Source organism: Rhodnius prolixus, unplaced genomic scaffold, assembly GCF_049639745.1.
Source record: "Rhodnius prolixus isolate KJV_2025 unplaced genomic scaffold, Rpr scaffold_4, whole genome shotgun sequence".
Lineage (NCBI taxonomy): Eukaryota > Metazoa > Arthropoda > Insecta > Hemiptera > Reduviidae > Rhodnius > Rhodnius prolixus.
Window position 1 is genome coordinate 4,738,880 of NW_027411614.1, and position 441,782 is coordinate 5,180,661.

Sequence of the window (441,782 nt, forward strand, 5' to 3'; positions counted from 1 at the left end):
ACCCAAAAAATTATTTTAAAAAGAAAACTTTCTTTTGAGATCTTTTCCTTTGTCTTTTAGGTTCATACTCGTGTCCATCATTCGACAGTTTGTGGGTTTTCTCCTAAAAAAGATCAACCACAAACAAAACCGCCCACAAAACCGATTAGATGTCGCAGACATTGTATTCATTAATTTTAATACACAATAGAATGAACTGAATAATGGAAGATACCTGACCTTTAAGGCTTAAGCGTATAAACGTATAAAATATGTATACCAGTTAATACAAAGTTTTATACTCGTTAAACAAAAGAATCTGGAAATTTTCCTGTTTTTTCCCATTATCCGTCTATTCGACTATCCGTCACGTGTCCGGTCCCGGTCATGACGGATAACCGAGACTCCACTGTAATTCGGCACACAATATCTTCCTCACAAGCTAAATTGTTTGGTCCTAGTTGCTTTGGATGCTGCAACTTGACACCGAGCTACAATGTAGCATCATTATTCGAAACGCAGGTTTAAAAATAAATAAATAATAACGAATTGAGACTTTTTGCGACATTTTTGCAAATTACGGTGGATAGTTACAGTTACGACAGATGCCTAGATTCAGAGACCTTTCGAGACCTATAAAAACACATTTTTGGGGACTCAGGAGAGCTCAAAGTGGATATTTCTGATGAAAATATCAAATTGAAAATTAGCATGATTTCAAAAAAAAAAAAACGTTCCTTTACGCCATTTTTTGCTATAATTTTCATTTATTCTAGAGTAGAATAAAAAAGATAAAAATTTATAGGATTTGGTTTTTTATATTTACTTTGCTCGGCAGAGCGTACTGTTGGCAATTATTGACTCGAAGGCCAACATTTAGTTATCATATATAACCGCTAGATGGCTGAGCGTTTGCAGATAAAGATATTTTAGATGGTGCAACTGAGAGAGTAGGATAGTTGGGTGTTGGGTGGAAAACGCGGCAAGGTTAGCCGGTATAGAGCGGGAAGGCGGGCTCTGCTAAACAGACACAACACACACAGATAGGAAGGCGGGTGGGTGAAGAAGCCGCGCGCGTAACCAGATGTTTAGTGTCAACAGTGTAGTTCGCGGCGCGGATATACCGTATCAATTGTGTTGGCGCTGGCAGTGTGTGCTCTTTGTTTTTATCGAATTCTATTTTTATTATTTGTAATTATTAGCTTTATCGAGTATTTTTTTTCTAAAAAGAATATTGTGACAGAGCAGTTGCAAAAAAAAAAAAATAAATAAATAAAAAATGTTAATAATATTTGTTTATAGTGTTAATTTGTTGTTTACATGATTTAAACAACAAACAATAATGGCAGATTGTGTAGTGACATCAGCAAATAATACCACAATTATTGTGGATCCAACATCCGCATCAACTACAACAACCCCAACCTCGGCGACAACTTCTTTAGTGGAAATTGAAGATTGTGATCGTACGCCATCCCTGGATAACGATGGCAGTACAACCACAGTTGACATCAACCCCATGGATCCACCAGCTAGAAAGGAAACGGTGATTGTGACCACGGAAACTGTGACCCACGTACTCACTTATGGTAAAACTTGCAAATTCTTTGTCTATCATTAAGTTTAAAATGATTTTTTTTCTTTAATTACAGTGAACTAGCTCTTTACTTATCAATGATGTGGTTTTTCATTTCCCAATCTACTGTTTCCTTCCCAATATTAGAGAGCTGAGTTTTTGGAAGCACATCTATTGATGCCTTTTTGAAAGCTCAAGGAAGTATTTGCGAAAGAAAATGTCCTTTGACATGTGTCAGATGTCTGTGTGTGAATAGACAGCAGAAAGCACAAAACGTTGACAGTTGAACCTTTGATATTCCGCCTAGATACCTCCAGTGAAGACGTTAATAATTTTTTTGGGAAAATAAACAAACCGAAAGTGGTAATTAGCAGCATAAATTCCGGAAATTGCACAATTTTACTAAAACTCTGAATATTGAACAACACTAACGTAGTATTGGTCACATTTTTCCGGTAAAGTTAAATTTAAATTAAATTTTTAAAGAAAGGTAAAATAATCGTCAATGTTTTTCAGGTGGGACTTAATGTCAAAGTACCAAATTATACGTAAGGTGCACTGGAACGGAAACTCCACAATTTAACAATTAACATTTTACTAATATTTATTCAATAATTAATAGCTATTTATTTAAAAAGTGTGGAAAGTAGTACTTTTCCTCACACGAGGCAGGGTTTGCACGCACGAGCGAGCGAAGCGCAAATTGCCGAGTGTGAGGAAAATACTTTACACTCGAGTTAAATATTATATTTTTTCTGCAACCATTAGGGTTATTAACTAAAAAAAAAAAAACTAAACAGGAATCACTAGAATCCATTTTAAATTTCTATAAGGTAACACTATAACCTTTTTAACTGTTATAATTAAAAATATCTAATTATTTATTAAAGTATTATTTTTATTTCTATATTCCTTTCAATTTTTATTTTATTTTTTTAATTATTTAGATAAAATAAATTTAAATAGGCTTATTAAAGTTTTACAGAAAATATTTAGTAACAAAACTTCTTATATCAAGGAAGCACAATAAAGTTTTTCACTCACTAGTGAGGAAAGTGACACTAATGGGAATTTTTCCCCACTAGTGAGGTAAAGTTGGGCATTACACAGCTGATTTTAATTGAGTAATGAGAACATTCCTATATGGTTGCAGAAAAAAGAAATTTACATTATAGGCTTGCTTTTAAAGCGCTAAAATGCTGAAATTTTATGGCTCCTAGTATATAGTTATATAAGATTAAATTATGCTGTCAAAATCCCAAATTTGAAGACACACCTTCTCCAAAGTTGTTAAAATTTATACAAATATTTTTTTTTCTAAAACTTTTCCTGGTCTTTACTAGACCAGACTTCTAAGTTATAAGAATTAATACATTTATTTGTATTACTAAGATAAGTGTGCCGAATTAATGTCAATGTTTGATAACACTAAAGATAATAAAATCAGCAATCCAAGGTCAATAATATTGCAGAAATAAATTGCATTTTGAACTTCTTCAAGAATATGTGAATTTATTATTACACTTAAGATTGTTTTCAAGAACGAGTAAACTTTATTTTATCTGAATGTAAAAAGAAAAAATATTAAGTGGTAAGTTTGCCTGGAGTTTTGTTAATTTTTTTCAAAATTGAATTTTGGGCAAAGAAGTGGCGAATTGAAATGAACCCTTAGAAATGTTTACTCTTCGGCGGGGCTCCTATTCTACTGTCTTCTTTAACAGCAATCCTCTTCCTTGTACAGACCTGGTGCGCCACCTTGAAATGTTCATAAACAAACAAACTCACTTGGAACCCACGCACAAGAACATTAGTGACAAGCAATGACGTGCGAAACCTCTGTACAGAAGCGACTAGCAATACTTTACTACAAAATTTCTCATATTAACCATTAAATAAAATACAAGGCCTGAAGGCTAGGGAATCGAACCTACTAAACCAACAATACATCTTAGCATTGCGGGTCTAGCCTATAACCGCTCGGCTATCATGGCGCCTTGCCGTATAGTATTTTGTATTTTATACGATTTTCCGTCTTGGTTTTAGACTTTATTTAATTTTTTGTTAATTATCAAAGAATATTATTAATATTTTTCTTGAACGCATTCGTTGTTTTCTTGTTATGATAGCCTAATATAACCTTAATTACTCCTACGGTATCATTTCCCCACAGGTCATAAGTCAACACTAGTGTCAGCAGTTATCGAGGAGGCAAGCATCGTTACACTTGAAATATCTCCTTTACAAATTCAACTAGAAATCAAATTAATTCCAAATTCAATATTTATCTTTTGCCGCTATTCAGCATAAATTAACGAAGTTTCCGAATGTGAGAGATGTGGCCAGAGATCTTGAACTCTTTTTAATGACCTTGTAGTAATTTCTGTAAATTAAAACCTAATATATCTTGGAATTGAACAAAATTTTACCGTTGAAACATTAAACAATTTTAAACAGTGAATTTAAGCACAGTTGTAAAAACTTATTTCAACGTAATAAACGTTCTTAAAATGAAAAATCGGTCGAGTCTAATCGGCATTTTACGATCATAAAGAAAACTTTTTTTAAAAAAAATAGATAAAAATGGAAAACAATGAAAATAAATTAAAAACTATTTATTAAAAATGTTTGTCTAAAATTTATAAGAAATTAACGAGTTGATAAAGTATTTTTTGTTAAAAAATACTCTTAGATAAAAGTAAAATTTACTTCAAATATTTGCCACAGTTAGCGCATTAATAATCTTTAAATTGGGGAATTTAAAGAAAATTTGGTCTGACAAATAAATCCTTTTTTGATGCTAGTATGTAAATTTAATTGACAAAATTTAAGCTTTAAATTTGAGCTTTTATTTATTTTTATTTTTTAAATAGGAAGAAGTGTAATCGTACCAAATTTCGATATCAACCTTTTTAAGAAATACACATTTTATTATACAAATACAGGTGTGACAATAAGATCGAAATTTCAATAACAAAAAGGCTGAATGGATTTCTTTCCAATTAAACAGTAATATTCATACAATCAATATGTACCAACAAAGTTTGGGAATGCAAAGATAATCGCTTTTCCGAAACTGATCACTTGTTACCGGATATTTGACGTTTTCCATAAAGCCTGAAGCTTTAAGTTGAAATTCTTTTCAAGAAAATTGCGTTTGAATCCCTGAATAGTGGGGGATGTAACGCTCAAAGAAAGCTCTGAACTTCCACATCAATATAATTTTACAATTCTCACATCAACATTATTACTAAAAGAGATAATCAAAAGCTTAGCTTGGATGCCAAGTTTAAATAAAATTAGCGAGCTTACAAAAAATTGCTTTATAAATAATTTCCGAAACTGTTTGCTTTGAGATATGTGATTATTTTGTATTTATATTTTATCTTTTTTAGCATTAAATATGGAAATTGTATAATGTACAAACTAACTAGAACCATTAAAGAGTAGATAATAAAATCAAAAATAAAAGAGTAAAAACAACATTTACGATTCTAAATAAAAGAAATTAAAAAATAAAACTTTTGTCATTTGCATTTTTTTTTACAATTTAAATTAGATATTTAATTAGTATAAAAGTGTTTTTTACCCACTACAAATATTCCTCAACAATTCATTTAAAATGAATTCACAACTATTTTTATAAACATTGGTTTATATTTATATAATAAATATTTTTGGAACTAAAACTTTAATAATTTCTCAATTTTTTACTAATTAGGTGTGACTAGCAAACATACTTTACATTTCTCATATTAACCATTAAATAAAATCCAAAGCATTGACACAGAGAATTGAACCCACTAAACCAACAATACATCTTAGCATTGCGGGTCTAGCCTATAACCGCCTGACATACTTTACTGTAAAGTTCTCATATTAACCATTAAATAAAATCCAAGGCCTAGTCCAGAGGAATCGAACCCACTAACCAACAATACATCTTAGCTTTGCGGGTCTAGCCTATAACCTCCTAACATACTTTACTGTAAATTTCTCATATTAAACATTAAATAAACTCCAAGGCCTAGACCGGGGAATCGAACCCACTAAACCAACAATACATCTTATCTTTGCGGGTCCAACTGCTCGGCTAACGAGGCGCCTATAATTTTTTTTCCAGAAATTTATATTTTTTGAATTTATTTTTTATATTCATTAAAAAAAATAATAAATAAATTTTTGGCAAATAAATCTATTGATTGGTTTAGTTGGAAAAGAGAATGTAATTGGATCATTGAAAGGAAAAAAGATTACTTGTTTAATTTGAACATTACAAACAAGGAAAACATAAAAAATAATTGGTCACAAAAAATACTTTTTTCAATTTAATATGAAATAGGAGCTTCGTTGGTTGAACTACACCTTCACGGCTTCTTTCTACATCATCTTCCAATGATTTGTTGTTGTTCTTGTTGTTGCAATATTTTGTAAACACACACACACCGACTATTTACTAATAACACTTTTTCGGACCCCGGGAAATTCAAAATGGATACATTTCCAGCATTCGAAAGATTGGCAACATCATAAATGCATTCCTTGCCTATTAGGTAGATGAATGTACAAATTAGTGATCCGTTGTGAAGAATATAATTTGGAATATTTTCTGGATAAACAAACCGAAAAAAATAACTTTCCTTTTATTCTTTAAGGAACAAAATTTAGAAATTCCTTGAATTTATATTCTAATTTGTATAAGCATCAGTATTCATAAATAAATTCTATGTTTCAGTTTAGAATAAAGAATTGAGTGTTTTTTAACAATATTTTTACTAAATTGTTTCAAAATTAACTTTATTATTTCAATAAAAAATTAACTAATTATTCAAGTTATTATGTTTAAATAACGTTTTAGATTTCTACACCTAAATAATATTTCAAAGTAAAAGAAATATGGCTTTGGTACTTTGCCAAATAAGAAATATCTTTCTAATCTATTCTGTCTCAGTAATAACGTTACATTCTGTGCAGATGATGTAAAGCTAACATCTTACGATATAACTTCAAATACAAATGCAAGAGCGAGAACGTTTGCGAATTCAGAATGTTGTCTGATGTAACTTGGGTAAATGTTTCCAGTAAACCTTTACAAAGAAATATCAAAGAAGAATCAGGGATGGATCAAAGGATTTGGAGCTCTTACTGAGAAAAGTTGAACCAAAGGAGTCAGTCCAAAGACACTAGAGTTTTGAAACTCCACAACTAAAACAAATTTTATCAAGTTCTAAAATGTTTTTTTTTGTCATTTTTAGAAATTACGTAATTTAAGTAGGCAGGAATAAATCACGTCATTGTTTTCAGAATGGTCCAACTATCCGACTGAGGCGGATAGGCTAGTAATCTTTACTTTGGGGCGAATGCGATCTCTACCTCTCCGTTAGAGCAGGGTATGGGGGTCTCATAGCCAGGAATTCTGTAACGGTAATTTTCTTCAGCTTCTTATTAATCGTCTGCTTTGTTGGAGTCTTAGATATAGGACTTGAGTATCTACTTTTAGAGGGAATATGGTGTTGTTAATACAGGGCTGGAAGGATTTTTTTTGGTTTAAGAGGAAGACCAAAAGCTTGGATTTGTTTTGGTTGGCCTTTATTCTGCACAAAGGCGCCAGGATCGTAAGGTGAGATTGGAGATGGCTAGAAGCTATGACGGGATCGTTGCTAGAGTTGCTAGAGAAAAGAATGACCGCGAATTACCATCGACGTGAATGTGAACTTGTAGGTGTTAGGATGTAATGGAAGATCAGCCCTGAATACTAAATATAAAAGAGGAGCAAGAATGATTCCTTGCGGAACACCAGAAAGAATAGGAAACATAAAGTAAAAAGAAGTGGTCGGCCAGGAAATAGCGATTAATAAGATATGATCTAAGAATAAAGCAGTAATTAGAGGAAAGGATGCCCTTGAGTTTTCACAACAAACCCGGATGCCATACCCGATCAAATGCTTGAAAAATGTCAAGGAAAGCTGCCAGACAGCATTTGCTTCCGCTCCATGGAGGATACGTTTACAGCTCTACATGCCTAATATTTGATACAATGAGAATTAACTGGTAATTACATAAATTGCATAAAACTGAATACAAACAATAGTTTTAAATCAAGTTTTTACTTGTGCAATAGCGTTTAAAATAAAATATTTGAGAGAATGCCAACTAGCTTTGTAAACATTTAATGCACATGGATCTCCTGTTGCAAACAAGAATTAACAAGATCACTCACAAATAAATCTCAAGTGAAATATTTAAATGTGTTTTCCTTTTTTCTGCATTGAATGCAATTTACGAGAAATATAAATCTTTTGTGTCTTTTTTATAGGCGCCACGATAGCCGAGCGGTTATAGGCAGGGCCCACAATGCTAAGATGTATTGTTGGTTTAGTGGGTTCGATTCCCGGTCTTTTGGCCTTGGATTTTATTTAATGGTTTTGAGAACTTTATAATAAAGTGTGTTTGCAATCCGTCTCCATTCACGACGGCGATTGGGTAGAAGATATTAAAGGCTGCCCGAACTTTACTTTATACTTTGAAAAATCTCTCTTAAATACCCACATAAGTTTTTCTTCCTCAAATTCTCAAAATGTAACAGGAGTACTTTTAAAAGAATGGTGTCCTCTAGAACTCCTCCTTAAATTTAAATTTCTGAACGAAATCTTATCGTAGCATCTAGTTCTTTTGAAAACATTATTTCTTAATAAATTGTAGACATATTTTCAAATAAAGAACTTATTTTTAATTAGATAACAAAACATTTTCTTTTAAAGAATTTAATTTACAATTTTGCTGATAATAAGTGAAGTGGGTTATCAGTATTAGTGTGTATTCTTCTTCTTGATACACGCTTGTTGTGACGAATAATTAGCACTAGATACTATTAAATACAAATACTTTTCATGTTAAAAATTATTATTTAATTTGGCATTTTGGTAACTGTACAAAAAGTAAGCGTTTCCATACACTCAGTTACAGCGTGTCATGCACAGACTTCGTTTTTCTATCAATAATAATTCAAAGTTACGCAGCGCAACCTAAACAACCATTTGACGTTTTCCCCCGGTGATATCAAAGAGATAGGTAAGATAGGTATGGATGTAGAGAGGGACTGCCTTTTGAGTTTTCTCTCGCGTCTCAGTTGTGCTTCAGATCTTCTTTTGCCTTGATTTGGAACATCCTTACACCAGGGGGGTTGCCAAACTTTTTTATTAAACATCGATTCTCTAACAATGTACCCAAACCTTAGAATTTATTTGAATGTTTGAATACGATAAAGGGGCGAGTAAAGTTTAGTGAGTATAAGTTCGGATTAGTAATTGAGAGATTCCCAGTTCGAATTTATCGCATAGCTAATTTTTATTTATTGGTAAAATGTTAATAGTAAAGTATATGCTTCCACTGTCCAACTCATCTAACATTTAATTTTACCAAAATTGTACTGACTTTGGCCATTAGAAAAGGAAAAAGCACCAAAAATAGAATAGAACAGGATAGAATAGAAAAGAAATTTATTATTCTGGGACAATTGTCCTCTAAGAATAAATGCAGGTACAAATAGAGGCCTTAATAGTTTGGCCTGTGATTAAACAGAAAATAAATAAATAAATAAGAATTTACAAAAAGTGAAAATTAAAAGTAACAGCAGAAATTAAGGTAATAAATTAAAACAATTAGAATTTCGAAGGAAGCTGAATAGAAAGGAGATAACTGAATAGAAGGGATTTAAAGATAGAAAGGGTAGGAGCATGGCGGACAGGTGATGGTAAGGAGTTCCAGAGAGAGGTAGCACGTATTAGGAAGGATTTGTCAAAGGATGAGGTACGGTGAGAAGGAATATAGAGATCGGATGAGCGAGATCTGGTATTACGGGAATGTATCGAGGATTTAAACTTAAGGAGTTGAAAAATATAGGAAGGCCTTTGTGACTGGATGACTTGAAAATAGATCAATTTGGGCAGAAAACAAACCATTTTTGAGCTCAGATTTTACATTTCCAGCCGTATCATGAATATAGAAGTCGCTATATATATATATTTTTTTTATTTTATTTTATTTTATTTTTTTAAATGATTTAGGGCGCGTCAACATCTTAGGTTATTGGCGCCCGGAGCTTTTTTCAGTGCACTGCCGGCCTCCGGACAGTGTTCTCTCGTTACAGACAACACTGTACATCACCGGACAGTGAGCTGTAAGAAGCTCCTAGGAAGAGAAAATCTAAGGGTCAGCTGCTGGATTCGAACCCGGGACCTCCGCGTGGGAGTCCAGTATGCTAACCTCATAGCTAATCCCTTCCCTTCGCTATGATATTAATGATATTATAATAATAATATGTTACTATTTATTATATTAAACATTTTTAATATAACTCTTTAACAAAAACTTACAGTTTAAAATGTTAAGTATAAGGGTTGATTAAACGCCAAAAGGTACACAAATCAGCAAGCACCCAACATTTCATTAATTCTTCATTAATATTTAAGTAATTTTACTGCATTAATTTTCATTAATATTTTTTAGAATTTATTAGATGTCACAGACCCTTATGCTGGCCATTTTCGTCTACAAAATATTTGTTCAAGTAGCACTGTAGATTGACTGTAATATCTAGTTATTTATAATAATCAAACTATTAAATACAGGTTAAAAAGAAAAACGTTATAAAAAATAAAAAAAAATTATGAGGCTAAAAAATTCAAAACTTTTTTTTATAAAAAAAAATGTAATATGTAATATAAAGTAAATAAGATATGTATATTTTTAGGACAGCTAATTATTCCAGTATTTTACTATAAGTAAAATTAGGGGGACTAAATTAAATTACAATTGAGAAATCAATAATTGTTGTTGAATAATCTACTTGTTATTAACTGTGTGTTATTTGTGCTCACGAATATTTCGGTAAGACGAATTCAAGACAGTAGCCTACTCTAACTTTGTCTTTTTCTACTTTAACATGCATGTACATATGTGTGATTTATCATAATTATAACAAAAAAATATAAATGAAGTGGCCAGCATAAGGGTCTGTGACATCTAATAAATTCTAAAAAATATTAATGAAAATTAATGCAGTAAAATTACTTAAATATTAATGAAGAATTAATGAAATGTTAGGTGCTTGCTGATTTGTGTACCTTTTGGCGTTTAATCAACCCTTATACTTAACATTTTAAACTGTAAGTTTTTGTTAAAGAGATTTTTGTACCTTTTGGATAGATTTTCCTTTTTGTCTATTTTACAAAGTTACATATCTGCTTTACAGAATTTTTTAAATTTGGAATAAGCAATTCTATCATTATAACCTGATAAGATGGTAAGTCGGAACCGTAACTACCACTAGAGAGATCTTTTTAAAGAATGATTATCGTTAAGGTCCCCCAAACCATCCTCAGTAACAACTTTTTTTGAAAAAGCGTTTTGAATAAAATAGGAAGGTATTTGTGCGTAAATAGCAAAATTAAACTGCGATTTCATTACTTCCTTTTAAGAGGAGTAAGAAAAATAAACTGCGATTGCAGTACTTCTAGGCAAAGAGGCAAAGATTTTTTAATCGAACGACAATTCATTGATTTAAATCGGTTCACTCATTGATAATTTAAACGATTGCAGTACTTCCTCTTAGTAGGTGCAAGAGCATCAGCAATGTAGAGGAGCTTTAACCACTTATTCGAGCTGAATTTTATCAAAATCGGACTAAGCGTTATAGAAATATTGGTAATAATAGTTTTAGAAAGGGCCTTATTTGGGTGGGGCAAACTCCCCTCCTTATGAGGCACGGCGTCGAGACCTTTATAGTGCAAATCTGTACAAAATTTCGATTCGAATGACATTTCATTCATGAAAATCGGTTCACGCGTTTAGGCGCTACGTTGTTTACAAAAAAGGTAACAAGAAGAAGAAGAACAACAACAACAACAACAACAAGAACAAGAACAAGAACATTTTTTGAAAAAGCCGTTTTTGCTCATTTTCAGCAACTTTTTTCTCGAAACCTATTAGATCTGGGTGGTTGCAAAAAAATTACAGCTATAAAGGAGGGTTTGCCCTATATTTTAAAGAAAATTTGGGAATTTTATCTTTTATAGAAAAAGAGAAAAAAATTGTCAAAGTTGGGTGTTTTTCAACGTTACGCTTTTTCGTGCAGTTTTTGACGATCAACCCTTATACAACTGTCCTACCGGACAGTTTTAATAAAACATACAATGCTGACTAAGTCGTAATACGAGGTCCTGTGTATGCTAGTTGAAGCTGTTTCTGTTGCACACTCTTCATTTGAAAATTGCATTTACTGCTACATATAATTGTGTAGCATCAAGTAGCTGCATTTAACAGTCATTACATTTGTAGTAATTTTTACTGACATATATTTCTAACAATCTCCAAGAATGACATTTATATCGACCCCTAGGGATCGATATTGATCACACTGGCAACACCTGCTCTACGTATAATGTCTTTGGTTATGGGCCTTATAACCATTAAACGGAAGTAAAGGGAAAGTAAATATAAAATTGAATCAGAGAATAAAAGGAAATAAACTATTTCTGGCAATATTCAACTCTCTTTGATTCACAGCTTCCTATTTGCAACAAACTATATCAGATTCGTCATAATAATTAAGTAAAATAGCTCGATGGAATTAGATGAGGGCCTTCCAAAGATGAGTTGGCCAGCATGGAGTAAATTCGAAGGATGACCTTTTCTATCAGCTGATCACAATCCCTTCGGAAAGGATTCGAGGGAAGAGTAGCCTGGGGACATGTTGTGTATGAGCCGATGATGGTGTTGGCAGTTTGGAATGAAATTTAGAGTAAGAAGACTGGATTGAGCTAGCTCAATTTTTACTTCGGTTTCAATAGTCTGATTGCTAAGATTGAAAGGTGCGTAGGATTTTCGATTAAAGGGGATTGGATGCGATGAACATTGGCCGTACAGTTCAAGTTCGTTTGTCCAGATTAGGGCTAGTAGGACTGTATAGAGTTTCTTTACGTCAATTTGGATCTTTTGATCATCTGGTAACAGAAGTCAAGTTCCTGTCGCTTGAGTCGGGTGTGATGTTTTTGTCGAAGTACAGTCCAAAATATCGCAAATTACCCATCATTGAAATTTGGTTCAGGTAGACTGGAGGAAGTACTTTTCGAATGAGAGTGAAGATGATTTAGTGAGCATTGGTCCGGGTTGTCCTATATTCTCTATTTACGAAACAGAATTCGAGGATATGAAGATGAAACTAGATGGAACTGATGGCAAATGCGAGATCTGGAGATTAAGTAATAGACTGGAGTGAAAGATCAGTCGTACAAAGGATGTTGAGGCATTGATTGACAATAAAATCTTGAGAAACTGCTACGAGAAGGGCATGAATAGGAGAAAAAACAATAGGAGCGTTGGGTAACCTGTTTCATGCAACGCAGATACGAGCAAGACGAGCCGTTCTACCAAATCGTATCACTGAATAATATGCAAGAGTGAAGCATTGCGTAGCTTAAGGCCGAATTTAATTGCAGTGAAAGTCTGCCTTGAAAGTTCAAGCTTAACAGTTGCTCTCTTGACGTTTTTAGAGCGAGAAATATGAAAAATAAAATCATAATATGCTTCGCACTAATTATTGATTAAATATTTAAAATAATTAATTTTAAATAGTAAATATTTACAACGAAACGAAGAGGTAATTTCAGGGAGAATAAACTGTAGAGTTAAAAATAAAAGACATTACAATTAATGCAAAAAATTAAAATACGTCCTTCATATTTAAATTTCAATTAGTTTAAATTATTATTCATTTAAATATAAATCATCAAACTTTAACAGAATATCCATTGATAAAACTCATTAATCCAAAATCTGGCCAGTAAAGCTAGAAGAGATGAACTAATTATGGATTTGAGGTCGGCCAGTTGTTAACGTTGGAAGAACTAACCTCATCATTAGTGCCGTTTGTTCTGATAAATATCAAATATACGGAATAATTGAGGATAAAAAAATGTTTTACTTAGTCACAGGTTTGGTAAATAAATAATAATGAAATAAAATTTGAATCGAGAATAAATTACTTTCTCTACTTCCGGGTGTAAGAGGAAGTAATACGATCTTGAGGAAGTAATCTTGAAATTTGAAATTTAAGGAGGCTATCTTTTGTGCTCTGACTCATTAATACTCCAAGCGGGTGATTAGTCCAGCGTTGGAGGCCCCGTTACCTAGGGACAACTGGTTTAGTTCCTAGTCAGGAACATTTACCTAACTAGGTGATCCCTTAGGGACGAAGAGGGTTTATGGTGAAATGAGCTGTGGTGATGGTGACCTGTGGGTTAGCTACTCCCCACGTGTCTACATGCATCAGACTCCCTTTGTGTGCATCTTGCGGGATGGAATGTAAAGAGGCATCATCATTCTTGGAACAGGTAGAGGAGTTTAGGTACCTAAGAGTTTTGTTTAGCCGGGATGGCAGGAGCTGAAACGGGTGGGTGTGGCCACTACTTCCAAAGCTTACGATCTGATTAGGAATACTTTGGACGTTAAAAGAGAGTCTTCTTTAGTAGGGGACAGAATCGTGCTGGATAAGCACGCAAGCCGGGTTTCAGCCGTCGAAATGAGACTTCTCCTCCGTGTCGAAGTAAAAACTAAGCGTGATAAAATTAGAAATGAATCAATAAGGAACGGCTTAGGGAGTCAACCCTTCGTAACCAAGTTGGAGAATCGGCAGCTGGGGTGGTTTGCAGAAGAAGTGATGAGGAGAAGATTAGGTGCTTGATGGAGACCAAATCTGAAGGCCGCAGACCAAGTTAGGGATATTTGGGCTACATCAGCACTTAAGCGAGGTCAGATAAAGTCATCTATCCGACGTTTGGGAAGTAATAGAGAAGAGTACGTTCGATGGTTAAAGGCCTAAGTTATCTTAAGATGCTGAAAGGCATAAGTGCTAAGACAATGAAGAAGAAGAAGAAGAAGAAATTTAAAGAATGCACGTTTATAAAAAAAATAACACTTTTTAAGACTAACATTAAAGTAGTCGGTAAAACCGTACGTATCAGCGAAGTGTGTCATTAAATTAAAGGGACTAAGGCTCCCTCCTAAAAACATTTTCAAAGAAATCTTTGGCCTTCATCGGTAGAAGCACAAATTTTCAAAGAAGCCGCTTGGAAACTTTTCTGAAAAACCCCACTCGGTATTAGAGCACCCATCTAGTTTTCTCGAATGCTGTACAAATGATAAATTTTCAGATAATATTGAAATTTTGCTTTAGTTGTGCGGATACGTAGTTCCCTTTTTCTTTTTCTAATTAAAAAAAGATATTGTCTCACTTCTATCCGGAATGTTAGTTATTTTCCTAATAAATATATTACTTATTTCACAAAATCCGCTATTTTCCTAATTTAACATTAAATTTCATGGCTAACTCCAAGATTTTATTGAGGGGATAGGGAATCGAAGATGTCAGAACAAATAGTTACCTATTTACATTTACCTATTAGCCCTCCATAACAAGACCCTAAATGAAGAAACGGGATCAATATTGTGACAGAACAAGAAGAGGAACTTAGAGAAAACTACTGAAATAATACCAGAATTAGAATTTTAAAATTCCTTGGAATAAAATAAAATTTAAATAAATTTAAATGCAAGCAGTTAACAATGAATTTTCTTTAAAGTGTAAACAATTCTAGAGTAGTTACTTGTGTATAGACATTAGGAATGTAACTGTTTTCTTTTTAAAAGAGAAACGGTTGCTCTTTAAAACTTAAATTAAGGAAAATCCCAACTGAATTAGGGTTTCCAGTTTTTCTCTCTTGTAAAGAAATCATTATATTGTTTTATTTAAATTAGGAAAACTTAAGCTGCGCCTGTCTCTTCCTCTGTAACTTACAAATTTAAACTGAAATTTATTTTTCATATCTCTTGTTCATTTTATAATTAATTAATTTCACGAGATATTTGTTAATAAATTTTTCTCTTAAAAAAAAAAAAGAAGGATTTAAAGGGTTTAATAAAACTGTCCGGTAGGGCCGTTGTATAAGGGTTGATTGTCAAAAACTGCACGAAAAGGCGTAACGTTGAAAAAACACCAAACTTTGATTTTAATACAATAACTATATTCGAATTTCCATGGAGCCCACTGCAGAGAAGAATTAAAGAGAAAAGTTGGCAAGTAATTATGTACGAAACATAGATGGATAAAATCAACGAAATTAAACAGTAGTTGAAGTGTTCGTCGACTGAGGACAAGAGTTCTCTTTGCAAAACTGTGTTGAAAAGTCTTGACCCACTAAATCCAACTGTGGGACTCTGAGGAAAAAATCTAACATTCAGCGAATCCATCTGATATGAATGTGAATTTAAATATTCAAATACTGTTATTTGTCAACGCGAAAGAAGCTAAAATATCATCTTATTTTTTATTTATTTTTTTTTTTTTACAGACGTAAAACTTCGTGAATTTCCACAACAACTTTGCAGTCGCATCCTAATTATCCTGCACAATACATCCTGTCAATCCTGTACGTCAGTTTAGCCGACAACTGTGCTCGCGACTTCCTAAACATCAAGCTCTGAAAGCCAGAGAAATCAGTGCCCAATTGTGACATACTTATCACAACTAACAGATGGTACAAATATGATCTCCCCAATTTTTAAATAATTAAAAAATATTTTTGAATTATCATCTTTATTACTTGCTTTTCTTTCGCATGCGAGTTCATTAATCAAAAGTTTGCATGAATATTTCTTAATGAATGCCAAATTAATTTTTTATTTGTGAGAATCTTATGTTCTAATTTCAATGGGAATACTTTTCGAATTAAGCGACTACTTTGATGAATGTCCATTGGTTTCTTTGTTCAGACTATCAACTATAGAAAAAAGCAAGACCCTCCAACTTTAAGTGAAGATATATGTACTTCCTTTCAATATTGTTTCTCTACTAAAAAATAAGGTGTACTCTAGATTTGGTGGAAATCTGAGCACTGCAGAGGAAAATTCAGTCGAACAAAGAACTCAGTCTAGAATCTGCCTTGAACAATCTAGAATAATCTAGCCACAAATCAGCTTTCAACGATTCAATATAAATTGGTCCCTTGTTCGTGTTTAATAATTAAGCTAAAATCTTTACCATTCACTTAAAGAAGACCATAGTTATTCTTCATTAACTTTGTAACTTCTCTTAACTTAGTAAGTAAAGAGTAATGGCCAATTCTTCTGGTGCAGCTAAGCGTCCTAAATACCAAATTAGGGTCTCTTGGACGGAGGGCGAAAGTACGAACATTACTGTTAATATTTCACTATTTATACAAACTAGCTACACTCGGAATTCGAAATGGAGATCGCCCTCTAACAGAATTCACGCTTCATAACCAGTACACCAATCCGCTTCATCTGGTTGATGTTATTCATCTGTATAATATAATGAGTGAATTTAATCATTCTTTTTCCAATTTTATAATCTATCTTAAGATTTCACCTCGTTTCTTCTACCTCTATAACCGTCACGCCCAAGATAGAGTGAGATACACAAGGGAGTAGAAATAAAGTAGATTTACTAAGTGAATAAGTAAGCAATTTAAGATAGTTACTTTGAAGTTTAAATTAATGGTATCCAGAATGGAACGTAACAAGTTTGAAGAGACTGTAGACTTTTGTTAGCTATATCCGCCATTATTAGGAGCCCTAGATACTATAATACTGTAGTATTATACACGTAGTATGTTTTACAGTGTGGTTATATCACTACCATTTTGGCTTGAAGCCCATTTTACAGTTTGGCCCAAAGTTTGCTTATCCAACACCTCGTCAACTATATTATGCACATCTACAAACACACACATACACAAATATTCAGTCGACTGATCAACGTAAACATAAGACTGTTATAAGGCTTTCCTTTGCTAAATTTGTTTATTTAATACAATAAAGATTACTTAGCCCTCTTAGTATAAAATAATAATGCGCTAAATATTTAAGTACAGCTAGAAAAGGCGCTTCAAATAATGAGTCAAATATTTTAATTACCTTTCCAAATTATATGAATTACTCAGTAATACTAATAAAGATACAATAACGACCAAAAGTTTCCTTAATAGACTGTAATAAACATTTAAAACCATTATAGCATCCCATTTACTTTGGACCAGAACCATACTGTGCAACTTCTCCATTTCTATGGGCGGTAAAGGGAAGTATCATTTTCAAGATCGTTGAACCTCAACGATTAGTTGGGGCTCCCATATGTGGTAAAATGAAGTTAATCCAGTCAACTTCCAAAAACCTTCTTAATCCATTCAAGATATTCGTTTCCGGTTTTTCTGTACCTTCTAGGATTATTAGAATTCCACGGCATATTCTCACATTAGTAGATTTCGAGTAGCTAACAAAAATGGTCGTAGACTTCAGCAGAGCTACTTAACAATATTAAATAGATAGATAGATCCCTACTATTTTAATCATATATATATTACCGTGATACACCGAAAGAATGAATTTCAAGATTCATTTGGTGCATTTGAACAGAACAGAATAAATTTTTATTAAAATAAATATGTACAAAAAATAAATATACAAAACATTGTAACCTCCATAACAAGTGAGGATAACAAAAAAGGTTAAGGTCTAGGATAAGAATGCATGGAAAAAGAGGAAAAACCTGCAGCTAGTATAGAATGTTAGAGAGTATGTGTTTTTATTGTTTTGTGCCTGTTGGGAATAGAAGGATCGTAGGAGGCTATGACAGCGGCAGAGTGGATTAGGATGACAGTCTAGGATGGAAAGAAGTTTCAGCAGACGATTATGGATATAGGAGTGTAAGAGGGATAATGGATGCAAGTCTCGTGGAGTGAATCAATTTTAGTGCGTCGAGGATAGTCTGAGAAATTTCTTCAGTGTTATCTGAAGTTGCTTGATGTTGCTACTACAAGTCAGGCTCCAGGCGGATCAGGCGTTGAGCATCATCGGTCTAGCAACCACTTTGTAAAGGAGGAGTTTGTTAGTCACAGTCATTTTGGAGTCACGTGAGAGTAGAGGAAATAATAGTCTTGTAGTCAGATTGCCTGAGTTTACTTTGTCCTGAACGTGTGTAGTGAAAGTCAGTTTGTTGTCCAAAGTTAAGCCTAGGTACTTAAAGTGGGTAGTTGCATTTGAGATTCACACAGTCGCTTGGTGTATGCCCAAAATATTTGGTTTAAGTTGTTGCAATATTCAACCACATAATTAAGTTTATTGTTGGTATTAATTTCTTTTCTAATTCAGAATTTACTGTTCGTTTTAAGTTCAAAGTTGACATGTGCTGCGCTTAGTCCTATTTTGACATATACCTTATGCTTTAATAATAAAGTATGATTTAAAAAGGTAACAAAGGTATTTTCATTGAACACTCACTGTCAGTGGTATGGTGAATGAATCAGAAATAAGGATATTTAGCAAATATTTCGGACATACTCCAAGATTCAGATTAGATTCAGCTAGAGCGGCCTCAAGGCCTACGCCACTGCGACCCCATTGGATCTATTGTGGCTCCTCCCACTCTAAAGCTCACCCTCCAGACCTGTCCTTTTGATCAGACTCTTATTTCTGGAGAGCGACTCCTGAGTAAAACTCACAGACCTTGTTTTTTTTCCTCCCTCCTCGAGAAGTAACATCCTTAGCTCCAGGACAAGCCCCTCACACTGACACAACACGTGCAGTGCCGTTTCCTCCTCCCCTTTCTGACAGAACCTACAAAGGCTAGCCATCTGCCAGGCCCATGCGATGCATGTGTTTACTGAGCCTGCAGTGGCCCAGTTAATAGGCCTACAATTATCCTTATAGCAGCCATAGCCCCACGGCTTTGACGGTTTAAATACTCCAAGCGACTATGTGAATCTCAACTTTCACCGAGTGAATCTTGGACATTCACCAATTGCGGTCTTTCACAGTGACAAATACATTATAAATATACCTGTTAGGAATATCTAGGAAACTAATAGCAACTATAGCAGACTTCTGCAAGACCATTAATACAATACATCACTTAGATTTCATTTTATAGACACATTAAATGCAGACCAACGACCATAATAATATCAACAGTCATATCTGTTTGCCAGGACATATTAAACTAAATCCTCTCCCTTAAAGGATAATCAGCAATATTTGGAAATGGACTAGACTAAAACCCACAAGATTAAATGGGAACTTGTTAAATGAAAGAATCTTTAGACACAGCATTTTTTTGGATAAAAGATTTTTAGGCTAAAAAAAATTTAATATGAATATATAAATAAGTATCGTTGAAGCAGCATTAAAATACTTTTTGTAAAACAATAGAAGAACAGATTAATACCGTGCATTATATTATTTTTCCTGCAGTTAACAAGCGTGTTACACGGTGTCAACAAATAGGCGGGAAAATTGTACATGTTGGAGACATAATTCAAATGCAGACTCCGCATTGATGATTAAAAGCCCGACCGACTATTATGTAAGCATTAATTTGTAGCCGCTTGCATAACTCTGTAGATCGTCTCTTCAATTATTGTTCTATGAAAGATTCCTTGTTTTAAGTTTTTATTTATCTAATCTACTGTGCCTTTGGTTAGTTAGTACAATCGATCTATTTTCATCCTTTTTTGTTTCTTTATTTTTTTTAAGGAGAAACAATTTATTATTTTATTTTTTAGTTGCGCTTTTTTAGTTTCGTCCTTCAATAATAAAGCTTCATGCTTTGGCATCCTTCCAGCAGTGAATTTTCCCCGTGGTCACTTTGTTAGGAGGAAAACGCATAAGATGTAATCTTGTTTTCACTTTATTTTAATACTTTAAGAACTTTAATTTGATAAAAACACTTTTCACTGTAAATATCTTTACTATTTTGATACTCTAAACTATCAAAAACCAGTTCGAAACCACTCGAACCTTATATTGCAAACAACTAACTATGACTTGATCAAAAAACTTATCTAAAGCTTTGTTGGGAAGTCCAACCCACCACAACTAAGATAGTATACGCCTCTTTCTTCAATCTCCCAGTGTCTAGTAGATGTTTAGCTTTGAAATCTTCAAATTCTCCAGCTAACCTTCCACCATTAACGCACGCCAAAACCTATTTCTTATTCCTCTGACCACTCTTTATAAAAGAACCGCCTAGTGGGCCAGTACAAGAACCTCATAAGCTAGCCACAGATTGGATTTGTTCTATGCAAATATTTTAACAATCTTGCTCATTCTATTTTTCAAAACCGGGTCCAGATATAGAGCTCCACAACTCTAGGTTTCCTAGTATTGTTTTATTATTTTTTTTAAGTTCAAAAATTAGATAATTGAAAGGTTTGAAGGGTTAAAGCCCAAGTAGGGCTCAGAACAATAGAAGCTGCCCGGTATCAGAGTATGCCAGACCATCGCCAACACCGGGACACCCAATCGCATTCAGGGAATTGCATTCACTCCCTGAGGATTCATTCTTACACTCTCTTCACGACCTTACTCTACTCGTCATTGAGTTTTGCCAATTCTTTAAGAAATAGTTTATATTTAGTTTACCCTAGTTAGCTACTAATAATTCACGCTCGTTCCTAAGTTAGTGTTAATGCTAGCCATTATACTCTTAGTCAGTAATATTATCTTTTATTCTATTCAGCCCTTCAGCCTCCCTAATCAGGTCCCTAACATATCTATAAATTAATATAAGTAGCTATACATATTCTCCTTTTCGTGGACTCATTGTGGAGAGAGGAAGGAATATAAGGCGCTGGAAATTCCAGACTGTTGTTCCTTTCTCTCTCCCCTAGTCCAATCCAATGCTTGATGCGAATCGTGCTGAAGGATATATGGCAAAGGGATAATTGTGACGAAAATGAGGCACCATACCTCTCCTAAAAGAAGCATTTCCGGATAAACTCTCTCTTGGGGGGAAAAAAGGGGGGATTAACTCCTTTCAGTTTGCGATTGAATATCTCAATCTGCCGTTTTCTCGATCCATAGCTCTCGAAAAAGCTTGGATGATAACCAGGATTGTAGATGTGTATAATCCTTCCAATAACCTCCCTAATCTTTGATTTGAGGCTAATTTTAGAATTCTGAGGAGAGCATTGTGTGGACACAAGTGAGATCAAGATCAAATTTTTAGAGAATTAAATTACTTAAATCGCGGTAAGAAAAAAAATCATGTTCCTTCATTATTTGTTCAAAGTGGTCCCTTAAAACTTGTTTAAAGTATCACGTAATGTAAATTTGCTTACATATTTATTAATGAACTACTTGGGATAAATTAATTCATGATAAACAAGCCTTGTACTTCTACTTGAACTTTCTCAGCTCGGAGAAGTGACCTTTAACAAGATTAAAGTTTTAATTAAAATTTTCTTATTCGTTCATTCAGTAATTATAAATAAATTTATTTCAAATTAATTATTCATTTTTGACGGAGCAAAAATTGCAAACAAGTTTTTAAAAGAATTTAACAATATATTGGCACCAGTATCCATATAAAAAGGTAATTTACGCAATTACTTTTACTTGAAACTAATAATGAGAGTGAAAAAAGCACATGACTACTTTGAACAAGCTTAGAGTAAACAGCCCGCAGAACCCCACTAATATCCATGTTCTCTCAAAAAAAGCTCCAATCCAAAATGGATCGGTCAAGGAAACTTTAGCAAAAGTCTCAAGAAAATTGCAAAAAGCTGTAAAAAGCTATTATTCTCCACGTTTGTTACTCATACAGGTATGTTTTACTATTGGCTGATTCTGTTTGGACACCTATTGACGTGTCTACATTTAAAAAGCTGTGAACATAGAAAAACAGCTAACACAGATCCTACGAGGGTCGTTTGAAAAGTCCGTGCAAAGTCAGAGAGATAGCACCACTGGCGCGTATCGAGGTTATGTTTAGTTAGTAGCATCTCTTGGAAGAACACACACCAAGTTTCAGCCAGATCGGTCTATTTCTTTGTGTTTGGCATTCGTTTGAATCGAGGAAGTCGAGTGATTTTCAAAAAAATGGACGTAAAAGAATTTCGTGTGTTGATTAAACACTACTTTATGAAAGGCAAAACGCTTCAGGAGACTAAAGAGAAGCTTGATAAACATTATGGTGACTCTGCACCTTCGATTAGAACAGTTTATAAGTGGTTTCAAAATTTTCGGAGTGGCCATATGGGCACAAGTGACGCTGAACGTTCTGGACGCCCTTTTGAGGTCACTACTCCAGAAATCATTGATAAAATCCATGATATGGTGATGGATGACAGAAGAGTGAAGGTGCGTGAGATTGCTAGTGCTGTGGGCATCTCGAATGAACGGGTATATAATATTTTGCATCAACATTTGGACATGACAAAGCTATCCGCAAGATGGGTGCCGCGATTGCTCACGCTTGACCAAAAACGAAATCGTGTGAAGTGTTGCAAGGACGGTTTGCAGCTGTTCCAGAAGAATCCGCAGGACTTTAAGCGTCGTTTCGTCACTGTGGATGAAACATGGATACATCACTACACTCCTGAGACCAATGAACAATCTAAACAATGGGTTACCAAGGGGGAATCTGCGCCAAAAAAGGAGAAGACCGTTCCTTCGGCCGGAAAGATTATGGCGACTGTCTTTTGGGATTCGCAAGGAATAATCCTCATCGACTATCTGGAAAAGGGTAAAACTATTATAGGTGCATATTATTCATCGTTATTGGACCGCTTGAAAACCGAGCTGCAAGAAAAACGCCCACGATTGGCCCACAAAAAAGTCCTTTTCCATCACGACAACGCACCAGCTCACACCTCAGCAGTTGTGGTCGCAAAATTAATGGAAATAGGGTTCCAACTCGTTTTACATCCCCCCTATTCTCCAGACTTGGCTCCCTCGGACTACTATTTGTTCCCCAATATGAAGAAATGGCTGGCGGGAAAAAGATTTTATTCAAAAGAGGAGGTGATTGCAGAAACGAATGGCTATTTTTCAGACTTGGACAAATTCTATTATTCGGAAGGGATCAACAAACTAGAGCAGCGTTGGACGAAGTGTATAAGCCTAAAAGGAGACTATGTTGAAAAATAAAAAAGGTTTACGCCAAAAAATTAAGTAGTTTTTATTTTTGCACGGACTTTTCAAACGACCCTCGTACATACTAGTCTTAAAAGACAAGCCATGACAAAACGTGCTAAACTGCTTTACCTTGACGAAAATCTAGTCTAGACTATCGACGTAACTAAGAATACTAATATACAACTCTGAATTCAAACCAGTGTAGACCTCAGACTAGAATTCAGGGACTCTGCGAAACAGATAAACATATGAACAAATACTACGACAAATGATGAACAGTTCTACGTTACAAAACAACACCAATCTCGATATTTCTTTCGTAAAGGAAGTAAAAATACCGGAAATATCATACTACACTCTCTCATTGCCCTAATCCTTCCGTATTGTCTCTCTCTCTCTTCTCGCCTACTATTCCTGAAAATCGTACACGCCGACTGAAGCGCCAGAAGCTCCAAGATTTCCTTCGGCAGTGACTAACAAAATGGAGAGAGAGCTACGAACGGGTAATTTCTCTTCTCCACCTACTCCCGTCCAATAGATTCCACTGTTCATCTTATTTCAGCCGTCAGAAATTTCCGGCAAAATATTGAAAACAACTAAATTCTCTCTCTGGTCCATAATCTGCCTGATATATATCTTGACATCTCACTCCAAATTAAAAAAAAATAGCAAAACTATCATCCGACTAATTTTTCTTGTTATTAAACTGTTTCTTATGATTTTGGATGTTTTCTTTTATTCCTCCCCTCCGTTAAAAAATATTTCTTAGTTGCCGTTAATGCATGCCTATGATACAAATATTTATTAGGATTATTATTAATATAATGTTATACAAATAAAATCATGTATTTATCCATTAGTTATTAACCTTTTTTATTACTTTTTGAAGGCAGACATTTATAAGCTTTAAAAAAAAATGCCCACTACAAAGCGAACTGAGATTTTTACTTCTAATTTGATAGGAAATCTAATTAATTACAATCAGCTGATAGCGCATCCTTTATAAAATCAGCTTTAACTATGGAAATGCAATAAATCTTCCAGGTGATGCTGTTTAAACCGTTGAATAGAGGGGGGAACAGTTTGTTAATTAATTCCTTTTGATTGGGCATTAATTAATGGTGACATAATTTAGGGTAATTTAAACTAGAATTTACTGAAAGGTAAATTATTAATTAGATTTTTATTAGAACAAAAACAAAAAAAGACTGTGCGTTACTTTTTCTTAAAATCTAACACCGCTACTTTAAAAAAATGGTTAACTTATTTAATAATATAACGAAATAGAGAAAATTAACGAAGTTAAATAATAGAAGTGAATTTCAAAGCTATTTTTTCTTTGGCTCTCTTAATCTCAAATACAAAAAAAAAAAAAGTCAGCGTTTTGAAAAGGTAAAAAAATTAAAATAATATATACTTCTGCAGTGAAAAATAAAGATCAAAACACTGTTCATTTTCAATATTATATATTCACATGGATATATACATACATATTTATATATGTAGCTCTCCAAATATATAAATGTTACCGCTATACAGGGGATGACAACATCGATTGTATTAACCAATCACATGACACCTTACTCACATTGTGTCGTGTCAATTTGCAGGGATGATGTACAGCAAATATTTGATATTTTTCCTTTTCATTCTTATTCAATATTTGTAAATAATTATTTTTCACCTAAATTTTGTTTTCGCTGACTAGGTGAGGCCGGCAATTCGATCATGTCGACATTTTTAAAAATCGACTTTTTTTCTGTACGTTTTTCCGATAAGAAATGGTCATTTATAAGATCACAATTCTGTACTTTTACAAGAATTCTTGTTGTTACTGTAAGTGAAAATGAAAATTTATTTCTTTAAAACAATAATTTCTAGAATACAGTTTTTCTCCAAGTTTTCCTCAAGAGTCTATACCATCTGTGTTAAGAAAAGCTATGATTTTTTCAAGAAAATTTGAGAATTATTAATAGACAAGAAAAAAAACAATTCGCTGTTCACTTTTTAAATGATCAACCTTTACATGGGACGTTTTTAATTTAGACTCTGATTAGAAATGTTAACATCCTGGAATGTTAAGTCGTTGATTTTAAATATTTGGGAGTAAAAATTAATGAAGAAGGCCGAATCCAGGGAGAAATTAATTCACGGAATAGTGGCTACGGCAGGTAGAATGTTCAATGCCCTTAAGAAAGGATTTATTACTAAAAGGGAAGGGCACAAAAATAACGGTTTTTAAAAATACCTATCTCCCAATATTAACCTACGGCAGTATAAGGTCTTTCTGGTCTGGGTACCTGGTCATTCAGGACATAAAGGAAACGAAGCGGCAGATTTATTGGCCCGGGAAGGCTCTGCGGGACGCTTCGTAGGCCCGGAGCCCTGTTTTGGGGTTCCGAAGTGTGTTAAGGCTGCGACCATTAACTTATGGGTGCAGAGTAGGTCTCAGGAGTGGTGGCTTGCCACCACTGGGCAGAGACAGGCGAAGGAGTTTATTAAAGGCTATTCGCCGAGGCTGACTGCAGAATTAATCCGTCAAGGCCGTGGGGCTATAAGGATGATTGTAGGCCTATTAACTGGCCACTGTAGGCTCAGGAAACACATGCATCGCATGGGCCTGGCAGATGATAGCCTATGTAGGTTCTGTCAGGAAGAGGAGGAAACGGCACTGCACGTGTTGTGTCAGTGTGAGGGGCTCGTGTGGCTAAGGATGTTACTTCTCGGGGAGGAAAAGCCAAGGCCTGTGAGCTTTACCCAAGAGTCGCTCTCCAGCATTAAGAGTCTGATTAAAAGGACAGGTCTGGAGAGTGAACTTTAAAGTGAGGGGAGCCACAATAGATCCAAAGGGGTCGCAGTGGCGTAGGCCTTGAGGCCACCCTAGTCTAATCTAATCTAATCTAACCTACGGCAGCGAATCGTGGGCTCTAACTTCCTTAAACACAGCAGTCAGGTACAAGCAGCTGAAATGCGATTCCTCCGAAAAATAGAGGGAAAGACGAGATAGAGATAGAATAAGAAATTCTACAATAAGGTCTAATCTCGATGTCAGGCCGGTGAAAGAGCTGCTGAGAGAACACCAGGCTAAGATGGTTTGTGGATGGACACAAGCCGGTATAGCAAGACTCTGTTATGAGGGTCAAAGATGCCAGGGTCAAAGAGGCAGGGGCAGACCGCGCACAACATGGGAAGGGATAGTGAGAGAGGATTTCAGAAAGAGGAACTTGGATTGGAGAAGAAATAGAAATTTGAGTGAGGATAGAAAAAGAAAAAAAAATTATTATTCTGGGACAGTTGTCCCCTAAGAATAAATACATGCCTTAATAGTTTGGCCTGCGATTAAAAGAAAATAAATAAATAAGTATTTACAAAAAGTGAAAATAAAAATAACAGCAGAAATTAAGGAAATAAATTAAAACAATTAGAATTTCGGAGGAAGCTGGATAGAAAGGAGATAACTGAATAGACGGGATTTAAAGATAGATAGGGTAGGAGCATGGCGGACAGATGATGGTAAGGAGTTCCAGAGAGAGAGGTAGCACGTATTAGGAAGGATTTGTCAAAGGATGAGGTTCGGTGAGAGGGAATATAGAGATCGGATGAGCGAGATCTAGTATTACGGGAATGGATGGAGGATTTAAACTTAAGGAGTTGAAAAATATAGGAAGGCCTTTGAGAATGGATGACTTGAAAAAGGAAAGAAGCCAAAAAATATTGGCGGCGATAGACAGGAAAAAGCCACTTCAACTCATCGTAGCAGTGCGAAATGCGAGAGTCTCTGGAAATGCTGAAAATAAATCTTATGAAGCAGTTCATGGAGGCGCTTGAGCTTAGCTTCAATATCACCAGAAAGAGCGGCCATACACTAAACAACCATAGTCGAAATGGGGGAATATAAGAGAGGAAACTAGGAGTTGCCGGGTCTTAATTGGAAAAAGGTGACGGGAACTATTAAACTGCTTAAGGATATGGATGGAACGACGAGAGATTTGGGAAACATGGTTTTTCCAAGAGAGGTTTTGATCAAAAGTGATATCAAGGTTTTTCACAGAGGAACAATATTTTATTGTTTATAGGGATAGCTGGAAAGTTTTATTGAAGGCACCTCGACACTGAAAGGTAAACGAGGATGGATTAAAAAGAAGAAGACTCTGATTAGATTTAATTCCTTCTAATGTGGAACAAATATGAAATCCAAATTGATAAGATCAAATAGAACTGAAAACTGTTGCGTTTTGTCTACTACGCCAGCCTATAACTCCAACCAAGTGGTTATTTTAGGGTTCAAAATTCACAGTTATTGTTAGAATTAAATTTGGGAATTTTTTTTGAATGAATAATAATTATTTTATTTTTTTTTTAGAACTAAGGTTACCTTAAAAGAATAAACTAAATAAACTAGATGCACTGCTCAACACAAACATATTTGAATGGTGCAATTCTCAAACCAGTTGGTAATTGTTTCCAAGTGCAAAGAATGCGGCAATGACTCAGTCATTTCCCAAGGTCAAGTAACTAAACTATAGTTATAACAGCAACTAAGGTATCAACATCATATCTTTGTTACCTCGTACAGCTGTTTCCAAAAAATTTAAATATTGCTTCGACTATTTCGCTCTTTTGTATTTTTTATTTTTTTTATTTACTCAGTGTAAATGGTGTTAAGTATTGTGTAAGTACTATTAATGTTGTAATCCGTTGTTACAGTTCTATAAAGTATATATTCATTTAAGCTTTCGTGTATAATTAAGCGTTTATTTCTGTTAGGGTTTTAAACGATATGATCTGTTTCGCAAATTAAAACGTAAAACGTTTAGTTGGTCTATTATATTGATTGGTCAAGTAATTGTAGCCATTCAACAACTGTTCGAATAATTAGTGATCTTTTTACTGCCATTTAAACTTAAATTTGTCTTATTTTAAATTATTCATTCAGAAATCAATATCTTGGATATTTTTTGTTTTCATGATATTGTTCAATTGTTTTTACTAAACATTTCTTATTTTATTTCCTCTTCCTACTTCGTTAGACGTAGTATTAAGATCGTATTCAATTCAATACTCTGGAATTACGATGTTGGCCAGGTTTTCTGATAAGAATAAGTAAATTGCGGTAAGAGAGAGAAAAAAAACCTGCGTTTTTACAAATTTCTGATACGTGCTTTCTCACCAATCCGCGAACCACGCAGTGTGCGGATCATATCCTACACAGGATCAACAATTGGTCCTCTCTCCTCTTTGCGTAGATTGCAATGAGGAGGAAGATTTCAAACATATAATAATGGATATGTCCACGTTATGTGGTAGAAAGGAAACGAATGTTTGACGACATATACAGGTATTTAGATGCACCATTTCGCTATGAAGACATAATATTCTCCACCAACATACGAGGGTCGTTTGAAAAGTCCGTGCAAAGTCAGAGAGATAGCACCACTGGCGCGTATCGAGGTTATGTTTAGTTAGTAGCATCTCTTGGAAGAACACACACCAAGTTTCAGCCAGATCGGTCTATTTCTTTGTGTTTGGCATTCGTTTGAATCGAGGAAGTCGAGTGATTTTCAAAAAATGGACGAAAAAGAATTTCGTGTGTTGATTAAACACTACTTTATGAAAGGCAAAACGCCTCAGGAGACTAAAGAGAAGCTTGATAAACATTATGGTGCCTCTGCACCTTCGATTAGAACAGTTTATAAGTGGTTTCAAAATTTTCGGAGTGGCCATATGGGCAAAAAGTGACGCTGAACGTTCTGGACGCCCTGTTGAGGTTACAACTCCAGAAATCATTGATAAAATCTATGATATGGTGATGGATGGCAGAAGAGTGGAAGGTGCGTGAGATTGCTAGTGCTGTGGGGCATCTCGAATGAACGGGTACATAATATTTTGCATCAACATTTGGACCATGACAAAGCTATCCGCAAGATGGGTGCCGCGATTGCTCACGCTTGACCAAAAACGAAATCGTGTGAAGTGTTGCAAGGACGGTTTGCAGCTGTTCCAGAAGAATCCGCAGGACTTTAAGCGTCGTTTCGTCACTGTGGATGAAACATGGATACATCACTACACTCCTGAGTCCAAAGAACAATCTAAACAATGGGTATTTTAATTTCGGTTAAGCTATAAGGATGGCAGGAATATAGAGTAGCGATCCATCCATTAGTTGTAAGTTTGTAGGTAAATAGTTGTATATAGTAGAGGGATGAATGTGTGAAGCGAATGTATTTACAAGTAAGAATGGAGAGTGAGTGATATCCTAGTGATAAGCACCTAGACGATGCTGGCTGTATGGCGGAAGCCAATGCCAAAAAAAAATCATTACACAGCTAAAATTTTGATTATTTTTTTGATTATAATTGTGACCTAATTAAAGATTACCGTTTGAATAAATTTTAGTGATTTACACTAAAGAAAAGAAGACAAAAAATAATAGACGAAAGAAAAACAGTTGGTATTTTTACCGAATCGAAAGAAAAAGCGGGACAAAGTTTAACTAAAAAAATTGAAGCTAATTCTCCACAAATAACAGGGAAGCTGTCAAAGCCAACGTTGTTCATACTGGATGTTGACGTCATAACCTTCGTGACGTAGGAATATAAAAGAAAAAAAAACCTTAGCTATTGAACAATTCATTGACAATCATTATTAACATTTATAAGTAGCGGTCCCAATTTATGTTTAAAAAACAAAAATTCTCTCACGCCGTACCCATCTGACGTAACTGAATGTTTTTAGATCTAGCATATAGTTTTTAGTTTTAGCATTTAAAATTTCTTTACAGAAAGTGTTCTAGAAGTGAACAAAAATATTCTACAGTTCATTTCTCGAATTTATTAATAATTTTATATATGGAGGTTACAATTTTCACAACTTGGAGTGCCTACATGAAATAAGAATTACAAATAAATAAATAAAATACCGAACAAGGGAAAACTAGAAGCGTTATCTTCCATTGTGGATATTAGATGGTATAAATGCCAATATGATTGTAAATGCATAGCGCTGCAATGCGCCAATATTATCTACATTTGGGGGTAAACATAGATACACAGTTACCTCCAGGTGTATTGGATGAATTAGTCGCTACAAGGGAGGAAATAATGGTAATATCGATCATAAGAACTAAAGTATTTACAAATAAATACGGACATACCTTTCTAAAACTCAATTTGAATCAAAATCGCTTAATAATATGGCGGTTCAAATAAAGCGACTGTATATTGTCATTCTCATACTTCTACTAATTTAAATTTAATTAAAATTCTTTGGTACGAGCATAATGATTGGATGAAGGTTTATGAAGTTTGTATAGTCTTGGGAATATATCTTCTCTAATTGTTTGTCAATTCTTCTTTAATTAAATTCTTCTTTGAACTGTTCAAAAAAAAAAAGAAAGAAGAAGAGGTATTGAAGTGGTGTCAGATGATCAACTCTGTCTTTTCTTTTGAAATGTTTTTTTCGAGATTTCTGAACGTGAAAATAGATCTTGGAAATTTCTCTTAAAATCTCTCTTTTTAGTTTTGTAAGAGTTTTTAATTCAAAGTAATTGGAAAGGTGGAAAATTTACTGGAAAATGAAACTTGACTTTTAATTTAGATGCCCATGAAAAAGGAGCCCTTAAAAAAAAATTGTTTTAAAATATAAAATTAAAACAGTAAAAATTGGTTTCCCTTGAACTATTTATTATGAGCTTAACTAATTTAGGGAACAGCTGTAGGGATTTTCAATGATTTCTTAAAAGAAAACTTCAAATTATGGAAGAACACAAAAATCCAAAAATAACTTCATTTTAAATTAATATAAGATTATAAAAGAACAAAAACAATTTCTGGAATTCCATTTTCAGCAAAGTTTTTCTCGAAATCAATTAGATCTGGCTCGTTAGGAAAATTTACAGTCATAAACAAGGACATGCTCTTTGTTTTAAAGAAAATTTGGGAATTTTATCTTTTATAGAAAAAAAGAAAAAAAATTGTCAAAGTTGGGTGTTTTTCAACGTTACGCTTTTTCGTGCAGTTTTTACAGTCGATCAACCCCTTATACAACTGTCCTACCGGACGGTTTTGATTAGATTAGAGTAGAACATGGGGAGCGTTCTGTTCCCCTGGCGCTACAACTAAAGAGGATTATTGTGCCGAACCAGTGGCTAAAAGATAACAACACTGTAGGAAACGAGAGATGTTTTCTAGGCCTGCAGTGCCTTAAAAAGGTGTAAGGCCAATAATGTCGGTATGAAACATGTACGATAAGATGGACTTGCTAGTCACATTCTAGTTCTAAATAACCACTTCTTTGACCATTGCTTGTCCATTACCCAAGTACTGAAGGACCAATAACCCCCGAGTGGCCACCAAATTCAAGCAGCAGTCGTTCTAAAGTGAAACCTAATTCTTAGCCCTTGCAAACTTTTCGTGACACTTCCATAATCACGAAGATGAAGGGTGAACTTGGACACGTAGATTTCATTTGCTTACTTTAAGTGGGACTGAACTAGCTTCTAGTCTTACACCATATCTTTGGTGTTGCTCTCTCATGCGATCAAAAGAATTCGCGGATTCTTTGCTCGACCCTTCATACTCGTACATCTGAATCTCAAAAACTTTTATGGTAACTGGAAAAAAAAAGAAAGATAGAAGATTCATTAACCCTTTAAACACAATCTATACCATGCTGCAATGATGTTATTACAATTACAAAATTTTGTTTGATGAATCTTGTATTGGCTACGTTTCGGTTCAACATTTATTAAAAATCATTGATCTTTCATGATCTGAGAGCCCACTACAAAGCGATATTTTATTCGTATATTTTTTTGTTAATTCTCAATGTGTTTCATTTAAGTAAAGCAGAACGCTGCCGAAGTCAAATAAAGGAATGTACGATATGTCATATCCATCTAGACCAGTGATGGGCCTAGTACGGCCCGCGGGCCAACTCCGGCCCGCGAAAGTATTTAATCCGGCCCGCCGAAGGTCCATAGACATGGATAGTGTATGGCCCGCTATAATTACGTTTTGACGGCCGAGAAGTATAAAGTAGATTCTACTTAGTAGAATAATAGATGCACAACCTAAAGGTGAAGCTAAACTAGCCGCGTAGTTACACAAGTGTGTAATGCTGTAATGTTTTTATAATATTATGATTAAAAGCTTTAACACAAAATGCATTTTTTCTATAATTCTGGCCCTCCTCTAGAATTTCTTAAACTTTGTGGCCCCCCCATTAAAAAAGTTTGTCCACCACTGGGCTAGACATTTATATTAAAAAAAATCACAATTGCTTTAAAAATAATATTTATTTTTTAAATTAGATCCCTAATATTTATTTTATTTTTAATGTAAAATTAAAAAGCTTATCTTTTTTTTTTTTATTAACAAAGGGAATCACTTTAATTAATTATCCTTCTTCTCTCTCCTCCTCTTTTTTATCCTGATTTCTATTGCTTTTAAGTTAAATAATCTTTTTTGTTTTTATCTTTTTAATTATTTAAAACAATAATAACTATAATTGTTGTAGACTCCTTACTCAGTGTTCTTTTATTTTACAAAAAAAAGAGTCTAATGTGAATTCACTTTCTCTTAACGCTGTTTACATCATTACATTTTCCGGAGACTTAGAAATCCGTACCTAAGAATATGAAGTACACTTCCGGAACGATATTTCCCAATAGATGCTACTTTGGGCTCAGTAAAAAATCTCCGGACCAACCTGATTTCAAAAAGGGGCCACAAAATTTCTTTAAATGACTTTGATATGTCCAGTTCTAAACATAAGACAGGTAGAAAATGAGATGAATAGAGGCTGTTGATGTTAGAAAGGGAAAAAAAAACTACTTTAAATATGTGGCCCCGTTGGGGACGGCCAGATAAGGAAGGATCAGGAACTGTTCAGCCTTACAGGAGTAATGTGGATCTAATAAGGTTAATTAAGCTGGGAAAGTTAAGGAGTTTTTAACAGACTACGATGCTGTAGTTCAAGGAAGATTTAGTTATTGTGCTATAAGAATGAAAGAAAACGGTCAAGAAGATGTTAAAAAGAGGATATCCACGGAGTTTGCGAAGATTGGCGGGCCGAAATCAAGGTGGATTGATTGGTGGTAACCGTGGATCCATAAAAAACTGGATAGCTGCTAGATAGGGATCCCGTGGGCCCTTAATGACAAGGCACAATTTGGGTTTATGTGCCATTTTAGTTTTAAATTACAAAATAAGAAAACAATTATTTATAAATTTAAACTGTAATAAAATGATACTACGTAGAAACCAGCAAATAAGATGAATATTACCGTTGAATGTTTATTTGTATCCCTGACCGGTTTCGGGCCTTCATCCATCAGCAGAGGTAGATCGTTAAGTTTGGTGTAGAGAATTCAACTTCCAAAAAAACGTTGCGTAAATTTATATTTTTTATAAGCTAGCCCATTCAAGTTTCTTACCGTCACCCGTAAAATAGTTAAGCAATATTCTCTTTTAAGCAGAGAGAAAATAAAACGAAATTCTCTTCATATCAATTTTTTGTCCCCCCCCTTTAAAGTGGATTTATCAGGTTTTATCAAAGAAGCGAATAAGATGAAATAAGATAAAACATAAAGAAAAATTCTTGAATCTCGCGTTCATTTAGAGTTAGATCAGGTAAAGCTCTCGCTTCTTATTGGATACCCATCTAAAGAATATATGATATACCCATCTAATTTTGGCCTTTAGACAAGATCTATATTTCTTGTTCAATAAACAATCTCAATTGGGTCTTTCTTCCTTCTAAGATTTCTTCTCTACTCTTTCTAGTTTTCTTCAATTTTATTTCTGCATTTTCTAACAGTTATTCTAAGAAGCAAGTTTTTAGTAGTTTCAACTTAAATTGTTCACTTTTCTTTAGGTTTACGCTAATCATTTCTCCTACATATTTAATGTAATTTGTAGAAAAAATCTTAGGCGAGGAAATGTCTAGATCGGTGTAGATTGTATGGTTGGAGGCGTAAAAAGGAGCATTTACCAAGGTTCTTAGAATTCTTAGGATAGGAGTGTTATGAAATTCAAAGGAACTGGATCGTTTAGATGTCCAGTTACAGTTCGAATCCATATGACAACTCAGACTTCTCAGATATGTTAAATCCTAAGGAATGTTCTAACATCAGTAAAGGGCTTAATATATCTAGAACTTAGCACATCCCAAAAGTAACCGTGAAAATGTCAGCAATTTGGTCGCAAACTTTAGATCGTCTGATGTCAAAGTGTAAGAGTAAAAGAAGTAATCTTTTTTTTATACTTTTTAATTAATATTCCATTTTGAAAAATATACCTATTATTTAAAGATGAAATCACCAGTTCAAGGGCTAATCAGCTCGGAACCGTTGTGCCAATTGTGTCAGGAAGAGGAAAAAACGGCCTCTCACTTGTTGTTCGACTGCGTTGCAATCGAGTGGTTGCGCTATGATATCTTTGGAACTTTGAGACCAAAGGAGGTAGTAGCGCAAAAAGAACTAGTAGGGAAAGTCTTCAACCTTTTTGGAAGGGGAGTTTTCATCTATTAGAGTCGGGGCTTTTCTGGCTAAGGATGTTACTTCTCGGGGAGGAAAAAACCAAGGCCTATGAGCTTTACCCAAAAGTCCCTCTCCAGAATTAAGAGTCTGATCAAAAGGACAGGTCTGGAGGGTGAGTTTTAGAGTGAGGGGAGCCATAATAAATCTAAAGGGGTCGCAGAGGCGTAGGCCTTAAGGGCCGCCTTAGCTGAATCAAATCTAATCTAACTATTAGACTCAAAAATGGGAAAGCCCAATAAGTTTCTTGTGGCTGTGGTGCCGTAGGGCGTAGGTCCTGTCCCGCTTTTCTATTTTAGTCTACAGATGAAATCGATTGAAAAGCGTCAGAAAGAAAAGGGAAATTTGTGAAGCTAATTACAACTAGCCAAGTTATGCGTCAGATAAGTTGACGTTATACAACTAATTGAAAATAAAAGTGATTAAATTAAGTACTTAAATAAATAAAAAATGAAAAGGGAAAATGTTAGAATGATAAAATGGGTGTATTAATGTAGAATTAAAAAGGAGACGGACAGTGTAAGAGAGTGCTCGAGTAATACTAAAGCATAAACTGTTTTGAAGCTGACGGCGTTCAGAGAGGCCGGAGTTAAAGAGAACACGCATATCGATTGGGCGTCGCCTCCTTGTCGCTCTTGACCCCTGCTATATATTGCCGCCTCTTCCTCCACCTCCACTCTCTCTCCGACGGCGGCTAGTCCGCCGTTCTTCTCATCTAAACTGTGTCGGTTTCATGTTTCAATCAGCCACTCATTTCAACTTTATTGTATCAATTAAATTGGTGCTCCATTTTATTACTTCTTTATTTGTTGCTAATTTTTGTTTAATTTAAATTTAGAAGCACCAGCACACTGAACTTTAAACTGAATTGAAGTTTAACAGGAGTTATCGACTTCTTAAAAGACTATCAAGACCAACGATCTAATCTCTCTCTCTCTCACTTAATAACCACCCAACGACAGATTTACACTTCAATTCTAATTTCCACTTGAATGTACAGGTATTGAACTTTGGGGGTCAATGAATTCAATCTCTTCAGTTTAAAATTCTCAGCACACCATTGTTCCAAATCTATCATAGACTTAGAAATTCCATTTGTAGATCAGGTTGCCGGAGAACATGTTATCAAAACTTTCATCGGAACTTACATTCTCATTTCTATCCTTTTGTAAGCCATTTGACACCTTGTCATTATTCCAGATCATTCCTCTCTAGAGCAGTGGTTCCCAACCTTTTTTTCGGCCCGAACCCCTAAATAAATTTCACTCGAACCTCACACCCCCCTGAAATTTATATTTTGCTCAAGGATAAATATAACAAAAAAAAGAGTATAATAGTAACCCAAGACGTGAAATACAGTAAAAGCTCTTTATTCGCGGGGTATATGTTCCATAAATATGCCGCGAATACAGAAACCGTGAATACGGAATGGTAATTTATATGGGATTATAGGGGATACGTTCCTAGGTGACAAAATAAAAAAAAAAACAAATATATAAAAAAATCAATTTAATTGAAGTTTTTGAACATTTTGATTAATTATCTTAAGGCTTAGGCAATGGTTTGAAGAATTTTGTAATTTTCTCTTGCTTGGCAGTTTTTTAAAGCTTTTGTTTGCAGTCAAAGTTTGAACTTGCCACTACAACTACCATCAGGTTCTTTAAAATGAGCGTAAAGATACTTTGCCTTCTCCCGGACCATTGGACAACTCAGGGGCACCCTTTTTTGGTTGCGGTCTTCGATCCATAATGACAACGCCACTTCCAGTTTTTCTATTGCTGGATCACGAACAATTTTCGCTGACAGTGAAGTTGAAGCTACAGACGATCTTATTTTATCTTCGGATTTTTTTATCGATCGTACAGTTGATTCGTTGACATTGAATGAGCGTGATATGGATGCAAATGACTCTCCAAGGCGTAAGCGATCAAGCATTTCTATTTTCACTTTAAGCGGTATCACAGATTTTTTTCGTGTCGAAACTCGTTTCTCATTTTTTTTAGTTGACATTATAAATTAGAAAAATAGCGGTAGAGACGTGTTACTCGATCACAATTTTTGTAACGAATGTGAAAGACGAAACAATAAAACACGCAAAGCGGCTTTTACCATAGAACGGAAGAGCAACATTTAAAAATATACTTTATTCATTGAGTAATAAGGTTGCTTTCATTCTGTGCGTTTACATTCTCAAAAACACCGATCGCGGCGAAGGCGGCTTATGTCAAAGTACTCGGCGATATCATTTAACAACATACTTTAGGCAAAGTTGTAATAAGATCTATTTTACTTTTTTTATTAGTCCAAACCCAGTTGGATACCTATTGGAATCCTTTTATTATCATAGTGTAAATCCGCGAATATCCGCGAATATAGGAATTGGGTCGCATTTTTTTTAATCCGCGAATAGTGAAAACGCGAATGAAGGAAGCGCGAATAAGGAGCTTTTACTGTATACTCATAAAACGATTTCTTACAAGCTCAAAGGATATCTTAATCATGAGAAATAAAAATATGAAAAATATTTGAATAATTATATTATCCTATTATTCACCTGGACTTTTCTCGCACCCCCAGGTTCGGAACCCTTGCCCTAAGCGATTAAAACGCCAGTGGCCTCGCGATTTTCCCACTTCTGATGAAGAGAGTATTTAATCCTAGAGATTACCCAGAGAGTATTATCGCTTGAATAACTTCTCTCTTCAATTAGTCAGTTGCTGTACTGACACGATATTATTGACATTATAACTAATAGTGCCACTTTCAAAGTAAATAAATTTAGTAGCTAATAGTATTTAGTAAAAATGATAATAAATTTAGTAGTAGTTCAGGTGATTAGTAGAATCTTGACAATGATGACTATTCGATTCCCATTTTTGGAATTATTCTCTGATTGTTTAATGGACAGTTTCCAATATCTTCTATTTACCCTCGGGGTTTTCTGGGCTTATTGTATGGAAAAATAATATTGATTAAAAATTAATAAATCTGTTGTCTTGTTAGGATTTAAGTTAGAGAAATTTTGAGGGTTTACATTCCTACCTCGTCCCACTCTTGTAAGACTCTTGTCTCTAACACCCTTGTAAGAGACTCTCAGGAAAGGGAAATCTAACGGCCGACAACTGGATTCGAACTCATGATTTCCTTGTAGGAATCCAGAATGCTAAATGACTGAGCTGATCCTTTCCCCATTTTAATCATCATCATTTTAATCATCAACGGCTGTAAATATTGTTGTTTATATAAGCTAAAACATTTATTTACTTTGAATAGGGCGTAAAGTGATTAAATTTCTTACGAGTGCGGATTATTACGAGCTCGAACCGAAGATACCAGTAAAGATTGGAATGCTTAGCGGAAAACGCCGCAACTTTAAGCTGTAGTACTAGATAGATCGTAGCAAAGTTTTGTACAATGTAAGTTTGTTTTGTAATGTAAGTTTAGATCATGGCTACTGTAGATTTAGATCGAGACTGCTGTAGATTTAAATCAATACTATCTTCAAACGGTCACTTAATTAATAAAAATCGATAACCATATTTGTTTTTCCCCATTATCTTTCTGAAATCTCACTATAGTGGTTAGTTTTCTTTGATGCGAGGAGCATCAGTGGAGAACCTAAAGGAAAGCCTGTTTTTTTTGGGGGGGGATGAAGGCAACTCCAATAGAATGTCTGCGATGCCATTAATCAAAGAAGATCTAGTCACCTGAGAGGTCTGTGTTCTCCGTAGGACCCTTTTAGCTTCAGAGATTGCTTAGACACTTAGCTTATACTGGGAGGACGTTTTTTTGGTTTCAACTAGCACCAGTGATGCATCATACCCTCTTAAAAAATGTGGATTTGACGAGAGTCTTGTAAGTAGGTCGAAAGATTCGAATGTTACTCAGAAATATCGAATGATCTGGTAAAAATCATCTCTCATCATTTCAAAATATTAACTGAGTAACTGTGTTTCGAGTTTTTGTGCTGGAACTGCCGTAACTTTAAGCTGTAGTACTAGATAGATCGTAGCAAAGTTTGGTACAATGTAAGTTTAGATCATGGCTACTGTAGATTTAGATCGAGTCTGCTGTAGATTTACATCGAGACTGCTGTAGATTTAAATCAATACTATCTTCAAACGGTCACTTAATTAATAAAAATCGATAACCATATTTGTTTTTTTTTTGACAAAAAATGCGGAAGGGGAAAGGAAACTAAGCTGGTATAATTGAAAAATGATTGTTATAGTGTCACAGTGATCTTGGCGTACTGCTGACCCTTGAAAAGATGGTTTGAAAAAAACCATTTCAAAGAAAATTCAATAATCTTCAAATTTGGAATAGCTTCCACGTGGAATGACTTCGTTAAGTAACAATATTGAAGGGCAAATGACAAGATATATTACTCAATGACCAGAACAATTGTTAGCTATACTGCACAAGACTGGGGGGTTATTCTGAGTTTAATGGGTGGAGAAAAGCTACTCAAATATTTTCTTAGACGATTTTTCTTGCCTAGGAATTTCACTGATTGCATTCTATGTTAGGAGATGGAAAAATTGCCTCTGTTTATCACGACCTAAGGTTGCGTATTATGTGAATAAAATTTTGAATTCAGCTTAAAGCTTTAAGAAAACGACTGACTGAGTATATTTGGAATGTTTATTAAATCATACGATTTTTTTTTATTTTAAAAAGAAAGTCTCAATAATTTGTTGTAATTATTATAGTAATGTTAACTTGTTATAATAATTTTGGTCTGGACTTCGTGAATAAATGATTAGTTTAAAAATAGTTTAATTAGAAACACGACTGATGCAAAATTTCATTAAAGTGTATCCCACAATATAATCTACACAAATGATAATTACAAATTTAATATCAATTAAATTGAAAACTAGAACGGGGATGTTTTTCCAATTAATTACTCCAAGTAAACAAGTCCTCAGTGCAAGTACTGTAATATGTAATTTGTCAACTGTAGACACTGTTGTTCCACTTTGTGGCCAATTTACCTGATTTTGAAAAACGTTTACAGTATGTTTGCTTTAATTGTGTTATTCTTGACTGGGACAATTTTGGTACCTAAAAAGGTCAAAGTTGGTACGCTTCTCTAGTTGGTATTATTTATTCAATTATTTTGTCGTCAAATAATGTTCAAGTTATTTTAAGTACGAGTACGTTTAATTTTTTCGCTTCTATTTTTACATGTTTCTTGTATTATTTAAGTTTAACAAATGGCAGATGGATGCCTTTAGTACTTTATTTTGTTATTTTAAATTTATGTCAAGTCCTTCAACATCTACAATCATTGGTACCTCAGCTTTTTTTCCAAGCCTCTTGACAGATACTGTCAAGTCCAGTGTCCGGATAACACTGTCCAGTTATCCGGATAGTTAGTTATCTACAAGAAGCTCCTAGGAAGAGAAAATCTATGAGCGAGTAGCTGAATTCAAGCCTGGGTTCTCTGCGTGGCAACCCAGTACGCTAATCATTTAGCCAATCATTTCCTTCAGTGGGCGGGAGTGCCGCAGGGGAGTATACTTGGCCCCGTTCTCTACACAGTATACACATCAGACATACCTGCACAACTCTCTACACTACTCTGTACATATACAGACGATACAGCCATACTAGCCACAAGTACACATCCTTCATCAGCTTCATACAAGTTACAGACACATTTACATAAAATAGAATCCTGGGCAAAGAAGTGGAGGGATTAAAATGGACCCACAGAAATGCCAACATACCACGTTTACTCTCCGGCGGGGCTCCTGTCCACCTGTCCTCTTCAACAGCAATCCTCTTGCTTGTACAGATCTGGTGTTAGCTACCTTGGGCTCTACATAGACAAACGACTCACTTGGAACCCACGCACTAGACTTAAAAGACAAGCAATGACAAAACGTGCGAAACTTCTTTACAGACTACTTGGACGACGCTCCGAATTACCCTTAGAACTCAAACGTTTAACATACAATACTATTCTCAAACCTATGTGGACTTACGGACTAGAGCTGTGGGGTTCAGTCAAACCTACAAACATACGGACTGTACAAACATTTCAGTCCTCCGACAGATAGTTGACGCTCCTTTCCTACGGTGACTAACCTCACTCTTCACGAACTCAACATTCCCTTTATAGACCAACTCGCCAAGACTAAATATGTACCAAAAATTCCATACTACTCTCTCGACTGGCTCTAATCCTCTTGTACTGTCTCTCGCTTCCTCTGACATCCCTAATACTCCTCGCCGACTGAATCGCCAGTGGCCCCCGGACTTCCTCGCAGTCTGAAGGCCTCACTCTCCTCCTCACACTCTCCTCCTCACACTCTTCTCCTCACAAATCACCTCTCTCATATAGAGAGTACTACCGCTGGGTAGTTTCTCTCCTCGCGCTCTTCCCGCACCAGTTCATCACTCTCTCCATATTTACTAATTGTATACAACTGTATGCAGATTGTAAATTACACAATAAATTTAAAAAAAATTCCCTTATTGTTATTGTATATCTGGTTCTAAATTTTAGTATTTATGAACTTCTGGTGATTTATTTATTCTAATAAGTGTTCTTAAATTCCAAATTCTTAGTTTATAACTGCATTCTTTAAAAAAAAAATTAACCACTCTTGGCTAGTCAAGTGATTAACACAAAATAAATCAGTTTATAGTGCTGACAACTAAAGGTGGCCCTTTACTGAACTAATTAGAGTATTGCTAGAATTACGTATAATAACTAAGTCTATGGTGAAGGTCACCTTTGAATAAATACCGGATGTAATTAAATAAAAAATACCTTAACACCAACAGAGTGCATTAAAAAACTGTAGATTCAGGTCGAGTGGCTGCTACAAATCTACAGGTGGTTGGTTGGTCGCTAACACTCCCATTCCCCGCTCTAACTACAACAGTAGCAGCAGCAACAACAACACATTAAATCGCCCGGTTTTATGCTTTTACGGTATTTTAAGTCCCACTAAAAACGTTTTATACACACGGACTTCCTAACACTTGACCACACTTACAAAACTTAAGGGCACAAATCCTTATCATTTACAGTTCTCTTTTGTTAAGTTGTGATTTGATGTTCTGTTTAACAAAATTACTTCTGAGCGGTTTAAAAGCAGGAGGTCTTGAACTTAATTAAAAAGTCAGTTTTAAGTATGCATGACTTAATTATAAATTGATTCAAATTGTTTTATGACTCAATTTATTGGAGCTACTTCAGCCAGATTTTTTTTTGTATTCTTGAAGGACGACAAAATTTATGGAGAAAGAAAAATATTTTTTGATATCCGAGTATAGGAAAAACGTTTATTACGTTGGGATTTTATTTGTGAACAGTTTGTTTGTCCTAAAGGATTTCTGTCGTGATGTTGCCATGAGGGTGTACGAAATGATAGTTTAAAATAAATAAAAATTGGAATTCTAAATCAAATATTTGAATGCTTGCAATATTTTGTTGATTTACTAAGATAAGATAAATTCATTTAGATATTCTTTATGAAAATTGCTGTATGGAGGTAAAATACATTCACCACATGACGAATTGTGGTGAGATGGCGGTGATTGGAACTGGTAGAAAAGGAAGGGCAGTTTCCTTTCTCTCCTACCTGGGCCGACTAAGGTCTTTAGCGCCCCTAATGAATTTTTGTTATCTCTTTTCATGGCCACACGCTCGGAGTAAGTAGCCCTTTCTATTTAGCGAGGGCATAGTAGGGCATTTGACCTCTCTTAAAAGCTGTGTCTAGTGGTGGAAGAGGATATTGCTGCTCTTTGAAGGAAGAAGTTTAGACTTTGGGAAATAGTCATCCCAATATGTCTGCGAGATACCCAGAGTGATGCGGGATATGTTCTCCGCTGAAGGATATGAGCTAGGAAGGGGGGGTCAATCTGGGGGCTCACTGTTGTTTGGGATTTCTCTCCCGATTCTGGGTGGTAGGAGGAATAAACTCCCAATCCTTTAATTGTGCCGCCCAAATTTTTAATAACTGGGAATCACTCTCCCCTCCGTCGACTGTAGTCGATGGTCAAATGGTTGGAGAGGGAAGATGTGCTCCAGTGTCCCTCGGCTCCATACTGCTTCCCGATGGAAGCTGTAAAGGATGTAACGGGGGAGGAGGAGGTGCCATCCGAATACGAGGGACTTTGAAGTGATGAGACGGCGCTAATGACTAAGCTGTCGATGCGCCGGAAAAAAAAAACTGGGAATCTACGGGATAGTAAAACTTGACTAACGGCTCCCCATTATCTTTCTGAAATTTCACTGTAGTGGTTAGTTTTCTTTGATGCGAGGAGCATCAGTGGAGAACCTAAAGGAAAGCCTCTTTTTTGGGGGGATGGAGGCAACTCCAATAGAATGTCTGCGATGCCATTAATCAAAGAAGATCTAGTCACCTGAGAGGTTTGTGTTCTCCGTAGGACCCTTTTAGCTTCAGAGATTGCTCAGACACTTAGCTTATACTGGGAGGACGTTTTTATGGTTTCAACTAGCACCAGTGATGCATCATACCCTCTTAAAAAATGTGGATTTGACGAGAGTCTTGTAAGTAGGTCGAAAGATTCGATATGCTACTCAGAAATATCGAATGATCTGGTAAAAATCATCTCTCATCATTTCTAAATATTAACTGAGTAACTGTGTTTTGAGTTTTTGTGCTGGAACTGCAGGTATACAGTAAATTCAGTTTACCCAGCTTTAAAGGGTAACGTACCTAATCCTTTACTTAGAGTGCAAAGTTTAAAGTATTCTATTAGTTAAGAAAGGGTTTTCTTCGTTAGTGAGCCAACCAAGAAAGTGTATTATATTCAGTCTTCAGAGAATGCAGATAATAAAATGGCAAGTGCGTAGGTGGGAGTTATTAGTGAGTAACCTAAGTTTGTCGCTATGTTCGCCAAGTTCAACAGATACGCGCATCTTCTTCTAGAGTAGGTCTACGAAGTAAGAGCAACGTGTGGGTGTCTAGAATGACTGAATCAATGTTCTTCTCATATTGTTAGAATGGAGCATTCAGAAAAAGTATCCTTATGAAGGTTTTTTTGTAGCTATAACTATTGTATTTCTTCAATAATTAAATGTGCATTTTTTTCTGCATTCGATTACTTATAGGTTAAAAGTAATCGTAGCAATTTACGAAAGAGGTAATGACTCCCACATCGCCAGTTTGAAGAGGTCCCTATACCCTACTCCAACTCTAACTGAGGGAATAACTAAAGGATTATAGCTAGCATCTCATACTTCTTCACCTTGGGATGGAATTGGGCTTAAAGAGAACCGTCTTCAACTTAACCTGTAAAGGCACTGAAAGAGAGTAGAGTATTGACTGTAAATTCATGACTTCCGGCTCCCTGTCCTTTCTAGAAGTTGCCTAGATAGTGTGGCTGGTTACCAAAGGAAAATAACATTCCTTTTCTACAGGGCATTGAACGGAAGGGTGTATTGGAACGACAAAGAGGTTTTCCTAAACTACCAACCAATACCTCGCACCTTCTTGAAGTTTTATAACTGACCTTTGGAAGTTATCAGTTGTTGGAGGATCATAACTCCCAGATTCTCAGAATTTCTAAAGAGGGATTTGGTGGAGAGATATATTAGTTTCCAGTAATGGTTATCTTAACTTTCAGCTCCTGGAGACCTTTAGTGAATGAACCGCTGATTTCCTAAAGCTTCCATAGAGAGTTAGCGCGAGTTGTTTCCGAGTTCTGTGTGATGAGTGGGGTTTAGCTAGCTCATCTAGTGGGCGTGTGAGAACACAATAGCTTCAGTTTGGGCGCAGTATATTTAGGAGCTTTGTCAGCGATTCGTTTAAAGAGCATTCGTAAACCATTAAGATCAACCATGTAAATCTCTCAACTGTTTAACAAGTTCTCATTTTGTCGTTAATTTTTATCCATCGTAGCAAAGCATGTTTATTGTATCTTTAACCGATTTTGAATTTTCATCCAATATCAGAGGTGGATTAATGTTTGGTGTAGAGATTTCGACTTCTTATTGTTTCTGTCTCATCGTGGTCTATAACTATTGGGAAAGGAAGAACTATTCGGCTAGAGGTATCTTGTCAATCAAGATCACTTGTCCACTTTAGCGGCTTAATACCACCCACCTATATCCCCCACAGGTAGAAGCTGTTGTCCCTTATTAAAAATGTAATAACAGAGCCCCTTTTAATTAGAATATAATATTTAAAACACGAAGATAAGAGTTGTTTTTATAAAGAATTTATTGTGTTCCATATTTGTGACAATAAAAAACTATTAAAGTTATATGTCTGTAAAATAATCAAAGAATATCGTAACGAAGTACCCATTAAGTGTATTAATAATGGATTTTATTACGACCAATAAAAGGGCAAATAATGTTGAATTATTGCATAGAATAGAATAATAATTGTTAATTAAATACCCAGAAGTATTTCTAATTACTCCAAGTAATTAGTAGTTACATTACTGAAATTACAATAATACTACAATAGAATCAGCATAAAACAAGAATGGTAACTAAAGGTATTGTTGTACAAATACTAAGGATTCAAGATTGGCGAGGAATCGGTCAGAAACTGTTTCTGTAACTCAACCAACCCGCACAGCCAGGCCCTGAAGAAGACAATATATTTGTCGAAACGTTGGCAAAAAGACGAGTTGTTTTTTATTTGACCGATATCTCGCCAATCTTGAATCCTTAGTTTAATAATTTACGGTCACGAAGCCTATACGTATATATTCATAGTTCTACATAGACGGATGATAGCCTATTAGCCTGAAGTATCCTAAAGAATTTGAACAAAGAGGAGTTTTCGTCTATCAATCCTACAAAATAAAGGATATACGATATTCTCACAAAAATCTACATGGCTGTTCATTCGGGGAAGCTACCCTAGCTTTTTTCTGAGCCTAGGCGAGTCAAGGCCCATAACCCAGGCTAACGAAAAGCGAGCGGTGCTCTTGATTTAGGCACGTCATTAGTTTGGTAAGATAAGCCATTTTTGTTTTGTCTTTCATAGTCAGGAAGGGTTTTAAATTGGTGTTTCCGTTAAAATACTTTTAACAGAAAATATGCACCATTACACTACTTTTGTCTATGAGGAAGGTTAAAGAAACATGAATCTCACAATAACATGAGAAATTGAGAAAAGAAAAATAGTTGTTTCAATTTAAGATTTTGGGGGGGGGGCAGCAGCTAAAACTCTCAAAAATTTATAACTCAAACTTTTTTTTTTAAATCCCATTTAAATAACAAAATTTACTAAAAATAACATTTCACGTCAACATTAACCAATACTTCTAACAATAGATCGAAAACTTTCAAGAAAGTTGTTGGTAAAAGGGTTAAAGCAACAAACGGCCCACTAAATGAACGTCGGCATTTTCTTTGAAGTTCTAAGTACAAAGTTGTTCTCACTTGTAAGTTCTTTTAAAGGTGAAAGCAAATTGTAGTTGATATAAAATAAAGAGATTAGCTTAATATAATATCTTCTTTTTTGTGCCAAGAACAGATCTTGGTTAAACGGTTTTTCTTAAATGCAATAAACGAAAGTGTTTTTCTTCATGCGTTTTTAAAATTTTCTTACTTAATTTTCTCAATTTAATTTTTCTATTATTGTACTATTTTTATTGCCTCCGCCGACTATGAAATGACTCGCTGTGATTCGTTCTCTTTGTTGCTAAAGGTGCGAAATTCGGCCGAAATTCATCTGTAAGTTCAGTAGGCCTTACAATACCAGGATCTCGGGATCCCGAATACCGGAATCCCGGACGATTTTTGTCCATAATTAAAAACCGGTATTTATGTAAAAATACCGGTATTTTTGTATTACATTGGTTGATAAAAATTGAATTTATATACAATTTATCATTTTTCAGATAAAGAATTTAATTTAATTTATTATCTTCAATTATTGCTGCTCTTACTCCTGTAAAATTGCCTTCATCTGTCCGCCATGCTCCTACCCTATCCATCTTTAAATCCCGTCTATTCAGTTATCTACTTTCTATTCAGCTTCCTCCGAAATTCTAATTGTTTTAATTTATTTCCTTAATTTCTGCTGTTTTATTATTTTATTTTTACTTTCATTTTCACTTATTATATTTTCACTTTTGTAAATATTTATTTATTTATTTAATTTCTCTATAATCACAGGCCAAACTATTAAGGCCTCTATTTGTACCTGTATTTATTCTTAGGGGACAATTGTCCCAGAATAATAAATTTCTTTTCTATTTCTATTTCTATTTCTAAAATTAACAGTAGATGCATTATGCCGAAAAGATGCAAATCTTTTGACGGCTGACGCTTCTTTGACATTTATGTTAAATACTCTTTCCCAGCAAAAATCTACAATTGCATTAGAATTATTGGAAGCATTAAAATCTCGAATTTTACTGCGACGAACTGAATTATCACAAATACTTCGGTATCTGCAAAAAGGCTCACAAGATGTTGTAGAAGTATTTAAACGCATATCCAAATTTACAATCATTAAAAAAATTGTAAGCTCACACATGAAAATCTAGAAGATACAGAAGATATGGAAGTTGTGCAAGAAACATCCCTTCCAATATATTTTCAAATTAGTAACGAAACAATATTAGAATCTGACAAGGTAAACGTAAACGCATTAAAGAGAAAACTACAGGCAGCAATAGACGAAACACTAAATACTTCACCCGTGCCTGCGTTTAAAAAAACTCCAAGTCTGGAACAAAAAATAAAAGATGAAATTACTTTTTTTTTGAAAAAAACAGGAACCAAAGGAACGTATTTACAAAATGTGTATGATTTCTTAATGACAATAGTGCCGACAAGTGTAGAATCAGAAAGAGCTTTTTCAGCGGCTGGTTATATTTGTACGAAAATTCGGTCCTCGCTTGATGATGAAACGATTGATTGTTTATGTTTTTTAAGAGCATACTTTAATAAACAAAACGCAAGTTATTAATATTGTTTCATAAATACTTTCAATTAATTATATTTTTCGCTTCTTTAATTACATAATGCCATGCGAGCCAATTATATGTAAAATATAACATAAAATTTAATATGTACTTTTTTTATTTGCACGATTTTTTTATCTATTCCTACTCTCTATGTAATAAAATTAATAATATCTACTCATTTCAGAACAATATTTATTAGATTTCAGCAATTATTTGTTAACAAGTCAATATAATATCTGATGTAAGTAAAAATATAACTAGTAAATTTTTTATCAATAATACCGGTTTTAATACCGGTATCCCGATATTTCAAATTTCAAATATCAAATACCGGCATTCAGATTTTACTTCGGTATTGTAAGCCCTAAAGTTCAATGATGTTTATGGAGAAAAGTAGTCACACTCAAAAATAACCAAGTTGCAAAAAAAAAAGGTCATGTGGTTGATGATCACAACCTGAGGGTATCCAATTAATTTCAATTTTCCACCTGTTAAAATATTACGTTGTCTTTTTTTATTCATTTAAAAAAAGAATAACAATTTAACTATATACATGACGTCATATATTTGTTCAATATTTGGTACGAATTTGAGTGTGGGTGAGTTTTGTTTGAGTAACTGTTTTCCTGTGGCCATTAATTAAAATAATAACGCACATTCCTTATTTCATGAAATATTTATTTGGGATATGGTTAACCAAATTAACCATAAAACTTTTTTGTTTTTAGTTAAAAATGAAAACCATTGGAACCACTATATTTCATTAATAATGGTATTCAAAATTGTTTTCTATTTGACTTTCAAAAATTGGAATACTCAGAACTACAGTTTATTTTGAACTGTTGTTGAATTTCAAAAAGTTACGGGCGCCAATGACCATAGAGGTTATAAAAACAAAACAGTAAAGCAAAAACTAGTACTCCTATTCAGCAAATTGGTGAGTCAACCAATGTTATAAATGAGGCCATCTAAGACTCTAGAAATCACTTTAAGAGAACTCCTTAGCCCATATAAAATTCTTAATAAAATTTTTTGTAGAACTGTTTATAAAAAAGACTAATAGATCTATTTGATGCAAAAGATCTGATTAACTTAGTGGGATGGGACCTATGCCCCACGGTACCGCAGCCAAAAGAGGCTTATTGTGGTCCTAAATTTTGGATCTAGTAGAAAATCTCCCCTACTAAGAAGGTTGAGGACTTTCGCTACTAGTTCTTTTTGCGCTACTATTTCCTTTGGTCTCAAAGTTCCAAAGATATCATAGCGCAACCGCTCGATTGCAACGCAGTCGAACAACACGTGAAAGGTTTCCTCTTTCTGACACAATATGCACAACGATTCCAAGCTGATTAGCCCTACCTTGTTCAGATGATTTCATCTGTAAATAATAGGTATATTTTTTAAAATGTTATATTAATTAAAAAGTATTTTTTAAAAAAAGTAGCCTCCTGTTACAGAAAGAAGTGTTTTCATTGTTCAATAGGTAATATAATCGCTAGTCTTTCGAAAAGAGGGAGATCAGAGTTAGATGTTGTAGAGAGAGCTATGTTGCCCGAATTGAGAACAAAGTTTATCAAATGAAAAAGCCAGTAATGCCATTCAGAGTTCAATAGGTTCGAAATCCGAGAGGGAGAATGCCGTGCAGTGCTACTCCGCAAAAAGATCCGGAATTAATCTTCATATATGCTTATTTATAGGGAAATAAGATTAAGATGAAAGATAGAGGAATGGAATCTATGCCCACGCCAATGCAGCCGCCACAAGAGGCTTATTGTAGGCCCTCCTATTAGGATATGGTAGACAAACCTCTCCTACTAAAGAAGTTGAGGACTTTCCCTACTAGTTCTGTTTGCGCTACTATCTCCTTCGGTCTCCAAGAACCAAAAGATCGCAACGCATTCGAACAGCAAGTAAGCTCCTCTTCCTGACACAATCTACACAACGGTTCCGAGCTAAAGAGCCCCATCTTGTACAGGTGCTTCCTGAGCCCACCATACCCCAGTGAATAGGCCTGCAATCAGAGAAATCTGATTTCTGCCCAAACACAGAGTCTCTTCGGCTCTTAGTTTACCCAGCCAAGGCATAGTCTTGCTGGGTTTGACCCCAGGACTCATCACCCAGTTCTTTTCATCTTCTCTCTCCAGATCCAGTCTCGGAGAGCCACACGAACTGCACCCTTGGTGATTCCAAGGCAGAAGGGGGAACTGCTAAAGGCCTTTGTTATCAAGATGCAGACCAGTCTCTGCACCCTGGCTAGAGCTTTGATGGCCGTCTGATGTTCAGGTCTTCCTCCACCACACTACCTCACCGTAGATGATAATAGGAATGACTGTCCATGTATAGGAAGGAGCCTGTGGGACATTTTGGGGGCGAAAACCCTATGTCTTCCCACAGGTTCTAGTAGTACCGCAAAGAGTTTTGTTTTCTATTGCCTTTAGTGTAACTTCATCTAGATGCGCTTTCCAAGTGATTCTGGAGTCTAGGACAACGCCCAGATACTTTACTTGATGCTATAAGTTTATCAAGTTATCCTGGTGGCGCCTTTATTTTAAATTTTCAGGAGGGCACCTCAGAATCAGGGCAGGATTTTCTTATAGGCTAACTAGGCTTCAGCCTAGGGCCTCAAGATCAAGAGGGGCCTACATTCAAATTGTTGGCAAAATTAAAATTACACTATTCTAAAAACAGTGAACACTAAAACACTGTTTTAGTGATGTATCACTGTAGTGATGTATTTCATTATCTCTCATGTAATTTGGTAGGTGAAAGGGCCTCAAAAGTGGAATAGCCTAGGACCTCTTTTTATCTAAATCCGACCCTACACAGAATTTTGCATTTCTGTTGAGAACAAAAATCGGAATGACTGCTATAATTTCTTTTAAATGGAAAGAATAAGAAAAATAAACATTGCATGTTTGTGAGAAAACAAGAAAAAAGAAAGATATTGTAAAGAAATGTATTTAAAATTTACGTTTTATTATTAATAAAGGCCATCAGTTCACTAAGTACACGGACGAACATATAGTGAGTGGATATTGATAACCTTATCAATTGAGCACCAATTTCTAATTTGATAAAACACACAGCTATTTATAGCGGCGTGCTGAGTGTTTCTTTTATGGATGACCTGGCTTGCATTAGGGGAAATAATTAATTACTGTTCCATTATTTTTGGTGACTGATTCATTGTTTCAATAAAATGAAAAAATAAAAGTTCATGAGCAGACAAGACAGAAGACACACGAACCTTTAATGATGTAAAACAGTACATTGTAAATTAGCCCTGAAGAAGATGACCTAGTCCCTAGGTCGAAAGCTCGGCATAATAATAATAAAGGTACTAAATATGACTGAAATTGGCAGTTATTTTTGCATCCTATTTAAATAATTAATTGTTGAACACGTGGTTAGATCTGCAATGCTTACCAAGGAAGGTTGTTCTGCTATAAACCTCTTCAATTCGAAGAGTATCACGATTTCTGTTCGCTTACTCCTAGCTTGGAAGGCGCCACGGTAGCCGAGCGGTTAGAGGCGAGACCTGCAAAGCTAATATGCATTGTGGTACTGGGTTCGATTCCCGGTCTTTAGGCCTTGGATTTTATTTAATGGTTAATAAAAGGAAATTTACAGTAAAGTATGTTTGCTGGTCGCCTCCGTCCACGACACCTAATTGGTAGTTGGACATTAAGCCTCGCCTGAAAAAAATAGGCGATTACTTTACTAACTTTTACTTTATTACTCCTAGCATGGAGTCCTAGACTAGATCTTAGAACAGTTAGCAGTATTATTTTAGAAACTAGAACGTGAAATAAGTTTTATGAAACCGTAAGTTACAACTTAAATGCTCACTTTAGTGCACAGGAATTGTCAACACAAATGATCTTGTGGACCATTTTGGAAATTTATAATAAGCCTGCGGGCCGCTTATAAAATAATATGTATATGGGGGTCGCTACAATTCAATTCTGTCCATTTCTAAATTATGTATGCATAGAAAACAGAAGCAACGTAATGAAACAAAAACAGTATTAGATTTGTTTCAAAATACTACCCTACAAAATATTGCACAAAATAAATTTTATAAAATTAGGTTGAATTCTCGTTGTCAGGGTCGCGGGTTGGCCACCCCTGATTTAGAACAAAGTGCATCCCAAATCCTCTCCTAGAAAATGTCTAAAGAGGATGATTGAAAAAGTATGAACAATCAGTTTCACAAAAGAGTGATGATAATCTTTACAAAAATCATTAGAAAAAACGTTCAATTTTTTTTCAGGCGAGGCTTATCGCCCCACTACCAAATTATGCCGTGGACGGAGGCGACTAGCAAACATACTTTACTGTATATTTCTTTTATTTAACCATTAAATAAAATCCAAGGCCTAGACCAGGGGAATCGAACCCAGTACCACAATGTATAATTAGCTTTACAGGTCTCGCCTCTAATCGCTCGGCTACCGTGGCGCCTTAAACCGTTCGATAAAGAAATTGATGTTTTAAAGAACGAGAAATAATTAATAAAAAATTAATTAATTAAAAACTAAACTACTGATAGAAAGAAATGCAGAAGGGTGCAACGACCGACTTGACATTTATTTTTTTCTTTTCTCTTGTAACTACCAAATTAGTAAATATCTAAATATGTAAAGTTGATGTTGATATTTAGAGCTCGTAGGCGTACTGTAACCGAGTTCTGATTCTCTATCTATTACCTTCATTATTATAACGAAGTCATGTCAGCCAACTGTTATATTATGTCTCTTTTTTTATATAATATATACAAAAACTAATTTGGAAAAGTTCTTCCATTCCAATCTTTGAAGGATAAATATTGTTAAAAATCTGGTTTGGTTCTCCGGGGTAAATAATATCGCTCATTATACTGCCGATTTTCCTCTTATAAGGAAAAAAAATACTTCAAACTTTGTTTCTGTCTCACACAACACTAGCTGACCACACTCGTGTGAGAAAGAAAGTGAATTAAAGTCGAATTCTCCCCAATCTGATTAATCTACCTGTTGATATACGAAAACCCAAAACCGGTTTAAATACAACAAAATAAAGTAATAAAATAAATTAAATAAAATATAAACATGCGTGCTACGACGTATATAAAATCGAAGATAAAATAAATATTGTATTACCCACAAAGATCATGGGTTTTACTTCTTAATTACTCCCCCACTCACCCGAATACTGGGTGCGCCACTTGTCAAACATGTCGCAGGTGTTGTTTGTGTGTGGTCTACTAATAAGTTGTTGAAATGTCAGCTACTGCTTACAAACAGTGATGTAATATGAGTGATGTACATTCACCTCATAAATTTTAAATCCCTTTAAATTTTGAGTCCTTTCTTCAAAATTAATTATGAAGTGTGACTCATGATTTTATTTAATACATTTAATAATAATAGCAAAAAAAAAAAAATATCTAGTTACACCGTAGGGCTTCACAAGTTATGTGTGTGTAAGTTTTTTGTGACTAAGATTGGTATGAGTCACAGTTAAAGGATTCCTTCTTCCCTTCTTGGTATTATACTGAATGAATCACAGCATTCCTATACAGGAAGGAATATCCTTTAAATTTCGTCATTACTTTCTATTATTTTAAAAGAGGAAGAATTGCGATGGCAAAAACCTTTCGAAATGGAGATATCGCAGGAACTACAGGATGATAAATATGGGACGCGTGAATAGAACATCATAAATAAAATAATATTAATAAAAATAGCAGAATGCTGAAATATTACTTTTTATTAGGGGGCCAGGCCTTAAATTGACGGAATTAGCATTTTAGTGAAGGGTTTCTTCGCTTCCTGTACATTTATTTGCTCGTTTATAGATCCAAAGATAAACTAAATAAAGGCTAAATCTATTTCTCACAGTGTTTTCATTTATTAAACAAAATTGCACTCCGTTAAAGCGAAACTTGGATACAGATCACGAAATGGACAAAAAGTGTCTTCAAGTTTAGTAGAGAAAAGTTTTTAGTAGAATATTTGAGCCCAAACTATTTTAAGATTTGGAATTTAAAGAAAGTGTATAATTTAATATTAAGACCCGGCAACTCCTAGTTTCCTCTCTTATATTTTCTCCTTTATCGACTATGGCTGCTTAGTGTATGGCCGCTCTTTCTGGTGATAATGAAGCTAAGCTCAAGCGCCTCATGAACTGCTTCATAAGATTTATTTTTAGCATTTCCAAAGACTCTCGCATTTCGCACTGCTACGATGAGTTGAAGTGGCTTTTCTCCTGACTATCGCTGCCAAATTTTTTTTGGCTTCTTTCCTTTTTCAATTCATCCAGTCTCAAAGGCCTTCCTATATTTTTCAACTCCTTAAGTTTAAATCCTCAATACATTCCCGTAATACCAGATCTCGCTCATCTGATCTCTATATTCCCTCTCACCGTACCTCATCCTTTGACAAGTCCTTCCTAATACGTGCTACCTCTCTCTGGAACTCCTTGCCTTCATCTGTCCGCCATACTCCTACCCTATCTATCTTTAAATCCCGACTATTCAGTTATCTCCTTTCTATTCGGCTTCCTCCGAAATTCTAATTGTTTTAATTTATTTCCTTAATTTCTGCTGTTATTTTTATTTTCACTTTTTGTAAATACTTATTTATTTATTTATTTTCTGTTTAATCACAGGCCAAACTGTTAAAGCCTCTATTTGTTCCTGTATTTATTCTTAGGGGACAACTGTCCCAGAATAATAAATTTCTTTTCTATTCTATTCTATTCTAATTTAAGCACCTTGGGGTTGTTGTTGAGTCTCCATTTCAGATTTTTGTTTTTTTTTAAAGATTTATCCAATTTTAAAAAGCCAAATATATATCAAGAAACAAGGAAATAATTGCTTTAAAGAGACCAAATTTAAATAAGATCTAACCATAAATTTATCTCTTTATCATAAAATTAAGAACAAATCAATAATCTAATAAAAACAATTATCATTTATCTTAAAAACATGATCATAATACGATCTTTTACATGTAACAACAAGAGGGAGCAATAATAAAATGTATGGTACACTAAAAGCAGTAACTAGTTCTTATTATTGCCGCTAGATCGTGCTCATGGTATTAATTTGGGAGAACAGCTGCAAGGATTTCCATATGGAATAATAAAATAGTACCTACTTCATTTATTGGTTATTCAGCTTCAGATTTATGGACAACTTTGATTGATTGTTTAGTAGTAATATATTATTTTTATTGATTTAAGATGTTTCATTGCAAAATATAAAACAACTAGCAGACCAAATTTAAAAATAGAGAAAAAGGTATCTAAAAGCTATGCTACAAAATCCTTCACAACTTTTATCTTACTGCAGTTTAGGCTTTATGAAGCAGGATAAATAGATGCTTTAAAGACTTAATTTGCATAATTTGTTGGTTTATGGGTGGTGACATTCTATTTCTAGTTGATTGTGATTTCGCTAGAGAAAAATACTGCCCTACTATAGATTGACCAAAACATGAAAACTATTCTTAGTTTTAGAATTGAGGAATTAATTTTCGTGCAAATTCTAAGATTTCAAAACATTAAACAGAAGTCCAATCCAGTCGAATAATTTCGCGTCAGACTGCCTTAATAAATTGAACTAACTTATTTCTCATCTGCTAAAATATATTTTCTATCACTCATTAAAGTAAAAGCAGTAATAAACGCTAAGACCTGCACCTCAGTAATTCAGCCTACTACTTGACAAATGGAATCATGAAAATATTATATTAAATAAAACAAAAGCAGAAAGAATAAATGAAATTATTAAAACACAACGAGGTTCCTTTCGTGTGTATAAAAGTTAAAAGTTTGATTGGTGTTGGCCAATCCCCTCCTTCGACCCTGTCAGCTGTTTAGTTCGTAACTAAAAAGACCTCGACCTATATTTCCACTCTATCTTGACCCATTTTTCTCGACAGTTATTTCTTTTGGCCTCTCTTTTATTTTTCATCAAATAAGCGAGGAAAATTTATGACCTCACTTAGAGGTTTTCTCGAATACAATATATTTTCTATTTATTCAGACATGGTTATGACATATTATGTACTGAATAATATTTATTATTAAATCAGCCCAATTTTTAATGGGCCCCATACTGTTGAAATTTAGAAATAGAAATAGAAAAGAAATTTATTATTCTGGGACAATTGTCCCCTAAGAATAAATACAGGAACAAATAGAGGCCTTAACAGTTTGGCCTGTGATTATACAGAAATTAAATAAATAAATAAGTATTTACAAAAGTGAAAATATAATAAGTGAAAATGAAAGTAAAAATAAAATAATAAAACAGCAGAAATTAAGGAAATAAATTAAAACAATTAGAATTTCGGAGGAAGCTGAATAGAAAGTAGATAACTGAATAGACGGGATTTAAAGATGGATAGGGTAGGAGCATGGCGGACAGATGAAGGCAAGGAGTTCCAGAGAGAGGTAGCACGTATTAGGAAGGACTTGTCAAAGGATGAGGTACGGTGAGAGGGAATATAGAGATCAGATGAGCGAGATCTAGTGTTACGGGAATGGATGGAGGATTTAAACTTAAGGAGTTGAAAAATATAGGAAGGCCTTTGAGAAATTTAGTGATCAATTCTGCTGGAGTATTTTTTTCGTCTTTCTTTTTAGTGTAATTCTATTATTACCGATCTGTGATAGTGCACTACGACCTGTAAGTTCTATTGTGCCCCGAACTGGTGCCAGTTAAGTCCCTATAGCACCGCTTTCTGCCCCCGATTTCGGAAATCTCAGGATCTAAAATGCTTTCCGTAATATGTTATTTCCTCCTTCAGCATCCAGGTACTTTCCTAGGGTTCTCTTCCTTGCATACTTGTATCGCGCTCAGTTGGGAGATATATTGAAGTCTACTTCTTATTTCTTCTGTGTCTTCAACGGTCAAGTGGTTGAATGTTAGTGTAAGGTCGCCCTGTGTAAGTCCAGCGAGTCAATAACATGGTTAAATGTGAATGTAGAAACTGCATTTATGTTTATAGAAATCGCCACTAGAGTTCTCCACCGGATGGAGTATAAAGTTAGCTTACAGCCTATATAATGGAGGCTTACAAGTCTACGATATGCCTATTTCTCTTTTATTCTTTTATCTATGTCAGATGTCAGTGACCATCTCAGGGAGAGCATGGAGTTGGCAGTCACGTGATCAGATATCCCTGTTGTCCCATGCACTCTTCTCCGCGAAAAGAAAAACTTCCCAGATATTCAAAAAATTTGTCCTCAAAGTTGGGGTGTGCCTTAAGGAGGGCATCAATTCCTCCTAGACTGAACGCGCCAAATCCCATTATCCGAAAACTGCCCTAGCTCTGTGGAGAATCCACAGGAAGAGAGAGGGGAGCTGCCAGGTTCCAGGGGAAGTCGAATACCAGCTCTCGCAAGCTCAAGTCAACTAGGAAAAGTTGCGTTATTGTGAAAGAGCACCCGGATGCATCTAAGGCTCCATTTTAGTCACATTAAATAAAGTCTAATTGGTCTCCAAAAATCTTTAGTATCAAAAAACCAAAGCTTTAGAGGTCATTGAAGAGAGGCGCCACAGTACCCGAGCGGTTAGAGGCGAGACCTGCGAAGCTAATATCTATTGTGGTACTGGGTTCGATTCCCGGTCTCTAGGCCTTAGATTTTATTTAATGGTTAATAATAGAAATTTATAGTAAAGTAGGTTTGCTAGTCGCCTCCGTCCACGACACCTAATTGGTAGTTGGACGTTAAGCCCCGCCTGAAAAAATAGGCGATTACTTTACTTTTCTTTCTTTTTTTTTTCATTGAAGAAAAAAGTACAGAATTACAAATTTTAGGCATAACTACCTTTTCACCTAATTATCCACTATTAAAAAAAAAAAAAGTAAAGTTATCGCCTATTTTTTTAGGCGGGGCTTAACATCCAACTACCAATTAGATGTCGTGGACGGAGGCGACTATCAAACTTACTTTTTACTATTTCTCATTTAACCATTAAATAAAATCCAAGGCCAAGACCGAGAATCGAACCCAGTACCACAATGCGTATTAGCTTTGCAGGTCTCGCCTCTTAACCCGCTCGGCTACCGTGGCGCCTTTTATCCACTATTAATTTATGGGGGGCTACAACTGCTGGGGTCATTAACGCTTCTGTTATTTTTTTAAAATAATTTCTATATCCCAAAAATGATCCTGCGCAGTGTTCGCCTGTTAAATATAGAAATATTTAAAGTTGATGCATTCAACACAAAACGGACGAATCCTGCTTCTGCATAAACAGGAAATTGAAAACTCCAAACTTGTAACAAAATGTTTACCCGCACTTCACAAGTCCTAAATTCAAACCTAAAATGAATGTGCTATTATTGGTAGCATAGTTGAAGGAAATCGATCCAAAATATGGGAATATTATTACTAAAAGTCTGTTAATAGGAATTGAAAATGTAAGGGAAATTCTCAAATTTCGAAAAAAAAAAAGCAGTTGCAGCTGAAAATACTCCAATTAATTAAATCCATCAGTAAAATTTAACCAAACGAAGTTTGTTCCATTCGCTAAAACGTTTTCTCAAAATGCAAACCTATCATTGAAAGTTTTATCTGCCAATTAAAATAAAAATAAATAAATAAATACAGAAGTTTTGGCAAGATGCCCATAACCTTCGACTTACTGTACGATAATATTTAAAGGTTATTACAAAAATTAAAAAATATTTAATACAATGTCTACATATTTTAATATTATGTACACTTATGATGCAATATTAGATTAATATTAGGAGAGTTGATGGCAGAGCTGATTTCTTTGAAATGAGGTAAATAAACCTTTAAATTAAAGTGAGTTAACTAAATGTTTCAGCTTGGTGCCAAAATGTCGTTGACTTTAAAACAAATGTGACTACTTTTAAAGAAGCCATTATCTACAACAATTTGGTTTTTTGTTTCATATTTTAATTATTTAACCTTATCTTTTTGTTTATTACATTGTAGTGGATTATAAAGCTTTATTCATTTTATAACAAGATTTCATGAAAGTTGAAATACTGATACGTTTTCATCCAATTGGTTATCCTTTATTTTTGATACAATCTGCGCATTGGTGCAACAAGTAACAATGATAACAGTGAACAGTAGAAGCAATCAAGTGGAGAAGTTACCCAAGTGGGTAACTGCTCCAAAACACTGAACTATTAGTCCACTCTCTTCACTTGAGAAGAGATCACCAGTCCACTGTCTTTTAAGTAATCTTATTGGGTTATCAGGAAGAGTTCTAGAAGAAAAGATTTTTGAGCTAGAGGATTTGCGCGTGATCGGCGACTTGGGTGATAAAAGAAATGTTAAAATCTGTATGTACAGTTCCGGCGTAAGAGAAATAAAAAGTAGAATGATTGTATTTAGTAGATCATTCAGTCTGAGATAAGAAAAATTGAATTCTGAACACCAAACTGATTCGTCTACTTCAGATGATGTAGGAAATTGCGAAACCGATCAGGGATACAATAATCTTAGAAGCTACAACGGATAAATTCAATGAAATAGACACAACATCAAACGATCGACAGGAAAACAGCCTAAGAATCTAGTAATATCAAAGAAAACGACAGAACAATGAAGTAAACTTGATGAAACAGCAACAGAATCAGAATAATAACCCCAACCATAGGAATTAAAACCAAAGTTATGCATCTTATTTACTAAATTGTTCCACAAAAAATTGTTTAAACTAAATAAGGACATAGACGAATAAATTTTGTAATCATGTAAATGATAAAAGGTGCTAAATAAACGTGCAATTTGGACTTACCGACTCTGCTGTCGGTTGGGATATGTACCTAAATCACTTGCTGAGTACATATCCATCGATGTCTTCTTCGCCTCATCAACACTGGACACTGGACACAGTTTAAAAGATACTAACGAAAAAGAATACTGTATCGTATTACTGCCTTGTGACGGAATTTGGAAAATATCCGAAGCATATTTTTAGAATTTATGCGCACAGGTTAATAATAGCAATCACTTCCATCTTAATAAAGGGTAATAAAGCACTCCCGGACATAATCACTACCGGACACAATCACTACCGGACACAAGCACTACCGGAAGAAGCACTACCGGACACAATCACTACCGGGCACAATCACTATCGGACACAGTCACTCCTGAGGATTTCAACACTGCTGCACCTTCCTGTAAAAATAGAAAAAAATCAAATATTAATTATTAATTAAATTTTCATTGAGTAAAAAGTACAGGAACCAAAAATTTGTTATTCCGATTATATTTCTACCTTTTTTCCGGAATAACATAATAATGAATTGTTTGTAACTGTGTGACATTAAAAGAGGAATCTAAAATTAGTATTAAAGTAATCGCCTATTTTTTCAGGAGGGCTTTACGTCCAACTACCAATTAGGTGTCGTGGACGGAGGCGACTAGCAAACATACTTTACTGTAAATTTCTTTTATTAACAATTAAATAAAATCCAAGGCCTAGACCAGGGGAATCGAACCCACTAAACCAACAATACATCTTAGTATTGCGGGTCTAGCCTATAACCGCCAAACATACTTTACTACAAACTTCTCATATTAACCATTAAATAAAATCCAAGGCCTAGACCTAGGGAATCGAACCCACTAAACCAACAATACATCTTAGTATTGCGGGTCTAGCCTATAACCGCCAAACATACTTTACTACAAACTTCTCATATTAACCATTAAATAAAATCCAAGGCCTAGACCTAGGGAATCGAACCCACTAAACCAACAATACATCTTAGTATTGCGGGTCTAGCCTATAACCGCCAAACATACTTTACTACAAACTTCTCATATTAACCATTAAATAAAATCCAAGGCCTAGACCTAGGGAATCGAACCCACTAAACCAACAATACATCTTAGTATTGCGGGTCTAGCCTATAACCGCCAAACATACTTTACTACAAACTTCTCATATTAACCATTAAATAAAATCCAAGGCCTAGACCTAGGGAATCGAACCCACTAAACCAACAATACATCTTAGTATTGCGGGTCTAGCCTATAACCGCCAAACATACTTTACTACAAACTTCTCATATTAACCATTAAATAAAATCCAAGGCCTAGACCTAGGGAATCGAACCCACTAAACCAACAATACATCTTAGTATTGCGGGTCTAGCCTATAACCGCCAAACATACTTTACTACAAACTTCTCATATTAACCATTAAATAAAATCCAAGGCCTAGACCTAGGGAATCGAACCCACTAAACCAACAATACATCTTAGTATTGCGGGTCTAGCCTATAACCGCCAAACATACTTTACTACAAACTTCTCATATTAACCATTAAATAAAATCCAAGGCCTAGACCTAGGGAATCGAACCCACTAAACCAACAATACATCTTAGTATTGCGGGTCTAGCCTATAACCGCCAAACATACTTTACTACAAACTTCTCATATTAACCATTAAATAAAATCCAAGGCCTAGACCTAGGGAATCGAACCCACTAAACCAACAATACATCTTAGTATTGCGGGTCTAGCCTATAACCGCCAAACATACTTTACTACAAACTTCTCATATTAACCATTAAATAAAATCCAAGGCCTAGACCTAGGGAATCGAACCCACTAAACCAACAATACATCTTAGTATTGCGGGTCTAGCCTATAACCGCCAAACATACTTTACTACAAACTTCTCATATTAACCATTAAATAAAATCCAAGGCCTAGACCTAGGGAATCGAACCCACTAAACCAACAATACATCTTAGTATTGCGGGTCTAGCCTATAACCGCCAAACATACTTTACTACAAACTTCTCATATTAACCATTAAATAAAATCCAAGGCCTAGACCTAGGGAATCGAACCCACTAAACCAACAATACATCTTAGTATTGCGGGTCTAGCCTATAACCGATTAGCAAACAATACTTTACTATAAATTTCTCATATTAACCATTAAATAAAATCCAAGACCTAGACCAAGGGAATCGAACCCACTAAACCAACAATACATCTTAGTATTGCGGGTCTAGCCTATAACCGATTAGCAAACAATACTTTACTATAAATTTCTCATATTAACCATTAAATAAAATCCAAGACCTAGACCAAGGGAATCGAACCCACTAAACCAACAATACATCTTAGTATTGCGGGTCTAGCCTATAACCGATTAGCAAACAATACTTTACTATAAAGTTCTCATATTAACCATTAAATAAAATCCAAGACCTAGACCAAGGGAATCGAACCCACTAAACCAACAATACATCTTAGCATTGCGGGTCTCGCCTCTAACCGCTCGGCTACCGTGGCGCTCGAATCTAAAATTAATAACGCAGGCGTCTGAATCTTCCTTGAGTAATGGCATCGCTGTCAGTTAGGAGGGAGTTCCTCCATCAAGTCGCAGAATCTGCGTTCTAGTCCCCCAGTTTCTTCTGGGTTGCCCTCCGAGTTGACAATGCCCTTTGACAAAACCCATCAGTTTTGCGAAATTATCTTTATTCAGGTCTTAGACGAGGATGTCCAAAGAAAGCACTTTAATTTAAACTTTTAAAACTTCTGCGTGTTTCATTTTGAGCATTGAGCGAGCGTAGGCTCTAAATATTCTTTCATCTTCAGTATACTTCACTAAAATAAATATTTCGTGTGAAATACTCACAGCCAACAATTTGTGCACCTTCCAAGCACAAAATTAAAAAGAATTGAACTTGAACTAAAACCTGATGAACAAATTCAACGTAAATAAACTTTGGAATGAAACCAACAATTTTTTTAAAAAAAGTGAACAAAATGATGGCAATAACTTGAGGTGAATGAATGGCCGCATAGATAACCCGGATAATGGTTTGAAAAAACTATTCTTAAATATCCCACTTTTGCCTCAAATTAAAATAAATATTATATCAAGTCATTCTAAATAAAGCTACACTTTAAGTAAAGCTCAAAATTTCACGCTGAAGGCAATTGCCTTCATGTATATTCGTCACCTTCAATTCTTACATTACATATTTTTTACGCGAACTTGAAAGAGGAAATGAACTTGTGTAAATTGTTTGTAACGTAAAAAAACATTTACGACATTTTAAAGGTTATCTAGAATAGAAAGTTATACGTCACTATTTTGAAACATTCTATGGCATCATTCCAAGGATTGCCCAAAATTGAAATTGATCTCGATTGCCAAATACTTGAGTATTTTCAAAATAATTACATTTTTAAATTTAATTTCAAATCTAAAGTTTAAAAGTACCTCAAGCAAAGACTGAAAGAGACTGATTGTGTTTTGAAATGTCGGCTAATAATAAACTTCTTAGGCTACCTTTAGCCTGCAGTTTCTACTCTCCACTGAAACCACATCCCATTGTGTAGCCATTCTTTGAGGGCAACACTGAAAAGGCCTTTTTTCAATGCTATAAAAAGATTCGGATCCCTTGAGTTATTCCCATGCCAGGGACGTCTCCCATACCTGCAGTCTCATTCCGCTACTACCTAAAAATCCCCGAGTTCCCAGACGAGGAAAGCCTTATTTTGGCTATCTATTTTGGATCTCACTCAGAATTAGTCTGGAACTCCAAGCAGTCTTATAGAGCCTTCTTCATAGCCTGGAATGTTCTGCAACTTTTTGGCGAAAATCTTGAAAAGAAAATGATCTACTAAAAGAATTTTAGTTTTAAGACGCCTCACGATTTCAAGAGTGCAGAGAAATAATGCGACTGAAAGACTGAGGTTTACCGAGGATATTAAATCTAAGATCGGTCATTCTGCACCGATCTTAGGCTTCCAATTCTCTCTGTACGGAAAAAGAAATTTGAAAGGCTCGCAGAACGTATATTTAGCGAAGAGATGACCAAAAACCGCGCCGGCCTTTAACTTCTTACATAGGCCTCTACTCGGAGCAAATAGGAGCTCGCTTGCCTCTTCAGCAGTTGCCGTGGCCATGGTTATATCTTAAACATGAAATGGTTACCTAAGTAGTGTAGTGGCTACAAGCAACAACTAAGTCTTAAACACTATCACCCCTAGACCAATCTTTGCTACCTGTCGAAGAACTGAAAGGACAAGTTTGGGCATATCATCTCCCCGACCGGTTGTTGGTATAAAAAAATTTCAGAGACCACCTTCAGAATCATTTTTAATGAAGAAAATTAAGAACCAGATTCAGTAAAAGCGAATTAGCCAATACAATTACAGCCAAAACTGTAGCAAAGGAAACCGAGAGAGTGGTGGAATATTAATTTTGTACTTCCGGCCATTTTGTAAAATTTTAAGTGAAACTTCTTTTAACCATCCCAATAATTACTCCTACCCTTTCGCCTCCACTTAAGGATAACCCAAAACTTCTGCGACCAATGTTCATGAATGATATATTAGATTTAATCAGTAAATATACGATTATTGGAGTCCTGTGTCCTGAAAGTGTCCTGTTTAGATAGATTAATAGATTATTCATGCTGGATATTAGTTGAATAATTTACTGGATATTCTAGAGCAACTCAAACAGCTTCCACGGCAGTACCAGACATATACACACTAAGCGGATCAATTTTCAACGCCAGTTTAACTCATACAAAGTTATATAACGTTACTGTTACGTTACCGCTTCTAAATGCACAGTATGGGGTTTAAGTGCACCCAGTACTAGTTTAATACAGCTATACTCTTTACTTCCTCATAATACTCTTGAGAAATACTAACGGATGTTTGTTAGTAGAGGAACTTTTATAATTGTTAAAACTTACAAACTCTTAACTAAGCAATAAGCTTCTCGCTTCCACTTCTGACACTGCCGACACGGAATCCATCATACCTACCAGTGAACACCACTGGTTCCGGGACTTCCTTGAAGTCTGAAGATCATTATCATCATCACTATCTTGTAGAAAGTTCTTTCACTGCTTAGTTTCTCTCCTCCGGCTTTTCACGCGCACTATTTACATCGTCACCATCATATTCACGTATTGTAGGTATATATTTAAATGCAGATTGTAAATTACTAAACACCCAAATTCAAGCAATTTGAAATTTCAGCGATTTTTCTATTTATAAATGATTATCGACGCAGGCATCATCCCTTCAATGTTTCCTCTAAGTTAGCGTAATATGTATTACCAAAGGATTAGTATTTGGCATGGTCGCTGGTAGAGCTCGTACAGTTAAAACAGACACCACGATAACCGAACGGTTATAGGCTAGACCCGCAATGCTAAGATGTAGTGTTTGTCATTCTTTTTGGTGACTGATTCATAGTTTAAATAGGATGAAAAAATAATTGCCATTTCAGTCTTAATAGATTTATTCTGCCTAGCTTTCGACCTAGGGACTAGGTTATCTTCAGGACTAGTTTACAAAGTAATATTTTTACATTACAGGGTTGGTGTGTCTTCTGTCTTGTCTGTTCATGGACTGAACAAGACATGTTCATAAACAGACAAGACAGAAGACACACCAACCCTGTAATGTAATAGTATTACTTTCTAAACTAGCCCTGAAGATGACCTAGTCCCTAGGTCGAAAGCTAGGCAGAATAAATGTATCACGACTGAAATGGCAATTATTTTTTCATCCTATTTAATCTAAGATGTATTGTTGGTTAGTGGATTCGATTCCCGGTGTGTAGGCCTTGGATTTTATTTAATGGGTAATATATGAAATTTATAGTAAAGTATGTCCACGCGGTTATAGGCTAGACCCGCAAAGCTAAAGATGTATTGTTGATTTAGTGGGTTCGATTCTCTATCTCTAAGTCTTGGCTTTTATTTAATGGTTAATATGAGAACTTTACAGTAAAGTATGGTTACTAGATGCCTCTGTTCTCGACACCTAATTGATAGTTGGACGTAAAGTCTGCCTGAAAACATTGGCATTACTTAACTTTACATACAGTAAAAACGGATTTTATTTGTTTAGGGTTATTTGTAATATGATTCTGGACAGAGCGCATAATTGCTTGAAAAACCTAATCAGGGCTGGACCAGTACGGGATAGTTAAACATTAAACAATTTCATTCACCATAATTTCAACTTGGTTAATGTCAAAAGGTTAAACTTATCCAGTGAACTTTCTTGTTTATCAAATTTCCTCGCTGCAAAACAATATTTTTAATCATAAACCCAGTTCATTCGCCGAGTCTTTAAAAAGCGGATGTGGAAATTAAATAAATGTTTGAACATGCGATCAATATAAGGGATTCAATCAGTTAATTGATCTTTCCTATTTCTTTTTTTTAAATAATTTCCTCTCCAATAATTGATGCGTTTCCTTTCTGTTACGTGTATTGATGAAAGTATGAAGCGTTAGTTTGGTAATGGAAAGCGTTTACAGCACTGAGTGGGCGGCCGGAAAACATCCCGTCTCCCCAATAGGGCTTCAGGGTGTTTGTTCACTTCTTTCCGATTGGCAATTCTAAGGGATCATCTTTATCAATTCTAATTGATAACTGTTGCTTTGGGTTTATTTATATTTTTTATTTTTTGCTCTTTTATTTTGCCGCAGCTTTTATTTGGAATTGATTTCAGGGAAAATTCGTTTAATGGCAGTCATGAGATTGGTTTAAAGTGTCGTTTGAAAAAAAAGTATAAATAATCTCCTAGTTTTTTTCAGGCGGGGCCTTAAAAAGCCCGATTACTAATTAGGTGTCGCAGACGAAAGCGGAATCACGTACTTTACTAAGTAGTTACACGTAGCGGGATTCTAACCAGAATTCCCATACCAGTTTAGGGTTCTAAAAGCCGTGTAAACTTGAGAATGGTAGCTACAAGAAGACATTAGAGGTCCTCGCTAGATCGCTCTTCCCTTCTACTTCAGTAATTAATATAAATACAGGTGTAGGCGCCACATTTAGCCGAGCGGTTATGGAGGCTAGACTCGCAAAGCTAAGGTGTATTTTGGTACTGGGTTCTGGGTTTTTATTTATGATTAATAAAAAAGAAAAAAAAATGGTCAAAGTTGGGTGTTTTTCAACGTTACGCTTTTTCGTGCAGTTTTTGACGAACAACCCTTATACAACTGTCCTACCGGACAGTTTTAATGATAAATTTAGATAAATTTAAATAGATAAATTTTTAGATAAAAATAGATAAATAGGCTAGACCCGCAATGCTAAGATGTATTGTTGGTTTAGTTTAGTGGGTTCGATTCCCGATGTAGGCCTTGGATTATATTTAATGTTTAATATGAGAACTTCATAGTAAAGTATGTTAGGCGGTTATAGGCTAGACCCGCAATGCTAAGATGTATTGTTGGTTTAGTTTAGTGGGTTCGATTCCCGATGTAGGCCTTGGATTTTATTTAATGTTTAATATGAGAACTTCATAGTAAAGTATGTTTGGCGGTTATAGGCTAGACCCGCAATGCTAAGATGTATTGTTGGTTTAGTTTAGTGGGTTCGATTCCCGATGTAGGCCTTGGATTTTATTTAATGTTTAATATGAGAACTTCATAGTAAAGTATGCTTGCTAGTCGCCTCCGTCCACGACACCTAATTGTGGTAGTTGGACCTAAAGCCTGCCTGAAAAAATAGGCCTTACTTTACTTTTTTACTTTACACGTGTCGCCCTTCGCTTTAAATTTTTGAAATAAAATTCATCCCACAAAATTGTTAAAATGTTATTAATTCCAAGATTTAAACAATGTACCCAATTACTGGCACAGTATTAAAATGTTAGTAAAAAAAATATATTATTTTTTTAAACAAGTAAATAAAAAAAAGCAAACAACTTTAAAGTAAACATCTCCAAGTTTGGAGATGTGCAAACAGAACTGAAATAAAAAGCGAAGATTAAAAAATTTAATTTTTGATGAGAAAAGCAGCTTGGAAAGGAAGATTTATCCTTGAAATGTATTCAACTGCTGTCTGGTAGATGGCGCAAAGTAGCCTTTACAAAATAATTAATTCTGTACAGAATTGCGCCGTGTTTTACTTCTAGAGTTTCAACGACCCAAATATGCACGTATGCTTATGTTTTCAGAAGCAAAGAAGCATATTTGAATGAATCTAGTTTCTGTGTAAGTAACTAGTAGTTGGTTTATCTTGTTTCACCATTGTTGTGACCTCATTACAATGACGTCATGTTTAATTTTCTATTTCCACCATGACGGAACCCATTTAACTCTTTGGGGCTGGGTGGGTCAAAAACTGTCCCACCTTTTGTTTAGCTTTTGCTGCATGGTGGGATATACGAGTATTTTAACCCACCTCGAAAAGTTGAAGTTATTCATTCATACAGCTTAATATGTTATTTAAAGTTTATCATTCAGTTGTCAGTGCTACACACCAATGGTAAATGCGTAAATAAGTGAAAAACAAATTGTATATCAATTATAAACTTGACCGACGTAGTAAAAAAATGGTGGCATCGCATACTGTTCTATTATTTGGATGCAGCTGTTTATACAAAATTGGGTCAAAACATGGAACTTAAACATTTCAAGGAACAGTGCGCTGAAGGACAGTGCTGTACTTTCTGCAAAGTTCCGCTTTGTTTTGGTAAAAAGTTGTGTTTGAATGAACATCATATAATGCATTAGTTGCATAGTGGTATTATACAATACCAGTGTCCCACACTAAAAAAGGACTATTGAAATGGTATTAATTTTTTCTTTTCTTTTTTTCTTATTTCGAGAGTGATGATTGTTTGAGAGGGATGATTACATATGTAAAATAACGGAAATGAATGTTCATTTACATTTTTTATAATAAAAGAAATTCTGTGCAACTAGGGCTTTTATTTTCTTTAAAATCGTCTGCCTCAAAGAGTTAATTCAACTGATTAACAAACATTTGGCAAACTCTGAGAAAGAAATGTTCCTAAACTCTTGGAAAAGTAAGCTACTTATTTCTCTATTACATTCTCTTACTGTAGTAAGAAAAGATTACGATTAAGTCCAATTTAGTCGGAACTTCACCGGAAATAACTGTCGTAATAAACCCTGAGTCCTGAATTTTCTTTTTATTTTATCAGCTGAACAATTTGAAATTTAACGATATCTCTAGACTTTAGAATTTTATTAGTAAAACGCCTTATGATTTTAAAATTTTAAATTTTAAGTACGCGTACTACAGGTTGGGAAACGCTGCACTAAACCAACAATACATCTAAGCTTTGCGGGTCTAGCATCTATAACCGCCTAACATACTTTACTGTAAAAGGCGCCACGGTAGCCGAGCGGTTAGAGGCGAGACCTGCAAAGCTAATATGCATTGTGGTTCTGGGTTCGATTCCCGGTCTTAGGCCTTGGATTTTATTTAATGGTTAATAAAAGAAATTTACAGTAAAGTATGTTTGCTAGTCGCCACCGTCCACGACACCTAATTGTGGTAGTTGGACGTTAAGCCCCGCCTGAAACACCCAACTTTGACAATTTTTTTCTCTTCTTCTATAAAAGATAAAATTCCCATCTTTTCTATAAAATAATAGTCATATCCTCCGTTACAATACATAATATTCTTTATTTAATATTTCGTTGCTAATAGATTAGCTACTGCTTCAGATATCCCAGCCTGACAACACAAACAACACTTTACACTGATCTCCCTTAATTCTCCAAATACTCATAAGATCCGTAGAAGGGTAAACTTGAGACACAACAATATTTGGATGGCCGCAGAGGTAGTTTGATTGATGTATTACAAATTAATTTTGGTTTAGCGTACCCCTTAGGCAATCTCTAGTTTATCATGATAGACAGACAGACACATTTAGTCGTAACATTGTACACTTGATTGATCAACTGCATTGTATATGAAAACGTTAGAAGCATTTAATCGTGAAGAAAAGCAGTGGAAATGACTGAATTTCGGCTAAATCTCTGTTGCAACGATGGTACTCTGATTATTTTGAAATATTTTGTTATCTCCCTTTCTCTATCAGGAGAGAGGCGAGTAACATTTAAGTAACTACACGCTATAAATAACTCAATAACTGCCTGTTAATTAATATATACTTCATCTAATATACAATTAGGTAGTTATCGTTAAAATTATTAGCCTTCTGCGAATATCACTATATTAAGGCAATAATTATGGTCTTTAATGTATATATTGTTGAATGTAGGCTTTGTTCTTTGACGTCATCATATTTGCGTGCATTTACTATCGAGGATAATGAAACATTTAACGAGGTAGATCGATAGCAGTTTCCAGTTAATAACTTGAAAATAGTTTAACAGTTGTAATGAGTAACGGTTGTCCAAATAGCCCTAGAGAGATGTAGCTTATGTAAGAAACTCATTTCATACTGATATCGAAACATACAATTCAATTTAAAAACTAAAAAAAGTAAGTAATGCTTATTTTTTGAGGGGGCTTAACGTCCAACTACCAAATTAGGTGTCGTGGATGGAGGCGACTAGCAAACATGCTTTACTACAAAGTTCTCATATAACCATTAAATAAAATCCAAGGCCTAGACAAGGGGAATGGAACCCACTAAACCAGCAATACATCTTAGCATTGCGGGTCTAGCCTATAACCTCTCGGCTACCGTGGCGCCCTTAAAGTAATCAGTAGTTCCGATGTTAATCAGCCGTTAGAAGTAATTATTTTAATGTTACTAGTTAGGTTTGGCAATGAATGCAAGTTTAAACTTGTTCAACTCTGCCCTAAAGAGATCTGGGATCTGTAACAGTGACGTCTTTAGTAATAATGGCAAGAATGTGTTTGCTGATGGCATCACAATTATGTAAGTACTGTACTGAAGAATTAAGGGCTGAATAAAGTATATGATTGAGGAGAATACAGCCCTTACGACTAATTAGAAAGAGCAAACATAAATTGAGGGAAATTGTCCTGAAACTAAAAGAGGCACAAGAAGAGAGAAGAAGAGGCTTCGTTTCTTCTCAAGTAAGATGTTCATGTCCTTTCTTATGGAACAAGCTGCTCTAGAAATGGATTATTCCCTCACTTACGTACGATTGTTATAAATGGCTAACTTTCAAGGCTGGGCTTTTAGTAAGTTAGAAGTTACTTCGAAGAAGCATCCTGAAAATAAAAATAAAAATTATTCCTGGACAATGTTATCAGAAAGAGGACCCAATTCAAGATCTTTAGAAGCGGCTGCACTGCATTTAAAACGGAACTGGGCAGGCAGGAATGGAGCCACCTAGAAAGGTCGGGCAAAAAAAAAGGATGACAGACTGGTCTCAATTTTTTGTAAAAATCACTTTTTTGGACTTAGGGGAACCTATAAGCAGATACTTCCGGTGGAACTCAAAATGGAAAATTTTAACTTAAACAAAAGTTGAATAAAAGAAAAGTTGAAAAGGTTACAAAATTCATTATCAACTGAAAGAAATATTTTGTATAAAAGTGTATTATATAATAAATAAACTCTCCAATACTTTTGACATTTAATACAATTTGAAATAGATATAATACTCTCTGAGCTGTTAGACAGAAAGGGGAAAACGTAGAACAGAAATAAATGTAGACCAAAAGAAAACAGCGAGGGAAACTTTGCAAAGAGGATAAGAGAAGAGGAGAATACGGCTGGCTGCTTCTTGATAAAGACTCGACTTGTCTAAGAAGTTATCGCAGCGAGGTCTTTCTTTTCCAGCTGACATTTATTGTCAACATTTTTACTCTTTTTTTTTTTTGGAATTTTTAGGGAGCGAGTGTTGGTCTAGTGGTCGTCAAGAGCGTTGGCTTTGTAAGTGGGAGATCACAAGTTCGAATCCCGCGTAAGGCTACTTTTTATTTGTTAGAAAAAAAAAATGGTTTAAAGTTTGAGCTTCCGCGCCCCCCCGTCCGCCTAGTATTTGGACGTTAAGCCCCGCCTGAAAAAAATAGACTTTTCTTAATTTCTTATTGGAATTTTATTTTACTTTTTTTAATGTTTGCTTCGAACTGGGGTTCTTTATCCCCTTTAGTTATTCCAGGGACCCTTTTGACAGGTAGGAAATGGCCGTGGACCCCTAAAAAGGGTCTCAAAACGAATACTTCCGGATACAAAATCCAAAAATCTATCCAATCGCAATACATTCCCGAACTGTACAAACATAGAGATTGGTTAAAAGTTTATCACATTAACCTTTAATCTAAAATCCAACACAAACTAATCATTTCGCCAAAATAACCCAATTATTAAATCGGCAGAAATGCATCCAATATTTTTTTCCCCATGCCATTGCTCCAACCATTTCAACAACAAAATAAGGAAAATATTTTATCAAATTACAATGTGATGTTCGGAAAATAAAATGTAAATTTTCATTCTGCTATAATATTTATTAAATAAAAAGACATGTTTATTATCTTCTAAAAACCCAAATACGTATTATTGAATCAATTATCTAACCGCTTCCGTTGATATCTAAATATTGCGTTGTTCGTAACCTAATAAACAAATAATTTAACGTTCATTCAGTACAGTGATTTCAAAACAATGCAAAGCTTTGGTGGATGGACTTTTTGAGATTTCAGAAAATGTGCACTTCCGATTACGTAAACTGTATTTATGCAAATACGAGGGTCGTTTGAAAAGTCCGTGCAAAAATAAAAACTACTTAATTTTTTTGGGTAAACCTTTTTTATTTTTCAACATAGTCTCCTTTTAGGCTTATACACTTCGTCCAACGCTGCTCTAGTTTGTTGATCCCTTCCGAATAATAGGATTTGTCCAAGTCTGAACAATAGCCATTCGTTTCTGCAATCACCTCCTCGTTTGAATAAAATCTTTTTCCCGCCAGCCATTTCTTCATATTGGAGAACAAATAGTAGTCCGAGGGAGCCAAGTCTGGCGAATAGGGGGGGATGTGAAACGAGTTGGAACCCTATTTCCATTAATTTTACGACCACAACTGCTGAGGTGTGAGCTGGTGCGTTGTCGTGATGGAAAAGGACTTTTTTGTGGGCCAATCGTGAGCGTTTTTCTTGCAGCTCGGTTTTCAAACGGTCCAATAACGATGAATAATATGCACCTGTAATAGTTTTACCATTTTCCAGATAGTCGATGAGGATTATTCCTTGCGAATCCCAAAGACAGTCGCCATAATCTTTCCGGCCGAAGGAACGGTCTTCGCCTTTTTTTGACGCAGATTCCCCCCTTGGTAACCCATTGTTTAGATTGTTCTTTGGTCTCAGGAGTGTAGTGATGTATCCATGTTTCATCCACAGTGACGAAACGACGCTTAAAGTCCTGCGGATTCTACTAGAACAGCTGCAAACAGTCCTTGCAACACTTCACACGATTTCGTTTTTGGTCAAGCGTGAGCAATCGCGGCACCCATCTTGCGGATAGCTTTGTCATGTCCAAATGTTGATGCAAAATATTATGTACCCGTTCATTCGAGATGCCCACAGCACTAGCAATCTCACGCACCTTCACTCTTCTGTCATCCATCACCATATTATGGATTTTATCAATGATTTCTGGAGTAGTAACCTCAACAGGGCGTCCAGATCGTTCAGCGTCACTTTTTGCCCATACGGCCACTCCGAAAATTTTGAAACCACTTATAAACTGTTCTAATCGAAGGTGCAGAGTCACCATAATGTTTATCAAGCTTCTCTTTAGTCTCCTGAGGCGTTTTGCCTTTCATAAAGTAGTGTTTAATCAACACACGAAATTCTTTTTCGTCCATTTTTTGAAAATCACTCGACTTCCTCGATTCAAACGAATGCCAAACAGAAAGAAATAGACCGATCTGGCTGAAACTTGGTGTGTGTTCTTCCAAGAGATGCTACTAACTAAACATAACCTCGATACGCGCCAGTAGTGCTATCTCTCTGACTTTGCACGGACTTTTCAAACGACCCTCGTAATCTTTGAAAGCTTGTATTCAGTTCATAATTTTGGAATGAAATCTTCTTTTATTGAGATCAATAAATTTTTAAATCTAAACAGATAGCCGCAATGATTGACCTTTCAGTAATGTTAAGTAATAAATGTGAAACTATCTTGAATGATGTAAAATTAATTCATAATTTGCAACTCATCGTATTTGATAAATGATAAAATTCTGGACAATAAAAATAAAAAGATTAGAGAAAAATTTATTGTGTCACTGGATGATTACCATTAGAGAGAGGCGATAAAACTAGCAAGTGCATTCAGTGCAACTATCCGATTTTAAAATATTAAAAATCTCTATTGGCAAGATAAACCTTTAAAACTTTATAAGCAATATAAGAGTCCCTTTCATCTCAAATTTCAAATTTAAATTCGTAGCATAGTATTTCTTGAATAAGGCTACCCCCTTCAGATTGCTAAAAATCATAAATATTTTCGGTAAAAGTAATTGCAAAAGTTAGGAAGTCAGGCTAAAACTGATGTGATCCCTCATATAAACTGCACTATGGCTCGAAATTCTGGGCTTTCCAGTATTTATTTACTGTAGATAGGGGGCAGGTAAGGTTACTTTTTTAACAGCTTCTTTGATTGGTCTAAATGTACTCTCAGACTTTACTGGAAACTGGAAGAATTCCATTAAATGTGACAGATGTTAGGGCTAGAGTTTTGTCAGAATTTGAGGAAAGGCCAGAAAATTATGTTTTGGAAAAGCTGAAAGAAAATTAGATGGAGTAAAGTATATACGTGCAAAAAGGTTCTGTCAATTGAGCCAGAAATTTAGCTGCCGAATCTGATAGAGAAAATGGACAAATCATTTAACTTCAATTCGGAGCCCTGCCGGCCTATGGACAGTGTATTCTCGTAAGAAGCCACTAGAAAAAGAAAAATCTAAGGGCCAGCAAGCTTTTATGGGATCTCCGCCGTGTTAGAATCCAGTTATAGAATAGAAAAGAAATTTATTATTCTGGGACAATTGTCCCCTAAGAATAAATACAGGAACAAATAGAGGCCTTAATAGTTTGGCCTGTGATTAAACAGAAAATAAATAAATAAGTATTTACAAAAAGTGAAAATAAAAATAACAGCAGAAATTAAGGAGATAAATTAAAACAATTAGAATTTCGGAGGAAGCTGAATAGAAAGGAGATAACTGAATAGAAGGGATTTAAAGATGGATAGGATAGGAGCATGGCGGACAGATAAAGGCAAGGAGTTCCAGAGAGAGGTAGCACGTATTAGGAAGGACTTGTCAAAGGATGAGGTACGGTGAGAAGGAATATAGAGATCGGATGAGCGAGATCTAGTGTTACGGGAATGGATGGAGGATTTAAACTTAAGGAGTTGAAAAATATAGGAAGGCCTTTGAGACTGGATGACTTGAAAAAGGAAAGAAGCGAAAAAATACTGGCGGCGATAGACAGGAAAAAGCCACTTCAACTCATCGTAGCAGTGCGAATTATAGCACTATTTATAGACATGTAACTGGGCTACATTGGGGCAGCCAAATCTGAGGTGGTTGTTTAGACTAAGAGGCGAATTGCTGCATTTAAATTATCTACCAAGGATTGACAAAGCTAAGTCATAAAGAGAAATGTGCATTGTGCAATTTAAATAGTAGAGAAGACTTGCTACTCTGTGAGTGCCCCATCCTATCTGAATTTCGACTGAGATATCCCGGTGCGTTCTCGGCTCTTATCTGCACAGTATGTTATACGTATAGATGCTTTGGGTAATCAGGATATTTGCAGAAATTTAATTAATTTTGCCAGGCAGGCAGGGATGTACTCAGGTACAGCTTAATTAAAGAATTTAATTATTAATCATTGATCTTTAAAATATTACTTTTTAATTAGATTTTTATTGGCAGTGCAGCTCAGAAGTTACAAGGTTATGCTTTCCGCCCTGTGTTTTATGTTATTTGCACCATGTAGCAATACAGTTTATTTTCATATTTTCTTTTATATATTGTAATATATCAAGTATTTTCGTTTTAAGTTTGTTACTAAACTCTTGCAGACGGCGTTAGCCATGCCATTTGTACTTTGTAAGACAGATTTAGTGTGCTATAATTTCTTAAATAAAAGTATATGGGGATCGACTAAACGTTCCAACTCTCTACGCTTCTAGACGTTACAATCAAAAATATTTCGGAAACTAAGCTAATGTTCCATTCTGTGTATCTAATCTCACCATCCATAATGATCTCCAAAATCCCTTTACAGATCTTGCTAACACTCGTTTCTTAAAATTTCATTCCTCTAACGCAGCTCAACCTAACCCTCTAGTAGAACACCAATCTTCTTCCACATTACCAGGTAATCCTCTAAGGCAGTGATTCCCAACCATTGGTCCGCAAGAACTAAAATATCGTCCGCGAAACACTTAACATTTTTAAAATAATAACATATTTATTTGACATGCGACCGCGGTGAGGGGAACGTCGAGCGAGTTTAGAACGCCTAAAAACAAGTCCAGGAGTCGACCAAAAAAGCAAATAAATGCGTGTAGCTTTGAGCAATCTCATCAATCCCAGGATTACCCCATCTTGTTAAGAAAATGCAAGCTCAAAAAGCACATTAATATAACTGAAAACATGATCACAATGTTAATTGAAGTTTATTTTTAAAATCTAAAGGTAGTTTACTGTGATATTGAACCTTGTGGTCCCTACTAACAACAAAAATATTAAAATGGTCCCTGGTTATAAAAAGGTTGGGAACCATTGCTCTAAGGAGACTGAAGAGAAGATGGCTCCGCGATCTACTCTCATCATAAGAGCAGCATAGTAAGAGCATGTTAATGGAGTGTCGCCAATGGGTGCCTTCAGCTGTCCATATTCATGTTATTGTAATATTATATCACATTTACTGGTTGCAACCGTTGTTGCAGTTGTGAATTCCAATAAAAGATTTTTTTTAAAAAAGTATATTATAAGTGGGCTAGAAGTGAAGAAGCAATATATAAAATTTAATAATGTGTTATGATAGAATTAGGGTAGCGATCCATCTAAAAGTCCAGCGACAAAACTAAATGAGTATGGTATAAAGATGGCGACTGATACATTGTAATTCAGTTTTATATTTAATTTTAAATTTTGCTGTAAGTATTGTCGTCTCTAATTCTAATTGAATGACCTGTATAATTAATAGTTAAGCACAGAAAACCCTTGTAATTGGGTACATTATTTTAACTATCTATATCTACTGGAAGGACTTTGAAACGGATATTGTCGTTAACAGCTCAAAATCGGAAATCTACCCAAATTACACCAATCTTCTATAACCATAAGATAAACAAAACCGAAAAGGCAGTAACCGTTATGAACCAAAAAGAATACAGTTAAACTGAATCATTTTATTAATGTTTGCCCATAGTTAGCCATATTAGCCATAGTTTGGCCATGTTAGTCTATACAGTTTGTACTAAACACATCCGGGCGTCTACAACTTCCTACGCCCGTCATTTGTTTAGAACACTAGAGGAATATTAACCGCCTACTTTTCTGGCTCTAATGCCAAAGCATTTTAACCGCGAGCCGTGCTTAATTTATTTTTCACAAACTTGTAACTTGTTTTTCTTGAGATAGGGCACCAAGATGTCTGCCTCTTCTAAAGAGAGAACATTTATATCTGAAAATTTTTGTCTATGATTATGACAAAATCGTTTGAATACAATTTATGTGCGATTATAATCGAAGAATTTCTCTTCATCGCATATTCTTAGGGAATGTATTAAGCAGAGGAGAAGCACACTAAATTTCTCTTACAGTTGGAAATTACTCTTACTGCTGTGTATTAATAAAAGAATGGAAGGCGAGATACAGGGCGAGGGAACGCTCTATTTCCTCCCTTGCCCTAATCCAATATTATCCGCCGTCTCACGCCAAGGGCTGTCTGTATAAATAGGAACGCAGACGAGAAAAATCTTTTCAATCTAGCTTACAGCTACAAATCTTCTCAAATGTGCGCCTTCGAGCAGAAAATTTATTTAAATCAATAAATTATTTCATTTCAAAATATGTATTACAAAGATACAACAGAATTTTAAATTCAGATTGCGTCAAAATACAGTTAGGATCAGTTTGTTAGGAGAGATGGTCAGAATTCCGTGGACTCCTGCTTGAGAAAGAACTACTGACACAATCAGCACACTGGTTCCGAGCTAACAAACCCCACCTTGAACAGATGCTCCCTGTGAATAGGCCTGTGATCAGTGTAATCTGATTTCTGGCTAAGCACAGAGTCTCTTTGGCTCTTCGTTTGCACAGCATCATAGCCTTGCTGTGTTTGACCCCCAGGACACATCACCCAGTTCCTATACAGTTCTCCCTCCAGATCCAATCTCTCAGGAGATACTACACGCTTGGTGATTTCCAGGCAGTAGGAGCACTGCTAAAGACCCACGAAATCAACAGATAGGCCAGACTGCGCCCTGGCAGAGCTTTGATGGCCGCCTGTTGTACCAGTCTTCCTCCACCACACTACCTAGGTGATACTTGAAAAGAGAGAGATCAGAGTTAGATGATGGTAGAGGGTAGCAATGCTGCCCGAATTGAGACAAAATTTATCAAATGAAAAAGCCAATAATTCCATTCAGAGTTCAATAGGTTCGAAATCCGAGAGGAAGAATGGCGTACAGTGCTTCTCTGGTAAAAGATCCAGAATTAATCTTCGCATATGCAACTGCGTAAGCTAATTTACAGGGAAATAAGATTAAGATGAAAGATAGAGGAACGGAATCTATGCCCACGCCACTGCAGCCGCCACAAGAGGCTTATTGTAGGCCCTCCCATTAGGATCTAGTAGACAAACCTCTCCTACTAAAGAAGTTGGGGGCTTTCCCTACTAGTTCTATTTGCGCTACAATCTCTTTCGGTCTCTAAGAACCAAAAGATCGCAACGCAATCGAACAGCAAGTAAGCTCATCTTCCTGACACAGTCTGCACAACTGTTCCGAAATAATAAGCCCTACCATGTACAGGTTGCTTTCAGAACCTACCATGCCTCGGTGAATAGGCCTGCGACCAGAGTAATCTGATTTCTGCCTAAGCACGTTATTTTAGACAGAATTTATTATATGTTCTCTTCTTTTTCTTTCTTTTTGATTCTGCACTTTTTAATTTGGCCTAAGTGTAAGACTCACAAAACTCATTTGAAGAAGTCTCCAGTAATTAGTTCGTCCAGAAAGTTCATTGTGTATTAATGTAATGTATTAAATTTTATAACCTTGATTATTATTAACCTTGAACTAAATATTGCATTTCACTGAGACTGCGAGGCAGCCTCCATACTTTGAATCTTCGAGCAAATATAGGTCAACCAACGCCACAACGTCTGAGTTCTTGATTATTAATTTTTCATCGCAACTACCACATATCGCATTACATTAATCATTCCAGTACAAACAATAAATCCAATTTAGCTCAGTAATGGTAATTAGAAAATATAGGAGAGCATTTTAATTAGTGTTCTCATTAAATTTGACCTTACGATAGATTCTCTTTCTCTCTCGCTCATTATTTCTCTGTTTTTCATTCTAATTTCCGTCATATTCTATTAAAGGAATTTTACTGGAAGGCATCCATGGCCAATCACAGCGTTTATGCTTTAAAATCTGTGTTTTCCTTTGTGGCGCTTTTTTGTGCTTATACTTTTAGGATCACTAAACAAAGAAAATTGGTCACTTACAATTGTAAGAGAAAGTCTATTTCATACCGATTACCTTATTGGACAATAAGTCGAGTTCGGTAACGTTTCCCTGATTGGATTTTTCTATATTTTAAGATTTCCTCAAAATAGCACTTAAAATTAGGTTGTGAGAGTAAATCGCACCGAATTTGGGTCCCTAACTGATCCCATTGATTAAACCTTATGATACTGTTCAGTACTTCCGGTTTTCCAATTACCTAATATTAAAATGATTTAATTTCACAATAATGGTATTAAAATTAATTTATTTTAATAAAGAGCGACTCACTTAAACAAAAATTTTATAAATTTAATATAATGCACGTGTGTTAATGTAGAGTTAATTAGACCATGCAGGGACTGTTATAGCGGCCGACCTTTTGGTTAGCGCACACGATTAGTTTGGTTGGTAACCACTCTCTCGGTCCACACCCTATCTCCGCCAATGTTCGTTTATAATCTGGTGTGTATTGGAGAGCCGAGCCAGCAGGCACCACAAGGACACCGCGAAATAACAACATGGCGAGCCCTAGTGTTTCCAGCTAGCATCACATTAAGCTTCAAAGTCCTGCTTGCTTTGCTTTTTGTTCGTAGATTAATTAAGCGTCATACTATAATGATTATTATTAAAAGCAAAAAAAAAAAAAAACAGAGACGTAGAAAAATCCGATGTAAACGCTTTTCTTTCGTTATGTTCTGACATTCACATTATTCTGCGTCTAAGCCGTACACTACACTGCATAACCCAGAGGTAAACCCAAGTTCCATTGCCCGGGAAATCATTAAAATAGATAAAACCCAACTCCTGTCAAAATATTCACAATTTATGTATAAAATTGTTACGCATCTGTATAGAATAACTAGCTGGCTGATCGATTTAGGTGGCACTCAAGTTGGCACCAGTAAACGAGGTCATTGAACGAGAAGCTTTCAATTTAAAGTTGTAGATGAATAGTAACAATGAATGGTAAAATGTTCTAGAGAGAAGTAAACAGAGATTATGAAGGTAATCACTAAAGAAAATCCTGTTCTCTTATCTAGAACAGGCTCAGGGAGTAAGCAGAAAATTATGAGGCAACGTTTGCGAGTCCATTGTGAATTGGAGAATGAACTCTTAACTGGTAATAGATTCAGGAAATTTGATCTGCATACGGATCCAAAACAAAATGAATAATGTACCCGTGCCGCTGTAATGATAAGTAGTAGAGATGTGAAGAGAAGTCTCTTTCTAGCACAAATCAAAGCGATCCTAATGTGGAATAACTTGAGTATCTGTAACAATTTTCTCCTGTTTCCTGAGCAAGTATCCTGGAAAAGGCCAGAGTGTGAATCGAAGCTAATCGCTCCTAAAGTAATAACTACTGCGAAGTGACACCCATAATTAATATCGAACCGAATGACACTTCTTTTTTATCTAAATCAGATCACGCATCGATAATTAGAAACGATTACAATACTTTTCCTTAGTGGTTGTAAGAGTTGGATGACACTGCATTTAAGCTTTAAACCTCTGTTTCCTGCTAAATTTTATCAAAATTGGGATATGATTTTGGTAATTACAAAATTCCCGTGTAAGTCCCTCTATATCTGTATATATATATATATACACCTGTTCTCCAGTTCTGGCTCTTAGTTTCTGTAACTCAACCAACCCCCACACAGCCACGTAAGTTTTCAATAATTATATAGAATTTATTGTATTTTACTGTTTATTTTTGTATTACTGTTTTTACTGATTTTTTATGTTACCCAGTCTCTAAATTGTTTGTATTTGTAATATCCAGGCCCTGAAGAAGACAATATATTTGTCGAAACGTTGGCAAAAAGACGAGTTGTTTTTATTTGACTGATTCCTCGCCAATCTTGATTCCTTAGTTTAATAATTTACGGTCACAAAGCCTATATATTCGTAAACTAAAACTATACTCCTTACATTCAAGCAATGTTATTTTCCAATTTGAACAGAAATATATATTACATATCTTGAATATGTGATGTTTTATTTTACTGTCTTGAAATGTTTTCAGAACAGAACTTATAATAGTATAATCCCTAGCATCCTCTCTTCACAAAACTTATGGTGAAGTCAGTTTTTACTGTTTACTAAATTGAATTATTAAATTGAAAACTAGAAACGATAGTGGGGGAGCATATTCCCGCCCGGTTCTATCTGCCATTGCTGTTTTTGTTCTCATTTTGTGCAGGTAGGTAGGTTATAATTTGGTAAAACAGCATAAGATTTATTTTTTTAATTTTGGCTTTTATTTTGTAATGTGTTTGGTTGGAATTATGATTAGGATTTCTCTAAAAGGCTAAAGTATGACATTATTATCTTACTAGAGATTTTTTTTACTTTTTCATGTTTTTCTATTACAGTATCCATCAATATTTGCTGGAAATAACATAATACTTTAATATGAAACAATGTTTTCTTACCTTCTGCTGGAAGAACCAAAGTTTCTACGTCCAGATTACCCAAGATATGAAATCACTGTCACATGTTCTCTGGCACTCAACACTACCCTGCAATCAGCAAACATTTTATTAAATTAATCACTGTAATAAAGAAGAGAAATGCTGTGAAGAAAAAAGTGATGATAGCATTCAGAAAAAATTGTGAAGTTTTTAGAAAAAACGAAGGGTAAGTGGAAATCTAAATCCCAAGATTAATCATTAATACGATCCATTTGAAATTATATAGTCTGTTCATTTTCATCAGAGTTCTTTTTGTTGGCATTTCAAGTTTATATTTAAAATTGCACTAGGGGAAAACACTTCTTTAAAAAATGCCAAATTTATAACAATTTTCTTTAAAAATCTTTAAAGGTTACTATTATTTAGGTTAGTTTACAGCTTTACAGTATTAATGAAAAAGGTTTTCCAGCTAATAACAAGCAAATATGGCTATAAAAAGCTTAATGCATTAATGATACAATAATTTTCTTTTGTGTCTACAAAAAAAAAATGGAGTTTATTGTTTGAAGAAGGTGGAACCTTTTTTGGAATTTGGTGTGCAAAGAAAATTCGAAATTATAACAGGTACATGTTATATTAAATACTTTGCATGAGAAACGTTAAGTGCATGTTTCATTACTATAAGCAAATCATTTAGTCATTTTAACTTAATAACCAATTCATTATAAATCTAGTCCAAGTTAATCTGGCCTCCAAACAACTTAAAATAATTTGAAATAATAAAATAGGTAATGAAATTTACACCATTACAATTTGATTAAACAATTTTATGCGATCATAAAGATGTTTTATGTGATTAAAACTAAATACACACATTAATTTTATGTGCACTTTCGCCATATTGCTTTTCCTTAACTGGTTTTACCTGGGTTTTTATCCAAGGAAATAATTCTGGGGTAAATTTAATCCTCACAGCATCACTAATGAAAATGCAAATTTTATATTATTTTTAAATCTCAATTTAATAAGTTAATTAATATTTCATAAGTTTTATAATTATAATTTCTTTCGTCATATTGAAATGGCTAGTAATCCCAATTGCTAATTACTTCTATTTTTAAGTAATAGGTCATTAATCTTTGTGAATTTTATGTAGGTTTGAAACCAATCATTTACTTGGCCAATTCTGAAGCTGATTTTGTTTTAAATTATTTAAATTTACTATTATCAATGTTAAAAGATAATTAACTTACGTGATTCAATTTCAAGCACAGAACATCCATAGTGAAACTGGGCAAAAAAACAGTATGGGCAACCGGATCAAAGTCGAGTAATATTATCATCTTTATTTGATTTTACTTTATTTGATTGAATTTACTGCCATTAAAAATTATTTTGCATTAAATTTATTACTTTTTCTTAATTACTAAACTTTATTATTTTTATTATTAATTTTATTATTTTGTTGTAGATGTAGACATTGATCATGACGCCATTACATTGTGGGACCAGTGTTACGTACTAATTAAATTATAAGCAAGTGATCAAAATTGTTCCTTTTATTAATATGGTTTAGATTAATAATTATAAATTATTTTTGAAATGGTGTCGGGTAGTGCGATAAATTGAGAAATCATTTCATCCTTAATTGTGAGCACCCTTAAGTATGGTATGTTGAATAACATTTTTTTAAATTAATTTAATTTCTATTAAGATTTTTTATTGCTGAACTTTAAAGGCATTCTGAACGTTAAAAGAAAAAAAAATCTCTAAAGAATAGGCTCTTATTCTTACTCAGTGATTCATTAAATAAGCTTCTGATAATTGCTGTATAAGAAGGATTTAACACAGTTCAAAGACAATGCGTTTATATGTTATCAGTTTTATCTGCTTTAGATAAACAAACTGATTATTAAGTTTTCATTATAATTCCTTGCATTTTTGATGTACTTCTTTGCTGTTTTGTTCTTGATTTATATTTCAAGGCTGGCCACTAAATTAAGTGCCTTGAAACATTTTGATATTTCTTCGACTTTGAGTATTATAGTGCTTTACTTTTAGAGCTGACTGCTAATTCTTAGGATAGGGAGTTCCGTACGTATCTTTGAGGAGGTACATTTAAGAAAATCCCCCAAAAAGTGAGACAATTCAAAGCCTTATTTTAATAAGAAATTGGAATTTTAAATCCTTATCGATAGATATTAGTAAAGTGGTTTTTGAGTATATTGAGAAATGTTTAGTGAGAAGATGCTGTCTTGGTGTTTAACTATATTATATAAGTGTATTGTTTTAATTTTACTTCCATTTATCTTTTTAATTCTCTTGTATAGACAGTGTATTATATACATGTCTATATAAACAGCAAAAATTTATATATTATTAAAATTATGTCTATTTTCAATCAATTTGCTTTTGTGGATTATGTAATTGTGATTTTAATCAGTGATTAAGGTTGATTTTGTTAATCCTTAACAAATAATCTTAGGACTCTTTCTTTTTCAATTCGTTATCTTTTTACTTGGCTTTCTGGATTTTTTTATGTTTTTTATTTCGGGTTTCTTGGAATATAAAATAAAGGAATTTATCCTTTAACGCTAACTGTAATCTTACATAGTAACTGATTTTATTTTTTGTAAATCTTCTAGCTAGAAACGCCATTTTGTGTCCTAGTGCTTCTATATTTCTTTCAAGCTGTCTCGAATTCTCTTTTTACAAAATTTCCTTCGTATGAACAACTTCTGGCTCGCTACTGCAGAAAAGTGTTCAAAAATTCCACCTTTGTTAACTCATCCACTCACTCTCCATTGCCTTCTACGATGATTTGTCCACAAGTAACAAAAGAGAAGTGACACTTCATTGCAAAGCCATTGAGATTCTCTATCTTATCAACAGTTTGCAAACGTAACGTTTAACAGTTAAATCAATATTGATGCAATGTTTGGGTGTAGATCATTTTGATTGGATGTTCATTGTTGGCGCAGCTGTGATTTCTTTGTTGTGTTTGGCTTTTCATGTTGGTCGTTGATCGTTTTGGGCCAAAAATTAAATATTCTTGAGGACAATACCCCTGAGAGGGTTCTACATAGCCCCATTCAGTACCTGATAATTACACAGACATATAGGAAGGCCTACATAGAGCTGGGAGTCAGTAATTAGGGACAATCATTCCCTGGCGTAACCAAGACCAATCCTAATGCTCCTCCAAATTTTCTGATGATGGTACCCACAGATCAAGGGAACCAACGCATCCCTTGAGAAGTTTGTTTGATATAATCATTTTTTTGTAACCCATGCATCTCTCCATGCAACGAGCTCTATATTCCAAAGTTTTTACCTAAATTATCGGATTTCGCCCTCCACTTACTCGTGTACCCAAACCCACTTTAGAAAAGTCTCTAAATACATTTAATATCTCTTCTATTATACTTCTATTCAGAGCTACAAAGCGAAACATACGAACTAATCGATTTTTTTTTTTACTGGCTACCTTAAGTGATAGTGATTATAAGCTAGAGTTAGCCTGGGGTCTCGCAAAATTCGAATTTTTTGTCAGCAAAACTCCAGATCAATGAAGAAATAAACTGATCTGTTTCCCCTTGCTCCATTGCTCTTTAAGGGAGAAAAGTATCCTTGTAATTACTTTATACATTATTGTTATCATTACACTTTATTGATAACTAACTATTAAAACCATTATATAACTGTTGAAAATTAATGTTAGAAATATCACAAAACTCTTTTATTACCATACAATTAGAGAACCACTTTTTTGACGTTATCAAAAATGAACACTAATTAGCCATAAAAAATAATTATTAATGTGTACATGTATATGACCTCTGTATTGTACTATTTTTGTTTTTTCCTTTTAATATAAAAAGCAGTTTGAAGAATTAATTAATATACTTATCATTTTATTTAGTTGAATTTTAAAAAATCAATTACGATGCTTTTAATGAGAGATGGTATTAATTATATTTTTTTTATTATTTATATAGTCTCAAATAAATTTTTGTTCTATTAGAAAGCAATTTTTAAGTTTGTAAAATGTCTTCTTTATAACAGTCTAGGACAGTAGCTGTTCTATGTATCTCTATTAGGTCTAATTCGTTGAAAATGTAGGCCTACCATCTAAATAAATAAAAATTCATTCCAACAGAAATAGTGTTTTGCTCCAAGGTATTCTAAATTATGTGAGAATGTTATTAGAAGCAAAGTTGCTGACAAAAGTTAAGTGGTCAAGAAGAGGATGCAGTGTCTGTCTCCTCCTTTGATACTCTTTCTAAGATGATACTCTAGTTCAGATTCTGAGGGATTGTAGAACACTACCTAGCTAGTAAATCTTGTAAGTTGTTTTCTTTTTAGCTCTACGGGCTCTTTAGACCTTGCCTTGCTCGACAATATCCCTTCCTACCTTCTTGTCCTGCGCTCTGACTAGCCATCTCATCTTCCACCTCCAAGCCTACGGTTATCTTCCTCTAACCATCTCATACTCGGCCTGCCCTTAATCTTATGCCACTCGGGTGGACCATCCATAGCTGTCTGGGACATTCTCTCTTTATTTCTATTCTTTCTACTTGCCCAAACCAGCTTAGTCTGCTAAGCTTTCACCACTGCCTGGCTCTCGTTACCAGGTTCCTCAGCACTGAGTTTGATCTTATTTTTCCATACATCACCACTTCTTAAAGGTCCATATATTTTTCTTTCTTTCTTTGCCACTTGTTTCTTGCTTCACGTTTTAATAAGCAGCTTTCTTCCCAAAACTTCACTACAGGTCCGTGTTACATTTTGATAAACTGATTCTTTTGGTTACCTCAAACATTATAGCTTTCATTTCCTGTTTGGTTAGCGTTGCTGTGTATCTTGGGGGCATTTATTTATTATATTGTAGTAATTATTGTGCTTGGGAATTTTAAATTGGTCCTTGCTGCTAAAGGTAAAGTGTCGTCAACTAAGGAGTTATGCTTATTTAGTTAAATTCTACTGCAATTGGGTATCTTAGTGATGGTGATACCAAGTTTGGAAAAAGAGAATACTAGTTCTCTGAAAGATGAAATCCATATTAATCTAGTTCTCCTGTAGTCAAGAGTTCTCTTCAAATATTTATTAACACTGCGATGCATTACTTTTTTAATTATCTTTTTTAAAAAGTTAACTATCTAAAGACCACTTATCTTAATCGAAAGTTTGAAGTATATTTCTTTAGATTCTGTTTCGAGACGAATACTACTGCTCGCCCAATTCTCGATCATTGTTGCCTTATTGTGGATGCCCTATTCAAGTTTTGTCCTTTAGAAAAATATCAACTCCTCAACAGTTCATACTTCCAAAATTATTTAAACTATTTCAGTTCATTCATAATTGAATTTACTTAGTCATTCCTCAATCCAGATTCGCTTCATCGCTTAAAATGCCCTTGCCTATATTTTAGAATCAGAAATACTCAGTAGCAACTTTTTTTGTTTTTAAATTGTAAAGTTTTTCCAAAAACTTTACTTACACAACTAGTGCCTGCCACTAGTTATTTTAATATTATGTGGGTTTGTTTAAATAATAAAACTCGCTAAAGTTGTAAGTAATAACCTGATTTATTCGCACATTAACTTTAACTAACATGAACATTTATTAGCAACTAACGCTATTCATTACAGTCACCATTTACAATAGTCACAACAGTTTACTGTTACTTACTCACTACGTAACGCCACAAAACTGTTCCACGACTGACCACTGGTCCGCACTGCCCCGAATTGCACAAGGCTCAGCTGCACTAACACACCTCTACTCATCAACTGACTAATTGCCCAACTAGCTACCACTGAAGCACGCCACAACACTGACTCTCTCTAACTATGTCTCAACACTGACTCTCCAAGACTAACTCCAAAACTCACTGACTGACTACAAGACTGTAAAACTCTTAGAACTCGATTAAAAACTCCTTAAAAACTCGTTAAGACTTCTCCAGCTGTGTCTGCCTCCTTTTAACTGCGTGCCTCCCTCCAACTGGGACTGCCTCCTCCAACTCTCTGAGCATAAGTTTCCACGCCCTCCTGATGTTCATTGGCTGGAGAAAACATACTGCCACCACCTCAGCTGGGGCCGCCCTCCTCCTACTCACTGTCTCGCTCCTACCTGTCAATCACTGGCTGGGAAAACACATATGCCACCACCCCAACTGAGGCCTTTCTCTTAGCTGGCTTTTACACAGGTCGCTAACTCCTTAAACAATCTAGCCCTTTTCTTTCTAGTTCAGGTAAAGACCGGCCCTTTTGTCTACACAGTGGTGGCCTGATACCGACTTTGGTCGCTTAACCCCTAGAACAATCTAGGCCTTTCTTCTCTGCCACAGGTAGATACCGCCCTTTTGTTTATGCAGTGGCGGCCTGTTACTGACTTTGATCGCTCAACCCCTAGAACAATCTAGGCCTTTCTTCTATGCCCAGGTTAACTTCGTTACAAAATTTATTGTATTATGAGATTATGTTGCGTATTATGTTTGCTTTTGGGTTGTTTAAGAAACAGATAACAGTATATGTTGTACATTCTTTTTGGTGACTGATTCATAGTTTAAATAGGATGAAAAAATAATTGCCATTTCAGTCAAGTAAATTTATTTTGCCCAGCTTTCGACCTAGGGACTAGGTCATCTTCAGGGTTTTAAATTTAGTTTCATGTAGGTCTTGTAAATGCCTTGCCTTTCTCCATTTGGAAACGTTTTAGCACAAGCGTGTCCACAACAGTGGCTGATATGATACGGAGGTGTATATGAGGTTGATGATCTGTGTCATCAAATTTAAGATTTAATTAAATTTAAAACCCTGAAGTTTAGCCCCTAGGTCGAAAGCTCGGCAAAATAAATTTACTCGACTGAAATGGCAATTATTTTTTCATCCTATTGATAGTAGTATCCTTTTTAAAAAAAAATAGATCGAAACCTTTTCTAAGGTTTCCTCCAGATTGTGGATTATGTTAGTGATTATATAATCTTATCAAAAAGGTTTAGTACTTTCATTCTGATCGTTTTAAATCTAATTTTGGATATTAATAGCAGAAATATCTGTTGATTGAACATTTTTATTATTATTGTGTTTACAATTGGCGGTTAGAGGTTTATTTAAATCTATTCAATGGCCAGCTCCATTAAAGCTAGCCTTAAGGTAATTACCACAATAAGATTAGTTTTAGGTAAACGAGAGTTTCTGTTAAAAGTTTTTCAAATTTTTCATAAATTTTGCTGAAACTATTAACAGATTTCTGATAAATTCATAAAATTTAAATAAATCTGTTACGCTTTAAAACATCGTTTATCTTTTATATTTATTTTTCTATCCATCCAATGTCCAGTTTTTTTAGTGAAATCATTTATTTATTAGCAGTCATTTCTCGCATTACCGTTATTAGGAAAAAATATTCCAGGCTTTGCCCAAGCTGTAAATAATTGTTTGTGAAATGTTCGCAATAGGGTATTAAAATGTACTTAGTAAGGTTGTTATGGTTAGGATTATGGCTCATTATTGAGGTTTTAGATCACGAATGGGATTATTTTATTATTATAACGATTAGGTTGCATTTTGTTTTTATTTGAAGATTAATTATTGGTATTCATTAGATGTGCATCCGTCGGAAGAGCTCAGTATTCGGTTAAAAAATGTGAGGATAAAAGTTTTAAATTAGATATAAATATTTCTTTTTAATATCGTAACAACGTAACACGTATTTAAGATTTTCGAGATACGTAGTTTTCATTTTCCGGTAATTAAGTTACTGCAACCCATTGAGGAAGTTACACAACGGAAGCAAGCGACTTAGTCGTAGGTCCCAATCAAACAATCAAGATGTCAGAAGTAACGTGTTCATTAAATCATAGAAAAAACATTGTGGAATTACTTATTAAAATTGCAACACCTGTCGCCTTTTTCTAAGCAACTTGGAAAAATTGCGAGATTTATAGAAAATAGAAAAGATATTTTACGAAAACGGCAAATAGAATTTTTTTTTTTTCCTTGTAAATTAATTATGGAACAATTAAGAAATAATAGTTTAAAAAAAATACTACTTTCATAGGTTTCATTCACTTCTTCTACGACCATAACTCTGCCCTTAAACGAATGCCCTTCAAGATCCTCACATGACGATTTTCGTATTTGTTTTTCCAACAGTGGGGCCTGTTATTGTATACGAGGATCGTTTGAAAAGTCCGTGCAAAAATAAAAACTACTTAATTTTTTGGGGTAAACCTTTTTTATTTTTCAACAGTCTCCTTTTAGGCTTATACACTTCGTCCAACGCTGCTCTAGTTTGTTGATCCCTTCCGAATAATAGGATTTGTCCAAGTCTGAAAAATAGCCATTCGTTTCTGCAATCACCTCCTCGTTTGAATAAAATCTTTTTCCCGCCAGCCATTTCTTCATATTGGGGAACAAATAGTAGTCCGAGGGAGCCAAGTCTGGAGAATAGGGGGGATGTGAAACGAGTTAGAACCCTATTTCCATTAATTTTGCGACCACAACTGCTGAGGTGTGAGCTGGTGCGTTGTCGTGATGGAAAAGGACTTTTTTGTGGGCCAATCGTGGGCGTTTTTCTTGCAGCTCGGTTTTCAAACGGTCCAATAACGATGAATAATATGCACCTGTAATAGTTTTACCCTTTTCCAGATAGTCGATGAGGATTATTCCTTGCGAATCCCAAAAGACAGTCGTGTGTTCTTCCAAGAGATGCTACTAACTAAACATAACCTCGATACGCGCCAGTAGTGCTATCTCTCTGACTTTGCACGGACTTTTCAAACGACCCTCGTATATATATATATTTTTTTTTTTCTAAGTTATAAACTACATTTATGTTTCCTCACCACATCTACAGTGACATGTCGTGTCGTTAACCTTTTTTTACCCAAATTACCTTCCCATTAAACATTTTCAATGTTCAAAAAAAAGTAACCATTTTGAGTTTGAGAATTAGGTAAACTTAATAAAAAAAAAGTCTGATTTTTTTTTTGAGAAATAAACTAATTTAGATAGGCCTTTAAAAGTTTTGAAAGCAGTTAAAACTTATTTAAGCTTAAATTAGAAATCAAGCATAGCGTCTTGATACTATAATGTATTTTATTTTTTCTTTTGACAAAAAAGTTATTTCCTGAAGGAAATTTACTTAAGAAACGTTTCCTGAATTCATGGGTGTCTTATTACTAACATCCTGTTTACCTAAAATTCCATTAAAATTGAAAATTGCGGAAATTAATTTTTTTTTAAACTGAATTACATTACTAGCTTGGTCTTCAATTGAATGAATTATTTTACATTTAAATAAATAAAACGACACTGCCATTCTCTCCACACACTCTGACCCTATCCTCGCAGTACGCTCACTACAGTCCCATCTTCACACAATAGAACCTTGGTTAGAAAACTGGCGTATAAAAATTAACCCAACTAAGTCTAAATACATAGTCTTCACCCTCGAACGTCAAACTCCACCACCTGTCTTCTTACATCATACACCTATCCCACCAGCCGACCATGTGCGGTACCTTGGAATTTACCTAGACAAGAGACTTACCTGGAACCCCCATACGAGACTTAAACGTACCGAACTAAACAAACGATACAAACTTCTAGCCAGGCTACTCGACAAACGCTCAAAACTCTCACTACAGAACAAATGACGACTCTATACAGACACCAATATGGACTTACGGACTCGAACTTTACGGAACAGCTAAAAAATCCAACCTCAATAGACTACAAACACTCCAATCCAAAATACTCCGCCGCATACTAGACGCCCCATTCTACGTTAACAACCACACTATACATACAGATCTCCAAATTCCACTTATCTCCGAAATTGCCAAAATCCGATATAAAAATTTTCACCAAAAACTCTCACTTCATCCCAACCCTTTAGCTGCAAATTTGTCTACAACTACGCTACCCTCCAATCATGGAAGACGGCTGAGGCGCCGTTGGCCCCGTGACCAACTGGGTGACTAATGGCGGCCATCACTGGATGACCGTCATTCACGTTTGCCACGCTATTAATATACGCTTATCTCATTTACTTATTGCACCCTGTAGGTACAGGTGTAAATTACATTAAAAGGATAAATAAAAAAAAACGGAATTTAAATAATTAGACAACTCTAATGTTGTCTTAAACTTTGTGTGATTGTAAATCATTTATGAATGAATCTATTTCTAAACTTCGGACTCATTAGACCACAGCTCAATAGATGGATACAAATTATCTATTTTGAATTTTCACCAGTATTTTGCGATTATCTGAGAATTAAAAAGTGGGAACAATTCCTTTAAGCTTAAACTCTTTTGAGTAGCAAAATGGGATCTGACTTTAACCTAGTCACCCAATTGTCCCAACCAAAATAACCACGTTATTGGATGGAATTTTGATTTTTTTTTTAATTTTTTTTTTTTTTTTCTTTTTTTGGCATTGGCTTCCGGCATACAGCCAGCATCGTCTAGGTGCTTATCACTAGAATATCACTTACTCTCCGTTCTTACCTACAAATACATTCGCTTCACACATTCATCATTCTACTATATACCGCTATTTACATGAACTACTGCTAATGGATGGAGCAGCACTCTGTGCTCCTGCCATCCTTCTCGCTTAACCAAAATTAAAATCACGTAATCCTTCTCTAAGCATTTTGTTCCATTCATTCTAATTCGGCTATAGCTTCTAAATACATTCATATTTCATTGCTAGCTCTGCTATCGACTTAAGCACATAACTGTTGGTGGAGAATATAATGTCTTCGTAGCGAAATGGTGCATCTAAATACCTGTATATATCGTCAAACATTCGTTTCCTTTCTACCACATAACGTGGACATATCATTATTACATGTTTGAAATCTTCCTCCTCATTGCAATCTACGCAAAGAGGAGAGGACCTTTTGTTGATCCTGTGTGTAGATACGATCCGCTCACCGCGTGGTTCGCTCTTAGCCTGCTTATTGTCGTAACAACCCATTTATTCGTGCCAGTTCCCTTAAACCATGGTTGTCTAGGTAACTGATCTGCCATAGTTTTATAGAATCTACCTTTATCACCATTATTGTAATCTGTCTGCCATTTTTGTAGTGCTGCTTTTGCAATTATACGCTTGATATCGGTGTGTGGTAATTTATAATTAGCCATTTCCCCACTATTGGTGGCTTCCTTTGCAAGTGTATCAACAATTTCATTCTCTTTTATACCACAATGACCTCTTACCCACAAAAAATTAATGCAGACTCCCTTCTCTTTAAAAATGGCAATAGTTTCTACAATCTCTGCGATAATGTGATTCATTCCTGTAGACTGGTTGTGTATATGTGATAATTTACACAACGCACTCTGGCTGTCACTAATAATGGTATATTTTTTCTCCGACAACGAATAAATATATTTTAAAGCCGATAAAATAGCAATTAGCTCCGCTGTATAGATGGACGCCTCATCTTCTAATTTAATTATCGTAAAATAGTTCCGAACCGGATCATACACAGCACTTCCGACTCTATTATTGATTTTGGACCCAATTTTGTTTCATCAATTTACTATTAATTATGATTACTAATTACATTCTTCTGAGACTTTAAACGTTTCTTTCAAACATTTTTTCCCAGAGAATTCGATGACAGACATTTCTGTATGTCAGAGAGCATTCATGTGTAAATGTGTATACCAGATGGAGAGGATGGAATCTTAAAAATTCTAGAATTCCGCCCAAAAGCATCGAGATTGTAGATTGTATAAAAAGGGCGGCTCCACCAAAAAGGGGAAGGAACGCAGGCAATCCAAAATGCCCATTGTTCCCCGCCCACCCCTCATATCATAAGAGATACCGAGGCTCCTAGAACAACAAATCCGGCTAAAGGTTGCCAGATGCCAATACAATAAACTAATAAAGTAGCAACAGGATGACTCAATCGCCCAGTGCACTGGAATACACCGGTAGGGAGACAGTTGACCTTCCGAAGACGAGAAATCTAGTTTTAGAATAAACGGGGCACACCTCTACAAAGTGCCGCACAGTCTCATTGAACTCACCACAGCCAGCGCAAATTGGTGACTGGGTAAGGCCGCATTTGAAAAGATGGTACGCTAAATTCGCATGTCCACTCAACACCTGAACCAACTGGCGGATCCGGGACCTGCTAAAATCAACTAAAAACATCAAGATGGATCTTTTGATTTACTATTTACTATCGTGAGTTCTAAAAAGCTTTTTGGTGGAAGCTGTGACACGATTCTACTAGCAAATAGTTCGGCAGGCTTTGCAAGCTCACAGAAAAGAGCTTAGCAAACATAGAGCGCCCTTACTTACCCTGCTAGCCTACTTCTAGTCAAGACCTGTATTAGGCTAATTCCTTTTTCAAAAAATTTTAAAGATCAAAATATCATCAAAACAAAATTAAATTACCTAATAAAAAAAAGAGCACCAAGAAAATTAAAGCAGAATTATCCAAAAAAATATGCGTACAAAACACTGACAAAATAAGTTCTTAATGTATTTTGAAAAAATGAAATATTGTGTTGATACATAAATATATATATTGACATATATTTTTTTTTTAATATACTTTAACCTATTCCCTATTATATATATTTACATAATACATTGGACATGGTTTAAAAATACATTAGTTACAGCCGGCGGAGAGTTGTTGAGACTGAGAGTGTTAGACAAATTTATAAATAACTTTATTATAAAGTTTTATTTTTAAATACGGGCCGAACTAGCCTTACGTTAACATAACAATAGTTTATATCTAGGGCTTTATATATATATGCATAAAATGTTAAATATATAAAAATAATTTAAAAAAAAAAAAAGATTTGAAAAACAAGAAGACAGCTTTTCAGCTGTACGAAACACTAAAATATCTTTGACACAGGAGACTCCGTACATAACACAGCAATTAAGACAGCCCTATGAAGCTCCTGGGACAGTTACTTTCTCTAATTATCTAACGGGGACACCACTGAAATCACAATCCTGTATAGACATTTACTAACTTAAGCTTGCCCTGTATGAATGAGAGCTAGTAAAAAAAAAAAAAAAAAAAAAAAATTAACAGCGAATAAAGTTAGTTGGAGGTATTTGAAAATTAAAGTACTACCGACAAAATACCCAGTAAGTGGAAGTACTAAACACTCAAAAGGCTTCATTGTCTTAGAAAGCATACACATACTCTGATTAGCGTACAAAAATAAAGAAACTGGACAGTGGAGCACTAACTTGCTCCGAAAACCGATCGACAATGTCTAAAAACCTAAATTGCCTCAAGATGTGGAACATAATGAGAAAATTTAGAGGTTCTACAGTTCCATTTTTTTCTTTTTCTCTTTTTCCACCATTTTGACTCTCTCTTTATTCCTGCTTTGATTACAGTCTTCAAGTTTTGCAAATGTTAACTGTACCCAAAATCTATTAAATTTCCAATTGAGAAATTTTTATAGTACAACTGGGACTTGAATTTATTACGAATTAGGATGTTAATAACAATTATAAATGAATAAATGTTATTGTTTGGCAGCTTCCCTTTTATTATTTGCTGGGATCAGCAGTTTAAATTGAGATCTAATCCAGGACCTTCGTTGAATTTTTTATTTTCTTTTTCCTAAGCGTTCACAAGAAAGTAGGCGGATCCTTTCAAGTATTTTAAATTTGGTTTATTACAAAATAAATTCTAATACACATATGCGTAGAAAGGAAGAAAAGTTCCCCCGGAATCTTTACTGTACTGAATCCTCCTCATCTTATTTTTGGGTGCTTAAGACTTGAATATATTTGTATGAAAATTCCACAGCTGGTTGCACTTTCAGCACAGTTAATGCAGCTTCAGGAAATTGTAGTTTCTATTCAAATTCGTTACAAAGTGGAAATATGATAGCTGTCTTCTAGCTATGGATAATTTTATAGTATAATTTGTTACAATCCTTAATCAAATACAGATATGAGTAAATAGTAGCAAATATAGAAATTTAAAATAGAATACTTGAAAATAGACTTAGAAAAACCAAACAAAAAATCTATCTACTGCATAAATTCACCATCCACTATGCGGATTTAAAAATAAATAAATAATACAATGTTTAATCTAATCTATTTATCTTATGTACGTGTGTGAAATGTTCACACTTTAATAATATAGCTGGCAGTGCAATAACTGTTGAAATAGGTTTCCTTCCTTATCGTAAATCGTGTCCCATTTGATATATATACATATATGTATTTAAATGTAAATTCTATACGTATATACGTATTTTCTAATGTTCTAACGTCCTTCAAGTTTTCCATTTAATCCTGGTTTTTCTGCTTTTTTATTTATTTAAAATATAAGGTATCCTTTATTTTTCTCTGTTAAGGAGATTGTGATTAACTTTTTCTTTGTCAATTTCTCTGTTGCTTTTCTAATTTCCGTTAATCATTGTAAGACAAAATATTGCAGACGCCATAGTTATTCTAATTTATTTTTTTATAGGGAATAAACATTTTTGAGATCTAATCAGTTCGAAAAAGCTCCATCAATTTTCTTGCTACGTTTAGATTAGATTAGACTAGGGCGGCCTCAAGGCCTACCGCCACTGCGACCCCTTTGGATCTATTGTGGCTCCCCTCACTTTAAAGCTTGCCCTCCAGACCTGTCCTTTTAATCAGACTCTTAATGCTGGAGATCAGACTCTTGGGTAAAGCCCACAGGCCTTGGTTTTTCCTCCCCGAGAAGTGACATCCTTAGCCACACAAGCCCTTCACACTAACCACAACACGTGCAGTGCCGTTTCCTCCTCCTCTTCCTGACAGAACCTACAGAGCCTACCATCTGCCAGGCCCTTGCGATGCATGTGTTTTCTGAGCCTGCAGTGGCCAGTTAATAGGACTACAATCATCCTTATAGCCCCCACGGCCTTGACGGATTAATTCTGCAGTCAGCCTCGGCGAATAGCCTTTAATAAACTCCTTCGCCTGTCTCTGCCCAGTGGTGGCGAGCCACCACTCCTGAGACCTACACTGCACCCCTAAGTTAAAATGGTCGCAGTCTTAACACACTTCGGAACCCCCAAAAAGTGTCCCGCAGAGCCTTCCCGGGCCAATAAATCTGCCGCTTCGTTTCTCTTATGTCCTGAATGACCATGTACCCAAACCAGAAAGACCTTATTTTGGTCATTCATGTAATATCTATTAGACGTGCATTGTTTCGAAATAATTACTCTTATAAAGAAAGATTTGCTCTATATTTTAAAGAAAGTTTTTGAATTTCATCTTTTGTTGAAAAAGAAAAAAAATGCCAAAGTCTGTCAACTTTGCGCTTATTTCGGGCAGTTTTTTGCCCTTTTACAACTACCGGACAGTTTTAATCTGTATCTTTTATTTTAAGAATGTTGTTATAAAGCCATTTAAGGGCACTTTTAGAAGAGTGTAGAGGGCTAGAATATCTTAGCATGGCACCTTCAGGTTTAATCTATGATCGCATCATTTGCATAACATTAATATTGTTAATTAATTAATCTCATTTATTAATATTAATTAATTATGGAATTGCTGCGCGCAATCCAAATTCCACATTTGGGGGCAAATCTAATCTTGGAACTAGAAGTTTCAGTTTAACTGTAGAGACAAAACTGCCTGAACTGTCTTTAGACTTCACAAAAAAGAAAATCTTTCCTCCACGACTGCTCATCAGGATGGATTTCATGAAGCCTTTTAATACCAACTTCAAGTATCATTCAATGAAATTAACTTCTGGAATATTAGTTGCCCATCAACAGATCGTTAAGAGTACGATAGAAGAAAGAGAAAAAGTAGCTGTGACTGAACGTCCTTCACAGTTGACACAGAAAACTGACGTAGAAGAAAAATCTAATTCATAAGAAAGCTGTAGAAACCATGATTCTGTGCTTCAAGAAGTTGCATTGTGGTTTGATTGTAAAAGTTAATTTTTTCTAAAAATCTGTTGGCCATTTTGTCGTAGAGTGAAATGAATGCCTTTATCAAGATAATAAAGGATAATCAGAATGATACCAGAGACCTGGAATGAAAAGCTATGGAGTATGGAAGCTATGTCTATTGTTGGATGCTAAAGATTGCTTGTATAAACTGAGGAACAGCAAGAAAACAAAACAAAAAATCTGTAAATAGTGAAGATCATATGTAAATAAACTTGTCCTTATGTGAAATATGATTGGAGAATTTGGGCTTAAATTTAGTAGAAGTTTTAAATCAAGACCTTTCTGCAAGACCTTCACTTTTGGTCATATGTACCAGTCACATAAGAAAAAATTGAAAATTCAGACTGGTTAATCTTTTCTATGATTACTTATCTCTTATTTACTGAATGAAGTAACCATCTGAACTCAGCTCGTTAGTTTCGTATTGCTAGCCGGATAAGGTGTCGGAGGCGGAAATATGGCATTGCAGAGAGAGAGTATAACCAGCTTGTTATTCAAGGAATAGTTAATATATGATCAAGTCGTTACCGCCTCCAAGACATGGTCATAAATATTACACCCTAACCAAGCTGTGGGGTTTGGAGGAGGAATAATGATCTGGAATAACTTGGAACTTACTAAGTTTTAGAATCTCAGATGGGAAATTTATGTAGCCAAATAAAGTGTGCTTAAATTTGTTGGTATCATTTATTTTGCGCAATCCGTTAAACATGGTAAATGCGTTTAATTTTAAATGTTTTTTTTTGGGGGGGGGGGGTTGCTAATGACTTGTATTGTTTTTTTTTTTTTTTTTTTTGTTTTCTTTTTTTGGCATTGGCTTCCGCCATACAGCCAGCATCGTCTAGGTGCTTATCACTAGAATATCACTCACTCTCCATTCTTACCTACAAATACATTCGCTTCACACATTCATCCCTCTATTATATACCGCTATTTACATAAACTACTGCTAATGGATGGAGCTGCACTCTGTGCTCCTGCCATCCTTCTCGCTTAACCAAAATTAAAATCACGTAATCCTTCTCTAAGCTCCTGCTCTAAAAAGTGGTTGATCATCAGGCCTATATTACTCTACACCTGAGAGAGCTTGACCTTTATTAGCAACACCAAGCAACTTCTTGGGTAACACAGAACAAATTCCTCTGACTTGCGACTGACTCTCCTCCATGAGATATGTTCCATAATCCCCAGTACACTCCTTTTGATCCAACCAAAACTCATCACCACTGTAGATTGGACATCCTAACGCACTCTGTCGTGAAATAGCCACCAAATTCCCAGCAGACCCAAAAAAAGATTAAAGATATCACCCTTTAACATCTTTTGCCGCAGGTTTTTCCCTTTATCTTCCTGCATATAATTATATAATTATAATTTTACTATATCCTAAATGGCCGTAGACTAGCAATCTAAGAAGGTTAAAATGTTAATACTTAATGAGTTTTTTTCTTTATGTATTATGGTTTTATATTTTCAATTAAAGTTTATCTACTTAAACTTAAATTCAAGTGAAACTGAATTGAAACCATTTAACATTTAGATTTTTAAGTTTTAATATTTTTATTTGAGTTTTCTTGATACAGTAACTAGGATTTTTTTTTGGAAAAAAAAATTAATTAGAATACTCCCAACTGAATCTAGGTCAGTCCCTCTTCCAGAGATCCTGCAGATTCTTTTATCCTTCTAAATAGCTACACCAAACTACACTTAACATTGAACACAATAGCTCACTTCTTCATTTATCAACCAGAAGGATGTCTTCATTAAAGGGATTTTTTTCTTTTTACAGTTTTTTTCTCCAAATTAGAGAAAGTGGCTCCAAAAGTTTGTTTAAATTTCAATCCTTCATCCACTTTTGATTAACTTTTTTTTTATTTTTAAATAATTTTGTTTATTTGTGGTTGTTAATCGGGAATAAATGTCACGTTAAACTTTAGAAAGATCTTCTAATTTGCCACTTAATCCAGTGATGGCCGCCTTATCTCCTTGTATGATCAAGCCAGACCTCAACTGGAGTAAAGTTTAGGATCTTCTTGTATATACGAGGGTCGTTTGAAAAGTCCGTGCAAAGTCAGAGAGATAGCACTACTGGCGCGTATCGAGGTCATGTTTAGTTAGTAGCATCTCTTGGAAGAACACACACCAAGTTTCAGCCAGATCGGTCTATTTCTTTGTGTTTGGCATTCGTTTGAATCGAGGAAGTCGAGTGATTTTCAAAAAATGGACGAAAAAGAATTTCGTTTGTTGATTAAACACTACTTTATGAAAGGCAAAACGCCTCAGGAGACTAAAGAGAAGCTTGATAAACATTATGGTGACTCTGCACCTTCGATTAGAACAGTTTATAAGTGGTTTCAAAATTTTCGGAGTGGCCATATGGGCACAAGTGACGCTGAACGTTCTAGACGCCCTGTTGAGGTTACTACTCCAGAAATCATTGATAAAATCCATGATATGGTGATGGATGACAGAAGAGTGAAGGTGCGTGAGATTGCTAGTGCTGTGGGCATCTCGAATGAACGGGTACATAATATTTTGCATCAACATTTGGACATGACAAAGCTATCCGCAAGATGGGTGCCGCGATTGCTCACGCTTGACCAAATACGAAATCGAGTGAAGTGTTGCAAGGACGGTTTGCAGCTGTTCCAGAAGAATCCGCAGGACTTTAAACGTCGTTTCGTCACTGTGGATGAAACATGGATACATCACTACACTCCTGAGACCAAAGAACAATCTAAACAATGGGTTACCAAGGGGGAATCTGCGCCAAAAAAGGCGAAGACCGTACTTCGGCCGGAAAGATTATGGCGACTGTCTTTTGGGATTCGCAAGGAATAATCCTCATCGACTATCTGGAAAAGGGTAAAACTATTACAGGTGCATATTATTCATCGTTATTGGACCGTTTGAAAACCAAGCTGCAAGAAAAACGCCCACGATTGGCCCACAAAAAAGTCCTTTTCCATCACGACAACGCACCAGCTCACACCTCAGCAGTTGTGGTCGCAAAATTGATGGAAATAGGGTTCCAACTCGTTTCACATCCCCCCTATTCTCCAGACTTGGCTCCCTCGGACTACTATTTCTTCCCCAATATGAAGAAATGGCTGGCGGGAAAAAGATTTTATTCAAACGAGGAGGTGATTGCAGAAACGAATGGCTATTTTTCAGACTTGGACAAATCCTATTATTCGGAAGGGATCAACAAACTAGAGCAGCGTTGGACGAAGTGTATAAGCCTAAAAGGAGACTATGTTGAAAAATAAAAAAGGTTTACCCCAAAAAATTAAGTAGTTTTTATTTTTGCACGGACTTTTCAAACGACCCTCGTATGTACTATCTGAGGAAATAATAAGTATATAAACATTATTATGTAGTACACATTTCACATTTGTTCAGGTTGCCATAATTAGTTGTCGCCTGATTCTGTCTTCATTTAGAGAGGGATAATAAGTAGAATAAACTTAAAATTATGAATAAATAATAATTGAGTTGTACTAAGTTGCTGTAAAAAGTACGGAAACACAAATACACTAAACTAGACTTATAGTTACCCTTAAATATGAGTAATAGTAATGGTGGATGATAGTAGCGAATAGAATAATAGATGTGATTTTGGTTAAGAAGTGGCTTCGAGAGGTTGATCTAGTGCAATGTCTTACTTTTCTCTCAATCCTCTGTCTCCAGTCTTCTTGCTTTTTATCCCTACCACAGTCAGTCTGTGAGACTTAGTTGGGATGAACCATGCCCCTATAATGGGGTACTGGGGAAAGACGTTACGGCCAGCTATTGGCTGTGCTCACTACAGCTTTTCTGCTTGAGAGCTTTAGCTAGGGTTGAAACTGTCTCCTCTAAACTTTGCTGTGAAGTGGTAAGCTGTCTCCTCCCACTGTTGCTGCTAACAATCTCTAGAAGATTTTTCCACAAAGTTGAACATAGTGTTCAATAATTATTTTGTTTAACTTGGATTTTTTGTAATTATAATTATAGCAGCATTGAAGATAATTTTTAATTTGAAATTTTTTAAGTCGCTGAAGTTGAAAAGAAAATAAGATAACAAATGGGATTATTTATTTAAACCATCATTAAAATGTTGAATTACAACTGGATGGAATCATTTCAAACAAGGGAGATCTCCTTCCGGTCTGGATTCCGAGTTTTTTTTTTTTTTTTTTAACAAGACTCCCGCATCCATTACTGGTAATAATCTTCTTTTCTTTTGTCAATGCCTCCTGTTTTGCTCACTTCCGTAGATTTCCATTTATTTCCCTCCTGGGAAATTTTGTTTAAAACGATAATGGATGTTGCTAATCTGGAGGAAACAATGGCCCAGCCGTCTTATTAGCGAGCAATATTGCTGTGAATGGCAATGATAAGTAGAAGAAACCCGTCTTTCTCATCCTCCCTAATGCTTGGAGATTCCTCTTCCTCATTTCCCCTACTAACGCCTTCATCTTTCTCTCTTTTCTGTCCGTTAATTGCCATCCACTTTTACAATGCCAAACTTTCTTCATTTTCTTCCTTAGTTACCGCTTTCCTGTGGATAAACATTAGGGAATTCATACTTCTTTTACTCATCTGTATACATCTTTCCACTTAATCTTTACTCCTAAAACAAGGTTAAAGTAATTAGGAGTTCGCTTTTCTCTTACTGTAATAGGGAAGAGAAATTATTATGTTCTGTCGTATTTCCGAATTATAGTGTTCTCCAAAAAACGTCCGTTTTGTGGTTCCTGAGGGAAAAAAAGTGCAGATCTATAATTTGGTCTGGTTGTTAGTGGCTATTTAGAATAGAATAGAAAAGAAATTTATTATTCTGGGACAATTGTCCCCTAAGAATAAATACAGGTACAAATAGAGGCCTTAACAGTTTGGCCTGTGATCATACAGAAAATAAATAAATAAATTAGTATTTACAAAAAGTGAAAATAAAAATAACAGCAGAAATTAAGGAAATAAATTAAAACAATTAGAATTTCGGAGGAAGCTGGATAGAAAGGAGATAACTGAATAGACGGGATTTAAAGATAGATAGGTTAGGAGCATGGCGGACAGATGACGGTAAGGAGTTCCAGAGAGAGGTAGCACGTATTAGGAAGGACTTGTCAAAGGATGAGGTACGGTGAGAGGGAATATAGAGATCAGAGGAACGAGATCTAGTATTACGGGAATGGATCGAGGATTTAAACTTAAGGAGTTGAAAAATATAGGAAGGCCTTTGATACTGGATGACTTGAAAAAGGAAAGAAGCCAAAAGTTATTGGCGGAGACAGGAAAAAGCCACTTCAACTCATCGTAGCAGTGCGAAATGCGAGAGTCTCTGGAAATGCTGAAAATAAATCTTATAAAGCAGTTCATGAGGCGCTTGAGCTTATCTTCACTATCACCAGAAAGACCGCCATACTCTAAGCAACCATAGTCGAAATGGGGGAATATAAGAGAGGAAACTAGGAGTTGCCGGGTCTTAATTGGAAAAAGGTGACGGGAACTATTGAAACTGCTTTAGGATATGGATGGAACGACGAGAGATTTGGGAAACATGGTTTTTCCAAGATAGGTTTTGATCAAAAGTTATACCAAGGTTTTTCACAGAGGAACAATATTTTATTGGGATATTATAAAGGAAAAGATTAGGAAGAGGAGCCAATAACAATTGCTTTGGTCTTTTCTACATTCAGGATAAGCTTATTCTTCGTGGCCCATGCTAAGATATTATTGAGGTCTTCTTGAAGTTTAAACACAGCTTCAAACAAATCCGACGGGGAAAAGGATAGGTAAATCTGAAAATCATCAGCATAGAGGTAATACTGGGAATGAGAGATGGAAAGAGGAAGGTCATTGATGTAAATGGAGAAGAGGGTGAGATGTGAGGCCAGTACATCTCACAAACAAAACAGCAGAGCTTGAATTTGATATTAAGTTCCGTTATCGTACCCCACAATAAACACAATAAGCTTTTGGATACAGTAAGCCGACTGGGAAGGCCTCATTACTGAACACTTCTCTGGCCATTGACGGAAAAACATCTTTCTTCTCTTCCGGAACTTTAGCGATTTTATTTTCATGACTTACCACCACCTCAATGACATACAGTAATAGAGTATCACCCTTTCGTCCTGATGAGACCCTAATGTTCACATCCTATGATCGTGATTTCCTTTGTCAAGAAAAATGAGTAAAAGCGTAAAAGCAAAATTAGCCTTAAGTCCTGTAAATAGCGTTTACTTTTTGGCCTAAACTTAACACTTACTTTCAAATTTATGGGCCAACTTTAGCGTCTAATCGGGGTACCCCGGAGGTTGCCCATTTTTTATCAATTTTCTTTTCTCTTCTAAAGTAATGAAGAAGGAAGAAAGTAAACCAAAATAAAGAATATTTGTATGAAGGCAAGAAACTTTTTAAATAAATCTTATGCTTCTTTCACCTCAGTGCCTCAGATTCTATTGTGACTTCTCCCATCAATTGACTACTACTTAATTTAAGCAAGAAAAGTCAACTAGTAAAAGTTGATGAAATAAATCAAAATTACTGAAGTCTTTCCATTCCATAGATTTAGAGTTTAAATAAGATTGGTTGATGCGAGATGTTAAATGTTAATACTTGAATCCTTATTTCGAAACTTTGACATGAACGCAACTCTTTCGTCACCTAGTAAAAAGGAAGTCTTTTTTACAAGGACGACACGCGTTAGAGTTACCAAGTACAAAAATTATAAACTAGTATCCTTGACGTGGGCAGTCATTTGCTTTGCGTCTGCCAAGTTTATATCAGACAGTGTTGCTATTTTTATATTGATTAAATTATCTGAAAATTATCTTTCTTATGTGATCGATATTTGCCCTTCTATCAATATTTCTTTAATTGCCTCTAGTGACGTTTTTGTACGTTGAATGTTGTTTTACTAGAATTTGGAAGTTCCTGAACACACAATTATACGACCTAACAAACCGTAAATAATTTGATATCGTTCCAGTTCACAGTTTCCCAATCGTTTTCTAATATTTGTTATTTGTCATGTCTTGCCCGGGGATAATGTTCACTTGTTATTAATGGATTCTGTAATCTATTATGACTTTCTTTATTAATGGTAAGAGGTATCAAGAGTTGGGCAAAATTTAGTTTCACATCAACCTCATTTACGGTCTACTCCCTGCGATATCCCTAACTTATCCTTCAATTTCGTACTGTACTGAGTACATTTTTCAGTTTGATGGACGAAAAGTGCAGTAATTACTATTTTTTCAGGGAGGCTTTATGTCCCAACTACCAAACTAGGTGTCGTAGACGGAGGCGACAAGTAAACATACTTTACTATAAATTCCTCTTATAAACTATTAAATAAAATCCAATATCTAGACCCGGAATCGAATCTAGTACCACAATAAGCCTTAGCTTTGCAGGCCCTGCTTCTAACCGCTCGGCCATTGTGGCGCCTACGTTTCTCTGCATATCTAAAGCTTATACGTGGGCGAATCAAATATGATCAGGACTTTTGCTTTAGAACATTTATTGGTACAATAAATAAAATTTTGAATACACCTTATTTTTCTATTTAATCTCCTCTTTTATTTACACATTTTCCCCACCAAATCGGACGTTTTTTAATTTCGTTATCAAAGAATGAATCTGGACGTGTCAGTAGCCAATTGCGCTCGAACGTTTCTACACCATCCCCGTCGACGTCAAAGTGATGACCTCCCAGGGGTGTAATGATGCGCCCACGTCTCATCACAGGCGACAGTGTGTCTCAAGAAAGCATCCCCCTCTGTTCGTGTCAAAGGTCTTTCACAGACGTCAAGACGGTTTGCTTTCTGCTCCTTGTCAAGAGGCGAGGAACCCACCTTGCCGACAATTTTTGGTAACCCAAATCATCTGAAATGATTGATTAGTAAGGAACGGATTTTTATGTATTTAAAAATGCCAAATATTTAATTAAAATATGCATTTATTTTCGTCAATTATGTGAAAAATATGAGATTTTCTTAAAATATTTTCTGGAATATTTAAGTAAAATGGACATTTTTTTTTATGAAAATGGAATTTTTTTTGGGGGGGGCAAGTTATAATTATTTATACAAGAAAAGAACATTTTTACAATTTATAATAATTTATTAGGAACAAAATAATTTGTTTTTACAAGTTATAATGATTTATACAACAAAGAACATTTTTACTATTTATAAAAAGATGTGTTAAATTTTCAATTTTGAAAACTTCACTCTTCGAAATCGTTTGCAACCACATGAAATTTCAAATGTTGGAACGTAAAGTGACGACGATCTGGGCGTAAGATGGACTTGTAACGACTAAAATCCTTTGAAATGAGGGTTTTTAAGTTTGTGGAAAGGGATATCTGCTCTAACCAAAGTCCGACACAGATCTGTACTCAGAGTAGACTTACTTGATGATGGAGATGTAAGGAAGGCTTGATAGGACGTCCTCTCTTTCTTTCTGTTTTTATTCTCTATGTGCGATCCGGTGGCAATATGTTGGGTGACTTGGGAACGTTGAGGGCAAGAAACGCGCTTGTCACAAGCTGTGCAGTACAAAATGTCTCCATCACTTCGAAAAAGTTCTGCTGGAAACTCGCGAAGATATTTAGCAACCAGTTGTTTGTTTGAGGCCGATGTTCGTGGCATTTCACCCAAAAAAGAATACACTAAGTAACCGAACGAAATGAATTGGACACTTCAACGAACGAGCTGAAAGAACAGACAACGTCAGACAACTTCAAAGAACTAACAAGTGCCCGTCACTGATTAGCAGCATTCTGTGTAAATTACAATAACCATTGTACCCACTGTGATTCTCAGCCCTACAGTCTGTGGTTCACAGTTCCTGTCAACCACCTCCCAATTATGAAAATATGCCCAAAATGAAAAATATGAAAAAAAATATGTACATATTTTGATTAAATATGTAGAAATATTTATTTATTTTAATCAAATATGTATAAATATGCGATAACATCCAAATATGTGGAAATATGTGAAATAAAAGTAGACTCAAACGGCTTAAAAAGTGTCAGTATGAATACTTCTAGTTGAAAAACGTCTGTAAACTGCCTAGAAAAAAATATGTAAATACATACGAATCCGTTCCCTATTGATTAGGCACTCCCATTCGATGTTCCAACGTGTGCAGCAATTTCCCACATTGTAAGACCGGCGGTCTCTCACGGATCGCAAGAATATTCGCGTCACTGGTGTTTGTCCAAGGTGGGCGAGCTGGGTGTCATTTTGCACTCTCGGCCATCGGAAATTTTTTTTTGTGCCAGTCGTAGACTTGGGTCTTTGAAAACGTGTTTTCAGCGAACTGTGCAGTTAATCGACGCAAAATTTCGGCAGGTTTTACGCCCTCCCGGGTCAAAAATTTAATAATAATGCGTTGCTCAACAGAAATGTGCACCTCTTATTCAGACATGGCGCTACTAACAGCCAAACTGCTCTGGCGAGCTGGACTGAGTTACTCCGCTCCTCTTTACATTCCCACCCAACATTTATTATGACGTCACGTTTCTCACTTCACCTATGGAGCGTCAATGAGAAAAATCCGGTTAATATTTGATTCACCCACGTATTTTACACTTTTCAAGATATTTTGTTGCTTACGTTGGTTACTCTTCTGGTATTTACTAGCATATGTGGTCAACTTGATCACAGTTTTACAGAAGATGAAGATTAATTATTGTTTGCTCATAAAAAGTTATCAAGGAGGCTAGTTATTTCATATATAAAGTAAAAACTCTTTTTAAAATGTGGTTAGGTCCGCTGTGCTGGATAATATATTCGATTTTTATCCGCCTTAGCGTGCCTGTTGTTGATATATCTGACCGGATTCGGACCTACGTCCATCATCAGTTTGTTGTAGAGATTTCCACTTCACTTATGTTTCCGTCTCGCACTACACTTGCTGTCTCACAATTAAATTCATTGGCAAGCAACTTTCTGTAATTCCATGCATCAACTGCATTAATTTAAATGAAAGAGGTCTATTAGAACTGTTGTGTAGTAACAAGAAGTAATTGTAGGGAACTCAAAAATGTATACGAATGTATATTTAAAGGAAACAACAATATTTCAACTCTCCTTAAAAAAAAACATACGCTCTACGATTTGGATGATGTTGGTGGAATGCTTTTACAAAACGCTGACATAGAGTGCGCAAAGCCACCGTTTTGAATCTGCGTGAAAACATTTAAGCTGGCTGCTTTATTACAGCCTCAGGGCTAGTTATGCGGTGTCTGCATAACTGATGATGGCAGCAGATTTATATCTCAGCTAAAGGGGAGAATTAGGTCACAAAAAGGTAACCGCCAAAACGGTTTTCACCCTGTTTCACTACCATCTCTAATCTAACTCAGTACAGGAATATCGTATCCTCAAAGTAAATTATCTACCTCTATAAACCTCGTGCTATTTTTCGGTAGATTCATTCTAATTATTACTTTTTCTCTGGCTCTCATTTGTCACAAGTGTGGAAAGACATATTTTATGTAATTAAAAGACTTACATAATCACAGGAGAATGAGTTATGTAAATTATGATTTAAAATGCAAATATTCTAGGTTTTCTAGAAAGAGAGAGAGAAATTGTGAAGGTCTTGTTTAAATAAATGCAAGATTTAGCCACTTCTGCAACTTCAACAGCTTCTAGTTTTTAGTTTCAACTCTTTAATTAAAAACCTACACTTATAAAGGAGGATTTGGCCTGTATTATAAAGAAATTTGGGGAATTTTATCTTTTATAGAAATAGAGAAAAAAAATTGTCAAAGTTAGGTGTTTTTCAAAGTTAACACTTTTTCGTACAGATTTTGACGATCAACCCTTATACAACTGTCCTACCGGACAGTTTTGATTACTTGATTTATTTTGGCTTACTCATCCGAGAAAATATTGAATTTCTCTCGATTTATGTTCATAAATAATTCTTTTCTCGTTTTTTTTTCCAGTCACTACTTGTGAAAATGATCATGTATATCTTAAGGAAAACGGAAATTATTATCTATTAACTAGAAAACTGTAGAAAACTCATTGTCTAACTATCATGCTAATGAAGTACCTAAGACTTTTCACAGACAAAATCCCATGACCTGGAATTCACATGCAAGACTGTAAACGACAGAAGTTGAAGCTGCTACTCGCAAGTGACCTACTGGACAAATGCTCGAAACTTACCCTGAAACAACTGAGTAATTCTCAACACTTAACTACTCCTAAAGTCAATTTGTAATTTTGGTTTGGAGTTTATTATTCACTCCATTTTTGCTCTTTCCAACAGCCAACAGGACTATGCATTTCTTATCTCCAGATCATTGACCTATCCTGAACGCGTTGTGGCAAATTACACATCCTTCTTGCACCTATTTTCCTCATCGTCCATTCTAGATAATACGGCAACAGTGGTGGCCTCGTAATCTCTAAAGTGTGTACACACTGTACAGTGAAATAGTGTAGTGTTAGGCCAGAGTTTACTGCTATCATATGAAGTATCAGTCATTGAATTCTTCTTCGCCATCATAGTAAAACACTATTTGCTTGTTGCAGGTTCGGCTGGCGGACTATCGATTGTAAATTTTCAAACAGATGATTACGAACAAAATAAACGTACGAGTACCTGTCGTTTTCTTGCTGCAATTGGATAACCTTACTTCCAAAATAGTTTGATATTACAAAAAAATGCCCGGAACTAATAAATAATTTGGCGAGTTCTTCGGTAGAACCTTCTTCAAGTGCTTTCATTGAGTGTTAATTTCAAATTTTATTTCTGTTATGGTTTTAGTCTGAATGCTCTTGATCATTTCCAATAAACGGTACTCGTTCTCTCCATTTAGATTGAAGTTATCTATCAATGGGTTCATCGTATTTGTCTTTCAACTGTTAAAAGCAATCAGTCGTGTGTATGAACTTAATGAAATCCAATGTTCCATCTTGTTTCTGTACCCTTACGTTCTATTGTCTGTAAAGTTACCTACAATATACATTGGCGTGGTAATTTGCACCTGTTTGTTTAGTGCAAGTAAAGGTGACTAAATTGGTATCGTTTCTTTAGATCACCTTTCATTATTTTTTTAAGGTTTTTGTATTTTTATATTCAGTAAAGTTATAACGCATAACGCAACTGTTATCACAGTTCTTGTCGCTTCGGTTTGAAACATTTCCTCAGGGAATATTGATTTTAATAAAGGGTTCAGGAAGCTTTGACAGAAACCGTTGCATTGCTTCCTTCAATAATATCATTAAACTATAGTAAAAAGTAAAGTAATGCCTATTTTTTGGGGCAGGCTTTACACAAATTACCTAGTTAGTAGGTGTCGAGGACGGAGGTGACTAGCAATCGTACTTAACTATAAAGTTCTTATATTAACTATTAAATAAAATCCAAGGCCTAGACTGGATGAATCGAACCCTATAAAGCCGGTACTTCTGTGTAATATTGATGTTGAGGACTTTTTAGCTGTAATTTGCAAGAAATTTAATCTCGTCAATTGCTGATTTTATTGATGGTTTAAAGTAAAAAGTAGAAAAAGTAATTGCCCATTTTTTCAAGCTGGGCTTAACGTCCCAACTATTATTTAAGTATCCATGGACGGGGCAGACGGTGTAAAGTTTTCTTTCGTATAAAATTGTTCTATTCTCTACCTAAATCAAAGTAAAATGTGTGGTTGTAGCTAAAAAATGGTTTCTTAAAGCCGGAATTATCGAGTGACGAGTAGATCTGGTGTTCCATCCACCGTGGGTATAACATGGGATTCTATTCTAATCGTAGGCAAATTTGGCTGTGACTCGCAAGAATGCTTTGGCTCTGAGGACTTGTCAGAAAGTGGTTTAGACAATGCTGAAGTGATGATCTGGTATATAATGTCTCTCCAGCCCAGCTCTGTGTATGTCAGGCTGTTAATGGGAAGACATTAAATCATTTGGTTAGGCTGTACAGGAATCAGACCTTAAAACTGCCCCGCATTACACTGCAGCTCCTTCGTTTGGTGGAGGCAATTCAAAAGCAATGCCCAAATTGACAACATGAAATCATTCTTCACATTGATAATGGCCGCCGATGGTGTGCACGTTTTTGGAAACTCAGTGGAAGTTCCTTCCCCGAGCCGATCTATTCCCCAAATGTTGCCCAATTCGACTATTACCTTTTCGCTCTCTGTCTATTGGACACCTAGGTAGGGCCTTAACAAAAAGAATTTCCTTGATGATGATTTGACGTAATAAATTATTGAAACAAATCATCATCAATAAAATCTCATGCAGAATTTTTGCATCATCCGCATATTATTTAAAAAAGTACCTATTATAGTTTGTTTTTTTTTTTCTTAGAGTATTATTAACAAGATTCTAAAACAGAATCCTTTAGTAAGAGTGCGACAGAGGAAAACGTTGTGTCGGAAACGGGGATAACGAGAATGCGGAACGTATGGGGGAGAACTCAGGAACTAACGGGACCAATTCTTTAATGAAATGAGATGGCATACCGTTCTGCCCATCTTGTACACTGTTCATCGCTCTTCTGCGCTTACTTAGCTCTAGTGACTTCTTAGCTGTTTACCAGAGTGTGCTTCAGCAGTCTTTAACAAACTATTGTCAGCCTAAATTGTAGTGAAATTTGTGGTTTGTTGTGGTTTCTTAACAAAGCCAGAAGTATCATTTTATTTTCTATTCTCGGAAAAATATTTATATTTCATTTTTAACAGTTTTCTTTTTTTCGGAAATCTGAATAAAATGCAAGTAATGAAAAGTGAAGAACAAAGGTCTTTTTACTTAACCTTTGCTATAATCAAATAACATTTTGTATAATACTTTGACAAACTTACAATCTAAAGTCGTAAGCGTAACATTTTTAAACTGAAGTTCGAATGAAATGCTTTGCAATTCACAAGGCTGTTGCAGAAAATTTCCTTGGACTTTATGCGTCTACAATTTAGAACTTTTACTGTTCTTAAATAGGAGTTAGAACCGTACGATAAGCTGGTTTGCACTTTGCAGGAGGAGAGTCTCTTATAGTTCAAAAAAATCTCTAAAAACTTGATTGTATTTTTTATAAATTGTTCTTCGGGACAATCACTTTGTGTTAACATTTAATTTTACACCCCTCCAGCGAGAGAATCGCTTCAGTGGGCTGCTTCTCTCCTTCAGCTGATCCTCCAGTCATGAAGACTTCTCCACTCAATAACTCACTGATTAAATTTTATTTTTTTTATTTTTTTTTTTAGATTGCGAGTGGCAAATAAATGGAAACAAAATTACGCTGTATATTTATTTAACTACAGAGAGAAAAGTGGACTTACCCACTTCTTGTAAAGCTCGTGGTGTCCCTACGGGTTATTCCAGTCTATCAATAAAAACAACAAAATAGCGCAAATATTTGGTTTTTGGAGAACCCACAGGTAAACAACTGTAAGCTCATCCACAAAACCGCAAATAAGTCTCTCGCACTCGAGTTTTGTTAGGTAATGTGAGAAAAGCAACGATTTCTTTTTTTAAATTAATGTTTTTCTAAAAAAGTTTGTTTTGGACGATGAGGAATTAGGATTTCAATTCTGTTAGAAGGGATTGATTGATTGCATTAGTAGGGCAGCTCCACCAAGATGGGGAAAGGAACGCCGGCAATCCAAAATGCCCATTGATCCCCACCTCACCCCTCATCTCATTAGAGACACCGGGGCTTCAAGACCAACAATGAAATCACAGTAATAACAATAGTAAGATACCACAATCTCCGGGAGCCAAACATTTAACTAGCCCGAACACGAGGAATCTAGTTTTAGAATAAACAGGACAAAGTGCCACGCAGTCTCATTGGACTTACCACAGCCAGCGCAAATTGGCGAGACTGGGTAAGGCCCACATTTGAAAAGATGGTACGCTAAATTCGCATGCCTATTCAACACCTGAACCCACTGGCGGTCCTCTACCGTTTCTGGTGTTCCTTCAAAATCCACTACTCCATCGTAATCATCGCAGCTACTTCTTTTGCTTTTTCATCAGCAAGTTCATTACCCGGAATGACCAGGGGACCAAGCAACCGGAACAGACTGTTAGAAAAATAGGACCATTAAAACGCCTCAGTTTCATTCAAGACCCTTCTGCAGATGTGTACTTCTCACTTCCTTTACTATCTTCTCCATAAAAAAAAAGTCCATCTTCACTAGATAAAGCTGTTTTTAAAAGCAATATTTTGTTTTAAGTTTGTTGGAATAGAATGTTCGGTTGGTTCTTGGTAAGATTAGATTAGCATTCCGAAAATGAAGAATATAGCTAAATTTAATAGATTTTTTCTAAAAATCAATAGATAATGATTTGTCGTATCAGTATTTCTTAATGTTATCAAGTTGAGTGTTATCAGACTAATCTTTATCTAATCTTCTTACTAGCTTAGAGCAAGTATTCCATTAATTTTATTTTTTGGATCTTAAGATGTTTTAATCATTTCCACTTGAATTATTACTTCAAAGCAAGCAAACTTTTTTCAAAGCACACTACCAAAAAAGGCGAAGACCGTTCCTTCGGCCGGAAAGATTATGGCGTCTGTCTTTTGGGATTCGCAAGGAATAATCCTCATCGACTATCTGGAAAAGGGTAAAACTATTACAGGTGCATATTATTCATCGTTATTGGACCGTTTGAAAACCGAGCTGCAAGAAAAACGCCCACGATTGGCCCACAAAAAAGTCCTTTTCCATCACAACGCACCAGCTCACACCTCAACAGTTGTGGTCGCAAAATTGATGGAAATAGGGTTCCAACTCGTTTCACATCCCCTCTATTCTCCAGACTTGGCTCCCTCGGACTACTATTTGTTCCCCAATATGAAGAAATGGCTGGCGTGAAAAAGATTTTATTCAAACGAGGAGGTGATTGCAGAAACGAATGGCTATTTTTCAGACTTGGACAAATCCTATTATTCGGAAGGGATCAACAAACTAGAGCAGCGTTGGACGAAGTGTATAAGCCTAAAAGGAGACTATGTTGAAAAATAAAAAAGGTTTACCCCAAAAAATTAAGTAGTTTTTATTTTTGCACGGACTTTTCAAACGACCCTCGTATGTACCATATCTTTGTTACAGGGGCAGTAGACTAGGACATTAAAAGTTCTGAGTCTGGAGGAAGAAACAAAAACACTCTGTTCATCATAAAGGGTTTATTCCAGTTTTGAATAGATTTCTGAATCCTTAAAATGCTCGAGATTTCAATTATTTTAATTTTTAAACTGCTTGGAAAAAGTTTACAGATTGTGTTTAGTTAGGGATAAGTTTTCTGGATTTTTTATTCTGAAAGAAATGATTTTACTGGAGTTACTCCAGGAAAGAGCACAGCCAATTTGTGTCCTGGAATGCCATTTAAACTTGAGAATAATTTCATTTTATTCCTCTTTTATGACAAAAGAATGTGTTAGATAAAAAATGGGTTTCAAACAATTTGATGGTGTATACATTGTACTATTGATTATTGTTTTGTCAGTCTGTCTGGTTCCTTCTCTGTCTCTCTCCATCCATTCTCCCTCTCTCTCTGGGCCCGTTAGTATGTGTGTGAAAAGGTATGTCGCAATACAATGGAAGTCTTATAATCGTAACATATCATTGTCCTAGGGACTGCAGTCTTCAACTTCTACAACACGGCCATTTCTTTTGCTTAGTTTATCTTATTCAACAGTAAATGATTGATTTATTGATGTACTATTCCTTCGCCATTTTTCATTGTTCAATATTAATAGTGCTGATTTCTATTACTCTATTTTACTGATTGAAGAAAATGTATGGCTGTACGAGGTAGTTTTGTATGTTTGGAAATTAGAATTAGATAAGTTAGATTGTACAAATCGACGGTTTCAGTTAGGGAATGAACAAGGATCACACTTTGTTCCCTGTCCCTTCCTCATCACCCTAAAAGGGTACCAGAACGTCGATCAAGAAGAATCATCCTAAGTGATCCTAAATTTTCAGATATTTTTATTAGTAACAGGCTAGGGTAAATCCAGTCTTCCAGTGTTTTGTATGAACAAGAAGGTTTGTCTAACATACCGGAGGCACAATTGGGTAAGAGGGACTCTTCCCTTTCCGAAGACAATAGATCTGGTTTCCAATATAAGCGCAACATCTACAAAATGGCCCACAGTTTAGTAGACTCACCAAAGTTAGCGAATAGTGGTGATTGGGTAAGAACTACGAGGGTCGTTTGAAAAGTCCGTGCAAAAATAAAAACTACTTAATTTTTTGGGGTAAACCTTTTTTATTTTTCAAAATAGTCTCCTTTTAGGCTTATACACTTCGTCCAACGCTGTTCTAGTTTGTTGATCCCTTCCGAATAATAGGATTTGTCCAAGTCTGAAAAATAGCCATTCGTTTCTGCAATCATCTCCTCGTTTGAATAAAATCTTTTTCCCGCCAGCCATTTCTTCTTATTGGGGAACAAATAGTAGTCCGAGGGAGCCAAGTCTGGAGAATAGGGGGGATGTGAAACGAGTTGGAACCCTATTTCCATTAATTTTGCGACCACAACTGCTGAGGTGTGAGCTGGTGCGTTGTCGTGATGGAAAAGGACTTTTTTGTGGGCCAATCGTGGGCGTTTAACTTGCAGCTCGGTTTTCAAACGGTCCAATAACGATGAATAATATGCACCTGTAATAGTTTTACCCTTTTCCAGATAGTCGATGAGGATTATTCCTTGTGAATCCCAAAAGACACTCGCCATAATCTTTCCGGCCGAAGGAACGGTCTTCGCCTTTTTTGGCGCAGATTCCCCCTTGGTAACCCATTGTTTAGATTGTTCTTTGGTCTCAGGAGTGTAGTGATGTATCCATGTTTCATCCACAGTGACGAAACGACGCTTAAAGTCCTGCAGATTCTTCTGGAACAGCTGCAAACCGTCCTTGCAACACTTCACACGATTTCGTTTTTGGTCAAGCGTGAGCAATCGCGGCACCCATCTTGCGGATAGTTTTGTCATGTCCAAATGTTGATGCAAAATATTATGTACCCGTTCATTCGAGATGCCCACAGCACTAGCAATCTCACGCACCTTCACTCTTCTGTCATCCATCACCATATCATGGATTTTATCAATGATTTCTGGAGTAGTAACCTCAACAGGGCGTCCAGAACGTTCAGCGTCACTTGTGCCCATATAGCCACTCCGAAAATTTTGAAACCACTTATAAACTGTTCTAATCGAAGATGCAGAGTCACCATAATGTTTATCAAGCTTCTCTTTAGTCTCCTGAGGCGTTTTGCCTTTCATAAAGTAGTGTTTAATCAACACATGAAATACTTTTTCGTCCATTTTTTGAAAATCACTCGACTTCCTCGATTCAAACGAATGCCAAATACAAAGAAATAGACCGATCTGGCTGAAACTTGGTGTGTGTTCTTCCAAGAAATGCTACTAACTAAACATAACCTCGATACGCGCCAGTAGTGCTATCTCTCTGACTTTGCACGGACTTTTCAAACGACCCTCGTATAATTTTCTCGAATGATAGTTGACGTAATGGCCTTAACTTTTTCTGAATAAAGATGACCAGCACCTATCCTCTCCTTGGCCAAGAGGTCCGTCATTTTCCCAGAATTCCCGCCTGATTTGAAATCCGATGGAAACTAAAATCTGTGGTTTCAAAATGGCCTGATATTTCTCCTTTAAGTGGGAAGGAACATGGATGGATTGAGTCATGAAATCCCTTAAACAATCACTAAAGAATCCTGCTCAGTTTCTTCATTCCCAAAGTTGGATGAACCTTGAGTTCAGACATTAAGCCAATCTTCCTTCTGCGGGTACCTTTCATATAATGACCGGAATGCCGCCATACTAAGCTCAACCTCTAAAGCTAGACGCAGTAGGTAATAATAAGCAATGAGAAGCTCTTTTTAAAATTGAAACATTCTTTTAAATGAAAAAACCATTCCATATACTTTTAGCGCGGGAACAGTTACGTCCACATTGCATTAAGGTAGAAGAAATTATTTCACTTCATCCGCCCAAAACGATAATCGCCATTCTCAAAGTGAATTTCTTTGCTCTAGAGCTAGTTAATGGCAAATAGTGTTTTTCTACTTCCTTCCTAATGAACTAGGTCAATGGGCTGCAGCGACTTGTTCACTGCTGGAGATAGAGAAGCTGTGGTCCTGTTAATAGCAACCAATAAAAATGCGCAGTAAAACTCTTTTCTACTTTTTGTTTTTGTTTGTGTTATATTTACATAGGTTCTTTTTCAGTTAATGAATTAACCCAGATTGTAATAACGTTGTTAATATTCACTTTCACATCAGTTTTACTGAAAGTTTTCTTTTTCTTATTGGTTAGGTCAAGAAAATGGAAAATGTCAGAGAATGGAAATGGAGTATTAGTTGTAATCTTCTCACATCACTCAAAATTTACGTAAATTTAATAATTCTGATGCACAAATGGTTCTTATCGTCCACATTGTTGATCTGCAAATTTCAGATTCTTTTTTTTCAACTTAGTAAATTTGTAGTAATTGGCCGTTTGTATATTCAGATGGATCAGCAAGGGTTGGCAACAAATATACGGGAGTCTATATCCTACTCTCCAGTGTATACCAGTGGTTCCCAAACTTTTTTGACCCATGGACCCCTTTTTATAGTCAAAACTTGCCCACGGACCCCGAAGTGAAAAAGCTACATAAATGCATAGTCTAAAAATAACAAATTTAAAAAAGCATTTTGTTGAAGAAGTATTTATTGAAATTATAACTTTTGTTTAAAATTTAAAAAAATTAATAATTTGGATGAACGTGATGAGATGTTATGAGTGTATTTATATCTGGCTCAATGTTTTTGAGTAGCTACCGCAAATCCCCACGAGTAATCTTTGGTTCAGGTCTGCATGAAGAGCCGTTAAGTGTTCGACAGTGAGCAAGCAAATCTTCATCTCTATTTTGCAATTTCGAAAGATCTGGAAACAGAGAACATTCTCCTCTTTCCAAATTTGGCTTTACAGAAAACGCTTTGCAACAAACACAAATATAACGCTTTTAGTTTTGATTAAATTTAATTGGTCACCTTGTTAGTTTCTAATTTCCATAATAATAAAAATGGATCACAGTTTTATTATGTTATATTGAACCTTGCGCGGACCCCCTGACGTTGTTCAGGGACCCCCAAATCAATTTTAATTTTCCATGGACCCCCTGAATGATACCGGGGTCCCCTGGGGGTCCGTAGGGACCACTTTGGGAACCAATGGTGTAGCCGAACCAGTAGAGGAAGATACGAGTGGTTTTGTCAGACCTGAGGTGAATTTATAAACTTAATAAGTTATAAGGAGGCTGGATGTATTGGCTGGCTGTCAGTAGCAAGTTTGATCCAGCCAGAGGGAGTCCATTTCATTTAAAACGGCTAAACATACTTCCCGGGCTGTAGAAAACAAAAAAAAAAACATAAAGTCTGAGTGGTTCGGGGGTGTACAGTCGGAGGAAAAAGTATTGGACTTTTAACGTCGCGGCAGGACCACAACCTGCCTTGGACCATGATGTACGGCGTCTAATGGCGCAACACCAATGACGTTAGGGGAAAAATAATAAATTTAATAAAATACCAACCATATGAATGATTGATTACTGATATCAAATATTCAAAGAATGATTTATAATCAATCAATCAATCTGTTATTTGTGAAATATGATGAAACGTTAATTTCAATTAATTGTCGATTAAATAAAGACTAAAAATAATTAATTATTCAAAAAAACTTAGCGATAATGATTACAAAACAAAATTAATTTAAATATATATTTAATTACTTTACAATTACTTTTACTTTTTTTTAAAATGGATTTATTGAAAGGGCCTTATATTAAAGGAGGTGTTCGCTTTCCACTCTTTGATCGATAGGACCATACGATTAACAATAATTTCTTACACTTGTAACTAGTAAAGAGGAACAATAAAGTACACCGGAAAAACCACATGTGTACCGTTTTCGAGAACTAGACAAAAACATTGTTGGAATTATTTTTGGTTTTCTGCAGTCCTGATTTTTGATGTCTTCTATCTTGTAATTAGGTTACCGAAATTTTCAGTGAAACTGAAGTCAGTGAATAGGTTGATCCAGAATGTTTGCACTTACTACAGCATCTGTGCAGTGGTGTGAACTTGAGTTACGCTCAAATGTATGGTATCTCCGTTCTGTTCTGGGTTTGTTAGGCGAGCCTATTTTAATTAAATACCAACCAAACCAACTTGAGAAGTTTTAATGTTTAAGCCAGCCAGCAGTTTTAGAGCTTCAACGTTTTCTGTGTGCAGGTTGTTTTTTGTTTTTTTTAATGTAAAAATAAACTGTTTTCTACTTAATGCATTCTTATTTAAATATTTGAATAGCAAATTAGAAGAAAGAAGACAGATTTTTACTTACGCAAGCTAGTCATGTGATTAGATTCTTACAGGAAAATACATATTTCGAAATTCATGTGATACCTTGGGGATTGGACAGAAAAAGCCTCAAGCGATCCTTGCGATCCAGCAGATTCTATTTTGGTGTACCCTAAGGCCACCCTTTCAGTTCTGTCTGTTTAATTAGATCTACAAGTCTGGCGAGGAGCCCCTAAATAAAGAATAAAGGGATGCATTTTTCTTCTCTGCAGTTCGTAACTCTTTAATGAACATTAGATCGAACCAAAAGAGTTTCATGAAATGCAAAAGAAAAGAAAAATTGCATTTTTACATCTTTAAGTAGAACGTCATTTCTTCTTTTAACTGCATTTACATTTTTCACTTGACGAGAGGTTCGTCAATAGTGAGTTAAAACATAATGTTGCTGTTGAAAATTCAACATAGAAAAATCTATGGAAATGCTTCTCTTTATAACTTTTCCTTACAACAGTAAGATGGATCTGGAGAGAACATGAAAAGTACTGGATGATGCTTACTGGGGTCAAACACAGCAAGAGGGTTATGCCTTTGCTGTGCAAACAAAGAACCAAAGTGACTCTAGGTTTGGGCAGGAATCAGATCACTCTGATTACAGGCCTATTCACAGGGCACGGAAGCCCTGCACAAGGTAGGGCTTATTAGCTCGGAACCGATGTGCAGATTGTGCCAGGAAGAGGAAGAAACGGCCTCTCACCTGTTATTCGATTGCGTTGCACTCGAGAGACTGCGCTACGAAATCTTTGGTACCTTGAGACCAGGGGAGATTGTAGCGCAGAAGGAACTGGTAGGGAAAGCCCTCAACCTTCTTAGAAGGGGAGGTTTCACCTACTAGACTCAAGGGAAGGCACAATAAGCATCTTGGTGGCTGCAGTGCCGTGGGGCGTGGGTTCCGTCCCGCCGAGTAAAATCTAAATCTAAAAAATCTACAACAGTAAGAAGATGTTTACATAAGAGAAAAACAAATCTGTATTTTTTTTCTTTTTCCTTTCAATGTTCTTAATTTATTCAAAATTCATTTACCTTTAAACTATGGTGTTAATAACTATGGTGTTGAATATTATTGCTCACTTTTAAAAAGAGTTATGCAATGAGGCGTGATGCGTTAAGTGTACTAATAGGTTCTCTCTAAGAATTATACTAATTTAACAATAATACTAAACAGCCTATCTAATTGGCTGCTGAAGGATACGCAATAAATATATTGCGTAACCTTATATTACCCTATAAATATCTAATAGAATAGCCGCTCACATAACCCAATCATTTGTACTTGTCTAATTTTGAAAATGGTTTGTAATCACTCTACCATAACTTTGCTTTTGTGCCTCTCCCAATAGTGGTATCCATTTTTGTCTATTTTAGTCTTGATCAAGCGTGCAAAAGGGTATTTTTTTTTTGCTAAAAAGACTGTTGTTGGATAATGTCATTTCATATAGAAACTGATATCTCTCTTCTTTATCTCAGAATCTTTTGTTTTTTTAAAAAAGACTTGATGGGAGCCTAATTTTTGCAAGATTTCCATTTCAGAAATTCTAGGCCAAAAAGTCTAAATGGCCTATTAGCAACATCCACCTTAGTGCACCTCCTCCAATTTTGTTTAATCTGACTTAGGATTCTAGGGAGGGCACTTGGTCTATAAAAAGACATGTTTTTCTTTTCCTAGCCTAACTCTGAAGCTAATCTAATGCCTCGTGTAACTTTTATTAAATGAGCAAAATTGTAATAGTAATAGTAAAAGTAAAAAGTAAAGTAATCGCCTATTTTTCAGGCGGGGCTTAACGTCCAACTACCAATTAGGTATGGTGGACCGAGGCGACTAGCAAACATACTTTACTGTTAATTTCTTTTATTAAACATTAAATAAAATCTAAGGCCTAAGACCAGGGAACCGAACCCAGTACCACAATACATATTAGCTTCGCAGGTCTCGCCTCTAACCGCTCGGCTACCGTGGCGCCTAATTGTAATAGTAAATTACATGCTTTTGTCTCCGTTCAGGGTACCCAGGTAATTAGACGCTAGCTCCGCTTCAAAACATTTGTTGATTACTTTACAATCCCAAAAAAAAACGGATTTGGTTTTAGCTCTAAAGGATCTCTCCCGAAACTGTCACTCATTGCCCCTTACAAATTAGCGTCAGAATCTCCCTGCACAAGTCTTAAGCTAATTTCATAGTGCTTTCAAAATATTAATGGGGCCGTCTTGCTTCACGAAATGATGACCACTATAGAATTAATCATCTTCTCTTTATGGATTCAACCAAAGCACCCCAATCTCTGCAGGTTCAATGCGTATTGTGTGAACTGTAATTGGGTCTCTCAGTCAGTGTATGCGATATAATTCAGTCTGGGATACCCGCAGGGACGTCAAGATCCCTGAAGAAGTGTGTGGTCTACATCCTCCGCAAGGAGGAATTAAATAATAACAGTAATGTTGCCTCTAATATAATCAAATTGGTGTTATTGTCGCAATTAATTTAACTTCTACTGGTTAATAAAAGGATAAGCAACAAATTATAATCTTCAACAAGAAGAAATATATTATAAACAATATTATATTTAACATCGTTTCTCTTTTCTGTTACAGGTAAGTGGAAGTTGGAGGTGATACGCCACAACCTTAGATACCTATTTGTCACCTATTTATCTTCAGGTAATCTAGGTCAATTACCAATTTTTATTTCTTATCTGGCCTAGTTGTGTCCCCAAATTCAAATCGTACATTGCATTTTATACCTCCACTTTGATGTTATCAATTATTCACATGGAAGCTCATTTTTTATTATGAAATACGGAATACGGTATTAGTAAAGTATAGTTTACTCAAAAAAATCTTTAAGTCTCTTTTTGTTTTATTATTTCTTCTACGTTTTCACTCACATGGGTCATTTTCTAGAGCAGATATTTGTGCCTAATAAAAAATCATCATTGAAGTTTTGCAATTCCACGTTAATGTAAAATACATGTAACAGACGAAATACAGAATTTCATTGTTCTGAATGATCAGTTTAAATCAAAGAAACTTATCTATGGGTTGCTACCTAATATATGCAAATAATTTACCATAAGTTTTTCTGTATTTTCCATAAAAATTTATGGAAATTTGGTCTGCATAATGTTTAGTACATTATTTTCCAGCTTCTGAAATTGATTTATAAGAGACATAAAGGGCAGGGGAGAATTCATTGCAAACCATCAGGATCTATTATTATAGCAATCCCCAGGTTAACCAAAGTTCGTAAAAGGTCAAAGTACATGGGCAAGCCCCAATGATCGCTAAGCATAAAGCTCTTTCAGTCTCCTCCTTATAACTTAATACCATGGGCGTTTTATCGCCCAGCTTAAGAAACCTCACTCTTGTCACATCCTTCTCAATCTAGCAAAACCTACACCTTCGATTAGTTCCAGCAACTAGGTCTTCAGAGGCTACATTATCCAGACCAGCAGCCCTTCCCCGTGACTCAAAGAAGCCCTTCGGTACTGATAGGGGTTGAGATTTACAGATCTAATTAGAGCCTGTGCACTCTAAATTTCTGAAGTAATTATTTTTTTAGCCGAACAGTACCGAGACCTCATGAATTAGATTAAAATATCTTATTTTCAAAAGAGCCTTAAATTTCTTAACTACTAAGAATGCCTAATAACAGGCTGCCTAAAGATTGCTTTAATAAATTATGTTCATTAGATCGATGGTAATGACAAGTTAATCAAATTCAATTGGTTTTAGCAATTAGTTTTTTTTTTTTTTGACATTCATTGTGATTGGCTGTGGTCGCTGCAAGATATTAGCCATTAAGAAAAATTTAAAAACCAATTGTTAGAGGATTTTAAAAGAACTTTTAATTATGGAGTACATGGCCATGATTTATAATTCAAGTTATAGCAGTGTATACAGTGTGATTTCATACGAAGATGCCTACCAATCTTATTTGTTTTCCAGGACACCTATTTGAAGTAACGCGTGTTATAAGTCAGATTGGTATCTGACTCCAAGATACGAGGGTCGTTTGAAAAGTCCGTGCAAAGTCAGAGAGATAGCACTACTGCCGCGTATCGAGGTTATGTTTAGTTAGTAGCATCTCTTGGAAGAACACACACCAAGTTTCAGCCAGATAGGTCTATTTCTTTGTGTTTGGCATTCGTTTGAATCGAGGAAGTCCAGTGATTTTCAAAAAGTGGACGAAAAAGAATTTCGTGTGTTGATTAAACACTACTTTATGAAAGGCAAAACGCCTCAGGAGACTAAAGAGAAGCTTGATAAACATAATGGTGACTCTGCACCTTCGATTAGAACAGTTTATAAGTGGTTTCAAAATTTTCGGAGTGGCCATATGGGCACAAGTGACGCTGAACGTTCTGGACGCCCTGTTGAGGTTACTACTCCAGAAATCATTGATAAAATCCAAGATATGGTGATGGATGACAGAAGAGTGAAGGTGCGTGAGATTGCTAGTGCTGTGGGCATCTCGAATGAACGGGTACATAATATTTTGCATCAACATTTGGACGTGACAAAGCTATCCGCAAGATGGGTGCCGCGATTGCTCACGCTTGACCAAAAACGAAATCATGTGAAGTGTTGCAAGGACGGTTTGCAGCTGTTCCAGAAGAATCCGCAGGACTTTAAGCGTCGTTTCGTCACTGTGGATGAAACATGGATACATCACTACACTCCTGAGACCAAAGAACAATCTAAACAATGGGTTACCAAGAGGGAATCTGTGCCAAAAAAGGCGAAGACCGTTCCTTCGGCCAGAAAGATTATGGCGACTGTCTTTTGGGATTCGCAAGGAATAATCCTCATCGACTATCTGGAAAAGGGTAAAACTATTACAGGTGCATATTATTCATCGTTAATGGACCGTTTGAAAACCGAGCTGCAAGAAAAACGCCCACGATTGGCCCACAAAAAAGTCCTTTTCCATCACGACAACGCACCAGCTCACACCTCAGCAGTTGTGGTCGCAAAATTATTGGAAATAGGGTTCCAACTCGTTTCACATCCCCCCTATTCTCCAGACTTGGCTCCCTCGGACTACTATTTGTTCCCCAATATGAAGAAATGGCTGGCGGGAAAAAGATTTTATTCAAACGAGGAGGTGATTGCAGAAACGAATGGCTATTTTTCAGACTTGGACAAATCCTATTATTCGGAAGCGATCAACAAACTAGAGCAGCGTTGGACGAAGTGAATAAGCCTAAAAGGAGACTATGTTGAAAAATAAAAAAGGTTTACCCCAAAAAATTAAGTAGTTTTTATTTTTGCACGGACTTTTCAAACGACCCTCGTATGTTATTATACAGCAAGGGCATCAGATATGAAATTAGTTCTGAAAGAGCCTGTACGTGTAGCTACGAAGCTGATCTTTGGCTCGTGTATATTCGTAGAATGCTCCTATTATCATGTAATAAGACAAAAATATTTATTAAAATATCATTCCCGTATCACCCACCTAATCTATTATTAATTTTAAAGCCCAGCTATTTGATATTTGTAATTTTAATGTTAATTCTTTGGAATTTAGAAGGGCTTTATCAAAAAGATAATCATCAAATATAATTTCATTTTGGCTGTAAACGTTTTTCGTACACAGTTTAGTCCAATGTACTTGAGGAACTTAAGTTTTTATAAGAAATTATAAACCTTTTCTTAAAGTGCATGTCTTTTTGTGTTTTGTGTTTTACTTTAATTTGAAAGTCTTCCTTTTTGTTTCTCTATTTTACACTTTCCATCTGTTATTTACCTAAGAGTATTCTGTAGTTGTAAAATAAAAGTAAATAAATAAAATAAATTACTTGTATTTTTATTTAAAATTCAACGCTTTTCCATGATATATTGTTTCATATCCTCAACATTCCCATCTCAAGATCTATGTAAGTGCAATCTTAATGCCAACAAAACGAATATTTTGAATGTCAAGGTTCACTCATATTAACACAGTCTCTCTCTCCCTCACACTCCTTCTTTTTCCTATGGTGCTTCTTCCCATGGAGGATAAATACTCGTAAAAATATTATATTGTCAGTAAGCTCTGAAGATGAGATCTAGTCCCTAGGTCGAAAGCTCGGCAAAAATTGAAAAAAATAATGCCTGAAATTGGCAAAAATAATGAACAATACTTGATTTTACTTGAATTCACTCTCATTCAACAGTTGTTACATTTAAAACAATAACGAGTACAAAAAAGTACTGACGATCAGTGCAGTTCATGCTAATTTGAGTTGTCTGTTACTTTGTTACTAACTTAAGCTTAAAATGTAGTTATAATATTATGTAAAAGTGGCTGCGTTCAATAGACAATAATAAAAATTATTTTTCAGCAGATCCCAAACTGGAATCGATCCCAAAAAAATTAATTTCAGCACCCAGAGGTTCGATGTCGTTTTTATTTATAATTATTTTCCTACTATGCTTTAAATTTTCTTTAAAATCTTACGGTTGACCGTAAAATATCTTACAAGAAGTTTAAAAGCATTGCTAGACCTTCAATTTTAACTGGTGAAACATAATTGTTATAAACGTATATTCCAGAAGTTAAAATAAATAGAAGGGACCAAGCCAGTTCTATGAACAGCTATGTTTGTATTAGTTGTGTTCTACATTATTATTTAAATTCATTATTGAAGTTAAGTTGGTCACTCTGGCTTCGTATGCTTTAGTCACCAGCTGATTTGACTAGTTACCGGCGGACATCTTTACTCGATTATTATCAATGGTTATTAGTTTGTTTTTTCGTGAATATTAATCCGTGAAAAAGTGAAAATTCATTACATAAATTGTTTTTAAGTTATTTTTAGTGCGTGTCATACAGTTTTAGTGCAAAATAATACAGTGATTTATTGTGAATAGTGCTCTATCTTGGACTGGAGATCTGGCTGGTACCTGTTGCTCTTTAATATTCTTTAAACAAGGTAAAACTTAATTTAGCATGAATTTAATATCATATTTCAAATAAATTTCTGTATTTCTTGAACAAAATTAAGAATTTATTATTTAAATATTCCTTGTGGTTAGATCTTTGCTTGGCCAGTCTTCTGAATTAAATTGTTACATGGTTCAGTTTCCATCGCTACAAATTTGTAATTGATTTATAACCCTTCTAATGTATTCTTTAGTCCAATCTTTTCTTATTAATAGATTCTAATTTCACAATTTGTATTCTTAGTATTTCCAAATCGTTTAAATTGTAAATTAAGATGAGTATCGTTCGAGTTTCTCTTAACTAACGACAGGAGCGCTTCATGCCTTTTACTTTGTAGTCACATCTTAACCTTTCCATTTCTCTTTTTCTTGAAATAAGTTTGTAAATTTTTTATTTTGACTTTTCTCTGGAAATAAACTGATTGAGAAAGTGACTTTAACAAAAACCTGCTGTTTTGTACGCCAATAATCAATGGTAAAAAAACAGAAAATCACCAATAATGCAATTTTTAAAAAATTAAATGCTAAAGGGAGACCACTTTAATGAGGTTCAAGTTAGAATGTATCGGGTTGTTGAACTATTTTTTAATTATCTATTTCTCACCTTTTTTTTCATTACCTTCTATTATCAAAACGTCTCGATCATTTTCTATGCACTTGGTGTACAGATTTTTCCCTAGTTTTCTATGTTATCTACAACACTTATTTGAAACATTCTTTTGGAACATTTGTTTTTTGATAACTGAGGCAGAAAAGTTTGCTTTTAAAGTAGTTACTTGTGTAGTGTATCTGTGTCATTTAACTAGAAGAAAGAAAGAATATTGCCAATTTCAGCCATTATTCTTTTATTTTTGCCAAGCTTTCGACCGAGGGTCTAGAGCTGCACGAGAAACGAGATAAATCTCGGTCTCGGTACCGAGACCGAGACCGAGACTTGAGCAACCGAGACCGAGACATGATATATATCTCGTCGAGAAATCTCGGTCTCGTCTCGGTTTTTCAAATATTAATGTTTAGCTACAAAATTATAAAATTGTGTTCTTTATTAATAAATAATCATTACGTGTATTGAATTAATTATTAAAAGATACGATTTTATTATATATGTTCAATATTACTACATCTATTTGACTTCGAATTACGTAAGCAAAGTAAAGTAATCGCCTATTTTTTCAGGCGGGGCTTTACGTCCAACTACCAATTAGGTGTCGCGGACGGAGGCGACTAGCAAACATACTTTACTGTAAATTTCTCATATTAACCATTAAATAAAATCCAAGGCCTAAGACCGGGAATCGAACCCAGTACCACATAAATTCACTAAATTTCACTATTCATATCATAAAAGAGCTTTTACTGAGTCAGAAGTTAGAGAAGATCTTCTGTTGGTCATTATCATCGCAGCTTGCGAAAATAATCTTTCCGATGGCACTGAAGTTGCACAGATACTAAAAATATTTTTCGCCATTCTAGACAAATTTTTGAAGGAATTCTCAAGTGTTTTCCACCATTCTAAAATGTCAACGTCTACTGGTGCTTGGTCTAATTTGGTGTAATTAATTATTTCTGTCTTCCATGCTTCGGTGATATTTGCTGATTTTTGAGCAAATGGCGCAAAAATATTGATGCAGTCGTCGTCGTCGTCAAAAGGTGAATCATCAGATTCTTTATCTTCACCAACAGCCATAACTAATGGAGCGGGAAGTTTGTTGGGAGGTGTATTTTTTATTTCACGAATCGACTTGTTATAGCAGGCAGATATGTTATTTGGGTCTTTCATTTGGCGCGTTTTCAACATCTTTTTGAAATTATACTATAAAGATATATAACAGTAATAGTAATATATGATGCATTGAAGTGTAAGTAGTTGTCTTCTTTTACACACATTTTCATTACCAATATATAAATTAAAATAATTATTAGAAAATAATAACATTTTTTGAAAAGATTATTAATAGCAAACCGCTTTTAATACTTAAACAAAAATTCAAAAAAACCGAGACCGAGATATCTCGACGAGACCGAAACCGAGATCGAGACTGCATAAAGTCTCGCCTCGTCTCGGTCTCGTGCAGCACTACGAGGGTCATCTTCAGGGCTTATGCTATTGACATTTTACATTGTTATACTGTAAGATTGGTATATCTTTTGTCATGTCCGCTTATGTACTAGGAGTTTTGTAGTAGTTTGTATTTCCCTTGGAAGTATGGGTTGATGAGTTGCAAACTGTTTCTGTGAAATTGATTTTTTTTTTTTTTTTTTTGAAGTGTTTGAAGGCTTTGTGGAATTAGAAGTTTTGTTCTTTTGTTATTGAAAGTACTCGTAATTCAGTGAGTTGATGATGGTCACTCTATTCGATTTTAATGTGGATATCTAAGTAACTGTTGACTTGTTTTGTGATAAGATTGTAAGAAGTAATTTACTGTGTCTGATTGCAGTTATGTTTAGTGATGTTTCAACATTTATTGATAATGAAATAAGTAAAATATTGTGGTTTTTTTACATTTGCTTTAGGAAATGTTAGGTCTTCTTTTTCTGTGGTGTGTTTCTTGTGTGATTCTAAGTTCCTTTCTGTTGTTTTCCAAAGGTGTATTCCACTTCAGTGAATATGTTGGATCGTTTGGCTCTCGACTTACATTGTAGAGAATTGTTCATAATTTTTGGTGGCTGATACATTAATTCAAAAACAATAAATAATACAGCCAATTTTTAGTCGTTATAATTTGTTTTATCTTTGCCTAGCTTTTGAATAGTTTTTACATTTTATATGCAAGTTTGGTGCTTCTTCTGTCTCGTCTACTTTGTACTCACTGCTAGTTAGCTTTCAGTCTCCATATTTCACTCTTAACTAGACAAACATTTATGTATACCGTTCAAAATTATAGAACACGTTATCTCACCAAACAGTAAAGTATGACGTTGTTGTTCTGGACTTGAAAAAAGAAGTTACTCATGCCGTCACATTAGTGGCTACTAAAAATATTACATGCGCCAAAAATACGCAAGCATATAGAAAGGAAGACATAACAACTCTCATTCGCACATTAAACACCATCTATATTTAAAATAAATGATAACGTTTCCAACACTTAACAGTGACGTAATATGTATTTTTATAGAACATTTTCTTTATCTTATCTTCATTTATTAAAATTTCACATCGTGTGCTCTTTGTGTCCGTTTTTCCCCTTTTTAATTTACATTAGTTGATTTAAATAAGTGTTAATTTTCAAAGATTATATTATTTATCATTTTTTAGGCCTAATTTTTGTTACCAATTTCATATATCTTGAACTTATTTGATTTATTACATTCTTTTAACCCTCTTAACAAGGAGATATTGCAATCGTGCCAATTTAGAATATTGTGTTTTTCAACAATTGAAGGCTTAGGAGTATTTAATAGCATACTTGAGTTTTTATTTGAATAATTGAATAATTTTTTCTGAGAAAATCTCATTTTTGGCATTTTTCTAGCTTTTTCGTATTAAAAAGAATGTTTTTGGTTAAAAGGCTTCTTTTTTTAAATTCTATACGATCACATAGTAGGTTTCATTTTATTAGTGATAAGAAAAATAAGTCCTTGTGTCCACCCACTAAGTCTGTAGAAGTGGGAATCAAAATTAGAGTAGGAATATTTTTTTTTGTATCCCCTTTTAGATTAGCAAAATGTTATTTTTATATAGATATCGGATACTGTTATTTTTTTTAATGATGCAATAAGCAGTTCCCTATCAGTTCTTAGATAATTTAACAAAGTCTAGAAACTGTTTATCGTACTGTAATAAAGGAATATAAAAACAGTCGCCAACTTTACTGAAATAGTTTTCTTTTTTATCTCTAACCGCTCTAAGTGATAACCTGTAATCTAGTATACTTAAACTTAAATTCTCTCTTTTTTGGAAAAATTTACAACTATTTTTAAATTATTAAATTTGGTTTAAATGCCAACGTTGGGTTGGCTGGGTTATAGGTTGTGGTAAAAATTATACGTATTATTGTTTTCATAATTAAATTAAAATTTATCTTTGCCATTATTTATTGAATATTATTTACAAATATGTTTGTAAGATTGATTTGTTCTAAAATACATTGTGATTGTTGTTTATGTAAGCTGTAGTTAATGTATTCGTATTTCTAGTAATGAACGGCTAAATGTATCATTAACAGTAAATTTCACCACTAAATATCTTTCTTGCCACAAGAACAAAAAAATACAGTAAAACCTCGATTAACCGGGCTGACTTCCGGCTATACCCACCCCGGAAAACTGAAATCCCGGTTAAACCGAATACACAGTATAACATAGTACATTTTGTACGTTTAACACCAGTTTTCTTAACGGGATTCCATTGCGTAAGTGAAATAAAAATTCGACCGAAAGGGGCAAACGAAAAGATGTTTTCTGTGGGACATTACTGATTAACACTGAAGACTTGAGCTTGTGATTAGGCTGCTCTCTGGGAAGATTAAAATAATGCCGGTAATTATTCCACTAAAAATATAACCATGAAGTTGAAAATGAACCATTTACGGACACGTAAATCCCATGGTCTTTAGTAAGACCGTGGCAAATCCCAAGAAATTCAGTACTAATTGCACCACATATTTTGGATTTTTACATACATAATGACCTTTCAAGAAAATCAGGTACAAAAAGAGTTGCTGCCACGCCTACAATTATGTTACATCGGAAGACAAAAACATTTTCCTCGTCGCCACCGAAAATTAACTTTTGTTTCTGCGCCGATCCAGGTGTTCTTATGATGACTCAACATGATCCCGGTTAATCGAGGTTGTACTGTATGTATATATGTACATTTTGGTATTGTGTTTATTGTTTGGTTATGGGTTTCAACAATCTGTTAACTGTAGTTCTTGGCTGAGGATTACTTTCGTTCTGTTGTTTAAACAACATAACGAAATAATGGATGTGTCATTGCCTTATCCTATAATGAATAGAGTTATTCAGGGGATAGGTGATAACATTTATTCCCAAAAATAACATTAAATAGAAAAAAAATACCAATGATACATGGTATTTGTACGGCGATAAAGGAATTCACATTAAAGTTAACTTAAAACGTTAAATGATTCATCCACAATTAGACAATGTTAAGAATGAATAAGCAGTGAAAGGGAGATCAATAGACTGACTGCTTTTTAGTAGCCTTTATGCTTGTTATATCTTAAATCTTTTAAGTTGGATTCCTTGTTAATAAAATACTGCGGAATGTTTAAGGAAATTTTGTAGTAATTTCTAGTTTTTTCGTTTTTTTGGAAACTACCTAACGAGATAATCGATTGTTTAACCATTAATCAGCGTTGTTACGAGTAGAATGGCCTCGCCATAACCTTCGCAACAATAATCTTCTACAGCCATTATTAAACTGTGCTCACCTCTTGCATTATCGATAAGCGTATTGCATTTCTAATGTACTTAACTTCTAAACTGTTGTTATAATATTCTTGCTTTGCAATCAAATGTGTTTAATTGACGCATTAATTAATTAGACTGGTCTAACTCCTCTTCTTTTTCAATTTTTTGTAATAGTTATAGTGTGATCTCAGTCAAGATGTTATTTGAATTCATTTAAAGCATTACTTCAAGGCATGTGCTGCTTTATATGGCTGCTAGGGATTTGAAACTGGTACCTTTCGCGATTCAAGACTACTAATCAACTCTTGGATTTATCCTGTCTTCTTTGTTGTTTTTTTTTATTATTAATTTTAATAATAAAATTGTATCCCCTTGCTTAATATACATTCCTCTTGCTATTGATAGCTTCTTAGGGGCCAGGATTGGGTATTTCCCTGTGACTCCACACTGCAGTCTCTTGTGTGTTTTATGTGATGGGCTGTCCAGAGTAAATGTATCCTGACTCATGGTAGCATTTATAACTTATAGAACCTTTATTTTTCTGTTTGCTTTTAGATTATTACTTACAGACTCTCTTTTGTTTCAATCTTTTAATAATCTAGGTTTAAGACTGTATGCTGGTGTATTATTTCCTAGCAGTTCTAGGTCTATTAACAAAATATAATTTTTATTCTTTTATGAATTAAATATATTTAGAAATTAAGACGGACTTAACCAAGCCGTGGATGCTGTAGATTGTTATAGAAAATCTCCAACTTAGCATTGAAGATTCTACCGTTCGAAATATTCTTTGATTTTTATCTATCGTAGCAAAGCATGTTTATGGTATACCTGACCGGTATCAGATTTTCGTCCATCATTAGAGGTAGATTAAGCAGTTTAGTGTTGAGGATTAAACTCAAATTATGTTTCCGCCCCACCACTACACTTGCTCATTCACTGATTAACCTGAACTACCGATTTTTACAGTTTTTTTTTAGAATAAGCTTTGCATTATAAGCTCATTGCATTCATATAGATCTATAGCTTTCATTTGTGCAGTTTTCTAAAGTAAAAGGCTATTTAATGCATTTCTAAGGAAAGTTTAAGCTTTAAGCTTCCCTCTAATTAAAGTGGTAGCTTAGATTTAAGTGATTTTTGTCCTAAAGCTTAGTTTCTGTCTCACACTATTCTTGCTGTGATTCAGTGACAGTGATTCAGCAAGTATATTGTGGAGAAGGAAACATAATTGAAGTAGAATTCTCCTCACACTAAACTGGATAAATTCATCTCTGACAGATAAAACTCTGAAACCGGCCATCGTATACCCTAAACATGCGTGCTACGACTAATCGAAAGGTTTGACCAGCATTGAGGACCTTTATCACATTTTCTGTGATTGAAATGTTTTCTTAGGATTTGTTAATGGAAAAATTAAAGATTTTATAAAGTGGAGAGGTATTTAAGAGATTATTTTAATAGGTTCTTGCAAAGGAAAGCCCCAATAAAAGTTAATATTTAGTTTATTTTTTTTTTGAAAATTAATTTCCAAAATTTTGAAGCTAGTTCTGCTAGTTAGGCGCCACGGTAGCCGAGCGGTTAGAGGCGAGAGCTGCGAAGCTAATATGTATTGTGGTACTGGGTTCGATTCCCAGGTCTTAGGCCTTGGATTTTATTTAATGGTTAATAAAAGAAATTTACAGTAAAGTATGTTTGCTAGTCGTCTCCGTCCACGACACCTAATTGTTAGTTGGACGTTAAGCCCCGCCTGAAAAAATAGGCGATTACTTTACTTAGTTCTGCTAGTTAATATTTTAAACCATGATGTGGTTAAAACTCTCGAAACTGAGGGCAATTCAACTCTATTTAATTATAATCAATTTAATGTACATAAACTTTTGACTTACACTAAACACATTATAATGCATAATGCACCATATAATGCACTACCATAATGTCCGTACCATTGATGGACCAATTATGTCCTTCAAAGCTTGTACACTCACTCAAAATGTCATTCACCCGTGATAGAGTGAAGTTCCAATACTATTTGGACATGATCTGTCCATTCCTCAGACCACTTAATGTGTCCACTTGTATATCCCAAAACTATATCAGCACCCTTTGGACATATTGATTGTTGGGTGGAAATGTCTGCTTGCTGTACTTAGTGTAATTATAGGTGTGACAGTCGAATTACATTGTTTCTGTTTTTTTTTTAAGAAGAAATAATCGAAACTATCAATATTAGGCCATTTAATAGGAGCTCTTAGTTTAAAATTAAACTTTTAGTTTGTGTCGTTATTTTTAAAGAAGATATCAAGAAAAATCTAAAACCTCAAAATTTAATGCTGCCATTCCTCAAGAACTACCTAAAGAATTTTTCACTTTAGCCTAAATTTAGATAGCCAGCAAGCTCCAGATAGAACTGGAGACCTAAATCTAAATAAAACTCCGCCACGTTTTCGTTGCATCACCAAAGTCTTGGAAATTAGTCAAAAAAACTTCCTTGTTCTTAGAAAGAGAACATCTAGATGGACACATACTCGAATGGGTAATGTAGGTTTTCTTATGAAACGCTCTAAAAATTGTGTACAATTCTGTTAGGACATATTAAAAACAAATTTAGAGTTCTAACTTGTAATCTTAAACTATATATTGTATTATTTTGTTTAAAAAGCGCCAAGGTAGCCGAGCGATTATAGGCTAGACCCGCAATACTAAGATGTATTGTTAGTTTAGTGGGTTCGATTCCCCTGGTCTAGGCCTTGGATTTTGTTTAATAGTTAATATGAGAAATTTACAGTAAAGTATGTTAGGCAGTTATAGGCTAGACCCGCAAAGCTTAGATGTATTGTTGGTTTAGTGGGTTCGATTCCTGGAGTCTAGGCCTTGGATTTTGTTTAATAGTTAATATGAGAAATTTACAGTAAAGTATGTTAGGCAGTTATAGGCTAGACCCGCAAAGCTTAGATGTATTGTTGGTTTAGTGGGTTCGATTCCCGGGGTCTAGGCCTTGGATTATATTTAATGGTTAATATGAGAAATTTACAGTAAAGTATGTTTGCTAGTCGCCTCCGTCCACGACACCTAATTTGGCAGTTTGACGTAAAGCCTGCCTGAAAAAATAGGCAATTACTTTATTTTTATATTTTTTTTAAAACGCGTCACTTCTGGCCACCGGACAGTTGTTCTTTTTTCTACAGCCAACAACACTGCCTCTTTTACCGGACATTGAGCTGTAGAGGCTCCTCCAGTACGTTAACTACTGTGCTGATTCCTTCCATTCTTTTAGATAAATATATTATAATACCTTTATTTAAGGTGGGGGAAGAAGATTTACAGTTGAAACCTTTTCCAGTCTCGCAATCCATCATATATTAAGGGCAACTAAAGATTCTGTAAAAATCTGGCACTTCGAAAATGATGGTAAAACAACATGTATGAGAGATGTCCCACCTGATTTTACTAACCAATTTTGACAATTAGATGACGTACAGGTGTATGTATGTGACATTTAAAAAGACCCAACTGTTCCCGTTTGTTTACAAAATAAATGACAAAAAAGTTGATGTAATTAATTTTGTTGAAATTATAACCGTGTAGGTGTGTGAGAGAGAGACAGAAGTTCGTTTATTGTGAGCAGTGAGCAGGGTAGGGTAAATTAATCAGAGTTACAATTAGTATTAATTAAATAAATAGCCAGTCAGCAATCTATCCAGAGGGAACTTCATTAAACTGGGGAGCACAAAACTTTCTGCCATCATTGTGAATTTAGTTGCTAAAACACGGTGACACCATGTTTTACACAAACTTTTTATGCATGAATTCTGTGCATGGTTTATTTAAGTTAGATTTTCATAATAATTTGCTGTTAGGATGTTATATGTTTATTTTTCGCTAGAATAAATTCATATGTATTTTACTTAACTTCCTTTTGCTAAGCTGGTTAACGGAAGTGGGGGAAGTATGGCGATCGTGTCATATTTTCGATTTTGATTTCCTGGATTCGTGGGTAAGAACTCAAATTTCTGCACTTGTATAATAATTGACTATTTTTACATTTTTTTTTAAATCTTTTTTTGGCATTGGCTTTCGCCATACAGCCAGCATCGTCTAGGTGCTTATCACTAGAATATCACTCACTCTCCATTCTTACTTATAAATATATTCGCTTCACACATTCATCCCTCTAATATTAATATATCAAACTATTTACATATACTAACAACTAATGGATGGATCAGTACTCTATATTCCTGACATCCTTATAGCTTAACCGAAATTAAAATCACGTAATCCTTCTCTAATCATTTTCTTCCATTCATTCTAATCGGCTATAACTTTTAAATACATTCGTATTTCATTGCTAGCTCTGCTACAGACTTAAGCACATATATGTTGGTGGAGAATATTATGTCTTCGTAGCGAAATGGTGCATCTAAATATCTGTATATGTCGTCAAACATTCGTTTCCTTTCTACCACATAACGTGGACATATGTCATTATTATATTGTCCTGAAATCCTCCTCCTCATTGCAATCTACGCAAAGAGGAGAGGACCTTTTGTTGATCCTGTGTTGATATGATCCGCACACCGCGTGGTTCGCTATCAGCCTGCTTATTGTCGTAAACAACCCATTTATTAGTGACAGTTCTCTTAAACCATGGTTGTCTAGGTAACTGATCTGCCATAGTTTTATAGAATCTTACTTTATTACCATTACTGTAATCTGTCTGCCATTTTTGTATTTTTACATTCTTTACTTGTATTTATTATTATTATTATTATTATTATTTATTTATTTTATATTTTTAATTAAAACTGTCCGGTAGGACAGTTGTATAAGGGTTGATCGTCAAAAACTGCACGAAAAAGCGTAACGTTGAAAAACACCCAACTTTGACAATTTTATAATTTATGTTATCCCAACCTTGTTCACTATACCTAATTGGTAGTTGCTTGCACACCCCACCTGAATAAATCGACACTTATTTTAATCTATTCTACAATATTTATATAAGGTGTATACTGAATTTTGACCCGAAATATTAATTTTAATATATCCCCTGTACCTGCAAAAAGTAGTTTTTTTTGTAATTGGTTTGTTTGTATGTATAAATGTATTCGTCAGTCGGTTTAATCGGGAAATGTGTCTGTGGTCAGCATAATTAAAAAATCAAACAAAATTGCGGGAAGTATACATTTTTTACTACAAAATTTAGATATCAACATCGGACTCGATGCTATTGGATAAAAGCATTTATCTATAACTGTGGAATTAGTTGAATAAGTTTTTTAGTATTCTGAGATAGATATACAGTCGAACCTCTCAATAACGGTCACTGGCGGGGGAAAGCAAAGTGGCCGCTGTTTGGAGGTGGTCGTTAGAAGGAGGTAGGCAAGTTTCATAATGAAAAAATATGGTTTTTTTTCCAAACATCTATTTAAAAATTGTTTATTATTAATAGATTTAAACACGTACATAATTGCATAATTATTTAGCTATATGATATGCATCAAGTTTTTCTTAATTATCCAAAAAATATATCAAAAAACTACATATTATTGACTTAATTAATAATTTTTATTATAATCATCACATTTATTCATAACAATAATAATTTATGGTAAAATTATATCATCATACTATAATCTATTAATAGAAAAAATAGGACAAACCTTTCGGCAAGTTGACGATGGCTCGATTTGGTTTTTGCAAAATCTTCCAAAACATTTATTTTCTCTTCTAGAGTTAACCACTTTCGTTTGAGAGACATAGCGGGAAAAAATAATATTGTTCGTCCAAAGTAATATTGAAAAATGATTAAAATGGTACAAAATTTATGGAGCTTATAGAAGGAAACTTTAGGAAAAACCAGGAAAAAAAAGAAAAACTTGAGAGGGGATAATTCTTTTTTATCACCGCGTCAAACGAACTTTTAAGAATAAAGTGGTCATTGATGGGAGGTGAAACATATAATCCGTTCCCCAAAAATCAGTGCTCGCGGTCGTTATGTAGAGTGTCCGTTAGACGGAGGTTCTTTTATATAGAAAGTGTATATAGGGGTAAAACGGAGAAATCCAAAAACTGCCCCGTAAATGGAGGTGGTCGCTAGTGAGAGTGCCTTTTATGGGAGGTTCGGCTGTATATAACATATATTTGGTAAAACAGTTCATGCATTTAAAAAAAAAAAAAAAAAACTAAGAATGCGTATATTTAGTTCAACATACGCGGTGTCATGGGTTCGAATCAACTGGTGAACCCTTAGATTTATTTCTTCCTTGTGAGCTTCACTTGTCCAGTGATGAATAATGTTGTCTGTGACGAGAGAATATTTTCTTGAGGCCGGCAGTTATTCTGAAATACGAGGGTCGTTTGAAAAGTCCGTGCAAAGTCAGAGAGATAGCACTACTGGCGCGCATCGAGGTTATGTTTAGTTAGTAGCATCTCTTGGAAGAACACACACCAAGTTTCAGCCAGATCGGTCTATTTCTTTGTGTTTGGCATTCGTTTGAATCGAGGAAGTCGAGTGATTTTCAAAAAATGGACGAAAAAGAATTTCGTGTGTTGATTAAATACTACTTTATGAAAGGCAAAACGCCTCAGGAGACTAAAGAGAAGCTTGATAAACATTATGGTGACTCTGCACCTTCGATTAGAACAGTTTATAAGTGGTTTCAAAATTTTCGGAGTGGCCATATGGGCAAAAAGTGACGCTGAACGTTCTGGACGCCCTGTTGAGGTTACTACTCCAGAAATCATTGATAAAATCCATGATATGGTGATGGATGACAGAAGAGTGGAAGGTGCGTGAGATTGCTAGTGCTGTGGGCATCTCGAATGAACGGGTACATAATATTTTGCATCAACATTTGGACATGACAAAGCTATCCGCAAGATGGGTGCCGCGATTGCTCACGCTTGACCAAAAACGAAATCGTGTGAAGTGTTATAAGGACGGTTTGCAGCTGTTCCAGAAGAATCCGCAGGACTTTAAGCGTCGTTTCGTCACTGTGGATGAAACATGGATACATCACTACACTCCTGAGACCAAAGAACAATCTAAACAATGGGTTACCAGGGGGGGGAATCTGCGCCAAAAAAAGCGAAGACCGTTCCTTCGGCCGGAAAGATTATGGCAACTGTCTTTTGGGATTCGCAAGGAATAATCCTCATCGACTATCTGGAACTATTACAGGTGCATATTATTCATCGTTATTGGATCGTTTGAAAACCGAGCTGCAAGAAAAACGCCCGCGATTGGCCCACAAAAAAGTCCTTTTCCATCACGACAACGCACCAGCTCACACCTCAGCAGTTGTGGTCGCAAAATTAATAGAAATAGGGATCCAACTCGTTTCACATCCCCCCTATTCTCCAAACTTGGCTCCCTCGGACTACTATTTGTTCCCCAATATGAAGAAATGGCTGGCGGGAAAAAGATTTTATTCAAACGAGGAGGTGATTGCAGAAATGAATGGCTATTTTTCAGACTTGGACAAATCCTATTATTCGGAAGGGATCAACAAACTAGAGCAGCGTTGGACGAAGTGTATAAGCCTAAAAGGAGACTATTTTGAAAAATAAAAAAGGTTTACCCCAAAAAATTAAGTAGTTTTTATTTTTGCACGGACTTTTCAAACGACCCTCGTAAAGCTCGGAGCGTCAATGACTTCAGATTAACAAAAATGTTAAAAAAACTCTCCCGATCGAATTCTATTAAGTCATCGGTTCCCAACCTTTTTTTTTCGCCCCGTACTCCTAAAGAAATTTTACTCGAAGCTCACACCCCCTGAAATTTATATTTTGCTCAAGGATAAATTCATCAAAAACAAGTATAATAGCAACCCAAGATGTGAAATATACTCATAAAACGATTTCTTACAAGCTCAAAGAATATCTTAATCATGTGAAACGAAAATATGAAAAATATTTGAATAATAATAATAATAATATCCTAGTTCTCGCACCCCAGGTTGGGAACCCCTGTGTATTTAGGGCTCCTCTGTGCAAAGTTATGGTTAAGCTTTCCCCAAATTTCTAGCGCCTTCATCATGAAAATGATTTTTAATTTTCCGCAAGTACAAAGATTCACATTCTTCTAAATTGGAAAGATAGCCAAAGCTCTTTTAAATCTAAATTGATCGCGGAATAGCTGTAAGTTTATGGTAGCGTAGCCCTTTAAAAATCAATTTTAAGCTTTCTACAATTTCCACTTTATTTTTGTAAATTCTGTTCCCAAACGCGTAGACACAACTAACACGAGCTGAAAACTTCTTCTTCTTTTTGGTGCTTTAACTTATATACTTCCGGTTATAACTGATTTTTTGAAAATTTGACGTGATTGCAGTATTGCTCCTTAAATAGGGTGGGAGATGATAAAGAACTAGTTAAACTCTCTTGTAAAGTAAATATTTGTTTTCTAAGAATAGAATTGTTCTAAACATTTTTATCTAATAATACGATAAGAGGGGACTTCTCAATTTTCATTTATTTCCATTTTGTTTTCTCATTTCAGTAATAGTTTGTTCTATGTAAAAAAAAAAAAAAATAATATTTAGGTTGATCTAAAGTATATTGGAGACACTTTCTTCCCCCACTGGCCGCTTGGAGGCGGCAGAGCAGAGTTCGATGCACTGTATCCCTAGAAGTGAGTGGGGTGATTGTTACCCCAGAGTAGTAGGAGTTCTTGTAAACTTGGCTTGTCTGGGGAAATCGCCCCCCTCTAGGGTAACTTTGGTGTTAGTCAAAAGCTGGATTATATTTGTTGGTTAGTTCATTGGCTTTTCATGTTTAGGTATATAGATTTTGTTGAGGATATCTACTCCCACTTTTCTTTTGTGTCCTTTCAGTTTTCTTTTTTTCTCTCACTAATTTTCTAATTACTCTTACAAGCGCCATAGTTTTTCCCTTTCTCTTAAGGTTTTCCCAGGATTAGTTACGAAATAATTGTTTCTTTTTTTATAACATTTACTTTCTCTATTTACGTCTTTGAAACTAAAGTATTTCCATCTTATTATTTAAAAATCCACATTTGCCAGGCTCTCAGGAATCTTAAGTCCATGTTTCTACTGTAGAAATCATCCACCATTAACAGCCATTCTGTTTTATTCATCCAACCACTAAACTGCGCCTTTATTCTTTATGAAATTATCATTATTATTATTTATTCACTCTTAGATTCCGACCTTAGATCATACATAATAAACACATGGGTGTACGTGAACATATCGGACCCTCTAAAGCAGTAAAGTATGAGCTTCCGCCTTCGTCCACGATATCTAATCGGTTGTTGGACGTTAAGCCCCGCCTGAAAAAAAGTAGGCCATTACTCTACTTATTTATTTATTTAATTACTTTAAGACGCGTCAGTTTATAATTATTGGGATCAATAGGTGGATTCCTGTTTTCCCAGGCATTGCAGCCAAAAGCCCCTACCTTAGATAATCCTAGTGGATTAATCCTCCTCTTTTTACTAGGTCAAGGATCTTGCTCATCAGTCATGTTTTCAAAGGTTTATTGTTGCATTCTCCAGATAATCTGGATCCGTAAATTCTCTCAAATTTATTCTGGAACCAGAATCGCCTTACACACTACTTTTTGTTGTGATACGATGTCCTCTTGGCTGCTAAGTGCCAAATATCTATTATCGCAACCTTCCGATCGCTACTCGCAACAAACATGATGTGAGAAGCCGTGTCCCTTCCTGTTACTAACATAGTCAAACCCAGAGGTTCTTAGTTAAATAGTTTTAATTCATTTTTCTATGTGGAGATAAGACTGCAATGCTAAGGGTGTGGTATTGTGTGAAGTAGAAATGGTTTGGTTTCTCTTCTCTAATCTTGGTTTTCATGCATTCTAGCTGATGATCTTAATCTTCAATATCTGGTAGATGACACTAACAGAAATTTTTTCAATAGGATGAAAAAATAATTGCCATTTCAGTCGTGATAAATTTTTATTCAGCCGAGCTTTCGACCTAGGGACTAGGTCATCTTCAGGGCTAGTTTACAAAGTAATATTTTACATTACAGGGTTGGTGTGTCTTCTTTCTTGTCTGTTCATGGACTGAAGGGAAGTCAGAAGACACACCAACCCTGTGATGTAAAATATTACTTTGTAAACTAGCCCTGAAAATGACCTAGTCAGTCCCTAGGTCGAAAGCTTGGCAGAATAAATGTATCACGACTGAAATGGCAATTATATTTTCATCCTATTGAAACTATGAATCAGTCACCAAAAATAATGAACAGAAATTTTTTCCTGTGATAAAAAACTTATAAGAGAACTTTGTGGTAAAGTATTGTTAGCTAGACGCCTCCGTCCACGATACCTAATTCAGTAGTTGGACGTAAAGCCCACCTAAATTTTTCTTTACGTTTTTTTAAATTTTTAATCCAAGTTACAAGTATGGATTAAAAATTTAAGTATTTCTGTTTAAAAATATGGCTCTTCTTTACTACCAAGATCCAATTGCCTTCGCACAGGTATGGGTTATTTAACCCAGCAACCTCTTTGCAGATTTTATATGGATGGGTTAAATAAAAGCCAAGACCAAGGTACCAGGGGTACTAAACCTGCCAGTTACATGCCACAACATATCTCAGCTTTGCCATCCTTGCTTCTTTTAAATCGCACAGCCAAATCGGTGCTATATTCAGTTTCTGTTTGTACAAAAAAGTAAACAATAAGCACAATTGTGAGCAACATCATGTAGAAAAATAAGTAAATGACAACACCATAGTTTTTAATAGCATAATACATTAGTTCAAACTTAAAAAGAAACGTGCCAATTTTTTTAAATGTTTAGTCAATTAATTTTGAAGGTCACTAGCTATCAGTGTATTAACTTTCTTTCTTTTTGAGTTCAAACTCCTCTTAGAAGTCAAGATAAAATAAACACACACCACTTTAATCTTTGGAATTTCCAAAAAAAAAATTAATATTTTAGAAATTTGACTAAATTAAAGACGAAACAAAGTAAAAAGAAATAAACAAGATATTTTGTTGTATCATTTTTCTAAACACTAGAAATATGTTACTTATTAACGGAGAATGAGCTACAAAACAACCACTACTTGGAACATTCCAGTTGGTTTATCTTATCCGGCCGTCCGTAGTGGTCTTGTTCAGTTGGTTGTTATTGTCATTTATCACTTTGAAGGTTCCCTTCATATACTTCTGTCCCATAATGTTTACTTCTTTTCCTTTTTCTTTCTTTTTTTTGAAATATTTTATCTTGTAGAAGTATCAGATACTTATTTTATTTTCTCAAATGACTACTTCCAGCTAGCTTATCTTTAATATCAATGCAGAAAGTACGTTCAAGAATTAATACCAGATTTATTTGACTAAGATTTTAATAGATATTTATTCTAATAGATAATAACGGTAGAATTTCAAAACTTGTTTGATTTCTCTTTGATATGGGTATTTTTTTTTTTGATCTTGAAATGTTTAAATTAATTAGTTTTTGTTTTTTAATGGGCCATTAATTTTTTATTTTATTTTTTTTTAAATGTAAATTGGTCCAAAATATTTATTGAATTAATCGTTTGTTTTAATTTATTATTTTTTAATCAAGAATTTCAGAAATTATGGCTCTGATTTGCTTAACAATCTTGTTATGATTTAGAAATGTGTCAGATTATCTAGGTCAGAAAATTTTCCGTTTTTATATATATTAATTGTTTCGATATACGTTGTTCTTTACACAAAAAGACCGAAGGGGATTAAACGAGAAATTGCTTCTCTATTTCCAAGAAACTTTGGGCCTTGTTTTGATTAATTGTTCCCTGACAGTTTATGAAAATACTTAAAACTAATAATCCTTCCCCAAAATGTGATAAAACAAAAAATAAACGCTTTTTTCAAAGTGCGCCACTTTTTTTTGTGGAGCAGTTTAATAATAATCAAAACTACTCCGAGACATGGGTTGGTAATAATGTTTAATAATTGATATTTGCTACTAGAAACATTCTATATGCCATAGATTCTTTAATATAGGCAATTAATGGCAGCCAATTAGAGCCATTCAACAGCAGAGAATCATTTCACTTTCCTTTAAGGTCACCTTGTCAAAGAATTTCTTTCTTATAAAACCCAATATTCTACAATGACCAAGAAAGTGAAATACATCTTCATTGACGCCCAATAATGCATTTACTGCATGTGTAGTTTCTTCCTTGAATATATGGCTTATAGTTTAGGTCAAGTAGCTCTTCTCTAATCTTCATAATTAGACCCTCGCTGTAGGGCATCCAAACCAATATAAGTGGAATTTACTTTGAAAGACAACTTGCTATAAATTTTATGGTACGTATTATTAAGAGAGTTAGTGTGAGTGTGAGGTTTAAAGCTTTGGAACAAAATTAGCCTAAGAACTGTTTAACCACTGGATAGGTTAAAAGACTAGACCCGCAATGCTAAGATGTATTGCTGGTTAGTGGGTTCGATTCCCCTGATCTAGGCCTTGGATTTTTATTTAATGGTAAATATTTATAAGAAATTTATAGTAAAGTGTGTTTGCTAGTCGGCTCCGTCTGTGACACCTAATTTCGTGGTTGGACTTTTAAGCCTGCATTACTTGTTCCAAGACATTTTGAGATATAAGTTTAGCATCTCAAGAATTTACACCAGACTTTTTTTTAGCTTAAATTAAATAATAATCAATAAATTTTTAATTGAATTAAAAAACTGTGAAGTGTAAATTTAATTCATTTATCAGTTCTGCGTAGCCATGATGTTCAACTAAGTGTAAAAGGAAAATATATAGATATACGTCTGTAGGAATCAATTTGACAAGTTTTGTAAAGGAATGAAATAAAAAGTGCACGGCTCCAGGCAGCTTATGGGGTCGTAGGATTGGCAACAAAGAGGATGAAGAGGAGGAGGTAGTGGCGTAGCCGTCTGGTTGTACTTTAAACAAGAGATAGCGCTCTCCTTTGGAGGGAGGGGTGAGAGAAAACCACAGACAGTCTCTAGTTACGGCCGCACAGTCCAAAAGCGCATGCGCTAGCAAACAGCTGATCGAATGGCCACGATCAACCAGGGTGGGGGCATAATTCTTACTACTCAGTACCACGAGTCAGTTGAGTTGTAAACTGTAAACTTGTAACATGTGATTCGTTAACGGGAAAAGGTTTAATTAAATATTTTTTCCTTTTTTCTTTTTAAATAATATCCGGGAGATATAGTTTTGTTTTGTTTTTTTCTTTTTTTCGTTTTCATTTTTAAATTCATAATTTATTCAACATTTTCAAATTTTGGATATTTATTGTGTTTGTGCTGCAAACAAAAAAATTATTTTCTTCGGGCTTTCAGTTCTTATTGATAGTTAACTAGTTTTCATTCTTTGATTTTCTGTAAATTCCGTAACACTAGTTTCTTGTTTTATATGTGACAAATAGTGTAGTTTGCCATAAAATAAAAGTTTCTCTTTAAATTTAAAAAAAATAAAATGGGTGTACACAAGACTACCGAACATGAAAGTGGATATTTTGAGGATGAAGATGAATCGCGACCAAATCGTGAAAGTAATAACAATACTGTGGAATATCGCCTGTGTCCAGAACAGATGGATCAGTTATTTTATGAAGAGGATAATGTGGATAACGTTAAATCGAATACTGGTAGAGTTTTTTTATTTTTTATTATTGTAAATTTAATACTTCCCTCCCCCCAATCTTATCATTCATTATTCATTAATAGAACAAGCATTGAATTCTTCTGTTTCTGTTAATAGGCTTTGTAGGGATTCCCAGTTTAATACGGGAGTTAGACCACGTGACTCTAGCTCTACTCAAAAGTCTTGCAAGTTCTAAGTCCTAACGTCAAGTTAAGTTAATGAAACCTCATTTTCCTTAATATAAAACTGAACCGTCATTCAACTGTGTTTAAATAATAGACGGAATCTTTAAGAAGTTTTGGTTTCTCTTTTAAAATAAATTTACAGCTAGTTTTTTTCATTTTCTTTTAGTTCTTATCAATTCCTAATGTTTACACGGAAAGGCTGAAGTCTAACGCAAAGAGATTGTAAAGAGCGATTGTAAATAATAATTCTGACCATATTTTTTAAATATCAATTTATTACAAATGAAATATTGCGAGCTAAATAATAAGGTTGTAACGAATAGAAATAGTGCTGAGCTCTGTTGTTCTGTTTAGTGGCCATCTATAAATATAGTAGTATCGGAATAACTAAGATTATAGTGCATAAAAATTACCTTATAAAATCAACAGTTGTAACCAAACAAATGCTGCAGTAGGTTTTTGTGGTTTTTAAAAAACAAAGTTATGTGTTTGAAAATGAGGTCGAACACAGGAGAGTTATCTCACAGTGGCCTCTCTCTCTCTGCCCATTCTCTTTCTCACACTCTCTCCTCCTTAAAAAAAAAAAAAAAAAAAAAAGAGGCAACATTACTCTCCCGGTTCACCTAAATCTCTCCGAGAGTACTAACCATCAACCTGGTGGTTCTTCCATCAGGTTTCACTCGCTAACCAGTCTTTTTTTATTTTTGCGCCAGTGTGCCATGTGGCTGGGTCTGTCAGAATTAGCTTGTGTGTTTTTATTTTTACAAGGAGAGAGTCCTCCTGCTACTCCTCCTCTTGTCCTGGGGGGGGCTAACCGTTCCAGGCGGTAGTATAACGGTACTTGCGGGTGCCACATCAGTGTGTTCTTTCATTTCTCTCTTCTTTTTTTTTGTATTGCTTCTTCTACCCAGTGGCCAGTTGCTACCTTTGTTTGTTTTTGTTTACGTAAAGTTAAATATGGTCACGTGCCCATTTATACTTATACCTTTTATGGTTATATGTCTCTGTAATAACTTTATTTCTCTTTGACTTCGTGATTCGCTCTATAATATTTCTCTCTCTCTTTCTCCTGATTTCTCAATTATTTTATTTTCAATATACTTTCACATTATTAAAATTTAATATGCAAAAAAACTCCATAATTTGAAAGACCCATACAAGGACGCGTATTACTTTAAAAGTTCTGGGTTATGAAAGTTGGTCAAGGAAGTGCCCCTGGAGATATTTCACTAATTCTTCTTTTTCCCTCCATATTTATTTTGGTTTTGTTTTGTTTTTATGGAAGGAATATAATTAGGAAAAAATTTTCTTAAAATATCTTTCTCTAACGGCAACTCATTTTTCTATATTGCATAGGTTTTCCACGATTTTTTCTCTCTCACGACAATTTAAACTTCAAAAATTTTCTACAAACATGAACTTTTTACTGTATTTAAATGATTTTATCATAATCAGAAGAACCAGTAGTAGCTCATTATGATAAAATTAGTCGAAAGAAACTTCCTGATTGAGTATTTGTATGGGATACACATTGTACGCAACCATTTTATTTATTGTTTCAAATAAATAAATAAACTCGAGTAATTGTGAATAAATTATATATATTTAGACTTTAAATTTTTTATTGTGATCATTTAATGTACATGTGCAATCCAAATACTAGTTTGAATTCGATTTGAATTTTGGTTATGATAGTAATTTCACTGCGCATGCCCGTAATTTTATTTTTTTTGTCTCAAATGGAGCGACTGTACTGTCCCCCAACTGCAAAAACCCTATAAAAACAAATCTTATTCGTCGATTAAAGTGGCACTGGTCCCCGCGATTTACATATTGTTGGAGGTCATTGAATGTACTGTTGTTGAACCCTCACACGATCACAAGTTTTTACTTTTTTGCCGGGAAACTCCTCTTGCAGTTAGTAAAAATTTTTTAAATTTAAAACAAGAAGCTTATATGTATATATCTCTTTTAATGGAGTTAATATTTGACGAAAGTATTGCTCCCCTTATTTATTTTTTTAAAATCTTTTATTGGAATTTACAACTTCAAAGGTTGTTGCAACCTGCAAATATGGTACCTGAAAAAAAAAAATTAAAGAAAATACCTGAAAATCACGAGTGGAGAAGGCACCCAGTGGTGTCACTCCATTAACGGGCTTTGATCTCACGATAAGAATAGATCACGAGGTCATCTTCTCCCTTAGAAGATTACCTGGTAATGTGGAGGGAAGATAGTTGTACTATGAGCAGGTTAGGATGAGCTACTGTAGAGTGGAATGTAATTTGAGAAAACGAGTGTTAGCAAGATCTAGTAATGAAAGGGATTTTAAGGTCACTATGGATAGTGGAGGTTAGATACATAGAACGGGCATGTCTGGAGGCATAGTGAGTTTGAACGCTTAGTCGATCCCCCATACTTCGATGCCGTATGACCAAATAGGTTCTCAGCAACAGTAGATATAAGAGTCTTTTGTTATGTTGGTTAAGTTTCGAACGTTTGTCAAGTAGTCTGGCAAGAAGTTTTGTAGCGTTGGTTAGTTTCTTGTCTTTTTCAGTCTAGTATGGGGGTATTCCATGTCAACCGTTTGCTTCTAGGTACAGTCCAAGGTAGCTTACTATGTCCACAGTTGGTATAGAAGTTTGGTTTCCCCTTATTTAACCAATTAAATTCGTGAATATAATCCGGTAACCAATCAATTCAAATTAATAAATCACCTAATAACTTTTATTAGTTTATTAGATCTCACTAATTAACTAATATAGCCTCCCACCACCACCATTCGGTCTGGTGCTGTTATTCTAGCGGATATAGCTTTTGTAAAGTTAAGTTAGATTACCAGAGGAAGTAACTATAGTTTTCTTGCCTACAGACAGACAGACACACTCACTAGAGAAATGTATAAAGTTAAAGCTACTGTTGTTAAAATTAGTGAATTAGTGAATGAATGTATATGTATATTTAAGATGTGTTTGTGAGAGTGAGAGAGAGCGAACTTACAACACTCAACTCACTTTGTAAGTACAAACTCTTCCCCCCCTCCGCCAATTGCTGGCGTTAACTTTCTCCCCAACTTATTATTACCAAGAAAATCGCTTTCATACTGTTTGTCTATCTGTCTGCATTCTATTGTATTAAACAACAACCCTTGGTCTTGAATTTCGCTTTTCTTTAGTTGGGTTTCTCTTTTTAGACCATTTTTCGCTTATCCTGGATATGATTAATGTATTTATAATCGTGCAGTTGATTGTTTTTGAATTTCTACCTCAAATCAAGTCGTCTAGGTGCAGAGTACGGTAAAGTTATTTTTCAAATGGTTCCGATGACTGCCCATACGAGGATCGTTTGAAAAGTCCGTGCAAAAATAAAAACTACTTAATTTTTTGGGGTAAACCTTTTTTATTTTTCAACATAGTCTCCTTTTAGGCTTATACACTTCCAACGCTGCTCTAGTTTGTTGATCCCTTCCGAATAATAAGATTTGTCCAAGTCTGCAAAATAGCCATTCATTTCTGCAATCACCTCCTCGTTTGAATAAAATCTTTTTCCCGCCAGCCATTTCTTCATATTGGGGAACAAATAGTAGTCCGAGGGAGCCAAGTCTGGAGAATAGGGGGAATGTGAAACGAGTTGGAACCCTATTTCCATTAATTTTGCGACCACAACTGCTGAGGTGTGAGCTGGTGCGTTGTCGTGATGGAAAAGGACTTTTTTGTGGGCCAATCGTGGGCGTTTTTCTTACAGCTCGGTTTTCAAACGGTCCAATAACGATGAATAATATGCACCTGTAATAGTTTTACCCTTTTCCAGATAGTCGATAAGGATTATTCCTTGCGAATCCCAAAAGACAGTCGCCATAATCTTTCCGGCCGAAGCATCGGTCTTCGCCTTTTTTGGTGCAGATTCCCCCGCAGGAGTGTAGTGATGTATCCATGTTTCATCCACAGTGACGAAACGACGCTTAAAGTCCTGTGGATTCTTCTGGAACAGCTGCAAACCGTCCTTGCAACACTTCACACGATTTCGTTTTTGGTCAAGCGTGAGCAATAGCGGCACCCATCTTGCGGATAGCTTTGTCATGTCCAAATGTTGATGCAAAATATTATGTACCCGTTCATTCGAGATGCCCACAGCACTAGCAATCTCACGCACCTTCACTCTTCTGTCATCCATCACCATATCATGGATTTTATCAATGATTTCTGGAGTAGTAACCTCAACAGGGCGTCCAGGACGTTCAGCGTCACCTGTGCCCATATGGCCACTCCGAAAATTTTGAAACCACTGTTCTAATCGAAGGTGCAGAGTCACCATAATGTTTATCAAGCTTCTCTTTAGTCTCCTGAGGCGTATTGCCTTTCATAAAGTAGTGTTTAATCAACACACGAAATTCTTTTTCGTCCATTTTTTGAAAATCACTCGACTTCCTCGATTCAAACACAATGCCAAACACAAAGAAATAGACCGATCTGGCTGAAACTTGGTGTGTGTTCTTCCAAGAGATGCTACTAACTAAACATAACCTCGATACGCGCCAGTGGTGCTATCTCTCTGACTTTGCACGGACTTTTCAAACGACCCTCGTATTTTAACTTGAAGAACAAAAAAAAAAAAAAATCATAAAAAGTACCTCACTCAGTCAGCTCCAGTCATAGTGTAAGATAGAAAATAGTTGTAGACGAACTCTCTACACCAACTTATTATTAATCCCTCCTCTAATGATGGATGAAAATCCGAAATCGGTCACAGAAATACCAATTACAAGTCCAATTTCTACGTCGAGTAAAATAAGCGAATTTTTAACAACTCTACTGAATTTGTAATTGTAGCAATTATTATTATATTTTTAATGGCTCTCGTACAGTAAACTGAAAAAAATGTACAATATTGATTACCCCCAAACTGTGGGTATGCCCCACTTTCAAAAATTGGACTTGAAAAAAAAAGAAAGGTGAAATTAGAAGTGAATTTGATTTGTGGGTATCCGTATATGTGATAAATCGATGTGTTAATTCGATTAAATTGAATCTCGCGTATTAGACTGATTATTAAGAAAACTGAGCTTCCTTTTTAAATAGGCTACTAAAATGAAAACGATGGAGAAATGAAAAATTATTTTTTTTTTAATTAATTTTTTAAATTAGTGGGACAACTTTATTTAAATTGTTCCATTTAATTTTTTTACTCCTTTCTACGTCTCCAATCATACAATACACACTGATCACAATATTCCTCTCGTTTCTGTAATAGCACCAATCTCGCTACAGAAAACTCCACTCAAATCTAGCGCCAATCTCGTACACAGTCATTACAACCTCATGATCCTCAAACATGTCTACCACAACACTTCCTTTAAATCCACAGCGCAGACTAAAGCGGCGGTGGCCACGCGACCATCTCAACAAATAACGCCGACCTCCTAGGATGGTTGCTGTGTGTATGCTTGCCAATCAGACGAACTAACGGCTTCCATCACTGGATGGTCGTCGTTCACTCCATTCACGCCTCTTGGCGCACATGCATGTGCGCGCGCGTGTATGTAAGCGCATATATATGTGCGTGCACGTGTATTTGCGCCATTTCCTTACTCTCATCCCTTTTGCTTGTTGTATCTATTACAGTTGCAAAATAAATAAATAATTAAAAAATAATAATAAATTGACGAATCCAACGAGGAAAGCGAGCGTTTCTTTGCGATTAAATGCAATATTTCCTCCTTTCACTCGATTAAATTACCATTTAGAAGAAATTTTACTGAAATTCTGCTTTAAAAAAAAACAAAATGCCTCCACTTTAAAGTAATATTAATTTAAAACTACAAAAAATTAAAAAAAAATATACATATAAAATTTATTCAAATGAATAATTTATAAAATTCATATTTTTCAATAAATAAAACGTCTCGTTTTTATTTTTTGGAATTTTTTTTCCCTCCAGTGAAACCCAATAAAAAGTAATCGATTTATTTTTCGATTCATAATTACTTTTCCTACAATCAACTTTCTCTAAACTTGACTTTAAAGAGGAAAATAAAACTAGTTAATTATCCTTTTTCGATGATCGTCTGCAAATTAAAAATTTATTTTGGGTTCAAAACTTTTACATCTTTTTTAAATAAAAAAAAAGAAATCTACGCTAAAAGTAAAGCACAAAAAGTTGAAGGAAAAGAGAACGAACGTAAAGTGAAAGTAAGAAGCTGGTTTTTACAAAAAAAAGAAGCTTGTAATGGATTTTGTCACAAATGCATGTGTAATGAACTTGATTTAATTCCTGGTGTATGGTTGGAGCTTTTTGAATTTCTATTCTACATTTTTCTAAAATATTTTTCTTTTTTTGAAAATACAGACAAAATTTATTAACAGTAAAGGCGAAAAGAGAAAAATGGCGTTGTAAATGTTCACGCCGATTTTCTTTTTATTGAAAAAGGTTTATCAATAAAGAAGTAAAACCTTGCGTGATTCTTTTTCAAACCAGTCATTGTTTGAAAAAAAGTTATTCTTAAAAGTTCTACAGGGGGGAAGAAATGAGGTTAACGATTAGAATTGATACGTTTTTTGAAAACTCAACGCTACATGTTTTCTTTTACTATGTTCACCTCTAGTTTTTTTAAAATCGTCCTTGTTCGTCTTCTTAAAAAAAATAATAATAATAAAAATAAACGGAAGTAGTAAAGAAATACGTATTTTTGGCAGGCAAGCTTTAAAACCAACTACCAAATTTTAGGTGTCTTGGACGGAGGCAACTATCAAACATACGAGGGTCGTTTGAAAAGTCCGTGCAAAGTCAGAGAGATAGCACCACTGGAGCGTATCGAGGTTATGTTTAGTTAGTAGCATCTCTTGGAAGAACACACACCAAGTTTCAGCCAGATCGGTCTATTTCTTTGTGTTTGGCATTGTGTTTGAATCGAGGAAGTCGAGTGATTTTCAAAAAAATGGACGAAAAAGAATTTCGTGTGTTGATTAAACACTACTTTATGAAAGGCAAAACGCCTCAGGAGACTAAAGAGAAGCTTGATAAACATTATGGTGACTCAGCACCTTCGATTAGAACAGTTTATAAAGTGGTTTCAAAATTTTCGGAGTGGCCATATGGGCAAAAAGTGACGCTGAACGTTCTGGACGCCCTGTTGAGGTTACTACTCCAGAAATCATTGATAAAATCCATGATATGGTGATGGATGACAGAAGAGTGGAAGGTGCGTAAGATTACTAGCGCTGTGGGCATCTCGAATGAACGGGTACATAATATTTTGCATCAACATTTGGGACATGACAAAGCTATCCGCAAGATGGGTGCCGCGATTGCTCACGCTTGACCAAAAACGAAATCGTGTGAAGTGTTGCAAGGACGGTATGCAGCTGTTCCAGAAGAATCCGCAGGACTTTAAGCGTCGTTTCGTCACTGTGGATGAAACATGGATACATCACTACACTACTGAGACCAAAGAACAATCTAAACAATGGGTTACCAAGGGGGAATCTGCGCCAAAAAAGGCGAAGACCGTTCCTTCGGCCGGAAAGATTATGGCGACTGTCTTTTCAGATTCGCAACGAATAAGCCTCATCGAGTATCTGGAAAAGTGTAAAACTATTACAGGTGCATATTATTCATCGTTATTGGACCGTTTGAAAACCGAGCTGCAAGAGAAACGCCCACGATTGGCCCACAAAAAAGTCCTTTTCCATCACGACAACGCACCAGCTCACACCTCAACAGTTGTGGTCGCAAAATTTATGGAAATAGGGTTCCAACTCGTTTCACATCCCCCCTATTCTCCAGACTTGGCTCCCTCGGACTACTATTTGTTCCCCAAGATGAAGAAATGGCTGGCGGGAAAAAGATTTTATTCAAACGAGGAGGTGATTGCAGAAACGAATGGCTATTTTTCAGACTTGGACAAATCCTATTATTCGGAAGGGATCAACAAACTAGAGCAGCGTTGGACGAAGTGTATAAGCCTAAAAGGAGACTATGTTGAAAAATAAAAAAGGTTTACCCCAAAAAATTAAGTAGTTTTTATTTTTGCACGGACTTTTCAAACGACCCTCGTACTTCATAATATAGTTCTCATATAACCATTAAATAAAATCCAGGCCTAGATCCCGGGAATCAAACCCACTAACCAACAATACATCTTAGCTATGCAGGTCTAGCCTAACATACTTTGCTATAAATTTCTCATATTAACCATTAAATAAAATCCAATACCTAGACTTGGGGAATCGAACCCACTAAACCAACAATACATCTTCGCATTGCGGGTCTAGCCTCGAACCGCTCGGCTATCGTGGCGCCTTAAATAGAAGTAGTCTCACACTTTTATGTTTATTTTAGCATGTAAAAACTGTCAAAAATTTCGCACCTTTTTTTAAAAAAAATCAATATCTTTAAATTATAAGGCAAAATAAAAGACATTATTTTAATAACAGTTTTATATTGATTGTTATAAATGTCACATTCCTTTATAAAATAGCCTTGAATAGGTTTTTTCATTCTATAATTCTTGTTTTTTCAAATGTACTTTCAATTTTTTCTTTAAATTAACACCTGCAAATGGTTTGTTATCTTGTGTTTTTCGTTGAATTTATCGATAACGAATGTTCAGCTTTTAGTAAATTCAATCAATTAATTTCTATTAACGCTAGTAAGAGAAGAAACTCTTTTTGTTCAACATTTACGTGTTCAGTTTTTTTAAAGATATCGTTTAGTAAACAATCCACGTTTACAGGACGTCTGTCGGCTATTATTTTAAGGAAAAGTTCTTTAAAAAAAAAAAAGGGCAGTTCATGGGATTACTTAATAAAATTGATCACGTTTTACTTTGATTGTGCCTGGAGTTAGAGGCTCCTGTAATTGTAAGTAAAGTAATGGTTTGATTTCCTGTATGTGGAGGGGAGGCCAAAGATTAAGACTTCCCCTCTCGAGAAAAGTATCTGTTTAATTGAACGCTAAACATTACAATTGCTGACTCGAGATGAAAATATAAGTGAAGATAAAATTTCTATGGATGGTGGTCAGAGATACAGTGAAAATGGTAAAAATCAAAGATATAATATTCAACACTAAGGTCCTAACCTTACTTTCTCTATGGCTAAAACAGTCCATGAAGGTACCCGAGCTTCAGCCACTACAGCTCTCCACCTATCTCTATCTCTGGCCGCCGTTTACCATCTCTGCCGACCAAGGGGCCTCCAAATCGTCCAGCTCATCGCTCAACCCTTCCAAGTCGAGGTCCTACCCTTCCAGGGTGTCCATACAGCGCTTTCCTCCATCCGATGCAACTGTCCCAGCCATCACAGTCTACCAGACTTTATAGTGGCTACTATATCTAGCTCACCGAACAGTTCAACGACTTCTCCGGTTCGTCCTGACTTTATAGCCATCTTGCGTTGTTACTTTCCCACCTGCACAACCTTTGTTCGTCCGCTTTGGTTAATACCCATGTTTCTGAACCGTAGGTAACGATTGACCGTGGTGTCATGGTAGATTCTTATAATTTTTTTGCTCGGGACAAGCATTTACTTTTGAAAACTGGCTGCAGCGTCTCTCCTAATATTGTTATTAGAGATTAAAATTGCTTTTAAGTAATACAAAAATTCTTTCACGCCTTCAAAAGAGTACTTCTCCACCCGCAGGTTCCCGAATAGTTCCTAACCACGTTTTCAAAAAATTAAGTGATGTTTCTCTTCCCTTTGCCCAGTTGGGACTCTCGTATACCTTCTCTCATTTGTCCAATGAACAACTAACAATATTCTCATTAATAAAAAGAAGATATTTAAGAAAAAGGCTGTCCGAGCGAAGTTAGAGTTCTCTCCCCTGATGACATGTTTACTGCAATAACGATGTTACTGTTTACAATGTGACCTACATACTGTGTCCCCCACTATAGGCATCTCCATACTGTGTAATTTACATTACATTTGGTTTACATTTATCATGTATGCTAGAAGTTTGAATTTTATTTCATGTCTTTCTTTCCATTCTGTTCTTATTCGTTACTTTTTTTATTTTCATTTTATTTTTATTTTTTGAGAAGTGGTCCACCCTTATCGACTTTGTAATGCATAAAATTGATTAATTTTCTATTTTACTTGTTTCGATTTCGTGATACTGTTAAAGGTAATTTTGTTCGTAAAATATTTGACGTAACACAAGTTTTGTGTATTTGCTCATGACAATATTATCAAAAGATCAAACTGAACACATGCATACGAGGGTCTTTTGAAAAGTCCGTGCAAAGTCAGAGAGATAGCACTACTGGCGCGTATCGAGGTTATGTTTAGTTAATAGCATCTCTTGGAAGAACACACACCAAGTTTCAGCCAGATCGGTCTATTTCTTTGTGTTTGGCATTCGTTTGAATCGAGGAAGTCGAGTGATTTTCAAAAAATGGAAGAAAAAGAATTTCGTGTGTTGATTAAACACCACTTTATGAAAGGCAAAACGCCTCAGGAGACTAAAGAGAAGCTTGATAAACATTATGGTGACTCTGCACCTTCGATTAGAACAGTTTATAAAGTGGTTTCAAAATTTTCGGAGTGGCCATATGGGCAAAAAGTGACGCTGAACGTTCTGGACGCCCTGTTGAGGTTACTACTCCAGAAATCATTAATAAAATCCATGATATGGTGATGGATGACAGAAGGTGCGTAAGATTACTAGCGCTGTGGGCATCTCGAATGAACGGGTACATAATATTTTGCATCAACATTTGGGACATGACAAAGCTATCAGCAAGATGGGTGCCGCGATTGCTCACGCTTGACCAAAAACGAAATCGTGTGAAGTGTTATAAGGACGGTTTGCAGCTGTTCCAGAAGAATCCGCAGGACTTTAAGCGTCGTTTCGTCACTGTGGATGAAACATGGATACATCACTACACTCCTGAGACCAAAAAGAACAATCTAAACAATGGGTTACCAAGGGGGGAATCTGCGCCAATAAAGGCGAAGACCGTTCCTTCGGCCGGAAAGATTATGGCGACTGTCTTTTGGGATTCGCAAGGAATAATCCTCATCGACTATCTGGAAAAGGGTAAAACTATTACAGGTGCATATTATTCATCGTTATTGGACCGTTTGAAAACCGAGCTGCAAGAAAAACGCCCACGATTGGCCCACAAAAAAGTCCTTTTCCATCACGACAACGCACCAGCTCACACCTCAGCAGATGTGGTCGCAAAATTAATGGAAATAGGGTTCCAACTCGTTTCACATCCCCCCTATTCTCCAGACTTGGCTCCCTCGGACTACTATTTGTTCCCCAATACGAAGAAATGGCTGGCGGGAAAAAGATTTTATTCAAACGAGGAGGTGATTGCAGAAACGAATGGCTATTTTTCAGACTTGGACAAATCCTATTATTCGGAAGGGATCAACAAACTGAGCAGCGTTGGACGAAGTGTATAAGCCTAAAAGGAGACTATGTTGAAAAATAAAAAAGGTTTACCCCAAAAAATTAAGCAGTTTTTATTTTTGCACGGACTTTTCTAACGACCCTCGTAAATATGTTGGTACGTAACTCAACTATTAACTAAGCAAACAGACAATCTAAAAACCATAAATAAGTAAATCCATATGTGAATTCCCATTTCGGCTATTCCATTTTATTTATAGAATTTTTTTACTTTGTTAAAACTAAATTTTAACGAAACATATTTACAAGAGAGAGGCGAATAGAAGTAATATTACCCTTTTGTGCGTAGCCCTATACACCTCAATTCCCTCAGAAATACCTCTAAAATTAATTCTTACTTCTTAAAGTTTAAAATAAAAGTTTTATAACTAGTTGAAGGCGCCAAGATAGCCGAGCGGTTATAGGCTAGACCCGCAATGCTAAGATGTATTGTTGGTTAGTGGATTCGATTCCTCAGTCTAGGGCTTGTATCTTATTTAGCGGTTAATATGAGAAATTTATAGTAAAGTATGTTTTACTAGTCGTCTCTGAAAAAATTAAAATGATTTAAAACTAGAAGAATACCTAAATCCAATTCAGTCTTAAACTTTATGAATAGTTGTGACTTAAGCAGTTCCACAAAAAGCTACTGTAGCTCTTAAGCGTTATGAAATATAATTGTAAGAGTTCAGTTGTAGTAAAATTTCCAACGTGACATGTGCTGTTATAAAGCAGCTGTGAAGTGCCACACATACTCTCCAGTATAGAGACTGGAACTTGCTCGGTTCTCTACTCCTCCACCCTTCTCAATCTGGTGACAATTGTACCGAGCATTATGGGGTCCTCCTTCTCTTTGCATAGTATTGGTGATGTCGTTCCTGGACTGGTTGTATTATGTCGGACGTGTTAGAGTACTGAATATCTGGTGTTAATGGTTTGTGAAGAGGAGGGAGTAGCTATGTCCTTCTGCCGACACACACTCTGGAGCTTTAATCGAACCCTCATATATTTATAAGTGTGAACTGAGAGTCAGTGAACTCTGCTCACTGCAATGTGTATGATCATGTGCTCTCTCTCTTCTCGGCTTTTTGCATAACACTATCTCTTTATCTTTTTTTATTAACTTCCCTCTTTCATATATACACATATAATTTAGTTTTGTGTAGATATTTATATATGTGCTAATATATATTCAGAAGTGAACTAATATGGGGCCGTGTTATCAAAGTTTACATATTTCCACTTGTTATTGTTGGTTCTCTTAGTTTTCGCTTCACTCCATGAGATCTCTTTCTATTTTATGGTATCTCTGAATCTTTAAGTTTGCTTCTTTAAATTTTACATGAACTAAATTAATTTGATTTCCAATTATTTATTGACTTCTTTATTCAAAGTTCCGCTGTGTTCCGATTCCTCTTATCCTTATCCCAAATTTTCTTTCAAGCTCTTAAACTTTTGAGTTATCTTTAAATTCTTAACACTTTAGAAGGAGTCTACTCATCTCTTGTTAGGACAAGCACCCTTAATCGAATTTCTAGTAAAATGTTTCCAAGTAAAAAGTCATACTTACATCACAATAGTCTTACATGTAACCTCTCTTATTTCAAAATTGCATTAAAAGACGTTTTTTTTTAATGACTGGCAATTTGCATATTTGATCATGGTCTTTGTCTGAAGGTTGTCTCTTTTTTTGCTTTGATTTTGTAAAAAATGTAACCTCAAAATATGAATACATATATTTTACAGGTTACTAAATTATCTGAATTTATATTTCCGTCTCATTCAAAACTTTTAATTATCCCTCCTTCTCTCTTACTATTTATATATTCATAATTAATTTTCTCTTCTAGTAATGTAGAATAAATACATTTTCCTTTCTCAGACTTAATAAATAGGTAGTTGAATTAAAAATAAATAAAAAAAAAAAAAATCAGGTTGAATTACGTCATTGGAATAACTAGAAATTTATTCCAAATTTGGTTTCCTCAAAAGATTATTGCTGGAATTCCCAGTTTTTATAAATAGCTTGCTGCTATTTTAAAGTGCTTCATTGTTTTTAAAATATTCCAAGTAAATGAACCATTTTTTTCTCTCTCTCCTCTGTCTGTCTCTCTCTTTCTTTCTTTCTTTCTCTCTCTGTGTGTGTGTGTGTGTGTGTGTAAGTGTTAGTAAATAAACCCCAAAAAATCGCAGATAGCATAAACAACGTGTGCGCTTCGTTTTTATTATAGCAAAATGTTTCGGTCAACCGTAATTTAAAGCTTACTTTAATTGAATAACTACTGTTCTTAAAGTAGATAGTCTCGAAACTTGTGCTCTAATTTTGTCCCTTTTTTGCTACACATACAACTTAATTGAGCCTACTATTTTTTGAGTTTGAAAGCATTCCAGATATCATTCTAAAGACGAACGAACTCTTTTATGCAACTTCGAAGTATAAAATTGTAAATTTTGTTTTCACAAGGGCCTCTTATCTTTCCCGTTCGAGGGTCATCGCTCTCATTGAGCCAGATTATCAATATAATTAGATAATTGTAAACCTCCTAATTATCTAAAATTATCATTTATTATTAATTGAATTACCTTAAAAAAGAGGGTGAGAAAAAAAAACTAAATCTATTTTTCACTATCCTTTTTTTTTTTAAAATTAACTAAACTAAAAAGTTGCTCATAATTTCAATTTAACCTAGTTTTGATTGAAAAGAAAAAAAATTTTTTGTTTTAATTTATTTGTCTCATTCTGTTATTTTAAGAAAGTTCCAAACTAGTTAACAAACTTAACAGCAAGTCCAGTGGTAGGAGAGCTGACTTGTCATTATATTAGAAGTTCCAAAACTTTTGCTCTAGTCTAAATAGCGTCAGCTGACCTAAATTAGATCTGTCATTTCGTTTGAGTTTTTAAATAAATTATTAGTTCTTGGTTTTATTTTTATTTTTACTTTTTTACTTTTTTCTTATTATTATAAAGTAATGCCTATTTTATCTGGCCGGGACCGGAGCTGGAGTGTATGGGCCTAAACCTAAGGTACTCGCTGAGAGTCCTCTTAGGAGATACGCCACTGTATTTCAGGCCGAGGTTTTTGCCATTAGAGCTTGCGCTGGGGAAAATCTGCGAATAGATCTTAGAAATAGAGATCTTTGCATTTTTTCGGACAGTCAAGCGGCACTGAAGGCTCTCTCTTCCTTCAAAATTACCTCTTCCCTGGTCTGGGAATGTAAAAAGGCCCTAGATCAACTGGCTCGGCACAACAAAGTCCGATTGGAATGGGTGCCGGGCCATGTGGGGATCAAAGGGAATGAAATAGCTGATCAGTTGGCCAGGAATGGAGCTAATACTCCCTTCACTGGTCCGGAACCAGTCCTGGGGATCACCAGGGGTGCAGTTTGTGAGGCTCTCAGAGACTGGATCTGGAGAGAACACGAAAAGTACAGGGTGATGCTTCCTGGGGTCAAACACCAGCAAGAGGGTTATGCCCTTGTTGTGCAAACAAAGTACTAAAGTGACTCTAGATTTGGGCAGCAATCAGATTACTCTGATTACAGGCCTATTCACGGGGCACGGAAGGTTCAGGAAGCACCTGCACAAGATAGGGCTTATTAGCTCGGAACCGATGTGCAGACTGTGCCAGGAAGAGGGGGAAACGGCCTCTCACCTGTTGTTCGATTGCGTTGCAATTGAGAGACTGCGCTATGACATCTTTGGAACTTTGAGGCCAAAGGAAATAATAGCGCAGAAGGAACTAGTAGGGAAAGCTCTCGACCTTCTTAGGAGGGGAGGTTTCACCTACTAGGTTTAAGGGGAAGGCGCAATAAGCCTCGTGTGGCTGTGGTGCCGTGGGGATAGGGTCCCGCCCCGCCTTTCTAAAATCTAAAAAATCTATCTGGCTGGCTTTACGTCCAACTACCGAATTAGGTGTCGTGGACGGAGGCGACTAGCAAACCTACTTTACTATAAATTTCTCATATTAATCATTAAATAAAATCCAAGACCTATACCAGGGGATCGAACCCACTAACCAACAATACATCTTAGCTTTGCGGGTCTAGCCTATAACTACCTAACATACTTTACTATAAATTTCTCATATTAATCATTAAATAAAATCCAAGACCTAGACCAGGGGATCGAACCCACTAACCAACAATACATCTTAGCTTTGCGGGTCTAGCCTATAACTACCTAACATACTTTACTATAAAGTTCTCATATTAACCATTAAATAAAATCCAAGGCCTAGACCAGGGGAATCGAACCCTCTAAACCAACAATACATCTTAGCTTTGCGGGTCTAGCCTATAACCGCTCGGTTATCCTTCATCTAATTATATAACTTTTATATAAAACATTACGAGACTTAACGTTAGGGTACTTCCAAGGGAATTAGGGTATAGGGCTGCAAAATGTATCTCTCAAAAATATTTTGTTCTTCGTCTTTTTTTTAATATGTGAATTAATGAAATTCCCATGAATATACGTACACGTATGCATACATATAAATAATTTTTGATATTTTTTGTACTTTATAAGAGAATGCCTGTCAATAACAGGCATTTTAGTCGTATCTATTCGACAACAATTAATTAATTTGAATCTAGGTATAAATTTATATTTCATATAAATATATATTGCCTTTAATCTGAATATCGCCTTTATTTTAACTTAGTTTTTAGTAATTGGTGCCATTATCAGCCGTGAGTTGGTGTTTGTATGGTAAAAATTAATTTTGATTTTGTTTGCATTTTTCTGGGTTTTATTTATATGATTTATTTATTATTTACTCTGATTTTAATGCATGAGCTGAAAAAATTACGTCTTTAATGCAATATTATTTTGCGTAGTCACAACCTTGAAACCTAATTGATTTAAAACTACGTCGTCGACTGGGACATCATTTTATATTTCGATTTCTAGTTCTTACTACAGGGTATTTTGACATTATTGTTAGTATACTAAACTACATAATACTTAAGGTGGATCACTTATCTATATATTTTGTCTGCAAAACCCTGTACAAATTTGATAAGAATCCTCTTCATACAGAACACCTCTCACAACTACCTTCTTCGCAGACTCCAAGGACTCGATAATTCCTTTGACCATTTTTAAAACTACATAATGTCTCGACATGTTTACTGTAAGACTAATGGGCTACCAATACTAAGCCGTTCACGTAATCTCACACTAAGGCGTGCATATATTGTGTGTTAGTGTATTGTTGGTATTTTTCGCTTATTCATCGTTTTTGCTTGGTTGCACCATATTATGCAGTTGTATTCTTATTGTAAAGTTATCTAATTTTAGACAATTGAAGTTGTAAATACAAAATTACAAACTACCAATCATTGTGACCGCTTTCTAAATAAAGTAATTTATGTAAATTTTACATTTGACCCCCCCCCCCGTCAAATGGTATCTACTTGTGCCATATTACACGACTACGATGATGACCCTCCGTAACTATGTATTTGATGAATTTTAAATTATCTAGTATTTCTTTTCTCTTATAGTAACTGGCTCTCTCTCTCATCGATCAGTTTATCGAGAAAGAATAGTTTCGATTGATAATTTTATAGATTGGAATGCGCTCCCTTCTTGGAAGCTCGTGACTCTATAGCCATTACACAACTACCCCTACCGCCAAAGATACAGGTTGGCCAACAGTCTTTAGTTCTCAGTTTCCCGGCCCCATCACAATTTTCCAAGAAGTTCACTTGAGCCTGAACTCTTTATATAGGGCGCCCACACAACCCACAGTCGGAGCGGAAAATCTAAGAACCAGCTGACCGCATTTCAAACTAGACACCCTATTTCCTAGTAAAACCAGCCATTTCTCTTGAATTAAATCTCACTTCAGACGTATAGAATTTATCTATCTATTTATTATTACATTTTGCTCTACTTTTTCCCCATTTAGTTCATAACGTGCCAAGAATTTAATCATGCAAAAGGATTTATAATTGAATTTTTGTTGATATATATAAATTAATTAGTTCTTTTTTGATGTCAACTATTAAATATTTACATTTTCCAATTCTGTTACATGACTAGTCAATTCTACTTTATTGCACGATATTAGGGGTACTAAAACTCTGACGTATTGACCAAGTAGTTCTCTAAAATGGAGTTCGAGGATTTTAAAAGTGTTTTTTATTATTAATTGGTTATTTTTTTAAATTTATTATCGCCTCAGTATTTCCTAACCCTTTTTCTGTAACTACGGGCTAAAGTTTCTAGTTTTTGGCTGTAAGAGAAAACTTGTTTCGCCATTGTTTGAATCTCCCCGGAATTTCCAAGTATTCAGTCTCTCATAATGGGACAGATGCATTCTTTTGGATGTTGACTAAGGAATGAATATATCTCTACATGCAGAGCTTACTCATAGTATATTGGGTGACCAAAGCTACAATACTTCACTTGGGAGCCTCAATCCGCTTGATTAAAAAAAATTAAACCCAATCTTCAGTGTACCCAGTGATTACCCTTAAACTTATCAGTTTTATTAGAGTATCTTTTCAATTCTATCAGACTATTTAAAAGCTTGTCCCTTTGAATTACATTCACTCTAAAAGATAGTCCAGTCTGTACTGCATAAAACGCCGCTACCAGAGCACCAACTCATGACCATTTTCTTCTTCAGATTTCATTTCAAGATTTCTGGAAAGATATTTTCTTCTTTGAAGAGCATATCTCTTAGGAATCTTTATTGTTCATCCCTCTCAGAAAGCAAAATAATGCTATAGCTGCAACCAGTGTGTTGTATGATGATGCTTAAGTTGGCACTGTACGTGTTTTGTCACGGGCTTGTGTATGGCTAAGGATCTTACTTCTCGGGGAGGGAAAAACCAAGGCCTATGAGCTTTTTACCCAAGAGTCGCTCTCCAGAATTAGGAGTCTTGATCAAAAGGATGGGTCTGGAGGGTGAGCCCTAAGAGCGAGGGAAGCCACAATAGACCCAAAGGGGGTCGCCTAGTCTAATCTAATGATGCTTAAGTTCTCATAATGGCTCTAAGGGGAAGTCCTGCAATCATTCTGGAATTTATAAAGCAAAACTCTCAGCCGAAAGGGTTGGTCCTCTAGCTTGGTTTTTCCACTTTTTCTAGTACCACAACAGCTTAAGGCATACCGCAACAGCTAAGACATCTATAGAAATATTCAAATCTGAAAGTTCTGAAGGAATCACTTGTCAACTTTCTGTTTCACATTTTCACTTAAAAACTAAAGCATTTCTGCCCTCGCCAGTGTACTACGCTTTCAAGTTTCAGGGAGAATCTATTTTTACATTCAATGACATTGTAAAATTGATCCCATTCAAGAAGGCGAGCTTTTAATGTACGAAATACATTCCTAAAATTCCTTCCTTCCTAATAGGATCATTTTCTATTTAAAATTAACCTAAATTCCAGTCATGACCACTTAGTACTTAACATTCCTGGCAGTAGTTAGTCACAAAAACAAATTCTGTTCAACTTTTCTGCTCCCCAACACTAATAATTTTATTCACAAGTATTGGCCAAGTTGTAGATTTTTTTTAAAAATTGTCATTTTGTATTGTTTTTTTCTCTTACATAACAAGACAATTTCTGAAATAGTTAATGCTGTGTAATTTCCCACTTAAATTCCACTGCAGAACAATATTTTTTACGCTTTATTTAACATGGAAGTTTATTTCAATGTATCGTACAGAAGTTTTCTCTATTATTTTTCTTTTAAAATGCGCCACGATAGCCGAGCGGTTAGGGGGCTAGACCCGCAATGCTTAAGTGTATTGTTGGTTAGTGGGTTCGATTCCCTCGGTTTAGGCCTTGGATTTTATTTAATGGTTAATATGAGAACTTTGTAGTAAATTATGTTAGACTAGACCTGCAAAGCTAAGATGTATTGTTGGTTAGTGGATTCGATTCCCTGGTCTTGGATTTTATTTAATGGTTAATATGAGAACTTTGTAGTAAAGTATGTTTGCTAATCGCCTTCGTCCACGACACCTAATTAGAGTTAATTGGACGAAATGTTTGTTCTAATCACTTTTTTATTAATGAATGAGTTTAAATTAATGTTTTCAAATTAATTATCTACTCGTATTGCATCATGGTAGGACATGTGTCGGCCATATCGTGTACCTACCTTTCCAACATTTCAATAATCCAAAGTTAATTCAATAAAAGTGTTCAATAACAGCTTTCACCTAAATATCATGTTCCTTTCTTTCCCTCTATTCCTTTAATGTTCTACTGGAATGTTGATGATGTAATTGATCGCGGTTAAGTTCTATTGTACCTGGGGATATTAGTGCCGAAAGGCTTTGGGTCCTAAATTTACCAGCCAGAGCGATAAAATTTGCTCTTGCCTGAAGTTGATTGAATGATCTCTAGGATGTATGATGGGGACACTATAAACTCTACAATTCTTTGACGCCTGTAAATGTGTTTGGTTTAGTTTGTGGAAAATGTTTTTCTCATATTTTCTTTATTGAAAGTGACCATTAGTTTATTATGTGTGCGAGTTTGTAGTTTTATTGCCGTAACTTACAAAATGTTAGCAGTTAGTTTAAACTTGATCTTTTGATATGGTTGCTTTTAGTTAAAGCTTCTCGTCCACTTTCTTACTTAGGATCTCTCAAACACTCGTAAAACGTTTGTTAAAAACCACATTTTGTGACTCAGGTACCTCAAAAAACGGACACTTACAGTCAAAGAAAAAAGAATTTAAAAAATTCACTTAGGTCATAGTATCTGTTTTATTGAGAGAATATATTAAAAAATTTGGAACTCCAACACGGAGATGCCAGGTTCGAATCCAGCTGCTGGCTCCTTAGATTTTCCTCTCTTCCTAGCAGCTCAGGTGGATGTACAATGTTGTCTAGAACGATAGAACTCTGGAGAGTCGGGAGTGTACTGGAAAAAAAAAATAAAGAACTATTTTAGAAGGATGTATCCCCTTATGTCCTCAAATATAATCAGTTTCCACACTTTAACAGTTAATTCTGCAGCCCCCAAGTGTTACGCAAGAGAAAAAAAAATAAAGGCTAACACAAAAAGTATCATATTGACGAAAAGAATTTGTCTACATTATTCTAGTTTTTGTGTAAAACTTGTCTTATTTTTGTTTCATATTTGTATGTCTGTCGATATGTCAATTTGTCAGTTGTACAGATCGTAATTTTTTTTTTTGTACTCTCGGAAACGTTTTTTCTTTTTTCTAATATGTTACATATAACCAACGTTTTCACACGTACCAACCTGTCTGCCAAGCATAACGTTTATGCATTCTTATTTTAATAGTAACAGTAGAAAGTAGAATTAAAACTACTACGTAAGAAGATATAATGTGAGATAATAATGATGATTACAGGGGGTAAATAAATTGTGTAGTGCTCAATAACTGCGTGAATATTGAGTGTATCCCCCCACTATTCCAACTACAATATTATTGTGAGCCTTAGAACAGTCGCCGCAAGACCTTGGGGTTTAATTCACAATTACGTTTGGACCAAAAAATAAAAAATAAAGGAAGACAGACTAACTCACATTTTCGAGACACTGGGCAACTTCTCTCTCTGCAACCTTCATCGTTTATTTATTTAGCGTACATTTTGTATTTTGGTTTTACTCTTAAGTTTAAAATGAAACTTGTTGAAATCTCGTATTTAAATCCCAAGTTTCCCTTAACTTGGAAATTGTAATAAAAATGATACCGAAACCTAATAAACCTTTACACCTTCCAACCTCGTACTGACCTATTAGTTTGCTACCTATTATGGGAAAAAAATTGGCAAAACTTCTACTTAAACGCATCTACCCTATTCTGGAATCTGCGACTATAATTCCAACACATCAGTTTGGCTTTCGACAACAGCACAGCACTATTCACCAGTGTCACAGAGTAGTAGACGCCATTGCTTCCTCTCTGGAGCGGAAACAATATTGCTGTGGAGCCTTTCTCGACGTGGCTCAGGCCTTTGATCGAGTCTGGCACCCAGGACTATTGTGGAAGTTAAAGAGTGCTCTTCCATCAACTTATTACTTGATTATACTATCATTTCTTACCGACCGCTTCTTTAAGACAAGTTGTGGATCTGCCTCTTCCGACTACTCTCTGGCACGGGCTGGTGTACCTCAAGGAAGTATTCTCGGACCGCTTCTCTATACTGTGTACACATCTGACCTACCAACTGACTCAAACACACTGCTCTGCACTTACGCTGACGATACTGCTATTCTCTCTTCTAACTCAGATGCCACTACAGCCTCCTCTCTTCTACAATCTCATCTACACAAACTAGAACCCTGGGCAAAAAAGTGGAGAGTCAAATTCAATACTCAAAAGTGCGAACAGATAACTTTTACTCTGCGTCGTAATTCTTGTTCCTCTATAAGTTTCAACTCAATTCCTCTTCCTTCCGCTAATTTAGTTCGCTACCTTGGGATGTACATTGACAAAAGACTAACGTGGAATCCGCACCCTAAACTGAAAAGACTTGAACTCAACCGACGAAACAAATTACTACTGCGACTAATTGGCAGACAATCTGAGCTGCCACTGGAACTTAAAAGACTTAATATACAACTGCGTACTCAAACCGAGCTGGACTTACGGACTCGAACTGTGGAAGTTCAGCCAAACTTTCCAATTCACAAAAGATCCAGTCCTTCCAATCAAAAATTCTATGACAGATTACTAATTCTCCATTTTATGTCTCTAACTCCACCCTCCATAACGACCTCAAAATCTCATAAGAGTAACTGACGAATCTAAATCTAAATATAGAAAATTCTTTGACTCTCTTCCATTCCCCACAAGTCCTCTTGTTCAAAATCTCGCCTCCAAAACCATTTCAGATCGTCCTCCACGACGATTGAAACGCAGTTGGCCTCGTGACCAGCTTCAATAGTGTAAGAAACTCCAGCGAGAGTGTTGCCGGTGGGCAGCTTCTCTCCTCAAGCTGATCCTGCCATGAAGTGTTCGTTTATCGTATTCACTTATTACATTTTATTCTTTGTAGATTTTGAATAGCAAATAAATTAAAAAAAAAAAATCCCAAGATGCTGTGTGTAGCTTCAAAGCTGTATATTACCTATATTGTTTCTTGGCAAAACTTAACAAAACCAGTCCAAGATATAAAATTTTGGAATCTGGGAAAGGTTATGTCCTTTCTTCAGCACCTGATAACTTCTCAGGTTATGAATCTTGCTTGTTAGTTTGGAGATCTGATGTAGTTTCTTTCAAATGTTGAAAAACATCCAGTATAGACAATTTTTTTTCTCTCTTTTTCTATACAAGATAAAATTCCCTAATTTTTCTTTAAAATATCGAGCAATATAGAGCGTTTATAAGCTTAATTTTGATCTGTTTAATTAAAAAAAATGAAATGTGATTTCAAAATAAGTTTTTTACTATATACACTACTATTGCCTAAATCAGTATTGACCCAACTGTGAAACGGCCTTCACATATTAGCCTGACCTGCTTTCTTGGAATAAATACTTAACGATTCATTTCTTTATAAATATTTATTTCAAAACATGTTAGACATAATAAATTTATTTTTAAAAAATCTAAAAAATGTAAATTAAAATTCTTTAATTTTGTGAAAGGATTAAAATATAAACAAGTGCAATTTAAATCGAGTCTAAACGTCAAGACTTTAGTGTACGACCGAGAGACCGCGAAGTTATGAGGAAATGTTCTCTCTCTTAATTTCCCTTGACCGAGTTCTCGATGCAATTATTGAGAATTTCAAGAATTGTTTGCAATTTTTAACAAGATAAAGAAATATGCAAGCGATGATTTAGGATTTCTTTTCCTAATTTTTTTTCTTGAATCAAAGAAAGAGGAAAGAAGTAAATTCTTACAGTTTAAGGTCTCTTCGGAAATGGGCGTTTTAAGGGTCCTTATATTAGAAAAAAGGGAGGGGCTATTCACAAATTCGGTATGTCGGTCTAAAAGTAAGTCTCTCCAAAACGGTCGGGAGATTTGGGCTTTTAAATTTGTTGAAAATCAAGTTAGGACTGTAGTAATGGTGGTTTTTGATCTTTAATATCTTGTTTCGATGTCAAATACTGTGGGAATACGAAGGCGCCAGGGTAGCCGAGCGGTTCAGCGGCGAAACCAGTGAAGCTAATATGTATTGTGGTACTGAGTTCAATTTCTGGTCTTAGGCCTTGGATTTTATTTAATTGTTAATAAAAGAAATTTACAGTAAAGTATGTTTGCTAGTCACCTCCGTCCACGACGCCTAATTGGTAGTTGGACGTCAAGCCCCGCCTGAAAAATTAGGCGATTACTTTACTTTACTTTTTACTACTGGTTTTGAGCTTTTGGACCAAGTTAAGTCATCCTGAGAAGTGCCATTTTGAGGCCATAATTAAAACTCTTACGATAACTAATTCCCTCCACTTCAGAAACAGGATACTGTGCAATTCGGAAATTACACCTTCGAGTGGGTGAATAATTTTATTTTATCTAGGTGAATCCCGACAACAACGTGCACAGTGAGATTAATAGAAGAATACTGCTGGCTAACAGGACATACTTCGGCTTGCAACATCATGTTAGAAGTCAGTTACTCTCCAGGTCGACTAAGATAAGGCTTTATAAGACCCTTATCCGACCCGTCTTAACATACGCCTCAGAGTGCTGGGTCACCACCAAAAATGACGAGCTTGTTCTCCTTAGGTTCGAAAGAAAAATTCTTCGCCGGATCTATGGAGCCATTTTGGATGGCGAAACATGGAGACGGAGAAGTAATGCAGAACTAAGGAGTTTGTACAGGGACGTCGACGTGGTGAGTGTGGTGAAGCTTGGACGGCTTCGTTGGGCTGGGCATGTAGCCAGAATGAATCCAGAGGAAATACCACAAAAGATAATAAAAGAAAATATATATGGCACGCGACGAGTGGGCAGACCGAGGTCGCGATGGACTGATGGTTTTTTGGATTCAAGAACACTCCTTGGTGTCCGAAGGTGCTCACTGGATGGTGGCAGCATTGGACCGGGACAACTGGCAAACTTTGACAGAGGAGGCCAAGATTCGCGCAAGCGAGTTGTAGTGCCAGTTAAGAAGATAACTAATTAAAATTTGGCAGCTTCGCGTTAAGCCAGACTGAACAAAAATAGGCTTTACTTTTTCTTCTACTTTACTCTGTAGCCAGTGGTTGCGAAGCGTGGTGTTGTAAGTAGTAGATCCCAAGTTCGAACTCGCGTTTATTAGATTAGATAGATAAATTGTTGATCTATCTGAATTGCTTCCGCCCATACTTCACTATCAACAATTTACTGAAATTGCGATTACTAAAAGTAAAAGGAATGAAATATTAATATAAAATTTGCCGAAATTTTTCTTTCAAATAGTATAATCAAAGATGATTGTTTATGAATGATGATGTTCAAGCCTTTGTATTTGTTCACTTTCAAGGTCGTTAAAACCTGTATTCCTCCCAAAAAAAGAACCAAAGATGCTGTTTCTTCTCTCTTTCTTCTGATGATAAATAAATATTTTTAAACTTTAATTATTTTTCACTTTTGCACAGCCATTGTATGGGGTTTCTAAATAAAATAATATGACTTTATCTTGTGCAGTATGATTGATTTGTAGTCTAATTTATTCTAATAAATTTTCAGTTTTTATTATTTCAATGAATATCAATCATATTGAATATGAAATATTACATAATCCTTTGGTTAATAAAATGTATTTATTCGCTTTCACCTGGCTCTTCTCATTCGTTCATTAAAATATTATATATGATAGAAATACGAGGGTCGTTTGAAAAGTCCGTGCAAAGTCAGAGAGATAGCACTACTGGCGCGTATCGAGGTTATGTTTAGTTAGTAGCATCTCTTGGAAGAACACACACCAAGTTTCAGCCAGATCGGTCTATTTCTTTGTGTTTGGCATTCGTTTGAATCGAGGAAGTCGAGTGATTTTCAAAAAATGGACGAAAAAAAATTTCGTGTGTTGATTAAACACTACTTTATGAAAGGCAAAACGCCTCAGGAGACTAAAGAGAAGCTTGATAAACATTATGGTGACTCTGCACCTTCGATTAGAACAGTTTATAAGTGGTTTCAAACTTTTCGGAGTGGCCATATGGGCACAAGTGACGCTGAACGTTCTGGACGCCCTGTTGAGGTTACTACTCCAGAAATCATTGATAAAATCCATGATATGGTGATGGATGACAGAAGAGTGAAGGTGCGTGAGATTGCTAGTGCTGTGGGCATCTGGAATGAACGGGTACATAATATTTTGCATCAACATTTAGACATGACAAAGCTATCCGCAAGATGGGTGCCGCGATTGCTCACGCTTGACCAAAAACGAAATCGTGTGAAGTGTTGCAAGGACGGTTTGCAGCTGTTCCAGAAGAATCCGCAGCGTCGTTTCGTCACTGTGGATGAAACATGGATACATCACAACACTCTTGAGACCAAAGAACAATCTAAACAATGGGTTACCAAGGGGGAATCTGCGCCAAAAAAAGGCGAAGACCGTTCCTTCGGCCGGAAAGATTATGGCGACTGTCTTTTGGGATTCGAAAGGAATAATCCTCATCGACTATCTGGAAAAGGGTAAAACTATTACAGGTGCATATTATTCATCGTTATTGGACCGTTTGAAAACCGAGCTGCAAGAAAAACGCCCACGATTGGCCCACAAAAAAGTCCATTTCCATCACGACAACGCACCAGCTCACACCTCAGCAGTTGTGGTCGCTAAATTAATGGGTTCCAACTCGTTTCACATCCCCCCTATTCTCCAGACTTGGCTCCCTCGGACTACTATTTGTTCCCCAATATGAAGAAATGGCTGGCGGGAAAAAGATTTTATTCAAACGAGGAGGTGATTGCAGAAAGGAATGGCTATTTTTCAGACTTGGACAAATCTTATTATTCGGAAGGGATCCACAAACTAGAGCAGCGTTGGACGAAGTGTATAAGCCTAAAAGGAGACTATGTTGAAAAATAAAAAAGGTTTACCCCAAAAAATTAAGTAGTTTTTATTTTTGCACGGACTTTTCAAACGACCCTCGTAATGTGAACCAATTATTTATTTTAAAATGAAAATAAATAATCTGTGAGAACAAACACGGCCTGTTGCTTTTAATAGGCAAACAATATTGCCAATTTAAGTCATGATTTCCTTCATTTTGCCAAGCTTTTGACCTAGGGGTCATCTTCAGGGATTATTCATTTTGTAATTATTGTTCATTGTTTTTTTTTTTTTTGGTGACTGATTCGTTAATCCAGTGAGCTTAAGCGCCCTGATGATGACCTAGTCACCTAGGTCGAAAGCTCGGCATAATGATGACTGAAATTGGCATTATTCTTCCCTTCTTTCTGGATTATTGAATGAGTCACTAAAACCAATGAGCAGGTGTAGTGCGAGATGGAAGCATAAGTGAAATCGAAATCTCTGCACTAATTAATCATACCTCTGACGATGAATGGAAGTAATAAATTCAGATATTGTTTTTTTTTCCTCATATTTGGGGCCCTTTTCAAACAAACCTTTTGTATTGGGCCACCTTAATCTCTATTGATGCACTTTCAAATTTGCATATTCCCATTAATACAATCTTTACAGAAGAATATATCCTTCTTTACATATCCGGAAGAACCATTCCAAAAAGAAAAGAAGTTTACAAACTGGGGCTGACGGGGAAAATAAATAAAAATTAGTAAATGCTAAAGTGGGTCGCGCATGCGTCTTAACTAACACAAGGCCGCCAAGAATCCACTGCGTCCTCTTCTTCTTCATGGTCTCTTTCTCTCTCCCATTTGCTTCGTCTTCATTTTTACCACTGGATAACCCAGACCAAAAAACGTGTTCTCTCAACTGTGGTGTTGTGTGGGAGATGTAAGGATGTTTTTTAAAGGTTGATGTAGAGAGTATCTTTTTGGTTGATGATTTTCCCTTTCTCTTTCTCTAGCTCATCTTAAAAGATTTTCTTGTCGCCTTTTCCAAACACACATACAAACACCCTAAAACACATATCCAACAACACTCACTAGATAGATAACCCCTGTCACTGGTAAAAAAAAAAAAAAAATCCTCTTTACTTTTTTACGCACAAACTCCTGTGTATCTTGTTCTTTTCTTTTTCTATTTCCGGTTTACTTTCTTTTCGACTTCCTTACCGTGTAAAGTATTACACGTGGATTCTAAGCCATCACCCTGCCATGTAGTGTGATGACGTTTTCCAGATACTCCTTTTCATTGAAGTACGAACTTCACTGTTTTCATCATTCAATTTTTCATCACGCATACTGTACGCCAGTCATTTTTTGTTGTTGTTGTCTCAGATTCTGCGTTCTAATCTCATCTAACTATAATCAGTTGGCCTATTGACTTCTTTCTGAATTAAAAATTATGAACATCATTTCTTCACCTGAATATTTTTCATTTTCTTTTTTCAAAGAAGTTTTTTGTTCAAATATTATTTTTGCAGCAGTTGTGGGAAAGTTCAAAGTTCTGCTTTTAAATACAAAGTCGTTTACGATTTAGTAAATATTCTAAATATTTGTTTTGAACATAAACTTCGTTTGAGTTGAAATATACATATATCAGTGGAACACACGTCTACCAACTGACTTTCACTTGGTACAATTTCAAAGTTCCAGGCTTGTATATCCTTAAAAATAGTAATTTAAAAATATATATTTACAAATTCTTATAGTACAGTTTGTTAAACTGTACATTGCAAAACGTTCTAAATAAAAGTTGTACATCATGTGTACAGTAAATCATTAAATTTATTCATTTATTTTGTAACCTTTATTTAGATTTTTACAACTAAATCAATGCAATAAGTAAAACAGAAAGTCGATAATAGAGTGTGCTGATAGGCTAGGCCAGGGGTCGGCAAACCGCGGCTCGCGAGCCGCATACGGCTGTTTTATCCAAATTTTGTGGCTCTTCAGCCTGTCCAAAATAAATTGTATATTTCAATTTTATTGAAATAAATGAAAATTTCATTTATTAAAGTAAAGATATTTTTTCAAAAAGAATTTTAAATTGAGATTTGTTTGAAATTGAATAGAATTATATTAAAATACAGTACGTAATATATAGGACTGCCGCCATTTTCATTCAAACACAGGTTTAGTTATTATTTATTTACTTTGCAATATGTGAAAATAAATATATAAAATATTTAAATGTTATTGAATATCATAAAATAATAAATTGTGAATAAAAATTATCTTCAGAGCTTTTACACTATCATCCTTGCGGCTCCTTGGTAAGATTTATTAAAATTATTTAAGTAGAAATGGCTCTCTACTTGAAAAAGGTTGCCTACCCCTAGGTAGGTCTAGGCCAACAAGAACACACTGGCGTGAACAGCGACCATCCAGCGATAGCAGTCGTAATATGCCATTATAGCAGAAGATAGTCGACGCTACATTCGCAGTTAGTGGCGAGGCCACCGATGCTTCAAACGTTGTGGAGGATTAGTTGGGGAGGGTGGAGGTTGAGATGGTTTGGACCCAAAGGATTCGTGTTAGGGGATAGTTGGGAATGGAATGTAAGGATAATGGGATTTGGGCGAAGGGAAGTTTAAGATCATTGTGGATTGTGTGGTTAGAGACGTAGAAAAGGAGCATTGACTAGGGGGCGAAGGATTTTGGATTGCAGGCATTGGATACGATAAAGATAAATAGTGAATGGTCATTCATTATTAAAGTGATTTATGCGTCAATGTATAATCAATTCCAAAATCATTTTTGAAAATCTCATTTAAGAAGACAGCATTTAAAACATATTTCTACTTCTAGTTAGACCGAAAATTTCACATTTACTGTTTTAAGAGAAAATAATAATAATAATCAAACCTATTATTTATAAATAACCCTTAAATAAACATAAAGTGAACAGTAGAGACGAAATAGAAACTATTTAGTCAGCGCTGGTTCACATTCTGTTATTATTCTAACAGCTGGACTTGTCTGTCGCATACAAAAAAGAGTTCCCATTAAGCAGAAGTATTCCATGTTTATAACAGCAACACGCGATCTTTTCCCTTCTTAGTATTATAACAGCCAGCCATATTATAACTATTAACAGAAAAAAAAAACAATTTAGAAGCAATAAAATGTTTTTAAAAGCTATGCTCTGTTTTCCTTTATTTTCTATTGCGGATATAATGGTTAGGAACTTACAATCTCTTGCACTATGATGGGATTATGGAAGATATTACTCTGCTCTCTCATATCTCTCTCTCTCCCCTCCTTTGTGACAGTCGTTCTCTTCTTCCCCAACTATTCGGTATTCCGAGTCCTCCTAATGGCTTTGGTGTTTCAGTCCTATGCGTTCAAGGGAATGGAAACTTCTTTGCCGAGAAAGGGTCAGAAGAAGGTTGGTCGCGTGTTTTTAACTCAGCCAACCCCAATCGCTGGGTCTAACCAACTTTTCAACCCCCATCATAATTCTATATGGATTGTCGGGCTGGAACAATCCAGACATCCTGCCGCGATCGATACTCTTCCACTTTCTCCCCTTTAACCTTCATTTTGTCGGTAGGGGAAAAAAAACGTTCTTGTTCTATCTTTCAAGATATTGCAATTATATTTAGGGTTTTCATTGTCTACAACCCCTATTATTTTTGCTTTATTCATGTGGGGGTTTATTTGGGGTCTCCTCTTATTTTTCAATTAATTTATATCATCACATCATTACTTTTCTTGTTCCTGTGATAGGTGATAAAAATTAAAACATTGCTCAAATTCCATTCAATTCAATAAGGATCAATAGAAAAACTATTATTTTAATTACTATCAATTAATAATTAAATTAGGCGCCACGATAGCCGAGCGGTTATAGTCTAGACCCGCAATGCTACGGTGTATTGTTGGTTTAGTGGATTCGAGTCCTTGTATAGGGCTTGGTTAATAATGAGAAATTTGTACAATAGTAAAGTGTGTTTGGAGGTTATAGTCTAGACCCGCAATGCTACGGTGTATTGTTGGTTTAGTGGATTCGAGTCCTTGTATAGGACTTGGTTAATATGAGAAATTTATTGCGAAGTGTGTTTGCTAGTAAGCCTCTGACCTCAACTCCTAATTGGTAGTTCAATGTAAAGCCCACCAGAAAAAATAGTCAATTTTTTACATTTTTTTATTTTTAATAATTAAATGGCACCTTGAAAACTATAGAAGCCGCCATTAAAGACAAATAATTAATTTCTTAATTTAAAAAGGCTAAAATTATTTTAATTTTCTAATTTTGTTTTAAATTAATTTTTGCTATACATTAACTTTTATTTACTTAAAATTACTCTTACTGTTTTATTAATTTTTATCTTTTAAAATAAAATTAATTTATGATTAATTAAATTTAATTGTTTTTTAATTAATAAAAAAGTTTAATTAAATTTTTTTTTATGTATTTTACAGTCAACTTGAGCGGTGCTGGTCGAGTTGATATGTCTTCATTTGAATTGCTCAAAGTTCTGGGAACAGGAGGTGAGTTTTTAAATTTGTTTTAAAAAAATGGATTTTAATGTTTTTTAATTAAATTATAATTAACTCATGTTATGTGTTAACTACTTTTGTTATGTACTCAGCAATTTGACGAATACTTTTACTTGAATATCTTTACCATTTGTAGTTTTCTATGTTTTAATTTTCTCTTACTATTGAAAGAGAATTTTTGGTTGATATGTTGAAAGTTTATAAAATGAATGTTCGTTTAATAGAAACGATTCTTCATTCTGTGGTGTTCGATTAGAGGCTTAACGTATCGGCATGCCTATATAGGCTAACCTCACTCTTCCTCCAAGCGAAGTTAGTAGCTATATTTCTTAGCTGCTAATGTTATCAGACTAAGGACAATCAATTCTGGAGTCCTTCTTTTCATCGGACAGCCCGGCGCTTCACAGACGATTTAAGGCTAAAACTATAGTATTTCCTCAGTCTCTCATTTCTTGTTTCTTTTAAAAATTATTTAAGATATCTTTGTCTTATGATTGAAAAATTTCTAGGTGACATATCGCGAAATAATAGGTGTAGTTTTAGGCTAATGATCGTTTGGAAAAAATGATAGTGATTTCCCAATTATAAAGAATTCAGAAAAATTATTTTCACCGCTCGTTAATCGAAGATGAATGTGAGATCTATTTTAGAACCACGTTTTTAAAAGAAACGAAATTTTAGTTGAAAGAACTCGTACACTATAAGTTGACAACAATAATAGCAACGTCAAAGACAATTCTGCTGGTATCAGCCCTTAAAAAAGCTTTAACACTGATAGTAATTGTTTGCTTTTCAGTATAAAATCAGCAAAAGAAATGGCGTTTGCCATATACGAGGTGTGGCTATTAAATAACGATACTGATGCTGTAAAACATTTTATTTTAAATTTATACATATTTAGTTATTATCACCTTCAATATACACCCATCCCCTATCCCTACAACGCTCCATGCGAATTTACCATTGTTTAGAAACAGTGCTGGAAGTCTTTTTCTGTGAGCTCCTGCTTGACGCATGCAGCTTTTTCTCTCACAGCTTCAACGGACTGAAATCATTTTCCTTTTAATGCAGATCTGACTTTGGGGAACAGATAAAAGTCACATGGGACTAGGTCTGGCGAATAAGGCGGATGGCCTAAAACTGGGATGTTGTACTTGTCTTGACAGACAATGCAGTGTGAGCCGGCGCGTTGTCTTGATGGAGAACCCCATGACTTGGTCTTTCACAAATCGGGTCGTTTTTTCCTTACTCTTTCACGGAGTTGTGCTAGTACCTCACGGTAGTAATGTTGATTATTTGCAATCGATATTTTCATCCGTTTTAGACGTGGAAGGGCGACCTGGGCGGTCATCAACTCCGACGTCTTCTCGGCCATCTTGGAAACGCTTGATCCACTCAAAAACACGCGCACGTGATTAACATTCATCGCCATAAACTTCTTTTAATAAAAGATAAGTTTCGTGATAAGTAGCGGTTTTACCAAGTTTCATGTGAAATTTCACGACAATTCGTTGCTCAACTACATGTGTAGTATCATGTTTTCGGCAAAACGAAACTAACACCTCTTACACAAACGACGGTTCCGGTCGGACAGATTTCTCTACAAACACGTGATACGCTGCAATCGAAAGAGAAGACTTTACGCTGCACAGCTGTCGGTAGTTAGGATTTGGCGCATGCATAGTTCTTCTGTTGCAGCATCAGTCTCGTTTTTTAATAGCCACACCTCGTACATCCCAAATAGACATAGTAAACCCCAATAGTTTTTTTCTAAAAATGTTGGAATCATTGAGTGGGGCCAATGTGAGTCTGCAATTATCGTTATAGGAACCTTAAAATGGGGCTAAGTAGAATCAAAGTATAGTACTACTAGGGAGTTTTATGACTAGCATTAACTTAACTAAGAGATTTCACTAAAATAACATAGAGATAGTAAACTAATTAGACGATAAATAGCTAAACAGTAGACCGAATCATTTGAGCTTTAATGATTCTAGGGAATCTAATAATCCATAATGCCCGTGTCCCTATTGTAGTCACCTAGTCAGCGAGAAAATGAGATGTCTGTTCTTATTCTTTGCTGCACGTAGTTACTTGTTCTTCTACACATTGCACTATTCTTTTCTACACTCCTCATATTGTGGACATTGTGCACAACTCTAGCAAATGTTAATGAATACTTGTTTAATACTTGTAAAGTGAATTGTTTTCTCTCGCGTAAAACTCTCATTCCAAAGTCAGGCTTTCATGCCCAACCTCTCCATCGATATCTAATCGACTGAAGAATGTTAACCAATAGAGTTTTAATCATTTACAAGGGGAAATACTAATAATAATAATAGTAAAGTAGAGATTGCGGTTTGGTCCAAGGACATTGTGAGTTAATAATGGGATACTAGAACTAAATAGACCAATAATAGGGAAAGTTTGTGAAGTATTATTATTTTTCTTGGTCAAAAGTGGGAGGAGCTAGCACTGTTTTTGCTAATACTAACATTAGAAGGTATTAGAACTGTTTCTATCTTATCTGTTCTATTATATCATAATTGTCTTTCGTATGTTCTATTCACGGACGAAGAACTACCGCTAAGGAGAGTGAAAGTTCCTTTGGAAAAAAATAAAATAAATAAAAATATTTATTATACAGATTCGTTTCCATTCTATTGTATTATAAATTAAAATTTGTTTTCATTTATATTATACATTGTTTATATTTATTTATCTTTTAATTTTTCAACTTTCTTTTACACTTTGTTGATAGAAAAAAAGTTCGCATAAATTTCAGAATGGTGTAAAATGTTAACTTCCGGAGGTTCCTAGATCTTTTCAAAAAATTGGAATTATCGGTTATTTGGCTTCTGTTTTTATCACAGCCCATCTGAAATCCACAAAATAGGTGAATTGGGTATTCCATTAGAATAGGTTAAATTAGGGCGGCCTCAAGGCCTATGGATAGACCCCTATGTATCTATTGTGGCTCCCCGACTTTAGAGCTCACTCTCCAGACCCATCCGCTTAATCAGACTCTTCATTATGGAGAGTGGCTCCTGGGTAAAGCTCTCAGGCTTTGGTTTTTCCTCCCCGAGAAGTAACATCCTTAGCCCAGACAAGCCCCTCACACTGGCACAACACGTGCACTGCCGTTTCCTCTTCATCCTTTACAGAACCTACAAAGGCTATCATCTGCCAGGCCCATGTGTTTACTGAGCCTTCAGTGGCCAGTTAATAGGCCTACAATTATCCTTATAGCCACACGCGGCCTTGACTGATTAATTCAGCGGTCAACCTCGGCGAATAGCCTCTGATGAACTCCTTCGCCTGTCTCTGCCCTACTTCTGAGCACTACTCTGCACCCAATAAGTTAATGGCCGCAGACTTAACACATTTCGAAACCCCTAAGCAGGGCTCCCCGGGCCAACGAAGTGTTCCCGCAGAGCCTTCCCGGGCCAATAAATCTGCCACTTTGTTTCCCTTGTGTCCTGAATGACCAGATATGTATTCCATTTTGGTATGCCATTTTGAAGTATTTGGTCGAAGACCATTACTCGGATGTGCCCATTTTCTTCTTGATGCAGTATTTGTACTCTTTTCTCGATTCTCTCTCTGAAATGGCTTTTGAAACTTACTTCTTTATTTTTTATAAAAGTTACTCATAAGTAGCTCATCTTTTGTTTAGTTTCCCTTCTTTTTTTTCAAACAGGAAGTACTTTCTTTTTCCTTTCCTGTTCGTATTCTGTTTGTCTTATTTTCCGCACTCAAATTTATAACCGGAAATATTCAATTTGAAAAAGAAGTGTGAGTGAGATAGTAAATAGATCTCAGAAATACTGGGAAACATACATTTGAGATAATACTTATTGTGTATCGCACTGCAATTAAGCAATAACTACCAAAAAGCTGATACGTAAGAGATGGAAAGTTAATGTAATAACCACATGTAATATTGCATTAATTTTGCCAGTTCCATAACTTCTTTGGCATTCTTAAAAATAACTTTATTTCGAGGTCGGGTGAGGAGGGGAACATATTCCCATTGCTCCTGATGCAATACGATGGTGCACAATCTACAAAATAAAATAAGAAATCTCGCTTGTTTAATCATGCAAGAATGACTTAAGTTTTTTGTTGTTTTGTTTTTCAAATCGATTTGCAGCATTTCCAACTTATTGCACATTTTTCGTGATGTAAACCTCCGCCACCAATCCATCTTCTCTTGCAAGTTGTTTGTTGCTTGGTTTTCGATTGGCTCTTAAATAATATATGTTCGATTATATTTTTAAATCATGCCCAATTTTATTTATTTATTGTTCGAACATTGTTCATCTTTTTTTTGGTGACTCTTTCATTAATCGAAATAGGGAAGAAAGATAATTGCTAACTTCAGTCACTATTATATCATTATATGGCTAAGCTTTCGATCTAGGGCCTAGGAGGTCATCTTCCAGGCTTATACTTATTACCAGTCATATTACAATTTACATTGTCACCCTTTAACCTTAAAGGTTGATGTATCTTCTATGCCTAAATGTCAGAACAGTAGACACACTAACCTATAAGGTTTCATAATTGTTACTGAGTATAAATCCTGAAGACGACCTGGACTCTTAAGTCGAAAGCTTAACTATATAATACAATAATTTAAGGCTGAAATAGGCAATAATCTTTCCAATGTAAAATTTAAATTTATAAAATGAGAGCAGTTTTATATTGAAGTTTACTAAATAACTGTTTTTCCTTCATGTTTTGGCTTGCCTAACATATTTAAGTATGATTCATATATTTAAGTATGTTTTTAGGTTATATAATTAGATGTAGGTTTTCTTTTTATAAATATATCAGGCAGTTCGAAGTGTAACTTTCTCTTAGTGGTCCAGTATATAATCCTAATTGACAAATTTTCTGGTTTCTTTGAAATTCTCCTGAATTTGTAATCAGAAATTTATTTAAAATTTAAATAAATAGCAATTTAGATGGGAAGCTAATGTTAGTTCTGACATAGGAGCTTATTAATGTCAATTTATTTCAGTAAAGCTATGTGGGAGTCTCAGAGGGGAACGGTGAAGGGGGGATTCACCGCCTCCTGATTTGGTGTTTACTAAGATATCAGTCAATAAATGTAGTAATTATAAGGTAGGGCGGTATTAGCCCTAGTGGTTAATGTACTGGACTCCCACATGGAATTTCTCGGCTCTTAGTCCTGCTGCTTGGGTGGGGTGCCTTAGTATTCCTCTTTCTTTTAGCCTCTCACTGCCTAGTAACAGACCAGTGTTATCTACAACGAGTGAACACTATCCTAAGGCTGGCTGACTTGCAGTCCATGGAAGAAAGGTTCATATTTATATTAATTTTATGGCGCGCCAATATTTGAGGTTAATGACGCTCGGAATTTTCATTTCCCCAGTACACTGCTCGGACAGTTTTCTCTCCATCACCGGACAGTGAGCTGTAAGAAGCTCCTAGGAAGAGAAAGTCGTAAGGGCTAGCCAGCTGGAGTTGAACCTGGGATCTTCCCTGGGAGAAAAATACCCTTAATACCCTTAAGGACTCTTCCCCGATTCAATCTGCAGATCTACCTACAATGTCGTCAGAACTCTGCAAGCAATTATCGAGATGAATATCGTTCCCAATCTGGTCTAGATATTCTGATCTTTGGTTTCCAGTAGTTCCCTTATCAAAATTCTTAATTCTCTCTCTAATCACATTCCATCCTAACGGCCAGGCCACATAGGCGTGCCCCTATCTTGTTAACATTTGTTGGCCGTTTATTTTCTATTTTATAGTTTATTGCCTTCCAATTTTTTTTCCCAAATAAAACGCAGTACAATAACAGTTTAAAAACCATTTCAATTTAACTAATTACCAAAACTAAACATCACTTATTGTGACGTGCAGTACCCAAGTGAAGATACTTTCAATACCTCATTTCAGTATGTTTCATTGCGTGCACTTCAAACTCCTAAGATTTGAACTTAAGAACCTGGACAGATTATGAGTTTAGGTCTATCACCTTGCTTTGAAGCTTGTTTCTAGAGAAAAGAAATAATGATTCTAATATTATTCTAGGAGGAATCGTTATGACGTCCTAGTTCCTTCAAAATTTAAATTAAAGAGTAGAATAGCGAAATCAACTATCTTAATGCACTGAAAATTAAAATAAGTAAATAATGCCAAAGACATGAAAAATGAATAGTAGACTATTCATTCACTCGTTGTAGATAACACTGGTCTGTTACTAGGCAGTGAGAGGCTAAAAGAAAGAGGAATACTAAGAGAGAACACTGTTCCGAGCAGTGTACTGGGGAAATGAAAATTCCGAGCGTCATTAACCACAAATATTGGCGCGCCATAAAATTAATATAAATATGAACCTTTCTTCCATGGACTGCAAGTCAGCCAGCCTTAGGATAGTGTTCACTCGTTGTAGATAACACTGGTCTGTTACTAGGCAGTGAGAGGCTAAAAGAAAGAGGAATACTAAGGCACACCACCCAAGCAGCAGGACTAAGAGCCGAGGAATTCCATGTGGGAGTCCAGTACATTAACCATTGGGGCTAATACCGCCCTACCTTATAATTACTACATTTATTGACTGATATCTTAGTAAACACCAAATCAGGAGGCGGTGATTCCCCCCTTCACCGTTCCCCTCTGAGACTCCCACATTGCTTTACTGTTCACGACCTCAAACTGCTTGTAAAATACGCTAATTAAAAGGTATTTTGATGTCTATTTATAATTAACTAAAAAATTAAAATAAAAATGTTTAAAATTAACATTATCCCTTTTATTTCTTGTTTTTTTTAAATATATATTTAATAAAATTCTATAATAAAAATAGAGTAGAGATATTTGTGGGTATAAAAGATATCAAAATAAGTATGAGTAGGACTAAAATTAAACCTGTATAATATAGGGATTTTGTGTTATAACATAGTAATTGGTATGTAATCTGAGTGGATATTTATAGAGGAGTATAGTTGCCATTCTAGCGCAGTCCCCCCCGATCCAGCTAGGATGTGTGCGCTCCGAAGGGGCCTCATTCTGTTCCCAAACAACCTTGGCACTTCTATCCCATCGCTATCTGGCCGCCTAGTCACCCCCTCTCCTCTCTCTCTCACAGCTGTTTTAGTAATTATATTTTTATTTATTCAAACTATCTATTATGATACTCGCATTTATGTAAATACAAAAAAAAACTACAAGAAATATTTATAATTACATTTAGATTGATGGATTCACTGTAATGTTTTTTTCAACTTTATTGAAAATTGATATTCAATTAAAAAAATAAAATAAAATAACTCAACTTTCTTGGCATTCTTTCAGAAATATTTATTTATTTTTCTTCAGGGCTGTAATAATAATGGTAATAGTTTACAACGGTTCAGGGATTGATTACTAAAAAACAGTTATAATAAAAGCTATAGAATATATAAATAATTACAATATAATCAATATTTGGAAAAAATTGAACAAAATTACCTTGAAATGTTATTTTCTGTTGTACATTTTAAAATTTAAAATATTAGTTTATTATTGTTATCTCATTTTATTACGTGAGAAAAATTAAAAAAAAAATATATATATAGATGTCTGCATATGTATTATAAATTTGCAATGGTAGTCCGATGTAAACAGTGCTGAAAGGTACCATAAGAGGGACTCCATAAAACGGTAGAAGTTAAATAATGCCTATTTTTTTTCACGCGAGCTTTAGATTAAGGTGTCGTGGACGGAAGCGACTAGCAAACATACGTGGGTCGTTTGAAAAGTCCGTGCAAAAATAAAAACTACTTAATTTTTTGGGGTAAACCCTTTTTTATTTTTCAACATAATCTCCTTTTAGGCTTATACACTTCGTCCAACGCTGCTCTAGTTTGTTGATCCTTTCCGAATAATAGGATTTGTCCAAGTCTGAAAAATAGCCATTCGTTTCTGCAATCACCTCCTCGTTTGAATAAAATCTTTTCCCCGCCAGCCATTTCTTCATATTGGGGAACAAATAGTAGTCCGAGGGAGCCCAAGTCTGGAGAATAGGAGGGGGGATGTGAAACGAGTTGGAACCCTATTTCCATTAATTTTGCGACCACAACTGCTGAGGTGTAAGCTGGTGCGTTGTCGTGATGGAAAAGGACTTTTTTTTGTGGGGCCAATCGTGGGCGTTTTTCTTGCAGCTCGGTTATCAAACGATCCAATAACGATGAATAATATGCACCTGTAATAGTTTTACCCTTTTCCAGATAGTCGATGAGGATTATTCTTTGCGAATCCCAAAAGACAGTCGCCATAATCTTTCCGGCCGAAGGAACGGTCTTCGCCTTTTTTTTTGGCGCAGATTCCCCCTTGGTAACCCATTGTTTAGATTGTTCTTTGGTCTCAGGAGTGTAGTGATGTATCCATGTTTCATCCACAGCGACGAAACGACGCTTAAAGTCCTGCGGATTCTACTGGAACAGCTGCAAACCGTCCTTGCAACACTTCACACGATTTCGTTTTTGGTCAAGCGTGAGCTATCGCGGCACCCATCTTGCGGATAGCTTTGTCATGTCCAAATGTTGATGCAAAATATTATGTACCCGTTCATTCGAGATGCCCACAGCACTAGCAATCTCACGCACCTTCACTCTTCTGTCATCCATCACCATATCATGGATTTTATCAATGATTTCTGGAGTAGTAACCTCAACAGGGCGTCCAGAACGTTCTGCGTCACTTGTGCCCATATGGCCACTCCGAAAATTTTGAAACCACTTATAAACTGTTCTAATCGAAGGTGCAGAGTCACCATAATGTTTATCAAGCTTCTCTTTAGTCTTCTGAGGCGTTTTGCCTTTCATAAAGTAGTGTTTAATCAACACACGAAATTCTTTTTCGTCCATTTTTTGAAAATCACTCGACTTCCTCGATTCAAACGAATGCCAAACACAAAGAAATAGACCGATCTGGCTGAAACTTGGTGTGTGTTCTTCCAAGAGATGCTACTAACTAAACATTACCTCGATACGCGCCAGTGGTGCTATCTCTCTGACTTTGCACGGACTTTTCAAACGACCCTCGTAACTTTACTGTAAATTTCTCATATTAACCATTAAATAAAAATCCAAGGCCTAGACCAGGGGGAATCGGACCCACTAAACCAACAATACACCTTAGCATTGCGGGTCTAGCCTATAGCTACCTAACATACTTAACTATAAATTTCTCATATTAACCACTAAATAAAATCCAAGTTCTAGACCAGGGGGAATCAAACCCACTAAACCAACAATGCACATTAGCTTTGCGGGGGTCTCGCTTTTTAACCGCTCGGCTACAGTGGCGCCTAGTTTATTAGCCAAACATATGAGTTATATACTAGAAAAAGGTAAATATATTATAATCACATTTTGATGTCATTTTGTGCAAACATAATTATTGAGAATAGTCAACAAGTTGCTCCATCCTATTTATATTGCCTTTCATTCTTCTTCACTCACAAAGCAAACAAAATACTTTTAGCATTAATTAAAACTAGCTCAAGTCTTTTTGTGATTACGTCCTCCGTTACTGATCATTTATTTCCAAGGTTTTTTTTGTTTCAATGCAAATATTTGCAAATTAAGTCATCATTTCAGGACAATATCAATCATTTTCTAAAGGTAATAAATAGATAAAATTCTCCAGATTTGTTTCAATTTAATTGAAATACTGATTTTCCTTCTTCTTTACCTCTCTTTTTATCTTGGAATGTGCAAGGAAAATATGATGATGCTGATGTGAAATGTATCAGTTTACTCCTAGGATGGAATCCGAGGTCTTGGTGGTACTTAATCTCTCCTCTCTCACTTTCTCGAGCTCGTATACACACACATACTTCTCTCACACAAACTTTATTAGAATAAGAAGAACTCTCAGTATTTGTAAATGAAATATTATTAAAGGCTTAGGCTCTAAATTTGCTTAACTAGTTTTTAAGCCTCAACTTAAGTAATTTCTTATTCCTGTAGAATGTGGAGAGAAAAAGCACACCCCGGATTACAGCTACATTTACTAATTAACGTGTTTAACTACTTTCTCTTCGTTTTTCTGTTTTGAATCATTTAATAACTTTAAACATAATGCGACATTTTTTTTACTAAGTATTGAGGAACAGTTATTAACTTCTACAAACTTCTTTTTAACCCAGACATTTCGGCAGATTTGTTGCTGTCTTTAGAATGTGTAAAAAACAATTATACCAAATTTAATAGAAAGCAGAAATGTTATTGCATTTGTCTGTCATAATATTATGAATTTGTTTTATTGCCAAGCTTTCAGATCTAGGGATTACTTCTTCAGGGCTTTTGCTTATAATATTTTTTACTTAACACGTAAGGTTAGGTCTGTCTCCTGTCGTGCACAAAATTTAAGAGTTTTTAAAGAGTTAATAAAGGAAGGAAAATTTAAAAATGAAAAACAGTTCCATTTAAAAATTAAATTGTAAAATAATTGTCAAATTAAAAAAAATTTTATATAGTTTTTCCCCAATTATGTTTCCAAGTTTTCTGCACATATATTTATGTGACTAGGGCAGAGATGAAGGTGTAGGTAGCCAGATGACGTATTGCGTGGTTTGTCTGATATACGTGTGTCTGTCAGTATTCCAGCATCTGTTGGGAAGTGATGCGTCTAGGTTGCGCAGTATGACTCTTTTCGGTATCATCAATTCTATGCAGTAGAACTGCTCCTCCATTTGGTGTATATATATGATGTATATGTTATATGTACATGTGTACTAAGGAAACATGTACAATTTATATAAAATGAACATTTTTTTTTATAAACGTATATAGAACTGTCCTTGTAGCTTATGTTGAAAATAGTTGTTTCCGTGAAATTGTTTTCCTTTTTCTCTTCGCTGTACATGTTATAATTTTAGCTAGGAGATATTTGCCTCCATTGAATCCCAGTGCATAACTAACTTCGTCTCTGTTTAAATGTAAACCTGACATATAGTTGTAGAATTACTGCAGAATGTAGCACAATATTAACACATCTATCATTTAATTAGCAATGCTTTTCCAGTATCCTATTTTGTGATCTAACTTTAATTGATGTATTAGTCTCTTTTGATTTCTGTTTCAATTTATATCATCTCTGTTAGAAGGAGTCCAAAATTGATGTTATTTTATTTTATTTTTCCCATTATAGACATTATTATCACCAGTTTTGATGGTAATTCTGCGCTGGGACGTTTACTAAATCTATTATGCGTCCTCTTTTAGGCCAGATGAGATTATGCAGCATCCTTGGTGATGAAACAACTCGCTGGTACTCTACAAAAGTTCAAGTAGGAAAAGCGGAAGCCGTTTCATGGAATAAACCACTCCTCAGAGCCAATTTAGCCCTGACAGTTTCTTTTTTTGTTTTTTGCTCTTCTGAAGTAAAATCCATCAGATCGTTCTAGGCTTGTATTTATTTTCCTCTTCTAGGCTTTCCGGTAAGCAGTGGAAGTAGTTTCCGTCCACGTCGAGCACCCTGGGCTTCCCCAGATGTTCTCAGATTGTGGGTGGCAACCTCAGATCCAGCTCTCCAAGAAATTTCTAAGTTAGTATAGGGAGGCAGTTAATTTAAGTGCTTTTATAGATTTTATTCCTAAGGTGTGGATTTATGGATTTCTCATTCAATATTTCTATGATTCTAGATTTCTGGCTTTGCTAATCCCTTTTCTGGTTAATGAAACTTAATCCATTTACTTGAGCTCCTAAACACCAAACTTATATTTAAATCCTTGAATTCAGTTAACACGGGGATCTGTGCTAATTTGGTGTAGGGTCTGTTAATGATCTTTCAATTATTTGTGCAACACATTGTTTGGTTTAGAAATCGATTTGTAATTAGCACGATGGAGGAGAGTTATTATTGCCAGGGCGACTGAGGCGCTGTCTCCATTTGTAATTGCTATAATTTAATGTCTGCAGTTTTAAAATAAAATAATTTGTAATTTTTATTAGAAATTACGTAATCTTGGAAATGATTGCCCAAAAAGGTTGGACCCATATTTTCTTTTAATGCCCTCCATAAATATTCTGAAAAAGCTCCTTCAAGAAGATTTTTGTGCGTTATCTTCTCTAACTCTAACTCTTGTTATCCTACTTAACCCAGGCTAAGAAGCATAGAGCTCCCCATAACGCCTCGTCCCCAACGTTTCAAAATCTTCTAAGGAAGGCTTTACCAGATCAAAAAAAAGGAAACACCAAGGTTTCCGTGAAAGATCTAGGAATAGCTGGGAGCCAGTAATCAGATAAAAAATTATTTCCAAGGAAATCCTAGAGATTTAGAAAGCCAGCTAATTGGGATGTCTTACTCCACAGCGCCATATGCCCTCTCTTCCCACTTCTTGGCCTTGCTTCATCTGTTAGCATATTAGGGTATGATCCTCCTAGACGGCTGTTTGAGGAGAGTTGCAACGCTTGGTTTATCCAATGATCACTGTTCTGCTTCGGAGCAGGCCAACTTTAGCTTTTGAAACCTTTTCAAAAACCATTTTGATAATTTCACGTCTTTTTATGAAAGGGACCAACGAGACCGCTCCCAATGAAATTTTGTATGGAATTAAATAGTTACGGGAAAAATGGCCAGTTTAATCATTTTAGCTTCTTTTACGATTTTATAGCCGATCAGTTAGAGGCAAGGTTCGCAAAGTTAATATGTGTGATGGTACTAGTACTATTCCCGTTCTAAAAGCCTTGGATACTATTTAATGGTTAATATAAAGAATTTATATAGTAAAGTATGTATGCTAGTCGCCTCCGAGCAAGATACCTAATTTGGTAGTTAGATCTAAAGGTCAACTGAAAAAAATAGGCATTACTTTATTTTTTATTCTAGACTTTCCGTTGATGAACTGGGCCCGGGAAGTTGGTCAACAGGTATTGTCGTGGGATCCAATATTTGGACATGACAAAGCTATCCGCAAGATGGGTGCCGCGATTGCTCACGCTTGACCAAAAACGAAATCGTGTGAAGTGTTGCAAGGACGGTTTGCAGCTGTTCCAGAAGAATCCGCAGGACTTTAAGCGTCGTTTCGTCACTGTGGATGAAACATGGATACATCACTACACTACTGAGACCAAAGAACAATCTAAACAATAGGTTACCAAGGGGGAATCTGCGCCAAAAAAGGCGAAGACCGTTCCTTCGGCCGGAAAGATTATGGCGACTGTCTTTTGGGATTCGCAAGGAATAATCCTCATCGACTATCTGGAAAAGGGAAAAACTATTACAGGTGCATATTATTCATCGTTATTGGACCGTTTGAAAACCGAGCTGCAAGAAAAACGCCCACGATTGGCCCACAAAAAAGTCCTTTTCCATCACGTCAACGCACCAGCTCACACCTCAGCAGTTGTGGTCGCAAAATTAATGGAAATAGGGTTCCAACTCGTTTCACATCCCCCCTATTCTCCAGACTTGGCTCCCTCGGACTACTATTTGTTCCCCAATATGAAGAAATGGCTGGCGGGAAAAAGATTTTATTCAAACGAGGAGGTGATTGCAGGAACGAATGGCTATTTTTCAGACTTGGACAAATCCTATTATTCGGAAGGGATCAACAAACTAGAGCAGCCTTGGGCGAAGTGTATAAGCCTAAAAGGAGACTATGTTGAAAAATAAAAAAGGTTTACCCCAAAAAATTAAGTAGTTTTTATTTTTGCACGGACTTTTCAAACGACCCTCGTATGTATATCAATTGCCCTACACGTGGTACTAAATGTCATACTGCAAAATTTTGTTAGAATTTGAAAGATTTTTATTAGTTTTCTTTTATATTCTTCTTTTTTTTTTTGCCTTTCTTTTGGCATTGGCTTTCGTCATACAGCCAGCATCGTCCAGGTGCTTATCACTAGAATATCACTCACTCTCCATTCTTACTTATAAATACATTCGCTTCACACATACATCCCTCTACTATATACAACTATTTACATACAAACTTACAACTAATGGATGGATCAGTACTCTATATTCCTGCCATCCTTATAGCTTAACCGAAATTAAAATCACCGTAATCCTTCTCAAATCATTTTCTTACATTCATTCTAATTCGGCTATAACTTTTAAATACATTCATATTTCTTTGCTAGCTCTGCTATAGACTTAAGCACATAGATGTTGCTGGAGAATATTATGTCTTCGTAGCGAAATGGTGCATCTAAATATCTGTATATGTCGTCAAACATTCGTTTCCTTTCTAGTACATAACGTGGACATATCACCTTTACAATCCTCCTCATTGCAATCTAATATTGAAATCCTCCTCCTCATTGCAATCTAATATTCTTTTAATCGTATTAAATTTCTGTCATGATTAGAGATTTATCGTGTTGCTGAGTTTTTAATATAAATATTTTTTTAATACCACATCGCTGAAATTCTTGCTGTTTCAGCAGTAAATATTTTCTTTTTCTTTTTGTCAATATTTGTTTTTCATTTTCTGCTAACAAGTATTAATTTTTTATAACACTATTTTGTTCTATTTATAATGATTTGGATATTTTTTAATCAAGGCTTATTTAAATAATCAATTTTAATTAATTCTGTGAAACATGTGATTATGTAAAGTGCTGCCATTTTTGTATCATTAACAATTGCGAGACAAGCATTTTGAGGCCATCACCATCTTTGTTCTGTATGAACGTTTAAAAGGAGGAAAAAGATGGTTGACAATTTCCATAATAATTTATTTTAATTTTTTACTCAATCTTTCGATCTAGGAACCTTGCTCATCTTCAGGACTTAAAATTGATTTATAATTTTTTTTTTTTTTGGCGCATCAACAGCTGAGGTTATTAGCGCCCGGAGCTTTTTCCAGTGCACTGCCGGCCTCCGGACAGTGTTCTCTCTTTACAGACAACACTGTCCATCACCGGACAGTGAGCTGTAAGAAGCTCCTAGGAAGAGAAAATCTAAGGGTCAGCTGCTGGATTCGAACCCGGGACCTCCGCGTGGGAGTCCAGTATGCTAACCTCATAGCTAATCCCTTCCCTGATTTATAATTGTAATTCGTTTTAGATTGTTAACATTGCAGCTTGATAGTCTTAGAGTTGGTCTTCTGATTGTTGAAGTGTAATGTGAACAATGTAGAACAGAAAATGCCTTCTCTGCGTAAATTGTTTGCATTTTACTTTGTTATTTTTTTTTTTTTTCTTAAGTAGCTTTTGGTACGTGACATTGTTTCAATGTTAAATTTTTTCGATTAATTTACATAAATAATTTTGCAACCTTGTTTATTGTGTTTTACTTGAAATTAGCGAACTGGAAAAAAAAAAAATAATAAAAATATCTTTCTTCAATTCGTCGTCCATTATTCTTCTCGCTCCACCTTTCCTCCAATTATTATGAACCACCATTATGACAGTTAGCAGTATTGTTTTGCACTAACTTTCTCTTTTTTTGGTGATGGAGTTCTTTTTTTTATTTATGTCCATTTTCGTCAGCCTTAATTTTATTTTCAATGAAACCATGTTACATAATTTAAAGATTTCAGAAAAGAAAAAGATACAGGTTGTTTTGTTCAAGTTGGTAATGAATAAATTACTTTGAAAGCGTCCTTTCACTTATACATTGTTCGTTAATTACTTTACAAGTTTTTAAAACAAGTGGTTTTTAGCATTATATATAAATATATATATATTGTTCCTTTTTTTTCTTTTAATCTTGCAAAAACTGTCGTTTGCAAATAATAAAAATTCTCGCATGTATTCCTATCCTTGTCCAAAATTCTACCTTTGTTGCTATAACTTTTATTACCTGTCTGCCGATTCAGTCTTACTGCTCTCTGATTGGCTCTGTTAATTGCTCTATCTGATCTTGAAACACCAATGGTTTTTTTTTAGTTAAATGACACAAAGAAGGTATTCTAGTTTACTTCTATAATTCCAGCTTTCTTCCTGTATTTTTATAGCAGATATAAGGTGATATAAAGTTTGGTAGTTTTACATATGCTTCATATTTCGAATTGCTGTAACTCCTGTTCTGTTGGTGTAATCTCTGCGAAACTGTGTACAATTATAGTACTCGTTCACCTCTACAATTGTGCAAAATTGCAGCTTTCTATCGCCAGTATTAAAGGAGGTATAAAGTGACAAAGTTTGGAAGGTTTTACATAGTTATGCTTAATATTTCGAATTGCTGTAACTCCTGTTCTGTTGGTGTAATCTCTGCGAAACTGTGTACAATTATAGTACTCGTTCACCTCTACAATTGTGCAAAATTGCAGCTTTCTATCGCCAGTATTAAAGGAGGTATAAAGTGACAAAGTTTGGAAGGTTTTACATAGTTATGCTTAATATTTCGAATTGCTGTAACTCCTGTTCTGTTGGTGTAATCTCTGCGAAACTGTGTACAATTATAGTACTCGTTCACCTCTACAATTGTGCAAAATTGCAGCTTTCTATCGCCAGTATTAAAGGAGGTATAAAGTGACAAAGTTTGGAAGGTTTTACATAGTTATGCTTAATATTTCGAATTGCTGTAACTCCTGTTCTGTTGGTGTTATCTCTGCGAAACTGTGTACAATTATAGTACTCGTTCACCTCTACAATTGTGCAAAATTGCAGCTTTCTATCGCCAGTATTAAAGGAGGTATAAAGTGACAAAGTTTGGAAGGTTTTACATAGTTATGCTTAATATTTCGAATTGCTGTAACTCCTGTTCTGTTGGTGTAATCTCTGCGAAACTGTGTACAATTATAGTACTCGTTTACCTCTACAATTGTGCAAAATTGCAGCTTTCTATCGCCAGTATTAAAGGAGGTATAAAGTGACAAAGTTTGGAAGGTTTTACATAGTTATGCTTAATATTTCGAATTGCTGTAACTCCTGTTCTGTTGGTGTAATCTCTGCGAAACTGTGTACAATTATAGTACTCGTTCACCTCTACAATTGTGCAAAATTGCAGCTTTCTATCGCCAGTATTAAAGGAGGTATAAAGTGACAAAGTTTGGAAGGTTTTACATAGTTATGCTTAATATTTCGAATTGCTGTAACTCCTGTTCTGTTGGTGTAATCTCTGCGAAACTGTGTACAATTATAGTACTCGTTCACCTCTACAATTGTGCAAAATTGCAGCTTTCTATCGCCAGTATTAAAGGAGGTATAAAGTGACAAAGTTTGGAAGGTTTTACATAGTTATGCTTAATATTTCGAATTGCTGTAACTCCTGTTCTGTTGGTGTAATCTCTGCGAAACTGTGTACAATTATAGTACTCGTTCACCTCTACAATTGTGCAAAATTGCAGCTTTCTATCGCCAGTATTAAAGGAGGTATAAAGTGACAAAGTTTGGAAGGTTTTACATAGTTATGCTTAATATTTCGAATTGCTGTAACTCCTGTTCTGTTGGTGTAATCTCTGCGAAACTGTGTACAATTATAGTACTCGTTTACCTCTACAATTGTGCAAAATTGCAGCTTTCTATCGCCAGTATTAAAGGAGGTATAAAGTGACAAAGTTTGGAAGGTTTTACATAGTTATGCTTAATATTTCGAATTGCTGTAACTCCTGTTCTGTTGGTGTAATCTCTGCGAAACTGTGTACAATTATAGTACTCGTTCACCTCTACAATTGTGCAAAATTGCAGCTTTCTATCGCCAGTATTAAAGGAGGTATAAAGTGACAAAGTTTGGAAGGTTTTACATAGTTATGCTTAATATTTCGAATTGCTGTAACTCCTGTTCTGTTGGTGTAATCTCTGCGAAACTGTGTACAATTATAGTACTCGTTTACCTCTACAATTGTGCAAAATTGCAGCTTTCTATCGCCAGTATTAAAGGAGGTATAAAGTGACAAAGTTTGGAAGGTTTTACATAGTTATGCTTAATATTTCGAATTGCTGTAACTCCTGTTCTGTTGGTGTAATCTCTGCGAAACTGTGTACAATTATAGTACTCGTTCACCTCTACAATTGTGCAAAATTGCAGCTTTCTATCGCCAGTATTAAAGGAGGTATAAAGTGACAAAGTTTGGAAGGTTTTACATAGTTATGCTTAATATTTCGAATTGCTGTAACTCCTGTTCTGTTGGTGTAATCTCTGCGAAACTGTGTACAATTATAGTACTCGTTTACCTCTACAATTGTGCAAAATTGCAGCTTTCTATCGCCAGTATTAAAGGAGGTATAAAGTGACAAAGTTTGGAAGGTTTTACATAGTTATGCTTAATATTTCGAATTGCTGTAACTCCTGTTCTGTTGGTGTAATCTCTGCGAAACTGTGTACAATTATAGTACTCGTTTACCTCTACAATTGTGCAAAATTGCAGCTTTCTATCGCCATTATTAAAGGAGATAAAGTTTGGAAGGTATTACATATGCTTCATATTTCGAATTGCTGTAACTCATGTTGTATTGGTGTTATCTATGCGAAACTATGTACAATTATTGTAGTAGTTTACCTCTATAATTGTGCAAAGTTAGCTTTCTAGCTCAATTTTTGAAGGATATATAAGGGGGATAAATTTTACATTATTAGCAACGACTGTACTAACTGTTTACTGAACAAACTTCATAGCATTTGTGAAAAAGAATAGAACAAAGTCATTTCTACTTCCTTGAAAAACAGTTAACAGCCGTAGCACGTTACGTCACGACGTTCAACCAGAATTCAACTGTATTATTTATGCGATCTAATAAAGTAATAAAAATAAATAATTATGTTATGCATAGCCAAGGGACAAACAATTAATTGTATAAGTGACTATACTTTAATTTAAACCAAATTTACTTATATCAAAACCCGATCAAGAAGATAGCGGCATAATGAAGCCATCTGATTGTAACCATGAGGATATAAAAATTCGTGTCTAAACGTTAGTTTATTGTATTAAAACCTGTATTGAAAGAGTATAAAAACGATTAGAGCTACTATTTAAATTTTAAATTTAAGCTAGATATTTAAATATGCGAAGGAGTGGTTTGAAAGGGGGGGGACAGTACAGCTGGTTTAAAAGGACATCCAACATTACAACAATGTCAAGTACACATTACGTTGGTGTTGGTATATCCCAAGGCAGGAGGATAAAAGACGAAGTTGAATAGGAATGCGATTAGTATAATCTGGTGGGGGTAATAGCGAGAGAGAGAGAGAGAGAGAGTGAAGAGGTATAACGATATTAGTCTCATTGTGGCAGAGTGCAGAAGAACCGGTATCCTTGGAGGTATCAGTTGAGAAGGTACCTACGTAACTACACCGTTCTTTCCATCACCATCTCTCCTAGTAGGAGTAAGTCAATCCAGACTTTCTTAAGGTTGCTCCTAATCTTTCCTACAAGAGTTGCATTACAAACAAACTATAGAAACTACAAAAAAAAAAATAAAGGAGATGGTAACGAAATTGAGGTGGTGGGGATCAAGTAGCCAAAAACATTAGAGTCGGACTGGTGGAGGGAGAAGTCACGACGATTAGATATATCCACTCTAGATGATGGAACGGTTTGTGCAGAACTAGACGCTCACTGGCGGTTAGTATGTAGCGCAGCAACTCTGGCAGTTCTTCAGCTGATGAATAGACAGACAGACATAGTGGGGATTGAACACTTTCGGACACAGAAGTGGAGGGGAAGAGACATTGTGTTAGAAAAGGACTCTCTCTTCGTAGAGTTTCAGCAAATTGTTTTCTAAATGTGCGTTGACCTTGAAATGACCTTTCCGTCCTAAATCCCAAAACCGGTCTCTTATCTTTGTCTCCCTCTACTTGGTGTAACTATACATGCTGTTTTTTTTTAAACTTACTCACCAGACTTAGTTAAGTAAAAGTAGTACCTTACAATATACATTTAGGCATACATATATGTATCTTTTAAGCAAACTCAATAAGTTGGGCCAACTTAGGTGCTTTTCCTCAGTTTATTGATGCCTGAAAATACTGCTGATAAAACAGGAAACATAAACTTCCAGAAGGAGCCTGAATCTATCCCTGGGGATAAACCAGGTAGATAGTTGGCTACTTCAAATGTTTTCTCTCATTGTTCCCTCAGGTTATCAGATTTGATCCTCCTGAATTTTTGTTTACCAAATGAATTCTACTGATTACAGTCAATTTTTCTGACTGATTCCTTTAGAATCCGTATGATCCTCTGCAGGCTCAGAAAACACATGCATCGCATGGGCCTGGCAGATGATAGTATCAGCAGTATCATCTAAGCTAAGGATGTTACTTCTCGGGGAGGAAAAACCAAGGCCTGAGGAGCTTTACCCAAGAATCGCTCTCCAGAATTAAGAGTCTTGATCAAAAGGACATGTCTGGACGGTGAGTTAGACTAGAGGGGAGCCACAATAGATCCAAAGGGGTCGCAGTGGCGTACGCCTTGAGGTCGCCCTAGTCTAATCTATCTGTCTATCTGTAAGATCCTGGTAATATAATGTAGATCTTCTCCAGCGTCGTCGGTAAATGTCCAGGCATTTAAAAAGGTATTGTTGGCCTTCAGGAAATTCATTGGCCCGTTTTTCTAGTCACCAATAAAATCTACAGCTTACATTCTAGATCCAGATTCTTCTGTACTACTTGGTAGCGCTCTCTAGGTCTACAATTCTGCGTGGCACTCTATTTTTATAGCTCAATCTAAAAGGAGCATCCTACCTTTTCCAGGCTTTTCATAGCCCCAGATACTTCTTTGATTACCTTGGCTAATTCCTAGCAGAGTTCTTTCTGGTATTTCTTTACCTTTCTTATTCATTCGTTGGGAATAGTTTTCGATCTTACGATTCATCCTCCGCGCAGGGGAGAAAATGGTCTACCCACATTCTCGCAGCACTTGAAGTCCCTATTAGTGACTTAGTGATTCAAATTTACGAGCCCCTCACCACTATTTGGGCACTTCATGCAACAACTAACAGGTCATCTTTAAAACAGAAACTTTTAGTTAAGTGGCTGATTCTGATTGGCTCATTTTGTCAGCTTATTGTCGAACTCTCATTAGAGGCGGACTAAATTCAAATGTAGAATTATGATTCTCTTCGTTTTCACTAAATTTGACAACAGATACTTCGTAAAAAAATCCTTTTTCATGTTCTAAGCGACTTCAACATGTGTATTTCCGGGCTTAAGGGGGAAATAATAGAAAATCTGCGTGATCGTAAGACATCCTCTTTATCACGGTGAGAGAATGTAGAAAATGTATCTACTTATTGTATTTCTTTCGTCCTCAAAGTTAGCTCACCTTGTGCCATTTGCCGTTATCACCGCCACATTTACATACTTCTGTCATGTGGGCAATTTCTGCATCATGACCTACTAAATTGTACATACTCGTAATATGTCGGAGCGTTTTATTACATAATTACTGTAGATCAGTTGCAACACTTGTTCTTTGAGGTAATAATAATAAAAAAAGAAGATATCTGATTGGATACTGACATGACTTTCCCTTACTGTTATTTTCAAGTTTGTAATAAAGGTTTTTCGAGGTTGGAATTTTCGGAAAAGTGCCTCCTTCTGTTCGGAAAAGTTGTGGGCAAAAGTACTCTAAAAAATTGTTTCCGATTGCAAAATTTTCCGTAAACTAGAAATTTAAGCAACAGATTTCCCTACTTAATACTTTAATAGTGAAAAGCCTGCATCCAAAAATGGCAGATCAGAGGTAAACCTAATCACTTGTCGACCTCCTCCAGAGAAGTGCTGTTACAATTTCCGTCCAATTGTAATTGTTAGGAGTACGTGATCAGTTGCGTAGGATGGTTAATTTTATTTTGGGTAGGCTGTTCCCTTGTTTTTTTTTTTGTTTTTTTTTTGGCGGGGAACTCTCAAAATGTTATCATGGAAAACTTCACGTGATTCCCCTAAATTGCGTGTGAAGTTTTGACTTTAAACAAATATTTCAGTTCTATAACACCAATGAAAAACATTCGCCCAGACCTAAACATTCCTTTCGTTAAACCCATTATAAAAAAAGAAATATTCCACCCTAACTTTAAACCACAGATGTTTGTTTAGACCTAATCCACTAGTATAACATCCTTTTTCCAGGATTCTTCCAGATAACAATCCAGGACGTCTTAAAAGATGTATTTAAAAGTTTACTCTAATCTTTTCTTCATGAGAGTTAATGGAAGTGAAATGTTATGAGTGTTACCTACTGGGTTACTTCCACCACTTTGAGTGTGTTGTGAACATTCTATGATATCCTTTAAGTAGTAAGTCTTAATCTTATCCTAAGTTAACGATTTAGAGAAATAATAACAATAAAAAAAAAGAAGGGGAGGGATTAGCTATGTGGCTAGCGTACTCGATTCCCACGCGGAGGTCCCGGGTTCGAATTCAGCTGCTAACCCAACCCTTAGATTTTCACTTCCTAGGAGCTTCTTACAGCTCACTGTCCGGTGATGGACAGTGTTGTCTTTAACGAGAGAACACTGTCCGGAGGCCGGCAGTGCACTGAAAAAAGCTCCGGGCGCTAATAACCTCAGCTGTTGATGCGCTTAAAAAAAAATAAAAAATAAAAAAAAAGTCTCATATTTTAGAAAATCCTCAAATCCTAATCAGATAAAAGTAAGTTCAAAAATGAAACTTCAGTGAAAGAGAAACTGCAGTATACGCAAGCATCCTTGGACTCATTGGGAAATTTAAAAACAAAAAAAAACACAAATAATGCAAAGCATTAGGAAATTTGTGGGAAACGCTAATTACAGCAAAAATAATCTCCAATGAAATTGCTAATTATAAAAACTGTTCCTCGTCAGACCAATTAGGTTTCTATCTTTTCTGTTTTAAACAGTTATTAGTATTAATAAAGGTAAAAAAAAAATAGGGTAATTTAATTGCTTCAAAATTTCATTCTTTTTATTTAGGAGATAGATAAGAATACAAAAATTGTTTACGATAAATTAAAAAAAATAAATTTAGTTGGGGATATATAATATATTTTTTTTTTTACGAACTATTATAGCAAAGTGTTTATTATTCAGGAAAAAACGGTGTTCTGGTTGCTCAAATAAACAGGAATTTCTTTATTCTTCCTTTAAACTCATAAATTTAAATATCTAGTCAATTTCCACTTTCTTTTTACTTCCTTTTAAGGAAGTGGTCTGATTTACAGTTCCTTTTAATTGTAATTAGAAGGTGTAAACTATACTCCAAGGAAGAACATTATACTTCTGTATTTAAATTAATTCGGGACGTAACAAACTTTATAAGCAATAAGAAAATCTTAGCAATTTTCGTGCGACAGAATTTTAATACTAGATTTGTATTTTATTCGATGATATTTTTAAATTAAAAAATGCAATTCTAGTACAAGGAAAAGTTAGAATCTAGAACAGTTGATTGTTGATTTTCCTTGTTCCTCATAACAATTATTAAATAATAAATGCCATTAAAATAGAGGTAAAGCTAAGATGTATTGTTGGTTTAGTGGGTTCGATTCCCCTGGGTCTAGGCCTTGGATTTTATTTAATGGTGTAATATGAGAAATTTGTAGTAAAGTATGTTAGGTGGTTATAGGCTAGACCCGCAATGCTAAGATGTATTGTTGGTTTAGTGGGTTCGATTCCCCCTGGTCTAGTCCTTGGCTTTTAATGGTTAATAAGAGAAATTTATAGTAAAGTATGTTAGGCAGTTAGAGACTAGACCCGCAATGCTAAGATGTATTGTTGGTTTAGTGGGTTCGATTCCCCCTGGTCTAGTCCTTGGCTTTTATTTAATGGTTAATATAAGAAATTTGTAGTAAAGTATGTTAGGCAGTTAGAGACTAGACCTGCAAAGCTAAGATGTATTGTTAGTTTAGTGGGTTCGATTCCCTGGTCTAGTCCTTGGCTTTTAATGGTTAATAAGAGAAATTTATAGTAAAGTGTGTTTGCTAGTCGCCTCCTTTCACGACACCTAATTCGACGTAATTGGCTCGCTTGATCAAATAGGCATTACTTTATTCTTTTACTTAGTCAGCTAAAATGGAATTCAGGCATGATTGATATTATTCTGATAGCAGATTCCCAAAAATACTGTATTTATACTGTAAAATACTGTTCTTGTCAATTTCTAAATGTAAAAACCGTTCTATCGCGATAAGAATCCAAATCAGCATATAATTGGTCAAATTATAGTGCTAGGTTAGCAGAAATAGTCGTATCATTGGCCCAACTCTTTCTATTACCGATCTCTCATATATATATTCTGATTTCCTGTTTCCTGAAGTCATGAATCCTGTACTTTGACTTCTTGCAGTATTCTATTCCATGATTCTCACCAGATAGTCGCTCGGAATTCACAAGCTTTCATCACTTGCCCAATAAAGCTGTCTTTCGAAAGTTTTTAAACGTACGCTTTGAATATTTTGTTCAATTTTGGAGTTCATTTCGTAGAACTTAATTTTGCATGATCACTACAAGTTGGTACTTTATTTTTTTTACCCTCCAATGAGTGGATTATAGAGCCAAATACAGTGGCTAAGTATTTCCTGGTATCTCTCTTAGAAGTCAGTAATTGTAATTCAGGAAGAAGTCATTCTAACTTGTAAAGACAAGAGTGAAGGTGTGTGTGTATGTGTTAGCAAAAGTCGGTAGGAGTTCATCAGGAGGGTCAGTGTTTGAACTAAGATCTGGCCAAAGTCCTGGCAATCCTTGCGACAACGTAACCTTGAATGGGTCAACTACTCAGCTTTTAGCCAGCCAGTTGTTGTTTAGTTGAAAATAATTTGCTCTTTTCACCAAATTTTCTTATTAATAAGAACTATTTCCAAATAAAATACTTAAAGGAGTAATTCTGAATGAAATTAGGAGTTAAAAAATTGAAAAAAAATATAAAAGAGAAGTTCAAAAAAACTAAACCCTTTTTAATTTTGTATTCACAAGTATAAACTACAAGAGTTCTGGTATTAATTCCCTCCCCTGTCTCACAGCAGTGTACCAACGTAATAAATCTTGCTGACCACCACCTCCTCTCTACTTCTGGTGAACCTGGTTAAAATTCTCCTGTTCTTTAGGAGGCACTTTCTTTTATCTGCGGGTCGCTCTGGTTAATGTTCTGTTATAACAGAGTAACTGCCATGGGCATTAGAGTCGTTTACATAGTTTATACATTCAAAGCGTTTAACAATCTTTGTTTTCTGTTGTTTTTTCTTTCTTCTTCTTCTTCTTCGCCTTCTTCTTCACCTTTTTTCTTTGTTTTTAACAAAGCAACTGTTACAACAAGTATTGTTACAAATGTATTGCTTTATTCAACATTAACATTAAAACACTTTATATAGAGTGTAGGGCAACCATTTTTATGTTGACAGATGCTGTTTGTTGTTTGTATATAATTTGTGTCAACAAGTTTTTCATTTTGTTTATTTTGATTTTTAGTTTTATTTGTAGACATTCTTTCAGCATATATTGGTGACTAAACTCTTGCCGTTTGTCAAACAAATCAACCACAAAAAAATCTATCCATTTCGTTCGTATCCGATCTACTGAAATTCCGCTATCCATGATTCTACAACTCCTTATCCTATCATCACAATTCTCCTGTACAACAGCGTTCAAGCCTAACCTTGCCCAATAATCCCGTTGACAGCTGAAGCGCCTGTAGTCTCGCCGATCATCTTCACTAATTCCATCGCCATGAAGAAGATACCATTGGGTATCTTCTTCAATTGTCATTCATATCATTGTATTCTAGGTTCATATTTGCTTGTCGTAAATTTTTACAGTTGATGAATGGATGATGGATAAAAAAAATAGATATTTCTCCAATAAAAGTGGGAGTTATTTAGTTTGGCGATTAACACAGAACCCTTAAACGAACTGAATTGGATCACAGATTCAGAAATGCTAAAGAAACTATTAGATAGACAACTATTAGTAGCCGAGCGGTTAGAGGCGAGACCTGCGAAGCTAATATGTATTGTGGTACTGGGTTCGATTCCCGGTCTTTAGGCCTTGGATTTTATTTAATGGTTAATATGAGAAATTATATAGTAAAGTATGTTTGCTAGTCGCCTCCGTCCACGACACCTAATTGGTAGTTGGACGTAAAGCCCCGCCTGAAAAAATAGGCGACTACTTTACTTTTTTTTTTACTTATTAGATAGACAAACGCTCCAAACTCACTTTGTAAAAGGCAACTATGCAGCAGTATACCAACTCCAGTACGGACTTTTGGACTTCCAAACTATACCGGGACAAGGGACTAACATTTTTCTATAAAAACGAGGGGAATTGCTTGAAATAGGGGATTCTAACTCTCTGAACCTATGATCTTTCCTAAATATTGAGAGTTGACATTAAATTTGGCAGCAATTAATCAACCATTCATTTGCATTTTCTAAACATTTAGCTAAGTTTTGGTTTCTATAATTCAGAGAGATTAGTTAGAACAAGAAACGAGTGGAGGAGTTGTCACAACTGAGCAGGCAATGAAGGAAGCCTGGGCTATGCCTAACGGCACAAAAACATCTTGAACGAAAATACGAAAAATTTGCTGTTCACACAGAAATCATGGCTATTGTAATACTTTTTCTTTCTACGACATTATGAGAAACTATTGTATTAAATTAAGTATGCTGTGATTTTGAAGTTAGCTTTACATTTAGATGTAGTAATTTACTCTAGTTTGTGAGAAGTAATATATTACTTATCTATTCCACCGCCGCCATATTACCTAATACTACGAGTACATTACCATCAGTCTACGTTAGCAAAATATATACTCTTTAGCGGTTAAATGTTACTGATAACGGCACACTAAAATGGATATTTCTATTTGCTTAAATCCACCTCGCAAATTAGATTTCATTTTGTTCTGTAAAATTACCATTTATCTAATAGTAATAACAAAACTTAAATAATGATATCATTGAATATTTTAAAGAAGACTTTTGAATGCAATTCAAGGATATAATATTATTATTATTAAATAAAACTGATTGAACTTGAAAATAAATCACGAATTAAAAAATCCTTGAACTTTGTGGGCGTGCAGAAACTAAGAATGTTTGTATAAATTCTTTTGAAATGGCAAAGTGATTTTTCACCAGTCAGTTTCTTTAGGTTTTTAAACAATAAAATATGAAAATTATTTCTGATGTTATTTTAGTTGTATTCTATTGGATAGGGCTTCTTGTTTATTGATAAAACAGTTGCATTTTTATTGTCTCTCTGCTCCTTCCTCCAACTAACCTTTAACAATACTCTTATCGCATCAGCTGACACCGTTATGTACTTGGGAATTTACATAGACAGCCCGGAATCCCCAAACTAGAATAAAAAAGACTGTTTTTTTACTTCTTTTAAGACTTACTTGGATGGATTAACAAAACTATTACTAAGTTATAAAAATACGAACATTCAAGATCAAAATAAGATCTATCCAGGACTCCCGCCCGAAATTGAACTGTAGGGCTCCAAAAAAAAGGGGCTCTCAATTCCAAAAGAATCCAATCCAAAAAAAAAAAAAAAAATCTCTGTCAGTAGGTATCAAATTTAACCCTTCACATCGCCATGAAATATCCTCCCACTTACATCAAAGATCTTGAGTCCTTTTCCAATTACAAACATTTCCGCAAATCACAATCACCCACACACACACACACACACAAATAAAAATCAGCTTGAATATAAATTATTCCTACAATTAATCGAAAATGATCGACCACGCTAAGAGATCTATAACTCTTTTGGAGAGGGGAGTCAATCCTTAAATTCCGAAGGAACTTGAGAAATACAGTAAGATCCCGCTTAACGCTGTTTCGTTTAGCGCTGTTTCGGTTTAGCGCTCTTTTATTTCAACCTGGGGGATTCCCAGACATTGCTCGCAGCACTATGGGGATTCCCCGAAATTGTGCGCTTGATATGGATGAAATAGTGGAAGAAATAGTGGAATTAGCGAAACAAACCGGTTTAGATGAGGTAAATGTGGAAAACGTCGAAGAAGTAGTTCATTTTATATAGTTAGTAGAAACATGTTAAGATAGCCTCGTTTAGCGCTGTTTCGCATTACGCTCTACTTTGATGGAACGTATCCTCCGCGTTAAGCGGGGTCTTACTGTAGTCCTTTAAGCTCCTAACCAGTGACCTCAAACACCACGGGAATATGGTCCTTGTTTGGTTGGTATTAAATTCGTCCCATAGGCCGATCAAATATTTTGCAAAGGAATATGATATTAATAATTTTAATGAAAAAATAGCTAAGTGTAATAAAACAAATTACTCTAAATTTATTTCCTGGATGAAGCAAGAATTATCTTGTTCTAGTTTTGGTACAGTAACCGTGATGAGGATTTTCTAATTATCTTTATTGTAATCTCACTTTATTACTATTATTAAGATTTCATTACTTATCAATATTATTACTCATATTTTTTTAACTATTGTCATTAATAAAAGAAATCTGCATGATCTTAAAGAAAATAAAGAAGAATAATCATAAATAGGCTGTCTAATTCTGCTCTCATTATATTTACAAAAAAACGTGACAATGAATATAGTAATCTTATAATGATTAATATTGAGGCACACCACTGGGTGCCTTCTCCACTCATGATTTCCTTTTATTTCTTTTCTCTTTCACCGTATTTGCTTGTTGTAACAACTGTTGCAGTGGTAAATTACAATAAAAGATTTAAAAAAAAAAAAAAAAAAAATAGAAGTTCACTAGTTTATTTAAACTTATTCACTAGTTTTATTTTTTTTTTATACACTTGAAAATTAATACCGATTCTGCAATATTGCAATTAAGCATTATCTACGAGGGTCGTTTGAAAAGTCCGTGCAAAGTCAGAGAGATAGCACCACTGGCGCGTATCGAGGTTATGTTTAGTTAGTAGCATCTCTTGGAAGAACACACACCAAGTTTCAGCCAGATCGGTCTATTTCTTTGTGTTTGGCATTCGTTTGAATCGAGGAAGTCGAGTGATTTTCAAAAAATGGACGAATAAGAATTTCGTGTGTTGATTAAACACTACTTTATGAAAGGCAAAACGCCTCAGGAGACTAAAGAGAAGCTTGATAAACATTATGGTGACTCTGCACCTTCGATTAGAACAGTTTATAAGTGGTTTCAAAATTTTCGGAGTGGCCATATGGGCACAAGTGACGCTGAACGTTCTGGACGCCCTGTTGAGGTTACTATTCCAGAAATCATTGATAAAATCCATGATATGGTGATGGATAACAGAAGAGTGAAGGTGCGTGAGATTGCTAGTGCTGTGGGCATCTCGAATGAACGGGTACATAATATTTTGCATCTACATTTGGACATGACAAAGCTATCCGCAAGATGGGTGCCGCGATTGCTCACGCTTGACCAAAAACGAAATCGTGTGAAGTGTTGCAAGGACGGTTTGCAGCTGTTGCAGAAGAATCCGCAGGACTTTAAGCGTCGTTTCGTCACTGTGGATCACCCTCGGACTACTATTTGTTCCCCAATATGAAGAAATGGCTGGCGGGAAAAAGATTTTATTCAAACGAGGAGGTGATTGCAGAAACGAATGGCTATTTTTCAGACTTGGACAAATCCTATTATTCGGAAGGGATCAACAAACTAGAGCAGCGTTGGACGAAGTGTATAAGCCTAAAAGGAGACTATGTTGAAAAATAAAAAAGGTTTACCCCAAAAAATTAAGTAGTTTTTATTTTTGTACGGACTTTTCAAACGACCCTCGTACAAATCATTGGGGAAAGCATTTATATCATTAAAGTACTAGATCAAGACAGCTGTTGAATAAGAATCACTAGAAACAATGTAAATCCTGACGCTTTCCGGCTTTTGCAAATGACAACTTAATTGTATTGTACTCAAAATATAAAGTAAAGTAATCGCTTATTTTTTCAGGCGGGGCTTAACGTCCAACTATCAATTAGGTGTCGTGGCGACTAGCAAACATACTTTACTGTAAATTTCTTTTATTAAACATTAAATAAAATCCAAGGCCTAAGACCGGGAATCGAACCCTGCATATTAGCATTGCAGGTCTCGCCACTAACCGCTCGGCTACCGTGGCGCCTTGTACTCAAAATATTTAGTATTATTAAATTGCATCGGATCTAGATTGAAGAGGGAATGACTTTAACCAAATTTACTGCAATCTGAATGTTGTTTGTACGTCATCTCAGTAAGTTATTATACAATATGTGTGAGAATTTTTTAAGTTCTTCATTTCAACATTTAACCTAGCTGTGTCCAAAGACATATCTGAGCTTTGGCAATGACGTTTTGCAGGGAACAAATAAGATGATTTGTTTAATTTTACGAGAATGGTCTTGGCTTCAAATTATTTTATTTCAGATTTATTTTAAAAAAACTAACAGAAAATGTTTGAAGGGACAATTTTGACGTCATGTTTTAGTCAAGACACTTTTTTGTCAATCGTTTGATCTTTTACTCAAGCAAAAAAAAAAAAGTGCCAAAATTAAATAACTTTTCTTAATAAATAAAATAATAGATAAGCATCATGTTATGTAATAGTGATGCTGTGGTAAAGGAAAATTTATACGTGGGCGTTGAGAGTCAGAAAATAAAATACCCCTGTGGAAAAAAAGAAGAAAAGTGTAACTTGTTAGCAAGAAGTGAGAATGGGTTAGGTTGGAGACGGCGAGCCTGCTGCTGTGTTGCCTGCGCCATGTGACGCCTCCATTGGGAGGTCACCGCCTCCGCTACAGCGACGCCTCCCACCCAATAATTCCGATGACGGTGGCGAGGAACTGTTTCCTAGAAAGTGGTTTGTCCCAATGAGTGGGTGTGCTCAGTCAGTTAGGAAGAGAGAGACTGTCTGTGTATATAAAAGAGAGAAGTTAGTAAGGGTCCAGGAGCCAGTGGGTTAGCTTGTAGAGGGATTACTGACCCTGCACAACATCCCTCTCTCTCTTCTGCCGCTAATCATCCGCTTTTCTTTATAGTCTATCATTCCCAGGGTGGCGGGTCTGTCCCGTATTAACCGTTTTCAAAATTAATGATATAAACCAATTAAGTCATTTATTCATATCGATATATTAATTCATTAGTTTAACATATTGGTTACTCTATTATTTCTTAATTAAAAATCGACCTTTAAATATATTTTTTTAACATTCTACTTCATTTTTCTTTTTTCTAACTGAATCGCTAAGGTATATTTTTATTATCTAAATTACGAGATAGTGTATCCCGTTGACAATTGAATTGCATAAGTATTTATAAAGAAATAAAAGTAAACAACAAATATCTGCAAATATTTAGTAGCAAACAAATAATTGTACAAATAATAAATTTTATAAAGGAAAGTCTTGCTTTAAAAAGAAAATGAAAAAGAAGTATTATTTCTTTTAATACTTTTCGTTCACCATCGTGATACTTCTCTGCGATCAGTTAGAGAAAATAAAATAAATTATTTGTCGATTCCGAAGAAGCTTTCCGTAGCAATTTAAGAGAATGACTGTTATTGACCAAGATTGGGCGACAGTAGGTGGTACTCACGATTGATTTTTGCTGTCAGAGAATTTAAAAAAATAAGAAGAAAAAAAAGAAATTGATTAGGAAAATGACAGAGCCAGAGTAGCACTGACGATGACGGCAAACCCTAGAGTTTTGTAGAGAAGTATTTGTGAAAGAAGGGGTTGGTTGTGCGGAGAGAGTTTTTTTTTTTACTGTTGAGGTGGTAGTAGGCTTCCATAGCCATCATTATCTAGTTGGCGCTGTCCTTCGTCTACAGAGTGAGAGAGAAAGACCTTGTCGCTTCTGTGAATTACTGTTTAAAAATAATCCTCTAAAAAGAGTGCTTGTGGAGGCCGAACGTTGAACTCCCCACTTCAGGTTATTTTATTTTATCTTTTCCTACCATTTCTCTAGAATACTTGATGTCATAACTTTGTGACTTTTATTGGTGGTTGCTTTTTTTTGACAGTAAAGTTTTTAAAGGTTCACTGTCTGGGGTCAGTTTACTGTTAATATTTTTGCATAAGATCTCTTTTTTCTGACACTTTTATTTTAATAGAGCAAAGCTACTGTTATAAAAATTATATTTCAATTTTTTGATTTTAAGTCTACAAATAGTTAACTTGAACACCACTAACTGATTACATTCTATTTCTCAAATAAGGCTGTACGGCCTTCTAAATCTTGTAACCATTTCAGCCTTGGTATTCAACAATTCCTGGTTATTTTCTTCCTACAGGCGGTTCCTGAAATCCCTTTAAAAAAAAAAACAAAAAAAACACTCTTCCTCTAACGTTTTAATTGCAGCCAAATTGTAATCCAATATTTGTCCAGGCTGAAATAACAAAAATTATTTCTGAAAATGACTTGTTAATTAAGCGCGAGATATACACCGATTATGTGAACCAATCACACACCGTTCTGTAAACAAAGTTCGCTTAGAAAGCTCTTCAAATGATTTCCAGCATTTAATTATTACTTTTGAAGTCCAAATTAATAATGATACTGGTGACAATCAAAAGTTTTATGGGTCATATTTTTGATTTTGAGCAATTTATAGTTTTTATTATGGGGTTGAAGAACCATCTGTGAACTATTATTTTCTTTTCTATTTTTTTAAGACTCTCGTGCTTTTGTTGATTCTAAACTTTACTCCAGTTAAGCTTTCTGTTTTGTATTATATTTAATACGCACGAATCTCCTCTCTCGCTTTAACTATATCTTTAGTTGATATCTTTTATTTAGTTTTTTTATCGAATCATCATGCTTTAACAATTAATTATGTAATATAATGTAATGCTGCATTTAGAAATAAAAATATTGTTAAATGTTGATTGGAAATTTAGATTAATTTAAACAATAGAGAGTCATTTCACTGAAACTCTCTCCTTAATTGTCTACTAAATATTAAATATAATTAATAATTAATTAATTAAAAATATTATGCAAATACAAAATTTTATCAATCAATTCATATAAATTATAATTAAAAAATAAATAAATTGTTTCTGTTAAAAATAATGGTTTAAATTTAATTCTAGTTTAGATTTGGTTTGAAACAATTGGTTATTGTTCTCAATTGGTTGAAACTATTGATGCTTAAAATGTGACCGCTACAAAAATAAGTATTTCCATTATTTAGATTTTGTCACTTCTGCGTTTAATGATTATTTATAACTTGAAGGTTTCGAAATTTCTACTCTATACTGATTAATATTCCACTGATGGTAGATGAAGGTTTGAAACTGGTCAGAGATACAGTAACTATACGTTCTGCGATGGAGAAAATCCACAACGGAATGCAAGGGAATTACACCTTTAATGATAACTCCTAAATCCCCGCAGGGGGTCGCTGTTGCTTGCAGCTCCCTGGGTGTTGCAATCCCACGGGTTTCTAGCACGGTACTCCCATACACTATACACTTACTCTACATTCACGCAAAACAAGCACACTATGGTGCATCATACACCCACCTTCCCAGGAGATAGCTTCGGCAAAAGGGGCGTATTAAACCCTTTAAATCCAAGGTCTTTTCTATTTCAAGGGTTGAGCGTTTAGGGCCGACAATCCTAGCCTACAACTTAATACGTTTCGAAACCTCAATTGAAAATAAGGCCATCCCATTGGCTGTAACACAAAAAAAAGAAAACTCCCAAAATAATCGGGATTTAAATCTACAGATACTGCTTTAAATGACCAGCGCTTTGTTGCGAACAAAATGAAGCATTAAAATTCCTCAATGTTCCCTTAAGTCCAGAGAAACAAACTGTACTTATTGCCCGACTGATGAATAATAATAAAAAGAAAAACTACCTGAAAGTTTCCCCTAAAAAGAGTTTTACACTTCAGTGAAAAAAGAACTCCCATGATTGATTTGTGAACCCTAATAATTCAGATTGGGAAATTAAGGAAAAGTTTTGATAACGAAAAACTGTTGTTTATTTTTTTAGGTGGAGGTATTTTTCTTTTTTAAATGTTTTATTCATTCAACGTGGAAAAATCTTCTATCTGTATTTTCCTACAGCACGGCCATTTTATGAGAGAATAATTGATGAATAATTACTTGTACCTCCAGAACTTTAATAGTTAATTTTTACTTCTTTTTTTTAAAGCCAGAATTCTTCAATTTATGACACAGTTACTGTAATTACTTAGATTAGATTACATCCAGCTAGGGCTGCCTTTAAGGCCTACGCCACTGTGACCCCTTTGGATCTATTGTGGCTCCCCTCACTCTAAAGCTCGCCCTCCAGACTTGTCCTTTTGAACAGACTCTTAATTCTGGAGAGCGACTCTTGGGTAAAGCTCTCAGGCCTTGGTTTTTTTCCTCCCCGAGAAGTAACATCCTTAGCCACACGAGCCCCTCACACTGACACAACACGTGCAATGCCGTTTCCCTCCTCCTTCTGACAGAACCTACGAAGACTATCATCTGCCAGGCCCATGCGATGCATGTGTTTTCTGAGCCTGCAGTGGCCAGTTAATGCTTTTTCAGCTCTACAGCTCATCAATGGGCCTTGGCCCCCTCGATCCGCTTCCGCCAGTTCTCTCCTCGCTGACACCATCAACCCATCGTAACCTAGGGCGTCCAACTCTTCTTGTGCGCTGCCCATTTACCTCCATTATTTTTCTGGGCATTTCATTATCTGCCATTCTAATTATATGGCCTGCCCATCATCGCAACATACTTAATTTTACCACCTTAACGATGTCCGGGGCCTGGAATAGGTATACAGCTCCACATTAGAGCGCCTTCTCCAGGTTTCCTCCTCTTTAATAGGTCCATATATTCGCTGAACAATCTTTCCTTCAATCCTTAATAGCAGTTTTTCATCGGCTTTTGTTATTACCCAGGCTTCTGATCCGTATGTGAGAACACGCCGAATGAGCGTCTTGTAGAGGGTTACTTTCGTTTTCCAAGATTCCAAGTTTGCTCCTTATGTGTCGGCCGATTCCGAAAAAACAATTGTTTGCCTGGGCCACTTTCTTCTTGACCTTATCTATTATAACGATGGTGCCTAAGTAGGAAAAGGAGTTCACCTATATTCGAACGATCAGTAAGCTCTTCTGGTCCTCCTGCAAGGCATATATGTATTTAGTTTTGGCCTCATTAACTTTCAATCCCACCATCTCAGCAACTCTGACCAGCTTAAGGAATGCGGTTGTGGCCACTAAATTGGCCTACAATTAGAGCCCCACGGCCTTGACGGATTAATTCTGCAGGGCCAGCCTCGGCGAATAGCCTCTAATGAACTCCTTCGCCTGTCTCTGCCCAGTGGTGGTAAGCCACCACTCTTGAGACCTACTCTGCACCCATATGGTTAATGGCCGCAGACTTAACACACTTCGAAACACCAAAATAGGGCTCCGGGCCAACGAAGTGTCCCGGCAGAGCCTTCCTGTAATTACTTTAAAGAGAATTAGTTTTTCAAGCGAATCTTGAAAGTGAAAGAAAGAAGCCAATTTGACCACTACAGTAGAACTAGTGTGCAACTTGATCATAGATTCATACAAAGCGTAGATGTTAATAGTATCAATTATTGGTCCCATTAGCCTCAGTCCTTTTGTGTGAGTTTTGTTTTATGAATTCAAATCTATAACAATCAGTTCTAGTTAAAATGGTTAAAGGGCAACATTATTTAGAGATGGAATTATTAGTGGAAGGACAGCTGTACCTAAGGTTACTTAAACATCCAACTGGACACGTGTAGTCTAGGGTCTTGTATTAGTTGCGTTGTGAAAGCACGAAGCTGTGTGCACGTGGCTTAAAGCCCCCCCCGGCTCTCTTTCTTTTTCTCCTTGTGCCTTCATTCTATAGTTATTCCTTTCTATATCCTCCTGTAGTGTAACCAAAGCGGTTTTTATTGGCTGGTAAGACAAAGTGTTGTTAGAAACGAAATACCCTGATAGTTATTCACATTTCTTCAACAAAGAAGAATTGAGATCGCATTTTTTCGAAGACTAAAGATTTAATGCTTAAAAATAATCATTCACGATTTCCTCATTTGAAGTTAAAGTTAGCTTTTTAATCGATCTTTTATTTTCCTTCTCCCTTCGAACTGATCTTGAAAATATATTCAAACCAAACCCCCTGGACACGTGAAAAGGTAAAATTGCGTGCACCCGTTTGAAAGATTGATATTAACTTTATCGTCACCACTTCCTGCTGCACTCTCTGGAACCATTCCCTCTCTAGCTGGCTACGCCTATATTATTACGTAATTAACTTTTCTTTTTTTTTTTAAATTAAATCATATAAATTTTTAATTGTTTGGTTGTTGCCCACAAGCACGAAATTGTTTACCACCTCGAGTAGATTTTGTTTTAGTTTTGATTAGTTCGTTACAGCGGAAGAGGAGGAAACAGTTTTTCCTTTCGTTCTATTTCTAGTGGCTAGGTTTATTTTCACACGATAACCTTATTGTAAACGTTATTGTTTATTTAGGCACGTTTTCCTTTACATTGTGATTGTCACGTATTCATTTCTGTTTTTTTTAATATCAATAAACTATGGTTTTATATTATGTTTTATGTTTTCATCTAAACAACATAATTATTAAGAATAATTTTCGTATATTTGTTAGAATGAGGAGGGGCCAGGTCTTTTTCTTCCAGCAAAGTCGGTGTAAGTTTCAACGAGAGATCGCATAAAGTTCTATTAAGTTTGTGAACGGGAAGAAGTAGCTTCACTCTTCAGGGCTTCACTTCCACCCCTGGTGGGGTCACAAAAGAGCATGTTCTTAGGATGATTTAGGCGCCCACGGTAGTCTGGAGCTGTTAGAAGCGAGGGCCGCCAAAACTAAGATGTATTGTACTAGGTTTTCGATTCCTGGTCTACGCTTTGGATTTTCTTTAAAAGTACAGTGGTCAACAAAAGTATTCATAAACTAAGTTTTCTTACTTTATCTACTGAACTTTTGTTTCTAGGATGACTATTTCTTCAGCACTGAAATCGAAGATAGTAACAATGAATTTAATGCTCTCATTTTCTTTTATAAACATAAAGAATTGATTAAAAAGTAGAAAAATAATTTACTGTATGCAAAATAAGTATTCATACACTCAGTCTGAATGTTATAATTTACGCAAAACTAAAGACCTAATATTTTGTATGCAATCCCTTTGCATTTATTATTGTCTGAAGCATCCTTGGCAAAGATTCCACCAGGTTTGGTGTCTCTTGAGATGTGATTTCTGCCCATGATTTCTTTAAATTGGTTATGACCTCTTTTCTGGAAGAACATTTCAATTTTCGAATTTTCCGCTCCAAACAAGACCATGAATTTTCAATAGGGTTTTATTTTTCTGCTTTTTAATCAATTCTTTATGTTTATAAAAGAAAATGAGAGCATTAAATTCATTGTTACTATCTTCGATTTCGGTGCTGAAGAAATAGTCATCCTAGAAACAAAAGTTCAGTAGATAAAGTAAGAAAACTATGAATACTTTTTTTGACCACTGTATGTTTTACTAGTTGCCTCCGTTTACGAAACTTAATTTGATGAAAAAATAGGCATTACTTTACTTTATATATTTAACAACGAATATGAATTAAGGATCGTTCTAAGAGTGGGAATAAAGATCTGTTTGATGAGGTCATTCATATTTTCCGTAACCTATTATCTTATTCGAGAATCTTATTACTATAACTACTTAATTAAATGCCCCTCCTAAAATTTATCCTACTCTTAATAAAAATAATAGAATCAGTGAGGTGGAGAATGATGCTGAGAAATGGAATCAATACGAGTATAAAATTATTATAGTATTATAAGAGAATTGAGAATCCTTTTTTATACTACATAGAGTATAAGTCGTTCGACTTAACGGGTCCTCACTAAGTGTCATGTACTCGCGAGAAGGATGCAGAGCAAAGTCCCGGAGGCTGTAGTGGTGATCTCTTTTACTGTTTCATTTTTTTTTTTTTCTCACATATTTTCACTTTATTGATGCTGAAAAGATTCGTAACAGTTCTCGTAATATTTTTGATTTCAATTCATTTTTATGCTTTTTTTAAATTTTTTACTTCATCCAGCATTTTCTTTATTTTATGTTTTACTTTTGTTTGGGAGCGGAAGGAACTTAAGAGCTCCCATAAGATTTACATTTCCGCTAGGTGTGTTCTTTTAACTCTTTCAAGTGTTAATTTTGAAAAGAGTAGTTTTGACGTAGTGGCTAGAGTGCATTAAGGGAGCTCGCTATAAAGTAATCAAAAAATCTTCAGGATTCGAAACCTATTTTTAGCTAGCTCCACTTCATGGCGTTCGCTTATTGTACGATATGGAACCTCAAGCATTTTGGCTCTGAGCATGGCAAAAAAGAAGTGGTTTTTCTCTCTTTTAAGAACTATTAAGGGCTCGGCAGTAAACCCTTAAACCCAGCGTTGATCTGTCAGCTTGTGGTGCCTCAGATTAAAGGGCTGAATTTTCATCCTAGAGTTGGTCAGTTGCTGTTGTAGTTTTTCTTTAGAGATTTGGGCTCAGAGTGCGGCTTTAGATATCTTAAGGTCCCCTCCTTTACCGTTATAGAATGAAATGATTTTTTGAAGAAATGAATGCACAATGCACCAAAGACGGTTAAAATCAACAACATTATTCAGCACTTTAAACATATTCTGATTTTTTTTTTTATTGTTGACTCACGCACGCTTGTTCCAAAATAAATAATGTATTCAGCTTTTTATAAATAATGGCAAAGAAATCGATGATGTATGGTGTATAAAACAAATAAACGATTTTTACGATAATACTGCCGAGAAAACAGCAGCGACCTAATAGTCTATCGATATAATAAACGGAAAGGCACAGAATATAAAAACCCTACCACCTAACATATCATTTAATATCGAATATTCTCGAATATCTCTCTCGCCCCTCCCTCTCATCCATCTCCTTTATTCTTCCAGAACTTTCACTTCGTGCTGCTATCTTTGATAGATTATAACTGGGGAAATACCATAATACAGTTTCTATTTCGGATCACTCTTGATTTCCAATACAAGATTAGGGATACAATTCGAACTGCTCTCCCAATTTATCGATATAAGAAAAAAGTTTTTTTGGAGTTCTCGCCATATTGTTTTGGTACAATTATTAATTGCCTTTGATCCTCTTCAAAAAAAAAAAAAAACAGCCTTCTGCTTACCCTAAATATTGAGTTGACCAGCAATGTTCTTCAGCCTTTAATCATCAAAGCGTTTCTTAGTGATTCTGTCTTTGCCGGCCTGAAGTACTCCGTCTTGTATGGGTGAAACGGGCACTAATTGATTCTCAGGACTGTCTTTACTTTCTGTTCCATAATATTGGTCCATCAAGTGAGCTCAGTCAGCTCTTTTAGCGCTTCTCTATACTCCCTTCTTTTACTCGCAACTTTTATTTCCTTTTGTCACAATATTGTTGACTGGGATGATGCTGGGAAGTTTAACAAAGCCAGATCATCAGCTCCCACGTTACATTCTATCGCCTTAAAGCTCCTGATACCCTAAAAATGTTTCACTTTATTCAACAAGGCTGTTTTTTTTTTTTAAAGACTTCTCTTTCATTTGATTAATTTTAGGCTCTACAACAGCTCAAAGTCTTGAGCACACCCTGAACTGGCTTTATCTCTACAGAGATCTTCGCTAAGTTCAAATCATTCTAAGTTTGAGGATTGATTACTGAAGTTGGCTCATATTTTCTCTGCTGAGAGTGAAACCAGGTGTGTGTGTAAGCACATAAAAGTAGCTGTAAATTTTGAAATGATACTTGCCAAATTGGCAGTAGAAGTTATGGCATCATTCAGTTGCTTTGAAGATCATAAAGTTGAAGTTAATTTACCGCCCACTTCTTACAGATAAACTAAACTTTCAATCTTTGAACTGCGACCAGTTTCTCTGCGTTGTGCGTTTACCTCACAGATTTAAAATTACCTGAAATTACGTTACAACCTTATATTTTTTTTTGTCTCGTGAAGTTTGGTCTGGCTACAACACTTGAGTGCCTGACATGCTCGGGTCAGCTGTAGTTTGCTAACAGGAAACCGGGAAACTCTACACAGGAGGGTTTCCCTTGTAGCGACAATCTCCATTTGCAGTGTTTTCCCCATAGGGGCGCTCTGTTTACTTCTAATCTAAACTGTACTAAATACTTTCCCAGAAAATGTATTTAAAAATACCACTTATAAACCCAAAAAAAAAGAACTGTTCTAATTATCCATATCCTATAATGACAAAACTTTGTGGAAATTGGAATGCCCGAAAATAGTGTCCTTTTACAATTTAAATAAGAGCGGTAGAAGATTTTATATTATTTCTTTTTTTGTGAAATTTTGAAATGTGACAATTAACATCTAAATTGAAAAAAACGTGACGGAAATGTCGTTTACAGGTACACCGGATGTTCAAAAATTTAATAATTAAGTAATCTAAATTAAAATTTTGGGGGGGAAGTGAATAAGCTAACCTTTAAGCTAGTTTATTTCACTTTTTATATAATAAAGAATTCGTAGATAACGGAATTCGTTGTCGAAGGACCATTTTTAGTCTAAAATGATTTAGTTATATATTATATATTTCTTTTTCGCTTAACACTTTACTAGTAAAGTTCAGAAGTACTTCATAGTACAATAAAGAAGAAGAAGAGTGAATAGACGAAAGTTATAAAAAGAAGCCTGAATGGCGAATAACCGCTAATTGAGAGAGATGTTACAACCTCTTGGAGGAAGTTAAGAGGTCAATGTACCAGATTTTACTTCTGTTAACTTACTCTCTGGTTTACTAAGTTAATGATTTTATTATTTCCATCTATAAAAAAACTTGGGTCAACTGTTAATTTTATTATAACTTACAAAATCTTGAACTTTTTTGACTTAAAATTTTTTTTTTTGTCATTATAATGTACTCTAATTTTACCTTTTAGTTTTTCTCTTTCTAGTTAATGTTGATTTTCTCGTATTTTGAGTTTTACCGGAAATCCATTTTGAGATTCCGTAAGTCCTAAGAAAAGATATGTTCTTTACCTTGTGTTTGTGTGTGTCTGAGTAAATCAATATCGCGAGAAGTTCCAATTTGATATTTTGAATCGATTCCACAGTAGGATCTGATATAAACTTTTGGATTCCAATTATTAATCCGAAAGTGCCACTTAGTCGAATCGATTTTTCATTTGTGGTGGGGGGAGTTTCGAACTACTGAATTTCGTATGGCTCATCTATACCTTATTTGCCAGGGAAATGCTTCTTACATCAGTTTTATGGTAGTGGTGGGTTAAACTTCTCTCTAAGGTCTCATTTGTAGAATTTATAGTAAATCTTCTTTCTCAAAAAGTAAGTAAAGTAATTGCCTATTTTTTTCAGGCAGGCATTACGTCCAACTACCAAATTAGGTGTCGTGGACGGAGGCGACTAGCAAACATAACTTTTCTGTAAATTAAACATATTAACCATTAAATAAAATCCAAAGCCTAAGACCGGGAATCGAACCCCTGTACCACAATACATATTAGCTTCGCAGGTCTAGCCTATAACCGCTCGGCTCCTTTCTAGAATTAACCCAATAAAGAAAACGCTAGATAGCAAAAAAATGGCTACAGATTGTGGAAACAATGGCCCCAGACCCTGGTTTTCGAAGTTATGAATGCTGTCAATTTCAATTTCCTTATCCTAGAGACATCTTTTGCACCAATTTTTATACTTCAACCTACTGTTTCCGCTCGAGAGTATCATAGGGCCTTCCGGTTAGGTCCATTCGTTACACTTGGTCAATTTTTTGGTGCGCTTAGATTGCATTAAAAGTTGAATTTAGTTCATTACTTTTTGCTTTATTTCTTTTAACAGCAAAGGCACTTTCTGGAGACTACCGTTGCCTTAGGAAATTAGAAAAAATGATCTATTCCTTCCAAATTAATTTCTTATTCAAAAAAAAGAAAAAAAATTCTTGCTGCTTAATTTCATTCACCTTGGAATATTGAAGCAAGAAGAAACAATCAAGGTGAATGAGTAGCATAAAACTGTCTTTTGTGATTTAAATTTTAAGTAGAATAAAAGATGATAAACTTTGAATATAACAAGCCCTTTTCCTTGCAAGTTATTGACGAACTTCATTAAAACTTTAAGGGCACACTGTCGCGCCGCTAGCCTGATTTTCTCTTTCAAGAACGTTTTAAACTTAACTTATGTTTTATAAAGCTCTTATTTCTAGCTAAAGGAAACTTGCAACTTTTTATCTTTCAGCTAATTTTTATTGTCTTTGTCTAACCTTTTCTGTTTTGCGCGCTCTCTGCCTCCCTCTTTCAATTTAATGTACTAATGCTCATTAACCTTGATACATTTTGAAGGTTGTCACATTCATTAAATATAATATTACATTTTTACCTTTTTTTTTTTATTTCTTTTTAAAAATAATGGCGAGCTCATTTTATTGACGATTGACTTTGAGCATTTCGTTTAATTAGTATTAATTGGGCTAGCTAATCAATAGTTTCATTTCCAAGGAGATAAGTAGTAAATAGTCATTATTTCTATCGACATCCTTCCAGTTCAAAGACATTTTGGAATTAAAATTGGTCTAGGTCTAAACGACATGAATATGCGACACATAGAGACGATTCCCCCCCCTCAGTACCAAAAAAAAAGTGCTCTTTTGTGCCCCATCGGTGCCAATCCAATCTGTTTTGCAGTACCCTGCTAAAGATATCGGGAAGAAAACTCTACCAAGAAGATACTTAGTAGTATTTCCCTTCTCCATCAACCTGGTGGCTAGTAGGGAAACTCTCCAGGGAAACCCGAAGAGCGGGTAAAATCAGAAGTCTGGAATAACCGCCCCACTCACTGGTACGCGAAATACCGTTTAAAATTTAAATTAACGTTAATTGGCCATTTAAAAATATACAAGTATCTTTTAAATGTTAAAATTATATTAACATGAAAGATATTTATTCACAATCTTATCTTATCTAATGAAAGTTAAGAGTTGGCAATTGCGTTAAAACTGAGCGATTAGATCTTTTAAACAGCACAGTTTCATATCTGGCTGTTTTTTTTTTGTTTTGTTATACTTTGCTAGATATATTGCAAACATGTTATTTCAAGATTTTGTTAGTATCTCTGCTAAATAGTTCTGAATTTAAGAGATGATCGAGTAATAACGATTACTGTGCTCCTTTTCTGTGAATTCTCACTAAGGGAGCGATCTTCAGGGATCTTGAAGGTCCTGAGGTTAACAAGAGCCTAACCATCTGAACAAAAATCGTAGGTAACAAGTACTGTTGCCAATAGGGAGCTAGGAATAAAATCATTTAGGTCTCATTGAATTTATTTTAGCAAGAAATCTTTCAATTTAAATTTGAAAGTGTTGATAACAATTAAATTTAATTTTTTTTTTAGGCGAGCTTTACGTCAGGTGTCGTGGAGGAGGCGACTAGCAAACATACTTTACTATAAAGTTCTCATATTAACCATTAAATAAAATACAAGACCTAGACCAGGGGAATCGAACCTACTAAACCAACAATACATCTTAGCATTGCGGGTCTAGCCTCCTAACCGCTCAGCTATCGTAGCGTCTAAATCGCCCTCTACTTTCGTTCCTCCTATATTTCATTCATTTAAGTGCCAAAAGAAAAGTGCACTGTTGTGCCCCATCGGTGCCAACCCAATCTGTTTCCCAGTGCCCTGCTAAAGATATTGGGAAGAAAACTCTTCCAAGAAGATACTTAGTAGTATTTCCCTTCTCCATCACCCTGATGGCTAGTAGCGAAACTCCCCAGAGAACCAGTAGAGCGGGTAAAATCAGAAGTCTGGAATAACCGCCCCACTCACTGGTACGCTTGTGTTAGTGAATTTTATGGCTATGTATTATTTACTTAATTTTTTTATGAACCCTTTTATATAATCCTTATAGTGTATAATACATAGTTCTTTCGGATTATTTGCTTGCTAAAATTAATACCTTTTTTCTTTTCTTTTCAGGTAAGTTGCTGCCAATCAAAATCCGCAGTGCTCCTGCTGAATGAGTGAGGACAGTTTTATGCTGAATATTTTGAAAATTTATTCGTTTTTAAAGAATATTTAGATTTTTATTTTCAAGCTTATAGATTAGATATTTAGAACAGATTCAAAAGACTCATTGTGAAGTACGACTGAAAATCTTCTCCGTTTTCTATCTTATTTATTTCCCCTTTATTCATCCATTACCCTAATAAGCATACATAACCTCAAACAACACCATTCTTGCCGCCATTCTCAAATTATATTGGCCTATAACATCCAATCTTCCTCTATTGACTAGCCTTTTTCAGCATTTTGGGTCTTCTGCAAACAGAATACCCAAAAAGTGCGGATTTCATCGGGCGCATCTTGATACCCCTTAAACAAGACTTCTACCATTCCAGCCACCGCAATCTTATAGCCGTTATTCAAGGCGCAAATATCCGAGACTTCCTAGTTCGTTCGGCCAATCGCCCAGTTACTGATGTCTATTGTTCTCACGTGATCAAATATTTTCTTCATAATAAGTGTGTTCTTTCCCATCCTGCCTTACTTTCACTTATTTGCTCTGTGCTCATTGTTCTGTAGAACAGGATAACAGCTGTTCTCGGAATCCTTTTCTTATCTTTATTCATTTTTTGTTTACAAATAAGAAAAGTAAGAAATTGTCGATTATTGTTCGTCCAAAGATAACCAAATAATAATGCTAACACACCTGTCAGGTAAGCGGTTACATAACCGTACACGTGGCTCTAATCACAGAGCCATTATTCAAAACATTACTGCCCGTTTTACATTTTTATAGTTCAGTACTTTATGCTCGCTGTTTTTAGATACATTAAATGTTTTTGATTTGTTTGAACATTCACTCTTCTCTTTTTTTGTTTTTACTTCTGTGAGTTTTCGAAAAAATAAAATGGTTTTTACAAATTGTGTACGTAATTTTCTTCGAAACTAAAAAAAAAAGTTCAAATTTGATATTTCGTATAGTTTTTCGACGGAGATTGCGATAGAAATATTTTGGTCAAAATTCAGTGAATACTTCAAAAGTTTGTAGAGCTATAAATGTTTATTTTAAAACATGTTCCTCAGGAAGATTCGATCGCTTGATCAAAGGAGAATGGTTTTATTGTCTAATGGGCCATGTTGTTCATTTTGACGGACTTCTAATATAATATTAATAAGAACCAAACTTAGAACTAAACATACAAATTTAAAGAGAATCGGTTGACAGCATCTTTCAGCCACCATTTCATTGAAAATATTTTTATAGTTTTCTAAAGATTTTTATCAAAGAGAGAAAAGTCGTCGGAGTGTTCGTTCCTGATATTTTGGCATTCATTCCGAGAAAGTTGTTAATTCCTAAACGGGGATCTGGAGAATTTAGAAGACATACGATAGCCAAACGGGGTTAGAGGGGTAAAACCAGCAAAGCTAAGATGTATTGTTGGTTTAGTAGGTTCGTTTCCCCGGGGTCTAGCCCTTGGATTTTATTTAATGTTTAGTATGAGAAATTTTCAGTAAAGTATTGTTAGGCGGTTATAGGCTAGACCCGCAAAGCTAAGATGTATTGTTGGTTTAGTGGGTTCGATTCCCTTGGTGTAGGCTTTGGATTTTATTTAATGGTTAATATGAGAAATTTTCAGTAAAGTATTGTTAGGCGGTTATAGGCTAGACCCGCAATGCTAAAATGTATTGTTGGTTTAGTGGGTTCGATTCCCTTGGTGTAGGCTTTGGATTTTATTTAATGGTTAATATGAGAAATTTTCAGTAAAGTATGTTTGCTAGTCGCCTCTGTCCACGACTCACTAATTTGGTAGTTGGACGTAAAGCCCTTCCTGAAAAAATTAGGCATTATTTTGCTTTACACATTATCTGAATGGCTCCTTTGAGTCAAACCTTTTTTTTTGAAGAATATTTTAGACATTAACAACTCTAATAATTACAGTTAGATAATTGTCTTGTGAGTGAAACGACTTAGACTATTTGGTACTAAATATATTCTTTCAAACATTACTATAAATAAAATTATCAAGTTATCTAATTATATAACTAATTTATCACATTTAATTGACGTTTAAAATAAAAACAACAAACTCATAACTTTTAAGAATAATTAGTTTTATTTTTTTTATTATTATATAATATAAATGACATCTTTGTCACGTTTTAACGATTTTTATAGTGTTGAAATCTTCAAAAATATATGTTTAGTTGTTCGTCTTATGAAAGTAAAAGAAGTATTTCCTATATTTCTTGATAGTCAGTGACGGGTAGAGGTGATTTAGCTTCTTTTTAATTTTTGAAATGAATTAATTTTCCTTTCTTTGTTTCTTAATTAAAATTAAAAGTCCTTTTTTCTAGGTTTTACGTAATAATAAATCAGGTTTACTTTTTTAAAAAAATGGACAAATGTTCATCCAGTATTTTATTTTGTCAGTAAAGTTAGTAAGTGAAAAACAACAAACAAAACCAAAATATGCAATTTTGTTTGATGTCGATGCATTACTGGTGTTTCAATATTAAATTAAAGAATTTGTATTAAATAAATAGCACTTTGATGCAGTTGATATGCTCAATCTTACTCTAAATGTGCATAAAAATTGGGCTCTTATTTGTGCTAAATAAAAAAAAAATGGACTGTCCCGTTAAAGTGATTAAACGTTAACTTAAATTTATTCACTTTATTTTACAAAGAACGACTGGAGAATGAGAGAGTGTTAGTAGATTCGAGATCATTCGTTTGCGGCTTTACAGCTTCTCAACAAATCTTTTGGTAACACAAATGACATTCTTATGCCTATAGTTTGCGAATTTAAAATTCTCTTGAAAGTTAAAAAAATTGTGTACAAATAAAAAAGTTGATTTACTTCAATATTTTAAAGGAACTACAAAATCGTATTCAGTAAATGGTACTTTCGTTCAGCCAGTTTTTCAAGATTTAGGGGAAGCTGAGATTGGAAATTGAGTATATTTGAAACGATCGCAGTACAACTTCTTGCCTTGATAAGAGAAAAATAAAGAGGTATTTTTAATCTTTATAATGTATTCGCTACTGCATATCACACTTTTAATGCAAAATACCGATTGTATTTAACTCGAAGAATCGCTCTGTTTATATCGTTCGACAAGGTGGGTCGCAAAGCCATTGTTGCCTTGTGTCTACGAGATGAATTTGTCGGTAGCGCAGTAAGGAGGGGGGGACAAGTTACGCTTTAAGTAGGCTTACCATAATTACGAAGAACCAAACCGGGACGCAGAGGAGGAAGAGGCTCATTTTTCGTTTTGCTTTTCGCTTAATTTGTGTTTTTCATATTAGAAATGCAATCAAAATTATTAAGAACTGAAAACATATTAATAAATGTGCGCGGGGGAACGATCGGCCGTTGTGTCGGTGTTGTTCAAGTTTGACCGGGACGCCGGGACAGGGATCTCAAACCGGGAGGACCATCCCGGTCAAACCGGAACGTATGGTAAGGCCTAGCTTTAAGTATTTCAGAGATCTTTTTATTTGATTAATAAAGTAAATGGAAACCCAAGAATAATTTTATTTTTTTAGTCATGTGAAATGGAAAAACTTTTGAACTTTTGAAACAAGACTTTGCATGCAATTCTGTAATATTCTCAAATCTCTGCGTCATGGGTTTCTTTAATGAGTATGACCATCCGGAATTCCGATAATCCATTACTATTTCCAGTTAAATTATCATTTCTCTAAAGAAAATTGTCTTTATCAAGATTTCATTTCTCTCATAAAAGTTATTCTTTTTAGTATAGAATTTTCACAGAAAATATATTTTTTTAAATCAATTTTATTTTAAACAGTTTTCATTAAGGAAAATTTTTAGGGGTGGGGATAAGAGATGGCTGATGTAAGCCACTCTCTAAAGTGTTTTCGCAAGCTACATTGCACCATTTCTATCTAACCTGTCATTGATAAATATAATAAATTGTTCTCAAAATTCAAAATTTGAAGGTAATCGATTGAATCCATTTTACTGATAATTTTTTGTGCGATTTCTTGAAACAATCGCGTGAGTGATTGTGTGTTGTTGTTTTTATGGACCAATTTTTATATAGTTTTACTCAGTTTAATAAGATTAGGCACTACGATCGAACAGATTTAATTGAAAGATTAGATTTGAGAGCCCTTGAATCCGAAAAAGTGTTTTTTTTTCCTTTACAAGTTGGCCTCTCATTGAACCGTATTGAGTGAGCAGTATTAATGAATCAGTCACCAAAAACAATGCCAGTAGTTCACAAGTATTTTTAAATTTTACGTATTAAACTTGATTTTTATCCACATTAAATGAAATTGAAATAAAAATAATAAAAAAATAATGCTTTCAATTTGATCTTTTTAATTTTACTTTTGTAAAAAAGAAGTTTGTCCGTGCTTGTAAATGAAGCCCTCTCTTGGGAAAACTTCTCCACCACACTCAGAAAGATACAGAGAGAGAAACGGTAATAGACAGAGCTGGAAGAACGGAAACAGCTGAGAGGTTGTGCGCCAAGAATCTAAGAACAAACATTTTAGAAAAGTAAAAAAAAAAACTGTACAGTTAGTCAAGGAAAAGTGTTTCCAAGTGTGTTAGTTTCATCATCAGATACACATGCGCAGACATTGCAGTTATGTTCTTGAATCAACTTCCTATCCGTTTCCTTCTCTATCTCTTTCACTCTCTTGTTATCCTGGCTAGCCAAGTGTGGTTTGTAGTTTGTGCTATTTAGATTCAGATTCATTATTTCTATATACTTATTATTTACAGTTGTGCACAGTTTCTTTCATCAGTTGGGAAATCGTAGGTTGTTTATTGTTTTTCCTTTACGTTATTAGCAGGACTACCAATTTTCTTATTTCCACCTCTTGACTAATCCTGGATTTCCTTTCATAGAATTCTACTTCTTCAAGTCAAACTTTTTTTTTTTTTGGAATGCTCTTGATTTCTTAGTCATTCAAAGCAGTCTTTAAAAAAGTTTTCTCTCAAATACTTCACTTTTGCCAACTTATTATAATGTTTGTACTATATAATTGTACATCGAATTGTACAATAGAGTAATAAGTAGAGTAAAGCCTAATTATTCAGGCAAACTTTACGTCCAACTACCAAATTCGTGTCGTAGACAGAGGTGACTATCAAACGTAACATTACTGCAAATTATTTTTTATGAAACATTAAATAAAATGCAAGGTCTAGACCAGGGAATCGAACCCACTAAACCAACAATACATAGTAGCATTGCGGGTCTAGCCTCTCTAACCGCTCTGCTACCGTGGCGCCTTGTACGATACAGTATTGTACATAGTATTTGGTGACTCATAAATTAATCCAAAAAGAAGAAAGAGTACTGCCAATTTCAGTCATTATTTTATTATTTATTAATTTTTTTTTACCAAGCTTTCAAACTAGATAATAGGAAAATCTTCAGAGATTATGCTTATTAAAAATTATCATAATTTTTTACATGGTTAGCTTCAAAGGTTGGTGTATCTCTTAATTTTTATAGATAGCGCTGCGTGCTACTCCTATTTCATCGTGGTCCTTGCGTCTCCATATGCTTTCATATTTGCATCTAGATATCTTAAAATGGAAGTAAAACGAAATTGTTTTTGACAATCACTTTTCCCAAATCTGTAACCGGACTGGAATTGAATTTAAAATGAAAATACAAAAATTTGTATATTGGTCAATACGTAGATTGGAGACTTATTTGGCACCCCAAAATAAATCTTAACTGATCTGATGCTTTAATACAATTAATTTACTGCACTGAAAACTCAGAACAAGACTTTTTTCATTGAATATGTCAGCGAAGTAGCTACGAGTTCACTTGAGATGATTTAGTTCTAGAAGGATCACCAGATTTACCCTCAGCGAACCAGGAGGACAGTACGAAAATGTCTCTTTCTTAATAATCCATGGTACGAACACCCACAAAAGAAGATGTGGGATGATAATGCACATTAGACCTCCGGATCTAAGGGTCTAGAAAATGATTTCGGTCTCTACCAGCGAAAAATGGCCACATGTGGAAAGATTAATACTTTAAAGAGAATATCAAAGTTTGTTGCAGTTTAATCATATCATTAAAGGAAGAATAATTATAATTAAAAAAAGCAATTCAATTTTTAAATTTTCATAAAGAATATATTTTAATATTATTATGGAATTGTGAAAAGGGGGTAGGGAGTTTTCCTCGGTAAAGTTTGATTAATAAAAGAAAATGGCAGTGTTTGCATGTCAACGAGTATTTTTGTTTGAGAGAGAGAGAGAGAGTGTGTGTGTGTGTGTGTGTATGTGTGTGTGTGTGGAAAACCAACCGTCTGTGAGTGATGACTTTTCCTTCTTTCTACCGTGAAAAAGGTAACTTTTCTATTTATTTCACTGCTATTTCCTTTTCAACTTTTATATCTGTTATTATTTTTCTCATTTAATTAAAAATTTCGTTATTTATTTTCATATTTTAGTTAAATTTACGAATAAAAAATAAAATGAAAAGTTAAAATAGCTCGTTTAAATTGTGTTGCTGATTTTCCTCACCTAGTTTAATGTTTTTGCTCATAAAAAAAAAAAAAAGAAGCATTGCTATACGTAAAATCAAATTTCCCGAATTGAATTCGCTGGAAATAGTCGTCCTGTGGGATGTATTAAAAATATTACGTAAAATACTAGTTTTTCACCGCTCTACATATACTTCCGTTTCTCTGCTTCTATGAGCCAGCTCTAGATCTTGCTTGGCGGCCCGTGGCTCACGTAACTTTTTTTTTGCGGCCTGCGGTATGTTATTAAATTATAAAAGCAACAACTAAGAGCATATCTCTAATTAATTTAATAAAATTAATTATCTTTTTTTTTAAAAAATAATTTATTTATGTAAGTTAAGATTATTACGTCTCCAATCAATCGATACATAAATGATCTATCTATTCCCTTCATTTCCGATCTAATAAAAATTCCGCTATCAAACATTTCACAACTCGTATCACCACAAACCTCTTTCAAGCCTAAGCTTACCCGATACTCCCGTTAGACGACTGAAGCGCCAGTGGCTTCATGTTCATCTTCACTAATTCCAACGCCATGAAGCGATATTCCTGGATATCTTCTTCAATTTTCACTCACGACTTTGTATTCTTGATTCACATTTGCTTGTTGTAAAGTTTACAGTTGCATATTAATAAATGGATGCTGGAAAAAATAAATAAATAATTATTTATAAAGAAATAGAAATAAGTAATAAATTATTTTGTTTATTAATGTTATACGCGTTAACATCACATTCTTGGGATGGTTAAAAAAATGAGCAGCCTTTTTTTAGTCCATTGCCCACGTTCGGACAGTGCTCTGTCTTTACAGATTTCACTGCAAAAGTGTCGGATGCTTCTAACTATTGTACATTTAAAAAAACAATACATTTTTAGTTCAGATAATTATATTAAAATAAAAGGCAAGGTATCTGTCGGATAGCCGGTGGAAATTTGTTGTCAAAATGTAGAGGAATGGATGGGGCTTGAATGGATCAATGACTCCGGCAAGCCGGAGAACTCGAAACGATTAAATCTGGGTAGTCCTGTAGGAGTTAACTTTAACCAGTCGTCCCATGGACATATTCCCTAGGGTTCTGGCCAACCCCCTTCAGAAACTAATCGTGGTTTTTTTCTAGTTTTTGGGCAACTACAAAATTAAGCATCCATATCTTAAGTGCCCTCATGAGTACAAACATCTGAAGTTACTGCTAAAGCGTTGCTAGTGAGCGGAAGTTTCTATTCTTCAGATCCAGTGTTTTTATAATTATTCTTGAAAAATGTTCTTCACATTTATTCTTCCGAATAAATTGACTTTGTCAGCAGTTTTAGGAGTACAAATATTTCATAATAAAATTAGGTATTTTGATTTAAAGCGCTGCATGTCGAGTGGTGAAATCTATAAAAACTGACATCCCGTTGCCAATTAAGGTGTACAATCTTCCAGTTAAAGTACTTCTAGTTTGCTTCTGACCAGATTTTTCTGGTACGAATTTAGTGAAGCGTGTCCTTAATCCCCACCCCCCATTGCGGTAATACTTACTTTTCCCTTAACTGTGAAGGCTCCGGTAAGTGAAATAAAGTCTTTGATGTTCCATAACTGTTTATCTAATTGATGCGATATGCTTTTTAAATGAACAAAAATTAAAGTAAAAAAAAAGATGCCACTATCATCATTTGTTCAAATCCTCTCTCTCTCCTCTTCCTGCGCTTCTTCTTCATGCTTACAATACGGTGCATGGCAACGTGCTTCCCGTCGGTGTAATACTATTTAGTACTCCACTGTACAGCAATATTCCATCCACCCTCAACTCTAAATAACTGCTGTCTAACATTAATTAAACATTTCCCCCATTGTCTTGCTCAGCCAAGTTAAGCGCATGATCCGCTACACTTCCGGTTTCATCTCCTCTTCTACTTCCCCGTCCGTTTCTCCTCTCCTCTCCGCTAGTTGTCTTGGCGTCTCTTTTCCTGCTTCTCTGGCTTTTTATAAATTCATTTCATGTTTATTCCTTTCTTTAAAGGTGAAAGTCTGTTCTTTGTATTTTAATATCATCTTTGTTCCTTTATCATCATCTTCCACTGTAATAATCCGTTTTTCTAGCACTTAACCTTTCCAGTATTTTTCTTGTTTTCCGCTCCTTACTGTACTCATCATAAATTATTTATTAACTTGCTACATCACGATATTGCGTAATGTTTATTAATTGATATTTCAAGCTTGCCTTTTTTTTTGATGTATTTCTTACATTTCCTAATCTTATAAAAGGAAATTCTTTTGTTCTGCAATCGTTACGATAATGAGCCCATTGTTACACTAAATTTATCCTAGTAATTAACAAATTACAATCATAATGACCACAACAGCAAGTTTAGTGTGATTCGAAAACATAGTTGAAGCGGTATTCTCTACACTAAATTGAGTAATTAAACCTCTGATGATTGCTAAAACTCTGAAATCGATCAAAGATTCGATGGTCGATAAAATCAGTAATCCTAATTAGAATTATATTTGTTTTTAATTGTTAAATAAAAACACAACCAACTTCAATCATGAGTCATCATCAGATTGTGTTTTTTTTAGTTGCTTTTGACGTAGCGTTCAATTCTCCTCACTTGTTTGGTGATGGATTTTTATCGCGTTGTTTTCTGTTGTGTCATTGTGGTTTTTACCTCTTAGTTGATTCTTGTATTATAAGTATAATTATTTTATTATATTAACTAACTGTCCAGTTTGGTCTGAACTTTTGTACCGTCACCACGCTACTTTTTGCTCTCTCGTTTTTATTAAGTTTTTAGTGTTATAAGTAATTTTCTGCAATTTATTTTTCACCTGTGTGCCCGTGAAAGTGTGCAGTTTTTACCGAATAGATTGTTTACACTCGCTAAAAGTTTCTGTAAGCTTGAATAAAGTGGACAGTGAAGTTATTTAACTCAATCTAGTTACGAGACAGGTAAGAGATAACTGTGGTCAGGTGTCAGTGGTGGGGTGCGCATGTGCATTATACGACAACTGATAACGCTCTCACTGCTGTGGCATTCAGTACTCTCTTAATCTTATTAAGGGCGTATTACTTTTTCCAATTTTGTTTTTATTGCTTTTTTGCTTTCGTTTCGCACTGATTGTAAATTGAAGATGGTGGTGTGCCCTGCATGTAATAGTACGGTTACAAGGGATGATAAGAAATCACTCACCTGCTCTAATGTGCAGTGTAAAGCTATTTATCATAGCAAATGCTGCAATTTGAAAGATAAGGATGTTGATAACCTTATAGCCTTAAATAAGACGTGGATTTGCCCTGCTTGTGACACGGCTAAGAAAAATTTTCCACACAGCGAAAGGCCTGTTACACCATCGGAGGCCTCTGCAGCTTCCTCTTTAAATGATGAAAGTGTGCGTAAGCTCTGGGAGGTATTGAAGGAGTTGGCTGAGGAGGTTAGATTGATGAAGGTTAGGCTTCCGGAATCAGGCTGTGATTTCAAAGATATCAAGTCAACACTTGACAAGCAAGCTGAACTCAGTTTCGAAAATTCTGAGAGGCTTAAGAAGCTTGAGAATCTGCTTGAGACTCAAAATAAACAAATTGAGCTTCTCTCCTCCGAGAATTGCACTTTAAAAAAGAAAGTCTCCGCTCTTGAGGTTAGAGTGAACACGAGTGAGCAGCGACTTCTCAGGAATACTATTGAGATTCGAGGTATTCCTTCAAAACAAGAGGAGGTGCCTGCTGCTGTTGTGGTGAGTGTTTGCGCTGGTCTAGGCCTAAAGATTAGCTCTGACGACTTGGACCACGTTGAGCGGCTTGGTCCGAGGCGGGACGGCGCCCCTGGAGCTGTTGTGGCCCGGTTCGTTAGGCAGTCTCTGCGGGACGAGGTGGTACGCCAGAGGAGAATAAAGAGGGATTTCTCCACTCGTCATCTTGGCTACCCTGATAGTGACTCTCGTGTTTACGTCGGAGATGCGATGACCGCTACTAACAGGCATTTGTATTGGCTGGCTCGACAGAAGAGATCTGCGGACAAAGTTAAATACGTCTGGTTTAGTGGTGGTCGGGTGAAGTGCCGTCGGGGTGATGGCCTTCCGGTCGTCGTCATCAATAGTCCAGAGGACTTGGATGTTTTTCCCTGACCCATTTTTTCTGTTCACTTTTTCTCTCAATTTCATTTAAAGACCTTATTTTCATTTATTTTGTTCTATAAAGTGGTTTTTCTGTTTGGTTTTATGCACCTATTTTCACATTATTTATGTAAATCTTTTCTTTTTAACTTTTTATATAGCAAAGATGTTTTAATTATTTTGTTCTTTTTATCTTTCTTAATTTTTCAATTTTCAAATAAGTGGATTCAGTCTCATTTACAGACCTTATTTTCATTTATTTTGTTCTATAAAGTGGTTTTTTTGTTTGGTTTTATGCACCTATTTTCACATTATTTATGTAAATCTTTTCTTTTTAATTTTTTATATAGCAAAGATGTTTTAATCATTTTGTTCTTTTTATCTTTCTTAATTTTTCAATTTTCAAATAAGTGGATTCAGTCTCATTTACAGACCTTATTTTCATTTATTTTGTTCTATAAAGTGGTTTTTTTGTTTGGTTTTTTTGTTCTTATTCTTATATTATATGTGCAATTTTTTTCTTTGAACCTTTCTATTTACAATGGTGTCATTATTATGTTCTTTTTATCATTTTCAATTTTTCATTTTTCAAACAAGTGGAAGATACACTTCTTTTTTGTACAGCAGCAGTTTTCCCTCTTGATTTATATCCTTCCTGCTCCTTAAATGACTAATGCCCTGACCTCCTGCCACGTCAACGCTCAATCCCTCCTTGCACATTATGATGAATTCCTACAGTATTTCCTTGATAATTTCTATCACATTATAGCAGTTTCCGAAACCTGGCTTAAACCCTACATTCCTTCCTCGCAAGTTTCCATTCCTAATTTCACCTTCTTGCGTTGTGACAGAGAAGACCGTACCGGTGGAGGTGTGGGTCTCTTTGTTCATGATAGCCTGAAGGCTAGACTCCTTGCTCATTCCCCTTCCTCCGAATCCCACCAACCTGAATATATGTTTGTCGAAATATCTTCTCCTCTTTCTTCTTCTCCCCTCCTTTTTGTTGTTGTTTACCGTCCCCCCCGAGTTCCTTTTGACCTATCCTTTGAATCTCTCCTCTTTGAGCTTGTCCCTGCTTACTCTCATATAATCCTTGCTGGCGATTTCAATTCCAATCTGCTTGTCGAGTCCACTGAAATGTTATACCTTACAAATCTTTTCTATTCCTTGAATCTTTATGTAGTTCCTTACTCTCCTACTCATCACACATATTCTTCCGATACCTGGCTTGACCTTTTCATTATAGACTCCCAAGATAAACTTCTGTCCTCGTCGCAGCTCCCTGTATCTTTCCTATCCGCTCACGATCTCATTCAAATAACTTATAATTTACATACCCCACCTTTTGTTCCTAGGACCTTTTCCTTTCGCCATCTTGATTCCCTCTGTTTTGAACCATTAAAAACTGACCTTGAAACCCTTCCTTTCGAAACTTTATTTTATACCGACTCTATTGATACCAAGGTTGAAATCCTAACACATCACCTCCTTAACATCTTAGACTCCCATGCTCCCATTAAAACCTGTCATGTTCGACGTCCTCCTGCACCCTGGCTTACACCGGAGCTCAAGGACATGATGAGGAGAAGAGAGGCAGCCAGGAGGAGGTTTAGACGCACGCGTTCTCCTCATGACTACTCTCTGTATAAGCTCCTGCGTAACCTTACTCTGGCCTCTGTCCGCCGAGCCAAATCCCTTCATATTCACTTATCTCTCTCCAATGCTCCTGATTCCAAATCGAAATGGGCTATCCTTCGTAAGCTTTCCCTCTGTAGATCTAATCGCTCCTGCCCCATTTCAATATCTCCTGATGACCTGAACGTCCACTTCACTTCCTTCTTAACCAATGCCTCTTGTAATGTTCCTGCTCTCATTTTACCCTCCTTTGATCCTAACAATTTTTTTTTCCATCATATTACTCCTGAAGATCTCCTAACCTCAGTTCTGAAATCCCGTACAAATGACTATGGCCCTGACAACATTCCTGTTAAATTAATTAAAGCCTGCCTCCCAGCGATATTGCCAGTCCTTTACCATATTTATAATTTCTCCCTTCAGAATTCTATTTTCCCATCCTGCTGGAAAACAGCCCTAGTCCGTCCTCTAAATAAAATCTCAAATCCCACCTCTCCTATTGATTTTCGTCCCATCTCTATTTTATCAAATTTCTCCAAACCCTTTGAACGTTTAGTGCAATCCCAGCTTTCTAATTACCTCGAACAAAACAATCTCCTTAATCCACTCCAATCTGGCTTTCGTCCTTCTTATTCCACTCATTCTGCACTCTTGAAAATTACCCATGACTTGCAGACGGCTATTGACGACCAAAAACTTACCATCCTTATACTCCTAGACTTCTCCAAAGCCTTTGATACCGTTGACCATCATATCCTGCTATCTAAACTACAATCCCTCTCTTTTTCCAATAGCACCCTCCGTTGGTTCCAATCCTTCCTGTCTAATCGTTCCCAATTCGTTGTCACTCCCGATAGTAATCCTTCTTCACTTCTTCCTTTGTCACGCGGTGTACCTCAAGGTTCTTCCCTATCTCCCACCCTCTTCTCAATTTACATCAATGACCTTCCTCTTTCCATCTCTCATTCCCAGTATCACCTCTATGCTGATGATTTTCAGATTTACATATCCTTTTCCCCGTCGGATTTGTTTGAAGCTGTATTTAAACTTCAAGAAGACCTCAATAACATCTCAGCATGGGCCACGAACAATAAGCTTACCCTGAATGTAGAAAAGACCAAAGCTATAGTTATTGGCTCCAACCCACTCCTTAAATCATTGGCTCCTCTTCCTAATCTTTTCCTTTACAATACCCCAATAAAATATTGTTCCTCTGTGAAAAACCTTGGTATCACTTTCGATCAAAACCTATCCTGGAAAAACCATGTTTCCCAAATCTCTCGCCGTTCCATCCATATCCTTAAGCAGTTTAATAGTTCCCGTCACCTTTTTCCAATTAAGACCCGGCAACTCCTAGTTTCCTCTCTTATATTCCCCCATTTCGACTATGGTTGTTTAGTGTATGGCGGTCTATCTGGTGATATTGAAGCTAAGCTTAAGCGCCTCATGAACTGCTTCATAAGATTTATTTTCAGCATTTCCAGAGACTCTCGCATTTCGCACTGCTACGATGAGTTGAAGTGGCTTTTTCCTGTCTATCGCCGCCAATATTTTTTGGCTTCTTTCCTTTTTCAAGTCATCCAGTCTCAAAGGCCTTCCTATATTTTTCAACTCCTTAAGTTTAAATCCTCCATCCATTCCCGTAACACTAGATCTCGCTCATCTGATCTTTATATTCCCTCTCACCGTACCTCATCCTTTGACAAGTCCTTCCTCATACGTGCTACCTCTCTATGGAACTCCTTGCCTTCATCTGTCCGCCATGCTCCTACCCTATCCATCTTTAAATCCCGTCTATTCAGTTATCTCCTTTCTATTCAGCTTCCTCCGAAATTCTAATTGTTTTAATTCATTTCCTTAATTTCTGCTGTTTTATTATTTTATTTTTACTTTCATTTTCACTTTTGTAAATATTTATTTATTTATTTAATTTCTGTATAATCACAGGCCAAACTATTAAGGCCTCTATTTGTACCTGTATTTATTCTTAGGGGACAATTGTCCCAGAATAATAAATTTCTTTTCTATTCTATTCTATTCTATTCTATTCTTATAAGTTGTAAGAGGTTGTATTGTGACCGCGTCTACCGCAAACTGTTTTTTCATCATTTCCGGTTTCTTTCTGAATCTAGTTTTTCAGCTCTTTGTGGTGATCTAGCCCTAATATAGAATAAATACTTTTATTTTACAAAGTATATAAATACAAATACAGATATACGTACCAAAAAGTGTAAAAGACAAAGGCTTTATGCTGCATGTCGAGTTGCCTAATTTGAATTTAGCCTCTAAATAAAGTAAAGTAAAGTAATCGCCTATTTTTTTTCAGGCAGGGCATAACGTCCAACTACCAATTAGGTATCGTGGACGGAGGCGACTAGTAAACGTACTTTACTATAAAGTTCTCATATTAACCATTAAATAAAATCCAAGACCTAAGACCAGGGAATCGAACCCACTAAACCAACAATACATCTTAGCATTGCGGGTCTCGCCTATAACCACTCGGCTACCGTGGCGCCACGGTATTTAGCCTCTAATTACAGTATTTATTATTTTAATTATTTCAGATATACATAAATTCATACTTATTGAAATACAAAACAAAGTACATTTAATAATCAATATTAAAAATTATATTTTCGAATGTTATAACCACTTTTGTATATTAATTTAATTGTTATTATGTTGGAAATGCTCAACCAGTAACTTATAACTTATTTTATAACTTATAAGTATTTAGCAAGTGTTGTCCAGTTAGTACCATTTTATAGCTAGACCACTTACTTCCTCTTGATTTAATTTTATTTTACCAAAAAAATATTACTTCCTAAATTCCCCTAGAATTGGGCATATTCCTAGAAAGTGACTAGAGCATCTTCCGGAACATTTTTTAGTATTCCTAATATACGAGGTGTGTTCAAAAAGTAACGGGAATTTTTAAATTTCGCGGGTTTGGAGAGTCTGATTGTAAAATTTTTTTTTTTATTATGTTGGTACACATGCCCCTGAAGTACGATAAAATTTTCAGTAATATTCATTGTTTACTTCTTAAGTGGCAGCCGTTAAGGTTAGACGTGTTTTTCGAGCTTGGCGATTTTTGTTTGTTAAAAAAAATGGATCAAAGAATTTGTATTAAATTTTGCGTAAAAAATGAAATAAAATGTGTGAAATGTTAATAAAGGCATATGGTGAGTCTGCTATGAGTAAAACAAGGATTTACGAGTGGTATAAGCGTTTCCAAGATGGCCGCGAAAACGTTGAAGATGACGAACGACCTGGACGTCCAAGCACATCAACAACCGATGAAAACGTGAAAAAAGTGAAAGAAATGGTTATGAACGATCGCCGAATCACAATCAGAGAAGTCGCTGATGATGTTGCCATATCAATTGGCTCATGCCATGAAATTTTTTCTGATGTTTTGGGTATGAAACGTGTGGCAGCAAAATTTGTTCCAAAATTGTTGAATTTCGAACAAAAACAGCGGAGAATGGAAGTTGCTCAAGAGTCACTCAATGAAGTCGACAACGATGCGGATCTACTGAAACGTGTTATTATAACAGGTGACGAAACATGGGTTTTCGGATATGATGTCGAAACTAAGGCTCAATCGTCCCAGTGGAGGCATTCTGGATCGCCAAGACCGAAAAAGGCTCGACAAGTGCGGTCGAATGTGAAGGTTATGCTCACTGTGTTCTTCGATTTTAATGGCATAGTGCATCATGAATTCTTGCCACAAGGTCAAACAATCAATAAGGTGTGCTTCCTACAAGTTCAACGCCGTTTGCGTGAAGCAATCCGAAAAAAACGCCCGGATTTGTGGCAAAACAATTCATGGATTTTGCACCACGATAATGCACCTGCTCACACTTCATTGCTTGTTCGTGAATTTTTGGCCAAAAACAAAACTTTAACGATGCCCCAGCCTCCATATTCGCCAGACATGGGCTCCATGTGACTTTTTTCTATTTCCAAACATAAAGAGAACATTAAAAGGCCGTCGTTTCACAAGCATAGATGACATTAAAAGCGAATCGCTGAAAGAGCTGAAAGCTATCACAAAGATCAAGTTTCAGAAGTGTTTCGAGGATTGGAAAAAGCGCTGGCACAAGTGTATTGTATGCGAAGGGGACTACTTTGAAGGCGACAATATTGATGTAGATGAATAAATAAATATTTTTTTCAAAAAACGAAAATTCCCGTTACTTTTTGAACACACCTCGTAGATCCAATGTTAGATCTTCTGAATTATGTGCTACCTAGTGCTAGATCCGGTCATATAAATCTTTGCCAGAAATTTGTAACTTCCGCCTTTACCAATCGTAACTGCGAGACATAAAGATTTGGTTTCCTTTTAGATGAGATTAGTATTTTATTCATGTTGAAAGAGGTCTATCTATTTATAAAGAGTTCGCATCAGAATGATGTTTGTTTTTTTTTGCTACAACAAATAGTAGGAGGTTAAGATTTTAAAAAGAAGATAAAGCGGAGTAGCAAAAGCAACGCGTGGTGATTTAATCCAGACGAACTTGGTAATGATTGTTCGTTAGTCTTTTTTAGTAGAACACCAACCACATGGCGATAGCTGAAGCACGCCGGTAGTTCTGTCTGTGGTATAGTAATTATATGAATTCCATTTTCTGGTTATTACCATAAGCTACTATTCTGGTGTACATCTGTTCGAATGAGAGCAGAAATTGTCGTACACTCTATTTTTTTTTTTTTAAAGGAGCTTTTGACGTCGATATTTTGTCAAAACAAAAACCAAGATAGTGCACAACATTTTAATGCTTGGCCACATGTTTTTCTCTCTTCTTTACACGTACACTACTAGCATGGCTGTTAGGTCACTGGCTTTACAGTCATCGACCTCTAAAAATACATATCTGCTCTACACAGCCCTTCCTATTAACTACTCTTACTGCTGGTAAGAGGGGGATCATTTTGCCAAAAATATATACTATTTTATTATCTTTTTCTTTGTCGGTATTCCAGTTTGGAGAATTACAATAGTGTCTCAGGACGTCTGGAACTTGGAACAGTTATTATGTGACTGTAACAATTGCGATCTTTATTCGACTTCATTCTCTCTCACTCGCTCTCTTCGCGCCACAACTAATGAAGTACAGTTATGGCCGCTCTGTTTGTTTGTGTGTCTTTTTTTTATTTTACTTTCTTTAGTCGAGTTATTCTTTTTAATCTTTGGTTAGCGGTTTAAAATTCTATCTCTTAATTTATCCATAATTTTAATAACAGAACAAAATTATAGTTTTCATAAACTATAATTTCATTTTTTCAACTAAAGTACATATAAATATTATTTTCAAACTAATAATAATACATTTTTCTGTTATTTTAATTCATGTAAATTCTAAAAGTTGTTCTTAAATCGAAATTTGGTCATATCTTTTTCAGTAGTACAAATTTTCCTCTTAAGATATGAATTCAAAGTTCACATTGTTGGACACGTGCAATCAGAGATAGCTAAACACGTGCAGCTACTTAGTTATTGGTAATCTATTCCATTATGCTAGTTCTAGCTGCAATACATAACGTGCATATGTGCACATTTATACACATACTGGCGAACATCTGCATTCAAAGTGCAGATAACCAAATATTCTTACAATTTTTGGAGCGAGTTATGACAGTGTACTGCAACCTTTTCGGCGCCAAGTGAGTCCCCTGCAGCCTCACCCTCAAGATCTGGATATCGGAGAAATCTCAGGATCTGAGTGGTTTACAGGAGAATGTGTCTACCTGATCCAGCATCAAGTAGTTTTTTTTTTCACCCAGGTGTCTTCGAGTCCTTGTGTAATAGCATCTCAGACAATTATGAGGTACACAAAATTATCGGAGTTTCCTCCATTTCCCTACTAAATTCGCAAGTGTCTGTACATTGTTGACCAGCTTCTTCAGAGGTGCTCTCTATCTAAGTCGACAATTCTACGTGAGGAAACCTATCAGAATTAGTCTTTGCAAAGGCCCCGAGGTATGCCTAAAATTCGGCTTGTGGTTTCGTAAATAATTGTACCCCTGATTTTGATCCTCTTCTGAGAGATCCCAAATGGATTACATTTTCAAAGAGATAAGCATTTTTTTTTTAAATTTCCCAGTCAGACTTCAAAAAAATGTGATAGGCAAGCTTCATGTTAACCAGAGCTTCTATGGGGTAAATAACGAGTTCAGATTGATAGTGTACATCGACTTATGGTACAAAGGATATACATACGCTCCTGAGAGTGAGTGAGTTATTGGTGACAGAGTAGATTTTTTTTAGATTTTACACGGTGGGACATGGCCAACTGATCAGCTATTTCATTCCCCTTAATCCTCACATGGCCCGCGGCACCCTCTCAAGTCCCAAGGGCACTCTCAATGAGTACCTTAGGTTTAGCCCCATACACTCCAGCTCCGGCCCCGCAGGCCATTTTGGAGCCATCCGTAAACCACATGACTCCCTTCTGGCACTGTTCTGTCCAGTTTACCCTCCACTCAGTCCTCGATCTGAGCATCACCTGAAACGGAGTCTCGAAACTGTATCTAGGACAGACGCTGTCCCCAACCATGTCTATGACCGGCAAAGGGTCGGCCTTGTCTGTGATATTCAAATGTCCAATAGAGAAGCTAATGCGCCTCCATTCTCCATTTCTCGCTAGTCTGTACGCGCCAGCCCTTGCCTACGCCTGAATGGTGACAGAGTAAGTGTTGTTAGACCGGGATACCCGCGGCATCACCAACATTAAGGTTACAAAGACTAATCCGTTTTCCATTGCGATGCAGTTGATTGTTTATTATATTTTTTGCAGATTAATCAATTAAGAAGTAGAACTTCCGTAATTACTTCTTCAAACGGAAAACCAATTTATAAATATTTCAAAAAAATTAAATAAAACAGCCATTTTAATTCAATTTAACGAGCGCCATTAAATCGATTAAATAATAGATCAACATATTTCTTTTTTAAATTTTCTTCTCAATTTTTTGTTACCAATTCGTGGAGGCTGTAATAATGTAATTCTCTCTTAATCCCCTCTAAATCCTTTAGTATGCTAAACCATATCTCGCGACTATCTCATCATAATTAGGCATGTTAGTCACATCACTAATTGAAATACAAACTCTCCTGGATTTACCGTATTCCAAGGGGCCAAAGTAGATTGTTCATTAATTTGTATCGCGGTGATATACTTTATAAAAGGTTTCCATCGAACTGACTGTAATAATTATTTTATTATGCATAAAAACAAAATAGGTTTGATGAATAATAGATAATCTACTTAAAAAAATTATTGGTTAATAAATTAGACCCCAATCGTAGCCACATTATTGATTTTTATCGGCATCATTTTGTTTCTTATGACCTAATAACCTACTTGCGACTGTCTCTTAAGTATCTCAGGTTTTATTAATTTAAAAAAACTGACTCGAAACTTTAACGCTGGTACCTGACATTTCAGTTAAAGCAGTTAGTTATAATTGACTTAAACTAGAATTTTATTTGCTAATACAGTTTTAACGCATGTAACAATTGTTAAGAATGTGGTTATATTGCAGCATGGCTGGCAGTTCTTTAATTAAACCATAAATTTCTAATAAAAAGAGGTGATTTAGGGAAGTTTGGATGAATTGGTCAAGGATTCCTTCTTTTCCCTTTTCCCAGTGTATTGGTCCTGTTGGCTTGACTACTGAACAGCAATCAGCTCTTAGTGCAGAAGCAAGGCTGTTGCAAATGTCCTGGAAACGCTGAGCCTAATCAAGAAATGTTGCTTCGACCTTCAAAGACTGTTCTTAGGTTGTATCACTCCTGAATTGGGATTTACGGATCCGTTATCGACTAGGAAGATGTGTAACAACCGTTCATCTTGTGATAGGTTTTTAGCAGACTTTTAGCCAAGACAAGGGGTGATCTAGGGAAGAGCATTAGAGGTTTTTCCATGAAGTTATGGACTAATTTTTGAGAACTGGAGTCAATCTAAAATGTTCGAATACACTTCTAGATTTTGGGCCTGGATTTGAGTTGAATTCTGTTGGTTTTTTGTTGTTGTTGTCGAGACCACCAAATGTGCTCACCGTTGAAAGTGGCAGTGTTGCGTTCCTTTTAAGAATAAATTAACTTTCACGGAATTCTGGAAAAACAGAATTACTTCTTTCTAAAATACTTCTTGAGGTTGTACGGTTCAATGATTTACGTTGCATTACATCAGCTTCTTTCTTCTGTAAGGAATACCGTTAAGGCCAAGGCTCTACGTAACGTACCGTCTATTAACTATGCTCTTAAGGTCTACCCTTTAATCCATACAGTAATTTTCTTCCATGATCTTTTTCCCCATGATATATTGTAGAAACCTGGAAGATCTCTGGATCTCCATTCCATTAAGTGACTTATCTTCACCACGCACAGAACCTGTTAGGGTGTTTTCTCAACGTTTTGGAAGTTAATGAATTTTTTAAAAAAAATATATACTTCTGACCACGATGATGGCATACGTTCATGCGGAATCCATAGTCACGTCCAAACCTCACCTACAACTGTAATTTATGGCTCCAAAAGGTAGAAATTCTATGTAATTATGTTCGTAAAAGCAAAAGGAAGTAATGAGTGTTATTATAGCGGACTTTTCATTGTAATAAGTAACCAAAAAGAGTAAGATTCTAATGAGAATATAGTATCAGCAAAGCATTCTACAGAGTGGTAGAGTGAGAGAATAATATCCCGCCATTATGAAACAGGTCATTGTAACCAAAGAAGGAAGTCGCTGTCACAAACAGCTCGGCCGACCTTGTGACCCTGCTACCATCCTGATTGTCACAGACATACATACATCTCTCCAGTCCCTTTATACCCTATATACTTGTATGCCTCTTTTTATCAATAATTCTACTTCAATTATTCATTGATTTATATCTTTTTTAGACGGTTCTTTCTTCTTACAAACGGTTTTTAATTCATTTATAAACATATTACCACAATTTGAATGGTAATTTAATTTAGGTCATTTAATAAAATGAAGTTAAATACGTTGAAAAAAAATCGGTATTTCACATTTTATTTAAATTTGTTGGGCCTTCTATCCATAAATGTTTCTGAGGCACAACCCGAGAAATTTTAGGATCCCAGAGGATTCTACGATGGGTGTATCCTTACATGTACTTGGTGATTCTCCAGGATTGTAAATCTTCTTTTAATAATGGCAGTCAGTCGAAATATGTGCTGGAATTTCCTTCATCTGTGGATACCATCATACAATCCACAACTCAGCTTCTTTCAGGTATTCTCACGAGTTGATAAATACCCCCTATCGGAGCACATAGTGCAATATATTTTTTTTGACTCATACAGAAACAATATGTCTCTGATCTCTGTTCCTGTCCAAATAATTGTCTGAACAGATCTTATTTGGGAGACCTGATACCAGAGCCGTACCTCTGCAGATCTTCTCATTTCTCTTGACGCTTTTTCATACAATAATTATTACACTATCTTCTTATTGGCATCGTATACTCTTAATGTCGGTTTAGAACGCAGATATTTATGTATACTTAGTCTGGGCAGTTTTGTTGAATGTTTACAAGTTTAGTTACTTCTATTATCGCAAGGAAACTTATTTAACCAATTTTCGGAGCATCTATTTAAAAAAAAAATGAAATTTGGCATCCCAGCATTGCTCTTATCATTTGATATAACATTAAATATGTCGCAAAGCAATACCTTTAGGCGCTTTGGTACTAGAACAATTTTGATCTGGCACTCTAATCTGAACTCTAAAGAGCATCAGGTGTGAACGCTCATACGATTTTCTTAGAGTTTCTACTAAAAACTAATTGTCTTCTTCTAGTGTGCTATATTGTTATATAGAATTAGAATTATTTAGAATGTCAATATTATATACATATCCACTTAAAACAGCGGTTCTCAACCTGTGGGTCGCGACCCCCGCCGGGGGGGTCTGTATTTTCCGATGGCTATAGCCGCTGAGAAGCTGCGCTACCGTCTACAGCAGCGCTATTCAGCTGGAACGCACGCCGTTATGGCCGTTAATGTTATTTATTGGGATTAGTAATAAATATTTCTCAATATACTGGGGTGATCCATTTAAAACGCACCAATCGCTAATAACTCTTTAGGAAAGCGGAATTTAGAAAAAACCCACGAAGTAAACTATATGTTGTTTTTTTTTTTTGGTCTAGTTTTCAAATTTTCCACCCCCCGATGATGTATCTTCATTTCTGGCGGGGTTACGGCCAAAAACCTGATCGGGGTTTTTATAAGTACCACTGCTTTTGACAATGACTATGAAAACTACATAAAAAAAAACTGTAAAAAATGACGTTAACCTCGTTATTATTTTTTGGTTTGGGGTCACCGCAACATAAGGAACTGTATTGTGCGGGGTCACGGCATTAGAAAGGTTGAGAACCACTAACTTAAAAGGTACCATTTACGAAAAAGAAAAAATCTCTTCAAAACTACAAAAATTTGTTCAGTACACTTACGATCTGCCAATTTTTCTAAAATTTGAAATTTAATGCGTACCAATATTGAGTAGGTGATAAAGTCGGACAATGCACTGAAGAGCACTTCAGAGGAAAGACCAAATCCTCTCTCTCTCTCGAACTTCCTCTTTATAACGAACATTTCCGATAAAAATCGAAATTTTGGTGGCTCACAAGAGTGAATAAGGGGATCATGTTTTCTTTTTAAATTATGTAAAACTAATGTAATAGATAAAACCAAAGAAGCGCATATAATATGAGCTGTGTGTTTACTATAGTTTAGTGACGTATAATAAATATAAATGCCTTCTAGATGAACGGTTGTTGTGTAGAAATGCTGTACCAGTGAATAGTAGAGAGGGGGATATGATATTAGTTTGGCAGAGAAATTGTAATGGCTTCTTCACTGGACATCCAACACTGTGTCGCCACATTATATTGTGTGCGAATGGAAATTGTCTTAAACAATATTCTATTGTCTTTTTATTAATACTTCAATTTTGTTTCTGTTTTTGTTTTCTATCTCCTTTTGTTTATTTTTATACATTATTGTGAACATAAACTGTAACTGTTCGTGGCTGCGTTGAATGTTAAAGACTCTGGTCTTTTGTATTCTTCTAAAGTACAAAATTAAAAAGTCTTGGACAAAATGAATTTTATATTCTGGAAACGATTGTTCAGCATATTTGATGTTTTATTATGCATAATATAAATGCAATTTATGATTAAATTTAAGTAAAAAAAAATACGAGGGTCGTTTGAAAAGTCCGTGCAAAGTCAGAGAGATAGCACTACTGGCGCGTATCGAGGTTATGTTTAGTTAGTAGCATCTCTTGGAAGAACACTCACCAAGTTTCAGCCATATCGGTCTATTTCTTTGTGTTTGACATTCGTTTGAATCGAGGAAGTCGAGTGATTTTCAAAAAATGGACGAAAAAGAATTTCGTGTGTTGATTAAACACTACTTTATGAAAGGCAAAACGCCTCAGGAGACTAAAGAGAAGCTTGATAAACATTATGGTGACTCTGCACCTTCGATTAGAACAGTTTATTAGTGGCCTGTTGAGGTTACTACTCCAGAAATCATTGATAAAATCCATGATATGGTGATGGATGACAGAAGTGTGAAGGTGCGTGAGATTGCTAGTGCTGTGGGCATCTCGAATAAACGGGTACATAATATTTTGCAACAACATTTGGACACGACAAAGCTATCCGCAAGATGGGTGCCGCGATTGCTCACGCTTGACCAAAAACGAAATCGTGTGAAGTGTTGCAAGGACGGTTTGCAGCTGTTCCAGAAGAATCCGCAGGACTTTAAGCGTCGTTTCGTCACTGTGGATGAAACATGGATACATCACTACACTCCTGCGGGGGAATCTGCGCCAAAAAAGGCGAAGACCGTTCCTTCGGCCGGAAAGATTATGGCGACTGTCTTTTGGGATTCGCAAGGAATAATCCTCATCGACTATCTGGAAAAGGGTAAAACTATTACAGGTGCATATTATTCATCGTTATTGGACCGTTTGAAAACCGAGCTGCAAGAAAAACGCCCACGATTGGCCCACAAAAAAAGTCCTTTTCCATCACGACAACGCACCAGCTCACACCTCAGCAGTTGTGGTCGCAAAATTAATGGAAATAGGGTTCCAACTCGTTTCACATCCCCCCTATTCTCCAGACTTGGCTCCCTCGGACTACTATTTGTAAGATTTTATTCAAACGAGGAGGTGATTGCAGAAACGAATGGCTATTTTTCAGACTTGGACAAATCCTATTATTCGGAAGGGATCAACAAACTAGAGCAGCGTTGGACGAAGTGTATAAGCCTAAAAGGAGACTATGTTGAAAAATAAAAAAGGTTTACCCCAAAAAATTAAGTAGTTTTTATTTTTGCACGGACTTTTCAAACGACCCTCGTATATATTTTTTTTAAATCGTTGATTTCATCTGTCGTACCAGAATTATTTTTGTCGGTGTTCTTGAATGGCTTCTGATTTACATCTAACATCAGAGGTTAATTAATCACCATAGTGATAAATTACATACGCTTCTGTCATAATAGAATTTAATGAAATTCCCCCCTCCACCGGAAATACCATTTTACTGAAAAGTTTGTTCCCCTTTTTTTGGGAGTTTTTATTAAAAAAAAAAAAAATGGGACCACCTATTTTCATTAAGGATTTTTATCCTCTTTGCCCTAAAACTTTTATTTGAGAAATGTATCCAGGAAAATCTAATTATGGGGGAACTTTTCTTGTAAGGGGTGGTGAGTGGTTATTCTTCCCTTTTAAGGAGCATTTACCGGGAAATGGCTTTTCCTCCGGCCGAGGTAGGCCTTCCATTTACACTCCTGTAAATAGTGTAAAATATCTGGGAGTTTACCAGCTGGGTAACTGATTGGTGGGTCTGGAATTTTGCTTACGTAGATCCTAGGTGTTTGCTGAGAAAAGATTTTTAGGGAAATTCTATATCTAATGGAGAAAATTTAGATAGATAGATAAAAAATTTTATTTCCTATATAAAATACATACATATATACAGAGTGGAGTGCCAGTTGAGAACTATAACCTCCAGACATAGTTTCTGTACAACAAATTTATTAAATTATATTCTATACTAAGGGGAAAACAATGAAAAACCCCCAGCTAATAAGAAAACTTTCAATTCAGGGAGTCCCTAACTCTCCTGTGCCTGTACACCGTGTCCACATTATAGTCACCTATACGTCTGTAGAGGAGGTTGTGTCTTGATTAGCACTTACTGAAGAAACCAGTAGTGGAGGTACTTGATGTAGTGTTCTACATAGTCCATGTTGGTATTGGCGTGTAAGTCTATAATACGCGTGTAGCGTGTATTGGGCGGAAGTTGTCTCAAGCCTGAGGAATTTATTTTGGATTATTTGCAGCGAGGTGATGTTGGATCGACACGTCAAACTCCAGGAGGGACAAGCATAAAGTAACATGGGCCTACCTTGTACAGCAGGAATTTATTCTCTGGAGACAGTTTAGAGTCCCTGCAGAACAGCGGGAATAACACTGGAATGGCTGCCTTATGGAGAAAATTTAACTCTTAGAAGTTGTTCAGAGAAAATAACATTTTCTGCCATCGATAAGTAGAGGTACTCTAGAGATGTCCTCTTGGCAATCAAAAAATAGAAAAACAAGGAATGTTGTTTACAAGGGGAAGTTCTGTGCTATAAAGGAGGAATTGAATAAGTCTACGCAAGTTAGCTTTGCAACGCTGGGGTAGTGATTGGGTTTAAAGGGCTAAAAACCTATCTATTTTTGTTGTTATCTTTGATTTTGTTTCATTTTTAACTGGTTTCAAAACATACTTCAGCCTCTATCCTTGCACCGCTTTATGGAAAATTTTCAAGTTGTTTTCAATTGGAATGAAACGCATTACATTCCATGACGCCCAAATATGCATTGAATTATTCATAGTAATGATGCAATACATAACGAAGGAAAGGGCATTCATATACGTAACATTATCTAACCAATTATTGGACTACAATTAATGCTTGTTCACCACCTGAACTTGGGGGGTGAGGAAAAATGAACACTTCGCCAACTTTTACAATAATTTACTTTTTCCCTGCAAACCGTTCAATTATTTAATTGAAAGTTGAGAATTCAACTTATAAATTCATACAGGAAGTGACGGGTTGTTACTTTATTTGTTGAATGGAATTCAGGGCATTTTATTTATTTGTTACTAGCCCAACAGCTCGGGACAAAACAAATTGCTGAATTTGTTCTCTTCTTAAATTCCTTCGGTTGATACTTTCAAAATTTGAATTTTGAATTTAAAGAAGGCGATACAAAATCAATTTTTAAATAATCTCACTTTTTCACCAAAAAATGCGCTTTTTGGTTTGATATTTTATTTCCGTTACTCCACTTGTTTTGTTGTACAACCCGTATTTGTTTTTTTATCAAAATCTTTATTGTTGTAAAGATTATTTATTATACAGAAGCGCAAAATGGTCTGAATTATATAACGAATCATTTTATAACGTTTAAAAGGCTTCCCTCCTCAACAATTTTTAAATTCTAAAAGGGTTTCTTTAAAAAATAAAATTTAAAAAAATATTATCATTTTAACAAGTTTATACTCTCAAAAGTTGGGGTAATAAACCGTTATAAAACATAATTGTAATTTAATACTACCTGCTTGTTTACTGCTTTTCATATTTCCTTGTTTTGTTTGCATGATTATTCTATTTTTGTTTTGTTAGTTTATCTTGATTTTTCTTTTTTGTAGTTATTGTTTATTAATGGCATTTTGTTTATCTTAGTGTGGCAATTGTTTTTATTACACGATAATTCGTTTTTGATAATATTCTGTTATTTGAGCTACGTAAACTGTTTTTTAAACTACGTTTGAGGAAATTTTGGGCTAGTGTTAAATAGAATAGAAAAGAATAGAAAAGAAATTTATTATTCTGGGACAATTGTCCCCTAAGAATAAATACAGGAACAAATAGAGGCCTGTGATTAAACAGAAAATAAATAAATAAATAAGTATTTACAAAAAGTGAAAATAAAAATAACAGCAGAAATTAAGGAAATAAATTAAAACAATTAAAATTTCGGAGGAAGCTGAATAGAAAGGAGATAACTGAATAGACGGGATTTAAAGATAGATAGGGTAGGAGCATGGCGGACAGATGAAGGCAAGGAGTTCCAGAGAGAGGTAGCACGTATTAGGAAGGACTTGTCAAAGGATGAGGTACGGTGAGAGGGAATAGATCAGATGAGCGAGATCTGGTATTACGGGAATGGATGGAGGATTTAAACTTAAGGAGTTGAAAAATATAGGAAGGCCTTTGAGACTGGATGACTTGAAAAAGGAAAGAAACCAAAAGATATTGGCGGCGATAGACAGGAAAAAGTCACTTCAACTCATCGTAGCAGTGCGAAATGCGAGAGTCTCTGGAAATGCTGAAAATAAATCTTAATACGTAATGCTTATTAAGGAAAGAAATAGTTGACTTGTTGACTTGAGATTTTTGAAGATAATAAATAGGTGAACACAATGGTAAAAATGGTAGAAATAATTATTGTAGAATGGAATATGTATTGGGGAAGTGAACCATTCGACTGAACACAAAGTCTTTGTGACAGGGGTCGGCAACCTGCGGCTCGCGAGCTGCATGCGGCTCTTTTATCCAAATTGTCTGGCTCTTCAGCCTGCCATAAATATATTGTATATTTCAATTTTATTGAAACAAATGAAAATTTCATTTATTAAAGATATTTTTTCAAAAAGAGTTTTAAATGTGATTGGTTTGAAATTGAATGGTATTATATTAAAGTACGTAATTATATAAGACTTTCATCCAAATACAGGTTTAGTTATTATTTATTTTATAATATGTAAAAATAAATGCATTAAAACTGCACGACAAAGTTTAACTTTGAAAAAACCCCAACTTTAACAATTTTTTTTCTCTTTTCCTATAAAAGATAAAATTTCCAAATTTTCTTTATAATATAGGGGAAATCCTCCTTTATAACTGTATAAAACATTTATACGTTATTGAATATCATAAAATCATAATTTGTGAGAAAACAAATGATCTAGAGAGTTGTTTACACTATCATCCTTGCGGCTCTTTGGTAAGATTTATTAAAATTATTTAAGGAGAAATGGTTCTCTACTTAAAATAGGTTGCCGACCCCCGCCCTTAGAGGATCAGTTGTAATCGTATGTACCCAATTGTTTTGTAGTGCGCACTTCTACTAGCACACGACGTAAAATTGGCCATCAAGGTGGAAAACCTGTTAATAAAAAAATCGACAATCACAATTTTTGGTCCCCTGACCCCCCAGTAGGTACCATGTTCTTTCCATTCTGCAACTCTAGAGAGTCACAAGATCAATCGTGTGTATTTGTTTATATGTAAGAGGGCACCAGAATCGCAAACCATGTATCGTGCTAATCGAGAAATAGGGACGGATTATTTGTTGTTTTTTTAACCAAAAATTTTCTAGAAAGCGGATCGAATGTTAATCTCGTTCAATTTTAACAAAGGTCTCTGAAGTATTGCGTGCCGGCCTACAATATGGTAACATCTATGTACATATCGCCTCCGCCCGGAGATAAAATTGTCACCTATAAATTACTTACATTAATTGCTGTTAGTGAAACTCACCTGAGCGTATTTACGCTGCTATATTTTCATCAGAAAATGTGACCCAGTTTTAGTCATTTCTTTGGTTTCCCAGAACTTTAATCGGATTTCTGTCCCGTTTTTTTCCTAAAAAAAAAAGTGTATATTATTTGTAGGGTTTCAATTAAATTATGTCTTTCAAAATAATTAAAGTATTCTTAATGAACTTTACTAATGGAAATTAAAATTTATTAAACTTTTTGATTTAAATTAAAGCTGTATGCGATTTTAAGGGAGGTATAATTAGATTTATGATTCTGATTGTGTTATTCATCTAAGCCCTGCTCTATTAATCCCAACTTCGCTTTAACTGAAGTGAGATCTGCTCTGAATAATTTGTTCAAACTTAAACTTGTACAGTTAGTATCCAAAGTGAAATTTTTCAAAGTATTCAGTTTATTATTAAGTATTGATTAGTAAGGTAATACCTATTTTTGGCAGGAAGGCCTTTACGTCCAACTGCCAAATTAGGTGTCGTGGACGGAGGCGACTAGCTAACATACTTTACTACATGGTTCTCATATTAACCATTAAATAGAATCCAAGGCCAAGGAATCGAACCTACTAACCAACAATACATCTTAGTGTTGCGGGTCTAGCCTATAACCGCCTAACATACTTTACTATAAAGTTCTCATATTAATCATTAAATAAAATCCAAGACCCTAGACCAGGGAATCGAACCCACTAACCAACAATACATCTTACCGTTGCGGGTCTAGCCTATAACCGTTCGGCTATCGTGGCGCCTACATATAATATTTCTCAACTTATCGTATTTAAAAATAATCAAAACTAAAAAAAAATAACCACATATTCTTAACTGATTACAATTAAACGATAGAAACAGTAAAAATCGTTCCATCTTTTATTTCTTTCTATTAATGGTGTTAAAAGATTGTGAAGTTGTGGTGTGAAGTGACACATCTTGTTTGTAGAAAGAACCTGTTCTTCTGCAACCTACCACTCCGGCTACAGGAGTTTGCTCTCTCTTGTTCGCAGCATCCATAAGTGCGTGTGTTCCTCCAACTGATACTCTTAACAATTATCTTTCGAAAGAGATAAATTCTTTTCATTCTTTACTTTATTGTTGTGGAAACTATTCTAGAATTTCACTTTTATTGCTTTTCTCGTCATGTTTTACACATTTTAAAACTCTACTGTTGTTGCAGATGGCTGAATTTTATATTCTGTTAGAAACTTAATGACACTTGTTTTGGTTTTATATTGAATTGTTTATTGTTTAGTTGGTTTCTGCTGAAACTAATTGTTTTAATTTGAGTCATATTGTTGTTTTTGCCTATTGACGTTCAAGAGGGATTACCTTTTCGATTTTGAATTTTAAAATAGGAGCCTCAAATTCACAGGTACAATTTAATGAAGTTCTTACTGATTTGTTAACAGCATGTAGATACAGAGAAAGAGAAATCTTCACGGCTATTCCGTTTCACTAGCAGATCAAAGCGAACTTCCTTCCTAATATTCTTAACAAGTTGGTAACTTTAAGGTTCCTAGTGATGGGTAGAATTAATTCTAACTTAAACAGCCTGAATTTCGAGTTCAGCTCAACCATTTTCTCTTTAATATTACCAAAATTATTTATTTATTAGGATTCTGAAAGCATTAGGAGTTATGGCGGAGTTGCTTTTTAGCTAAGTGTGATTAGTGTGACAGCGAAAATGGCAGCACCTCAAGTTCTCTGCATTCGTAACGTCACATCTAATTAAACCCTTCTCCAAATTTCTTGTAACTCGCCTCCAGTTGTAACTAAAAAAATCACTTACTACTAAAATTTATTGATATTTAAATTTATTTGCAAGTTGCATTCAATGTTTAGGTTTCAAGGACAACAATTTTAGGAAGAAAATTATTAAGAAAATGAAATGGAAATTTTTATTAGGGAAAACTTAATTAGCTGCGAGAAAAATCCTTTTGAATGGTTTAAGAGACGTAGGACTTGAGACTTACAGAGCGTAAACAAGAGGTGCTTCTCTTTTTTTAAATGACAGTACCAAGTATAGTCCACTCACCCAAGATCTTCTGGGAAGTTATACTATAAAGAGCTCTCGTTAAATTAAAAGAATTTAGGGGAATGTAGAGTGAGACGTATTCCTCTGGAAATACTGGTTACTAACTTGTTCCTTCTGGGAAACCAGGCGCCGTATTTAGGGATATAGCTCCTCCTCCAATGTCACCTGCAAAGAGTTGTTACCCTCTCTAATAGCTAGTAAATTAGCCAGACTCCCAATGGAAATTCTAGGAGAGCCGGCATTCACGGTAACTCTCGTTCCAATTCATTGTCAATTCATTCCTCCAGCACTTCCCAAGGCATCTACTATTCTCCACACACCTAATCTTGAAATTACCTAGGTTTCTTTCTACATAGCGGGTTGCCTACTGTCCATGCTCTTTTTTTTCGCACCTTCCCCGGATATATACTGAGTATAGCTCCTTTTTTTCACATCTCACAACCGCAACTGAAAATGATGTTTACATTCGTGGATAAAACTTGTGTCGGCTGTTGGGCAAGTTAGCATGCTCTTAGACGAATGGATAACAGACAGAATGGTCTGTTACAACGACTGTTAAGGCAAAGACACTACTGAGACCGATCTTTGGACTTCTTAGAGCCAAATTTGACTCTGCGAAACAATCCATTGTTTACAGAATCCAATCTTTTGGATCTAATTGAGATAATCTAATTTTCAGCGCCCAATTTACGGTTCCAATTTAATTCTCCATAAAGACGGCGTTTGATCTTCATTACTGACCTGATAATGTCTCGTTTTCTTAATCTTTAAAAAAATAAATAAATAACCAATCATGCCAGGGGACGTCAACCCGCGGCTCTTTTATCCAAAATTTGTGGCTCTTCAGCCTGTCCAAAATAAATTGTATATTTCAATTTTATTGAAACAAATGAAAATTATATTAATATACAGTACGTAATATATAGAACTGCCGCCATTTTCATTCAAACACAGTTTTGCTTATTATTTATTTGTTTATTTACTTTGCAATATGTGAAAATAAATATATAAAATATTTAAATGTTATTGAATATCATAAAATAATGATTTGTGAATACAAATGATCTACAGAGTTTGTTTACACTATCATCCTTGCGGCTCTTGGTAAGATTTATTAAAATTATTTAAGGAGAAATGGCTCTCTACTTAAAATAGGTTGCCGACCCCTGCACTATACCTACCAACACCTGACTGTACTCAACGATGTTGGAAACGACGTTGCGACACCTCCTAGCTCCAGCAGGGGCCATATCCAGTGGAGCTTCCGCAATGACTGGCTTCTCTTAACACACATCCTCTGATAGTAGTGCCAAATCATAAGGCAGTCAGTGCTCAGTTTGAGTGACTTACTTTAACACATTTACATGACTTATTTACAGTAGACTATTTTCCCGTATCACAAGTGGTATAAAGAGAGAGAAGGCGATAAGAAGGAAAGAGAGGCGAATATAACTCAAGTTACACTTCAGACATATTGTAACAGTATCACAGATCAATACTCAATATAAGAGATTGCCATTACAACCTTTATATTCTCTCTCTCTTTCTCTCCAGAACCATTATACTAAATATAATACACCATAACCATAAATACTTGTACCAATCCTTTATTTTACTTTAAGACGTATTGTAACTTTATTCACATCTCTATAAAGTGGCATTTATTTTTTGAAGAATAGTTCTTGCTAAAATATAGGCTATATTTTTTTTTTACGATATGCATTATATAAAAACCAGTGACCAAAATATCAAAATAAATATGTTCCGAGATAAAACAATGTAAAAAAATACGCCTCCTAGTATACGTTATCTGTACTGTTATTTAATATTAACTATAACGGAAGGAAGCCTACTGCAGATGTTTGCTCCACGTTCCTAATAAAACTCTGGAGCAACTTCCTTTCAATATATTTCTAGTTTCGTCTTAATTTAACCTTTTGAAAATTCTGAGGATTGGAAAAACTGTAAAGCTCTCGTAGTTATGTTAGTAAAAATCTAAATAATTCTGAAATCAGCTCTTTTAAGTAAATTGTTCTCCATTAATCTAAATTTAATTTATTTATAATAACTGTTTTCTTTGTTTCAGGTATGTTGAATTCTTGACTACTTTTGGTGATGGTAAATATTGTTTAAACAGCTACAGTTTGTAAGCAAAACCATATTATTACTTAAATCTTGTAGTTTACTCTTAATGATTCTAAAAAATGAAAGAGAGTACAAAAACTATGGGCCCACTATGATATATTGGTAGACCTTAATTAATGATAACATCTAGTGTAAGTCCAAGATACGAGGGTCGTTTGAAAAGTCCGTGCAAAAATAAAAACTACTTAATTTTTTGGGGTAAACCTTTTTTATTTTTCAACATAGTCTCTTTTTAGGCTTATACACTTCGTCCAACGCTGCTCTGGTTTGTTGATCCCTTCCGAATAATAGGATTTGTCCAAGTCTGAAAAATAGCCATTCCTTTCTGCAATCACCTCCTCGTTTGAATAAAATCTTTTTCCCGCCAGCCATTTCTTCATATTGGGGAACAAATAGTAGTCCGAGGGAGCCAAGTCTGGAGAATAGGGGGGATGTGAAACGAGTTGGAACCCTATTTCCATTAATTTTGCGACCACAACTGCTGAGGTGTGAGCTGGTGCGTTGTCGTGATGGAAAAGGACTTTTTTGTGGGCCAATCGTGGGCGTTTTTCTTGCAGCTCGGTTTTCAAACGGTCCAATAACGATGAATAATATGCACCTGTAATAGTTTTACCCTTTTCCAGATAGTCGATGAGGATTATTCCTTGCGAATCCCAAAAGGCAGTCGCCATAACCTTTCGGCCGAAGGAACGGTCTTTCGCCTTTTTTGGCGCAGATTCCTCCTTGGTAACCCATTGTTTAGATTGTTCTTAGGAGTGTAGTGATGTATCCATGTTTCATCCACAGTGACGAAACGACGCTTAAAGTCCTGCGGATTCTTCTGGAACAGCTGCAAACCGTCCTTGCAACACTTCACACGATTTCGTTTTTGGTCAAGCGTGAGCAATCGCGGCAACCATCTTGCGGATAGCTTTGTCATGTCCAAATGTTGATGCAAAATATTATGTACCCGTTCATTCGAGATGCCCACAGTACTAGCAATCTCACGCACCTTCACTCTTCTGTCATCCATCACCATATCATGGATTTTATCAATGATTTCTGGAGTAGTAACCTCAACAGGCCACTAATAAACTGTTCTAATCGAAGGTGCAGAGTCACCATAATGTTTATCAAGCTTCTCTTTAGTCTCCTGAGGCGTTTTGCCTTTCATAAAGTAGTGTTTAATCAACACACGAAATTCTTTTTCGTCCATTTTTTGAAAATCACTCGACTTCCTCGATTCAAACGAATGTCAAACACAAAGAAATAGACCGATCTGGCTGAAACTTTACTGTAAATTTCTTTTTATTAACCATTAAATAAAATACAAGACCTAGACACCGGCAATCGAACCCACTAAACCAACAATACATCTTAGCATTGCGGGTGTAGCCTCTAACCGCCAAACATACTTTACTATAAAGTTCTCATATTAACTATTAAATAGAATCCAAGGCCTAGACCAGGGAATCGAACCCAGTACAATGGTACAATGTATCATTATACATATTAGCTTCGCAGGTCTCTCTTTAGCGAATATTAAAACGTTAAAAGTGAAATAAAAATCTAAAAAAATGACAACACGTTATTTCTAGACGTGTTATCGTACTATACATAACTTTTAAAAGCGGAAGTGACGTGGCAGTTATTTAAGAAGCTGTGAACGACATTACGATCATCTTTTTGGCTTAATCACTTACACTGACACCTACCAACAAATTTATCTACAGATAAAGAAGGCACCAACCACCATAAGTGGTTGTTATGGTAACTATTTGGGTTTACCGAACCCACCGGCCAGAGACTATAGCTCAACATGATCAGAAAAATTGATTCTAGCCATTTTAGGTGACCTCATTCTGTCAACTAATTCCAGGGAAAGTCCTTTAGATCTTTTGGGTCGCAATGGATTTGGTTTGATAGCCACTCTTCCTGCATAGAGAGGATGCCCACCTGCTGTGTTGTAATTTACGGAGTATGGTTTAAAAATTAGTTCGAAAACAAAAACAAACCGGAAATACCTCCCGTTCACTTAATGGATTATTTGTTTTCTTGAAACAGACTCCCTAGACTTTTCTGCAAACTTGGTTTATATTTAAACATAGATTGAAAATTTTTCTTGAAAAAACTCGTTTTTGGGCAGTTTTTCAGCAGATTTTTTTTTGGGGGGGAGCATGCTTCCCCCAAAAATGTTGGTTAGAATAAAATTGTTTGTTAGCTTCAATATTTGGATTTTTGTAGAAAGTTAGCGAACGGGTAATCACATTGGTATTTATTTATTCTTTTTTTTTGACGTGAATACGTCTTTAAATTTGCTATCATATGGAGGCAATACAAAAAACCTAATGATACCAAATTAGGGGGATACAGTTTGGCATTATAGTTTCAAATCTATCGTCTACATCCATAATTAAATTAGACCACTGGATAGCTAAAGGATCAAAGAATTCATTACGATAAGCGCGCGGTTGAGGGAGAAGCGCCGCCATTTTGAGATCATTTTGCTGCCAATCGAGTTTTGCAATGAGTATAACTTTTGACTCGGAGAAGCTACGATGTTCGTTTAAGTTTTAATCGTCAGCTGTCGTCACAATCTATCGATTGTATATAAAACATTAGTGTAAAATAGTGACAGTGAATATAATAAGGTATAATTTATTATCAAAAGTATATAATGTCGGCAAGGTACGCGTCGAAAAGCCAAAACCAAATACAGAGATCGTATACTGTTGGAAAGGGCTTCTCAAGAACAATCGAATGTTAATAATAAAACACCATATGACCGAGTCAAGCTGTGCCGGGAACGTAAAAGAATGATTGCGGCCGAGCGGTGTCAGTACATCTGTGCAGCGGGGGAGGTTGAAATTATGCAAGTGGATGATAAAATCGCTTCTACATCGACAACGGACTGTATAGCCATAGATTGTGTTCGATCGTCGATTATGAAGACACATTGTTTCATCCTAAATACATAAATAAAAATATGTTATATAAAAAAATATAACCCGTTACGTAAACGTATTCACGTACAACACACGGCCGTGTCCATGACAGCGCGTCAACATCTCAGGTTATTGGCGCCCGGAGCTTTTTTCAGTGCACTGCCGGCCTCCGGACAGTGTTCTCTCGTTACAGATAACACTGTCCATCACCTGGACAGTGAGCTGTAAGAAGCTCCTAGGAAGAGAAAATCTAAGGTTCATTCGAACCCGGGACCTCCGCGTGGGAGTCCAGTACGCTAACCGCATAGCTAATCCCTTCCCTGGTATTTATTTGCTTTCTTATGAACAGGAGCAGCAATCAGATAAAGTTTTAATTATTACAAGAATCTGGATCATATTAATAAATAGACCAATTATTCCTGTCCATTGAACTACAAACTAACCCATATTTAGATAAATGTATTTTTAAATGAAATATATATATATTATTTTTTTTAAACTTTTTTTTCATGCTACAGTTAAGGGAGCCATAAGTATTAGAATACAAGGGCCATCTAAATAGTATTTAGTTGTATTTTTTTTTAAGCCCAGCAGGAGGTTTAAAATGTGGTATATACCCAAGCATGTGGGTACATTGTCACTTTGACATCCTGCTGCCTTCTTTTTTGTCCAACCGCCGCTGCCTAGCACAAAGCGTAGAGAGAGAGAGAGGTAGCCCTACTAGTTCTATAATATTACGGTCGCATGTCAACACAGTCTAGTGGGAGGTCAGACTGTTCTTTTTTTATTGTATTCTTCCTAAACTGATGTTCTTGCGTATGCACATATGCCAGTTATTCGTGAAAGTAGAAGTTTTAAAAAACGCTGCCTAATCTAGCAGAACGTTTATGAAGTTATTAATTGGAAAAATTTATAAAAATTGATATTTGCCATTCATTTAAATTGCTTAAAAAAAATTGTATTTATAATAAATAAATAATAGATCGGAAAAAGTGAAAAACAAGAGGATAAAACGACAACTTCTTAGAACATTCAACCATGAATAGCGAACTTGAAAAAAATCTTTCTCGTAAAAAATTTATTAACACTAATAAACGAGTCGTAAATAATTGAAATAAAGTAAACAAGCTGTAATCAAGCAAATTGATGGTTATAATCGTGACCTAAATCGCCATTCAATTGTTGGAAGAAAAGAGAATGAAAGAGATATTGATGAAGGTCTAACTGAAGATTTTTCATTAATCCTTTGAAATTTTTAAAGTGAATTTCATCATAAAATGGATGATTTAACCCGACCGCAAAATTTTGTATTCCAATAATTTCTTTAAAAAAAAGAAAAGATGTCGAAATTCCAAGACATATATATATACACATATATTTAATAATCTTAATTATAGTTATATCTAAGGAACGGATTTTTATGTATTTAAAAATGCCAAATATTTAATTAAAATATGCATTTATTTTCGTCAATTATGTGGAAAATATGTGATTTTCTTAAAATATTTTCTGGAATATTTAAGTAAAATGGACTTTTTTTTTTTATGAAAATGGAATTTTTTTTTGGGGGGGGGCAAGTTATAATTATTTATAAAAGAAAAGAACATTTTTACAATTTATAATAATTTATTAGGAACAAAATAATTTGTTTTTACAAGTTATAATGATTTATACAACAAAGAACATTTTTACTATTTATAAAAAGATGTGTTAAATTTTCAATTTTGAAAACTTCACTCTTCGAAATTGTTTGCAACCACATGAAATTTCAAATGTTGGAACGTAAAGTGACGACGATCTGGGCGTAAGATGGACTTGTAACAACTAAAATCCTTTGAAATGAGGATTTTTAAGTTTGTGGAAAGGGATATCTGCTCTAACCAAAGCCCGACACAGATCTGTACTCAGAGTAGACTTATTTGATGATGGAGAGATGTAAGGAAGGCTTGATAGGACGTCCTCTCTTTCTTTCTGTTTTTATTCTCTATGTGCGATATCCGGTGGCAATATGTTGGGTGACTTGGGAACGTTGAGAGCAAGAAACGCGCTTGTCACAAGCTGTGCAATACAAAATGTCTCCATCACTTCGAAAAAGTTCTGCTGGAAACTCGCGAAGATATTTAGCAACCAGTTGGTTTGTTTGAGGCCGATGTTCGTGGCATTTCACCCAAAAAAAAGAATACACTAAAGTGACCGAACGAAATGAATTGGACACTTCAACGAACAAGCTGAAAGAACAGACAACGTCAGACAACTTCAAAGAACTAACAAGTGCCCATCACTGTTTAGCAGCATTCTGTGTAAATTTCAATAACCATTGTACCCACTGTGATTCACAGCCCTACAGTCTGTGGTTCACAGTTCCTGTCAACCACCTCCCAATTATGAAAATATGCCCAAAATGAAAAATATGAAAAAATATGTACATATTTTGATTAAATATGTAGAAATATTTATTTATTTTAATTAAATATGTATAAATATGCGATAACATCCAAATATGTGGAAATATGTGAAATAAAAGTAGACTCAAACGGCTTAAAAAGTGTCAGTATGAATACTTCTAGTTGAAAAACGTCTGTAAATTGCCTAGAAAAAAATATTTAAATACATACGAATCCGTTCCCTAGTTATATCACTTCATTCTCTCTCTCTTTTACAATACATAATAAATATTCCTTTTTGGAAGGCGCCACGATAGCCGAGCGGTTAAAAGGCGAGGTTCGATGTGTATTGTGTGGGGTTCGATTGCCTCGGTTTTTGACCTTGTATTTTTATCTTTTGTGATAAATGGGGAAAATTAAATAAAGAGTGTTTGAATGTCCCTTGTTTGTCCCGGGACTTGATGAACAGTAATTTGGGCATTACCGTCATTTTATTTTTATACTATTTTAAAATGTATGTTTCGTACACATAATTTGGTAACGCTTGGGTGAAGTTAAAATTTCTTGTTCTACCTAGAAAATGGAACTACGAACAAACATTTTTTGGCAGAATATTGAAAGTTGTCCTGGACATGAAAAAATGTTCTTAGTGACGGGTTATAATGGTTTCAAAAATAGTGTTGTTCAAGAGCTGAGCTATAAGGCTATAAGGTTCGAGCCTTGAGCGCTCGAGCTCTCAGGACTCAGCGGGTGGCTCGAGTCAGAGCTCGAGCTGAAGCCTCACAGAGAGCTCGATGAGTCTCCAAGGCTCGGCTCAAAAGGCTCGAGCTTTGTGTTTTATATGAAGCATTTTATTTGTACTAATTAATAAATTCATTTCTTAAAATAAAATCGTTATAGCAGTAGTCAATGAATTTTTCAACATATTTTTGTATATGTTCGTTGCTCATTGATAATTCGTCATTCCTTAAGAATTTAAAAAGGCTTGCACTTTGTGAGAGCCTTCAAACTCCAGGTTTGTGAGCCTTCAACTTGAGCTTCACGGCTCGAGCTTCGAGGGCTATAAGGCTCAAACTCTGAAGGCTCGAACCTCAACTGAACAACACTATTTCAAATGCGCTGGAACCTTGGAAGTTTTATTTTAGCTTATTATTGTAGCTTATTTAGTAGCGTTCCAAATTGCTTTTTAATTAAATCAATTTGATCATTGCATAAATGGAACTAGTTTTTGCATTCCAGCGTGTAATGCATGTGTTTTTGTCATTGTTTATGCAAATAAATTTCGTATTTTCTTTAACGGGGGATACCTACTGGGAGTAGTAATGTTCTCAGAAAAAAATGGCTAGTGGACTTCTCTCTCTTTTTGGTTTTAGGGAGTAGTTAGAATAAATGATGAATTTAATGATTGCGGTTTTTGATTTAGTAGATCATACTGACGTCTGGGTTTTGCTGCAGAAAAAAAGAAAGTGACTTTGAAAATGCAATTTTATTCATTCTGCACGGAGTTTTAGCTTTGAGAATTTAGATTTCTTGAACTTTCCATTCTTGAATATCTTTATTCAAAAAGAATTACAATTCTATATTGTCACCTTCAAAATAATTTCCTTCTGAAGCCACACAGCGCTGGAGACGTTACTTCCACTCCTCATAGCAGTGCTCGAACTCCGATACTGGAATAGCCTTCAGCTAGTCGGTTACAGCCGTTTGATGCAACACCCACTTGCTGATTTGTTTTTTCGATATCCACGAATCGTCCACAAGGAGTTTCTACCTCAAAGTCAAAGTCAAAAGGTCAATCAACACTTTTACCGAGAGGTTCTTGAGAAACTTCGAAAAAGGGTCATTCGTGTGAGACCAAACATTAAGAACAAGTGGGTGTTGCATCACGATAATGCTCCTTGTCATACAGCAATTTCAATAAACCGAGTTTTTGGCCAGTAAAAACATTCCTGTGGCTCCTCAGCCTCCTTATTCGCCTGACTTGAGTTCTTGTGACTTTTTTTCTCTTCCCAATGTTGAAAAATCACCTCAAGGGAACTTATTTTGGGACAGCCGAAAACATTCAAACGGCAGTAACCGACAAAGCTGATCGCTATTCCAGTATCGGAGTTCGAGCACTGCTATGAGGAGTGGAAGAAACGTCTCCAGCGCTGTGTGGCTTCAGAAGGAAGTTATTTTGAAGGTGACAATTTAGAATTGTAATTCTTTTTTAAATAAATTTTTTTTAAAAAAATCAGTCTCATTACTTAATTTACAGACCTCGTACGTTACGTGCAGTGCCTGAGTACATTACTTACTGGATATGGTTTTGAAAATACAATAAATAGTAATAGTTTAGTGGGTCAGACCGTGTAAGTGTGCATGTCGCCGGCACATTACGCCAGTCTCCAAGACTACACGGCGAACGCCAGCCCCCCCCCCTTAGCAGTCTCATGCTAACTTGACTTTAAAAGTTGGAAAGAGGTTAGGTATGTACGTTTTGTTTGTATAGGTATTAATAGAAAATAGGTTGACTGTGTGTATGTTCGTGCGTAGGTGTGTGTGTGGGGGGGTAGCCTGGATGAATGGCGGACACGGACAGGTACCATGAGCGATGGTTTGCCACTTTGGGGCGAAGAAAAGGAAGAAGCTTGTAGGAACTTAATGCTAGCCTGGCAAGGCGTTGTTATTGCTGTGCACGAGGGAAAAGTTCGATAGAGTCGATGGTGAAGGCATATCCCATTTTGTATGCTCTGAATACTGCTTGGGTTAGTATTAAAGCATTTTTATACGACGATCTAGTACGGAACATTCAAAAGCATCACTTTATACTACGCGCTTTTTATCCCGCCATACCTGTTATTCTTCTGCTAACCTTCTTCTATTTATTAACCTCCTCCTCATATCGGCTCAAATCTACGTTGACAACTCACATTGCTTCCTCGTCTTGAGGCTACCAACGTCAAGCAATTGAAGAGAATATTTAGCTACTCCTCGACGTGGCCATTCTAAAGAATACAAAATTTTAAAAGTACACTAATAAATAATTTAAACTAGATTCTTCGATTAGGTTTGATATTTTCCTTAGTCAAGACATTGTTCTTGAATGATATTATAACTTGGTCAAGTTAAGTATTAAAAGTGTTCTACCGCATCTGTTAAATTTATATTTCTTAAACCAATAAGTTGAAAAAGAATTATTATACCTACCTTTTTCCAACAGGCAGTACATTTGGAGCCCACTGTGTCTTGATCTGGGCTTCGTTGTCCATTGTATTCACTTTATTTTTTTTTTTTTTTTTTTTTTATGATTTAAGGCGCGTCAACATCTAAGGTTATTGGCGCCCGGAGCTTTTTTCAGTGCACTGCCGGCCTCCGGACAGTTGTTCTCTCGTTACAGACAACACTGTCTATCACCTGGATAGTGAGCTGTAAGAAGCTCCTAGGAAGAGAAAATCTAAGGGTCAGCAGCTGGATTCGAACTTGGGACCTCCGCGTGGGAGTCCAGTACGCTAACCGCATAGCTAATCCCTTCCCTTATTAATTATTAATATCCGAATTTTTTTTTTTTTTTTCAATGTGGAGCATTCAAGAATTGAGGACTTCTTTGGTTAATGCAAGCTTCTTATTGATTATAATTACAGCAACCTTCTTTCTCTCGCGGTTCTTCTTCACAAAGCCGGTCTTGGAACTGCTATAGATTGCAAATTGCAAACAAATCCTTATCCTTAAGGACACTTTCCAAACTATTTCCAAATTTGCAGCCAGCTGCCTGATTCTTTTAAATCTCGCAAACCATTGTATGATACTTTCATCCCTACTGGCAAAATAAAAAATTATTCGACAACTAAAAAACATGAAATCCTACTCGTAAACTGCCGGTGACATAACGTCACACAGCCGTTCGTAACTATTACATTTTACGATTAAAATCTTCTTAATTAAAATTTAAATCCCATTTGCACTCTTATTCATCTACCAATTTCCCAATCACATGTTAGTACACGTATCCACTAGCAACCCTCATCTTTTTCCACATCCATACCCGGAGCATGATGAGCTTTTCCCATTTCTTAAGCATACAAGATTAAAGACAACAGCACAAACTCAGCAGCTCTGCTTCAATCCTTTATTTACACTATGTACATGCTAATATCAAAGACTTTTTTTAACATTTTGATTTTGTATTTGGATTGTACGTGTGTGTGTGTGTGTGTGTTGTTTTTTTTTCAATTTTAAATTAAATAATAAATTAACACATTCCTCCAATTTTTTAGGAAACACCAAATAAAACAAGAAAATTACAAAGGAAAGTGTTGAAAATTGAAAATTCCCATAACTTCTCAGGAAAGTCAAAGTTAAATGTCGAATCTAAATTTAATTTTAGAAAATCGACACTAAATATAGGAAGATCAGAGATATATTTACAAAATTGTGGAATGACATTGAGAAAGAATTTAGACCCTCCTAGACCCAGCCAGAAAATAAGTTTAAGAGAGCTACTAAAAGAATGTGTCAAGAGGGGTGTGCCAACACACCTTTTGTCAATGATCTTCGAAGAAAAATTTTACCTTACATTTACAAATTGTAGAAATACATTATAGTATACCCCAGACAATTGTTACAAGAATAGTAGTGCTGCACGAGAAACGAGACGAACGACCGAGACCGAGACGAGACTTGAGCAACCGAGACCGAGACCGAGATCGAGACATGATATATATCTCGTCGAGAAATCTCGGTCTCGTCTCGGTTTTTCAAATATTAATTTTTAGCTACAAAATTATAAAATTGTGTTCTTTATTAATAAATAATCATTACGGGTATTGAATTAATTATTAAAAGATACGATTTTATTATATATGTTCAATATTACTACATCTATTTGACTTCGAATTACATAAGTAAAGTAAGCAAAGTAAAGTAATCGCCTATTTTTTCAGGCGGGGCTTTACATCTGTAATGGTGTTTGAGGAGGATGTTGGTTGTAGACGTTGATGGATAAATAACACTTTTAGTATCGGTATAAGACTTTGTATTTTTATATGACTGACTGCCAAGGACTGTATACTTTACACTACATGAACAGAACAGACTGACTGACGTGGCTAAACGATGTGTACAACTGAAGTGTAAGACTTTGAATAGAAACACAGAATCTCCTTTTTGACTTTCCTCTCGTTCTTATATACATTCGCCGAGCCTCCCTTCTCTGTGTGCCGAGGGGGTTGTCTCTCTCTCTCTGGCTAGAATGGATGAGTGGTGGGGTTTCACTACCCCTACGCTAGCGTGGATGAGTGGTGGGGTTTCACTACCCTTACACATCCAACTACCAGTTAGGTGTCGCGGACGGAGGCGACTAGCAAACATACTTTACTGTAAATTTCTCATATTAACCATTAAATAAAATCCAAGGCCTAAGACCGGGAATCGAACCCAGTACCACAATACACATTAGCTTCGCAGGTCTCGCACCGCTCGGCTGCCGTGGCGGCCCCCTTCGAATTACATAATTTTTACATAAATTCACTAAATTTCACTATTCATATCATTCATTCATTCAATTTCACTATTAATAATCTAATACTTTGAACTTTGATATCATTTGAATTATATTTTAGAATTTTGGAATTAGTGAATTTGAAAAACAAGACTATCTATGCACCTAAAAAATATTGCCACAAATTTTCGTTTTTAAGATACACATAAAAAGTATTATTTAAGCATTGATACATAAAAGGGCTTTTACTGAGTCAGAAGTTAGAGAAGATCTTCTATTGGTCATTATCATCGCAGCTTGCGAAAATAATCTTTCCGATGGCACTGAAGTTGCACAGATACTAAAAATATCTTTTGCCATTCTAGACAAATTTTTGAAGGAATTCTCAAGTGTTTTCCACCATTCTGAAATGTCAACGTCTACTGGTGCTTGGTCTAATTTGGTGTAATTAATTATTTCTGTCTTCCATGCTTCGGTGATATTTGCTGATTTTTGAGCAAAGGTGCAAAAATATTGATGCAGTCGTCGTCGTCGTCTAAAGATGAATCATCAGATTTTTTATCTTCACCAACAGCCATAACTAATGGAGCGGGAAGTTTGTTGGGCGGTGTATTTTTTATTTCACGAATCGACTCGTTATAGCAGGCAGATATGTTATTTGGGTCTTTCATTTGGCGCGTTTTTAACATCTTTTTGAAATTATATAAAGTTATATAACAGTAATAGTAATATATGATGCATTGAAGTGTAAGTAGTTGTCTTCTTTTACACACATTTTCATTACCAATATATAAATTAAAATAATTATTAGAAAATAATAACATTTTTTGAAAAGATTATTAATAGCAAACCGCTTTTAATACTTAAACAAAAATTCAAAAAACCGAGACCGAGATATCTCGACGAGACCGAGACTGAGACTTGAGCGACCGAGACCGAGACCGAGATCGAGACTGCATAAAGTCTCGCCTTGTCTCGGTCTCGTGCAGCACTAAAGAATAGACATTTTCAAATATGAAAATTACACATTATACGTTTACAAAAATAATTACACCACAATCTTAAATTATACAAAAATTACACCACCATTAAAAAACGACACAAAACGTTGTTTACCTGGCGCATCCCTCCGGATGGGAATTAAAGAAATGTCTGCGATGGGGGTCCAAGCGCTCCTCACGCAAATCACCCGTGCTTCGCCAAATGTTATAACAAACATATTAAAAAATAAACAACTACCTTGCGGCTGCAGAAACACAACAGAAAACAGACATACACTAAAAAAAATAAAAACAATTATTTATATAAATAAAACCAAATTATCTATTAATTATTATGCAATACACAAGAAGAACACAGCACATATTTCTTACAAATTTTTTAATACAAGACACTTCAAATACTTAACACGTGTGCACCATTTGAAAAGTAAACAAAAACACTTGGCGAAGCACGCACTCATTACAACGCATCTATCTATATATATAAAAATGAATGTGTGTTTGTTTGTTTGTACTCGATAGATTCAAAAACCATACATCCAATCGCCGTGAAAATTTGGGAAATTATTAGGTATATCCCCGGGAAGGTTTTTGCAAAGTTTTTTTAAAATCAGAGTTGGGGCTCTCGGTGCTCCCGAACAAATATCCCAAAAATATCAAAATAACATTTAATTAGTAATATTTGTTAAAAGTGTAACCATGAAAACCATGAAAAACAGTTTTTTGCAATTATTAATACGAGAATAAATTACACCGAAGATGGTGGAAAATCCATTAAACTAAAAGTACTCAACAATACTATTGATGTTGATAATCGTTGGGTAGTACTATATTCTCCATTACTACTAAAAACGTATAACGCACACATAAATGCTGGGTACTGCAATTCAGTGAAAGCGATAATATATTTGCAAATAAGTGAACAAAGGAAGCGATATGGCAGTGTTTGGAGTGGAAAATACAACTGCATCTAACGATGAAGTCACCCAATATCAACTGGGACGCTACATAAGTAGCAATGAGGCCGTATGGCGTATTTTATAATTTTCCATTCATGAGCGATATCCAACGGTTGTTCATTTAGCAGAAAATGGACATCGTGTGTACTTTACATGTGAAAATGTACCTGCAAGAGCAATGTCACCACCTCCAAAAACATTAACTGAATTTTTCACATTATGTAGAAATGCTACCTTTGCAAGGACACTACTGTACTCTGAAGTAGGGATAATTTTATTGTTAATTTTCATTTCGATGTATTGTATACATTTGATCATTAATAAATTACGTTTGAGGTATCAAAACTGCCTTTTTGTTAAACACAGCAACGTGTGAACGGGTACAGCTAGTTATTGTATAAATTGAAGAAAACAATTACAGATAAGAACAAAAGAGCAAAATTGTTTGAAAAAAAAAAATTAAAGATTTTAGAAAAAATCATCTTTAAATTTTTTATTAGAAAAGAAACCAACTTAAGATTCAACATAACCACGTCATTATATTTAAAATTAAAATTGGAAAAATTCACAATTTCGATAAACACTAGAGTAAACTACAACATAATATCATCAGTAGAATACACATTACAAAAAGAAAGTCAGAAACGAACAAGTTACAGACAACACACCAAAAGGAAAAATAAAGCGTTTGACCCCCGTTGGCAAGTAACTCTGGGTGGGTCATATGTAAATACGTAATGTAGCTATATAGAGTTATAGAAGAGATATAAAATCTATACCCCCTTCGCAGACAATACCGGTACCGCGGCCTTAACCACCTCCAAGTCCAATGGCAAGCACCCCGTGAGCTCCTGCAAAGCCTCCGTGGTCGTGGTCCGGCTATAATACCCCATGAGCAACAGAACGCTGCATGGCCAAATGGTGCAACCTCACAATAGCGGTCCCCCACTCGATGGATCCAAACCGACGCCCAGTAGGTCACCTGAGAGACCAGAACCCATGGTATAGGGTACTCGTCACTCTTCTTTTCAATTACCATTCTCTCCTTGTTACCGATCTCAATTGTCCGGCAAAAGAACCAACCTTCCTTCTTAAATCCCTGACATGTGGCACTGTTGAGAACCATGACGGACCGATATCTGGTCACCTTAGCTCGTTCAAGACACTACAAAGGTTGAAAGAGAAATATTACTGGCCTGGGATGGCAGCGGATGTTGCTAGGTATGGGGCAAGGTGTCCTACATGCCTTTCGCTAAAACCCAGTCAGCAAGGACCAGCAGGTTCAAGGGAAGAGCCAAAAATTGCCGGAACGCCTTGGCGGATAATTACGGCAACAATGCGACCAGATGTTAAGCAAAATGGAAAGCGACGGGTCCTATGTGACTACTTTGAAAAATATTCGGTGCTTTTGCGGTTAAGTTCTGCTGCAAAGAAGAAAGGGGGGGCCGGACGTACCACTTCTGGAGGAGACCTCTGGAGTGCGCCAAGGGGCGGTTAATGTGGTACCAAACCCAGCCACAGTTAGATGCGTCTGCATGGTGTTCGGGCAAACTGGCACCACAGTACAGGAAGTGGAAAGTCAGGAAAAAAAAAGGATGTCTCCGGCAGCTTATGGGTTTGAGGACGTGGAACGGAAGCTTTCACTGGGACTTGGGGGGCGAAAGATTTGAAGTTACATCCAGCCGAGGACCGAATACATTGTCCCCTCCCTCCACCTAACATCTAATTTCTAGGTTCTTGGCAATCACCCTATTCCGCCATTTTTCTTTCCGAGGAAAGAGGAGAAAATGTTACTAATTTCAAATTAGTATAATACTGAATGGTAAGAAAAAATGGCGGTATAGAGGTTGTTCGTGGTTTTGTGACTGTTTTAATAGTGGCTACCGGAGGTTCAGGAAATTTTCATTTCATTATTATAAAATATTAGGACTTCTAAAGATTTTACTTATTTTGTTAAATAAATAAAAAAGTTGAAAGATCTATAAACTAGGAAAAGAAAAAAGGGGAGTCGAGTTTTGGTCACCAGAGAGGTCAGTCAAGGTTTGGCTAGCTGAAGAATCAAGTCTGAGACAGCGAACTGACATTTTTGAGTCTTGCTTATTCCTCAGATCCAAGGAGGGAATTTCCGATAGGGGCTGCGAAGGATAGGCTGGTCAGTCGAAGAAAGGAGTAAACGCTCTTCCATTTATTTATTCTACTTTATTTTGTGTGTGAACTGTTGGTGAACCTTATTCAAGCAATAACTTTTATTAATTTTTTTGTTTGTAAGTTCATCCTTGTAGTAATTATTGAATATAAGGCCTAAATTGGTATCGTAATCTTTTGGTTATTTTTTTTCTTGTTTTATTTGGTTTTCTTTTTATTCAGATTGGGTTTCGTCGTATACCCCCCCACATACAGGAAAAAAAAACGGCGTGGCGCTCAATTTTTTGTTTTGTTTTTTCCCCCATTCACCCACCCCCTTCTCCACTGATTGCTGGCGACACTCATACTTAACGTTCTCGTCCTAAAGAGTGCGTAACAGCACAAAGCTTAATTTCGCGTCCAGCATCATCCCCAAGTATCTGGACCAGGTGATACCCAACACAGCCTATCGCTACAGTATCTGACTACTGGCTGACGAATAGGGGATAGCGACCCCCTCAAAAAACCGTCTTATTCGGAGCAATCCTCAGTTTATTAGGCTTACACCATGTGCAAACATAATTCAAAGCTGAAGTCGCATTAGCCTCCAATTACGCCTTACTATTACCTCCTACCACAAGGACTAAATCGTCCGCGAATGCGTCCTTACCAGTCAACATATCGTCGTAGACGATATTCCACACGATTGGCCCTGTAATAGAGCCCTGCGGATAACCCCGCTTACCATCACAAGAGACCCGTCGTTAATATGATCGCACAAAATCTTCCCTGTCCCGCAAAAATGACGCCACCATATGGAAGATATACATTGGACAGTTCATCCAAATCTTGCGATAAAGTTAAATACCTTTTTTAAATTGTTTTCACTTAAAATCAAAACGTTAACCTGCCTACTAATCGCGTCTTCATTCGATCTCCTCCACGATGTTTTAACGAGTAATCATAATTTCGTTGGACTAAAGACCATCTGAGAATTCGCGGTTTCACCTCTTTCCTTTCGAAGGCTAATTAAATAATACCATGCCAGTCGGTGACTGTTTTAAACGAAATGCCCGGCAAATACACCCTAAAAGGTTCCAGTGAATATATAATTTTTAACGCCTCCCAACTCGTAACTGAAATGTTTCAATAAATCTGAGTTTGCCCTTTTACTAAAATATGCCACCGGATGAAATTTGTTATCTTTTTTGCTTCTGCATTAACACAGAATCAAACCCTGAAGAACTTGCATCACAGTGCAATTTCGTTTTCGACTTTAGGAAAACATAAAATAGGGGTCGCTGCTCTCGTTAAAGTGCCTTTTAAATTATAAAAGGTCTTTCCATGATAAATCTACTTAAATTTTAGGGTTCAAAAATTTGTAGCAGTTTTTTTTTTTAAATGAATTTTCTGAAATGAGATACCAGTCTCAGAAAACTTTGTAACTCTCTGAAATTCCGTGGCAAAGGATGCTCAGTGTTAGCCTGAATATGTTGCGTACTGGGTTTATTGCCTTCTGAACTTCTGAACTTCTTCTGCAGTATCCCAGAGATTCTATTTCTGTTCTATCCAGCATGCTGAAGAATTCTTTTAATATATTTCAATTTTCCTCGATGGTCTCCGCAGCCTGGAAAGTATCATCTAAATAGGTAATTATTTCACCCTCAGCAATTAACGAATGGTACCTGAATACGAGTGTATTCGAACTGACCCCATGAATGTGGTGAACGAAGTAAAAATGGTATTGAATTTTTTTCTAAGTTGATGTGGTGAAAAGCATCTTTAAGGTTTGAGAAAAAAGAAAAAATTTACCTTGTACGAATCCACAAGATCATGAATGTGGGTTACTGGGCAATGGTCTCTCATTGATATTTTATTTCAACGCTCTGTAATCTACAGCCATTCTTAATGTATGTACCACATATCTTCCGGCAGCAAAACTGTGACGTACTCGGCCTGATTATTTCCTTCAACAGTAAATCATTAATAATTCTCCGACAGCTTCTCTCACACAAAAAACCTATGGGGAATTATACGAGGGTCGTTTGAAAAGTCCGTGGAAAGTCAGAGAGATAGCACCACTGGCGCGTAACAAGGTTATGTTTAGTTAGTAGCATCTCTTGGAAGAACACACACCAAGTTTCAGCCAGATCGGTCTATTTCTTTGTGTTTGGCATTCGTTTGAATCGAGGAAATCGAGTGATTTTCAAAAAATGGACGAAAAAGAATTTCGTGTGTTGATTAAACACTACTTTATGAAAGGCAAAACGCCTCAGGAGACTAAAGAGAAGCTTGATAAACATTATGGTGGCTCTGCACCTTCGATTAGAACAGTTTATAAGTGGTTTCAAAATTTTCAGAGTGGCCATATGGGCACAAGTGACGCTGAACGTTCTGGACGCCCTGTTGAGGTTACTACTCCAGAAATCATTGATAAAATCCATGATATGGTGATGGATGACAGAAGAGTGAAGGTGCGTGAGATTGCTAGTGCTGTGGGCATCTCGAATGAACGGGTACATAATATTTTGCATCAACATTTGGGACATGACAAAGCTATCCGCAAGATGGGTGCCGCGATTGCTCACGCTTGACCAAAAACGAAATCGTGTGAAGTGTTGCAAGGACGGTTTGCAGCTGTTGCAGAAGAATCCGCAGGACTTTAAGCGTCGTTTCGTCACTGTGGATGAAACATGGATACATCACTACACTCCTGAGACCAAAGAACAATCTAAACAATGGGTTACCAAGGGGGAATTTGCGCCAAAAAAGGCGAAGACCGTTCCTTCGGCCGGAATGATTATGGCGACTGTCTTTTGGGATTCGCAAGGAATAATCCTCATCGACTATCTGGAAAAGGGTAAAACTATTACAGGTGCATATTATTCATCGTTATTGGACCGTTTGAAAACCGAGCTGCAAGAAAAACGCCCACGATTGGCCCACAAAATAGTCCTTATCCATCACGACAACGCACCAGCTCACACCTCAGCAGTTGTGGTAGCAAAATTAATGGAAATAGGGTTCCAACTCGTTTCACATCCCCCCTATTCTCCAGACTTGGCTCCCTCGGACTACTATTTGTTCCCCAATATGAAGAAATGGCTGGCGGGAAAAAGATTTTATTCAAACGAGGAGGTGATTGCAGAAACGAATGGCTATTTTTCAGACTTGGACAAATCCTATTATTCGGAAGGGATCAACAAACTAGAGCAGCGTTGGACGATGTGTATAAGCCTAAAAGGAGACTATGTTGAAAAATAGAAAAGGTTTACCCCAAAAAATTAAGTAGTTTTTATTTTTGCACGGACTTTTCAAACGACCCTCTTAATAAAAAGGTTGATAGTTGGGTTTAATAATAAGTGCAAGTTTCAGGATTAATTGGCCTGATAGGTTTAACCTAATAAGTGACTGCAACATTTAAAATTTGTTCTCTAAATGAGCAATCAATATTAGGGTTCAAATTTAACATAATTTCTGTTTCTTATATTGGTTCAATTTTAAAAATATCATCTATATTGTATCAGTATTTTCCTGAAAAATACAATTATTTAGAATGTTAGCTTGCTCCCTGAAGTAATAGAAAATTGTTCATTAGCAATGAAGTCCCTGCCGAGAAGGCAGTCCCAGGAACCTCGAAGAACCCTACCTTAACCTGTAATACCTTGTACTATAATGTCAGTCTCCAATCTTCCGACAATCTTAACCTCAGATTTGTTGACTCCTTGTAATTTTAGGCTTCCATGGCCGCCAAACAATTGATTTAGGGCATCATAGTGCATCTTAGTAAGGAGAACGAACTTCTAGTATCTAAAGGGAAGAAGATAAGAAAGGGAAGGATACTCACAGGTGTAACGGCCAGCAGTTCCCTCCATGAAACTAATCGATTTTGATGGAGGATGTCGTACATCTTGTAGTATTCTTTTGGACAAGCATTGCTCTTATGTTCGAATGAACCATACTTGTAACAACTTGGGTTCTCACTTGGGTTTCCTGCGTTCTAAGCCCGATAATGCCATGCAGTTGAAACATTTCTGAACAAACTAATTATTCTTCTTTTCCAGCTTTACTGCTTTACGCACATTTCCATCTACAGCCCCAGGTTGTCTTTAAATTCGTTCAAGTTGCTAGCTCCATACAAAATTATCTTATTTTGTAGAAAAGCAGGAAATTCCAATTATAATATAATTCATCAATGATGAATCATCAATTAGACCCTAGGACAGCGTTTTCATTTCAACATAATACTCGTGTGTTTCTGTGCTCTCCAATTTCATAGCAGCTAAGTGTTCATGGGTTTTCTGCACGGCAGACTCTCTTTGGAAACTCTTGACAACAATAGGCTTCTAAAGCTTATCCAGTTTGTTGACTTCCGGGCAAATATTTATTTATTTTTTTCGATCGAGTGAAACTTAAATAATTTTCTTAGAAATCCTTACCCCCCATACTTCCACAGGAACAACACCAGTCCCAGCAAACGTATTAACTGTAACTTCTACTTGCTTAAAAGTGAATGAATATTTTTCTGGCTTCCCCTCATCGTTAATATTAGTTCCTCCTTTCACTACATCATCACTTAGTGAATCCTTGTCACCTTCCTCAAGACCTCCTTCAATCACATTATCATCAATCCATCATCTTCATTCTCTTCACCGTCACTAATTCTAGGACTTCTACAGGAATAATAATAGCAACCTTTAAACGGGTAACCAAATCATTCTTATTTCCTGTTCTATTTTTAAGCTCTTTCCCACAGTTCCTGTTCTAATAAAGGGATAGTTAGAGTACTTACAGTGTTCATATCAGAGATGTATTTCTTTCTGTTCATTATTTTTAATTGTAAGTTAAAACGAAATTGAGAAAATATTATACGTAGTAACCACACTCAAATATACAAGTAAAAAAAACAAAAGTCAATCTCCCAAAATAGAAACTCCAATTCTGAATAGTTTTGAAAAAATAATTATTTTTTTTGGTAACTTCATACTTTTGAGTGCGAATCCCATTTCTGAAAAACTTGAGTATATTTCATCTTGTTTGATGAGAAGACAAAACAATTTCTCAAAAATAATATGTCTTAAATATCTGGTAGCAACATCAGTTTATTACCACTTAAAAACATGTGACATAACACCTGATGATAATATTAAATAGATTATTATTATAGTGAAATACTTTAGCAATAATTTGCCTACCCTAAAAATACGCATATCTTTATCTATTTTATTATGTATAACATTCAAAGTAAACGATTTAGGGATAAATTAATTCATAAATATCTGAAATTAATTTATTTTATTTTTTTTTTTTTTATTGCTCATAAAATATAATTTTTTAGCAAGAGTTGAGTAGTACATTATAAAACATATACATAATAAAATAACATCATACTTCAAAAAACAAAATGTCAAGTTTAACCAAATTCAAAAACAAAAGAAAAAGAAACATTTACCCTTAAGAATAAAAAATAAAAACCAAAAAGTAATGAAATAAAATTAACCAGCTGTCACACTTTCAGCATGTATTAAAAATATAAATAAATAGAGATATGCCTCTAGGGAAGATTTAACACAACATTTCTTAATTTGAGGGCCTTAGAAATATAATAGAAAATTTTATTGATTTTTGAAACTGACTCTGGTACCAACAAGTTACAAAATATTAAATTCACATCCAAGACGCCACTAACATATTCGGAAATATGGAGCTTACGGAAATTATCAAATAATTTACATTCTAAAACAAAATGTTCTAAGCTATCCAAACTACCCGAATTACACAATGGGCAACTCGACTCTGGAGAAAACTTATAAGCTGTCCCATTATAAAAAAGCCTATTAACCTTCTTTCCCATTAACCGCAACTGACAAAATATTCTAAGTTTATTTATATGTATATTATACGTTAAATACTCTTCTCCCAATCCTAGGGTACTTATATTTCTAAAATACATATTGTAATGAGAAGTCTCTGCCTTAGAGATATCTTTACATAAAAGATTATTTCTACACGCTTCGATTAGGGAAGAGTAATTATCACAAAGCAGTTTCAAGTCTTGTGCCAACCAGACATCCCGTGCCCCAATCTCGAATAAATAGGTACTAAACTCAGTAACCCAATTAAAGGGCATCTTTTTGCTATCACTTAGCTGCAAAAGCCTATCATAGCACATTCTGGGGAGGCGGTTATTACCCATAGCAAGTAATTCCTCCACCAGCCCAGCAGCCGTTTGAACACATTAAATTTCAGATGAATCCTATCAGATTCTAGGCGGACATAAAAATCAGGAGTGGAACGCGGCAAACTCAAAAGAAGCTTAATGAAGCGGACCTGCGCCCTTTCAACTATTTCAGTATATGGAGGGGACCAAATTTCTGCACTATATAAAAGCACATTGACCACAAGACTATCAAACAATTTGATGCTTGATATCTGAAATTAATATTATGTCCAAATATAATAGCGGTATACTTGACGAAAGTGTAGTGTTAACCAATTGAATGAAAAAGATGAACTTAAACTGACGATGCTTAACTGTAATAAATTTGAGGTTAAATCAGACCTCAGAAATGTATGTGGGTGTAGGTATGCATTTTTTAAAAAAGTATTTTGAACTGTTCAGCCTCATTATTTATTTCCATAAATTCCAAAATTTCCATAAATTTTTTGATTCTTCCTTTTAAAAGAAATCTAAATTAAAAATGAAGCGAATCACTTTACTGAACAAAAAATATTTTGTAGATAAACAGAAAAAATGGCCAGCAATAAGGGTGTGTGACATCTAATAAATTCTAAAAAATATTAATGAAAAGTTAATGCAATAAAATTATTTAAAGTAATATCAATGAAATGTTACTAGGTCTGTAAATTAAGTAATGAGACTGATTTTTTTAAAAAAAATTTATTCAAAATGAATTACAATTCTATATTGTTACCTTCAAAATACTTCCTTCTGAAGCCATACAGCGCTGGAGACGTTTCTTCCACTGCTCATAGCAGTGCTCGAACTCCGATACTGGAATAGCCTTCAGCTGGTCGGTTACAGCCGTTTGAATGTTTTCGATTGTCCCAAAATGAGTTCCCTTGAGGTGATTTTTCAAGAAAAAAGTCACAAGGACTCAAGTCAGGCGAATAAGGAGGCTGAGGAGCCACAGGAATGTTTTTACTGGCCAAAAACTCTGGTTTATTGAAATTGCTGTGTGACAAGAAGCATTATCGTTATGCAACACCCACTTGTTCATGGATGTTTGGTCTCACACGAATTGACCCGTTTTTCGAAGTTTTTTTTCAAGAACCTCTCGTTCATCAAATTTTGTCCAATGAATTGGGTGGGGATGAGAAAAATCTGCGCAAAAATGGTTCCAAAAAACCTTTCGCAAGACCAGAGGAACATCAGGAAGGAAAGGTGCCTTGACTTTTTAGATTCAATTGAAAATGGACCCCCATTTTCTGGAACGTGTCATTTCTGGTGTCGAGTCTTGGGGTGGCTCCTCAGCCTCCTTATTCGCCTGACTTGAGTCCTTGTGACTTTTTTTCTCTTCCCAAAGTTGAAAAATCATCTCAAGGGAACTCATTTTGGGACAGTCGAAAACATTCAAACGGCTGTAACCGACCAGCTGAAGGCTATTTCAGTATCGGAGTTGGGGCACTGCTATGAGGAGTGGAAGTAACGTCTCCAGCGCTGTGTGGTTTCAGAAGGAAGTTAATTTGAAGGTGACAATATAGTCTCATTACTTAATTTACAGACCTCGTGGTACTTTCGCTGATTTGTGTGACTTTTTCCCTTTAATTCACCTTTATACATAACTTTTTCAACTGTATGTTTTTGTTAAGGATTTATAACCACGTGTCAGATGGTAGTTCTAGTTTAGTAGAAGCAAAATAAAATAATATAAAACTACTAAACACAGCCAATAAAAATTATGGGGCCACAGTTTTTAGAGGGTTAGTGGCGCGACATACAGAGAATTTAACAGGGTTAGGTTGTTGTCTTTTTTTAGACGCCTGCTTGTCCAGACTTGGGAGGAGAACAAACTGGCAAGCTGGAGAAAAGGAGATAGCACAGTATCCAGTTGTTGACTGGAAGAGAAATTGTATTTTGTGAGTCTGAGATTTAGAGAGAGAAAGAGAACTCACAAACCTAAAGTGAAGCAGTGAAGCAGAGATCTGGAAGACCGATATGATGTTCTTGTCGCCTAGATACCACAGCATACACTCTCACATTGTGTTCAGTTTTTTTGGAAGGATACGCCCTTCTTGAACGCTCACCAAACACTAAAATATCTTAACTATGTCTGTCGACCACAAAACAAGACGAAAATACGGAAGTAATAGTTTCTGTTTTTAATTTTTTCCTTTTCTTCCCCTGTACAGCCCATTACTGTTTTTAGACAAGAAAATTGAGAACAGATGGGTGACAATTTCATTCCCTTAATATGGGTTAAATTATTTAAATCTTATTAGAAATAAATATTTTGTTCCCCTTAATAGGATGAAGAGGTCAAATTTTTTAAAGTCATTTCTTTAAAGTGTGAAAAGAGAACCTAAGCCTTTGTTTTATTTAGTTTTTGTACTTTTAGGCACGTCAACATCTGAAGTCATGAAGATTAGGCCCGGAGCTTTTTATTCGAGTATAGTGACCGCTCTCGAACAAGTTTTCTCTTGTTATAGACCCACACTGTGCTTTACCCGCTAGTGATACCCCAAGTTGCAAAGTACTATCCTCCTCTTCTTCTTCTTCTTCTTCTTCTTCTTCTTCTTCTTCTTCTTCTTCTTCTTAACTGGCGCTACAACTCATGTAGATTCTTGGCTTTCTCAAAACGTGCCCGCCAGGCGCCTGTTTCCTGCGCAGTTGCCCTCCAGTTTCGAAATCCTAACATAGATGCAGAATCCTTTGCCACATTATCCTTCCAGCACTTTCTTAGAAATCTCATCTTAGCTACTCATCCTAGCTAAGTGTCCTGCCCATAGCAGTCTATCAAGCTTTATTATTAGGATATTAGGATACATTATATCAGGATCCGTGAACAGTGTGTACAGTTCCTGATTTTTTACTACTTCTCCAATTCGGTCCATCGCGTGTGTAGGACCATTGATTCTACGGAGTACCTTCAGCTTAAAAAGCAAAACAGTCCGTTCATCTGCCTTACTCTCCTCTACAATGTTTTTACTTAATCCCAGTATTGTTTAATGTTCGTGTTGATACTACAAATAGATTAAATCGGTGATGGATGCTTGAGGCTTCGCAAACTATGTAGATACTGCCATATTTGTGGAAATTGCTGTGTGGAGGAGATTTTGGCTACAGAATTGCCCCACGGAACTCTCTACTGCTCACCAATAATTGGTGACCGTATTGGAAACTGATAGCATCTCTGTCAGTTTGGGCTTATCCCAAAGCAATTGGACTTTTAACCACACTGTTGTAAAGTAGTTTAAAATTCATTGGAAAAAGACGGGAAAAAATCTAAAATTGGGGAGTCTCATCATTTGAACGATTGCCACGTGTATTGTTGTTGCCTCACTGTATTTACGCACCAAAGTTGTTTTTTTTATGCCTTATTTTCTTTTAAATAATTGACGTTAAATAGTTGAAACATTTGTTTCTTTTATTTAACGGGTTTTTCATTCAGAAATGAAGACAGTTACCACCCTCAATTCCCTTCCAGTAAACTAGATATATTTCCGTGATAATGTCGTGTAAAGTTCATATTTCGTTCGGGAGACATCAAAACTAATTTATTTCTGGTATAATTTCTATCTTAGAAAATAAAACGCAGACTATTTAAACAGAGATAACAGTTTTATCACCAAAGAGATATTGTCCTGAATAATGGACCATAGAGATCACATTTTAAAAAAGAGTGGAACATTTTGTTTTATCGTTTTCCTCTCTAATTTTCTCTTTATTTTAAGTCATAAATTTTCTTTTCTTTTATAAAGATTTTCTATTTTTTTTTTTAAACTACAAGACGTATTTTTCTTAACTTCTTTTTCCGGTTTTATTTTACTTAAATATAATGTAAAAAAGGTTTATAGTTTTAATTATTGTTCCCTACGTGACTAACCTTCACACCGACCTCAAACTTTCCCTTCATAGACCAACAAGCCAAGACGAAATATCAAAAATTCCGTAATGCTCTCTCTACTTGCTCTAATCCTCTTTTACTGTCTCTCGCTTCCTCTGACATCCCTAACAATACTCCACGACGACTGAATCGCCAGTGGCCCCGCGACTTCCTTACTGTCTAAGAACTAAACGTCTTTATTCTATCTCTCCTCTCTTCTCGTATTCTCCTCCTCACATTCTCCTCTCTCGTACAGAGAGTGCTACCGCTGGGTAGTTTCTCTGCTCCTGCTCTTCCCGCTCCAGTTCACCTCATTCACCTCCTATTTACTTATTGTATATACTTATACAGATTGTAAATTATAAAAAAAAAATTTTGTTCCCCGCTACAGTGCCGTTCCAACTGAATACAAAAAATTTCACAGAACCCAAATTGATAATTTCTCAGCCATATTGGGAAAAGCGATAGTCTAGGCGGGCAACCACTTCTTCTACCTCTCACTCGTTCCTGTAAGTGCAACCCTTCTGCAATATTCTGAAGAATAACTTTGGATTATTATCCAGCACTCTGCTGATCTAACTCCCTACACTCCCAACATTCTGATGGAAGAATTCCATAAATTAATAAAAACTTTGTGGATTCCCTATTGAAACTAAAATAGCGTATGTTTCTAGGTTCACCAAAGAAGCACTATAAGTGCCTGACAAGTAAAACCATTCCCTGATATCCAAAACTCACCCTCTATCCTAGCCTCATACAGGGTGGGGCAAAAGGTATGAACCGGTTTTAAAGGGATGTAAAACAAAAACAATTCAACTTACAGAAATTATGTTTGATATTGTTTAATTCAGTACTGAATCTAGTTTTTTTACAGTAAGTTTGAATGAAAGATGATATCATCACGTAGGTGGCGGCCATCAGCCGCGATGCACTCTTGAAAGCGAATTCTGAAGTTTTCAACCGCTCTTCTGCACATTTCGATGGGTATTGCCGTAACTTCCTATCTGATTCAGTCCTTAAGTCTAGTTCATTTTGGTAAGAAATGCTATCGATCAATCTCCCAGGCGCTCAGCCCGTAGACATGCACTGTTGAACAGTTTTGATGATATACTCGTAGCTCTACATTAAACTTCACAAACTTTTTTTTATAATACCCTGAAGAAGGTAGTAGAAATTACCGAAACGTTGGTATAAAGCAAAAAAGTTGTTTTTATTTAAGACCGCACCAAAAATCAGTTACCACAATTCTTGTTGAGTGGTCTTCAGCGATGAACGTCAGCGTTTTTAAGTACTACAAAAACTTTAAAAACCATTAGAAATGCTTTTAAATCGTTTATCTTCTTGAACTAATATCGATACCAAATTATCGTTTAAAATTACTGGATATACTTCACGATATATCCACTGCAATTTTGTATTTGTGAATTTGTTTAGTATTTAACTTCATAAAGTGATGAAACCCTTAAGTTTTAAAGCATTAAACAAAATTGAGGCAACATTGCTTTCAACTTTATTATTCCTTTGTTTCATTTATCTTCTTGATTTGTTGATTCGTTATTTATGAATTTTTGCTAGTGATAATCTTGAAGAAATAGGTGGAAAAAGTAGTTAAAAAGAAATAAGAAACTCTGCAATGCTTATATTGCACAATGAATGTAGTCAGTTGTAAGGATGTTGTATTTGGAAAAGGATACGATGTTGTTAAGTCTCTGGACACGATCCTCCAATACAGTAAATCTTTTACACATGTGACCTGCTTACACAATACACATGTTGTACATGCATTATACAAATGTGTACTATATTACACTCTTCCAATTCTGTTCTAGAAAAATTCTATCAAATTATGTTTAGATACAAAATTTTTTATAACGATAAAAAGCCGTGTAAAGATTTGATTCTTTTAATAAAAGATTCATTTAGAAACTGAGATATAGCTAGGCATTCATAAGCATGTAGATATTAAAAGTCTATTACTAGGGAATTGGAGCCAATTCTAGTAAAGTGTACGACGCTTTCATTCTGATTATTATCTTTCTTCTTTTAGAATATTACTTTAATCTTCGATAGTTTCAATTCTTCAGAAAATTTTTTAAAAAATTGAGCAGCGTACGGCCTTTCTTATAATCAAATTATCATTGTAATTATAATAGATAAGTTCCCTTTAAATGTCTTCTCTTCTTGATAAATTCTGTCGTATAAATATGGAAGCTGGGTGGAGTGATCTTGGTAATAAAGGGAGGGACCTTTAGCATTTGTTAATGCATAAATCAATGCTAAGCCACTTCATTCTAGACCTAATACAATATTTTTTAATAAGAATAATTAAAAGTTCATTGTCGAACCATCTATTGGAGTATGGCTTTTTAAATTCATGCAGGTCTGGTTTCCAAGTGTGGACAATGTTGGTAGTAAAATGATATGGTAGTCCAAATTGTTGAATTCAAGAACGCATTAATGAACAAGTTCTAGGCTTTTTTAATCTCTTGTTAAGGAGCTGGTTAGTGCGCTCTTTGGAGATTGTGATTTCAAGAGGTAACTCATGTACGCGCCTTTTTGTGCGGTAGGGGAAGAAAAAGAAAAAAACATCCATTTTATGGTGAATAGTTCAGGATAGAATTAGGATCATTGGCAGGAATAGGATATCCGGTGGAAGAGTTTATACAACTTCTCGTTTTTCTTATTTTGTACTACGTATCAGCCGACAAGGCTTAACTTAAGTACATTGTATCACAACTAATCATTATACTAACCAATCAACTGTCTCCAATCGTTGAAATGGCCATCCACTTCGTCCTGCGTCCAACCCCTTCACTTTGCCCCCATGAAGGTGTGCTGGAGCTGGAGGTTAGTGAAGTAGCTACTTGTTTAATTGTTCGGTCATCAGTGGTCATCTTATGTGGTTTAGGCCGAGAACTGGATTTTCATCGTGGAAGCCGTCTACTGCTGCTATCTTCTTTCTTTTTTTGGGGGGGGGAGAGAGATGTTTAGGGTTTCCTTCCGCACCAACAAATAGCAAACTATAATACAAGAAGGTCAATTCTTTTAGAATAATGTAGTAAGCCTTTAAGGAAGAACAAAATTTTTGACTTCAGCAGTTTTTAATTTTTGGTCTATTTTTGTTTCCTTACGTACATTCCGATTCAGTTTTTTTTGTACGCCTTGCACCGATATATCCCAGAAAGGCAGTGGGGGGAAGATCAGCGGAATTAGATCAAGGAGGCCTAGGCTCCAACAATGGGTTCTGTAGCGTCTAGCAAGAAGAAGAGATTAAGATTAAGATAGTAGATGGGACGGGACCTATACCCCAAGGCACCGCAGCCACAGAAGACTTATTGTGCCAGTCCCTTCTTAGTTCTAGTAGGCGAACCCTCCGCTCCTAAAGAGGTCAAGGACTTTCCCTACTAGTTCTTTTTTGCGCTACTATCTCCTTCGGCCTCAACGTTCCAAAGGTTTCATAGCGCAAACGTTCGATTGCAACGCAATCGAACAACAGGTGAGAGGCCGTTTCCTCCTCTTCCTGACATAATCTGCACAAAGGCTCCGAGCTGATAAGCCCCACCTTGCGCAGATGCTTCTTGAACCTACCGTGCCCCGTGAATAGGCCTGTAATCAGAGTAATCTGGATTTCTGCCCAAACACAGGGTCTCTTTGGATCTTTGCTAACACAGCCAAGGCATCAAGGTCTTGCTGTGTTTAACCCCAGGACACATCACCCAGTTCTTTTCGTGCTCCCTCCAGATCCAATCTCTGAGAGCCGCGCGAACCGAACCCCTGGTGATCCCCAGGATAGCAAGAAGAAAGTAGTTAGGCCATCATCTCTTCATCTCTTCAATTGCAATTAATTAAAAAGTCTTTTTTGTTAAACTTTTTAAGTAATAAAAAAAAACATAAATCGCTTTTACGAACGATCCATTTCTAAAGAAAATGGCCACATTCACCTAATTGTGTTTATTGTGAAATTTCATTGAAAACTACATTTCTGGAGTAATAAAACGCGAAAATAATTTTGATGAAATTTTGCTGGTTCTTGTTATGATAGGTGCATTACTGGATGGGCGAGTTCATTGACCCGTCCAGTAGGGGAGCAGCTATTTCAGCTGGTACCAACATACGTATAACTACCTCTCAGTGTGATTGCTTTACATTATGTTTTACATACCAATTTATATAAAAATGTGTGCATATAAGATATAACTTAATCATTTTAACGCCAACTTTGGTACAAATTCAAATTAATGGAAGAGATTAACAAATATTTATCTAGAGATCAGGGGAATTAAATCTTCCGACTTTTTTTGAAATAGATTTCTGCATGAACAATATATATTGTGGAAATAAGTATTGTACTTTCGACGGGGTTAAATTTAACTGTTGTTAAAAACCTCTAATTGTAGAATTAATGTTTTGCACATTTTGCAAACCACAAAACTATGTATCTTCCATTACCGACTGCCTTTATGGGCTAATTCCTCTCCCCTGCTTAGGGAATCCTTTCAGATGGTAAAACCTCTCCTTTAAACCGTCCATAATAGAATCTTCTAATCCATAATAATTAATATTTTATTATGTGCTAAATGTAATTCCTGCATAAAAGTGCTTTATAATTTCAGCAAAATTAGTGGCCCATTATTTTGTATACTCTAATATTGCAGTAAGAGCAGATTTCGTCCTCGTAATAACAAAGCTTGCATTTAGCAACGTCACAAGCAGAACCATAACTGTCAAAAAAAAAGTATATCTATTTCAGATGAGCTGATCTATGTGACAGAACTCGGGCTTGAGAGTTACTTCCGTAGTTCACCGTCGGAGAAGTAACGGCTCACTGCATGAGCTAAGCTATAAGCACCCTTCATTTCCGCTGACTGTCGAGATTTTCAGCCGGGACTATTTTTAGAATAAGGTTTTAGGGAGTCCCCACCTAATAGTTTGGGGAGCCCCTGATAGCTAAATTTAAGCCGATGGGGGTGACACTGCGCTTTTGGGCATAATCGTTGGGTTGAATCCAACCATGGGCCAAGGACATGTGTATACGTACTCTGCGAAGAAGTAGCTTCTGTTCCAGGGATACTCTCCTCTCCTAAAAAAAAAAGCTCTTACAATTTTTGGGTCTGGAAGAATAGAGTTATATTAGGCAAACATGCAATCTAGAGCTAGGACATCCTCCTTCCAGCTTCTTTGGTCAAGGCAAAATGGTAAAACTATCTTGTTATAAGTTACTCCAGGACAACCTAGAACATGACGGTGCCTATATCGCGATTTATCCTAGCGTTATGCCTTTTTTTAATGGCACGATAAGTCCTAAAATATCTTCAGAGTAGTCCCATATTCGGAGGCCCAGTTTACTGCAGCAGTGCAATCGCTTATTTACTTATCTGGCTGGCTGCAATCTATGTCCCCGTTTTGTTATCTAATCTTAAGTCTGTACATTTTTAGTGAATAGAATCACAATTCTTCTGTGTACTGATTCTTATATATCAGCTGTTCCTCTTGTTGTAGCACATTTTAGAGCCCAATTCAGAATTCCTTTGTTGATTTTTCTTCTTTATTATGTTTTCATGCTCTTACTTGAACTTAGCAACCAAATTATGCAACATTCATTTCGTTTTCCAGTTCATCTCCTGTTAAACCCACAGGTTTGTTAAAAATTGGTTTTCATAGATAAATACCATGAAAAAAAATTACCTGTACGTCATCCAGGTCACATTGTGCGCACTTTCATTGCCTCCTTTGTCTTAATTCATCAGCTATTCTCAGAGAAGAACAACTTCTTGAAATAAAGATTTGACGAAGCCCTAACCAACTATTATTACTCCGGGAAGAATCACTGAATTAACTGGTTACACAACGTGGGAATTTTATCAATTACCCTGACATTTGAGGGGGGGATACAAAAACTTCTTCCTGTATTACTTTCAATGGTATTTTCTTTATATGTTTTTCTGGGTAGCTTTCAAGTTGAAATCTAGTTTCTGACGTCAGCTGCTTGATAACGTCACTATCAGTTTTTGTTTCTTTCTTTATTTTTTAATCATTAACTAACTGAATTAATTAAGAACAGTTTTGTAAATGATTTTGACAACTTTTTAAACAACATTAATTATTTTTGACATATTTAATTAGATTTTTATATTTTAATACATTTTTTCCTCCCAAAAAAAGAGCTTTTTATTAAAAGTAAACGAGTTTTTTTACGCTTCTAATATTTATGAAAAACTAATGACCAAAAAGTAAGTCTCGCTTTTAAACCTTCTTTTTGGTGTATTTTCTTCACACTTTTGCCCTTTAGATAAACATTTTTTGTTACTTACACTTCGTAGGGCTCGCTTTTAACAATTTTAGCTTCTGCTTGTTTTTAAATATTTTTATCCTTTAGATAGATATCTTTTACAATTACTTTTTTATAATATTGTAAAAAATTTAATCACAGAACTTGTTATTTAAATTTATTTTATTTCTTACTTTTACTTTGTTAAAATAATGTTTACACTGCTTAAATTTTAAATAACACGGGCAGCATTCTTGTTTCTATGTTTATTTAATCAATAGTACAGCTGTATAATGAATTAAAACATCAATACTTAATTATTAGTACCAGATTACCTTGGATCCATCTTTACTCAAAATATTATGGACCATTATATCCCTAAATATGATTCCATCCTGTTGATATGCCTTTTTTCCAAGTTTTTAATCCGTGAAGTTACATACATCTCAGTAAAATAACCTTTATCTTGAATCAACGAACAGCCTATATCTGGAGAAGAAATTGAATCCAAATGTCTACTTGAACATACAGACGTAACTAATCAAATGCTCAAAATTGACGTACGCAAATATCCTTCTTCCTCCTCCTCCTCTTCGGCGCTACAGTCCTAAAAGGACCCAGGGCCTCCTCAAGCAAGGCTCTCCACTGATGTCTATCAAGAGCCTTCAGTCTCCATCTTCGCACCCCACCTTCCTCAAAAACCCTTCGACGTCATCCAGCCATCTCATTCTTGGCCTACCTCTTATTCTGACGCCTCCGGCCGGGCCTTCCATATAAAAGGCGTTTTGGGATGTGGTTATCCACCATCCTCTCCACATGTCCTAACCAACTTATAATCTTCATTTTTTTAATGTATGCAACGATATCTGCTTCTCCATAAAGGATAAGCAGTTCTAAGTTAGTGCGGATTGTCCATCTTCCTCCCTCGTACACAGAACCTCAATACTTTCCTTTCCCACACTCTCAAGGCTGTCTGGCTCTCTTGGATCGTGGACCCAGCCATTCGCTTCCATAAAGCACTACCGGTCTTATCAGCGTCTTATATATGAGAAGCTTCGCTTTTCTAGAAAGGGGATCTGAAACATAATATTTTCCTTAATGCGAACAGGCACTTGCTCCCTGCCGAAATTCTCGCAAATATCCTTCTTACCCTACAAGAATTAGAGCGCACCATTTTGTACCTTTTCATGGACCATTTAGCCAAATTCTCCCTTAATTTAAAGCTAAAGGAAAACCTCTTTCTCCAGTCCACTTCTCCAGTGGTGATGGTCACCATTCTCTGCAATAAATCTATCTGACTAGCATCAGCTATCTGTCCTTATCGATACTATATAATAGAAGATTCCGAAGGCCTTCTACTGACTTCTCGACGCCTTTCACGATGTAAACAAAAAGCGTTCTGAGCAAAACCATTTTCACACGAATCATAAAACAATCCTTTTCTCCATCTGGGCGGAAATAGGACAATAACAATTAGCAAAATTTGGGAACTCCTTTTCAGATATAATCCTCTCCAACAGATTCCAGGCTTTTGGTTAGATTAAACTTTTCAATACCAAAAAGCGGGGTTGCAAAGTTAAAGAGGTCAAAGAGTCAGAGAGACACTTCCATTACAAAAAAAATCTGGAAGGAGTCCAACTGGAGGAGTCTTCCTCCATCTGCCCATTCAACCAGAATTATGAAGGAAGATTTTTGTCCTTTAAAAAGCCCATTTATGCGTTACTTCTTGGAACACTTTCCAAGTTAAGAGGATAATTACTTTCTTAAGATCATAACGTTTAAGATGAATCAATATTTTTCATTTGGAACCTAACTATTTATTAATACGAACAACCAAATATATTATTTATTGTTCACTGAAGCCACAGTTAATTCTTGTTTAGATATAGAGAAGGTTTTGTTTTCTTAGCTGTTATATAATCTCTCCGTGAGATTAGTGCCGCCAGCTGATCCTGCCAATTTTATTGCGACTGTGAGCGTTACCATTGGTATTAGGTTATAATCCTGTATGTCCTGCTTGTATCCTAACAGGATTGATTATATGTGAGCCGTATGTTCCAATAATCCACAAGGCTATTTCTCTTCCAAGTGATTATGAAGTATTTCTATTTATTATAAAGGATATAAATTGTTAACATTGATAGTTTTAACTGTAACTTCCTTTAGCCAGCACAACGTTGTGTCATACACAAAAGTTGTGCTCATAAATGCACGATTTACATTCCTTTATGCATGACTAGATGATTGCATCTAATTAAATTGGTTAAAGCGTTTTAACTAACTGTAAAAAAGGGAACACAGAAAACACGGTAATGATATACTTTCTTTGTGACGTCAAAAAGGGAACTAGAGTTTTTATTTCCTGTTAAGAGTCGTTTTATTCCCAGTCAATGTGCACTGTTGTCTTAATTCTCACAGACTTTAAGGCTAAGAAGCAAACAAGACAAGTTCTTCTCGATTTTTCTCTAATTAAAGCTGGATTTCTGTTGTGAAAGCTGTGAAGAAAAGTTCTGGTTCCATTCTGTAGTATAAGAGTTCTGCAAGTTGATTTTGGGGTCGATTTCCTTCCGTCGTTGTGTGGGTAGATTGCTTTTCAGTGCATTTTTTTTTTTTTCGCGTCTTCTCAGCAGAAATTTTTAAGTCTGGCTGGTTTCCAGATTGATGTATTAAGAAGGTTAGGAGCAGGTTTCAGGAGTTCATCAAGAATCGAATCTTAGTATCACACTATCTTAACTAGAAATGAATGTATTATTTACGTTTGTCAAAAATGTGAGAAAATTTATTTCGACTACTCGCACATCACTTTCCAATCGAAATCATTCAATCAAATAGGCGTCATGGGACGAAGCTCTAATATAAAGGCTGCAAAAACTTTTCTGTATTCGTATTAACTGTAACACTCTTGTTTTTTAATGTTAAAAATTCATTGGCAAGAGTTCATTCATGAATAATTAACCGATTGGTCAAATCTTCGTAGAACAATTGATAGCTTAAAAACTCTTTTTTGTTTCTTGCTTATTACTTTACATCTTCATGAACTCCTATTTCTGAATTCTGTATTTTGGATACTGATTTAAACCGATACCAGAAAAAACTCCACTTCTATCTGCAATTGGAAGCAAATCCTCTTATCTTAAAATCTTTCCTCTAGAACTCTTCCTGACAATCCAACTGTCGACGGTCGAAACTTTCGAATTCGACTGCCTTTAAAGACAGTGGCCACGTGAAGAGAGTTACTAATAGTTTTGGGAGTATTACCACTGGGTTTCTTCTCCAATTGTTTACTTCTACTGTTCCCTATTATCATTGTTACTTACATATCGCCATTGCACTGATTGAACCAAAAGATAAATAATTCTCTTATGTTCAGTATAGTTATTCTTGAAACTTGAAACTTACTTGTTCGCCTTCTTCAGGGCTTTTAGTACAATTGAAGGTTTTTAGATTTTTTTGGAGGTCCTTTATTCTTTCAAGAAAATCTGCCCAGTATTTTTCTTCGAGATTTTATCTTCAAAATTATAAACCTTAATTATAAAGTTCAAACTTTTATTTATTTGCCATAATTTCAAAATTTTTGGTAAAATTTCGTCCGTCAACCGGTTATCTTCAAAATCTTATTTTCATTTTAATCCAAGCTTGAGTGTTGTGTATTTAAGTAAAAATTATTCAGAAGTACGTAATATTAGTTACGTAATCTACTTTAATTTAAAAAAAAAAAAATAATAAAATAACCAAACAAATAATTTAAACAAAATATGTAACTATTGATCAAAACCCAATCATGTTAGCACTGGCAACAGTCTGGCTATTGCAGTGTGCAGGTTATAACCATGATAGAGTGTAACCTATACATTGTGCTATGGCACCCATCTTTTGCTACAAGTTGCAGTCAATCCCACATTTTAAGGTTACAACTTACAAACTAGTGTTCAATACTTCAAACAACTTTATGTTATATGGCAAGGGAAACTTTGTTAGGACTGGAAAGATTGGAAAATTCAGGTTAGTTTCTCATTTTGTCTTAAACTTGTTAGGAATGTATTCAAATATTATTTACTTTAAATGTTTTATATTTTACTTACAAAGATGATTTAGAGGCTTATTATTTATCCCTAAAAACTTTCCTGAATCATTTTTCGGATCTCTTAACTCTTAACTGTGTTTGTGAACTTAAGAAGAATTCATTTTTAAAGGAATACCTGAAACACTTTGTTAATTGGTGAATTAAATTCAATCTGTTTAAACGTAAAAAAAAACAAAACAAATAATTGTGAAATAGAAGAAAGAACCTGTTGAACAATCCACTTGTTTTTTAATGGTTGTGTTTTCCCCTCTACTCGTGTTACAGTTCATGGAGATAAAGATATGTGATCTTATCGTTCGCCGACTCTCAGTGTAATAATTCCGCCTCATCTTCTCGCCAGTTGTGTCTGTTTTTTAAATAGATGCGCTTTACATTTATTGAATCATTCATTCTGTTTTATTCTCTTTATATTCTCCCATTCATAATGATCACTGTCTATTTAACTATTTGTGTCGAATTAAATGGAATTATCATAACATTAGCCAGCTCTTTTTAATAATCTACACTTTCCATTAATATAATCTTGGTGGGCTCATTAGTTGGAATATTATCTATTCGTAAAATGAACAAAACTACGTCTAATTTACCCTTATGATTCTAAATACATGAAGTCCACTGCCTTTATTATTAATTATCTTCCACATAGGCCAAAGGTTTTACTCCCTGGTTTGAAGTTTTGCCTTTAGATGATGTAGATGGTTATTCCCACAGAACCATCTTTGATGTGATATTTGATCTTAAATCATGAGAGCTAATCTAAGACTTATCACACTTAACTTCACTTATATTCTTCTCCTTTGACTGACCCAATAGTTTTATTCATTGTCTACTTCACATCCATCTTATCATCCTTGTTTTATTAAGTCTCTTTCGCTAAGACATTCTGCGTTGGTCCCTTTTTCAGTTTTCTTCTCTTTTTCTGGGTCTTCTTTTTACTTATTTATAACACTTTTTGGATATTTATACACACTTTATTGTAATCATATGATTTTATTTCTTTATATTCTTTTTTTTTGTGCACGGTTTATGTTTTCTTAAATTAGAAAATTATTGAAATATAACAGATTGTTCGACTTCAGTGAACGTTATTTTAAATTACAAGTTAGTTACATCTAAGAGATACCTTCTAGCTTGTGTCAAATTTCAAATAGATGAATAATTTTTGTAACGATACTCCTAAAATTTAAATCAATTGCAGAAAACTAATAGCTTACTTACTAGTAGACCCAATCTTTTTTGGCTCGCTACCACCACTTGGTAGTACATCATGCTAAAATTGTACCACTTCGTAAAAATGATTGTATTTCGTGAAATTTGTTATTACAAGTATATTATTTTACAATTATTTTCTTAATTTGTATAGAGATATAATGTAGGTGTTACAAACGAGTTCAAGTTCATGTTCACTTTATAAACTTTGTGAAGTGTAAGATCTTAGTTTTAAAACTTTTTTAAATAATTAAAAATTGCGTACATATTTTTCTCTTCAAGATTATTAATTAATTTACAAAGTTCTTCTTTAGGATTATTATATTTTTGCCCAAATCTTCTAAATTAATTTCTTTTAAGCATTTAACTACCTGTAAGTACCAATTAAATTTAATGTTGCTTGGATATAGAGCTTACTCATTACAGTCTCTTTAAGCAGATCTTTACATAGTTATCATTCAAGTTCTATCACAAGATAATTCTATTAAATTTTCTTTATGTTTTATCGATAATGATGTAGCTTTTCCTAAATTTTCTTTATAAAAGGGGTTTGAAATCAAATTATCGTTTGTGTTTTTGGGTTTTGGGAAACTACTCCATGAAAGACAATTTTAATCCTGTGCTATTATATTTTCTCGTATACTATCTTGAGACAGACTAACCTAATTACTGTACATATAAACAACTTTTCTGTATAATATTATTATTTAAAATAATTTTTATGTATTATAAAAAAAAAAAAACGGTTCTTTGATATTTGTATGCTTTAATTTTTTTTTTTAAATTTTATGTCCGCCATTATTGATTATTTTTCGAGTACCACCAACCAGTAACTCGCGTACCACAGGTTGGGGGAAACGCTGTTAGAGCCTATTACTCTATTAGTAATTACCATATAATGAACAGAAAGATTACCTAATTTGCCAGTTATGGGCATAATTGTAAGCACAATAATCTTCAATATGAACAAGTAGTTTGTTAAAGAATAACACAAAATATAGCAGCAATTTTGTTACTTAATTTTATTACTTTTCTTAAGTTGTTTAGGTTAATTCATCAATAAAACCTACCTAAACTTCAGCTGGCAGACTTTTCGTTTGAAAGTTTAGTTTATCTTCTGAATTATTATTACAGAATTACGGGAATGTATTCTCCTCATCTTCGAAACCATTATTAGGTGTTCTGGGATAAAATAATTTGAACCAGTTTTTATGTCTGGTTTGGTATTAGATGGTTTTGTGTTATAACAGATATTTATGCCCTTAAACTTTTACCACAATATTCTAGTGAAAAACTGTTTATCTTAACAATAAGAAAAACCCTAAAATGTATAATGTTCCATTTAATGATTTTTCTAATAAATGCCTTTCTTTTTCTGTGTTTTTCAGCATATGGCAAGGTGTTTTTAGTACGTAAACGTGGCGGCAAGGACGCTGGTCGTCTGTACGCCATGAAAGTGCTAAAGAAAGCCACCATAGTCCAGAAGAAAAAGACAACAGAACATACCAAGACGGAACGACAGGTACTGGAAGCTGTTAGACAGTCACCATTTCTAGTGACGCTGCATTATGCTTTCCAGACTGATGCTAAACTCCATCTGATATTGGGTGAGTACAATTTTTTTTTTTTTTTTTTTTTTTTGTATTGGCACACCTGGAATCTTCTTTTATTTCTTACACCGTGTGATCGACTGTCCCAAAAAAATAGAGTTAAGTGAAATTTGTGATTTTTTTTTGGAACGTGTTCTAAAAGATATTTAAGATTTAAACTCTTTATTTTGTAAAGTTGAAGAGGTTATTTACTAGATTTTGTGCGCCTAAAATGACATTTTAGCCTTGCTTTACCGAGAATACTTTTTACGAAATAGTATTTACGACATTTTTAATTTAAATAAGGGTTAGGTTGTTGGATTTTTTGTTTTATTTGTTTACGTTAACAAGCTTCTACTTAGTTACATCGTTAAGCTCCTCGTTAAAACAAACCTTTGTATTTAGTCTAGGTTTTTCCCCTTCCTTTATTTAGGTTAACTTCACGTCAAACTGTTGTTCATTCTTTTTGGTGACTGATTCATAGTTTCAATTGGATGAAAAAATAATTGTCATTTCAGTCCATAACAGACAATAGAGTCCATGATCAGACTAGACAGAAGACACACCAACCCTTTAATGTAAAAATATTACTTTGTAAACTAGCCCTGAAGATGACCTAGTCTCCTTAGGTCGAAAAGCTCGGCAGAATAAATGTATCACGACTGAAATGGCAATTATTATTTCATCCTATTCTTGTCAAACTTTAATTTTATAGTTTTTAGCTGTAAATAATTTACTGTTTATTTACTTTATAATTTGTGAAGCCCTAAGTCCTTACAAATACGGATAGAGTGCAAATTGATGAATAGTTTTTGACTATTAATTTCCTAATTCACTCTTTTATTTATACTTTGGTACTAACCTTGAGAGCATGCCGTGGGTTACCATTTTAGTAGTTAGTAGTTAAGTAAAATTGGAGTTAAGTAAAATTTCTTAAATTTAAAGAAACTCTAAATTAAATATTAGAAAATATAAAATAAAATTTCAAAATGTTAACTTTAAAAAACTTTCTTTTTTTAACCTTTAATAATATAATTTACAGCTTTTCATTCAACCAGATTTGCTCTTACGCTTCATACTTTTGGCCCAGGAAACATTTAATTATTTTATTTTTTCTTTTCATTTGAAAAACTTATATATACTACGTCACCATAATTATTGCTAATTGTTTTTCAAAAATCACACATTAGTATTCAATATAGTGAAATTAAATCTCAAGGAAGTGAAATTTTAATTATATAATAGAACTTTCTAATTTCCGGTAGCCTAATAATAATTTTTGTTTTTAATTTAAAACCTGCATAAACTACTACATTTAAAAAAGTGGTCTATCTCGAGTAATCACAGATTGTGGCGCTGAATCCTGATGAATAGGCGTCACAATCGGAAAGGATTGTGGATACTTTGGATGTTGGATGGTCTCGCAGAGCTCCATAGTTCAGCTCCGTAGGTCTAGATATGGGGTCTTAGTAGTGGTCTTGTATAGGGTCAGTTTATTCCGTACATTCACGGCTGATCTCCGCCCATATCAGTCTTTCGTAGTTGTCCGTATCGTCTATTGAGTTCTTTGTCTTTTCAGTCTAGTTTAGTCGACTGACTAAATACAAGTCCCTAGGTAGTGTACTTGTTTGGAGGCCGGGATTTCTTTGTTGTGTTTGAGTAGTATGGGACAAGTTTGTCTACGTAAGGTGAATGTAATCTGTTGGCATCTGTTTTTGTTGAGTCTAATTTTCATTTTTTTTTTTTGTTGCACCAAGAGGAAATAAGGACAAAGTGTTCTTGGACATATGGAGGAGGCTTCAGAAGGGTGGGGATTTGAGGATAATATTGAGGTATCGTCTGCATAAGTTATGTGGGTGCGTGGCGAAGTCAGCAGTGTACACTAGATTTAGGACTGGGCCGTAAAACAGAATTATAAATTGTAGTTAGGATAACTATAGCTCTATTATACAGGGTGATCCATTTAAAACGTACAAATCGCTAATAACTTTTTACGAAAGCGGAATTTCGAAAAAAACCCACGAAGTAAACTATATGCTTTTTTTGGTTTAGTTTTCAAATTTTCCACCCCCGATGCTGTATCTTTATTTTTGGCGGAGTTACAGCCAAAAACCCGATTGAGGTTTCATAAGGACCGCTGGTTTTGACAATGATTATGAAAACTACAGAAAAAACTGTGAAAAATGACGTAAATCTCGTTTCGATATCCCTAATATTAGTCGAGATATTGTAAGATCAAACTTACAATTTTATCCATTCGTGAACGGTGTTCGATATTAATTTTCCTCCAGAAATACACGTTTTGGGAGGTCCTCTGACTGCAAAAAATGTTATTGATGACACAAAGAAAAAAAATAATAATAATTTAAGATTTTAAAACATGTAGTGTAATGTAATGGTTGTGGGTGAGTCAGGATAAATTTGTTTTATCGTCAAATAAAAGCAACCATCACATCATGTTAATGCACCCATTATGCAAGACTTCTTGACCTATGATTTCGGTAATATCCTGCATACAGGATACATTAAACTTAAACTTAAAATACAGGGTGTCTTAAAAGTTGTCTTTGTTCTGTATTAAGAATTGAGTACAGTAGCTTAATTAGTATAGGGCAGAAAACTCACAACAACCTTTAAGACAAAATCGCATAATTCAAAACAAAATTACAGCTGTTCATGAGTTATAAGGCCTGAAGATGGAATGTCTTAGTCCCCCTAGATCGAAAGATTGGCATTAATGTAATTAAAAACAAAAATTATTACTGTAATTGGCAATAAACTTATTTTTTGTCCCCCGTTTAAATTGGAAGTATCAAACGCATTTTTAGTGCGGGGGGAGTAAACCTTTACTGGAGCTTTGGGCTTATTTATTTATTTTATTATTGTACCCTAGTTGTAACAATTTTGGCTGTGTTTTGTTGTTGTGTTAGTTGGTTAATGGTTAAAGAGATTTTGGTCAAGGACTTTACACAGTGGTAATATCCAACTAGTTGGTAAACATTAACTAGGTCAACGCTACCAACCTCTCTGAGACTCTATTCGGCCCACCACCCGCCTTGCTCCTATAACAGTGACAGTGCCTTCTCTCCTGCTATCTCTCCCAGAGAGAGTGAGAGAGAGTGAGAATTCTTTATTAAACAAGTGAGAGAGATAGAAAACTCTCGGCGACGCTTCTACCAAGAATGTTTTGACTGTAATTCAGTGTGGTTGTTTGCAAATCCTTTACCACTTTAATTCTATTCAATTCAAAAAGAACAGGTATATGTTGTTGTAATAATGTCCAGTTTAGCCAAGAAGTATTATCAGCATTTAACTTTGCCAACTTTCAACGAGAAACTGTTCAAAATTATGAGAATATTTTTTAGTTTTTGGCCTTTTCAGATTACGTTTTTTTTTTTGTTTTCTGTACTTTTTTCTTTTGCCTGGATTGAATTAAATTTACAGTGGGAGTTAATTATTGGTTTTTTAAACCTAATTAATAATTATTTCCGCATTCCACTGATCTTTAAACAATAACTAAAGGGATAACCAAAGATTTCTCTATTGTTTTGTTTGGCAACAAAACTTTCGTTTACTTCTCAATATTATGAATTTTTATCTGCAATCTGCAACATATTTTGCTTTAGCAAGTTTAGTGATAAAGTACTACTTTGAAACCCTGTTTTTTGTGCAGTAAAGCCAAATTCAGTCATAATGTTTTTGCTATTTTTGTCGAGCTTTCGTCTTAGGGACTAGATCATCTTCAGGATTTATGCTGTTGTCAATTATTAATACTTTTTTACATAGTTATACTCGTAGGTTGGTTTGTCATCCGTCCTGTCCGCTTCAAGAATGTTTTTGGCATGTTTTTTTTGTAACTTATGAGAAGAGGGTGTAAGATTGAATGCTCAGTGAATGAATGCAATGCCCTGAATGCAATTGAGTGTCCCGAGCGGTGGTCTGGAGTCCTTATATACTCTTGATTCTTGGGCAGCGTCTACTGTTCTGAGCCCTATCTGGGCTTTAATCCTTTCACAGCCATCTGGAGTCCTTATATACTCTAATTCTTGAGCAGCTTCTACTGTTCTGAGCCCTACCTGGGGCTTTAACCCTTCAAACCTTTCACAGCCATCTGGAGTCCTTATATACTCTGATGCTAGGGCAGCTTCTACTGTTCTGAGCCCTACCTGGGGCTTTAACCCTTCAAACCTTTCACAGCCATCTGTAGTCCTTATATACTCTGATGCTAGGGCAGCTTCTACTGTTCTGAGCCCTATCTGGGCTTTAATCCTTTCACAGCCATCTGGAGTCCTTATATACTCTAATTCTTGAGCAGCTTCTACTGTTCTGAGCCCTACCTGGGGCTTTAACCCTTCAAACCTTTCACAGCCATCTGGAGTCCTTATATACTCTGATGCTAGGGCAGCTTCTACTGTTCTGAGCCCTACCTGGGGCTTTAACCCTTCAAACCTTTCACAGCCATCTGTAGTCCTTATATACTCTGATGCTAGGGCAGCTTCTACTGTTCTGAGCCCTACCTGGGGCTTTAACCCTTCAAACCTTTCACAGCCATCTGTAGTCCTTATATACTCTGATGCTTGGACAGCTTCTACTGTTCTGAGCCCTACCTGGGCTCCCAACCCTTCAAACCTTTCACAGCCATCTGTAGTCCTTATATACTCTGATGCTAGGGCAGCTTCTACTGTTCTGACTGGGCTTTAACCCTTTAAACCTTTCACAGCCATCTGTAGTCCTTATATACTCTGATGCTTGGACAGCTTCTACTGTTCTGACTGGGCTTTAACCCTTCAAACCTTTCACAGCCATCTGTAGTCCTTATATACTCTGATGCTAGGGCAGCTTCTACTGTTCTGACTGGGCTTTAACCCTTTAAACCTTTCACAGCCATCTGTAGTCCTTTATATACTCTGATGCTTGGACAGCTTCTACTGTTCTGAGCCCTACCTGGGGCTTTAACCCTTCAAACCTTTCACAGCCATCTTTTTCCGATCTTTAGAATTTCCAAGCATTCTTGTTTCAGTTCATGTAACTTAGCTTTACACTTCTCTAATCATCATTTCAGTTCATCCTTTACCTCCTTAATCTTTTTAGTAGGAAATCTTTATTTCCCTAGTTTATTTGGTGTAGTAGTGATTTTTCTTACATTCATGTGTCGACTCTGCTTCACTAAATGTGATTATGTCTGAATTGGCGTTAGTGTTTTTCTTGATGGAATGAGCATGCCCCCCCCCCAAAAAAAACCTGGTCACAGTTTAGCGAGAGACCATTTAACGACATACCCCTTCCTTGTCCATCACAGACCTGAGATGGCTGGAATGACCGTTCCATTCCAGAACTCACAAACTAGCGCTAAACACTTTACGATTCCAGAAACTCGCAAGTTCCATATTTGAAATTGAACATTTTTCCTTTCTTTTTAACCACACTCTGAATTAAGCGCTCTGTTAAATTTCATACTCTATATTAATTAGAAAAAGAACTGAAAAAGTTATTTTTAGAAAAAGAAAATAAGATTCTTTTAATGTTACAATTTAACTAGAACAGTATTTCTTCCATCAACGATCATGTCTAAACCCATCAAAGAATGCCTCAATTTATTGTTCTCCTTCTGACCTTTGTACAGTACAATTTCTATCACAAACTGACAAACTATCATGTTTCTCCATTTAGATAACTACCGTTTTATTATCAGTTTTTGTGATAATGTTTCATTTATTTATTGTACTACGTTCAAACTATTTATTAAAAAAAAAATTATCTACATTTTTACTGTTCAATTATTCCTTTTTAGTTATTGTAAATTATTTAAATTCTAAATTGAATATTACTATTTTTCTCCTTATTCTTAATATTGGCTTACTAATGCTGGTATAAGAACAAACGACCTCCATCACCTTAAGACAAAACAGTAAACATTCCATGTTTTTTTAAAACAAAAAATACTCGTTAGTTCTTTTATTTCTTTCAACGCCTCCAAGTTTTCTTACCAAAATTACCTGCACCTTTATTTCCTGGTTCACATTCGTTTTCTTTGCAAGGCTTTTGTTTTTTTGATTGAAGCAGTCATTTCCTGTTGGCTAATATATGATGATAATTTATCTTAAGCTTGAAAAATAACTGAAATAAACAGTTACAAATTCGCAAAATGCAGTTAACTGCAGACCTTGAAAGTTGCACATATTATTAAAAGAAATGTAATGGATTTACTTCCTCTCTCTCGTTCTCTCTCGCTCTGTCGTTCTCTCTTCTAAAAATAAGTAAATAATAAAAAAACTTACCGTAAAAACATCTTTTGAACAGTTCTCATTAAATTTTTTGTTCCTCCGGTTAAAAATAATGTAAGGTCAGTTGTTTGTTCATGTAACTGACAGATGATAATCTAAATTGAATGATTAATATATGAATAAATATCTTATCCCAATATTAAAGCTAAATTATTAAATATATAATTGTAAGAAATTAGCTTAGTGATTACGATATGCTGGATCCAACGCGGAGAGCTTAGGTTTGAATCCTGTTACTGAACCTTTAGGATTGTCTGGGTTGAAGTTGTGTTTTTAAACTTCCTTGGTTGTGGTTGTTTGCACCTTAGACTACAGATAGACGACTAGAACGTGTAAGAAGGCAAAATTATGGATCTACACATAAAGTTTGCCTGAGTTTGTAATAAACCATAAACACTTGTAACACATTTCGGCTAGCTACTAAAAGGGTGGGCTTTAGAGGAATGTTTGAGTGTTATTTAGCAAAGTCTGGGCATATTGACTGGTCCGTCTACTGTCCCTTGTTTAGCCCTTTAGAAAAGAATGAATTTTGAACCCTTGAAAGAAGACTTTTGCAGCATTTAAGGACCATTTTAATCGAAAATCAATTGGAATGTGAAGAGCCTACAAAGAGAGAATGCTAGAAAGAACTACGCGACCATAAAGGTTGCTGATTGGGAAGCCAAAAAAGACTAAACTAATTAAAAAGTTGAAGGAAAAAAAAGTCTGTCTTACGCGGATGTCGATGATTACATCACAAAGCTGTGGGATAATAAGGGTCAATGGACTTGTGGAAGATTGAGTAGGCTAGATTTTTAAAGGATTTTCGCTTCGAAAACTAGGAACTTACAAAGAATGTTGTTGCCAACTATTAAGTTGCTGCTATGTTTCGACGCTAGCCCCCCTTTTAAAGGTGCGCCAAAGATAGAATGAAGTTTAATGGCCAGAATGAAAAAGTATGTGATTATAACTACAAATATACTATTTCTTATCATCCTAGGCGCCACGATAGCTGGGCGGTTATAGGCTAGATCCGCAATGCTAAGATGTATTGTTGGTTTAGTGGGTTCGATTCCCCGGGGTCTAGGCCTTGGATTTTATTTAATGGTTAATATGAGAAATTTATAGTAAAGTATGTTTGTTTGCTAGTCGCTTCCGTCCACGTCTCATAGCTTTAACTTCTATATAGATTTGAAAATGCTTGGATACAGAGTCGTTAATTCTTTTTAATAGAAAACCCATCAAGGTTAAATTATGCTAGTTTCGATCATGTTAAATATTAATAGACTTTCTTATGTTAATGATATAATATTTTCAATAGAAGTACATAAGTTTGTAGATATTTATATAAAATGATGTGAAGTCAGGGGGAAAGTGGACAAGAGAAAGTACTGTGCCATTCTGTCCGCTGGTACAACTCTACCACACTCTGTCAGAATGCGCCCTTCTTAGACTACTTCTGTTTTTCTCCCCACTTCCTTTTATTACTTCTCTTACGGTGCCAATAGGAAGTATTGCGATTTTCTCTAATATTTTTCGAAATTAATTGTTAGCTTTTTTTCTTTCATTTTGCAAAAGATGTCAAAAATGAAATCGATGCATTCAAAGATCCGTTTTCTCTTCAGTTTTTCTTGCAATTTTTTCGAAAAAAGAAAACTTTGATATCTATTTTCATGATTGCAGTGTGTCTGTAGTTGAATGCACTTTTCATGTATTGTTTCAACCGCAGTGTTTTCTATCTCCTCTTCATGCATTTTAAGGATTGCAACACGTTACAAGGCACCTTTCCTTTTTTTCCTGTTAAGATATCCCTTCGCTTGTTAGGTAGGCCCTAAGTAGATCTTTCATAAGCCTATGGTGCCCTAGATAGAGACATAAAATCATTAGTTTAAGTCGCTTTAGGGTTCCGGTCAAGTCTGGCCATTAGTTTACTGGCGTTACCGCTATTAGCCTTGACCATTAGGAGGCTGGGTAGTGGTAAATGTTCAGCTTTGGTTAGTAGTCCCTTTCTATCCCTCCAAAAGCTCCAAGGACCCATATGCGGACGAGTAACAGGTAGTCTTATTGTCATAGAAAATATTAGGACCTCTCAGAGAGTAACCTAGGTAAATTGTGTTGTAGAATTTTTTAATGGGACATTTTTACGAGGCAATATAACTAGTTAAAGAAGCCTACTTGGGTTGCCAATAGAATATAACTTACTTTCATAAAAAAAAAAAAATAAAGTCAAAAAAATGAACTTAACAATGTGGTGGGGAGACCGACTATAGAGTGTCGGAGGACGAGGTCACACAAGGACGTTCACTACTACCATTACACTTTTAACTGTAATGTACTTGTAGTAACCTGGTATAACTACTTATTATACTCTAGATAGTGTGTTATTGTGTGTCTGTAGTTGAATGCACATTCCATGTATTGTATTTAACCGCAGCGTTTTCTGTCTCCCTTATCTTCATGCATTTACACGAACAAACACTCATAAATACATCAAGTATTAACACTTAATAAATTAACTATATAACTTAGTTTCTCAACTATATTTTTTAAACTATTGTCAACAAAGTCATTCAGTATTTTCATTAATTATTATGGAAAAAAGTTTGAGTAAAAAATATTTAATTTATTTGTATGCCCTTGTAAATTTTATTTTATCTGTAAGACCAAAGTGTGGTTAAAGGTTATATTTTTTGTAATACTTTGATTTCCTTTACCAGAAGCTTTTCGTCTTACTTCCTGCTTCAGTGGAGTTTTCATTGAAAATTTGTTCGGTCCTCCTAGATATGGAAAAAACAAATATTGTTGGACAGGCGAGTAAAGTAGTGCTCTAATAAAATCGAATTAGTTAATTCATTCGAGAATTAATTAGAAAAATCTTTCTATAATTTAATAAATAACAGTACATTTAATCAAATTTGTAATTTGAAAATAATTATTGTCTCTTTAACTTGAACTGTTGCTTTTAACGACGGGGCTTATTGGTCGTTACAAAATTAAAAAATTGTTAATTTTTTCCTTGGTATGGTAATATACTCTCAGGGTCTATTCGGCCTTCCTTACTGGTGTTAGTTCAGACCTTGTAGAAGCTCAGTCCAGTTCAAGATATGTAAGAAATCTTTGGATTCTATAGTCAGTATATCTTCCTCCAGTACTTAGTAACTTCCCAGACGTCTTAATCTTTCTTGGATAAGAGCCATCGAAGTTAGTGTGGAGTTATATTGGAGTTTTCACCATTAATCCACAAAATCTACCATTTTTACCATCGACGACCAAAGCAAGCTTCTTCAGGAGTCCTTATTTAAAGTAGACAGTCCATCGGAGGGAATCTCTATGCCAGATTGAGTAAATTTATTTCTAATCGGGTCGAAGAAAGCCTTAGATTGTTGTACCAGAACTGAACTTTAGAGAGTATTTATCCCGGAAGACGCTGTTGCTTATCTCGGAGTACGGGGTTAGGCCCTTAAAAAGGGGGTTTATTTAGCGCCTTGCCTCTTTAGGGCGTCAGCCTCTTCATTTTCTTCACGCGAACATACTTCAGCACCTCAAATGAGCTCAATATTTAGCCTATAACTGTGTCGGTTGGCCGAAACATATCTAAACCATTCTCGAGCCTGATTACCCTGGAATTCTGTGCTTTGTTGGTAGCTTTCTTTTAATTAATAAAGTACAGAAATGCTTACTTTTTTTTCAGGCGAGCTTTATGTACAAGTACAGCGATCAGGTGTCTTGAATTTAGACGACTTACAGACAATACTTTATTATGAGTGCAAAAATAAATCTCATGAATCAGATAAAATCCAGAGCCTAGACCGGAAATCGAACCCAGTAGCACAATACATCTTAGGTTTGCGCAGGTGTATTAATGAATAATTCTTACCAAACGTTTGGTATCTCGTGTAGAGAGGTGTTGGACCAAAATTCAAAATAACGTGAGGAGTGTACCAAATTGTTTTGCTAAGCAGGAAAAAGTTGAAATTACTCATGAAGGGTGAAAATAAAGTAAACTTGAGGTTAATATTTAGAAACTGCAATAAATTTTATTCCATCCCCACTCTAGTTTGGTAAAGTTGATAATGACGCCAGAAACATTAGAGATAATAAGTTTACGGTACTTTCAGTGTGGCAGGTAGAATACCAAAATGATGAAAACAAAAGGCTAGCCTTGCACTTTCTGCGCTCATGGAAACCGTGTCACACATCCTTTTACGAAGAACGAACGACACACTTCCGGCTGGTTCTTTGTACAAGGTATTGTCCAGTTAGTTTGGCACATGTCCTTTACTTTTTGGGGATAGTTCATTGTTGGTTTTTTTTTTTTCTTGATGTTCCTGGAGTGTTCTTCCATTGATAATTTATGGGAAGGAAACCGCAACGTGTTGCTCCAACGATATCGATCTTTTTTGTAAAATTTTAAAACGTTATAAAATCTACTCTTTTTTTATTATTTACTTTATTAAACAAAGTTGTTTTATTGTTTGCTTTTTTTATTAAGATATTTTCTTTAACCATACAGATTCTTATTCAAGACTTTCTTCACGTCTTTATTATGTATGTTATCCGAACTCTTCTGTGAATAAGGAGTGTAAAACATGGCCGGTCCTTCATTCTCTTTCCTCCAAATATTTATCCAAACAAACACATTAACATTTTCAAGATTAGAAAGTCTCAGCTTCTTTTATTTTTTCGTTCCTGGTTTGTTCACTTTTTATAAGTGTTTATTACTTTTCAACGAAAGACAGGTTTTAGCTTTAAATTATCAAATTCTACGAGATCATTTTAAAATTCAATAAAATTTTTATGCACGTTTCTCATTATTTAGAAAGTTATAAGAAACTACAAAATGTTTATATTTCTAAGGATTTAGTTTGGATGCATCGTTGCACTGCAATGCTCTGGTATACCAGGTGTTTTTCCACTTTGAATGTTTGTTTTCTTTGCTCTATACATAGTAGTTGCAATTCGGTGGAACTGTTGTTCGTTATTTACTGCTATTGGCTAAATCTAAAATTCATATTGTCATAACCCATTGAAAACGGTTGCTGGCAGTAGCCAGTTCCTTATAAGAATGGTCTAAGTTGTTTGCATATCCTAAAAATGGTATACAGTTCGCTAGGCGGCTCCTAAATCCCGAAATTGCTCCATTTTTTTGCGTAATCACTTAGACTTAGGCAATTTGATTCCTATATCTTCTTACTTCTGCTCCATGGCTAAGCTATCCATGGATGCTGCTGCTTGTTGATCTCGAAGTTCCCCCTTTCCCCCAAACATACTATTGTGGCCATTTATTTGACTGTTGCCGACTTTCAGAGTTGATTGGAAATGTGTGAGTCCGACAAACCATTTAATGCTCGGAAGGTTTGGCGTTACCTGCACTTAAGCGTTTATAATTTGTTTTTTTTTGGGGGGGGGGATTATCGTGGATTGCTTGTTTGTTTTTACCCTTTGGTAACCAAGTTTATGTAAGTGGAGAACCTCGTAAGTTTCCAAAAATTATCCACATGCCCGAGAAAAAGCAGGCTAACCAAGATTTATGTCTCTATCAAACAGTTAGTTACTGTAATTAATCTAGTTAATTATTCAACGAAGTAAAAGTGCACTTAGCGATCTGTTTTCTCTTGTTTCAATGTAATATATGTAACAATTGATAATAAAAAATAACATTTTATGTATGTAGTTAAGAATATTACATGCGAATAAATATTACAATGTAATAAATTATACTTGGGATTGTGCTATTTTATTACAAAGGCAAGATTACCAAACAGGTTTACTGTAGAGGTGAAGGAGAGAGGGGATGCTGATACTAAGAATCTGTTTAAACAGCAATGACCCATATCTATATGCATATAACTGACTCCACACGTATGGGAACTAGAGCTTAACTGTTCAATCTGGAGTTCCTGCTTCCTTTATATTTGTTACAAACAGTCTCCCAAATTATTGTGGGATGTACGCATCATAAACACGAAAATAAAATAGCTCGAAAAAAAAGAAGAATTAAACGCATTGGGAGTCTTAATGAACGAAGCGGTAAATCTTATTTTAATTGGTCCAGATTTTTAAGACCCTAACTTTATCGAAGCTTTTTTTTTCTTAATTAGAATTCGAGAAACTATTCTTCTCGGCAGAAACTGGAAGCTTTCTCATCCAACCGTATAGATGGGTTACCACTGCTTCTGGGATCTTCGCGTCCATGCGGGTATCCTGGGCCTAGAACTGGGAGTATCCCAATACATATTAGCTCTGCAAGCCGCACCTCTAACTGACTCGGCTGTGGTGGCGCCTTAAATTATTAACTAAAGCATTCATTAAAATTCAGAAATCTTTTCTGGCAGAATTTAAAATTGCCAATATTTATACTAAACCACTTTTAAGGTTAATTTAGATCTATTATCCAGATCATAGCAGGTAAGTCTGCTAAGAAATTTATTAAATTTACTGTAATCAAACTACCATATTGTGGTCTCATTCAATAAGTTGTGGTCCAGTCGATTGCTGACTTTATGACGTCATGACCATAGGTTTCTGTTTGTTCTATTTCTTTGTTTACCTATGCACCGCTGTGCATGTTGCTATAGTGAAGCTATATGTGTTCAGTATTATATTTTGCTGGTAGGTTGCATGATTATCATTGAGGTTATAATATAGTTTGCTGTTTGTTGTGCAGACTAATGATTTGAAAAAATTATTACTAATTAATATGATTAATTTTTAACATTTAATTAATTTCAAATCATGGAATTTAATCGAAACATAAGACCTAAGGATTGGAGGAAGAGCCTTTATTAAAACCGGTTGTACTGTACTAAAATGATCGCCAAAAAGTGCACGTAAAAGTGGAAATTTGAAAAACACCCAACTTTTAAAAAATGTTTACTCTTTTTCTATATAAGATAAAATTCCCAAATTTTCTTTATAATATATAGGGCAGATCCTCGTATATAGGAGTCTTTTTTCTTTTTTCTTTTTGGAACATCGCAGATTAATTCGTTTTTGCGAAATCGAGGCCAAAAATCGGCATTTACAAAAAATTGTTACATTTCTTTTTTTGTGAAAACAACGTAGCACTTAAACGCGCGAACCGATTTTCATGAATGAGGTGTCATTCGATTCGTAATTTTATGTAGATATGCCTTTTGGGGGTCTCGATGCTGTACCACTAATGTGAGAGGAGTTTGCCACATTTATGTACGACGACCCCTTCCTAAACATTTTTAAGTAATAACTCTATAAATAATCATCCCAATTTTGATAATATGATGGGGTTAGGGCTTCACCTTCGTAACATAAAAGCACAGTTCTGCTCTTACGACTGTTAAGTAGGAAATATTGCAATCATTTCAAATTATCGACAGTATAATCGATTTTCGAAATATCATTCGATTCGAAATTTTATATAGATTTAGCTGTTTATATGTATTAGCCGATTTAGTCACCCTCTAGCATACAAACCTATATCCGGTGCGTGCAATTTTTGAAACAGAACTGCATATTTCTCTTACAACATTGAGAGAAGTTAACAACCTGAAAAGTAAATAATAAATTGTTTTTTTTTTATGACATGCTATTAGAATGCTTTAAAGGCATAACCGGAAGTCGATATACATATTGAATAATTAAACAGTTGATAGAACAAGTTATTGTTTTACAAATATGGCCGTAGAAAATTTAAATATATAATAGAATCTAGTACAGTGATGAAAATTTTTGTTAGGCCTGTATAACATACTGTGTGTTTTTTTTAAAAAAAAGATGGCGACCCCCATTGAATAGTAAGTCAGTGGATGTTGGCCTTAATACTGAGAAGTAATGTATTACTCACTATTCAGTCAGCCATGACTCACAGGGAATACAGTAAAAGAAATCATCAAAATTTTGTTACTTATAATGTTTGTAGGTCGGACTGATGGACAAACTATTTCAAAATAGAAAAACAAAAACGTACATAAACTCCTAAGGGCATATATATTTGATTACATAATAAATTACGTACAAATATTTTATATTTAGATACATAACACTTGGAATATAAAATATAAAAGGAAAAAGGAAAGCACCAAAGAGACCTTGTACCACTATTTACTGTATCTTTCTCATTATATCTTTCATTGGAACAATCATTTCTTTATTACTGTAACTTTCGTGAACTTTTTATTGGTTTATTTTCTTTTCTTTTTTTTTTTCATTTCTTTTGTGGCCTTGAAGATATTCTGGTTACCTTTTGCTTTTACGAGGGTCGTTTGAAAAGTCCGTGCAAAATCAGAGAGATAGCACTACTGGCGCGTATCGAGGTTATGTTTAGTTAGTAGCATCTCTTGGAAGAACACAAACCAAGTTTCAGCCAGATCGGTCTATTTCTTTGTGTTTGGCATTCGTTTGAATCGAGGAAGTCGAGTGATTTTCAAAAAATGGACGAAAAAGAATTTCGTGTGTTGATTAAACAACACTTTATGAAAGGCAAAACGCCTCAGGAGACTAAAGAGAAGCTTGATAAACATTATGGTGACTCCTGCACCTTCGATTAGAACAGTTTATAAGTGGTTTCAAAATTTTCGGAGTGGCCATATGGGCAAAAAGTGACGCTGAACGTTCTGGACGCCCTGTTGAGGTTACTACTCCAGAAATCATTGATAAAATCCATGATATGGTGGTGGATGACAGAAGAGTGAAGGTGCGTGAGATTGCTAGTGCTGTGGGCATCTCGAATGAACGGGTACATAATATTTTGCATCAACATTTGGACCATGACAAAGCTATCCGCAAGATGGGTGCCGCGATTGCTCACGCTTGACCAAAAACGAAATCGTGTGAAGTGTTGCAAGGACGGTTTGCAGCTGTTCCCAGAAGAATCCGCAGGACTTTAAGCGTCGTTTCGTCACTGTGGATGAAACATGGATACATCACTACACTTCTGAGACCAAAGAAAAATCTAAACAATGGGTTACCAAGGGGGGAATCTGCGCCAAAAAAGGCGAAGACCGTTCCTTCGGCCGGAAAGATTATGGCGACTGTCTTTTGGGATTCGCAAGGAATAATCCTCATCGACTATCTGGAAAAGGGTAAAACTATTACAGGTGCATATTATTCATCGTTATTGGACCGTTTGAAAACCGAGCTGCAAGAAAAACGCCCACGATTGCCCCACAAAAAAGTCCTTTTCCATCACGACAACGCACCACAGCTCACACCTCAGCAGTTGTGGTCGCAGAATTAATGGAAATAGGGTTCCAACTCGTTTCACATCCCTCCTATTCTCCAGACTTGGCTCCCTCGGACTACTATTTGTTCCCCAATATGAAGAAATGGCTGGCGGGAAAAAGATTTTATTCAAACGAGGAGGTGATTGCAGAAACGAATGGCTATTTTTCAGACTTGGACAAATCCTATTATTCGGAAGGGATCAACAAACTAGAGCAGCGTTGGACGAAGTGTATAAGCCTAAAAGGAGACTATGTTGAAAAATAAAAAAGGTTTACCCCAAAAAATTAAGTAGTTTTTATTTTTGCACGGACTTTTCAAACGACCCTCATATAGTTTATTAATCATTGACATTATTATTCAGTAGATTTTCCTAGTGTTTTTACCTTTAGCTTAAATAAAAGTACTGAAAACGCCTGATTAGCCGAGCGATTTGGTGACCAAGCACCGCAAAGCTACAGTACATTGCGGTTCGAGGATTCAATTCCCCCCCGATTTTGGCCTTGGATTTTATTGCGTTAATATGAGAAATTTTCAATAATAAAGTAATATAGGCTATTAGCCTTGCGGTTGGACAAGGCAATGGTTATTTTTGGAATGATGTTAAGCAGGCCTGAAAAAAGAATATAATAAAATATTATGACTTTAGTGTATTTTAAAGTCTGAAGGTTTTATTATCATAATTCTTTTTTTTAAAAGAAAATGATTAAAGCTACAAAAAGAACATTGGTGGTCATTTATTTCAAAAATCTTCTCATTTCCGAGTTTCCCGGAGAAATTTTACTTTATACTTTCGGAAAATCATTTACTTATTTTCTTTATTTACTTATTTTACTTTGAAAAGGTTATTTCTGCCAGCCAAATCTAAAGCTTTTTTTTTTGGTTAATTTCTTTCTTCGTCTTTCGAAATTTGTTTAAAATATCTCCTCTTCACACTATTTTGAAAATAAAGATTTGTATCGTCAATTTTTCTTTTGCATAACTTTTTATAAAACTAGTTCCCTTAAATTTCTTAGTTTGTTTAGTAAGTGTATTGTTTGCTAATATACGGTATTTGCAGCAATCGGCTTTCCAATTTTACATGTTAATTTTTAACATGTATGCGCATGTCAAGTTTTTTTTTACACTCTTGCCAACTTTTTAAATTTTAAACAAAAATGTTGAATCAGTTTTTTTACAATTACTTTGTGACATTTATGTTGTTCCTGTGTTCATAATATAAAGTAAAAGTTAAATTAATTTTATTGGTTACCTTTTTCTTTTTAGCCATGAGTTGTTGTTCGTTTCCATCCATTTAAAGGTTTGTCCTATTTTCGTAATTCCTTATTTGTCAACTGTCACTTTTCCTTTACTTCACTTTCATTCTAGATTTCTACTCTTTAATTTTTCTTTTCCACTTCCTTTCGTTTAAATGTATACATATATTTACAATGTATGAAAAGGTAATTTATTACCATAGAATGTGACACGATCTTTATTTTGATTGGTAGAAAATTGTCTGAACAGTAATTTTTGGTCACGCGAGATATTGTTTTCCTTCCGTTTCCTTTAAACCTTTGTTTTTCCTCCTGCACATTTCTGCAACAATTTTTGACTCTGTTTTTAGCAGTCTTGGAAGGAAGTGATTACCGAGATAAGAAATTTTGGTTAAATACTATAATAGTTATTTTAATTAATTTGATCTGTAAGTGATTAATTCTTTATAAGTTTTAAGAAAGTAATAAAACGCTACGAATTTTATGTGTTTTAGAGCAAGATGAAATTTCGATCCATGCTCGGAGTTTGCGTTCCTTGCTATGATTGACATTGTGTCTGTTTGTATTTGATGTTGATACAAGAATCGCAGTAATCACATCAATGGTTACCTGGATCTGTTGGAATAGTTTAAAAAAATGGATGCAATATTAAAGTAGGTGTTTTACGTATTCGTTAATGATATAAATGTATTGAAATTCTTGTCTACAAAAAATCTCTTAGTTTTGGTCGATTTAACGTCGTCCAAAGTTGATGAAAGAATTGCTGTGTTTATTACCTCACCATTTCTTTTCCATTTAGAAGTGTTATTACTTTAATACAGAATATATTCTAAGAAAGGGGGGTTTATAAGTAGTAAGAAAGTAATGAAAAGCTACGAATTTTGTGTGTTTTAGAGCAAGATGAAATTTCGATCCATGCTCGGAGTTTGCGTTCCTTGCTATGATTGACATTGTGTCTGTTTGTATTTGATGTTGATACAAGAATCGCAGTAATCACATCAATGGTTACCTGGATCTGTTGGAATAGTTTAAAAAAAATGGATGCAATATTAAAGTAGGTGTTTTACGTATTCGTTAATGATATAAATGTATTGAAATTCTTGTCTACAAAAAATCTCTTAGTTTTGGTCGATTTAACGTCGTCCAAAGTTGATGAAAGAATTGCTGTGTTTATTACCTCACCATTTCTTTTCCATTTAGAAGTGTTATTACTTTCATACAGAATATATTCTAAGAAAGGGGGGTTTATAAGTAGTAAGAAAGTAATGAAAAGCTACGAATTTTATGTGTTTTAGAGCAAGATGAAATTTCGATCCATGCTCGGAGTTTGCGTTCCTTGCTATGATTGACATTGTGTCCGTTTGTATTTGATGTTGATACAAGAATCGCAGTAATCACATCAATGGTTACCTGGATTTGTTGGAATAGTTTAAAAAAATGGATGCAATATTAAAGTAGGTGTTTTACGTATTCGTTAATGATATAAATGTATTGAAATTCTTGTCTACAAAAAATCTCTTAGTTTTGGTCGATTTAACGTCGTCCAAAGTTGATGAAAGAATTGCTGTGTTTATTACCTCACCATTTCTTTTCCATTTAGAAGTGTTATTACTTTAATACAGATTATACTCTAACAAAAGGGGGGTTTATAAGTAGTAAGAAAGTAATGAAAAGCTACGAATTCTATGTGTTTTAGAGCAAGATGAAATTTCGATCCATGCTCAGAGTTTGCGTTCCTTGCTATGATTGACATTGTGTCCGTTTGTATTTCTGTACCTCGGAGGGAAAAGGCACCATGTCCATCTTTTTCGATTTTCAGATTTTGGCATCATTTTACAAATTTTTTGTTGCTCTTTCTAGAGGTATAAGCACTATGTCCTATGTTTAATAATAAGCGATTTATGTATTTTTAAAAACCGCTATGATACTTCATTGCTTAAGAGTAAAAGGCACTACATGGGCATAAATTTTGTTCACAATGGAGATCAAAATAAAGTATTTTAAAATATGGGAGTTAAAGTGGCCATAACAACTATAATAATTACGGTGAGAAGTACAGGAAAGAGTATAACCGGAAAAGTGGAACAAAAAATGAATTTGGAAAAATATCTTTATTTGGCTCCCCTGTAAAATTTACTTTTTGTGACATGGTGCCTTTTCCCTCCGAGGTACAGATTTGATGTTGATACAAGAATCGCAGTAATCACATCAATGGTTACCTGGATCTGTTGGAATAGTTTAAAAAAATGGATGCACTATTAAAGTAGGTGTTTTACGTATTCGTTAATGATATAAATGTATTGAAATTCTTGTCTACAAAAAATCTCTTAGTTTTGGTCGATTTAACGTCGTCCAAAGTTGATGAAAGAATTGCTGTGTTTATTACCTCACCATTTCTTTTCCATTTAGAAGTGTTATTACTTTAATACAGATTATACTCTAACAAAAGGGGGGTTTATAAGTAGTAAGAAAGTAATGAAAAGCTACGAATTTTATGTGTTTTAGAGCAAGATGAAATTTCGATCCATGCTCGGAGTTTGCGTTCCTTGCTATGATTGACATTGTGTCTGTTTGTATTTGATGTTGATACAAGAATCGCAGTAATCACATCAATGGTTACCTGGATCTGTTGGAATAGTTTAGAAAAAATGGATGCAATATTAAAGTAGGTGTTTTACGTATTCGTTAATGATATAAATGAATTGTAATTCTTGCAATCCTACATAAAATCTCTTAGTTTTGGTCGATTTAACGTCGTCCAAAGTTGATGAAAGAATTGCTGTGTTTATTACCTCACCATTTCTTTTCCATTTAGAAGTGTTATTACTTTAATACAGATTATACTCTAACAAAAGGGGGGTTTATAAGTAGTAAGAAAGTAATGAAAAGCTACGAATTTTGTGTGTTTTAGAGCAAGATGAAATTTCGATCCATGCTCGGAGTTTGCGTTCCTTGCTATGATTGACATTGTGTCTGTTTGTATTTGATGTTGATACAAGAATCGCAGTAATCACATCAATGGTTACCTGGATCTGTTGGAATAGTTTAAAAAAAATGGATGCAATATTAAAGTAGGTGTTTTACGTATTCGTTAATGATATAAATGTATTGAAATTCTTGTCTACAAAAAATCTCTTAGTTTTGGTCGATTTAACGTCGTCCAAAGTTGATGAAAGAATTGCTGTGTTTATTACCTCACCATTTCTTTTCCATTTAGAAGTGTTATTACTTTAATACAGATTATACTCTAACAAAAGGGGGGTTTATAAGTAGTAAGAAAGTAATGAAAAGCTACGAATTTTATGTGTTTTAGAGCAAGATGAAATTTCGATCCATGCTCGTAGTTTGCGTTCCTTGCTATGATTGACATTGTGTCCGTTTGTATTTGATGTTGATACAAGAATCGCAGTAATCACATCAATGGTTACCTGGTTCTGTTGGAATAGTTTAAAAAAATGGATGCACTATTAAAGTAGGTGTTTTACGTATTCGTTAATGATATAAATGTATTGAAATTCTTGTCTACAAAAAATCTCTTAGTTTTGGTCGATTTAACGTCGTCCAAAGTTGATGAAAGAATTGCTGTGTTTATTACCTCACCATTTCTTTTCCATTTAGAAGTGTTATTACTTTAATACAGATTATACTCTAACAAAAGGGGGGTTTATAAGTAGTAAGAAAGTAATGAAAAGCTACGAATTTTATGTGTTTTAGAGCAAGATGAAATTTCGATCCATGCTCGTAGTTTGCGTTCCTTGCTATGATTGACATTGTGTCTGTTTGTATTTGATGTTGATACAAGAATCGCAGTAATCACATCAATGGTTACCTGGATCTGTTGGAATAGTTTAGAAAAAATGGATGCAATATTAAAGTAGGTGTTTTACGTATTCGTTAATGATATAAATGAATTGTAATTCTTGCAATCCTACATAAAATCTCTTAGTTTTGGTCGATTTAACGTCGACCATAGTTGATAAAGGAATGGCTGTGCTTATTTCGTCACCATTTCTTTTCCGTTTAGAAGTGGTAATTACTTTAATACAGAATATATTCTAAGAAAGGGGGGGGGGGTTTGGAGGACCAAAAAAAACAATGATGAAAAGTATAAAATGGTTGAAATAAAGAGTCCTCTATCTCCCTCTCCCAAATATTTTTTTTTACTCCTTAAGTAGAAGAGTTGCAGGTTGAGTTTTGCAGTTGACAAGTGAAGTGGGTCAACTGAAATATCAATCAGCTTATGGCTATTAGGACGTTGCTTTTGTGTCCTTCCATTTCCACTCTCCGCCAACCCATGTCTTCCGCCTTTCATTCTCCATTATTCAAGCCAATACTCCGCTCGCCGCGCTATCTATCTACTATTCCAGGAATGTTTGCTTTCTCCTTTAATACTGTTACGTTTAACTGTATAATGGTGCCGATAAGAGAAATGGATAGTTTTAAACTTAATATTATATCTTTACATCGTAGGACTTTACTTTTTAACTGTACTTAGAATATGAAAGGTTAAAGTAAGTAAAGTAAAGTAATCGCCTATTTTTTCAGGCCCATTTTTTCTTTTATTAACCATTAAATAAAATCCAAGGCCTAAGACCGGGAATCGAACCCAGTACCACTGTACATATTAGCTTCGCAGGTCTGGCCTCTAACCGCTCGGCTACCGTGGAGCCTATATGAACGGGAAAAAGAAGAAGAAGAAAAAAAAAAGCATCTACATAAACAAAATTAAAGGCCAATTTCAAAGGAATTTTTACACTGCAGCCTACAAACACTAAATTGAAATTAATTAGGCCCAAGTTTTTAAACGGTAAAATTATTATTTTATTTATTATTATTATTTTTGAGATTTTAGAGTTTTATAATTTTATTTCTATTTATTTATTTTTAATAATAAACAGTCTTAAACTTATTACTTAGAAAAATGATTGAGCATTTAAGAAGCTTTTCATATTTTGAGAGAAATTGTGCTAAGATTGAAACCATTCTTTGATTATTCAGCTTTAGAAAGATTTTTTATTGGAATAGAACGAGCATTCGGATCGTTTTGTTCGAATGGAAAGGTTTCGAGCTGTAGTTTTCTATTGGGATGGTTTTCAGCAAATTGATTCTCACAGATGTTTGCCCCTTCAATTTTTATTAATTAATTTCAAGAATATGGATCGTCTTTCCTCCATTAAGATTTCGTGTCCCAGTTCTCCCAGTTCGTGTCCGCTTAGTAAATTTTGAACTGATAATTTACCTTACCACATTGCCTAATCGGCCGGCATTGTCCTAAAAATAAGGAGCTATTCCCTGTAAGGCTATTTCCAGTAGTACGAGGGTCGTTTGAAAAGTCCGTGCAAAAATAAAAACTACTTAATTTTTTGGGGTAAACCTTTTTTATTTTTCAACATACTCTCCTTTTAGGCTTATACACTTCGTCCAACGCTGCTCTAGTTTGTTGATCCCTTCCGAATAATAGGATTTGTCCAAGACTCAAAAATAGCCATTCGTTTCTGCAATCACCTCCTCGTTTGAATAAAATCTTTTTCCCGCCAGCCATTTCTTCATATTGGGGAACAAATAGTAGTCCGAGGGAGCCAAGTCTGGAGAATAGGGGGGATGCGAAACGAGTTGGAACCCTATTTCCATTAATTTTGCGACCACAACTGCTGAGGTGTGAGCTGGTGCGTTGTCGTGATGGAAAAGGACTTTTTTGTGGGCCAATCGTGGGCGTTTTTCTTGCAGCTCTTTACCCTTTACCCTTTACCCTTTACCCTTTACCCTTTACCAGATAGTCGATGAGGATTATTCCTTGTGAATCCCAAAAGACAGTCGCCATAATCTTTCCGGCCGAAGGAACGGTCTTCGCCTTTTTTGGCGCAGATGGTAACCCATTGTTTAGATTGTTCTTTGGTCTCAGGAGTGTAGTGATGTATCCATGTTTCATCCACAGTGACGAAACGACGCTTAAAGTCCTGCGGATTCTTCTGGAACAGCTGCAAACCGTCCTTGCAACACTTCACACGATTTCATTTTTGGTCAAGCGTGAGCAATCGCGGCACCCATCTTGCGGATAGCTTTGTCATGTCCAAATGTTGATGCAAAATATTATGTACCCGTTCATTCGAGATGCCCACAGCACTAGCAATCTCACGCACCTTCACTCTTCTGTCATCCATTACCATATCATGGATTTTATCAATGATTTCTGGAGTAGTAACCTCAACAGGGCGTCCAGAACGTTCAGCGTCACTTGTGCCCATATGGCCACTCCGAAAATTTTGAAACCACTTATAAACTGTTCTAATCGAAGGTGCAGAGTCACCATAATGTATATCAAGCTTCTCTTTAGTCTCCTGAGGCGTTTTGCCTTTCATAAAGTAGTGTTTAATCAACACACGAAATTCTTTTTCCTCCATTTTTTGAAAATCACTCAACTTCCTCGATTGAAACGAATGCCAAACAGAAAGAAATAGACCGATCTGGCTGAATCTTGGTGTGTGTTCTTCCAAGAGATGCTACTAGCTAAACATAACCTCGATACGCGCCAGTAGTGCTATCTCTCTGACTTTGCACGGACTTTTCAAACGACCCTCGTACAATAGTTCGTAACCTTTTCTAATCCAGCGTCCCCTTAAAAAACAAACTTAGCTTATCTTAAGCGCTTATTGTTAGTGAATACTTTCTACGGTGTTACTTATCAGAAGGACTTAGAGCGATTTTTTTGGCACATTAATTAGTTCTTATTGAGAAATTCCTTTACTTGGAGATCTGAGTTACGATTTTAGACTCACGTACGGATCTAGAATCTATAAATAATCGTAACATATAACGTTAAATATGTTTTGAAGTTCGGACTTTCAATTATATAAGTTAGAACTTGAGAATGGATCAAGTTTTAGAGTTCACGCTGAATGTGTCTTCTTTTTATTATTACTGAAAGAACTACTGCAATAAAGTCCTCATATCTCCAAAAGCCATAATTCATCATTGCCATCTGACTGAACATCTGAATCGTTTACTTTTTCTTTTTTTTAAAGCCACTTCTTACCTGAGAGGCTATTGCCACTCAGGTGGAAATATTGTTGCACCCATTCTCTGCTCTTGATGAACTCTTATCTTTATCCATTTATTTAATATTTTTTGTTTAGTACGAGCCACAATTATAAGATTCAATTCTCTTCCGTCGAAGACAATGCGATAAAAGCAACTTTTTTTTATTTAAAAGTGAAACGAAAGGAAATTAAAAAAAATTGTCGCTTTCTTTTACAATTTATTGAGGAAGTTAATTTCCCTTAAATTGTCTAAATAGTTCATTAAAATCAGGTTTATAAATGAAATAATACTTTCCCGGGCAAGCTTTTGGCGGGCAGCTTAACCAGTCATTTCCGCTACTTACCTTGGTGCTAATTTATGTATTAGGTCTCCACCATGCAAAGAAATTTGTCAATTTAATTTTTAGTAAGGGAATATGCGTGTTCAAAAACGGGATTTATTTTGCCAGGGAGAGTAAATCCCCAGGAAGTGCTGCGTAAAAGGGAAATATTATGAGTTATTTTGTAAGATGATGCAAGATGGGCCACTTCTACTTCTGTCCAAGTTGGTACACCCATGACAGTGTCCGCTGATACATTCTTCCACAGTAAAGTGTACCAGTAGGACATCTCCACCTCGGCTTACATACATTCCGTGATACTTCTCCTTCCTCTATCACTTAAACGATTTAAAAAAAAAGAAGAAGAAGAAGAAGACTCCACTTCTCTTTGTGTTGGTGGTGAATATTTTGAAGAAGGCAGGTGAAAGTAGCAAAGAAACGTTCCATTCACTAATCGACACAGTGTGCGTGCGTACGGTAGGAAAAGTTAAATGGTTATTTCTTGGTGATGAGAACTTTTATCAATTTTTCTTTTGACTCGTTTATATAATTGGACTTTGAGATTGCATGGTACGTAGGAGATTTATCCGTATTAGGGAGATATTGTGGTCGTGGAAACTGGTAACAATGTTTTCTAGGTGCTTATCAGTGATTCGCGTCCTGATTTCCTGATTTTATGAAGTACATCTTTAAAAAAAAGTTGCTGCTCGCTTTTATAAAGTGATATTTCTAAATACCTCTTTCTCTATTAAAATTATCTCTAACAGACAATATCTTAGGGTTAGCGGGGGTCAGAATTCACTGATGTTTGGAAAAGTCGTCACGGGCCGTATCCCTTGGGCCGTAGGTTGCAAATGCCTGCTTTAGAGCGTAGCGTCGCCCCACTGACCCACTTTTTTTTTTTTGGAGGATAGCATCCCTCCCAAATGATCGTTTTGGAGGAAATTTTCCAAATGATTTTTTAAACCATTTAGGGAAGCGTGCCTGAGGTATACAAACCACTTTTCCAGACTAAGGGAACCCCAAACTCCAAATTCGGTGAAAACAGACAAAATTTGTTGGCACGCAAAACTCTTTCTTATTTTAGTAAGAGTAAGCTATAATAAATATGTTCAGTACAACCTCCATTAACCGGCCCTCGGTTAACCGGGATTCGGATTAACCAGGATCATGTTGAGTCATCATAAGAACACCTGGATCGGCGCCGAAACAAAAGTTAATTTTCGGTGGCTGTCAGGAAAATTTTTTGTCTTCCGATGTAACGTAATTGTAGGCGTGGCAGCAACTCTTTTATACCTGATTTTCTTGAAGGGTCATTATGTATGTATGTATGTATGTAAAAACCCAAAATATGGTGCAATTAGTACTGAATTTCTTGGGATTTACCACGATCTTGCAAAAGACCATGGGATTTACGTGTCGTCGTAAATGGTTGATTTTCAACTTCACGGTTATATGAAACATTTTTATGGAAAACTACCGGCATTATTTTAATCTTCCCAGAGAGTAGCCTAATCTCAAGCTAGTCTTTAGTGTTAATCAGTTCGTCCTTAAGAAAACTGGTGCTAAACGTACAAAATGTACTATGTAATACTGTGTATTCAATTTAAGCGGGATTTCAGTTTTCCGGGGTGGGTATAGCCGGAGGTTAGCCCGGTTAATCGAGGTTGTACTGAACTAGCGTTTGGCTTACATATATCAGTGTATTAGTGTACAGAATAACTTAAAAGCTCCAGTAGTTGGAACTTAATATTACTTTCTGGTACTGAAGACTCCGTTTCTCTTAAGCTATTTACCTGAATTTCCTACCTAAATGCCCTAAAAATAGTGCCTTAAGGTCGACCAGTCTTGATGCTGAACTAGAGAACAATATGATCCTCTACTTATACCTGCTGAAAAAACATGCTCTCTTCTCACCATAGCCATTACTTCAACAAACTGAACACTTTTAAGAAAGTTTAGAAGCAAGAGTGAATTGCGGGAGTGGTTCGTTCTAATTTAAATTAACATTCTCTAAATTATAATAAAAACTCTTGCGGAAGAAGAATTTGCTTATTTTTATTATTTTTGACATCTCTTAACCGTGTAATTTTCTTGACTTTTGAAACAGCATGCGAGCGGAGAGAGTAGAATAATATTTCCACGTTTAGATCGGATTACATTGAACTTGAGAGTGTCTACTTACCTTATTCACTTGTCTGGGCTCCTGTGATGTACCATCTGCCTTACATTGTGCCTGGGATTCTAGCTTTAAGAAAGGTGAAAAGCGCCTATGTTATTTTATACTGCTTTACCAAGAATTCTTTGAATAAATTTGATATTGTTGTGGGATCCAAAAGTCATGAATTAAATGAGCCATTCTCTTCAATCTAAAAGTAACTTTTATTCAAAAACCCTAAATCTCCAAGAATCTATAAGAAGTTTTACTTCCACCTTTTCCGGCACATTCTTGACCCCCTCTCATTGATCAGTTTACTTCTTGGACGCTTCCTGATCACCTGAAATAGCCGCTGATCTCTCCGTAGTGTTAATAGGTGGCTTAGCCCACACCGATGGTTAGGAACTTGTAATAGTTACTCGATTACTTTATTGCAGGAGCCCTTCGTATGCTAAAGAAGGGTCTTTAGGAGCCTTCAAGAAAGAATTGAAGAACCGTGGTTTACTCATTAAAAAGTAGTAAGAGAAAATACAGAGGGGGGAATTGAAGTTTCCGTTCTTTTGCTAATGAGTAATTTCGTAACTGGTAAGGAGTTGACGACATTAAAATTTTTCCTTTTTTTTTGTGTAATTACTTATTTTCTCAACCAATTGATTTCAAATAAATTTTGAAATCATTAAAAGAGTAATAATAACTTGAATCAATTAAAAGATAATCTTATTCATAAACAATTATTTATATTATTCAGCAGTCTGAATAATATAAAATTATTCGATTACATAAATCCTTGTTTTATATAATAATAAAATCTATTAAATATGAAATTTAACCTGAAGGTTTTAAATAAATTTATGGAGGAATTTAATTTATCATTTACCTGAGATTACAGCTGCTAAACTTTGTATATCTAAATCAACTCTTAGTTATATTCAACTAATTCAATTGGTGTTTTTGTTATTGATGGCAGATTACGTAAGCGGTGGAGAATTGTTCACCCATCTGTATCAAAGGGAACACTTCTCTGAGAGTCAAGTCAGAATTTACATTGGTGAAATCATATTGGCGTTGGAACACCTGCACAAGGTAGGATATTCATTTATTGAGTTAATATTTTTGTAAACCATATTTAGTGTACACATAATATGTATAATGCAATGGAATTTAACCACAAACCTAGATAGTTTTATTAGCTTTTACATAAATAGAATTTATAAATAAAATTGTGATGTCATTGCTCCTGAATGGAAGTTCCATTATTTAAATATTAACCCATTACCTGCCATAGGCCCCATTTGGGGATCATAGGTTTTTTTTAGGTTTTTCAGTTGGCAGAATTGATAGTTTTGATATTTTACCCTTCTAAAACGTTAATAAAACAGTGTGTAAACATTTTAAGTGAGTTTGCAATAACTAGAGTTTTTTTATAACTAAAAAATAACATTTTGAAGTTGTCAACACGCAAGGTGAGTGGTAAGAGTAATTATGACCGAGTTCACAATTTAAAAAAAATATCAACGAGTTCTAGTTTAAAACTTATTCTGCGTTTAATATGTGCCCTATATCTTTAACTTTTGGAACATATAGTTTTCTTCGCCAATGAAGCCTTTTGTTTCGAGTTTTGACCTTAGTGATCCCCATTTGAGGATTATGGCTGATAGAGGTACATTTTTTGTGAAATCATTTTTTTTTGTTTCTCCAGCTATGGGTTCGAAACAATTTTCTTTGGGTGAACTTAGAGTCAATAGAAAATGATCCCTATTTTCTAGAATAATTTCATGATGGAATTGAGGGCATTAATGTTATCGACATCGTGGAGTTACCACCAGATTTAGTAGCTGCTCTGACTGATGACGAGGAGATTGATGAGTCTACACTTCCAAAGTACCTACCAGGACTTATCGAAATTTACACAAATCTTCCTAAAGAAGGTATCAATGAAGAAATACCTTGCCCGCCTATAAAAGCTAAAAAATTTTTTGGGGTAAACCTTTTTTATTTTTCAACATAGTCTCCTTTTAGGCTTATACACTTCGTCCAACGCTGCTCTAGTTTGTTGATCCCTTCCGAATAATAGGATTTGTCCAAGTCTGAAAAATAGCCGTTCGTTTCTGCAATCACCTCCTCGTTTGAATAAAATCTTTTTCCCGCCAGCCATTTCTTCATATTGGGGAACAAATAGTAGTCCGAGGGAGCCAAGTCTGGAGAATAGGGGAGATGTGAAACGAGTTGGAACCCTATTTCCATTAATTTTGCGACCACAACTGCTGAGGTGTGAGCTGGTGTGTTGTCGTGATGGAAAAGGACTTTTTTGTGGTCCAATCGTGGGCGTTTTTCTGGCAGCTCGGTTTTCAAACGGTCCAATAACGATGAATAATATGCACCTGTAATAGTTTTACCCTTTTCCAGATAGTCGATGAGGATTATTCCTTGCGAATCCCAAAAGACAGTCGCCATAATCTTTCCGGCCGAAGGAACGGTCTTCGCCTTTTTTGGCGCAGATTCCCCCTTGGTAACCCATTGTTTAGATTGTTCTTTGGTCTCAGGAGTGTAGTGATGTATCCATGTTTCATCCACAGTGACGAAACGACGCTTAAAGTCCTGCGGATTCTTCTGGAACAACTGCAAACCGTCCTTGCAACACTTCACACGATTTCGTTTTCGGTCAAGCGTGAGAAAATCACTCGACTTCCTCGATTCAAACGAATGCCAAACACAAAGAAATAGACCGATCTGGCTGAAACTTGGTGTGTGTTCTTCCAAGAGATGCTACTAACTAAACATAACCTCGATACGCGCCAGTAGTGCTATCTCTCTGACTTTGCACGGACTTTTCAAACGACCCTCGTAAGGTAATTTTAGAAAGAGAGAAAAAAAGAAAAAGTTCTTCAAGGGAAATTACCTGTACAGATGTTCGAAACACTGATGTCAGAAGACAATGCTGAATGTTGTGAAAGAGAGTATATCTTTCGCTGCCAAAATTATCGTTATGAAATCCAGTTTTCTGTAGTCTGCCTACTTAAGTTTATTTAATTCCTACTGTTTATTGGATACCTTTCTCTTCCGCAAGAGCAGATATATTGGTACGAGGATGAAGATGTGATAAACTTAGGAAATGCAATGTGTAGGGATACATGTAGAATGTATGGGAAAGTGGCTCGCCTATTTTCAACAATTTGATAATTCTTATTAATTTTTTTAAAACCTAATATTTTAAACTCTTAGGTTCATTCTTTTAATAATAAAAAGATCTCTGTTGATGTATATACTTCGTTTTTACAAAGATAAAATGTTTTTTAAAAAATGATTTCTTGTACCTGTAGTTGCCATAATCCCCAAATGGGACTTTTCAAAAAAATTAATTTTTTTAATAAAATGAAATGTTTAAAAACTATTTATTTAATACTGGAGTTATTAAAAAACTATATTTTTTGAAAAAATAGTAAAATTTCTCAAAAAAAAAAATTTGGCAGTTAATGGGTTAAGTGATTGATTAGATTTTTAGTGTAACAGATAAGTTTTGCCTTCTTTGGATCAGTTTATCTTGAATAGGCTAGTCTTACGAAGAAAGGATCCTTTGAAATTTTACCAATTTATTGTTTTTAAGCACAATAACAGATTAATCATTGAAAAACTTGAGATATCGTTTTACTTTAGGTTAAATAGTTGATTTCAACATAGATTGGTCGCATCAGGTATTATTAAGAATAAAGCTTAACTTCTTGTAGCTCTTTCTTTAAAAAAAATTCGCCATGATATTGTTCGTAGGAGAATTTTTGTGGAATGTCCTAATATGGTTGTTGGTATTGTGTACTGCCCCGATAGAGGACTATTCTAGGTTTCTACTTCATCTAAGTATGCATAAGCGGTTTTGTTTCCCCATATGTGTTCTTCTTCCTCCCAAGTCTCAGAGGCCTTATATGACGAACCAACTCAAAGCAATCCGTCAGAATATGAGGCGCCACGATAGCCGAGCGATTAAGAGGCTAGACCCGCAATGCTAAAATGTATTGTTGGTTTAATGGGTTTGATTCCCCCCAGTCTAGGCCTTGGATTTTAGTCGTTTCCATTTTTTATGAAAACTATTATAATTAAGTTGTTAGAAGTAAAGCTTGCTTGAAAATTTCTTTTTATAAGAGACCCTTACCTCTGTACAATCTGCTTAGAAGCTGGGTCCACTCACTTTAGAATAGCTCTTTACAGATGTTTTCTGAATCTGATAGAAAGGTAGGTTTGTCGTCGGCTGGAGTTCGGGGTCATGTTCTCTGGAAAGAGAGCCGGATTTTCCTGTTAACAATTTCGTAACGATTCCCCATTACAACGATCCGATATATTGGTCTTAAAGAAAATACACTGCTCCACAAAAAAAGTGGCGCACTTTAAAAATGCGTTATTTTTTTTTTCTCTGTAACTTTTTTATTCTACATTTTATTTTAGTTAGCAAATATAAGAAGTATAAAGTTACGGGAGGGCTAAAATAAAATAAAAAATGATCTAAAAGTAATAAAAACCTTTAATTTAACAAAAAAGTACTTCTCGGCAAAAAATGAATTTGAAAAAAAAGTATTTCTTCCGATTAAAAAAAGAGAAAAAGAATTTTAGTAACGTGTATTGCTCGCATTACTGCATCCAATCTCCTCGGCATACTCCTTATTAAATTTCTCACGAAATCTTGTGTTAATTCCTCCCATATCTCCACCAGAGCACCTCGCAACTCTTCTAAGCTCCTGGGAGGATTATTTCTCCATCTTAATCGTCTACCCAGCTCATCCCAAAGATGTTCGATTGGATTTAAATCCGGGCTGCGTGCTGGCCATCTCAGAACACGAATGCCAGTATCGTGGAGTTATTGAACAACACAGGCGGCAGTGTATGGTCGGGCATTATCTTGCATAAAAATAAAATTCTCCCTAATAAATGGTGCATAGGGTATCACATATTGCTGCAAAATTTCCCTCACATACAAATCTGCATTCAAGATTGCCCTGTTGAACACGTGGAGCTCAGTCTGAGCCTCCATAGAAATCCCAGCCCACACCAGCACTGAACCACCTCAGAATGGTAGTCTACAAGAAATATTGCTCCCTTTCCAGGCCTTCGGTAAACCCGTCGCCTCCCATCAGGTGCATAGAGAGCAAAACGGGACTCGTCTGAAGAGAGAACGTTTCTCCAATCGTACTCAGACCAGTTGCGGTGTTCCCTAGCGAACTCTAGACGGGCTCTCCGATGATCTACAGTGAGCAATGGTCCTGTGGCTTGCTTCCTAGAGCGTAAATTCATTTCAGCGAACCTTCTTCGTACGGTTTCGGCACTAACTAAAACTCCACAAACTGTAAGCAGTGTTTGAGCTGTTTCAGAAGCAGTTGATGTACGATTTCTTAGAGTGTGAATTCTAATAAATCGGTCATCTAGTGCTTCTGTGGTTCTTGGTCGACCCGAACCTTGTCTGCGAGTGCAGAGGCCTGTCTCCCGGTAACGATGGATGGCTCTACGGACGGTGGTCTCAGGCAACCCTAACGTTCGTGCTGCGTACCGCTGACTCCGTCCATCCTCAACTAATGCAATAATACGGGCCACTTGCTCTGCTGTAATTGAGTTTGCAATGCTTTCAGCTTGAAAAAAGTCGAATCGCAACTGTAGAGGTCAATAAATTTATTTACTGTTGAGGTAAAGTTCACGTTGTTCTTTACACAAAAAGATCGAAGGGGATAAAACGAGGCATTGCTTCTCTATTTCCAAGAAACTTTGGACCTTGATTCGATTAATTGTTCCCTGACAGTTTATGAAAACAATTAAAACTAATAATCTTTCCCCAAAATGTGATAAAACAAAAATTAAACGCTTATTTCAAAGTGCGCCACTTTTTTTGTGGAGCAGTTTATATGCTGAAAATTGTTTCACCGATTTCATTAGACCTGTAACTTCTATTTCGGCTGTTATTGATTCATTTTAAAGTTTAATTGTCGCTCTATAACTGAATAAATTGCTAAGTCCTAGAGATTAGAGTTAGTAAGATATAAGAGGTTAAATATTGGAGAATTTCATTACCACCTAAACTTCAAACCTTTATTTTCCTATTGTTCAGATGTCAATAAGCATTGTACCAAATTGTTGTGCATAGTTTTGTCTCTATAACAGATATAATTAGCAATACAGACTTAATAAATAAAAAATACATACTTAAAATCACTTAAAAATCAATAAGAAGTTCTTAAAGCTAATTGACCTGAAGTCCTGGACCACCATGTACAGTTACCAAAAGAAATGGTTCTCTGCAGAACAGATGTCGCGAGTTTTTGAATTTCTTCCAAAACAGCAATACCTTCTTTTTTGTTGTCAGATTACAAGTAAATTTAGGTCTTCTTAAGGAGTTAAAAACTGCTCATCTGTGGCCAGCCAGGGAATAAATAAAATAAATCTGCCAAGCAAAATACTTTGATAAGCATAATACTTATATATAACTGCGTAAGAATAAACAAAGGCGTTCTAAAAATAATTTCTTACAATAAAGCTTCAACTCCCAATAAAAATATAACCCCATACCACCTGACTTAAGAAGTGAAAGTAAACTTAAGGTGAAAAAAAAAGGAAAAAATTAAATATAAAATAAAGAACTTATTTATAGATAGCGTTCCCTCTAAATTTTGCGCGCATGCCACACAATCTAGTGTATTTTTAAAAAACCAAGGTCATTGCATGTAACTCAACTTTGAATCGAGAAGTAAACGCTTTGATTTACCTTGTGAGGTGAGGATTTTTTTTTGGACTACAGGTGCTGTAATTTATTTGAATAGGATTTTAAAAACATGTGGGATAGTTTTGGGATGGAAAACAAAAAATCCAATTCATTGATTTATTAATAAAAAGGTATTGGGTGTGAATTGAATTAAATTTTTTTGGTGCAATGATAGGGAACTGGATCTTATGCAAGAGCGAAAGAGGGTCATTCTCGCCTCCCTTCATCTTGTGACCTCTGCCATCCGCTGATCACTCTCTACGTCATCCAGCCACCTTATTCTGGGACGACCTTTATATCTAGAGAGCTCCTGCGGCTGTATTGGGGCATCTAACAGAGGTCCGAGCCATCTCAATCATATCTTTCTTGATTGATACAAGAGAAACTAGGTCCGGTCGGGTTCTCTGTTTAAATCTCTTTTTGAGTTCTTCGTTCTACTCTGGGAGGTCGTAGGTCTTCTGCAACATTTTTCTCTCGCGTATTCTAATCAGATTTTCGCTTTCTACTAGCATCTTCGCCCAAAGTCTCTGAGATATTTACTGACTAATTACATTTTTCATTTACCCACATTTTATAGGTAGTTATTTTTATATAACTACATGAGTCAAAAGGGAAATCAATTATGTGCTTACGAGGGTCGTTTGAAAAGTCCGTGCAAAAATAAAAACTACTTAATTTTTGGGGGTAAACCTTTTTTATTTTTCAACATAGTCTCCTTTTAGGCTTATACACTTCGTCCAACGCTGCTCTAGTTTGTTGATCCCTTCCGAATAATAGGATTTGTCCAAGTCTGAAAAATAGCCATTCGTTTCTGCAATCACCTCCTCGTTTGAATAAAATCTTTTTCCCGCCAGCCATTTCTTCATATTGGGAAACAAATAGTAGTCCGAAGGAGCCAAGTCTGGAGAATAGGGGGGATGTGAAACGAGTTGGAACCCTATTTCCATTAATTTTCCACAACTGCTGAGGTGTGAGCTGGTTCGTTGTCGTGATGGAAAAGGACTTTTTTATGGGCCAATCGTGGGCGTTTTTCTTGCAGCTCGGTTTTCAAACGGTCCAATAACGATGAATAACATGCACCTGTAATAGTTTTACCCTTTTCCAGATAGTCGATGAGGATTATTCCTTGCGAATCCCAAAAGACAGTCGCCATAATCTTTCCGGCCGAAGGAACGGTCTTCGCCTTTTTTGGCGCAGATTCCCCCTTGGTAACCCATTGTTTAGATTGTTCTTTGGTCTCAGGAGTGCAGTCATGTATCCATGTTTCATCCACAGTGACGAAACGATGCTTAAAGTCCTGCGGATTCTTCTGGAACAGCTGCAAACCGTCCTTGCAACACTTCACACGATTTCGTTTTTGGTCAAGCGTGAGCAATCGCGGCACCCATCTTGCGGATAGCTTTGTCATGTCCAAATGTTGATGCAAAATATTATGTACCCGTTCATTCGAGATGCCCACAGTACTAGCAATCTCACGCACCTTCACTCTTCTGTCATCCATCACCATATCATGGATTTTATCAATGATTTCTGGAGTAGTAACCTCAACAGGGCGTCCAGAACGTTCAGCGTCACTTTTTGCCCATATGGCCACTCCGAAAATTTTGAAACCACTTATAAACTGTTCTAATCGAAGGTGCAGAGTCACCATAATGTATATCAAGCTTCTCTTTAGTCTCCTGAGGCGTTTTGCCTTTCATAAAGTAGTGTTTAATCAACACACGAAATTCTTTTTCATCCATTTTTTGAAAATCACTCAACTTCCTCGATTCAAACGAATGCCAAACACAAAGAAATAGACCGATCTGGCTGAAACTTGGTGTGTGTTCTTCCAAGAGATGCTACTAACTAAATATAACCTTGATACGCGCCAGTAGTGCTATCTCTCTGACTTTGCACGGACTTTTCAAACGACCCTCGTATGTCCTGAAGTAAAAACAGAACAGAAAAATCGAAGGAGAACTCTGGAAAAGCCTCCATTTCTCTCTCAAATATAGATATACATATTTCGCATTTTTTTAGTAACCAAACTTGAATAAAAAATATTTTAACATTCGATTATCAATTCGCGTCGTTAGTGTTGTCAAATCTAAGGATAAAAAGAAAATAACAACATTTTGCCGAGCCAAATTCTAAATTTAAATTTCTTAAAAAAGCGGAACTATCCCATTCAAATTTATTTCATTTTGCCGGAAATTTATTTCTTGCCTTTAAGATTTCAAAGTATTTCCGCTTTTAAAGTATTTTTAATCTGAATTTTGATTCTAACTGCTGTGTTTCTTTTTTGAAAGCGATATTTCTTTTTTACCAAAACAGTCTTCCGGGGGTTTCTCAAATAATATTTTGTTTCAAATTCTGTTTTAGAAATTTTGCAATTTCACGCAAAAAATAGCTTCCACCTGTTTTCTATGAATTTCGTAGAATATTTGACCCCCATCTAAATATCTATTATCTCTTTTAATTAATTTTTTTTCGGGAATAATTAGTTCGTGGGAGGTTTTACTTTCAACACCCCGTTTTTTAAAGTACCATGTTTGTATTAAATACAGTTTTACCACCTTAGGTAATTTTAAAAGACGTTTAAAAAAAAAAGCTTGCCAAAAAAGAAAAGTGAAGAAAAACGAGTAAACAGGAAATAGGATTTGCTTTAATTTTTTTTTGGCAATGGGTCTATTAATTAAAACTGTTCCGATAGGACAGTTGATCGTCAAAAACTGCATGAAAAAGCGTAACGTTGAAAAACACCCAACTTTGACAATTTTTTTCTCTTTTTCTATAAAAGATAAAATTCCCAAATTTTCTTTAAATTATAGGGCAAATCCTCCTTTATAACTGTAATTTTGTTGCAACAACATAGATTAAATAGATTTCGAGAAATACGTTGCTGAAAATTGTTTTCATTTAACTTGCATGCATGAAAAAGTTAGTGTGAACTTTTTTTTTTTTTAATTTTAAGTATTGTTGTTGCTTTAAGTTTGTTGAGCTTTACTGAAGTTATCCAGTTAACGCAATCTTACTATTTATATCAGATGAAGAAATTGAAAGTCTTTTTAATCCTCATCTTCTTGTGGTTCCTTTCTTCATATTTATTTCCTTTGTTCAGTTACGGTTACCGCCGAAAGAGCATTTTCTCTCTTATTAGCCGCCAGAAGTGAAGCCGAAAGTAGGGGCATATCTCCTGCTGTTGTGCACAAGCCTTGTAGGGTTACCTCCTGCGGTAATACAGGGAGCATATGGCTGCATACCTCTCTCTCTATATGCACTATATTCTTCTCAACTCTTGTACCAAATATTCTTTAATAAACATCGTACTCTCTTATGTTCTTTAGCGCCATGTTTTCTTTTAGATTAAGTTTTGGAAACATTTTGTTTTTAAACGTTGTTATTAAATAAATAATTAAAAATTATATAGGAAATCTATACAATAACTTGGAACACTCTGAAAAATCACTTTCACATACATAAACCGCAACAATTACTATATTTAAAATGTGTGAAAAATATTTACTATTTCCGGTTATTATAATTACGTATTTATGAGAGTATTTCCGTAGTAAAGAGGCACGTAGTTGTAATTTTTAGAGCGTTTATTGAAAGAATTTTTCAATTTTCGTTTTTTTTAAATAGTCATTCGTAACAATCGCAAAATACAGCAGTCGAGTCTGTTGAGATATCGATTTGTGCTAATATTATTTGCATTCAGCTCGTTCATATTTAAAGTTAAAAGGTTTTTTGACTTTTTTTAAGTGTCAGCTAGCTTTGAAAAGTTTGTTCTTAATTTCTCTTCGTTGCTTTATAATTTCATCTGAATACCAAGGTTAGGTTGAACTTCTTTAAGAGATTTAATTTGAAAAAGATGTGGAGACATAAACTGCTCCACAAAAAAAGTGGCGCACTTTGAAAAAAACGTTTATTTTTTGTTTTATCACATTTTGGGGAAAGATTATTAGTTTTAATTATTTTCATAAACTGTCAGGGAACAATTAATCGAAACAAGGCCCAAAGTTTCTTGTAAATAGAGAAGCAATTCCTCGTTTAATCCCCTTCGGTCTTTTTGTGTAAACAACAACATGAACTTTACCTCAACAGTAAATAAATTTATTGACCTCTACAGTTGCGTTTCGACTTTTTTCAAGCTGAAAGCATTGCAAACTCTCAATTACAGCAGAGCAAGTGGCCCGTATTATTGCATTAGTTGAGGATGGACGGAGTCAGCGGTACGCAGCACGAACGTTAGGGTTGCCTGAGACCACCGTCCGTAGAGCCATCCATCGTTACCGGGAGACAGGCCTCTGCACTCGCAGACAAGGTTCGGATCGACCAAGAGCCACAGAAGCAGTTGATGACCGATTTATTAGAATTCACACTCTGAGAAATCGTACATCAACTGCTTCTGAAACAGCTCAAACACTGCTTACTGTTCGTGGAGTTTCAGTCAGTGCCGAAAATGTACGAAGAAGGCTCGCTGAAATGAATTTACGCTCTAGGAAGCAAGCCACAGGACCATTGCTCACCGTAGGCCATCGGAGAGCCCGTCTAGAGTTCGCTAGGGAACACCGCAACTGGTCTGAGAACGATTGCAGTAACGTTCTCTTTTCAGACGAGTCCCGTTTTGCTCTCTACGCACCTGATGGGAGGCGACGAGTTTACCGAAGGCCTGGGGAGCGCTACGCTCCGTGCAATATTTCTGGTAGACTACCATTCGGAGGTGGTTCAGTGCTGGTGTGGGCTGGGATTTCTATGGAGGCTAAGACTGAGCTCCACGTGTTCAACAGGGCAATCTTGAATGCAGATTTTTATGTGAGGGAAATTTTGCAGCAATATGTGATACCCTATGCACCATTTATTGGGGAGAATTTTATTTTTATGCAGGATAATGTTCGACCACACACTGCCGTCTGTGTTGTTCAATATCTCCACGATACTGGCATTCGTATTCTGAGATGACCAGCACGCAGCCCGGATTTAAATCCAATTGAACATCTTTGGGATGAGCTGGGTAGGCGATTAAGATGGAGAAATAATCCGCCCAGGAGCTTAGAAGAGTTGCGAGGTGCTCTGGTGGAGATATGGGAGGAATTAACACAAGATTTCGTGAGAAATTTAATAAGGAGTATGCCGAGGAGATTGGATGCAGTAATGCGAGCAATACACGTTACTAAAATTCTTTTTCTCTTTTTTTAATCGGAAGAAATACTTTTTTTTTCAAATTCATTTTTTGCCGAGAAGTACTTTTTTGTTAAATTAAAGGTTTTTATTTCTTTTAGATCATTTTTTATTTTATTTTAGCCCTCCCGTAACTTTATACTTCTTATATTTGCGAACTAAAATAAAATGCAGAACAAAAAAGTTACAGAGAAAAAAACATAACGCATTTTTAAAGTGCGCCACTTTTTTTGTGGAGCAGTGTAATTTGGTAGTCTGATTTTATACTCGATTTGAAGCGTTGATAGCACAGTATTATTTTCTTTGATCTACAATTCATCTTCAATTTGATCTTTCTCAAATCACGGTACTGTTCAGCTTTCAGTTGCTCGATTCTTTGTTACCTCAGAACATTGTGCAGTCCTAACCGTTTAAAGGCGTCTTCTCGTATTAGCTGGATACTTTGAAAGTACGAGTTATATGTTCTTCAAAAAAATTTTTTTGAAGAAGTCGTGTTTCTGTTCTTGTCAAGGTATCCAAGGCTTTTCTTCTAGGCTATACCCTGCGAGGCTTTCCCTGTCATTATCCCCAACCAATGTCTCTTTATTTTTACTCTTCTTTCCTTTTCTCTACAGCTTCCAATTCTGGACATCCTTTCATTTTTTTTGTCAAAATGTCCTGAACCATTTTTTACTTTTTTAAATAATCTGCTGGTTGTTCTTCAAAAACTGTTCGCTTATTTAAAACATCTATAAAATATTACTGGCATAGAGCTTAAGCTTAAATTTTGTGCGATCTAATCTCAATAAAATTTGCTTATAAATAAATAATATCTGTTCGTATATTAATGGAGATTAGAATAAAGGATATTGCTGTTCTTTGTGTGTATTCAAATCGCCCTTTTACATTCTCGAATATAATGGCCTCTAAAATATTTGAAAAGGTCATTCAATGTAGAGAATTCTGCGCGTGGAACACATTCACTCAGACAGTTTTACAATAAATATGAACTTCTACTATAAATAATTAAAAATAATAATAATTATTATTATTATGTTCTGTATTGGGACTAATCAGCTGTGAAAATGTTTCCTTCGGCACAAATTGTTTAATATTTGTTCCAGATCAAATTATTATTTTATTAGATCTATAACAGACAGTGGGTAATTTGTTAATAAAGGAATTAATTAAAATTTTAATTTAAAAGCGCAAAAAAACATTTTTGGGTTTCATTAAAGTCTCATTTTAATAATTAAAATTAAATGAAATACTTCTTCTTTTTTTGCTTCTTTTTTTATAAATAACAATTTGTTTGCTACAATTTTTATAGAATTCTGATTAATTTTTTTGATTATACAGAAATTCTTCGATTACGAGGGTCGTTTAAAAAGTCCGTGCAAAGTCAGAGAGATAGCACTACTGGCGCGTATCGAGGTTATGTTTAGTTAGTAGCATCTCTTGGAAGAACACACACCAAGTTTCAGCCAGATCGGTCTATTTCTTTGTGTTTGGCATTCGTTTGCATCGAGGAAGTCGAGTGATTTTCAAAAAAATGGACGAAAAAGAATTTCGTGTGTTGATTAAACACTACTTTATGAAAGGCAAAACGCCTCAGGAGACTAAAGAGAAGCTTGATAAACATTATGGTGACTCTGCACCTTCGATTAGAACAGTTTATAAGTGATTTCAAAATTTTCGGAGTGGCCATATGGGCACAAGTGACGCTGAACGTTCTGGACGCCCTGTTGAGGTTACTACTACAGAAATCATTGATAAAATCCATGATATAGTGATGGATGACAGAAGAGTGAAGGTGCATGAGATTGCTAGTGCTGTGGGCATCTCGAATGAACGGGTACATATTATTTTGCATCAAAATTTGGACATGACAAAGCTATTCGCAAGATGGGTGCCGCGATTGCTCACGCTTGACCAAAAACGAAATCGTGTGAAGTGTTGCAAGGACGGTTTGCAGCTGTCCGAGAAGAATCCGCAGGACTTTAAGCGTCGTTTCGTCACTGTGGATGAAACATGGATACATCACTACACTCCTGAGACCAAAGAACAATCTAAACAATGGGTTACCAAGGGGGAATCTGCGCCAAAAAAAGGCGAAGACCGTTCCTTCGGCCGGAAAGATTATGGCGAATGTCTTTTGGGATTCGCAAGGAATAATCCTCATCGACTATCTGGAAAAGGGTAAAACTATTACAGGTGCCTATTATTCATCGTTATTGGACCGTTTGAAAACCGAGCTGCAAGAAAAACGCCCACGATTGGCCCACAATAAAGTCCTTTTCCATCACGACAACGCACCAGCTCACACCTCAGCAGTTGTGGTCGCAAAATTAATGGAAATAGGGTTCCAACTCGTTTCACATTCCCCCCTATTCTCCAGACTTGGCTCCCTCGGACTACTATTTGTTCCCCAATATGAAGAAATGGCTGGCGGGAAAAATATTTTATTCAAACGAGGAGGTGATTGCAGAAATGAATGGCTATTTTTCAGACTTGGACAAATCCTATTATTCGGAAGGGATCAACAAACTAGAGCAGCGTTGGACGAAGTGTATAAGCCTAAAAGGAGACTATGTTGAAAAATAAAAAAGGTTTACCCCAAAAAATTAAGTAATTTTTATTTTTGCACGGACTTTTCAAACGACCCACGTAGTCTGATCTTCTGAAAAAAATTAGGTACTATTTTTTTTCGAATTGATCTCGATTTTCGCTCGCCACTAATCAAATAATCACATGGCTTGACTCCATACTACACATCTTTGGAACACAATATTTACACTGACATCCCAAAACACATAGATCCCCTGCAGAGGATAGTTGCTGGTTGCAACTATTTGGGCTTAACGAACCCACAGGTAAACTCCAGCTCACCATCATCACACACACACACACACCCACACTGATTTAACCCTTTAAAGCCGCCCAACATTTAATGTACCAAACACAGATGAGTTTATCAGTGCCCAAAAATAGATCTTTTTTATTTCTCTGTGGTTTTTATAGTCTTTATGGGCCCACTCTATTTATAAATCTAAAAATCTACACTTTACAATATATTTCTTGGAACCATGGTAGTTTTTTTACTTTTCATAAAAGTATGGCGTCCTTAAAACTCATCCATAAACAAATTGTTAAAGAAGGTATTAATTCGTTTTCCAAGTTACAACGGATTTTTTAACATAAGTTTCTTTATTTTCCGTCGAGTGATATTTTAACAACTAAAAATTTTAGCAAAACATTTTACTTATTGATCATTTTTAATAGGTGGTAGTAAATTGCAGCGAAATAGCCTTTTTTTTTACGAGGCAGCCTATTCTAATCTTTCATTAAAAATGCCTGAAAAGAATTTTCATGGACAATTTTGTATTTTTTTTTCAAATTTTAATTAAATTTTAAAGGAGTAACGCTAAGTTTGGATTATTCAAACGGAATGTGAAGTTCAAACTTTAGCTAGTTTTTCGTGTTTAAGCTACAGTGCATCACACCCACACCGGTTGTCCTACTAGATTAAAAATAAACTGAGCTAAGCTTATATTGACCCTTCACTGGTCCCTTAGGAGGAAGCAGACTTCAAGAAATTAGGCCCCTTTTGCGGTTTTAACTTTAGCCCGTTACACGTAATCACCGTTACCATGACAGCTCAGTATTGGCAGCTCTATACTCTAAAGATTGTTGCCTTGAGATTTAGGTTGTAGATAGCAGAATTAGTATTAGTGGCTTTGAATGGTAGTTTCCACCATCTTTGATAGTTTTACCAACAAAAATTCCTCAACATAGTGTGCACTCGTAACAAGTAATAATCTGATCCAAGATTTCACCGTCCCCTTTTTTTGTTTGATGCGTTCAACATTAGAGCATTTTTCTGGTGCACGGCCTACCTCTGGAGACCGTTCTCTCGTTACTCAACTGTCCATCTCTAGGAGCTGTAAGAAGCTCCTAAGAAGAGAAAAGCAGCTGAATTCGAAACCCGGAATTTGTGCGCGTTGTAATCCAGTATACGTTAAACCTTTGAGCTTAATTCATTCCCTCTCTTTTTAATTAATATTAAATAATTTAGTAATAATTCCATGTTTTAGAATTTTTGTTTTACTGTTAGAGAAACAGTCATTTATTCTTTCAGATAAGATTTGCTTCTGTCAATTTGGAACTTATTGTTATGTATATATTCGTTTTTTGTTTTTTTTTACAAAATACGGTTATGTGGGCTGAAAACAATGAGAAATAGACTGATAAAATCTAGATAACGTACCTACCGGCTGTTTGTTATAATAACTGCAGACTGTGCACACCTTGCCAGGTGTTCCTAAAAATTACCTGTGCGAGATAAAGCCTAAAGAATTAGGCTTCTTTTTTTTTTCTCGTTACTATTGTAGCTACCTGCACTGGCAGTACATTTGTTTATAGTGAGTAAACCTCTAATACTAAACTGTATTTTATGCAGTTACCTACCTAGTTACTTTGCATATCTTCTGCTTCTTTTTTTAGTGTGTAGGCAAGACACTTACGATGCAAATCTAACCCTAACCTCATTGAAATGTCGGTTTACTGATTTTGTGATTTTGGTTTTTCAAAACAACCTAAATCGTTCTGCTGTATTATTTTAAAGCCATTAGTTATACTCATAAAAAACTTATGGTACTTATAGTTGAAAATATTTATTTTAAGCTCACTTTCAAAGAGTCGCATGAAGCTCTCCTTTTAGCCGTCTCCTTTAAAAATGCAGAAATGTTTTGAACATGCGGTTAGATCCACAAATTGTTGGATAATATTGCTGAATTTTTTTTATCCATCTTAGCGCGCTTATATTTTTTTTTTTTTTGGATCCCTGACAGGTTTCGGTTTTTCATCCATCTTCCGATGCACTACAATTGGTAACACTGCGTGTTTATGCCTTAAAATTGTAATGAACCATAAAACGCGGGTAAAATTTTCCAATAAAATTGATGATGTTCTATATTTATCATATTCAGGATGCAAAATTTTAGTAAATATGGTGGCGGCAGGAGTTCTTGTAAATAATCGCTGGAATTTGATAGTTCACTTTACTTGCTCAGGGACCACAAAAAGGGAACTAACTACTCCTGGAAATTCTATTTATTTAAAGTTAAATGATTGTCTTAGCTTCCTTTTACAGCCTTAAAAATTCATGATAAGACCATTGCATGGAGTCCCAATAAGGTCTTATCCGTGGAGAGTGGGTTATTTTGGACGGGATGGGGTGTACGGCTAAAATACGAATAAATGATTGATTTAAAATTTACGTATCTTACAACTGCATACAATAAGTGCAACAAGCAAAAATGATTTTGGCTACCAACCTGCAGTATTAGTAGCCATTAAGTCCAGCAGCTGTTTCTGCAGATATGTCAGCCCAATTTATAAACTTTATAGTAGTTCAATGGTCATGGACGGAGGAGCTATCGACGGAGGGTTAGCTGGGGAGTGTTGTGAATCACAGAGAGAGGATTAGAAGAAATAGGAAGCTAATTTTAGTGTGGGATTTTAAGTTGCCTGGATTGGAGCTAAGACTGCGACAGAGAGTGAATATTGAGATCTGTTTGGTGACTTAAAATATGGGGCGTTTTTCTATGGGTTCTTAGGATTCGATTGAGTGTAAGTGGGGGTACATGTAAGCCAACAGCGAATGTATTCAGAATGGACATTACATTGATGAGAAGCAGGTAATATGGTGAAAGTTTAAAAAGTTTTTATTACAAAAATAATAAAAATGGCGATATTAATTACCACCACCAATCCACAATCTGGATTAAACAAATATTTATGAAATGCATTACTGCATAAGGGGCGCCTTGAGATTTGTGAGGCCCGCAAAAGCTAATGGCTCTTTCAGCTGCCCCTTTATAATTCGAGTCCTTAGTCCTTTTTTTCAGGAGCGAGTTACGAGATATATATTTTCATTTTGTTCGTTAAGAGTCAATTTAGTGCGGCTAAATATTATATTTTACATTGAATTTGTAATATTTATCATTCAAGTTAAACCCCAAGGCGGTGAACAGAAATGGGGATACCAGTACCACAATACATCTTAGCTTTGCGGGCCTCCAAATCTCAAGGCGCCCTTTATACAGTTACTGCATTTCATAAATTTGGGCGGTGAACGGAAATGGGGATACTAGTATCGCAATACATCTTAGCTTTGCGGGCCTCCAAATCTCAAGGTACCCCTTATACAGTTACTGCATTTCATAAATTTGGGCGGTGAATAGAAATGGGGATACTAGTACCGCAATACATCTTAGCTTTGCGGGCCTCAAATCTCAAGGTGCCCCTTATACAGTTACTGCATTTCATAAATTTGGCGGTGAATAGAAATGGGGATACCAGTACCGCAATACATCTTAGCTTTGCGGGCCTCCAAATCTCAAGGCGCCCCTTATACAGTTACTGCATTTCATAAATTTGGCGGTGAATAGAAATGGGGATACTAGTACCGCAATACATCTTAGCTTTGCGGGCCTCCAAATCTCAAGGCGCCCCTTATACATCCAATTCATTTCATAAATTTAATACTTTTTTTAATGCAGATTGTTTAATTAATATCGCCATTTTTATTATTTTTGTAATAAAAACTTTTTAACTTTCACCATATTACCTGCTTCTCAGCACACACAATGTAATGTCCATTCTGAATACATTCGCTGTTGGCTTACATGTCCACATACGCACAACAAGGTACCTCTCTGCTCACTAATTAAGCGAGCTTGTGAAAGTTTGTTTACCTCACACGTGCATATAACCTACTAAGAGAAATATACCTTCTCTTTGATAAATGTTCATTTAATGTATGCAATTCAATGCATATTCTCTTTCATGCAATTCTCAGCCTATTTTATTGTATAAATTACGCATAATATGTAATCGCCAGATTAAATTAATTTTAATCGTACACAGTGTGGGGTCGAGATTTGTGTGTGAGTTTAACTTTTTATAGTTCAATAGATGTAAACAATGTTTATTTATAGTTGGAGATTTATAAATATCTGTTTTTAGAATTTAGATTTGCGTTAAGCCCTTACAAATCACTTTATTAATAGTCAACGACTTGATTACGCATTTTTGCGATTATAGAAAGAAAAATATTTGGCAAAACAAAGATGATAATGTGATCTTTTATTCTTGCTTTATACCATTTGTACATCGCCATTGCTTTTCAACTTCTGTTTTGGTTTAAAATCGGCCAACTGAAATAATCTTTCCATTTTTCTCAAAAATTGGTTTCAATATTTAATTTACACGTTTATATGACGTACGTAGGACGTGAAAAAAAAAAATGTATGAACTTAATATGCACGTTATGTACGACTACTTACTAATAAATAGTATACTTATCAAGAAGTAACGTCAGATGGTTGTTTTTTTAGTCCCAGAAAAACTAATTTTGGTTCAAAAAATACAAGTGGCTGTTTACTGTTATCGCATAGAGTTGTACAAAGCCTAGACAGCAAGTTCTACCGACCTAGGTCCGCCCAACGATTACCTGAATGGCCTGGCCCCTCCATCAATGGCCCCCAGAAGCACAGATAGGTATCCCCAGATTTGATATTCAATTTCGAAAACTAGTCTCTGTGTGTAAAGTCTCAGAGGAGAAAATGGGAAAAGTTTGAAGCTAAAAAGACATTGAAATAAGAAAAGACTCTTCCAAAATTTGCCAAATACTTTAAACCTGCCGCCCCCTCCAAAGTATTGAAAGAGAAAATAGTTAGGGTAGGTTTTTCATAGATTTTAAAATGGAAATCTTCAAATAATATTTCTGGTTAATAATTTTAACTAGAAATATAGACAAACCAGTCTAAAACTATAATGGCCACACGCTCATTATCTACTTATTTTATTGAACTAGGGCGTTCAGTTCAGAAGTTATGGATGCTATAAATGTATATTATTCTACAAACAACCGTTCAACAAGTGGTAACAATATTAACATAGTCTCAAACTATTTAACATAATTATAATGATATTTTATCAAAGTCATTAAATTAAATTGTCCTGTTTAGAATTTAAAATTTAAATATGTCCTACAAGAAAAATAATGGTTGAAACGGTAATTACTAGTATAGTATAACTAGTTATATTTTCTAACTGTCCATTGGGCTACATTTAAATGGAGGTATTTTACATATTTCTAATAGATCTATGTAACAATTCTTTTGCGTTTCGTTGTTGTAATCTGTGAATTTCGTTAAGATGAAAATGAATCTGATAATAGATATAAAAACGAAATGCAAAAAGAAGTCTGTATATAGTTCAGTAAGTGGTAGATTCAAAGATCTTTAAATGGAAAAATTTTAGAAGGATCTCAGGATAGAGTTTTCTCTTAATCTAATCTTCTAATATCCTGGGCTCGCAGTCGTCATCCTTTTAGAGCTAACCACAATCCGCCGGTTGTGTCCTTTATTTTCAACAGTTTCAGGAAACAGGATGAATTATCCTTGTCATCGATTAACAGGGATACCTCTGAGAATCCTTCCGAATTTTGGCACCTATCATTTTCAGGAAGTCGTTCACGTCTTCGTCACCTAATCTCGGTGGTTGAGCGAAAAATAACGGCTGGAAAAAATTGGCATTACTTTCATCATTTTCTAAAACTCTTAAATTTTTCCAAATTTTCCTTTTTTAAATAAAGCTATAAAATATTTTGAGTTTTAATGCTGTAGAAGTGATAGATCTGTTGAGACAAATATTTTCTATTTTTCTATAACTATTTAGTATTCATTGGGTTTTGTCACCCCCGCTTCCCATACAGTTGCTGCGACAAGTGACAGGAAATGATGAAAAATAAAAGAATAGCTAAAAATGCGGAACAAATTTCAGCCTTTTATTCTGTGTAAACTAGGCCAACCGTGTGTTGTTGTGGTATTTAGTTGAACCGTCAACATGGAGACGGCGCAGAATCTTTAATCACGCCATCCGTAGTTATATCAGAATAGAAATTAGATCCATCATAGGCTGGCTGACTGATTCAGCGAGAAGAGGCAAGGGGAGGGACACCCAGCTTTAGCTCCTCATGATGATAATCATCATCTTTGATGACCTTGCCCAATATTAATATTTTTTTACTCTAGCAATTTATTTTTACTTGTATCTATCGATTTATCCTTTTTTTTTACATTTATAAGCTGAGTTGCTTTTTCAAGTAACACCAGAAAGGTTATCTTCGTTTTATTGGTGAATAAAAACCGCATCAGGCTTATAGGCTTTCGAAAATACACCTAACAATAAATAGTACTTATTTTTACGTAAGGTTGTTTACCTTGGTATTTCCAGCGTTAGTAGTGACATTATAAAAAGGTAGTTTGGTCTGTCAAACTATGCCCGCTCTACTTCTAACGGGTTCCTTTATAACAAAACTTTATAAAAGTCGCAAAGATCCGCCTCCTTTTCAAGGAATTTAAAATTAATCATATGGTAATTTCAATTGATCCAATTTTATAGATTTTCTTATCCAGAATTTCCATGTTTAGTAAAAATTTTCAGTTTTAAAAGAAAGTACTAAACTAAAAGACAAGTCATTCAAAACTAAACTTGTGAATCACTCTCTTGAACATTTATGGATTAAAACCGGAACTTTACTTACTCGTAAAACAGTTTTACCAAATAAAATTAGCAATACTTAAGGGTTATGTATAGATTGATTCATCTAATCAATCAAATCTTTAACTCGGCTTAGCTCGGCTTTAGAAAACGCTGCTGATAAGGAATGAAAATTTATTTTTGCTCATCAAATTGAGGTGTAACCTTTTCAAAAGTATTTGAAGTGGAGTAAAAAAAATATATATAAGAAGTTGAAAATTCTTCATAGCCTTCCAAATATAATGTTGTGTTTCGGATTGATGATTCGTCAGGCCTTGAAAGTATGAGATGAAGGACGTCCGACGTTCATCTTTGGCTAGGAGAAAGTCTTTTTTTTTAAGCAAATTTTATTGGCGACCATTATCAGGAGCTTATTTGATGATTGGAGAGCTTTGAGTTTTAAATTTAACAAGTTTTTTAGAGGTTATTGACGTCTGGAACCTTCTTGATGTTCTGCCTAAAGAGAGAGTACTTTTCTAGTTACGGAAGATTAGAATTAGAATCAGAAACGGGACGGGACCTATGCCCCACGGCACCGCAGCAAAAGAGACTTATTGTGCCAGCCCCTTTTTAGTTCCAGTAAGCGAACCCTCCCTCTCCTCCTAAAGAGGTTGAGGACTTTCCCTACTAGTTCTTTTTGCGCTATATCTCCTAAGCATTCCAAAGGTTTCATAGCGCTAACAGTTACAGAAGATACTTTCCTTTCATTATTTCCTCCCAGTGAGTCATAGTGGGGCTTCATGAAGTCAAAATTGAAGGGTATCCAGCTTGGGTTCGAATCCAGAACCTCTGCAATACTTTCCTTCCTTTCTAAGGAATTGAAGTGTATGCAATAACTCTTGAATCCTCAAATGCGACGAATATGGTGGTGAATAATGGCGACTAATGCGTTAATATTCGCTGAATACCTGCAAGCATCAAGCTGCTTAAAAGTTTTCCGCCTACAATATTACATTTTTTACCGGTATCTCAGTCGAGATCCGGCCATGCGCCTCCTGCCAGCCTTATACAATTTAGTATTACAGGCGTAGGCCCCATTACCTTACGTAGACGAAGACATTGTCATGATGTGGAGTGGTCTCGGAGGACCAGTCTGACAATAAGTGCAATCGACTTGATTTCACCAGGTCAAGTTTGTGATCATTTTCAAGTTTTGTCAATCGTGGACTGTCAGCAATCTGAATCTTTGCTGCAACTCATTTCTGGACTTCCCAGTTGTTATTGTCCTCCTTTTCTCTTCCTTGTTCTACAATTTTTTTTTTTTTTGTTTAACCTGGTATCCACAGGCAAGAGGTGGAATTTCTGCAACATTACGAATCCTTATTTTGGCAAGACGAACAACCTCTTCGTTGCCATGTGCCTAGAAATCCACTAAGTTATAACCTCTCTCGGTTTCATCGCCCCAACCTCGAATCATTCGACTGATGTCCTAAAAATCACAAAATCCGTAGTGAGATCTGAGAAAAGTCATAAGTCGTTTTCCACCATAAATGTACCTAATTAATCATTGTTTTTCTTGTTCCTTGGATTGCTTTCTACGTTATTCTTGTATTTAAAAAGTTTAAATCTTCCTATATCGTTTCCTTCGTTCCAATTTGAAGTGGACTATTTATTAATCTGTTCCTAAAATAAATTATTATCATTTGATACAAACATAAAATGCTATCAGTAGAAAAACAAATTGCTAAATAATTTATCGTTGTTAACCCAGTTAGAAAAACATGACACTACATACATATAAATATAAATATATAAATAATTGAAGCGAGACAGGCTGATGCTGCGGGGTCGGGTTATTACATCCAGGAGAATACCGTTCTAATTTTATCTCCCTCTTCGTTCTAAATTTAGTACTTCTTTTTGAGATGCACTCTAGTTTTGTTCCAGAATATAATCTGAAATTTTTTGTTTTTTGTTTTAATTAAATGATTTTACAAATTTAAAGCCTCTCATTACCTTTCATTTAGGATAGTTTTTTTGAATCAATTATTTACATTAGTTATTACAAATTAAATAGTAATCTGAATGTAAAAACGCTGTATAAAGATTACTATTGTTTTTTGGTGCATCACTTACGAGATACGAACTTGTTAACGTCATAAATTACGCTAGTATACACAAATAGCTTGTTCTGTAAACAAGTTAAACAACAAGCGTGTTGTTCTATTTTTTATTTTAAAAAAATAGTTCAATAAATATTGAAATTAAACTATTTTTATATATATATATATATTCTTTGCTAGGTGATTTGAAAGCTCATAATGTGGTCCACAAGTTCTTCTTATGTACTTTAGACATAACGGAGCTATTTCATTATGTTAGGAGCTTTGGCTGTACCTAGTTTTGGAGCTCCTTTCAGTAGAATAGCAACTAAATACAGGTTTGGCCTTCTTTATACTGGAAAAATTCTTATTATGGACCTAGGACTTGAACTTGTAGATCGTCAGTGTCAGGAGACTAGGTCGGAGTTCGGGATGTGTAGGTATAATTCCACATTTACCATTTCCTATCCTATAAATCTTTGTTCGGCAGTTACAAAACTGTTTGGTGCATAAGAATTTATAAGGGTTAATTTATAATACCAGAATTTTATCCTCTAGTCAGGTTGTCTTACAGGCTAAAAAGATTAATGAGAGACTGCTTGCGTATTCTAACAATTGGTGGTAGCCAAGTATAAGCTTATTTCTCATCAGTATACCTGGAAGTTGACTCAATGTGGTGGCAATGCGCATGGCTGGTTATATTACATGAACAGAGCTGGAAATTCTGCCTCCAGAGGCAGGCCGTGTTGTTTTTACGTGTAAGTTCACGACGATGGACATAACTCTTACCGCCTTACAGACACTACAGGCAATTCAAATATCGCTTGATCCTGGCCATGTAGAGGCCTTCAGTTTTCAGAAGAATAAAGAAAACTCTTGGCACCAAGATTGGCGTCCTCGCCAGATTTCTTAGTAACCTTACTAGGACTGGAAGAAGGTGATCCTTCCGGGTGCCACTGTCGACAATTTAATCTTCTTCTTCTTCTTAATCATTCCTCCGTTTACCTTTCAGTGTCGAGGTGCCTTCACTAAAACTTTCCAACTATCCCTATCCTCAGTCAAATCTCTATTTCTTCTCCAATCGAAGTTCCTCTTTCTGGAAATCCTCTCTCACTATCCCTTCCCCATGTTGTGCGCAGTATGCCCCTGCGCCTCTTTGATCCTGCATCTTAGGGTACGTTCACAACGGAGCTGTGAGCATAGATGATAGCAGTGATGCATCAGCGCTTATAGAATAACCTAGTACATTCTTATGTGAGCGTGCCAACGAAGCTTCGACTAGTGACTCATACTCGCTGCTATAAACGAGCATAGATGATAGAATTGAATTTTTCATTTTTCTGCTAGCTGTACTCCAGTATCGGAGCTTCAAAATGGACGTCGAAAAATTATTTAGTGCTGTCTTTACTCATTATTTTTGGTTATTTTATTATTTACTTTTAAACAATATTTTGTTTTTTAAATCGTGCTTACATTTATTTTCATGTGTATTTATTTGTTTTTTTTTTTTTAATAAAATCATTACTAACCTAAGAGTAATCACTAGTTTTTCTTCTATGGTTATAGGATTTCCATGACAATTTTTCCAAAGTTTTCTTAATTTTGACCTTATTTTTTCTAAAATATAGTCGAATGTGGGTGGACCCATCCTCACATATTCAAAAAAACGATCCGGATAATTTCTAAGTTCCTTATATAAATAGTGAAATTCACCCAAAGTACTTCGTTTTTTATTTATGGTATGTACATGATATTTTCTAAAGCGTTTTTTCTTTAAAATATACCTTTTTGTTGCTGCTGAACATAAAAACTCTTCTTCACTTCTCGGACATGTTGCATGTATCACAGCTCCGTTGTGCACACTAATCAGCGATTATATTTTACTCTATCAGTTATCATCTCTGCTATCATCTATACTCACAGCTCCGTTGTAAACGTACCCTTAGCCTCATAACAGAGTCTTGCTATACCGGCTTGTGTCCATCCTCATCATGTGCCCACAAACCATCTTAGCCTGTGTTCTCTTTAGCAGCTCTTCCACCGGTCTGACGACGAGATTAGACCACATTGTAGAATTTCTTATTCTATCTCTACTCGTCTTTCCCTCTATTTTTTTTTTGGAGGAAACGCATTTCAGCTGCCGTAGGTTAAAATTGGGAGATAGGTATTTTTTAAAACCGTTATTTTCGTGCCCTTCGTTAATTCCCTTTTGTTTTGACAATTTATTGATATTTCTAATTATTACACCTGGTGTCCCACTTTTTTGAAACAAACGCTGCGCCATAAAACTGAAATAAATGTTCAATTTTTTCAACTTTCCATTGAACTTTTAGTTGTTTTTCTTATGAAATAAATTTTACAAAGTGGAAGAAGAAGATATTATCATTGTAACCCAAGAGATGAAATCTAGAAGTTTCACTCCCCCACAAGCGCCTACCCATACTTTGTCCAAGCGCCAAACACACACATACCAAAATAAAACATAAAAAAGAGAAATATCTGCTCTGCTGTGTAACATCTGTTCACAAGAGAGACTATAACCGGGCTCTGCTCTCTCATTGTACCACTAGATAACAAACAGTGTGGTGGAGTTAATATTATATGCAAATTAATTTATTATTAATTCATGAACATTATTTTTGTTTATTTAAACCAATCGATTTTGGAAAATGTCGATTCTCGTGGAATATATTGATTCTGTGCATACTGTTATATATCCAGTTTATTTATTAGAATACCAAGTTTGTGGTAAATCCATTTTACCTGGAAGTATTTTACCAAAAATGTAAAAAAAAATTTTGGGGGCTCCCAACGTTTGGTCCATTAAATTTAAAAAATCTAACTTTTTTTTTTTAATCTTTTATTGTAATTTACCACTGCAACAGTTGTTGCAACAAGCAAATATGGTAAAAGAAAAATAAAAGAAATAAAAGAAAATCATGAGTGGAGAAGGCACCCTCACGATAAGAGAAGATCAAGAGGCCATCTTCTCTTCAATCTCCTTAGAGGATTACCTGGTAATGTGGGAGGAAGATAGGTGTTCTATGAGAGGGTTAGGATGAGCTGCTGTAGAGGAATGAAATTTGAAGAAACGAGTGTTAGCAAGATCTTTAATGAAAGGAATTTTGAGGTCATTATGGATAGTGTGGTTTACATACGTGGGTCGTTTGAAAAGTCCGTGCAAAAATAAAAACTACTTAATTTTTTGGGGTAAACCTTTTTTATTTTTCAACATAGTCTCCTTTTAGGCTTATACACTTCGTCCAACGCTGCTCTAGTTTGTTGATCCCTTCCGAATAATAGGATTTGTCCAAGTCTGAAAAATAGCCATTCGTTTCTGCAATCACCTCCTCGTTTGAATAAAATCTTTTTCCCGCCAGCCATTTCTTCATATTGGGGAACAAATAGTAGTCCGAGGGGAGCCAAGTCTGGAGAATAGGGGGGGATGTGAAACGAGTTGGAACCCTATTTCCATTAATTTTGCGACCACAACTGCTGAGGTGTGAGCTGGTGCGTTGTCGTGATGGAAAAGGACTTTTTTGTGGTCCAATCGTGGGCGTTTTTTCTTGCAGCTCGGTTTTCAAACGGTCCAATAACGATGAATAATTTGCACCTGTAATAGTTTTACCCTTTTCCAGATAGTTGATGAGGATTATTCCTTGCGAATCCCAAAAGACAGTCGCCATAATCTTTCCGGCCGAAGGAACGGTCTTCGCCTTTTTTGGCGCAGATTCCCCCTTGGTAACCCATTGTTTAGATTGTTCTTTGGTCTCAGGAGTGTAGTGATGTATCCATGTTTCATCCACAGTGACGAAACGACGCTTAAAGTCCTGCGGATTCTTCTGGGAACAGCTGCAAACCGTCCTTGCAACACTTCACACGATTTGAAAATCACTCGACTTCCTCGATTCAAACGAATGCCAAACACAAAGAAATAGACCGATCTGGCTGAAACTTGGTGTGTGTTCTTCCAAGAGATGCTACTAACTAAACATAACCTCGATATGCGCCAGTAGTGCTATCTCTCTGACTTTGCACGGACTTTTCAAACGACCGTCGTATGTACATAGAACGGAGCGTTAAGAAGTTTTCGAAGTATTTTTTGACCGTAATGAGGCGTAGTGAGTTGGATCGCTTGGTCGATCCCCATACTTCGGATGCCGTATGACCAAATAGGTCGCAGTAACAGTAGATATAAGAATCTTTTGTTATGTAGGTTAAGTTTCGAACGTTTGTCAAGTAGTCTGGCGAGAAGTTTGTAGCGTTGGTTAGTTTCTTGTCTTTTCAGTCTAGTAAAATATAAAATCTAACTGAATAAATAATTTAAATCGTCAGCTTTTTGTTTTGGAACTGTCCTATTTTTTTCAGGAAAAAACGTAAACATTTTTTTTCTTATTCAATTATTGTAAAGAGTGCACCAATTGTTGAAAGTGCAACAATTGTTTAAAGTGCACCAAGATTTAAGCGAAAATTTTCAGGAACAGTTTAAAAAAAAAATGGTAGAAAAATTGGGAAAAAATCCTTGAATGAACTAGAGGCTTCACCTTTTTTGTTTTACACCTCATTTAATCCTACAGGATTTAATCCCTTTAATAATTACAGATGTAAGGGTTCTTGTTAGTATTTTCTCACCTAAATTCAATGAAAAGTCATTTCCTCGTAAATGTTTTTTTATTTTAGACTTAAAGAAGCTTTGAGAAGGACAGGTGGTGTTAGTAGGAATCCAGAACATCAGAATTGTATGTAAGATTCCCAAGTACACAGTGGCTCTTTCACAAGGTGAACTCTTCCAAAATGAAATAAAGTTTCATCGGACTAACTACCGAATACAAAAACACAAAGAGAGCTGCGTGTATGTATGTGTCTTACACGCAGATTGTGTAAAGTGGCTCTACGTAGTGTATGTGTGTACGTGTAAGAAGCAGGTGTCTGCTGAGATCTATGCTTCTTCCTTCACAGTTCTCTATCGTTCCTCTGCTTTTAGTAGAGGACGGTCGGGCTGTTGGAAGATGCACCTGCAACAGCCCCGGAGAGAGTGTACGCTGCACGCAGAACATCTGTCATGCAGTAGTCTACACTGATTTCTACTCGAACCTTATTTTTCGTCCATATTCTCTGCAATATTACACAAAACGTTGTTCTAGTTATTATTTGTGTAGGTGTATTCACTACATTTTAGGATCAGAAGTTTCCAAATTTTAACTATTTTTTTTATTTATCTCAAATTCTTTTAAAGAATGCCTAAATCTGTTTCTTTTTTCTGCCGTTTATGACGTTCTAGTTTCCATATTCTTTGTTTTTTTGCAAATGAATTTAATTTTTTTTTTTTTTTTTTTTAATCTTTTATTGTAATTTACCACTGCAACAGTTGTTGCAACAAGCAAATATGGTGAAAGAAAAAAAGAAATAAAAGAAAATCATGAGTGGAGAAGGCACCCAGTGGTGCCACTCCAGTAACGTGCTTTGCTCTCACGATAAGAGTAGATCACGAGGCCATCTTCTCTTCAATCTCCTTAGAGGTTTACCTGGTAATGTGGGAGGAAGATAGGTGTTCTATGAGAGGCTTAGGATGAGCTGCTGTAGAGGAATGAAATTTTGAAGAAACGAGTGTTAGCAAGATCTGTAACGAAAAGGATTTTGAGGTCATTATGGATAGTGAGATTAGATATATAGAACGGTGCGTTAAGAAGTTAAAAAAAAGAAATCTGAAAGGTTGAATCAGTGTAAAAAAGATTGTTCTTGCGGCGAAACTAGACTAAGTCATTCCCGAAATGTCCAAGAGGTCTGCTTTTGCCATTTTTTGTTTTTCCCCTGGACATTAGAACCTACAGAGACAACCGATTGGACAATGCATGGATGCTCTGAGATCTTGAATGGGATACGCGGCCTTTTGATTGCTGATACTTTAATCTTGTAACCTATGAACGAACAAAGCTCCACGAGCTGCTTATTTAGATTAGAGAAGAGCCGTATAGTGGAATGTACGTATCTATGAATGGTGTTGTTACTTTATGGTTCTAATTTGGATTCTCTTTACTTCTATTTTAAATATTTTACTAAGTAAATACTCGCAGCTTTAGAAAAAGGGGGTTTTCTATTTATTTGATTAATTTCTCTTTCTCCGAGTAAATCGTGTCAGTTTTCCGATATTGTGTTTTATCTTGGAAAAACATGTCCATGAGTTTAAAATAGAATATCACTAAGCACGAAAACAAAAACAGTTCAGCCTCAAATTTGATATTTCTTTGTCGCGTTTGACACTTCAAATTCTACAGAAATCCACCAGCCGGAAGCTTTTTTTTAGTTTCCGTTTGTCTCGTTTTACCGGAAATGTCTCTGATTTTCCTTGATTGGACACATTAAAAAAATAAAGAAAAGAAAATCCTTTTGATGTTTATTTAATACATTTTCCCCAGATTTTTTTTTTATGTGCTCGTGTAATGTGTTATTCTGTGATAATCGTGGTTCAAGGGACGCACTGGAGCATTTGTAGGGCGATATTTGTAGCCTATCAATTGGAAATCGTAGATCGCGCCAAGATTGGTGGTGGTAGCGCTACCTAGTGGCTGACTGTGGGCTATCGACGCATGGTTATTCAGTGTAATTTTCGCTTTAGGAGAAAAGCAAAGGAAGTTGTAAAAAGAAAAAGAAAAAAAAATGTTTTCATTAAATATTAATAATTTTTCATTGCAATTTTATTTGGGTGTTTATTATTCACTTTTTGCTTGTTTTTCCTTTCTTACTGAACAAAGCAAATATAAAAATAATTTAAAATATTCTTTATTCACTTTGAATATTCAATAATTTTATATACAGGGTGTCCCAAGCTATATGGATAACGGCTTTTTCTCGGAAACTAAGATAGCTAGAAAAAAACTAAAAAATACGTGTTCCCTTAGTTTTTTGTTAGGAATCCAAATTTAATTTGTAAATTTTTTTCGGTGCTTCCAGAAGCGAGATACAGGCACCAACTTCATTTTTTCAAATGGGAAGGTGCGGTTTTTATTTCAGAAATAGATTCCTCTATTTTTTTTTAAGAAAAATTTACTTGAACGGTTTTTTTCTGTGAGCGATATTTTAGAAGTTATAAATGAAAACATGATTCTTATAAGAAATGTCAACATGATAATATTTTAACGGTTTTTTGATTAAATAAGATGAAAAGTACTATTTTATTATACATTTTACTCCTCATTAATATTACAGATCATACTCGAAATGGCTTCCACCATTAGAGATGCATAGACACGCTCTTTCCTGCCAATTGCCCCTTACTGCCAAAGAAATAGATTCGGCTTTAACCGAGTTACAGGCATCTATTATTCTCTGTTTTAGTTCATCTACAGATGCAATCCCGGCTTGATTTTGATACACCCAGATTTAGAAATGCTTTTAGATAAGCAGAAATAAGGAAAGAAAGAAAAAAGTTATGAATAATCACCTTGTTTTTCAGGTATCCCCAAAGGAAGTAGTCCATAGGTGTCTAATTCGGTGAACGAGGTGGCCACTGAATTCTTCCCGTGTCGATATAACACTATCACGCATGTAAAGAGCTATCTCGATAGGCAATTTGATGGGCGTGTTATATCGACACGGGGGGCGATTCAGTGGCCACCTCGTTCACTGGATTTGACACCTATGGACTATATTTCCTTTGGGGATACCTGAAAAACAAGGTGATTATTCATAACTGCTTACCTAAAAGCATTTCTAAATCTGGGTGTATCAAAATCAAGCCGGGATTGCATCTGTAGATGAACTAAAACAGAGAATAATAGATGCCTGTAACTCGGTTAAAGCCGAATCTATTTCTTTGGCAGTAAGGGGCAATTGGCAGGAAAGAGCGTGTCTATGCATCTCTAATGGTGGAAGCCATTTCGAGTATGATCTGTAATATTAATGAGGAGTAAAATGTATAATAAAATAGTACTTTTCATCTTATTTAATCAAAAAACCGTTAAAATATTATCATGTTAACATTTCTTATAAGAATCATGTTTTCATTCATAACTTCTAAAATATCGCTCACAGAAAAAAACCGTTCGAGTAAATTTTTCTTTAAAAAAAAATAGAGGAATCTTTTCTGAAATAAAAACCACACCTTCCCATTCGAAAAAATGAAGTTGGTGCCTGTATCTCGCTTCTGGAAGCACCAAAAAAAATTTACAAAGTAAATTTGGATTCCTAACAAAAAACTAAGGGAACACGTATTTTTTAGTTTTTTTCTAGCTATCTTAGTTTCCGAGAAAAAGTCGTTATCCATATAGCTTGGGACACCCTGTATATACTTTTTTTAACTAAGTTACTTTTAACTTCCGTTTTAATTGAATTTTTTATAAGTCTTCATTGTTGTTGATATTATTGTTTGAAAACGACGCCAATATTAAACTTCTAAACTTCTTTTTTTTATAATAAATAATTTAAAAGAGTGTTATTTACTCTATTTTGTTCAATTTCATTTTTACTGTGAAAGGGGGGCTTGGTTAAGTCCTTAGGTACGTACACTTTTGTATGGATTCTAAAGAGATCATTCTTAACATAGCTGTCTGTATGTAGGCTAGAGAGCAAAACTAAGGTTTCGGAGCTTTAGAATACAGGTCTTAACCGTTTAAATAAAATGTCTTGTACAACTTTCTTTATTAAAAAAAAAGAATATTTCTTCTTTCAAAATTATTTTCTTCTGAATATGAATATATAGTTTTCGTGACCGCAAATTGTTAAACTTAGGATGGAAGATTTGCGAGGAATCGGTCAAATAAAAACAACTCGTCTCTTTACCAACGTTTCGACAAATATATTGCCCTCTTCAGGTCCTGGATATTACAAATACAAAACAATTTATAGAGTCAGTAGCATAGAAAAAACAGTAATACAAAAAATAAACAAGTAAAATACAATAAATTCTGTATAATTATTGAAAACTTGCGTGGCTATGCGGGCTGGTTGAGTTACAGAATCTAAGAGCCAGAACTGGCTGATTTTTACTGTTTTTTCTATGTTACTGACTCTGTAAATTGTTTTTTATTTGTAATATCCAGGCCCTGAAGAGGACAATATATTTGTCGAAACGTTGGCAAAGAGACGAGTTGTTTTTATTTGACCGATTACTCGCCAATCTTCCATCCTAAGTTTTCTTCTGAATATTTGTAATTAATTTTAATTACTCTTAAAATTGAACTGGAATTTCCTTCCGTTTCCTAATAGTTTTGGCATCGGGATAGTTTAAATTGCTCTGTTAAAAATTTCGTGGTGCCCAGTAATCCAGTCTAAACTGACTCATCTTTAACAGCACGAGCTAGGTACGACTGCTTTTACTCTTGTTTTTTCATTCTGAAGCAGATATTTTTTGCGACATTTTACTGAATGGCTAGCCCTTCAACCATTTGTCCCTTTTTTTACGGAATTTATAGAAAATGCATAAGAATATGTTTACTTAAGATTTTTTTAAAAATATTTTTGTGCATTTAAGTTGTAAATGAGTAAACGCTTAAATGATTGGCTCAATGCCCATGTTGCTCACTTTCAATTCCAAACTGAAAACGTATTAGTGTAGTTTTAGCAGTAAATATGTTTTTCTCAAATTTGCTCGTTAGTTTCTAATTTTAACTATATAATAATTAGATTCTCATAACTTGTGAGTATTAGGATACAACAAACATTCTCTAATTGTGAGCTTTACGCCATTAGTACTTAGTTAATTAGCAAATTGCATTATCCCGTTTTCCATTTACACTTCATTAGCTTATCCATAAACTCAGTAATATTTTTTAATTATGAAAACGTTTATCTTAACCTTAATGTTGATAATTAATATCTTTGAAAAATGGTTACTTAAGTATTTTTTTTTTGTACAAGTTTTCAATTACATTTTCTTGCCTTACAATTGAAAATACTTTCGGAAAATCAGCAATGCTTTCTTATTGGCTGTTGCAAAATAAATAATAAATAAATTACAGTTATAAAGGAGGATTTGCCCTAAATTTTAAAGGAAATTTGAGAATTTTATCTTTTATAGAAAAAGAGTAAAAAAAGATTGTCAAATTTGGGTGTTTTACAACGTTACACTTTTTCTGATGCACTTTTTGGACGATAAACCCTTATATAACTGGTCCTACCTGGACAGTTTTAATGTCTTGAATAAAATCCCTAATGTTTTATCCATTCCCTTCATGTCTGATCTGATAAAATTCCGCCATCAAAGAATTCACAAATCCTTATCGTATCATCACAATCCTCGTGTAACTACAGCTTTCAAGCCTAACCTTATCCGATACTCTAATTTACTAGACGACTGATGTGATATCACTGGTTATCTTCTTCAATTGTCACTCATGAGTCATGACTAAGGAACGGATTTTTATGTATTTAAAAATGCCAAATATTTAATTAAAATATGCATTTATTTTCGTCAATTATGTGGAAAATATGTGATTTTCTTTAAATATTTTCTGGAATATTTAAGTAAAATGGACATTTTTTTTTATGAAAATGGATTTTTTTTTGGAAGGGGCAAGTTTTAATTATTTATACAAGAAAAAAACATTTTTATAATTTATAATAATTTATTAGGAACAAAATAATTTGTTTTTACAAGTTATAATGATTTATACAACAAAGAACATTTTTACTATTTATAAAAAGATGTGTTAAATTTTCAATTTTGAAAACTTCACTCTTCGAAATTGTTTGCAACCACATGAAATTTCAAATGTTGGAACGTAAAGTGACGACGATCTCGGCGTAAGATGGACTTGTAACGACTAAAAGATCGTTCAACATCTACAGATGTTATAGGTGCCTTGCTGATCTCGTTGGTTGTAAAGGGGTACACGATGTTCTGAGGTGACTTCTGTTCCACTGATAATATCAGAAATCTGGCAGATGGTCTCCCACCCTTTGTTCTTGCTTAGTACTTCTACCAGTTTTGATCTGATCAGATCTCCCTTACTCCCAGGTATTCCTTCCACCTTTTCGATGACTTTTTTAACGTTGGACACGTTTTCTGTCAGTCGAACATTTTGGGACTCAAGTTGGGTAATGGCTTGTGCAAGAAATACGCAATTGTCAGAAATGAATGCAAGGTCGTTCCTTAAATTAGGTTTCTCGAATAAAGACTTGGCTGTATTTATCGCTACTGCTTCGTCTTCGAGATGTGAAAGGACATTCTTGATTTTATTGTAGTTTTCATAGTAATACTGAGCTGCTTTCAGCCAAGTACCCCATCTTGTCAGTATTGGTACTGGTGGAAGGCACAAGTCTGGATAGAGATCTTTTAGCATTTTAATGCGACTTGGTGCTTTTAAAAACACTTTTTTAACCACTGTGATTCACAGTCTGTGGTTCACAGTTCCTGTCAACTACCTCCCAATTATGAAAATATGCCCAAAATGAAAAATATGTACATATTTTGATTAAATATGTAGAAATATTTATTTATTTTAATCAAATATGTATAAAAATATGCGATAACATCCAAATTTGTGGAAATATGTGAAATAAAAGTAGGCTCAAACGGCCTAAAGAGTGTCAGTATGAATACTTCTAGTTGAAAAACGTTTGTAAATTGCCTAGAAAAAAATATGTAAATACATAGGAATCCGTTCCCTACTCATGAGTCATGACATTGTATTCTTGGTTTACATTTGATTCTTGTTAAACAAAAAAAAAAAGAAGTCTTTTCTCAACTAGAAATGTGTTCTCGTATAAAACAATTTAATTATTGCCAAAGTATAAGAAAGCCATTTACCATTTAAATAGTAAATAAGCGCTTTTAATAAACGCTCTATAATTTTCTAAATGATCGTACCTATTTTACCTGATTCCTTCAGGCAGTAATTGTATTAAGATTGTTCTAGGACGATTAGGTGTTAGCATTATCGGTCCTGGTAGACCCTCAGGAGCTATCCCTGAAGATTTTGCTCTCTATTACCCACTCTGGGAATAAATTTATAATAATATATTCACCCTTCTGATACTAATTCATTAAAACTAGATGAAAGTGATGAAGTTTCTAATTTTTAATTACAATTATTAAACAATAACTTTTCAATAATAAATTGTTACATCATAGTTATTTTTTTATGTTTAAAACAATTTATTTAAAACAAAAAATAACAATATCACCAGCCATTCATGTATTATAAAAAATTCTATTCATAAAGTTATGTAACAATAGCATTCTTTTCTAGAATAACAAAGAATGGATTAAAACTTAAAAGAAATAACTTATGTCCTTGAATTGTTTGTTATCCTTCTTGTAAAAGTTAGTATTTATGTCATTAGTTTTTTTTAAAAAAAATAGCTTAAATTAGTAAACATATACTGTGTAATTTTTTGTCATAGTAGATGTTATTTGTTATATTTTTTTTCATTGTCCTTTAGGAAGGTTTCTTTTCAATTCTGTTTAGAAATAATGAAGAGGGTAATTTTGTTATTGAAACATAATCGTTGTCTACAAATGAGTCGGTAGAAAAGAAAAATTCTAATGAATTTATAGAATTACAGAATTAATACTTTCTAAATTATTAATTTTTTTAACCAGATAGAGTTTAAAGTAATTTGTCTTCTCTTGGGTAGGTCCTATTGCTTACTCTGGTACTGGAGGACAATTCTAGGACAGCATACCAATCGTTTCTGATCACCTGCTAGATCTGTTTAATTCCTTCCAGGATGTACCCGATTAATTCGGCTTTCTTTTTCTACCAATTTTCTCCAGGTATTTCTCTCTCATTCTAGCCCCCATAGCGAGGTTCCCAACTAGAGCACACTTCTCTGTGGGATGACTCCTGCTGTCTTTTTTTAGGTATGTCCCAGTAATTGTCCAACTCTTTCTATTATGATTTTGGTGAATGTCGAGGTGCGGTCTTAAATAAAAACAACTTTTTTGTTTTATACCAACGTTTCGGTAATTATTACTACCTTCTTCAGGGTCTGTACAAAAGGAATATTACACTTATATATATAAAATTGAACAAAATCAAAAAATACATAAATAAAATTATTTTTAAAACATAAAATTAAATAGACAAATATAATAAATATAATTTGGGAAGACTTACATTATAAAAAAGTTTGTAAAGTTGACTTTTTTATAATGTAAGTCTTCCCAAATTATATTTATTATATTTGTCTATTTAATTTTATGTTTTAAAAATAATTTTATTTATGTATTTTTTGATTTTGTTCAATTTTATCTATATTAGTGTAATATTCCTTTTGTACAGACCCTGAAGAAGGTAGTAATAATTACCGAAACGTTGGTATAAAACAAAAAAGTTGTTTTTATTTAAGACCGCACTTCGACATTCACCAAAATCATCTACAACAACGGTCGGAAAAACCCAAAAACCATCTTTCTATTATCTAAAGCCTTACTGGGCTTCATTAAGTCAACCTTAAATTGTTTTTTTTTTTCCTTCCTGGAGCACTATTCTTCAATTAAAGGTGTTAATGCCTTTAACACTAAACCTATCAGTACCGGTCAAATTGACCTTTTTCAAACTTAAGTAAAATTTTCACATATTTGAAGGTTATAGTACGGTTATCGAACTATATGACTTTTCTTAAAATATACATATAATATTTTCTTCGCACTTTACTTCTAGTTTTTTTTTTTCTCTTTTCCAAGAAAAATTTATGTGTCCTACCAACCGCGGTCGGTCAATTTGACCGGTGGAGAAAATATTTTATGTAGTATTTTAAATTTGTGGCAGTCATGATGAAGAAAGAAGGGAAAGAGGCTGCTCTATTCCTCAAATTGTATATTGGGAAAAGATCGGGCTGGTTTTTTTCCACCAATATTATTGGTAAATCAAGAACAGAAAATTGTGTGTATGCTATGTGGACCTGGAAAAAGCATTCGATCGAGTGAGAAGGTGCGACATAATGGACTCTCTAGTCAGGAAAGGAGTAAACGAAGGTTTAAGGAGAGCCATAGAAAGTCTATACAAAACAACAAGAAATTATGTTCGCACTTCGAACGAAAGGAATCCGTCAAGGCTGCAGCCTTAGCCCATTCTTGTTCATAGTTGCCTTAGACGAAGCTCTGCGCCAGTGTCATCAAAAAAATGCGCAGCTTCAATGTTAGATATTGTAGAATGACCCTTGTGCGTTTGAGCCTTCTTGCGTTTGCAGACGATATCGTCGTGTTTGCAAATAATGATATAGACTTGCAATACAATATGAATATATTGCAGGAAGAATTAGGGTAAATTAAGGCATTAAGGTCACCTATGGGTGACGTCCATCTGCAAAGAGAGCTCTCCTTACTCTCCTTAGAGAGTTGACGTAATATAATTATAATTCAGCTGCAGCTCTTCGTACACTGGCGGACTGATTATCATCGAAAAATTGTAATACTGTCGCAATACTTACATTTCATTAAGGGGCAAGAGCTCCATCAGCACGTGGCATTAAAGCAAATATACCAGTCGCTCTAAGACGTTGAAATGTGGACCCAAAGATGGTGTTGTAAGGTAATCTTTTATTCGGAAATCGCACGGAATATTCACGACGGGCAGCATTGCAAAAACCATACACAAACACCATATCGGCTTATTCACTGTTTAAATAAATGCGATGCATAATGATGCAAACTCTGTAAAAGCGTCAAACTGATAATTGTTATTGAGAAGGAGTTATTATTTAGAAAGTCCACAGTGCAAATTCCAGTACACAATATTGTAAATATATGCTGTATACCAAAAGACGTTATACTCAAATCAATGAACTATTGATTAATGATGGTCTAAGCCAAGAGACGGTGATTGTTCAGAAAATAAAGTTAATAAAGGATCCTTAGGTCAACAAACCTTTTAACAATGTATTCAAATAAATAACTAGATCCAAGAGGGTGAAAAAAGAAATACATTTAAAATGCAATTTTAAAATAAGTAGTAACAATATTGTAAGTGAATTTAACTACAGCAATTGTAGTTAAATTTCATAAATAATTATGACGCAATGAGCTTTGTTTGTTCAGTTCAGGTTCTTTTAATAAACGTAATTTTAATTATATATTGTATAAAAGTTGCCCATTAAATGGAATATTAATTACACCCATTTTATTAACTATTACTTTTAATTAACCATTTTTTATTATTTACAGCTGGGAATAATTTATCGTGACATCAAATTGGAGAATATATTACTGGACGCTCAAGGACATATAGTTTTGACAGATTTTGGTCTTAGCAAAGAATTCCTACCACATGAAACTGTAAGTTAAGTTTTATATATTACTGTTGATTTGATTAACAAATTATTAATTGTTTACTAATTTTAAAATGATTTAAAGAAGATATTTCATTTTCTTGAATCCATCCAATGGAATGGGTAGGCTAGAGTTTTATTTTGTTAGTGAGAGTTGGGTGATGACTGGAATAGATTGAAAAGGCAGTGTGAACTGTAAAAGGAAATTGGAGATTTATGGCTGAGGATGTAAAGCAGGAATGTGGATGGACCCAAGAATGATTGCGGAGATTTTAATTGAAAAACTAATTTGGTATCTCTGGGAAGTCTGTGATGGTAACACGCAAAGGATGTACCCAGCAAAAGAAGTTTAAAAAGTACAGTAGTCGAGGGAGTTCCAGAAAACAAAACGAAAATGTTGAAAGCTAAAAAAGCGGTGTCAACGAAGCGAACTCCTTAGAGCAAGACACTCTAAGCGGGAACAGGAGATCCTAGGTCTTGTAATTGGGATTGTCTTTGGTTTTGGCTTTGAAGATAAATCTAGCTGGTCACAGTTTTTGTTAACAGTCTCTAATAATTGAGGGTACCCAAAGTAAATACTATATTTTAGTCAGCACCTATTTGCCTTTATAGGCATTCTTATACTCGGCCATTTTGCTAAAAACCTTGATAATCGTTCAAGTTCTTAACAGAATCTTTTGATTGTATTAATCAACAATCTCTTCAGCTCAACTAATCAAGGACTTGCAACTTCTTCTCCATAACTTACTATCATTTGATAGATAGATAAATGACGTTTATTATCCCAATTGAAATTCATAAAATTGGACTGACTATAGCAAATTTGCCATCCGTTAACACAACATTGCAGCAGCCATTGCAATAAGGTCTACAACTTACATTATGGCCTTTTCCAAGATATCATTTTGATGCTTTTCGAGGACCTGGAATCTCTCCAGGTATTATTGGACGCTTTACTTTAGTAATTATTACTATACAAAGCTCATCGAATCATTTCACAACTTCTCTGTACAGTGTGGCCTTCTTGAGACACCTTGTTGATCCTTACAAATGCTTCTCTGTTGCCAGCAGAGATCCTTCCTCCCAGATGGGGATTAAGTTTTCCAGATAAAAAACTCCTTCCTAATATTTAACACAGAGTATAACTTCAAAATATATTTCCTAGGGACACCGTCTATTCTGCTTCATTTTCTTATTTAACCTATGTTCTATTTTCTTAGTTTTGCCTTTGGTCTCGATTACACGAAAAACCATGATCTAGACCAATAAAAATGAATGTAATTCCACTTCATTCTCTTATTTATTCAAAATCTTATCTTTACATCATTTCAAATTTTTGTTAGTGCATTGTTATCATTTTTGTAATGTATTTATTTAAAGGAAAAAACTTATTGATTGATTTTATTTTAAACTTACTGATGTATTTGCATTAATTTTTATAGGAGCAAAGAGCGTATTCTTTTTGCGGCACAATAGAGTACATGGCACCGGAAGTGGTTCGCGGCGGAAGTACTGGTCACGATATTGTAAGTACATAGTTTTATTATTATTAGTTACAGTATAATAAATAGAATAATAGGGTAATAGCGTTATAATCGTTAACACATTGACGATTTAGGGAATTTCAGTCTTTCGTTATCGATAACAATGTCCATCACCGGACAGTGAACTGTAAGAAGCTCGTAAGAAGAGAAAAGCTGGATTCGAACTCCGGGACTTCCGTCTAACTACTTAATTTTGATAAAACTATCTTAAAATAATCGCCACTTATGATCACACTTGAGATTTCAATATTATTGACAGTACTAATGGGATATTGATGATTGGGCCCAATATTGGCTCACAGATATCTTAGTAGGTTCCCATCCCCCATCTCAAACACATCAATTGTATAAGCTACTGCTTTGAACAAGGCTGATAAGAACGTCAGATATTGAGCTAATACTGACATTTGGTAGTGTTCTTTATTTCTTAACTTAAACTAGGCTGTCATTCAATGAAAGAGATTTATACATGAAGTTATAAAAGGCCAGAAATTTGCTCGAGTTTATCAACTTGATCTACATTAAGATAATATGGCAGGAACGTGTCGTGTCAATAGTGTAAGGTGGAACCAGACCATACAATCCGTGACACATCGCTTAGGAGTCACGCGTTTTCTGCCAATCAGATTTGAGGTTAGTTTGTTTGTTTTTTTGTTGGAGTGGATGTGATTCAGAAGGATGATTTTTATAAACCATTTTTATTTACGGATTTGAGAAGTGGCTGTAGAACGAGATTGGTTGGTTTTAGTCTAACATTTGTGAAGATTGGATGCGTTAGTTGGAGAGTTAGAGATTTGTTAAGATTAGGAGAGGAGCTCCTACGCACTTAATTATGGTCACATCAGGTGTGCTACTAATCGTGTGGGGTGGATCTTGGTGTATCCTGAGTACATCATAGAAAACTAAGGTGCACTGGATTTATTGATTTCTAGCATTTGCCTTTCCCTCCAGAGTTCTAGGCCAACTCTCCTATTCCAAAGCATTTCCCATATTTATTCCTATTTTTAAAAAAGTTCTTAATCTTATCGATAAATAAGGAGTTTTTATGTTCTCAAGTCTTAGCTTCTGAGTTGGACGCCCCACTCTTGCACATTCGAGAGAGTATATCACTGAGATTTAGAGATGCCACATTTACAAACACACACAGAGAAACTGGCGAGGAGAGCGCGTGCGCAGACTATTTGGCAAGGCCGGATATTGCCTATCCCTTTTGACCGCGGCCATGCCTATTGTTCCGTTATATAAAACCTTTTGTCTTCATTTTCAAGGACTTTGAACACTCTTCTATTGCTTGCATTACCTTCCCTTCTTGTCTATCTTTGCCCTTCTTCCAGTCGCGTGCCCAACTAATTCGTATTCTCCCTTACTCGCTGATTTTTTCTCAAATTACAAGCAACCAACCACTATTATCTATAAATTTTGTTCACTGAAATAATTATTATATTCTTTTATAAATATTTATATATTTTTTAGACAGTCTTTATATCGAACTACCGAGGTCAGAGGCTACTAGTAAACACACTTTACTGTAAATACTCATATTAAACATTAAATAAAATCTAAGGCCCAGATCAGGGGAATCGAACCCACTAACCAGCAATGCATTTTAGCTTTGCTGGTCTAGTCTCCTAACCACTCGGCTAACGTGGTGCTTCAGTTTTTCTCGAGTATTTTTATTTTACATTTTTTTTATTAACTACCAATGATGATTGTTACTGTATAATTCATTTAAATAAAACCTAAGTAGAAGAACAATAACGAAAAACGACAATAACGAACATAACGAATAACGAGCTTAAAAAAAAAAAACAAAATAGTATATTTAATCAGTTATCCTTCAATGTTTAGTGGGTAATTAAAGCAGCTTTTAAAGCAAGGCAGGCCTTGCCAAATTTTTCAAATGGATGTCTCAACAAGAAGAGAGTAGAAAAGGTTATTTTTTTTTAAGCCTAATTGTGTTTATTTTAAGGGAAAAACAGGCGTATGTTTCATTTCATATATTTTCGCCATCTGCGAATTTAACCTTCGTTTATTTCAGAATTTACAAAATAAATACCGTCTTAAGCAAGAAATCCCATTTAGAAATTTGTCAGTAATCTAAATTTGCATTATTTCTGCTGTCCTCCGAAAAAAAGAAGTAGATTTTGTTTTGTTTTCTTTGTATTGGTCTGAATAAATAAAAAATAACTCGTTTCATTAAGTGCCGACAGCGCATTCTTTGTGTAGTAAGTGAATTAATAATTAATTAGAAAAAAAATTAATTGTTTTAATAAAAATTAAATATGAGACGAACTAAAAACAAGTTGTAATACTAAATGAGACTGAGAGAGCCGACGAGTTGTCCTTGAAGTGTTGCTGTATTGCCACAATTCCGTTTCACAGTCACTTTATTGTTTCACAGTGCAGCAAATTTAGACAAAACTGTTTGTCTACATTATTTTTTAATGTTCGCATAATAATTTTTCTTGTAATTTAATTACCTCTTCCATTTTATTTTCTTTCTTAAATGGAAATTAATTTCATTTTTGTTGGACACAAAGTTTGAACATGAATTGATCCTTGAATTTGTATTCTTTTGGAGTGTGCAAGGTTTCCCACCTCCCTCCCCAACAATGTTCTTGGAAAGAAATAAAACTAAAAAAGAAATAGAAAAATCTTGTGTGTAGATTTGCAAGAAACAGTTTGAAACCAGTTGTGGACAATATCATTATAATGAAGATGGCACCGGTGTTGTAACGAGTCTTAGAATAAGGTAGGTTGGGGGAACTTGTATGGGGAATAGAGCAAAACTAGAGTTCTTGGAAGTAGTGTGGCTTTTTGAGAAGTGTGTGTGTGCGTGTAGCTAGAAGAAAAAGGAGGAGTGTACGAGGAGAAGGCATACAGATGGTCCAAGGTTCAGAACATGAATACTTGCACACTTTGACGACAAGTAGTGGAAGTCCGGGAGACCATGGAGGGAGGAGAGTGTATCCAGTCAAGAAGAAGAAGAAGAAGAAGAAGAAGAACCAAAACATGGAGAAATCACCGGAGCTCTCTCTCTCTCTTTCTCTCTCCAGGGCAGGTGGAGTCCTACTTGAAGCCTTCACTTTGTCGGCTATTTATAGGGTTAATCTTGACCCCGTCTTGCTGTCGGCCATACTAGATCTCAAGGACATTCCGCTCTCTAGTTCTCTATTACTTTATATTCCTCTCTCAGCTTTTGCAAATAAAAGCACAATCCGAATCTTAGTACAATTACTTTTTCACAAAAGTATTGACACTCCTTCTAAATTAAACCAAATTCCGAACGAATGAATTATTTTATTTACATACACAGATATGAACAAAATCTTAGCATTAGTTTAACTCATCGTAAATTATTAGTTTAGAGAAAGAGGTCAGGGTTAGTTTTACATCATTGTGTTTTGAAGTTCCTCTGAAGAACATAAAAAAAAATAAAATGTTTATAGCTTTTGAATTTCAATTCTTCTTGGCCTCACAATAACCGAGCGGTTATAGACTAGACCCGCAATGCTAAGATGTATTGTTGGTTTAGTGAGTTCGATTCCCTATCTTAGCCCTTGGATTTTATTTAATGGTTAATATGAGAAATTCACAGTAAAGTATGTTAGGCGGTTATAGGCTAGACCCGCAATGCTAAGATGTATTGTTGGTTTAGTGGGTTCGATTCCCCCGGTCTAGGACTTGGATTTTTTATTTTATTTTTTAGAGATTTATAGTAAAGTATGTTCACTAGCAGCCTCTGTCCAACACATTTAATTTGGTAGTTAAGCCTGTCTGAAAAAAATAAGCATTTCTTTACTTGTTTCTATTTCTTCTAACTAAGATTAGATGTATCTTTATTTGTTGATGAGGGTTTGTAATGAAGACCAAGTTGTGAAGAAGTCTTAATACAAAAAGTTTCTTTTTGGTTTGCCTCTGCTGGTGTGCAATGTTTATTATTGGGGATATCTGTACTGTACAGGTTTGTAAATCTGGGAATACCCCCAAGGTAGCCCAGGTTATCTGAAGAGCTGGCTAATCCATTTTTCTTTCCTGTCTTGCATTAAAGAATAAACTTTCATCTGAGGAAATGGAATAAATCCAGGAGATCTTTGAACACTTTAAACGCGCCACTTATGTCTTGCAATGTTACACCGTGGCGTAATATTTTCTTTAAAAGCAATCTTTAGTTGCAGTAGTGCCTTGGATAATTCCTCCCTTTGTATTCTTGCATCATATTGATTGGAAATCTAGGAATAGTTGGCAGATTTGAAGGGTATATTCCCCCCTATCTTTCGCCAAGGCTATTCTTAGAGAAAACCACCTTATTCTCTCTCAAAGTGGTGAAGTAAACCTTGCCCACAGCTATTTTATAAGCCCAGCTGAGAAGCGATTATGGCTCTTACAATTACCACAGTCCATCCAGGATCAATGTCGATGAATTCTTTTATTTGGACAGATAAAGGTGGTGAGTTAACAAACTCAGTGGTATATTTCTTCGAATTTATTTATAAATTGAGTAAAATATATAAATGATAAATATATCATAGCGGCAACATTGTTTAAAGACTAAATATCTTCGTCTAGATTATAATTGTTAGTCCAAGAAATAAATAATAGTGCTACATCAGCAACACATGTCGACTAAAGGAATGTCCTTCAGCGAGTATGTCGACATGCATATCGTTTATTACACAGCATATATATAGTCGATATGTTTACCCTTGACCAATTTACCCACTGACAGACATTTTTTTTGTTTAAACTCTCGACTATATTGTGCGCTAGTTGTTGTTGTTGTGTAGCATTGATGCAATTAAATGGCACTAAACAGATGCAGGTTCTTTCTTTTTTTGTATGTCTTCTTTGTATTTACGTAAAAACTGGGTTTTATCTAGAAAGATACCTCCCATGTTATCAGATAATTTACTTTTTTATATGTTGGTTATTTTGTTTAGTTGTTGGTACTGATCTTTTTTGGCAATTTTTTAAGTTACAAAGATTTATTCATCTACATTTAGCCTTCCATTTCTGTGATTTTTGCTTTTTTAAATACTTTTCATTTTTGCTTAGTTTTCCATTAACAAATCCTCTCTCATAGTTACAACACACCATAATTAATTTAATAATTGTTGCTTAAGATATTTCATAAATTAGAAAGGATTATTCTGTAAATAATTACGAATGAATAAATTAGAAGTGGTTAATTATAGGATTATAAACAAAAGAGGTTTCAGTATGGTTATATTCATTCATAAGCACGAAGGTTACTGAAATGGGGAGACTCTGCTTTTAAGAGCTTCCATAAGAAAAGGTAGTAACCTAAGTGTAAACGTGTTTACAAGATTCATGAGTTAATTTTTAGATTGTTTAGACCAGTGGTTCTTAACCTTTTCATAGACGCGGAACACAATTATATGTATATATTTTTCTCGCGGAACACTAACATTAAATAAATTGAAATTCGGTATTTAGCAAGAACTTAAAACTAAATTCAAATTAAAAAAAAAAGGAACAATTTTTTGTTTTCGTATCTTTCCTAAGTTTCTAAATTTCAATACATTTAAAATTGAAATTTCGCGGAACACTTGGACCATATTCGCGGAACACTGGTTAAGAACCACTGGTTTAGACTGTAAACCATTTTTCAACGAGCAAATAGCTTGGATCCCTGTGGGGTAGCCATATCTTCAACCCTTCTATTTACCTGGAATTCTCGGCGATAGTTTGGTAAACTCAAGCTTCATTTATAATACGAAATCAATCATTTCCTATGCAGTAACTTGATGGTAGCATCAATTCCCTACTGTAATTCATGTCTCTTAGACACCGCTACCTATCAGGGTCTAGTCTTCGTTAGTGAATTCCATAAATGTTTTAAATTTGCGTGCACTATAATTGTCCTTCCTCAAATATTAAATGTTTAATAAATTTCTAAGTTTCTGTATAAGAAGTATATTTAACCAAGGTTTACCTTGGCTCCCTTATATGGTAACTACCTGGATAAGTGACCAAGTATTACTTCAATTTTTAGTCACCTTTTTAACGTGTGAGGTAGGTGAGCTGCAGAGAACAACTTGTATTCTTACAACTGTGAGAGAAATAGTTACGGTTGTAAGAAGACAAGGCTATACGAGGAGAATAAATAATCTCTAAGAATAGAGTGAGGGGAACAACCAGGCTTAGATTTAGTCAAGTCAAGGCTCCATACTTGCTCACAACCACAGTTCATATATCCTTAGCCTAATGTGGGTTACAGTAATGATTATCTTTGCACGGATATGAATGGATTATCTATCCATCTTAGCATGCATATGAAAACTGACCTGTTTCGGACTATCATCCATTAAAGTAAAGAAAAGTAATCGCCTATTTTTTCAGGCGAGGCTTAACGTCCAACTACCAATTAGGTGTCGTGGACGGAGGCGACTAGCAAACATACTTCATTAACCATTAAATAAAATCCAATGCCTAGGACCGGGAACCAAACCCAGTACCACAATACATATTAGCTTTGCAGATCTCACCTCTAACCGCTCGGCTACCTCTATCTTCCATTATCAGAGATAGATCAAAACAGTTTTTGGAGTATAGAATTTAACTTCACTTATGATTACGTGTTACACAGAATCTGCAAACGCCAAAGGGTGTCCCTAAAAATACTTTACGTTTCTAAAATTATATCTCTTAAGGAAAAACCGTTGATGGCTGTTCGTGAAATTTCAAATTATTCCTACGGTATCCAGAAATACAAACAAAATTGTACGTAGTACGTATGTACTAATTGTAGGCGCCACGATAGCCGAGCGGTTAAAGACTAGACCCGCAATGCTAAGATGTATTGTTGATTTAGTGGGTTCGATTCCCTGGTTCTAGGCGTTGGATTTTATTTAATGGTTAATATGAGAAATTTACAGTAAAGTATGTTTGCTAGTCGCCTCCGTCCACGACACCTAATATTTGGTAGTTGGACTTTAAGCCCCGCCTGAAAAAATAGGCATTACTTTGCTTTTTTACTTTACTTTATTAATTGTAGGTATGTATTGTAATTGTAGAAGTTCCATTATTGTCAACAATTGCTCTCTGTTCGAGTATATTTAGGCTAGAATAGTCCTCCTCTTCGGCGCTACAGTCCTGAAAGGACCAGGGCCTCCTCAACCAAGGCTCTCCACTGAGCTCCATCAAGAGCCTTCAATCTCCACTTTTGCAACTCCATTTGCCTCAAATCCCCCTCAACGTCATCAAGCCATCTCATTCTTGGTCTATCTCTTATTGTGACGCCTCCGGGCCTTCCATATAAAAGGCGTTTAGGGATGCGGTAATCCACCATCCTCTCTACATGCCCTAACCAACTAAGAATAGTCACAGAGATTAAAAGAATTCTGAAAAAAAATGAGAGAAATCCACTTTCTTGTAGACTCTTAGCTTATGCTCGCTTTTAAAGACACTTTAAAGGAAATAAATCTGCGATATCTTTCTCACGAGACGAAAAAGTCCTCAGAATTTTCGAGAAAGTTTTATTTTAAAGCTGTTTAATGACCATATTACAGTAAAATAATTTTTCCTAATACTTTTATGCTAAAATTATTTGGTTCGAGTACTTTTTTTATCATTGATTTTCATCATAAAAATTAAAACGTTACAGATAAATAAATAATATCAATAAAATATTCAAAATTATTAGTTGAGAAACAAACTGGGGGTGTAAAATAGATATTGTAATGGATTGTAAGCCTAGTGACGAGCCGAGTGGAGTTAGGCTTGGTAAATAGAAGGGTGGCTCCAGCGATTGATTGCTCGGTCCCACTGATTAATTGCGTCATTAGCTGTTTGTGACGCCACCATTCCAGATATATATGTGTGTATGTCGCTGTGCATTTATCTGGAGAAGAAACTTTGTTAAAAAATACTTATTTTTTTAAAATAGTAAATGAATGAACGGGATTAATCTTTGGATTGGGTTTGATTGTGCTTTTTTTGGGGGGGAGGTTTCCATCTATTTTCAGTATAAACCAGAATTTGAACTCAGTCAATTTTATGTTCAACAGATCCTCTTCTACCTATTATCTCCGTGTTATAATTACACGTGTAATAATAGAAAGTAGAAATAATGTTTTAAATGACTTTAAAGTGGCTAGTTTATTCCTGTAATGAGTGCATTAATTTCGCTAAAATCAAGGAAAAGTGTACTTTTATTACTAATTACAAGACTTCTTTCTCTCTAGAGATTAAACTAATCGCCCTGTAATCCATGTTTTAGTTTTAAACCAACTTTAAAAAATTGAATTTGATATAAAATAAAGCTAAAATATACTTTTAATAATAATTTGTTCATGCAGTTTTTTTGTAAATATTCTTTTTCCAAATTTAACTCATTTTCTAGAAAATTGCGTGCGGATAATTGAAAAATAATTATCTTAACTTAGAGATTAACTCGTAAGATTGCGCTCATTTCTTTAAACTGCACTTGCTGAGTTAGTGTGAGACGAAATAAGTGAGTGAAATTGAATTCTCTGCTCCTAAAACTCAATAAACCCATCTTTCTTAGCGATAGCCGAGCGATTACAGCGGCACGGCCAGCAAAGCTAAGATGTTATTGCTGGTTAGTGGGTTCGAATCTCCCTAGGCCTTGGATTTTTATTTAATGGTTAATATGAGAAATTTTGTAGTAATGAGTGTTTTGCTAGTTCTCGCTAACAAAAATGAGGTAAGCCCGTGTTATCAAAAGTAGAATAGTGGCCGGAAATAGATGACTGGGGAGCACTAAGACAGACATTCTGTAATAGATCCCATTCAAGAAGGCCAAATTGTGCGATCTACAAGTTCTGTTGTAGCGTGTACGGCTCAGAATCGTGGATATTGAGGCTTGTAGACGAATCGAAATTTTAACCGCTGGGAAAGAAAGGTGTTGAGGGCGGTCTGTGGACCAGTGTGTCAAGGTTGAGTCTGTGGAGATGCCCGAAAAAAAAAAAAACGCGGAATCAAGAGAGTTTAGTGTCTGACGTCAAACAGGGAAAGATGCGTTGGGTGGGACATGTGCAGAGGATGGAGAGTGAGAGAGAGAGCACCACAAAGAGCGCTGGTGCGTCATCCTGGAGATGCCTAGGCTGCGTTGGATATGCGATGTGGAGGAGGTCCTCCGGGAACTGAATGTAAGACAGTGGAGAAGAAAAGCTCTATATAGAGAGGCTTTGGGTCGGGTCCTGCCATAGAGCCACAATTGAGTTTGAGTTGAGATTGCTAGTGGGCTCCGTTCAGGACAGCTAATCAGGTAGTTGGACGTAAAGCCCTCCTGAAAATATAGGCAATTACTTTACTAACATTACTTTTTTAACTATAAAAGTCCGAAACCGGTCAGAGATACGATAAACATGCTTAATATGGCGGATAGTATCAAAGAAATTATCCAGCAGTACCTTACATTTTCAATCGTTGTCATATTTTTTATAGCAATTGGCATACCAATTTTAGTTTCACGATTTTCCGCTTGTACGAAGAAAATCAATCATTTTCACAACTAATAGAAAACTATTTACAGTAAAAATTAAGCACAATATTTTCCTAGGCCTCTCAAAAAATAAAAATAAATTAACCAGAGACAAATTTCAGAATTAATATTGTCAGATGCTGCTGGTAAATGCTGCCAGTAAATAACGGCATTGTCCAGGTGTCCTTTATCATAATAATAAATTTATACTATAATAACTTCAATAACGGATAATAAAGAAGAAAGAAAGAGAATATAGAATTACTAAATGAAAAAGTATGATAATATATTCAGAGAACAAGATTAGTTTAGAATATTTTAACTGTTTTTAAGTAGAATTAGAGCCCCATCTCTAGATTGTTTTTTTTTTTATTTCTCGAAAAATTTATTTATTTATAGACATCCATTTCTCTTAAAGCCCATCTTAGTGGGGCCACCTTGAACCCACCTGGACTAGCTGCACAATGACGGAAGACTTCTCTAAGTCCAAGTTAAGCGTCTGGAAATACCCCGTCTCAATATTTGTTGTGTAGTTCATAAAAAAGAAGATAAAACATATTTAATCTCTAGCTCGCCACCAAAAGTTTCTTTTAATAGTGACGCACATATTTTGATTCAGAATTCTTCGATAAGATTTGAAGGTTTTCTTGGATTGTGAAAAATAAAATCATTTTTCACAGAAATAAATTGGACTTGAACTCTACTCAATTTTGCCTAAATTCTCTGGCTGTTACTTATTAATTTTTTTGGGCGCGTCAACAATTGAGTAGATATTAGTACAAATCAAAATAATAATAATAATAGAAATCAAAAATTTTAGTTTATCAGTATTCCTTCATTTTAAACAAATAATCAGAAATATATACAAACTGTTCAATTTAGTTTCGTCATTGATTAATAGCAAAGATTCCATTGTATTCGGTGCCAGATATGTAGCGATATATTTGTGTCTGAATGAGGTAAAACAAAGGCAAAGTACTCAGGAAGTGCTGTAAATTATCAGCTTTTATTATCAACATTATTATATGCATTTTCCTAATTAGTAAAAAGTTTGACTTTTCTTACAAATAGTACTGCCAAGACATTTTGCGTCCAATTGAAACGCAGTTAACTCGTTACAAGACTTAACAGTTAAATAAAGACCTTCTAAGGCGCCACGGTTTACTGAGCGGTTAGAGGCGAGACCTGCGAAGCTAATATGTATTTGTGGTACTGGGTTCGATTCCCCGGTCTTAGGCCTTGGATTTTATTTAATGATTAATAAAAGAAATTTACAGCAAAAGTATGTTTGCTAGTCGCCTCCGTCCACGACACCTAATTGGTAGTTGGACGTTAAGCCCCGCCTGAAAAAATAGGCGATTACTTTACTTTTTTACTTTTAAAGACCTTCTACTTGTATTTCACAAACTTCCGGTGGGATTCAGACCATCTAGTTCCGGGTCATCTTCGCCCTCTCCAGGTTCCCTTGTAGTCTATTATTACTGATGCATTCTACCATTATTTCTATACTGCTTACCAGTACAGCAACACGGAATTTTACTGTGGCTAGCCAAAAACCTCACATAGAATCAGTTCTATCTTATTTTCAATCAAAATATTGTAAGGAGAAGAAAAACAAATAGAGAAAAACTTAAAGAAGAACTCAGTGCGTTTATTGCATAACACATAAACAAATAAGGAAGTAAAAAATTCCCTCTGCGTCAAAGAGATTTTTTATTATTCGGGAATCCCTCTAAAAGATTTTATAAGAAGTACGAGTAGGTATATGCCTTTAAAAGTTATTTATTCAAAAGAAAGAAAAAAAAAATAAGTAAGACGAAAAAGACTAAAACAAGTACTAAAAAAGAAAGAGATTGTAACTGAAGTAATGGGAGAGAGATGCTGATAAAGAGTGGTGGTGAGGGGGAAAAAATTCAAGAATTTAAAATGTATGTTGCGACAAAGTTAGTGGCAAAATAGCAACTGAACGCTTCCTAGCGGCAACCTTGAATAACTTATCTCACTTTCTGCTTAGTAAACAATCAAAATAACCCCCAGCATCCTGCCTCTTTCCACTCTACAGATTTCTCTTTCTGATTTCTCTAGTTTTCTATCCCCTCTAATTTTAGCTGGTTTTCTCATTTTTCTATCTATACTCTGCATATTTTAGCTTCATCACATTATTTCTTGCCAATATACAATCTCTCTCAATATTCTATACTGCACTTATTTACTATTCTATTCGACCCTGAATGTTCGACTCTACTTCTTGAGCAAAACCAATTTCATGCAGATAATCAGCAACAAGTTTCTTATTTCAGGAATACTTGCAAAATTCTGTAGTATTGTAAAAAAAAGAAACATTGGCCCAACATGATTCCTCAAATTCTTAAAAATATTTCTGATGTTATAGTACTTCTGTAGGGAATACGTTTGAAATTGCAGATGAACTTGGCCTACCCACCAAAAGTGCTCTTCATTTGGTCTACTGTTCTGTTCTATCACTTCTTTTACCGTTGTAGTAATTCCTTCCCAAAGAGGCAACCTCCTTGTGGAAGCGGTACACTTTGTTCGACAATTATAGAACGAGTGAGTAATTTCTCTAACAGACTTCTCAACAAATCCACTATCAATTAATTTACAATAATAATTATTATTGTAACACGAAGCTAAGAAAAAAAATTGTTAATTTTAATTAAGCACTTTCACTTAATAAAAAGTGATAAATTTATCTGTTCAAAAACAAAAAAAAATCTTAATTCACTTAGCAATAAGCTACTTTTTTGACAGTTAATTAAATATAAAAACTAAACGAGAAACGAACATGTTTTTTTTAGATAATGAAATATAATGAGTTCTTGACATCGTTCGGAGTATAATTGTTCACAACCACTTTCTCCCTTGGTAGGCGTTCAAAGAAAACTGGTGTCCTTATTTCCCAATTAGAAAGGAAAGCTAGTTTCTTATTTGAATTATTATTATCGAAAAGTTAGAAAGAGGTGGCTGATAAGAAATAAAGAATTAGTTCAAAGACAGAAAAATTAATGATTTTAAAGTCTGGTCCACCAGAAATTCGTATGCTGAGTCCTAAGTTTAAAGAAATGGTGTCAAAGTTTGTTGGGATCCGTCCTAATAATGTAAAGTTTCAGCTTTGCCCATTAAAACTTTTTGAGCAGTAAAGAAAACAGTAAATCTAAATTGACTGTTAACATCAATTAGTTAATCAGATCTTCTTCTACTTTGTTCTTGTTCTCCTTTATGCCATGAGGTGTGAAGAAGCTGTCACTGATCTGTCCCACTATCCATCCTGGACCATTCCAGTTTTTTGACGCTAGTGTTATGCGTGGAAAGATTTATGCTCATGTGAGATAAACCGTCGGCTGATTATGATCAATGTTGAAGGCCGCTTTAGATTATAACCTGAGTCATTCTAGTTTTCCAAATATTATGGTGCAAAAGCCCCTCAATGAGTTCCAATCCCAGTTCATCGCTCTCTAGTACTGCTGTCCTTCAAGTTGCCCTGTAGCAGTTAGAAGGTTCTGGGGCTTTAAATTGAATACTTATTATCATTTTTGATTTAATTTTGTAGAAAAATTGTTTCATGAAATTAATTCTGTGTGACCAGAAATTAGGCGCCACGATAGCCGAGCGGTTAAGAGACTAGACCCGCAATGCTAAGATGTATTGTTGGTTAGTGGGTTCGATTCCCCTGGTTTAGGCCTTGGATTTTATTTAATGGTTAATATGAGAACTTTATAGTACAGTATGTTTGCTAGTCGCCTCCGTCCACGACACCTAATGTCTGTAGCTTTTTTTAATTTGAGACAAAAAGTAATAATTCCCCTTAAATGGTAACCCAGAAAAAGCATGTTTGGGTTCAAAAGCTGCGCTGTGTTACGTGGTAACCTCGTGTATTCTTTCACGTTCTATGTGTGTTCAGTTATAAAAGCTTGCGTCTAATCTAGGGCAAAAAGAAAGTCCCAGGGAATGTTCAAGATAATACTTTATTTATTTTATTATACTTAGTTTTTTCACTTCTATAAATCTAAAAACAATAAAAAAAGGTTTAACCTTATTTTATATAAATAAACTTTCCTTTGTAATTCAAATTAATGGCTGTATTACTTAAGAATACAATAATGTTATCGTGATTTTACAGTAAAAAACTTTACTAGAATTTAAAGCTAGAATATAAAATACTGGGAATATTTTTTTATTCATCAGTGTGAATAAAGTGTAGACTGGCGCTGCTTTCGACTGGCTAAAACTGTTTTTGTTCCACTTGTGGGTTCCACAAGATCGTCGCCATTCTCATGCTTAAAAAGTTTATTCAAAACTGATGGTGTTGTACTGTTATAAAGAAGAAGAAATGTTTTCTAGCTTTTGGAAAACTTAGAAATTTTCTCTGTTAAATTTAGTAAATTTTCTTTTCATTGCTAGTCTTGTAGTCAGTTACTTGGAAATAATCTCTTTCTCTGCTGTTAGAGATAACATTATACTTGTGCTTGAATTGGAATCCGTTTTCCTTCACAGAATTCAGATAATAAATTTAGCACAATGCTTTTTATATATTTACAATTGTTATGATTCTTTCTCCTTCTAGTTATTCCTTTATCATCCATTTCTCTCCTGAAAGGTGGTAACTTCAGAGAAATACATTCCCAGATATTCCAATATTAGCCCTAAATGAAAATTGCGAGAGTATTATTTAGCATTCAGCAATGATGGTAATCGCCCCTGGCTCTTAAGAGTGTAATCTTAAGAGATTAGTGAGCCAGTAGATATGGTTTCACCACAAAAACCTTTCTAAACAATCTCCCTGCCATAAAGGGTGTATCTTCTTCTGCCGCCTGACATTTACGCAGCTTTCAGAGGAGAGATCAATGTTCCCTCCATAAGTTCACGATAACTTGGGGAAATTATTCCCAAGAAAAGATGCTAGTATCTCGCAGATCCTGTTCGCGTCACAAACACCCCGCTAACTGAGCAAAAACTAGATTTCTCGTCTTCGGAAGGTCAAATGTCTCCCTACCGGAGATTGTAGCATCTGGTAATCTTTACCAGAACTTTCTAGATTTATTCCAGTGCGCTGGGCGATTGAGTCGCCATGCTCCCTAGTGTCCTGTCCACTGCTTTATTAGTTTATTATATTAGCATGTGGCAACCCTTAGCCGGATCTGTTGTTTTAAAACCCGGGTATCTCTGATGAGATGAGGGGTGGGCGGGGAACAATGGGCATTTTGGATTGCCTGCGTTCCTTCCCCTTTTTTGATGGAACCGCCTTTCTAATACAATCTACAATCTCTACAACTCAGCAGAACCATCATTTAGCCATATCGTGCGAGAGTTGGCGCTTCTAATGTGTCGTGTTCGTTGTTAGTTCCGAGTAACCCACTTGAGGGCGACAGGAATCTCGAGAAAATGTGAGGAAAATCTTTTATTATTGAATTATTTTTCATTTACCAGAAAAATAAGTAGATTATAAGGAAAGTGTTACCTTTTTTTTTTGTGGGACGGCAATAGCTAGAGAAAATTCTTTATAAATACTGCAAATAATGGATTTCCATGATTTTTCTTGAAAATGTTTGCCTCGGAATGTAAACATCGGAATATTTCTCCTTCACATCTGTGTATTGAATAAAATAAATAAATGTATCCCAGAAGTGTCTAGTTTACTTGTAGACCATTTATCAATGAGAGACCTGTGAGTTTACTTGGTAGTTTTCTGTAACATTTTCCCTATAGAAATACATAAATCATTGTCTAGATCTTATGATGAATTATAGAAAAATAAATGGTACACTTTTTGTGTAGGGTTTTTCCTGCTTTCTTATGTATTAAGTTCATTTTAAAAATAAAGGGGAAAATTATTTGTGAACAAAGATAAATTTCTGTTGATAGAAAAATTCCAAAGTTGATAAAAGAACGAACAGAGTGAAAAGATAACTTGTTGAATAAAAGGCTTATTTGTTAGTCGAGTTGATAGAGTGTAGCACCACCACCAACAGAGTCTCTGAGACTTTTACAAATTCTCATTTCCTAGCGTTTCCTGACGTTGGCGCCGCAGTCTGATACCCCCCGGCCCTCGTTACATCTTTATCTTTCTCCGTTCTTCAGCTATCTTTCTTTCTACATTTTCTTATCCAGAACTTTCAGATTAAACAAATTATACTAAATTTGTATTATTTATATTAACTTTCTTAAAATATATTTTCTGACTGTTCTTATTTTTTATTTTTAGCAACAATGTTAAAATTGTCCTTGTTGAAATGGAAAAAAAAAAATCCATAATTTGATTTTTGCCTTACCTGAGAGGTACATAATGCAGAAATGAGTGAGCAACGAATTATGGAAGGTAATTCCTATAAGTAGGCCTTCTAATCCTGCAAATTATTGTATAGTTTTTGGCAAGAACTTGTTTTAAATATGCTTTGCTTTTCGGTTTCTCTCACTTCAGGACAACAATCTTTGGATAGAGGCAAATCATTGAGGACGAGCGAAACTCTTTCCTATTAGGTTTAGGGTCAGGGCCAGATTTTCCTATAGGCTAACTAGGCTTCAGCCTAGGGCTTCAAGATCAGGAGGGGCCTACATTCAAATTGTTAGCAAAATTAAAATTACACTATTCTAAAAGCAGTGAACACTAAAACACTGAACCGAAAATAAGGAGAAATTCTACGCATATGACTAATAAACAAACATAAAAATGTAATTTACAAACTTAAAAATGGGAGATGAAAGGGCCTCATAAGTGGAATAGCCTAGGGGCCACTTTTCATCTAAATCCGGCCCTGGTTAGGGTGCAGCTTCAGCTTTGGTTAAAGTCTATTATGCCCACTTAATGGGACTAGGCAAATACATAAAATACTATCTCCAGTCCAAGAAATCTTAGAACCTGGGAGGTTTCTAGCGTACCTATATAGAGGCTCCGGAGAAGATCCCGGCAGATGAGATGTTCACTTCCTAATCTTCCGATCATTTCGTACGCATCTCCGAGCCCCTATTGATTAGAAAAGCTATTCACTCCGAGAAGTCTCGTCCTAGTGTCTCGGTGACTTCGTCCTCCGTCACGGATCGAACGATGCTTTAGGTTCGACTGGAGAAATGCTGCTGATCGGGAGAGTGATATCTATGCTGTGTATCACTTTTCTCTTCCCCACAAACACCTTTCCCAGATATTCTCTGAGGATTACTTCCTTTGCTCCCCTGACAGCACGATTGAGATTACTCAAGCCCGGCTTGTGGGACTAATCCTGCATACAGCCTTTATAGGTCTACTTCTGGGGTTTTACCTTCCCCTCCAAATAAATAGGCTTAAGTTTTACCCGATGTTTTAAAAGTGGAAAAGACTACTGTAATAATTAAAATACTAGTAGTAATATTAACAGTATATTTTAATGCAATTTTTTTAAAAAATAAATCTAACATGACCGGCCATAAATATAATGCAAATGCAGAAACTACATTGGTTGAAAATCCAGCAAGTTTTAGTTCGCTCTGTGATAGAAGTTTAGGCCGGGTTGCCAGTGAACTTTTGCCAACTCTACTTTTTCTGATACACGTGGATGCCACTTTAAAGTGTTCTATGCCAAACACTTTATATAACTTGCCTCATTTTAGATTAGTTGTTTTTCTGTTTACTTTAATGAATGTCTTTTCTTATAAATTGTTTTATTATGACAGTTTTATTGATTATTTAAATTTTTTTAGGAAAGTTATCAATATTTCATCAACATTGTAATTACCGTGTTTCAAAATTTAAGACCATTATTCTGTCAAATAACTAAAAGTGCTTGCCTGCATCGGTGACAGAAAAACCTAATCCTTATTTTTCAAATTGGAAGCTTGTTAAAGCACATAATCTACTTACTCTATCATTCCACATTTATGAATTTCGGCTTTTTAATTTAAATTGCCATTAAATTACAAAATTGGGGTGGACAATTGTCTTTATTTTCCAAGATACATTTTGCTGCACTCTGCGGAATCTATTGGGGCACCATCGTGTATTTACCAAAACTCTCTCAGCTGTTTACTTCGGTGCCATCACAGTAAACACCGAAATGTGGGACAGAAACTCGGTTATGTATACATTCCGGTATTTTCCTTTTATTTGTCTTATAGGAATACTGTACAACCTCGATTAACCGGCCCCCCGGTTAACCGGGATTTGGATTATGTTGGGATCATGTTGAGTCATCATAAGAACACCTGGATCAGCGCCGAAATAAAAGTTAATTTTCGGTGGCGATAGGAAAATGTTTTTGTCTTCCGATGTAACATAATTGTAGGCGTGGCAGCAACTCTTTTTGTACCTGATTTTCTTGAAGGGTCATTGTGTATGTTTGTAAAAACCCAAAATATGGAGCAATTAGTACTGAATTTCTTGGGATTTACCACGGTCTTACAAAAAACCATGGGATTTACGTGTCGTAAATGGTTGATTTTCAACTTCATGGTTATATTTTTATGGATAATTACTGGCATTATTTTAATCTTCCTAGAGAGCAGCCTAATCCCAAGCTAGTCTTCAGTGTTAATCAGTTCCGTCCTACAGAAAACATCTTTCGTTTGCCCCCTTTTGGTCGAATTTTTATTTAACTTACACGTATAATACATACATGCATATATACATATGTACATTCATAGGTACAAATGTACTAAGTAATACTGTGTATTCGGTTTAACCGGGATTTCAGTTTTCCGGGGTGGGTATAGCCGGAGGTCAGCCTGGTTAATCGAGGTTGTACTGTACTTTAATGTTCGTCATTTTGGTGATCTTTTGTTGAGTCATTGTATAGGTTATAGATTTATACATTGCAATAACCATTTTCTCCGAAAGTAAATCCCTGCAGTTTTATTTATATTCCCGATATTTTGCTTAATTGTTCAGCAATAAAAAAATAAAAAAATTGAATTAGACTAATTTAATTGAGGGCAGCAAAAAGAATTCCTTGGAAAGCAAGTTAAAGAAGCAGCAGAAAGTAAGCTTGAAGCTGGGGCCAACCAGTAGAGTAGAGGTAGAATGTTGTTGAGTCTGGCACAAGAGTTGATGTTAGTATTGAACTGTTATCCAACGACCCCTCATCCAGCCACATCTTGAATGACCCAAATACTACCTATTCAAAGTAACATACAAGATAATTCCAACAAGAGAGTGTATTACCTACCAACGGGGCGCTTCTCTTGCTCACGGATTCTGGATGCATATCTTCTCATCCGTTTAAACTTGCAAAGACTGTTAAGTATAAACTACAGCCACACGGGTACGCTACTCTAAACTTTGCTATAATTACGATTATCTCTTGTTGTACGAGTATTTTAGTTAATTTAACACTAGTCTTTTCACTTATTTCAATAAACTGTAACATAACTAAAGCATATTTTCCTCAAGTTTTATAAAAACAGATCAAATAATTAGTTGTGTTATTATAAATTTGTTCACGTTATTTCCTTGAAAGAAGTTATTAGATATTTAAAATAAAAAAAAAGAATATAAATTCTTTATAAATTTATTTCTCAAGAATAATTATTACTTTATTATTAATATTAAAATTATACGAAACCACTAATTAATGCAATTTGATTGTGTTAAAATTAGATTAAAAAGAAGATATTTTGACAGATCCTGGTTATATGTGGTGAACCAGGATAATTGAATTATTCTGCCAGTTTTCCTTGTTGACTAAATCTTTTATCACGTAGTGATAGGCCACTCTCTCTTCCCAAGTGATCCTCTATGACTCACAGGGCTACTGAAGGGTTACCTCTTCCTCTATCCATATTGTATTAAGATGTATTGTTGGTTTAGTGGGTTCGATTCTCTGGGGTCTAGGCTTTGGATTTTATTAAATGGTTAATATGAGAAAGTTATAGTAAAGTATGTTAGGTAGCTATAGGCTAGACCCGCAATGCTAAGATGTATTGTTGGTTTAGTGGGTTCGATTCCCCTGTTTCTAGGCCTTGGATTTTATACAATGGTTAATATGAGAAAGTTATAGTAAAGTATGTTAGGTAGCTATAGGCTAGACCCGCAATGCTAAGATGTATTGTTGGTTTAGTGGGTTCGATTCCCTGGTCTAGGCTTTGGATTTTATTTAATAGTTAATTTGAGAAATTTATAGTAAAGTATGTTAGGCGGTTATAGGCTAGACCCGCAATGCTAAGATGTATTGTTGGTTTAGTGGGTTCGATTCCCTGGTCTAGGCTTTGGATTTTATTTAATGGTTAATATGAGAAATTTATAGTAAAGTATGTTAGGCGGTTATAGGCTAGACCCGCAATGCTAAGATGTATTGTTGGTTTAGTGGGTTCGATTCTCTGGGGTCTAGGCCTTGGATTTTATTTAACTTGAATTCAGGTACAATTTTTTTTATTTTTATTGTTTTTTTGCCGAGTAGAGAAACAAAAGAAACCCACCGTTTAGCAATAAAAGTGATATAAAAAGCAGAAATGTATATATTATGGTTTTAAAGCTGAAGCGACAGGCGACACGCGGCACAACTCGACCTTGTTTCAATCCCCCTCTTTGCACTGAAATAAATACAGCTCGCTCCACAACTCTTGCAACTATTCTACTCAACAAATTTCTACATAATTATTTTTTTTTGCAGTTTCATTTTTATTCATTTATTTTTATTCTAATATATGTAAACATTTAATATTAATACTATTCATTTTAGTTTAAAAAATAATAATAATAAAGGAATAATGAATACGAATAATCGTAAAGAAATATTTTACAAACCTGTGTAGTAAAGTATGTTAGTTCTCAAGGTTGTATTGAATATATTTTGTTTTATTTATTTTATTAATGTTAACTCTATTCACTGACTTTGTGACAAGTTCATTGTCTTATTCATTGCAAACCTTTATTTGCCATGTAATGATAATTATGGTGTCACCTCTATAATATTGATTACATAACATTTTTGCTCTTTTTTTATATATATATATCTTTCTTTCTTCTGTCTTCTTTTAATATTTATGATTACGCGGACATTTTGTTTAATAATGATTTAATTTGTCCATGTATTTTTTTATGCAACATCGATGAATTGTTTGCTGCGAGCTAGTTGATGCTTAACGTTTGTCTTTTTTTCTGTTGCAGTGTAGTAATTTCTTATTTTCAAATAATTGCACCAATCTTTGACTTGAATCTGACTGATTAGCTGTTATTGTGAATAACTTTTAAAAATGCTTTATTGTTGCCACTATAAAATAGCAGCACTTGTGTCTGTTATTACCCAATATCATTCATTAAGTTCACTTTAGAAGCCGCAATCCGAGTGAATGTTAAAGTGAAAGTAAGAGATAGAATTACAAAAAAAAAAAAAAAATTCAAAAGTTCTCTGATAATTATACAAAAACAAGGGAATGGGATGATGTAGGGTCATATCCATTTTGGTGGTCACATTTGGCGTTTATTTAAATTTCTGCTTTGGTTAAGCAAAAACATTTTGGTATCCATTTTCTTTTTTGTTGGAATTCCTTGTTAAAGAATATTAGTTATAATTTCAACGATTTAAAATTATCTTCGCAGGCGCCACGATAGCCGAGCGGTTAGAAGGCTAGACCCGCAATGCTAAGATGTATTGTTGGTTTAGTGGGTTCAATTCCACTGTCTCTAGGCCTTGCATTTTATTTAATGGTTAATATGAGAACTTTATAGTAAAGTATGTTAGGCGGTTATAGGCTAGACCCGCAAAGCTAAGATGTATTGTTGGTTTAGTGGGTTCGATTCCCCTGGGTCTAGGCCTTGGATATTATTTAATGGTTAATATGAGAACTATGTAGTAATGTATGTTTGCTAGCCGCCTCTGTCCACGACACCTAATTGGAATGGGCCTAAAAATAGGCGTAACTTTTTACTTCACTTTTAAAATCATCTTTAGTTTTAGTTTCCAGTAAAATTGAACCATAAGCTTGTGTAATTACCTATAAATTTTATTGATCAAATCAAATCGTACATGCCTAACAATCTTATTCCAAATATTTATATTGAAATTGGATGAAAATTTTTGGACGTGGAGTGGTGGCTTCAAGGCTTCAAAATTAAACCCTTTTTTCCTCTAAAAAAAAAAACAAAATTCAAGTTAGTATCGCTGGAATTCAACAATATTGAAATCCCTTGTTGGTGGAATCAGTAAAACAGAATGATTTTTTTTTTTTTGGAATTTTCTTTTAAAAAAACAAAACAAAATGGTCGTAATAGTTTTTCCTCGCTTTATATTTTTTAACAGTACAATTTTTTTTATAACTTCAATAACTTTACAATATTGTTAGCTACAAATTTTTAGTAATTAATCAATCTGAAATAACAATAATTTTTTTTAATGAGATAATAAGCATTAAAAAAAAGCTGTTGTTGTAAAGTTTGATTTGTCTGTTTTTATAACTGTGTTGCTTGATAAGATAAATTTTGTTGCGAGTATTGTTTTAAAATATAAAACTGATGTTCTTCGCACATTAGCTTGAACATTAGTCTGGGGCAAAAACAAATTATTAAATTCGTCTATCCAATGATAAATAATAAATTTTTGTTTTTGCAACATTTTAATCGATGTTAAGAATGAATTGATTCGTAGATTTTGTCTGACTAATTTAAACTAGTTTGCTGCTAGAAATATGCTATATAACAATCTTATAATTAGAGGTGTAAGAATAGTAGGTGATTTATTAGGAGCTACAGAGTTGTGCTGCTCACCATTACACTAAATCCATTTGCATTCTTTATTCGTCTCCCATGCTTGGTAACTAGGTCAGAAATATTTCTTGAAAGGAGTAACTTACTCTTCCTTGCTACCCACCATTATTCAGTGGAAAAGATGATGCTGTTAAAATGTTGCAGATCTTCGAAAAGTTTTTCGAATTTTTTGTCTCTTTCCATTGGTCTTTTTTCTTTCTTTCTTTCTTTGTTCAGGAGCGTAACGTTTCTACAACTTGAGGATTCTAGCAGCAAGGTGGTGCATAGTATCTTGCATAATAATTTTTGGAAGCGTTATTGGGATAAAATTTAAGGGGTTTATTTAAAAAAAAAAAAAAAAAAAAAAATGGTAAGACTAGAAGACGACAAATCCAGCATGCAGCAGATTGCTAATTCTTATTTTGCTAGCTCGGCGCCAAATCTAGCGCGCAACGAATCATCATCGCTAACTCTTATTATGACAAACTCTTTACGACAAATCCAGCACGCAGCAGATTGCTAATTCTTATTTCGCTAGCTCGGCGACAAATCTAGCGCGCAACCAATCATCGCTAACTCTTATTGTGACAAATTCTTTACGACAAATCCAGCACGCAGCAGATTGCTAACTCTTATTGTGACAAACTCTTTACGACAAATCCAGCACGCAGCAGATTGCTAATTCTTATTTTGCTAGCTCGGCGACAAATCTAGCGCGCAACCAATCATCGCTAACTCTTATTGTGACAAATTCTTTACGACAAATCCAGCACGCAGCAGATTGCTAATTCTTATTTTGCTAGCTCGGCGACAAATCTAGCGCGCAACCAATCATCGCTAACTCTTATTGTGACAAATTCTTTACGACAAATCCAGCGCGCAGCAGATTGCTAATTCTTATTTTGCTAGCTCGGCGTAAAATCTAGCGCGCAACGAATCATCATCGCTAACTCTTATTATGACAAACTCTTTACGACAAATCCAGCACGCAGCAGATTGCTAATTCTTATTTTGCTAGCTCGGCGGCAAATCTAGCGCGCAACCAATCATCGCTAACTCTTATTGTGACAAATTCTTTACGACAAATCCAGCACGCAGCAGATTGCTAATTCTTATTTTGCTAGCTCGGCGACAAATCTAGCGCGCAACCAATCATCGCTAACTCTTATTGTGACAAATTCTTTACGACAAATCCAGCGCGCAGTAGAAATACTAATTCTTGAAAATCGTGAAAGGATTAAAAAAAAAAAAAAAATCATATAAATGAAGAATTGAATTTGTTTCTGTAAAGTGGTCTTTTCGACTTTTGATCGTCTTTGACCAAAATCTTCGTGTGGCATCTTTTTGGTGGTAACTAAGCAAAATATTAAATAATCATCTTTTTTTTTTTGTTGTTTTTTTATGATTTACGGGGGGGGTATACAGCTTCCAGACCGAGTTTTAAAAACCACCATTTTAGAATTCAGGGGACCACAAAGCGGATATATCCGGTAAAAAGTCAATATCGGAAATATGCACTATTACCAACCAGACACCTGTCTGTTACTAGAATAAAAAGAAGTAAACACTAATTCTACATTTATAGAACCATCCATACTGTAGACAATTTGTTAGATGAAACATTATAAAGTAAAATTTTCTGAATTTAAAGATTACCTTGCCGAGAATTTCATTTAAGAAAGGAACAATTTAAAGTGATCATTTTCTTCTTTAATTCGCACCTCCTTTCTCCACTTGCCCACTCGCTACTCCTTGGCTGCCATCTTAGCTAACCTGGATTCACATCTTTGTTCTACTTTTATTAAACTTCCTCCCCTCTCTCATTTACCATCTCCTTCTTTATCGCACTAATTTATTTACCTGTTGATATTGTGTTCTTACTTGGCTGATAATGAAGTTAAAATTAGTGTTTTGTTTTTGTCTTTTGCAAACACAGAAAAAACAAAACAAAAGACATAAAATTAAAACATAAACAATTAGCGGTTAAAATTAATTTACTCCTGGTTTTTTTGTTCTCTAATTGTGTTCCCCCCCCCCCCGGAACATTTGCTGTCCGTGATGTAGCCTCTCTTGTGCTCTGCGAATAAATTGATGATGATAATAATGACAATAAATCATGTGCACGATCTATGGTATCACTTTGGACTTGTATCACTTTCTAGCGATATTATAAGTATTCAAACTTGTTTCACCTTGGTTCAACAAGGAATAGAAGAGAACAAATAATTTTGTCTCTGAACTACGAGGGTCGTTAGAAAAGTCCGTGCAAAGTCAGAGAGATAGCACCACTGGCGCGTATCGAGGTTATGTTTAGTTAGTAGCATCTCTTGGAAGAACACACACCAAGTTTCAGCCAGATCGGTCTATTTCTTTGTGTTTGGCATTCGTTTGAATCGAGGAAGTCGAGTGATTTTCAAAAAAATGGACGAAAAAGAATTTCGTTGATTAAACACTACTTTATGAAAGGCAAAACGCCTCAGGAGACTAAAGAGAAGCTTGATAAACATTATGGTGACTCTGCACCTTCGATTAGAACAGTTTATAAGTGGTTTCAAAATTTTGAGCAGATTTTGGAATTTTCGAGTTCTCCTGGATGAAATTCTCCTCTCTGCTTAGCCGAACTCTCAAACATCCTAAGATCTATAAAATGGACAAGTTATCTGCAGCAATGCCGTGGTGGGTAGGCAATATTAGGCCAAAAACTGCTACAAGGCTAGTCCAACAACCAAATTGCATTCCTCTCTTGCAAAGGTTTTTTACAAGCAATTTAGTAACTAGCCAAAGTAAGCCAAGGCAATTTGGCCAAGTGATTTTCGCCCGAAAAACATGCGTAAATCCATTTTTTAGGAAAAAGACTATAATAATCTCAATTTTAAAAAAAAATCGTACAAATTAGTTGAAAATATTCCTAAAATATTGTGCCCTTAAATTTCCTTCTAAGGGATTGATAATTTATTTGCATATTTTTTAATAAGCAATTAAATAATACATTTTATGATTACTTTAATTTAATTAGGTTAGCAGTGGAATAATGAAAGTATTATTAAATATTCATCTAGATTGCCTTGGATAATTTGTGCACGTAAAGTGCAAACATATTAATGAAAATATATTACTTTTAGTCATTAAAGTTTGCTTTCCATATAGTGCACCATAATAGAAATTGTTCTTAACGCATTATTGCGAATTTCTTATTCCATCCTTTTCACCAAAATAGTGCAATAAAATAATAGCCATGAAGTTGAAAATCCTTCCAATATTCAGCGGCTCTATGGAATATATGTCCTTTTTAGGAAGTATTAAAAATATTGAATTTACTTTGGGTTGGGGCAAATTGAATTAAAACCAGTTTGGGTACCAAAATTTTTAATTTCAATATTATGCATTGCGGATGCAATGAGTTATGCATCCGCGACAGATTAATGCAAAAATTCTGGTATTCCTAAAAATAAATAATCGAAGTAAAGTTATTATTATAAAATCAAAATGAATGAAGGCTAGCTAGCCTTCGTAGCCGCTTTATTCTCAAGCACGTCAGTTAATCACCTCCGAAAACTTGGAAAACTGCGCATGTGCAGTAGACTGAGACAACAAGCAGCATTCGGTCTTAATTCGTGAATGTTCGAACTCTTTCGTTTACTGGTAAGAGGCGGTCTCATAGTGGCAAAGTAGTGCACTGTACAAAAGTTGCTTTGTGTTCAAAAGTAAATTAAAGCTATGGTTTTCTATTCCAAAACTTTTTTGCGTAGGCTCAGCCCAAGGCCTAGAATATTATTCCGGATGGATACGAGAATAATTGTATCCAATATTCTCTCTTATCTTTATATAAATTGTCGTTTTAATTTATCTGACAATTTATTATGCTATCTTTCTGTTTTCAAAAATTTTATTTGTTGCCCTTAGATACTTCTAAAAAGACTCAATTTTTTTCCGTATTGTTTAAATTTTATTATTTAAATATTTGAGAAGAATTATCTGTAATGCTGAACTTATATAAGGCTACAAATTGTTTATGCATGCATTTGACTATTTCATCACAAGTAATAGAATGTAGGTTACATTGAAGCTATTAATATTCTTTGCATTTACTTTGTTTGGATGTTTTTTATGTTTTGAATTATTTTTCTGTTCGTGATGCAACATTTTACTTTTATGTTTTATTGAGTTATCGACACTACGGTCATTAACCTCCAAACTATACGCTGGTCATCACAATGTCTTTCTCCAGTCTGTGCTGTAGCCAAGATAGAAGCTAATGTGAAAAGGTTTTCCCCCTTGTCATGTCTTGGAATAATCGTACTAATCAGTAGGCAAGCGCTTCAAAATTATCTAGATTATAACTAGAAACTGGCCCCCGAGTCTTAATAAAATTGGAAACAGGTGTATAAAGTTTCGATTAGTTAATAATTCTCAGTCGTTGGATTGTTCTCGATTAGGGGAGTGATCTATTTCAGTTTCAATTACTTCATTATTAAAACTTTATCTTTAAATCTTACGAGGGTCGTTTGAAAAGTCCGTGCAAAAATAAAAACTACTTAATTTTTTGGGGTAAACCTTTTTTATTTTTCAACATAGTCTCCTTTTAGGCTTATACACTTCGTCCAACGCTGCTCTAGTTTGTTGATCCCTTCCGAATAATAGGATTTGTCCAAGTCTGAAAAATAGCCATTCGTTTCTGCAATCACCTCCTCGTTTGAATAAAATCTTTTTCCCGCCAGCCATTTCTTCATATTGGGGAACAAATAGTAGTCCGAGGGAGCCAAGTCTGGAGAATAGGGGGGATGTGAAACGAGTTGGAACCCTATTTCCATTAATTTTGCGACCACAACTGCTGAGGTGAGAGCTGGTGCGTTGTCGTGATGGAAAAGGACTTTTTTGTGGGCCAATCGTGGGCGTTTTTCTTGCAGCTCGGTTTTCAAACGGTCCAATAACGATGAATAATATTCACCTGTAATAGTTTTACCCTTTTCCAGATAGTCAATGAGGATTATTCCTTGCGAATCCCAAAAGACAGTCGCCATAATCTTTCCGGCCGAAGGAACGGTCTTCGCCTTTTTTTGCGCAGATTCCCCCTTAGTAACCCATTGTTTAGATTGTTCTTTGGTCTCAGGAGTGTAGTGATGTATCCATGTTTCATCCACAGTGACGAAACGACGTTTAAAGTCCTGCGGATTCTTCTGGAACAGCTGCAAACCGTCCTTGCAACACTTCACACGATTTCGTTTTTGGTCAAGCGTGAGCAATCGCGGCACCCATCTTGCGGATAGCTTTGTCATGTCCAAATGTTGATGCAAAATATTATGTACCCGTTCATTCGAGATGCCCACAGCACTAGCAATCTCACGCACCTTCACTCTTCTGTCATCCATCACCATATCATGGATTTTATCAATGATTTCTGGAGTAGTAACCTCAACAGGGCGTCCAGAACGTTCAGCGTCTCCGAAAATTTTGAAACCACTTATAAACTGTTCTAATCGAAGGTGCAGAGTCACCATAATGTTTATCAAGCTTCTCTTTAGTCTCCTGAGGCGTTTTGCCTTTCATAAAGTAGTGTTTAATCAACACACGAAATTCTTTTTCGTCCATTTTTTTGAAAATCACTCGACTTCCTCGATTCAAACGAATGCCAAACACAAAGAAATAGACCTATCTGGCTGAAACTTGGTGTGTGTTCTTCCAAGAGATGCTACTAACTAAACATAACCTCGATACGCGCCAGTAGTGCTATCTCTCTGACTTTGCACGGACTTTTCAAACGACCCTCGTATTAAATGAAATATCTTGTTCTTAAATTCTTTTTTTTTATTCTTTGAATAGTGAATTAAATTGTCAAGTTGATTGAAATCCAGCATTTTTAAGACTAATTTTCGCAACAAGTCTGGCATTTAGCTATCAATTAATTTTATTCTAATTTAAATTACTGTTGTTTTTCCTTGTTTTTTTGCAAAAATAAAGCAAAATAATTTTTTTTTATGAATATCTTTTCCTATAAAAAGAATCTAATGATTTTTAAGTAGATAGACGACTAAAAAAAAAAATAAGCAATTTTTTGTTTTTCTTTTCCACTAAAATAAGGAGGTTATTGCAAATGACTGACTGACTACTCTTATGCAAATCACTGCGGCCAAAACCAAGGACACAATCCTTGTAACCTTGTATGTCTGCGCTGAAATTCGTTGGAATTAAAAAATTTAGATAAATTCGAAATATTCCTGTAAAAAAAAAACAATTAATATCACCTAATGCTTAACTATAATTCGTCATCGGTTTTAACAAAAGTAATAATATTATTACTGTTTACTACTATAAATCCAACTAATAAAATGTAATGGTTAAATGACAGAGTTTGCTGTAAAAAATACTTTCACTTTGGCGCGCAGCTTCGCAAGAACTGGAGAAATTTACACCTTATGATCAGTTGCAACTTGTATAAAGGCGCGACACTTTGTAGAATTCTTGGAGACTAAAACGGGAACTTTTTTATATCTAAGAATGATTTTTTTTTCTAACTTAAAACCTGACATTTCCCCTTAATTTTCCCCTTTAAGTCTTTTTTTTAGAAGCTTGGAAACATCTAGGAAAGTCAGACTTAACATTTAATTGCTTTACAAATAAGTAGCGTTGCTTTGAAACACTTTTCCTGGAATTTTAATTATTTAAGGGGGCTCTCGACGATTATTAGTACTTTTTACCTCGACATCCTAGGCCCCTGTAACACCTGTAACTTCGGGTTACCCCATGTGACCAGTGCATGAGTGTCTGTGATGATGAGCAACACTTCTTGTCTGTAGGTATGCTGAACATCATCTCCTGACCTTATTAAACAAATATACTGAAGACCTACCTACACTTATTTTATGTGAATATGGAGGCTGTAATGATTATTGTTTTCGTATAATTTAATCTGGGATGCATGTAGTGAGCGAAGTACCCTAAAGAAGTGATTAATCGCAAAACTGCAACACCGAGCTCTCAGAAAGGTACCACCCAACATAATTTAGTTTCCGTAACATAATTACAAATTAGAGTTGTGAATGTGGATCAGTTGGCAAGAGGGGGTGTGGGGGCGAAGCCCCCCATAAAAATAAAAAATAGAACAGGGGGAGTGAGGGCTTTGCCCCCCACGAAAATTTTTTAAGTAAAATTATCAATCTTGAATTATTAATTCGAAGTGATTCTGATTCGCTGTTACTATATAACCCGCCAGATTTAAATGTAAATATAAAATAAATATTTTTATATTTAGATTTGAATTTGGCGGGTTATATGGTAACAGCGAATCAGAATCACTTCCAATTAGGCCACACCTCCGGGCGCTATTCTTTACATTTACCGAAACTTTATTTACAAAATTGTTTGTTTGATAATTTTTTATTATTTACAATCAATATATTCATTTTATTACAAGTCACAGCTGAATTTTTTTTTTTTGAGATATAAAAGGCTTTGGTTATGACTGTTATATAACCTACCTCACCGTGACAGTGTCAGCTGCTGATAGCGGGAATAATAGCTTCATGCAGCGTGATTAGTGTAATGTGTACTTGATTGGTGAAATCTTTTGAAAAGAGTAGATGCTGTTTGGAGTGACTGTGGTGTGAAATTATCTCCTAAAATTACTGGTCGATTGCTTGATGGTTTTCACTTCATCTATCTGCAAGTAAGTGTTAATTATTAAATCATTGTAATGGTTTTCGAATTTAGGTTATTTTAAATTGAAATTGGAGTAAGTTTAAAAGTCACTTGCATGAAAAACCTTGAAAAAGTGTTCTTACAATTACCTTTGCAGAATCAATATTTTCATTTTAATTAATTCTTAACTGCTTTATGTCGTAACTTGAAATAGAACTACGTTTTTTGAAACAAGAATATTATAGATTTATATTTTCACGCCACACACAAAATTCTACCCTATACGATATACGAACACTTGGTCTTGTAATTAAATTAGGGATTCGTTAAGCCAAATCCATTTAGACTTCAAAGATTTATTGTGGCTCCTTTAGAGGTATCATATTTGTTGGTCTACTGACAAGTTTACAATACGTTAGTGGGAATTATGTAGTGATGGACTTTTGTCTGTATATTTCGCTGAAATCTGTTTGTGTTGTACCCATTAGCTACTTCTCTAGGCCCCCTGTGTGTGTTGTAAGTGTCATGTTTGTCGTTAGGTTGGAATATCCTTGGGTCCCAAAATTCCAGAAGTTGAAGCTCGCCAGCAATTAAGAGTTTTTCTAATCTAGCCACAAATTTGTTGCTTTGCAGTTGACAAAAATTGCTGTATTTTTTAATCAAGTTTTCTTCAAATAAATCGTAGTACGTAATTCAATCTCAAGGCATGCTTTATAGAAGTAGACAAAGGACTTATTATTCCTGTTTTTTTCCTGTAGAATATACACTTACATAAGAATTATAGAGGAAAAACATAAATTTATCTTCAATAAGGAAAATGGCTAGTAAAAATCTGTTAATCCTTATTAAAACTGTCCGGTAGGACAGTTGTATAAGGGTTGACCATCAAAAACTGCACGAAAAAGCGTAACGTTGAAAAACACCCAACTTTGACAATTTTTTTCTCTTTTTCTATAAAAGATAAAATTCCCAAATTTTCTTTAAATCTTACTCCAAACCCTCCTTCATAACTGTAATTTTTTTGCAACCACCCAGATCTAATAGGTTTCGAGAAAAAAGTTGCCGAAAATGAGCAAAAACCGCTTTTTCAAAAAATGTTCTTGTTCTTGTTCTTCTTCTTCTTGTTGTTCTTGTTGTTCTTGTTGTTCTTGTTGTTACCTTTTTTGTAAACAACGTAGCGCCTAAACGCGTGAACCGATTTTCATGAATGAGGTGTCATTCGATTGGGAATTTTATGTAGATGTGCCTTTTGGGGGTCTCGGCCCTGTGCATCGAATGGGAGAGGAGTTAGCCCCCTTTATGTAAGGCCCCCTCCAAAATTATTATTACTAATTACTCTGTAAATCTTGGCCCGATTTTGATAAAATTTGGTAGGATGATAGGGTTAGGGCTCCCCTACCTAACAATAAAGCGACGATCTGCTCTTACACTTGTTAAGGGGAAGTATAGCAATCGTTTCAAATTATCGACACGTGAACCGATTTTCATGAATGAAGTGTCATTCGAATCGAAATTTTGTACAGATTTGTACTTTAAAAGTCTCGACGCTATGCCTCATAAGGAGGGGAGTTCGCCCCACCCAAATAAGGCCCTTTCTAAAACTATTATTACCAATATTTCTACAAAGCTTAGTCCGATTTTGATAAAATTTAGCACGAAGAAGTGATTAAAGCTCCTCTACGTGGCTGTGAAGTGCCATCATGCTCTTACACCTACTAAGAGGAAGTACTGCAATCGTTAAAATTATCAATGAGTGAACCGATTTACATCAATGAATTGTCGTTCGATTAAAAATCTTTGCCTTTTAGGGAGAAGTACTGTAATCGCAGTTTATTTTTCTTGCTCCTCTTAAAAGGAAGTACTGAAATCGCAGTTTAAGTTTGCTATTTACGTACAAATACCTTCCTATTTTATTCAAAACGCTTTCTCCAAAAAATGGTTATTGAGGATGGTTTGGGGACCGCAACTATAACCATTCTTTAAAAAGATCTCTCTAGTGGTAATTACGGTTCCGATTTAACACCTTATCAGGTTATAATGATAGAATAGCTTATTCCAAATTTTAAAAAAATCTGTAAAGCAGGCGTAACTTTGCTAATAGACAAAAAGGAAAATCTATCCAAAAGGTACAAAAATCTCCTTAACAAAAACTTACAGTTTAAAAAGTTAAGTATAAGGGTTGATTAAACGCCAAAAGGTACACAAATCAGCAAGTACCCAACATTTCATTAATACTTCATTGATATTATTTAAGTAATTTTACCGCATTAATTTTCATTAATATTTTTTAAGAATTTATTAGATGTCACATACCCTTATGCTGGCCAGTTCATTCATAATAGTTATAATTGTGATAAAATGTATATTATATCTTCGTATAAATAGGTACTTTATTTTAACTCTATTCCAAATTATTCTTCTGATTTCTCTTTAATGTGCCCTTTATTCTGAAGTTGTCACATATACATGCATGTTAAATTAGAAAAAGACAAATTTAGAGTCGGCTACTGTTTAAATTTGAATCACGGAGGATTTAAAACAATATTTCAGTCTTGAATTCGTCTTACCGAAATATTCGTGAGCACAATTACACACAGTTAATAACAAGTAGATTATTCAAAATTATTTATTCATTTCTCAATTGTAATTTAATTTAGTTCCCCTAATTTTACTTATAGTAAAATACTGGAATAATTAGCTGTCCTAAAAATATGCATATCTTATTTACTTTATATTACATATACACAACATTGTGGGAAGAACACCTAGATGGAGAATGTAATTGAAGACAACTATATTATTTACGATAAAGCCAGATTGACTACTACATAAAATAACAATTACTTTAATCGAAGAATGAACTTAAAAAACGATTTTTATTTAAAAATAAAAATAAATAAACAAAATCATTGATGTATGTTGGTGTAAGCATTTTTTAAAAATTTTTTTGAATTTTTAAGCCTCATATTTTTTTATTTTTATAACGTTTTCTTTTTCACCTGTAATTAATAGTTTGATTATTATAGATAAATAGATATTACAGTCAATCTAAGTTAAATGGTGTGCTACTTGAACAAATATTTTGTAGATGAAAATGGCCAGCATAAGGGTCTGTGACATCTAATAAATTCTTGAAAAATATTAATGAAAATTAATGCGGTAAAATTACTTAAATAATATCAATGAAGTATTAATGAAATGTTGGGTACTTGCTGATTTGTGTACCTTTTGGCGTTTAATCAACCCTTATACTTAACTTTTTAAACTGTAAGTTTTTGTTAAGGATAATAATAGCTTTGTGAATGGATGAACAGTTTTTTGGGTCTTCTAAACAACTTCGAGGAATTGGTGCAGAACTGTTGTGGTTATATGGTTTTTGTACTTTAATTCCAAATTTATAGAAACTACTTTAATATCAGTTATCATTTCTATCGAGCCGAAAACTTTTTTTTTTAACTGAGCTCTGATGTACTTGTATTATAAAAAGATGAGGTAAAACCTGTTACAATTATTCCTTTTATTTTTTATCTTTTGGGCTCACTTTGATTAGCATTCTTTGAATAATTGTATTTTTGTTTGAATTCTGTTCAGTAAATGAAGTAATATTTTGCTTCAGTTTAATTTCTATTATAAACCATAATAGTTAATATAGCTAGAGGTAGCTTATAAATCAATGAATGGTCTTTAATTTACTTGTCCGTCTCTTTGCAGCTTGTTTTGTAAGATTAAAGATTAAGCGTTGATACCTTAGATCGAATTGAACCTTAGTTCGGAAGGTTATGTTTTTTGTGAAGGTTTTTACTACAGGTATTTAGTAAAAGCAAGCTCTGTAGCAAGAAGATAGCTCTTCTAGTCTCCTAGGATTAACATCTTTTTCAAGAACAATTGATAGGAATAGGAGCTACAAACCTTCCATTATTTCTAAAATAATTATCAAAAATTTCACCGTGGTAAAACTTATTCAGTAAGTCATTTTTTTAATCTTTAACTAATGTTATTGACGACCAGTTTTTTTTAAAGTTAGAAACGTTGAAAGGAAACGGTATATCTTCATTAAAAATAAAAACTTTTAAGTGATATTAAAATAAGTTAATCAAAAATTGAATACCCAATTTAAACTTAATGAAATTTATGAGCTTTAAATTAGTGCTAACAACTAATTATAATAACTTGTTGATCGCCAATTCTGGACAATAGATATCTGATAATGAAATTTATGATTATTATATAGCAGTTAATTATATTAATGCAGCATTATTATTGATGAATGTCAGTTCTGATGAAGAATAAATTTTCATTGCCTGCACTTATTTCATCATGTTTTTCATCAGATTTGTAAATAATTTGTCATACATTACATCAAGTGCTTTATAGTTCAATTTCTCTATGAAGGAAAAAAAAAGGAGTCAAACTGCTGATGTGCAAAATATATTTTAATAGTGGTGAAAGCTAATAAATTTTCCTTTCACTTAACGCAGGTCGAAATAATCTCTTTATGTAACCACATATTTTTTTTATATTGTTCTTCTTTTTTCTTTATCTCTCTACATTTCACTGTTGTTGAGATTTTATTATATGGATTAATAGAAATAAATGAATATATGCTAAAGTACAGTTGGAAAAACTACCTTCAGAATTCTTGTTGGATGAGATCTTTTTAGGCTAAACGTGTGCCTTTAACAGTGACTGATGTATTTCATTATAATCTTTTGTGGTTACAAACAGATATCCTGTAAATGGTGGTCATTGTTCTTTCTTTTAGGTTGAGTTTTGGTTATCTTGTTTATGTATTTGGTTTATTTGTCACTGACTGTTCTTTGTAAATTATCTCCCAACTATATGTCAAAGACCTGTTTGATTTGTTATGGACAAAGTAAAATAACAAAAACCAAAGAAATACATTAAGAGTTTGGTACCGCATAATTCATAGATAGAAACCTAATTTAAAACAGACCAAATACAAATAATATAAAAAATCAAATAAATAAAACATCATAAAATAAAAAGTAAATATACACATTATGTAGCATATATACATTCACCTGATTGTGACCATAACAGTGATAAAACCTTCACTTCACATGGAACTTCTAGTTGTTTGTATTGTGTTAGTCAAATCGTTTGTCATCTTACAGAAATATGAGTTTTCGAGAATGGTACACAACCTCATAAGTTCAAAACAAGGAATTATTAAGATCAACAAGTAAGTTACTCATGTATGTAGTAGGTTTTGAGTTCTATTCATCTGAAACAGGGGAAGATAGGTTATAGCCAGTTTAGGACATAATTTATTTTATTTTATTGCCAAGCTTTCGACCTGGGAACTAGTTCATTTTTAGGGCTTATACTTATTAACAATTATAACTTTGCTTTACGGTTGTTCATAAGTGTAAGCCCAGAAAAGATGGCTTAAACCCTAGGTCGAAAGCTTGGCATTAAAAAGTACAAACGACTGAAACTGGCTAATCTATCTTCCCCAAGTTATAGCTTAATCTGCTCTCTACATTAAATCAGAAATATTGATTCGTATATCGTTGATATGAAAAAATGCTTTACGTTTTCTGTCTCTGGCTATTGCTTTTGGAATGATGTGTGCTGTTGCAAATTCTTGTATCCAGTTTCGAGAGAAATAGCCATTTATTTCAAAGTGTCGAATATAATGTCCAAATAGCTAATTAATGAACAAAACTTTTGTTATTATGTTGCCATTATTTTGTACCCATTTTTTCAATTGAGACGTTTCTCAAAAGTGGAATATACATTCACATTTTGATCCGGATCAGATTCACACAAAATCCTACTATAAAGTAGTGGATTACCGTTTATGACATGTTTAATAGAAGCTCCTAGAATGAAACGTACATAACTTAATCACTTCACATAAATAGTAATAAGAAACAAAAGCATGCATTTTGACTTTAATCATCTTATCTTCATAGTTACCTCAATTTTCTCTGAGAGATCAGTACTATTTAGTTTTTAGTTATAACTGGGGCAAATCTTATAGCTTAAGTCCTTATTAATGTTTTATTTTTGCAAGAAATATTTTTTGTTACAATCAGAGTTAACAAATATTTACTTTAAAGTACCATTGTGTCTTTATTATGCTTGATATGATGTGTATTGATGTGTCTTTTACTTTCAATATTTCTCTATCAAGATTGTAAAATATGGTTTACTTTTTAGTGATGTGGTAATTTTTTTTAAAACCAAAATATTAATCCCTGTGGTCGGAAGAATATTTTGGCGTAGCTGTTAGTTTGATAAGGTTCTTTTTGTCAGCGTTGTTCAGTATTATTTCCCTGTGCTCTTTTTCTTGATTTTTATCAGCATTTAGTGCATTACGTTTTTTAGAGTTCACTTCCTCTTTTAAAGATACTTTCACAGCAAGCACGTTTCCAAAAAAACAATTTGAAAGAAGTGTACAGCAGGGGGGCTCACATTTAAGATAAGTTAAGATAAATTAAGTAGCTTCATCTCTTAAGCACTGTGAATGAAATTTCAGTGATATCTGTGAATGAAAATCCAAGAGGTTTTAATTTTAATTTATTTTCAGGCAGTTGATTGGTGGAGTGTGGGAGTCCTGACTTACGAGCTTCTGACAGGAGCTTCGCCTTTCACCGTGGAAGGAGAGAAGAACAGTCAACAAGAAATATCCAGGTGAGTTTATTTTGAATTGTTTTCTCATAATTTAGTGTTTTGAACAAATTGATCATGCATGCAATTGAGATCAATAATTCTTAGATACCACCCGTGATCCTGCTAGTTAGAGGTCTCTAATTAAAACTCCCTTAAGTGAAAGTGTGTGTTCATCAAAGAATACGGTTCTCAAATGATAGATTGCGAGGATATAAGAGTAAATCCACTCTTAAAATTAAAGACTGTAGCTTCTTTGTTGTACCAATCTTTTGCTTAATGAAATGGCATTTGTGTGTGCCAGGTTATTTTGTGGGTTACCCAAGTAGTTATACTCCATCAGGGATTGTTTCATATCATTCGTCAGAAGTTAGGCACCAAAGTTTAGGGTATAGATCAGAGACTTCACTGTGTTAGAATCGTTTTTCCTGTAATGAATCTAGTATGTGCTAAATCATGTTAAAACTGACATTAGAAAGATAATTAAACTAAGACAGTGCTGCCATCTTTCTTCGTAAGTTTAAATAAGTTTTTACTTTCTTTGCTGTTGTTTGGTTCATTAAGTTTTTTTTGAATGGTTTATTGTTTCCATCTACTTAAGTATTACTTACATTACTTTGCAATTTTGTTTTCGTCAGTGTTTTAAAGGAATTCTTAAGTGGAATCTTAACATTACGTCTCCTGATAATTCGCCTCTATAGGTCTATCTTCTTTTTTTTTAATTAAATTAAAATACATTTTGAGAATTAAAATTTAAGCATGCATGCTTTGATTCTTATCATAATTCTCAAATATTCTTTTCGAAAAATTGCAGTAGGTTGTCCTTTTTTTTTTAACATTTCAAAGCAATTTGGGACTTTTATATTAATCGATATTGCTGATATGTGGATTTTAAAAGTTAGTTCTGTTCTTCTATCGTACAGTTCTTTGGGAAGTAAAGTGAGCTACTTTTGTAGAAATTCTCATTCTGTGAGTAGCTTCATGGATGCTCTATCTTCACAACCAACTAAATGGGCGCCTTACGTGTTTGTTGTCTTCTTTTTGTTTAAACACTGAATCAGTGCTCTCAGGAAATCCCAAAAAAAAATTCTGTTATAAAGTGATCCATTAATTTTGGTTTAAACTTGTTCCCAATGTCTGAGATTCTCTAAAGGCTGGACCAGCAGTCCTCTTGACAACTATTTAAATATTTTTGGTTTTCCAACTGTAACCAGGGTAGCATAAATAAAATAATCATAATAATAATAATAGCATTGTCACCGGGTAGACAGGTAGATTTAACCCATCAGGGTAAAGTTCACCATAATAATGCTACCCGCTGAGAGCGAGTGGAAGCACTCCGCTACCAGTGCTCCCGGTGAATGTTTCTTATGTATCTCCTATCTTATTACAACACATTATTGTACATATTTTATTATATATCTATTGCCTTCAATATATATGTGTCTTATGGAAAAATTGGAGTGATTTTTGGTGCCCACCTACGGACCCCTCCCTTCCTCACCTGGTCTGGCCGAGGAGGAAATAATATTATTTTTTATGACCCGGAAAAGCCAGGTAAGATTACCCTCTTTGTACCTTGAGCCGAAGTTGTTTTCCGGGTCATAAAAATTTGGCGCCCAACGCGAGGGGCCCGTGTGCACGGAAAAATACACTAATAAAAAAAAAAAAAATAAAAAAAAAAAAAAAAAATTTAAAAAAAAAAAAAAATTGTAAATATATTTAAATAGTGATGCGAATATAAATCTAAGTAAAAATTTTAATTATTTCTTTTGTGTTTCATTTTGCTTTTTTTTCCGTTCATTTCATTAATCATTTTATCTTATTTTCTTTAGTGGGGGAAAAAATTGGTATTATCTTGGTAAATAAATTTAAATTTTAAAGGAATTTTACGTTAAAAAAAAAAAAAAAAAAAAAAAAAAAAAAAAAAGTGGTAGATTACAATCAGAAATCTCCTTTCAAGGGTTTGAAAATTACGTAAGAAATTGAACGAATTTTAATCGTGGGATCAGTCAGTGCATTAGTTGTGTTGATAGGAAAGTACCGTTAGGCGGCATTGTTAGTTTGCCAGTCAGTCGATAGTTGAATTTTCTATCCACCTAATCATAATCATTAATTGAGTACTGAGTATTGGATTATTACTTTCTTAGTAGTTAATTCCCTTATAATATATTGTATATATAAGATAAATAAAACTGAATGTTTACAAATTTTAAGTTTTGATAATTTTGAAGGTAAATTGATTTTTTTTAGTTTATTTATCTCTTATTAATTTCTTTGTCACCATTTTGTACATAATTTCTATACTTATACTTGATATTTATTTTGTCGATTGGTAAATAGTCGTGGAAACTTGCAAGTGTAACATTTTCTAGTACTAGTAAGCAAGGAAAATTGACTTATTTATGCATAAAATTATAATATTTAGAATTTTTCTATTGATTCCCGTTTAAATGAAAAGTTATTCTTGTCTTTATGAAATTGGGAATATTACTTAGCATTAAATATATGTTAAAATAATTGTATTAAGGAATTTATTTTATCTATTTACTGGGTTTAATTAAGTTTAAGATTACATGTCTACTTATTTTCAGAAGTGAATTTATTTTCTTTCAGAATTTATTTATTTTATTATTTGATTTATTTTATTCATTTCTGTATTTGTTAATTCACATTAACTTTATTTTACTTTGTTTTCTTTGAAATTATGGTTTTGTCATAGGTATATTTTCTTAAAGGATTTTCTTATTTCTTTTATTAGGGAATTTATTGTATCGATTTACTTGGCTTAATTGAGGTTGAGATTACCTGTTTACTTATTTTTAGAAGCGAATTTCTTTTCTTTCAGAATTTATTTATTTTATTATTTGATTTATTTTATTCATTTTTGTATTTGTTAATTCACATTAACTTTATTTTACTTTGCTCATTCAAAATTATGATTTTGTTACAGGCATATTTTCTTGAAGGGTTTTCTTATTTCTTTTAATTGTAAGTTGGCAAAACTTCAGGGCGGAAGCCGAAACCAGACACAGATATCTATTTTACTTTCTTTTTCCCTGATTAACTTTCTTGGCGTGAGGGGCTCAAGGATATTACTTAATTTAGTTAACTTCGACTCTTACGCGAAGGAAAATTGAATATATTAGTTAATGTCTGACTTCGAGCAGGAAGAACATACCCCAGAAGAACCGTTGTTAAACTGGATCTACTATTTGAAGAAGCGGGAGCTTTTAGAACTTAATAGCCTTTGGAGACTAGGTCCCCCGGATACAGTAGAAAATCTACGCCTAAAAGTTAGATCCTTCTTCTTAAATCATTCGGAACTGTGGACAGTAGCTTCCGATATTTCAGTAGGAGAAACAGATATGGCTAATATGGAAGAGGGCACTAAGGCCCCTGCTGCTGTGATACCACCGTTGGCAGGCGCTACAACTATGTATCCTCCAGATTATACCTTACAATTCTTCAGTTCTCTAAAATTCGACAATTCTTCATCTCTCAGTCCCTATGATTTTCTACAACGAGTCAACGAGAAACGTAAGGCTTGCAGAGTTAGTAAAGAAGTATTGTTAGCATATTTGCCGGAGTTACTTGATGGAACACCCCTCCAATGGTATCGCCTGGAAATCGATAACTGGCATAGTTGGGAAGACTTCGAAGCGTCCTTCCGTACTACCTTCTTCCCTCCTAATTATCAAGAGAAATTAAAGAAGGAGATCGAACGGCGAACTCAAGGGGAACAGGAGAAAGTGCTAGACTTCGCCATCAACATAAGAACCTTATGTAAAAGATTGACTCATCCACCTCCTGAGGCGGAAGTGGTGTCTACAATATATAACAATTTGTTACCGAGGTACCAGCTATATATCAGGCGGGCAGAAGCCACTTCAGTGGGAAGATTGGTTGAGCTGGGTCAAGAGTTGGAAAGGATAGAAGAACGGGCAAAAACCTTCCGACCTCCACCTAGTAAGGCCAGAAGTATGGTCCCCGAGGCGGCATACCTCCCTCCGCAGACGAGCAGCGGATCTTCTCGGAAGGTCTCCACTGTTGCAATGGTGGAGCCGACACCGAAGATAAAAGATAAAAGGAAATACAAGGGCAGCAAGAATAAAGAGAAGGCCCCAGATAACCGTCAGGAATCTTCAGCTGTCACCCGGATCATAGAAGATAATTCTAATCTTTCTTTGGTTCAGTCCCTTTGCTGGAATTGTCTAAATATAGGTCATCGCTATCCCGAATGTTCAAAGCCTAGGACGATTTTGTTTTGCTACCACTGTGGAACTAGAGGAATTACCCGTAAAAACTGTCCCAATTGTACACAGAGGGGAAACGACCAAAGGGCCAGCTTGAAGAGGTCTCCTCTGGTCCCTTGAATACTACTATTGACCTCGAACCTTCCTTATCTCCAAGAAACCAAATTTCTTCGTTATCAGCAAGAGGGGATAGACTCTTTGTCAACCTCCATGTGGGCGACAAGATACTGCCCACACTGATCGATACCGGAGCTAACCAGTCCTTTATAAGCTCTGAAGGTCTATCTCTATTATCTTCATCAGCGTACACTTTAAAAGCGATAACGCCCTTTAAAGTATCCGTAGCCAATGGAGCTCAAGAAGTGGTCCAGAATGCTGTTGTCTTGGTAGCCAGCCTTCACGGACGCCAATTAGAGTTGCACCTCACCCTGTTGCCTAACCTGACCGTCCCATGTCTTCTTGGGGTGAACTTCATGAGATCATTAGGAATGGTCATCGATGCCAGTGACAGTCAGTGGTGGTTGAAGGACCAACCACTCAATCCCTTACCTTTTTGCGGAGAGCCTCGGCCCCGTACAGAGATTGCAGGAATAAGGCGGTTAGAACCTAAGGAAGCTGAAGAATTGGAAAGGTTACTGCAAGTAGAGTTGGCCAGGGGAGATGGTTCAATGGGACTGACGACGCTAACCGAGCACGTGATCGATGTGGGTAATCAGCGCCCCATCAAGCAGCGGGCCTACCCCGTGTCACCGGTGATCCAGGATGCGATTAACCAGGAGGTTGATCGCATGTTGCAAGAGGACATCCTCGAGCCATCGCATAGTCCCTGGTCTAGCCCGATTGTGATGGTGAAAAAACCCGATGGGAAATACCGCTTCTGCATCGACTACCGCAAGGTGAACGCCGTAACTAAACCAGATGTTTATCCTCTCCCTAATATGTCTTCCCTCTTAGATCAGTTGAGAGCGTGTCGCTATTTATCCAAGATCGACCTGGCGCATGCATATCATCAAATCCCTTTAGCAGAATCATCCAGGGAGATCACGGCCTTCATCGCACTAGGACGCGGTCTTTTCCAATTTAAGCGTCTACCTTATGGACTATGCGGGGCCCCGGCGACCTTCCAGAGGCTTCTAGATACCATAATTACTCCCGATCTGGCTCCCTCTTGCTTTGCTTACCTAGACGACATCGTCATAGCTACAGCGACTTTCAAGGATCATCTCCAGTACCTGAGGTTGGTACTGGGCAAATTACGCCAGGCTGGTCTGAGGCTTAACTTACAGAAAAGCGAATTTGGATGCAGTGAGATTCAGTACCTGGGCTTCCTGGTCAATGAAAATGGACTACAGGTGGATCCCAGTAAAGTGGAACCTCTACTCCAGTATATAGCTCCCAAGAATATCCAGGAGTTGCGGAGACTAATTGGAATGGCCTCATGGTACCGTCGCTTTATCCCTAACTTCGCAGATAGAATACGACCTCTAACCTCATTGCTGAAGAAAGGGCGAACCTTTCTTTGGGGTGAAGAGCAAGAGAGGGCCCTTCAAGATATTAAATCAACCCTCACTACCGAGCCAGTACTAGCAAGGCCCGATTTTAGCAAGGAATTCGTTCTTCAAACGGACGCCAGCTCTACTGGGGTCGGGGCGGTCCTCACTCAATATTTCGATGGCGTCGACCGAGTAATAGCGTATGCCAGCAGATCGCTCAGCCGATCGGAAGAGAATTATAGCGTCACCGAAAAGGAGTGCCTGGCGGTTCTCTGGGCCGTCCGGAAGTTCAGGCCATACATTGAAGGCTATCGTTTTACGGTGATCACGGACCACGCCAGTCTCAAATGGCTGAATAATCTGAAAAACCCCACTGGCAGATTGGCCAGATGGGCGCTCGAAATACAAGGGTATCAGTTCGACATTAAATACCGAAAAGGCACCGCGCACTCTGTCCCTGATTTCCTATCGCGGTTACCTACACCAGAGGAGCACCGAGAAATAGGACTGCTCCAGGAGGAAGCCATCCCGATAACTGACCCGTGGTACATCACCAAAAAGGAAAAGGTGAGTCAAAGGCCACAGCATTTCCCCGACTGGAAGATTGAAGAAGGTTATCTATATCATCATCGGTCACCAGACATATCTTGCTTCCCTGAAGACAACTCGTTGGAATGGAAATTGGTAGTCCCTAAAGATCATATCCCACGTATACTCCAGGAAAATCACGACCGTCCGGAGGCAGGGCATCTAGGATTCGACAAGACTTACCATCGTACCTCTCGACGATACTACTGGCCCGGAATGTACAATGAAATAGCTAACTATGTTAAAAGGTGCAACGTTTGCCAAAAAATCAAACCTATCCAGCGACTCCCGGAAGGGAAGATGTCAGTCAGGAGTTATACCGTTCCCTGGGATACTGTGTCGGCCGATATTATGGGACCGTTACCCCGATCCTCGAATGGCTATTCCTATCTACTGATTTTCTTGGACAGCTTCACGAAGTGGACCGAGGTCATCCCACTCCGGACTGCCTCGGCGCAAAACGTCTGTAAAGCTTTCCGTCAGACAGTCGTATATCGGTGGGGCACTCCTCGGGTACTCCACACGGACAATGGTACGCCCTTTGTCAATAAGCTAATGGAGGGCCTCGCGGAACGTTTAGGGGTAAAATTGAGTCGTACACCCCCTTACTGGCCTCAAGCGAATCCGGTGGAAAGAACCAACAGAGTAGTAAAAGGAATTATCTCCTCATATTTATCTGACCAACACAGGAAGTGGGACCAATACCTACCTGAGGTAATGTTCGCCATTAATAGTTCTCTGCATAGCTCAACAGGATTCTCACCAGCTTATCTAAATTTTGGCCGAGAACCGCGAGCACCTAAGACTTATTACGCGGAACGCAATAACGGTGAAAACGCCAGTCCTCCCGATACTTGTGTCTGGTCGCGGCATTTAAAAAAATTAAAGGAACTGAGGGAGGTAGCGGAGTCCAAACTTTCTAAGGCTTCGGCCAAACAAACCTATTATTATAATTTACGCCGAAGAGACGCCAAGTACAAAGTGGGCGACCTAGTTTTAAGACGAGCGCACCCCCAATCGGCAGGAGCTGTAGGGTTTGCAAGCAAACTGGCTCCAAAGTACGAAGGTCCTTACCGCATCGTTGGACAGAGAGCGTCCAACACCTACACGCTGGAGACACCAAATGGGCGGCCTGCAGGACTTAGCCACGCCGGCCAACTAAAGATCTTCCAAGACGCGTGAGAGGTCTCACGCTCCCGAAGGAGGGGAAGTGTAACCAGGGTAGCATAAATAAAATAATCATAATAATAATAATAGCATTGTCACCGGGTAGACAGGTAGATTTAACCCATCAGGGTAAAGTTCACCATAATAATGCTACCCGCTGAGAGCGAGTGGAAGCACTCCGCTACCAGTGCTCCCGGTGAATGTTTCTTATGTATCTCCTATCTTATTACAACACATTATTGTACATATTTTATTATATATCTATTGCCTTCAATATATATGTGTCTTATGGAAAAATTGGAGTGATTTTTGGTGCCCACCTACGGACCCCTCCCTTCCTCACCTGGTCTGGCCGAGGAGGAAATAATATTATTTTTTATGACCCGGAAAAGCCAGGTAAGATTACCCTCTTTGTACCTTGAGCCGAAGTTGTTTTCCGGGTCATACAACCTATATTGTAATATTCCTGTCAATGCTTATTAAGTAAGTTCTCGAATTACAATATTCAGTGTATGCTAATTAATGCCGGAACGATTTTAAGGAGACAATCACGAAAAATTGATGTCTTATCAGAGTGTGGTAGGCATGTGTTTTGATTGCATACTTATCTATTTTTCCATGATTCAATTTAGTCCCGTTCAACAATTAGTTTTGGCCATTCAAACACTTTCGGATGCCTTAATAAGCATAGTGTATCTTAGACTTGCATAATAGGGCAGTCATTTTGACCGTAATAATCACCACAAATGGATGAAACGGTTGTCGGTATCTCAATAATCTCGTGTCACGCAAAATATTCCTTCAGTTTTCAAAGAAGTTTTCTCGTTCGAAAGTTATTATTATTTTACTTTATTTTTTTTAATCTTTTAAAACGATTTCATTTTTCATTATCATCAAACTTTGCAAGATAATTCAAAATAATCAATTATTTTCGCTGTTATTTTCATTTGGATTTGAAATTAATGGTTTCTGTTATTTAAAATCTTTAAAATCGCGTGATATATTCCTGAAGTTGAATAGGTATTGGCAGATTATCCAGTTGTTCTGATCTATTTAGATATCCTCCAACATAAATAATCTTGAGATCTTTGTCCTTTTGAGGATTCCAATCCAATTGCAGTTACTACTTTCAAAGTACCACCTCTAATAAAAAATGCTCTTAGAACTTGCCGAGGTAGTTGTTGTTTGGGCAACTACAATGCTTTAGCATTCAATAGCATAACTCTTGGTCGAAATGTAATCACTAACACTAGCATCCATAATAACTGCGGTGGATTTATTTATTTTACTGCCTTGCTGTGTGGACTTGATTTTTAATCTGCTATTATGTATTCTAGCTTTATCTATTAGATATTCTCCATCTTCCGATATCACTGCGTAGTTTTTGTCGGGGTCCCTACTAATTGGTATCTTTGGTGAAATCTAGGATTAATAATAAAGTGGCATTGACATTTAAACTATTCGGAGCTTGATTAGGTTATATTTTGTTGGGTCTTATTTTGCAATGTAACTGCAATCAAAAGGGGGTTTGTGCTGCCATCCACTTTTGGATCTGTTTCTGCTGTATGTATTAGTGTTAGGTTTACTAAGCAGTCCCTTACTAACTTCACTTAATAAGACTTCATAGTACTGTTAGACCTGCAGGGTCGCCTAGCTATCCGAGAACACGATATTACTGGAATTAATGATTACCTGTCTTAAGTGAGTGATCAAACCTTAAAGTAATATAATATCCTTCAAATACTACATCAAACGTTTTCAATATGCATTAATAAACTGGTTAACGGGTTGTTGGTTTGAAACGTTAACACTATTCTAAGTAGATAATAAAACACCAAGTTATTAGTTAGGTGAACTCTAACAAACAAGCACTTGTTAAAAGAAAGTTAGGAGCGCTAGTGTCGGCCGACTGACACCTCATCTGTTGGACAGCAGTGTCCCTGACAGTGTGTTTTAGCATTATTAGTGTTGTCTTAAAATTCACATTAACTTGGCTGCAACGTTTGACAGAAATAAATTTTATCTTTTAGTTTATTTTAATTGAAGTGTAATTTTAAGAGGTATTTTACAATTTAATGGGAAAAAAATTAACTGTTCAATTATTGATTGGCAGATTTGTAAAAAAAAGTAATTGAAAGGTTAAACATTTAACTTAAACATTTAAAAATAATTTTGCTTGCTGTTAGTTAAGTAGTCATGCTGTTTAAATTCAAGTCAAGTAAACAGAAAATAATGTTTTCTAACCCCGTTTAATATTATTTTTGTTGCTGCTCCCCTCCACAAACCAGTATTCAATGAATAATACATTGTATACACCAAATGAAATTCTTTGTATACATTATATTGTAACAGAATTTAAATTCAATGAAGTCTGTTGGAAATTTAATTTAAAATAGTTGGATTTTTGTTTTTTTCTCAAGTAAAATAGTAAAAGAATTCCACTGGAAGCGAAGTACTACATTTAATATTATTATTATTTTATTCAGATGATGTTTATTTTATTTAATTTTGATTTAAATTTTTAATAAACCCGTTTATTATTAGAATTGATTAAAATGTCACAGTTAGTTTTACTCAATAATATGAACGTTTACAGTTGACTTCGATGAATAATTTAAGACTTTTACAGCTTCTAAAATTATTGCACTGTATATAGAATGATTAGAGAACTTAATTTCATGAAGGCATTCTTTATTGCCGTTGATCTTGCTAGTATCGTGACCTTGATATTAAAAGTCAGAAACTGTAATGAATTGCTAGCCATTTACAGTTGAAAGAAGGCAGATAAAAAATGAAAAATATAAATAGTCGTAACGTGTGACTCACGAGAAATTATAGAAAACATTAGTTTTTCTTCTCCTCAAAGGAGCCAATCCACATCCAATAAATCCTCTTCACACTGACTCAAAAATCAAATGAGCGCTGTTTGTTTTTGTGGTCTGCGGTCATTCGATTTGGCGATTCGACCTTCTTGGAATGCTAATAATAAAAATGGGGTCTCATTCCCAGATAAAGTACACCGATTTTCCAAATATAACTAAAAATAATTAAATATTAGTGTATGCTATTCATTATGTATTCTGTACCAACATTCTCCTGTATGTCAGCGCAGGTTTTAAGAAGCAGTACAACTCAGTATTAAAACGCAGAACCTCTTATTCTGCGAGTTCTTTCTCAATAACGTTCTAGTATTGTTTATACTCCTATAAAATGAAAAATATTTTCTTGTAAGTTGTACAAGATGGCAGGCATCTATCTAGCTTTAAAGGTTAAGTTGTTTCAACCTTTTTGCTTACAAATAAGTTTATCTTCGTTTTAAAATGTTTACTGTATAATTAATTGCAATTATTTAACCACACCTTCTCGGTTTAATTTTGTTATTCTTGCTCTCACCAACGCTTCCTGGATTATTTTTCTATGTTTTTAGCTGATGCTTTTTTTTTTTTTATAGTTGGAATAATTTTGCAGTAAACTTAGGCAAGTTGCCTAAATAAGGAACTTTTTTTTGCCTAGTTCAGGTTTCCATCTTCCATTCCTGAGTTTTTATTCCTTCACCAAGACTGTAACGAGTTTAGATCCTGTAAAAGCACCATAGAAACCCTCCCAATTGTCTGCCTTTTTTTTGTAAAAACTTATGTCCTGCATTCTCGAATACCCAGATAGATGATGAGAATTATCCCGATTTTCGATACAGATACCAAGTTTCAAGGTAAAATTTCATTACTAAAATAGCAGTTAGAGAAAATCGCGTGGGTTTTTCTACCGAACCACATTTTCTCCATCCAACGTGTAATTGTCGTCATTCCTTCTTGCACATCCAATATTTTTGATTTTTTTTGTTTCCTTAATTTTTTATAGGGTCACTTCCATTGAATTTTGGGTCCTTTATTCGCGTGTTTCAATGACAGTGCGCTGGAGGAAAAGCAGTAATTGTTTATCCTCCTCATTATTTTTATACTATTACTTTAATAATAACTTTCCCCTTGTCTTATTGTTGGACTACAGTTGGAAATCATAATTGTAACATTTTTTTGTGTTGTCTAATTGTTCCTAACAGGTTTTCTTTCAATATAGATCAAAACGATAAAAGAATTCTAACTCTACCAGAAATGATTTGTTTCTTTTTATTCTGAGAACTTTCCACTCTTTTGAATATAAGGGTTTCTCTTTTTTATTATTATTTTTATTTTTATTATATATACATACATTTATGTGGCTATTATTAATTCAAGTTTTAAATAACTTTACGGTTAATTTCAGAAGAATACATCTGGCCATGTGGGAATAACCCACCCATATGTTTTACTTATAATGTTTTCATAGCTGGTCATATATATTTTTTCTTTAAATTTATTTTGAGTTCCTGCAACCAATTAAATCATATGTTCCTAGTTTTTATTACGTCATGCAGGTTTTTATTTTTATTTTGGGATTAAGGCGGAACGGAAATTGACTTTTTTTTTTTGTCTCTTTCTTTTAATTTTACTGAATCATTCTTCGGATTATCTCTGTCCGTAACTAGTATCATGTTCACGAGTGTAGTATTGCAATTCGGATATACTTCCGTCACGTGAACCAGCTGGTTTAATACGCTGGAATATCTAACAAGGACTTTTAGTATAGTTTTCTAGTACGTAATGAGCAATTTAAAATAGAGTCTTAATGTGGTGTTTTGGCAAGAATGGTTATCCATATCAAAAAAAAAAAAAAAAAAAAAATGCAAAGACTGAAGACATCTTGTTATGCTATTCGAGTAAAATCGTGATCAGATTGTTCATCAAGGCGAGAGAAGAGAAGTTAATTAGCACTAAGGTGTAGCCCATCGACTGGACAAGGATTTAAGACAGGTCGATTCCCTAAAAGTGCCTTTATAAATTGAATAAAATTTTAAGTGAAATGGTTTAAATATTAAGAAATTTGGTATTTCAGTACTAATTTCCCAAGGTTTTTAAGTTATAAATTATGTATGTAGTCTAACTTTCTAGATTTTTACTTTGTCTGATACAAGTAACAAATAGAAACGCTCTTAAATAAAATAATAATAATAATACAAAAAAAAGAGATCCTTCTAAAATTATTTAATATAATCAAAAAATATTCTGCGAAGTTTGCATTACTTTTGTGGCCAATTATTGTGTTATGGAACATTTATTAAGGGTAAAAGGTATTAAGTATAGATAAGATAAAATGTAGGTGTCAGTCCATTTAACAATTTAGTTGGGTTGTTCTGTTGCCATTTCTTTCCTTTTCTTTAAAAATTGAATCCATTTCTTGGTAACAAATATTTCTTTAATTTTATTGTGGTATTGTGCTTTCAAAAGTTCTTGTTTTATCTAATCAAATAAAAACAAGAGAAATATCAATAAATAAACATTTGCTGGATTTTCTCGTATTTCTTTTTTATGTCAAGCAGAAAGAAAAAGAAAAATTTTATTTTCCCCCCATAAATCTCCCTAAGTTTTTATTTGCTTTAGGAGGAGAGTCATGAATTTTCAATCATGGAGGAGAAGAGGTCTTCCAATCTTTTGTGTGTTTAGCTTTGAGCTGTGAAGAAGCTCGACGGCGATTTCTTTTGCCAAATCGATGCAGTTTACAAATCTCCACAATCTAAGTTGTTCAGCTAGTCGTTTACCTTCCACAATCCCTTTGTTTCACACACTAATCTAAATCTAGAGATAAAATCCTCTTAGTACTTCCTCTAATCAGGTATTCCAAAGGTAGCTGCAGTTGAGTAGTTTCAAAAAAGTTTCATTTAGAGGACATTTTTATCTAGCTATAATTTAGATTTCAAAATGGCTATTAAGCAAAATATACACATTAAATCTATTAGTATTTTTTAATAATCAAATAATAATAAAATTGTAATACCCATAACTTGAACAAGTGTCTTTTTTTTTATTGCTTTCAGGGGATAGTAATTAATAATAAAACCCATGATGGGCTCCATATTTTGACTTCATATTCTTTATTTCCGTTGTGTGGATCTATATTCTTCGCCAAGAACATCCTGAAGTGCAATCTTCTTTCTTTGGTTTATTATTATTATTATTTCATTGCAGGAGAATATTACGCACTAATCCACCAATACCAGAAGAACTGTCACCAGAAGTAGCTGATTTTATAACAAAATTATTAGTGAAAAATCCAAGAGAAAGGTTAGGCGGAGGTACTGAAGATGCCGAAGAACTGAAAAGACATCCCTTTTTTAAGGTATGGAACGAAAATTTCTTGGAATTACTTTTTATTTTATTTCTTAACATTTTAAGATATTTGTTTTCTAATTATTTATTTATTTTAAAGGGTTTAAATTGGACTGATCTATCAAAGAAAGCAGTTCCTGCCCCATTTATACCTAAAATTTCTGGCGAACTAGATGTTAGCAATTTTTCAGAAGAATTTACGAAAATGACGCCCACAGATTCGCCAGCAATTGTTCCACCAAATTTTGATAAAATTTTTAAGGTAAGTTGTAAATTTTTAATTATTTATATATTTCGTAACACAAAGTTTGTTTAAAGGTTTTTTGTTAATTATATTGGACAAGAAGGTTTTTGTTTTTCTGGTATTATTGGAGTGATAATGTATGAATGACAGACCCATATTAACACTCCAAGGTTATTCTAAAACTAATACCTCATCCTTGGCTGACATTTTTAAAACCAGTCGCTAATTTAAGCCTTTAAAAATTTTAAAGTTATAAACTTTTTATTTCTTATCGTATCGAAACTTCCTATATTTTAAAACAAGGCTTTATTCTTTCCTGATTAGTTAACAAAAAACCTTAATAGGAAGTAATTAAATCATTAAGACTGATAGATATCTAATAATTTTAAGAACGTACAAGTTTTTCCTTTTTTCTTAAAGTTTTGATTACTTTTTTTAACGTAAAACTGTGAATGTTAGTTCATTTATCTACCATCAGAAGATGGAACTTTTATTTTGATTGGAATCAATAATATGCCAGCTCTTTAGCTCTACCTAAAATAAATAGCTTAGTCACAAATTTGGCCTACAATGATTGGACCAGGCATTAATTTGTAGATTAGATTATGTCCAGATGGGGGCTAGGGACTACTCCAATTCATAAATAATCACTTCCTGTTGCATCTCACGCCAACCCCCCAAAATTTCCCACATGTTTTCCCCAAAAATTGAGGGAAACAAGTCTTTCCAGGGAAGTGTTGTTAGAAGGGAGCCGGATAATCACCTCCCTTTCCAGAGTCTTTATGCAGGCTCGTTTATTACTTATTCTCTAACCTAGGTTAGATTTGGAGCATAGAAAGTTCAAATTGAGCCCCAAATGACCCCCCCCCATCACAATATATTCACTAATCCTTACAGCAGACACAACATAAGGAATACATCTTAAAGCATATTTAGCTTTTTGTCCTTACTAAAAATTTTAAAAAACTGTAGATAACTCCTTTTTGCACCAAGCTCTTCAATTGGCAGTAGATTATTCTTTAACCAGGTTTTGCGCGGTAATCACATATCGTACTGCAAACTGAACTCCCCACAAAAAAAAGTAAGGTAGTTTTAGCTGTCTTGGACTAGGAGTTTTTTGGTAACTTGCTGAAAACAACAAATTTTGTCCTTATACATTGACAATGTAGACATAGTCAATCCAGACTATGTAAACTGTGCTAATAACAGAAGAAAATATAAACGTCGTACATTTTAAATCGCAAGATGCCTTTTCCATTTTTGTAGAGTCAAAATCATTCAGCTATACCGCTTTTTTGGGTGCAGTGGGGGCAAGAGAATGGGCAATATTCTTTTGTAATGAGGGGAGCAGGATAACATGAAGTTTTGGGCTGATAGAAATTGTGGTAGCTAGCAATTGTTGGTTGATTTCTAAACTATTGTGGTATTACCAGTAGTAATCTTAGCATAACAATGGCTCTTGCTTCTTGCAGCTTGCTATCCGGTTATGATCAGTGTTGCCCTGTTCGAGGGAACATACCCCCTGGAGACCCGACATGATGCCTTACAGGCTGCTTTATTTTGCTCCTTCGCTATTTTTATCCCCTATCCTTTGCTCTTTCCACACGTTTTTATTAATATATTTTATCAAGTTTATCCTTCATAATTTAATTATCCTTATCCTTCATAATTAGAATACAACCATCATAATAATTATTTCATTTGTATGGAGAGAGTTTGATGTAATGAAGGTCCCCCTCTAAATTATATTCATACACGAGGATGTAAGCGCATGTGTACATGGCCATACATACACTCTACGCAATAATAAATAGAATTGATATTTTAAATAAATAATATTGTTTTTAATTCTTATTGAACATTAGATTTTTTTTGTTTTGCTTTAATACATTGACATTGCAATCAACCTGTTGACCTAGTAAAACAATTTATTCGTGTCAAGAACAACCGCGCTACTGAATGGACATTTTTTTTATCATTTTATTTTATCAATCCTATGTTGAAAGTAGTTGTAGCTCTAAATATTACAAAAGAAAAAAAAAATAATAGTATAAAATGTTTGTAGTCGTCTGAATTCATTGTTACATGTACATATTTAAATTAACCATTCAAGTTTTCTGAAAGTTTGCCAATTGTTGGCTTCTACTTGCTTACAAATTTTCTAAATATTGCTCCAGAAATTAGCTCTACCGTTTTATTGTGTCAAGATTCTTTTTTTACAGCATTTTAATACTCTCATAGCAATAAACCATTTCTTTCTTCATCCTTGTAAAGAAATGGGAGCAGCAATCTTTCTTGCCTTTGTTATCGTTCTCATTTTTCCACCTTAATGTTTTAGGGGGAAAAAAACGTGCATAATCAGGTAGTTAGGTTAAAATTTGTTCTCAGTTTTTGACTATATTTGCTGCAACTTGAGGATAAGTTGTTTTGATCCTTTTAAAACGCTCAAAGTGAACTGCGTCTTTCTGAATAGGACTAGCTACACACTTGGAAAAGATGTTGAAAGTTCGTGCGCTTATTGTAGGCCAGCGACTTGGAACAGTCCTTCTATAGCCGTTCGCTCGTTATACGAGGGTCGTTTGAAAAGCCCGTGCAAAAATAAAAACTACTTAATTTTTTGGGGTAAACCTTTTTTATTTTTCAACATAGTCTCCTTTTAGGCTTATACACTTCGTCCAACGCTGCTCTAGTTTGTTGATCCCTTCCGAATAATAGGATTTGTCCAAGTCTGAAAAATAGCCATTCGTTTCTGCAATCACCTGCTCGTTTGAATAAAATCTTTTTCCCGCCAGCCATTTCTTCATATTGGGGAACAAATAGTAGTCCGAGGGAGCCAAGTCTGGAGAATAGGGGGGATGTGAAACGAGTTGGAACCCTATTTCCATTAATTTTGCGACCACAACTGCTGAGGTGAGAGCTGGTGCGTTGTCGTGATGGAAAAGGACTTTTTTGTGGGTCAATCGTGGGCGTTTTTCTTGCAGCTCGGTTTTCAAACGGTCCAATAACGATGAATAATTTGCACCTGTAATAGTTTTACCCTTTTCCAGATAGTCGATGAGGATTATTCCTTGCGAATCCCAAAAGACAGTCGCCATAATCTTTCCGGCCGAAGGAACGGTCTTCGCCTTTTTTGGCGCAGATTCCCCCTTGGTAACCCATTGTTTAGATTGTTCTTTGGCCTCAGGAGTGTAGTGATGTATCCATGTTTCATCCACAGTGACGAAACGACGCTTGAAGTCCTGCGGATTCTTCTGGAACAGCTGCAAACCGTCCTTGCAACACTTCACACGATTTCGTTTTTGGTCAAGCGTGAGCAATCGCGGCACCCATCTTGCGGATAGCTTTGTCATGTCCAAATGTTGATGCAAAATATTATGTACCCATTCATTCGAGATGCCCACAGCACTAGCAATCTCACGCACCTTCACTCTTCTGTCATCCCTCACCATATCATGGATTTTATCAATGATTTTTGGAGTAGTAACTTCAACAGGGCGTCCAGAACGTTCAGCGTCACTTGTGCCCATATGGCCACTCCGAAAATTTTGAAACCACTTATAAACTGTTCTAATCGAAGGTGCAGAGTCACCATAATGTTTATCAAGCTTCTCTTTAGACTCCTGAGGCGTTTTGCCTTTCATAAAGTAGTGTTTAATCAACACACGAAATTCTTTTTCGTCCATTTTTTGAAAATCACTCGACTTCCTCGATTCAAACGAATGCCAAACACAAAGAAATAGACCGATCTGGCTGAAACTTGGTGTGTGTTCTTCCAAGAGATGCTACTAACTAAACATAACCTCGATACGCGCCAGTAGTGCTATCTCTCTGACTTTGCACGGACTTTTCAAACGACCCTCGTATTTAGGAAGTACTACGACTTATACAAGTACTATTGTGCCTTCTAAGTAGTGGTGCCAAGTGAGTTCCTACAGAATCTTCAGCACCAAGATGCTGGATCTCTTTTAGATCTTTGCAGTCACTTATTAGAAGATGTATTAGGAGTATTCACTTTCTCCTCACAAAATTGCCAATGGGCCAACTCTTTAGAGACTCAAGCTACTTCAGGTACCATCTGAGTCAACTATGCCCCGTGAAATTTATCCTTATTCAGGAGACAAGGCATGTCTCAAAGATGTTCCTGTTAAAATTACTCGTAAATAAATTTTTACTTGCCTCATATTAGTACCCGGGTGTGGTTCTGCTGATTACCTTTTCCCCCCTACATTTTCTCCCAGAAAATACCGTGGCTTTTCCCATAGAATGGTTTAGGCCTCATAAGTGGGATTACGAACATATTCAGCGCCTAGATAGCTAGTGATATTGGGAAGTAACTATTTTGGATGTAGATTAGGGTACCACATCCTAAATTCTAGCCAAACATTATACATAGAAATGGTTCTCTTTACACAAACTCTTCTTCTTAAGTTTTAGGTACTAAAGTCCTATTGTTCTTTTTTTTATAATTATTCACTGACACTCTTGAGGAAGCCACAGAATAGAACATTTAGGCCACAGTGGATTTTGACTTCCCTGAACACGGTTGCCTTTAATTGTGTAAAGGGTGCGGTTTAGTGAGGTTATAGATAAAACCTTAGCCGCATTATAAAGGCATGAACGTGCCTTTCTCCCTTGTTTACTTAAAACCAAGGTTTCCTTGGGCTGTATGACGAAATTAATCTTGTTCTTTTTATAGTATTTTCCCTGCCTTATGGCTTAACAACGAACAATGCTTTTCAGAAAATTGTTTAAAAAAATCTTTTGAAGCAGTCCGCCGAATTTTTCTTCGTATGATTAAACCGCATTTCCTTTGATCCTGGCATCTCAGTGTGATCCCCTCTGTAATAATTGTTATCCTACTTGTGCTCCAGCAGACAAATACAGACGAAAAAAAATTAAACGAAAATAGCCAGGAAGGCCTCATCTCCTTGAACCGAGAATAAATTTAATAAATATCAAATTAATTAAGTGCTAAAACATATTTACTTTTAAAAATGTTTTCATAATTTATGTCTTTTTATTACAGGGATATTCTTATGTTGCTCCTTCAGTTTTATTCAGTGAAAACGTTATAAGTGATGAAATCTTTAAATCATCGCATGATAAAAGACCTTCAGTTGCAAACATAATTGCACAAAAACTGAAGGTAATTAATTTTAACTTAATTCTTTAAAAAATAAATAAATTTATTTGTTAAAAAATATATAATTAATTTGATGATAAAATCTGTACTCTATAGCAATATTAATGTGTTATTTTTTTCCCACCTCTCAGGATTCTCAATTTTTTGAGCAATATGAAGTTGATTTTGAAAGGAGTGGTATACTTGGCGATGGATCATTTTCAATATGTCGCCGTTGTATTGAACGTGCAACTGGTAAAGCGTATGCTGTAAAAATAATTAGCCGCAAAGTGGATTCAACAAGGGAGATTAACTTGCTGAGGGCCTGTCAGGGACATCCCAATATTGTTAATCTACATCAAGTTTATCACGATGAGGTTTGCTTTTTTTTTATTTATTTTACACACAAATATTTACTAAGTGTATTAATTATTATTCCAGTAATTATTTGAAGTAATTACTCTTTTCACTTAGGATAGGATAATTTATTAATCGGTAAATAAATAGATGTTAGTAGGTCCAATTGAGTTGTTGCTAATGGTTGTTTAGATTGAATTCCATGGTGTTTACCAGAGTGTCTCTTCACCGCGATCCAACGCTGTGTCATTCTTGTCTATTTGAATAGACTCATGAGTTTTGTGAGGACTTCTGAGTGAAGTATGAAGTGGCATGAGTTCTCCTAAAAGTTGATTTCTAAGCCAAGCCATAAAAGTCCCTCACATCGACATAATGCGTCAAAATCTGCAAACAGGCGACGCGCCAATGTTTCTTCAGTCTCTGGAGAAGAGCTCTGCAGGGCCAGTGGTTTCCATCCAACATTCCTACAACTGATTGGGCATTTATGCACTTCGTAATAGCTGGCTTTCTGAAAAAAATTACGTTTCGGTTTCATTGCCGTCTTATGGCTAGCACAAAACATATATTGCAACCAGTGCTAGCTGCTTAAAATACTGGTTTGCTTTATCTATGTTACGTAGACTGAGATGTCAAATCTATTTCAGCCCCGTACATTTCAGCTTCTACCTCTTAAATATGTCTTGAAGTGGAGCCGTCCATCCAAAGAGACATTTCTGAAATAAGAACTTTGAAAGGCCTGCCAGATATTCAACCGGAAGAAAGCCTTTGATAAACTTCGCTATTGTGTGTATATCCGCTCTTGCGCTTGCAGATTGTCTAAGAGTTATTTATTCATCACTGAATTTTTGGAATCCTTCCTACTATAATTATTGCTATCTATTCTTACCCTTTTTTTTTTTTTATTGAAGAATAAGGTGAAAATTATAAATGATACGGACCAATTAGAATTGGGGGTAATCAATGAGCTTTGTATTTTCTGTTGGAGTTGAAATTTGCCCTTCATTCATTGGTGCCGTCGTGTAATCTTTGGAAATATCTCAACTTCGTCATTAAGTATGTGCAAGAGTTAGGTAAGCTGTTATAATAAAAGTTGATTTAGTAGAGTAAAATCGTTTTAAGATTAGGTTCAAAATTAAAGATCCGATGTTTGCATTGTTTATACGTTCACACTTTTCCATGATCTTTAAAATGTATTTTTGGACATTTCAGGCTCACACTTATCTCGTATTGGAGCTGCTAGAAGGTGGTGAACTTTTACAAAGGATAAGAAGGCAGAATAGATTCACTGAGACTGAAGCCAGTAGGATCATGAGACAACTTGTGTCTGCAGTAAATTTTATGCATTCTCATGGTGTGGTTCACAGAGATCTCAAACCAGAGGTAATTTAGACATTAGCTAATTACTTCTTTTTATAAAATAACATTAAAAATCCAATAAATTATAGGTTTTAAATTTATATTTTCTTTTTTAATTAAAGCTAATTATTTTGCCCTGAACTATTTCTTTCCAATATTGGACTAATAAATAATTGAGGGCTAGTTTAAAAATTAAGAATATAATCTTTAACAAAGAGGAGAATGATTATTGCTAATTTAGTCATAACTTTTTATTTATTTTGCCAAGCTTTCGACTTCGGGACTAGGTCATCTTCAGGGATTATGCTTATTAAAATTATAACTTGTTATACATTGCTTTTCAAAAAAAGTAATTAAAAAATTGACCATAAAAATCTTTCTCCCCTTTAGATTAATGAATCAGTCATAAAAAAAACTTCCAAAATTTTGTAAATATTAAACAAAGAAAAAATAAACACATTTTTCTGATTTTAAAACTAACAAAAAACAATTAATAATCCATTTGTTGCAGAATTTACTGTTTACTGATGATGGTGCCGAGGCAACGATTAAGGTGGTCGATTTTGGATTTGCCCAACTTAAAAAGGAAGGTGATTCATTGCACACACCTTGTTATACCTTGCACTATGCAGCTCCTGAGGTTTTACATAATTCTGCACGAGGTTATGATGAAAACTGTGACTTATGGAGTCTTGGAGTGATTTTGGTAGGTTTTGTTTAGAAAATATTGGAAGTAGTAATCTTTATTTTATTTTAATATCTTTTTTTTTTTTTTTTTTTTTTTAAATAAATATTTTGGTCAAAGTATTTTTCTTATATTTTTTAAAACTTTGGTATATTTCCAGTACACTATGTTGAGTGGTCGAGCTCCATTTCTGGCCAGATCTAGAGATGATAGTTCGGCAGCAATCATGGCTAGAATTAAAGAAGGTGATTTTAGTTTTGGTGCTGGAGCCTGGGATTCGGTTTCTCAAGAGGCAAAACTCCTTACCAAAGGTGTCTTTTTTTTGTTTTGTTTTTTGTTTTACTTTTTCATAATGTCAAGATATAATGATTAAAGAAGCTAAACTTTAGAAACTGTGTGGTTTCTAAAGTCAGAACAAAGTTCTACGTCGATGATTAATACTTAAGTTGGCGATTTTCTCTATATAAAATTTTATTTCCTACACTTAATGTGGCTCTGTTTGGTGGGCAAAGTTAATCTACATTTTGTGTTATGGGGCAGGGATGTTCTTCGGTTTTCTTCTTTACTCCCTGCTGATAACTGTTAAATAGTTTACAGAATTTCACACTTGAAGAAAAAGTAAATAAATGTGAATTACTACTACTAAATATTTGAAATTCTAATAAATGTAGACTTAAAATAAACTTCTAAAAACTGTTTATTCATAAATTCGAACAACTTTTTATTAAAATCATTTATTTAGATACAATCAATGCAGTTATTGCATTTACAATATCAACACCGTGGGAGTGACTCCAATAACATTTTACTTTCTACTGACTCTCGACATCAGAGAGGAGATCGCGAGGCCACCTGTCTTTTATTTAAGACGTCTAGAAGTGTTGTCTGGAAATGTTCTGGAAGATGGATGTTGTACAAGTGGATTGTGATGAGATTTTATGTTAAGATGGAATTTTTCTGTATCGTATTTTTGCAACTTTGTGACGAAAGGAATGTTTAAGTCTGTGTAAATGATTTGATTGGGTGACATAGAAAGGAGCGTTTATGTGAAGCGAAGAATTTTAGACTGCAAGGACTGGATCCTTTGGAGGTTTGAGCGTTTCGAATAACTTAAATTTCTTAATACATACAATTCTTTGCAAAGTAAACGTATAACACTTTTCCAACATAATCCTACTTTTGCTCATTTGGGAAATTTGTAAAGGTTATTCTGTAGACTTTACGACCTTTTATTTCACGACCGTATAGAGTAGAAAATGGGTGGTTAAACCGCAGGTGATCGTCCTGCAGGCAATAGTTCTATTATTCGGTTTGTCCAATTGGTTTGGCTGTGTTTGTATAAATCCCAAAGGGTATAGTCTCCGCAAAATTCATAAGTAATTTGCCAATGGTGATACGAAGTTTTGCAAGTATGACACCATCTGTTTCCCGTCCAATAAATTTTTGGGTAGTTCGCTTCTATCACTGTACAACATCGATTATTATTTCAAATAAATCAAATACGTTAAAATCTACTACAAGTTTATGATTTTTTCTATGTACTTATTACCATGGCATGCTTCGAATCCATCTTCAAGCTTTTTCATGAGGGCCTACCTATCTGTACAGTTACCTAAAAAAGGTCATTTTTCTACAAATCTCTAAAAATGAAAAAAGATCTGTTTTTGAAATTTTCTTAATATAAACTGTAAAGGATTTTTTGAACTTATGTATATTTGTGTATGTACGTGTGCAAATCACTTTATTTCTTATTGTGCTGTTATTTCAATTATCTTACATCATTGTGTTTCGCTGTTCAGGTCTGCTGACTGTAGAGCCATTGCAAAGACTCAGAATGTCCGATTTGCAAACAAACAGTTGGCTACAAGGATGCGATGTTTCTAGCGCTCCTCTAATGACTCCTGATGTTCTTACCGGTTCAACGCCTCGTTCTGCTGAACATGCTGTAGCTTCAGCATTCAACGCTTTTCATAAAGCAACCAGGCAGGGATTCAGGCTTCAGGTGATTATTATTAAATGAATAAAACACTTTGCTAAATTTAATAATTGTTATTAAATAAAAATGGTCTAATGAAAATGTTGTGATTAATAGGATGTAGTAAATGCGAAGCTGGCCCAAAGAAGAAGGATGAAAAAATCTTCAGCAGATAACAGAAGTTTTTCAACATCCAGTAGCTTTTCAAGTTCCAGTTCTTCTGGTTTGTTTATCTAAATTTCACTGAACAAATATAATTTTTTTGAAGTATGCATTTCTTTATTCAAAAAACGTAATCTTTTACATTCGCAGGACTATCTTCAGTTCAAACTCCAATGAGTGCTGGTCAATCCTCTTGTACGAGTACCGCACCAAAACCGGCCGTACGTGGCAAACCTAGTTCAGAATCGAATGTATTCAATTTTGGAGAAGCTAGAGTAAGAGAATACCTGTCATCTCTCTCCAGTACTTCGTCTGATGTGGATAATGGTTGTCAAGCACCGCCTCCTTCAGCGGAGAGTGGTAGCAATCAAACTGCTCCAGTACCAGCGGCAACATCCAGTACATCCAGACCAGAGTTAAATTGGAATATTACATTGTCACCTGTGAGCCCACTAAGGAAAAAGCTGAGACTGTCCCCACAGGTTGCTATTTTTATCCTTTTTATTAAACGTTTTTCTACTTTGCTTTAATATTGTAACGAAGTTATTTTATCTGTGAAGTTACATTAAACATCATAAAAACCATTTCGCTCAGGCGAAATATATTCTATTCTATTCTACGTGATACATGAGTCCTGACATAATATGATGAGTTCAGGTTTTTGGAAAAAAAAAATCAAGAAATCCCTCCTACTGATTATGCCATTTTTCAAATTCCAAATTTTATTAACTCATTTTATCCTCATTAATGTTATAAAAGTGATAGGACGGATACCTTAGCACTGTAGAGGAAAATCTGTTCAACCTCTTTTCACCCAGAAGTCTCAGCAAAATTCTCTGCGAACTATGTTTAAAATAAAAGTTATGTAAAATTTATTTTGAGTGCGATAACTTTACCAAAGAAAAGATAAAGAATAATGGAGTAGTTTTCAAGGAAATCTCTAAAAATAAAAATAACCTGGAACATTGGTGAAAATCATAGTCTAAAATGTATGACTTGATCTCGAAAGACTAGAAGTAAGAGAGTAAAGGAGCAAACTGCTTCAATTCGAAAGATAATAGAAATTTTAGTAAGCATTCCAAAATTTATCTCTAAATTGGAAGAAGAGTTTTGGAGGTCTTAATAGAATTTAGGCTGCTGTTCGGTGTAGTTTGGAAATAATAAATTCTAAAATTTGGTGGTGTTGATTATTTAGCTTTTCTATTTAGAACAGGTTACTATTTTGTGACAATTTTGAATTTTTGCCAATCCACAAATAATTGTATGGTTTTTCTCTTCTTCCTTTTTTTTACAGACTGCAGAAGAAAGTGTGGTAATTTTAGAACGTGAACGTATACCACCACCACCGCCTCCACCTGAACCTTGTCCGTCAGCAGCAGCGGTGGCATCAGTACGAAGAGCAGAAGAATGCGAACAACATACTGTTGTGAAAGAGTCCAGGATACCAGAAGTGGATGCAACCACTTTTACAACAGTTGGTCCAATGACCAGATCTAAAAAACGTCTATTGGAAACTGTATTAACACCACGTCCACCGTTATTATTAACAATACCTTCATCGACGACATCATCATCATCATCATCATCGTCTTCAGCTGAAGTAAAAAGAAAACGAAAACATACGACTACACATCATCATAGAAGCAAGAGACAACGACCTGATCCAAGTCTACACTGACATTCGACCAATTTCATTAAATCCTAACAGCAAAGTCCATTTTCTTAGCGGGATTTGTTGTTTTTATCATATTTTGTTTTGTTTTTGTATATAATATAAATATATAAATATTAAGTAAAATGACTAAATTTGTATTTTAAAAAATAAAAATTTAGTCCTAAATAAACATTATAGTTGATTAATTATGATATATAGTCATTCTTAATTTCGCTTATAGCCTCAATTTAGTGAGATAATTATAAATTATATGAAATTAAAAATTGGAGAGGTCCATAGCCCATAATTAAAACAACGGGCTCTTTATTTTGTGAGTGTGTTTATTACTGTTATAATTATTAGTTAAATAAACGAAAGCTTTTCTTAAAACAAAACAAAAAATTTGAAATAAAAGAAAATTTGGAACGAATGTTCACTAAAATGTTCGAAATGTTTAATTTTTTTTTGTATAAAATAAGAGATAAAAATTCAAGAAAGGCTATTTTACCATTAAAGATTTTAGATAGTGGCCTTTTCTTTAAGTCATAATTCAAAAGTAAATTTTACGTTATAATTTGATTTTTTTGAAACAAGAGCCCTTTTTTCAAAAAAAGAAAAGAAAATGAAGTGCAATTTTTATTTTTTTATAATTATAAATTTTCATTTTATAGAATAAAAAACTTATAATGATCAAATAAAATCCGAAAAAAATTACAATACATAGTAAAATAATAAAACAAAAAAGTTGAGGATGGATGAGTTGATTTAGTCATTTTTAGTCATTGATTTAGTCAATGATTTCTTTTTTGTTTAATTGTTACTATAATTAATTATTTATATAGCAACATTTTGTTGTTGTTTTTAAAAAATAGTAAAATAAAACAAAACAATATTTTTTAAAAAAAATTCCTAACTATTGTAATAAAGTTGGTCTAATCCTTATACTTTCACTTATTAAGTGAGGAAAGTGTTACGATCATTCCTATTTATTTCTTTTAAATTTTCTCTTACTGCAGTGAAAAAAGAAGTATTTAAGATCGGTAAAATTTACAAAAAATTAGCGTCTTTTATTGGGAAATTGATTTTCTATCGCTTCAAGTGTTAAGAAAATGGTTTTCTAGGATTTACTTTAAAAATCTTATAACTTTTACTTTAAATAACTTTTCCAGGGAAATGCTTTTTTATAGGAGCCTGATGAGAGCTGGAAGTACGAGCATTACGTACTCTAGAAGAACTACTACTACTACTACTACTTCCTTGGCGCTGTGGATCCATTTTGTATCTGCGCCTATACGGATGGTTTTGTTTGGCCTCCTCAGAAGTCTATTTAAAACTCGGCTTCACTTCCCTCCTCTTCCCATTGTTTTAGGCCTAAGTGACGACGCAGTTTCTCCTCCTTTTCTAGCATTCACCTGAGTTTTGGGCATAACATGTCCTCTCTTGCCCTGAGACAATCTACTTTAGCTCGATATTCGCTTTTGCTGAGGAGGAAGGTTGTACCATTATTTTTAGGTCCCTTACAGAAAGTTGTAGAATGCCACCATGACTCTCCAACGCTACACTTCTCCAGGAAAAAAATAAAAAAAAAAGGTATTCCCTGGGAATCACCAAAAAAAAAATTGGCAGCTCCACGGGCAATTTGATTACTTTAATTTGTTACAGAACTTCTGGTGCGGTAGATTGCGTCAAACTTGAAGCAAATTTCAGTGAATTTAGGAGAGGTTGAAATTCTAATTTTCAGTAAAACAGTTGCACTGGAAGTTTGTTTTCTGGGCTTTCATTAGTCCGCATCATTCGGTCCACTTTCTGTTGGACAAAGACACTTTCTCTCTCTTCTCCTCTCTCGAAAACTCTCTGTAAGTGAACACTGTAATTTAGCATGCCCTGAGAAAAGAAATTTTTCGTGTGATCACGAAAAAACTAAAGTGTTGATTCGATTTTAGTATTCAAATAAATCTAATCTGTATTACCATTTCGAGTAAAAAAGTTCCGACCAGAGAAAAATTTGTCTTTTACTTAAGAGAAATTTGCAGTAAGAGAAAATCTTGGGTTTCAGAGTAAGTTTTTTTTCGTTGAAACATTGAACATAAGATAAAATTTAGATTTTTAATAAAATTATATATATTACCATTGTTATAAATTGTTCAAAGTATTTTATTTAATTGTTATTTTGGATTTAAGTTTAATTTCTTTTTTTTTTTTCGATATTACTAATGTGGTTTGTAGTAAAGGTATCTATTACGAGTATTTTAATATATATAAAGAGTCACTCCAACCTTTTCTTCTTAAAAAATGAATTTTTTTTTACAACCACTAAATTTATTGTGACTTTTATTATTGTTAATTTATGGCACATTTCTCTTCTTAATGTTAGTCAATAATTAAACAAAAGAAAAGAAAACTAAAACTTTTGAATACAATGTTGATATTTAAATTCACTAAGTGCCTTCATTTTTTGAAAAAAATAAAAAACAGTTATAATTTATTTAAATTCGTTTTTTGTGTTAATATATAAAAAATTTAAAAAGAATAAATTCATTGTTTCAAAAAAAATTGTTTGAATATGTCTGGTAACATCAAATTTTTGTGGGTAATGATTAATAGTTAAAAAAGTGGTCTTCTTTTCTTCAATTCTGTTTTGAAATTATCTTTTAAGACCTTGTAGTTTCAATTGCATAAGATTTTTCTTTAACTTGATGGCCATTTTATAAACCACATGTATGGTTTTAATTAAACTGTGGTAGCACTCTGAATAAAGCAAAAACAATTGGAGCTAGCGGCTTGCTTAGCTTAAGTTTCAGTTCAGCGTAGCAGCTCAGTGTAAGTTATTACAGTACAGCTATACGCTAAGTAACGATTTTCTTAAGAAGTCCTAAATGTTTGGCCAGTTTCCCTCCAAAGTATTTGGCTGAAACATGGTGTTACACAAAAATTTATCTCTGGGACAGTAGCTGATTTTTAGTTTTGACATTTCTTTTAGTAGTAAAACCTAGTTTTTTTTAATACCTTTTGTGGTTAAAACTCGCAATGTCTGCGGAAAAATCAAATACAACACAGAATGAATGGAAAAGAAGCCATGTGGTCAGGTGATTTTTTTTCTTTGATTACAATGTCAGCTGGCCTTTTTTTTTTTTTTTTTTTTTTGTGGCTGTCATTAGTATTTTGAAAGTGGGTAGTTTCTCAAAACCATTTGATGACCGTAAAGTGGTTCAACCTACAGAAAGTTCTTGAAAAGCAATAGGAACTTTCTGCGGATGAAAAAAAAATCTCCAGATATTTGACACAATTATTTTGCCCTAAACAATTTCTCAAAGGAATTCATCTTGAAATTCATTATATTCTCAATAAGAAACGTAAAAATAAAAGAGTACTTAGAATTTTTAAATCTTTTAAGTTTTAACTAATTTTTGTTTAAAGAAGGTGCCCAGGTGGGGCACTAATGAGGCCTGAAATTGTATTATTTTCATTTTAATTTATTTATTATTATTATTATTATTTTTTTCGTTTTAATTATTTTTCCAAAGAGTGCCTCTAAGTCATTGGAATGAATACGTATGATTAAAACATACCATTATCTTTAAATATACTATGTGTAAATAATTAAAAAATATTTAGAAGTTATTGAAATGATTTTTATTAAAATCTATATAAATTTCTTGTTTTAAAATTTCTCGTGACTCATAGTAAAATTGATGATAAATTTATTAAATATTATCTTTCATTTTGAAAATCTAACCATGACATAATTTTGGGCAATAGTCTTAAAAATTAAAAAGTCTTCCGACAGAACAACGTACGATTATTTACTTATGCTTTTTTAACGAACATAATAATAAAAGGCAATTTATGTATTGAAACATTTACACAAATAATAATAATAATGATGATAATAAAATAATTAATAAAAACAAATTAAGGAGAGATTAGCAAGAAGCATAAATTTTTTGTTTTCTAGTTCCTAAAATTCAAATGTTGTTAATCTAAAAATTTTACGTTTAGCGTTAAATTTTAATTTAGGGGTTCCAGGTTTTAGTTAATTCTCTCGCTTACACAGAAGAACTTAGTATATTTTGGGCTCACTGTGTATAAAAGTAATTATAGAATACCAAAATTATTAATATTGATGTATTAAATTATATATTTTTAAAATGAATATTGTGCTTAAGACTTTTTTCTTTTTATTAGAATGAGAGTAATTATTGACTTTTGAGAAAATTGATTTTAACATCGTTAAAAAAAAAAAGAGACATAATAAGTAGAAATAGTATTTCTTGTGTTAGTTTCATAATTTTTTTTTTTTTTTTTCCATTTTAGAAGAAAAAGTCATTTAAGAAATGTATGATTGCTAAAAGTATGCCTGCGTTGCCTTAAGAAACAAAACAACAAAAAAGATTTAAAACAACTGAAAAAATATTGTGATGGTTCTGTGGGAAACATACAAAAAATAAAAATAAATAAATAAAATTAAATTAAAAGAAAAATAAATGATTGACTGATAAAATTTTATTTTTCTACCCCCAGAAGTAAGTTTGTTGCTCTTTCATAATTTATACAGTAAAAATGAAATTAAAACAAATAAAGTAATTATTACTATATTTATTATCATAGTCAAAAGACGCATAAAATTAAATTTAAAAAAAAAAATAAACAATTATACATATTATATGTGTATAATCGCATGTATGTATATATTATAAATATATATAAAATTAAAATTGTGTACTTTTTATGTATATTTTTTCCTGTTGAATGTATGTAGAATACAAGATTAAAAAAGAAAAATTAATATATAAATGTTGGGAAATTTGAAATAAATATATGAATGTATAATTCTTTTATATTTTGACTTTTTCGTTTATTTATTTTTCCCTTTTTTTTTAAATTACTTTATTTCTAAATAAATTTACTGTGTAGATTAAAAAACATTGTTGGCAGTTTTAAAGTTTAAGAACATTTTTTCCATCTATTTCTTTGCTGAAGAATGAAAGAGCCCCAAATTCTATTATAACTCCCAGAACCTTGCGATTTGTCAATTTAAAAAAAAAATGTTTTTAGGTTAATCAAGCATAAGATTTCCTATCAACCTTAACGTTACAGCTGTATGAGTGTGGGCAAGAAATTGAAGGTAGCCTAGCTTACCTATAGGTCAAACCTTTACTCATTCACTTACCTAGTAAAGTGGCCATTCAAATTGCCACTTTGCTTGTAACAGTCTTCAGTCTTCTTATTAGATTTAGAAACATGCTTGCCCAATTTTCTGTTTACACACGGGGCCAAAGTAAGCATAAATGCTGTTAGCCTATGTCCGACAAATAATTGGGCAGCAATTATTTTAGAAATGATTTTGAACAACCATTAAAGATTAATTAAATCAGATGTAATTGAACAGGACAAACAGTAGCTTAATGAGTAAAATTAATTACTAGGATCCACGGCGAAATCAAATTTTGTATCTTAAAGGTACTTTCCTACAACATTTGCACCTGCCTTAAGAGCGATGTACAGGCTCCTTCAAAGAGATTTTTAGCATAGGTAAATCCATGTTATCGTATCTTAATTCAAGACAAAGGATTATAGTGTGTTTTCAGTATAAGACGGAAACTCGTGACGTTCTACTTGTTGCGTGCCTAGCAACAATAATTACTATGTTCCTTTCGTTTTCGTAATGTTTCAGAATGTTTAGTTTAAAATAACTACTAATTCCAAAAGTAATTTAACTTCAAATTAAATTTGTTGTGGAAGAATTGGACTCTCGTTCATTGAGTGGCGATACGAGTAATTATTTGTTAGCAAGTTTCAACAGAGTATTTCATCGGATTGACCTCAAGTTTTCAAAACTAAATTTTGTAAGTGCAATAATAACGGAAGAAACATCGCTTCTAGAGGTTAACGCCATCACCCCTAAAGAGCGGAAGACCTACTAAGAGCGGTTAAAGCGTTTCAAGAAGTTGAATCAACAAAGCACACTTTACACAGTTTTAAGCAGAATGACTGCCAAAGGTGACGACGACTAATCAATCCTATTTGGCCTATATGTCCAGATCGTATGATTTTTAATCTACCTGTAGACTGTCCCCTCATGATTTTCTTCACAAAGAGGCCCAAGGGGCCCACAAAAACCTGGAGCCGGCCAGATATACAAGGTAGAATTAATGTTTAGTTACTATTGTAAAACTAATGGAAAAATCAGGAATCCCCGTCTACTTTGACTGGACATTTCCAGTCTGGACTGGAAAATTTCTGCTTCAGTGTATCAATAAGTAAGCCAGAGATAAAATACATACACAGGGTACGTCTTTCAAATTAAGACTGAAAGCTGAATGGGAAAATAAGAAATGCTTTTCTAGTTTTGAACAAATGAAGGAGAAAGATAGCAAAAAAATGAAGAAAGGAATCTCAATCTTTCCAGTAAAATTATACGAAAATTCCATTAATTTCCTTTATATTTCCATAAATTCTGCAATCGTAACTTTTAAATAAAGGCAACCCTGTGAGTACAAGATTCCTTTGTCTTAGGTATTAATTAACATAGTGAAGCTGAAATCAAATAGGTTTAGTGGAAATTACCCGAGAATTATCTCTTCTTATTTTTTTAATGGTCTATGAGATACATGCTCCAATAGGATTGTACTAACAGAGAACTCTGAATTAAATGTTACATTTGCCAAATAAAAGAAAACCTGAGACATTCGGTCTAGTTTTTCAGGAAATATAAAGACGTCCGCTTCAGCAAATAAATAACTAAGCCAGAGGAAGAATGTATACACAGGGACGCTTGAATATTGAGTTACGTACGTAATTTTATGGAAAATAAGTAAACCTTGTTCAGATTTAATGGAAATCTTAAATTTCTGTTTCAGTATTTTAGAAATTAAGTCTCAGGTAAAATGTATAAGAAATGAATGACAGAAATTTCTCTATAAGCAGTCAAACTGGATGAGAATTTTTTATTTCTCCATTGATTCTGCAATTGTAACTTTAAATTCAGGTAAGCCTGAGTCTACAATATACGCTCTGCTTATTCATTAACACATGCAACCAGAAACCACAATATTTCCAGTCAAACTAGACAAGAATTCATAATTTTTCCTTTAATTTTGCCAAAGTAACTTCAATGTTAGGGCGACCCTAAGTGTACAATTCCAGGCTGGCTTATTTTTAATGATCTAGTGTAGAAATTTCATTCTTTCCAGTCAAACTAGACAAGAAATCCACATTTTTCCTTTAATTTTGCCTTTAATTTTCCTTTAACTTCAGAGTAAGGGCGACCCTGAATGTACAATTCCAGGCTAGCTTATTTTTAACGATCCAGTGTAGAAATTTCATTCTTTCCAGTCAAACTAGACAAGAAATCCACATTTTTCCTTTAATTTTGCCAAAGTAACTTCAGAGTAAGGGCGACCATGAGTGTACAATTCTTGAGTGGCTTATTTTTCAGAGAACTTGGGCAGAATCCCCATCTTTCTAGTCAAACTAGACGAAAATTCCTCGTTTTTCCTTTAATTTTGCAACAGTAACTTCAGTGTTAGGGCGACCCTAATTGTACAATTCCAGGCTGGCATATTTTTAATGATCCAGTGTAGAAATTTCAATCTTTCCAGTCAAACTAGACGAGAATTCCTAATTTTTCCTTTAATTTTGCAAAAGTAACTTCAGTGTTAGGGCGCCCCTAAGTCTACAATTCCAGACTGGCTTATTTTAATGATCTAGTGCAGAAATTTCAATCGTCTATTGATACTAGTCGAGAGTTCTTAATTTCTCCATGAATTCTTCTTTCGTACCTTTTTAAATAAAAACACGCCTGTGAGTACAAGATTCCTTTGTCATAAGTATAAGATAATGAAGATGAAAACAAATATGTATGTGGAAAATTAGACTAGAATTACTTATTTCAATCTTTCCAGTCAAACTACACGAGAATTCCTATTTTTTCCTTTCATTTTGCAAAAGTAACTTCAGTGTTAGGGCGCCCCTAAGTGTACAATTCCAGACTGGCTTATTTTTAATGATCTAGTGCAGAAATTTCAATCGTCTATTGATCCTAGTCGGGAGTTCTTAATTTCTCCATGAATTCTTCTTTCGTACCTTTTTAAATAAAAACACGCCTGTGAGTACAAGATTCCTTTGTCATAAGTATAAGATAATGAAGATGAAAACAAATATGTATGTGGAAAATTAGACTAGAATTACTTATTTCTCTTCTTATTTGAATGGTGATTGTGATTCATGCTCCAATTAGATTGTACAAACGGGCAACTCTGAATTTTATGTTAAGAATGCCAAATAGAAAAAAAATAAGACATTCCGCACAGTTTATCAGGAAATATAAAGATTTCCGCTTCAGAGTATTAATAACTAAGCCAGAGGTAGAATGTATTCACAGTATCGTCTGAATTTCGACTGACTTTTGCAAAATTAATGGAAAATGATTAATGCTTGTCTAGTTATAATGGAGATATTATAATTTCAGTTTCAGTATTTTAATAAGTAAGTAAGAGGTAGAATGTATACATTAACATGATCGTCATATTTAATTAACGTATGAGAAATACGTGTATAATAAGAATTTCTCTTCTAGCTTTAAACTATAGAAACCGTAATATTGAAAAAGAAGTCTCATTCCTTCCAGTTAAACTAGACTGGAATTACTTATATTTCTATTACCTTTTAAAGAATGCTAAATTTTCCGTTTATTTTGCAATTGTGCCTTCAAATTCTGGCTCCCATGTGTCTACAATTCCCGTCTGGCACATTTATTAATAAACTTAGGCAGAAATCACCATCTTTCTAGTCAATCTAGACGAGAATTCCCAATTTTTCCTTTAATTTTGCAAAAGTAACTTCAATGTTAGGGCGACCCTAAGTGTACAATTCCAGGCTGGCTTATTTTTAATGAACTAGTGTAGAAATCTCAATCTTTCCAGTCAAACTACACGAGAATTCCTAATTTCCTTTCATTTTGCAATAGTAACTTCAGAGTAAGGGCGACCCTGAATGTACAATTCCAGGCTGCCTTATTTTTCAGAGAACTTGGGCAGAATCTCCATCTTTCTAGTCAAACTAGTGGAGAATTCCTAATTTTTCCTTTAATTTTGCAAAAGTAACTTCAGTGTTAGGGCGCCCCTAAGTGTACAATTCCAGACTGGCTTATTTTTAATGATCTAGTGCAGAAATTTCAATCGTCTATTGATCCTAGTCGGGAGTTCTTAATTTCTCCATGAATTCTTCTTTCGTACCTTTTTAAATAAAGACACTCCTGTGAGTACAAGATTGCTTTGTCATAAGTATAAGATAATGAAGATGAAAACAAATATGTATGTGGAAAATTAGACTAGAATTACTTATTTCAATCTTTCCAGTCAAACTACACGAGAATTCCTATTTTTTCCTTTCATTTTGCAATAGTAACTTCAGAGTAAGGGCGTCCCTGAATGTACTATTCCAGGCTGGCTTATTTTTCAGAGAACTTGGGCAGAATCTCCATCTTTCTAGTCAAACTAGAGGAGAATTCCTAATTTTTCCTTTAATTTTGCAAAAGTAACTTTAGTGTTAGGGCGACCCTAAGTGTACGATTCCAGGATGGCTTATTTTTAATGATCCAGTGTAGAAATCTCAATCTTTCCAGTCAAACTACACGAGAATTCCTATTTTTTCCTTTCATTTTGCAATAGTAACTTCAGAGTAAGGGCGACCCTGAATGTACAATTCCAGGCTGGCTTATTTTTAACGATCCCGTGTAGAAATTTCATTCTTTCCAGTCAAACTAGACAAGAAATCCACATTTTTCCTTTAATTTTGCCAAAGTAATTTCAGAGTAAGGGCGACCATGAGTGTACAATTCTTGAGTGGCTTATTTTTCAGAGAACTTGGGCAGAATCCCCATCTTTCTAGTCAAACGAGAGGAGAATTCCTAATTTTTCCTTTAATTTTGCAATAGTAACTTCAAACTAAGGGCGACCCTGAGTGTTCAATTCATCAGTGGCTTATTTTTCAGAGAACTTGGGCACAATCTCCACCTTTCTAGTCAAACTATTCACTCAGAGAACTTGGGCAGAATCTCCATCTTTCTAGTCAAACTAGAGGAGAATTCCTAATTTTTCCTTTAATTTTGCAAAAGTAACTTTAGTGTTAGGGCGACCCTAAGTGTACGATTCCAGGCTGGCTTATTTTTAATGATCCAGTGTAGAAATCTCATTCTTTCCAGTCAAACTACACGAGAATTCCTATTTTTTCCTTTCATTTTGCAATAGTAACTTCAGAGTAAGGGCGACCCTGAATGTACAATTCCAGGCTAGCTTATTTTTAACGATCCCGTGTAGAAATTTCATTCTTTCCAGTCAAACTAGACAAGAAATCCACATTTTTCCTTTAATTCTGCCAAAGTAATTTCAGAGTAAGGGCGACCACGAGTGTACAATTCTTGAGTGGCTTATTTTTCAGAGAACTTGGGCAGAATCCCCATCTTTCTAGTCAAACGAGAGGAGAATTCCTAATTTTTCCTTTAATTTTGCAATAGTAACTTCAAAGTAAGAGCGACCCTGAGTGTTCAATTCATCAGTGGCTTATTTTTCAGAGAACTTGGGCACAATCTCCACCTTTCTAGTCAAACTAGTGGAGAATTCCTAATTTTTCCTTTAATTTTGCAAAAGTAACTTTAGTGTTAGGGCGACCCTAAGTGTACGATTCCAAGCTGGCTTATTTTTAATGATCCAGTGTAGAAATCTCAATCTTTCCAGTCAAACTACACGAGAATTCCTATTTTTTCCTTTCATTTTGCAATAGTAACTTCAGAGTAAGGGCGACCCTGAATGTACAATTCCAGGCTAGCTTATTTTTAACGATCCAGTGTAGAAATTTCATTCTTTCCAGTCAAACTAGACAAGAAATCCACATTTTTCCTTTAATTCTGCCAAAGTAATTTCAGAGTAAGGGCGACCATGAGTGTACAATTCTTGAGTGGCTTATTTTTCAGAGAACTTGGGCAGAATCCCCATCTTTCTAGTCAAACGAGAGGGGAATTCCTAATTTTTCCTTTAATTTTGCAATAGTAACTTCAAAGTAAGGGCGACCCTGAGTGTTCAATTCATCAGTGGCTTATTTTTCAGAGAACTTGGGCACAATCGCCACCTTTCTAGTCAAACTAGTAGAGAATTCCTAATTTTTCCTTTAATTTTGCAAAAGTAACTTCAGTGTTAGGGCGCCCCTAAGTGTACAATTCCAGACTGGCTTATTTTAATGATCTAGTGCAGAAATTTCAATCTTCTATTGATACTAGTCGAGAGTTCTTAATTTCTCCATGAATTCTTCTTTCGTACCTTTTTAAATAAAAACACGCCTGTGAGTACAAGATTCCTTTGTCATAAGTATAAGATAATGAAGATGAAAACAAATATGTATGTGGAAAATTAGACTAGAATTACTTATTTCTCTTCTTATTTGAATGGTGATTGTGATTCATGCTCCAATTAGATTGTACAAACGGGCAACTCTGAATTTTATGTTAAGAATGCCAAATAGAAAAAAAATAAGACTTTCCGCACAGTTTGTCAGGAAATATAAAGATTTCCGCTTCAGAGTATTAATAACTAAGCCAGAGGTAGAATGTATTCACAGTATCGTCTGAATTTCGATTGACTTTTGCAAAATTAATGGAAAATAATTAATGCTTGTCTAGTTATAATGGAGATATTATAATTTCAGTTTCAGTATTTTAATAAGTAAGTAAGAGATAGAATGTATACATTAACATGATCGTCATATTTAATTAACGTATGAGAAATACGTGTATCATAAGAATTTCTCTTCTAGCTTTAAACTATAGAAACCGTAATATTGAAAAAGAAGTCTCATTCCTTCCAGTTAAACTAGACTGGAATTACTTATATTTCTATTACCTTTTAAAGAATGCTAAATTTTCCGTTTATTTTGCAATTGTGCCTTCAAATTCTGGCACCCATGTGTCTACAATTCCCGTCTGGCACATTTATTAATAATCTTAGGCAGAAATCACCATCTTTCTAGTCAATCTAGACGAGAATTCCCAATTTTTCCTTTAATTTTGCAAAAGTAACTTCAATGTTAGGGCGACCCTAAGTGTACAATTCCAGGCTGGCTTATTTTTAATGAACTAGTGTAGAAATCTCAATCTTTCCAGTCAAACTACACGAGAATTCCTAATTTCCTTTCATTTTGCAATAGTAACTTCAGAGTAAGGGCGACCCTGAATGTACAATTCCAGGCTGGCTTATTTTTCAGAGAACTTGGGCAGAATCTCCATCTTTCTAGTCAAACTAGTGGAGAATTCCTAATTTTTCCTTTAATTTTGCAAAAGTAACTTCAGTGTTAGGGCGCCCCTAAGTGTACAATTCCAGACTGGCTTATTTTTAATGATCTAGTGCAGAAATTTCAATCGTCTATTGATCCTAGTCGGGAGTTCTTAATTTCTCCATGAATTCTTCTTTCGTACCTTTTTAAATAAAGACACGCCTGTGAGTACAAGATTCCTTTGTCATAAGTATAAGATAATGAAGATGAAAACAAATATGTATGTGGAAAATTAGACTAGAATTACTTATTTCAATCTTTCCAGTCAAACTACACGAGAATTCCTATTTTTTCCTTTCATTTTGCAATAGTAACTTCAGAGTAAGGGCGACCCTGAATGTACAATTCCAGGCTAGCTTATTTTTAACGATCCAGTGTAGAAATTTCATTCTTTCCAGTCAAACTAGACAAGAAATCCACATTTTTCCTTTAATTCTGCCAAAGTAATTTCAGAGTAAGGGCGACCATGAGTGTACAATTCTTGAGTGGCTTATTTTTCAGAGAACTTGGGCAGAATCCCCATCTTTCTAGTCAAACGAGAGGGGAATTCCTAATTTTTCCTTTAATTTTGCAAAAGTAACTTCAGTGTTAGGGCGCCCCTAAGTGTACAATTCCAGACTGGCTTATTTTAATGATCTAGTGCAGAAATTTCAATCTTCTATTGATACTAGTCGAGAGTTCTTAATTTCTCCATGAATTCTTCTTTCGTACCTTTTTAAATAAAAACACGCCTGTGAGTACAAGATTCCTTTGTCATAAGTATAAGATAATGAAGATGAAAACAAATATGTATGTGGAAAATTAGACTAGAATTACTTATTTCTCTTCTTATTTGAATGGTGATTGTGATTCATGCTCCAATTAGATTGTACAAACGGGCAACTCTGAATTTTATGTTAAGAATGCCAAATAGAAAAAAAATAAGACATTCCGCACAGTTTGTCAGGAAATATAAAGATTTCCGCTTCAGAGTATTAATAACTAAGCCAGAGGTAGAATGTATTCACAGTATCGTCTGAATTTCGATTGACTTTTGCAAAATTAATGGAAAATAATTAATGCTTGTCTAGTTATAATGGAGATATTATAATTTCAGTTTCAGTATTTTAATAAGTAAGTAAGAGGTAGAATGTATACATTAACATGATCGTCATATTTAATTAACGTATGAGAAATACGTGTATAATAAGAATTTCTCTTCTAGCTTTAAACTATAGAAACCGTAATATTGAAAAAGAAGTCTCATTCCTTCCAGTTAAACTAGACTGGAATTACTTATATTTCTATTACCTTTTAAAGAATGCTAAATTTTCCGTTTATTTTGCAATTGTGCCATCAAATTCTGGCTCCCATGTGTCTACAACTCCCGTCTGGCACATTTATTAATAAACTTAGGCAGAAATCACCAACTTTCTAGTCAATCTAGACGAGAATTCCTAATTTTTCCTTTATTTTTGCAAAAGTAACTTCAGTGTTAGGGCGACCCTAAGTGTACGATTCCAGGCTGGCTTATTTTTAATGATCCAGTGTAGAAATCTCAATCGTTCCAGTCAAACTAGACGAGAATTCCTAATTTTTCCTTTAATTTTGCAATAGTAACTTCAGAGTAAGGGCGACCCTGAATGTACAATTCAAGGCTGGCTTATTTTTTAATACACTTAGGCAGAAATCTCAATCTTTCCAGTCAAACTACACGAGAATTCCTAATTTTTCCTTAAATTTTTCAACAGTAACATCAGTTGTTGGGCGACCCTAAGTGTACAATTCCAGGCTGGCTTATTTTTAATGATCCAGTGTAGAAATTTCAATCTTTCCAGTCAGACTAGACGAAAATTCCTCGTTTTTCCTTTAATTTTGCAACAGTAACTTCAGTGTTAGGGCGACCCTAATTGTACAATTCCAGGCTGGCTTATTTTTAATGATCCAGTGTAGAAATTTCAATCTTTCCAGTCAAACTAGACGAGAATTCCTAATTTTTCCTTTAATTTTGGAATAGTAACTTCAGAGTAAGGGCGACCCTGAGTGTACAATTCCAGGCTGGCTTATTTTTAATGATCCAGTGTAGAAATTTCAATCTTTCCAGTCAAACTAGACGAGAATTCCTAATTTTTCCTTTAATTTTGGAATAGTAACTACAGAGTAAGGGCGACCCTGAGTGTACAGTTCTTGAGTGGCTTATTTTTCAATGAACTTGGTCAGAAATCTCAATCTTTTCAGTCAAACTAGTCGAGTATTTGTTATTTTTTCTTTAGTTTTGCAATAGTAACTTTAGTGTAAGGGCGACTCTGAGTGTACAATTCCAGGCTTAATAAGGGTAAATAAATAAACAATAAGGGTAAATATTACGCTGATTTACAGCCTAGGATTCCCAAAAAGCCATGGTTTGTTGAAGTACTTATGAGAAAAAGGCATTTTTTACACAATCATAATTTCACGAATCCGCACCTGCATAAAATCAAGTTATCAGATAGTCCTAAATGTGACTGCACATTTTGCAATAGTCCTGAATCATCTCCTCTTTAGATGCAGCAGTTATAACAGAAATAGAGACAAGTTCCTAAAGGAATTGGCAGCACATATACTAAATATTTCCCTGTAGCGCTAAAAGTATTATTAAAAATTAGGAATTCTCCTGTAGTTATTCGGAAAGACAGTGGTTTCTGCTTTAGTGTATTATTGAATAAGGCTAAGTTTGATTGTGCACGCAGGTTAGCCTGAATTTTGGGTAACGATTGCAAAATAAAAGGAAAAATAAGGAATTTTCCTCCATTTTCACTGGAAAGATAGATTTTTCTGTTATTGATTTAATGACTAAGTCAGAGGTGAAATGTACCCATAGGGTAGCCCAAATTTAAAGATACGTTTGCGAAATAAAAGGAAAGAAAAGGATATCTCGTCTATTTTGACCGAAAATATTAGGTATTTTTCTTTAGTGTATAATAATTCAGCCAGAGGTGGAATGTCTACACACAAGACCGTGTCAGCACCCTGCTTACCCGGGCAAGTTCCGGAGCCCACATCGCTTCTAGAGTGAGAAACCCAGAAGGAGCGATTAAAGCGAATCAAGAAGTTGAATCAAAAAAGCACGAGTTGGTTTTAAACAGAATGTCTGCCACAAAAGACTTCGGCTAATCTTTAGCTGGGGACGTGGCCTATTTATTTAGATCGTTTAATTTACTGTATAATTTTTAATCTAGTTGGCTGTTGCCGCATGATTTCCTCCATTAAGAGGCCTGCTGACAAAAATCAGCCATCGGCCGTGTACCCGCTTAATATGTAGACATACTCGCTTCTCAGCCTTTTAGCAAAGATCAAAGTGTAATAGTTAATAGTCCAGTAGTTCAAAAAAATTATCAATTTTGTTAGAGAGAGTTATACATGAATTGTAGAGCAAATATTACTAATTGAATAGTTGAATAGCTTCGATCAAAAATAATAGTTGAAAGGTAAACTAACTCTATTGAAAGTTACAAAAAAAATAAAAGTTTTCCTTATTTATTATCCATTAGTACAATTTTTGATATTTTTTTGGCACTAATTTAAAATTTTCTGAACATCCTACCTCCCTGTAAGATTTCTACTAATGGGTAAGGTTCTAGAAAAGTTCCTTAAACGCCTCTTCTTTATCCTCTATGCTCAGATTATCTAGCTTCAACATCAGTTCAAGTTCACGGTATATAAATGTCATCGTGTAGTAAATCTCATGCTTCTTTATTGAGCAAAAGCAGTATTGCTTAAGGGCCTTTCTCGACATTGCGCAAGCATTTATCGAGTTAGGCTACCAGACTTTCTGTGGAATTTCAAGAATATACTTCCTCATACCTAGTTTTTATTACTTTCATCTTAATTCTATTTTTTTAACGTGTCTCTAGTACTAAGAGGACACGTATAAATATTTGAAACATCGAATTTGGATGTTAACCTGACTAGACTTTACAAGCAGTTAAGTATACTAATTTTCTGAATTTAAGTTGAATAGTAATTGAAAAATTGATTTGTCATTAATCAAAGTGGTTGCCACTAAAGTATATCATTTTTCTTACTTTTGAAAAGAGTTTTGTTAAGTATAAATCATTGTGATTATAAAAATAACTTTAAAGTCTTTATAATTTATCTTTATCTAATGGTTTTTACTTTCAGAGGTTAAAGCCCTTTTCAATTTAGAATAGGGCACGCAATAAGTATTGTTCCCATTGAGGAAACATTTTTTAACTTCTTAGATTTCATTAAAAATAGTTTTATACAATGATTAATATTTGCTTTGTAGAAAAAGTATAAATAGCCAGGAAATATCCCGTCAACAGTTAGTATTTCCTCATTCAACTTATTACACATAAGCATTCTTTCGTTATATTTATATAATTCGGCCCGATTTCTGTACATTCCCTGTAACAGAAAAAAAAGTGCCGGGGTAAATTATTTCTTATCAGTAATTACTGATATGGCTTCAGTTACTTTAGTGTGAAGGTTACATAACTCATAAGAGAGGTTATATAACTGTTAGAGTAGCTTCCAACTACCTCAGCTTTAAAGTCGTAAGTTGTAATTAGGAGAAATTACAATTGTAATTAGAGTTGTTGCAGTTAGGAGAAATATCAAGTGCCTTAAATTAAGTAGGATTTCTTTGTGCCTTCAAGTTTTTCATATCGTTTATAAATGGCAGAAAACGCTAAAGGCTTAACTGATAATGAAGCTGCAGACCTGTGTCAAGAAGCCGATTCTTCCACAAAGGTTTGTACATTTTAATTCATTTATTATTTTTTTCTGTGTAAGTACGTACTCTTTCCTCATTGGATTTTATTTTTTTTAGGAGTTCATAATGCAGCAAACAATGTATCGAATCAAAGATCCAAAAAAATCTTTACCATTTTATACCGGTGTTCTTGGAATGAAATTACTAAAAAAAATCGATGTAACCCCATTGAAATTTACGGTATATTTCATGGGGTTTGAAGACGTTAAAGATATTCCCTCTGATAAAGATGAACGAATCGTCTGGGCTTTAACCAGAAAAGCGACAATAGAGCTAACTCAGTTAGTATAAATTTTATATTTTCCATTCATTTTTAACACCTAGAGATTTTTTTTTAGGTCGCTGTTAGTTTTATTTGAAATCGTGTTGGAGCAGTTTTATATTCTGAAGTAGCTGTGCAGCACACGCAGATTACATGCGGCGTGCTGTAATGTTTAATGTCTGGTAAACATTGTTTATCTTTATACTGGGTTAATGCAATTAATTATCTAATTCTCCAAATATGCCCGTAGAATCTTGACTTATTCAAGGAACCAAAAACTACACATTTTTTATTTTTGCTTGATTATAAGCTAATTTTAAGATGAAGTCAGCCCCAGTTTTAAGGCAATTTCAAGTCGATCACAACCACGTGGACAATGGGTTATGATGTGCAGTTCTGTGGCTTTGTTGCATGCTTATAGTGAACCTAGATTTTGACCCGTTTTTCGGAGTTAAATGAAATTGCAAAGAGTCAGCTCTATTTACTGACAGTGTACGAAAACAAGTATGTTATTGCAGAAGCCACTTGAACTAAGCGAAGTCAATACCAACTTTATCATCTCAATCTTTGTCTCGCCGAGATTGGTGCATTTGAACTTCAAACCTCTTCATATTTACAATGTTTATTGTTACCCTTTTTTGATTTTGCGTATCATATGGTCATTGAGTGTAGTTTTATTTTAGTTATTACTTAAAAAGTGTACTAAGGCATAATGTGAATGATTTTTAATATCAATAATTACTTTTTCTTCTCCCTGTGGCTGGGGAACAGAATACATCCGCAGTATACTCTGCTTGTCGTAAGAGGCGACTAAAAGGGTACACCCACATCATTTAAGGCTGCATGCCACACTTCACATATCCTACACAATCAAAACTTGTATATAACTGACTTTAGACTTCTAAAGGATGTAAATCTCTGTTTTAAAGTGGATATGGGAATCATCTTCCCATTGTATGATCAAATATTGTACTTTTCTTTTCTATTTAAGCAACTGGGGTTCAGAAGATGACGATAGTGTGAATTATCACAATGGAAACTCAGATCCAAGAGGATTTGGTGAGTGAAATATGCTTGAAACTATTTTAAACTTAGGCTCTTATTACTTATTACCTTAAAAAATTCTGTCTTCTCAAAGGTCACATCGGTTTACATGTGCCTGATGTTTATGCTGCTTGTGAACGATTTGAGAAACTTGGAGTTGAATTTGTGAAAAAACCAGATGATGGTAAATATCTATTATTCATACTTAAAATTCTAATTAGATGTTTGATGTCCAAATTGATCAAACATTTTCAGCATGACAACGTACTGAAATGATTAATTTACAGTTGTAACTTCTACGAAGATTTTAAAACAACACAGGTCTGCTGGGTATAGAAAGAAATGGTCTTTGCCAGATATAACTGCACAATCTTTGCATGAATTTAAAATTAATGCATGTCTTGTGTTTATGAAAGACAAAATTTTGAAACTATCTCCTCACAAAGAAAATACAAATACACAAAGAAAATGACCCGAAAAAGGGATAAAGAAAATAGTCCTTCAGATATCTTTGTGACTGCCAAGTATTCGAATCGGAGAATTCTATTAGCAAAAACTCTAGGCAGAACTCGTAGGTATTCATCTACTCAACTTTCATTCGTATTTTCTTTTAGTTGCATTAGCTCGCTCTCCTAAATTTTAGAACGCTTTGAGTTTCACTTTCTGCCTCTTTCCATTAATGATGTATTCAGTTTTTACAATTAAGAATTTAAAGTCTAGAAACTATAAAAGATTTTTTACGTACAAATTTCAGTAGCCGGCCAAAAATAAATAAATTTTCCAGTTTCGGACTCCTCCAGAGGTTACCAAACCGCTACCTGCCATATCCTCTTCATACCACTGGAGTATTTAATTTTTTCCCTTTTTTCTGAGGACGATTCCAGTACTTGTATAGATTCTTAATCCGTACATTCTGAAGTTTCTGAACGGACGAACCATTCCAGCCTTCTTCCCGTTGTACGCTGATGGATGCCTTTTGAGCCATTACCCTTTTCAACTTTGTATTTCAATTATATTCTAGTCTTGTCTGGATTTATGGGTTGATCTTCGGAAAAGCCACTCTTGATTAAGCAGTTTTTTTCATTCTTGAAAATTAAGCCTATTTAAATTAAATAGTATTTGTTTCTGAATATTCTTAATTAAATTTTCACGACTTCTAAGTTACTATATTTTTCGTTATAATTTGCTCAATATATCGAAGATAGTTGAACATATTTTGCAGTCTCTTTTCAGAGGGTTTTTTTAAAGGTTTTATTATTTGTTAATATGGTTTAACGTTAATACATCTCTGTTTAGCTTTATAAAACATTGCTGTAAATATAAATATGTTACAATAAATGATAAATTGGCTGAAAGCCATCTGCAGAGTCGGTTCATTCCTGTGCAAAATTTAAAAAAATAAATTGATACAATATTGCAAAAATACGAAACGGATATAGGGTAATTCAGATTACAGAGTTACAAAATTCAGAAAAATAAATCAATACAAAAAAGTTATAATAATTTGAAATAAAAAAATAACAGCAATTGAGAAATTGTGTAAAAATAAAAAGAAAAAATGAGAGAGAAGTAATGTATTAATGATAAAACAGAAATATCCATTAACAATAAGAATGTAATAGTTATTGATTTACACTTACTGAAGTAATAATTATACACGAAGATTATCAGGTTGATGAAAGGGTTTTCACTCTTGAAAAATTGAATCCTTTTTCTTTTTGGTTTGCTGTACGGTAATTTTAGTTAGATACTATAAGCTTAATTATATTAGCTTATTTTTAAACTAAAGGAACAAATATCATTAATTTTATATGTTTTAGGTAAAATGAAAGGATTAGCATTTATTAAGGATCCAGATGGTTATTGGATCGAAATATTTAATGCTGACTGCATAAAATCACTTTGCTTGCAGTAGCAGTTTGGATTTTGGCATCTACTTAACACAAGACTGTTAACATAAAGTTAAACAACCTTTTTTTACAGAGGCATCACACTGTTATGTTAACTTCTTTGATTGAGTTCACTAAAATATAATCTTTTTAACTTTTGGCAAAATTAATAGAAATTTATTTCTTTAATTCCAATTTTATTCCTGATCTGATTTTATTAAAATATTTATCTGTTGAACAATTATGTACTTAAATAAGAGATTGTTCTGTTGTTATTTACAAATATCTGAATTAATTTAATACGCAGTCATAATTCAGTAAAACATTTATTGAACTTATAAACAAATAATCATTCTTTTTTATCAATTATTCAATTTTAATTTCTTATTTTATTTTTTATTTACTCAATAACTTATCTGTAGAGGACAAGACATTTCTGGAGACTTATCTGGAGTTACCCCAATCACTATAAACAATTTAATCGAGTCTGAATGCTCACATAATACAGGATATTATTATTAACAAGAACAACACTTTTCTGACACTCCTTACGCTCACAAAATATATGTACGGTTTGCAATCATAGTTAGTGTATGAATCACTAAGATACTGCGACTTCTAGTTCAGTTTGATTCGACTTGTCATACTGCAGTGGTTCTGTTAATGGACAGTAACAAAACTATTTTTTTAACGAGTATTCTGCACCTAATAGATATTGTGCCTTCAGTGGTGCCAAGTGAGACCACTCTTTCTATAGTATCATTCACTCAAACTCTCTAATGAAATTAAGAGAACTGAGAACTTCTCAGGGAGAGAATCCCTGTGCCTCTCTTTACAAGGTAAGCGAATTCTTCTCCATCAACTGGTAGCTTCAGCTTTTTTTTTTGGAGATGTTAAATAAATGCCAGTTTATGTACGCAAATGCTTGGGTTTAGTAAAAAGATTGACAAACATAGCTTACCATTAAGCGTCCTTACGCAAGCTATTGGAATAGATTGAAACATTGTCTGTTCGTGAAATTCACATCAATGGGATTGATATGGGATAGTAAAGTAATTTTTTTATCTTCTTCTTTCCTCTCTTATCCTATCTTCTAAAGCCACAATCTTTTCTAATTACAGGATATCAACTTTGATTAACATTTTGTATGTACATTTTCCAGTTAATGAGCTTCAAATTTCAAATAATGCTAGTTTTTCAGTTAACTTTTTAAAGAAAAAGGCAGTTTTATGAAATATACCCGTTAAAGAAATATTCATCTGTATTTTATTATTTTTATTTCGAAGCTTTACATCTCCTGTGACTAGTAAGTTATCTGGAATTAAATATCTGACCAGTTGGAAGTTGTAAAACTTCAAAGTTATTTCTTGAGAAGCAGCTCTGCAACCTGTAAAGATGCTAATAAAACTTGGTTTCGTGATTAGTTTTAAACAGAAGGAAACATATTTACTTTTCACCATTACAAACTGATTTGACATTACAAAAATGGTGTTCATAGAATAGATTTTTGTTTTCAATAAAAATGTGGTTCTGCTGGCTTGGAAAGTTGACATGTAGACATCACCAAGTCCAAGATACCGCCACTAAAGTCTTGCAGTTTAATGTTTTTTAATCTTTTATAAAATATTAATCAATTTTTTCCTTTAGAAATCAGTAAAGAAACTAAATATGAGCTTCATTTTCATCGTTACTTTGAGAACTGCAGATAGAGAAAATTATTTTATGAATTTTTTCGTTTTTAATGTACTAAGTTTTCTTTTTTTCCCCCACTTTGAAGTATTCATTATTATTTTACAACTAGTTCTGTTGAATCATTGAATTCTACATACTTATCTAAACCAAAAATAAAATCATTTTACACGTTTTCATTTCACTCTAACTTAGAAGAGTGAATTTTGATTCCTGATTTGATGAATTTTTCTGTCACAAACAAGAGAACTTCTGTGGGCGAAGTAAAAACATTCGCAAAATAATAATGACCGAGTAACTAATAATAATAATGGTGAAAGTGGGTTTTCTCGGCGGTAATGGCCTAGTTGACGATAAGTAAAAAAAAATAATAATAAAATAAAGAAAAAATGACTTTGGATATTAATTCACTTCGATCCATTTCCACACAAT

At 35.0% G+C, this 441,782-nt stretch overlaps 3 protein-coding genes and 5 long non-coding RNA genes across 10 annotated transcripts; 6 read left to right on the plus strand and 2 right to left on the minus strand.

Annotated features, from left to right (window-relative positions):
• Window positions 1–1,029: 1,029 nt before the first annotated feature.
• On the plus strand, window positions 1,030–424,229 carry LOC141455911 (ribosomal protein S6 kinase alpha-5-like). 2 transcript variants are annotated; one of them, XM_074131400.1, is made up of 18 exons: window positions 1,030–1,568; window positions 176,117–176,185; window positions 291,011–291,229; window positions 318,411–318,526; window positions 356,079–356,189; window positions 357,625–357,708; window positions 394,051–394,154; window positions 407,694–407,844; window positions 407,935–408,096; window positions 413,105–413,224; window positions 413,353–413,577; window positions 414,767–414,937; window positions 415,425–415,619; window positions 415,759–415,909; window positions 417,398–417,600; window positions 417,691–417,796; window positions 417,886–418,217; window positions 419,030–424,229. In XM_074131400.1, exons 1-18 carry the CDS (start codon window positions 1,322–1,324, stop codon window positions 419,411–419,413), a joined length of 3,150 nt encoding a protein of 1,049 aa, XP_073987501.1. In that variant the 5' UTR covers window positions 1,030–1,321; the 3' UTR covers window positions 419,414–424,229. The 2 variants fall into 2 exon arrangements, with proteins under 2 accessions (XP_073987501.1, XP_073987502.1); XM_074131401.1 differs by lacking the exon at window positions 1,030–1,568 and adding an exon at window positions 144,533–145,145.
• On the plus strand, window positions 23,057–37,184 carry LOC141455409 (uncharacterized). The gene is made up of 2 exons (XR_012459256.1): window positions 23,057–35,352; window positions 35,385–37,184. It is a non-coding gene; the product is annotated as an uncharacterized lncRNA (long non-coding RNA).
• LOC141455913 (uncharacterized) lies at window positions 73,748–123,225 on the plus strand. The gene is made up of 6 exons (XR_012459534.1): window positions 73,748–82,102; window positions 82,346–82,500; window positions 83,033–83,206; window positions 83,348–83,545; window positions 121,816–121,881; window positions 123,169–123,225. It is a non-coding gene; the product is annotated as an uncharacterized lncRNA (long non-coding RNA).
• LOC141455912 (uncharacterized) lies at window positions 229,258–233,185 on the plus strand. Its single transcript, XM_074131402.1, has one exon. The coding sequence runs from the start codon at window positions 229,658–229,660 to the stop codon at window positions 230,645–230,647; it is 990 nt and encodes a 329-aa protein (XP_073987503.1). The 5' UTR covers window positions 229,258–229,657; the 3' UTR covers window positions 230,648–233,185.
• Window positions 265,271–273,097, minus strand: LOC141455915 (uncharacterized). The gene is made up of 3 exons (XR_012459536.1): window positions 271,842–273,097; window positions 269,807–269,961; window positions 265,271–269,621 (listed from the first exon to the last, which is right to left on the minus strand). It is a non-coding gene; the product is annotated as an uncharacterized lncRNA (long non-coding RNA).
• LOC141456124 (uncharacterized) lies at window positions 307,551–313,239 on the plus strand. 2 transcript variants are annotated; one of them, XR_012459617.1, is made up of 6 exons: window positions 307,551–308,581; window positions 308,823–308,982; window positions 309,224–310,593; window positions 310,840–310,999; window positions 311,242–311,802; window positions 312,474–313,239. It is a non-coding gene; the product is annotated as an uncharacterized lncRNA (long non-coding RNA). The 2 variants fall into 2 exon arrangements; XR_012459616.1 differs by having other exon boundaries at window positions 308,823–310,593.
• Window positions 379,100–382,050, minus strand: LOC141455914 (uncharacterized). The gene is made up of 2 exons (XR_012459535.1): window positions 381,516–382,050; window positions 379,100–379,245 (listed from the first exon to the last, which is right to left on the minus strand). It is a non-coding gene; the product is annotated as an uncharacterized lncRNA (long non-coding RNA).
• An 11,963-nt stretch (window positions 424,230–436,192) lies between the features above and the next one.
• Glo1 (Glyoxalase 1) lies at window positions 436,193–439,837 on the plus strand. Its single transcript, XM_074130406.1, has 5 exons — window positions 436,193–436,444; window positions 436,524–436,747; window positions 437,720–437,787; window positions 437,867–437,956; window positions 439,593–439,837. The coding sequence occupies exons 1-5, from the start codon at window positions 436,370–436,372 to the stop codon at window positions 439,685–439,687; spliced, it is 552 nt and encodes a 183-aa protein (XP_073986507.1). The 5' UTR covers window positions 436,193–436,369; the 3' UTR covers window positions 439,688–439,837.
• The last annotated feature ends 1,945 nt before the right edge of the window (window positions 439,838–441,782 follow it).

Bases quoted from the DNA above. Each gene is read 5' to 3' on its own strand.
- LOC141455911 (XM_074131400.1), top strand. From the start codon at position 1,322: ATGGCAGATTGTGTAGTGACATCAGCAAATAATACCACAATTATTGTG. The intron at 1,569-176,116 runs GTAAAACTTGCA...TGTATTTTACAG, and splicing joins GACCCACGTACTCACTTATG to TCAACTTGAGCGGTGCTGGT. The intron at 414,938-415,424 runs GTAATTTAGACA...CATTTGTTGCAG, and splicing joins ACAGAGATCTCAAACCAGAG to AATTTACTGTTTACTGATGA.
- LOC141455912 (XM_074131402.1), top strand. From the start codon at position 229,658: ATGGTGGTGTGCCCTGCATGTAATAGTACGGTTACAAGGGATGATAAG.
- Glo1 (XM_074130406.1), top strand. From the start codon at position 436,370: ATGGCAGAAAACGCTAAAGGCTTAACTGATAATGAAGCTGCAGACCTG. The intron at 436,445-436,523 runs GTTTGTACATTT...TATTTTTTTTAG, and splicing joins AAGCCGATTCTTCCACAAAG to GAGTTCATAATGCAGCAAAC. The intron at 437,788-437,866 runs GTGAGTGAAATA...GTCTTCTCAAAG, and splicing joins CTCAGATCCAAGAGGATTTG to GTCACATCGGTTTACATGTG.